The sequence below is a fragment of the Homo sapiens genome, chromosome 14, assembly GCF_000001405.40.
Source record: "Homo sapiens chromosome 14, GRCh38.p14 Primary Assembly".
NCBI classification, from domain to species: Eukaryota; Metazoa; Chordata; class Mammalia; order Primates; family Hominidae; genus Homo; species Homo sapiens.
Window position 1 is genome coordinate 27,257,870 of NC_000014.9, and position 576,716 is coordinate 27,834,585.

At 34.3% G+C, this 576,716-nt stretch overlaps 2 long non-coding RNA genes, 1 other non-coding gene and 1 pseudogene across 4 annotated transcripts, besides 2 other annotated features; 1 reads left to right on the forward strand and 3 right to left on the reverse strand.

The window, feature by feature from the left end:
* Nucleotides 817-1,323, reverse strand: RPS27AP4 (RPS27A pseudogene 4; annotated as a pseudogene).
* Nucleotides 63,957-415,352, reverse strand: MIR3171HG (MIR3171 host gene). Of its 2 annotated transcripts, none has more exons than NR_148991.1 (3): nt 415,160-415,352; nt 398,574-398,633; nt 63,957-64,272 (listed from the first exon to the last, which is right to left on the reverse strand). It is a non-coding gene; the product is annotated as an MIR3171 host gene (long non-coding RNA). The 2 variants fall into 2 exon arrangements; NR_148992.1 differs by having other exon boundaries at nt 398,469-398,633.
* Nucleotides 248,262-248,763: an enhancer, noted in NCBI's record as "H3K4me1 hESC enhancer chr14:27975337-27975838 (GRCh37/hg19 assembly coordinates)". NCBI's record gives its function as "activates a minimal SCP1, AML or CMV promoter by ChIP-STARR-seq in naive H9 embryonic stem cells {active_cell/tissue: H9 hESC(naive)}" and the evidence as "EXISTENCE:reporter gene assay evidence [ECO:0000049][PMID:30033119]".
* On the forward strand, nt 354,719-381,767 carry LINC00645 (long intergenic non-protein coding RNA 645). The gene is made up of 5 exons (NR_039992.2): nt 354,719-354,808; nt 355,552-355,627; nt 361,954-362,004; nt 376,375-376,475; nt 378,551-381,767. It is a non-coding gene; the product is annotated as a long intergenic non-protein coding RNA 645 (long non-coding RNA).
* Nucleotides 375,336-375,409, reverse strand: MIR3171 (microRNA 3171). The gene has a single exon (NR_130461.1). It is a non-coding gene; the product is annotated as a microRNA 3171 (primary transcript).
* Nucleotides 415,426-415,980: an enhancer, noted in NCBI's record as "NANOG-H3K27ac-H3K4me1 hESC enhancer chr14:28142501-28143055 (GRCh37/hg19 assembly coordinates)". NCBI's record gives its function as "activates a minimal SCP1, AML or CMV promoter by ChIP-STARR-seq in naive H9 embryonic stem cells {active_cell/tissue: H9 hESC(naive)}" and the evidence as "EXISTENCE:reporter gene assay evidence [ECO:0000049][PMID:30033119]".

The window sequence follows — 576,716 nt, forward strand, 5'->3', positions numbered from 1 at the left end:
TTCCTGCATTGTAAATCTCTATCCATTTCTTTTCAATCAGGGTTCAATAAGCTCTAGTTTCCCTTAACATAAAAATCAAAAATAAACTCCTTTCCTCAACTTAAAGCCTGTCTGCTTATCCTGCTCTCCTCTGTCCAACTAAACCTCTGTTCACTCTCCTCAGCTGATTCTTCTTCTACACATGGCACCTACCACTCCAGGGAATCAACTCTTGTCAAGGACACTGATGTCCCCATTGCTGATCCTATAGGTAACTTCCAGTCCTCTTCCTTTTCTTGTGTACCCCCTAAGGCTTATTTAATAAGGTTAACCACTTCTTTCTTCAGGAGGGGGGAAAAAAGAGAGGGAACAAATAAAACAACTTCACTTAGCTTTCACAATTCTCTCATTATTTTCTTTCTGCTTATTTTAGATATTTTCTTATCAGTGTTCTTATCAGATTCTATTGCTTCCTGGTTCTTCAAATGGTTGGGTTTGTCAGATGTCTGTCCTAGCTGTCTTTTCTTCTCCTAAGGTCCATGGGAACTTTTATGTGACTTATATTTTCAAAAATCATCTATATGCTGGTGCCCACGAAATCTTGTCAAAATAAATATCTGTACTAATTATTCCAGTTTACTATAATGCACCTTCTTTTGATATCTTGCAAAGATTTGAAATTAAACACATCTGGCATTTTATACTTTCATTAATGTTTCCTATGTTAATGGAAATATTTTAATTAAAAATATTTATAAAGCACCTAGTATAGTTCAGCTATTTTCCAAGGAACTAGGAGTACATCAGTCAACAAGGAGATAGATTTTGTGTTTGTTTAAGTTCACACTTTTTATTAACTCATACACAATTACTTGTCTTCTGGTTTGCTGAAGCAGTAAGTCAGGCCACATTTGCCACAATAATGTCTATTAAAGTGAATGGCCATGAAAACTTCAGTACTGCATTCATCTGAAGGGCATTGAAGGTGATTAATTTTGCCATTCTTATCTACCTTATACTATTTCAGGAGAGCCAGCCTAACCTTTCTCTTATGCTTATTCTACTTGGAAGTGGTACAAGGCTTCTTCCTTTTCTCGGCACCACCAGGAAGTCTCAGCACAAGATGAAGAGCGGACTTATTTTTAATGTCCTAGTCAAAGTGCCCCCATCTTCCAGTTGCTTACCAGTAAAGATCGGTCTTGGCTGATCAGGAGGAATTCCTTCCTCATGCTAGATCTTGGCCTTTACATTTTCTATTGTATTGGAGGGTTCAACCTTACAGGTCTTCCCTGTAAGGATTTTTATGAAAATTTTACATTTTGGTGGCAGTTGCACTGTAGATGGCAAATCAAAAAAGGAAGAACAAAAGAGATAGATTCTTAACATGACAAATCTCACATTAAGTCATACAAGCCGGAAACCTGAATCACATGCTTAACGTATTCCTCTTCTTTACCACCCCATTAAATCAGCATATGCCCTGAATTCACTTTTTATTTGCTCATTTCTCTCCAAGAATAAAACATTCGTATTCTTTTTTGTCCATAATATTAGGTAATCACCAGAATAACTTTTAAACTCATGCCAATAAATTTGAATCCATGCCAATTGATCAATTACAACTTCATATTAGTAACTATGCTTCTGAAAGCCAGTCAATTAGTAGCAGCCAATTACCAATAGCCATGCTCCACACACCCTCACTTTTGGAAGTCTGCCAATTCCTGAGCATTTAATATTATTTCCTTTGTTTCACTTTGCTTCTGTATAAAATCAGCAATTTGTTTGGTTCAGAGATACTATATCCCTACATGCACAGCTCTCCCTTCAATAGTAGGAAGAAATTCAGTTTTTTAAAAAATATATTAAATGTTGGCTTTTTCTTTACACATTTCTATTCTCATTATTATTACTTTAAAGCATATCCACCTGAGTTATTGCAACAGTCTCTTCATTGGTCTACGGGCACAATCATTTTCTCTTTAATCCATTCTTCAAATCTCAAACAATTCACAATATGAGATCAGTATTACCCTGATAATAAAATCAGACAGAAGCATCATAAGAAAATAAAATTACAAACCAATATCCCTTATGAATGTACCTATAGAAGTCCTCAACAAAATATAAGCAAACTGAATCCAACAACATATAAAAATATCAGACAACATGACCAAATGGGGTATATCCCAGCAATGATGCACTCATTTTACATACGAAAATGAGTCAATGTACTTCGTATTAATGAAATAAAGGAAAAAAAGTGGTCATCTCAATTGATGCACAAAAGGCATTTGACAAAATCCAATACTCATTCATGATTAAAAACACTTGATAATACTAGAAATAGAATACAATTTCCTCAATCTTATAAAGGTATTTATAAGTTAACATCATGTTTAATATGATAGAACAAATACATTCCCCCTAAGATCAGGAATGAGAAAAGGATCCCTACTCTTGACACTTACATTTAACGTTGTATTGGGGTTCTAGTGAGGACAATCAGTTAAGAAGAAATAAACAGAATGAAAATTGTGATGAAAAAGTAAAACTATTACTATTTTTGCGTCATGAATGGCATGATCTGTATGGTCGTCCCTCTGTATCCCTGGGGGACTGGTTCTAAGAACACTGTGGATACCAAAATTGGCACATGCTCAAGTGCATTATATAAAATAACATAGTATTTGCATATGATCTACATCCTCCTTCATAACTTTAAATCATCTCTAGATTACTTAAAATACCAAATATTATGTAAATATTATGTAAAGAGTTATGCTATATTTTAATTGGTATTTTATTGTATCTTTTTTCGGAAAAAAAAAAATCCATGAAGGTAGAAGCTGTGAATACAGAGGGATGACTATACATGGAAAATCCAGAGTAATCCACAAAAACAAACAAAAATCTTTTAGAACTAATAAATTAGCTGTCAAGGTTCCAAGATATAAGATCAATATAGAAAATTCATTGTATTTCTAGACACTGGCAATGAGCAGTCGAGAAATAATATTAATAAAACAATTCCATTTACAATAACATCCAAACAATAACAAGGAATATATTTAACAACAGAAGTGTAATACCTGTACAATCAAAACTATAAAACATTATTGAAATAATTTAATGAAAACCTAAGTAAATGGGAATATATCATAAGGTCATAAATTGGGGGATTTATTGTCATTCAGATAGCAATATACCCTACATTGATTTACAAATTTATTGCAGTCCTTATAAAACCCCAATTATTTGCTATTACAGAAATTGACATGCTAATACTATAACCAAATCCATCTTGAAAAAAAACAAAGTTGGAAGACTCACATTTTCTGATTTCAAAACTTACTGCAAAGCTACAGTGATCAAAACAGTGTGGTACAAACATAAGGATAGATATATAGAACAATAAAATCTAATTGAGATCCCCCAATAAACCCATACATTGTGGCCAATTGATTTTTAACAAGGGTTCTATGACAATTTAATGGGGGAAATCATGGGCTCTTCAACAAATGATATTGGAACAATTGGATATCCACATGCCAAATAATGAAGTTATACCTGTTTACCTCATTCTGTATACAAAACTAAATTCAAATGAATAAATGGTGTACATTTAAGACTTTAAACTATAAAACTCTTAGAAGAAAACATATGGTAAAATCTTTGTGACCTTCGATATAGTTTCTTACAGGTTGATAACAAAAGAATAACAAAAGAATAAGTGATAAAAAATATGAATACATTGGGCTTTATAAAAATTAAAAAGTTGTGTTTGTCAAAGGACACAATCAAGAAAATGAAAACACATGACAGTTATATCCAGAATACATGAATAAATCTTATGTTTCAACAATAAAAGCACAAATTATCCCAATTAAAACACACAAAAGGACTTGACATTTTTCCATAGAGAATATAGAAATATCCAACAAACCCATAAAAGACGTTCAACTCCATTTATCACATGGGAAATTCATGTCAAAACCATGATGAGAAACCACTTCCCACCCATTAGAATGCGTAAAATTTTAGAAAAGATAGACCATAACAAAGAATATCGCGCCTGTGGAGGAAATAATATCCCTCATACACTGTTGATGGGAATAGAAAATGGTATAGTCACTTTGAAAAAAGTTTGTAAGTTCCTCAAAATGTTAAACCTAGAGTTACCATATAACCCGGCAAGTACACTCATAGTTATGTAACCAAGTGAAATGAAAACAGGTATCTGTACAAAATCTTGTCCAAGAATGTTTATAATGGCATTATTCAAAATAGCCAAAAAGTGGAAACAACACAAATGTCCATCAGCTGATGAATGGATAAACAAATGTCTATGGTCATACAATGGAGTAGTATTCAATTATAAAATCGAATGAAGTACTGATACATGCTACAACATGGGTGAGCTTTGAAAACATTATTCTAAATTAAATAATCCTGTCATGACAAACCACATATTATATGATCCCACATATCATGATATGTGATATGACATATCCCAAAAAGGCAAATACATAAAGACAAATAGATTAGCTGGTTTTCCGGGTGGGAGAGAGGAAGGAATAAACAGTGAGTGCTACAAGGAATGAGGTTTCTTTTAGGATGATAAAAATATTCTGAAATTAGATAGTGATGATGGGTAAACAAATCTGTGAATCTCCTAAAAACCACTAGATTATATATTTAAAGGATGAATTTTATGGTATGCAATTTATTTCTCAGTAATTATTATAAAAATAAAAACTAACCCAGAGTAATATATCTAAAATGAAAACTAACCTCATTAATCTTACCTTGTTTAAGATTTTTCAACAGCCTCCCCTTATCAGCTTCTGATAACCCCCACTACAACAATCCAAACTTCCCTCACTAAATGGTTTAATGAGGGACAACTGCTTACCCTGTCCCAAACTGAATCAGTCCACGAAATGTTTGTCTCTCTGTCTCTTTAACTTATTTCTTCCCTTCTCATTTGTCTAACAAATCTACTGATCTTTCAATGAGTTACCTTAGAGTCTTTTTCCTACTCTTAGAAGCACACTTACCTGACACAAGGCAAAAAAGGGTAAAAATTAATCGTATAAGTTACTGAATGTTTGCTGAGGAATTCTCTATATAAACTCATTTCCAAATCACTCTTAATGCCAAGAGAACACATAAACAATACAAGTAGTCAGGCTCACGTGGATAGCAAGAACAACCTAAGATTGTATGTTGTCACACCATAACTCCCTGTCTCAAGTCAGCCTGGTCCTAGAGAAAGAAATAAATGTATGGAATGGCCACAGCTTAGAATAAAAGGAATAAAGAGTACAGTAATGAAGCTCCACAGAAGATTACGAAGGCCCTGCTCTTAGTAATGCCAGTGTTTAGCTTCCAATCCTTGTTTAGACTCAGACTGAATTCTGAAATCTTGAGCATCGTATCCAAACTCCCTGAGATCAGGACATACAATCTTTATCTAATCTTAAATATTACTTCTACTTTTGTAATCCAAGAAAATATAGGTACTTTTCATTTTATTCTAGGATATCTTGTGCTTCTTGGCTCCTTTATATGTGCTTGCTCTGCTCTTTCTGTCTAGTTGACCCTTTAATTGATATTACTTGCTCACATTTTTCATTTTTTCTTCAGTCTGACATCTTACATCCTGCCTAAAAACATGACCAAATTGTTTTTGTCCTAAAATAAATATACATTGACTGCTGGTCTTTCTCTAAACCATTTTCCTACATTTATTCATGCAAAACATTATCTTATAGCATTATTGCCAGGAAGACAGTTGACTAGACATTCTAGAAAACAATTTTTCCCACTGTAGACATCCTAAAAAATGCTAAGGAAAATATAACCACAACTTTTGTGTTCTCAAGAAAATAAGATAATTCTACAGGTGGTGAGAGTGATGAAATAGAATACAATTTTGTTATGAGGATCCTGAAACCACAGGTGTCTTGAGGCTGTTTACAGATCTTATTAACCTTGAATCTTAGGAAAATAAAATCTTTCCTGAGATTTCACATGTGCGGGTCATTCTTTCTCTACTGGCAATTGAAATTTATTATTTATATTACTGATATGGTCCAGGAATGTTAAAACATTTACTTAAAAGTTGTTATTGCCTAGTGCTACCTAGAAGACACAAATGTAAATATTATCTGAAGGAGTTCAACATCAATTCAGAATGCATAAGATTCCCGCATGTAAAACCTACCATAGTTCAACTCACTATAGAAAATTTCCAAAAGTACAAACAAATGGAAGAACATTCCATGCTCATGTGTAGGAAGAATCAATATCGTGAAAAGTATTGGGCCATACTGCCCAAGGTAATTTATAGATTCAGTGCCATCCCCATCAAGCTACCAATGACTTTCTTCACAGAATTGGAAAAAACTACTTTAAAGTTCCTATGGAACCAAAAAAGAGCCCGCATCGCCAAGTCACTCCTAAGCCAAAAGAACAAAGCCGGAGGCATCATGCTACCTGACTTCAAACTATACTACAAGGCTACAGTAACCAAAACAGCATGGTACTGGTACCAAAACAGAGATATAGATCAATGGAACAGAACAGAGCCCTCAGAAATAACGCCGCATATCTACAACTATCTGATCTTTGACAAACCTGACAAAAACAAGCAATGGGGAAAGGATTCCCTATTTACTAAATGGTGCTGGGAAAACTGGCTAGCCATATGTAGAAAGCTGAAACTGGATCCCTTCCTTACACTTTATACAAAAATTAAATCAAAATGGATTAAAGACTTAAACATTAGACCTAAAACCATAAACACCCTAGAAGAAAACCTAGGCATTACCATTCAGGACATAGGCATGGGCAAGGACTTCATGTCTAAAACGCCAAAAGCAATGGCAACCAAAGCCAAAATTGACAAATGGGATCTAATTAAACTCAAGAGCTTCTGCACAGCAAAAGAAACTACCATCAGAGTGTACAGACAACCTACAAAATGGGAGAAAATTTTCGCAACCTACTCATCTGACAAAGGGCTAATATCCAGAATCTACAATGAACTCAAACAAATTTACAAGAAAAAAACAACTCCATCAAAAAGTGGGCGAAGGACATGAACAGACACTTCTCAAAAGCAGACATTTATGCAGCCAAAAAACACATGAAAGAATGCTCACCATCACTGGCCATCAGAGAAATGCAAATCAAAACCACAATGAGATACCATCTCACATCAGTTAGAATGGCAATCATTAAAAAGTCAGGAAACAACAGGTGCTGGAGAGGATGTGGAGAAATAGGAACACTTTTACACTGTTGGTGGGACTGTAAACTAGTTCAACCATTGCGGAAGTCAGTGTGGCAATTCCTCAGGGATCTAGAACTAGAAATACCATTTGACCCAGCCATCCCATTACTGGGTATATACCCAAAGGACTGTAAATCATGCTGCTATAAAGACACATGCACACGTATGTTTATTGTGGCACTATTCACAATAGCAAAGACTTGGAACCAATCCAAATGTCCAACAATGATAGACTGGATTAAGAAAATGTGGCACATATACACCATGGAATACTATGCAGCCATAAAAAATGATGAGTTCATTTCCTTTGTAGGGACATGGATGAAATTGGAAATCATCATTCTCAGTAAACTATTGCAAGGACAAAAAACCAAACTCCGCATGTTCTCACTCATAGGTGGGAATTGAACAATGAGAACACATGGACACAGGAAGGGAAACAACACACTCTGGGGACTTTTGTGGGGTGGGAGGAGGGGGGAGGGATAGCATTAGGAGATATACCTAATGCTAAATGACGAGTTAATGGGTGCAGCACACCAGCATGGCACATGTATACATATGTAACTAACCTGCACATTGTGCACATGTACCCTAAAATTTAAGTATAATAATAATTTAAAAAAAGAGCAGAGAGACATTGAATAATGGGGAAAAGGAGCCCCAAAGCCTGACTAATGATGATGTATGTGATGTTTACCCAAAATAAAAAGTCCAAGGTGAACTTACCACAAATGAATAATAAACACGAAGACAATCACCTTGCCTACAAAACAATAATCCTGAGTACATAAATAATAAAACAGCTTTTGGATATTTCAACTAAAAAAAAAAAAGAAAAAAAGAAAAAAAGAAAATTTCCAAAAGGAGAAATAGACAAGCCACCACGATTAAGAATTAACACAAAGAGGCCAGGCGCAGTGGCTCACGCCTGTAATCTCAGCACTTTGGGAGGCCGAGGCAGGCAGATCACGAGGTCAGGAGTTTGAGACCAGCCTGACCAACATGGTGAAACCCCGTCTCTACTAAAAATACAAAAATTAGCTGGGCGTGGTGGCACGTGCCTATAATCCCAGCTACTCAGGAGGCTGAAGCAGGAGAATCACTTGAAGCCGGGAGGCAGAGCTTGCAGTGAGCCAAGATCTTGCCATTACACTCTAGCCTGGGCAACAGAATGAGACTCCGTTTCAAAAAAAAAAAAAATAGCAGAAATAACAAGTAGCAAAATAAGCTCTTTATCCACAAACTTCAAATTTAAAAATTGGGAAAGAGAATATAAGCTAAGCATGTTCTAAAGATCTAACTAAATAAAATAGTTGAAGAGATAAATTAAGATGTTTTGAAAACATATCTAATATGCAGAATTATTAAAGCAGATTCATGTAATTTCTGACTAAGCAAATCTGCCAAAAAGTTGGTTTATACTAAATTATTTATTGAATGATTGCTAGTAATTGAATGATATTATAAACATATAAATATCAGTAATTAGAGGGCTAAACAGATAAATTAAAGTGTATCCACAAAATAGATTACTATGCATCTGAACCTTGTGCTATGCATCAGAAAGCTTCTTATGTACTGATTGGACACTATAGTCATATATTATTAAGTGCAGAAACAAGTGGAAGGGTAGTGTCTATTGTATGCTACCATTTGTGATAAACGAAAGGGTGAGGACACATATTTTAATTGCTTTATAGGTACAAAAAGGTCTCTGGTATATAGTATTAACAAAAAGTTATTATTAATAGTGGGCAATGGGAAGTGGATGAATGAAGTTCAGAAGAGAGTTTTCGTAATATATTTTTGTATGGTTCAAGGTCATGTCAGGAAAGATGTCAATCATGGTTTAACTGAAGATATACTTTTAACTAAGAGATTTTGGCCAAGTATCAGTAAAGTTGAATAAATTAACAAGGAATGTTGAGGAATCTGGAGATTAGTAACAGTGGAAAGCCATTATCATCCCTGCTATTGATGGAAAAATGGAGGACATAATTTTGTAGGGACTCAGTGAGAGCTGCTGGAAGAAAGGATGACCTGATCAGATCTGTGATTGTAGTGGGGCAGCAACTGAATCCCAAAGCCAAAGTAGAGAGAAGAAGGGAAACAACATTCACATCTCTGTTCCCTTTAGCCCTCCAATTGTCTGGTGCCTTTCACTGGACAAACTCAATCAGAAGTCAGATAACAAGGAAACCTGGTAATGTAGACCATAAGGGTATGCCCTGGAGCACAGAGCAGAAGAGAGAAAAAAATATATGGAGAAATGGATGACAGATGGTAATACACAGCAAAACCCCTTTTATAATGTTTTTGATGTTCAAATTATGTGACTTATTTACTACTTAACAACAATACATTTTATATAGAAGTACACATAGAAGAAATTATGATCTGGGAGTATTATCTTTTTAAGTAAAGTATTGATAAATGCAATACCATCAAAATTTAAAACTTTTGTTCATCGTAAAACACCATCACCAAGTTAAAAACAAAATCTTCATATTGAGAGGACAAATTTATAATGCACATAACTGACATCAGATTAGTAACAAGGATATACAATGATGGTCTTTTAATAACTGACTGAAAATTATAAACAACCCCAAACAAAAATGAGCAAATATTTTAAAATGCAATTTAAGGAAAATGAAATGAAATTAATCAATAAGCAGATAAAAAGCATGCTCAAGCTTGCTATTAATTATGCAAATGCAAATTAATATCAGAATTAGACACCATGCTGCATACAGATTTTTTTTTACACAAGAAGTCTGATGACTTTATGTTAGCAAGACATTGGCACAAAAGCAATTCTTATGCATGGCCAGTGAATAACAGAACATTTGGAAAGCAATTTAGCAATATCTAGTTAAAAGTTGAAGATTTACGTTCCCTCTGAACCAGTAACTCCATCCTGAAATACATCACCCTAGGGAAACTCTTACTCATTTGCACCTGAAGACATCTGCAAGATTGTTCACTGCAGCTTTGTTTGTAATGGCATAAATAATGGCAAATCACTTGAATATTTATTAATAGGACAGTGGAATTTTTTGCCATATTCATACAACAGAAGAATAGGCAGAGTGAAAACAGATGAATTAGAGCTGCACTATCAAACTTAGTGTCATGCAAAAAGGACAAACTGCTGATGATATGATGTATATAAAGTTGAACTGTATGCAAAATAATATTATATATTGTTTTGATATAATAGTAAGGGTAATGCCATATTTAGGATAGAGATTAAGGCATGGCAGATGAGTACACGAAAGATTTCACTGAAAAATATTCCTTTTTTCTTAAACTAAGATGAGTATGATAATGTTGATTTTATCTCTATAAGTACTTAGGTATATCTGAAATATAACTACTAGTAGATAATTTTATTATGCTTTGACATATATTGTCAGTTAACATCTGCAACTACTCTATGAATGTCATATTAGTCACAGCTATTATAGTAGCAATGACTGATAATAATATCAAATATAATGTAGATTAACAAAAAGAAAAAATCATCTCAACTAATAATGAAATACAGAGAGGATCGTAGAGCTAACAACATGTAAAAATATGTTTAAACCCAAATCTTTCTGATTATAGACTTTCTATTGATTCTCAAATCCTGCATATAATTTCCAGCTCTACATTCCATTGACACCTCATGCCTGCCTTTCCATTTTCTTTACTGCCTCATATATTCTCTTTGCCATCTTCTGGGTCACTCAAGCATAAAACCTTTATATCATTTCTACTTTTTCTTGCTCTCCACATGCAGTAAGTAATTTTCATAATCCCCTAGCATTCATTGCCATCTTCCTTTTCCTGTTGGCATCACTTCTTGTAAGGCGTTGAAATCATATTTTAACTAGATCTTTTGTTTCCAGCCCCCTTCCTGCAGTAGCTTAATTACCAAAGTAATCTTCCTAGAGCCTAAGTACAATCCTGTGAAGTTCCTGATCTAACATTTCTATTGCAAGTCCAATATATTTCCAATGCCTCTAAGGAAAATTTATTTCAAGGCCCTGCCACAGTTCCTCAACTGCATCACCAATCCACTGTGATCTTCCATCTATGGTTTCAAATAAGTTCCTGCTTTGCTTCTTGATGGCCTTTCATTTCCATTTGTGAATGCTATTTTGCCCTGGTTAAATAATGTAATTGATTTGTAATTTATTGTAAAACAGTCTAATTTCTGTCTTCAAGTATCTGTGTATTAATATATTTTTGGTTTGTTGCCAGTCACATATTTTTAACATCTCTTGAGTCATGGAATACTTTTTCTACTTGTTTTAGCCACCTGATTATTTGAGGGTGATTCAACAATTGATTTTGGGTTTCATTACATGTAGTCAGCAATACTAGGTCCTTTATAAAACAGATATAATTACATTTTAATATTTTCTCCCACTTACATATACGATTTCATACCTTTTTGTATCACAGGAGATTATAATTTTATTTATATGGGCTAATAGCATAAATGAAAGCAGATTTAGACAATTTAGGTGCACATTTTGACACACAGGTAATTCATTCAAGGCATGCACATTAGTTGCTAAAGCTCACCAGTTAGAAAGACTTTTTTCTATACAGATTAAACATTCCAAATCTGAAAAGCCAAAATCTAAAGTGCTCCAAAATTTGAAGCTTTTTGAGTATTGACTTGATGCTTACAGGGAATGCTCATTGGAACATTTTGGATTTGCGATTTCAGATTTGGGCTGCTCAGCCTGTAAATATAATGAAAATATTCCAAAATCTGAAAAAAAATTGAAATTTGAAGCACTTCAGGTCTCAACGATTTTGAATAAGGAATACTCAACCTGTGTTATATATTTGGTTATTGAATGCTATAGATAATAGTTCAACTTAAAAAATAAAAGAAAAAAGTCAACAAAAGCAATAGTTTTAATATTTGTGGCATTTGTCACAGGCTTAGAAATGTTAATTGATTAATTACCAACATTAATTGATCCTAAGCTTGTGAGTACAGGAAGAATGCCACTGTCACTTAACAATTCATTGTCAAGGGGATTATTCCTTTATACAGTCTTTCTCTTCATTGTAAGATGCCAATGATTATAAGACATTCCACCTCTTTAATTATAGCATGTTGGCAAAACATTTTTAAAAGTTACATTAAGTGCACTATTGCTGTATAATACCGCTCAATTTCAGAAATATTTAAATAAAAAGTTATGTCAATTGTATAGTCAAGAATATGCAGAGCTTAGGAATTAGCCATTTATTTAAGGGTTTATTTAAGGGTGATTATATTTTGTACTTCTTTGTTTCTAGGTAGCATTTTCCGGTAGACAAAAGTTTTTAATTTGCTTCTTTCTAAGTAACAAGTGTAGAGGGTGTTAACAAAGTGAAAGTTAAAGTAGGTCTCCAAGTAGGTATACTTATCTGTTAAAAAGCCATGCAGGAAATACGCAAGGATATAGGACAGGAAAATATTCCTTTCCAATCCTGGTACATACAATTGTCCCTTTTGTACATATGTGGTCTCCATTAGAAAGAATTGGAGCTTCATGTGTGTGTTCCTGTACCAGCACTGAGGCCCCAGTTGTGAAAGATAGGTTCATTGCCTGCATAGTATATGTACATTATCATGTAGAGTTTCAACGTTTTTAATACTATTAGTGGCAAACATCGATTTTCTTTACTTCTGGGGCCCTGCTAGGGTTGCATCACTACGAATTCCAGATGAAGAAGGACTATTTTCAAGCTCATGAATGGAAGCCCGCCAAAGTTTAAACTAATATTCGTTGGGAGTGAGGAAGACCTCGGCAGTCTCCTGGAGGATTTGAAAAATATGTTTACACCTCCTGCTTTGCCAGCAGTGAAGCAAAACAAATAATTGCTCCCTTCACATAGCCAAATGAAAACATATTTAACTGAGGGGAAGTTAAAAACAAAACTGCTCAGATTACCTCAGAACAAGGCATTTTAAGAAGGCTCTTCATTTTTATCTGTTAATTTTTCAGAGATAACAATATTCTTCACCACATTTTTTACCTCTCCCCCATGCTATTCTAAACAATATACTGAGCTCATAAAAATCTCTTCCCTAATTCCTTTTCTCCAATCTTTCTAAAAAAGTAAAAAGTTAGAGTTTACAATTCCATAGCAAAGATATCATTGACATTTTGTAATTAGCAAAAGGATGAAGACATGAAGCTGGATTTGGTAATGTGTTTAGCTCTTACTCCATGTTAACAAGAGGCAGTACCGAGTTCATGGAGAGATTATTGGTAAAAGTCATAATAACCAGCCTGTTTTCCCTGTTCTTGTTCATTCAGTTCCTTGGTGTAGGAAGGTAAGGGATGTGCTGAGATTTCAGGAAAACATTTCATGCATTTTATCTCGTCTTTCCTCTTCTACCCACTCAAGTGTATATTTATGCAACATATCATGTTGCATTTCATGTTGCAAATTTGCCAGTCTGAACTGTGAATTTCTCAGAAGTCCAATCCACCGTGTGGTTTTTAATCCATATTGAATTTAATCAGTCCTGTAGACAATTCTAAGATTGCAAGTACAAGACAGAGCATAGGGGACACTCATAATAAGCCTTACAATGTACTTACAACTGTGGATGCAATATCAAACTCGTCTGTGTATGTAAAAACCTATGCTCCATTTATGCAGTCACCTTTGATTTAAATTACATCATAAAACTATGCCAATACATATCTCTGTGAGAATTATTTAGCCTTCTGAATGGAAGAGCCCTTAGCAATCTCATACTTTTATTACTGTTAAATTGTTTTTCAAAATAAGACACTTAGGCCGCTTAAATTGCTTAAGTTCAAAAAATGGCAGATAATCAAAATCAAGTTTTGATAATGGCAAATTCACTAGCAGTTCAAAATTACATTGGTGAATTCTTTCTAGCAATTAGTGATAGACAACTCATGAAGTTACAGAGAGAATAGACTGCCGAAGGCCATCAAGAAAAAAAATAAGGTCTTTTGCAAACATACACTTACAGTACCTCTGAATACTCACTCCTCTATTGATCTTACAGATTGTATAGCATTCATCTCACTTTCCTCTGCACCCTCAGGTTGTATGCTGACTGTTGATTGTTTTCTCATTAAAGAGCATCCTTGATTTTCATTTAATTTTTAGGCTCAAAAAGTTGTTGTAGTCCACAAAATACACCTCAGTTAAAGGAAATGTCCAGTATTTAACTAGATAGTCAGATATGTCCAATAGTGCTACTTGTCTGTCTATAAAGAAAAATGCACATTAAATATAACAGGAAAATATTAAATGTGAGTTACTATGGGCCTTTAATCACTGTTTTTAGTAATTACGTGAGTTAGTCACATATGTAATCCTCTATTTGCTCAGAAATACCAAAGAATTTTATAAAAAGTTCTAAAATCCAAAAAGGCAAAATAATTAAAGATATTAATGCAATGTTTTAAAAAAGTTAGAACCAGATGTATACAGGGCAAATGACTTTAGAATCCTAAGAAAAAGGCTAGGCACAGTGGCTCCTACCTGTACTCTCAACACTTTGGGAGGGTGAGGTGGGAAGATTGCTTGAGGCCAAGAGGTCAGGACTAGCCTGGGAAGCATAGAGAGACTTCATCCCTAAAAATAATTTTAAAATTAGCCAGGCATAGTGTCATGTACCTGTAGTTCTAGCTGCTTGGGAGGCTGAGGCTGGAGGATTGCTTGAGTCCAGAAGTGTGAGGCTAGAGTGAAATATGATTGTGCCACTGAACTTCAGTCTGGGTGACACAAGACCCTATCTTTAATAATAATAATAATAATAATAATAATAATAATAATCTAAAAGAGATCATTTCATTATTTCCATTTGACAAAGAGGAAAGCTGATAAGAAATCTGATGGCATACTATTGAACACTCAAAAAAAGAGCTCTAAGTGTCTTTGGAAGTGCAAGTAAAGGTGATACCAAAATAAAAAGTTTGTTGGAAGATTAATATCTAAACATGAATTATTTCCCTCCTCTGTGAGCCATTACTCAGCTGTCAATGTCATTTACATATTTATGAATCTTATATAGGGAACATCAATGTAACCTAAATGACAATCACAATACAACTATATTGGGAGGATATAGGTTTAGGAAGTGTATGTGAGTGTGTGGGGTTTTGGGGAGGGATATAAAGGAGATCTAGAGCCCTATCTTCCATGTAAGTATGCCAATAGGAAATCCTTAGAAGTCAAAGACCAAAAAGTAGTAATATAAGTATTTATTTAGACATATTATCAAAATAATTCATTTTAAAAGTCGAAAGAGTTTGCCTCTGGGGAGTGATAAACTTAAGTGGGAATTAAGAAATTGTTGATTTTTGTCATAAGTCTTATAGTACCATTTGATCCTTTAAACAATCTGCAACTATTGCTTAGATAAAAATAAAAAACAAAAGAAATAGCATCAAATTCCCATAAATTTGACATTATGTTCCCAGAGGAGTACTTGGAATGCTGATATTTCATATTGCATTTTAATTGTAAACACATATCCTTAATAATCAAGTGAGCTGAAGGTACATTTTTGCCCTTGTTTGAATCTCCTTGGCTTCACCAACTATAAAATAAATACTATGAAAGGCAATCTTATCTTCTCTGAATGAATATTTTGAGGAGAGTGGACGTACTATAAGACAGCAATGTAATCTATTTAGATCAACTGCAAGTAATTAAATTATATATATTATTTAGTCAATCTTTAGAAAAGAAATAAATGAGTCCCTTAGAGATTAATGATTTGCCTGAGGAATTTCTATTGGGGAATAATAATCATAATAAGAGGGTCCTTAGCAGTCTCATTTTCTTAACATATGCATCTGGTTATAATATTTGTATTCTCTTATTCATATCAAATAAAAATAGGGGCTACACATAAATTTTAATTCAGATTGCTTTCACAGAAATTTGAGAAGTATTTTTATAGAAATATCCTGGGATGTTTCATAAACACATCATATTGCATGATAGTTCCATTAAATTAATTTGAAAAAGTGTCAGCATGACAACTCTTTGATTCATGAAAGTATTTTGAAAATACATCTCATGTATTTTTTGTTTTGTTTTATTTTGTTTTGACAAGTCATTGTTATATTAGTCTGTCACAATTTAGTCTAGATGATTGCTGTCAGCAGAGCCAACTAGCCAAGTATCATCCTTGATCTTCCTACACACATGCTACAGAACCCTTTCTTCATCGTCAGCTCTAGAAAATGCCATTTATCAAAGTCCCTCAGGCAAAGCTTTCCTAGGGTACTGTGAGACACAGACTCAACTTTAAGAATATAGGAAAAATCTGGTTGAAATAAATATGAGGGAAAGATTCAAAGGCAGAAATACATCACAAAAGGGATGATGTATAAAATGGGGGAATATAAGGGATTTAAAGAACTCTTTTTCATACCTCAGCTCCTTTTTGTTTTTCACTAATTTCAGAGAGAAATTTAAATATCTCTAATCCCTCTACTCATATATATATATAAATTATATAAATTATTGGTAAGAAATATTATTATTTTAGTCATATGCAAAATTTATTTTTGACAGTTAGGTTACTGTGAATCCTCAGTATTTCATGGGATGATTAAATCGTCCCATGAAATATTAACTAATTAGTGCTTATTATTAGGGGTAAAGATTGGTTTAGATCAGGTGTTATAAACCTCTTTTAATAAATGTCAAGATAATAAATATTTTAAGCTTTATAGGACATACACTGTCTGTGGCAAGTACTTTGCCATTGTATCATGGAAACAGCCAGAAACAATGCAAAAATGAACAAGCAGGGCTATGTTCTAATAAACATTTATCTACAAAATAGGCAGCCAGTTGAATGTGGTTCATGGGCTATGATTTTCCAGCCGCACGGCTTAGATGATATTATAGTCATGGAATCAGGGGTGACAAAATCTTTTCATAGATGTCATATCTATGACTTCCCAGGAAGTCTCCAAGAAGAATATATGCAGTAGGAGTCAAATGAAAAACTAAATACCAGTTTAGGAGGGTAGAAGATGGGAAAGTTTTAATGCAGAGACATGGCTCTACTTATCTGGTTGAATTAAATGAATAAGACTACAGGCCAGAATGAGGTTTTCTTTTTTATCTATACTGAAACAAAATCTTATGCTTGAGATAGTATTGATCTCCTGGTGGTCACATGCCACGGGAAGTAGAAACAGTGGCAATCATGAATAGAGACAGAACATGGTCGTGACTCCTGAAGACAGATGGGCACCCACTAAGCCGACAATGATGAATGCAACAGAGATGGATGGGATAAAGCAGCTCCATCCACAGAACTGCCCATAGTTTAATTTAGTCACACAGCTTGATGCCCAAATAAAGTACAAGAGAGGTCATTCACGGATTTGTATGAATTCCTCTGATTTTTAGAACACAGTGATCATGATAAGTAATAAATATACTACAGTAGATAATGTGTTTTGATCATCCAGATAATTAGTTCTCTTCCCTGTGGGGAAAGCCAATAAGTGGAATAAACAGAGCTGAAACTCCACGGACAGATACAGATAGAGAGAGGGAGGAAAGACAGAAAGGAAAGTTTAAATAAGATCAACACAAAGAATCTTTCAAAATGTTTCCTAGCACTTGATAGTGCCTCATTATATGTTATGTATACTTCTCCCTGAGATAGATCTTGCGCTTTCACAGATTTGCTGCACATCTAACAATTTATAAACATTCCTAAGCCTCAGTTTTATTATCTGAAAGACATGAAAATATTAAATCAACCTTACCTGAAACCTGTTCCTTGACACACTAGTTAAAAAATTTAATGAATTAAAAACAAAACAAACAAATAAAAAGGATAAGTCAAATAAGTTTGAAAACTTTTTTTTTGCAGTCATATTTTAAAATGAATTCATTAACTCTTACCTAGAATAATGTCATAACCTCCTTATTTCTCTGAGTTAAATCTCTACTTGCCCCTCCTCTGACATTCTTCCAAGCCAGTCATCTTTTCAAAAGACAAGTATAATTTTGAAAATCCATTGCTCTAAGTAGATCCATGCCTTTTCCATTAGCTTCAAGTCCAATTGCTGTATCTTGCTGCCTCGACCTATTCTCCAACTCGAAACTTCCATTGTTGTGTTTTTGCTCTGCTCCAGGTACTGTTCCTTGGTAACCGTGTGTTCTTTACACCAATACCATCTTTCTTGAGCATGCAATTCCAACTCACTCAAATGATTTCTCTTCCCAGCACCCCCACTGATGTTCAACTAATTAAACTTTCCAAACCCTTTGAATCTCAGAAAAGCCTGAACTGATCTTCTCCTGACTTGGAGAAATCAAACTAATATACATTTTTATAGTACTATATACTATAGTAACATGAATCTCTGTTTTATTATCATGCAGTTACCAGAGTGTCATTTTATATTCATTTATGTAATTCTTTGGTTATCAGCTATCTCCCCACTAAATCACAGGATCTATTTGGGTAGACACATTATTCAGTTCTGTGAACATATTGTCACCCTCTTGTACAGTTCCTGGAACTCTTTTCTAGTAGTGATTTCAAGTTATATATACCCAGAAAAAAATTATCAAGGATATTGCAATGGTTTCATCCATGCATTCATTCATCCTTGTATTCATTTGTTGTGAAGCCACTTCCCACTTTATGACCATTCATTGTGATGGGTCCTGTTGATACAGGCAAAGAATGGCAGAAAGGGTAACTATCTCATGGAAATAGAGTCAAGAGCAGGAAACAGAGTACATGTCAATATACACAGACTTATTCACGTGGTTTTAAAAAAGTCTTTAAACAAAAAATACAGAGCGATGTAAGCATATACAATTAGCAGTCTTGACCTAGTTTGGGAGTGGGATAAGAAGGCGTTGAATAGGAAGTGACATTTGAGTTTATACTTGAAAGATGATTGCTAGGTGAGAAGACATTAAACATTAGACAGACAGGTAGATTTCTTGCTCTCTCTCTCTCTCTCTCTCTCTCTCTTTCTCTCTCTCTCATACACACACACACAGACACAAACACAACACAATGTATAATAAGTGCACATTCAAAGTATGGTAACTGTAGTTTAGAAAAGACAAGATCAGGATGTCCAGAAATGGTCTAGGATTAGAATTGAGCCATGACTTGGCTCAGATAAAGACAAAAAGTTAATGTCTGAATTTTGTCCCAGTAAGAAATTTAAAGGCAATATAATTTAGCTATTTCTCTCTACTATGTATATATGTATGCAGAAATAACCACATGCACGGTTACCACAATACAGCATGAAAAATCTAACACGCTATAAGAAAAATAGAATTCCTCAGGTAATTTAAAATTTTGCTGATATAAAATAATTTATTCATAGTCGGATGATTTTAATTTTTTCAATACCCTATTTTACAACCATTATTTTCTAAGACCTGATTCTTCACATTATATTTTTTCTGAATTTTAATAAGGAATAATTTAAGACACAAGTATTCTGCTTTGTCTACATAGGTTTTTGCAGGGATAATTCAAGTAAATGTGGCACAATCAAGAAAGAATATTAGCTTCAAACCAAGAGTTTCTAAAATGGAAAAAAATATCTAAGTACTTTAGACTAATGAAAGAGAAGGCCAGTCTAAATTAAAAACTATTTTATAATACAAGTATTCCACTTTTTAAAAACTACATTCAGTAACTAAAACTGGACTCCAGGACTGTATGTTGAAAATTGCTTTAAGAAATAGATAAAATAATGTATTGGCAGACATATTGATAAAATACAAATATTTTTAAATCCTGTAGAGTTCTAAAAAAGAGTTTATTACTGATATTGATAGAAATATTCAATCCACAATTTGTATTATTAGTTCTTCCTACAGTAAAATTTTTCTTCATAATTTATGGTAAGATCGGTGTTAACTCAGACATTTACTGAATCATCTGAAATTATTACAAAGTAATGAGATTTCTTCTTTGTATTCTTACCATGGTGTTATAAATCCTGGGTATTACTCTAGGAGTTCCACAATGTTTAGTATATTAAAAAATGAAAAAAATAGCAGTTTTTAATGCATGTACAATTCTCACCAAATCTAGTAAATAAAGGTCAACAGTAGTTAGCAATTTTCTTGTTTTGCTTAACTCTTCTGCAAACATGTAGATTATTTGATTGCAAAAATGGTCAGATGTGGGTTTTTTCCCCTTTGAAACAAGTGGGGAGTAATTGAACAGGGGATAACATTTTACACTATTTTAAAGTAGCCTTTTGTGGGTTCTAGAAACAAACCTTGGGGAGAGTAAGAGGACCCTGGGTGCTGAGTTGTCAATCCAGAGATAACAATGACACGTTTTCAGAACACTGCTGGTTCAGAAACGTTATAATGTGTCAGGAGTAAACAGCCTCATTCATTCTGTTAGTTCTGTTGCTTCTGGCATGTTATGATTAGAGATGTGTGTGGCTTTAAAACCAAAAGATTGAATTGCTTAACATGTTATGAACTGGAAAGCCTGGGCCAAATGGAAGCCTAATCAGCATTTTTCTTCTTTCTAAATGTAAATAGTATGATGCAGTGTCCTGTAAATGATGCTGTTTATCATATACTGTCAGAAGATGCTGCTGAAAATGCATTTCCATTTGTTTCCTTACTTGGGTTTGATTTGTAAAATCAGATTTAAACCGTGTATGAAATTGAATCTAAATTTCAAGGATAGACAACCTAATGATATTTATCATAACTAGGACAAAGTCTAAAAACAGTTATTCTAACACCAGCTTTTAGGATTTGAAAGAAAAATGTGCCTTTATTTTAAAATTTAAAATAGCTTAAATGTAATGAATTTCAGACTAATTATAGGCATTAATGTAGAAAAACCTAATCTCAGCCAAAATGTTTATGTGTAAACTGCAATTGGCATACTGAGTTACTACTGTCATCTTTTCTCTTGCACTTTTACGGCATACAAATAATTTAAAAATAAAGGGTGGTAAATATATTGCTTTGATTTATTAGTATTTTTATAATTATTATAAGCATTACATTAATTCCTCACTTCCTTGGAGAGAAGAAGACATCTTATGAATACAGATCTTTTTGGCAGATTATCGTGTGCCCACAAAGATTCAAAAACACAATTTGCCTTGTCTGGGTTCTCAGCTGATTATATCCAGTCTGAAATCAGTGTGAACCACATACACATTGCCAAAAGTCAGAAATTTTTAAGACTTCATTATGACTATTGTTACAACGACAATATTTCAAGATTGCCAATTTTAGAAATTAGGGCAGTACCATTCTCAGATGCAGGCATTAGTAGTAACACTCTTTGGAGATCCACTGCAAGTCACCAACACTCAAACACAATGGCGCTTTTCTTTTTTTCCTGTTATGCCCTCATGGGGTATTTTTGAATGTTTGTTAACAAATTGCAATTATGGTAACGAGTCATTCAAATCAAGCTGATATAGTCAGGCCAGAGAATGAGAGATTGTGAGTTTTCAAATGTTTTAAAGGAAAGAAGAAAATTAGAGCTTTTCTCCTGGGAAACCCATGAGAGTGGTTGCTTCTGTTAAAAGTTGATTTCTCTAAGACATGCAAAGTGTCTGCCTGGTCTCTGCTGCTTTATTCTTGGTTGAGGTAGTTATGGAGGCAGTTTAAACTGTTTTGAAAATGCTGTCAGAGAAGTGAAGCTGGTGAATAGGACCCAGTTCACCCTGGTTCATTATGAAGCTTAATCAAATCAGTTGACATTTGGAGTGGGTGTAGGTGCAACCACTGTCCCAGAATGTTGGCACCAGCATCACTTTATACACTGGTCTGCACAGCCTTCCTCCATGCAGTACCTAACACCCTTCAAAGTCATATGCTTTAGCCTCCAGATGTTAAGAGGGATCCATGCTGAATGGACTGGAAGCCCTGGGTAAAGGTGCAGACCGGGTCAGAGGGGATAGTTGGATTTGTACATGAAACTCTTGGAATATGCATCTTATTTGTACTTTGGCCCCAGATGTCAGAATGACTAGAAGTGGGCCTGAAACAAGAAATGTTCTTGGTATTATATTAAGACGGCATTGGATGATTTAAAAAAAATCACTCACTCCATATGTTGATGCTGACTTGGGGAAGCCTCTTTTTGACTTAATCTCTTCACATTTACACTAAAATAATGAAAATGCTTTATTCTTCCAGGCTCTGACATTGTATGGTTATTTTCCTTTATTTTGAATACTAATCCATACAACAATAATAATATACATTTGCCATGTAGAATCCTACATTGCTAAACTCTACATGGTAGATATTTTTAAGGCTTTGGGAAACAATAGAGATTTAGATTCAATACCACTTGCTTGGAAAACAATAGCAATGTAATCAATAATTTATACAAACACAACTTATTAATAAAATTTTCAACATAGTGGGAAATGTACTTGAAATTGGGAAAATGTAGAAATATTACTTTTTGTTAGTACTTTTTTCTTTCATTAAATCTATTTTTGATGTTTTATACTTTTTTAAATTTATAGAAATCAAGGACTATAATAACATATTTACCTGATTTATTTTCATAAACCAATATAAGCATGGTTTACATTATGCTTCTATATCCTATTTTAGAATAGAATATAGAAGGATATAGAATATTAGGGATACAAGATATATAAGGAAATATATATATGATATAAGTATATAGGATATTAATCCTTAATATAGGATATTAAGCTTATAGATCCTATTTTAAAATAGGATATAGAAACATGATATAAATCTATTAACTTATGTAAATTCGATTTTAAAGTAAGGTATAGAAGCATAATAGATTAAAAATAGTGAAGAAAATTTTAAAAGTACAATTTATTCCACAAGCATGTATTCAGAAACTACAGTAATGGCAGACAATGTAATAAAAAACAAAAAAAGAACACTTGAGAAGATTTATTTTTTAGAACTTAGTATTTTTGGACAAGATATACATATAAAATTAGATAATTTTGCTACAAGGTGGTAAACAATACGTTGTTGAAAGGATAAAAAGAAGTTTGGGAATTTAGAGAAAAGTAATGACAAACTCTTCTGGGAAGAATCCAAAAAGAGATATTGTTTGCTTTCAGTGGAGCTAGCTGCCAGGGATAAATAGCAGTTTTCTGGGCTAAGAAAAGAGAAAGAACATTGCAAGAGCAAAGAACTGTAGCTACAAAGACTGTCAGGGAAAAATTAAGCAATTTCATTTATTTGGAGATAGAGTTGGAGGATTGTGGGTAAAAGTTTGGTAGGCAGGTGCAAAATATAAAAAAGATGAAAATGGTGTTAAAGAAAATTTGGCCTAAAGCTGCCTCCATCATTTTCATTCCTACATAGTGATCTACAATCTAACTCAGTTTGAAAACAAACAGCAATCTAAATTAAGAGAACATTCTTATAACAAATAGTTGAATCTCAGACAATCACAGGCTACCAATTGATCAGACCATGTCCATACGAGGCAAATGCTTCATCATACCATGCCCAAATAAGGCAAACTTTGAGCTGCAGGCATTCAAGCTGTTTCTGTACATCACTTCCTTTTTCTGTTGGTAAATACTGCCTGCCCATGTTGCTGCAAAGCTCTTTGAACCTCCCCTGGTTCTGAGTGCTGCCAGATTCATGAATCACTTTTTGTTCAAATAAACCCTGCTAAATTCAATTTGTTAAAGCTTTTATTTAACAGAAGCGGAATCTGAGGGAGGACCCCAGTGACCCTCAGGAAGATTGAATGACCATGCATAGGTACCCGTTGAGCCCAATGTGCCCACTAATCTTTTGCAGCAATTGGAGGTCATGAGTGTGTCTCCTGTCAGACTCAGGTTCTGTAACCTCTCCAACTTTATTTGAACAACTTTTACTGAATGGTTAGTCAGGATTGGATTAGATTTGATAATTAAATGTATTGTGATCCAGTTAAGAGGCCTCAGGTAGGTGACTTTTGAAAATAGATTCCTCTGAATCTAAGTAGTCTAAGACTCTAGAATTTGGGACACCAATTTATGAAACACTGGCAAGCTTCGTATACAAAAATTATGAGCCCATAATCTGTGTATTTTTAGAAAAAAATGAGTTAAACTTATGAAACATAACTTAGAATTAAAGTGGCCAGAGTGGGGAAATGTTAACCAGATTAAATTGTTCACTTGCAAATTACATTAGAAAATAAAGAATCTAAAACGCCACAAAACCAATGGTATGCATTTTTTATTTATTTTTATTTATTTTTTATTTTTTGAGACAGATTCTTGCTCTGTTGCCCAGGCTGGAGTGTGATGGTGTGATCTTGACTCGTTGCAAACTCCGCCTCCTGGGTTCAAGCAATTCTGTCTCAGCCTCCTGAGTAGCTGGGGTAACAGGCACCCACCACCATGCCTGGCTAATTTTTGTAGTTTTTGTAGAGATGGGGTTTCGCCATGTTGGTCAGGCTGTTCTTGAACTCCTGACTTCAGGTGATCTACCCACCTCGGCCTCCCAAAGTGCTGGGATTACAGGAATGCAGGGATTACAGGAATGCAGGGATTACTGGCCCTGCTTTATTTAATCAGTACACAGGGGGATAAAAAAGATTAAATGAGTCAAGATTGTCGCTTTAAAGGATTCCTTACAGATGGCAAATTTTAAAAATCCATAAATATAAGTCAAAAGTTTTAGCCATCTGGGAAGAAAATCTAGTTGTATTGGCCAGACAAAACAATTTGGATCTAAATTGTCTTCAATAAAGTAGTGAGTTCTGTATTATTGCATTTGTCACATGGCTAAATAATTTTAGAATGAAAGCAGTAAGATCGGTTTTTGTCTGTAGTAGGTTATGTCCATCTGTATGCAATATACATACGATATTTTCCTATATTCTTTTGATATTGCCAAAATAAAATTGTAAAGCAACTATATTTAATTGGCTTACAAAAAAGTGCTTATATAAGTTAAGTTTTCTCTCAGAAAAAATAAGAACTTCTCCCAATTATTTTTAAGTTCATGTAACTTGGGTAATCTTTGTTAACTAAGAACATTGTTGGTGTGATTAAAATAGGCATATCATCAGAGTTGTCAACATTAAGTATAATACAGATGTAGAACCTTTTCTCCATAGGTTTATTAGTAAAATAAGTTCAGGTTATCTCTACATTATAAAATTTATTAACAAAAAAAACAATTTTTTTAGAATATTGTTCTGTTCTTAATAGAAAGTTATGAAAGGTTCTTCTTTATCCTTTAGGAATTGGCCTAGAAAATTGAAATTCTAAATTTTACCAACATAATTTCCTGTGCTTCACATTGTCTTTGTTAGGTTTTTTATCACTTAAGAAAACTGAGACCATTCTATAAAAAGAGCTAAAGTATTACTACCATTATGGAACTTTCCATATTTGCCTTTCAAGTCTTTAAATTATTACTCTGGTTAAATGAATGGCTATTATTCATAGTGACCTGTTATCCTATTTAGATCAAACGTTTTAAGCCTTAGATGTTTTTTATAGATTTCTCAAAATCAAATTCTAAATTAAATATTTTTCTTGACCTTAAATTATCTTTAAAATTTTACAGATGGGCCCTTGGTGAATCTCAAAAGGCTATCTCTTTTTATACAAAAGATATTAAATGAATCATATTTATTTCATATAATAAATTGAGAAGCATTCTCAAATAATTAGTAATACTAAACCTTCTTTGAGTTATACTTGTATGTATTTATTATTAATATGTATTCCAGAAATTGTATGAAATTCTTACATACTTGATCATACCACTAGACTGGGTAAGAATTCCTGAACTTTAATTAAGAGACTGATGGTTTCATCAAACTTCTAACCCAACATCATAAGAAGAATTAATTGAATACCAAAATAATTCTTTGGCAGGTTTTTATTCTAATTCAGCCAGTACTAAAATTGTTAAATTATGTGATTTGAATTAACTACCTTGATTGATCCAAGTCAAATTTTGAATTAACTACCTTGATTGATCCAAGTCAAATTTTCTGATCTAGTTTGGATGTTTGTCTGCTCCAAATCTCATGTTAAAATGTGATCTCCAATGGTGGAGGTGGGACTTAGTGGGAGGTATTAGATCATGGAGGCAGATCCCACATGATTGGCTTAGCACCATCTCCTTGGTGATTAGTGAGTTCTCACTCTGATAGTTCTCACAAGGCCTGGTCATTGAAAAGAGTGTAGCACTTCTACCTCTCCCTCTCTTGCTCCTGCTGTTGCCATGTGATATGTCTGCTCCTCCTTCAGCTTCTGCCTTGGTTGAAAGCTTCCTGAGGCCTCACAGAAGCTGATGCCAGTGCCTGGCTTCTTGTACAGCCTGCAGAACCATGAGCCAATTAAACCTCTTTTCTTATAAATTACCCAGTCTCAGGTGTTTTTTTATAGTAATGCAAGAACTGACTAATACAGAAAATTGATACTGAGAGCGTAGTGTTGCTATACAATATTTGAAAATGTGAAAGCAGCTTTGGAACTGCGTGAGAGGCAGAGGTAGGAAGACTTTGTCAGGCTCAGAAGACAGGAAGACAAGGGTAAGTATGGAACTTCTTAGAGAATGGTTAAATGATTGTGACCAAAATGCTGATAAAGATTTTGGACAGTGGAGCCCAGGATGAAGAGGACTCAGATGGAAATAAGGACATTATTGGGAATTGAAGTCAAGGTCATCTGTTTTACCCCCTAGCAAAGAACTTGGCTGCATTGTGTTCATGCCATAGGCATGTGTGGAAATTTGAACTTGAGTGATGATTTACTGTATCAAGCAGAAGAAATTTCTAAGCAGCAAAGCATTCAAGATGTGGCCTGTGTGCTTCTAATAGCTGAAATAAGATGTGGGAGCAAATAGATTACTTGAATTTGAAACTTATATCTAAACAGGAAAGAAAACACAAATATTTGAAAAATTTGCAACCTAACCTTGTGACAGAGAAAGAAAAAGCTTGTTTCGTGAGAGAAATACAAGAAGGCTGTGGAGTAATCACTTGCTAGAGAGATTAGCATGACCCAAAGTGGGCCAAGTGCTAATACCCAAGACAATGGGAGAAAGACCTTGAAACCATTTCAGAAGTCTTTGGAACAGTCTCTCCAATCACAGGCCCAGAGGCCTAGGATGAAAGAATGGTTTGTGGGTCATGTCTGAGTCACCACTGCCCTATACTTCCCTAGGAACCTGCTCCTCCCATCCCAGCTGTACTGGGTCCAGCCTGGGTTTAAAGGACTCCAGGTATAGCTCAGGTTGCCACTCTGTAGAGTGCAAGCTGCCATAGCCTTAGAAGCTTCCATGTAGTATTAAGCCTGGGCACACAAAGAATGTAAGAGTGAAAGAGGCTTGGCAGCTTCCACCTAGATTTCAGAGGATATATAAGGAAGCTTGAGTACCCAGGCAGAAGTCTGCCATGGGGTCAGAAGCCCTATAGAAATACTCTACTAGCTTAATGCCAAGGGGAAACGTGAGACTGAAGCTCCCCTATAGAGTGTCCACTGGGGCATTGCCTGGTAGACCTGTGGGAAGGGAGATGTGGCCCTCCAGATCCCAGAAATGTAGGGCCACCAACAGCTTCTGTCCTGAGCATGGAGAAGGTGCCCGCACTCAAATCCAAACTGTGGAAGCAGCCACAAGAGAATGAACCCTGCAAAGTCACAGTGAAGGAGCCATCCAAGGCCTTGGGAGCCCACTTTTCACACCAGGTTAGAGGACACGGAGTCAAGGATTATGTTGGAGCTTTAAGTTTTAATATCTGGCTTACAGGGATTTGGACTTGCTTGGGACCTTCTGTCCACCTCCACCCCCATTTATTTTTTAGCCAGTTTCTGCCTTTTTTGAATGGAAATATTTACCCAATGTATGTACCAGGATTGTATCTTGGAAGTATATAACTTGTTTTGATTTCGATTTTATGGACTTATAGGCAGATGGTGATGCATCTTAGATGAAACCTGGAACCTTGGACTTGATGTTGGAATGAGTTAAGACTTTGGGGGACTGTTGAGAAAGGATGATTGTATTTTATAATGTGAGAAGTTCATGAGATTTTGAGGCCAAGGGGAGAAATAATATAGTTTGGTTGTATTTTTCCCTTCTAATCTCAAGGTAAATGTAATCCCCAATGTTGGAGGTGGGACCTAGTGGAGGTATTGGATCACGGGGGCAGATCCCTTATGAATGGCTTAGCACACTCTTCTTGCTGATGAGTGAGATCTTGTTCTGCTGGTTCATATGAGATCTGGTAGTTTAAAAGTGTGTGGCACATACCCCCTCCATCCTTTGTTTTTGTTTTGTTTTATTTTTTTTTAGACTGGATCTCACTCTTTCACTCAGACATGGCATGATCATGGCTCACTGCACCTTCAAACTGCAGGGCTCAAGCAATCCTCCCACCTCTGCGTCCTCAGTAGCTCGGACCACAGGCATGTACCTCCTTAGCCAGCTAATTTTTTAGTTATTTTTAGTAGAGACAGGGTCTCATTATGTTGCTCTGGCTGGTCTTGAACTTCTGGGCCCAAGCAATCCTCCCATGTCAGCCTCCCAAAGTGCTAGATTATAGGCGTGAGCCACTGCAACCAGACTCTATCTTGCTCTCATTCTCACCATGTGACTTTCCTGCTCCCCCTTTGCCTTCTACCATGACTATAAGTTTCCTGAGCACTCACCAGAAGCAGATGTTGGAACCATGCTCCATGTACAGCCTGAAAAACCATAAGCCAATTAAAACTTTCTTCATTATAAATTACTCAGTCTTAGATATTTCTTTATAGTGATCCAAGAACAGGCTAACATATTACCTATGATAAGGAATTAAATAAACAGTGATATGCACCTGAATTGGAGAAACAAAATTTAAGAGAATGTAAATACAATATTAAGTGTAGGCTCATGGAGAGCTCAAATGGCCACCTGGCCCTTCCAGAGTCTTTAGGGCTTCCAATATTAAAACTCTGTACTCTGTGACTCATCATGGAGTATACAGAATGATACGAATTATTTTAAAATATTAGTGGGGTGAGGTTTCTAAATTTTTTTAAATTATTTATAACCAATATTTGGTTTGTCAAACCCATAATCCTGGTAAGACAAAGAAAACACATAATACAACCCTGGTACCTGCCTGATCATTTAAACACTTATAGATTTATTTTATTCACTTGCTACCTTCGATGCATGTTTCTTGTTATACAGAAGTTCTCTCATGTAGGAAAGCTGATGCTATAACAGTAGCGGAAATGTTATTAGAATATGTGTTATACTTATGGGGTATTTCTGGAGAAATCTTCAATGACAGAACTTGTTTCACAGGACAAATTGTAAAATAGTTAAATAATATATTACAAATACAAGGGTACTAGGTAAAGCTAATTTGATTGATTAAATTACCTTGGTAACAAGTATTACCCATTAATAGCAATCAGATCCACTCTCATTGGAAAATATAGTTTTATGAAATAGTTACTAGAAGTAATATGCCCTTAATACTAGAACTTCTTCTATCTCACACTCATAAACTCTGATATAAATTTGATGCATTATGCCAAAGGGTATTTTCACTAGATAAAAGAAGCCCTTTGTGATCCACCAACTGATGACAAACAGACTCTTCATGATGTAGAGCCCAGAGATTGTGTCTTCTGGAAGTTACATCTGAAAAAGACTTACCTTGAGCCCCATTAGAAGATACCATACAAATTACTTCTAACCACCCACACTGCAGCAAAACTTCAATGCTTCAAGTGTTGGATCCACATGTCTCCATGCAAAAGGCCCCCTCCAGACTCTTGGGCCAATATACTCATTGAAGAATGTATTAGTCTATTCTCCCACTGCCAGTAAAGGTATACCTGAGACTGGGTAATTTATAAAGAAGAGAGGTTTAATTGACACACAGTTCCACATGACTAGGGAGGCCACACAATCATGGCAGAAGGCAAATGAAGAGAAAAGTCATGTCTTAATGGTGGCAGGCAAGAGAAAGTGTGCAGGGGAACTCCCCTTTATAAAATCATCAAAGCTCTTGAGACTTATTCACTTTCACAAGAACAGCATGGGGGAAACCACCCCCAATGATCCAATCACTTCCCACCAGGTCCCTCATATGACACATGGGGATTATGGGAGCTACAATTCAAGATGAAATTTGGGTGGAGAAACAGCCAAATCATATCATTCCATCCCTGGCCCCTCCCAAATCTCATGTCCTCGCATTTCAAAACCAATCATGCCTTGCCAACGGTCCCCTAAAATCTCAACTCATTTCAGCATTAACTCAATAGTCCACAGTCCAAAGTCTTATCTGAGACAAGGCAAGTCCCTTTCACCTATAAGTCTGTAAAATCCAAAGCAAATTAGTTACTTCTTAGATACAATGGGGGTACAGGCATTGGATAAATACAGCTGTTCCAAATGTGATAAATTGAACAAGATGAAGGGGCTGCAGGCCCCTTGCAAGTCTGAAATCCAAAAGGGCAATAAAATTTTAAAGCTCCAAAATGAACTCCTTTCACTCCATCTCCCACATCCAGGTAATGCTGATGCAAGAGATGGGTTCCCATCGTCATAGGCAGCTCTGCCCCTGTGGCTTTGCAGGGTACAGCCCCCCCTCCTGGCTGCTTTTACAGGCTGGCATTGAGCATATGCGGCTTTTCCAGGCACAGCATGCAAGCTATCGGTGGATTGACCATTCTGGGGTTGAGGAGGACTGGAGGACAGTGGCCCTCTTCTCACAGCTCCACTAGGCAGTGACCCAGTGGGGCCTCTGTGTGGGGGCTCTTACTCCACATTCCCCTTCCACACTGTGCTAGCAGAGGTTCTCTATGAGGACCTCGCCCCTGCAGCAAACTTCCGCCTGGACATCCAGGCATTTCCATACATCCTCTGAAATCTAGGGGGAGGTTCCCAACTCTAAATTCTTGATTTCTGTGCCCCCACAGGCTCAAAACCATGTGGAAGCTGCCCAGGCTTGGGGCTTGCACCCTCTAAATCCGTGGTCTGAGCTGTACCTTGGTCCCTTTTAGCCATGGCTGGAGCGACTGGGATGACTGGGACACAGGGTACCAAGTCCCTAGGCTGCACACAGCAAGAGGACCCAGGGCCTGGCCCAAGAAATCATATTTAGCTCCTAGGCTTCTGGACCTGTGATGGAAGGGACTGCTGAGAAGGTCTCTGACATGCCCTGGGTACATTTTCTCCATTGTCTTGGTGATTAACATTAGCCTCCTTGTTATTTATGCAAATTCTGAGAATTCCTGCAGCTGGGTTGAATTTCTTCCTAGAAAATGGGTTTTTCTTTTCTATTGCATAATCAGGCTACAAATTTTCCAAACTTTTATGCTCTACTTCCTCTTGAACACTTTACTGCTTAGAAATTTCTTCCACCAGATACCCTAAATCATCTATCTCAAGTTCAAAATTTCACAAATCTCTAGGGCAGGGGCAAAATGCCACCAGTCTCTTTGCATAGGAAGAGTGACCTTTACTCCAGTTCCCAACAAGTTCCTCATCTCCATCTGAAACCACTTCAGCCTGGATCTTATTGTCCCTATCACTATAAGCATTTTGTTCAAAGCCATTCAACAAGTCTCTAGGAAGTTCCAAATTTTCCCACATCTTCCCGTCTTCTTTTGAGCCCTCCAAACTGTTCCAACCTCTGCCTCTTACCCAGTTCCAAAGTCATTTCCGCATTTGTGTGTATCTTTACAGCAGCACCCCAGTACCTGGTACCAATTTAGTGTGCTAGTCTGTTCTAAGGCTGCTAATAAAGACATACCTGAAACTGAGTAATTATAAAGGAAAACGGTTTAATTGACTCACAGTTCTGCGTGGCTGGGGCAAGCCCTCACAACCATGGCAGAAAGCAAAAAAGGAAAAAAGTCACATCTTACATGACAGCAGGCAAGAGAGATTGTGCAGGGGAACTCCCCTTTATAAAGCCATCAAATCTTATGAGAGTTATTCACTATCACAAGAACAGCACGGGAAAGACCCACCCCCATGATTCAATTACCTCCCACTGGGTCCTTCCCATGACATCTGGGAATTATGGGAGCCACAGTTCAAGATAAGATTTGGATGGGGACACAGCCAAACCATATCAAAGACCTCAAGGTGAAACTCACCAGGAAGGTTTTTCCTCAGAAGCAGAAGACATCCTAAATGTGGATAGTTTTCTCAGGATTACAGGTCAAGATTTCTTACCTCTGTCATCAGGAAACCTTTGTTGCCTTTCTTTTTTCCCCTGTTTTGTTGTTGATGTTATTGTTTATACATGGAAAGATAATGCAATAATTAAGACTTCATGATCTATAGTTTCAAGAATTCTCTGGCTTACCCTGTAACAAATTTCACTGATATTCCAAGTGCAATATTTGGTTCTTTCTATAAAGTTAGGATGTTATGGTCATAAATTTAGATTTTTTTAATATCTAATAGTAAGCAAAGTATATAGTGATATTTTAACTTTAAGTTATGCCAGAAAATGGATAAGAAAACCACACCTCAAAATATAAATTAAAAGTTTGTAGCCGAATTTATAACATTAATCCTTTAATTATTGGTAGCCTCCAGCCATGCAATGATTCACTAATGAAGCCTTAGAGAACTATTACTAGAGCTTTCCTACTGGTGACACCTAACACACAAGGCATCTCACAGGGAACTGTCTGCTGTGCCCCTCTAGGATATATTGCTTGTCTGTGGAGTATTTAATGTTCAATGAAATATGTAGCCAAATACATGTCTTAATAACTGGAAGATAAGGGGCCAATGTGGATTAGGGATTCTGTCGGTACCACTGTCACCCCATGAACAACTGGAAGCTGGACACCTTTTAATTGTCACCATGGAATAAGGAGCAATTTGCAAGCAATCATAAATCCCTCTAAATGGGCATCTTTTGGTAGACAGCTCCTCCCTATTCTGTCATAAATCTAAATGGTATTATGATTAGGAATCTGTCTCAAACATTACTATAGCTACCTCTACTGCAATGGCTACGGTTGCCCAGAAAACATCTTTAAATTTTTGCTAAAGGTGTTTTAGATAACATGATTGCTTTGGACTATCTTTTGGTTAAATAGAGGGAATCTGTGTAATGACTAAGACCCACTACTGCCCTTGGATAAATATATCTAGTATGATAGAAACTCAGAGGTAAGAAATCCACAAAAAAACGTACTTTGTTTAAAAAAAAAAAGTAGATTCATATTCTGGCTCAATTTTGATGTATTTGATTTTGAGCTGTTCAATTTGTGGGGATTCCTATAAAGGAGCATACTTTGGACTCTTAGCACTATCCTTTCGATAGCCATTATAATAGTCTCCCTGTTATACCATATACTCTTAAGGGTCTTAAATGCTTGAATGCAGTCATCTGTTATATGTAAAATGATCTTATTACAGAAAAATCAAAAGAGAACATAAAGAAACATTCAACTGACCTGAAGCCATGAATTGTGAATTACACAGTGAGACCAAACAAATTCATTATGATGGTGACAGAGAGTGGAATTAATGCCTAAGGTTTTGGTAAATCTCTCAAAATTGAGAGGCTGACAGAAATGAAAGAATTGTTAAATTAAACTAAATTTGGCCTGAGGTTGCATTTGTACTTTGAGTTCCTATGTAGAGAACTGCAACCCAACTTAGCATGTAAATAAATTGCAACCTAATTTAAGAGTATATTCTTGTAACAGATAGCTGAGTCTCAGCCAATCATAGTGTTACTGTAATACAAGGGGTTTGGTCTAGGTCCTGTTGCTCATGACACAGAGAGCCAATGACTTAGATGGCCAGTATTGCCATGGAAGAAAGCTTTAATTAGGTGTTGCAACCGGGTAGATGGGAGGTGAGTCTCAAATCCATCTCCCTGACCAGCTAAAATTAGGGGTGTATATAGTAGGAAAAAAATGTAACAATGTGTTGGAAAACAGGGGCTAGGGAGGGGTAAGGAAACAAAATGAGGAGTCTAGCATCCCATTGTCTGAATACAGTTATCTAGTGAGTTTCAGTTCTTTCATACTTTTTGAGAGGCCTAGCTGTCTTTCCTGAGGAAGGAACTCAGATAAAACAAATATAAGTTTCAAGCTTTAAGATCAGAAGGGTCAATTTCTATGTTTTTATCCAAAGGAACTGTCAATGGGACTGTTGGGTCATTTTCAATAGTAGTTAAGTTTTGTCCAGTCACAAGATGCCAATTGATTAGGCTATGTCCATATAAGGGAACTGTCTCATCACACCATTCTCAAATGCAGAAACATGGATCAATCTCATATGTGTAACTTTGATTGAGAAAGGCAAGAAACAAAAGAATCATTCTAGTCTTTTTTTTTTTTTGAGACAGAGTCTTGCTCTGTCACCCAGGCTGGAGTGCAGTGGTGGGATCTCAGCTCACTGAAACCTTGGCCTCCCAGGTTCAAGCGATTCTCCTGCCTCAGCCTCTGGAGTAGCTGGGATTACAGGCATGTGCCACAATGTCTGGCTAATTTTTGTATTTTTAGTAGAGACAGGGTTTCACCATATTAGCCAGGCTGGTCTCGAACCCCTGATCTCTTGATCCACCCATCTCGGCCTCCCAAAGTGCTGGGATTACAGGTGTGAGCCACCGCGCCTGTCCTCATTATAGTCTTAAAGTATTATTCCAAGGTTGTCCCAGACTAACATATATCAATTAGGGATACATACAAAGGTAAAGAAATGCAAATAAGCAACCATCATAAAGTAAGAACAGTAATTACCTACAAGGCAATGCAGAGATTTGGGATCAAAAATACCCTGTTGGCAATGTTTTAATTCTTTTTTAAAAAATGTATTTACTTTTTATAGAAATGGGGTCTCACTATGTTTCCCAGGCTGGCCTTGAATTCCTGGCCTCAAGTGATCCTCCTGCCTCGGCCTCTCAGTATACTGGGATTAAAGCTGTGAGCCACTGTACCAGGCCTGATGTTTTAATTATTGATCTGAGTGTAAGATCAAATAGTATATGATGTTAATTGGGTTATGAATGGGGTTAAAATTACACCTTGCTCTCTATGTCAGGACATTTGTCATTGGAATCCAGTTACCATGGTGGAAGGATGACCAATTAGCCCATGACAAGAGACTGCATGAAGAAACCACAGTGGAGAGAAACTGAGGCCTCCAGGAAATAGCTAGTATTAATCACAAGACTAATGAGTGAATGAGCTTCCAAGCTTCCATCTGCGGCCAGACACAGTGGAGCAGAGAAGCCATATCTTCCTGCCCTGTCCAAATTCCTTGCTCACAGATTTCATAAGCATAATAAATAAATGTTTTGCTATAGTTTGTATGTTCTCATAATAAGCGGAGCAGGTGATCACTTTATAAAGACTTGTGAAATTGTACTTACAGGTGTATGTACTTTTCTGAAAATATGATCTTTTTTCGCAATAATTTTTTTTAAATCTATATTTTAATCGTGCCTTTTTCCGATTTGATCTTACATGATATTTGTTTTACTGGTTTTTCTTTAATTTTCACAGCTGATGGACAGCAAAACTTGATTCAGAATCACACTGCTGGTTTATGGATTCAAAAGATTCAACTCTAAAAAGCTCTTACTTCCCATTTTCACTGCTCTCATCCTTATTATTTATTTATTTACACCTTGAACAGACACAGCCTTAATATATTTTCTATACCCATTCCAATCCATTATTATGTTATTTTCCAAAACAGCTCTGATCATATCACTTCCCTGATTACAAAAGAAAACAAAGGTATCAATTTAGGATTTTAAATGGTAGCTAAGGGACATATGTTGATAATCTCTTCTACTTCAGGATACAATAAAAATATTATAACGGTAAACTAACACACTTTACAAATATGTCAAGCATTTGCAAGTAATTTATTTCAGTTAAAATTATAAAATGTTTTACTTTAAATATATAAATAAAAATGAAATTTAAATACAGTACAGAAATTGCATTATAAAAAGTCAGAGAAAATAAAATTTTAAAAATACTATACATATTGTGTGTAACATACCAATAAGGATACAATCTATTAGAAAAAAAATATGTTAAAATAAGAGTAAACTAGAAAAGTATATTTTTTCCATCAATAAAAGATACATAATGAAAAATATGCATGAATAAGAATTTCTAAAAATTCTCAGGAAGACAAAAAATAAAATGAATGTACTGGTAAAATAAAAACAAATTTGAAAAAAGCTTAACAATAACAGAAGATACAATTGAATGCTCCTGAAGAATACAGAGTGATTCTGAACCAGGAATACAGTGATAGCAGAGGCAGCTACGTGAAATGGAAGGTGGTAAATAGAGGCATTGAACACATGGAAGTGTAATGGTTCACTCACCTTTGCCCCACCATTTCTCGTCCATTTACAAAATAATAATAATAATAATAATGCAGATTTTTTTAAAAAAGTCATCACTTAAGAAGTTGAGCCAAAAGTCTTTGGAGAAATAGGATAATAGAATATCTGAATATCTGTACCACACAAAGGAATCTCCACATAATTTTGATGATACAGGTTGGGGGATTCCCTACATAATAACTAAATTTCTCACAGGTTACTATTAACCATGATTGTTAAATCATAACTATTAACTATTAACCATATTAAGTTAATAGTTAAACTATTAACCGTATTAAGTTAATAGTTAAACTATTAACTGTATTAAGTTAATAGTTAAAAATCAAAGTTAATAGTAATGATTTAACAATTAATGAAGTATTTTGGAATAGAAGATCTAAGCCTACCACCTTTCAGTTCAAGCAGTCATTGATATGCTGTGGAGAAGGCACCCGAAAGTTAAAGTTCTTTTTTCACTTATAAAGAAATCCATAAAAGTGAAATAAAATCCCTGCCACCCTCACTCAGTAGGATACCACAAAGATTAATGAGGTAATGCAAAATAGTGCTTTGAGCTATTCATACGAATGGTGCTTTACAGAGGTACTTTATTGTAATTATTCTCTGCATTTACCTTTAATGCCGTATCTAAAGAATTTTGGACTAGAAGGGAATGTAACTTTCCAGTACACAGAAGGTGTTTCAAAGTCATCTGTTCCAATCTTAACTGTTAGCTATATTTTTCTTAAATTAATTAAAATCTGCATTTTATAATTCCTTTGTATTTTGGATTATTGCAATGAATTAAGGAAGGTAAGGGATTTAAAGTGTCTGGCTCTTGGTAGGACCTTATTAAATATTTGTTTTGATAATGTTACTGTTTGCAGTCAAAACAGTTACAGTAAAAATGGTTTTAGAAGTTGTAACAAATCAGGCTGCAGGATCTGGGAAAAAAAGGGCTAAACTGCCTTTAATGGGGAACCCTATTAAAGTTGGAAAGCTGACACTTAATAGACTATCCAGGGTAGAATAAATGACTGACGATCACATTCTTAGATGGAGTTTCTTTGTTTTCTTGTTTGCGAGTGATCTATTCTCCAATTATCTCAAATTGAACTTTCAACAATTGTTTCCAATGATGGTCAGTTGAAATAGTTAAATTTGTTTGAGAAAAAACTTATCGCTAAGCGAAGACCTTTATTGAGGCTTTCCTGGAGCACAGGAGGCATAGCCCAAAGACAGACAGTTTTCATTATAGTAATAAATTATATCTGTTATAGCCAATGTTAAATAAGTTATGGGTTCTTTAACGTCTTTAAAAAAGTCATGACCATAAACCTATGAAAAGATCATAGATGGTTGATATTCTGAACCCAGGCAAAGTACAGATATATTTTTAAATCTGTGGAGACCTACCTGTGTTGCAGGTATACTTGTAAAATGGTTCCAAGTGATCCACACCTCCTGGTATGTCCTTGTAGAATCAATACTCAAGACTTGAGTGAGAGAGAGACATGTGACTTGCTTTTCCCATGACCAAAAACACCTCCCATGATGCCCCTTTTCCAACATTTCAACATGAAATTTGGTGGGGACATATACTCAAACTGTATCATTCTGCCCCAGCCCCCCCAAACTCATGTCCTTCTTACATTGCCAAATACAATCATGCCTTCCCAACAGTCTCCCAAATCTTAGCTCATTCTAGCATTAACTCAAAATCCAAAATCTTATCTGAGATAAGATTTCATCTATGAGCCTGTAAAATAAGATTAAAAAGTTACTGACTTCCAAGATACAATGGGGATATAGGCATTGGGTAAACATTCCCATTCCAAAAGATGGAAATGGGCCAAACAAAGGGGGCTACATGCCCCACACAAATCTGAAACCCAGCAGGGCAGTCATTAAATCTTAAAGCTCCAGAATAATATACTTTGACCCCATGTCCCACATCCAAGACAAACTGGTGCAGGGCTCCCAAAGCCTTGGGCAGCTCTGCCCCTGTGCCTTTGCAAGGTGCAGTCCCTGAGGTTATTCTCATGGGCTAGAGTTGTGGGCCTGCAGCTTTTCCAGGTTCACAGTGCATGCTGCCAGTGGCTCTACCACTTGCATTTGGAGGATGCATTTGGAGGATGCAAGAGGTTCTACCACTTGCATTTGGAGGATGATGGCCTTCTTCCACAACTCCACTAGTGAGTTTTCCAGTGGGGACTCTTTGTGGGGCCTCTAAACCCGCATTTTTCCTCTGCAGTGCCCTAGTACAGGTTCTCTATGATTAGTCAGCTCCTGCAGCAGGCTTCTGCCTGGACACACAGGCTTTTCCAACATCCTCCGAAATCTAGGTGGAAGCTGCCAATAATCTACCACTCTTGCACTCTGTGCACCTGTAGGCTTAATACCACATGGAAGCTTCCAAGGCTTATTTATGGCTTATGTTCTCCAAAGTAGCAGTCCAAGCTGTACCTGGGTCCCTTTTAGCCATGGCTATAGCTGGTGCAGCTGAGATGTGGGAAGCATTGTCCCAAAGCTGTGCAGGCAGTGGGGACCTGGGCCTGACCTCCAAAGCCATTCGTTCCTCCTAGCCCCAGGACTTGTGATGGGAGGGGCTGCCATGAAGGTCTCTGAAATGCCTTTGAGGCCTTTTCCCCACTGTCTTGGATATTAGCACTTGGATCCCTTTCACCTATGCAAATATCTCTAGCAAGTAATTGCTCTACAAGCCTGCTTGTATTCCTCTCACCAGAAATCTTTTTCTTTCTTTGCCACGGGGCTAGACTGCAGATTTTCCAAATCTTTCTGCTCTGCTTCCTGTTTAAATATAAGTTCCAAATTTCAGTCTTTTTTTTTTTTTTTTTTTTTTTTTTGCTTTTGCATCTGAGCATGGGTTGTTAGAAGCAGCCAGGCCACATCTTGAATGTTCTGCTGCTTAGAAATTTCTTCTGCCAGATACCCTACGTCATCAATCTCAAATTCAAACTTCTACAAATCCCTAGGGTATAAACAGAATGCAAACAAATTATTTACTAAGGCATAACACACATGACTTTTGCTCCAGTTCCTAGTAAGATTTTCATGTCCATCTGAGTCCTCGTTAGCCTGGATTTCACTGTTTATATCACTATCAGCATTTTGGTCACAACCAATAAATCAGTCTCAAAGAAGCTGCAAACTTTTTCTCATGTTCCTACCTTCTTTTCAGACTTCCAAACTCTTCCAAACACTCCCTGTTATCCAGTCCCAAAGCTGCTTCCAAATTTTCACATATCTTTGTAGCAATACTCCACTCCTGAGTACAAGTTTTCTGTATTAGGCCATTCTTGCATGGCTATATAAATACCTGAGACTGAGTCATTTATAAGAAGAGAGATTCATTTGGCTCATGGTTCTGCAGGCTGTACAGAAAGCATAGTGGCATCTGATTATAGGGAGGCCTCAGGAAGCTTCCAATCATGGCAGAAGGCAAAGAGAGATCAGGCACATTATATGGTAAGAGTAGGAGCATGAGACAGAGTAGGGAGGGAGGCACTACACTTTACAACAACCAGATCTTGTGAGATAACTCACTCACTATTGCAAGGACAGCACCAAGACATGACAGATCAATCCCATGAGCAAAACACCTTTCACCAGGCCCCACTTTCAACACCGGGGATTACATTTTAACATGAGATTTGGGGGAGACATATATTCAAACCATGTAATTTATATTTGACCCAACTTCTATCTGTGCTGAACAGCAGAGTGAATTCTATAAGTTTTGCTACTGGCATTTTCATATTTAATAGAATTGCTTTCTGTCCTTCTGCCATATATGGAATTCACAAATTTCTTATCCCCCAATTGATCTTGTTATCAAATTAGATCTTTTCATAATTCATGTGTTAACAACTTCAAATTCCAGTCACACAATTACTTGTCCTCCACACTTCTAATGAATTATGCCACCAGCCTACTGTTTCAGCCACATTATCTTATGACCACAACCTACACATTTACATTGCTGCTAAGTGGTCTACCTCAGATATTTTAATAAGCTACCAACTGACATCAAATTCCAGGATGCTGCAATCATTTCTTCCCATTAAACTTACTATTGTTTTATTTTAATCTTCAGTTCCTTTTCCATTTCATTTTATTCTAACCCATAAACTACCATAATATCACACATCTTTCCTTTTCAGTGTGATACATTGTATTATTTCCAGTTATTTACTCCCTTCCTAAAAGATCTTTATATTTCTTATGTTTGCCAATCCTCAGTGTAGAAGATGAGAGCCTATGTCATGGTCAAGGTTGATCATGTGAAATTGCTTCCTTTGACCAATGGAATGTCAGTAGACATGACCAATACCAATTTAGGGAAAATTTTTAAAAGAAGACAGGAGAAGTAGAACAGAGACAAATACAGTAAATGCTGACCTGCATATCTGTCAGCAAAGAATAAAGCCTGTTGCCATTAGACACTGAGATTTTAGGGTTGTTGCCGAAAGAAAAGCCGATTCATATATCTGTGACTGAGTATCTCTTACTATCATCCTCTTTCCCAAACCCCTTGTTTTTTCTGCCTCACAAGCAAAAAAAAAAAAAAAAAAAAAATATATATATATATATATTCACAAGCTATATATATATATATTCACAAGCTATATATATATATTTATATATATATTCACAAGCCATATATATATATGTGTATATATATATACATATATATATACATATATACATATATATATATGTGTATATATATATATATATATATATATCTCCTTCAGAAGGCCTCTTTCCTAAAACATGCTTGTTCCCAAACTGGAATCAGTTCATGTTCTAAGAGCTTCTGATAACAATTATATAAAATTTATACTTTGTTGCCATTATACATTCTCAATCTCCACATACCTGATCTCTCAAAGCAACACATTAATCTGTTCCCTTATCCTTGATCAGCAACTTTATATCCTCAATTGCTATTTCAGATGTCCTTCCCTGAAGTCTCCTACCCAGTCAAGGGACTGTTCTTTCTCAGCAGATTGCGTTGTGTCCATCTTCATATATATGTTAGCGATCACTTAGGCATATATTTACATCTGCATTTACTCTTTTCCTCTTTCTTCCCATCTCTGGATTTCATATCACTTTTCCAGTTCGAGAGTAATTTAACTGTTCATGTTTTATCTAGTTACTACCTCGTTTTACTTCTTGGATTTTGATAAAACTGTTATCCTCTCTGTCTACTGAATTATAACTAGTTCATCCTTATACCTAATCTGTCCATTCTAACACACCCAACATGTTGAGAGTGTGATACGTTCTTGTTCCTCCCCTCTCAATGACACCTCAACCCCCTTCATTCTGATTTTATCTCCTAACTTTCACTGAAGCCATTTTGATAAATAGCGATTAGTTCAGACTTTTAACTTTCTGAACATGACAGTTTTATTTTTATTTATTCAAATGCAGAGTTCTTCCTTTGGTTATTTAATTTATGTATGATTAATAAATGAATGGATTTTTATAATTTATTGGATTACTAATACAGATGTATCTCATGATTATTAAGTAGGTTTAGTTAGACTTTTTTAGGAAGCTCTAAAATTTCCAAAACTGTTTGTAAGCATGATTTGAGTAGGGATAAGTAATTTTACTTTAAACCATTAGAAAAATTTTCCTAAGAACAAAATGCCTATAATGAGACTTGAAGGATAAAAAAAAAAAGTTAAGTGGACACACAAAGAAAAGGTCATTTCATGCAAAGAGAAAAACATGGGTAAAATTGTACCCAATAATGGTGGGGAGTTCAAAGTGTCTAGAGCACCCAGTGGAGATAGTAAGGGAAGTGGCAAATTAGGAGTTAAGATAATATTTGATCACCATAGATTTCATTACTAAAGAGCTTGCCAAAGTTTTAGGTGATGCCCTGTAGTAAATTGGAAGTCATTGTAAGAGATTTTTGAAAGTATATTTCATGAATGGTTTATTTTTTAGCAGTGGTCCTCTGTAGATGAAGCATGCAGGCTTGATTGTAGAGAAAAAAGCTTGATAGCAGTGAGGATGCAGGATGTTTGGTATAATACTGTGGAAAGATCCCTTAAAGAAGAAGTAAGTTGTGATAAGAGGGACAGACTATATATGAGGAATGATAGTTGGTGCTCAGGGCTCTTTTGCTTTGGAGGATGGAAAAAATGCAATGAAGATCACGTGTGTGTGTATGTGTGTGTGTTTTTGTGTGTGTATAAAACATATTGTATTATGTAATATTATATTAGTGTTAGGAATGTCAGCAAAGGGAAAATCCCAATGCAATAAAAAGTTTTACAAATGTGCCTCATAAAAAAATGCCTAAAATTTTTTTCTGAGAATATCCTATTGTATTCTTTCCCTGAGTCTAAAACTGAAACAAACTAATATTTATTCCTGCATTACACAATGCTGAAATTGGTTACATTTTCCTTTTGCTATGCTAAATAATACTGAGAATAGCAAAAACAATAATAATAACAATAAGAAAACCTACTTGCTCCATAAAATGAATGCTCCTAGAAAACTATGAAGCAAATAAAATAACTTACTAAAAAAATGCAACCAAGCATTTCAAGTCTTCAGTCTTCCTGTTTAATACAAAGCCATTATATCATATACTTTGACCAAAGCCAAACATTTTCCTGACTTAGAAGATCCACCCATAATCACTCAGTGCAGGTTTTGAGACACTACTAAATCTCGGTCAAGATTGTGTTCTAAGCTGGGCAAGGTGGCTCATGCCTGTAATCCCAGCACTTTGGGAAGCTGAAGCAGGAGGATTGCTTGAGCTCAGGAGTTTGAGACAAGTCTGGGCAACATAGTAAGACCCTGTCTCTATGAAAAAAATGCAAAAAGTTAACCAGGCATGATGGTGTGTCCCTATAGTCCCAGCCACTCTGAAGGCTGGGATAGGAGTACCACGTGAGCTTGAGCGATCAAGACTGCAGTGAGCTGTGACTATGCCACTGCACTCCAGCCTGTGCTACAGAGCAAGACTCTATGTCAAAAAAAAAAAAAAAAAAAAAAAAAAAAAAAAAAAAAAAAAAAAAAAAAGAAAAGAAAAGAAAAAAAAAGAAAAAGAAAAAATGGAGTTTTACCTTACTCTAGTAAGTGTAATAAATGTAGATTTGCTTCATAAGTAAAATTTTCTGGAGGTCTTTTGGAAGTTGACAGTTGACCGAACTTCAATTTATATATAGATGCCAGTAGTGTATTTAGCAGTACTATTATTATTGATTTATATTCAGTTAGTGCTGAGAAACATTCACAAGATACATTATTTCAAACAGAAATACACTAGCTTTGGAATAATCAATTTTTAGGACATTGGAAGCTAAATCATCAGAAAGAATATAGCTTTGAAGATGGTCTCCCTTCTCTGTCAATGGGATCTATGAGGAATGACTCTGTGTCTTTCATATTCACTGCATCTCTTATCTTGACCGGGACATGGTAGGGATTAAATAAATAATTGAATAACAAAAATGAACCAATGAAGCCATTAGCATCCTAGTGAGTGACTTTAATACAGAATCCATAGACAGTGTTCCTTTATATTTAAAGTTGTAAGACAACTGATTTCAGGAGATAATTATATGATATGTAGTTAGGCATTTACTAGTGACAAATTGCTCAATGGTTACCTGGTTTTCATAGAGTTGGGGGAGGAGTTGACCTTGGAAGGCTGTATTACATATAGGTAATATAATCTACCTATTGTAAAATAATCATACTCTTTCAATATGTTAGTCATTATAAGCAGGCCTTTTTATTTTTATTTTTTGTAGAGATGGAGTCTTGCTCTGTCACCCAGGCTGGATTACAGTGGTGCAATCTCGGCTCACTGCAACCTCCACTTCCCGGGTTCAAGCAATTCTCCTGCCTCAGCATCCCGAGTAGCTAGGACTACAGGTGCACGCCATCATGCCTGGGTAATTTCTTTTGTATTTCAGTAGAGTCAGGATTTCACCGTGTTGCCCAGGCTGGTCTCGAACTCCTGAGCTCAGGCAATCCACCCGCCTCTGCCTCCCAAAGTGCTCGGATTACAGGCGTGAGCCACCACACCCAGCCATAAGCAGGCCTTTTTAAAGTAAGCTGTTATAACAGAGACTAGTAAACATTGTCTCAAGGTCCAACTATGTAAGTACTTATAGTATTGACAAGTAGAAAAATAATTTACCTTGAAGGATAGTAGTTTCTATTGAGAAATTTCTTTGATGGAGAGTAAGGGACATTGGCGGAGCCTAAATGGAGAGGGGGAAATTAAGGAGGACTACATTTCTTTGCATAAGAAATAGAACATTTCGTTAGTTTCCATAATTTTTTTTTTCACTATAAAAAAGGAAGAGAGAAAAAGGAAGAAAAAACAACCAAAAAGGTGTCATGAGGACAGACACTATTTGAGCAGGCATGACAAGTAAGTAGTTGTCAGTGAAGACTTGGAGAAAACCCAACTACTTTTAGAATAACAAATGCTGTTATTCAGTATTACGTAGATTCTATTTTGGGGATAATTGTTACCATTTTCTAAAATATTCAATAAACTATGCAGAACACACAAATGCCACAAGAGTTTGTATGTGTGTGATATGAACAGGCAGCTTTACATCCAAGTATATATATAGTGGAAAACATGGGTGGTGTATGAAACTGATTCACCAAGTGAATGCATTTGGTGGAAGGAGAAATTCTGAGCAACAGATAATTATGAGGATGTAAGCCACAAAAGCTGTTTACCCTAATCTTGAGACAGAGGTGGGTGGATGTATGATATTGTCATATAATTTTTGTGCCATATAGAATGTGGGTTTAAGTCAATATCATGGATAACTTAACAGTAGGGTGACATTAGATAACAGCTGAGCTAAAATTAAAATGAAAACAAAATTACAAAATTAAAAAAAACTACAAAATATCTCCACATATAGAACATGCTAAAAGTAATACTACCATACATTATTTGTAGGTAATATATAAAAATGTTTCCTCATCCTATACAAACTTAGTCAAAATTAGAGAATTGAATATAGTCCATCTATAGCATATTATTAGTGATTATTTATGATAATCTCATATTATAAAACATAGTATCTAATAATTCAGTTTCATGTTTACCTGCTGATAATTTGTGGGGTTTTTGCACATGTAAAATGTCTTTTAAGATGCAGATTTCATGGAAGAATGCAAAATGAAGAATTATACATTGAAATTCCCATATTCAAGCAGGCTATGATCTTTATATATTTTGCTATCTTGAAACATATGACTCCACCATTAAACATGAAATTCTACACCATCAAATACCATTTATTGAATACTCTCATTTTCTTATGTGCTTAGGCTCTTCAGTAAATATTTCATTCACATCAATCCATTTGTAAATCTAAATGTTTAAAATCTATTTTCACAGCCAGTAGGCTACACCAAAGCCAGAAAAATAACATGTTAATTTATTTTTAAAGGATGACAGACAAAATGGGGTATAAAGAAAGAAAGAGAAGAGAATAAAGAGAGTAAGAGAGAGAGAAGGAAGGAGAGAAGGTCTTTGTGTTGAAGACCAGATATGTGAGGGGATTAGACACATTTTGGATATGTGATTACATTAATTTCAATGATAAATTATTAAAATAACACCTCTCAGTTTCTCTTTATAGTAGGTTGAAATTTCCACGTCATCCACTTGTAAGCCTCAGAATGGATTACTTATGAGTCTGAAATGGCCAATAATAATTAATTTTTCCATTTTAAAGCCAGTTATTTTATCCATATTTTGGAAATAGAAATGAGTAAAAACAAACAAAAAGCTACAATTTTTAAATCGTAACATTTTGGATTAAAATCCAAATGAATAACCCTGGATTTAGTCACAAAGAGAGCATTGCTTTTTTAGCACTTTGTTTTGAACATTCTTCCTCTAGAAGAGTAAGCTACTCTTTCCGTGGCAGAACACTACATGACATGATTCTTTAAATTGAATGCATCCTCAGGATCACTGGGCAGTCCCATCCAATGCTATAAGAGCAAGATTCCTTGATGAGAGATTTTGGGACATACCCTTCCCTAAATTTCACAGCAGCTTGAAAGCAAGATAGGAATCAGTCTAATTTACAAAAGATTTGTAAATATTATACATGTGTTTAAGTTACATTAAATTTCAAGGAGAATAATTTAAGAAATCTGTACACACCTTGTCCTTAATTATGGAAAATATGACTTCAAAATTATAAAAAGTGAAAAAAATGATATCTGTGTATGCTTATTTACCTTTTATGTGATAAAAGGAAGAAAAGACTACAGTTAATGATACTAAAAGACAATAAACTTTTCATTATTATTATAACATATATATGGGATAATGTTGAAGCAAAGAGTTTATAGGCAACAAAAATGTATTTGAATTAGTGAATAGGAAGATTACCTGTAGTTATTTTAGCTGGGGATAAAATAGTTAAAGGCTATGTGTTGACATCTAAAAATTAGATGCTTACCTGGGGAAAACTTGCTATTTTGCTTCTTATAAGTAAATGCATTTTTGTAAACCACAAGAAAAATTTTTTTAGGTCCTAAAATTAGAAATAATGACCTGTGAATATCCTCCTATCTGACAATTCAAGTGTTTCTATCTTGATAAAAGTCTTATTCCTTACACTAATGTTACACAATGAAATGAATTATAATCACTTTTAACCTTGGCCTACATTCATCAAATGGTAAACCTGGGGGTAAAAGGTTCTATATCCCGTTTCTGATACTTCCAATTAGAATCATCTAATGAGCTAAACCATTTTTCTCTTTAAAATGTCCCAAAAGATGTAAAATGTTCTTGTGCTTATAGTAATTTAAATTTTATTTTAAGCAATCAAAAGAAATTTGCTCTGTGAGCAGCTTTTAAAATTTGGCTAGAGGCCTCTGCTTCAGGGAACAAGCAGTCTCTTTCCAACTCTCTTTTACTGGAGTGATTTTCCCTTTCAACCTGTGCCTTTTGGCCCAGTACAAATCAATGAACTCAAGACCCAATATACCATGTCTTAAAAATCCATTTGGAAAACAATTGCTCCATTCAAAGTTCATCTGCTTCCTTTATCAGAAATTGCTGGAAATGTAATTTTGCAGCAAGCATTTCATTTCTTGTCTTGAAATAGATTGAAGTAAATGTAAAGTCAATGATTAGATAAATGCAATGTCTTGGGTTGATGCCACAATGCAATATTTGATGGTGTGGTCAGTACTGATGGATGTTTTGTATAGTTACTCAGCTGTATAATGGGATAAATTCCCATGACTCTATTTAAAATACCATGTGGCTCCTTTCAATTAATATTACCAAAAGTACTTTGGCACAAATACAAAAGCATGAGGGATTCCTGCTGAGCATGCAAGTGCAGTAATCTTTGCTCTGTACAGAGATTCTTCTTTTTACAATAAACTGTATCTGTGTACAATTTATTTACTGAGCCAGAGTGCATGGAGTAAATAACACTTTCAAGATTATTCTTCCTTCAGAAATCGCTTTTATTATTTTATAAATAGCCTTTGCAAAGGAATCTCTTATACTATAGTTAAGAATTCAACCCTGATCAAGTAAGTGCATGCACGCATACACACACACACACACTAAATCCATAGAAACATGTTTGTTGTTTATTTTAATGGCAAATAAATATATTTCTCTTTTCTATTCCCTAATATAAAGGTGCACATAATTCAATATGAAGTGGGGCATATCTTCCTCTAAGAGATATCTTCCTCTAAGAAGTGAGGCAAGAAAACAGGGTCTGGAGGCAGGAAACATAAAGCTGATTCACACTTCAGCTACGACAGGAAATGTTCTCTCCATAGTAAATGACTTTGTAACTTTACTTCATCCTCCTCATTACATAGGGCATACCCCAAGTAACCAAAGGAATCCTCTAGAGGGTATTTAAACTCCCCAAAATTCTGTAACGGGGCCCTTGACTGCCTATGCTTAGGCCTGCTCCCACGCAGTGGAAGGTACATTCATTTTCAGTAAAACCCTTCATTTCTTCCTTGCTTTGTTGGTGCGTTTTGTCCAATTCTTTGTTCACAACACCAAAAATCTCGACACCACGGGTGACAGCCAGGAGGAAAAGGTGAGCCCAAAGATTGGGATTTATTTTTCTCCTTTCTCCTTTTCCTTTCTGCTGTATACAGAGGAATCTCTCTCTCTCTCTCTCTCTCTCTGTCTCTCTCTCTCTCTTTCTCTCTCTCTCTCTTTTCCTTTTCAACCCAGGACCCTTGGTGGGCAGCGCCTAAACATGGAAGCAACTACAGGTTTCTGGCTGTGGCCGGTGAAACTAAGGGGTTTCCATGTGGAGAAGCCTGACTGCCACTGCCCGGTTTGCTTAAGGGACCTGGGTCTTCTTCATTTCTTTTTTCCCTTCTTTCTTTTTCAGCATTTCAGCGGCTATTTACAATTGCCCTATTCCAAAGGGAAAATGACTTTTTTTTTTAAATCTTTTCCATGCATGGTGCCTGATCCCTACATGCCGCACAGCTCAGAGCACACTCGCACATGTTTCAGAGGACTTAAACCTTCTTTTCTTATGCTAAATTCTTCCCTTAAGGTTCTCAACTGGCTAAGGACAAAGAGGCCCACCTGGCATCCAGGTCTTCTTATTATAGTTCATGGCTATTCTTGTAAAGCTCATAGTAGGCTCTGGAAGGGAAAACCTACATGTGGCGCCTGTGCCCACCTAAGGTCAGAGACGTCTGACACTCTAAGATTGGACCCCCACAGAAGGATGCTCTGGGGGTCCTGCAGATTTCAACCTGCCCAAAGGGGATACTCTTGGCAGAGGTTCTGAGGTCCCGTACTAAGGCCTCCTTAGAATGTTCTCTCACAGTTGCAATGCTGTTTGGCCCCAACATTGTTTGGAATTTGGAGTTTACCGTTGAATGGGAAAGTGGAATGGTGTTGCATGTATCCAGGCTTTCGTGCTATGATTCTAAGCAGGGCGTCTGGTTAACGTGTGATGCCCTCCTTTGATACTGTTTGGCCCCAGTGCTCCTTGGAGTCAGGGGAGGTTTGGCCTTTAAAACTCAAACTGCCATGGAGACTACTTTACCTGAAATTTTGGTTCACAGCCTTCATTGGATTATCGATTGGGGCAAAGTAAAACCGAGAAGCTTATATTGCTATCTCATGGCTAAGGTTCCAAGCTATTGGATCTTCGTTTATGTCTGTGTGTACATGTCTAGATGTGTTTATTTGTATGTACACTTGCTGTATGTTGTGTCTACCAAATTGGCTTATAAATAAAAGAGCGCTCATAAATTATGTAAATAAGTCTAAGCAATTTTCAAGTTCACGTGACTTAAAATATAACTTTACTGAACAAGCTAGCTTTAAAATTCTTGGTGGAATAAAAACAAAAATGCCTTCAGAATTGTCAGCGTACCTTTTGTCTGAATGTTATGTTTGTCTTTCCTAGATATTTTAAAATGTGAGTGTTAATTTAAGCTGGGAGCTCCTTGGGGCGAGCCTGCCTTCCGTTCTATTCAAAGTCTCACTGAGATAAATGCGTATCTGATTGCTTCCTTTGGAAAGGTTAATCAGAAACCCAAAATTATGCAACCATTTGTCTCCAGCCTACCTATGATCTGAAAGCCCTCAATCCTGCTCCTCACCTCGAGGTGTCCTGCCTTTCTGGATGAAACCAATGTTCATTTTACATATGTTGGTTGATGTCTCATGTCTCCTTTATTAAAAGTAAAAATTAAGTACAGTGAATGGGATTAATGTTTTAGGTAAACTTTCTGTGTAAAATTAAATCTTAAAGTTACTTTTGATGCTCATTTATTATCTGGGTCATTTCCAATTAAGAAGGGGTTGTTATATGGGGAAATACGTTTCTAAAATTGTGGAACTGTACTTATCTATAAATGTCCATATGTGATAGTTCAGGATTTCTTGCTTTCTAGGGTTTCACAAGTTTTAGGTTACTAAGTATAAGAATTCTAGTTAACACATAATTCTGTATACAACATGTGCCAGGAAGGGTTATGTTACTAGTGAAAAAAAAGAGAATAATTTTGTCTAATTGTGGAGTTACCTAAAAGTTAGTTCAAACTATAGATTTGAAAAGGTTATTTATGAAACAATGTAGTAAGGAACCATTAAGTAGGGGAGAAAGATATGGAAAAAGTTTAAATAATAAAATATTCTTAAAATCTTGATAAAGAATCAGAGACATTTGGCTTCTTAACATTTTCATAGTTAAAGCTCTTAGTCTTAATTAAAGTAAAATAAGAAGTGTTGTAAAAAATGCATTGGCAGTTTGGCAATTCTTTTTTAAATATAGTTAAGCCTGAAGCTGGATTTAGTGTAAAGCCAAATTTCACATACATGCTTGCATTGCTTCATACTATGTTTACTGTTTTGCATGTATAGAGCATGCAATAAGAGGTACTTATTGCTAATGTGCCTAAAATGAATTTCTTAATTGCACAGGATATATAATAATATTGGTGAACTTAAGGATATTAAATTGTGTATCAGGAATAAAATATTCATTATGTGGGTTTTGGGGGGACCAAGGTAATACTGTGGCCTCCAGAGTAAATTAAGTAAGAAAATTTAGGATTGGTTTCCTGTTTATTTGTTTTGCTTCTAGTTTTTGTTCGTTTGCTGTTTATTCTCCTCTGGCTTTGCTTGTGTATGCATATATGGATAAAACTATGATGTTTTTTAGTTTCTGGTGGAAGACTTTTATTTGGTTCTGTGAATACTTATTTTGTTTCCTATGTATTTCTAGCAGTCATCATTCATTCCATTTATCTAGAATTCCTAAGCTACCTGTATTGGGACAGCAGGAATTAATGGAGCACACCAGCTTTCTATCTTTAAACTAACTTTTTGAATTTTAGGCTTCCTTATACTTTAAGTGTGTTGAGTTTACTTTCATAAATAGAATTGGAGTCATATTTCTCTCTCTGCCTGGTTTCTCTAAAATTTGTAAACTATTTGTGAATATTCTTAATTCATGGCAATGTGTTTGTTTGTATACTGTCAAGCAGGCTCTCCAGGGCTGCTCAGGGGGAGAGAACCCAGAAACCTGGCATGCTGGCAAAACAGCAAGAATTTCTTACCACTCAGTCTTTCTCTCTATGCAACTGGTTAAATACAAAGTAAAAATCACTGTCTATCTCCTCTGTAAAGTTTTACATTAATTGGTTTAAATAAGAAGAAGAGCTTACATTAAATATTTTGTCAGAAAAGTGAGAAATGTAATGTCTTTTATTTAGTTCATGTGACTTGAGTAATTTGTGGGAAATAAAGACGGCTTTATAGATTATTGGTAAAATACATATGTCTTCAAAATGTAAACATGTGGTCTAAATTACGTTTAAATATTAGGTTTCCTTAATGCATTAAGGTCATAAGCTGCTTCTTTGGCTTTTGAGAATTGTTTAACCTGCCTGCTTTCCTGCTAGGTAAGGCCTGGGGACATGCAGTGTTGGCCGTATACCTAGCTGTGCTGGAAACAGTCAAACCTTATCAGAACAAAACTTAGCAGGTTTTATGTTAAAATTCATCATATATCATGCAATTGAGACTACCAGAAACAGTTTTACATGCAAGGTGTTTAAGAACAGTAGAATTAGTGGGGTTGTTTTTGATAAAAGATTATAAAAAGTTTTTTCTTCTTTAAAATTTCTGAGTCATCATTTTGGTAAAATAAATAATTTATGGTGATCTGGATATCCAAAATCAAATTTCAGTTTCAGAATTGTCTTTCCCAATGCCTGGCTTTTTAGATGGATAAGAGGGCACCTGAAAACAACCAGAAGGGGGGTAAGTGGGATTATTTGACATGTTTGGGTACATGGGATTGCCAAAATGATGTTCAATCTTCTTTAGGTTATATTTTTGTGAATAATACTAATGTATTTTCTAGGATGATATGGCATTTCTAAAATTCTAATGTCTAAGTATGATTATTATGTTAAGTTATTGTAGACCACAGAAATAACCAAATTTCCTTGTATAAAGCTACTAACCCAAATAGAACAAAAAAATTAATTGAATGCCGGGAAAATACTTTGTCAGATTTTCATGTTAAATCAGCTGATATTGAAATCGTTTGAAACAGTTTATAACCAGTGCTTGATACCATATTCCTGGGAAAACAATTACAGCATCACATACATTTGGTCATCTGGTGGTCCATTTAAACATTTGGTAAAGAGATTTCATTCAGTTGTTATTTTCAATGCATATTTTCTAGTTGTATGAAGGCTTTCCCACACAAGAGTCTGATGTTGTAATAGTGGATTGTTATGCTATTGTGTGTTTTCACCAGATGGGGAAAACTTTTTATGGTTTGGGTCTTCTCGAGGCATCAGACAGGGACTGTCCTTGCCATCCACACTGCAGCAAAACTTTGAGACCTTGGGCTTTGGGTTCATGGTCTCACAACTGAGAGGGGTCACTCCACAATCTTGGAACTGTACACCCATTGGAACCCTTGGGGTAAAACTTACCAGGGAGGTTTCTCCCAGGAGAAGGGTGCCATCCTTGATGTGAATATCTTTTTCCAGGTTCATGGATTAAGACTTCTACTCTCATGAAACTCTTATCCTTGAATATTTTTTCTTGCTTGTGCCTCTATGATCAAAAGAAGTGAAAAGGAGGTCTCTTATGTGCACTAATGGGGTGTACTTTTATTTGTGAAGGAGTGTGCAGCCAGCCATACACATGGATAACCTTATACTTTGATGGATAAAACATGAGGGCCCAATGTATGTAAGAAACTTTAGCGGTGCATACGTTGCCTCATAATCAGTCAAAAACAAAACATTGGTTCACTCCTCTTAGCCCACATCATGGGCTAAGGAGAGCATTGCCTGGAGACCTGCAGCATTCTAGAAGGGCATCATTTGTTGCATCCTTTTTCCATGGTTTAAGGTAAAGGAAGCAATGATTGGAAGTGTGTCCCTCATGATAGGCCCTATAGCAGATTCTACTCTGAGAGCTATCGGTGCACAACAGACTTTGCATTATTCGCTTGTGAAAGTTGTGCTAAACAATATAATTGGCTAAACAGAAAAATACTGTGGCCTATGAGAAATACATCAAATGCAGATTATAAAAATTCAGTTGTAGGGGATTAATGTAAAAAACAGTTAGTCAAGCGAGTAGACTCTTCATCTAACTCCTTTTTTAATCTATTAAATTTTGGGTGGTTTTGTTTGTGGGGACCCTGGTTGGGGAGAATGCTCCAAGCTCTTGGTGTTGTCCTCCCAATGGTCATTGTGGTGGTCCCCCTGGTGCACTGCATTTCTCAGAGATTTTGAATGTTTGTGTGCAGCTATCTCTGGGACATCAAATGGTCTCTCTTCAACTAGTATGACAAGAGCTGAGGGAGATGTGCAACCATGAGGCCACCATAACCTATGAGTGACATGCTGAGACTGGAGGCGCAAAGTAATGATAGTTGAGTGTGGCTCTAAGGCCCTAAGTTTTGGTCGCAACCTAATCTGTTTGTTTGCATACTGTCACACTCTCACCTAAGTGGTCACACTCTCACCTAAGTGAGAACCTGACCAAAAATAGGGAATTTTTTTAAACAAACTTCTGGAAGGCATTATTCTGGGCTAAGCTCATGCACTAGGCCCCAACAGACCAAACCAAACCAAAATGGAGTTGTTTGTGCTAAGACTTTAAGGAAACACATAGATCCTAGAATAGACCGGGTGTTGTTGTTTTCTCCTGCAAGTCTCTATAACAAACATTTTTGACTGAATAAGTATCCACCCCATGAAGTTCCCATTAAATCTTTTAACCAAATTCATTTCCTCTTGCCTGGAGATCATCAAACTTCAGATGATCATGCATCAAAGGTTCCAGCCAGTTCCAGGTGAAGACACCACCCCTGGGTATCAAGAAGCTAACCTGTGTCCACTAGACAGAGCAGGGCGAGAGTTCCATGATCCCCTATAGTAATGACTATGCCCCAAGCCAGCACGAAGCAGTTACAGAAAAAAGACCATTGGTCCCTCTGCCCCCCATAAAGATTTATGTGGATCACATCTCTCAAGGGGAAGATGAGGCAGGAAAACAGGGTCTAGAAGCAGGGAACTTAAGGCCAATTCACACTTCAGCTATGACAGGAAATATCCTCTCCACAGTAAATGACTTTGTAACTTTACTTCATCCTCCTCATTTACATAGGGCATACCCCAAGTAACCAATGGAATCCTCTAGAGGGTATTTAAACTCTGCAAAATTCTGTAACTGGGCCCTTGAGCCCCTATACTTGGGCCTGCTCCCACACTGTGGAGGGTACTTTCATTTTCAATAAATCCCTTCATTCCTTCCTTGCTTCATTTGTGCATTTTGTCCAATTCTTTGTTCACGACATCAAAAACCTGGACACAGCCGGGCACGGGCGCAGTGCCTCACGCCTGTAATCCCAGCACTTTGGAAGGCTGAGGTGGGCCGATAACCTGAGGTCAGGAGACCAGCCAGACCAACATGGTGAAACCCCATATCTACTAAAAAATATAAAAATTAGCCAGGCATGGTGGTGTGCAGCTGTAATCCCAGCTACTTGGGAGGCTGAGACAGGAGAATCACTTGAACCCGGGAGGCAGAGTTTGCAGTGAGCCGAGATCACACCGTTGTACTCCAGCCTGAGAGACAGAGTGAGACTCTGTCTCAACAACAACAACAACAACCAAAAAAAAAAAAAAAAAATCTTGGACACCCTCCACCAGTGACAGAAGGAAGAAAAACTCAGAATAAAGGTAGCCTTTAAATTATATTTTTGAGAAACGTTTCTTTTGGGAAACGAATTGAAAAGCACAATTCATGCCTTGATTAGGAGTCAATATCATGCTAGTATATCTCTTCAGAAAATAGTTCAGGCTAATTTCAGATGTGCTAGAATTAACCCTCACAGCATGGAAGCTTTCCTTAAACCAAAGTGTGGAACAAAAATATTGACTGAAACTCTGGATACATGTGCATGGCACGTAGTCTGGTAGGCTTTCCTTTAAAGACTAGTGAACACACCTCTTCATTGGAAAGAAAAACAAATGGAAATTTGGAGAATTTTATTATTTGAGACTATTCATATTTCATATTCTTAGAGAAGATTATCCCAGTCTCATCCCTGGTTACATTAACCTGCCTCAGTGTTTTCAGTAGAGGACAAGGGAAGAGGTTTGGAAACTCTCACTGTACAGTGTGCAGGTTTTACTTCATTACCCTATTTTCAACCTGTCACTGTTGCTTTTGCCTCTCATTTAGGTGAAGCTCAGTTTGGCTCTCTCTAGTTCATGTATTTAGATCAATACCAGCAAACATTTTTTCTCTAAAGAGCCAGATAATACATGATTTTGGCTTTGCGGAACATATAGCTTTTGTGGAACTACTCAACTCTACCCCAAAGCCACCATAGACAATATGTAAAGGAAAGGGTGTGGCTATGTTCCATTCACATTGTCTGTACAAAGTCAGGTGGCAGGGTGGCTTTGACCAGAAGGCTGTAGTTTTCTGACTTCTAATCTATAGTGCAAAACTTGAGTTTTCTGCTTGGTGAGAGATAAATAGTTGGAATGTGGAGAGAAACTTAACTGTTTTACACATATTACTCAAAATTCAAATTTTAACTTCACAGCTCATTACCACTTTCTATAGTTCCTGGTTCCTGCACTTCCTGAGCGTCTCTGGAATTCTGTAAAAATATTTATTTACCTCTTATCAATTTATGCCCATCTAGAAATTCTCAAGTATTATAAGAGGTTCCTTGTTTTGCAAAGTCAGTAACTTCCCATATGCCTGTTTTCAGTCTTTCCAAAGGCCAAAGGCCCCCCCCAAAAAAAAGATAACCTTTCTTGACTATTTTAATCTTTCTTTTGCTTTTACCCTTTGGATTTTGCACTTTACATCTGTACTGTATTTTATTAGAGTATCAGTAAGAAGCAGGAGTAAAGTCATGTGTTTAACTGCTTCTCTTCTGCCATAAGCTGACCTCTTCTTTTTAATTTCAGATTTCTAACTTCCTTAATGTTTGCAACTTTTTATTATACTCATAGCTACTTATTGATTATGGATTTAATCTCTTTATGAAGTCTGTCTGCTTGCCTGCCTCCCTCCCTCCCTCCCTCTCTCCCTCCCTTCCTTCCTTCCTTCATTTTTTCCTTCTTCTTTTCTCTCTCTCTTGCTTGCTTTTTTTTGTGTGTTTGTAACTGCTGTGAATACATAGTGAGCATGGCAGTCTACCAGTAGTTATTTGAACTATAACTAAATCATGGATATGGGTATTTCCTCTTATCTAGAAATTGTCTTAATCTTTTCTGTTTTTAGTGAGATAAATGTAACAAACATGAAAACAACCAGAGATCTGGGCCTGCGTGGCTTTTTCCCTATCTAGTTAAAGAAGGTAAATTAATATTGCTACACTAGATTTCACCAAGGTGTGTGTTAATAATTAACCCAATTTGGTTCAATTTAATAACTGTGGCTATAATGAATAACAAATATTTTGATTGGCTTAATATTTACTTTTAAAAATGTTGGTGCTGTTTGCACTATGATACACTTGACTTAATTGTTCAAATCAAATATTTAATATTATGTTAGATATCATATGGGCATAATATATATTGAAAGTTGTATATAACAAATTTTCTAATTCTGCTGTAATAATTAATAAAGTATTTAATTTTAAAAATTATTTGCCACTGATCTTTTTGCCAATAGACACTTTACTTCCAGAGAATACTTACAAAGGAATAAGACAAATGAGAAAGGCATTTGTTTTCACTTTCCTCTAATAAAAAGAGTGAGAGGATATTTTAGAATATTAACCATTACCAAAGTTTAACTGTTCGGAGTAATTTCTGTACATCTTGAGGTTTTATTTCATCTTAGAGTACTAAGATTAATTAGTATAAATTAAATTTGATCCAATCTATTACCCACCTTTAATGATACATACTAATGTGGCAAAATATATATATAGTTTTATTACATTCATTTTATTTAGTTATACAGGACAGGAAACAGCATACTTGTATTAAGGCATGTTTATGATCTAAAGGAAACTTTTCCATCTCGGCAAGCTGTGGGGACTGATAAGTTCTTGAGCTAGTCACCCATAAACCACTGTGCAATGACAAGTTTCTCTCAGTGAGATATTCTCTAGTATTCTACACAGAAACCAGCATGCTATAGATAGAACTGAGAAATAGTGTGCTCAGTCTGAGACCAATTGATCTCACGGTAAGAATTTGAGTAGATACCCTAAAACTAAAATCACTGAATTTTTATCTTGCCAGCACACACATGCATGGACAGATGATTCACCGGCCTGCAGTATTAACTAGACGTTCCACCATATTTGTATTATTTTTATGGAGAACTTAGTTCCTAGTAAATTTCTTGTTTCATTGCATACATTTTAAAGAAATATGTTCAATGTTTTCTATAAAACTTGGTCTGAAATATAGGCAGAAAATCATGGTACCCCTTACAATATTACTACCAAGAAAGCTAGGAATTTTATAGAAAAATTAGCAATGCAATTGAAATGGAAGTCTCTAAGGTTTAGGTATTTTACCACCATATACCTTTTCAGGCAGAAATTGCTGATCCCACAGAATGGTGGATTGCTCTGTTAAGGCTTTATTAAAATGCTTACTAAAAGTGGAGGGATATCCTACAAAATGCCATATATTCTTTGAGCCTGCAACCAATAAATGGTTTTCCCCCCTCCCCCCCACTATACCTGGAAAACATGAGTCCAGGAAGCAAGGATAAATGTGGGAGTGTTTTTCTACCAATTGATTCTATTGACCCAGTCACAAAATATTGCTTCCCAACTCCAGCTAATTAAATTCTGTTGGTTTAAAAATATTCATATTCAAATAATGTTTTCACTAAAATAACCAACATTTTCATCAATCTACTTGCTAAGACTACCACCCAATTCTTTATGCCATTGAACCAATAGGGATGTTCAATATAATTCAGTACTCCTGTAATGACATGAGTGATTAACCTTAGTTATTTTAGAACATATCTTCATCTTCCCCTCCTGATCTATTTTTCACCACCTCCACTCAATTTTTTCCTGGGATGCTAACTTGCATAAATGATATAAAAAAATCTCTGCTTTCTTGTTGGTTTCAGCTAATGGAGGAGTCCTGGCAAAAGACCTGAAGGAGAGAGCGAAGTCAGGATATTTGTATTCCAGGGCTCTCCCTTTAAGGTTGCTTCATGCTAAATATTCACCTGCACTGAAGGTCACTGCTTCCCTGAAGACAGGTCATTACATAGAACCTTTGCTGTTTCATATTTACTTCATTGCATTGTCCTTTTAGGCATGAGCATTGCAACAGCTCAGTTGCAACAGAACCACTGGTTATGCACTGTCTATTGTGCTTTCCATCACCCATACCTTTGTAAATAGGCAGCTTTGTAAATAAAACTTGCCTATTCCAAGTGTGCACCTATTTCCTTTTAAGACACTAATAACATTTTAAAGGAATTGCTGGTAAACAATGAAACTAAGAAAGGCTATATTTAAAATCCAAGACAGTATCTTATGCCTCTTAGCAATTCCATGGCCAATGGTAAATTTTAAGGGACAACTGCAGTTACCCAAAACAGGCAGAGTCACTAATATGTTTGTCCCTTTAGAATGGAAGGTTTATGTCCAACAGGTAAAAAACGCAACCCATCGACGACAAAGTAAAATATGATTAGTGAAAGGAGGACTTACAAATACCAAGTCTAGCCTATTGATAATTTGCAGAAATGAGCATTTATAGTAGCTATGCTAAATGTATATACATATATTTAAACATACACACATATATACACACACATATAGCTATTAATACACATATACATATATACACACACATATAGCTATTAATACACATATACATATATACACACACACACTTGAATCCAATAACAGGTATAATTTCTACTCATACCTTTACTGACTATTTTGTATAAAGTTTGTTCAGATCATTTAACTTGAAATTTTAACTTTTAAATTTTTGGATCACATGAAGGAATTAGAATTGAAATAAAAGAGGAAAAATATCACCCAGAAGTGGATAGGATTCCATTTTAGGATTGTCAAGGGTAAGCAGGTCTGCACTTGTTTAAAATGGTTGCATTTTGATAGCCAAGAATAATGAAGTTGTGATTGTTAATTGGGATATAATTTTGGATAGAAAGAGCAATAGGGATGCTTATAGCCAAGGTGGTGGAATGTGCCTGGTTGCCTTTGACGGTGCAGCAGTACTTTCTTCTCTTTTGTACTCTGCAATATCACAAGGAATGAAAAATTGGACATTATGTTTTCAGAATGCTTGCTAGCAAGACTCTAGGTTAGATTCTGCCAGGTATTCATTTAGGATTTGGAAGGCAGAAAAGAAGCACAGCCATATTAATGTACCTCCAGCAGTGGCAGACATGCTCATGGGCCTTGATAAACAAGCATCCTAGAGGAGTTTATTGAAGAGAGCTGCTTTAGTTATGCAGGCATCTTTGATCTTACTGGTGGTTTTCCTGTGATTCCCAAACTATCTAGTTTGATCATAATTAGCTGGATCTACCTTTCTGATCTTCATATTTCTGGCTCTCCAACACTTTTGGGAGCATCTAACTCCCTCAGCAAAATCTTTTCTGTGTGAAAGGTATAGAGTGGTTTCAGTTTTCCTGAGCAATTCTGATTAGCACTATTGGTATGTATCTTCTTTCAATAAATATTGATATGAAGTCCATGGCATTATCATTTTTGCCTTAGATATCAAAGATTTCCAAGTGAAAGTCTGCACTCATAGTTGTTATTTCGTTACTAGGCTTCCCTAACATTTAATATTTCCTTAATTTAGCCAAAATCATTTTAATAGTATTTATATATTTGATTGTAAATTATATCAATAAGTTATATACACATATAAAGTAATCTGTAGTCTGGTGAGAATATTGATCTATTGGAAACATCCTATAATAGATAATACAAATTAATGTTTTAAAAGCGTTAGATATTTAATTTAATCAGCCTTTACTTTATTACTCTATTCTTGGTGTGCTGTAAATAGAAAAATAAATTATAATGCCATACTACAAGTATGCCTAGGTTCTGGGGCTGGCAAGAAGATGAGACCAGTTAGATTAATCCAGTTTAGAGTATTAGAGATGGCTTATCCCAGGTGATTTTTAGCTCAGTCTTAGTGCATGACCACAAATTAATAACATGAATTTAACCAAGCCAAAGAGAGTCTTAGTGAAGGAACACCATGAGAAATCTGGAAACGGAGTAAGAAAGAACCAGGTGTGTGTGAGAACTTCAGGCATTTTAATATTGCAGGTACCTAGCATGCACATTTCAGAGTGGTGGGAGGTGACACTGGGACCAGGTAATGTGGAGATTTATTGCCATCTTAAAGCCTTTGGACTTTGTCCTAAATGCCATGTGAAACTAAAACTAAAAGTTTACTGGCTAGAAATGGAATAAATGGATTTGAGGCTCATGAGTTAAGCAACATCATCAAGGGTTTGTGTTACAAGCATGTCAGCAAATTTTATCTTGCTTTTTTTAAAATAAAAAGCACTAACTACAGGACACATTGAATGTCCCTTAAAATATTGCAGATTAGTTTTATATGAGTAAAGTTTTATATGGGCTTCTTCCCATAACTATACAATAAATTAGGAACTGACTGTAGTCATGAAATATGATGACAGGACTTAGACCTTTCATTGGCTAATTAAATTTAAGTTCTATTTTTGAACTTTTGCTCTAGTTGGTCATTTATCACAATTATAGCAAAACATTCAGATGGGAAGCAGTTCTAACTAGAAAGCTCTTATAGATTCTTAGTTACATTTTTAGACAGTGTAATTTGATTGTACATAAAATCATTGTGAATATATTCTTATTATTTAACTATTTATATACCATAAATAACAAACACAACTACTTGATTTCTCTTCCTTTGGCTATGCAAACAATAAATCTATATTAAATATTGCCTACAAAATATCTAGGAGGTAAAATAAAATATTTTGAAAGCTTTAATTTTTGTAAAAAAACATTTGTACATGATTAGGTAGGAACATCTCCTGAATTTTTCACCAATTCTTGTAAGTTGAATAAACACATAGGTTCAAAGGGTGAATATTTAAAATTAACACAAGAAAAAAGCGTTGTAAAACCAAACCCTAAAAGTACATTTTCACTTTGAAACTTATCTAAAAACGACAGGATATTGTTATTCAGTTGTATAAAAAATGATCTATGAGTATTTAATACATAATATTTATTCCAGTTTTACTAAGTAGCTGTGTTAGTAAAACTTCATGCTTCCAGAAAAATATTTATAATTCAGAATTACACAAAATTATTCTGATCATTTTAATCCTTGGATGAGGAGTTTTTTTTTATTATGTTTTACTTAGTTTTCTGTCATAACCAAGCGTAACTCATTAAATCTATTCATTTGGATAGCTGGTTCAGGATGTGAGCAGAAAACATATGGGAGGCATTTGACACCTAGTATCGTGTGAGAGAGACTGTTAATTAAGTTATGTCAAAACTACAAACATGATGATAATTTTACAAGTGTCTAGTGTCATGCTTTCCTTGAAATCAAAGCATGCATTAACCAACTAGAAAAATAATTACATTTTGCAGATTAAGGGACCGAAGCAAAATAGTCCAGATGAGAATATTTTCAGAATGAGCATCACAGTTCTTCTATTTGAAAACATAAAAAGAAGGCCATAATTCTGATAGTATTCCTTACTGTAATTTATAGCTCTGTCAAGGTCAGTAAATTGAATAAGTAGATGTCAATATGTCTAGTACAATGGAGTCAGTGTTTAAAACACTGTTACATTAAGAACACTATTTTCAAAATTAAATTTCATAAACTCTTTCTTGGCAAGCTCTTAACTTTTCTTGGAAGCAGCCAAAAGTGGTTACATATTAGTGTGAGAGCAAAATTGTAATGCAGATGTGAAGGTCTTTTCAAAGAACAATCAATAGAAATGAGGTAACTGAATGAAAATCACAGGCTTAAGCTGTCAATTTATCAGTAGATTTCCTTTGGTAATAATCAAATTTAAAGTTGTGACCTTCAGAGGAAATAGATGTTCTGACAAGTTCTTCCAGATTGAGAGTTAAAATCTGAGGCCCTAAAAGAAAAAAGTCTATTATTCCTCCTCTGTGTATTTTAAAACAAACACATATATAAACTAAAAAAATACTAAATAATCCAGTTACATGACTTGGATATTATGTGTAGTTTTGACCTGATTAATTAAAGGGCCAAAAATAGTTATTGAGATAGGGAAAAACACAAATCACATTTTGGATTTGTTTTGATAGGGAGTAATAATATAATTTTCTTGGACTTTCAACCCAGTACAATATCATCTTTAACTTTTACTAAGAAAATATTTGCTTTTCTATTATCGAGTCAAACTACTTCAATTTACTGTATCTATCTTATCCCATGTTATTTATAGAGCATCCTTGGAGGAGTTTCTCTAATTAAATACATGTTATTAAAATAAATTTGCTTGGGGGCATAGGCTTTTTCTTCTTCCTGAAAGCACTGTATGTATTAAAATATTTCAAATACCTAATGTGACTCTGATCTGTGTGGTGAAATATAGGATTATATTTCTCCCACACAAATATTTTTCTAATCTAAGATATTCAGATCACAGTTCTAAAATTCTAAAGATTTGGCTGGAACAATTTAATATATGCAAACTATGATTAATTAAATATCCACATTATTATGTTTTGCACATTTTAAACTCTTTTTGTTGAGGTGTTAGAGGCAAGGCTATGAAAAAAATATTGCTAATGGGATTCCTAGTAGATGGCAAATCAGATCTATGTGCCAGTTCTCCTGGCTCAGGAAGCGGCACCACCTGATGGTGCCCTCTTTCTTGATTCCGTGGCCCAATGGAGAAATAAGTGTAGACAATAAAAGCTATGTCACAAAATTAGCCATGAATTATGCACTCAATAGTGTTAAGCTTTAAATTATAGAAAATGTTATTATGATTAAGACTCAGTTAAATATTAGAAATTTTGAGATCTAAATGTGGTCTTATTACTCAACATATTATTCTGATATTTTTGAAGGTAAGGACAAAGATACTAAGAATTTAGTGGAAAATAAAGAAAGCAACCTTTTGAAGATGATAATATTAATATAATATTTCTTGTAAAAGAGGCTTTCACATGACAAGCCTGGAATATAACTGTAAGGAAAATTCTGTAAAATATAATGAAATGTAATTGTAAGTTAAATTCTTTAAAAGTTTGATGGCTAAAACTATAATACAAAATAATAATATACACATAAAACATACCCATGATTATATTTAAAAACTACAGGTGATATATAGATAGATTCTGATATGAATTTCTAGGTTTCTGCCCTTTTATATAAATTATTTAAAACACTAACACAGGAGTAGCACGTATATGGAATTTCTTCAGGTTGAGTCTTCTGTGTTCTGCTCATCGACTTCTGTGAGTCCTGAATTATTGTGTATGTTCTTCATGAAGATAGAGCCATACTGGTCTGGTTTATTGTTGAGTCCCGAGGTCTAATATAAAACATAGAATACAGAATTCACTTAGTAAATATGGTTGAGTAAACAATCCATATTTGGAAATGGCTGCCACCTTTTACATAAAGGGTAGAGCCATAATTAAATCCATAGTTTCTAAAAATTTATTAAATAACATAGTTTTGGTATTTGATATTCCTAAGAAATTTAATCTTAATCTCTGTAAAATATATGCCACTATATACTCTCCATCTAAAAAATTTTTGATTTCTTTGCAAGAAATTGAGTTAAATGAGTTAAAATAGGTGGTGCTCTTTGACCAGTGCATATCACATATTTTTAAATTCTAATTTTAGAGCAGTTTTAATTTCACAGCATAATTAAGAGAAAGGTGTACAGATTTTCCATAAATCCTTTGCCCCTCCACATGCATTCATTTTCCTGTTATCAATATCCACCACCAGAGTGGTAGATTTGTTACAATGAACGAACCTAGATTTACACATCATTGTCACTCAAGGTTCATAATTTACATTGGGTTTCATTCTTGGTATTTTAAATTCTATGGGTTTGGAGAAATGTATAATGACATGTATTCATCATTATAATATCATGAAGAGTATTTTCACTGCCCTAAAAATCCTTCGTGTTCTGCCTGTTCATCCCTCCCTCCCTCCTCTCAACCCCTGGCATCCACTGATCTTAATTACTGTCTTCATATTTTTTGTCTTTTTCAGAATGTTACATAATTGGAATATGCAGTATATAGACTTTCAGATTAGCTTCCTTTACTTAGTAATATGCACCGAATTTTTCCCCTATATCTTTTCATATCTTGGATGTTCATTTTTTTTTAGTGTTGAATAATATCCCATTGTCTGCAATTACCAAAGTTTATTTATCCACTTACTCACTGAAGGACATGTTGGTTATTTCCAAACTTTAGCAATTATGAATAAAACTTCTACAAATATATATGTTGAGGTTTTTGTGTAAACATGTTTTTAACTCCTTTAGGATAATATCAAGAACAATTGCTTGATTGTATGGTAAGAGAGTGTTTTGTTTTGTATACCCCTGACAGTTGTATTTCAAAGTGGTTATACCAGTTTGCACATTCCCATCAACAAATAATTTGAGTTCCTATTGTCTACATCCTTTCCAGTATTTCATGCTGTTAGTATTTCAGATTTTGGCCATTCTAATAGGTGTGCAGTGGTGTTTCATTGTTGTTTTAATTTGTATTTCCCTGATGACAAATGATGTGGAACATGCTTTTATATACACATTTTCCATCTGTGTATCTTCTTTGGTGAGGTGTCTGTCTAAGTATTTTGCCCATTTTGTAATTGGGCTGTTAATTTTCTAATTGTGAAATTTTTAGGGTTCTTTGTATATTTTGGATGACATTCCTATATCAGATGCATCTACTGCAAATATTTTCTCTGTCTGTGGCTTGTCTTTACTTTCTCTGCACATTGTCTTTCACAGTGCAAAAATTCTAAATTTTAATAAAGCCAAACTTCTCAAATATTTCTTTCTTGGTTTGTACCTTTGATGTTGTATCTGAAAAGTCATTATTATACCCAAGGTCATCTTCATTTTCTCCCATGTTATCTTCTAGGAGTTTTAAAGTTTTGCATATTACATTTAGGTCTATGGTCCATTTCGAGTTAGTTTTTTGTGAAAGATGTAAGGCCTGTGTCTAAATTTGTTTGTTTATGTGTGGATGTTCAGCACCTTTTCTTTTTTTCTTTTCTTTTTTTTTTTTTTTTTTGAGATGGAGTCTCGCACTGTCACCCAGGCTGGAGTGCAAGTGCAGTGGTGCTATCTCGGCTCACTGCAAGCTCTGCCTCCCAGGTTCACGCCATTCTCCTGCTTCAGTCTCCCAAGTAGCTGGGACTACAGGTGCCCGCCAACATGCCTGGCTAATTTTTTGAATTTTTAGTAGAGACGGGATCTCACCATGTTAGGCAGGATGGTCTCCATCTCCTGACCTCGTGATCCGCCCACCTTGGCCTCCCAAAGTGCCTTTTCTTGATAAAACAATTTTTGTTCCATTTTATTGCTTTGCACTGTTATAAAATATCAGTTGACTATATTTATGGTGGTGGACTCCTGGGCTCTGTATTTTGTTCCATTTATCTATTTGTGTATTATTTTATCAATACCACATTACCTTGATTAATTTAGTTTTGTTGTAAGCCTTGAAGTTGGGTAGTGTAAGTATTCTAACTGTGTTATTCTTTTTCAATATTGTGTTGGCTATTCTATGTTTTATGCCCCTCTATATAAACTTTAGAATCAGTTTATCATTATCTACAAAATAACTCACTGGCATTTTTATTGGGATTGCATTGAATCTATAGATGAATTTGGAACAAAACTGATATTTTGATAATATTGAGTCTTCTTATCCATGAAAATGGAAGATCCCTCTATTTATATAGTTTTGTAAAATTTCATTTGATATAATTTTGTAGTTTTCCCTATATAGATCTTGTATATATTTTGTTAGATTTATACATAGGTATTTTATTTTTTGAAGTGTTTATGAATATGATGTTGTGTTTTTAATTTGCTATTCCACTTTTTTAAAATTACTGGTATATAGGAAAGTGATTGGCCATTTTTTATTTGCCCAGGCTGGAGTGCAGTGGAAGATCTCAGCTCACTGCAACCTCCTCCTCTCAGGTTCAAGCAATTCTTGTGCCTCAGCCACCCAAAATAGCTGAAATTACAGGTAGGTGCCACCACAATTGGCTAATTTTTGTATTTTTAGTAGAGACAGGGTTTTACTATGTTGGTCAGGCTGGTCTCGAACTCTTGGCCTCAAGTGAGCCACCTGCCTCTGCCTCCCAAAGTGCTGGGATTACAGGCGTGTGCCATCACACCCAGCTGGAAAGTGATTGACTTTTATATGTTCATCTTGTATTCTGCAAACTTGCTATAATTACTTAGTTCTAGAAATTTTTTTGTTGATTCTTCTGGATTTTCTACATAGACAATCATGTCATCTGCATGCAAATACAGTTTTACTGCTTTTTTTGCAATGTGTATACCTTTTATTTCTTTTTCTTATCTTATTGCATTGGCTAGTACTTCCAGTACAATATTGAAAATGAGTCATGAGAAAGGACATACTTGCCCTATTCTGATTTTAGTGGGAAAGTTTCTAGTTTCTCACCATTAAATATGAAGTTAGGTGTAGATTTTCTGGATAAATAGTTTACCCTATTGAGACGGTTTCCCTCTATCCCTCATATACTTAGAGAAGTGGGTTTTTAAATCATAAATGGGTGATGAATTTTGTTATATGCTTTTTCTGCATCTATTGAAATAATCATGTATTTTTTAGCTCCCTGTTGATTTTATTGATCTTTTCGAGAACCAACTTTTGATTTTGTTAATTTTCTCTATTGATCCCCTTCATAAATTTTATCAGTTTCTGCTCTAATTCTTATTATTTCTTTTCTTTCGCTTACTTTGGATTTAATTTGATCTTACTCTCCTGGTTTGTACGGTATAAACTTAGTTTACTAATTTTATATTTTTATTCTTTTCTAATATATGCATTCAATGACATAAATTTTCTTCTAAGCATTGCTTTTGTTGCATTCCACAGATTTTGATAAGTTGTGTTTTCATTCTTTATTTATTTCAAAATATGTTTTATTTCTGTTTTTTTTCTTTGATCCATGTGTTATTAAAATTGTGTTGTTTTATCAACATATATTTTGAGATTTTCCGGTAATCCTTCTTTAAATGATTTTTAGTTTGATTCTTTGGAGTCTGAGAGCAAACATATTCTTTTAAATTTTTTTATGTGTGTATTGTTGCTCATAATGTGGCCTTTTTGAGGGAGTGTTTCATAAGAACTTGAGAAGAACGTGAATCCTGCTGTTGCTGGATAGTATGTAGATGCTGATTTTACCCAGTTGATTGTTGGTGTTTTGTTCAACTATGTCATCACTTATTTTCTGCCTGCTGGATTTGCTCATTTTTGATAGTGGGGTGTCAAAGTCCCCAACTGTGATAGTGGATTCATTTCTTTCTTCTCACAGTTTTGTTAGTTTTTGCCTCACATAGTTTGATGCTTTTTTTCATTGTCTACATATTAAGGATTGTTATGTCTTTTTAGATAACTGATTCCCTTCTCATTATATAATGCCTTTTCTATCCACAATAATTTTTCTTGCTTTGAAGTCTGCACTATTCAGAATAATATAGCTACTCCTGCTTTCTTTTGATAAGTGTTTGTATGGTTTATTTTTCTCCATTGATTTACTTTCAATATATATGTGCCTTTATATTTAAAGTGAGGTTCATCTGTAGACAACTTATAGTTGAGTATTATTTTCAGATCTATTTTGACAATCTCTGTCTTTTAATAGGTACATTTAGGAAATTGAAAATAATCAGTTCCAACTGACTATTGATACAGTTAGATTAATAACTATTATATTTGTTTACTCATTTTTTATTTGCTGCCCTTGTTCTTTATTCTATTTTTTTCTTTGACTTTTTTCTGTCTTTCTTGACTTTAATTGAACATTTTATATGATTTAATTTTTTTCCTTTCTTAGCATATCAGTTATACTTATTTAAATACTTTTTTAAAATGGTTGTCCTAGAGTTTTCAATATACATTTCCAATGAATCAAAGTCCACTTTGAAATAACACTGTATCCCTTCTTAGGTAGTGCATGTGCCTAATAATAACCTAATAATCCTAATTCCTTTACACGGTCCTTTGTATCATTGCTATCATTCATTTTACCTGTAAATAAATATATGTAACCCACAGTCTTTGGATACTCCACTCCATCTTATTCAGCCTGTGTTCTCTTTCTTTTTAGTTTCCAAGGTTTCTATTGCTAAATTCTCAAGCTCATAGATTTTGCCTTCAGCCATGTTGAGTCTACTGATAAGTTCATCAACGACATTCTTCATTTCTACTACAGTGTTTTTTTGTTTGTTTGTTTGTTTGTTTTAATCTCTATCCCTTCTTTTTGGTATTTTCTTTGGATTTCCACCTCTCTTCTGACATTTCTTATCTGGTTTTGTATGCTGTCTGCTTTATCCATTATAGCACTTGGCATATCAATCATAGTTGTTTTAAATTACTGGTGTTATAATCCCAACATTCCTATCATGTCTGATTCTGATTCTGGCTCTGTATCTTCAAATTGTCATGTTTTGCCTTTCAATGTGCCTCGTAATTTTTCTTGATTGTGAGACATGATGTACTGGGTAAAAGGAAATGCTATAAGTAGGCTCTTAGTACTGTGACAGTAAGGTGTCGGGGGAGTGGAAGCATTTCATAATCCTATAGTCTCAGTCTTGTAGTGAGCCTGAGCCTCAGAACTATGAACTTCACACGTGTTTCCCCATTTTGTTTTGTTTTTTTCATCTTTCTCAGCAAGGGCAAGATAGCTAGAGTGGGCTGGAGTTGGGTCTTTCCCTTCCTCCAAATCAATTAGACTCTGATAATACCCCAACAGGTTAGGATGAGGTAGACTAGTTTCTCCTGAGGGCAGGCCTAATAACAGAGTGTTTTGGTGTACTTCAGTATCGCTCATTTATCCCTCCCCCTGCCGGTAGCACCAGGAGATTTTTCTCCAATATTTACTCTGGAAACCTGGTTGAACTCCTAGAGGTAAATCTCACACTGTTGTGGGAGACCCTCAATGACTGGATTCATCTAGAGTTTTTAACTGTCAGACTTATCCACACTGAGCCCCCAACAATGGATCAACTACAGTACATATTTTGCTAACCCACCATGGCACTGGTCCCCATGGTGGTTTCTGCCCCAGTAAGCCATTCTTCCCTCTATTCACTTGTCTATGACTTCCATCTTGAGGGCAGCAATTTGCCCTGTGTCCTCACTGCTCTTAGGCAACCAAAAAGTGTTCTTAATTTTTCGGTCTGTTCGGTTTTTACTTGTTGTTAGGTTGGAGTGGCAACATCTAAGCCCCTTATATACAGAACTGGAAAGTGGAAGTTCTTTGCAAACGTATTTATTGTTGCTTTTTACTGACTCTGACCTGAGCATGCTGGGTCCTATTTTTCTGCATGTTGATGCAGCAATGGAGAATTTTGTTGTTGTTGTTGTTTTGTTTGCTTTAATAAAAATAAATAACTTCCTGAATGAAGTCTGAGTAGAAAATTGATAGATTATTCAGTAAAAACATGTATTCTGTGATATTATAGGACTTTCTTTTGCTCATTTAAGTCTTTTTTTGTTTTGTTTTTGCTTCTGATTTTCAGGATGAAAATGGTTTCTGTGGTTTTCTACTGAACAACTGATGCATTAACTCACACCAGCAGTGGGTGTCTTGTGCAGAATAAAAGGTTACCTCTCCAGAAAGGGATTATTACACTAACCAATTTTTCATGTCGTGGCTTCAGTGACCAGTTCGTTCTTTAGCAGAACTATAGTGCTGGTCACAGAGTAGCAGTCCACATTACAACCTTTTGGTCACTTTGAAATACTCTTATCTGCTTCAGATAAATTAGTTTGGGTTCTATTTGGAGGGATAAAATGAAGTTTATGGAATCTCAAGCTCATTCCTATCTTGTCATTCCATGATAAATCATGTTGGTTACAAAGCCAATTGTCCTTTGGGGGCAAATATAAAATTGCTCTACAAATATATCAGAGCCATACATCTATTGCTCCTGGTAAATGTTTGCTTTTTAAACTCAGTCTCAATGTAGATACATTTCAGATATGTAAAACAACTTGGATGCTGGTGATAGCTAAAAATAAAAAAATACTGTCCTTTATTCCTTTAATTATAGACATTAAGTGGTATTACTAGAGAATGAAAAAAAAGCCCTCATATTGTTTTGTAAACCCAGGCCCGAGTCTCAGTCATCATATTTGTAAGTGGACTGGATATTTTAACTGAAGTCTTTTGTTTATCCTAAAACTTATCTGAAAAAGAATGAGACTATTTTACTGACAACCACTTTACCGAATCAAAAATAAAAAGCTCTCAGGTTTTGATTCTCTTTAGCTAAATAAGAATACAGAATAGTAACTTATATGGCTCAGGTTATATGGTATGTTTATTGTGCTATAAAATGCTATAATTGGAGTTAAAGGTATTTAATTCTATAAACAAAAATAGGAATGTTTTTACCTATGCCACTTTTCTGACATCTAGGTAGGCTTTGCCCAGGTTTGGGAATGAAAGAGATCTGTATATGTAGCCTGGCTCCAATACATTAGCTGTAAGACTCATAGTATGTTCTGTGAAAATTAACGAAGATAAAATAGTTGAAACTGCTTAGCATACTGTTTTTATATTGTAGTTTTAAAAATTGTAGGTTTCTTTTGTTTTGTTTTGCAATTATTCAATTCACTGTCTTTCATCTTAGCCACAATGAGATCAGCAAGAGAGTGCTAAGATACCATGCTTTCTATTTTCACTGTGGAGGACTTTTGGCTATGAATAATACCTGTGAAATATAAAGGACAGTACCCACTTTCAATAAATCTATAATCTCATCATGACACAAATAAATGTCTGTATGCCCAATGACACAGGAAACAATCGGCATGAGAATTAAGAGAAGCAAATGAACCACTGTGGGCCACAAGAGTAAGATAATTATAATAGCTAATATTGAAGACTATCTATTATGTCACTTAAAACTAAGACCCAAAGAAATAGATCTGAAGTATTAATAGTCATTTTACAACAGTGGAAATCAAGGTTTAGAAATGGTGTCTTGGCTGAATATGGTGGTTTACGCCTGTAATCTCAGCCCTTTGGGAGGTCGAGGTGGGAGGATTGCCTGAGGCCAGGAGTTTGAAACTAGCCTGGTCAACATATCAAGACCCCCATCTCTACAAAAGGGGAAAAAAAATTAGCTGGGCGTGGCAGCACGCATCTGTACTTCCAGCTACTCAGGAAGCTGAAGCAAAAGGATTGTTTGAGCCTGCGAGTTTGAGGCTGCAGTGAGCCACCATCATGCCACTGCACCCCAGCCTGGGTGACGGAGCAATATGGTACCTGGAAAAAAGAAAAGAAACAAAAGAGAGGAAAAGAAGAGGAGAGGAGAGGAGAGGAGAAAAGCCATCTTGTCTAAAGTCACTGAGTGGTACAGCAAGATTTGGAATATAGGAAGTCTGACACAAGAGTTTGTGCTTAATAATCACAAAGTACGATTTTCTTTTGGTTAAATATTTATAGGCAACAAAGGAGGCATCAAGTTAATCTATATACACCATAGAGCCAGAGCAAAGCAAAAAGTACCGACTCATTCAAAACGTGGTACTGTGGGAGCAGCCAAAGGCTTGTCCTATTATAGGGGAGGGTTTAGATTGAAATTTTCAAAATGGGAAATGTAGAAATGAAAGAAGAAACCTTTGAATTCACATAATAGATAAATTAATTCAAGCTTCATCTAAAAATATGCATGCAAACATACACCTTTTCAAAAATTATGACCACAAGAGTGCAGAATTATTTTGCGATTCTAATTCTTTAACATCTTTCTTTTCCTCAAAATTAGCTGGGAACTTCCAGAATCAACTGTTATTGATGAAATGTCATAACAGTAGTGCTATTGCTTACTGCATAGAGTACCTCAATTCAGTGAAAACTGGCCCACTATACTGATAACTCATTATCATTATGGTTACTCTGAGGCAAAGCAATGTAATAAATTTCTACTTGAACCTGCAGAAAAAAATTTAGTACAATTTAGGAATGTGCTATTTATTTTGAAAGTTTGTTTTTCATTGCTATATTACATAAGATTTTACTAATAATTTTAAATTAATATTCTAAAAGTACCATTTCCAGATATATTAGCTATAGTTTTTTGTTGTTGTTGGAAAGATGATACCTGTTTGAATGAGGAAGGAAAGCCTTTTCATATTACTATTAATATCTTAACATCATACAGCACAGAAGGCTGTGTCCATGTAAATAGTATAGATGTGAAAAGTTCATAGAGACTTTCAAAGAAATAATAACTTTGAATAAGACTCTAGCTGTCCCCCAGATTAATATTAGCTCATGTAATCCGAACATATTCCATTAACTCTATGGTGATTTCGTTTTCATGAGCTATTCTTATATTGACTTTAATGTATACCATCAATGATGAAATTCAGTCATCCATGCACTCAGTTAATCTGTTGGGCAGGCAAAACAAACAAGAAAACAAACAAACAAAAATTATTCTCTTTCTCTCTTCGGAGACTAGCTGCATGCATTAATAAGCACTAGGAAACTTAAACATACATTCAAAGGGAAACAAAAATCTATTTAAATAAGGCTGCATCCTATGACAGTTTCTTTCTCTATATATATATTTTTCTATATATCTACAGGTATATTTCTCTCTGTGTATATATGTATGTATGTGTATATATATAGAGAGAGAAAGAGAGAGCAAGAGAGAGAGGGAGAAAAGAGAGAAAGGACTTTCAGAGGATACAGTCTTATCTAAATAATTGTTCTTTCTTTTTTGAATGTATGCTTATCAAGCACCCTGGTCCTTTATTAATGCCTACAGTTTTATTCTGTCATATACTCTTCACTTTTAAATGATAAATTGATGAAATTCAGTAAAGCTTCCTTAGAGTTCTTTTATTCAGCACCTGTTATTTTTGGCACTCATGAAGAATTTTGTATTTAGTATAAATTATCAAACCGACTTACATAAACACATCTGCTCATCTAAGATACTTCATAAACAATAAAAGATGGTTACAATAGGCTGGCTAATTTCTCAACAACATTAATTGTGAAAATTCTCTGTTTTTAGAGTACAAAGGCAAGATTATACTTTTCAGTAGGTAAGAAGTTGAAAGTATTTGCACAACACTTTACTCTGTTTTACTCTTTTAACAGCAATGTATTAGATTATAACTGTTTGATACTGAAGGCAAAAGCAAAATATGAAAATCTAATTACACATAAAAGCAAAGATAAGATGGGAAGAGACTTTGAAAGACCAAATTAATCATTTTATATTTATAACTAGAACATATCTCTACTTATAATATCTGATGATATGCATACTTTTATAAAAAGATAGTGATTATACCAGATCTTGAGTTTGTTTTCCTTCCTGTAAGGAGCTTTCTCTCATTGGCTTTATGTTATTTTCATTAACGAAGGAAGACTTCATTGATGTCCCTCAGAAAAACTTTCTTCAAAAACAACCACTGGAAACTTGAAATCTATCTAATCAAAATATTCCACTTTAGGAGCAATACCCACTCATTTCATTACTATAAGCTTAATGGTTTCAGAGGAATAGCATTTAATATTCTCTTTGAATCTGATTTTTCAAAATCAATTAATGCTTAATTCTAATTTCGGTTCTTCTGGGCCATTGATTCTTTTCCTCATTAGGTTCTTTTAATCACTTGACTTCCTCAAAAAGTTACAGTTCAAGTTTCTTACAGAAAATTTTCTTATGAAAAAAATTATATAAATATAAATGTACCTACCTAAATATGCCTTCACTATTAAATTTTTCCCCTGCATTTGTATAGTGTAAAGAACTGTATACCAGACAAAACAAAATATTACCAATTCTTTTTGCGTGTATCTCTTCAACCTTCAGGAGCAACTTTAATGCAATTTGGGACTTTATAAAAATAGTAAATACAACGTTAATTGTGACCAAGTCCTGTCATAAGGAGGACTTTTATTCAAGGTATTGAGACAGACTAAAAATATCACTTTAGACACGGTCAAATACATGAATACCTATTTTCTTAAATGGTTATTGTCCTTCACTTAATTTGGATTGTGTGTGTGTGTAAATTTTGTTGTCATCTCTATGGAAGGTATACTTATCCTTTTTATTTTGCTTAATGTCTCAAAAATATATCTTCATAAATGTTTCCATTTTGAGAACATTATTTTACAAGGTTATTTCTAGAACTAATCTCCATATTCTGTCAAATCAATTCAACAGTCTGTAAGATCCATAAACTACCAGAGATTTCTAGGCAAATAATTATTGATCAGGCTTAGGGAGACTGACAAAGTCAGTGGTGATTGACTTAAAACACTCATTTAGTCATTGATTTATTCTTTCAACAGCTTGAACACCTTCTATGAATGTAGCAAATGGCTGAGATGTTTGCATGGTCTTATGAAGTCTATTATCTCATGTTAAGACATTAAGAATCTGGAGCAGCAAAAATAATATATTTCTTCTCATCATTCTTTTCTGTCCCCTTCCCTGCCTCACACAAACACATTTTTTCTTATTTTATTAGTTCATAAAAAGAGATGAAAATTTATTTGATGAGAAATTATTCCTTTAATTGATGAATGTCACTGTGAATCATTACTTCTTTTTTCATAGCTCATTGCTAGTATACCTATTAAAATTACTTTCATATGTCTTTATATTCATCAATTTTATCACAAAGTAATTTTTATTCATCCTCTTCTACCAGTCATCACAAAAGTTCCCAGAAGGTGAGGTATTTTTCAAATCTAAATAACTTTCCCTACATAGCACCACACAAGGATCTCAGATGGAATGGAAGTTTGTCAAAGAAGAGCCAAGAGCTTAATAAGAATAAATAATATTCAAATTCTCAAGTCATCTGGAGAGCACTTTCTTTCTAAGACATGTTTCTATAGATCTACTTTCAAGAATAAAGATAACTCTTGCTTTTTCTAAGTCATTTATCTACCTTACTGCCATTTAATGTCTGTTCTCTAAAAAGCTCATTGCCAAATGTTTTTCCATATATATATATATGGAAAAGAATATATATATATATATATATATATATACACACACACACACACACACACACACGCACACACACATGCACACATATACATATATATTGCTCATAGAATTCTGAAGAGAACAGGAAGGCACTGCTGGAAGGAAATACACTCTTGATAGAGAATAGTGTGTTACCATTCTGTATATAATGTGTTACCAACTGTATATAAAATTCAAACAGGAAGCACAACCCCAACCAAAAGAACAGGCCTTCAATTTTGGAAGTTCCAGCACAGGAAAACTACTGTGAGGTGTATTCTTGAGCCATCATGCAGCTTCCGCACTCTTGATATTATATCAAAGTACCTAATTTTGTCAAGCAACTTTAAGATAGTTTGATTAGGTCTTACAAAAATTCTTTCACATAATCCTAAAGCAACACTGTAAGAAGGGTATTATCTCAAGTTTCCAGAAGAGGAAACTAGCATCAAAGAGACTAAGAAATTACCTCAGGCCACACAGTGAGTAAGTGGAGGACTGATATTGGAACATAAATTTATTTGATTCAAAATCTGTATTTTTCCACTGATATATATGTTTACTAGATTCAGACAATTACTAAAAACGAGTTAGGTGATATTACAGAAATAAAGATGAGTCAGTTGGTGTTTTCACCTCTATTATTATTACTTAATGTTATTATTTATTATAGAACATATGTACTGTAAAACTATTCTCCTAAAATTTTGACATATATTTATCCAAAAGCAAGCAATCATTTCAGACTATAACTGTACTCCATAGTGGTTCTTAACCATCAGTATGAACCGGAGTCACAAGAACTTAAAAAATCTAGATGCCCAAGATCAAAGGAGACATTGTGATTTAATTAATGTGAGTTGAGAGGTTGATATAAAAACGAATGTGAATGACATATATATGTATATATATGCATATGTACATATATATTTCCCAGGATTGAGAATCACAGAACGACCATATTTGTAATGCAAATCTGCACAGTATGTGATGCGGAAAGAACCCTTTAATGATTTTTGATGTGCCCTATTTCTAGAGTAGATTTTTGAAAATATTGATTTTTTGATTATCTGTGAACACCGTAAGTATGAATAGTATCTCCCTCTCTTATTAAAGCACAGACGGAATAGGTTAGGGTATTCTGCAACAGCACACAGCCCCAACATCGGAGCAGCTGAACATAATGGTTCATTTATCATAGGTGGTAAATCCATGGTGATTCCTACTACCTATTCAGGACTTCAAAATAAGATGGAATTATGCTAATTGCTTCTGTCTTGTGATCTCCTTGATTACTGTGATGAGGTAAGACATTACACAAAGAGCTCAGCTCCACTGTTTGTCAGAATATGTGTGTGCCAATCATAGCCTATTGATTTGAAATATTCACAAGTCATCATGTAACTACAGGGAGGTTAGGTAATGCAGTAAAAAACACGGAATATGAGACTGACATGACAGTACTATCTCCGCCACATAACTGAACTAAAGGGACACTTTTATTTTCATTTTATTAGAGAGATGATATAGATGACAGAGATATAGATAGAGATATATAGATGATAGATAGATAGATAAATGGAAGATAGAAAGGAGATAGATGGACATATGTTGAGGGCTGAAAAGCTGTGAATAACAGTACAACCGACAGAATTCTGAAATGATGTCCCACAATAGCTGCACTGACCTGAAGGTCCAGGATTTTAGAAAATGTGGAATGGTTTGTTTTGTTTTGTCTTCCTGAATGAACTGCTAGTTTTGTTCCTGTTTTCTTTATTGAAAAATTATCCTTTGCTATTGATAGGATTTTATCTGTATTTTAGGGTGAAATTAAAGCAAGTAGCTTACTCTCAGCCTTAGGAATATAGCTCGACAAATACATGGTCTGTCAAATGGCAAAAATGGTGCAAGTCAACAAATGGGTATGAAACTCAGGTGATTTACTGGACAGTGTTCCACTGTGATTGGTTGATGATGATAGAGATGAGTTAAAGTTGGATCTCCAATTAGTTCCTCTTAGATGAAAATAATAATCTTGCAATAAGGGATTACAAGGCATGAAACATTTATATACTTCCCATCCTGGTAATTGTGGGACATGCCTATAAGTTATGGAAGCACATACTTCATTTAGATAATTTGTTTAGAGTAGCCAACTCTAGCTACTCTCTGGTATATACTTTCTAATGACTTTCTAAATTTAACTGAGAGTTAAATATGGAAAATATTTGGCTAGCAAAAAGAATGTCTATTTTGAGCAACAAGCATAGGCATATTATTCTTTCAGTGTCAGATGCTCAAAATCAGTGTTTTTATCAATCAGCAATTGGATTTTTCTGCTAATGTTAGACACATTTTAGGGAATGCTGTGTACTAGAGGTTTCCCTCTTTTGAAAAACCTTACCTCACATCCATTCCTTATTCTGTTATTATTTGGCTTTCTATTAAAAAACAATTCTAATTTTCTATCCGATTGCTCAATCTGATTCTCAATAAATTATTTCATCTGGATAGTTGTTGAGTTATACAAAGCTGAACCAGAAAGAGCTCCTCACTTCAATAGTTGACAATCAACTGATGAAGAAAGCCAACATGATTACTATAATGTAAAACATATAAACATCATGAATAGTAGTATGTAGGCTTAGAAAAAAAGTATTCGATAAAAGAAATGGTGGCATGGTGGCATTTAAGCTGAACTGTAAGGGTCAGGCAAAATGACTAGAGCAGTATCAATATAAGTAATTGGATAGATATGGAGAGACGTATAGGGTGATGGGAAGATTAAGTGATTCAACTTAAGTCAACAAAGTCTGCATGAGCAGGAAAGTATATGTTACAGCTTGATTAAGAAGTATATATTATTTTGTTTTTAAGGTGTAAGCTCATTCTGTAAGCAGAGTTTCTTGAGCTATGGTTGATATGATTGTGTCAGTCTTTTAAGAAGTTAATTAAATATGGAAAAGATGTGTAACAAGAAAAACTTCTAAGAGATTATTGAAGTGTCTTGTAATAAATGATGAGAGGTGAAACTAAATCAATACCACAAAAGAAAGGAGATGAATGCCAAATACATTTGTGGGTAGAAGCCCTTATCTATTTATCATGGAAGAGAGTGAGAAATTTAAAAAGTAGGTTGTAGATTTAAGCATGGGTGATCGGGTGTTAAATCGATGCTTTTATCAAAGACAAGATAGTTAAAAATACAGACTATATTGTGTGGATGAATACAATGAATGTAACTTTATATATTTCAGAATATGGGTTTGGAAAAGAGAATTGCTTCAATTCAGCAGTCAGGACTTTCCTTACCCTGATTAGTCAAATTCAGTGAATCTTATTCCAGCAAGATACAGTGAAAATTCTGTACCTCTCTGAGGTCAGATTTGACTTAAACCAAAGGTCCTCTAATCTCTTATGTGCTGTATCTGATTTTCTTGTCCAAAACCTTATCTGAGTTTGACTAAATTGATCCCCAGCATGAGCATACTTCCCGATGTCTGACTACTAGACTGTTTCTGAACAACATTTCCTTCTTGACCTCTACATTTTTCAAACTTCTTTATCTTTATCTGTACCATCACACCAGCTTGCTATTTATTACTTCTGTTAGTACCTCTTTCTTATATCTACTTTGATTCTCCTGGACCTGGATGTCACTATTTTATTCTTAACACTGTCTTTGACCCAGACATAGGGCTTTTACCTCACTCTTAGATTATATAATACATAACAAAGAAGCATCATGGTAGAAATTTAAGATAGAAACAGACCATCTTGATAAGCCTATGAGGCCAATTCACTACCTTAGTACTTTTTTATCTAACTGGAGGCCATAAATAACATCTTAGGATAGAATTGACCAAAAATAAGGGCCTCATTTAGATGCCTGGTAAGCATGAGCATTTGAAAAAACTTAAGTTATTTAAAAGTATTTTAAATAACAATTTTAGTTCTCTTTCATACCCTAGTCAGACACTGAAAACAACTAGTATTAATTGGCAAAGGCACTTAAAAGCATCAATTTATACAATTCTTGGAAATCAGTATGTTCCAGGATACATAAACTCATGTCTGAAAGTTGCAATGATCCTTATGTGCTAATTCTGTAATTTATTTGAGGATAGGATGGCCACTTTTACTTGTTCAGTTCTGCTGTATATATCTACTGCTCTAAAAACAATTAACACTAAATGATGCATTTATAAGTGAGACTGATATCAATAAAATACATACATTATCTTAGCCTGAATTCAGGCTATTTTTCATGTACTTACTTTTCTGATGAATCATAAAACAAACAGAATCATTTGAAATATAGCAATGCTCTCCGTAAAGCACATATAACTCCCAGAGGATGGGATTTATGTTTCTTTGAATGACAGTCAACGCTGTAAAAGTTTAGTTAGAAGAATTGCAGGTCAGAGATCTTGGATGTGAGTGACATTGGCAGCATAAAGAAATGATCAGGGAATAAGTTTTTTTGAACTTTGTCAGTCAATTTTTTAAAAGTCAGAAGTCTTATAAAGAAACATAAAGGAATAGTTTGTCAAATGCAGTTATACCTAGAAAAATTGAAACGATATAAAATAATTAAAACAAAATGAAAGACATAAGCTGAGCATGAGCTCAAAATTAGTGATAAAAAGAATATTTTTCACCTTTTATTTCGATACGACTTTTGATTTACTGAAGAGTTGCAAAGATAGTACAGAGTTCCCATGTGCTCTGCTTCTAGCTATTCCTAAGGTTAACAGCTCACATAATCTGATGTGTTTATCAAAACTCAGTAATTAACTTTAGTAAAATGTATTAATTACAAACTTTTTTGTATTCAACAAGTTTGATCACAATTTTTTTTTTTTGCTGATCCAGGAGTCAGTACAGTATATCATGATTCACTCAGCCATCATGTCTTCTTAGTCTCCTTTAATTTGTGATACTTTCTCAGTCTTTCCTTGCTCTTGTTTTGGTTTGGCTTGTTTCCATTTTTGTTTTCGTTTTTTATCTTGGCATTCATTTTTTATGCCTACCAGTATAGTAAAATGTATTTCAGTTGAATTTCTCTAACGCTTTCTTAAAGAATGTGGTTATGGTTTTGGGGTAAGAATGACAGAGAGATGAAGTGCTTTCTTTTCTTACATTATATCAGGGGAGAGTTTTGTGATAGTAACATGAATGTTACTGGTGATTTTAGCCCTAATCACTTGGGTAAGGTGTATTTTCCTGGTTCTTTCCTATAAAGTTTTGATTTGTCCCTTCCCATATTTTATTTTTTAAAGAAGCAAACCACTAAATCCAGCCACCACTTAAGGAGGAAGAATTAAGCTCCTCCACGTCCTTGAGGGAAGAATATTAAATAATTTGTGGAGATATTTTAAAACCACCAGAGTAATTATTAAATATTTTGAGCAAGATCCCTTGAGACTGTACACATGTCTTATTCTCTTTAAAGTTTTGCTCACTCATTTTAACATTCATCAGTAGATCCTGCCTCAAAGTGGACATTTCCTTTCTTTCTGTTACTGCAGTACAGGATGAGCTTGTATTTTCTGTCCTAGCTTCAGACTCAGTCATTTCTCCAAGAATCTTCTATAACAGTTTATCAGAGAATAGTATTTAGAAACCAAGATATATGTGGGTGTTAGCTGTGATAATTTCTACTGAAATTTCATTGTTTCTAGGCCATCTTACCACACAGAGCTAGGACATACATGTATGTATACTAAACGTATGTATGCAAATAAATGTATAGAAACATTTCTTTAAGTATCCATCTGTACCTCTCTCTCTCTCTCTCTTCCAGGGTTTATTCTAGCTTTCTCCCTCATTATTTGTGACTTCTACCTCTTACCATAGTCACCTAGTTTCTATTTTCTACAATTTACTTATTTATTTGCTCAACTCTAGTATACAAGTAATTTCAGAATTATCAACTAGGGTACAATGTTTATGGACATTTCTTTTTGTATTTAGCTCTACGTTACTGGATGAGGATGGGTTAGGGTAAGACCCTGCTTAGAGTCTTTAACTTTTCTAACTCTTTTGTACTATATGTCTTATCTGAAATTTATTCGAAAATTATATATAGGTAAAAAATTGAAAATGCAAAATCACAAATTAAATCTCTTTTACTGAAACTGCCATTTCCCAATTATGTTATATTTATCTCAAGCCAGAAGAGGAGGATATGAAAAGATCATTTGCTACGCACTGTGCTCTCTAGGGATTTGCAATATAATATGTATTTATTTTTCCTGTACTTATATGATTGCAAGCCTTTAATAACAAAACTGTAGTGAAAAACACTTCATGGGCCTGAGATAATGGTACTTCCTTGGGACATGTAAGGACCACGACTTTTAAGGAATTGAATCTCAAAAGCCTTGAGTAATGTAATTACAATGGGGTTATTGGATTGTTTGCTGAATGCAGTTCGGTTCTAATAAAAACTACAAGCACAACAAACTCTACCCAGAGACCTAAAAAATAAAATTAGACCACACTCATGCTTAGAAATAACCTCTTCTTTTGGGACACATTTTCTCCATAATACTTTCATTTATTTGATTGGCATTGGATTTGGTGGCTAAATCAGGGAAATGTTTTATTTCAGTTTAGAAGATTCTTAAAAGAGGGCTCACATTCTAGAGACTTAAGTCAAGCTAGATTTTTCATTCATACTACTCATATTTAAGTCTTTTAAAAAATGAATTGTTGTCCAAAGCTTTTGCTAAAATGCATAAGGTAAACCCTTGCAGGTATATCTGGTCTGGAATTAAATTTCCTTGACAATAAGTATCAGGTTAACTGGTCAAAGTATTGCATTCTCTTTGATGCCAAAGTTTAATATCTTGCTGCTTCCATTAATCCTCTTTTTTTCCTCATGAAACAATTTTCATTTATTTACTCATTTCAACATTTTTATTTGTATGTGAGACAGTAACTTTGACCAGGAATTGCTAGAAAGGAGAAGAGACTGGACCCAACTCACCCCTCATATGTCCTAAAACTCAAATTCTGCAGTTTAGCCCACCAAATGTCATATTATTAGTTAACTGTAGATTTTGAATTTTCTTACAGCAGTCTATCCTCATCACTTATGTTGCATTAGATCCTTAAAGTAAAATACCTTCATAGAAAGTTCATTGGTAGAGTGGAGAGGAATGTCCCAACCTGTCTTTAAAGGATTGTTCTAAAGGTCCTTATTGAGTGACATTGAACTGGCTCATTATTTATGTTCCCTGAAAATATAAATTGAGGTATCTAATTTAGAGAGTTTCATGAGTGTCAAATGTGATAACAAATGAGGTTTATAGCATACAAACCTACCACAATCTCAATTTAAATGAAATTTCAGTGATTGCTCCTCATACAAATGCTTATCTACATTTCAACACTGAAAAAGCATGTGAAATCTAAATAGTGGACAGTGGCCTTCCTGAAATTCTCTATACTAAAATTAGTTCTCCTATACAATGTAATGAAATATTTGGTAAGACATAGGCAAATTCAAATTCAGGGAAAGAAGGGTCAGTAAATTATGCAATACTCCCTCTTTTTTCTGCTTTACATTTCCGTGTTTTAATTAGGATTCTCTATTTGATTATTTTCTATTTGCTTTATACATTATATTTGAAAGTAATTGAAGCAAAAAATTAATAGTTTCTAAAAGTAACTGAAGAATCCATTTCAAAGGCTACCATATGACATATTTTCAACATGATTAAGGCTTTTTTCATTTGCATGCTAATTTATGCATGTAGATACAATTCTGTATAGGTAAAATTCAAATTTTTAAAATGTTGATATTAAGATTTTGTGCCTATATATTTTCATTAATAATCCTGATTTTTTTTTCTTTTCTTTTCTTTCTTTTATTTAATATTAAGAAGATGTTTAAGATTGATATGGTTTGGCTATGTGTCCTCACCCAAATCTCACCTTGAATTGTAATAATCCCCATGTGTTGGGGGAGGAACCTGGTGGGAGGTAATTGAATCATGGGGTTTGGTCTTTCTCGTGCTCTTCTTGTCATAGTGAATAAGCCTCATGAGATCTGATGGTTTTATAAAGTGGAGCTCCCCTGCACATGCCCTCTTGTCAGATGCCACGTAAGATATGATTTTGCTTTTCATTCGCATTCTGCCATGATTTTGAGGCATCCTAAGCCATGTGGAACTGTGAGTCTATTAAACTTTTTTCCTTACATGTACACATATGTTTATTGGAGCACTATTCACAATAGCAAAGACATGGAATTAACCCAAATGCCCATCAATGATAGACTAGATAAAGAAATGTGGTACATATATACCATGGAATACTATGCAGCCATAAAAAAGAAAAAAGATCATGTTGATTGCAGGGACATGGATTAAGCTGGAAGCCATTATCCTCAGCAAACTAATACAGGAAGAGAAAAACAAACAGTGCATGTTCTCACTTATAAGTGGGAGGTGAACAATAAGAACACATGGACACAGGGAGGGGAACAACTCAGTGGGGCCTGTCAAGGGGTAGGGTTGGGGAGAGAGAGCATTAGAAAAAATACCTAATGCATGCTGGGCTTGATACCTAGGTGATGGGTTGATAAGTGCAGCAAACCTCCATGGCACATGTTTACCTATGTAACAAACCTGCACATCCTGCACATGTACCCTGGAACTCAAAATAAAAATAAGAAATAATAAATAAATAACTCAGCCTTGGGTATGTCTTTTTAGCAGCATGAGAATGGATTAATACACTAAATTGGTACCAGTAGAGTGGGGCATTGCTGTAAAGGTACCTGAAAACGTGGAAATAACTTTGGAACTGGGTAACAGGCAGAGGTTGGAACAGTCTGGAGGGCTCAGAAGAAGATAGGAAAATGTGGAAAAGTTTGGAACTTCCTAGAGATTTGCTGAATGACTTTGGCCAAAATGCTGATAGGAATATGGACAATGAAGACCAGGTTGAGGTAGTCTCAGATGGAGGTGAGAAACTTGTTGGGGAGTGGAGTAAAAGTCACTGTCGCTATGCAAAGAGACTGGTGGCATTTTGCTCCTGCCTATAGATCTGTGGAACTTTGAACTTGAGAGAGATGATTTAGGGTAATTTGTGGAACAAATTTCTAAGCAGCAAAGTGTTCAGGAGGAAGCAGAGCATGAAACTTTGAAAAATTTGCCCCTGACTATGCAGTAGAAAAGAAAATCCCATTTTCTGGGGAGATATTAAATTTGTATAAGTAAGTAACAAGGATCCAAATGCTAATCATCAGGACAGTGGGGAAAATATCTCCAGGGCATGTCAGAGACCTTCATGGCAGCCTGTCCCATCACATGCCTGGAGGCCTAGGAGGGAAAAATTGTTTCCTGGGCCAGGGTCTGCTGTGTACAGTCTAGGGACTTGGTGCCCTGCATCCCAACCACTCCAGCCCTGGCTAAAAGGAGCCAAGGTACAGCTTGTGCCTTCACTTCAGAGGGTGCAAGTCCCAAGCATTGGGAGCTTCCACATGGTGATGTGCCTGCAGGTGCACAGAAGTCAAGAATTGAGGTTGGAGAACCTCCCCCTAGATTTCAGAGGATGTAAGAAAATGCTTGGATGTCCAGGCAGAGGTATGTTGCAGGGGCAGAGCCCTCAAAGAGAACCTCTGCTAGGGTAATGCAGAAGGGAAATATGAGGTGTGAGCTCCCACACAGAGTCCCCACTGATTCACTGCCTAGTGGAGCTATGAGAAGAGTGCCACCATCCTCCAGACCACAGAATGGTAGATCCACTGACAGCTTGCGTCCCACATCTGGAAAAGCTGCATACACTCAATGCCACACAGTGAAAGCAGCCAGGAGGTAGGCTGTACCCTGCAAAGCTACAGGGGCAGAGCTGTCCAAGGTTGTGGGAATCCACCTCTTGCATCAACATGTCCTGGATATGAGACAGGGTGTGAAAGGAGATAATTTTGGAGCTTTTATATTTGACTGCCCTGTTGGATTTTGGAGTTGCATGGGGCCTGTAGCCCCTACATGTTGGCCAATTTCTCCTGTTTGGAACAGTTGTATTTACCCAATGCCTGTACTCCCATTGTATCTAGGAAGTAACTAACTTGCCTTTTGATTTTATAGGCTCATAGGCGGAAGGGATTTGCCTTGTCTCAGATGAAACTTTGGACTGTGGACTTTTGAGTTAATGCTGAAATGAGTTAAGACTTTGGAGGATTGTTGGAAAGGCATTATTGGTTTTGAAATGTGAGGACATGAGATTTGGGAGGGACCAGCAGCAGAATTATATGGTTTAGCTCTGTGTCCCCAGCCAAATCTCACCTTGAATTTTAATAATCCCCACATGTCATAGGAGGGATCTGGTGGGAGGTAATTGAATCATTGTGGAAGGTTTTTTTTCCATGTTGTTCTTGTGATAGTGAATAAGTCTCACAAGATATGATTGTTTTATAAAGGGGAGTTCCCCTGCACATGCTCTCTTGCCTGCCACCATGTAAGAAGTGACTTTCCTCTTCCTTCACCTTCTGCCATGATTGTCAGGCCTCCTCAGCCATGTGAAACTGTCAGTCCATTAAACTTACTTCTTTTATAAATTACCCAGTTTCAGGTATGTCTTTATTAGCAGCGTGAGAATGGACTATTACAAGAACATATGGAGAAACTAACAATTTTATTTAGAATTTTTTTTTTCTAATGATTGTTTCTGGTTAATTTTCAATGCTAAACCAGACAGATTAAAATAAGACAATTTAGTGTTCTATAAAAAATGCCACAATGTATTAATAATTCCCTCTACTTTACTGAGCTGGCATTATCAAAGTTCTTTATATTATTTTGATACTTGAGAAAATTATTTGTTTCCATGAAAAAATGAGTACAATGCCTAATGATAGTTTAAATTCTCATGTTGATTAATTCAATAAAATATTTGTGGAGTATTTGCCATATGCAAAGTGGGTTACTTGGTGCTATGGATGTAGCAAGGAACAAAGGAGATCTGGCTCCTGCCTATGTGAAATTTACAGTCTATCCTACTGAGGCAATCAAATACTTGGTAATTATGAGTGACTTAGGTTGATCTCTGGAAGGTGACCTGATGGAAACTGTGGATTGGTTGTTCAGCCAACATTCCATCATCCTTATGGAGAACTAGCTTCACAGACTTTATTAGAATAGTTTTAAATGCAAATTTGGTTCTACGAGTAAAATGGAATCATGAGACTTGGAAGGTCTTTTATTTTCCATTCTTCAGCTCTTGAGGGTCAAAAGTCATTTGTGTGATTGCAATGTCTTGATTCTGGATTATTGACACCTAACTAGTTTAAGAACTAAACTAATAAATAAGAATCATTCTTAAGGAGCAACTCATGCTACCCTTTTCAGGTAGCTTCTCAGAGGTAGTAGTATCCCTGATTCATTGATTCTGTTTAGTTTTGGGAGGTTTTCCTTCATGCCCACCCAATATTCTAAAACTCCTATCTTCCGAACCACTTTTGCTGATACAATCCCTTCTTGATGTAGATAGCTAAAGAGGTTCCTATTATCATCAATAAGCCTTGGTAGCTATGGTTGACTAAGAATTAACAGTCAACTTAGTAGACAGAATTTTAGGCAGTGAAAACATTAAGTACAAAGGCCAAGAGACAAAAAGGTACACAGACTGTGTTAGCAAAGGAAGGGTGCTTATGTGACTGGGCTGCAGAGAGGCGAGTTAATTATGCCATTCCAGGAGAAAGATGCAGATTGCTTATATGGATCCAGGATTTTGTGTGTTGATCCCCACACAAAGGGCAGTGTCAGACATAAAAGTTGTTGAGCCTAGAAATAATATAATCAGTTATTTTTTAAAGGTCATTTTAACTCAGGATAAAAATGAATTTAAATGACTTTAGAATAGTGCTGGGAAATGGGTTATGGATTTTTTACAAATAAACAATGTGGAGATAATGGTTACATGGACTAGGATGGTGGCAATCAAGTTAAAGAAAACTCCATGAATTAAAGAAATACTTAGATATGAAGTTCATAGGATTGTTATTTGAATAGCCATGCAAGCTAAATGTAAATGAGGTATCAAAGATGATGTCAGGTTTCTGATTTGTAAAATTGAGTTGAAGGTAGTGCCTTTTGCTAAGACATGGATCACAGAATACCAAGATTCTTGAAAAGGATTAAATGTTCACATCTGGACAAGTTGAATTTGAATTGCCTGTGGAAAATCAGAGAAAGAAAATACATATTTAAACATACATTATTAGTCAAGACTGGTTAAATGGTGAAACAGCATAAACATAAGCTTAAAATGATGGTGTCACCTTAAATATTAATCACAAACAGTAAAAGCAAATTAATAAATTATTATAATTTTAAATTATTAGATTTTTGGATTATTGGAATATTTTAGATTATTGGAAGGTAAAAAATATAAAATAAATAATTAAATCATAATTTTAAATTAATGAATGAGATTTCATCTAATTTTTATTGTCTCCAAGGAAATGGTTCAGGTTTATACATGAGTATTAGACTAGGAATAAAAAAATCAACATAGAGTTAAAAAAAATCAACATAGAGTTAAAAAGTGCCTTAAATAAAACAAAACTAATATAATATGTTTTTAGGTTTACGACTAGGCACAAAGTGATGTTGTTCATTTGTATTATTAGGTAGATAGACAGGAGAAAATAGATATTTGGCTGTTTACAAATTAAAAAAACAAGTCTATTATAAAAATCAAAACTCCATCTCAGTACAAAAATCATGTCAAACATTTAAACTACTAAAAGGAATAAAGATAAAATATAAATTAATTCTTAAAGAGACACCAAGATAATTTCCTTTCATTCATTTGCTCACATTTTGTCTTTTTATGTCTTTCACTCTCTTGGCAGAGCAATAAAACGCTTTAACATCTTCTTGGCCTAATAAGATGTATACATCAAAACCCACACTGCCAGTAACATTTCTCATATTTCAGAATGTAACATTTTAATCATAAAGAAATAATAGAATGAAGAAAAATATAATCTTACATAGGATGTGATGACTCATTAATTCTCACACTAATAATTTGTATAAATCAAGGTGAATGAATATAAACTACATAAAATACTTGAGAGGTTTAAGAAAATTTACAGTATCTTACTTGGTATCTAATGAATTTTTAATTCATGCAAGTTTTAATAGAAGGCATATAGCAAGCCATTTCAAAATTTATGTTGAGATACACTCAATTACAATTAATTCACTGCACCACTGAAGCAGAAAACAGTTGACTTTATGAATATTAGGAATAGTGTCTGATTGCATGGTGCCATATCTATTACATTTGACTGCTGGTACATTGTGTAGCACCATGGAAATAAAATTGAATTGAGATCAACATAAAGTAACTGTGACTATATACACAATGGCTGTTTTGATGTAATTTAATAAAATTAAGTGCTACATTTTTTTAAGATAACTTAATTTGTATTTTTTTGTTTTGTGCTAACATGCATTTGAATTAAAATAACATAATTGTATATTTAAGCATAAGCATGAATTTAAAACTACAAAAATATTTTTCTTAAGAAATTAATTGCTATTAGTTTGGATATTTTAAATAGCTGCTATTTTGATTATGAGCATTTTAACATACCTATTGAAGGTGATTTTAATATTTTTCATACTGTATTAAAACAGATCATTTTGAAGTTTAAATATGTCATTAAATGTACTTCAATGACATTTATTGAATTGATCGTTGCCATAGATATGAAATAAATTTTGCAAAAAATCAACTACTAATCATAGATGATTTTTATAAAAGTTATTTTATAACTTTTGCATCGTTGTTTGGGATGTAATGATGTACAGATTCTTGCTTCTACTTTTTTTTTCCTTCACATTTTATTTTAGATTTAGAGGGTACACCTGCAGATTTGTTACATGAGTATATTACATGATGCTGAGGTTTGGACCCTGTCATCCAGGTAGTGAGCATAGTACCCAATAGAATAGTACCCAATAGGTAGTTTTTAGAGCCTCTACCTCCTCTCTTCCTCCTCCGTCTAGTAGTCTCCAGTGTCTATTGTTTCCATCTTTATGCCCATGTATATTCAATGTTTAGATTGCACTTATAAGTGAAAACCTGCAGTATTTGGTTTTCTGTTCCTGTGTCAATTCGCTTAGAATAGTGATCTCTAGCTGCATCCATGTTGCTGCAAAGGACATGATTTCATTTTGTAATATGGCTGTATAGTATTTGATGGTGTATGTGTATAATGTTTTATTTATCCAATCCACCATTGATAGGCACCTATATTGATTGCATGTCTTCGCTATTATGAATACTATTGCAATGAACATACACGTGCATATGGCTTTTCGGGAAAAGGATTTATTTTCCTTTGGGTAAATACCTAGTAATGGGATTGCTGTGTTGAATGGCAGCTCTGTTTTAAGTTATTTGAGAAATCTCCAAACTGCTTTCCACAGTGGCTGAACTAATTTACATTCCTACCAACAGTGTACAAGAGTTCCCTTTTCTCTGTAGCCTCACCAGCATCTATTATTTTCTGACTTTTTAATAATAGCTGTTCTGACTTGTGTGAGAAGGTATCTTACTGTGGTTTTGATTTGCATTTCTCTGAAGATTACTGACAACAAGCATTTTTAAAATAATTTTGTCAACTGCTTGTATGCCTTCTTTGGAGAAGAGTAAGTTTATTTCCTTTGCCTGTTTTAATGGGGCTACTTTGTTTTTTTCTTGTTGATATGTTTAAATTACTTATAGATTTTGGTTATTAGTCCTTTGTTAGATGCATAGTTTGCAAATATTTTCTCTTGTTCTGTAGGTTGTCTGTTGACTCTATTGATAATTTCTTTTGTTGTGCAGAAGCACTTTAGTTTAACTAGGTCCCATTTGTAAATTAACTAACTAATTAATTTAGTCTCACTCTGTTGCCCAGGCTAGAGTGCAGTGGTGTGATCTCGGCTCACTGCAACCTTTGCCTCCCCGGTTCAGCGATTCTCCTGACTCAGCCTCCCGAGTAGCTGGGATTATAGGCATGTGGCACCATGCCCGGCTAACTTTTTGTATTTTTAGTAGAGACATGGTTTCACTATGTTGGCCAGGCTGGTCTCAAACTCCTGACCACAAGTAATCCACCCACCTCAGCCTCCCAAAGTGCTGGGATTACGGGTGTGAACCACCGTGCCTGGTCCCCATTTGTACATTTTTATTTTTGTTCCTTGCTTCTGCTTTTGAGGAAAATTGCATAAATGCAGTTGTTTTTCAGATGTTCTAAAGGAAATGGATAAGATCACACTTATATGTGGAATCTAAAATAGTTGAACTCATAAATGTAGAGAGTACTATGGTGGCTACCAGATGCTGGGGCCATGGGAGAGACGTTGGTTAAAGAATACAAAAGTTAAGTTAGATAAGACAAATACGTTCAAAAGGTCTATTGTACAACGTGGTGACGACAGTTAATAACACCATTGTATTCTTAAAAATTGCTAAGAGAGTAGATTTTAAGTTTTCTTACTATGTGAACAAAACAATAATAAGTATGTGAGGCAATATGTATGTTAATAAGCTCAATTTAGTCATTTCGCAATGTATACATATTTCAAAAATGTAAATGATAAATATATACAATTTTATACATTCCACAATGTGTATATACTTCATAACAATATCCTGTACATAGTAAATACATACAATTTTATCTGTCCATTAAAAAATATATATAACATAAATATTGAAAAGAACACTCAGTAAAAAAGTAAAATGTATTTCTTCCTCTTTTCTTTAATATTGGCAATCATTTCTTCCCATCTATGTACACATATACTATGATCATCATTAATAACATGATAAAAGATATTGATTAAATACCTAATATGTTCTTGCCACTCATTTAGGCAATGTAATGATTAGAAAATTATTAAGAAAATATTTACATGCTCATATAAACTCAGTTTACAAGGCTATATCTTATAAATTACAAGCGTGAATATTTATTGCCTTATCCATTCATTGTGTGCTGCCTGAATAAGCAGCAATGTTCGAACCCAACATTGAGATAACTGCTGGAAAAAGTTTATACGTTTCCTTTTCACATACATTTATTTTATTTATTAGATCTTCCTCTATCAAAGCCTACAATTTCCTCCTAGTATTTAATGGTTTATATCCAATATCTTTAGTGTTCTCAAGGTCACTACATATTTGCCCCATTAGATTTACCCTTTCAAGATAATTTTGAATGCTTTCCTAAATCCACATACTTTTTAAATCAAAATTTGTGATGCTGCATTGCTTATGTTTAGAATATTCCTGCATAGGCAATAGTTCTGAGTCCTTTAAGATCTGTATTCTGAAATTATCCTCCCATTCAGAAATCAGCACCTCCCTCTCTGAACTGCTTGAATTCTGCCATGGCCACATCCTAAAATGTTTGAATTACAATTATTTATGCACAAAGACTTACAGAGAATTCGAGTTGAGAGGAATATTGGAGCCCCGTACTCCGCAGATGTGAAAACTTGCATTCTTGGAGGTGAAGTGACTTTGCAATAACAGATTAGAAGTTCACTTTATCTAAACATCCATATAAATAATAAAATCTTCTCTGAGTTCAAGGTGAGATTACTGACAGTCCTTAATATATATTAGTGACAAAGGCCTTCACAACTGTAAAGACGGTCCCAGGTCACAAACACAAAGGTGGAGCCACATCCTCTCAGTCTCAGTTAATGTTTGCATTTTCTTCTATCACAATGAAGCTTTATATTTTAATCAATTGGAAAAAGATCTCTCACTTCCTTTGCAAACTGGAAAGGTAGCATTACATTTTCCTCAAAGCCAAATAAAAATGTGTTATTCTATTACTCTATTTTTTTCTTTTTCTTTTTCTTTTTTCTTTTTTTTTTTTTTTTTGAGATGGAGTCTCCTTCTGTCACCCAAGCTTGAGTGCCCTGGTGATCTCCTCTCACTGCAAGCTCCGCCTCCCGGGTTCACGCCATTCTCCTGCCTCAGCCTCCTGAGTAGCTGGGACCACAGGCGCCGCGGTCCTGAGTAGCTGGGACCAAAGGCGCCGCCACCGCGCCCGGCTAATTTTTTGTATCTTTAGTAGAGACGGGATTTCACCGTGTTAGCCAGGTTGGTCTCGATCTCCTGACCTCGTGATCCGCCCGCCTCGGCCTCCCAACGTGCTGGGATTACAGGCGTGAGCCACCGTGCCCGGCTACTCTCTTTTTTCTAAATTCTAAAAGCATGAATTTTATGGATAAAAACATCATTCCTTTTTTACACCAGGTGCTTTTAAGGCACTGCCAATATGGCATTACTCTCTTGTACAATCTAGTTATGCTTTTCTTAAAAACTATGGGTCAGGCTCAGTGGTGCCTGTCTGTAATCCCAGCACTTTGGGCGGCCCGGGTAGGTGGATCACTTGAGCCCAGGGATTCTAGATCAGCCTGGGCAACATAGGGAGACCCCGTCTCTACCAAAGAAAACTTAAAATTAGGCATGGTGGTGCATACCTGTAGTCCCAGCTACTCAGGAGGCTGAGGCAGGAGGATCGCTTGAGCCGGAAGGTGGAGGTTGCAGTGAGTCGAGTTCATGCCACTGCACTCCAGCCTGGGTGAAAAAGCGAGACTCTGTCTCAAAAAAAAAAAAAAAAAAAAAAATAGCAACGAAAACCCACAACTATGGATGATTCCATTTTAACTTCTAATATATATGTATGTATGTGTGTGTGTGTGTGTGTATATATATATATATACTTTATTTGTGTAAAGACATTCTATATTAATTTTCAGTTCTCTATTACATCGAACACTGTAACTTCGAAAAAACTGTCAGTAAGATACATATTGAAAACACATTAGATGACATAGGACAACAAGTTGAATGATAAAAGGAATAAAATGTGGATAAATTCTGGATCTATATACAAATAACACAGTAAAATGTGCACAATGCACATTTGCAGTTAATACTGCAAAATGACTGATAGTGAGTGAAGAGATTTATCTTCATGAGGTATTGTAAGTGATGGAAAAAACCAATCTGCATTCATTTAATTAAATGCATTTTTTAAGCAACAAAATATTTCAGTAAATCTGAAAACAATAGGAGGTTATTTCTATGATCCAGGAATATTCATGGACCATAAGTATTGAAAGATGTAAGGGAGCGGCGTTACAGGCGGCAGAAAATAAATAGTAAAGGTCTATACCCAGCTTGGATGAAATTATGCAGATTTGTAGATGATATCCATAAATCACTGCATCACAGAAATTTGGAGCTGGAAGGAAGATTTGAAACTAACTGTACCAAGGAGTAAAAAAAAAGACCTCCGAAATTTTAAGAAACAAAAATTTATGAGTTTCTGTATTTTCCTATGGGAACTTTATTCAGGTACTCAAGTGTTGTGTACACAAGAAGGAGGACCAGAAACTAGTTCAATATTTTTATTTTATGCAAGACATTTGAAATTTGAAAAGAAGTGAGCTGTTCAATTGTGTGTTTGCACAATTTCTAAACACACATGTTTACATACATGCACACATATGAGCCAAATTGATAGTCATATTTATCTTGTGTCTATGAATCTTGATAAATTTACTAATTATAAAAGTTTATCTGTAATGTACTTTGAATTTTCTAAGTACACAAACTTGCTATCTGTAAATGATGGTAATCTTAGTTATCTGTTCCTTTTCAGTTCTTACTTAAACACGTTATTTTTCTTACCTTACAACCCTGTCTAATATTTTGCTAGACAATGTAAAGTATAAGTGGAGATATTGGAAATCCTCATCTCACTCATGGAAAATATTTTAAGATTTCACTACTAAATATAAAATTTGATGTATGTACTTTTATGGATATTCCTATTTTTAGTTTAAGGGCATACCTTTTTAAATTTAAAGTATTTATCATTAACTGGTGTTGGATTTAGCATATACTTTTTCCATATCTATTGAAATTATTGTATGTTTTACTCTATATTCAATTAATTTCTTGAATTATTGAATTTTTGAATGTTAAACCCAATTTTTCATTGGAGAAAAATGCACTATGGTCATGATATATTTTTTTTCTTTTCACATACCATTGGAATTATTTTGTTAATATTTTAGTTAATTATTTTCTTATGTATTCATGGTAGCAATTAGACTGTAATTTTTTAATTGTAATTTCCTTGTGAATTTTGTGTGCCTTTTTTTTTCTCTCATATAATGAGTGGAAAGTATTCCACATGTTTTTATTTTATAGAAGAACCTATTTGTGAATTTTCTTATCATCTCTTCCTTAAATATTTGTGATAACTAATTGGTAAAGGCATTTGGGACTAAGATATTCTTAGGGAATATTTTTAATTAATTATAAATTTATTTTTACAAGTAGATACAGATTTACACAGGTTTCCTCTTTATGCCAATTTCAGGTTTGTTTTCCTAGGATTTTTCTCATTCTTATAAAGATGCTCTTAATATTTTTTATTAACTTTTTGATGTTTGTAAGATACATTGTGCTTTTTTTTAATTCCTGATATGAGAAATTTGTGCCTCCTCTTCCTCTCTTTCTTTGTAAAATCAGAGTTGCTAAGTGTTTATTGATTGTATTAATATTTGCAAAAGGTGAAATCTGGTTTAATTTTATTTATATTACATACATTTTTCTATCTTATTACCTTCAGTATGTATGAATTCTTTTTATATTTCGGGTTTAATTTGTTGTTTCTTTTCTTCATGAAATATCATTTAGTTCAGACTTTTACTGTCTACTATGGTGTGTTTTTAAGGTTACACATTATTCTTCTAGTAGATTTGCTATAATCGTTTTAATTTATCGTATTTTCATTATCATTATTTTCAAAGTCTCATAATTTCTATTGGAATTTTTCCACCTATATATTATTTAAAATTTGTGTTGTTAATTCTCAGCTTTGGGTTTTTTACATTTTCTTTTTATTATTGATCTTAATATTTGACAACTTTTGGCAACTAGCTTTGTGGCCAATATGCAGTCAATTTTCCATGGATACTTTAAAAAATAAATTTTGTTTTGGCTATAGATATTTGTGCATGTAAAACAGGTCAAACCTGATAATAATTTTTTTCAGTTCTTCTACATATGTTTATATATTTTGCTTTTTCCATTAATTATTGAGAAAGTAATATAAAAATTCTCACTCTAATTTTGGATTTGAATTTTTCTTTATATTTTTATCAATAAAAATTACATAATTTTTATAGATTTTATTTACCAATTACATTTTTATAATTGTCATAAATTTCTGGTAATTCCTATCATTGACCCATTTACTATTATGTAATGTCCCTGTTTTTAAGTACTGCTTTCTTTTGCTTGGTGTATTTACAGTATGCATTTTTTTAATCCTTCTACATTTAGCTTTCTTCCCTTACATTAAAGATTCGATTCTAATAAGCATTATGGGCATTGTTATTTTCTAACTTGCTCTATAAGCATTTAGCCTATATAAGTTCATTATAATTACTTACTAATTTAGATTTATATCAGCCATTTTAGTATCTGTTTTTAGTTTGTCCCACTAGCTTTTTCCTTTTTCTCCCTTTGAGATGTTTTCTCTATGAATTTTATTTTGATATCCAACTTGTTACTACTATTTTCATAGTTGTGAGTATAATTTTAACAAAACTTTCTTTCTACATGGGAAACTGACCTGGGGTTAACTTTTATGTACCTGTTTTCCTAGAAGACTGATGATAACGGCATTTTAGTGTAATACTAAGTAATAAGTTCCTAGAAGCTGGATTAAAAGGACCATTTATGAATTACAAATATCACGTTGGAAGACACAGCTTTGATTTTTCTTGTATGTTGAATGACATACAGAGGTGTTTCGTTGTGGGGGCCGAGGGTTATGCCCAGTGCTTCTTATATGGAACCTACAGCTTCTAAGATAGAAATGTTTCCACACTCTGAAGTGCTGCCTTACATCTCAGCGTTCATTTAGTAATCCTAAAAATTGCCCTTGAATTTTGTAAGAATTCCCACTGAAGAGACATACCTAATACTACCCTATTGGCATGCTGAGTGTTCCAGCAGATTGGGTATTGCAGTAGTTGCCACATAATTACAATATGAATCTTTAATAATAATAATGTAAAATCACTTCTCAAATAATGCCATGGCCTTGGAATACTTTAACTTTATTTGTCCCATCTTTCTTTTTTGCTGTGTTTGCCATGCATTTTAATTATGCATTTGTTTTAAACATTGCTATATTTGTTATTTACAGTCAGTATTAGGCTCTTTATTTACTTCCTGCATTTCTTTTTCACTCTCAGATCGTTGTCCTTCTGTGTAAACACTTTGATTTAATATTTGTGTAGTTTCTGTTTACTGGCAGTGAATTACCTCAATTTTTATTCATCTGGAATTTTTATATTTTGATTTTTTATTTAGTATTCAACCTTGAAGGATGTTTTCACTGGCTATACGATCCTATGCTTGCAGTAGGTTTATTTTAGCATTTTAAAGCTGTATTTTATTGTTGTCTAGGCTCTATGATTTCTGTTAGAAGTCAGAAGATCAATTACACAGCATGACGAATGTAGCCATTAGCTCAGTACTGTACATATGAATTTTGCTAAGAGAATAAGTTTCTAATGTTTTTAATCACAAAATGCTTAAATATTTGAGATGATAAATATGTGAAGTAGCTTTAACCACACCAAACTATATTAAAAATTATAACACCACTTTGTACCCCATAATTATATACAGCTATAATTTGTCATCAAAAATTAATAACAGTATATAACTCCTTACAAAAAAAGCAACCATAAGTCTATTTTTGCTAATTTTTTAATATATCTGGTATCTCTTCTGCCTCATGATCATGGTCTTCCCCTTATTGCTTTGTACAAAGCATCCTTAAATGCTGCAGGGAAGGATGTCAAGTGGAATACCAGCTTACCTCTCTGTGGTTGCTTTCTCATTTTGATATTGACCCCTCATTTCTCATTATCTCAAATTCCTCATATATTTTATTTCATTAGTCTTTACTTTTTCTACCTGGTAATATTGGTCTGAAGCAAAATAATTATGTATCCATCATACCTAGAAATGGAAATCTGTACTTATAAGCAAAGTCTGTCCTTTTTTGTTTGTTTGTTTTACTTTGTTGCTTAAAGTATGATTGCCTGAGAAGTCACCAAGTAAGGGTAAAATGGGAGCCATAGTATATTCTTTGCCTGGCTATATTTGCTATTGTCAAATAATGGAATTTTGTGCCAAGTCATTGCCTTCGGTCCTTACGGGATCCAAACTGCTTAATTTATTGCTTGTGTCTATTAATTATTAGTTCTGTGACCTGGTTAACATCCTTAAGGTCTCTGTATCTCAGTTTATTTATATATAAATTAGGGATACTAATTTTTTTAACTATGGAGTTTTTGTGAAAATTAAATTGTTTAATGTATATTGTTACCTATTTTGATGATGGCAATAGTATAATAATTGAAACATTAATAGCTGTTGATATCACATATATAAAACACAAGTTGGTGTTACCCTGTAGAAGAGAGTTACATATTGTTACACAGTTCTATATCCCTACCTATACTAATACATGTATTAATATAATGCCTGTGTTGTAGCAACTAATTTCTATAGGTAATTTTTATAATGTAGTCATAGACAAAGTATACACTTTTATTCCAATCAAAGTTTGAAGGTAATATTTACATATACCATGTTTCCCTTTATTTTTGGCATATTGCAGGACTATTTTTAAAAATATTATACTTGAACTGCTAATAATATTAATTCTAAATATCTAGAAGAATATTTATACATCTGAAAATTTTATTATAAATTAAAAAATATATCATTGTGCTGCTTGAATATATTCACTAACAAAATTCCTCTGTTATCTTGTTCAGCTGTTTTCCTCATTCAGTACTAAATGTTTAAGAAGAATTGCTAAGCTATGAATTACATTCTCTGGCATCTCTATGAAGTTCTCTGGAATGAAAATATCAATTTAGTGCAGCAGTTATGCAATTTCTATGCGTTGAGCATAAAGTAGCAGTTTTCATTAGCAGGTTTTCACAGTCAAAACTTATTTCTCTACCAACATTTCTAATTCAAAATGCAAGCTGCTTGTTTGCAAACAGAGAAATTGGAACTTGTCAATTATGTTAATCATCACTTATAAAATTTCTTGAGTGTCTCATAATCTACAGAACAATTGAAAATTCACTTTTTTATGCCTTGTCTACAGCTATTTAGTTATCTGCCTATCTATCTCAATATTTCTCTCATTTTGATTAAATAATGAAGGAATTTTTTTTCAAGCCATGTTTTTCAGTCATTAATGGTGTTATTAAGGGATTTAGCTGGGTTTTGTTTTGTTTTTTGTCCCTGAATCAAAGTACTTTAAGAGCTCCATGAATGAATAGAAGTGATAGAATAAGCTACAGAAGCTTAGCTTGCCCTTACTATTCTGTGTAATGTCTGGGCTAGAAATTTGATAGGTATAATGTCTTTCATTATATCATATTTCAGAGGCATTTAAGATGTGTAAAGTCTAAATCACTAATTTAATACAACATTATAATTTTATTGTCATTATTTTCTGTTAGGTCAGATTAACATAACATTTTAATTGTTCATATTAGTGATAATAAATCTTACTTTTTAATTATTATACTTTAAGTTCTAGGGTACATGTGCACAACGTGCAGGTTTGTTACATATGTATACATGTGCCATGTTGGTGCGCTGCACCCATTAACTTGTCATTTACATTAGGTATGTCTCCTAATGCTATCCCTCCCTCCTCTCCCCACCCCACAACAGTCCCCAGAGTGTGATGTTCCCCTTCCTGTGTCCATGTGTTCTCATTGTTCAATTCCCACCTATGAATGAGAACATGCAGCGTTTGGTTTTCTGTCCTTGCGATAGTTTGCTCAGAATGATGGTTTCCAGCTTCATCCATGTCCCTAGAAAGGACATGAACTCATCCTTCTTTATGGCTGCATAGTATTCCATGGTGTATATGTGCCACATTTTCTTAATCCAGTCTATCACTGATGGACATTTGGGTTGGTTCCAAGTCTTTGCTATTGTGAATAGTGCCACAATATACATACGTGTGCATGTGTCTTTATAGCAACATGCTTTATAAACCTTTGGGTATATACCCAGTAATGGGATGGCTGGGTCAAATGGTATTTCTAGTTCTAGATCCTTGAGGAATTGCCACACTGACTTCCACAATGGTTGAACTAGTTTACAGTCCCACCAACAGTGTAAAAGTATTCCTATTTCTCCACATCCTCTCCAGCACCTGTTGTTTCCTGACTTTTTAATGATCACCATTCTAACTGGTGTGAGATGGTATCTCATTGTGGTTTTGATTTGCATTTCTCTGATGGCCAGTGATGATGAGCATTTTTTTCATGTGTCTGTTCGCTGCACAAATGTCTTCTTTTGAGAAGTGTCTGTTCATATCCTTTGCCCACTTGTGGATGGGGTTGTTTGTTTTTTTTCTTGTAAATTTGTTTGAGTTCTGTGTAGATTCTGGATATTAGCCCTTTGTCAGATGAGTAGATTGCAAAAATTTTCTCCCATTTTGTAGGTTGTCTGTTAACTCTGATGGTAGTTTCTTTTGCTGTGCAGAAGCTCTTTAGTTTAATTAGATCCCATTTGTCAATTTTGGCTTTTGTTGCCATTGCTTTTGGTGTATTAGACATGAAGTCCTTGCCCATGCCTATGTCCTGAATGGTATTGCCTAGGTTTTCTTCTAGGGTTTTTAAGGTTTTAGGTCTAACACGTAAGTCTTTAATCCATCTTGAATTAATTTTTATATGAGGTGTAAGGAAGGGATCCAGTTTCAGCTTTCTACATATGGCTAGCCAGTTTTCCCAGCACCGTTTATTAAATAGGGAACCATTTCCCCATTTGTTGTTTTTGTCAGGTTTGTCAAAGATCAGATGGTTGTAGATGTGTGGTATTATTTCTGAGGGCTCTGTTCTATTCCATTGGTCTACATCTCCATTTTGGTACCAGTACCATGCTCTTTTGGTTACTGTAGCCTTGTAGTATAGTTTGAAGTCAGGTAGCGTGATGCCTCCAGCTTTGTTCTTTTGGCTTAGGATTGTCTTGGCAATGTGGGCTCTTTTTTGGTTCCATATGAACTTTAAAGTAGTTTTTTCCAATTCTGTGAAGAAAGTCATTGGTAGCTTGAGGGAGATGGCATTGAATCTATAAATTACCTTGGGCAGTATGGCCATTTTCACGATACTCATTCTTCCTATCCATGAGCATGGAATGTTCTTCCATTTGTTTGTGTCCTCTTTTATTTTGTTGAGCAGTGGTTTGTAGTTCTCCTTGAAGAGGTCCTTCACATCCCCTTTAAGGGATTCCTTGGTATTTTATTCTCTTTGAAGCAATTGTGAATGGGAGTTCACTCATGATTTGGGTCTCTGTTTGTCTGTTATTGGTGTATAAGAATGCTTGTGATTTTTGCACATTGATTTTGTATCCTGAGACTTTGCTGAAGTTGCTTATCAGATTAAGGAGATCTTGGGCTGAGAGGATGGGGTTTTAGAAATATACAGTCATGTCATCTGCAAACAGGAACAATTAGACTTCCTCTTTTCCTAATTGAATACCCTTTATTTCTTTCTCCTGCCTGATAGCCCTTGCCAGAACTTCCAACACTATGTTGAATAGGAGTGGTGAGAGAGGGCATCCCTGTCTTGTGCCACTTTTCAAAAGGATTGCTTCCAGTTTTTGCCCATTCAGTGCGATATTGGCTGTGGGTTTGTCATAAATAGCTCTTATTATTTTTAGATTTGTCCCATCAATACCTAATTTATTGAGAGGTTTTAGCATGAAGGGCTGTTGAATTTTATCAAAGGCCTTTTCTGCATTTGAGATAATCATGTGGTTTTTGTCTTTGGTTGAGTTTATATGGTAGATTATGTTTATTGATTTGTGTATTTTGAATCAGCCTTGCATCCCCGCGATGAAGCCCAGTTGATCATGGTGGATATGCTTTTTGATGTGCTATTGGATTTGGTTTGCCAGTATTTTATTGAAGATTTTTGCATCGAGGTTCATCAGGGATATTGGTCTAAAATTCTTTATTTTTTTGTTGTGTCTCTGCCAGGCTTTGGGATCAGGATGATGTTGGCCTCATAAAGTGAGTTAGGGAGGATTCCCTCTTTTTCTATTGATTGGAATAGTTTCAGAAGGAATGGTACCAGCTCCTCCTTGTACCTCTGGTAGAATTCTACTATGAATCTGTCTGGACCTGGCCTTTTTCGGTTGGTAGGCTATTAATTATTGCCTCAATTTCAGAGCCTCTTATTGGTCTATTCAGGGATTCAACTTCTTCCTGGTTTGGTCTTGGGAGGGTGTATGTGTCCAGGAATTTATCCATTTCTTCTAGATCTTCTAGTTTATTTGTGTAGAGGTGTTTATAGTATTCTCTGATGGTAGTTTGTATTTCTGTGGGATCGATGGTGATATCCCCTTTATCATTTTTTATTGCGTCTATTTGATTCTTCTCTCTTTTCTTCTTTATTAGTCTTGCTAGCAGTCTATCAATTTTGTTGATCTCTTCAAAAAACCACCTTCTGGATTCATTGATTTTTTGAAGGGTTTTTTGTGTCTCTATTTCCTTCAGTTCTGCTCTGATCTTAGTTATTTCTTGCCTTCTGCTAGCTTTTGAATGTGTTTGCTCTTGCTTCTCTAGTTCTTTTATTGGTGATGTTAGGGTGTCAATTTTAGATCTTTCCTGCTTTCTCTTGTGGGCATTTAGTGCTATAAATTTCCCCTACACAGTGCTTTAAATGTGTCCCAGAGATTCTGGTATGTTGTGTCTTTGTTCTCCTTGGTTTCAAAGAACATCTTTATTTCTGCCTTCATTTCCTTACGTACCCGGTAGTCATTCAGGAGCAGGTTTTTCAGTTTCCAGGTAGTTGAGCAGCTTTGAGTGAGTTTCTTAATCCTGGGTTCTAGTTTGATGGTACTGTGGTCCTAGAGACAGTTTGTTATAATTTCTCTTATTTTACATTTGCTGAGGAGTGCTTTACTTCCAACTATGTGGTCAATTTTGGAATAAGCGCAATGTGGTGCTGAGAAGAATGCATATTCTGTTGATTTGGGGTGGAGAGTTCTGTAGATGTCTATTAGGTCTGCTTGGTGCAGAGCTGTGTTCAATTCCTGGATATCCTTGTTAACTTTCTGTCTTGCTGATCTGTCTAATGTTGACAGTGGGGTGTTAAAGTCTCCCATTATTATTGTGTGGGAGTCTAAGTCTCTTTGTAAGTCTCTAAGGACTTGCTTTATGAATCTGGGTGCTCCTGTATTGGGTGCATATATATTTAGGATAGTTGGCTCTTCTTGTTGAATTGATCCCTTTACCATTATGTAATGGCCTTCTTTGTCTCTTTGATCTTTGTTGGTTTGAAGTCTGTTTTATCAGAGACTAGGATTGCAACCCCTGCCTTTTTTTGTTTTCCATTTGCTTGTTAGATCTTCCTCCATCCCTTTATTTTGAACCTATGTGTGTCTGTGCATATGAGATGGGTCTCCTGAATACAGCACACTGATGGGTCTTAACTCTTTATACAATTTGCCAGTCTGTGTTTTTTAATTGGAGCATTTAGCCCATTTACATTTAAGGTTAATATTGTTATGTGTGAATTTGATCCTGTCATTATGATGTTAGCTGGTTATTTTGCTTGTTATTTGATGCAGTTTCTTCCTAGCATCGATGGTCTTTACATTTTGGCATGTTTCTGCAGTGGCTGGTGCCAGTTGTTCCTTTCCATGTTTAGTTCTTCCTTCAGGAGGTCTTGTAGGGCAGGCATTTGCTTGTCTGTAAAGGATTTTATTTCTCCTTCTCTTATGAAGCTTAGTTTGACCAGATATGAAATTCTGGGTTGAAAATTCTTTTCTTTAAGAATGTTGAATATTGGCCCCTACACTCTTCTGGCTTGTAGAGTTTCTGCCAAGAGATCCACTCTTAGTCTGATGGGCTTCCCTTTGTCGGTAACTCGACCTTTCCCTCTGGCTGCCCTTTATATTTTTTTCCTTCATTTCAACTTTGGTGAATCTGACAATTATGTGTCTTGGAGTTGCTCTTCTCAAGGAGTATCTTTGTGGTGTTCTCTGTATTTCCTGAATTTGAATGTTGGCCTGCCTTGCTATGGTGGGGAAGTTCTCCTGGATAATATCCTGCAGAGTGTTTTCCAACTTGGTTCCATTCTCCCCGTCACTTTCAGGTATACCAATCAGACATAGATTTGGTCTTTTCACATAGACCCATATTTCTTGGAGGCTTTGTTCATTTCTTTTTACTCTTTTTTCTCTAAACTTCTCTTCTTGCTTCATTTCATTCATTTGCTCTTCAATCACTGATACCCTTTCTTCCAGTTGATCGAATCGGTTACTGAAGCTTCTGCATTCATCACGTAGTTCTCATGCCATGGTTTTCAGCTCCATCAGGTCATTTAAGGACTTCTCTACACTGGTTATTCTAGTTAGCCATTCGTCTAATCTTTTTTCAAGCTTTTTAGCTTCTTTGTGATGGGTACTAACTTCCTCTTTTAGCTCGGAGAAGTTTGATCATCTGAAGCCTTCTTCTCTCACCTCGTCAAAGTGATTCTCTGTCCAGCTTTGTTCCATTGCTGGTGAGGATCTGTGTTCCTTTGGAGGGGGAGAGGCACTCTGATTTTTAGAATTTTCAGCTTTTCTGCTCTGTTTTTTCCCCATCTTTGTGGTTATATTTACCTTTGGTCTTTGATGATGGTGACGTACAGATGGGGTTTTAGGGTGGATGTCCTTTCTGTTTGTTAGTTTTCCTTCTAACTGTCAGGACCCTCAGCTGCAGGTCTGTTGGAGTTTGCTGCAGGTCCACTCCAGACCCTGTTTGTCTGGGTATCAGCAGCAGAGGCTGCAGAAGAGCAAATATTGCTGAACAGCCTATGTTGCTACCTGATCGTTCCTCTGGAAGCTTCGTCTCAGAGGGGTCCCTGGCCATGTGAGGTGTCAATCTGCCCCTACTGGGGGTTGCCTCCCAGTTAGGCTACTTGGGGGTCAGGGACCCATTTGAGGTGGCAGTCTGTCCATTCTCAGATCTCAAACTCCGTGCTGGGAGAACCACTACTCTCTTCAAATCTGTCAGACAGGGACATTTAAATCTGCAGAGGTTTCCCTGCCTTTTTTTCCACTATGCCCTGCCCCCAGAGTTGGAGTCTACAGAGGCAGGCAGGCATCCTTGAGCTGTGGTGGGCTCCACCCAGTTCGAGCTTCCTGGCTGCTTTTTTTACCTACTCAAGCCTCAGCAACGGCGGGCGCCCCTCCCCCAGCCTCTCTGCCACCTTGCAGTTAGATCTCAGACTGCTGTGCTAGCAGTGAATGAGGCTCTGTGGGCGTGGGACCCTCCGAACCAGGTGCAGGATATAATTTCCTGTTGTGCCGTTTGCTAAGACCCTTGGAAAAGCACAGTATTAGGGTGGGATTGACCTGATTTTCTAGGTGCTGTCTGTCACGGCTTCTCTTGGCTAGGAAAGGGAATTCCCTGACCCCTTGCACTTCCCGGGTGAGGCGATGCCTAGCCCTGCTTCGGCTCTCACTCTGTGGGCTGCACCCACTGTCCTGCACCCACTGTCTGACAATCCCCAGTGAGATGAACCCGGTACCTCAGTTGGATATCTGGAAATCACCTGTCTTCTGCGTCATTCATGCTGGGAGCTGTAGACTGGAGCTGTTCCTATGTGGCCATCTTGGAACCCAATCAATAAATCTTACTTTAATATTTATTACACATCAAATGCCACTAGCATGTTAGATTACCTTTGTTTTCTCATTATATCAAATCAGTTTTATAGCTAAAAGTCTTATTATATATATTTGTAAAGAATCTGGTAAACAAAGCAAAACCTATACATAAAATATAATGTGATATTTGATTAGAACTCAATGTCAACATTAATTGTTTAAATCCAAGTTAATATTAAAATCATGTATGCTATGGAGAGTTATCTCTTCAATAGCTTCTGCTTTCCTAAAAGAAAACATATCTAGAAAAGCAATACAAGTTTAAAAGTGAAACATTTTGTGTATTACTCTCCCTATCTTTGTTCAAAAATACTTTTGTCTACTTAAAAAAAAAATTTTTATCATAATTTGAGTGATCTTTAAATGCTAATATCAAAAAGTAAGTTCTTTGGAGATAATTCAAAATTACACATCATTTATATTGTTTTCAGGGAAATTTAGAAAATTAGTATATCATTTATTACGTGCTATGAAGGGATATTAGCATTATACTAGTAATAATTTCACACTACCTATAATATAAATTAAGAAATCTATGCTGGCTTCAATGTATAATTTATTTGCTACATTGGGGATATACTAGTCCTCAGTAATACACGTTTCTAGCTTTACAGGACCCTGGAAGACTCTATGCTTTTCCTCTCCTTGAGGTAATTATAATCTTCCCTGTTCCCCATCCCCTGTGAATAACTCAGAAGTATCTATTTAGATCCTTTGCTCATGTTGAATTGGGTTATTTGGGTTATTTTTCCCATTGAGTTGTGTGAGTTCCGTATGTATTTTAAATAAGAACCCATTACCAGATATAAGATTTGCAAATATTTTCTTCCATTTCATAGGTTGTCTTTTCATTTAGTTGATTGTTTCCTTTTCTGTGCAGAAGCTTTTTTGCTTGATGTAGTTTGACTTATTTTCGCTTTTGTTTCCTGTGCTTTTATTGTCACATAAAAAAAAAAAAAACATCGATAAGACCAATGTCAGGGATATTTGCCCTATGTTTTCTTCCCAAAGTTTTGCAGTTTCACATCTCATTTTTAAGTTTTCAATTCATTTTGAATTGATTTTTATGTATAATGCAAAATGAAAGCCCAATTTCATCCTTTTTCATGAGGATATTCAGATTTCTCAACATAATTTATTGAAGAGACTATCCTTTCCCTATTGCTTTCTTAATACTCTAGTCAAATAACTGACTGCACTTGTATGGGTTTATTTCTAGGATCTCTATTTTTTCCCATTGGTCTACATGTCTGGATGTCAACATCATATTGTTTTGATTTCTGTAGTTTTGCAGTCGAATTTGAAATCAAGGAATGTATTGCCTCTAGCTTTGTTCTTCTTTCTCAACATTGACTTGGCTATTAGGGGTCTTTTGCAGTTCCACATATATTAGGATTGTATTTTCTACTTTTTTGAAAAATGACACTAGAATTTTGATAGGAATCTCATTGAATCTGTAGGTCATTTTAGCTAATATAGACGTTTTAACAATAATAATCTTTCAATTATTTAACACAGGATATTTTTCCATTTGCTTGTGTCTACTTCAATTTCTTTCATCAATGTTTTACAGTTTTCAGTGTATAGATCTTTTGCCTCCTAGGTTAAATTTATTCCTAAGTATTTTATTATTTTTGATGCTATTGTAAATGGGATTAAGTTATATACATGGTCAACAGGCATATGAAAAGGTGCTCATCATCACTATTCTTCAGGGAAATGCAAATCAAAACCACAGTGAGATATCACATCACACCTCTTACGATGGCTAATTATTAAAAAAAAAAAAAAATGGCTGGGCGCAGTGGCTCAGGCCTGTAATCCCAGCGCTTCAGGAGGCCAAGGCGGGGGGATCAAGGAGTCAAGGATCCTGAGGTCAGGAGTTCAAGACCAACCTGGCTAACGTGGTGAAACCCTGTATCTACTAAAAATACAAAAAATTAGCCGGGCGTGGTGTCATGCACCTGTAATCACAGCTACTTGGAAGGCTGAGGCAGGAGAATCGCTTGAACTCAGAAGGTGGAGGTTGCAATGAGCCATGATGATGCCATTGCACTCCGGCCTGGGCAACAAGAGCAAAACTATGTCTCAAAAATAAAAAATAAAAAATAGAAAGACAAGAGATAACGTGTTGGCAAGGGTGTAGTGAAAGGGAAACTTTGTATACTTTGGGAGGAAAGTAAATTGGCACAGTCATTATGAAAAACAACATGAAGGTTTCTCTAAAAATTTGAAAAAAATAGAAGTACCATGTGATCCAGCAACCTCACATCTTTCTAGGTTTGTATCCAAAGGAAATAAAATCAGTACCTCCAAGAGATATCTGAGCCACCATATTTATTGCAGCATTTTTCATGAAAGCCAAGGTATGAAAACAACCTAAGTGTCCACTGATGGATGAATGGATACAGAAAATGTGGTGTGTTTGTATGTGTATGTGTGTGCATGTGTGTGTTTGTGTGTGTGTGTGTGTAAGAATATTGTCCAGCCACAAAAAGATGAGAATCCTGCCATTTGCCACAACATGGATTAACCTGGAGGATACTGTGTTAAACAAAATAAGCCAGTCACAGAAAGGCAAATACTGCATGATCTCACATAAGTGAGATCATAAAAAAGTTGAACTCATTGAGACAGAGAGTATTTGTGTTTGCCAGGGACTACAAGATGAGGAAAATGGAAGAGAGATGTTGTTCAAGGGGTACAAGCTTTCAGTAACAAGATGAATGAATTCTGGGGACTGAAAGTGCAGCATGATGACTGTAGTTGGTAATACTGTATTGTTTACTTTAAATTTGATGAGAGAGCAGATTTTAAGTGTCCTCACCTCCTGCCCAAACACACAAATGGTAACTATGTGTGGTGATGAATGTGTCAATTAATATGACTGCAGTAATCTACACACAGTCTAAACATTTATCAAATTATTACATTGTGCATCTAGATATACAGTCATGCATCTCATAATGACATTTCAATGATGAACTGCCTATACAAGTTGGTCTCATAAGATTATAATGGAGCTGAAAAATTCCTATTGTCCGGTGATGTGGGCGCTGCCGCAATATCATAGCACAACTCATTATTCACATCCTGTGGTGATGCTGGTGTAAACAAATCTGCTGTGCTGCCAGTCATATATAAGTACAGCACGCACAATTGTGTATAGTACCTAATACTTCCTCATGATAACAAACAATTATGTTACTGGTTTATTAGTTTACTACGATATACTTTTTACTGTTATTATATGGTGATCTCCTTCTACTTATACAAAAATGGTTAACTATAAAACAACCACAGGCAAGTCCTTCAGGAGGTATTCTAGAATAAGGCATTGTTATCACAGGAGATGACAATGAATAAGGCATTGTTATCATAGGAGACAACAATGACACCTCCATGTGTGTCATTGCCTCTGAAGACCTGGTGGGACAAGATGTGGAGGTGGAAAACAATGATATTCATGATCCTTATCCTGGGTAGGCCTAGGCTAATGTGTATATTTATGTCCTAGTTTTTAACAAGAAGGTTTACAGAGTAAAAATAAATAAATTAATTAAAAATTGAAAACTAGAAAAAAGCTTATAGAATAGGACATAAAGAAAATATTTTTGTACAGTTATAAAATATTTGTGTTTTAAGCTGTTACTACAAAAGAGAAAAAAGTTTTAAAAATATAAAAGTTAATATAGTAAAATAGTTATGGTGAGTTAAAGTTAATTTATTACTGAAGAAAGACAATTTTTAAAATAAATTTGGTGTAGCCTAAGTGTACGGTGTTTATAAAATCTACAATAGTGTACAGTAATGCCCCAGGCCTTCACATTCACTCAGCACTCCTTTACTGACTCACTTATTGAAACTTCCAGTCCTGCAAGCTCCATTTAGGGTAAATGCCCTACATAGGCATTCTATTTTTTAAAAAAAGTTTATATCCTATTTTCACTGAAAATTTTATATGGTTAGAATGTTTAAATACATAAGTGTCTCTGTGTTCCAATTGGCCACAGTATTCAGTACAGTAACATGATGTACAAGTTTGTAGCTTAGGAGAAATAAACTACACCATATAGGTTAGGTATGTAGAAGGCTACCCCATGTAGGTTTTTAGAGTACACTCTGTGATGTTTGGACAACAATGAAACCACTTAAGGGTGCATTTCTCGGAACATATTTCTGTCATTAAGCAACCTGTTACTGTATATAATTTGTGTTTGTCAATTAAATATTTTAAAATTTAAAAAACTCAGATTGGATTTGAAAGCTGGTGCTTATGTTGATTTACAGCTTTTGTTTGTTTTGCCCAAAGACTCCAAATAATTTGTTTTTCCTCTGTATTTTTTTGAGACGGAGTCTTGCACTGTCACCCAGGCTGGACTGCAATGGCATGATCTCGGCTCACTGCAACTGCCACCTCCTGGGTTCAAATGATTCTCCTGCCTCAGCCTCCCGAGTAGCTGGGATAATAGGTGCCCACCACCACGCCCAGCTAATTTTATGTATTTTTAGTAGAGACGGCACTTCACTATGTTGACCAGGCTGGTCTCAAACTCCTGACCTCATGATCCACCCACCTCGGCCTCCCAGTGTGCTGGGATTACAGGCATGAGCCACCGTGCCTGGCCAACTGTTATTTCTCTGTTTTGTAGTTTCTGTACACCTAGAAGGGTATCTCTCAAAAAAGTCCTAGGGTCATTGGAAGCATGTTTAATTGCTAGCAATAACAGGTAAAACCATAGATGAGCTGCTGTCTTTTACAGAACATATGGCAAGAAAAGCAAGCAAGGATGGTAGATGAGTTAAAATTTAAATGAAATAGATAGTCTTGGAATATAATATATCCTAATTATCATATATTTATACATTTTCTAAATATGTTGTATTGGTTGATATGTAGAAAGAGGATGAAATGGAAAAGTGAGATATGCCATTCTGGAAATTAGAGAAAACATTACTAGACTTACATAATTTGTTTTAATGAACTGTAAGCTTGGAGTGGCATAAGAATGTTTCTGTTGAGAAATTGGAAAATTGTCAACCCTAGAAAAGTTCTTCAATCTTAGTCTGCCTCAATTTTTCTATTTGTAAAATGTCAGTCTCTCATGTAAATGAAAAATTCTTATTCTCACTGTGTGATAAAATTTTTTTGTAGACAAATGTAGAGATGTGGTAAAGAAAAATCAGATCTCAAGAAGTGAGAAAAAAACTAAATTTTTTTAGATGTGTGATTTTTTTATAGCAAAAAAGGTCAGAAAAATGTAAGTACAACATTTTCTAAAAATATTTAATGTCACCTGGTGGCTTCCTGTTGACATAAAGGGATGTTTTAACCAACAATAAATGTTCCAGAATTAAATGTCTCAGTCTTGCATGTGGAAGACAAATGGGAAAAGGAGGAAATTTTTTAATACTCTTTTCTGCTTTTAGCTTAGAAGTAATTGCCTATAATGAGAGTTCATTATACCATATCCCCACAATGCACATATTTAGATTCAAAATTAGAGATATGGGGTGACAGTAAAGTTTCTGGAAGATCCTCAGTACAATGATGTGTGAATTGAACTACACTCACAAAACAAATTGTTATCACAGAAACAGTCAACTTCCTTAAGAGGCTAAATAGTACCAAGACTAGATAAGGAAAGATGTAGGTCAAATTCGATTAATGTTTTTAAACATCTAAAGAAGGAATATATACATCAGAATTTTTCAAACCCTTGACAGCATGGAACCTCAGAAAAAAGAAACATTGAAAAGACAAATTAACAACTGCTTTTCTAATCACTGCCTATAGCAAAGGGTTCTGTACCCTAAGAGTCAGTTATATCTGTTATCAGATATTACTGACATCTGATATCTGGTATCTGATATTAGAAACATATATTTTCAATGTTGGTGGTGTACGAAGCTTAGTGTATTAAAATGCTGATTCATTTTACTCTAGTCCATACTTACTTACCAAGGCATTAGTGAGTTGTAATTTGGTTCTCCTTATGTCTTCTATAAACAGTGTTAGTGTTCTTATACTTTAGAAGGTAGATTTTAAAGTATAACAGGGCATTGTTGTTACATACTTTAGCACCTACTTACTCTAATTATCAACCAGTCATCTGTCCAAGAACAGTCAAATCTGGAACTTGATGACATTATGTTAATTAATCAGTTGAAAACATTTACAATTAATTTACACACACACAACTATATATATATGGGCTGCCTAATACGTGTGAGATATTGGGAATAAAACGTGGTAGGGAAAATATTCAAGAAAGGTGTTTTTTTTTTTTTTTTTGCATCCTTGCAGTACTGCTATATGTATAGAATCTTTTGAAAAGCTAGAATCTGTTGAAAAATTATAACTACATTCTGATCTTAACATCGTAAATTCATATCCTCATTTGTACTGTGGATTGTAGTCAGGGAGTTCTATTATATTTAGTGAAAATTTCTGGAAAAAAAAAAAAGACCCTATGACACACCACAGTGAGTGGAGATGATAGTAACATTATGCTCCAAGCCATCAAGTCTATGAATTCTCTTGGACAGTTTATAGTTCACAAGTCATAGTGAGTCTTTACACCATTGATAATGATTTATGAATAGTCACTACCTAAGCATGAGCCCTGCAGTGTATAAAAGAAATCCTTCTACTTTGCTACAAATCAGATCCACTGAGATTCTGCCTCCTTGTTATTTACTTGTTTGTGAGGCCTAAATTGACTAAAGCCTGCTCAGAAAGGCATCTAAATATCTCAGGACTGTCACAGCCAAGAAGAGGCTCTAGCTTTCCAGGGCATTTGAGAGACAAGTGAATGTCAATAAATTTCCTGTAAAAAAAATTCCACATTTGAAAACTTTACTGAAATATGGACAATTTATCATGTTTCTCCATGTTTGCCTTGGTTTATCTGTAATATTATTTTACTTGCATAAACATTATTTTTGTTTGAAAATTATACATCTATGTTTGATAGCATGCTTTTGAAAACAAGACATTTAATGTCAAAAAAGAAGCATGAACAATATACCACTATTCAAATTATTTTTTAATCCTTTGATGTTGGTTTGTTTGTAGCTGTTAAAATAGTCAATTATGTAAAAAATGTCCTTTGAGAAATGTTTTCATATAAAATCTGTAGTGCAGAGTGTAACTGACAAGTCCTATATACAGACACACTATCAGCCACTTTATGATTGATTTTGTATTTTTAGTGAAAATGACAGTTGGTTATGATTTAAAACTGGAAGCATTGGCAGAAGATATGCTAATACTTTGACAACACTTACCAAGCTAGCAGGAAAAGTGACAAGATAAATAGCACTAGGCAAAAACCCACTCAATAAATATATGACTAGTTTGGGGCTAATTAACCCTGTTATAGAAGCTGGGTCTTATGGACAACAAGTAGTGCCAAGGCACAAATGCTGAGAGACATGGTGAGAACACTTTACATCTGCTTTTTTTAAAGCATTTTTCAAATATATAATACATTGTTATTAACTATAGTCACCATGTTGTACAAGAGATCTCTTGGACTAATACTTGCCATCTGGTTGAAATTTTGTATCCCTTGACCAACATCACCCCAACCCGCCCCGTGCCACAACACACAGCCACCCCAGCCCCTGGTAACCAGCATTTTACTCCTTAGTTTTATGTGATAACTACAAGGTCTCATACGTCATATGTTAATTAGCTGGATTTAGTCATTCCATAATGTACATGTACTTCAAAACCTCATGTTGTACATGTGACTTTTTTCGATAATTTTTTTAAGCATTAAAAAAAGAGAGATAGTGGACTCTTTTGCAATTCAAGCAACCATAAACATGTGAGGACTTATCCAGGGTTAAGGCAAAGCAAGACAAATCCATGGTTCTGTTATTATAAATACTGAAGAACTACGTAGGCAGCATTCAGGGTTCTCAGAGACATTTGCATGAGTGGAAATAGGAGCAGGTAAAGGTTGAGGGGATGCTGAGCCACCAAGGCAATGGGGCCAAGTGTGCTATTGCTGAAGACTTGAGTGCTAGTCATAGTGAGGAATTACCATATTAGCATAGGAGATTAGGACAATTGCAGACAGCACCTACCCACGAAAAGAATAGGAGCAATGGGAGCTATAGAAAATGTTTTGCCTCAGAATCTGCTCATGCGTGACTCACACTTGGGCCAGGGAAACTCAGTTTTGTCTCAAATAGAAATGATTTGGCCAAGGAAAGTAAAGGATATATTGGGTTATTGATAACCAAGAAAAACAGGGTATCATCAATTTGCAGAGGCAATGTACTTTATTTTCTATGATCTTCTAACGTGTAAACAACAACAACAATAAAAAGCTGATGATAATACTGACTCAGCATATCATACACTTGGTCCATAAAATACAACAGGAGGTAAAATAACTGATAGGATAATACAGTTGCTAATTGAGGGCCTCACCTCACAAACACGACGACGCTAAAGGCTCATTGAGATAGTGATTGTTAATAGACTTCTACCATAGAGTATTTAACTAGATTGTTAAAATGCATTAAAGTTACTTGGTGACTGACTGCAAAGTTGATTTACTCAGTGTAGAAATATACTCCCCACCCTTCTTGTAATTATAAGATTTATACTATGTACTCTTTGCTGGCTGTACATTAATTTTAAAAGTAGGTGGCATGAGATAAAAATAATAAAGTGAGAAGGTCCAGTCACAACCATTTTCTCTGTTTGCTTTGCAAGTCATTAATTCTTCAGAGTTTGAAATCTATTCTTCATAAGGTTTATGTGGATTTTAGCAATGTTTTTTGAACAGCATATGGGGTGGCAATTCCAAATGATGGATAGCATTTGCAAAGATTAAAAATTAAAATAATTGAGTGTTTCCTTGGGAAAAGTCATTCAGAGAGCATTCTACCTTTAATCTAGTTTCCCTGCTCAATTGTTTATAAATTTAAATATTTTTGGGATCACTGGAGGAAAATAAAGCTCTCCAAAATTATGCTGTGATAAAAATGAATTATATTTTTTAAGGTTTCTAATGTACAATGTTTCTCTTTCAAGGAGTAAATATCATTTAATTTACAAAAAATAATAATAATTTAAAGGTCACAGACTACCTTTTTTTTCTCTCTTTGACACTTTGCACATTCATCTCATTTCATCTCATTGTCTGACTGTTTACCTCATTCATTCAGTAATATAAATTCCTTGGCATTTAGCTGGATCTTTTTTCCCCTTGTGGTTTGAAGTTCTTTCCCTTTTTTAATTAGATTGACCTTTTGGTACACTTGAATGCCCTCAACCTGACAAAGAATAACTGTTTTCTTCTAAGGCAACCAGAAATGAACAGAGAAAGAGTGAAAACACTGACATAAAATAAAACTTTTGATGCAGTGATCTGGGTAGTATAATTGTATAATTGCTACTTCTCATAGTCACTAACATACAGAAATACCTGGTTTCCCTCAATTCTCAGAGCTTTAATGTGATGAACTGCTTCATATCTTACTAAATTAACACTTTTAGGGAGCTCCTTAAAACTAATGTGTTTAAATTATTTTTAAAGTATTTAGTAACAGCTGACCTGCCTTACCTTTTCTAAAACCCAATATGTAGTATGGAATAATTAAAAATATGACTCATCCTCTTGGTCAGTCATTATTGTGTACATGTGCACATGATACACATATACACATGGGCACACACATACACATAACATATTTTTCTTTTTGTAAAAGTAAATTTTGAATAACATTTAGTATATAGTCATCTGTTGAGGGTTGAATCTACCCTGACCAATTATCCTACAAACATTCAAATACTTATGATATACCCTCCCATACATGACCCATAATACAAAACTCGTATAATTATAAGGCTGTGTAAACTAATCCATTTTGACTAATGCCTCATTTGTCAAAGCTTGAGATACGAAGTAGGCAAGAAACAAACTCTGAAACTTTGTGATGAATATAACAGAGTCATAATAATATCAATACATATTATTTTTAATATTCTGACATCACATTTCTATCTCCAAGAGCAAAAAAAAAAATAAAACTTTTAAAATGTATACATTTAGAACAAACTGACTGATGCATACTCCATTATTTCAGAGTTATAAATTGACTATTTAAGTATTGTAATTGCTTGGTCAACCTGTTCTGAGTACAGGAAAATATGATAATTGAATCTCTAAATAGGTAAAGCAATTATTTTAAAAAAACACCAAAGATATCTTTTTCAAATTTATAGCCTAGATAAAATTATATCTGGAATATGCAACTGGAGATAGAAGAGATATTAGAAAACTAGTAAAACAATCTAATAATTTTATAGAGTGGCATGTAGACACCGATGTCAGAAGAAAAACACTCTCTAATAGAAAATTATTAAAATTTTATGGCAAGCTTCACATTAAAGAGTATTGCAAACCTATAAAACTAATATATATAAAGACTAGTGACATGAAAATATATTTATAATTTAACTTTGAGTAAAAAAAATAAAGCCACATAACAATTTTAGTAAGATCGCTGTGTGTGTGTATATGTGTGTGTGTGCTCATGTGCATAGGTATATATGAAACTCAGGCATTTAGTCTATCATTATTCATAAGTTGAATTGATTTAAAAAGTTATAAATCACTGTTTTATATAATATTTTTATTATAAAATAGTTATAATAAAAATTATTCTAGTTCTGAAAAAATTGGGTAGGTGAAAGGTTTTTTAATGTTCTTGTGTTATTTAAACGAAAACAACTGGTGACAACATTTATAAGTCTTTGTAGGATCTCTATGCTAATTTAAGACATGTCATGCTAACAAATGCTGGTTCTAGTAATGATAATAGTAATTTTAATAATAACATCAAAAATTTCAACAACAATAACAATACTATGTGCTTGATTACTTTAAAGATGTTTAAAGACGTGGACCAATGATGCCAAGGTAATTTTACAAAGATGTAAAACCTTTTACAAAGGTGTACATTTTTGTCCTATTTGGTGGAGAAAAAAATAGTCTTTTCAAGAAGTGATTCTGACACATCAGATATCCATATGTAGAAAGATGAATTTAGATCCTTAGCCTATACCGCAGGCAAAACTTAACTAACATCAATAATAGCACTAAATGTAAAAGCCAAAACTAAATAATTTTTAGAAGAAAACACGGAAGAAAATTGTTGTGACTTTGAGGTAAACAAATAATCCTTAGCCACAAAAATTAAACTACAATCTATAAAGACAACAATGAGTAATTGAATTTCATGAGAACTAAGTCAAGCCAGGAACATGGAGAAAATATTTGCATGTCATATATCTGATAAAGACCTTGTATCTAGAAAAATAATAATCTGACAACTCATTAATACGACAAATAACAGAATTTAAAGGTGGGCAAAATATTTTAATAGACCTTTCATCAAAAAAAGATATCAAAAATTATTAACATCATAGTTATTAGGAAAATACAAGCTAAAACCACAGTGAGATTCTGCTTCACAAACCGACATTGATCAGACTGTGAAGAAAAGGAAATTCTCATATTTTGCTTATGAGAATGTCAAATATGCCAGCCACATTGGAGCATAATTTCATAATTGTTTCATATTAGGTAGCAATTCTAAATCTAGCGATCTATCTGGGACAAATGAAAACATATTTTCACACAAAGCCTTGGATGCAAATTTTTATAGGAACATTATTCATGAGAATCAGAAACTGGAAACATTCCAAATCTATATCAATTGGTGAATGAATAAACAAAATGTGATATATTCCTACAGTGGAATGTTATTGAATAATATAAAGGAATATGCTACAAGATGGATGAGCATCAAGAAAATGTTGCTAACTAAAAGAAGCCAAATACAAAAATATAACATGTTATGATAATTTTAATATAAAATGTCTAGAAGAGACAATCTATTTCTAAAATCGTAATGTGACTATGGTTGCAGAACTCTGAAAGTTTTTGAAAAGTCACTGTATTGTATACATTTTAGGGTATTTAATTATCCTGAAATATAACTGGTAAAAAAAGTAAACCATTTAAATTTCCCCTAAGAGTCCACATGATATGATAACTTCTATCGCCACTTGGATACCACAGTGTAATAGAAGTTACAACCATTGCAATGAAGCAAGAAAATAAATAAAATGCATGAAGAATCCAAATAATCAAGTACCTTATTTTTTAATGATATCTTTAGAGTGATGTCAGTGATAATGACAGACTAGAAAACTTTAAAACTCTATCTCTCCATAGAAAGCAACGTATACACTGGCAAAAACTGTGAGAATCAACTCATTTTTAACACCAGAATCTAATAAAAGCCTTACAACAACCAGAGAATTTTTGACAAGAGAGCTTGGTGGTGTTTTAACACACTCTATTACCATTCCTTAATCCCCAGCTTGGAGGCAACCTTGACATCAGCTCCTATTCTTAGTGCAGGTAGATGCAACGGAGGGAGTAATACAGGCCTCATTCTCCAAAGATTGTGATTGTGTGTTATAATCTGTTAGGGATCTTTACCTGATGGTTCCCTGAAGGGTTTGCCTTTATTTGGCCTTCCTTAGACCTTTTCCAGGGCTGAGGATCATATGAATCACAGGGGAGCATTTGTTGAAAGCATTTAAAGACAAATGAAATTAACCACTGACAACTGTAAATAAGGCTAACATTTAGGGCAAGCAATAGAACAAAAACCATGGGTAGGCAGAGGTTAGGGAAGGAGATACATGAAGAAATTAGAACTTTGAAAAACTCGCAAGTATTATGTGAAATTTAGAGAGTCATGCATAGTCACAGAGTTGGACATGTACTCAGAAAAGACTTGAGAAGACCCTAAGATTTTACTATTGGCCAAAAGGCACCACACAGTAGGAAGTGAAGGCTAAGGAAGAGTTGAAAACTGCCTAGATAAGCAGTAAGGCAGTGATTCAACAGACAACTAACCTGCACAGATTGGGTGACTTTTTGTTTGCTGTTATATATATATATAACTTTTGGGGCTAGTCAATCGTTAGAGATAATAAATGGCTGAGCAGGCAGCATGTGTTTAATACGCAAACTAACCAATTGAGAGCCATATCTCTTCTATCTGGCCCATACACCTCAGGGGAAATTATTCCTCTAAATTAATCATCCCAGGACCAGACACCAGGCAACTAGAGACCATATCTTTAGCTTAGAGCCCACCAGAAGTATTCAAACTAACCAGTCCTACACTGTTCACTTTGCTCTGCCTTGCCTTTCCTGCAGAAACCCAAATAAAGGCTCTGGCCTAATGCTTTCCCTTCACTCCATCTTCTGCCTCTTGACTGCCCCAGTGTCTTTCCTGTGCTGCTCTACATGGCATGCCATGCCTCCTGTCTCAAGGATTGTGAGTATAATAAAGTTTGTATACCTGAGCTTCTCTTATGTCTCCTCTTGTGCCTTCACACAACTAGCCATCACTAATAGAACAGAGATCTCTATGGCCAATATGACAAAAGAAAAAAGAGAAAACACACTTCATAAAATTAGTTGGGAAAAGTCAGTAAACAAACAACAATCACAACAAGCAGCAACCACACATCATGGACATGAGTGAGAATCCGATTTCCAGAGTTGCCATCTTACACTAATCAAAATATCCAGTTTTCAACAACATGAAGCATGGCCCATTTCTAAGGATAAAGAAAGCAATGAAAATTTAGTCCTGAAGAAGCCCAAATATTAGTTTTAATGATAAAATGCTTTAAAACTGTTACAAATATGTTTGAATGGCTAAAGAAAACCATGGTAATATAACTAAAGGAAACCAGGAGAATAATATTAATACATCACTAGATAGAAAGTATTGATAAAGAGGTTAAAAAAGTTTAAAAGGAAGCAAATAGAACTTCTAAAGTTGAAGCACAAAAACAGAAATGAGAAAATCACTCCAGGGGTTCAACAGCAGATGTGGGCAAGCAGAAGAAAAAAGTCAGCTAACTTAAAAATAGATCAGTTGAGAGTATACAATCTGAGGAGCAGAAAGAAAGATGAATAAAGAAAAAAAAATAGAGCCTAATAAACTTCAAGGTCACCATCAAGTGCTCCATCACATGCATAATGGGAATCCTAAAAGGAGAGAAGAGATACAGGCATAAATAATAGTTGAAGAGATAATGGATCACATATTTAAAGTCTTGACAGAAAAAAAAAAAACAAAAAAACTATGAAACAAGAGATCTGGCCCAACGTGGTGGTTCATGCCTGTAATCCCAGCATTTTGGGAGGCCAAGGCAGGTGGATCACCTGAGGTCAGGAATTCAAAACCAGCCTGGTCAACATGATGAAACCCCGTCTCTACTACAAGTACAAACATTAGCCAGGCGTGGTGGTGTGCACTTGTAGTCCCAGCTACTGGGAGGCTGAGGCAGGAGAAACGCTTGAACCTGGGAGGCAGAGGTTGCAGTGAGCCAAGATTGCACCATTACACTCCAGGCTGGGTGATGAGAATAAAACTCCATCTCAAAAAAAAAAAAAAAAAAAAGTTCTATATTTGGTAAACCTATCCTCTAAAAATGAAGGAGAAATTGGGACATTTGCAGATAAACAAAAACTGAGGGCACTCATTGCTTGTAGACATGCCCTGTGAGAAATGCTAAAGAGAATTCTTTGGACTGAAATGAAAAGACAATAGAAAGTAATTTGAAGACATATGAAGAAATAAAGAACACGGTAAAATATAACTCCATAGGTATTTATTATAGCCAGTATTTTTGTATCTTTGGTTTATAAGTTATTTTCTTTATAATTTAAAAGACAAATGAACAAAATGCTACCTATGTCAAAGGGCAAACAATGTATAAAGATATAATAAGTGATAATTACAACAAAGTGGGTGGTATAAGTTATATCTGAGCACATTTTTGAATGTTATTTAAATTAATTTGGTATTAGGTCATATAAAATTGTTATAATTTAAGATAATCTAAATACCCAGGATAACCACTAGGAAAATAACTAAAAAAATGCACAATAAATAAATTAGAAGAGAATAAAAATAGCACATATGCACAAAAAGGCACATACACAAATGTGATTAAACAAAAAGAAGGTAGTAATAGCGAAACTGAGGAATGATCTCCCCTCCCCTGAATATATGGCATAGAGAAAACAAACAAAAAAACAGTATTCTTACCCTTATCAGCAATTCCAATAAATTTAAATGAACTAAACTTTCAAATGAAAAGGCAGAAATTGGCAGAATAAAAAAATTAACAAAGAAGCAACTATGCTGTATACAAGAGATTTACTTCACAAGCTTAGAAAAGATCCTCTCACTTTTAGAAAAGCAGCAAATAATTTGAAAGTGAAGTATGCAAGAGATATTCCATGCCAATAGTAATCAAAAGAGAGCGGAAATGGCTATGCTATTATCAGATGAAGTATCCTGAAAAAAAAATTACAAGAGACAAAAGCACTATATATTGGTAATATAGTCAATCCATAAAATCTTTAAAATTTACAAACATATACCTATCTAACAACAGTCTCTTAATAGATCAAACAAAAACTGCAGGACTGAAAGGATAAATACATTGTTTTACAATAGTATTTGTAAACTTTAATACTCCACTTTCAATAATGGATAGAAAAACTCAATAGCAAAAAGAAAATGGAAGACTTGAACAATGCTATAAACAAACTAGACCTAACACATACACACATATATAGGACAGTCCATCAAACAACATCAGAAAATGTATTTTCCTCAGGTACACATGAAACAGTATCCAGGATAGACCACATTTTAGGCCAAAAAACAAGTCTCAAAACAATTAAGAAGACTGAAATAATACAAGGTAACTTTTTCAAGTTACTTTGAATAAAATGAAACTAGAAATAAAAAAAATTTTGCAAATATGTGGGAAAAATATCCTTAAACAAGTAATAGGTCACAAAAAGAAATTTTTTTAAGGTAAATTAGTTGAGATGAGTGGAAACAAAAACACAATATATCAAAATTTATAAAATGCAATGAAAGTATTGCTCCAATGGAAATTTATAGCTCTAAGTGCCTACATTAAAAATAGAAAACAGTGGCCAGGCACAGTGGCTCATATCTGCAATCCTAGCATTTTGGGAAGCCAAGGCAGGTGGATCACTTGAGCCCAGGAGTTCAAGACCAGCCTGGCCAGCATGGTGAAATATTGTCTAATAGAAAACAGATACAAAACGAGTAGCCTAACTTTCGACTAAAATAAAATAGAAAAAGAAGAGCAAACTATATACAGAGCAAGCAGTAGAAAATAGTAAAGACAGGGATTAATGAAACAGAGAATATAAAAACAATTAATACAACCAAAAGTTGGTTATTTGAAAAGATCAATCGATTGACAATCATTTAGCTACACTGACCATGAATAAGAGAGAAGATTCAAAGTACTAAAATCAGAAATCTTGGGTACTTTACTCATGAACCTACAGGAATTTTAAAAAGAGATTATGAGAGAGTACTATGAACATATGTTACACCATTAAAGTAAATAATATGGATGAAATTGACCCCTTTTTAGAAACACACTAAATACTGAAACTGACTCTAAAACAAACCCAGAAAATATGAATAGATACATGACAAGTAAAAATATTGAATAAGTAATCACAGTTTTCCCAGTCAAGAAATGACCAGGGTAAGATAGCTTTGCTATTGAGTTCTATCAAACATTTAATGAAGAATTAACACCAATCCTTCTAAAAATTTTCCAAAAAAAAAATAGAAGTTGACATTCATTACTCAGATACTGAAGCCAGACAGAAGCATTATAGGAAATTAAAAAAAAGTTATAGACTAATAGTTTTTATGAATGTAAGTGCAAAACTTCAACCCAATTGCAATCCCAGGCGCATATAAAAATGATGATAAATCATGACCAATGGGTCTTATTACAGGAATGCAAGAGTAAATTAATGTATGAAAAGCAATCATTATGATACATCACATAGTACAATAAAGGGAAAAAATTGCCTGATTACCTAATCTGATGCAGGAAAAAAAACACTTTATAAACATCAATAAACTTCCATGATTAAAAAAGAAAACAGAAAACTTGTAATAGAAGAGAACTTCCTCAATATGCTAAAGGGCTTTAAATGAAAAATCCACAACTACTCAGTGATGAAAAACTGAAAGCTCTTCCCCAAGATCAAAAACAGGACAAGAATACCCACTTTTACCACTAGTACTTAACATTGTACTGGAATTTCTATCCAGAGCAACCAGGCTATGAAAATAAATAAATAAATGGCACCCAAATTGGAAAGAAAAATGTAAAATCATCTCTATTCTCAGAAAATATGATCTTATATTTTAAAAAATTCTAAAGAATCCACAAAAACCCAATTAGAATTAATGGATGAATTCAGCAAAATTGCTGGATACAAGATCAAAATACATAAATCCATTGTACTTCTATACACTAGCAATGAACAATCCAAAAAAGAAGATTTGAAAGCAATTTTTGTTAAAATAGCATCAAAAAGAATAAAATACCTAGGAATAAATTTAAGCAAAGCAATGCAAGACATATATGATAAATCTGTAAAATGTTGCTGAAAGAAATGTAAGAAAATCTAAATAAATGGGAAGGCATCCTGCCATCACGAATCGAAAAATATTGTTGAGCGGGCAGTGCTCTACCAATATTATCTACAGATTCACTTTAATCCTTGTCAAAATTCCAATGGCTTTTGTTACAGAAATGGAGGAGGTGATCCTAAAATAATATGGAAATTAGAGTAACATATATATTTATTATCACAATTATCATGATGGATGGTACACATATTTGAAAACTTATGTGATTTATTTTACCTCAGTAAGGCTATTAAAAATCAACATCTTTTTGTCCTAAAATAGTCATATGTCACTTAACAACGAGGGTATAGAGATAAGACGATAGTGTACCAATGTGCAAATCAAGATGACTTTTTTCATACCAGACTCATCTGATTTCTTGTAAAGTAGTGTTCCTGTTACTTTATCTTTCTTTTAAATACCTCATATTTTCAAGGTAAATATACCACTCAAATAATGTATGCTTAAACTTTTTGGTAGGGTTTAAAATGGTAAGTCTTTTAGTAATGTATTCTGAATATTATGCTACATTTGAGAGTTGTTATTTGATGCAGGTTTTCAGTGCTTTCTTCTACCAGGGTCTCTTTGACCCATTTGTTTTAGGCATCATTCTGGGTCATCCTCTTGCAGATGGGCTAATGAGAGTTGAAATAATCAGAAGTTACAAAAGAACAATATAGTAGACTCAAAGTGTTCTGGACAGTGCCTAGAGTAAATAAATTTTTATTGATTAACTCTTGATTAAATTGTTTAATAATTTAGTTAGATTAGCAAGATGAAATCTATCTCTTGAGGGGAACATCATAAGTAGAAATACTGGAACAACTACGATTTCAGAACCCCTTTGATATGAAAACTAGAGTCTGTTATGGAGATATGAATCCCTACTTTCTCACTTAAACTAGTAGACAATGCTTCTAATGCATTAGGCAAAATATAGATGAATATTAGTTTTAATATCAGTATTGCAAGCTACATCTACTTAGTATGTAACTGGTGAATGTTTTGAAATCTCCATTGCCATAATAAAAATATTACTATGATTTTTTATTTAAACATAAATGAAGAATCATTAAATCTAATCTAGGACTGATATTGTATATGGTATTTTGGGTTCTCTGCTGAATATAATATTGTGTTTTTTTTGCTGTTTTATGGAATCTATATAATTTACTGCTGCAAAACTCAGTACTTATCAGAGTGAGGTATAAATTGTAATGATGGTGATTAAGTTCCCTGCATAGATACATTGAAGTTTTAGTGTCATGCTAGGATTCTTTTCATAATGTTCTTGACTACAAAGAATATATGTTAATTGAACTTCACATCCAATGCCAACTAAATGCATTAACAGAGCATTAGCTCGTTTTAAAAAGAAAGAAAATAAGAAAAGAGAAAGAGAAAAAAAACCTACAACCTTTATTTGGGGATCAAGTAAGATATTTATAATTATTTTTAAAGTTACCTCCAAAGAAATAAATAAATATTTCTACATTACATGTCATTTTTTTTCATTTCAATTCTTGGCACGTATTACCTGTATCTATCTATCCACCTATCTTTCTATTATCTATCTATCTATCTATCTATCTATCTATCTATCTATATCTATCTATATTTTTTAACCAAGACAAAAGACATCTCATTTTATAATTTCTTCATATAATATTCACAGAATACATTGTTTTGGGAAAAAAGTTTTGTTAAGAAATAATACTAATCATATGGGGTTTTTTTTGCAATTTCACAGACTGACATTTTCTTAACCTAGCTTTTCCTGTCATGACCACCACTGCTTCTTGTAGATGCCATGCAAACTTCATGCTTATACTATATCCCATTTTAAAAGAGAAGAAAATGGTGCACACAAATTACATGGTGAAAATCTTGTAATGTATTGAGAAGAACTAACGCATATCACGTGCATTTTTAAGTTAGTGTTTTCTTTAGCTAGACTATTAAATGGTAGAATAGATTGTTTTACTATTTTTAAAAATTAATCTTATTTATCCCACTATCTTACATTTTAGGGTCACTAACTCTGAGATTGCTATCTAATTGTAATCCCCCCAAACTGTTTCTTCCTAAAAGAAAACTGATTGGATTAGGTATCTCTCTTCTTCCTTATAGCTTGTGCCACAGGAGAGGCTGGAACAATCCCCTGCTCTAAGGACAGATCCTAGTGAGTTTGAGCTGATGATGGTGGTCCCTTTCTCTTGGTAGTGCTTGGTTTAGCTGTAGGCATATACTGTCAGTCCAGCAGAACAGATGACTGATGTTGTGCTACAAGGAAAAATACTCAGAAAAAAAAACCTATTTCTCTGTAACCCAGTGAAAGTTAACAATTATGCACACAAAATGAGGCCATACTATAGATATTCATTTACATCAGCTTTTTCATGTAACAATATATTGTGAATATTTGTTCTGTGGTAGTACATATGAAACGGGGCAAGTTCCCTTGTTCCCTTCGCAGGGCGTGCGGTAGTGGCTCGTTTCATCAGTGCCCGCTGCTCAAACCTCTAGGGGAGCATAGAGGCAGGCAGGTTGTGGGGCTCTGTCCCCACAGCAGTGGCTAGGGATGAATGTTTCCAGCTCCTGACGCCCCAGTGGGCTTGTGCTACAGTGTGCTCTTTCAGTTTTGGCATCTAGGCTGCTTGTGTTAACCAGCTCAATTAGACCCTCTACCTTGTGGCAAGGACAGAAGGCTTCCTGTATTCCGGGTTCTTGCCTTGGTGTACTGGAAGAATTGGATCACACCTGGGCTTGGAGAAGGAATAAGTTTTACTGAGTGGAGGTAACTCTCAGCAGATGGGGGAAGCGAGAAGGGGGATGGAGTGGGAAGGTTTTCCCCTGGAGTGGGGCCACTCCTTGGCCTGGGCTCTCCTCCCACTGCCCCAGCCAAACTCTGCGTAGTTCTCCCAGTCCATGGCCTGCCAGCTGCCGGCGTCTGCCAGTGCCTGTTGGCATGCTCTTCAACTGATGTGCTTTTCTAGACGTCCAGCGGCCTGTGTGTCTGCCTGCTGGGGTATGGGGGGGTGATATTTATAGGAACAGGGTGCGGGTGTGGCAGGCCAGGGTGGTCTTGGCAAATACAACATTTGGGCAGGAAAACAAAAAAGCCCTAGCCAGGGACCCGCCCTTCCCTTCCCAGCACTTCCCTGCCCCACTTCCGTATCACACACACAGCTACTTCCTTCTATTTTATGACTATATTATATTTAAATGTATGGCTCTATGTAACCAGTCTTCCGATGTAGGCAGTTGAGTGTTTCTAATATTTTGTTATTACAGATGGTCACAATAAAAATCTTTGTTGCACATGCACACACACATATGCAGAAATCCCAAAAAATGATTTCTCTCAATTTTTTTTCATTTCTGGAACTGACACACAGAATGGTTAAATTTGTCTAGTCTGAAAAGACACCTAAGATTCAAAAGATGTACACAACCTACTTCCTTTAGGATATTTTTGAGCATTGAGTTAATGAAGTCTAGATTTTTTTCTATGCTTAAACTTTAGTGATATAGGGTAACAAATGTCCTTATTGTTGAAAGCCACTTTAAGCTCTTTTTATTGTTCCTTGCAACAGAATGTATCCTAACCAGTATGCACTTACTAAATATTTTATTGTTTGTAACCATAATAATCAGTTACTCCAGGCTATCCTTAGAATTATTTTGCTGAAAAAAATCACTCTAGTGAGTGAAGAAGAAAAACACAAATCTGTATTCCAAATACTTCAGTAAATTCAGGTATATTTTAAAAATATATTCTTAACAAATATTTATGAAACATTTCAATTTATTGGTAATAATGTGATTAAAAATAGACACAGGTTCAATCATCTTGGCAACTCTGGTGTATATGGAGAGGCAGAAATTTAAAAAAACGATGAAAAGGAAAATAAGCATAATTGTGACAACTGCTATCAAGGAAGTGCTTCATGTGTTTGAAAGAATGTAATCAAAGTAAAGGTAGGGTGGAGTGAAAAGAAGATCTAGAAAGCCTAGACACAGAATAGGATGCATGACAGCCTTGGGGTAAGCAATAATATGGCATACTTAAGAAATTAAAAGCAAGTTTGCCAGGTTATAGTGTGGTAGCCATCTGGCCACATGAAGTAACAAAGGGAATCACATCATGGGCCTTCAAAAGCAGCAGCGTCTCACCAGAATCAGTACACTGTTTCATGCACCCAGGTGGTTTCAATCGTACCCCACAGAGAAATAAAACAATTTAATATTGTTTTTCAGCAAAACTATCCTATGAAAGCCAATAGAGTCTAAAGAATATTATAGCAAAATGGTTTGATTATACCTTACCAAAAGTCAGTGCATGCTTGTCTGCAAAGCTGCTGCTGAGCAGGAAAGAAACTAAAAGATGAATCAGGGTGGATATGGAAACTGATTAGACTGCTGTTCAAATAAATGCACTTTTTGTGTCAAATATGTTTCTTTTTTCTTTTCCATGTTCTTTAACATTGCCTAATCTACTAGAAACCAGTGATAACATATGAGAAAGCCAGTGCAATAGTTTCCATGTCTGTGTCCCCACAAATTTATATGTGGAAATGTTTAACCCCAAGCATGGTAGTATTAAGAAGTGATGTCTTTGAGAGATAATTACATCATAAGAGTGGAGCACTAATCCCATGAATGGGATCCCAGAAACTTCTCTAGTCCTCTCTCTGTCATGTGAAGATACAAGAGAACACAATAGTCTGCAACCCAAAAGAGGGCTCTCCCCAGCACCCAGCCATGATGACATCCTGATCTTAAACTTTCAGCCTCCAGAACTTCAAGAAATAAATTGATGTCATTTACAAGCCATCTAATCTATGTTATTTTTGTTATAGCAGCCCTAACAGATAAGACACCAAAGTATTTCAATATCATTTACTATATCAATTTTTTCTGTATACAACATAAATAACACTACATTTATTTTTTTTCATGCTAGATTGATTTAGTTGTTTTACTAGAGTTGAATTTTGATCAAAATATTGAATGGCTTAAAAATTAGTTTAAAAAGTCATTTCATTGAACTAAATGCTGTCTACTGTTTTGGACACTTTTTGCATTTCAACTAAAATGTGATAAAGTAACTCCATGCGTAGGCAGTTATAAATTTGTCTTGAACACATGTAAATAATATCGTTTTAAAAGTCTGTGTGTGTAGAAGGTAAAATGTGAAATTAGCTGGGAAGTAGCTTCAGTGGCAGCATTTGCAGTGAATATTTTGAGGTTTTACAGATGACTCATTTCTTCTTGATTTGCAGACGTATACTTATGATCTAGATAAAACACTAGAATGTGTGAAGTCCATTGATTGGCAACTTTAGAAAAATTATTCAGTGTTCATATTATGAAATTAAGCTTGAAGAAAACATCTGCTTATGGCCTCTCACACACCATAGCTAGGGACATCATTTGTCATACTTTGGGGCTTCAAACACAAGATAGTTGGGAGGAATTTTTTCTAAAACCTATTAACTACAATAATCAGATATGGGAATAGGAGCACGGTCATTAGCAGTAAGGGCAAATTGAATTGTGGGTATTTTTAATGCCATTAAAATTTATTTATCTATTTATGATCGTTAATTTGAGGATGCAGTGTTCCTTACAGTTAGGAACACAGGTGGGAGAGTGAAAGTGAGATTATTTGAAAGGTATCAACTACGAAATCCAACTATCTCAAGAAGCAGTGAGAATGATAAACATGCTCTACCTGCCCTGGCAGTTAGAATGATGTCCTGGAATTGCTAAACTAAGCTTTTCAGAAGTCAAATCTGAGTATTATTATAAGGAAAATAACCCAAAATACATGTTTTGTATGATTAAAAAAAAAAAAAAAAGCAGTTGTCTCCCTATTTCACTGATGCCTGAGATCTCAAGATGATATCTGGGAAATTTTCAATTTTATATAAGTCAGTTAAGAATTATAGGACCTTGATGTATCTCTTCGCAGCACAATTTTAAGGGACAGCTAAATTGGGGTTTTCTATTTTGGTTCCTACTATTTTAGCTTTGAAAGTCACGTTAAGCAATATAAAAATGTTGCTAGATGCCTTTTTTTCAGGAGGGATTGTTGATTATGGGGAAACATGAACTGATAAGAAGTAGTAATACAACTTCAAATTAACAAATTTTCAAATTAAAGTAAGAATTTCTTCTAAAATATCTAATAGATAAAAAAGATCAAATTTATTCTTGACATATGACTAGTAAATCAAACTCTGATAGAAAAGCCTAATGCATTCTTCTGTAAAATGATCATTTGGAATGAGAAAAGTAGCTTGTCTGAAGGCCTTAGTTTATTCTTAATTATGTCTGGAATGCAATTGCTTGGAAAGCTTGCAGAGTGATTTCAGAGCAATGATATTTTATATATTGTGACAGACTGAACAATCAGCAGGATGTTGAACAAAACAATGTAGTACCAAATTTGCTCCTGAACCATCGCAAAAATTATGGGAATATTCTTTTCCTTAGAAGAGTAATTCCAAGCTCAAGATTTTGTTTCCTCTTAAAAGTGAAGAGACATTTTACATCTTGCTCTCACTTTACCTGATGTAATGAGAGTACAGAAGATGCTCAGTGAAATGCATCATTGCTTAGAGAGTTTAAAATTCATAGAAATGAATGTAACAGATAGTTTTGATTCCACCATGAAACGCATTTGTGCAAACAAGTGGAGGAAAAGATGTTTTATATTTACTTATTACAGCCATTAAAGTTAAGGTTTTAATTTCTTAATTTTAGTAATTTTATCAGACAAATAGAACTGCCCCAAACCTCAGGCTCTATGAATGTGTATATGTGTGTGTACATATAAATTTAAGTTCTGTTTTAGAATGGATTCTGAAATTCTGTAAATCATATATGATTGTGCACTAAACAGTTTGAAGATCTCAGATATAAACCCATGATAACAAAGCTAATAAATATTTTCAAGAATTTAGCAGGGGAAGAGCCTTTAAAATAACATAAAATCAATGAAATAAGTCATTTCAAGTGAGAAATATCATGTTAGCTTCCTAAAAATGAGAACAATAATTTACAACATGAATGAGTTTAGTATTGCTTTTAAAATGGTGTCTGAATATTTGAGTAATTATAATTATTATGCTTAAAGAAGCATCAATATCTTAAAGATTAATATCAATGCATCATTAGCAAAAGGGCATTACAAAGGAAATTGAATGCTAATAAAATTTTTAAAAGTATGCGCAGTAAAATCCAAGTTTTCGAAAATCGTCTAAAAATAAAGGCTTACTTCTTGAATTTCCATTAAAATAATTATAGTAAGACTGTACTTCTTAAAATTTTTATTTCATTTTTATGTTTTAATCTAGGCCCCAAAGAACCATTTTCTTCAAAAATATCATTTTATTTAATTAACATATATATGAAAAAGCCCATAAGGCTAAACTTTAATAGGGTTCATATTTACTGTATTTAAGCCAGAGAAAGTAAAACAACAAGAATACTGTTTTTAAAATGCAGAATTCTCCATGCGCGTACAAGATTTTACAAAGCGAACTCTGTTAGATGAGGGGCAAAAAAGTTGTAAACTAATAGTTTTTCATTAAATTCACCTTAGTTTCCTTCTTTTATCAGCAAGTGGCCTTTGTTGTAGTGTTCTTGGCATCTTTTCTGTCATGAATAACCTGACACCATTTTCTATCCTATTTAATTATCCTCTCTGGCTTAAAGCATAATCAGCATCAAACCAGCTGTGCAACCTTGAATGAATACCATTTCAATAATGCATTGATTTTTTAAAAAGCACAAGGTGGCTATTAATTTTACTTGAAACCCTCCCTCCTGACTATAGCCTGTACACAATTTTAGAAGCTGTATCCATTTGCTGCTAAGTAGTACTATCCCTAGTGCACTCATTATACCAAAGGATTCTCTCAGTCTGACACTATGACTGGCCAGACAACTATTAGTAGCCAAGAAAGGCACTTCTTGACAAGGAGGCATCCTGATTATTATGATTGACTGGATCATTGAAAATCTTTCTAGTAGCACAAAAAATAGGCAAATTGCTAGAAAGAAAGAGAGAGAAGAAACTTCCCAAAATCCTTTCCACTAGCATAAGTAGTCCATGTATTAAGAGCACCTGCATGTGAAGAACCTACAGTCTTGATAGAGAGATGTTGATACTTCAATCAATAGCAATGTTAGATTGCTGGCAGAAAAGGCCTTAAACCCTCTAAAAAGAAGCACATTAATCATGAGCATGTAGTGTCTAGGTCTGAATCTTCGCCAGTGATGAAGCACAGGACTTACAGTAAGTGAATTACGTGGGTTTTGGCATGAATTCTAAATTTCAAATTTCACCTTGGCTGACCCATGCAGCTTTATAGAATTATTAAAGTCTAAAAATGGATTTTATGCCACCATTTTTTCACAGAGTGGATGTCATAAAGTCATGGACTATCAGTGCTGGAAAGAACCTTGGTTATTCAATACAACTCATTAATTAATCAATGAAAAACAAACACACAAACAAGGAGAGCTCAAGTGAATTACCAAATATATAAAGTCTACTTTTTAAAATACTTTTTTTCATATTATTGCCATCATTACTACTGTTATTATGAACTTTGGATGAATGTGATATCTTGTCTAGATTGGGCAATATAATATATAAACTGCCATCTATAATAAATAATCCCCAAATCTCTGTCTCTTAACACAAAATGGTTTTATTTTCTCCTTACAAAAAATGCAAACTTAGTTGTTTCTGGTTAGATGGCAACCTTCAACCTGGTCATTTACGGTCCAAGATTTGTTTCCTCCTCTGGATTCACTGTAGAGCCTTGTCCTCTGCTGGATCATCAGCAACAGGCAGCTTGTGGATGAATGCGAGTGTGAAGGATTATCCAGGAGATGTTTATGAGCCAGGACTGGAAATTGAGTATCTATTGGTCATGTAGCTATACCTAACTGCAAGGGTGGCTGGGAAATGTAGTTTCACTCTGCACCTTGGAATGTGGTGGATGCTGTGGTATGTCATTCAGATCCCGGCTTCAGTACCAAGGAGCTTATATTTTCAGCTGTTTGGAGAACTGACAAGGGATGACTTTCAGTAATTCACTGTCTGGGAATTGCTCTCTGACAGAGATCTGACGCAGCTGTGCCCCATTCTCAGAAGCATCCCACTTCTAGGACCAGTCCAGGGGGGATACAAAGGCCTGGTCCATTTGCTACAAAACAAAGACAACTCTGAAGGACCATTTTTAGCTCCAGTATTTCCTGTGGGACGGCTGAGGCATTTGATGTGAATCCATAACAACTCAACTCCTGCTTCATACTTCCTCCACTCCACCTGTAAATCTGTATATCACAGTCGATTTCTTGGGGAATTAAAGGAAAGTAGGAAGGAATTTAAGGAAAGACAGGAAAGTCAAGGGAAAAGTAGTCTCTGCACATTTTGCCTTTTGATCTGCAAATTTTTATTTTATTCTTCCTCACTCATATAGGGCACATTTGCCCTGTCTAGATACTCCATCCATATTGAAGTATAGCTTTTCTGGTGGTGTATTGGCTTCTCTAGCATGTCCAGCCATGTTCTCTTGGCCCAGTAATCAATAAAACAGAAAAGACAAGTTATCTGCCTCTAATACATTAAATACATAATGGTGGAGAAGGCTCAGAAGAACAAAAGAAAATATGAAAATTGAAAGTCTCAGCCATTACAGATACATTTTGGTGTTTAATACACTGCTAGACATATCTTATGAAGACTTGCATTTGGGGTGAAGGTTGATGAAAAAACTCCTTGATAAGACTGATTTTTACCTCTTGGAAAAATATTGTTGTTTTCCTTTCCATTCCTCTGTCTGGGTCTTGGCTCAACCATTCTTAGGGCCTTTTTTATTTGTTATCATTCGTGATCATATCTTATGTGAACAAAGAAGAGTATGTCCTGGATAGAATCTGTTAGAGTCAGGATTTTTTTTAAGACTTGAAAGTCGCAGGCATTGTCAGACACTCTTAGTTTATTTTGCCTGTATAATTTCCACACTAACTTGCTAAGCTTATGATTTCGTTGAGTCCAGTCAGTTCCATGGGCCAGTAGGCATACCCAAGACATACTTCTTACTTTTACTTCTGAGTTTCCTAGGCCTTTTACCCTCTCTTTCTCTCAACTTCATGGCAGCTATGTTGACGTGATTTAAACTAAAAGACTAACGTGGGAAGGAATAGCACTAGGAATACCACTAAGGTGAGTCGTAGATTTTTTTTAACTATTTAAATTTTTTAGCAATGTGATTTTCACTGAACCTTTTTCAAGTTTGTTTTTCACTTAGTTCTTTTAGAGATGAGTCTAAAATGATTGCCTTTTCAATTCTTAAAGCCTTTTTATCTCTGGATACTCTCCAGTTCTTTTGAAACTTTGTAACTCTTAGCTTTCTTGAATGCCTTGCTAAAGGCAGCCCATAGTGACAGACACATTTTCACTCTGTTTTTTCCCACTTTCTTTAGAGCAATAGGCTCACTATTTATATAACCTGCCTTCCACGTTATGGCAGATAGAAGTTTCATCACAGCTCAAGAGAACTCTCTAGGCTTTTTTGGTCCATTCCATGACTACTAAATAAATGCCACAAATTTTTGTGTTTTTGCTGGCACCACATCAATTACTGTTCAATATTCTGTAGTATTTAGGGTAACTGTTATGGCCAGGAGGTAAGAATTGTACCAAATATTTCTCTGAATTCAAAGTGAATTCTCTGAATTCAAATAACACAATAAGAAGTTATTTCTCACACACATAAAGTACAATATGGATTTTCCCAGTCTTTGTGCAGCCTTGGACTTTTTCATCTAGGCACTCAGACTGTTTTGCTCTGCTGTGCTGTGTTTCTCTGAGGCTTAAGATGGATTGCCTCTGGAAGGCAGTTAGGGGAAGAGAGGACATAGAGACTACTTGTAGGAGTGTGAAGGGACAAAGCCTGGAAGTAATGTGCTTCAATTTCAAGTCTTTAGCCATGACTCAGTCATAGCCACAAGTAAATGTAAGGGATGCTGGAAAATATAGTCTGCTTACTCACCAGGATGTAGAGGCACATTTCATGAGCACAGAATATCTGCTACAGATTCTTACTTCCTATGTATTGTCCGCTTAAACCTCATTATAATAAAAACTGCATAACAAATATGTGTTATCATTATTAATACATTTCCTGACCACTCAGAGTTAATAATTTTACTCCTCAGAGATAATATTCTTATATTTTAAAAATAAGATATGCAAGACATTAAGCAAGTTATGTCATTCCAAAAAATTCTTCTGGGGAAACTGTGTAATTTTATGAATTGGTTAAGGACAGGAACAAGCAATGCTTTTATATCCAAAGGAAATGACTTTTGGAAAATAATTATTAACTCCAAGAGCACATAGGCATCAAAACCAAATATCACTTTTTTTCCCTTCTCCTGAGTTGTACCCTCTAATTACATTTAATACTTCCTAAGTAAACACCATATAAATCAGAGTTTTCTTTAAAAATGAAAACAATTGCATATCCACAACGTAATGTTGGGGTATTTGCATGGCAATCACAAAGCAATTATATTGTCTTTCTTTTAATTTAGTCAACTCTAGCTCCTAAATCCTGTTCAGGCAAAGTGGTTGAGCTAAGTAACTTTTAACTACCAAAGTGTTTATATTGTATAGCAGTTGTCATTGGTACTTTTGTAATTACTCTGCTATTTATTTTTCTTAGTTTAGTAATTTGGAAAAAGAGTGTTGGAGACATCAGTTAAGCATTTATACAAATCTATCAAACTGGCTGTATTTTTAATATTCAGGTTTAATAATTATCCATATTTACTATGGAAAATTGAGTAATAAATTATAGATAAAAGAGTATAAAAGTTATTCTAAAACACGAACTTGTATGAAAGTAAAACCAAAGATTAAATTATAAAATCAGCCTTTTTATTCTTATTTTGGAAAGTTTTGTATGTCTGTGTTTCACATTACTTTTTAAAGTAAACTTTTATGAAATATCACTTACATACAAAAATGAACAATTTATAATTTTGTAGCATGAAGAATTTCCATAAATTGAACTTATTCATATAATCAAATCCTCATATCATAAATAGAACATTACCAACAACACAGAAACCCCTTTCATGCCCTATCCTAATCATCATCCTCTAAAAGTTAACTTCTATACTGATTTCTATTGCTATGGATTAGTTTTGCCTTTTTAAGGATTGTAGGAAGTTGGAACTATAAAAAAAAGTAATACAGTGGATCCTACGTTGGGCTATCTGTTCCCCCTTTCAAACTAAAGCAATTATTCCCATGGTAGCCATGAATTTTGGCTGCGGACAGCTCACAGATGTATCCCTCTCAGAGAATTGTCCTTGGAGGGAAAACACCCAAGGTTACACCTTCTCGATGGAGGCAACCTACACATAATACCAAGTGAGGTACAATGGCGAAGCCCTGTTACTTCAATTTGGGACCAATCTAAAGGAGCCTCCCTCTATAGTTGAGAATGAATTCCATCTCTCAACTCTAGAGATGAAATGCGATGGAATCATCACACACTTCCACTGTAACACATTGCAGTTGAACATCTTCCTGTACTTCATTTTAGTTTTTCTCACTCACCACAAATGTTGTTTTTCAGATCTTCTTCCTAGAAACTTCTGTCATGCATTTTCATGCCTCAGAGACTGTTCCAGGGAATACATCTAAAGCAGTTGGTAATGGGAGTGTTTCTAGGATGAAATCTCTAAAATAGGTTTTTGAAGATGGAATAGCTGCTATCAGGCTGACAATGAGAACCATTATTAAAAGTAGGTTGAATACCAATAGCTCCTGGTATGCACTAACAGTGTAAAAAATCTTCTGCACAGCAAAGGAAACAATCTACAAAGTGAAGAGACAACCACCCCCCAAATCTCCCCTAAATATTTGCAAACTATCCATCTGACAAGGGATTAATAACCAGAATATATAAGGAGCTCACACAAAAACAATACGAAAAAATCTAGTAATCAGATTTTTAATAAATGAACAAAAAGGTCTGAATAGACATTTTTTAAAGAAGGCATACAAATGGCAGACAGGTACATGAAAAGCTGCTCAATATCACTTATCATCAGAGAAATGCAAATCAAAACTGTGCGATATCATCTCACACTGGTTACAATGGCTTATACCCAAAAGATAGGCAGTAACAAATGCTGGCAAGGATGTGGAGAAAAGGGAACCCTTGCACACTGTTGGTGGGAATATCAGCTAGTACAACCACTATGGAGAAGATTTGGGAGGTTCCACAAAAAAACAGAGCTACCATATGATCCAGCAATCCCACTGCTAGGTGTATGCCCCAAAGAAAGGAAATCAGTATATTGAAGATATGTCGGCACTCCCATATTTATTGTAGCACTATTCATAATAGCCAAGATTTGGAAGCAACCTAAGTGTCCATCACTAGAGGAATGGACAGAAACGAATGAAAATGTGGTACATATACATAATAGAGTACTATTCAGCCATAAAAATAATGACATCCTGTCATTTACAATAACATGGACGGAACTGGAGGTTATTATATTAAGTGAAATAAGCCAAATCCAGAAAGATTTTGAATATTTTGAATATTTTCCCTTATTTTGGGGAGCTAAAAATTAAAATAATTGAACTCATAGAGATAGAGAGGAGAATGGTGGTTACCAGAAGCTAGGAAGGGTAGTGGGGCAAGGGAGGAGGAGAGGGTTAATTGGTACAAAATATAGTTAGAGGGAATGAGTAAGATCTAGTATGTGATAGCACATGATGACTACAGTCAACAATAATTTATTGTACATTTTAAAATAATTAAAAGCATATGATTGTTTGTAACACAAAGAAAGGATAAATGCTTTATGTGATGAATACCTCATTTAACCTGGTGTGATTATTATGCATTTTGTGCCTGTATCAAAATATCTCATGTATCCTATAAATATATACACCTACTATGTACCCACAAAAATTTAAGATAAAAAATACTTTCATCAGTGGTGAGCTAAGACGGGAGAGGACGCACTGGCTATGAAATGCTCGAGGTTCTATATATGGAGGAAGGACTAATTTAAAGTGCTATCAAATGTAACTGCTATTGCCAGGTGCTCTCAAAAGATTGGAGGGAAAAAACATCTTGAGTTTGATTAATCACACATAAAAGCTACATTTGAAGGCCAGAGTGCCTCTTTGGCAGCTTAGAGACTCTCATTTCTTGCAGTCAGATGCAAAAAGAGCTGAGGTTCAGGCATAAGGCTTAATTATAAACAATAGAAGAATTCCAGATGTGGTGAAATCTCCTATTTTAAAAAGAAGACTCCCTTTTGGGGAGGTCAGGATTAATTATAAACAATAATGAATTGTTATAAGGCTTAATTATAAACAATAGAAGAATTCCAGATGTGGTGAAATCTCCTATTTTAAAAAGAAGGACTCCCTTTTGGGAAGGTCAGGGCACAAGAAATTTGGCATGGAAATGTGGATTAATTTCCTAGAGAACTTTGAAATTCTAGGTCTCCATTAACTTTTAGGTCTTCTTTTATGTACCGTCATTTCGGCTTGCCCAGATGTGGGGCACGAGGGGAAGAAGGAGTGAGGTTTAAAAGTGGTAAAAAGTCAAACGTCAAAAACCATAATCAAGCTAGTCATTAAAGATATTGAACTTATTGATTATTGATTGCTTGTTATTTGATGTCAGTGTTAAATAAGATGAGTACCTGTGTCATCCGTGGGTGAATAGTTGATTTTGTACTCTAGAATATCTTTACGGTCTTTGTAAAACTTTATCAAAGTCTCTTGTGCCTGGTGGAACGGTATAGCTACCAAAGGTTTCTAACTGAGCTGAAGACATTTCCAAAGGTTGCTTACTGAACTTCAGTTTTTGTCACTGCAGAATAACGTTACTGCTGAAAATGTCCTGGTTTTAATTTTATTTATATTTAATTTTGGCTTCTTGCCCATCTGGTCATTATCTATTTAGAATCGGGAAAATACCTTATGGGAAAAATACCAAAATAAGGAACTCACGTTTATGTGCCTTGCTTCTCTTTGGTATATTGGTCTGTAAGTACTAGATTCTTTTATAGCCCCGAACTCCAATTGTTGCCTCCCAAGTCCCATAAGTCTTCAAAAACCTCAGCTGGCTTGTCTTTTCTTTAGCAGCAACTTTCTATGTCGATTTTCCAGAAACAGACAACTACCCTTAGGCAAAATTTCTTTACTATTTTTTTATTTCCTTTTCTCTGAGATCTTAGCCCTTTAAGTCTTTGCTCCTCCAGCAGTTAACCAAGGACTTTATTATATTTTGATGTCTATCTATATATTAATGTATATTCAAATTTAATCTGATTGTTTCAGTGTGTGTTGAAGTTCTGTAACTTGCTTCATTTTATCTAGAAAATAGTCTCTCAATGGCATTTTTGAATTTAAAATTTCACGTTTTGTTATTAAGACCTAGATATAGTCAGAAATATGAAGACAAATATTGTCTAAAAAATAAATGAGTAAAATCAAATGCAATTTATATAAGGTGCTCTAGTAAGTCTAAGCAATTGTAAATTTTGATAAATTGTTACTGTCATTTCTTTATTTTGAACAATGTATTAGATATTGTAGTCCTACCTATTTTGTAAAGAAACTTCTTTTTCATAATAAACTAAGTGAGTTTAGATAACAGCATGATGAGTCTATTGGTTGAGTTCAGCCCCAAACTTTTTCAATCCAAGTCTTTGTATTTTAGCATCATCTCCAATTAGATGTGTTTCATAATCAGGGTGTTTTTTACACTATATTTTGTCAACTTATGATTCAGGTAATGCATTTATCTAATTTAAAAAATGAATGGTTTGTCAAATTTAAAACTCACTGTTTACCATTTAGTAAAACACTATACCAGTAGAATCTTTCTTTATCTAAATTTAAGGTAAGTTTTACATTTATAATTCTAACATACTGCATAATGTGTTTTTCTACCTGTAAGAGCCAAATCATCCTCGTTTAAAAAAACCCTGATTTCATGTAAAATGGTTTTGTATGTTTCTTTAGAGCATACTTGATCTTGGTTAGTAAAATTAATCCCTACTTTATGTTTGATTATCTGCAGAAGAAAACAAAATGATTTACTGTCATTTTCTCTTCTATTTAAAATCAAAACCATAGTAGAACACTAACTGTTGGGATGTAGGGATGTTATGGGTACCTTATGCTTCTTTCCTTTTAAGATAAAAACCTGCCCGAAATTCTCCAATATGTTTTAGATCTCACAGCCTTTTTGACATATTTTATAAACCAAGGGCACACCTATATATTTATTATCTTCAGATTTTAAATTTTTATAATAGGTAAATTTTGTAAGCTTATAGCACAAAATTATAATTTTGTAAACTTATGTTAAAGTTTAGAGAACCTGAATAAGAGTAGTGAATAAATTCCAAGGATTTGGTAAAAGGAGAGGATAATTTTGTGTGTGTGTGTGTGTGTATTTTCTCTTCAATTATTTTTATTTATTTAGTTTATTTATTTTTATTTTTTTCTATTAAGATTGAAGCACATGTGATTTGTTCCTGTTGTTCTACCTAGAATATTAAGCTTTGCTTTTAGGCCTTGAAAATAAAGTGGGAATAGAGAAAATTTAAAAGCTGCAGGGTACCATTAGAAATAAACAGAGGAATGTGAAATGTTGATTAAAGATCAAAGAACAGTAGCAGAATTAATTATCTGGAAGCTGTGAAATCACTTACAAACTGCATAAAGCCAAGGCAAGGGAATTGAAAACTTATTACTAATTAATTCTTATAATATATTAATAAAACAGACAAGGCACATCTTAATAATTTAGTGGAAATTTGACTGTAGTATCCAAATTCATCTCTGAAAGGTATATGATTCAGTTGATTAAGCTCTACAAAACTGGCTTCAGGACACGTACTTCCAAGTGGAACACAGGTTGCAAATACAACTGTAAGTGCTACTGAGTTACTAGGGTTGGATGTAGAAATTATAAGGGGGCTTAACGAATATAAATGTTACAGCATTGTTATGATGAAATGTGCCAATTCCAATAATTCTGTGGGGAAAGAAAATTAATTCAAACTTAACCACTGATTACAGAGCAAATGATACAGAACAAAATGAGAGGGACTTCAAAAATGTAGAGCCATTGTAACACCATTCATTTAGAGTATCTAAACAGCTCCTTTCATCCTATTAGTTCAAATCTTAACAAGTATTCATAAATCGTGCTTTATGCTGCGTTAATTAATTTACACAAGTACAAAATTTGGCTATACAATTTCCTCATTTCTGATTTTCTGACTTTAAGAGGATTGTAAATGGTCATAACTTGTACTCATTATGTATTAACTTTTTATCTTAACGATATTCTGGACATTTTACCAAATAGTAAGCTTGACTTTTCTGGAATGACTTTTAGATTTTGTATTTCAGTGGCCTCACTTGCATTATGTATCTGGACCTCAGCAAATCTTATAACAGCAGAGATCTTTAAGACTGACTTTTATTTTATAAATATTTTTAATTCATATGCAAAAAGTGTCTTTGGAAATTCTAAGGACTCAAAAACAATTATAAAAAGTGTTATTGAAAAGTATGTATGTGTAATTAATGAATATTCTTAATGATAATGTTAATGACCGTACTCGCTATAATTTAAAAGTTGCACAAAAGTATAACATGCATCAGTAGACCATGGTCTCCTCGATTCTGCCAGAAAAATCAACAGATCAGAGAGTTTCACTTACAGAAAGCCTTATTGGTTTAATCTACTGTAAGCCACAATGAGGCCAAACCAATGTCTAGATGTCAAGTATTAAAACACTGGTTTCTTTGAGAGATACTGGGATTGCGGTATGGCAAGCTGATTCCTTTTCTTCCCTTCAGCTGTGAGAACTGTGAAGTGAATATCATAGTGTTGTCAACAAGAATATATGTTAGAGAAAAATGGAGGCATTTATTTGGGAAAATAATAAAGAAATCATTTAAACATTCTGAAATGGAAAATCAGTGTCAAAATAATATGTATACTAAGGGCATCGAAGTACCTAATAACCAGGGAATAATTTAAAATAAACTTCATCAAAATAACTATGTGTAAGCTTTTATTTATGAAATGTAATTTTACTTATGCAATGTTAATGAAATATGATTGTCGCATTTAAACTCACCATGCTTTTCTTGTGGGACATGGGGGAATGGGTAATAATACTCTTATTTTTGTTTCTGTGAGGATGAGGCATGTAAACTCTTTTATTCAACAAGCATTTGTTGAACTACTCTATGCCAGATATTGTTCTAGGTTTTGAATTACACTGGTAAAAAATAGTAAAATTTTCTGCTGTTCTGGACAATGTAATCTAGTAGGGGGACAGATAATAGACTTATAGAAATAAATGCACAAGAACACTTAGATTGTAAGTGCTAGCAAAAAATAAACAGAATAGGATAGAAATGTCAGACCATCATCAAGAAGGCATCACTATAGGGCTGTTCAAAACATAGCAGCTGGCTTCTCCCAGAGTGGATGTGTATCGTAACAATCTCAATAGTAACATGTCATCACTTCCACCATATTTTATTGGTCATATAGATAAATGCTGTTACAGTCTGGAGAGAGGCTACACAAAAGTATGAATGCCAGCAGGTAGGGATCACTAGGGGACATGCTGGCTGCCGTATGCAGTCAGGTTAAACAACTACTAGAGGTCAAGGATAATGGAAAGTGCCAAAATGATCAGAGTTTACTTTTGTAATTCAATTTTATATATATTTCTGAAATGCAGCGATATCAGAAGAAGATTAAATAAAGAGGGGGTGATCAAGATTTTATATATGCGATCAAGATTTTGAAAGAATGTATACAAACTATTTCTTTGAAAACATGATATTTCTATCAAGATAGAAAGATCTTTCTATCAAGATAGATAGAATGTTTATGTTGACTTGAAGGTAAAGAGAAAGCAAATATAAAGGAACTGTCTATGAATACCCAAAATCACATGCAAAAATCAGTGAAGGGCAAAAATTTTGAAATGTTTGTGAGAATAGAAAAAAACAAGAGAAGGAGGTTCCTGTGCTACTGTTATGGAGAAGACAGACAATTCAAAAAACACGGAGGTAACACATTTAGACATGGATGAAAGGATGCATATTAATTTCTGTCAGAATGCAGGAAGGTGCAAAGCATAGACAAAGAGACTAAGACATTTCTGTATAGGAAAACATATTTATGCAGAAATTTTTCACTACGGATTTTAGGTAGAATAATAGCTCTCAGAGTAAGAACCTCATAACCCAGGTTTCCAGATTTATTTCCAACATTTTTTTTCTCAAGACTAGCAATTATCTCAACCTCATTTTCATCCTTAAACTCTGACCATTCTAAACATTGAATGAAGCTGCCATTCATTATCAACTTTATTTCTTTAACATTGGTTGACATTGTTAGAGAAGAGTATACACACAACTATACCTTGAAGACAAAGTATCATTACAAATCTACACTTTTGACATAACTGGAATCTAAGCATAACTGGATCCTTAGCTTATCTTTATCTAAGATAAAGGTCTACGTTATGGCAGGAAACTTTTGCAAAATTTCGCAGAAAACATTTTTAAGTCTGTAGTAGCATTGCATTCCTCTTGTAAAGGCAATATTCATTCCTCATATTTTAGAGACTGAAAATAGTGGTAGAACATACACACACATTCACACACACCCCAATCCACTTTACTTCCTAAACACATCTAAAACTTCCCTCTTCCGTTCTATCAAAGAGACTGAAATACCTACCATTTTTCAAATCTCATGGGTCTTTTCTCTTTCTTTTGCCTTTTATAAGTCTTTGTCATGAATTACGCACCCCTTCTTACCTTTACTACTATCTCTTCCCTTTTGTCTTTCTCTCTCTAATCCTTTGTTCCCTCTCTTTCTCCTAATTTCTGTCTATAAGCATTCTTATATAATTTTTAAAAAGCAAGAAAATGATTTAATCTCACATTTTATTTAAAAATTCTTCTTTCCTTTACTTCATATTTATATTATCTTGAAATGATGTTTTATGCTTAGTTTCTCAACTTCTTCAATGTCATACATTTCCTAAAACATTAGTGTCTGGCCATTAGTCAAAGTATTTCACTCATTCTCTTGTTATTATGTTTGATATAGACTTACACTTGTTGGCTTACATAAAATTATTTTTGTTGGTGTATAGAAATTTCTCTCTTTGCAAATTTATCTCTCTGCAGCCTTTGATAGTGTTGTCCGTACTCTGAGCTTAATAATATGCTCTCCATTAGCTTCTGTAATGTATTTCTTCTGATAGCACCTGACTCTCTTACAACATTTCTGACAATTCTTCCCTTTGTAGGTCATGCTCCCTTACCCACACATTAAATGCTGGACTTCCTAGCCATGTTCAACTTGATTAATTTATATGCTTAGTTAAAGCCTTACTTGACAAATTTTAACAGAATACTATTAACTGATAATTTTAGTTTTTTTATAAGCTGGGAACTATCAATTACATTTGTGAAAGGTCATACAAATATTTTCATATAGAATTCCCATGCAGAATTACTTCAACTCAAGCTATTATAAGATTCATGACTTACCCTCCCAAGATATTATTCAATATATGTAAATTCTCCTGTCAATGCATTCCATTATCACTTACTCTCATCTCTATTTTTCTTTCTCACCATAGCTCAAATTCATAGACATTTCTATAGTCATTTCTTCAAATCTACTACAGAACCTGTTCTTGAATACAGATTTTCCACTCTATTCCACTGCCAGTGTTTAAATGATCACAAATTAGCTTTTACTTAGAGTGGAAGTGGCACCACTCACCATCACCCCTCATGACCCTGTGGTAAAATTTTTGCTTCCTGTTTCTGCAACATTATGTTCTGCTGGCCTAAAGGTCTTAGTTCCAGAGGGAGGAATGTTATCACCAAGAGACACAGCCAAACCATATCATTCCACCCTTGGGAGCTGCCCAAGGCTCCCATCATGGGAACCCACCTCTTGCATGAGTGTGACCTGGATGTGAGACATGAAGTCAAAGGAGATCATTGAAAGTCTAATGACTGTATTATTGGATTTTGGACTTGCCTGGGACCTGTAGCCCCTTCATTTTGGCCAATTTCTTCCATTTGGAATGTGTGCATTCATCCAATGCCAGTATCCCCATTATATCTAGGAAGTAACTAACTTGCTTTTGATTTTACAGGCTCATAGGTGGAAGGGACTTGCCTTGTCTCAGATGACTTTTAGTTAATGTTGGTATGAGTTAAGACTATGGGGAACTATTGGGAAGGGATGATTGTGTTTTGAAATGTGAGGACATGAGATTCGGGAGGGGCAAAGGGCAGAATGATATGGTTTGGCTGTGTCCCCCACCAAATCTTATCTTGAATTACAGTTCCCATAATCCCCATGTGTCATGGGGGGACCTAGTGGGATGTGATTGGATCATGGGGGCAGTTTCCTCCATGCTGTTATCATGATAATGAGTGAGTTCTCATGAGATCTGATGGTTTTATAAGTGTCTGGCATTTTCCCTGCTTGCACTCATTCTCTCCTGCCGCCCTGTGAAGAGGTGCCTTCTGCCATGATTTTAAGTTTTCTGAGGCCTCCCCAGCCACGTGAAAATGTGAGTCAATTAAACCTCTTCTTTTCTTTGTAAATTACCCAGTCCCGGGTGTTTCTTCATAGCAGCATGAGAAAGGACTGATACACTTGGATTCTTCCAAGATAATTTTCTGGTCTCTCTACCAATATTCTTAAAAATGGTTTCTAGCTTTCTTCTTCAAAATCTAGAGGTGTGTATACCAGTCTTGGACTCATATACGTATCTGTGCTATTAAAGATACATCAAATTTGTTAGGTCAGTTCAAAAAACCCTACATAATATAGTCCTTAGTGTATTTTCACACTTCAAATACCCTGTACTCTTTTGTACCATCAAAAATGTTTCTAGGACACAAAAAAGCCCTTCAATAATTAATGTTTCTGGTCTCTCTTGAAAATAAATATATGTACAAAATTTGTATTTAAGTGTTTTTTCCTCTGTTATTTTCCAAAATATATCTAAAAAAACCTAATTGAAAATGAAGATATTCTTCCTTAATGGTTTACATTGGGTACCTGTAAAATTGATGGAATCAGTTTTACAAGGGTCAAATTATAAGAGAACCTAGTACTTTGTAAAATTTATTTTAAAGGAAATGGTTCCACATGTTTAGAGCACTATACCATGTCTTTTTCCAATCCCATGTTACCTTTAGGCCATTGGTTTGAGTTAGGAATCTGTGCTGCAGAAAACAAGAATGGCTTGTCTGTGCATTATATTCTTTAGCTACATCTGCCCTACAGTTCTGTATTGTGGAAGTATAGTCCTAGATACAGTTGACTCTCCATATCCCTGGTTCTGCATCAGTGGATTCAACCAACCTCAGATTGAAAAATATTCAAAAGAAAAAATATATAGTTGTGTCTATACTGAGCAAGTACAGACTCTTTTCTTTTCATTCTGCTCTAAACGATACAGGATAACAATGATTTACATAGCATTTATATTGTATTTGGTATTATAATTAATCTAAAGATGATTTAAAGTATATGGGAAGATATGCATGGGTGAAATGCAAAACTACAAAATTTTACAAAAGGGACTTGAATATCTGTAGGTTTTAGTATCCACAGGGGGTCCTAGAACCAAACCTTTATGGATGCAGAGGGGCAACTGTATGTGTGTGTGTGTGTGTGTGTGTATATATATATATACATACTGTATGTATGTATGTATGTACTGTATGTACCGTATGTTTATATGTGTGTGTGTGTATACAGTTGTTCCCTAGTATCCATGGAGGATTGACTCCAGGACCCTCTGTGGATGCCAAAACCTACAGATATTCAAGTCCCTTTCAGAAAATTGTGTAGTTTTTCATGTCAGAGAAGTAAGAATTATATATACATATAAATAAAATATCTACAATTGTTAGAGTGAAAGAAATATATATATATATATACACATTCTTTCACTCTACCAATAGTCTTTCTTAAAAATGAGTCTTTCTTTTCTGATTGACATCAGGTTAGTCCCTAATTTTTTTAACATATTATCTTTAGGTAACTTACTGTTCTTGAGAGAATCTTTATCTATATATTATTAATGGTAAGAAGAGCACATCACAAAATTTACCCATGGATAAGTTAAGGAAAATCAATATGACAAATAAAATGGCAAAGATAATATATGCAGAATGTTTATATAATAAAAGAATGAATGAGATACCCTATTATAAAAGAGAGAATATGTTTCTTAAAAAATAGTCAATGAACAATATTTGATAGCCAAGAAAAAAGAATACAATCATATGAAATAATAAACATTGATTTCTTAGTTATTTTTTTCCCTTCTGGTGAAATAAGGAAGGTTTAAAGAAAAACATAGAAAAAGTAAATGAGAAGCAATAAGGATTATAAAGAACATATCTGAAAAGACAGTTATGAGAGAAATGTTATGTTTGAAAAATCCTCCAATTTGCAATAGATAAAATAAATAAATAAATAAATGTAACCAAAGAGATGGTAATAGTAATAGATAAAGATTTTGGGCAAAGATGTTACAATATATACATAACTGGTTCACCTGAAAATTACTAAAAACCATAAAAATGTAATACAGTAATTAGACAAAAACCCAACCTCCAGATCAAATGGCATATTTTTTCGAAGAGGAGTTGGTAGATTGCTGTAAATGTTAGCTGATATCTTTATATCGTTATTGAAGCAATTGAGTATAAATGTATCCTATGGAAATTTGGGGGAACTTTGCTTTCAGTTGTTGCTAAGATAAAGAAAGAGTTCTGTTGGTTCTTAGGCAACGATAAATCACAAAAAGTAGGAAACAATCTGGTTTTTCTCACTATATGACCACATTGAACAGATTTCTGAGGAGTAATGTCTTATGGATCTTAAGAGAAAATGAGCATGGGCTATACTGAAACATATAGACCAGAAAGCGGATAATGAATCAAACAGAATATAATTTTATGACTTTCTGTGTAAATGTCCAAAGAAAGATGTTTCAGCTAAGCAGCAAGTGTCGTTTTCTACATGATAATGCAATAATGCAGACTGATGGAATCTCTGCTTTTGTCAATCTGCGACCTCCAAGGTCAATATGAGCATTTCCAAGCTACTCTGCCAGAAGGAAAAAGAGCAGCAAATGGCTTCATGGTCCATGCCTGAAAGTCACACATGATACTCCCATGACCATTTCTGGATAGTAATCAGTCACATATCTATACTTCCCTGCAACAGAGGCTGGGAAACATTCCAGGAAGAAGTGGACAATAGAGCAGAAATTGTCAGTTTCTTCGATAGCATTTATAATAGGTAAATGAGGAAATAACTTAAGAATTAAAATATTGAAATATCAAAATCTGATCTAAATGTGTTTATCAGTTTTCGGTTATATGACTAGAAGGGAAGAGACTTAGAGGACACATGATGGGTGCTGTTCTGGAAGATGTGATACAGCACGTAAGAGGGAAAAGCTGAGTGAAGAGTTCAGTGAAAAATTTACCTATTCTGTAGTTTTGACTAAATCTGATCAAAAGATAAAAACGTTTTTCAAATACCTCTGGCCACTTTATATACACAGATTTGTGAATGGCTTCAATCATTTTGCTATGGAAAAAGGGGAGTTGTTGGACACTTTGCATATTACAAAAAATTTCTGAGATAAAGACATTAAATGCATCCAAATCTGTACTGATATTAAAATGATAAAAGTCCCTTTGTCTTTATTCTTATGATTTCCTTTTTGTTGACGGAGTTTTCAAATGCTGTGTTCAAATATCAGATGTGATTCCTCACTAAATTGTGAACTATAGTTCATAGAGAAATAATAATTTCTCTTCAGCTCTTCCTATAGTAGTATATTGTAATTTTAGGCAGTCTACCTAATGCTTAAAATCACCATTTCCTTAATTCTTTCTTTGTCATTTATTTCACATACCCATGAAAGTCAAATTATTGAATAAAATAATTTTGAGTTCTATCTATTTAAATGTAAGAAACCTTTTTTGAAAAATATTGGTTTAAAGTACAACACTGTCTTGAGATTTAACGAGAGCATGAATGCATTTTACATCTTATCATGTTTTATTACTACCTAGCATCTTATTTACAATTAAAAATAATGAGTTGTAGAGATATCTATTAAGGGATTTCATGAGAAATAACTTTATTCTCACTATGAGACTAAATGTAGGCAGCAGCACAGCATTGTTCAGGATAAAATGACTGTTTGATAGGATGATTATACCAGGAGGGATAACCTTCTCTGTGGTGTACATAACTTCTCAGTCTCAGAAATCCAGCCAAATACAAGTAGCAATATCCCTAAGAGACCTTTTCTGGCAATGGATGAGAGCTTTCTCCTTTAGGACATTCAGAGGTCAGTGCTTACGGTTTCAGCAGTAACCAAAGTCTATTTAAAGTGTCCCGTGTTAGAGAAATGATGAGGATAAAAATTTTCCTCTAATTTAATTCTAACAGATCAGAAGCATTGTCAAGAACAAGCAAAAAGAATGCAGCGAATGTGTGCGAAGATATAAAAAACTGACCACAAGTTCTCCTACCATATACTTATAGGTGAAGCCTTCACAGATGAAAATGAATATGGTAGCCTAGTACAGATCAGGGCCTCAAGCTCAAGATCTGAATTATATCCTGTGTGCAGAGAATCGGCTTCACCTTTTCCTTTTGAGAAGCAATCACACACATGACACAACTCTGAAGGACTATTTTTTCAAGTCACTTTATGTCTTCTTAATCGCAGACATTGGAGGATTGATAGATAGAGCTGGTAAGAAACAGAATAAAGATAGTAACAAATAGGCACAATAAACTATTATTAAACAGTGATAATAATAATTTCGAAAAACGTTACTAGTCACGTATGTATATAATCCCATATCATTTTAAGTTTCTTAACTTGCTTATACACCAGGGGATCTGTGATAAGCAGGATTTTTTTTTTTTCTGAAACTTATTAGCAGACATGTTTATGTGTATTTTGATGGTTGAAAAAGATCAAGAGATGGCTAGGTAAGGAGTGCAGTAAATTTGGAGCCATTTTTCAAACATTCGAGGTATATGAGTTCAGTTATTGCAGTAGTGAGTTCTGGGCTGTCCTGCAGAAAATGTGGATACTCTTTCGAGAAATGTGAAAAGCCTAATGTATTTGAGAATTCCATTTTTCTTAGTGCCACATTGGTTACATATGCATTATTTATGAAGAAAATAGGGTGATTTATTAATTTTTAAGTGAATGGTAATTGCAGGAATCTAAATGTAACTAAAATAACTTGGGGTGAAGGGGATACAATCTCCATAATCATAAAAAGGGTTTTTCAATGAAATACAGTTATCTGCTGAGTTTTATAAAAATGAAATTTCTAAATGATTATTCCTCAAATCCATGTTGCTTGTCATTGTTGTTTTTACAAATGAGGTAGTTGACATTGTCTTCATCCTGCTTCTATGCTGGGAACTGAATGGCCATTTGCCAAATAACAGCAGATTATTGCATTTTTCAACACAAATATCCTCATACATATATTCAATAGTTTATAAATCTTTACCCAGCTTACAGGTCACAGTTACAAAAACCATTTTTAGTTGTACATTCTCTCTCTCGCTCACTCACTCGCTTGTTCTAGCTCCCTCTTGTTCTAGTGCTCTCTTTTTCTGGCTTTACGCTCTATCTTCCAAATCCAAGTGATTCTATTTAAAATAATTGGGCCAGGTGAATTTTCAAGCTGTTTATTTTCTCTGCACTTTTTCCGTACAACAAGCAAAACAGACACATCTGCCTATGCAAAACAGGGTCAAATCAGAATGTTTCATTTGTTTATAAAAGACTTATTTATTCATTGAAGAATGATCCAAGTTGGTCAGAAAGATCCAGAATCTCACAAAATGACTAATTCTTCAGATAATTCTAAATAGTTTTATACTCAGAACACATCTGATGTCAGGACACTTGGAAATTTAGCCATGAAAACTCAGATTTCTCTGAATTCTGTGGATGATCATGATCCTTTAAAACAATAAACATAAGGAAATGAAAGTTTTTCCACTTATTCAATTAAGATATGTTTTTACTCCACAAAACTATATTTTCAAAAGTTGCACTTTCTACTGAGAATTTAGACTGTCAGTAAATTTCATAAATTCTTTCAAGATTTTATTTTCAAAGCTAAGTACATAACATCCTCCCAAACTTCCTGTATTTACAATTTCTGTAAGGTATTATTATAAGTTTTCTGTTTTGTTGTTCACAAGTTTAAAATTTGGAAATGCAAATACCATTCTCTTCATTTTACATGTGTTTTTTTTTTTAAGAGACTTGGTTTAAGTAGTTTGTCTCCGTTTACACTAGAAAGCACTTGTCCTGCTTCCTAGCCAGTGCTATTCACTATGCAATTAATTTCATTTTATATTTTGGAATCTTATTTATGCAGGCTCAACCACATATATTTTTTTTCTTTTGGAAAATTTATTAAAAAATAAAATAATTTAAAAGAAGTGTTAGTCATTTAAAAATATTCAAATGCCTTCTAAATATAAGGAATGTATTAGGGTTCTCTAGAGGGACAGAACTAATAGGATATATATATATATATCATATATATAATTTGTATATATATATTTGTGTATATGTATATATTTGTGTATATATATATGTGTATGTGTGTGTGTGTGTGTGTGTGTGTGTGTATATATATATATATATATATATATATATATATATATATACACACACATGGGAGTTTTTAAAGTTGTATTAACTCACACGATCACAAGGTCCCAAAATAGGCCATTTGCAAGCTGAGGAGAAGGGAAGACAGTCCAAGTCCCAAAGCTGAAGAACCTGGAGTCTGACATTCAAGGTCAGGAAGCATCCAGCAGGGGAGAAAAATGTAAGCTGGGAGGCTAAGCCAGTCTAGCCTTTTCACATTTTTCTTCCTGCTTTATGTTCCGGCCATGCTGGCAGTTGATTAGATGGTACCCACCCAGATTAAGGGTGGTTCTTCATTTCCCAGCCTACTGACTTAAATATTAATCTCCTTTGGCAACACCCTGACAGACATACCCACAATCAATACTTTGCATCCTTCAATCCAATCAAGTGGACACTCAGTATTAACCAACACAAGGGACCTTGAAGGCGTACAAGAATTAAACAGAACTATCAGTTCCTTCTGGTTAGGGTGTATTTTGGTTAGATACAAAACAGGGAGACCCTTTAGAAAAGTTCTGCCATATTCTTAGTCCACCTACCTCTAACAGAATGGCCTATTATTTCCAGTAGGTCATATGTCTTGTTAGAGGCCCTACCAGTAATAAGCAGCAGCAGAGTTACAGATGCTGGTCAGCCTCAAACTAAACTTTTTTGCTTAGATAAATTTTGTCTGCTATTTTGTTTGTTTGTTTGTTTGTTTGTTTGTTTTATGGACACTCGGTAGCACTTTTTATCATTTAAAGTCTTCCAAATTTAAAGCTCCATGAACACATTTTGTGCATTTCAGCATTACTCAAGTTCTGAGACTTTTAGTCATGTCATGCTGTCCATGAAATATCTGATAGATCTGTTCTTTCCTTGGGCATCGTATTGCTTCTACAAACATAGCTCAAAGTGTAAGGAATTTGTAATTTTCATCATAACTGACAGGACTGGCAGACACATTTTTCTCAGTTGACTTGGTGCATGCTTTTGACGTGCATAACTTATGAAAGCAGTGTTTATTTGTTTACAATTTAAATTTTCAGAGCCACAAAATAGATTACAACATAGTCTTGTTCAAAATTAAATGAAAATGATATTTGAATTATTTTAGAATGAAATACTTTGTATTTTTTTTGTAGAAAGTATTTGGAGTACAAAATTATGCAGGTTAGAATAAATGCAAAGCTGACCAACCCTATAAGTTAAATAAGTAATTTGTGCCAATGGTTAGTACACACACTGTTTTCAGTACACACTGCTAAGCTGCCTCAAAGAATAATTTTGTTTTGTAGATCCATAGTAATAAACTTCTTTATGTCTCAAGTTCCAGCTTGGTGTAAATTTAATTAGCTGAATAGTAACATCAAATTTATCATAAAAGTCGTAACTGACCATTAACTACTATGTAACGCTGGAGACATGACCCTATCATGATACTATAAGATTGCCTGTTCTAGAACATGACAAACAGTTAGGGGGAACAGGAAAAGTCAGTGTATTTGTCACTAGGAACAAGAAAGATCAAAGGAACATGACCTTGTGCTGTTTCATTGTTTTCACAATTTTAAGACGCACACTATACTCTTAATGGCAAATGCCTAGAGGTGTGGTGCCTTCATTTTAAATTACAGCTATGTATGTTTAAGAGATTGTATCGGCATTTTCAAGGAGTTGCTTCTCTGTATTATATATTTTGTTTTAAATTTAGCAAAAGGCCAAGCTCAAATTCATTCCTAATGAGCCATGTGTTAATGTCAAAGTCTCTGCTGTCCACTCAAATGCCAAAGAACACATCTGACTTTATAATGAGCCAAACAGTTGTCTCTTCATAATCTCAGTTAGCCTTCTGTTAGATAGCTGCATCCAAAATTTATAACACAGTGGTGGAGGTTGTGGCTGTGATGGCTGAAAGCCAATCAAAGATGTAAGACTTCTCATATTGTGTCAATATTATTGCCAAGTCTTTACCATTCTACCTCCACATAGAAGAAAGTGTCTCAACAAATTCCAGATGGAATGTTGCCTGATTTTCATCTGTCCTGTACACTAATGGAGGAAAGATCAAAAGCAGATGACAGGCATCAAGGCAATCCGCCAGTGGCAGGGCTATGGGAATGAGAACAAAAGTATGCAATGGCACTGCCAAACCTTTGTTTTCCCCAGAGGACACTGTTTCCAATTAACTATATAATTTCTTATACTCTTATGTTCTGAACTTTGTTTGCTTTCTGACTTGAAACTTGCTGACATTCAAAAGTTTAATGTTTATCTTCTCTATTCTCTAGGTAATATGTTACCTGGTTAACATGAAAATGAATGTCTTCACATAGTCATGAGTAATGAAGTGGATATCTAGAAGCAAGGGGATTTTAGGATATTGTGGATGAAGTGTCTTACATAGATATTAAAATTGTGAGTTGAGATTTGATAGATAATTCAGGCAAATCTTTAAAGCTGAGGGACATTTACATTTTTATTTCACTTCCTAGTGAGTCAGTCTGCACTCATACAGGTTCTCAGATAGGTTTTTCAAGGATTTACCCAAGTGTAATAGAGATATTGGAGTATTTATACTTCAAGTTGAAAAATATTTTAGTAGCGATAGAAAAACAGAAAAATACATCAGAATAAAAATAAGTAGAAAATATTAGTACTGTATTTTAATATTAAGTTATTACATTTTATGATATAGGATTTTTGACTTTATTGGATTTTTCCAATTTGTCTCTAATGAGGTTGATTTTTTTAAAATTTCAGTTGAAGTAGGTAAATATCCAAGTCCTGGTACTACACAAATCAGGTCGAAGAATGAGGTTTGCTCATTAAAAGAAGGGATGGCAATACATTAAAATGACTTCACTGAATAAATACCTTTGCTACATGCTTCAGGCTTTGTTTTAGTTTTTGTTTGTTTCTTTACCAAGCTATTTTTGAACACTTTTAAGTAATAGTCTTATCAACTAAAGTAACAGCTTAAACATTTATAGTTTATTTTAATGTATATATTGATAAAAATATATCAATTTAGATGATATCAAATATGTCAAGTACTTAAGAATTAATATAACAAAAGCTGTGAAAAACCTATACCATAAATTTGTAAAAATTGATTGACAAGCTAATTTTAAAATTGGTATGAAACTACAAAGAAATAAGATAGCAAAAATGGTTTTGAAGACGACAAAAACTAGAGGCCTTATATTGCCAGACATCAAGCTAATTACAAAAGTATAGTAATCAGTATGCTGTTGGCAAATAGGATATACTCATTGAATAGAGCAATTTGCTTCAAAGCTAAAAGTGGAAATTGGTATAGTGATGCAACTACAGAGAAAGAGCGAGAGAGAGATAGAAATGGGAGGAAGTCAGGAGAAAGAGAAAGTGGTGAAGGTGGGGAGAAGGGGGAATATGCAGCATTATGTGAAATAATGTCTTGTCCCCTCATTTCAGAGTGTATTTGTTTCCAAGTTATGACAAATAATTTGTTTTCATGATTTGTTATCTAGGCCATATCTACCTAGTCGGCCATAAATACTCTGTGGCTTTAAGTAAAGTCCATGTGTGAGTGATTCCCAAATCTGTATCTTTGGCTCTAATTTCTCCCTGGAACTTGATTCTTATATCTAATTACCTAATAGAACACATCACATTATTACCTAATATTTATCTCAAATTTGGCATGTTATAAAGAGGACTCTTTATCTCTTCTTGTGTTCTCCCAAATGTATACCTTTCTCAGGCTGTAAATAACTTTAATGCTTTATTCAACCAAAAATATGGGCATTCTCTTTAATTAGTCTGCTTTCCTAACCCTATCCTGTATGTATCTCTCTCCAGTACCATTGTAGTCATAACTATTTTTATCTCTTGCTTAAAGCAAAACAGTAACTCCTGTTTTCCTGATTCCACTATTGATTACTTCCTTATGATCTATTCTCAACACAACAGACTCACATTTAGAAAAAAATACATGTCAAGTAATGTCATACCTGTGTAAAGTAATAATAATAATAAACATAAGAATACAAAGTCTTCTTTCCCATCAAGATTCATATAATTTGTACCTTCTGAATCTCTCCATGCTCTTCCTTTTGCCTACCACACCATCCTACTCAACTCACCTGAAATTTTTTGTTTTTCTAATTCCATGAGCCTACACAGCTAGTTTCTACATTTGATCTTTTGAACAAACTATACCTTTGCCTGGAATGTCTTTTTCTGAATCTTGTTTGACTATGTCCTTACTGTTGTGACCATTACTTTCAGGTTACTTCAATTGGCCAATCTGTTTAAAGTGAAATCTCATATAACAGGCTATTTAACTTTCAATATAATACTTATCATAATCTGATATTTACCTCTTTATTCATTTACACAACACTCAATAGAACACAAGCTCCTCCTAACAGGAATCTTGCTTTTAGCTGTACAGTGGTGCCTATCAAATAAGTACTTGATATTTACTGTTAAATGTTAAAAGAATGATAGGTTGCAATGAAAAGGCATAATTTGGCAAGACCACTGATCAGATGAGGACTGGAATTTCAGTCCCGGATTAATTAGGACAAACAGTCAAACCAAAGTAAAATATTAGAATAACCCCACTGAGAAGAACTGGCAAAATAATCACAGATAGAAGAGATATAATAAGCATTTAGAACAACATCCTCCTCTCATCTGTAAAAGGAAGATTACTTTTCCTTTCTCTAATTCTAATACAGCAAAGCTAGAGGTTATGAACATCATTTCACTACCATTTGCACGCTAAAGACCTAATGATGGTGGATGTATTTTTATCTTCTAGACTTCTAAATTTGATAGAATATTGACATTGGTCTCACGGGGCTATTGAATGATTTCCTGGGTCATGTCTGAAATCTAGCTAAATGTATTATCTCTAAAGGAGTTAATACAAGGTCATCGAAATTAAGATTGTAAATGTCTAAACTGATGAAATCAGTACTGAAGAGGCCCCAATATTTCCATAGACAAAAGAGGGAACTAAAGTGTCTAAAATGTTGAATATGTGTCATCGTCTTATATAACATGAATAGAGAGCAAAATAATCAAAATTAAGAAGTTGGGAAATTGGGTTATCAGCTATTTCCCAAAATCATATGTGGAGCTGCATTTTGATATTTCGCTCAGGTCAGTTTTAACATTTCAGTGTGAAGTTCTGGTATATACATAATTGATGAACTGAAGTAGAGTTCACAATGATTTTTTGTTCATTGATATTTTCTTTGCAAAGACAGACGCCAAATGGGAAGGCTAATTTATAATGTTCCTCCCCTTTTAGAAATTTATCTTAGATGGGAAGAAAATAGTTACAAGTTTTAAAAAATATATTTTGAATAGTAGCATTGGTATAGGACCTTAGTACCTGTACAGTATTTTAACCATGATGCTGACTTGAGTCTCTTGTGTTACAATACTGACTTTTTTTTGTACTGTTGCTCAATGGCTAAATATGTGTAATGAATACCTGCTGTTCTTAAAACCTGGAATTTAGATAGGATACCTTGCTTTAATTGAATCTCCTTTGCAACTGTGGAAATGAAAAATAGTATACTTAACTAAGTAGTACTTATTTTTTTTCCATTATGATAACCATAGCCTATTCAAAGAATGTAGCTTTATTTATTCTGCTTATATTGCCATAATTTAATTTATTCTAAGAATTGCTGATAAACCAATATTAAAGCAATAAAAAAAGTGTTTCGGGATAAGCATAACTCTAACTATACTTCAAAATTATGATGCATTGTTTATAAACTAAATTTTTTTCTCTCTGGGAAAAAATGTTTGTGTTACATTATAAAAAAATGTAAATCACATTAAACATGTGCTTTAGATTCATGTTCTAATGAATAATTTGTGATAGAAGACAATTAGACAATTCAAGAAAATGCTTAGCTTCAGTTATAAGAGTGGAAGGAAAGATAAATAATTGCCAAATACTCTATATTTAAGTATTTATAACATTTTATTCAGGACTACATATGAGGATATGGTAGCACTATTAGTCATAATGAAAGGCAATATAAAATATTATATATATATATACATATATATATTTGAGATATGGCCTTGCTCTGTCACCCAGGCTGTAGTTCAGTGGCATGATCTCGGCTCCCTGCAAGCTCTGCCTCCCAGACTCAGGCTATCTTCCCCCCTCAGCCTCCTGAGTAGCTGGGACCACAGCTGACTAATTTTTTATAGTTTTTGTAGAGATGGGATTGCACCATGTTTCTCAGGCTGGCCTTGAACTGCTGGACTCAAGCAATCTGCACACCTTGGCCTCCCAAAGTGTTGGGATTAAAATAAGCCACTTTTCCCGGCCCAAAATATTCTTTGATTTTTTTTTTTTTTTGCTGTTATTTTGTGTTCCTATCCTTCTGAATTCCCCTATAAAATAATGCAATATGATTTTCCCTTCTTTATTTAAATATACAAATACTTATTTAAAATGTAAAATTAGTTATGTAAGGTAATTTATAAGCCTTTGTATAATACTTATAAAAGTATATAGATATGGATTTAATTACCATAAATATTTACCTGTTTACTTATACCTTTAAACCAATATTTATGAACATTTTCAAAATATCAATATAATTTTGTAATTATTGTCTCTTTAAAATAAGAGAATTTAGGATACCATTATTTTCAAACATGTACTAATGTACTAATTGTTTAATTGTTTATTAAGTAAGATTAACTGAGCTCTATAAATAATAATTTAGTAATTTTTTTGCACTTCATGCTATCAAAAATTTTAGTACACAGTAGTTTCAATAAACAATTTAGAGTTCCTCTTTTAAGGTGGTAAAATTGATATAACTCACATTTTAAATTAAAAAAGCATTAAAATTCAACATAACTACTTCATAGGGTGAATCAGTCACTTATGAACCATGACATGGAATATCATCGAAATACCCTTCTCTCTTAGAAACAGAAGATCAGCCCTGGCAAAGATATAATAACATTTTAGATCATATGCAGCACTTAAAGATGTAGTATTTAAAACTACGACTGTCATTTACAGTTAGCAAGATACAGATTTAATAAGTATCTCAAATCAGATCTCAATTAATGATATATAGATAAGAACTCTAGGAGATTAGAAAAATTCACTTACGTTTGGCCCCAGATTGAAAAAGTCCTTGTCATTTTCTGATAATTGCACATGAGAAGTGAAGAAAAATAACTTCCTACATAATTCTTCTTTATTTCCTAAGACAAGTCACCCCAACGTCCAGTGTATTCCCTGAACTACTGTGGCTGAAAGCTGAAACCCTGGATTAAATGTCCCTAGTTCAAATTTCTGGTCTGTCAATTAGTAGTTGTTGACTTTTGGTAACTTACTTAATTTATTTGCATCCTATTTTCTGTATTTATAAAAAGGAGATAACAATGGCATCTAATAGGTTGGTTATGAGCACTAAATAAGTTAATATTTGCAAAGCATGTAGAACAGTGCCAAGCATATACTAAGCACTCGTTAAATGCCATCATTATTATTTCATTCTGCTCCATTTCCACCTGTTTGATGTGATGGATTTTCTTGGTCTGTGTAATTGCTGTCATGTAGTTACTCTCTTGCATAGCTTTCTACTCCTAAATATCTGGCTCCATATCTAACCAAAACATCACTTGCTCTCATTAGATTACATAAATTTTGAGAAAAGGGATCATGTCTTATTTGTTTTTATTCTTTTTAAAGAAAATTTAATATTTGCATATTTGCTGGAAAGTGGGTATATAATTGAATAGATATTAATTAGGAGGGACATGGTTTTTAATAATCAGTACTGACTAACTTAATGGAGTATATGTATATTTCTAGACCGTAGCTCTCTGGGAGGTATCAGCAAGAACTAATAGTTTGTAATCAGGTATTGTTTAAAAGATAGAAAAAAATAGATAAACATTATATACATGGATTATTATATATGCATCTGTTCTCAATCTCTATTCATTCAGGGTAACTAAAATTAATGACAGCCCTGCAATAGTGAGCATACCTAATGCCCAGATCTTCTTTTTGAAATATAATTATTCTACAAAAGGAACCAGTCACTTAAGACAAATGATTGATTCCAGTTGTTGATTTCTAGAGCAGAGAAAATACTAGATGAGCCTGAAATTTTTGTAGTGTCAAAAAGTAAGGACATTTAAAAATAATAAGATGAAATATTATCAAAAGATCACAGACACCAACCTCAGCCAAAGCTAGAAAAAAAATGAAGACAAAATAATGATACTATTGCATTATAACACATAGTATTAATTATCCAAGAGTTCATACTGATATAAACAAAAAAATCACATAGGCAAATGGATAAGAAGAAAGAGCTATTTCATATGGTACAATTTTATTCAATAAATATATCATCAAAAAAGAAAATCCAAAGTAATCATTAGGCAAACATCACAATAATCATTGTTGTAAACAAGATCCACCGATGCTAAAACTATTGGGTAAAAGTTTGAGACTAAAGAAGATTTACGAAGTATAAAACTTTCCTTCCCAAAATAAACCCACAAAGAGGACAGTAGGGCATCTTACAAAGGGGAAAAGAGTAACTTCACGCTAGAGAAACCTGGCAGCAACCACTTAACCAAAAGACTAATGTCAGAATACCACCAGTGATAAAACAAATTAGCACAATAAATAACCTTGTAATATGATGAATTCAGAAGGACATAATATCATGTTTATGGTGTTCTTGCTAAACTTTCATAACCTCAGTCCAACAATGAGAAAATACCAGACAAACCCATATTGAAGGAATTATATCCTTCAAAAATTAAAACGGCTTAAAAAAATTCTCCAAAAGTTTCAAATTTTGCAAAAGAAGGAATGACAGTGAAATTGTTACAAACTGTAGACAAATGGGAAATAACAAGTAAATGCAATGTGAGGGAGCCTGGATAGAGTCCTAAAACAGTAAAAGGACATTAGTGGAACAATTTCATGAAATTTGAATAAATTCTAAAGCTCAAGCTAGTAGTAGTGCACCAATGTTCATGTCCTGTTCCTCATAATTGTATTATGATTTTATAAGGTATTAATTTGAGGAAAATCCAGGAGGATTATTCAGAAAACATCCGTACTATTTTTGCAGATTTTTGTATGTCTAAAATTTACTTTAATATAAAAAGTTGTGAAAGTTGTATTCTTCTTAAATTGAGTGACCACTAACCATATAATTGTTAGGAAGCTTTAAGTTTTATATTATATTCTAGAAATGCTAAGGATTAGTCCGCATAGACTAAGACATATGCTTCAAAACGGACCCAAAATTTTTAATGGTTTAATACAATCAAGTTTTGACGCTCATTCACACTGTTCTGCAGGCCTTGCCAATTCTCTAAGAAAGTCTCGGAGCAATACAGTACCTAAGATGACAGAGGTTTCACCATTCTGTAGGAACACTATTTAGGATGTAGGACATCTTCTGTCAATGCAGCATGAGAGTATGAAACTTGATTGTGCTGAAAACTGAAAATCAAACGCTTCACTTTTAAAGTGATCTTTATAATGTTTCATTGGTCACACAGCCACATCTTACATCAAAAAATACAGTGATATGTATTCCTTCACTTAATCAGAACATAAGAGAAACAAGACATCAGTGAATATTTATTTCAAACACAAATTGCTCATGAGATATCATTGACCATTCTTGAGTAAATAATACTTCCTATTATAGGAAAAGCATCACCTTGGAATAAGAAATATTCTCCTTCTCTAGATATAGCTATGACCTTTAGCAAGTTAGGTAAACTTTACTAACTCTGTTCACTTCTTTGTCAAATGACGATGATGTTTTCTCCCTTGCATTGCTCTTATAGATTAAATGTATTAATTGAGTTAATGTACAAAAATCTTCTGACACAGTTCCTGACATATTTAGTAAACATGTATTTAATAAATTGGGGAAGCATTGTGAGTGTAGACACACAGGTATACCAGAATTAGGATCTGGCTCACATTAAGCTCTACAATCAATAGTTCGAGATCTATGAATAGAGCCATGTGATGCTTAGACGCTGATATTCCACTGTGTGTGTGTGTGTGTGTGTGTGTGTGTGTGTGTGTGTGTGTGTGTGTTGGGGAATGGTGACAGGACTTACATATGTATGTTTTCTGAACTAAATTGATTGTACATAAGGAAAGAACTCCAGTGCCATCATGTACATTAAATTTCACATTTTTCTATAATATTGTTGAATATTAAAGATCATAAAAACCACAAAGAGGCGATGGTGGTGGTGGGGTCTTAAAAAGGATGAAGTATCCTATTTATTCCATAATTTTCTTTTCATATAGAGCTTTTTAAAATGTTTAGAAATGGCAGGCATTGTGGAACTAGGAAATCATCATAGAAACTTCATTTATAAAATCTTTAGAAAGCTTATCCAACTGAGTTAGTGTTAAACTGAGATATATTCTCATTCCCATCATATTTCTCAAGCCATAGGTCATTCAACTTGTCTAATGCTCTAATAAGATGTAAAAAATTGTCTTAATTTATATTATTCTGAGACCTTAAGATCTGTAATTTGGGTGTGGTGAGGCATTAATTTTACATCCAAGGCCTCAGTTCATTGATTTCCTGGATGTGCATTACAATTAGAAGATTCCAGGCTGCATAGAAAATTCTGTAGAAGAAAAATTTACAAAGTTCAAATGAATGATGTGCCTCATGAGAATATATGCATATAAGAAAGAAAATATGGTTATTTCATCACTACAGTTATTCATTCATTCAAAAATTCATTTTTGAGCATCTATATGAACCAGGAACTATGATGTATACCGCAGACACATCTTGAAACAACAACAAAGACACAATTTTGTCTTCTTGGAAGAGAGAAATACATAATCAAATGCATAAATAAGATTATTTCAGAGAGGGATGAGTTCTACAAAAGATATCAGAGGGGCAATACTCCAATTTTAGGAGTACAGAAACCCAACGGGCAGTGGAGGTTAGTGCAGTTTCATTTTATCTCTTGATCAACTAGAAAATCCTCATCTAATTTATTTTTATTTATCTATTATTTATTTATTTATTATTATTTTTTCTGTCTTCGTGACACTGGCTTCAATTAAGGACCATCCATATGTACTATTAACATGCAGAGATCCTGGGTCATGCTCATTTTCCACACCCTGCTTTTTCTATGGCCAATATTCAAGAAACACAGATGTTGTGATGTTTTTTTGGTTTGATTATTTACTGGATGGTTTCTGCTTAGAAGTTCTGTTTTTTCTAAGTTCTCATTACAGTAGCATTAATTGGGTTATTTAAGAATCTTGAATTTGACAATTGCATATTCTGATTTTGCTTAAAATATAGTTTTGGGATAATAATTTATGTATTTTATATTAATCTAAAATGTAAGACATATATGCAATAACATTTTTCAACAAGTTCCTAACTTTCCCACATTTCCTGTCTTCTTCAGAGCCCTCCAAACTGTTCCAACCTCTGCCTCTTATCCAGTTCTAAAGTCACTTCTACATTTTTGGGTATCTTTACAGTAGCACCTCACTCCTGGTACCAATTTAATGTATAGTCTGTTCTCATGCTGCTAATAAAGACATACCCGAGACTGGGTAATTATAAAGGAAAGAGGTTTAATTGACTCAGTTCCACATGCCTGCAGAGGCCTCTGAAAACTTACAATCATGGCAAAAGGGGAAGCAAGCACATCCTTCTTCACATGGTGGCAGGAGAAAGAAGCAGCGTGAAGTGAGTAAAGCCCCTTGTAAAACATCAGGTCTTGTGAGAACTCACTCACTATCATGAGAACAGCATGAGGGAACTTCCCCCATAATCTAATCACCTCCCACAATTTCCCTCCCATGACATGTAGGGATTGTGGGAACTATAATTCAAGATGAGATTTAGGTGGGGGTGCAGCCAATAATATCAATGAACATGATTTTTAATTACACTTCATTCTTAGTCCATTCTTGCATTTCTATACAGGAATACCTGAGACTGGGTGATTTACAAGGAAAAATGTTTATTTTAGCTCACAATTCTGTAGGCTGTATAGTAAGCATGGTGCAGTCATCTGCTTCTGGTAAGGGCCCCAGGAAGCTTAGAATCATGGTGAAAGGTGAAGAAAAACCATACAGTCCCACGGTGAGAGAGGCAGCAAGAGGGGAGGGGAGAGGTTCCATACTCTTTTAAACAATCAGATCTCACATGCACTGAGTGAGAACTCATCACCAAGGAGATGGTGCTAAGCCATGAATGGGGGATCTAATCTCATGATGCAATCACTTCCCACCAGGCTCCAACTCCAACTTTGGGAATTTAATTTCAACATGAGATTTTGAGGGGACAAATAGCCAAACCTATAGTTTTTCCACCCCTGGTCCCCCAAATCTCATATTCTTCTCATATTTCAAAATAATAATCCCTTCCCAATAGGCCTCCAAAGTCTGAACTCATTTCAGCATTAATTCAAAAGTCCCAAATCCCAAGTCCAAAATCCAAAGTCTCATCTGGAGGTGAGTTTCTTCCATCTATGAGCCCATGAGATCAAAACCAAGTTTTTATTGTCAAGATGCAATGGCAGTACAGACATTGGATAGACATTCCTGTTACAAAAGGGAGAAAGGGGTCATAGATTCCACACAAGTCTGAAACCTGTTAGGCCAGTAATAAAATCTTAAAGCTCCAAAATAATTTCCTTTGACTCCATGTCTGTATTCAAGGCACACTGGTGCAAGGAGTGAGCTCCCAAGGTTTTGGTCAGCTCTGCCCCATGGCTATACTGGGTGCCTCTCCTGGGGCTGCTCTTGTGGGTTGAAGTTTAGTGTCTGCAGATTCTCTATGTTGAAGCTGCAATCTGTCAGTGGCTCTACTGTCCCCTTGACAGTGTCCTCTACTGTCAGTGGCAACAGTCCCATTTCTACAGATTCACCAGACAGTTCATCTGGGGAGACTTTGTATGGGGGCTCCAATGCCACATTTTCCCTTGGCAATGCCTTAGTAGTGTTTCTCTGTGGGGGATTTAGCCCTGTGGCAGGTTTCTGCCTGGGCATCCAGGCTTTTCCATACATTCTCTGAAATCTAAATGAAGGCTTCCAAGCCTCCTTCATTCTTGCACTCTGTGTGCCTGCAAGCTTAACACCAAATAGAAGCCATCAAGGCTTATAGTTTGTGCCCTGTGAAGCAGCGGCTCAAGCTGTACCTGGGGCCCTTTGAGCAATAGGTAGAGCTGGAGCAGCAGGGATGCAGGGAACAGCCTTCTGGGGTGGTACAAATTATTGGCCCATGAAACCATATTTTCTTCCTAGGCTTCTTGGTCTGTGATGGGAGGGGTGGCTTGGAAGATTTCTTAAGTGGCTTCAAGGGATTTTTCCCATTGTCTCAGATATTAGCAACTTGACTCCCTTTTAGTCATATAACACTCCCTAGCAAGGGGTTGCTCCACAGCCTGCTTGGATTCTTTCTCTACCACAGGGCCAGGCTGCAAATTTCCAAACTTTCATGCTCTGCTTCCCTTTAAAATATGTTTCAACTTTAAGTAATTTCTTTGCTCCCATATCTGATCATGGGCTATTCGATGCAGCCAATCTACTTCTTGAAAGCGTTACTACTTCAAAATTTCTTCTACCAGATACACTAAGTCATCACTCTTAAGTTCAAAGACCCACAGATCCCTAGGGCATGAACACAATGCAGCCAAGTTCTTTGCTAGGTCATAACAGGGGTGAACTTCACTCCAGTTCCCAGTGAGTTTCTCATTTCCATCTGAGACCTCATCAACCTAGACTACACTATCTATATCTCTATCAGCATTTTGGTCACAATCATTTAATCAGTCTCTAAGAAGTTCCAAGTTTTTCTTCATGTTCTTGTTCTCTTCTGAGACCTCCAAACTATTCCAGCCTCTGCCTGTTACCTAGCTGCAAAGCTTCTTTCTTATTTTCAGGTATCTTTATAGAAATACTCCACTCTCAGTACCAATTTTCTGTGTTAGTTCACTCTTGTGTTGCTATAAAGAAATTCCTAAGACTACATAATTTATAAAGAGAAAAGATTAATTTTACCTTACAGTTCTGCAGACTGTACAGGAATCATGGTGCAGGCATCTGCTTTTGGTGATGGCCTCAGAAAGCTTACAATCATGGCTGAAGGCAAAGGGGAACCAGCATGCCACATGGTGAGAGAGGGAGCAAGAAGTAGGGGGAGTTCCCATACTCTTTTAAACAAACAGATCTCATGTGAATTTACTGAGCAAGAACTCACTTATCATCCAGTGCAGGGTGCTAAATCATTCATCAGGGATCCTCCCCCATGATCTAATCACCTCCTACCAAGTCCCCCTCCAACACTGGGAATCATTTCAACATGAGATTTGGAGAAGAGAAACATCCAAACCATATCAGCTCCTACTTCCTGGAATCTTCAAGAGACTTACATATCTATGTTCCTGAAATATGAGTCTATTATAGGCTTAGTGAGTACTTAGTTAAAGAAAAACAACAGGGAATTCTTGGACATATGTATTAAAAAGATAGGTTCTTTTTTAAACTTATTTCCTTCAGTTTGCAAATTTTAAATGTCCTTCCTCTTGCATTCATTCTGTATTATACTAGAATGTTCCCCAGACTATTGCATGTAAACTTATACTAAAGGAATATTTATTTAAAAGATGACTGATAAGACATAGAAAAATTATTGTAAAGGAGTCATATTTCAAACTTAATCTGTTAAAGCTAAAAGAAATAAAAAACATATATGGTTACATACTCCCCGAGCCCAACAAAACTTTGAAAATGAGAACTGAAAAACTAACAGTTAAAGAAAATTAAGATAAATCTTATGAATGTGAAGAAGTAAAAATTGTATAAAATAACTCTCAGCCAAGTGAAGATTGAAGATAAAATGTCTAGTTTTCCCATAAAAAAAGCAGTTGAAATTTTGAGTACAATTAATTAAACATGACATTTTATCATAAGCACATTTCTAAATTTTATACTCCAAAGGAAGAACAAAATATGGAGAAATCTCTAGAGTCACACAGCAATTACATTATAGTAATTATATAAAATTCTAGAGTATTCCATATTTCATATGAAGAAATATGTCAATATCATTGATAGTGTAATGAAAATCTGTGCTGTATCACGTAGAAACTCATTTAAGAGTGCTTACAATAGTATAATATAGAGTTAAAAACAAAGATATTTGGTATTTAAATATACATCTTGAAAATTTAAAATGAAACATTCTGCATATATAATATTTTCTTCATCTTTGGGTTTACTGAAATATCACCTGTCTTATAGAAATATAAGTGTAGAAAAACCTTTCTCTTCAAAACTTCTAAATTGTAGAGGTGATTTGGTTGAATATCTTCCCTTTAATCCTAATTTTGTTGAAAACTGTCTTTCACACAATAATAAAAAATATGTGCATGGTAATTATGTTTCAAGTACAAAACACTAAGATGTTTAGCTATATTTCTTTTTAGATTATTCTTGTCTCTAATGTTTTAAAATAGTAACATTGAATTTAATTTTATAATGTTGGCATAAAATTAACACATGTTCCCTTAGTAACTCAAAATACTTACACGTTTCTGAGGAAAAATCTTTCAGTTGTTGGTCTCATTCTACTTCCAACCCATTTGGGCCCCCCCGTCTTCAAATTTGCCTTTCTAATGCAGTTGATTTGGTTTATATAATTTCATACTGTTCTTTGGCTATACAAGCATCTGTAAACACTTATGCACATAAATATTTAATTGATATCATATACCTGTCTTCAAGCAATAATATGCTTAATTAGAAATAAACACCTAGCACTATGGTAATAGTTATAGTGAAAGTCTGTATTTTAATTCAAAAACTGTAATTTCCCAGTTGCAATCCCTATAAATCACCGTAAACAGTCAGTACGAATGTTTAAAATTGATTACTTTTACAAAAATGACTGCTTCTATTAGAGAACATTAAAAATAATATACTGAAATAAAAAGTATGCCAAAACATTGAGGAAGTCCAAAACTTAAAATCACAAAAGCAGAAAATAGAAAAATTAAAGTTTAGCTACCAAAGTTATCAACATTGTATTATATAATAAAATTTCATCTTGAGGAAGTTGAATTGCTGAGTAATTACATATGCAGTTCTTCTAAATTCAAAATAATTACGTAAGGAAGAATCAGCATTTCTTTAAGAAGGTACATGGCTTGTGATTTAGTTAAATTTTTATACAATAAAAGTTTATACTAGGTGAATATATACATAGAGATTTAAAAATTACTGATACAGGTATTACTTCTCTTCAGTGAATGTGTTCTTTGAAATAATACAAGTAATTAGTGATAAAAACAGGTGTTTTTCTTGGCTCTATAACTCTAAATTGACTAAAGAAATAAGATGAATATCTCTGACCTCAAAATAGACTGTATTTTTATGAATCTGATGAAGCTTCCTTATAGAAAGGGAGCATGCATGGAAATTATAAAAGCAAAACAAGTAAACAAAGGCATAACTAAGTAAATATATAACTGCAGTTAATATTAACATAAATTTATTAAACATGTACTATCATCCAAGTATTGTGGAATATAAAGAATAATGTGGGAAATGAGGAGAAGAGTTGATCCTTAATCTCAGGAAGCTTCTACAGTTGGTGTCAAGAATTGGACTGAAATGAACAAATAGTATTCAAGGCTTTAGAAGCCATAGTGATTCTGACTTTAATTGAATTTAAAGTTATTGTTAATATCACACACCATTTTGGGTGTTTTGCACATTTCTCTCTGTAAAACTTTTAGATCTCTTTTTTGAGCACTCAGTCATTTTAACGAAGAGGTCATATCCAAAGAACTTGATAAAACAGATCTCTCACTACCACAGAAATACTGCACAGTTCATATATCAACAAAAACATAGTTGACAGATTTGCTTTTATTTTCCAGTTCTCCGTATTCAGCATCTTTCCTCCCCAGGCAATTGGTACTTTCTCTTTCTAATAAACTCATTTTCAATAAATGTGAGAGATGACATATGCTACCCATTCCAGAGGCATTTCTATTTTAATGATAAGAAAATCTTAATAGTAAAGGATACTTCTGAGAAGTTTAAGTTTCAGAGCAAAAAGAGTTCTTTCAATATCTGTTGTCCAAATTTATATAAGTTTCTATATAATAACCTCTCTCAACCAAACTTTGAAGTAACTCAACGGAGTCATTTTTACCAGAGAAATTTCACTAGTGCTTGAATAAATTCCTAAAGCAGGATTTCAAGTTGTATGCAGAAAAAAAAAATGTGGAGGAAATGCTTTCTACAGATACTGATGAAGTCAGTTCATCTTGTTTTCTTGCAAGAGGCAGGTCATAAATAAAAAGGCATTCCAGTGTAACAAATGAATTCAAACTAGTTTGACAGAAACCAATCAGAGTTCAAATCTGTCAAAACAGTAGATTAAAAGCAAAAGTGGGGGGGGGCGGATGGCATGTCTTCAATACTAAGTTTTTTCACAAATTGAAGTAGTTCTCATTCTTTTCACTGTTTATATTAGATAATGATTACACTGGGGTGGAGGGTGGAGTGGGGGAGCCTTATTATTTAGAGGAATGTTATTAATACATCTCACTAACTCTATATGTATTTAAATTAAAGAAAATAAAAATTTTTTATATAACATATTTCTGGAGAAAAATTATAAATTATGCTGGAGTAACAGAGAGGCTTATCTCTGAACATGAAAGAAATAATGAAATTAAATATTTAGAGTTCTGCCTTCCAATTAAAAAAAAAACAGGAAAAGATATGTCACACTAATGACTGATTTTATTTTCAGGGTAGCTCCAATTATCTAAAGTTTATAAGTTAGGCTTGTGATTAACTTTTTAAATCTTTTTTCTTTTTTCTTCTTTTGAGAAGTAGTTTTGCTCTTGCTGCCCAGGCTGGAGTGCAGCCGCCTGATCGCGGCTCACCGTAGCCTCCGCCTCCTGGGTTCAAGTGATTCTTCTGCCTCAGCCTCTCAAGTAGCTGGGACTACAGGCATGTGCCACCACGCCCGGCTAATTTTGTATTTTTAGTAGAGACAGGGTTTCTCCATGTTGGTCAGACTGGTCTCAAACTCCCGACCTCAGCTGATCCACCCGCCTTGGCCTTCCATAGTGCTGGGATTACAGGCATGAGCCACAGTGCCGGGCCGTAATTAACATTTTTATACCAGTCAGTATCTCTGTGCTAGCATAGCTCACAGGAATAGACATGGAAAAATAAATATACAGCTTAATAGATACATAGAGTGATTCCAGCATTCACAGGGCTTTCAATACATACTGGCACTGAGGTGGACACCTCTGAAGGTGTGTAGCATGTAGGTGAGACATAGAGGTGATTAAAATAAAATTAATGCTATCAGGAAACTGAGGCAGGATAGGCAGCCAAGGATTTAACCTTGTCCTTGGGACGCGGCAACCCTGGCGACCAATAAACTTCACCATTGGTATTGTAGTTAAGCTCATGGAAGCAAAGGTATCTTCAGTAGGGAATTTCCCCTGTAGAGAACATGTGCACTTTTTGATTTTATCTGTCCTCAAACTCCGCCCTTTGCACATTATAATAGCAAAAAGCACACCCAGGGAGGAGATTTAAGATGCTAATGAGACATGCGATGTATGACCAAGCATGTACAGCTACTGTGCATGTGCACCCAGAGAACCACCCAGAACATGCTTATTAGTAACACCTCTTCCCACCCCTTATGAGTAATCATGTAAGACTTCCACTAAGGGAGTTTCCCCAGTGCCAATTTTTGCTGTCTCATCCATACAAGCAGCCTGCCCTGAATCTTCTCTTTCTCAGGGTGCACTGTCTAGTCTGCATTTAACTTTCAATATATTCTTTGTCCTTTTCAATAAATTGCGCTATGCTACATCTCCTTTGCTGCGTGTCTCTTCTTTAAATTCTTTTAAACTAAGAAGACAAGAACCGAAGTCTCACAACAGCCATCAACAAAACTTCTGGTTCAGTTTCAGCAATAGACACAAATTAATATGCAAAAAAACTGAAGTAGATATGGAGAAGGGGAGACAATAGAGTGGAATGCATTAATAGAACTGAATAGCAACAAGAATCCAGACTGAAACAATAACTATAGAATGTGCCACTATAAAATCACTTTCCAACTTGTGATTTATGACAAGAACTTTTATATAAACTTGAAATAAGGCTGTAAAAGCATTACAAGGAATGAGTAGTAGTAGTAATAATAGCAGTCCTATATGGTATTTTTAATTAGCTAGGTTTTGCTTTAGGCCCTTGTCTTATATAAACTCATTTAGTCTTATTCCAGCAGATTATCTGAAGATTAGAGGATTGAGATAGAGGGGGATTAAAAACAAACAACAAAGCAAAACAAAATTTGTGTAGCATTACAATTCTGGTATTTGTACACAAGCAATATGGCTCCAGTGTCTCTATCCACTACCATTTCAGAGTGCCTCTTAGTAAGATGACTAGAATTGCCACATTAATTTTCAAATACCTTTAATGAACATATAGAATTATTCTTAAGTGCATTATTTTATAACTATGACTAATACTAACTTTATATTAGTAGATCCATTATTGCTCTATCTTACAACCCATTCTTTTCTGTCCACTTAACTCTCAGGCCGTATAAACCTTGAATACTACCTTTTGAAGTTTCTTGCATATGGTTCCATTCTTCAATTATTAATTGAGAATCAACTACATGAACTGTGCTCTATTGTGTATCAGTGAGCGAGGCAGATGCTCTCTACCTACAATGAGTTCACAGGCTAAGATAAAAGAATCAATAAGAAAAAAATGTATTTAGAATTCATTGACAAATGCAATAATAGGAATAAGGGGTTGTCAAACCAGGAATGATTTATTTAGTAATTAGCCTGGTCTAGAATCAGGGAAACCATTTAGAAAATTACCGTGATAATAAAAAAATATATAGAGTTTTTAGTGTAGGAAAGGGAGTAAGAATTGAGTGGAAGATGGCTTTGAAACTGTTTTTAAAATTAGAATAGCATTTGACCAATTTTACATAGAAGAAGAGGAAAACGAGGTCTAGGTTAATTCACATGTTTCTGGTTTGTTTGGCTGGATAAATAATTATGTCACTCAGAGAAAGTATTAGAGGGGATCAGGTCTAAGAATCAACAGATAATTATTTTTATGTTTGATAAGATTGTGAAACTACTAAGTAGAGGTGTTGAATAAGCAATTACATACATGGAACGAGAAAGCAGAACTTTTATAATTATTAATATATAAAAACAATTGAAATCAAATGATCATATATGGTTACCTAGGGAGAATATATATAATAAAATAAAAGACCTGCCAGAGGGGAAACCTCAGATATATTTAACATTTAATTGGTCAACAGGAAGGAAGAGTTAGAGAATTAGGAGAAGGTCTGAGAAAGAGTAGAGTTGGAATGTTCCAAACACAAAGGAATGATAGATAATTTAGGTGATGTATATTTCAGTTATCCTGATTTGATCATTACATGTTATATGCTCATATCAAAATTTCACATATGCCCTATAAATATGTACAACCACTATTTTTCAATAAATACAAATTTTAGGAAAAGTAAAGAGTTATAGTAACAAATAGAAGAGATTGTTTCATTAAAAATGGTAGTCAATGTTTTTAAAAGCTATAGATAAAAAATAAAAATTACTAGTAAAATATATACGGAGTTTTTAATGAGAAGTATTAATATGCAGTGATGCTTGTTCTTGCTCAACTAATTTATATATTTAGTTCAATTCTAATCAAAACAACTTGGAACTTGAAAAATAGTCTGAAATTCATTTGGAAAAATAAATGGCTGAGTATAAATAAGATGTTTTGAAAACCATAAATAATTTAGGTGACTTCCAAGAGCATATATTAAGATATTCTCAAGGGTTACAATTTTAAAACCAGTATGATTCATATGGAACAATATACAGACTAATCAATAAAATAACAGCCCTTGCCAGACTTCAAGAACTTGAAATATTTTGCATATGATAAAATCAGTGTAAAATTAGAAAAAATGAATATTAAATGCAAAAAGCTGAATTAATTGGATAATTATTTATTTGATAAAGCACAACGTTAGATATATATTTTATGTCATATATTCATATATTAAAATAACTTCCAGATGTGTTAAGGGAAAATTGTAGAAATCAGCAAATAGATGCAATAAAATAAAAGTAAATGGGGATAATCTATAACCTTAATGTTAGGAATAGATTTTGCTAAGTATGGAATTCCAAGTAAATAACATAAAAATGTAAACAAGGTATCAAATCTCATAGAAAAAAGATATATAACATACATCCCAACAAATTACATATGTGTGCATGTATGTGTGTATGCACGTATCTATGTATTTTTGTGCATATATATTTTCGAAAACACAAAAAGGCTCCTAAACAAAAGTACATGTTACAAGGAAAAACTTAAATAATAAAGTAATAGTTATGACCAGTAAACCTTTAAAAATGTTTTTGGCCTCGTTAGAAACTATTGCCAGGCATATTAGAATAACAATAAAATACGGCCGGGCGCGGTGGCTCACGCCTGTAATCCTAGCACTTTGGGAGGCAAAGGCGGGCAGATCACGAGGTCAGGAGATCCAAACCATCCTGGCTAACACGGTGACACCCCGTCTCTACTAAAAATACAAAAAATTAGCCGGGCGTGGTGGCGGGCACCTGTAGTCCCAGCTACTTGGGAGGTTGAGGCAAGAGAATGGCGTGAACCCGGGAGGAGGAGCGTGCAGTGAGCCGAGATCCCGCCACTGCACACCAGCCTGGGCGACTGGGCGACAGAGCGAGACTCCGTCTCAAAAAAAAAAAAAAAAAAAAAAGGAATAACAATAAAATACATTTTCACCAATAAAATTGGAGGAGGTATGTAGTAATATGAAACATAGGTAAAGTCCTAGGTAAATGATTATTCTCATGCATATGTGTCAATTGTAAAAAGCAGATCACTTTTAAGAGGATAATTTATCAATTTATAAACTCTTACAATATTTATACAATTTTTTTCACAAAAATTTATCTTTAGACCCCAGTCATGGAGTTTTCCAAAGATATAGCTATAAGGACAACTGGTGAAACATTGTAATAGCAAATATTAAAAAATATAACAAAAATATGCATTAGTCAGAAAAAGAAAAATGTGACAATCACAAGCTTGAATGACACAGAAATTTGGGAGTGAAACTTTTTATATAATTTTTGTGCATATAATTTTGGCTTTTAGAACTATGCTAATAATTTATAAGCCCCCCCCCCAAATAAATACATAGAATAAACAAGATATTAGGGGAAAACCTGAAATGGGATTTAAACAGAAATAACTAGAAATAATTATTATAAAAATATATTACATAACCATTTGAATTGTACTCAACTTTGTTTACATAGTTTTATGGATTAATGAGTCCACTGCATACATGTAAACAAAGCACATAACATGTATATCATACATTATATATTTATATATTCACATACATGATAGATAGATAGGTCTGAGCTCTGGCTTTATTTTCTGTGAGGCCCTAGAAGTTAAAAACTCCTATAACAGTGAATATATCTAGGTCCCAGATCTTGATTTCTAAATAGCATTTTCAACAAGAAAACCCGGCCTCCAGGTCTCCTTAAAAAAAGCCTGGAGCTGAGAAAGTGCATAATCAACCTAGAAGGTATTCCTGTATTAGAAAGAAATGCTTGGAAAACTATGGGGGCCTACCACAAAGGACACAAGACCCAGCTAAAAGGGACTTTCACTGGCCCCTTGAAAATAAAAATCTGAGATTATTTCAGCAATAGATACAGAATCATACTAATAGAAAACTATAGGGAAAAAATAAGATTCCATTACCCCATACTAATACATACAAATGAAAAAAATAAATGGAAAGGGAAATCTCTTCCTTTAACTATAATTTCAACTAATCAATGTACAGAGCATGATGGAATTAGTAAAATCATGGTTTAGAAAGTACCTCAACAATACTCTTTTCAGACAAGATGTATCAGTAGGTACTAAATTTAGTGGGCAAAATACAGTAAAAAATAAGATAATTATATAATGTCAAAATATGTCCCCAGAAGTTGTCTATTAATTCAAAGAAAAATTGAGAAGGCTGACAGACAATATTTTAATGCAGTAAGCAATGTTTACGTCACCTGCAATGGGACAAATCAAGATTACATATGCCTCTGGATAGAATACATCTTGAGGGATGCAATGTTACTTCTATGCTATTTCTGCCCCAATTGCATAACCTTTATCAAATCATGTTGAAACATCAGACAAATCCAAAAGGAGGACATGCTACAAAATGACTGTTATATAATTGTGAAAAATGTCAAGGTGATGAGAATAGCTAAGCAACTGTTCCAAATCAGAGAATGATGAAACCTGATCGTTATATGCCAGGTGTAATTCTGTACTGGATTCTGTACCAGATCAGTATGTTTTTTTATTTTACCATGTAAAATATTAGTGAAAAAAATTGTTTGCATTTGAATATTAACAATGCATCAATGTTGATTTCCTAATTTTAGTAATAATATTGAGTTATGTAAGATAATGTCATTGCTTTTAGGAAATACACATTCAAGTATTTACAGGTAAAATGGCATATGCTTAAAACCAATTCGCAAGCATTTCAGAGAGAAACAGAATGATAAAGGCAATGTGGCAAAGGTTGACATTTGGGGATACTGGAAAATGGGCATAAAGAAAGTCTTCAGGATTTTTCTACTTTATTTTTGCAATTCCAAAATTAGTTCAAAATAATAATAGCTATTGTTTACCAGGAGAATCAGTTCTAACTTCAAAAGTAATGCCTTTATTGTCCCTTGCAATTACGAAGTTTTATGTTATTTCCTATTAAAGGAAGAAATATTTCCTATATACTAAAATCTGTAATAACTTGTTTCCCTTTTGCTGCCCTACTTGATCTTTAACACTGCTTTATCATTAAAAAAGTTAAGCTTTTTTATGTTTTTGATAAGGAAGGAAAATAATTTGCATATTTCACATATATACATTTTACATATTTTACACATATAGTACATGTACCAGTATATGCATTATATATGTATACATTATCACAATAATGGAAACTATTGTTGCATATGAATGCATACATCTTTCTTAGCTAATGGAGAAGGGAAACATTTAAAAGGACACTTAATTTAGGAACTATTTGATTAATAATAAGAGAAAATAATGGATATACAATAATTGTAGTTGATTGATTTTGAAAAAACACTAGTAAGCCAGAGAATACAGAAAAAAAAGGGATTTGTGGTTGCCATAATCAATGATCCATAGTTCTATTATTAAAGCAAAACAGATTGTTTTGTTGTTTTTTGAGACAGGGTCTCACTCTGTCACCCAGGCTGGAGTGCAGTGGTGCAATCTTGGCTCACTGCAGCCTTGACCTCCCAGGCTAAAGTGATCTGCCCACCTCAGCCTCCTGAGGAACGGAGACTACAGGTGCAGGCCACTAGGCTCTGCTAATTTTTGCATTTTTTGTAGAGAAGGGGTTTTTCCACATTTCCCAGCTGGTCTCGAACTCTGAGCTCAAGCAATACGCCCGCGTCGTCCTCCCAAAGGCACTCGCCACCGTGCTCTGCCGCAAATAGATCTTGAAGACCCACAGCTTGGTTTTCTGTGACCATTTGAGCAAGGTAGTAACTTCCTTTGAAAATCAGTACTCTTACATTATTCTTCCATTTTAATAACAGTATATTGCAAAAAGAATGCTAAAATTTGTACCCAGTGTATTAGACTACTATATAATATGTATTAAATGCAAGTTCAGAAAAACAAGAATATAAAACCTTATAGACACTAACTTCTCTGTGGGAACTGAAGGGTCTATCAAAGATACCTTTTCTTTTGCATGACTAGAGTGCTACTTTTCCAAATTAATTGAACGTTTTGAGGACTTAAGAAGAAAAAAGGAAGAAGTGTATTCATAAGTGGGAGCTAAGTAATGTGTATACAAGGACAGAGTGTGAAATAATAAACATTGGAAACTCAAGGGTCTGAGAAGGATGAGAAAGTAGTAAGGGAGTGAGTAATGAGAAATTACATCATGGTACAATGTACACTATTCACGTGATGGTTACACTAGAAGACCAGACTTCACCACTAAACAATATATCCATGTAACCAAACTGCACTTGTAACCCCTTAAATTCATACAAATGGAAAAAAAAAAAAGAAATAATTGTAGACTCTTTTTTTGAAACATATACATTTTTAAGTACCCATATTTCTCTGGAGTACCACATACCTAAATCGTTAACTCATTTATTTAAATCTTAGCTTACATACGAAAAGTGTCTTTTAAAGAAATGAACTAAAGCAATATAATTTAGTGTGTGTGTGTGTGTGTGTGTGTGCGCGCGCACATGCATGTATGCCAAATGCCCTTAATTATAGGGTAAAAATATTTTTAGCAGAGAATACCTTTTTGCAACATAATATCAACGACTCACATTTGTCTGCAATGTTGAAGAATACAATACTTTGTATAGGCCATGTCCAAATCATGGATATAGTAGATATTGATGTTGGTATATATTCTTTCACATTCAAATCATTTGTCTGAACTTTAAAGTGTTTTAATAATTGTTAAAATATAGTATGCTCCATTACATAGTCATAGGGTATCATCAAAAAATTAAAAGATATTTTATATCTTTTATAAAAATAACTTATGTAACGATTACTGCAATAAAAATTACTATAGAAGATATTATGCCTTTCCTTGCAAGAAAACAGAAAATGATCCCTAACTTCAGTTACTTCCATTGGAGTAGAATAAAGATATAATGACTTAGTATAGGCCTACAGTCTTTCCCTTTAATTCAACTGTAATGTTAAGTACTGATTTACTAAACCATTTTCTGACAAAATTCAGAGTTTGTGTTTTGTTTGTGAAGGTAATATATCAGATAAGGTGGGATAAGTAAGCATAGGGAGAAGAAATGCTATGGGGAATGTGAGAATTGCCAATGTAGATCTTTCTACTGAAAAAGATACTGTTGTCTTGAATAGACCATTTAAATTGCCATTTTTTTTGGTATCATAAAGCTCATCTCACAAATATCTTAGCCCTACTCCATATTTACTTGTGGGGTTTTCAGGTAAATCACTTGGGTGAACCGGTATAAAAATTGTTTGTGTCTCCTAAGGCTATAGTGTAGAGTGGAGATAATAACTAATACATAATACAGAAAAGGTACTAAGAAGGATAACTGGCACATGATACAGTCTGCCTCTGTTCTCAGCTAACAGACACACAGCAAATGTAAATGTGTGGATACACAAACACACACATACATGCAACAAGTTGCATTTGGGTCCTTAAACTTATAAAATAATACTTAGTGATATTTTTAGATTTCTATTAATGCATATTACTTACAAACAATATTCATACCCCTATGAGTAAGTGGGTAGAAATGATCAAATGAATGGAATAGTTATGCCTGAGATAGGGTTGTGTGCAGGAGACCTCCGCTTTTCTTTTTTTATTCCAGATGAAAAGAAAACAGTAATCACAGGATTGGCAAAAATTAAAAAAAAAAAAGTAAGAAGACATTATTTTAAATGAATTAATTGCTGGAAAAATAAGTGCAGTATCTACCTTTGATGCATTGACAAGTTGGTTGAATAAGCCCTGAGAAAACTAAATGCAAGGCAACCTGAAAAGAATAGAGCAACTCATCTCCACAAATACCTGTTAACTATTCCGAGCATCGCCAGTGCTGATTATGTCATTTGGTTTGGCACCCTTTGAATACATGGCAGTGAAATTGTTTCCTGCCAAGCTATCTTGTTAAATGAGTGTATGGACTTTGTATTCCAATTAAAAGCAAAGGGTTGGTGGCATTTGTGTATGCTGCTGATGCCTGTCCGTTTTACTTTAACTAAAATTGAACCTGTTTTTTCTCTTATCAAAAAAACCTCAACATGGTAACTCAGCCCAACACCTCTGTTTCTTTTTCTCTTCTGACCACCTGCCTGACATATATTTTTTTAACTGACTACTTTTTATTCAGTTAAAGAGGAGTGTTAGCATTGCAGCCCAGGAACACTTGGTTCTATTTAAAACAAAAGCCTACTGTTGAATTCAATGTCATGGTTAAGGTTTACAGCATTGAAGAACTGCCTTGATAAATGGCCCTGACATTAAAGCTTCCAGGACTCCACCTACAATGTCATCACAACACAGTGTGTTAAAGTATAGCCATGGCTGCCTCCCCAAAACATATTAACTTGATGCTTACTCTATCTCTGGATCCCATAGGCACAATAAATAGAAAAAATAACACATTTACAAACTGATAAAACCCAGTAAAGCTAATAAAATCAGACACTTTATAGTTCAGCTAATCGTGTCCTTTGAAGGGCATCAAATAACACATCATGTACTGCTCAGGGGGAAATCAAATTAGGTGCAGCAATGTCCCTTCAGAACTAACACATTTGAATAGACCGGAGCTATTGTAGCTAATCAACTTGTAGATGTTTTATCCTTAATACAATGTTTATATTAACTGAATTTTATGCAGTTTGGGTATGAAAAGGTAGAAAATACTTCCTTAAAGTGTTGCTCAGTTTGTTTTCTGAATCCTTTGGCTTTTATTTGTAATAAGTGTGTCACAACGATGTATACAAATCTGCAAAAGGTGTTCAAAAATCACTTAGCCTACAAGAACTTGACTGAGTTACTCAGTTTTCAGAGTGACTCTTCCCTCCATTTGTTGCTCTTCATGTCTCCAACTCCAAATGATCACCATATCATTGGTTCAGGAAGACATAACTGATAAAGCCAAGTGTCTTTTTCCAGGGTGTTTAATTCTGCCTTAAACAAAAGTCTATTCAGAGAAAGCTGCTATATTTGTTAATCTCCAAATTCTTAAACTCAGGATTAATATTCTTTTATTATGGGCCACTTCTTTTCCATTAAAACTTTTAAATTGCCAATAAAATATAAAAACACCCATTTATAGGAAAGACAGTTAAGAATACACAAGACTAAAGATATCCTTTAGGGAAGAGGACATTGGGGCATAGAAAGAGGATCTGTGAGTAAAGATCTTAGAGAAGAAATGAGACATTAATGTTCTAAAACAGGGGTCAGCAATCTATGGCCTGTGAGCCAAATCTGTCACACTTGCTTTTGTAAATAAAGTTTTATTGGACACATCTACATTTAATTGTTAACATATTATCTCTGGATGCTTTCACATAGTTGTGCTACCTATCATATGTCCTGCAAAGCCAAAAATGTTTTAGTGTGTGACCCTCTACAGAAAATAATTGCCAACCACTATTACAAGGTTCTAAAGTCCTTATTAAAGGAAAAGGAATGAAAAAAAGATAAAGAATATGATTCCCACTTATGAACACATGGACACAGAGGGGAACAACACACCCTGGGACCTTGTAGAGGGTGGAGGGTGGGAGGAGGGAGAGGAACAGGAAAAATAACTACTGGGTACTAGGCTTAATACCTGGGTGATGAAATAATCTGTACAACAACCCCCAGGACACAACTTTACCTATGTAACAAACCTGCCCTTGTACCCATGAAATTAAAATAAAAGTTAAAAGAACATAAAAGGAGGCTATATCATGTTCATTAACATGAAGACTCAATGTTCTAAAGTCATTATTCTTCCTAAGTTAATTTATAAGTTCATCAGAATCCTCATAAAGCATGTATCAAGTTTAAATAAATGATTCCTATAGAATAAAGCCTATATATTTAAGTGTAACCAAATAACATCTTTGCCACGAAAAAATCTAGGTGTCAGTGAGACCACATTGATCAAAGTGAATGATTTAACAAATAACTAAATAATAAATTGGGGTACTAGACAAATCTTCCATGTAGAAGAATACCAAATAGCATGTATATTGTCTGTCCTTAAGAAGGTGAAACATTTACTTCCCACTTCTTAAATGTGAGCTACACATAGAAACTTCTTCCAAAGATTACAAAATGGAAAGGAAGAAAAAAAAAAAAAAGAGTAACTTTATAGTGAAGAACCTAACAAACACTTCCTCATGCAGGTGATCAAGGTCAACATCAACAGTGATAAGTCAGGCTGACAATATGTACCCTTGGCATGTTGTGATAAAAGTGACATTTTATCTCTGTAGTCTTTCCCTCAAAAACACACAACCCCAGTCTAATCATGAGAAAAACATCAGACAAATCAAAACTGTGGGACATTCTACAAAATGTCTGACAAGGACTCCTGAAACCTGTCATGGTCATTAAAAAGAAGAAAAGTTTGAGAAATTCTCACAGATAGGAGGAGCTGAAAGAGACAGGACAATTAAGTGTAATGTGGTATCCTGGATGGATCCTGAAACAGAAAAGGACTAGATAAAAAATAAGAAAATATGAATACTATGGGCTTTAGTTATCAATAATGTATGACTATTAGTTCATAAATTATAACACATGTTTCATACCAACGTAAGAAGCTAATAGAGGAACTTGGATGTGGCATATTTGGGAACTTTGTATACTATCTTTGTTTTTTGTTTTGTTTTGTTTTTGTTTGTTTTTCAGTTTGTAAATCTAACCTGTGTTAAAATTTAAGAGTTTATTTTTAAAATCCTGGGAACTATAGTATAATACCATTTGATCATTGCTTTCTTCAGATCTTTTTAATGATTTTAAATGTAGTCAAAACTATATTTCACATATAAGGAAGATTACAAAAGAAAGCAAACATCGAAGAACTGTGTGATGCCTTATATGTTGAGTATTAGGACAATATGAAGTTCCTTTATAAAAATGCTTAACTAGTCTAAACACTATAAACAAAAAGTCATTGTATGTAGATAACTGCAAACCTGGAAAAGAAGAGTCTGTGGGGATCAGAAGAAATTTTAGTTCCTGCATTACTATTCCTCTGCCATGCTTCCTATATCAAGAGCTGCTGATAGGCTTTAGTGAGTTGGCCAGGGCCTCACAATTACTTCCTAACCCTCAACCACTCTTGAAGTCCTGTATCGTACTAAAGGATGAAGAGGTATGTGATTTAACCACTCCATTCATTTTGTTTCCCTTTTGTCTTTGTTCCCTCTGCTTTTGTGAAGCCTCTACGTTTTCATTTATACTATCTACAGAGTTGCCAAACAAGTATCTGTAATTTGGGGAAAGAAAACATATATTTGTATTCCATGCTATCATTTTATCTTTAGGATGTTATCAGAACATTAGAACCACCGGAAATCCATATGCCAAGATTTTAAAATCATGTATAAGAGTGCATTAGCTGCTGTACTGATTTTGAGGCATCAAAAAGAACATGGGAATAACTTGATTTGAGTTTTTACACTTTTAGGTTGCTTTTAAGTCTACAATACATATTCAGATTCATATTTCTGGAAATTTGTTCATTAAAAGTGCACACCCAATATAGATAAGGCTTGAAGTTGTGCACCCCTCATTTTTTCTAGTTATTTGATCTTTTAAAAGTTACTTTACCTGAATAATTTGAGTTTAGGTTTTGTTACATTCAAAATGGTTGTAAAGATAATAATTATATCACTAATGACATTATATCATGGTGATATAATGAAAATATACTTTCTGACGTTTAATAAATAACCAACAGTTGATATGTTTAATTAATGACAATAAGTATTATAAATATTATCTTCATGGCTTGGATAGTCAATTGTGATTCAAAAATAATTAAATGACTTCTTATTATCATAAAACTAGCAAATGGCAGTATTAAAGTTTGAGCTATTGCCTTTGGAATACCTTTATTCATTTATTTGCTTATACAAAAAAACCCTATCTATGATCTAGTATCAGCAATTCTTCTAGATCTTGAAGCTTGAATTCAAGCAGGAAGGGAGAGAAAAACAGTAAAAATGAATGATAAGATGTACAGCAAATATATAGTACTTCAGAAGGTGGTATGTGCAATAAAGGTGACAGGGACTATAGGAAGTAGGAAAGAAATATTTTGATATCAGAGGTTTTAAACAAGGCTAGCTGCTGAACAAGAATGAAGACAAACAAGGCTGATATGTATAAAGAAGGTAGAGTATGGCAAACTAATTTCTATCATTAAAGGCCTCCCATCATTCATACATATTTTTTAGTAATTAAAACATACTCAATGTAACCTCTTTCATACTACAGATAAAAAGTATTGCAATTTTAATTTCGAATGTCAGAAATAAATTTACAGTAAATGCAATGGTCATTAGAATGCATCTCTGTGATAATACATAGTTGTATTCTTTTTTCCTAGAAATAATAACTAATAGACAACCTTTTAAAAATAATTTTGTGCTCATGCTCTGAAACTTTTTTCTGCCATAACCTTGTCTAGTTGATAAATGTTAACATAAAATAAACATCTATATTATTCAAAAACAAGAATTGCATATTATGATTTCAAAAGTAGTTAATTATTAGCAGAAGGAGAGGAGAGAAATGGTAGGCAGCACTTAAATATCTTTTAAAACATAAGTTAGGTGTAAAAGGAAGCATATGAATTTAAATTTTAGAAGTTTCCTCTTGGTTTTAGCAGCTCCAAAACGCTATCAGATCTAAACTTATTGGAAAAATAAATAAATAAATAATAATTTCAATGTTGCATTTGTGATAAATCAACCATTACGGGTTTTGCTAAGTATCTTGCCTGTGCTAGCTATAAAACTACCACAAATTTATAATATCACTATATTTAATAATATAATTAGTTTAAGCTAGAATGTTTTCCAGAAAGGCAAATAATTATTTTAGCATTAATAATGGACAATTTATATATATATATATATATATATATATATATATATATATATATATATATATATAAATCTCTTTCCCTAGAAACATCATCTCAAATTTCTTACAATAGATTACAAGAAAATAAAAGCAAATGGATTTCAGAAAAATATAGATTCCTCCAGAGCCGATTCTGGAGATGATCATTTTTTTTCTCAAATAAATGAAAGTTTCACCACTCCACTATGAGATTCATTATTTTCATTGAAGTCTGTTGAGAATAAAAGAGAAAAATACTCATATAATCCACAGAATTATTAATAGTAATACCTTCTTACATATCCTTCTAAGATGAATTAGGTTTATTTTTCACATAAATACATAGTGGCTCTTACTTCTCCCCTTGTAACTAAAGTTCATTGTCATCTCATTTCTCTTAGCAATTCAGTGGACATTACTTGAGGTTAAAATCATGTCAGTTAATCAGGATCTTCAGCTCGTTACAGAGAATGGAAGTTTGCTGCTTGCCAGAACACCTGCGCTCCTCAAACAGCCCTGGTACCTAATTGTTTCCAGGTGCAGCACATGCTCATTTTGGGCTAATTCAGAATTGTGAATTTCTGCTTCCAGAGAACGCAGTTTGAAAGTTAGAGTTAACTAATTAAAGAGAATTAACCCTCAGTTAGAAGAGTTGTATGTGCCGCTAGTCCTTAAGATGGAAATTTACAGAATATTAGTTGATGTTCAATTCAGAAACAGATTTTTCTTGTTGAGCCAACAGAAGCTATTCTTACAAACCTAGGAGACACATTTACATCTGTTAGGGATTACTTTGTGTGGTTCACTCTATAAATATTAAGGACCCTTTATGTGTCAGGCACTTGAAATACAGCAGTGAGCAAAACAAAGATCCTTCATAAAGCTTATATTATAGAGGGAGACATAACTTTTCTTTCTTTTTCCCTTCATAGTTTGGTACTTCCTTAAGCAGAGAAAACATATTGGTAGGTTCTAGTATCCATAAAATAATTACACCTAACTTTATTCCAATACTAGATTTTAACTTCTAGCATCCATGAAATAATCACACTTAGACTTATTCCACCCAAATTAGTAGATACTCAGTTTGGTTCTGCTCTGAACTTTAACATACCTCCAGTTCAGGATACCACAGAATAATCAACTCTATTTTAGAACTTGGTCACTCACATTTCTAATTTCTTTTTATCAGAAATAATACTCGTACTCTATATTAATAGCCATCAAACACACACACACACACACACACAAAGACAGACAGACACACACACACACACACACACACATACACACAAACATACACATACATATTTCCCAGTTAGGATATTTGAAGGATAATGGAGTATTATCACCTACGCTAGCCCTCTCCCTTTGGACTTCACTTTCTTCTGGAACATGGTAGCCAAATTATATTTCAAAGGGTTAAGATTTATACCTTCTCCAAAGAAGAAGGTGTGGTTTCCGGTTTCTACATCAAACAACACATTTTCTACAGAACCTTTGGAGAAATATTGAGTTCAGTTTCCTCTGTTTCAGTTTTTGCCCTGCCAGATGGTATTGCTGGGATCATATCCTCTGATGTTTGGTAAAACAAAGAAAAGGAAGTATCATAGTCCTAGGAAGTCATGAAGTCCATGTGATCACCATTCATGAGCAGGATTGCTGATCAAAGATTTTGGCTTTTTTGTTCATCATTCACTTTTATTCCTTGCTAGGTTAATTTGTGCTGTCTAGCTTGTTTATACCTATAAAAGGGTCAGAAATCTAAAAGTAAATTTGTCCCTGACAAAGCCAGAAACATATATCCTGGGATGATAGTACAGGCAAATTAAATCTTTTTGTAAGGCTAAAAATAACTTGATCACAAATTACATTAGTTTGAATTCATGATTATCTGAAAAACTCTCTTAAATATTCCCAAACAATAATAATCATTATACTTTATTAGTATTATTATTTTAAGTGAACTTTGCAATCTAACTAAGTTTAAGAGTTACTTTCTAAAGGATATGGAGCTCTTTTTGTCATGATTAGTTTCTGGGGGTTTTAAAATGTATTTTTCTTTCCATTGTATCTTTTTTTGTTTTTAGTATTCACTGCATTTTCAATTCTGAAATAAGATCATGTTTAACTTATTAGACTAATGATTTATTAGAGTCCATTTTCACACTCTTATAAAGAAATACCTAAGACTGGGTAATTTATAAAGGAAAGAGGTTTAATTGACTGACAGTTCAGTATGGCTGGGGAGGCCTAAGGAAACTTATAATCATGGTGGAAAGGCAAAGGGGAAGGAAACTTGGACCTTCTCACATGGTGGCAAGAGAGAGAGGAAAGTGAGCAAGAGACAATTGCCAAACACTTATAAAACCATCAGATCTCATGAGAACTCACTCTCTATCACGAGAACAGCATCGGGGGAACCACCCCCATGATCCAATCACCTCCCACCAGGTCTCTCCCTCTACACCTGGATATTACAATTCAATATGAGATTTGTGTGGGGACACAAAACCGAAGCATAATACTTGTCCAAGTCATGTATAGCTCTTCCTCTGACTCTTTTTATAGTATGTCATTTCTATTCATCAGTGCACTCTAAATTGTGTTTCACAGAATACCAGTGGTTTGTGCAATATTCACTGCTAATATTCTAATAAGAAAATAATGCTTTTCCAGAAATTATGCCCATTTTGTGATAGATATGTGTGTGTGTGTGTGTGTGTGTGTGTATACTTTTTTTTTTTTTTCTGAGATGGAGTCTCACTTTGTCACTCAGGTTGGAGAGCAGTGGTGCAATCTCTTCTCGGTGCAAACTGAGCCTCCTGGGTTCAAGTGATTGTCCTGTCTTAGCCTCCCAAGTAGCTGGAATTATAGGCATGCGCCATCACAGCTGGCTAATTTTTCTATTTTTAGTAGAGACGGGTTTCACCATGTTGGCCAGGCTGGTCTCGAACTCCTGACCTCAAGTGACCCTCCTGCCTCCCCTTCCCAAAGTGCTGGGATTACAGGTGTGAGCCGCCATGCCTGGCCTAATAAATACATTTATTACCCAACTAACTAGGTCATTGAAAAGACAATGAGTAACACAAACACTGTTGATTGTCTATTCAATATCTGTCCTTTCTTCTATGCTACCGATTCACTGAGTTTTTCCCAAATGTCTACTATCTTCTGTTTGTCAACACATTTCAGAATAAGCTTATCCCAAATTGTTCTAATGCAATTATGGTGGTCCCAGTTCCACTGCTTAATCATCATGATAAGAGCAAATTCTGGCAATGATTGATAGTGAGCAGTGTCATTAAGACACAGGAAAAGATAATCTTTTTCTGCCTTTAAACTTTGACATATCTGAGTATTGTTTTTAAAGTTGTGGCTATTCTCAGGTTTATAAATTTGATACATGAATGTAGGTTACTCTTTCAAGTATTGCTAGTTCCAAAGGAGAACACAAAAGTTATGTGAAAGCTTTCAAGAATAAGGGAAGAAGATGGAAGAAAAATTGGATATACGGATGAAAAAGATTCAGTAGAAAATAAAATTAATGGTACAGAAAAAGGTAGGAGAGGATTGCTGGAATTATATGCTTGAATAGGCAGGAAGGTCTAAGAACTAGGGAATAAGTATAGAGAAGGCTTTAGATGGGAGTTCAGATAATCCACCTATGGCATCAGGCAGTAAGAAAAAGTGTGTGGATACAGAAGAAGGTAGACGAAAACATACAGTGGAGGAGTCTGGAAAGCTTTCTTTTAATCATTTCAGTTACTTAAGGGTTCTTTTATTTCTGTAATTTGTTCAAGGTCCCATCACCAATAAAGAGAATAAACAAATTTAAACTTGAGTTTATTCATATGCCTTTCCTGTAAGCATCAAGCATCTGAGAATTAGGCAGATGTTGCAGACAATGTTGCTGAGGCAAGATCAAAAATATCACCTTTCTTAACAGAATCTCATTTATTTTGTAGTGGAAATGTGAACAAATCCAGACATTGAAACATAAGACAATTAGAGCAATTCTTGTTCTCATTTTCTCAGCATCACTCCAAGATATAGATAGTCCAATTCTGAACAACAAAGAATAAGTTTGTTACAACTGTTTCTGAAAAAGTATTTCCTTTCTCAATTAAAAGAAACACTATGTGTCTAGCACTGTCCCATCTTATTTTCTCTCCTTATATCTGCTTTGAGCCATCATGGTTGCTCGCCTGGGCAACAGAAACAATCTTGCCATCATTACAAACAAACAGACAAAGAAACAAACAAAAGCTTGTTCTTCAAGGTTGGTCTGAAAAGATGGAGTTCAGATCATTAGTGACTTCATAGGATAGTTAAACTGTGTCAAAATTGATCAACTTACTGTTATTTAGGTATTTGCTTGCCTGTTATGGTTCTAAATATGACTTGAATTCCATAATTCCTTAACATTCTGGAAAAAATTAAAACAACACTGCTCTAGTTTGAATATCCCCTTCAAAACTCAGGTTGAAATTTCATCTTCAGTGTGACAGTATTGAGAGGTGGGGCCTTTAAGAAGTGATTAGATCATGAGGACTCTGCCCCATAAATGGATTAATGGGAAGTTATCATGGAAGGGGAACTGGTGACTTTATAAGAAGAGGGAGAAAGACTTGAGGAAGCACATAAGCATGCTCAGGCCCCTCACCATGTGATACCCTGCACTGCCTCAGGACTCTGTGGAGAATCCCCACCAGCAAGAAGGTTTTCACTAGACCTTGGGGTTCTCAGCCTTCAGAACTTTAAGAAATATATCTATATATATCTATATCTCTCTCTATATATGAATGTATATATGTTTCAATATATATAAAATACATAAAAATATATATTTTCTATATATAATTCAATAACATATAAATTAAATATATATTTAAATTATCATTTCAGATATTCTGTTATAAGCATCAGAAAATGGACTAATACAAACCCACAACTGTCAGTTGTGACTGAATTTTCAAAATGCGGATATTAATTATGAAACTATTCATCTCATGATTCTGCTGTGTTCTAAGAAATGCAAAATTAGTTGTAAATTTTTAATCAAGACAGAAAATAAATCCTACCACTAAATGTTTAAGTAATGCTTGGCCCCTGGTCATTTAGAAATGTTATTCCCTTTGACGTACTGCTGAGGCAGTATATTTTAAATATCTTAAAATTTCTTTTATATTTGCTTGAATTAGGAGATATTAGACATCAAATTAAAATTAAAAGTTTGAATATCAAGATGGTGTCAAAATGAAACCCATTTTATTATATGAAAAATTTCCCTTAATACTACTATGCAGAATTACATAAGTCAATTAGCATGTCAGAAAACATTTCCAAAGTTGTTTTAAATGTTTTGACTTGTCATTTATGTTATTTTATTTATTTTAATTCCAGTTTATTGAAGTATTATTGACCAATAAAAAGTGTTGATATTTGGTGTATAATTGACAAATAAAAAATACATATGCAGTGTACAACGTGATGCTTTGATATACACATCTCTTGTAAAATGATTATTGAAATAAAGCTAATTAATATATTTATCACCACACATAGCTACCATTTTTTGCTTGTTTGTTTTTGTAATGAGAACATTTAGGATCTATTCTCTTAGCAAATTTTAAGTACACCATACACTATTATTAATTTTATTTCAACATACTGTATATTAGAGTTCCAGAATTTATTCATCATGAATAACTGAAACTTTTTAACCTTTGACCAAAATCTCCCAATTCCCCCACTCCCAGCCCCAGACAACCATCATTCTATTCTCTGCTTCTATGATGTCAGCCTTTACCTTACCACATATAACTGATATCATGCAGTATTTTTTTGGGGGGGTGCTGGCTTATTTCAGGTAGCATAATATCTACCAAGTTCACCCATGCTGTCACAAATGACAGGGTCCTCTTCCTCTTCCTCTTCCTCTTCTTCTTCTCTTTCTCCTTCTTTTTTTTTTTTTTTTTTTTTTTTTTTGAGATGGAGTTTCACTCTTGTTGCCCAGGCTGGAGTTCAGTGGCTTGATCTCAGCTCACTGCAACCTCCGCCTCCCAGGTTCAGCTGATTCTCCTGCCTCAGGCCTCCCGAGTAGCTGGGATTATAGGCACGCACCACCACACCAGGCTAATTTTTTGTATTTTTAGTAGAGATGGGGTTTCACCATGTTGGTCAGGTTGGTCTCGAACTCCTGACCTCAGGTGATCCACCCACCTCGGCCTCCCAAAATGCTGGGATTACAGGCATAAGCCACCACGCCCAGCCAATTTTCTTCATCTTTAAGGCTAATTAATATTCCATTGCATGTTCATTATTCATTCATCTGTCAGTGAACACTTAGATTGATACTATATCTTGAACATTGTGAATAATGCTGCAATAAACATAGGAATACAGGTATCTTTCAAGAAATTGATTTCAGTTTCTTTGGATATATACCTAAATATGGGTTTGCTTGATTATATGAAAGTACTATTTTTCATCTTTTGAGGAGCCTCCATAATGTTTTCCAGAATATTTGAACTAATTTAAATTTCCAACAGCAGTGTACAAGCACTCATTATCTTTTGTCTTTTTGGTAATAGTCATTCTAACAGGTGTAAGGTAATAGCATAATGGCTTTGATTTGCATTTCTCTGATTATTAGTGATGTTGAGAACCTTTTCATATATATGTTGGCCATTTTTATGTTTTCTTGTGAGAAATGTTCATTGAGGTCATTTGCCCATTTCATAACTGTGCTGTGCTATTAGTTTTCTCGTTACTGGGTTTTTTAAGTTCTCTCTCTATATTAACCCCCTGGAAGAAGTATGGTTTCCAAATATTTTGTCACATTCCTATGTTGTCTCTTTACTCATTTGATTTTTTGTTTGTTTTTGGCTGTGCAGTTCTTGTTGTTTTTTTTTATCTTGGTGCAAAAGAAATTGTGTTTTTTGCTATTACTTTCAATGGTAAAAACTGCCCTTACTTTTGCACCAACTGAATAGTTTGTCACAATGCAATTTGTCTGTTTTTTTATTTGTTGCCAGTCTTTCAGGGTCATACCAAAAAAATAATTGCCCAGACTAACATAATGCATTCTCCCCCTATGTTTTCTGCTAGGTATTTTAATGTTTCATGTACTATGTTTAAGTATTTAATCAATTTGAAGCTTCTTTGTGCATGTGGTGTGAGAAAAGGGACAATTTTCTTCTTCTCTATGTGGATATTCAGTTTCTCCAACACCTTTTACTGAAGAGACTATCCTTTCTTCATTGTCTGTTCTTGGAAGGGAAGCTTTGGCAAATATCAATTTATCATAAATAGGTTAATTTATTTATGGGCTCTATATTTTGTTCCCTTGATCTATATGTCTGTGTTTATGCCAGTCCCATGCTGTTTGATCACTATAGTTTGTACTGTATTTTGAAATAAGTAAGGTAGAGTTTAGTGAAATAATCTGTCTACCTCCTGTTTTATTCTGCTTGCTCAAGCTTGTTTTGGTTTTTTGGATGTTTTGTGCTTCCATATACATTTTAGGATTTTTTAATGACACTGGAGCTGGGCGAGGTGGCTCATGCATGTAATCACAACACTTTTGGAGGCCAAGGTGAAAGTATCACTTGAAACCAGGGGTTCGAGATCAGCCTGGGAAACAAAGCAAGACTCCATCTCTAAAACAAATTTTAAGAAATAATATTAGCTAGCCATAGTGGCACATGCCTGTAGTCCTAACTACCCAGGAGGCTGAGGGACAGAATTGCTTGAGTCCAGGACTTTGAGGTTGCAGTGAGCTATGATTGCGCCATAGCACTCCAGCCTGGGCAATAGAGTGAGACCCTGTTTCTAAAAGTGAAAACATAAAATAAATAGAAATGCCATGGGAATTTTGATAGGAATTGTATTGAATCTGTAGATTGCTTTGGATAGTACAGACATTTTGTCAATCTTAATTCTTTCAGCAATGCACGGGTATGTAGTAGCTCCAAGTCCAAGGGGACACAGTGGCTGTGAGTTCATGTGCAGTGTTGATGGCTGGGGTCAGCAACAGGCTCTGTGGCTAATTACAGGTGGAAGCATGATGTAAACATGCAGTCACAGGACTCAGAGCCATGGATACATGTAAACACATACTGCTAGAGCCAACTGCAAACATGAGATTGGCAGTGGGGACCAGAAACGAGGGTCAGGGCTGGCTGCATGTGTTCACATAGATGTGGGGGTTGGACTTTGGCATGCACACATGCAGTTGCAGAAGCTAGTTGCATGAGTGTTCACATAATCATAGGGAAGGGCAGCAGCAGTCAGGCTTAGCTGCGCACATACATACAGTTGTGAGGTAAGCCACAAGCCTACTCATGGAAGTGGGAGCCAGTGTCAGTGGTGGGGGGTTAGATCATTTGTGGGCAATTGTATGGTGCTGCAATTGATGCTAGGACCAAGGAGGTCATGACAGTGTCAGCTGGAAAGGCTACAGTGTGGTTGACAGTTGTAGCAGTGGCTCAGGCAGCTGGATTCTGTGAGGTCTTCAGTAGTGAAAGCTGCAGCAGCTCCTCAGTTACTGTAAGAGCTGTTGAAGTTCTCAGCAAAGGCTTCTGAGTTTCCTCACAGAGCAGGCCACTAGGGACCACAATGGTTCTCATCACATGGATGATACTGATGGCTCCCTTTTTCTTTGCTCCCAGCTATATCGAGATGTGTCAGCTATGCTGTCTCTGTGATCTGGTTAGGTTGAAACAGAAATTGATCCTTCATGTAATGCCCCCAAAGTCTAGGAAACTTGGTAGTTCACCTTAATCTTCTTTTTCTGTCCATAGGAACTTACATGCTGGGGAGTTTCCTCTTGGTGCTGAGCAACTGGCCAATCTCATTGGCTGTCAGTGAGATTAAGCAGGCAAAAGAAAACTGTTCTCACATTTTGTGTGTGTGTGTGTGTGTGTGGTTATCCCTGGGTTTTTTGTTACACTCTGTTGCTGAACATTCTTAACTAGATTTTTGTGCTCTCCCATCATTATTTTCATTCATAGATATCTGTGTGTTATTTTTCCTGGGTGGGTGAAGCCTGGGATCTCCTTCTCCACCACCTTGCTGACATCTCTCACTGAGCATTCCACTTGATCAAGTATGATACTGAACATTGCTATAGGATTTTTCAAGGCAGTCATTGTGTTCTTCTTCAGATCCAGAGTTTCTGTTTGGTTCCTAATAGTTTCCATCTCTTCGTTGAACTAGTCATTTTTTAATGTGTTGCTTTCCCGTTGTTGTTACGTTGTTTGTGTTCACTTGTAGCTCATTGTGCTTCATTAAAACAATTACTTTGAATTTGTTAGGCACTTCGTAAATCCCCATTTCTTTGGAGTCAGTTGCCGGTGCTTTATTTTGTTCATTTGGTGGTGTTATGCTTCTCTGTCTTTTGTTTTTGTGTGTGTGTGTGTGTGTGTGTTTGTTTTATCTTTTGGCCTTGCATTAGTATCCACTCATTTTAAGATGTATACACAATACACACCTCTTTCTGTCTTTACAAACTGGATTTGACAAAGAGGTCCTTCATGATTCAGCCTGGCCAGAGATTCCAGGCAGCCTGCCTGGAGAGACTGCAGGCAAAATTGCTGCTGTAGTGCTCAAGGAACGGGAGGTTGTCCTGTTCCCCATGTCACCAACAATAGGCCTGGAATCTGGATCCACTGGGGTGGGTGTACAGCATGGGACTGGGTAGGCAGGTCTGGTGACTAGTTCTGCAGAAGTGACCCTGGGATTTGTGTCTATGGGAGCAAACATGAAGCCTAGGTCCATGGGGGACAACCTGGTACTGAAACAAGCCTTGACCCTACATTATGGGGGTGAGCCTAGCACTGGGGTGGGCCTAGTACTTGAATCTGCAGAAATGGGTCTGGTTCTGAGTTTGTTGGGGCTAGCCTTGTTCCAGGGTTTATAGGTGTAGGGCTGGTGCCTGAGACTGTGGAGGTCATCCTGCAGTGTGTGTCTGGAGGTACTTACCTGGAGCTTAGATCTGGCCTGGTGCTGGGTTGTACCTGATGCCTGGTGTTGCAGGAACAGGCTTGGATTTTCGGGCCAAAGGGGCTGGCCCGCTACTGGGGTATGTCTGGAACCTGCATCTGAAGGGATTATCCTAGAGGCTTGGTTCACAGAGGTCAACCTGAAGCCTGGGGCTGGGGTTTACTGGATGGGTCTGGTGCTGGGGTCTGCAGCAAAGTCAGGTGTTCACTTTATTCTCCTTTCCCATACAGAGGGTATTTCTCTTCATGTCCTAGCATATTTTGTAGGAATTTTACCGTATCAACTTGAAAAATAATTAAAAGTTGATGTTGGCAGAGTGGAAAGAAGAGAGATCATGTGTTCTTCCTAATTTTGTTGATACATTGAACTACTTATCCCAAACTACTTATGGGTTTTGAGAAATGATAAATGGCCTAATTGGTTAAGCCAGTTTGGGTTTCCTTTAACTTCCACTTAAAGGTCCTAACTGATTGAATAGGTAAACAACTTTGGAAAACACTAAATTTAACATATAAATAATCTTATTTGTTTGGAAGGTTAGTTTTAGTTTGTTTCTTATTTTTTGTTCACTGCAGAACTTTACTAAGCCTTTAGTATGCTAAGGTACATATTGAATTTCCTAAGCAAAGAATAGAGTAAGCAATGATTTGCAAATTTATTTGGTTATGGAAGTTGTTATCTTAGAAGCTGTTTTTTTCCACAGACATTGCTTTAAAACACATACTTCATGGATTCTAGCATTCACAGAATCAACATTCTAGCCTTGTAACACAAGGAGAAAAAAAGCATCTAAGAATCCAAATATGGGTTTAAAACTGAGCTTTCACTTGACAGCCATGTAGCTTTAGGCAGGTGACCTGACCACACTGAGTTTCCATTTCTTTATTTGCAAATTAGAAAAAATGTACATGCCCATATGAGACCACTTTTGGAAGAATTCAGATATCGAACTTTATTGATTATCTGGAACCCACTGACTACATAATCAGTGATGGTATTCACAATGGTTGCTTTATTAGGACTGCCAGCAATGATAATCATTCAAGTTTTTTTTTAATTATTTTTTATTTTTGAGACGGAGTCTCGCTCTGTCACCACGCTAGAGTGCTGTGGTGCTAGAGTGCTGTGGTGCAATCTCGGCTCACTGCAACCTCCAACTCCCTGGTTCAAGGGATTCTCCTGCCTCCGCCTCCCGAGTAGCTGGGATTACAGGCATATGCCACCATGCCCGGCTAATTTTTGTGTTTTTAGTAGAGATGGGGTTTCACTATGTTGGCCAGGATGGTCTTGATCTCCTGACCTCGTTATCCGCCCACCTCGGCCTCCCAAAGTGCTGGGATTACAAGCGTGAGCCACCACGCCCGGCCTCAAATTATGTTTTAATATTATTATATATTCCATTTGTCTATGCTATCCCTGACCTTGAGAGGGCCAAGAAATGACCCCCGCCACCTTTGATAATTACTTTGTTCATGTAGTATATTGTAAATCTGAAATTTATTGGACCTATGAGAAGATAGGAACGAACAGTGAAAAAATTTGAGAAGTTAATTTTTGCTAAATTACCCATGTGTTGCATGAGAAAATCCTTGGAGTTTTAGAATTATCGGGGCCATTTGAATTGTCAGGTTATAGTTATTTCTCTAGAATTTGGTGCAGAAGGTATTTTTTTCTTATCCCCAAAAATGAAGAGGTACAGTTGATTTACTGTTTCATTTGTGGAAGACTAGGACATTCTCACAAGATTCTACTTAACTTTCCTTCACTACAGTAACTCTTATATCACAGCCCAAGAACCCAGTTTGGAAGTTACCTCAACTTCCAAGTATGTCCCTCCTTCACAGACTGGGAAAATGAACACTGAAAACTTTGCTTACCCAGTGGATACATTTGAAGCCAGACTTTAGCTAAACTCCATTTATGCGTGTTCCCCAGATTTACCACCAGACCGCTTAGGTTGACATATGCCCTGTATTCTAACTGGGGGACCTTGATGACACTTCAGGTCTCTGAGCATCAGCATCAACTCAGCTGCTCTTCCTAGTCATCCTCAGAATATCTGGCTACTCTCCCTTCTCCACTGTACAGTTAACTGAGTACATGGCCATAGATACCTCTAGGGATAGATAGGAGAAATCTTCACAGTGTATACTTGCCAAGGTGTTGCAGGATCTACCTCTTCAGTCAGTTTGCTCCATATCTAAATATTGGCTCCCACTGGGGAACTGAGCAAGGTATTGTGACTATTTTTGTGGCACAGTCATATTCAGCTTCTGCGTTTTCATTCTTGCCTTCCTATTGTCAATGTTAAGAAGCACCCTCACTGGCGGACCATCTGTGTTTTTTCCAGCATGGCCATACTCTTGTTTCCTTGAGAGTTAGGTCCCTTTGGCTGCATGTCCATCATTGTCTGTCTACAGTAATTGCTGTCTATTGGCATCTTGTGTTTAACTATGTGGCCTCTATTATTTCAGTGTCCCATTGTCCCCACATATATTGAGACCAGCTCTGTCATGGTTAAGTCATTCCTGGACTTCAGAGGAGAGAGACCTCTGACCGCTTATGCAAGTACCCCTCCGAATAACACAGTTCTTATTGCCATAGTGCACTCCGGGATCTCCTGTGAAACATAATCCTGGGTCTTCTGGCCTCATTATAACATATTCTTTCCAGTATGGCCACCTCCTGGAATCTCTTTTTATCTCTTTATTTTTTAAGAAAAAATTAGGCATTTTTTCCTCACTCATCAGAGACCATTCTTACTCCAGACTTCTAAGAGTCACCTTAGCAGCAAGTTTGCTTTATCTTCTGGAACTCTTGTCAGGCGTTACATGCTGTCTTCAGAAGCCGTCCTCAAATCAGTGAGATATAGTATATTTAGTCATACTTTCTGGCACCTTTAATGAAACATGACCAAAATTCAATTTTATAGATATTCCGCAGGTCCTTCCCTACATGCTAGCTAATTTTGTATCATGTTCAGAGTGCAATGTCTTTCCTCCCTTACCAGACCCAGAATATCCCAAGCTAGGGCATGCTGGGATTTAAGCTACTGATAGGCCTGGCAGCCAGGAGAATATCTGATGGCCAGCACTGTTACCTGGAGGACAAGAAGCCTCTGCAATGTCATTCTGTAAAAGGCAGGTAATAGCTCTTAATAGGGTGGGTGGTCTACCCTCAAGCTCAGAGTTTAGGAATGTCTGCAGAACTGAAATCCTTAAGAATATTCATCCAGGCATCCCACACCATTTTTTTTCCAGGATTTTCTCTGCTAGGAATCTAAATTTAGTGTAAGCTTTGGCTGAGCATTTAAATCTCTGGAGCTTTGACACTCTATTAATCTTAAACTTTCTCCACAAATGTACTCACTCTTCTTCTGCAAGAGGTAAGTGACTTTTTAAAGCTACTAAAGAAGCTGGCTCTCTGGTACTAAAACACGGTCTTTAACTGTTAACCTCCAGAATTTCTCATTAATTCACTGTAGGGTGTCAATACATCTTGGTAATGAGCAGCCAACCCACTGTCCTTGTAGGTATTGGCTCTCCATATGTTTCAAATGCCTGAATCATTGCATTATCAAGGGCATCTCTTTCTATCAAGCCATTTGCTCAAAGCAGTGAAATCTTCAGCAATTTTCACTACAATTCTCCAGGACTGTTTTCCATATTCCACTCAGGATGGGGTCTTTCTTGTCAGCCACACAGTGAGTAATCCAGTTTAAAAAACAAACCAACAGACAAAAACCTTATTGCCTGCTCTCTTGAATTATTTCTGCTGCCAATTCCATTAGTTCAGAACCTTGGAGAAAAATACTCGAAAATTTATGTCCAAGACATTTTTAAGCTCAAATACAGAGAGAAGACACAGGAGTAAGGGGAGAAAGTCCTTATACAGGACTGCAGATCTGACACCAATAAAAGAAGCGAAAAAATAAAGAAGAATTCAGTGGGAATGGTCTTAGACTTCAGCACAGTTCTGAGAAAGGCTGATTTGACCCCTAATTCAAACAGTGTTTGTTTATTTGTTTTCCATTTCTCCATGGGACTCTAATACCCAGACACCCATCTCTATTTCTAGACCATAATCCCTTCAGACTCTGACTTACCACTGTATGTTTCTTTTGTTTATTTGTTTCTTGATTTAGAAAACAATTTTATAGTGTGTTTTGCTTATTTTTTGTCTGTCATTGCTGGCTTTGAAATGGAAGATTGAGTTATATTATAAACTCACAGTACTATCTGGACCCTAATTTTACAAGTAAGGTTTTTCAATAAATAGGTTTTCAAATAGGAACTGAATTTCAGAATGATTTAACTGGAAAAAGTATGCAAGACATAAAAGAAACACGAGCAAAGACAAGATAATTATAATAGTCCCAGATTATATTATTAACAGACTGACTATGGGTAGTAGCAGAAAAAAATGTTCATCCAGAATCAGCAGGACTAGGTAACTGATAAGATACGAAAATCAAAAAACAAACAAGTGCCTCTTATTTACTGTTTTCAGTTTTCATTCTATATGTAAAGATATTGCCAGTTTTATTCATTCTTCTTTTTCATTGGTTTATTTTTATACTCCATTTTTTCTTTCTAAAATAATAATCCATTTTTTATTCTTTGCTATGAACCACCATGTTATATAAAAATTCTAATTTGGATTAATCAATAAATGCCAGTATAAATATTTAAAACAAACAAAAATCCTTAACTATAGTATTTTTAAAATAATGATATAGGATATGACTTCCTAATTGTTCAAACATGATTGATTAAGTGAGAGATTGATTCCATTGACTATAGGCTGGGGGATCTCATAGTAAATGTGAATTCAAATCCTTGATTTGTTGTCTATTAGCTTTGTGACATACATATATTATGAAAGCCCTAAGACATTTCCCACATCTATAAAAAAAAGGAATATTTATGCTATCTATATTATAGGCTGATATGACCATTTATGAACTAAGTAATACATTGAAAGCATGTAGCATAGGACTTGGCATAGAGTATGTGCTCAACAAACAGTACCTACTAGAGGATATTGAGTTGCCACGTTCTCCCTTCCTTCCATTCCAGGATATATTTTATCATCAAATATCTGCTCAAATTCAACCTTATTTATAAAATATTCATATAAAATTATAGTTAAGATAATCTTTGACGAACTCCAGAAATATTTTTCTGTGCCTCATTTATGTCATTTGTACACTAATTTCTTATATTTTGATATTTATATATTTTTCCAACACATTATAGGTATTTTTAGAACCGGCATTCTGTTTTGAATACTATCTTATCCTCCTACACCATTCCTCAGAGTCTTGCGTGGAATTAGTGTTCAAAATACATGTTGTAAAACAACGTTCATTAATTTCTAAGTAATGTTGATCTTATCAACAATAAAACTGTTATAATTACTCCATCCACATGTAGACATCTTGTAATGACAGAGAGAAATATAAATTATAAATTTGAAAAGGAAATTGGGGAGTAAATTTTAAGCAGTTGTACAAGTTAAAGAATTATCATCTTGTAAATTCATTTCAAGTTTACAGATTTGTACTTTATAAGTAATTATGCAATAAGCTTCATAACTTTCAAGGACAGAGGGGTAGTGAAATCGTGGTGTGGAATAATGCTGGGTTAGCACTCAGACATAACTGTATAATCCATAACAAATCCTTAAGCTTTCGAATGAATTAGGAAAAAGACAATTTTACAGCTTCTTCCCTCCGTCTTTTATCATATCGTTTTCTTGTTTTTATCTTATTACAAAGCCTAAGTGAAATTAAAAAAGAAATGTCTATTTTATCCAGACTATTATGAGCCTTTTGTAAAGCTCTTAATTAGCCTATCATTCTAAATAAGACATTTGTATCTATAAAATATATGATCCTTTACTTGTCTGTCTTTAAGTGGGCAATGTAAATGGAATAGAATGGCTTCATTATTCTTCTCTTTGGCACAGCATAACAAATACATATTTACATTTAAGCATAAAATGCATATAAATTGTTATTATATAAGAAAACATTAAATTATTGTTTGAGAATTTCTATGAATATTTTTCTTTTTCTAAAACTGATTACTATTAATCTTTGTAACATTTTGAAGCTACTATGAAGCAGGAATGAGAAAATATTAACCTTGCCCCTTACTTTTTTTGAAGAACCTGAGAAAAGTTAAATTATTTGGTGTCATTAAGTAAATTATGACATATTAACATTGAAAATAAAATTAAGTACTACTACTTACACTTACATTTGCATATGCAAAGTATTGACAAAGATTCACTTTCTAGGTGCAGAATTTGAATTAAAGTTAATGATAACTCTTCTCTTATAAATAAACTATAGCATAGTTTAGACTTGGACATTTTATTAGTAGTAATATAATCAGTTTCTGAAATATATTCTTTAAGGTGTTGACCACATTTCTGTTTGATAATATTTTCAAGAATATATACCAAGTTTTCTAATGATTTACTTCTAATTAGTTTAAAGTAATAAGGGTTCTACCATAATTTCTCTATATAACATATCTTTTTATACGAGGAAATGTAAAATTTCAGAAAATGCAAATAATCAGTTAAACAGTTGGTGCATATTTTAAAGATATAAATCAATCAATATTTTTCTAGTCTAATCGTTTTCTTAATATATATTTTCAATTTCAAAAGAACAAGAATGTAGAATTTTCACTTCTTATAGATGAAAAAAGAGGCATAATTGCTGAAATAATAAAAAGTTTAACAAAAATATATTTTAGAATATTATTAGATGGCATTGATATGATTAATAAGAAGCCTGAGCAGCAAAAAAAGAATAGAAAAGCAAAAAGTCATTAAATGACATGGACTCATAATATAGCGTTAGAGGCCATTCATAGTTGAGTTATAATAGTTTGTCCTCTATTTTTCTTTTTGTTATGTTAGTTCTTTATTAACAAGAAACGAATGAGTCAATTGGCCAACCTAAGAAAATTTGTACTGTCAGGTTACATATCAAAGTTATTATTGTTGTATTAAATAAGGCCTTATCATCATACTACTTAATTTTAAGACCTACTAGAAAGCTAGAGTAATCATGATAGACTGATATTGATGTAAGCATGGACATTTAGATCAATGGAAAAGAATAAAAGGTCAACAAATAAACAAATAAATATAAGGTTAATTGACTTTTGGCAAAGGTGCCAAGAGAATTCAATGAGAGAATGAATAGGTATGCAAGGTTTGAGAAACCCATGTCTGGTGGGCACTGTGCATACATGATTGACTCCCAGTAAAAACCCAAACTTGAGTAAGTCTCTCCATTGGCAGAACTGTGCAAGTGTTGCCATAATGTCATTGCTGTAGGAATCAATACATCCCTGTGTGACTCCATTGAAAGGAGATACTTGGAAGCTTGTGCCAGGTGTCTTATGGATTTTATCCCATGTGCCTTTGCCCTTTGCTAATTTTTAATCTGTATTCTTTCATTTTAAGAAACTATAACCATGAGTATAATAATAATAATAACCATGAGTTCCATAAGCACTTTTAGCAAATCATTAGGCATGGTGGTGGTCTTGCTGACCTATAATCCAGTAGTCTTTTTATCTAATGGTACCGGACTTTCTGTCTATTTATTTGGAACTAAAAACAAAAAGAAAACTTGATTCCTTCCTTGTACCATAATAAAAATAAATTTGGAATGGATCAGGCCCTAGTCAAGTTAAAGCTGTAAAACTTCTAAGAACAATTAATGTAAAATATTCATCTAATTAGGATAGACAGAGAATCCTTACATAAGATGCAGAAAGCAAAAATCATAAAAGAACAATAAATTTTACAATGTTTAAATTTAGAAGTTTTCTTTTTTTTTATTATACTTTAAGTTTTAGGGTACATGTGCACATTGTGCAGGTTAGTTACATATGTATACATGTGCCATGCTGGTGCAATGCACCCACTAACTCATCATCTAGCATTAGGTATATCTCCCAATGCTATCCCTCCCCCCTCCCCCCACCCCACCACAGTCCCCAGAGTGTGATATTCCCCTTCCTGTGTCCATGTGATCTCATTGTTCAGTTCCCACCTATGAGTGAGAATATGCGGTGTTTGGTTTTTTGATCTTGCGATAGTTTACTGAGAATGATGATTTCCAATTTCATCCATGTCCCTACAAAGGACATGAACTCATCATTTTTTATGGCTGCATAGTATTCCATGGTGTATATGTGCCACATTTTCTTAATCCAGTCTATCATTGTTGGACATTTGGGTTGGTTCCAAGTCTTTGCTATTGTGAATAATGCCGCAATAAACATATGTGTGCATGTGTCTTTATAGCAGCATGATTTATAGTCATTTGGGTATATACCCAGTAATGGGATGGCTGGGTCAAATGGTAATTCTAAGTTCTAGATCCCTGAGGAATCGCCACACTGACTTCCACAATGGTTGAACTAGTTTACAGTCCCACCAACAGTGTAAAAGTGTTCCTATTTCTCCACATCCTCTTCAGCACCTGTTGTTTCCTGACTTTTTAATGATTGCCATTCTAACTGGTGTGAGATGGTATCTCATAGTGGTTTTGATTTGCATTTCTCTGATGGCCAGTGATGATGAGCACTTTTTCATGTGTTCTTTGGCTGCATAAATGTCTTCTTTTGAGAAGTGTCTGTTCATGTCCTTCGCCCCCTTTTTGATGGGGTTGTTTGTTTTTTTCTTGTAAATTTGTTTGAGTTCACTGTAGATTCTGGATATTAGCCCTTTGTCAGATGAGTAGGTTGCGAAAATTTTCTCCCATTTTGTAGGTTGCCTGTTCACTCTGATGGTAGTTTCTTTTGCTGTGCAGAAGCTCTTTAGTTTAATTAGATCCCATTTGTCAATTTTGTCTTTTGTTGCCATTGCTTTTGGTGTTTTGGACATGAAGTCCTTGCCCATGCCTATGTCCTGAATGGTAATGCCTAGGTTTTCTTCTAGGGTTTTTATGGTTTTAGGTCTAACGTTTAAATCTTTAATCCATCTTGAATTGATTTTTGTATAAGGTGTAAGGAAGGGATCCAGTTTCAGCTTCCTACATATGGCTAGCCAGTTTTCCCAGCACCATTTATTAAATAGGGAATCCTTTCCCCATTGCTTGTTTTTCTCAGGTTTGTCAAAGATCAGATAGTTGTAGGTATGCGGCGTTATTTCTGAGGGCTCTGTTCCGTTCCATTGATCTATATCTCTGTTTTGGTACCAGTACCATGCTGTTTTGGTTACTGTAGCCTTGTAGTATAGTTTGAAGTCAGGTAGTGTGATGCCTCCAGCTTTGTTCTTTTGGCTTAGGATTGACTTGGCAATGCGGGCTCTTTTTTGGTTCCATATGAACTTTAAAGTAGTTTTTTCCAATTCTGTGAAGAAAGTCATTGGTAGCTTGATGGGGATGGCATTGAATCTGTAAATTACCTTGGGCAGTATGGCCATTTTCACGATATTGATTCTTCCTACCCATGAGCATGGAATGTTCTTCCATTTGTTTGTATCCTCTTTTATTTCCTTGAGCAGTGGTTTGTAGTTCTCCTTGAAGAGGTGCTTCACATCCCTTGTAAGTTGGATTCCTAGGTATTTTATTCTCTTTGAAGCAATTGTGAATGGGAGTTCACTCATGATTTGGCTCTCTGTTTGTCTGTTGTTGGTGTATAAGAATGCTTGTGATTTTTGTACATTGATTTTGTATCCTGAGACTTTGCTGAAGTTGCTTATCAGCTTAAGGAGATTTTGGGCTGAGACAATGGGATTTTCTAGATATACAATCATGTCGTCTGCAAACAGGGACAATTTGACTTCCTCTTTTCCTAATTGAATACCCTTTATTTCCTTCTCCTGTCTAATTGCCCTGGCCAGAACTTCCAACACTATGTTGAATAGGAGCGGTGAGAGAGGGCATCCCTGTCTTGTGCTAGTTTTCAAAGGGAATGCTTCCAGTTTTTGCCCATTCAGTATGATATTGGCTGTGGGTTTGTCATAGATAGCTCTTATTATTTTGAAATACGTCCCATCAATACCTAATTTATTGAGAGTTTTTAGCATGAAGGGTTGTTGAATTTTGTCAAAGGCTTTTTCTGCATCTATTGAGATAATCATGTGGTTTGTGTCTTTGGCTCTGTTTATATGCTGGATTACATTTATTGGTTTGCGTATATTGAACCAGCCTTGCATCCCAGGGATGAAGCCCACTTGATCATGGTGGATAAGCTTTTTGATGTGCTGCTGGATTCGGTTTGCCAGTATTTTATTGAGGATTTTTGCATCAATGTTCATCAAGGATATTGGTCTAAAATTCTCTTTTTTGGTTGTGTCTCTGCCCAGCTTTGGTATCAGAATGATGCTGGCCTCATAAAATGAGTTAGGGAGGATTCCCTCTTTTTCTATTGATTGGAATGAACTCAGCTCTGCACCAAGCGGACCTAATAGACATCTACAGAACTCTCCACCCCAAATCAACAGAATATACATTTTTTTCAGCACCACACCACACCTATTCCAAAATTGACCACATACTTGGAAGTAAAGCTCTCCTCAGCAAATGTAAAAGAACAGAAATTATAACAAACTATCTCTCAGACCACAGTGCAATCAAACTAGAACTCAGGATTAAGAATGCCACTCAAAGCCACTCAACTACATGGAAACTGAACAACCTGCTCCTGAATGACTACTGGGTACATAACGAAATGAAGGCAGAAATAAAGATGTTCTTTGAAACCAACGAGAACAAAGACACAACATACCAGAATCTCTGGGACGCATTCAAAGCAGCGTGTAGAGGGAAATTTATAGCACTAAATGCCCACAAGAGAAAGCAGGAAAGATCCAAAATTGACACCCTAACATCACAATTAAAAGAACTAGAAAAGCAAGAGCAAACACATTCTAAAGCTAGCAGAAGGCAAGAAATAACTAAGATCAGAGCGGAACTGAAGGAAATAGAGACACAAAAAACCCTTCAAAAAATTAATGAATCCAGGAGCTGGTTTTTTGAAAGGATCAACAAAATTGATAGACCGCTAGCAAGACTAATAAAGAAAAAAAGAGAGAAGAATCAAATAGACACAATAAAAAATGATAAAGGGGATATCACCACCGATCCCACAGAAATACAAACTACCATCAGAGAATACTACAAACACCTCTACGCAAATAAACTAGAAAATCTAGAAGAAATGGATACATTCCTCGACACATACACTCTCCCAAGACTAAACCAGAAAGAAGTTGAATCTCTGAATAGACCAATAACAGGAGCTGAAATTGTGGCAATAATCAATAGTTTACCAACCAAAAATAGTCCAGGACCAGATGGATTCACAGCCGAATTCTACCAGAGGTACAAGGAGGAACTGGTACCATTCCTTCTAAATTTAGAAGTTTTCTATTTAAAAGACAGTTAAGAAAATGAAAATATAAGTAAAGATGAAGAGAAAAAGTTTGCAGTACACACATACACACACACATGAGATTAAATTGTGTTCCCCTCAAAATTCCTGTGTTAAAGGAGTAGCCCCCAATATTAATGTATTTAAGATGGTATTTGTAAGGAGGCAACTAAAGTTAAATAAGGTCATGGGATGCCTTGATTTAATAGGATTAGTGCCCTTATTAGAAGAGACACTGAAGAGCTTGCTCTCTGCCATGTGAGGACACAGTGAGATGGGGTCATCTGCAAGCCAGGATGAGAACTTTTGCCAGAATCTAAATTGGCTAGCACCTTGATCTTGGACTTCCCAGCTCTATAGGCATGAGTAAATAAATTTCTGTTGCTTGAAACCAATAGTCTGAAGTATTTTGTTATGGCTTCTTAAGATGACAAATGCAGATGACAAAATATTTATATTCAAAACATGTGAACAACACCAGCTAATCAAAAGCAGCCCCAAACTGGCAAAAATTTGACCAGCTGCTTTCTAAAAAATAAATTCAAATGGCCAACTAGCACATGAAAAGATACTTAACATTATAAAGAAATGTCCATCAATATCACAATAAATACCAATAGATAACCACCAGAGATGCTTTTTGAAAGATTAAGAAAACCAAGTGATGAAGAGAATGCACATCATTATTCTTGTTCATTGCTTGTGTGATTTAAGTGATGACAGCCACTCTGGAAAATGTTTGGCAGTTTCTTAAAGAATTTATTTTACACTTACGGTATAACTAAGTAATTCCTAGAAATTTATCCAATGGAGATGAAAGCATATGTGCATAGAAAAACTCGTAATGTGCATACTCATGAGAACTTTATTCATAAGAGCCAAAACTAGAAATGATGTAAAATTTGTATCAACAAGGGGGTAGATAAATAAAATGCGTTATACCCACAAATAGAATAGTAGTTAGCAATAAAAAAGCAAAAATCTACCAGTGCATAAAAAGTATATAAAACAAACTCAGAAATATTATGAAAGGAGAAATAAATCGGGAACAAAGGTATACATACTGTATGACTTCATTCATAGGAAATTCTAGAAATGGAAAAATCTAACTTATGATGTCAGAGAAAAGATTGTTGCTTGGTATGATGTTAATGTGGGGGTGTTGTTTGTAAAGGAACACAGATGAACTTTGGGGAAGATGCAAGTATTCTAGATCTTGATTTTGGTAGTGCAGTTATCCCTCAGTATTCATGGGGGATTGCTTTCAGGACCTCCTGTGAATACCAGAATCCAAGAATGCTTAATTCCCTGATACAAAATGACATTGTATTTGTGTATAACCTATGCACATCTTCCTATATAATTTAAATTATTTCTACAATGTAAATGCTAGGTAAATAATTCTTGTAATGTATTTCTTTTACTTGGTTTTTTTAATTTTTGTATTGTTATTTTATACTTTTTAAAACTATTTTTGAACCATGCTTGATTGAATCCATGGATGAAAAATGCATGGATACAGAAGGCCAACTATATTTATACTGTGTAAATACAGTTGTTTATACTGTAAATACATTTATTACATTTCATTGAATTTTGTTCTTAACTGGTTGATTTTATCATGTGTATATTATGCTTCAATACATTTAAGAAGGAGAAGGTGGAATATGCAGCATATATGTATTTCATTGTATATGCAGCTATTAACACACAGGAGAAACTGCAAACATTCGCTGCTCCTATAGAGAGCAACTGTGAGGCTTGGTACAAAGTTTTCAGAGGGTCATTTAATGGTGAACCTTTGTATGCAGTTTGAACGTAAATTTGTGTTTCTTATTACAAAAAGAATTATATTCTTTATGTCAGATCTTTGCATCATTCTCAGAACAAAATAAACACCCGTGAATGTATATCTAATTAAGACTAAGACTATGGGCTGATTCATGACTCATTGTTTTCTACATATTGAAAATATACTATAAAGATAACTTTCAAAATATCTGAGAAGAAATAGCATCTCAAGCAAGTACTATTTTAGAAAAATAAGGGAGAAAATTTTTCTCAAATATCATTTGTTCTTTTAGCATTCTACAAACTGGTTCTCATGAGATCTGATGGTTTTATGTGTTTGGTAGTTCCTTCTGTGTTCATTCTCCTTCTTGTTGCCTTGGGAAGAAGGTGCCTTCTTCCCCTTCACCTTCCACCATGATTGTAAGTTTCCTGAGGCCTCCCCAGCCATGCTGATCTGTGACTCAATTCAACCTCTTTCCTTTATAAATTACCCAGTCTCAGGCAGTTCTTTATTGCAATGTGAAAGAGGACTAACACACCTCCCATCTCAGCCTTCTGAGTAGTTAGGACTACAGGAGTATAAATATTTACCCTGTTGCTCATTTGCCTCTTTTAAATTTGTGCCACATCTGCGATATTATGTTCTTTTCTGAACACCATGTATTTTACTTGGGATACTGACAAGTTAAAATAGAAAGTGACCTGTGAAGTGGGTGGGAAACTATGTTGCAGATGTTCGACTCTCCTAAGATTACCAGGAAAACCTGTGGGTGAAGTAAAGCTGAGTTTAGACTTACCCTGGAAAAGGCGAACCCCAACCTTGAGAGCATCTTAATAGTGATTGAAAAGAGGAAAATTAGAGAAAGATATTTACACTATTTTAAGACATAGACTCAGTGATTTTAGTGGGCAGGGATGGGTTAGAGGGGCAGAGTTTATGACACGTTGTTTCTGGATTAGTGAGCAGGGTAAGGTAATAATCTCAAAGACAGCTTTAATGAGCAAAGTTTTGTCTTAATGAGGAAGATATTTTTGTGGTTCAGTTTTACTCAGCACAGAAAAGGATAAATATCATCCCAGGATTGTTTAGCATAGGCACATAACTATGTCGGGCTTATTTCTCTGTGTTGGATGAAGAACAATTAAAAAATCCAGGGGTGTGTAGTTTTAATGAAAAAACAGAATTCTCAGGTTGGAGTCAAGAAGACTGATGGTCTTCATTAGTTTCTTAAATAAAAATCTATTGTAAAAATAACTGTAAGAGAGATTTGGAAATTGCAGTATTAGTCCTGAAGTAAAATAATAGTCCCAGCTTAGTTTCTTGGTGTCCTAAACAAAACAAATATCCTAACACAGTAAAAATAAATCACAATACTGTATATGGAGGTTTGGAATCTCAGTGGACATCAGAAAGATAGCAAATTGGGACTTTTTAGTGCTCATCCCTCTGCAGAAACATCAATGTGACCAACTATTCACATGCAAAAATACCTTCAGCAGAGCTAAGGAAACCAGGTAAAGATTATAATACCTGGGTGTAGCACAGAAATAAGAAAAGGTTCATTGAGGAAGGTAGGAAGCCCACTTTTACATCACCCACATTACCCCTCCCTCAACCTCAGGCAGCACAACCTGGAGGGAAATACCCTCTGCTTGGGGGAAGGAGAGCAAAGTGAGCATAATACTTTCTCTAAGACCACAGCACCACAATAAAACTTAGTGCTGAGAAGGAACCCATGATCCCAGACTCCAGGTCAGTACCCACAGACTGAGCATTCAAGCTCACCTTGGTACTAGGCAGGAATCCACAGCCCCAGACTCCAGGCCTGTCAAGTGGATTCATTTACCAGGCCTGCCCTACCAACAGAGTAATCCCAGAAACCTCAGGCTCTTAACTGGCCCCAGCTCTAGGCTGGTCCAAAAGGTTCTTGGCTTTAGCCCATCCCAGTGCCAGGAGAGTCCCCACAGACTCAGGCTCCAGGCCTGCCCCAATCCAGGCTGACCGCAGAGATCCTGGGCTCCAGACATAGGTCTGTCTAGTGCAAGGCCAGTTCCTGTGGCACTACCCTACAGGATGATCCCTGCAGGTCCATGCTCTGGCAGACCCAAGGGTCAGGTCGGCTCTAGGAGGAATAGGGTCCATTCTATTTCAATAAACCCCAGTGCTAGACAAGCTACCACAGACCAAGGCTTCTGGACCACTCTTGTGGGTTTAGCATACACACTAGCTTCTAAAGCCCCAGGACCCAGGCTGGTTTTCAAAGTTCTAGTTTCCAGGCCAGCCCCAGTATACCCAGGCAACAGGCCAGTCCCCATGACACCTGGGAGGTCCAGGCCAGCACCTGTGAACCCAAGCTCCAGACTGACCCCCTCAAAACCAGACCCCATGCCAGCACTAGCACCAGACAAGATATTATCTCTAGACTGGTCCTGATGGCACTAGGCCCTAGTGGACCTAGATTTCAGAACTTCTCTGGCAGACCAAGGGTTAAGGCCTATCTCAGTATACCCTCGTACCAGGCCTTTCCCTCTGGATGAAAGCTCCAGGACTACCTCTGCAGATATAGCTCTAAACCAGCCCCTGTATCTGGAGGTTCCAGGACCATCCCCACAGACACAGGCTCCAGGCTAGCCTCTGGTGGACCCAGGTCCCAGCACTGCCCCTACAGATTCAGGACCTAGATTAGAGTCTCCAGCACTGAGCCAGTCTCTGTGGGTCCAGATTTCAGGCTTGTCCCAGTAGACCCAGACTCTATGTCTATATCAGTGCCAACTTAGCTCCTGAAAACTCAGGCTAAAGGCTCACCTCTGCACCAGGTAAGTTCCCATGGACCCAGGCTTCAGGTCCAACTCTATAGACCCAAGCATCAGGCTATCCTCCTTGAGAACTTTAGCAGCAAACCTACCCAGACTACTCCAGACAGCTTGTCTAGAATCTCTGGACAGGCTGACTAGTGAAAGACTTTTCCAGACAAAGTCAATATGCAAAGACTGAAATAGTTTCTGCTTCTTTAAATTTGCAAATATTATTGTAAAGCAATAAGAAATATGAAAAAAAGGAGACATAACATCAGGAAAAGAACACAATGACCTCCCTGTAGTTAAACCCCCCACCCCAAAATGGAGATATGCAAACTGTCTGATAAAGAATTCAAAATAATTACTTTAAGGAAGCTCAGTGAGCTTCAAGAAAATATGAGAAACAAGTCATTGAAATCAGAAAAGCAATAAATGACCAAACTGATAGGTTTAACAGAGATTAAAATTATTTAAAAAAAACCCCAAACCCAGAAATTCCACAGCTGAAAAATACAATGAATGAAATAAATAATGCGAGGAGAGAGAGGATATCAGCAGCGGAATTGATCAAGCAGAAGGAATTACCTATGAACATGAAGATAGGTGTGACAGATATATAGTGAGAGAAGAAAAAAGAAAATTAATGAAAAAAAATGAAGAAAGTCCATGGGATTTATGGTACAGCACCAAAAGAGCAAATTTTCAACCTATAGTATTTTAAGAAGGAGAAGAAACAGGCAGAGGGGGTAGAAAGTGTACTAAAAAAAATTAGCAGAAAACTGTTTAAATCTGAGGGGAAAAGTAAATATTCAGGTACAGGAAGTGTAATGTGCAGGTGAGCTAATATCTCTTTTCTTCATATTTTAAAGAAATATAGTCTGGAGATCACTTTTTGGTGGTCTCATATTAAGCACGGCTCCAATTTCTACATTCCATTTTTCAGACAGTATAACAGAAATTTTCACTTCCTTTTGTTAAAAAATGAAACCATGTATTTAAAATCCAGGATTATGTGGAATCTAGGTATTCAAGCAAAGAATATATCAATAGTGTGTGCGTGTTTGTCTTTTTCTGTTTCCAGCAAATGTGAACCATTGAGTTAAATAGCTGTTGAGTTTTTCCAATTGCCCAAGCTGATTCAATTTGTAAAAAGAAGGAAATGTTTTCTAACTAGCGAGATTCTTAATTTGGAGTCAGAGCTTCTCTGAACTAAATGGGGTTGCACACATAATGTTATAAATATTATTTTCCTGTCCATTTTATTCAAATTAGCTATTACAAAGTCTTTGAGTTTTGTACTAGCCAGATATTCACTGACAAATATGTAGAACTTTTCCACATCCACATTTGTAATCTGAGTAATTATTTTCCACAAAAACTAAAAGGATTTCTCTGCCCCATATAGTATTGTCTCTAAGGTTTAATTTTATTCAAAATTGTATATAGAGAATTTATTTTCCCTGCTATTAATGTGGGAGGAGTATGAAAAAATAGTGCCAATCAACTATTAATAAAAAAAAAGCATTGCTCTCCAGTTTTGAAAGGCAGTGAACAAATGAGCTCTGAAGTTAGGTTATATGAGTTTGATTTTCTTACTCCACAATGTGAGTGACATTGGGTATTATTTAACTTATTTTAACTCAGTTTCCTTATCTGCAAGATGAGGATAATGATATCTATGTTATAGGGTTGTAGGAAGTTTAAATGATGTAATAGATACAGAGCACTTCACAGTATCTAACACAGAGTAGACACTGGATAAATATTAAATATTATTGAGAATACTCTTTCCTTTCCAATGGCTATTCGCACCTAAAGACACATATGCGCAAGTTCACACGTGCACAATTTTATTATCCACATTTGTATTTTTAACCTATGAAACTCTATCTATGTAATCCATATCTAATCTGGTGGTTTGAGGAAGATATTTTTTCATAGACATCATAAAATGACTTGTTCATGGACTTGTTTAGACATTTTTTCATGGGATCGTTGACAGCAATAGGTTAGAAATGCAAGAAAAAAGAGTTACATATGGTGAGTCTAGAGAAGTGATTCAGCATGCCATCCTGAAATGTAGTTTGCTCTCTTAATGGTGAATTAGAATATTGGTTTAATTAGGAGCCTGCTGACTGTGAAGTTAGAAACCTGTGCTTAATGCTCTCTCTAAGGAGATTTAACTTTATATTTTCTGCTACATGAGTTGAGAAGTGAAATACAAAAATGGAATGAAAAGCTTTAAAGAAAAAAGTGGAGGAAACAAGTACTTTGCCTGCACACAAAGTTTTCTAACTGGCATATTTAGTCTAAATAATGGGAGATCTGAAATCCAAAGTAGAAGAAGTGTCATTTTTCAATAAAATTAAGTTTTAATTTAAAGTAAAATTAAGCAACAACAGTATTTGTACATTATTTTTACATCCTATACTTTATTCAACAAAAAAATTAGTTCAAAATTCTAAGACTCATGAACAAAACTATTTGCAAATCCTCTAATTTGTTTATATCAATCTTCATATTTTATTTTTCTACTCTTCGAATTTGGTAGGTTCTCCATATTTCTAATGTAAATTTCAAGCAAGAGCCAAATTTTAGAAAAAAAAATTGCATAATAATTAATACAACCTAAAGAATTTTGCAGCCTGAGGACTTGAAGTCCCTGCCTCCCTCAGGGAGATTTTTCACATAAGATTTTTTTTTAATAAAATTTACATCATTTTCTTGTTCTTACATGACCCATCGACATTTTTTTTTTCACAATGTCTATCTCAGCTTCCCGAATCACATCTGATTTACAGTTCCGTTGACACATGTATTTGGAAAGTTCTTGACTCCTCTTTAACCAAATCATGATAAATTCGTCAATAGCATTGTTAAAAGCCATACATTTTGAAGGATATATCCTTAAAGGTATGACTAGCACTGAGAGATTTGAGTAAATTGAATAACAATTTAATCAGAGCAGTTAAAGTTATTCAAATAACTCCTTTTCTTCAAAGTCAATTAATTTGGCAGAAAATAATATCATTTTTCATTTAATAAACAATTAATAAAAAAGCATTGATCTCTAGTTTTGAAAAGCAATGATTAACTGAGCTCCGAATTTAAATGAGTTTGATTTTCTTACTCCACAAGGTGAGTGACATTGGGTATTATTTAACTTATTTTTACTAAGTTCCCTTATCTGTAAAATGAGGGATTTATAACGCCTCCATCGAGATTCTTAGAGTCTTCCTTTGTTAAATAATAATTCAAATCTGTCATATGTGTACATGGGTTCCCACGTGTGTTTAATGCCCTGTGTATAATAATGGCAGTTGTTAATTCACACTTACTTGATTTCTATAATTTCTCATTGGCTTAACTTTTTATATCATATTTCCTTTCTTAGGAAAAAGTAAAAAGAAACACAAACAGGATTGTTTCAATATTTTTTCCTTCATTAGCAACCAATTGCTTCACTTGAAAACGTATAGGACTTTATTCTGGCACTCAGTTAAAATTTTAGCAAGCCAGTCTTGTCCATTTGATGCTTGTTTTCCAGTATTGCTAGGGCAGGCACACAGCAGCCTCTGGTTTAGAGTAAGACCTTTCAGATAAGTCTGGTCGATGTACTGAATAGTATGAGATCTTTCCAATCTGGCTCGCGTGGGCTCTAGAAATGCTTGCCTTACATTTCTTTGGCGCTTTTCTAGCCTGGTCGAGTTTCACTCCATTTATGAACAAATCGAATGCAGCCGAAGATGGAAACACTTCTGCAAGTAGTCCCCTCTCTATGCCAATCTTTCCTCTCTGCAGTCCTGAAAATTCTAGCCAACATCCTGAACTCATCTCAGCCTCCTCAACTCAGCAAGAGTCAGAGTTTGAGAGTCCATACCCTATGCTCTCCCATAGCAGTAGGATGGCACGATTTTAGGGTACATCTAATTTGTTTCTTTTTTCTCAGGAATCACATTATATTGCTTGTTGTACAATGTCTGAAAACCTTTGTTTCATCTTTTCCCTTGGTTGTCTAGTTGTTTAAAGGAAAACGACCACTCCCTTGACAAATATTCCTTCATAAGCTAAAGCTGAAATCAGGGTGGTGGTTTCTTACAAAATTAAATCTCAGTTTAACATATAAAACAGAAATTCCAGTCCTAGATATTAAACAAAAATAAATTAAATCATATGTCACAAAAACAACTTATGCACAAACATTCATAGCAACTCTATTTATAATAGATAAGCATTCTAAATCATCTAAAACCCCAACAAATTCGAGAGGATGAAAAAATTTTCATATGTTTATATAATGGAAGATTAGTCAGAAGTATAAGAATAGACTACTGGTAAACATAACATGAATGAATTTCAAAAATATTTTGCTGAATGAAACAAGTCAGAGAAAAATCGAGTACATTCTCTATTCATATGAAGTTCAGAACAAGCAAAACTAACCTATAGTGAGAGAAGTTAGATTGGTCATTACCTAGGTGGTAGGGTAGGGAAATTGAATGCTAAAAGCCATAAGGGAACTTCTTAGAGTGACACAATATTATCTAATCTTGATTAAAGCTCTGAACACTCACTCACACACACACACACATACACACACACATTTCTCTATAAATTAAACTTAACTCTTAAATACAATCTTTATGAAAGGTTGTTTAGCCCCATATGGTGGCAGTGGAGATGAAACAAATAATCATAAAAATTTAGATTTACAAAACACAGCATTTAACCATTTAGTGATGGAAATTTCCATGAAAGGAGAGGTATAGAAACTTTGCAGAGTGACTCTGAGATTTCTGGCTTGGGTAGGCTTGGATACAGGTTCATTTGCTGAAATAGGGAACCATGGAAAGGAGCTAGACTGGAGAAACCTGAGGGATAGCAGAAAGATGGCTATAGTTCCAACATGAATTTATAAGTATTTTAATATATGCAAGTGAAAATGTAATGTAATAAGTGGATGTCAGGGATGTGCATTAGAGAGATTTGTGTGTCTTTGGCGTGTAGGAGTAATTAAACCATGGGTGTAGATCAAGCTACCTGAAAGAGTGAAAAGGAAAGTGGGCTTTAAGAAATTGCAACTCTTACCAGTATTTTTAAGAGGGTGCAAATAACAGATGAAACACGTTTTGGATTTACTCACTGATTCAGCAAGTAATTTGGTAAGCTTTTTATTTGCCAGATGCTATTTATTGTAAGCACTAGGGAAAAACAATAAATAAAATGGAAATAGAGTCCGACATTTTGTATAATTTTTCCAACAGTGCATTCACTACTAGGTGCATAATCAACAGAGTCATATATTTACATTGATTCACTATTGGTTTCTTAACAGTCTTATTCTAAACAATTTTACAAAAAGTTAACAAATTTGCAGTGTGATATTTATCACCATGGAATCCGAGATGGACAAGAAGGAAAATAAAAACAAAGTCAATGTTATAATTAACAACAAAATTATTCTTCAGAAAGCAAACATATTAAAGATTAATGAAGATGACTTCTGTTGGACATGACGTAGTTGTTCCTTACACGATGCAATGCGCTAAACTTTATGTTCCATTCACATATGAAAGCTCTCTTTGGAGCCATTTTCATTTCATAACAGAAGATGGCTACATGCATGCACACATACACACACACACAGACATGCAAAAAGCAAGCAGTCATGTCAGACCTTTTCTTAATATGTTCTCCTACTCTTTTTCTGCATTGTTTTAAATTAATGAATAAAGGAATTATCAACTATTCAAATAAACTCTTTCTTTCACCAAGATAAAATACTTTGCAGAAAATTAAAGTTGAAATCGTAATAGAGACAGGTATACTCTCTTAAAGAAGTGTAAAATTTATCTCAGGGAGCAATTTTACAGCAACTGAAAAACATAATATAAACAGAATATTTGGGTAAGAGTATACCTATGAAACAGAAATATTTATTATATTTTATGACACTACGAATAATTAACAGAAACTTTTACAAGGGGTGAAATGTTACAATTATATTTAAGAAAATAGATTAAATGTTCATTAGCATTAAATTAAAATTGAATCTGTTGATGTAGCAGATGCTTTTGCAAACAATGTTATAGGAGGCATTTATTAACCATCTAGCCAGAGCAACATCAGATGGAAAAGACACTCACAAACATCAGGCTACCCTCTTGTATCAGGGAACTGCGCTTCATTGACAAACACCTCACGCCAGTTTCCTGAGATATTTAAATTTTAGGTTCCTTAAAAATACTTCCACACCCATTTGAGAAGTCAATACCACAATTGTTAAGTGGTTATAATGTGTAATATGGTTGTTATAAAATAATTGTTGATATTTAGCTGAAAACTACTTTAGTGTGTATTTGCTCTTTAATATCTGCCTCACCATGATTACTGTAAATGCATAATTTGCATTAACATGGTAATTCAGACACAGGTCCTCATACAAACACACACAATTTTATATCACTCATCCTTTGAAAATATATGCCTGTGTTGATGTTCTGTCTTTGAATGATGAAAAATACCTATCTTCTGTTCCCTGAGACTATATCCTGTCTTTCAGTTGCAGAGATCATTATTTGCAACTTATTTTGCCAAGTGATTGAATATAAGATGAAGACCACAAATATAAATATAAAAATTATAGGTTTGGAGCCAGACTACCTGTATCAAATAATAATTTCACTGTTTAGTAAATACGTGACTTTAAGTGATTGCTTTTAATCGCTCTAACCGCAGTTTATCTGTCAAATAGAGAGAATAACAGTGGATATTGAGCATATATAACATACTAGGCAAAGGTCTAGGAGCTTTTCATATATTAAGTTGTTAATTCCCTCAATAATCCTATGAGATTATTATTGCAAGTATTTAATATAAGATGAGGGATTTGAAAACGGAGGAATGTAATAATATGTCCAATGTTATATACTTTGAAGCGGGTAAACTTTAGTTTATGTAATCATAAAAATGGAACAGTACTTATCCCCACACTCTCATCATGAGATCTACTGCTTAGTAGAGTGTGTAGTATATGATATTTATTCCAAAAATAATCTATCATCTCATTTGTTGTCACGGGGTTGACCCAGCTTAATTAGCTAATTCACAGATTCCCTTTCTTTTTTGCCTGTGTATAGGTAACCCTTCTCAAGCTGTACATATAGTTGAAAGTTCCAAAATACAGAATTATAAACAGCAAAGTATTAAAGTCCATGTATCCTCCCCCAGTGCCAACCAAAACACAGTCATTAATAATATATTGTGTTTCTATGCAGTTATTATTCTTTATATTCCCCCATACACCCATAGACTCACATACAAATGCCTTACTTTTATTAAACAATTTGCTCATTACCTAAATATGAGATTATACTGTACAGTCTTTTGTAAATTTATTGGTCTTTGCTACCATTAGGTATGGATCTCACTGCCAAATCTCTGTGGGAGTTCCCTGTCCTAGGTCTCTTGGACAGGGATATGGCTTTTCTTTTTGTTGTATTTCTTCCTTATTTTTGGTCTATGTTTGGCTGCTCAAGGTTTGGAGGGCTCCCAACACCCACATAAATATGTATTGAAGATAAAAATAAAACCTAGGGAATTCACATGTGTCCTTTCTTACAGTTTTGAGGCCCCTAGCCAGTTCATACAACACTTTCCACCTTTCAGAGTCCTTTTATGATTGTCTATTGAATTATTTCCAGGGTATTAATGAAGTTTAGTCAAGAAGAACAAGGAAAATTGGTTCTACAACATCATATCTCAGAACTGAAGGTTGAAAATCTGAATTTTTTATTGTCTTTGTCATTAATTTTACTTTAGTTTTAGTAAGTCCTCTCACACATGTATGTTTATTCTGTTGTTTTTCTTCTAAAGGATTGAGTCTTCTAAATGATTGATAAATGTCTAGTACATTGAGTTTAACTTTCTTTGTTTTCTAATACAGTTGGCTTGACAAGTTTTGTTTGTTTGTTTGTTTTTCTTTGAGACAGACTCTCGCGCTGTCTCCCAGGCTGGAGTGCGATCTCCGCTCACTGCAAGCTCCCCCTCCCGGGTTCACGCCATTCTCCTGCCTCAGCCTCCCGAGTAGCTGGGACTACAGGCGCCCGCCACCACGCCCGGCTAATTTTTTGTATTTTTTAGTAGAGACAGGTTTCACCGAGTTAGCCAGGATGGTCTCGATCTCCTGACCTCGTGATCTGCCCGCCTCGGCTTCCCAAAGTGCTGGGATTACAGGCGTGAGCCACCGCGCCCAGCCGACAAGTTTTTTAATGCCCACAGAACAGAAATGGGGTCACACATAAATTTTTATGTGTAATCATTTCAATGTCTTTTGAAAAGAAGAAGGTCCAGTTTACCAAGATAAATGTGGGACCTGTTTTCATAGGTGGAGTTTATGCTGGAAGGGGCAGCCAACCAGGAACTGCCTTCACAGCCTTTTTTTCTTTTTTTGCTTTCAGAAGTGAACTTGTGACTAGTTCTGGCCACTGGAGTATGAGCAGAGGCTTTTGTGTCATATCCAATCCTGATCAATACAACTTTCCTACACAAGCAAAAAATAGCACAGACTCTGTTACCCTGAACTCACTAATATCTCTGAAAGTAGCCTTTCCTTGTTCATATACTCAGTACTTTCACATGGAAAAGAAATAAACTTAAATTCTATTTGTTTCTTTATACAGGTTTAGGCCTATAATTTTTACAACTTATTTGGACACTGCATAAGATTCATTCATGTGCGCATGAGTTATTTGGAAGTGCTTGTCATTAAATTAAGTAAGTAGCTTATCTTTTTTTAGTATTTCAACATTATTTTCTTACTGCATTCATTGCATTTAGAAAATATAGACTAAGAAAATTTGCTTTTTGTGATTTGTGGACACAATCTTTATAGCCCCATATATGATCATTGTTGTGAATATTGCAAAGGTATTAGGAAAAAATGAAAAATCTATATTACTGAAATATAGAATTCATAATTTACCTATTAGATCAAGCCTACTAATATATATAGCTTATTCATTTCCTGTGCATACTTACTAATACTTTATTTCATTTGTTCAGCAAGAAATGTGCTACTTTCAAATATAAATATGAATTTGACAAATTCAATGTTCTTTATATATTAAAATAATGCTTAAACACCTTAAATTCACAACTATTATATCATCAATGTTTTTATCTTTAGTAATACATTTTTTCTTATTGATTTAATTTCTCAAGCAATTCTTTTAAATATTAATAAAGTAATACATGCTATATTTTATGATATTTTAATTGTGGCATATGCACTTAACATGAGATCTAGCCTCCTAATAAATATTTTAAGTATTATTAACTATAGGCACAACATTGTACAGCAGATTTCTAGAATCGTACTTACCTTCCATAACTAAAATTTTGTGCCTATTAAAACGCAACTGCTCATTTCTCCCTCCTCTAGCCTCTGGCATCCACATGGGCTTAACTGTTTTTGATGCTTCATATACATGAAATAATTCAGTATTTGCCTTCTGCAACTGGCTTATTTCACTTAGCATAATGTCCTTCAGGTTCTTCTGTGTTGTTGCATATGACCAGATTTACTGTTTTAAAGGTTGAATAATAGTCCATTGTATGTATATATCACATTTTCTTTATACATTCATCTGTCAAGAGATATTTAAGTCATTTCCATATATTTGCTATTGTCTATAATGCCACACTGAATATGGGGGTGCAGGTATATACCTAGAAGTGGGATTGCTGGGTCACATGGTAGTTTTATTTTGAACTTTTTGAGGAAACACCAAACTGATTTCCATAGTAACGCTAACATTTTACATTGCTACAAAATGAATGTTCCTAGGGTTCTAATTTCTCCATATACCCACAAAGATTTATTTCTTTCAAGAATAATAATAACAGCCATTCTAACAGGTATGAGGTGATATCTTGTTGTGGTTTTGATTTGCATTTTTCTAATAATTAGTGGTGTTGAAAATCTTTTCATATACCTATTGGCCATGTGTATGTCTTTCACACAACAGAACAATAAAATAACCTTAGAATTTGTGTTGTTAGTTTCTATATACTAACAACAAACTATCTAAAAGAAAACTTAAAAAAAATCCCATTGCCAAAGCAAGAAAAAGAATGAAATACTTAGAAATAAACTTAACCAAAGAGGTGAAAGATTTGTACACTTAAAACTATGTAACATTGATAAAGCAAATTAAAAAAACACAAAAATGGAAAGATATCCCGTGTATATGGATTAGAATAATTAATATTTTTCAGATGTGAGTACTACCCAAAGCAGTGTACAGATTCAATGTAGTCCTTATCAAAATCCCAATGGCATTTGTTATCATTGTTATCATAATGGAAAAAACAATTTTAGAATTTATGTAGAAACACACACACACACACACACACAAAGTTGGAGGCATCACACATTGTAATTTCAAAATGTATTACACAACTATAGTAATTACAATAGTATGTTTCTGGCATCAAAAAAGACACATAAACCAGTGAGATAGAATAGGTAACCCAGAAATAAACATACCCATCAACTAATCTCAACAAGGTTGCCAAAAACACCTGGTTTTTGGCAAACCGGGTGTTTTTGGAAACCTTGTTGAGATTAGTTGATGGGTGTATTTACATAGTCTATAGAATTGATTGCTAAAAATGTATTTTTAAAAACTCATTAAAATATTTAAATGTACAAAGTATTAAAACTTTATGATGAAAACATGAGCCCCTACCACAAAGCTTAAGGAAGGACTGATTTTTACAAATGTATTTGAATTCCCAATGAATATACATCATGCTTCCCACCTACCTGTCCCTAATGAAACAAATATCTTGAATTTTGATCTTATTATTTCCAATAGTTGTAAATATATTAATAATATGTGAATGGTTCCTAGATAATATATGGCATTAATTTGAATATTTTATACTCTTATAGATTAATTCTGCTTCATTTAGATTTCAGCAAGTTGTACATTAAGTCCTCTCTTAATGTCCTCTGTATTTTCTTAGAAAGATGAATTTTAAGCTAAACAGCGTACAGCAGGCCCTCCAATAACGTCATTTAGTTCAACATTGTTTAGTAATAATAGTGATGAAAAAGTGATTTTGTTACATGTCATCTTGCTTAAAGATGCAGTTTCCAAGAACCTACCGATGACGTTACGGTACTTTTGATAAAAACGAAGTTTGTGACTTAACTGTATTGCTATTTTTACTCTTGTATATCATTACAGTATATGCTCATGCCTTTATTTCTTCATTTTTGTTCTTTTGAAAAATATTTACATAATTTCCAATTGATTACTCTCAAAATCAATGTTATTAATTAATTCATGCTTTGTTTTTGTCAACTTGTATACATGTATTTCTTGTAGAAGATACACACATACACAAACGAGTGAGATTTCAGAATCATAGGTTTTTTTCAACTTTCATTTAAAGTAGTTATTATAATAGTTTCTAAAATGTTTGTATCCCGTTATATCTTTACCCCCTTGTCAGCACTGTGTAGAATTGTCATTACTTTACCAAGATTTCATATGTATTATATTTTAAATGTAGATATAGACACTGATGCAGTACATATATATGTGTGTGTATATATGTATTTGTACACACAATCATACATATACACACGTCAGTTGTGATTATATATAATAATTACCAACATAATTAGAAGGACCTGAACATTTAAATATTGTTCAATGAGCATTATACAATTTGGCAATGTGGATTGAAAACATTAAAATTAAACCGGGTATCCATACACTAGGTTCATTCTAAAAGAAAATCAGGCTCATCTGGAAAGATTTATGTACAACATTATTCACCAAACATTATTCATTATTCTATATTTAAGTACAATTTAGAAAAAAAAGTCTAAAATGTATGTTGTTATAGATATGACAACACACAATTTGCAACATATGATAGCATACTGATCATTTTATTAAGTAAAATTTGGACGTTACAAAGAATTGCTTATGCAACAATTGTATTTTCTAAAAACATCAATCTGTTTATCTCTAGCTGTATCTCTATTTATTTCTAGGCTTTGGTAATTTTTTCTTCTTTCTGTCTGAAATAATCCCAGAAGTTTTTATCTTAATTCATTCAGGTTTCAACTAAACTATGCATATATTCTAGCCTTTGGAACAATATTTTAAAATGCAAAACTTTAAAAAACAGTTTTCTTAAATAAATACTCACGTTTAAAGAATATATTCAGTTTAACATATTTGAAAGCATTGAATTGAACCAGATCTGCTTTAAATATTGTCCAGATAACTGATTACACCAGAGACATTTGGATTTTAAAATTTATCTATTACATTTTGTATTGCCTATTTATATTGTTAATAATATAATTATCATAAAACTGTGCCACTACCCATAGTCAAAAAATTTGATAGCATTAAAAAAACTGGTTCACTATAATTGTCTGGAATATTAATTATTTATCTGGCAGCATTAGCTTACAAAATGATATTGTAAAAAACTACCTAGTTTTGGCTGTGTTACAATTTTTATGTATATACATGTAATATATAAAATAATTCAGAAAATTATTTTTTATTTTTAATTATTAAGGATACAGAATAGTTGTATATATTTATAGGTGCAGGTGTATTTTGATATAAGCATATGATGTGTAACAATCAAAATAGGATAACTGGGATATCCATTACCTCACACATTTATCATTTTGTTATGTTAGAAATATTCTATTATTTTATTTATGTTGAAATATACAATGAATTATTGTTAGCTATAGTTGTCCAATTGTGCTACTAAACACTAGATCTTATTCCTATGATCTAACTGCATTTTCGTATCCATTAAACATTCCCTCTTTATCCCAGTACCCTACTTAGCTTCTCGTAACTATCGTTCTACTCTCTATCTATATGAGTGCCTTGTTTTTATTTATTTATTTAGGTTATAGGTCTCACATACGAGGGAGGACATGCAACATTTGTCTTTTGCTTTGTTTTGTATTGGAAATACAAATGCTGATGAAAAAATGATTTTGTTACATGTCGACTTGCTTAAAGTTGCATTGTATTGTATTTGTAAATACAATACAAAACAAAGCAAAAGACAAATGTTGCATGTTTCTGTCAGATTCATCATTCAATATTAATAGTCATTTAATTCAATATTGATATTCATTTAATATTAGCTATGCCAATATAAGCTAATATTAATCCAATAATAAATCAATTTTTGTTAGAAAGCATGGAATTTGCAGTTTCAATTACAATATTGTATGAACACTTGACAACATAACTCCTGAAAAAATATTACCCCAGCTGTTATTTTTTAACCTTTCAATAATATTTAGTCTAATCTGATCAATAACTAAAGACAAATTTAGACAACTCTCCGTATCCAAGTTACATATTCAGTATGGAAATTCAAAGCAAAATGTATAAAATAGTATCATATTGGTTTTTGTTTAAGTAATTTGTTTGAATTTTCTAACTTGAAGTGTCTTATGACTGATGAACTTCCATTGCTGAACTTCCATTGCAGTACATGTTATCCAGACAGAAATTTTGGATGTGGCACAAAATACCATTTATTTTCTATTTTATAGGTTGGATTCCATTATGTTCCTTGGGGACATAATTTATGAACTTTGTTTTCTTATGCAAAATAGCAAGAATGGTTCATAAACTACAACAAAATTTTTGTCAATGTATATCTTTAAAACAATCAGTTTCCAAGAGGCCAAAGACAGCCATTATAGTTAAATAGCTCTGAGATTCAATCAGATCTTATTTCTGCTATTGCTACTGGAAACATTTTGGTAGCCCAAGGGGCCAGATATTAAATTAGAATTTTCAGAACTTACATTTTGTTTCTTGTGTTAATTTTTCAGAAAGTGTTTTATGGAGACAGGGATATACACAGTTCTCCTATGTATATATTTCTATGCCATGCTATTTCCTCTCCTGAAACTTTTATAATAAAAGTACCACTTAAAATTTCAAACACTTATTCGATTTCCTAAAGCAAAGACCTTATGGTATAACAACAATTTCTGAAAACCTTAAAAAAAAATAGGTTTAAAAGTTCTGAGTCAAATGTAGAAAAGTGATCAAAACCTCTATTGCCTTCAAATTCTACTAGATATGAAAATAGTTTTATGAATAATTAAGAGTTGTTTAAAGAGATTAGTTACACAAAATAAAATTATAAAAATAGTTACCCTGAGCAGATAATTATTACCTTTTTCTGATGATGGACTTCGTAATTCCTTAAAATAGAAAATAATATCCAAAGAGGAATTCCATGACTTCAGATATACAGGGAAAAAGTAAAATTAGCACATTTGCTTTAGAATACTACTGGTAATTAACAGAGAGAAGACAAAATAGGGTTGCAGGAGGACAAAAAATAAAACAGTTGACTTATCAGATGGTGAAACCTGGTGAAACCCTTTGTTCTAAATGAACAAAAATTCTTAGTCATATATCCTTAATTACATTTATAACTGGACTCCATTTGGTTAGCTTCTAGCATTACCATTTAATCAGTGTCTTCTGGAAAAATACTTGACTAAGCTTTAAATGTTAATGACTGTTTGAAAATATATATTCAAATCTTTGCTATATTTAACTTAGGACAACAAATATATGTTATTTTTCTAATATATTTGTGAAATGGTAACATTATAATAATTTTAAGGCAATATTTAAGGAATAATATGCATTTCTATTCTTCGTCAACTTACTGAAATAATATTTATTGGTGGAACTTATATTGCCTATGTGTTCCAGTTTCAGGAATAAAATATGGCCATTTTATTAAATTGATACAGTAGTAAATATTCAGCAATACAAAATAAACTTTCTCATTCATTGTATCACACTATAACTCAATTTTAAAATAATATTTTGGTTGTCTTTTATAAAGGTCCTATTACAGACATTGCAGTGTATACCAAATTTACAAGATGTGTTGGAAACCTTGAACTATGTAAAATCAAGTAATGAAAACAAAAACATCTAATTGAATTATAAGGCATTATTAAATAGGTTTTAAATTATAAGTATAGAAAAATGTTATACTACAGAAAAAGAGAGACTATGTTTTCAGGTCTCAGTAGTTTAGAAAGACTATGTGAGACAATGATAACAGTTTCAGCAAAAGCACAGAGGTGTGAAAATTCATGCTTTGCAAAGGAAAAGGTAAGTAGTTTTATGGTACTTAAAAATTATACATCTTGGGTAGTGCAGAGTGGGAAATGTTATTTAAATGATAGTATAGCACCATATTAAAAGGTAATATGAATATTAAGGAATTTACATTATTTCATGTAAGCAAAGTGACTTATTTTTGATTCCCCCACCCCAGGATAAGGTATAAGCACAATTTTGCTTTGTCTTCCAGAAAGCTCAATTTGTCAACATCCATTTCTGTGTTAATCCTTACTAAAACTTATTTTTCAAGTGACATTATTAATTTTCAAAAAACGATATTTTAAATGTTCAAAAATCTGTAACACCCCAAGTATCCATCGACAGCACAAAAATAAATTGATGGTATATTTATACAATAGAATATTTGTTAGCAATACAAATTTTAAATTAGCAGCTATGGAATATAGCTATATATAGATATAGATATATAAATATAAATGAAATTTCTACATTGCACAAATAATATATATATTCAACTGTACTATATAATAATTGTTCTCACAGTGCACTTATTTTTGTATTTATTCTCCTACCTGTGAATATTATTTCTGTTTCTTTCCTACTTTTCAAACACTTGGTATTTTCAGTCTTTTTAAATTATTGGTAGACTTCTTGTTATAAAGAGGGTGTTTCAGTTCGGATTCAATTTGCTTTCATTGATCATTATTTCAGTTGATATTTATAATTATTTTGTTGAACAAAATATTTATTGAGCAAATTCTATATGTAAGATACAATTTTAGGTTTTGGGAAAATAGTGGTGAAAACATTGATAAAAATCTTTGCCCTGTGAAGCTTACATTCCATAAAATATATATTTTCTTATTTTCCTTGATAGGTAAGTATTTTGAATATATTCTGAATATTAATTGTTTTCAGAAAATATTTTCTTAGGTCATTGATTTCATTTTTACTCAGTTTTGTTTATTATCTTGTATCTTTGGATACATGAAAATTCTTAACATTTTCAATTTCATCTACATTTTCCTTTAGGGTTTGACCTTTTGGAGTTTTATTAAATAAATCCTTCTAAAATACTTCTCAGTGCTTTTCCATAAAGTTGATCAAAAGTCTAAATACTACTGATTGATGTTTACCTTTCACTTCGGAGACTGAGCATATCATCTTCGGTCTGTTTATGGCCTCTGGTTTCTGTTCCATTGTCTTTGAATTTCTATGCCAATATAATGTTCTCTTATCATTAAAGTAATCAAATTATCTGATAGTGTTAGCCACCATGACATATTTTTCTTCCATGGTGTCATACTATGGCTTTTTAAAGACCATTGTTATCCTATTTAATAAATCTTAAATGTTTCACCAAAAAACTTGACTGTGATTGGAATTGCATTGAATCTAAAGATAAAAATGTAGAGAAATGAATCTTAGTAATAGACATATCATAAAAGTATTGTTTCACTCTAAATATATAGATATTTTTTAATTTTTACATGTGATTGTATGTTTATTTTATTAGTCCTTAATTTGGTGTCATTTCATAAAGAGATGTTCTTGATTCCCATGTAATCCTATTATATTTTTCTATATGTCTAATGCCCTCTGTCTTGTTTAAGAAAATATTTCCTTTACATTGAGAAAATATTCTATGACTTTTTTACTTTTTAAAATGATGTTTCATGTATTTACATTTACAGGCTATCCGGAATTAATACTTGTGTATTTTGAGAAGTAGGGGTCAATTTCTGATTTTTTTTCCCAAGGATATCATAGTAACCTACTCAGACTTCATAGAGGGTTCTTTCTTTGCTCACAGCACAGCAGTAACATCAGTGTGAAAATCAGTATCTGAAGTTTCTGTTTGACTGGTCTATTTGTCAATTCTTGTACCAATATCACACTCTATAATTAATCTTCCTCTATAATAGATATTAATTTCTGGTAGTACAAGTACTCTAGCTTTGTTGCTCTTCATCAAAATTGCCATTGGCATTTTTAGGCTTGGCATTTCCACAAAAACTTTCTAGCCAATTTGTCGATTTCCACAAGAGAACCAGCCAAGAATTTTTATTGGAATCAAAAATTTTGTTTGGCATACATTTATATTTGTACAATTTTGTTCTACCAACCCATAACGTGATTTTTCCTTTTGCTTATGTATTTCTTCTTAAATATCTCCTCATAATAGGTGGATATTTTATATCAAAGGTTTTATATTTTTCACCTATTTGAGATGATAGTGTTAACTGCTTTTGTTAATGTGATTTAAAAAAAATTCAGTTGGTTTGTTGCTGGTATTAAAAATACAATTAATTTTTGAATAGCAATCTGGTTTACAGTAGCTTAAAGATAATTTTGAATAGAAATAGTGATAAAAGGCATTTTTGTGTGTTTCTCAATCATAATAGGAATGTTTTCATAATTTCATCCTTAAAATGATGATAATGGCTTCTTTTAGATAACCTACAGATTGAATACATTACTTTTATTTCATAGTCTGTTAGATTTCAAAAATATGAATCCATGCTGTATTCAAATGCTTTTTAGCTTTTGTGATGATCATGCACTTTTTATTGTCTTAATGTGATGAATATATTTACTTATTAAAAAATTATATTACAGGATATTGGAGTCTATTAGATAAATAGACATATGGATAGATAGAATATATTTATATGCCTTAAGTTTACAATGTTGTTTTAATGAAATAAATTGGAATATTATTTTCCTTTCTTATAAGATTCTTGCCAATTTTTAGTATCAAGGGTTTTCTATACTCCTAAAATGATTTGGAAAATGGTTTCTCTTTTTTATTCTATATAAGAGTTTGACTACAATTGATCTTTCATCATCAAATCTTTAAAATAATTCACAAGTGAAAATATATGTGGACCTGATTTTTTTTTTTGTGGGAAGATATATATACATATATGTATGTGTGTGTGTGTGTATATATATATATACACATATATATATATACACACATACATATATATTTACAATAGATTTAAGATAGATTTAAGGTACAAAATAATTTTAACATACTTTGATTTTATGTTTTTTTATGTCAGAATTAATCATTTGTTTTCAAAGAATTTGCATAGCTCAGCTATATGTTCATTTATTTATTCATATATTTGTGGAAATGTAAATGAAAGTATATATTTATGACAATTTTTCTGAGTTGTTTTTGCCAGGAAGGCATGTTAAATATTACAAAATTCCTTTTCAACATATATTATGGTGATGTTTTATTGTTCTCCTTGTATTACATCTCTTTGAATTTCTGTTCTACTTCTAGTCTGAATCATGATTTTTATTATTTTTTAAATTTAGGGATTAAATTATATATGTATTTATCATATAAAATATTATGTTTTAAAGTATATATACATTTTGGATTGACTAAATCTAGCTAATTAACATATGTATTATAACCATAGGAGATTTTCTTAATCACTTTTTGCTACTATAACAAAATACCATAAACTGAGTGGCTGAAAAATGGCCTACGCCATTTATTCTGAAGGCTCTAATGTCTATGATCAAAACACCAGTAATTTAGTTCCTGGTGAGGGCCTTCTTCATGGCTTGCCAATGGGAACCTTGATCATAAGTGGAGAGAAGGAGAAAGAGACAGAGAGAGAGAGAGAGAGAAAGAGAGATCTTATAAGGACACTAGTTCAATCATGGAGCTCCACCCTCAAGACTTCATCTAAATTAAATTATCCCCTAAGGGCGTCATTGCTAAACACTATCACGTTGAGGGTTAGGGCTTCGACATATGAGTGTTGGGGGAGGCACAATCAGCCCACAGCATCAGCAACTGACACCCTTCCCTACATTACATCCATGTCCTGCTTACATGCAAAATATATTCATTTCATCCAAACAGGTCCAAAAGTCTTAACTAGATCCAGCATCATATCTAAAGTCTAAAGTGCAAAGTTTCATTAAAATATCATCTAAATCAGATAAGCTTAATCCTGAGACAAACTTTCTTTACAGCTGTGAGCCTGTGAAATTAAATAAGTCACGTGTTTCCCAAATACATTGGTGAGACAGGCATAGGACTGACATTCGCATTCTAAAGGAAAAAAAAAAAAATGGAAAGAAGAAAGAGATGATGGATTCCAATCAAATCCCAAACTTACTTAGGCAAATACTATTAGATCTAAAGGGCTTAAAAATAATTCTCTTTGGTTTTATGCCCTTTCTTCCGGACCACCTGGGGAGGTGCATCTGCCTTCTCAATTCATTAGGGTAGCATTTCCGCCTCCTAAGGTCTGCTGAGAGTAGATCACTTTCCCAAGACCCTGCACCCAAGGTTCCACACAGCTGTCACCTGAACTGTTGAAACTAAGGTGAACCCACCCCTTTCCTGGCTTTTCAAACTGAAAGAGAGCCCTGGTGATCTCTGAATAATCTTTGAGGTCATTCTTCCCTTGTCTTTAAGAATAACATATTCACAGTCAAATGGCTCTAGAACTCAGTCTTGTAGGATCTAAGAATTCCAACAAACTTCCTTCATTTGGTCCCCTCTTTACCCTCTTCAGTTCAAACTGGCAGTATTACTGTGGAATGGCTGGGTAGATCTGTGGTAAACACCCATACTAATCTTACATCCTTAGGGAGCTCTTAGAACAAGCTTTTTAGCTTTTTGCAATATGGATAGTCTGAACATTTTTCAAAATTTTAACTTCTTGTTTCTTTTTTCTTAACAATTCCTTGTTCAATTCATCCCTTGCATTTTACTATAAGCCATCAGATAGAAGTAAGCCAATCCTTCAACACTTTCTTAGGAATCTCCTTAGTTAAATAATCAAATTTTACCACTTACCAGTTCTACTTTTCACAAAACACGAGAGCACAATTCAGCAAGTTCTTTGGCACTTTATAACAAGGATCACTTTCTTTTATTGTCCAATAACATTTTCCTCATTTCTATCTGAGACCTTCACAGAATTGGCTGTACTGTCCACATTTCTATTAACATTCTATTGATAATTATTTATCTATTATCTAAGAAGATAGATCCTTTCTCGACAGCTCTCTTCTTTTATCTATGAGCCCTCACCAGAACCAACCTTAATGTCCCTATTCCAGCGTGCACCTCAAAACTTCTCCAATCTCTACCCAAACCCAATTTCAAAGTCACTTCCACATGTTTAGAAGCAGCACCTACTCTTGTTACCAAAATCCATTTCACTCAGCTTGGGCTACTATAACAAAACACCATAGACTAGTTGGCTTAAACAAAAGGCATTTATTTCTCATAGCTCTGGAGGCTGAGAATTCCAAAATTAAGGTGCCAACAGGTTCACTTCCTGGAAAGAGCCCTCTCCTTGGCTTGCGGATGGCCACATTTTTACTATGTTTTCACACTGTCGAGAGAGCTAGGGACCTATGGTCTTTTTTCCTCTTATAAGGACACAAGTCTCATCATGGAGGCCCCACTCTTACGACTTCATCTAAACCTAATTATCTCCCAAAGCTTTCACCCCTAAGTAGCACCATTTTCATGAAAAGCAACATATGAATATTGCAGGTAAACAAACATTCAGTCCACAACAGAGGTAAATATAACTTTATTTGGCATATGATGTATCTTAAATAAAAGTCTTATTATTCATAATTAACCTTACCGTAATTCTCTTTAGAAAAATAGGGTGAGTTATTTATATTCTTGAAAATGTAATGATTATAATAGAAAACACATTTTTTCATATTCCCTGAACATATTTTAAAAGTGTATTCCTTATAGGAAGAAAAGTAGACAATAGAATATAATTAATCAGCCCAATTAATTGTTTTTATTATTTGCATAATCAAAGGCTTAAAAAATTAAATTCTACATTACATTTTAACTTTGTGAATTTCTCTATTTCTAAATGTTTATTGCTTTAATTACTTCTTTGTCCTTCTAAAATGAGAGCAATAAAAAATAAATTATCAGACCAACAAAGAGCAAGGTAATTTGTCTTATCGGTTGAGCTATAATAAATAATAGAGGAAGCTTAACAAGCTGAAAGAAAACAACCCTAGATGGAAACAGAGAAAAGTAAGAAGAAAGTATCAGAAAGGAAAATAGTTTGGTAAACATGAAGACAACTTTTGAAAGAAGAAATAATGATATAATATTGCAATGTTTATAGGTATGTTGAAGCAAAATATATGACGACAATAGTAAATAAGGTGGGTGTAGTGTAAATAAGTTAAAATGTGAATGGTTCTTGCGTTGTTTTGAACATGTTCAAAATACTAATTTGAGGCTAAGGCAATTAATTTAGGAGAATAGAGTTTCAACAACTTCCTAAGTTGCTTAGCAGTTTCTAATGTGGTTTGATTCAGTTTACATGGATATGCAAATGTATCAAATTTATTTGCATTGTACACTGAAGACTTCTTGTATGTATTATACCTCGCTTAAAATTTTAATAGCAAATGGAAGTATTTTATAATTATTATAAATATTTGTTATATTATGCAAGAGGAAAATCATAACAAACATTACAATAAATTTTATTTTTATTCTAAAAAAGATATATTTTACAATTAGGTGAAAAATAACTCAAATAGCTTGAGTAGAATAGAATTGTGTATGGCTATTAGGAATAATCTTAGCCAAAGAGGAGAAACATTTATACAGTGAAAACTACAAACTATTCATGAAATAAATTAAAGAAGGAACAAATAGACATCTCATACTAATAGATTGAAATAATTAATATTGTAAAAATGTCAATTCTACTCAAAGAAATCTATAGATTTAACACAATCACTATCAAAATTCCAATGGCATATTTTACAGTAATAGAAAAATCAATTATAACATTCATATGAAACCAAAGAAGGCCCTAAAAAGCCAAAGCAATTTTGAGAAAGTACAAAAGTACAAAGCTGTAAGCATAATACTTCTTGATTTCAAATCATTTTATAAAATTGTTGTAATCAAAATAGTATGGTACTGGCATAAAACACACACATAGACCAATGGAACAGAATAGAGAGCCCAGAAACACACCCATACATAAACAGTCAACTGATCTTCAATGAAAGTGCCAAAAATGACCCATGGAGAAGAATAGTCTCTTCAACAAATGGTACTATGATAACTGGCTAATCACAAACACGCAAATGAAGCTGGACCCTTAACTTACACTATACACAAAAAGCAACACATAGGGATTAAAGATTTAAATGTAAGACCCAGAACTGCAAAACTTCTAGAAGAAAACATAGTGGGAAAACTTCATGGCATTGGATTTGACATTATTTTCCTAGATATGACACCAAAATCATAAGCAACAAAAGCAAGATTAATGAAGTGTGACTCCATCACATTATAAAAGGTTCTGTACAGAAAAGGAAAGAAGTGACAGTGAAAGAAACCTACAGAACAGGAGAAAATATTTGCAAATTATGTATCTGGTGAGGGATTAATATCCCAAATGTACAAGGAACTCCTTACAATTCGGTAACAAAAGGATAACAAAAACAAACAAGAAGAACTCCACAAATGCCTAAATTAAATAATGGGCAAAGGACTCCAACATTTTTTCCAAAGATGTTACACAACACATTTTTTTTCCCAAAGATGTTACACAATTGGCCAATAGATGTATAAAAATATGTAAAATAGCATTAATTTTTATGTACATTCAAATCAAAACTCAAAACTGTCCTTGTTTTTATGAAAAAGAAGAGATATTCCTTACACCTGTTAGTATGGCTATTATAAAAAAGACAAGTGGGGTGAGAATGTGGATTAATTAGAACACTTTTACAATGTTTGTGAAAATGGAAACTGATTCAGTCCCTATAGGATAGTATAATGTTTCCTCAGAAAAGTAAAAAAACTCTACCATAGGGTTTAACAATCCCACTTCTTAGCACACTAATAATTCTTGACTTACGATGGTTCCATTTACAATATTTTGACTTCACGATGAATGTGTTGGCACCTAACCCCATCATATATCAAGGAGCACCTGGACTTATGATAGTCAAACTTACAGTTTTTTACTGTACAATGGATTTATTGAGGCATGAAATATATTTTTGACACGATATTTTTGAATTAAGATGGTGTGATAGTTAATATTGAGTGTCAATTTGATTGGATTCAAGGATGCAAAGTATTGTTCCTGGGTGTGTCTGTGAGGGTGTTGCCAAAGGAGATTAACATTTGAGTCAGTGGACTGAAAGAGGCAGACCCCCTCAATCTAGGTGGGCACCATCTAATTAGCTGCCAGTTCAGCCACAATAAAAGCAGGCAGAAGAACGTGGAAGAACTTGACTTGTTGAGCCTTCCAGCCTTCATCATTCTCCCGTGGTGGTTGCTTCCTGCCCTCAAACATCGGACTCCAAGTTCTTCAGCTTTTGGACTCTTTGATTTACAACAGTGGTTTGCCAGGGGATCTTGGGCCCTTGGTCACTGACAGAAGGCTGCACTGTCGGCTTCCCTACTTTTGAGGATTTGGGACTCAGACTGATTTCCTTGCTCCTCAGCTTGCAGACGACCACAAGGTGAAGACGACCTCACCTTGTGATCATGTGAGTCAATACTCCTTAATAAAACCCCCTTCATGTAATCTATCCTATTAGTTCTGTCCCTCTAGAGAACCCTGACTAACACAGATGGGTTTCTTGGGACATAGCCCCATCATAAGTGATAGAGCACCTGTATAATCAAGATAATCAAAATTGGGATCTCAAAGATATATCTGCTCATTGGAGCTTTATTCACAATAACTAACATGTGAGAAAAACTTAAATGTCCATCCATTAGTGAATGGATAAAATGCATTATATATACTACATCTGTATGTAGTATATGTAGATATATAGTATATCTATATACAGATATAATGTAATATATACATATAAATCTCTCTATATATATCAACGTGTATATAGAGATGTGCAGTATATAGGTATGCAATATATTTAAATGCAGTATATAGATATATAGTATATAAATATGTGGTATATAGATATAATTGAATATTATTTAACCAAAAAAAGGAAACTCTGCTATATGTGGCAACATGGACGAACCTGGAGGATATTATGCTAAGTGAAATAAGCCAGTTACAGAAGGACAAATACTGCATGATTCCACTTACTGTAAGGTATATAAAATATTCAAACTCATAGTAACAGAGAGTAGAATCATAGCTGTTAGAAGCTGTGAGGAGGCAGAAGCTTGGAGTTGCTGTTGAGCAGATAAAACGTTTTATTTATGCAAGATCAGTAAGTTCCAGAAATCTACTATACAATACTATGCCTATAGTTAACAATACTGTTTGAACACTTAAAATTTTGTTGAGTATTGATCTCAACAAATCTCCTAACAGATCTCATGTTAAGTGTTTTTATTGCAACAAAAAGTAAACTAAAAACACAAAACTAAATGTATTAACACTTGAAAATTATAACACAAATTTAAGCCTAAAGTTGTCTGCTAGTAAATACAAAATATTTTAAAATGATATGGCTGAAAATAAATGTTATTTCTATAAAAAACAAAAAAATGCACAGTCTCTGCACTAAAAACTGTGCAACATTATTGATAGTAATTAAGAAAAATCTAAATGCAGGAATGTACAATGTTTATAAATTAGAAGACTCAATACTTGTATGCATGTCTCCTTTCATAATTGATCTAGAGAATCGAAGTAATACCAAGTAAAATCGCAGTGAAATTTTTCTATGGTAGGATGCATAGAGGGGCACAACAAACACTGGGGCCTTTCGGAAGCTGGAGGGTGGGAGGAGGAAGAGGGCCAGGAAAAGTAACTAATGGATACTAGGCTTAATACCTGGGTGATGAAATAATCTGCATAATAACACCCCATGACACATGTTTACTGATGTAACAAATGATGGTGCACATCCTGCACATGTACCCCCTTAGGCTTAAAATAAAAATTTTAAAAATAAACTCTTCATGATAACATTTCTCAACAAATTAGGTATATAAAGTATGCACCTCAACATAATAAAAGTCATGTATGCCAAACTCACAGCTAACATTACACGGAATGGGAAAAAGCTGAAAACTTTTCCTCTAATGTCAGAAACAAGATAAAGATTCCTACTTTCACCATTCCTTTTTTTTTTATTATTATTATACTTTAAGCTCTAGGGTACATGTGCACAACGTGCAGGTTTGTTACATATGTATACATGTGCCCTGTTGGTGTGCTGCACCCATTAACTTGTCATTTACATTAGGTATATCTCCTAATGCTATTCCTCTCCCCTCCCCCACCCCACAACACTCCCGGGCGTGTGATGGTCCCCTTTCTGTGTCCAAGTGTTCTCATTGTTCAATTCCCACCTATGAGTGAGAACCTGCGGTGTTTGGTTTTTTGTCCTTGTGATAGTTTGCTGAGAATGATGGTTTCCAGCTTCATCCATGTCCCTACAGAGGACATGAACTCATCCTTTTTTATGGCTGCATAGTATTCTGTGGTGTATATGTGCCACATTTTCTTAATCCAGTCTGTCATTGTTGGACATTTGGGTTGGTTCCAAGTCTTTGCTATTGTGAATAGTGCCACAATAAACCTACGTGTGCATGTGTCTTTATAGCAGCATGCTTTATAATCCTTTGGGTATATACCCAGTAATGGGATGGCTGGGTCAAATGGTATTTCTAGCTCTAGATCCTTGAGGAATTGCCACACTGTCTTCCACAATGGTTGAACTAGTTTACAGTCCCACCAATAGCGTAAAAGTGTTCCCATTTCTCCACATCCTCTCCAGCACCTGTTGTTTCCTGACTTTTTAATGATCACCATTCTAACTGGTGTGAGATGGTATCTCATCGTGGTTTTCATTTGCATTTCTCTGATGGCCAGTGATGATGAGCATTTTTTCATGTGTCTGCTGGCTTCATAAATGTCTTCTTTTGAGAAGTGTCTGTTCATATCCTTTGCCCACTTTTTGACGGGGTTGTTTGTTTTTCTCTTGTAAATTTGTTTGAGTTCATTGTAGATTCTGGATATTAGCCTTTTGTCAGAAGACTAGATTGCAAAAATTTTCTCCTATTCTGTAGGTTGTATGTTCACTCTGATGATAGTTTCTTTTGCTGTGCAGAAGCTCTTTAGTTAATTAGATCCCATTTGTCAATTTAGGCTTTTGTTGCCATTGCTTTTGGTGTTTTAGACATGAAGTCCTTGGCCATGGCTATGTCCTGAATGGTATTGCCTAGGTTTTCTTCTAGGGGTTTTAAGGTTTTAGGTCTAAGATTTAAGTCTTTGATCCATCTTGAATTAATTTTTGTATAAGGTGTAAGGAAGGGATCCAGTTTCAGCTTTCTACATATGGCTAACCAGTTTTCCCAGCACCATTTATTAAATAGGGAATCCTTTCCCCATTGCTTGTTTTTGTCAGGTTTGTCAAAGATCAGATGGTTGTAGATAAGAGGTATTATTTCTGAGGGCTCTGTTCTGTTCCATTGATCTGTATCTCTGTTTTGGTACCAGTACCATGCTGTTTTGGTTACTGTGGCCTTGTAGTATAGTTTGAAGTCAGGTAGCATGATGCCTCCAGCTTTGTTCTTTTGGCTTAGGATTGTCTTGGCAATGCAGGCTCTTTTTTGGTTCCATATGAACTTTAAAGTAGTTTTTTCCAATTCTGTGAAGAAAGTCATTGGTAGCTTGATGGGGATGGCATTGAATCTGTAAATTACCTTGGGCACTATGGCCATTTTCATATATTGATTCTTCATATCCATGAACATGGAATGTTTTTCCATCTTTTTTTGTGTCCTCTTTTATTTCTTTGAGCGGTGATTTGTAGTTCTCCTTGAAGAGGTCCTTCACATCCCTTGTAAGCAAATCAATAAACGTAATCCAGCATATGAACAGAACCAAAGACAAAAACCACATGGTTATCTCAATAGATGCAGAAAAGGCCTTTGACAAAATTCAACAGCCCTTCATGCTAAAAACTGTCAACAAATTAGGTATTGGTGTGATGTATCTCAAAATAAGAGCTATTTATGACAAACCCACAGCCAATATCATACCTAATGGGCAAAAACTGGAAGCATTCTCTTTGAAAACTGGCACAAGTCAAGGATGCCCTCTCTCATCACTCCTATTCAAAATAGTGTTGGAAGTTCTGGCCAGGGCAATCAGGCAGGAGAAAGAAATAAAGGGTATTCAATTAGGAAAAGAGGAAGTCAAATTGTCCTTGTTTGCAGATGACATGATTGTATATTTAGAAAACCCCATCGTCTCAGCCCAAAATCTCCTTAAGCCGATAAGCGTCTTCAGCAAAGTCTCAGGATACAAAATCAATGTGCAAAAATCACAAGCATTCTTATACACCAATAACAGACAAACAGAGAGCCAAATCATGAGTGAACTCCCATTCACAATTGCTTCAAAGAGAATAAAATACCTAGGAATCCTACCTTCACCATTTCTATTCAGTATAGCACTGAAAATCCTGGCCAGAAATAACAGGGAAGACAAAGAAATAAAAGGCATTCAGATCGGAATAAAGACAGAAAAGAAATTTTCTTTACAATAGCTATACAAAGAAGATATACAGAAATAAACATAACCAAGGAGGTGAAAGGTCTTTTAACTCAAAGCAGTAAAACTTTGAGAAAGAAATTGAAGAGGGCACAAATAAATGAAAAGATAACACATCTTTACAGACTGGAAGGATTACAATTATTAAAATGGCCCTATTACACAAAGTTATTTACAGATTCAATGCAATCCCTACTAAAATACTAATAACATTATTCATAGAAATAGAAAAAGAAATTATAAAATTCACATGGAAAAACTGACCCCAAATAGCCAAAGCTATATTGAGCAAAAGGAACGTGGCTGGGAGTATCATGCTACCTGACTTCAATATACTACAAAGCTGTAGTAACCAAAACAGCATGGTGCTGGCATAAAAACAGATACATAGACCAATGAAACAGAATAGAAAGCCTAGAAATAAATTTGCGTACCTATATCCACATGATTTTTGACAAAGGTGCCAGGAACATATACCAGGAAAATGGGAGTCTCTTCAGTAAATGGGGCTAGGAAAATCTGATATCCATATGTCTGTCAAAGAATGACACTAGGCCTCTAACTTTCACCATGTATCAAAATCAACTCAAAATATGTTAAATATTTAAATGTAAAACCTGAAACTATTAAACTACAAGAAAGCTGAGGAAATGCTTCAGGACATTGGGCTGAGGAAAGATTTTAAAAATAATACCTCAAAAGCACAGGTTGCAAAAGCAAAAATAGACAAGATTTAAATCAAACTAAAAAGCTTTCACACAGCAAAGGAAACTATTAACACAGTGAATATACAAACTACAGAATTGGATAATATATTTGTAAACTACACATCTGACAAGTGATTAATATCCAGACTATATAAGGAATTGACTCAACAGAAAAAAATAAACCAATTAAAAATAAGCAATAGATTTTAACAGCCAGTATCAAATGAAGATTATAAATAGCCAACAGGTATATTTAATAATGTTCAATATCTCTAGTCATCAGAGAAATGCAAATCAAAACCACAATGAGTTACCACCTTATTCTCTTTACGGCTATTACCAAAAAGACAAAATAAAACAAGTGTTGGTAAGAATAAGGAGAAAGGGAATATTTACATACTACTGGTGGGATTCTAAACCAGCACAACCGTTTTGGAAATATGAAGGTTCTTCAAAAAATTAAAAGCAATTCTACCATGGGTATATATCTAGAGGAAGTAAAATAAGTATGTTGAATAGATATCTGCAGTCACATGTTTATTGCAGCACAACTTAGAATAGCAAAGATAAAAATCAACCTAAGTGACCAACAATTAATGAATTAGTAAAAAATAAACGTATTGTGTGTATACACACACAAAAACACATACACACACAATCAAACACACACACATATAATGGAATATTATTCAGTTATAAAAAAGAGGAAAATCCTGTCGTTTGTGACAAATAGATGAACTTGGAACTTGGAGAAATGTCTGTTAAATGAAATAAGCCAGGAACAGAAAGACAAATCCTGCATGATTTCACGCACGTGGGATCTAAATATATATCATAGAAGTAGAGAGTAGAACAGTGATTACCAGATACTGGAGACGGGAGTGGAGACGTAAGGATGGGGAGACGTTGGTCAGTGGGTACAGAGTTACAATTAGATAGAAGGAATAATTTCTCATAATCTTTTGCACAGTAGGGTAACTATGGTTAACAGTAAAATATTCTTTATTACAAAATAGTTAGAAGAGGGGTTTTTAAATGTTTTTACCACAAAGAAATGATACATGCATGAGGTGATGGATACAGTAACTACTCTAATTAGATTATTATACAACATAAATATGTGTCAAAATTTAAAACTGTACTTCATACATAAGTACATATACAATGTGTCAATTAAAAATACAAAAAAAATTAGCTGGGCGTGGTCGTGGGCGCCTATAGTCCCAGCTACTCAGGAGGCTGAGGCAGGAGAATGGCGTGAACCTGGGAGGTCGAGCTTGCAGTGAGCCAAGATCATGCCACTGCACTCCAGCCTGGGCGACAGAGCAAGACTCCATCTCAAAAAAATAAAATAAAATAATAAATAAATAAATAAATAAATAAATAAATAAATAAATAAATTTTGTTTAAAAGTTTGCTCTCAGGCTGAAAAAAAAAAGAGAAATTCACCTCTAGAATATGTACCAAACTTTGAAATTAGTAAGACAAAGACATCAATATAAAAAAATTGTCAAAAAGAATTTATCAGAAACCTCACAAAAAAAGAATATTCACTTGGCTAATCAACATATGAAAGTACGTTCTACTCTGTGAGATATCCTGAGAATACAAATTTAAACCACAATTAGATGTCTCCGCGCTTTTGCTGGAATGACTAACTCATTTTTCAAAAGATAAATAATAACAAAACTGATGACGATCTGGAGCAACTTGAACTCTCATACAATGTTGATGGGAATGTAAATTGATATTATTACATTGGAAAATTCTTTGGTAATATATGTTTATCAATAGATGCATATACTCTGTCCTAGCAATTCTACTCTTAGATTCTCTATATACCTAAGGGAAATGAATTACATATTTACCAATACACATATTTACATACACACACACACACACACACACACACACACACACACGAATGTTAACAGAATACTATTTGTAATAGCCATAAACTGGAATCAACCTAGTAGAAGTAAAATGTACTGACGATATAATATCATAGATTATTAAGAATCATATCACAGATTATTAATAAATCATGTAAATCCAGTAAAAAAAAAGGAAGATCTACTGATACATACAACACTTTGGACAAAAACATTATGCTAAGTGAGAGAAGCCAGACACAAAGGTCATGTATTATATCAAGCTTGTGCAAACCATAGCACATAGGCCACATGTGGCCCAGGTGATTTACCTGGAATCCATTTTTCTTCATAGCATCTCAATAAATTCATTTTATCAACTGTCTTAAATATACAACACTAAACTAAATCTACAAAAGTTAAATAATGTATCACAAATTACACAATTAGGACTGATTCATAAGTGTGCAACCTGTGTGGTCACATGGGGCTTCATGCTGAAAAGGGCTCCACAAATGGTTACTGCTTTGCTGTTGTCATCTTGAAATTTTTAACAATATTTCAACAAGGGGCATTGCATGGTTATTTTGCACTGTGTCTTACAAATTATGCAGCCAGTTTCATTTACAATAAACAGGTGAACTAAGGTTCAAATTCATACAAATTCATTTTAAAACAAAACAAAACAAAAGCATCTATGCCCTTGCCAGAACAAACGTAAGAATTTTGATATAAACTGAATGTAATCTGCCTCTGACTTTGGCACTGAAAGTTTTAACTCTACTAAATGTAGGTAATTTTGATCTCCTGTTGAGACATTTTTCTCTATTTTTACACTTAATCTTGAGAAGAGCCATTGTCATAGATAAAAATTTAAAAGTTAAACAACATAGATTTTTGCCTTGAGACAAAATACTGATTTTTTTCTCTTAAGTTATTTTCATAATATCACATAATAAAAGCACTTTTTCATTGAGAATATTATGATGTGTTTTATTTTTTATTTGAGAGTCACTGTAATAAAAATATGTCATAAAATTACAATTTGAGTTACTACTCAGACACAAAATTAAAGAGTGTTTATACTGAATCTTTAAAGACTCCTCAAATCTTACTTGATAAGTTTATTTATAACAATGCTTCCTGGAGATGCACGACTTACTTTAGAAAGTTTGACTTGGATCATGATCTTTTGACCAAATGTGATGTGGTAATATTATATAAAGTAAAATTCTAACTTGCAACTTACTGCAGTTTTTTTCCCACTTCTGCGATGACTTGCCTTATTACAGTTTCTCCATATTATCAACTTATTGATATACTTTAGATAGTGGAATTGATTTTCAGCAGCCAATCTTTTCCCTCTTACATTATTTATTATTTCACAAATTCAGTTGAGATGAGAGAAAATCGTTTCACTTGACTTGTACATAGACTAACCTCATTTTCAGGACATTGTACAGTATAATTTTGCTATTTATTCAGATGACTAAAATATTGAGCATGAAGATTACTCATAATGAAAATGATGAATAAATAAAATCCCTATTTGATGGTACACAATATTGAAACTCTGGGTACATCTCATTATGAGAAACAAAATCTACCAATAGTCCAGACTAAAAATTTGATTAATTTCCAAGGTAAGAAATATAAAGTTAATTCCTGCTAACACTAACACAGAAAATGTGAATAAAGGTTTTCAAAAACTTTTTTAATAAAAGAAGCATTTCTGTAGTTAAGGTGATTAAGAAGAAATGAGGTAAATGAGAACAAACTTTATGAATCAGGAGAAAAATAATCATTTGTAAAAAAAAAATCTTCAAATGCAGTCATCTTATGCTAAACTCTGCTCATATTTTTGTTCAGTAAACAAGCAATATTATATGCAAATTGTTATGTAGTTAACATTTTTGGAAATTTAATTATAATGAAAAGAGTTTGGGGTTGTTTTGAAAGACATAAATTGAGTCTTTATTCAAATACCAACTACATGATTGTAGGCATGGCATATGTTCTAGATCATGGATTTTCATCTGCAAATTGGGGAAGCTAATTTCTTTTTAAGATTATGTCCCAGTACATTATTGCTTATTGTATATATTTTGCAGTATTGCCTAATTCCTTGTGCCTGAGTTTATTGTATAAATTACTGAGGGCCAAAATGAAGTTGTAAACCAACATTGAAAAAAGAAGCACACTAAAATCAAATAGTAGGCTGAAAAATAACTGGTTTAAATTTCATCCAGATGTGTCTGCTCATATGTCATTCAAAATCTTCAGCCAATTATTATTTACATTTAAAAAATGCAAATGATATCTGCTAGTACATTGGGAGTTTTACTATTACAACATTTAATAATCTTCTGTGAAGGTAAAACAAAATTGGAATGTAAAATAAGAATATTAAGGCCTGTTTCACTCAAAAATCTATAGGAGTGACACTTTTGATCTTACCAAATCTTATGTTTTGGTCCCATTGAGGACTATCACAGATTTGAAATGATTTAGAAGCATCCTTGATCAATGAACTATTTACTGTGCACTTAAATATAGTAGCTACCATGGAGAAATGTACCAGAACTTATGGGATTTTTGTTATTGTTTGGTGTCTTCACTTGGGTGCCATCAAAAGTAGTGGCTGAGATGAGGTCTTAGGTGTGAGCTGGTTACTTATGAGGAAAACACAGAAAGTTAGAAAATGGAAATAGGGAAAATGCGATGGAGGGAAATCCAGTATAATGTTGCAATACATTGCATTTTCAAGGTGGCTGATTTACAGTACATGGACTCAATTCAAAAAATATGTTTCTCTTGAGAAACATAAACAGATGTTTATGTAAAAGATAGGAGACCAGATTACTTAGTTAGGGCCCACAAGGTCCTGTGTCTCAAATTATTGAGATTTCTTATAACAGAAATGATATTTCCATCTTGGTTCTTTTATATTACCTAAGAATATATCCTGGAGGTTACTGCATATTTGTATCAAGAAATTCTGCCTCATTTGTTTTTATATTCCTCCACGTATATGTAGCAGAGAATATTTAACAACTCCACTGCTGATGCACCTTTGAATTATTTCCAACGTCTTATGTTTACAAATGAAATCATGATAAATAGTCTTGATCATATGTCACTGTGAATTATTAACAGGTTGTATATGGGATATATTTCATGGTAATGTCAGGTAAAGGCATAAATGTATATGCAGTTTTTCAAGATGATGTCATAGTCCCCTTCACAAAGATTTTGTTATCTTGTATTCTCACCAACCATGTGCAAAAGTGCCTATTTTGGTATAATTTTACCCACAGGGTATGTTGTTAAACTTTTGAGGTTTTTTTTTTCTATTTTTATAGATGAGAAATGGCATCACAATGTTGTTTAAATTTGTATTTTATTCATTATTATTGAAGGAGGAAAATATTTATAATGTATATTGGGATTTTCCATGTGGAATGCTTATATATTGTGCCTGCTTTAAGATGGTTTTTGGTCCTTTATTTTTATTTTTTAACTTTTATTTTAAGTTCAGGGGTACATATGCAGATTTATTATATAGGTAAACTCATGTTACGGGAGTTTGTTGTACAGATTATTTTGTCATATAGGTATTTAGCCTTGTACCCATTAGTTATTTTTCCTGATCCTCTCCCTTATCCAACCCTCCACCCTCTGATAGGCTCCAGTGTTTGTTGTTCCCCTCTATATGTCCATGTGTTCTCATAATTTAGCTCCCAGTTATAATTGAGAACTTGTGATATTTTGTTTTCTGTTCTCGCATTAGTTTGCTAAGGATAATGGCCTCCAGCTCCATCCATGTTCCTGCAACGGACATGATTTCATTATTTTTTACAGCTACATAGTATTCCATTGTGTATGTGCCATATTTTCTTTATCCACTCTACCACTGATGGTCATTTAGGTTGATTCCATGTCTTTTCTATTGTGAATAGTGCTGCAATGAACATACACAAGCATGTGTCATTTTGGTAGAACAATTTGTTTTCTTTTGCATATATACTCAGTAATGAGATTGCTGGATCGAATCATATTTTTGTTTTAATTTCTTTGAGAAATCTCCAAACTGTTTTCCACAGTGAATAAACTAATTTATATTCCCCTCAACAGTGTACAAGCATTCCCTTTTCTCTGCAATCTCACCAACATCTGCTTTTATCTTTTTAAAAATAGCCATTTTGACTGGTATGAGATCATATTTCATAGTGGTTTTAATTTGAATGATCAGTGATGATGAGCTTTGCTTCATATGCTTTTTGGCTCTATGTATGTCTTATTTTGAAAAGTGTCTGTTTTGCTCACTTTTAATGGGGTTTTATTTGTTTTTCCTGCAAAACTGTTTAAATTCCTTATGATGCTGGATATTAGACTTCTGTTAGATGCATAGTTGTTTGAAAAGATTTTCTCCCATTCTGTAGGTTCTCTGTTTACTTTCTTGACAGTTTATTTTGCTGTGCAAAAGTTCTTTAATTAGATCCCATTTGTCGATTTTTGTTTTTGTTGCAATTGCTTTTGGCATCTTTGTCATGAAATATTTGTCCATTCCTATGTCCTGAATGGTATTGCCTAGGTTATCTTCCACGGTTTTTATAGTTTGGGTTTTACATTTAAGTCCTTAACTCATCTTTAGCTTTTTTTTGTATATGATATAAGAAGGAGGTTCAGTTTCATTCTTCTGCATGTGGCTAGCCAGTTAACCCAGCAGTATTTATTAAATAGGGAGTCCTTTCCCATTGCTTGTTTATGTCAGCTTTAGCAGAGATCAGATAGTTGTAAGCGTTGCAGCCTTATTTCTGGGGTCTATGTTCTGTTCCATTGGTCTATGTGTCTGTTTTTGTATCAGTAGTATGTATGCTGTTTTGATTGTTGTAGAACTGTAGTATAGCATGAAGTTGGGTAGCATGATGCTTATAACTTTGTTCTTTTTGCTTAGGATTGCCTTGTCTACTGGGGCTCTTTTTTTGGTTCCATATGAATTTTAAAATAGTTTTTCCTAGTTCTGTGAAGAATGTCAATGACACTATAATAGGAATAGCATTTAATTTATGAATTGTTTTGAGCAGTATGGCCACTTTAATGATATTGATTCTTCCTATCCATAAGCACAGACTGTTTTTCTATTTGTGTCATCTCTGATTTCTTTAAGCAGCGTTTTTCAGTTCTCCTTGTAGAGATTTTTCACCTCCCTCATTAGCTGTATTCCTAGGTGTTTTATTCTTTTTGTGGCAATTGTGAATGGGTTGTGTTCCTGGTTTGGCTCTAAGCTTGGTGTTGTTGGTGTACAGGACACTAGTGATTTTTATATATTAATTTTGTATCCTGAGACTTTGCTAAAGTTGTGTATCAGCTTAAGAAGCTTTGGGCCAAGACTGTGGGGTTTTCCAGATATAGGATAATGTTGTCTGCAAACAGGGTTGGTTTGACTTCCTGTCTTCCTATTTGCATGCCTGTTCCTTCTTTCTCTTGTCTGATTCCTCTAGCCCGGTCTTCTAATACTATGTTGAATAGGAGTAGTGAGAGAGGGCATTCTTTGTCTTGTGCCAGTTTTCAAGAAGAATGCTTTCAGCTTTTGCCTGTTTGGTATGATGTTGGCTACAGGTTTGTTACAGATGGCTATTATTATTTTGAGGTATGTTCCCTCAATACTTAGTGTATTGAGGGTTTTTTATATGAAGGAGCATTGAATCTTACGGAAAGCCTTTTCTGTATCTATTGAGATAATCATGGGGTTTTCGTCTTTAGTTCCATTTATGTGATGAATCACATTTACTGATTTGCATATGTTGAACCAACCTTGCATCCCAGGGATAAAGCCTACTTGATCGTGGTGGATTCACTTTTTGATGTGCTGCTGGATTCAGTTTGCCAGTGATCTTTTGAAGATTTTTGCATGGATGTTCATCAAGGATAATGGACTGAAGTTTTCTTGTTTCTGTTGTGTCTCTGTAAGGCTTTTATATTACGATGATACTGGCCTCAGAGAATAAGCAGTGTATATGAGGAGTTAGAAAGGAGTTCTTTCTCCTCAAGTTTTGGAATAGTTTCTGTAGGAACGATAGTACTTCTTCTTTGCACATCTGGTAGAATTTGGCTGTGAATCTCTCTGGTCCTGGGCTTTTTTTAGTTGGTAGGCTATTTATTACTTATTCAATTTTAGAGTTTATTATTGGTCTGTTCAGAGATTCAATTTATTCCCTGCTCAGTCTCATGAAGCTATATGTGTCAAGGAATTTATCCATTTCTTCTAGATTTTCTAGTTTATGTGCATAGATATGTTCATACTATTCTCTTCTTGTTATTTTCATTTCTGTGGGGTCAGTTGTTACATCTCCTTTCCCCTTTGTCATTTCTACTTGGGTTTATTTGTACCTTCTCTCGTTCCTTTTTTATAAGTCTAGTTAGTGGTCTACTTGATTACTTTTTTCACAAAAACAACTCTTGGATTTGTTGATCTTTTGAATGGCTTTTTGTGTCTCAATCTCCTTCACTTCAGCCCTGATTTTGAATATTTCATGTCTTATGCTAGATTTGGGGTTGGTTTTCTCTTCGTTCCCTAGTTCTTTTATTTGTGATGTTAGGTTATTAAATTGAGATCTTTCTGACCTTTGGATGTGGGCATTTAGTGCTATAAATTTCCCACTTAACAATGCCTTAGCTGTGTCTCACAGATTCTGGTACATTGCATATTTGTTCTCATTAGTTTCAAAGAACTTCTCGATTTCTGCCTTAATTTCATTATTTACCCAAAAATCATTTGGGGATAGGTTATTCAATTTCTAGTAGTCGCCTGGTTTTAAGCAAATTTCTTAGTCTTGATTTCTAATTTGATTATGCTATTGTCCAAGAGACTGGTTGTTATGATTTCAGTTCTTTTGCATTTACTGAGGAGTGTTTTATGCTGGATTATGTGATCTGTTTTAGAGTATGTGTCATGTGATGATGAGAATAATGTATATTCTGTTATATGGGCATGCAGAATTCCATATATGTCTATCAGATCCACTGACCCAATGCTGGGTTCAGGTCCTGAATATCTTTGTCAACTTTTTTGCCTTGATGATTTGTCCAATATTGTCAGTGGGGTGCTGAAGTCTCCCACTATTGTTGTGTGGGAGTCTAAGTTTCTTTGAAGGTCTGTAAGAACTTGCCTTATGAATGTGGGTATTCCTGTCTTGGGTGAATATATATTTAGGATAGTTAGGTCTTCTTGTTGAATTGAATCCTTTACCATTATGTAATGCCCTTCTTTGTCTTCTTTGATCTTTGTTAAAGTCTGTTTCATCTGAAATTAGGATTACAAAGCCTCCTTTTGCTGTTTTCCATTTGCTTGGTAGATTTTTCTTCATCCCTTTATTTTGAGCCTATGGGTGTAATTGCATGTGAGGTGGGTCTCTTGAAGACAGCATAACAATGGGTCTTGGTTCTTTATCTAGCTTGCCACCCTGTGCCTTTTAATTGAGGGTATTTAGCCCATTTACATACAAGATTAGTATTAATATGTGTGGTTTTGATCCTATTATCATGCTGTTACCTGATTATTATGCCGACTTCTTTATGTGGTTGCTTTTTAGTGTCACTGGCCTGTGTACTTAAGTGTGTTTTTGTAGTGGCTCCTGATGGTCTTTCCTTCCCATATTTAGTGCTTCCTTTGGCAACTCTTGAAAATAAGGTCTGGTAATAAAAAATTCCCTCAGTATTTGTTTGTCTGAAAAGGATTTTATTTCTCCTTTGCTTATGAAGTTTAGTTTGGCCAAATATTAAATTATGGTTAGAACTTCTTTTCTTTAATAATGTTGAATATTGACTCCTAATATTTTCTGGTTTATAGGGCTTCTGCTGAGACATCTACTGTTAGCCTGATGGGGCTCCCTTTGTAGGTGAACTGTGCTTTCTCTCTGGCTGTCTTTAACATTTTTTTTCATCCATTTCTACCTTTGAGAATCTTATTTTCATGTGTCTTCCTGTGTAGTATCTTGCAAAATTTATCTCTGTTTTCTGAATTTGAATATTGGCCTGTCTAGGTTGGGGAGGTTCTCATGGATGATATCCTGAAATATGATTGTCAAGTTGCTCACATTCTTCTTATCTATTTCAGAGACACCAATGATTCATAGGTTTGGTCTCCTTACATAATTCCATATTTCTAAGAGATTTTGTTCATTCCTTTTAACTCTTTTTTCTCTATTCTTGTCTGACTGTTTTATTTTAGAAAGCCAGTCTTCAGGCTCTGAGATTCTTTCTTCTGCTTGGTCTATTCTGCTATTGATACTTATGATTACATTATGAAACTCTTGTACTGGGTTTTTCAGATCTATCATATCGGCTAAATCCTTTTCTATACCGGCTATTGTGTCTGTCAGCTTCTGAATAATTTTATTGTCATTCTTAGCTTCCTTGAATTAGGTTTCAATGTATTCTTGCATCTCAATGATCTTCATTTCTATCCATATTTTGAATTATATTTCTGTCATTTCAGCCATATCAGCCCATTCAGAATGCTTGCTGGAGAGGTAATGTGGTCATTTGGAGGAAAGAAGGCATTCTGACTTTTTGAGTTGTCAGGGCTCTTGCACTGGTTCTTTCTCATCTTTGTGGGCTGGTATTCCTTGAATCCATGAAGTTGCTGACCTTTGGGGAGTTTTTTTTCTTTTATCCTATTTTATGACTTTGAGGATTTGATTGTGGTATAAGGTGAATTCAACTGCCTGGTTTCATTTATGAAAGATTTTAGTGGGGCAACACTTAGTTCCCAACTCTTGGAATGCATGCTCTAATTCTGTGGTACTTGTATCAGGCCATGACTTTGTTCTCTGGCTCCTTGACATTAGGAATCCACCCCACTGGGGCAACTAAAGTACTCCCATACCACTGGTCACTACACTTCAATGGGTGGTGTCAGCACCAAAGCAGCATCCATGCTCATTCACACATGCCAGCAGCAGTGGCAGGGGAAGTGTGGTTGGGTGCAGACTCATTTGCTGCAGCAGGGTGCAGGCATTCACTACAGTGGTAGAGGCAACATGGTCCAGTGGGGCAGGAGACCCCTGCTGGCTACTATGCATATGGTCCAGTTGGTGGTGCTGTTGGCATGGGAGGGATGTTCATGAGTGCAAGTGTGTGTGCATTCTTTGTGTGCTGCAGGTGGGGGTGGTCTCTCAGGGGAGGGGAGGGTTCACTGTTCTCTGTGCCTAGTTTCACTCCTGAGGCAGCGTTGGCACATGGGCAAGGTGCTGGCAAGGGTAGGGCTGGCTGCTTCTGTGCCCCTCAAGGCTCTGACTTCAATGGTGATTGGTGGTGGCAGGGGGCAGACTGCATTTCTACCACAGCAGTGGCAGGGCAGGGTGCATGAATATATGTGTGCTGGAGGGGCAAGGAAGGCAAAACTTACTTGGGCACACATGCACTGGCAAAGTGATTTGGGAGGTTGCTGTGGACCTAGGGGAAGCTGCAGTGTGGTGATGGAGTGGGCAGGTTGATGCGCGGTTGGAGGCTCCATCACTGGTGCTTTATACCCGTCAGGCATAGTCTGCCAGCTCAGGAGTTATGATACGGGCCCCCAAGGCACCCAAGGCTTCCCTGCAAGCAGGGGCTGTCAGGGTGGGCCCCCAAGAGAAGCGAGCAGACCAAGTGGTGCTCAGGTCAAATCAGCCCCATCTATGGGCAAGATCACCCTGCAGAATTCTGGTCCAAAAATTCCCCTAGGGCTAAAATGTCCTATGGGGTCAAGTAAAGCCTAGGGGGATGGCTGTCCCTGGCTGTGCTCCAACTATAGGGCTCCAACTCAGCTGGCTTACTACCTCTATTATTTCTATAAGCAGCTCTCCCTGCCAACTTGTGTCTGTGGTGGCTGATGGGTCTCCTCCTGCCAGAGTTCCAGGGGCCTGTGCCAAGAAGGGCTTGCTCCTTACTAGTTCAACTCACTCATTCCCTTGAAGTTGCTGGGGACCAGGAATGAATCCCAATGCATAGTAGCCTCATGCAGGGTTCCCATTGTCCTCCCCCTTCAGCCCAGCTTCTTGTGTCTTTCCTCCATCCACTCTCAGTGCCTTCCTTCTGAAGATCTGTTAGGAGCACGCCAGTCATCTTAGATGGAACATGCAGCTAGGTGTTCCATCTGGCTGCATCTAGTCAGCCATCTTGCCCTGACTCTATTTTTTTGTTGAGACAGAGTCTCACTCTGGCACCCACGCTGGAGTGCAATGGTGCAATCTTGGTTCAACTGCAACCACCACTCCTGGGCTTAAGTGATCCTCCTCCCTCAACTTCCTGAGTAGCCTGGACTTCAGGCATATGCCACCATGCCTGGCTAATTTTAATAGTTTTAGTAGTGGCAGGGTTTCGCCATGTTTCCCAGGCTGTTCTTGGACTCCTCAGCTCAAGCAATCTGCTTTCCTTGGCCCCAAATGCTGGGATTATAGGCACAAGCCACAACACCCAGCTTTTTAATTTTCAGAATTTCCTTGCTTATTAGGCATTGTAAGACTTTGAGATATGTTGTAATTTTTCCCCAGGCTGTCATTTGACTTCTGAATTTGTACACAAATGTGTGTGTGTGTGAGTTTTAAAATTTTGCCATTTACACAGATATTTTCTTCCTCTTTCTCTGAACTTTATATAATCAAATTGCTCAAACTTTTATTTTATTGCTTCTGAATTATGTTATATTTAGAATAATTTTATCCACTCTGAATTTATAATAATCTATTCATAGTTTATTTATTTTAAGACTGAATGGTCTCAATATTTTAAAATGTCTAATTCTGATCCAACTGATTTTATTCCACAGTGTGGTGGTGGGAGAACACATCTATTTTAATTTTTGTTCATTGTGTCTGTTCAGGTGACACAATGACATTTATTAGAAGTTTTGTCTTTTCTGAACTGTTTTACAAGTTTGTTTTATTCCATAAAAGTTCTATAACTTTTTGTGAATATTTTTGATTGCCTACTTTTTGCCGTTGCTTAGTTGACCCATTCATGTACCAATATAACACTTTTAGTTAGAAAGATTTTAGTGTTATTTATAATCTGGCATTATTCTAACCACCACATGCTCTCATAGTTGCGATTTCACTGTCTATTCTTGACAATTTACACTTTCATTCGTATTTTGATGTCAATATAGTTTAATGCCAGGACACAACTTACTTTGTTATAGGCCACTGGCTTCTTTCCCATTCCTTACCCCAAACTACTACCTGAAGCTTTTGCAAATACTACTCCTCTGCATGGAATGCTCTTCCCAGATATTCTGCATGGCTTCTTTCCTCGCCTTACTAATGTCCCTGAGCAACTGTTATCCCTTTAAAGAGTCTATCAGTGAGCTCACGTTTTATGTCACCTATCTAAAATGGCACCACCCTCTGCCCTACTCATCATACTCTATCCCTCAAACAAATTTGTTCTTAAAGGATTATCATTTGTTACGGCCATGGAGATGCATTGCTCAGGTATTCCTTCAATAAATAATTTGATTCAGCTTGCAGGAGTGAAGTTAATGGACAGCCATCAGCTGTACCACCTTCAGTACCAGCCTCAGCTTTTTAGCCAAAATTCAAATTTTTCCTATGCAGACCTCAGCCAACAACTACAAGTCCTGGGAATAATACAACGAAGTCATTTCTGTCCAAGTGGGGCCTCCTCTAATTGACAATCTTCGCTCCAAAGATCCATATTTGGTTGGTAAAATCCTTGTCAGATCTGCATCATAGTCTGAGGTTCTCCCAGCTCAATCTTGCTTTCTCCCTATTTTTTTTGTCACAGAGATCAGATCCGCTGAAAGCTTTTTGTCTAAAAGCTTCCCTGCCCAATTGTGCTACCTGTCTCCTTTATTTTTCACAGGTAGTATCCTCCAAACTCACTGAAATCCTAACAATCTCAGGGACTGCTTTCTGGAGGGCCCAAGTGATAGAGTACTATTTTACATTTTGTTTATTTGCTTACTGTGTCTCTTCACTAGAATACAAACTTAGAGCAAATTAAAAAAAAAAAAAAGTCTTGAGTGCCTAGAATATTGTCTGACATATAGTAAATATTCAACATAATGCATTATATGTCACTTGGTGTACGTACAACCAAGACTGTTTCTAAATATTAAAAAAACTTAATTGAGGAATGTGCAAGTTATTGTCCTGTTTCCCCATTTCTAACTTAATTTACCACACGATTAGAGAATTATTCTGAGAACTCAAGAAACTCTGACTAACTGAGTTGGCCTGGAAAATATAGAAAAGCATAATAATTTATTATTGTCTTAAGCTTTATTAGTCATTCATAAACCTAAATCCTTTGAGCAGGGTAAGCAAAAATTAAGATGGCAATATAATAACTCTCTTTTTTCATTATAGACAGACCTCTGACATCCTCCCTGGTAGGAACAAGATGAGAAAGCAAATAAAGAATATGAGAAGTATTTCACCCTTCTATTGATTTTCTGGTTTCAGCTTCACACTAACTTACCACTGAATGCATATCTAAAAAAGAAGCTGCCTGTGAAAGGATTAGAAATGAATCAAGCAGAAGACAAATGAGAACACATTAGGAGTTATATAAAAATCAATTTTTTAAATGTTAAACATAGATATATCTTCTCTAATTTCAACCACATAATGTGTATTGTCCCACTGACCACAAAATATACATAGCTGAATATTGTGCTTGCCTAAGTCATCATACGTTACACTAAATCCTTCTTCTATTATATAAGAATACTAAAAATATATGCACTGCTAAGATCAAATTATGAAATATATATCAAACATAATTCCTAAGAGTCTGCATTGCTTGTAAACTTAGACTTACTAAGTTTGAAAGCTATAAAAGTTAATGATGTAAAAACCCTTTGCACCAGAATCCTAATTTTAGAGCTTATACCAGGGTTATGCATTTTGTAATATGCAAAATAAAGTTGAATGTAAGAACTCAAATGAATAAATAGAAAATAAAATTATAATAACTTAAATGTTAATAGGATGCTGGTTAAATGAACTATAATGTATCTCTCCAATGTCATACACAAATAGGTGTGTCAATACCTAGGTAGCAGTATTATAATTGTTCCACAAGTTAAAAAATTAAATTGAACAAATGCATGAGCAATATGAAAATATTTGTAAATCAAAGTATGTAATATTCATTTGAAAATGAATATTTGTAAATGAAAATATTTGTAAATAAGTTTACTTTTATTACCTCTTAACTTTTACTTAACACAATGAGATAGGTTCTATTATCATTTCTATTATATGAAGGAAGAAACTGAGGCACAAAGAGGGGTAGAAATATTTGAAAAGTTATTTGAATATGTCTAGCATATGTACATGTTCTCTTTAAGTCAAACAACTAAAAGGAAATAAGTATGGTGTGCTGGATATTCAATATGAGTTATTTTCTATGAGGAAGAAACAATTTTTTCCAAAAATCCTAGGAAGAGATTAAATACATCAATCTTCTAGAAAAATGGTAAGTTATAGACAAAAATTATAAGTTTATCAATTTACATGACTGTTGTGTGAAAAAGTAATATTAAATTAGAATATCTTCAGCTTGCTTAATAATGGTCAGCAGATATTATGACACATCGTTTTCTATTGATGTTTATGCATTCATAATTTCTGTTCTCTCTAAAATATAACTCTGGCCCTCGAGGCAGACACAGAGTTTCTGAATAAAAATAAGCATAACTTCTCCCCTAGGGAAAGAATACTGTGGATCCAAATATATGACAGGAAATCTAGCAGTACATTATAATATATTTTTAAGAGGAATGCAGGATTTGGCTAAACGACTCTCAGTAAAACTTACCCCTAGGATCTCTTTTCTTTCTTTTTCTTACCTCATTGCTCTAGCTAGTATTCCCTGTATTCTGTTGAATAGGAGTGGTAAAAGTGGGTATCCTTGTCTTGTTCCAGTTCTTAGGGGGAATGCTTTCAACTTTCCCCAGTTCAATATGATGCTGGCTGTTGTTTTTTTTCTGAATTTTATTGAATGCTTTTTTTTCTGCATCTATTGTTATGATAATATGGTTTTTGTTTTTAGATCTGTTTATGTGGTGTATCACATTTATTGATTTGTGTATGTTGAACCATCCTTGCATCCCTGGAATAAAACCCACTTGATTGTAGTGTGTTAGCTTTTTAATGTGCTCTTGGATTCAGTTGCTAGTTTTGTTGAGGATCTTTGCATTTATGTTAATCAGTGATATGGGTCTGTTGTTTTCTTATTTTGTCACATCCTTGCCTGACTTTGATACCAGGGTGAGACTAGTTTCATAGAATGAGTTAAGGAGGATTTCCTTCTCAATTATTTGGAACAGTTTCAGTAGGACTGGTACTAGTTTTTCTTTGTATGTATTGTAGAATTTATGTGTTATTCCATCTGGTCCCAGGGCTTTTTTTATTGAGAGATTTTTTATTACTAATGCAAATTAGAAAAGAGGAAGTCAAATTATCTTTGTTCACTGATGATACAATCTTATACCTAGAAAGCCCTAAAAAATCCCTCAAAAAGACTCCTAGATTTGGTAAATGACCACAATAAAGGATACAAAATCAAGGTACAAAAATCAGTAGCATTTTTATATACCAATAACTTTTAAGCTAAGAACCAAATCAATAACTCTATCCCATTTACAACAGCTACAAAAAATAAGTAGCAACACATTTAATCAAGGAGATGAAAGATCTCTACAAGGGGAACTTCAAAACACTGATGAAAAAAATCATAGATGACACAAACAAATGGAAAAAATTACCATGCTCATGGATTGGAAAAACCAATATCATTAAAATGACTGTACTGCCCAAAGCAATCTACAGATTCAATGCAATTTCTATCACATTACCAATGTCATTTTTCACAGAATTAGAAAAAGCAATCCTGAAATTCATATGGAACTAAAAACAGCCCAAACAGCTAAAGCAATTCTAAGCAAAAAGAACAGAGGTGGAGGCATCATATTACCTGACTTCAAGTTACACTACAAGGTCGTTCATGTAGTCCCAGCTGCTTGGTAAGCTAAGGTGGGAGGATCACCTGAGCCCAGGAAGTGGAGGCTGCAGTGAGCCATGATCTTGCCACTGTACTGCATGAGCAGTTACAGAGCAAAACCCTGTCTCAAAACAAAAGAAAACAAAACAAAAATGAAAACAAAAAACTATCAGTTGATTCACCAATCCCACTACCGAGTATCTACCCAAGGAAAAGAAACAATTATATCAAAAAGACAGCTGCACTCCTATGTTTATGGGCAACACTATTCACAATATACACATACCACATATGTGTATATACACCATATATACATACACCATAGATATGTACCATATATATACACACGCACACCATATACCCACCATATATATACCATGTGTAGTTATATATACAGCATATATATACCATGTGTAGGTATATACACAGCATACATATACCATGTGTAGGTATATATACAGCATACATATACCATGTGTAGGTTTATATACGCCATATATATACCATGTGTAGGTATATATGTGCCATATATATACCATGTGTAGGTATATATGTGCCATATATATACCATGTGTAGGTATATATGCGCCATATATATACCATGTGTAGGTATATATGTGCCATATATATACCATGTGTAGGTATATATGCGCCATATATATACCATGTGTAGGTATATATGTGCCATATATATACCATGTGTAGGTATATATGCGCCATATATATACCATGTGTAGGTATATATACAGCATATGTGTATATATATATACACACACACACACACACCATGTATAGGTATATATACACCACATATACCATGTATAGTTATATATACACCCTATATATATCATGTATAGGAGGTATATATACACCATATATAAGCCACATATGTATATATGCACCAAAGAATGCAACTCATCCATTAAAAAGAATGAAATCATGTCTTTTGCAACAACATGGATGGAACTGGAGGTCATTGTCCTGAGTGAAATAACTCAGAAACAGAAACTCAAGTACTATATGCTCTCACTTATAAATGGGAGACTAAAAATGGGTATACATGGACATACAGAGTGAAAGAATAGACATTGGAGACATCAAAAGTTGCCAGTGGGTTGAGGGTTGAAAAATTACCTGTGGGGTACAATATTCATACTCAGGAGATAGTTACATCAAAAATCAGGACCTCACCACTGTACAATATATCCCTGTAACAAAACTGCACTCATATTCTGTAAATCTGTAAACAACAACAGCAAAAAACAAAAACAGTAACTTACCCCAGGAACAATCCTTCCATCCCCTTCCCATCACCTTCTCTTCCTCTTTTTTTCTCTCTCTTTCTCTCTCTCCCTTTCTGTTATTTTTCTCTCTTTCTTATTAATTTTTGGCTTATAGACCGAAGTTTAGCTTTTTTGCCTACCCACTCCAGCAAGGCAAGGAAATTCTGACTTACTGGGCTTACATGTGCCACCAGTCTTGATTTTAAAGAGTTCTCTTTCTTTCCTTTTTGGATCAGATGAACTCACTTCCGATACAGAAGTCCATGGAAAGCTAGAAGCGGTATGAATAAGGAGTTGTTTGAGAACTGTTTTAAGAACATCAAATAGATCCTCTCCAAATCAACATAGCTTCAAATGGCTACATTCTGGAGTTTTTTGAGCCATTTGTATTCATTGTTCATGTTCTACTCTCTTCATATACTGCAGATCTCAATAGCATACTAATAAAAACCATGGATTTCTTCAAATGTTCCAGTTATTGGAAGGGAAAAACAAAATCTTTTGTTTATTATGAGAAAATGAAGTATAAAATATTAAACAAGGTTTTACAGCATTGCTTCAAAAGAAGGCATCAAAAACAAGGAAGGAATCTTACACAGAGAGGAACCTCTCTTTGGTCCAGGGATGCTTTATCCAGATGGTGTGTGAAAACAGTATCTTGAGTCAATAAGAAAACTGAAATGAAACTATGGGCTTTGATTCACTGATTAATTACACTGAAGTCGTGCTTCCAAAGGCTACATTTAACTAAAGAGGGTGAAGTCATCTCCGATGGCGAAGTCATGCACTGGGGCAATGTCATCTGACACAATGCCATCTCTAATGGCAAGGCCCTATGCCAGGTGACATTATCTAAGATGCCGGAGTGAGGTATCATTTCCAAAGGGGACTCAAGTTGACGTAAGTCTTGTTTTTACAGACATATAGTATTATAATGAGGCTAATGCTGGAGCTCCAGCATTAGTTTGTAGGCAGTCCTTCTAATTTGGCCAGTTACTAGGGGCTGTTTGCCTCAGTAATTAATTTGATTGGTGATGTGAAAGATGGCAAGGTCTTTGGATCATAGGGCTTGTATTAGCCAAACCAGGTGGCATAAGGGCCTCAGAATTTGCAGTGTTTGGTTGAAACAGCAGTTTGTTTGGAAGGTTTAGGCTTATGGATTGCAAATCAATAAAAGCACCCTGAACAAGAGTAACAAGATCAATAGTCAACACAATCGTGTGCAGCTGTACTTGGCAGGGTTTTGCTGTCTGATGTTGGTTTTTCTCTGGCATGTAGTATAATCAAGGAAGCATCTGGTTTCATCAGTATGGGATATAGCGTTGATTTCATTATTATTTCCAAATATATATTTTTTCTTTTACTGAGTAGTGTTTTCTATCTTTTTTTTTTTTGTCGTTGTCAAGACTGTCTGTAAAAGTGGCCTGGTAGTAATAATTTTAATTTCCTGGAGGGGTTTAGAGGGAGAGCCTGAATTAATTATCTACTTTTATAACCTAAACATTAAGGAGGATTGATGTGTGGTGGAAGTTTAGAGTCTCAAATAAGATGGACAGCTGCCCGGCCTGTGGGATAAGCCACGGTCAATGGGTCCTAGGAGAATATTCACCCTCAATCTGTCCTCCAGCTCCTGCATGTTAGCGGCAAAATGGGAAATTTATAAAGCTGTCACTTCAGACATTTAGGTACTGGGAAATAGGTTAGGTCACAGAGTTGTGCTCAGGTGGTGGAAACTTGGTGAGGACTCAGAACAGAGTTGCACATTTTAGGATGGAAAGCGATGGCAAAACTAAAACAAACAGCATATAGTGGCAGTGGTCAGAGCTCCAGGACCAGCATGCCAGCAGGCAGCAGTGTCTCCCTAGGCTGCCTCCCCATTTGGTGAACCTAATTGGTAAGCCAAGGGCAGTCTAGTGGCCTGTCTGTCTATCTGGGGCCAAACTACCCTGTTCACCGTGCCACTTGTTTTAACCATATTACTCTGGGTGAGGTATGATAAGGCCAGTCACAGATCTAAAGAGAGAAAGTGGAAAGAGTTTTACAGATATGTTATAGTCACATTTCCCTGGAGAGAAAAAAGCAGGTTTGGCCGGGCTACTTAGAGGACGAACCTGGGTCAGGCACAAGGATGACGGAAAGAGGGGAACTGTGGGCAAGTGCCTTTATGGTGGTTTCTGCTGTAATGAAAGGGTGAGATAGGGTAAGCAGGTTTAAGGTGGGAAGATTTGAATAATTGCAGCCAGGCACTCGTGATTAGGACAGACGTATAGATGCCTGGAGCCTGAAAACTTGATAAGAGTGGTGGTTCGGGGTGTGGACTCAATCAGCTCCTTGAAAAGTAGAACCGAGCATCCCCTACCCAGGGTCTTAAAACTGGATCAATATAGCATTTTTAAAAGCCGTATTAAAGGTTGTCATTTCTAAATTTGACTTTCCTCAACACTTGTCTTGCCCCTCTTTGAAATACTAGATATTTGTAGATCTGACATTTCTCCTAAATTTATGGTTTGTGTTAAATTTATTTTCTTTTTCTGTGACTAAGTGATTTCAACTTGCACATCCAGATCCTTTTCTATTTTAAGTTGTTTATCAATCCCAGATTGAAAAAGCAAACCAGCCCTACTTTAAGTATGGTCCACAGATTGCTAGACTTCACATAGTATATGTTACCAATCCACAATGAAGAAGCATGGAAGTGAGTGTATTTCTCAGAGTGATTTTATGTCTGTTGCAATATATAATAATAAAAAACCTGGCTTGTATTCTGTACATATATTTATTAATTTTACATTTCTATTAATTCATCTTTATAGTATCAAAAATACTGCCCTATCAGATCATTGTGTGGTTTTCTCCTCCTTCACTTATGTTTCTGTGTAACTTTCTTCTCCACTCTGTTTCAGGGTGTTACTTCTACTTTTCAAGACTAATTTTCCATAGATGTCTACTAACGTCTTGTCATCTTTCCTCTTGTGGGATAGTTATTATTTGTTTTTACATATCTTTTATTTCTTAATTGAATTTTTTCTTCTCCCCTGGCTTCTTCCATTCTCATTTAAATTCTCTCTCTCTCACTTCCCCTCCACCCCCCCACTTTCCAACACAAGACTGGTTACCATTCTATTTGTCTGACACTTCCTCTCTGCTTCCTCCCTTCAGACTGGACTGTTGCACATTTGATGGCATTATTAATACAGGGATTAAATAAGGAGAATAATAAGGCAATAGCAAGGAGAACAGTGTAAGGATTAGTTTAAAATAAAAATGTCTGAACTGAGAAAAATAAAAAGCTGCGGTAAAACTAATGATAACAATTGCAGCTATATCTAGAACTTGGCTATAAAGCCCATATAATAATACAAACCTCAGAAATATATATACCAGTCAAGGAAGCATCACTGATACTCATTCATTTATTTCTAAGCTGCTATGATTATTTTCAGGAATATTAGAGAACAGTTAATATTATTCTGAAGAAATAGGCAGTATAACTGTATTAGACTGTTTTCACACTGCTGATAAAGACATATATGAAACTGGGTAATTTATAAAGAAAAAGAGGTTTAATATACTCATAGTTCCACATGGTGGGGGCAGCCTCAAAAGGCACATCTTGCATGGTGGCAGGCAAGAGAGAGAATGAGAGCCAAGTGAAAGGAGTTTCCCGTTATAAAACCATCAGATCTTATGAGACTTATTCACTACCAAGAGAACAGTATGGTGGAAGATGACACCATGATTCAGTTATCTCTCACTGGGTCTCTCCCACAACATGTGGGAATTATGGGAGCTACAATTCAAGATGAAATTTGGGTAGGGACACAGCCAAACTATATCAATAACCATATGTTATTTAATGGAATTTGCATTTTACCACTACTATGTCTAGCACTGGGCCGCTGGATTACCTAATACCTTCTGAAGCCTTCTGCAAAATGTAACTTAAATGCCATCTCTTCCAAGGAAACTCTAGTTGTTATCAATTATTGATTACCTCAGTTTTCTAAAATTTCATATTGTTTAAGACTTTTTAAATACTTTGAAATATACATTTTTAAAAATTTTTGAGAAGCGGGGCCTTACTATGCTGCCCAGGTAGGTCTGGAACTCCTGGCCTCAAGTATTCCTCCTGTCTCAGCCTCCAGATTATCTGGAATTACATGTTTGCACCATTGTACCCAGCATAATATTTTTTTAACTTTATATATAACTGATTAATTTTGTATTGCTTCTACTATAGAAAGCAATTCTGTCATCACTAAGTTTGTCATTGTGGCATAGTTGTATAAATGTATAAAAGACCTGATGCTGTGGTAAGATATTCAGATGATATTTACAAATGTTTAGATAAAAATATTTGAATAGCTGTGTAATAATTACTGAAATATTTAGTTTCATAAAAGGAAGTGATATGAAGTGATTATATTGAAACATAAATGAAATTTTATTAGTAATTAGTGAATATCATAAGCTTTATTGAAGATACACGACAACACATTATTTCCTTGATTTAAAAAAACTTCTCTCCAGGTCTATATCTATTTTTATTTTTTTATTTTTATTTTTTTTTGAGATGGAGCCTTGCCCTGTTCCCCAGGTTGGAGTGCAATGGCGCGATCTTGGCTCACTGCAACCTCCGCCTCCAGGGTTCAAGCGATTCTCCCACCTCAGCCTCCCGAGTAGCTGGGATTACAGACGCCTGCCACCATGGCCACCTAATTTTTTGTGTGTGTGTGTGTTTAGTAGAGATGGGATTTCGCCCTGTTGGCCAGGCTGGTCTCGAACTCCTAACCTCATGATCCACCCACCTCGGCCTCCCAAAGTGCTGGGATTACAGGCGTGAGCCACCGTGCCGGGCCGTCTATGTCTATTTTTAAATTTATATCTACAATTTCTTCTTGTGTTTTTTTCTCCCATTTTCTTGTTTTTGTCTTTAACCACTTTGCCTTTATTTCTACTTTTTATTTCTTTTTTTCTGTAGTCAACATTTTTTCTTTTTTTACATATTTCGTATTGTTCTTTCATCAGCTCATCATTATAGAAAATAAAGAGCCAATGTTTTTCCAAGATAAGTATTATTCTCAATGCAATGTGTCCCTCATTTCTTCACTAAGCACACTCCAACATTTTCATTAAAGTTTCTTATTTTGTGTGTTCCTTTACATATATATTTGGCTTCTGGGCCAGTATTCCTCACAACCTTCAACAAAACCATTTGCTGATCTTGCCTTTGTGCAAGTAATATCTCCATTTTATTATAAATGCATAAAATTCATGGCCTATTCAATAGCCAAATGACACAGATGATATATTACAGTAATATAGTCTCCCTGATATAAGCATGAGTTAAATGACGACTTTTTGATCATCAGGAAAATGCACACTCTTAGAATTTACTCCAGAAATTGCAAAGAATGTCATCTAGATCTCTGCATTTTTGAAAGTAGAAGCTATTAACATTCTTTCTGATAATCATCTAATTTCTATAATTGGATTTGTGGCCTTTGAGGCATGAAGAAGGGATTGCGACAAATATATTTGTTTTAAAAATTCATGCTCTAAAGTTACTATTTGATTTGACTTTTTTCAAGGAATCATGTAATGATTTTCATTGAAACTGATTTTTTAAAAAGAGCTTTGGCTTTAACTACTGGGTTATATAAAATTTAAAGAATGAGAAGAATTTTCTTTTACAGTTTATATTTGCATGTTCTCTTTTACCCAAATTCACAATGCTATTGCTGCAAATTTCATTGTTCATCATTAGGGTTAATACTCTCGGAAAAGCAAGTCATATGTGTCTGCAGAAGGCATCTGGCACATGTTTCTAATACATAATATTCTTTCTGAATGAATAAATTAATACATTTGGAACTATATTATTGACTCTGATAAGCAATCAGAGCCATACTGCATAATTTCAAGACATGTGGCATTGAGTAAATTACCTCAATTTCTAATCCTCAATATATTCTGCTAAATGGGAATGAAAATAGTGCTTAGTTCACAGAGGCATTTTAAAGATTATTTGAGAAACTTTATATTAAAATTATTATCAAAATATCTGACATAAAATGAACTTTCAGTAAATATTAGTTTTTATTTGAAAGCAATTATAGAAATAATATAATATTTTTTCTACATTTTCACATTGGTTAGTACAATAGAAGAAATAATTCCTTAAACATAACTTAAAACATCAAGTAAGTGAGAAAGCTGGGATTCAAACCCACATTTATTTGACCCCAGAGGTAATAGTCATTAACAGCCATTAAAAAATATCAACACATTGGAATGAAATATAACAGACCAAGAAAATAAAATAGAAGACTTTGAGAGAGACAATCAACTATGCAATTATGTTCTTTAAATCCATTTTCCCATTTCCTGTATGAACCAACTATGTCAGCAATAACTTAATGAATCCTTAGAAAACCACGCTGATGTGCTCTAGGTAGCTTTAAAATAATCAGCTAAGAATACCATACATAATAAGAGAATAGATATAGGGATAGTAAACTGCCCACAAAGCAATCACTTCTGAACTATCCAAAGACTGGTAAAGCTGTAAATGATGATTCAAAAGAGAAACACGTAATCTATATTTGTTGCAATTTCTTACTGCTATGAGCTATGGTAAAATTAACTATACTGTGTAAAACTGCCCTTTCCTCAATTTATCAAGTTTAAATTGCTTAAGATCAAGCAAGTTATTCCTAATGATCTCTATATTTCACTTATTTCCCTTTCTTTACTGCAAAGGTGCCCAGGATCAAAAAGAGATACTAATGTTAGAGGAAACAGAAGCAGAGTGAACTGGTTTTATCTCATGCAAGCTTTCATCTAATTTAACCTAGGACCCAAGCCTCTCTTGCGTTAGAACATTGAACCTGGGGCATTGTTACAACATCTCAGAAAAAACAATAGAGAGATAGCTGGATTTTTCTTCCAAGAGAAGCTAAGGTCTTTTTCCAGCTTTGATGATATAGATGAAAGAAGTAGAAGAGAGAGCCCCACAGATGTACTTCAGTCACTTATAGTAATCCTCACAGAGACAAAATATTGTTGTTGTGAATGACTGAAACTATACAACTTTTTAAAATTAAATGCATTCACTCATTACTCTCTATTATAGAAACAAAAGGAGAGGAAGGAAAGAGGGAAGACAGGCTGGCTTCTACTTTGGACAGACTTCTACTTCAGAAGCATGGACTAAATCATAGCAGCCTAATACCATTTGTTAAAAATGGCCAATGGTTCAAAAAGCTACAAACACATTTCAATATTTTATATTTATTTTTGAAATTTTGATTTACAATTTTAAATAATTTCTCAGGAAAATTTGCAAACTACTATAAAGAATTCTGTGTAACCTTCACCCAGATTTCTCAAATGACAGAGTCTACGATAGTAAAATGATAAAAATTAACCAGGAATTTAATGATATCCTACTTGTAAATTATCTGCTTACTCTGTTCGCATTTCACCAACTGCCCTGTTAATGCTACTTTCAGCTCAGAATCCAATCAGAATCATACATTGAATTTAGTTGTCATGTCTCTTATTGTCCAATTTGACATATTTCCTCAATCCTTTCTTCATGACCTTGACAACTTTGAGAATTTCATCTTGTGGGATTTCTCCATTGGGTTTGGCTGATGACTCTTGATTAAATTTAGCTTATCCATTTTTGGTAGGAATAACACAGAAGTAATGTATGCCTTTTCAGTGTGTCATAACAGGAGATACGTGATATGTCACATTATTAGTGATGTAAAATTTCATCCCTTTGTTATGGCTTTATTTGCCAGTTTTCTCTACTAAAAGTTCCTTTTGTCCCTTTACAGTTAATATCTTATGGGGTGTTGTTAATATCATGTATCTATCTTGTTTCTATCATACTTTTGCTTACCAGTTATAGCATTCGATAGTGATTTTTGCCTTCAACAAATATTACTGTGTTGTTTGTCAAATGGCGATTTTCTATTTTCATAATGTCCCCATTTAGTAATTCAAATTCTACTTGCAAGCCTCTAACCTGTTATTGTTTCCTAGTAATGGAGAGAAAGAGACAAAGATAAACAGAGAGAAAGAGAGAGATTCCTACATCTATCTTATTGTGTGTTTCTGTGTAAACAACCATAAACTCATATTGATAACACCAATTGTAATCCAAGACCAGAGGGTTTATTCTAGTCTTCCCGCCTTTTCTGTCTGTAACTCTTTTTTCTCGTATTTATTAAGAAATTAGGATCTTATTATGTATATTACATTTACTTTTGTGCTCAATTCTAGAATATAACGAAAGTAATTTCAGAATTGCTAACTCATATTCTTATGAAAAATTTGTTAACTGGAGTACAATATTTGTGTATAGTACTTTTTGTCTTTCAACTTAGATCATATGACCAAAACACTGTCAACTGTAGTGAGGTTAGTTATTTTGTTCTCTGCAATTTTCAATGTTTTAATATTATTTACTTATAGTACTTATGTTAATTTGTTTCTATTTGTATTGTGTTGGAGTTTCCACCCACATCCAGATTGAATTTATGTATGCATGCATGTATATATTTATATTCTAGTTTTTGTAATGTTGACATGGCTTTAAAAGTAATAAATAAAGAATTATGCTCAGAAAAGTGTCACTCTATTTGTTTATCCTGTCCCCATTCGTCCATTCATTCCACTCCATTCCCACCTACACTTTTAGGTAACATATGAATTTTCATATTTCCATGGCTTTCTTGCATAAAGGTGGCATTGTGGCAGGTAGACTAATGCCTCCCATTAGTGATGCCCAAATCCTAATCCCTGGAAATGGATTACACCGCAGCAAAAGAGACTTTGAAGATGCGATTAGGGTTAAGGAACTTGAAATGGGTTATTATTCTGAATTATCCAGAGGGGTGCAATCAAATCATACAACTGCTTAAAAGCAGAGACCCTTTTCTGGGTGTGGTGAAAGAGACAAGAGAAGAAGAACCAGAAAAACTAAATATTGTTGGCTTTGAAGATGAAGAAGGAGAGTCAGAAGCTATGAAATGTGGCTATCCTCTAGAAGCAGGACAAGGCAAGGAAATGGGTGATCTTCTAGAGCCTCCAGAAGGAGAGCAGCCCTGCCTACACCTTGAGTTTAGCCAACTGAGATTTATATTGGACTTCAGACCTATAGTATTGCCAAATAATAAATTTACATGGCTTAAGCCACTAAGTTTGTGGTAATTTGTTATAGCAGCAATACAAAATTAATACTAATCTTTCTTTTGCATTTAATGTTTTCACTTAAAAATATAATTTGCAAATGATACAATGTCATTTCATAGATTCTTTTTTATTATTTTTAACCCTGTATAGCATTCCATTGTGTGGGCCTAATATGATTTACTCAACAACTTTATGTATGAGTCTTTAGTCTTTTTCAATGTTTTTCAATTATACACAATGCTACAATTAACAACGGTGCATATATATTTCCATCTTATTGAAAGTTAACCTTCAGTACAAATTCCCAGAAAAAATATTGCTGTATCAAAAAAGTGCATCAGTAGTTTTGTTATATTTTGTTAAATTAGCATACAAAAGAGTTGTAATAATTTTTATTCCCAACAATGTGTGAGAGCCTAATTGCTCACAATCTCACAGATGTGTAATATTACTTTTAAAATTGTATTTCTTTCAATGTGTTAAATGAGTAATGGTAACTGTGTTATTTTAGTTTGTGATTATCTTAATTATCAGTGAGTTTTAATGTATCTTTAAATCTTTTACTGTGGTTAATAAAATCAAACAATAAGTTTACCATCTTAACTATTTTTAGTATGTCATTCAATAGTGTTAAACATATTCACATTGCTGTGCAACAAATTCCTAGAAATTTCTCATCTTGCAACACTGAAATTTTATACCCACTAAACACGAATTCTGTCTCCCACATCTCCCTAGCCCTTGACAAAGACCTTTTACTTTCTGTTTCTCTGATTTTGACTACTTTAGACATTTCACATGCGTAGAATGGTAGCATTTGTCTATTGTGACAAATATTATTTTTGCTTAGCTTAATGTCCTTAAGGTCCATACATGCTATGGCATGTGATATAATTTCTTTTTTTATATAAGGCTGAATAATATTCCACTGTGTGTGTATGTGTTTTACATTTTCTTTATCCATTCATTTGTTTGTGGACATACAGGTTGCTTCTGCTTCTTGGCTATTGTGAATAATGTTGGAATGAACATGGGTATGCAGCTATCTCTTTAAGATATCTTTAAATTTTTTGAATATATGTTCAAACATGGGATTGATGAATCATATGGTAATTATATTTCTGGGTTTTTCTTTGAGGAAAAAATCAATGTTTTTCCATAAAGACTGTACCATTTTACATTCCCACCAACAATGTACAAGGGTTATATTTCTCTGCATCTTGACCAACATTTATGATTTTCTGTTCTTCTGATAGTGACCACTCTAATGGATGTGAGATGATACCTCGTTGTGGTTTTAATTTGAATTTTTCTTATACTTAGTGATGTTGAGCATCTTTTCATATGCTTGTAGGCCATTTTCATATGTTTTTTGGATGATTGTCTATTTAAGTCTGCTGTCCATTTTTAATTGATCTATTTGGTTCTTGTGTGTATGGTTATAGAGCTTATATATTCTGAATATATATATATCATATATATTAATATATATATTCAGTATATTAATGTCTCAGTTTTCATATATAATTTGCAAATATTTTCTCTTGTTCTGTAAGTTACCTTTTTACTCTGTTGACTGCTTTGACATGCAAAAGTTTTTGTTTGTTGTAGGCCTATTAATTTATTTTTGTTTTTTTGTTTGTTTGTTTTTTTGAGGTGGTGTCTCGCTCTATTGCCCAGGCTGGAGTGCAGTGGCGCGATCTCAGCTCACGGCAAGCTCCGCCTCCTGGGTTCACACCATTGTCCTGCCTCAGCCTCCTGAGTAGCTGGAACTACAGGTGCCTGCCACCACGGCTGGCTAATTTTTCTTTTTCTTTTTGTATTTTTATTAGAGACGGGGTTTCACCGTGTTAGCCAGGATGGTCTCGATCTTCTGACCTTGTGATCTGCCGGCCTCAGCCTCCCAAAGTGCTGGGATTACAGGCATGAGCCACCGTGCCCGGCCTATTTTTGCTTTTATTGCTTGTGCTGTTGATATCATATCCAAGATATCATTGCCAAATGAAAATTCATGAAGCTTTTCCCTAAGTTTTCTTTTAGAAGTTTTATTTCAGGTCTTACATTTAAATCTTTAATCCACTTTGAATTTATTTTTGTAATGATGTAAGGTAGTGATCCATCTTTATTTTCTTGCATGTAGATATTCAGTTTTCTCAACTTTATTATTTAAGAGACCGTCTTTACTTATTGTGTAATCCTGGTAACTTCGTTGAAAAGCATTTGGCCATATATGCATAGGTTTCTTTCTAGGCTAGATATTCTGTTCCATTGGTCTATATATTTGTCTTTACACTGGTACCACACAGTATTAACGACTATAACTTTGTAGTATGCTTGGATATTAGAAAGTGTGAGAACTCTGACATTGTCTTTCTTTCTCAAAATTGCTTTGGCTATTTTCAGGGCCAGATAAAGGGCTAAATTCATGGCCCCTTGAAATTCCATATGAAATTTAGATCCTTTTCTCAATTTCCACAATAAATACCATTGACATTTTGTCAGTGGTTGCACTGACTTTGCAGATCACTTTGGGGATATGGATATTTTAACAATATTTAGCGATTAAGCCCTCCAATCCATGAGCATGAGATTTCCATTTATTTGTGTCTTCTTTGATTTTTTTAACCAGTGCTTTTTTACTTTTCTGTGTACAAGTGTTTTCACCTCCTTCATTAAGTTTATTATCAAGTATTTTATCATTTTTAATGATATAGTAAATGCAATTGTTTTCTTCATGTTTTCAAATTCATAATTGTTAATGTATAGAAATGCACCTATTTTCAGGTGTGTGTTGATTTTCCTTTTCCCCAACTTTCTTGAAATCTTGTATTAATTGTTATAATTTTTATACAGTCTTTGGCATTTTCTACATAGTAGATCATTTCATTGGTGAACAGAAATAATTTTACTTCTTTTCAAATTTGGATGCCTTTTATTTCTTCGTTTTCTGTTTCCTTTTGTATAAAGTTAAGCTGTTGATTTGATGTCTTCTTTTTAATGTATTTCTTTATAACTATAAACTTTTGTTTTAGAACTGCTTTTGGTGCATCCCATAAGTTTTGGTATGTTGTGTTTAAATTTTAATTTGTTTACAGATATTTTCTAAATCACTTTGTGATTTCTACATTGACCCATTGGTTGTTTAAGTTTGAGTTGTTCAATTTCACCATAATTGTGAATTTTCTAGTTTTCCTTCTTCTATTGATTTCTTATTTTATCTCATTTTGATTAGAGAAAATATTTTGTATAGTTTCAAGTTTCTTAAATTTGTTAAGAGTTGTTCTTTGGCTTAACATGTTGTCTATCAGGGAGAATATTCTACTTGCACTTGAGAAGAATATTATGCCATTTGGGGTTGGAGTGTTCTGTATATATCTGTTAGATCCAATTGGTGATAGTGTTGTTAACATCTGTTTCTTTATTAGTCTTAAACGTGGTGTTCTGTTAATAACAAAAACTGGATATTAATGTTTCCCAGTATTGTTTTGTTGCTATTTCTTTCTTCAGCTATGTCAATGTTTGCCTCATATATTTGGCAGCTATAAGTTTATACAAATAGATATTCATAATTGTTGTAGCTTCTTGGTAAAATGATTCCTTTGTCATTATTTAATTTCCTTTTTAATCTCATAACAGTTCTATGCAAGTCTATTGTCTGATATAAGTGTGACTATCTCTGCTATTGTTAGGCTCCCTTTTGCATATGATATCGTTTTCCATTATGTCACTATCAGTCTATGTGCAGCTTTAGATCTAAAGTGAGTCTCTTGTGGTCAGCCTGTCAGTTGATATTATTTAAATCAATTCAGTCACTCTTTGTCTTTCAATTGGTATATTTGACCCGTTTATGTTTAAAGTAATTGTTGATAAGGGGGAAGTTATTATTGCCATTGTCTTCATTGCTTTTTGTAAGTCTTGTAGGCTTTTTTCCCTCCTTTCTTCCCTCTCAGCTTTCTTTTGTGGTATATTGGCTATTTTGTAGTTGTATGTGACATGTTTTAATTTTCTTCTAATTTTCCTTTGTGCATACACTATTGGTATTCTCATTGCATTCCATACCACCTCTTAAAGTTATAACAATCTATTTTAAAGTGAAAATAATTTAACTTTAATCATATATAAAGACTCTGTTCCTTTATATCTCTCCCACTCACCAATTTATGTTATTGATTACACAAGTTACCATTTTATATTGTGTATCTAACAAAAATTTATAATTACATTTTATGCTTTTTTAAAAATTATACACCATATTTGAAAGTAATTTTCACACCTACATTACCATAATAAAGAACTCTATATTTATCTACATATTTACCTTTAGCAGATAATTTTATATTTTCATATCATTTTGCATTGCTGTTTGTCAGCCTTTTGCTTCAACATGAAGGACTACTTCATCATTTCTTGCAGAGCAGGTCTAGAGGTAATGAACTCCCTCTGCATTGGTTATCTTGGAAAGTCCTTGTTTTTTCTTCATTTTAAAATGACAGGTGTTCCAGATACAGTATTCTTGGTTGCAAAGTTTTATTTATTTTTGTACTATGAATATATCATCTGGTCCCTTCTAGCTTATAAGGTTTCTGCTAAGAAATCTGCTAATAATTTCATAAGAGATTTTGTATGTTATGAGTCCCTTTTCTCTTGTTGCTTTCAAGATTTTTCTGGAGGGGGAGGTGGGGGTGACTTTTGCCAGATTGGTTATGTCTAAATGTCAGTATCTTCAGATTGATCCAAGTTGGACTTGAGTTTCTTAAATTTATATGTCCATTTCTCCTCCAAATTTGGGGGATTTCTGACTATTACTTCTTTAAATAAGTTTCTTCTCCTTTTTCTCTTTCTTCTCCTTCTGGAACTCAATATGTATAAGTTGCTTCACTTGATGCTGTCCCATGAATGTTTTATACTCTCTCTATTTTTTCTTTTTTGTGTGCCCTTCTTGCTTCAGTAATTTCAAGAATTATGTCTTTGAGCTCCCTGATTCTTTCTTTTGCCTCATCAATATGCTGTTGAGTCCCTCTAGACAAATGTTAATTTTAGTTATTATATTCTTCAGTTCAAGAATTTTTGGAAGTCCTTCTTCATGTTTTCCTTATTTTAATTGATAGCCTCATTTTGTACGTGGACAGTTTTAATGATTTTGTTCACTTGTTTATCTCTTCTCTTTTAATTCATTAAAATATCCTCATGATGGTTATTTTGAATTCTTTAGCAATTCATATATCTCCATTTCTTTAGAGTTGTTTTTTGATGTTTAAATTTGTCCCTAAAATTGGATATGTCTGTTTCTTTGCATGTCTTACAATCCTCTGTTGGGAGTTAGACATTTGAAAAATCATCCAACTTTCTTAGTATTTGCTGTCTGATTTGGTACAGGAAGTACTTTCTCCACTCAACTTGGCTAGATTTTCTAGACTCTTCAAGCCTAATCTGGTCATTTTTTTTTTTTTTTTTCTGTGTGTATCTACAACCTCCTAATTGAAATTTGCTAGTTTTGACACAGGAGGACCTGATGTTGACTGTCTGGTATTCTGCTGCATCTCTGGTGAGGTAGTAAGGTACAATACTAGCACTCCACCTAGTGTCTATCTATGATACTTCACACTCTGATGCATATTGATTGCCTTTGTTCTCAGAGGCACCCCATTTCTCTTGGTGATTACATTCAGATGGTACTGAAACTAGTATCTGAGGGAAACATGCCTAAAATCATAACGTTGGAAATAGGTTCTACTTGTTGCCCTTCTCAAGGAGAAAATTGGAGTTGGAGGTTTATTCCAAATTAGGGAGAGTTCCTCTGGTGAGAGAAAATATAATGAATTTTGTCTGGAAAACAGAAATCTCTTAAGTGAGAGAGAGGCAGTTGATTTGTTTACTGTTGTTACATCTGTTTCTCTGAAGGGGCAGGAAGGTTTATAGCTTTTTATTTAATCATCTTGCTGATGTTATACACTCTACATGAATTTATATATTTTATATCATTCTTATAAATTATCAGTTTATATTAATTTAATTTGAGCTTTGGTTCTTTGTTCTAAAGGTTAAAATATTTATTTAAAATTATGGATAACAGTTTATCAACTGTGCAACATATTGCAAATGTCTTATCATAGTCTGTAATATAGTTTGGCTCTGTCCCCACCCAAACCTCATCTTGAATTATAACTCCCACAATTTCCACATTTTGTGGGAGGAACCTGGTGGGAAGTAATTGAATCATGGGGGCAGGTCTTTCCCATGCTGTTCTCATGATAGTGAATAAGTCTCATGAGGTATGGTGCTTTTAAAAACGGGAGTTTCCCTGCACAAACTCTCTCTCTCTTTGCCTGCTGCCATCCATGTAGACGTGACTTGCTCCTCCTTGCCTTCAGCCATGATTGTGAGACCTTGCCAGCCACTTGGAACAGTAAGTCCATTAAACCTCTTTCTTTTGCAAATTGCCCAGACTTGAGTATGTCTTTATCAGCAGCATGAAAATTGGTTAATACAGTCTGAATTTATTTTTTACATAGTTTGTGGTGTTTTGAAAAGCATTTAAAATTATTTTTAGGAAGACAATGTATTAATTCTTTCTTATGGATGTCATTTAAAAAGGATTAAAAAGGTTTTCTAAATACAATTATATGTCTCAGTCGTATGAGATGGCTTCTTTATTGGGTGCTAATTTTCTGTAAGTATTTAGATCTATTACTATATTTTCTATTCTAATGAATGCATCTGTTTATCTATTCATTAGCCAATACCACACTGCACTACAGTAATTATACATGCTTTGCACTGTTATTTAATATATTTTATGACTAGATCTTCTTTTTACTTTTTGTTTTCAATATTTAATTCAGTGGGTTTTTTCTTCGTATGAAATCTAATACCAATTGGCCTAAGTCCATAAGAAAGATATTTAGCATTTTTATCAAATAGCCATAAATTTAAAAATTAATTTAGGGGAACTACATTCAGAAAAAGGAGGGCTTTCTTTTTTTCCATATGTTCAAACCTATTTTTGTGTTTTTCAGAGTGTTTTAGTTTTTCTAACATAAGTTTTGTATATTTCTTGTAAAGTATTTTCTTAAGTGTTTATCTTTCTTTTTATTAAAAATCATGCTTTCTATCATTGCTGTCTTTGTCAGTGTTTATGAATATGAAGGATATTTTTATGTATAATATTTTCATACCTTGCTATTGTTCTGAATTATTTTATTGATTTTGTTAATCTTATTATGGATTCTTCTCAGTATTTCAAGTATACTATTGTTTTATCTGCTAATAGAGTTGAAAAAATTTTTTATGTTATTATTCCCAAAATCAATTTATCTTATCTAGTAGAATTATCTAATACCTCTAGTGTGTTGTTGAAGAGTAGAATAATGTGCAACTTTGTCTTTTTTTCTAGTTTTAGTTGGGAAGCCTCAGTATTTTTTTTTTTTTTACTAAGACATTAGATTTAGTAATTGGCATATTTTATAATGTTAAGAAGTATACCTTCATTTTTATGTCCTTGAGTGTTCTTTTCATGACTGAGTGTTGATTTTATTCAAAAGCTTTTGCAGCACGGATGGAAATAATTACAAGTTTTCTTCAGATATATTAACAGGTGGATGAAAGTTAACTAAAACCAATAAGGCTTAGCAAGAGGGATTGATGATACATCGTAAATCACTTTATCAGGAATAAAAATCAAGACAATGTTATACATCCTTGAAATTTCACTAAGATAATAACGATATTATTGAAAAAGCACATTAATAATTTGATAACATAGATGACATGAAAAAATACCTCAAAGTAGTCCTATATCTATTAAAAAATGAAACCATTATTTGCAAACTTGCCACAGAGAACACTTTAGGCCAAGAAGGCTTTATTGGTGTTTTATTTTTTCAAAATAGTAAGTAGTAAATAGCACTAATCTTGCATCTACTCTTCAAGAGAATGAAAAAATAAGAGTTTATAACTCATTTTTGGAGAGCATCATAACCTAGATGCTAGAGCCCAACAAGGAAATTTTAAGATATGAAAATTACAGACCATTTTCTTTTATGACATAGTTGCTAAATTCCTAAGGATGATGTTGTCTTCAGCCAACATTTCTGCTGGTCTAATTGCTTTCCAAGTGGGGTAAACTAAACCTTCAGTTTTCAGAGGTTAAAAGATCTAAGCACATGATTGTCATGCATTTGTCAGAACATGGTTCCTTCAAGTGCCTATTACTAGTTGTTAAAACTGCCTTTGCAAAATTATAACAATAAGACTCCATTTTGCTTCTGATCTCCAAGTCGTCCTTGGTCATTCCTGGGCATTAGTCAAGCTAATTTGGGGAGGAATTTAGTTTAAAGCTTAAGTTTGAAACAAGAATAATATTAGTCCCTCCCTAAAACTAATCCCCTCCACATTTGGGGGCTGAAACCACCTTTATAAGACTAATGAAAGGTCACAAGATTAGAATTATGGGAGGGGCCTAAACTCTGTTTAAATAGAGGCATAGTTTCTATAATCCCTTACTGCTCAGGAGTCATGTGGCCAGAAGTCACAGATTTGTGACTTCTCCAATTGCTCCTATAGATAATATCACTATTGTCAAACTTACGACTGATTTTTTGAGATATTTTTCAGACTGATTCCACCAGAACTTGTGACTCACGTGTCAACTGGTCCTGTTGCCCCATGCAGAGGCAGACTCAGTGCACAAGGACTGTTTTCTACACCATTATGATTTCATCCCCAACCAATTAGCAGGACCCATTCCCTAGCCCTCTGCTCACCAAATTGTCCATTAAAAACCCTAGCCTCTGAGCATTCAGCGAGACTGCTTTGAATAATAACCCCAGTTCTCCCACATGACTGGCCATATAATAAAACTCTTTCTCTACGGCAATGCTGTGGTTTCAGTGAACTGGTTTTGTCTGTGCAGCAAGCAGAAAGATCCCATTGGGCAATTACATGATCGTAAGACATAGAAAAACATAGAGGTAACCAAATTAATATTCCAAATTGCAGGTATCCTATTCTCTACCACCACTATATGGCAACAATTCTATAGCTATTTGAAAATAAGGGTTAATTGCCCTTGCTGCTATAATAAATGTTTTCTATGCTTACTAATTTACTGGCAAGAGGTTCTCAAAGAAGAAGATTTCTAGTCCAACAGAGCACAAAATATAATAACAAAGATGACTACTTCTAAATAACAACACCCAATGCAACAGGGTCACTTTTGAGTAGGGTTATAATGTATCCACATTCTATAGTCGGCTTATACCAATATAATATGCCTACTAATCAAATATTCAAATATTCTATCAAGACCCAAGTATGTGGCCAGACTAGAACATCCCCATACAATATAGCAAGTTTTGTAACTTTGTACTATAAAGTGAGCTTAGTTACTCTTGCCTGTATTTGAAGGATACCCATGGTGGTAAGCCATATACTTTGTACAAATTCAGAGTAGTAGTGTCCAAGATATTGCTGCAGAACCAGCAAACACGTTTGAAATGTTTATACCATTATGGATTATGCACAGTATAATCAATATGCCACCAAGTGATTAATATTCTCTTTGAAGACATGACATATCAAAGGCTCAGGGTCATATTTTGCTGCCAGTAGTAGAGAAAGTCAGCAGTTAACAGCGTGAAAATGAACTCATGCTGTTAGGTTCATGCTTAGTCTCCTCATATACAGTTTGGATTTTTGTCCCTGCCTAAATCTCATGTCAAGTTGTAATCCCCAATGTTGGAGGAGGGACCTAGTAGGAGGTGATTGGATCATGGGGTGGATTTCCCCTTTGCCGTTCTCGTGATAGTGAGTAAGATCTCACGAGATCTGATTGTTCAAAAGTGTGTAGCACTTCTTTCACTCTTTCTTACTCCTGTTCCAGATATTTAAGACATGCCAGCTTCCCTTTTGGCTTCTGCCATGATTGAAAGTTTCCTGAGGCCGCCTCAGCCATGCTTCCTATACAGCCTGCAGAAGCATGAGCCAACTAAGCCTCTTTCTGGAAAAAAAAAAAAAAAAAAATTACCCAGTCTCAGGTAGTTCTTTAAGCAGTGTGAGAACAGACTAATACAGAACATTGGTGCTAGTAAATAAGGCATTGCTATGAAGATACCTGAAAACGTGAAAGCAGTTATGGGACTGGGTAATGGGCAGAGGTTGGAACAATGGGGGGCTCAGAAGAAGACAGGAAGATGAGGGAAAGTTTGGAACTTCCTAGACACTTGTTGAAGTGTTGTGACCAAAATGCTGATAATGATATGAACAAAGAAGTCCAGGCTAAGGAGGTCTCAGATGGAGATGAGAAACTTATTGGGAACTGTAGCAAAGGCCACTGTTGTTATGCTTTAGCGAAGACGTTGCAGGCATTCTGCCCCTGCTCTAGGGGCCTGTGGAACTTTGAACTTGAGAGTGATGATTTAGGGTATCTGATGGAAGAAATTTCTAAGCAGCAAAGCCTTCAAGATGTGGCCTGGCTGCATCTAGGAACCTATCCTCATATTTGTGAGTAAAAACTTGACATAAACCTGCAACTTATATTTAAAAAAGGAAACAGAGTATAAAAGTTTCGAAAATTTGGAGGCTGACCATGTGGTAGAAAAGAAAAGTCTATTTTCAGGGGAGGAATTCAAGCCAGATGTAGAAATTTTCATAAGCAAAGAGGAGCTAAATGTTAATAGCAAAGAGAATGGAAAAAAAATGCCATGAAGCCATTTTAGAGACCTTCATGGCTGCCCCTCCCATGACAGGTCTGCAGGTCTTGGAGGGAAGAATGGTTTTATTTGCAGTCCCAGGGCCCCAATGCCCTGTGAAACCTCCAGCTCTAGCTGTGGCTAAAAGGGTCCCAGATATCTCAAGGCACTGTTTCAGAGGATGCAAACCATAAGCCTTGGTGGCTTCCACATGGTGTTAAACCTGCAGGTGCACAGAGGGCAAGAGTTGAAGCTTTGGCGCCTCCACCTAGATTTCAGAGGATGTATGGAAATGCCTGAATGTCCAGGCAGAAGTCTGCTGCAGAGGTAGAGCCCTCATAAAGAACTTCTATTAGGACAATGCCGATATTAAATGTGGGATTGGAGCTCCCACACTGAGTCCCCATGAGGGCACTGCCTAGTGGAGCTGTAAGCAGAGGCTCACCATCCTTCAAAACCAAGAATGATAGATCTACTAACGGATTGCACTGTGCACCTTGAAAAGCCACAGGCAATCAACACTAGCCCTTGAGAGCAGACATGTGAGCTGAGCCTTGTAGAGCCACAGGGGTGGAGCTGCTTATGGCCTTGGGAACCCATCACTTCAGTGTGGCCTGCATGTGAGACACAGAGTCAAAGGAGATTATTTTGGAGCTTTAAGATTTAATGACAGCCCTGCTGGATTATGAACTCACACAAGGCCTGTAGCCCCTCTCTTTTGGCTGGTTTCTCCCTTTTGGAACAGGCATATTGCCCAATTCCAGCACCCCCATTATATCTTTTTTAAGGGTTCATATTTATTTTCCAATTACTTTCTTTGATCTTACAGTATAGTGTCTTGGTCTCTCTACTGCATTCAACAACATGAAAAATCTACAACTCTGATGTCAACAGCAATAATTACTAAAAATTGAGCAAGCAATTTACAACTAACTGCAATTAAGGAAAATGGATTCCAGAGGTATTTATTGTAATAGCAATAGTGTTTATGTGTGTTAAAACACAAATAGCCAACAAAACTTTATTACCTCAGGCATTTTTCTAATTGTAATATTTGCACAAATTTTGGAAATTGAGGAGCACACTGGTCCCCTTATTGTATCTTGAAAATATCTAACTTGATTTTTATTTTATAGGCTCATAGGCAAAAATGACTTGCCTTTTTCCAGATGAGATTTTGGACTGTGGACTTCTGAGTGAATGATGAAATGAGTTTAAACTTCGGGGGATGATTGTACTTTGCAATGTGAAAAGGACATGAGATTTGGGAGAGGCCAGGGACAGAATTATTTGGTTTGGATTGTGTCTCCACCCAAATCTCATGTCGAGTTGTGCTCCCCAGTGTTGGAGAAGGGGCATGGTGGGAGGTGATTGGATCACGGAGGCAGATTTTCCTCTTGCTGTTCTCGTGATAGTGAGTGAGTTCTCATGAGATCTGGTTGTTTAAAAGTGTGTAGCACTTCCCCCTTCACTCTCTCTTCCTCCTGCCCCAGCATGTAAGATGTGCCTGCTTCCCCTTCATCTTCCACCATGATTGAAATTTTCATAAGGCCTTTCCAGCTATGGTTCCTGTACAGCCTGCAGAATTGTGAGCCAATTAATCATTTTTTCTTTATAAATTATCCAGTCTCAGGTAGTTATTTATAGCAGTGTGAGACTGGACTAATACACTATCTCTCACATGAGGGTAACATTATTCACATTATATTTTATAATGAGAAAGGGACTGAGCTTTATTAGATGAGTGGTCCAATTCACTTGATTGCTCAGTGCCTCTATTGTACATTAGTACATCTTTACTGATGGACGTTGACATAAAAGATAAAGTTCTGCATTCACTGCATGCATAAGTAAATCCATATACTTCTTCTACAGACTTCTTTTCCCCTAATTTCAAATCTTTTCCTTTCTGGCCAACCTATGAAGTCATTCATTATGGTGCAGAAGCTTATGAACATTTTTCCATTAAGTCTGTTCTTTCACACAAGGTTGATGTCCAGACATGTTGCTCAAACTTTGTCTGTTAGAATCACACTCCCCCAAACCCCATGTGAATCTGTAGTGCAGCAGCACCCCATTTTTGGCTTATATCTATCTATCATGGTCGCTCATCTATAAACCAGACCTGGAATTTTTCATCATCCATCAGCTGGTTGTATGAAAACACGCCTTTTTATTCAAGGTTATAGTTATTAGTTGAGGAAGAGAACTTTGTGCAATAATCATAGGTGATATAGGAACATAGGCCACCTATGCATGTAACATTTTTGTCTTCTAGACTTGTTTGAACTCTTTCTCTCAAATGCCTCCTTTTAATCATATGGCAAACTGCTCCCACACATACTGCAATTTATGACTTCATAGATATGATAATAAAAGGTATATGCTAGTGCACTTTAGTAATACAGTCACTTGATATCCTATGGTCATGTGTGTAGTGTCTACTAGGGCCTGGTAGCATGCCAGAAGCTGACTTTTAAACAACACATTTCTCTTCTTTAGAAAGCATAGACTTACTATAGAGCCCTAGGAGACTTCACTTGTTCTTCTCTTTACTGGGACTTACTAACAACTCCACAGAGTGAGTTAACCTACTGCAGTTACTAAAGCACCATGAGATCTACTAGGTCATATGGGACAAGAGGCAGAACCACTGTTCTACAATTTAAATCTGATGCAGAATATTGTTTTATTCTGAATCCCAATAAGAACTTGCATCAGAATTTAATAAGTGGAAACAATTAGAATTTTCAAATGTGTTATGTTCTGTCTCTCAAGTTTAAGTAAGCCCACTGAGAGCAATCACTCTTTCCTAGTGACAGGAAGTGAAAGATGGAATAACTTCTTTTTAACAGCAGTGAAGATGACTTTGAATGCCACAGTTTTTATGTGCAATTAGCAATTGACTACTTCTTGCTTTCTGGTCATCAAGTTATCAGTTTCTGATATCTCATCCCAGGGATGTTCATCCTGGGGACATTCAGTTGGACTATTTGTGGCACAACTGTCTTAGCTTATGTTCCTCCATGTGTAGACCCTGTGACAAGGATCCAAGTACAATTATATACTTGGGGGGTGGAATAAATCCAGATAAAGAAGTGGCTTTGTAAAAAAGAAAATTGAAGGTATACAATAAAATGTGGCTTATCAAGTCAGCTACCACTTTTAGCAATTGGAACTTAATCTGCTTGTGAAATTCTGAGATGCAGTATATAACACACAGCTCAGAGTTAGCCTACCTGTGGTGTAAGGGAACTACCATATTTATGCATAGTTTCTAATTCTCATCAGTTATTTGCTGAGCGTTGCTCTGTAGAAAGGTGACGTCAGTGGCACTTCTGGTCTGCCCAGATTGAAAATCTGAATATGAAAGTCAAATAAATAAAGCTATTTAACGTGATCTTGAGTAAGAAAGACTTTTTAGAAAGAGTGCAAAGTATGCCAACCATACAGAGAAAAAGGATAATTGGAGAAAAAATATTTATCAAAAGACATCATTAACAGAAAAAAAATGCAAGTCTCAGATAAGTAAAATATATTTGCAATTCATGTATCTGACAGAGAACTCCATATATATATATATATATATATATATATATATATATATTTCAAAATAATTTTTCAGTCAAAGGAAAAGGCACAAAGAAAATAAAATGAAAGGGCCTTTAATACTCACTTCACAAAAAAGATATTAAAATAACCAAAAAATATGGAAAGTTCTTCAACTTCATGAATCAATGGGGTAATGGCTGTTAAAACCACAATGTGATACTGCTACAGACACCCACCCCAATGGCTTGGAAGAATAAATAGATACCACCAAATGGTGGCAAGATGACAATGTGATATGCTGATTGTGATATTCTAAATTGGTGCAAGTGCCTTGGAAAACTTTCTGGAAGTATCTACTAAAGCTGAACATGTACATAAATCACATAGTCATGTAAAAGTAAGAGACAGGTAATGTGATTTAGGTCGGAAGTAATTTGACTTTTGGACTTAGGGAATGAAAGTAAGCAAATGGGGGCCTTCCATTTTGTTGGAAATATTATATATTTTTGACCTGCTCATTACACAGGTATGTTATATTTAGGATGGTTTAATGAACTGGATATTTACATGCAAATTTTTGTATCTATTGTTACATTGAACAAATAAATACAAATTTATTATTAAAATTATTTAAAATTTTAAAATGTTTGAGTACTCATTAGTATATATTTTGACTCCAGGTTAAAAATCTATTGAAATAAAAATAATTTAATAGCAAAAAGCTTAATAAACCTCAATATATTTTTACATAATAGATCATGGGCCCCAAAAAGTGTAATGGAATTTAACACTAGCAAAGAGAAGGAAATAAATATTAGAGCAGAGATAAACAAAATAAAGAAAAGAAAAAAATTAAGGAAAAACAATGTTTCTTTCTATGAAGAGATCAACAAAATTGACAAAACTTTAGCTAGATGAACTAAGAAAAAAACGGATGACTCAAATTATGAAATAAAAATAAAAAGGATATTACTGTCAATCCTACAGAAATAGAAAGAGTATAAGACTATGCTATGAGCAATCATAAGTGAAAATTTGGTTAAGGTAGATAAAATGGACACATTCTTAAAAATATAATATTTATAAGACTAAGCTATAAAGAAATAGAAAATCTCAATAGACCCGCAAGGAATAAAAAAAAAATTAATTAAGTCAGTACCATGTTCTTCCCTTATTTATGCTTTTGCTTTTGGCTGTTTCAGTTACCTGCAGTCAACCACAGTCCAAAAATATTAAATGAAAAATTCCAGAAATAAAAAATCATAAATTTTAAATAGCATAATGTTTGAGTGGTGAAATCTCATGCTGTCCAGCTCCCTCCCTGCTAGCCTATCAGTCATCTCTTTGCCCAGCATATCTACACTGTATATGCTAACTTCTCATTTATCGTTTAGTAGGGATTAATGTCGTTTTCAGTTTTAGGGATTCAGTGAAGGTCTTGGGATGTATATTCCACGGATAAGGGAAGACCACTACAATTAAAAAAAAATTCCAACAAAAAATATCTCTGGACCTGATGGCTTCACTAGTGAGTTTTATCATACTTTCAAAGAACTACCACCAATCTTTTTCAAAACTCTCCAAAAACTTTAAAAGTGACCACTCCCTAACACATTCTATGAGGCCACCATTATTCTGATACCAAAGCCAGACAGATACTACAAGAAAAGAAATTGCAGACCAACATCCCTTATAAACATTGATGCAAAAATCCTTTAAAAAACTAGCAAACTATATTCAACAGCATATTAAACGCATTATACCTCATAACCAAATGGGGCTAATTTCTGGAATTAATAATATGTGTCAATGGCAGATAAACAGATGAGCAAAATGACACACACACACACACACACACTTGTATATGTGTAAAATGGAATATTGTTCAACCTTAAAAAAGAAGGCAATTCTAACATGGTACAACATGGATGAATCTTAAAGATATTATGTTAAGTGAAAGAAGCCAGTCACAAAAAGATAAATACTTCATAATTCTACTTATATGAGGTACTTAGAGTAGTCAAAATTATAAAGACAGAAAGTAGAATAGTGATTACCAGGGGCTGCGAGAAGGAGAGAATGGGGAGTTATTGCTTAATTGACATTATGGTCTAAATGTTTGTGTCTCCTCAAAATTTATGTTGAAACCTAATCACCAACGTAATTAGAAGGTGGGGCATTTAGAAGATAATTAGATCATCATTAAAGAGCCCTCATGAATAGAATTAGTGTCCTTATAAAACGGACCTCAGAGAACTGCCTTATCTCTCCTACCATGTGAGGACAAAGCAAGAAGGTGCCATCAATGAACCTGAAATTGGGCCCTCACCAGCCACTGCATCTGTTAGTGATCAGTGGGCTTCTCAGTCTCCAGAATTATAAGGAATAATGCTCTGTTGTTTATAAGCTACCCAGTCTAAGATATTTTGTTATAGTCATCCCAAAGGACTAAGATAATGAGTATAGAGTTTGACTTTTGTGAGATAAAAAGAGTTCTGTAGATGAACAGTGGTGACAGTTGACAAATAATGAATGTACCTACTACAACCAAACTCTACACTTAAGAATGGTTAATATGGTAGCTTTTATGTTATGTATATTTGCCACAAGAAGAATATTAAAAAAAGAAAACATTGAATTGAAAAATGTAGAAAGATAGGTATTGAAATATGGGTACACTGATTTGATTGAGATAATCAATAAAGCCAAAAGTTGGTTCTCAGAGAAGTTAGTTTTTGCCAAGAAAAACAGACAAATGTACTGATTAAAAGAAATAAGCATGGTTAGACCAAACTGATATTTACAATATAAGCCCCAAATTGAATATTGCTAAGGCAAGAATCTAGTGTTTACACATATTGATTTCCTATTAACTGCTTCTCACCTAGGCAAATTCTTTGTGCAGTTTTTCCCCTCTGGTGACTAGTAATAGATTTTTCAAGATAGTTAATAATTATCACTGTAATATAAGCTCCTTGAGGTTTGTTTGTACATTCATTTTAAAAATAACCTTAAAACAATGCCTAGTGTATATAAGAAACTCAATAATTAATTGTTGAATCACTGAATTGTATCACAAATCATCATGGAAACCTGCTAATCAATCAGCCAGTTATTGCCCTTCTAGTAAAGACTGAGACTGGGTTTGAAAAAGAACTTTAAACTGAGAAAAAGGTCAAGCATTTCTGATAACAGGCTGTACACCTTCCCTTGATTTGTACATCATTTTAATATGAAGTTTTGAAAAGATTTCATAAATTAACTGCTTAAGCAAGTGGGGAAACAAGAATGATAAAATATGAATACATCAACAAATAGCCATTGGGAGTCAGATATAAAAATTACATTCAGATGGTCTCCAGACATAGCTTTCAGTTTACAGAAAATTTGTGGAATAAACTAACATCATAAATAAAAATCATATTTTTGCTACCAGCAAAATCCAGTCTATAGGAAACTCCAGAGGGAAGAGCCTACTATTTTCAACAAAATATATTATAAGGAAAAAGAAGAAATGGTACGGATATCTATAGTTGAAAAGAGACTGACTATGAGTTGGAAATTTTTGAAGAAGATGGGTGATGAACACGTGTGGTGTCATTGTATTAATTTCTCTACTTGGGTGTATATTTTAAATTTTTCTTAGTAAATATTAAAAACTATACACACAAAGTCATAGTTGTTTAGGAGAATCTATGCTAAAGCACTTGGCAAATAAATTTTTATATGCTATATCATTAAAATATATTGTGAATTTGGTATTTCTCTTCAAAATTTTAAATAACACTCCATTTTATATAATTAAAATATATCACCTGTGTCCATGACTAATAAGAGAGAATTAAGCTGAGACATGATGAAATATTTTTGGGGTATTTTTTATTTGGATAGTTAATAGTCAATTTCAAGATAATCTATTTGGGAGATCCATTTTTATTTTCTTATTTTCTTTTTTCTTTTTTTTTTTTTTTTTGGTTTGTTTGTTGGTTTTTGTTTTGAGACGGAGTCTTGCTCTGTCACCCAGGCTGGAGTGCAGTGGCGCGATCTCAGCTCACTGCAAGCTTCGCCTCCCGGGTTCACGCCATTCTCCTGCCTCAGCCTCCCGAGTAGCTGGGACTACAGGTGCCGGCCACCAAGCCCGGCTAATTTTTTGTATTTTTAGTAGAGACGGGGTTTCACCGTTTTGGCCAGGATGGTCTCGATCTCCTGACCTCGTGATCCGCCCGCCTCAACCTCCCAAAGTGCTGGGATTACACGCGTGAGCCACCGTGCCCAGCCGGGAGATCCATTTCTAACATAAACAGAAAATGCTGTCAGATAGCACACTTAACCTCCACTTGTTTTCTATCTACTGTTCAACGTAGATGGCGTTTCCCTTATCCAAAATTCTTGAGACCAGAAGTGTTTCAGATTGCAATTTTTTTTGTCAGATTTTGGAATATTTGCAAATACATAATGAGATATCTCAGAGATGGGACTCAAGTCTAAATAAGAAATTCATTTGTTTTATATACATCTTATAAACACAGCCTGAAGATAATTTTATATAGTATTTTTAATAACTTTGTACATGAAACAAAGTTATGACAACATTTTAACTGCAACCCATCACATGAGGTCAGTTGTGAAACACTTAATGTGTGGCACCATGTTGGGGGGTCAAAAAGTTTTATATTTTGAAGCATTTCCAATTTTACATTCTTGAATTAGAGATGCTAAACCTGTACTCAAAGAAGAAGTTATGCTAAAATATATTTTGTTGTGAAGTCCCATGTAATTATTGAGAATGGGAGAAAGTTATTTGGCCTTGTTTAGCTATGTTTAGGGAGAAATAACTATACGCTTTTTACAAATTCATAGGCATATATAGAGACAGATTAATCGGAAGAAGATTGAGGCTCTTAAAATAAAGACTTCAAATAGTGTTTCCTATACGTAGAGGTAAAAGAACATGAAGAGTCTTCAGTAAATAAATAAATAAACCAACAAATAAAGGCACTCTCTCGTACCCCCTCCACATTGTTTTGTTCATGTTTAAGTAACAGATGAGTTTCTGTTGTGTAATTTTGTTGTTGGATCTATTGCCTTTTCCAAAATACTTGAGTTTTAGACATTAAACTAGAAACATACACATGAAATCAGCATAGTGAACAACCAAATGTCATACTCCTGTTTATAGTATGAGAAAATGAATATCTTTTATAACTGAGAACCAGACTTCTTAGAACTCTAAAGAAAAGCGTTGAATAATTAACACTGCAAACTATCTAATTCTTTTAGCAAAGCTTATTTCACAGTTTTGCTTCAGTTTCACCAGCTGTAGAGAAGGCAATTCAAACTCCCTAAATTAATCCCAGCTGCAGCGCTTGCCACACAATTAACACGTTTAAAAGTGATAAATATATGTTAAAAAACAACAACTTGGGGTCAATTTAAAATGAGCTGTCAGAAAATCGGAGATTGCCTAAATCCTTTTCATTTCTTGTCTATTAATTGTAAATTTCCATAATCAATTTGGATTTCGGGAAAGGTTTAAAATTACTAAAATATTAGTACTATTTTCATAAATGCGTCTTCTCTTTAAACTGAAAGCAAGTGATTTAACTAGAATAGTATTTTATCATTTCAAAGAACATGGAAGAAAGATACTGGCATTTTCATTTTGACATTCCAAAGAGAATGGAGAATAATCATCCTGACTCTATCAAGGGGATACATCTTGGACCAATAATTACGAATAACATATTATATGACTAGTATGTTAGTTACTTTCTCACTTATTCACAACAATGTTATTTTCATGCCCATCAGTCTTTAGAGTAGTATATGATCAGAAGGAAATCCTCATGATTTGGAGAGTGATAGTTTGATGACTCGTATACATGAAACCGCTTTGGGGGCTTCCCACTGCCATTTTTTACCTTAATCCTATATTCCTGGAATCAATATTTGGAAATGTACCCAACTTGACTGAAAAAGTATTTACCAAAAAAATAGTAATACGTTTTGTTCCAGGTACTTTCAGGGTTTTATTTGGCAATTAAATTGTTCCTTTCCTTTTTATATGAAAATGAAAGGTGCATTGTGTACTTGGCATTCTGCTTTTTATGTCCACTTTATCATTTCATTCTCGCAATAACCATTTGAGTATTTAATCCATTTTTGTGCTTGAGGAAAGTGAGCCTCACGATAAATAAAAATTCTCCCAAGATTAAATACACAAATTTATTAATAAAAACCAACAAAATGCTCTAATTTTTTACTTCAATGTTGTAGTGTTTCTAAACATTTTACAACTATGTTATTCAATATAGGCTTTTTTTGTTTTTATAAAGTAAATAAAAAATATAGTTAAAACTATAGTATCTTCCTTTGAGACAATTTAGCATCTTAGGTTTCAGTGTTAGTTGTTCATACTAATAGGTTTGAATCAGAGATGTCACAGACAAAACAGTTATCGGGCCTAGAGATAAATTAAATATAGGTCAACAGAAAACAGAAGTAGATCAGCATGGTCCCTCAGATTGGGAATTTAGGTGTTTGGAAAAATATAGAACTTCTACTGAAAGCAACAGCAAACTTGTAACAAGAAATTTTGTTTTCTAATTTTAACATATGGAGCTTTAGATTTGGAATGGACATTAAAATAAATATTAAGAAAGTGAATGATTAGCAAAATAATTCTTCATACAATAGGTTCATGTTGGTCAATTTAAATTCAAAGCAAGGAACATTTAAAATAAATTAGAAGAAAAATATTAGGTAGTAAAAGAAAAGATCTAAGAAAATTTGACTAAAATAAAGTCATAGAGCTACTAAAACACATAATAATAGAGATAATTCTTAGATAAAGAGATATAGTAGGGACTGTGTACTATTAATAATAGCAAGGAAACAATAAATCTTGGTTATTATAGGAAAGAATAGATTCCATGGATGAAGGATTCTCATAGAAAACCAAATATTAATAAAAAAGAGAATGTTAATTAACATATAATTTTGAAAAATATATATGAAAAGAAAAATTTATATTATTCAAAATTTGCTAACTTACATGGTGAAAAATAGAGCAATTGTTATACTACTAAATCTTTACAATAACATGAGCTAGGCTCTTTTTAAAAATTTTTTGGGTATAGGATTTCTATTGCTTCTACACCCTCAGGAAGTAGATGGTACTATCTTAATTTTACAAAACTTTAGATAATAAGGTGCATGTCTTTGCCCATAGTCATTCAACAGATAAATTGTGAAACTGGGACACAAATACATCATTTCAAAGCTTCATTTACATTTTACATGACCTTCCACTATGGCCATTTTGTGGAAATAAAATAAAAATCTGTATATAAAATTAGCAGTGAAGAAATATCCTCTGAAAATCTTCCCCCTTGATTTTCTTTGTATTGTTTACAGTTGTTCTGTATCATTTTCCATAAAATTATTCTGTATGGCACTATAATGGATACATAGGATTATGTATTTTTTTCAAACCTATAGAATATACACCACCAAGAGTGATCCCTAACATATACTGTGGACCTTGGGTGATAGCGATGTCAGTATCAGTTCTAAGAAATGTACCACCTGGTGAGAGTTGTCAATAGTGGGGAAGGCTGTGCAAATGTCTGGGCAAAGGATCGATGAGAACTCTCTGTACTTTCCACTCAATTTTGCTGTGAATTTAAAACTGTCCTAAGAGATAGCTAAGTAAATATGTGAAAATAAAAATATGTGAAAATATAACAAAAACAGCATCAAATTATTTTTATAACAAGTTTCTGATATAGTACTTTATGATATATGTGGTTTCTATAGAAAACTAAAATATGATGATACAATAGGCCTATCACAGACTAAAATTGTGAAGTAATAATAAAGGTATATTATATCTTGAGAAACCTGCCAAAAATATATCTGCATTTGAATTTTTGTTAGTCATGGACATTACTACTACTGCTTCCTACTTTTATAGCCATAGAGGTTATTGAAAATAAATATGTAATTGTTTTTCCCTACTGCACTATTAGATACTTTGAATTTTACCCCCAAATCTTTTGGGATTCATGAAACAAAATCAAAGAACTCAGATTCAGAACTTCTCTGTAAGACAGAGGCGAGTTCTCTTGTGAGACAGTTTTGCAGCATGATAACGAGATTTTTTTCTGAAATCTCTGCCTAGCATCTGTTTTGTCATCCTTCACAACTAATTCTACACTCATTAAAAAATTATTTTGCCTGATGCTGAAAAGAGTGAATTCTCTTTTCTGCAATAAGAACTTTGACAATATGGTAGGTAGGAGAAAAAGTTGTGTCTGGAATACTAGTTCTCTACATCTTGTCTACACCAGTTCAGCTTTAACCACAATAGTACTATTCGTGAGAGTTTTACACATAGAAATCAGAAGTTACAAAACAAAAACAAAAACAAAAACAGAAAACAATTTCCATTACTTAAGGAAATTGACACATTGAGAGCTGAGACTCCTATCCAGATTTTCAAAAATATTTTATTTTAGAATCCATGTTCTTTGCATATTGCTCAATGCTAGTATACATCGCCTCCATTTTAATTTCATCCAAGAGAAGAACTATGTTACTGTGAAGCCCTGCCTCTTTAAGAAGGACTGTACAACAACTTTCTTTTGGTTGTTTACTGTACAACATCCATGTAAAATAAACAAACTAAAAAATGCTTTAAGAGAATTGTGAGATTCTTACAGTGTTCGTACATAAATAATTTTAGTGCTTCCCCATTTATGCTTAATCTTAAGGAAATATTCCAAGATAAATGTGAGAACAAATTGAGCAATGGTAAAGTCCTCTTAAATCCTTGAAAAAAGATTAGTGATAGACTAGTTTCTTGGACATTGCTTTAACGTATGGGAGAGAAACACCAGAGAGCTTGTTTTATATCTAACTTGAGATCTGATTCTCTTTTATATGGTAAAGGAGAATGACTAGAATATGTATGGGTCTGCTAGTAAAAGAGCAAAAAGAAGAGACTCAGAAAGCTCAAGGTTCATACTCAATAATGCAGTCTGAACTGTTGTCCAAGGCCACAATCCAGAGAGCTATTCAGATCAGCTGTGCATTATAAAAGTTGCTGTCCTAAGGATGAGACTTTTTATGGATCTTTTTTTTCTTCACACCAGGAACTTTATTTCTAAGGGAGATTTCAGTTGCTTTCTGTCGAACCTTAATAAATCTGGGCCAACAACTGAACTGCCAGAGGGAACGATAAAGCTGAATGAGATCTAAAAAGATTTACTATTAGTCAATGTGTAGAGAGAAATTTATTCAACCATTAAAGATTATATTTCCCAACCAAAAAAGAAAAAAAATAGTGTAGGAGTCTTATATCAACATATTGCTGATGAAATCGGAGCTCTTAATTCAGTGGGGGTCTACAGCATTGCCTTTATCCCCGTCTCCATCTCACAGCATCCAGTGATCTTCAGAGACAGAATGAGAGTGACACACATTTTGTGGAATGCATCATCCTTAAAAGTCCATGCAGAGAAAAGCAATTCCCACCAGGTTTAACCTGTGAATTATATCTGAAAATATAGCTATTACAATTTTCCATTTCTAAGCTGATGGCTGGATGTGTCCACCTTGCTGTAAAGTTCAATTTCTCATATGTGAAGATAGAGGGAAAGTCAATGTAAAATATATAGGAGGTGGTAATACGTAAACTTCTCAAGGATTCATTTGATTGACTGCACTGAATGAAACATTTATCTGAATTTACTTTTCTTCTTTTCTATCATCTTTCAATTGTTCTACAAATTTTTTGGTGAAGTTGTAAAAATATTACTTTTTGGGTAGAGAGACAGTTTGAAGCTTTGTTACTTTATTGATGTCACTCCCAACCAATCTTATTTGAAAAAAGCTTATTTTAGTGAAATGGAAAATTAGAACTTAGAAATAGTTTCTTCAGTAATTCCACTTTTGCCAGTGACTTTTCATTGAAATATTAAAAGTTTAAGTTGCTATACCTATGCTATTGAGAATATTTTTCCATGAATCTGTGTGTGTGTGTTTCATTTATTCCACATCATTGATCAGAAAGTACATGAGAACAAGAATTAAATTTAACTTACTTGTCATTCTTTACTAGGTGCTACTAGATTGTTTTATAGATGCCTTGCTATTAGCACCTCTTGAAGAAATACAGACTTGTGTAAAAGACACACAACAATTAAGTATACCCACTAACTACAATGGGCATGAGAGAGACTTGAAGAAAATGAAATGGAAAGAGGATGCGGACCCACGAGTAACTCCAAACACTACCTAGTTTTGCCTTCTATTAGCCCTAGTGATAACCTACTTATTGAAATAATTGGCTAACTGTAGGGAAAAAGTTCATTTTTTAATATTTTTTCCTGATTACAAGATGATATGGTTTCACTGTGCCCCCACCCAAAAAATCTCATCTTGAACTGTAGTTCCCATAATTCCCATGTGTCATGGAAGGGACCTGGTGGGAGGTAATTGAATCATGAGAGTGGGTCTTTCCCATGCTGTTCTTTTCATAGTGAGTAAGTCTCACGAGATCTGATGGTTTTATAAAGGGGAGTTACCCTGCACACGCTCTCTTGCTTGCTGCCATGTAAGACCTGACTTTGCTTCTCTCTTGCCTTCCACCATGATTGTGAGGCTTCCTCAGCCATGTGAAACTGTAAGTCAATTAAACCTTTCCTTTATAAATTACCCAATCTTGGGTATGTCTTATTATCAGTGTGAGAACAGACTAATACAGTAAATTGGTACTGGGAATGGGGCACTACTGTAAAGATACATGAAAATGTGGAAGCAACTTTGGAACAGGGTAACAGGCAGAACTTGGAACAATTTGGCGGGGTCAGAAGAAGATAGCAAAATGTGGGAAAGTTTGGAACTTCTTATAGGCTTGTTGAATGGCTTTGACCAAAATCATGATAGTGATATGGACAATAAAGTCCCAGCTGAGCTTGTCTCAAATGGAGATGAGGAATTTGTTGGGAACTGGAGTAAAGGACTCTTGCTATGCAAAGAGACTGGTGGCATTGTGACCCTGCTCTAGAGTTCTGTGGAACTTTGAACTTGAGAGAGATAATTTGGGGTATCTTGCAGAAGATATTTCTAAGCAGAAAATCATTCAAGAGAAAGCAGAGCATAAAAGTTTGGAAAATTTGCAGCCTCACTATGTGATAGGAAAAAAAAACATTTTCTGGGAAGAAATTAAAGCCTCTGCAGAAATTTGCATAAGTAATGAGGAGCCAAATGTTGATTGTCAAGGCAATGGGGAAAATGTCTCCAAGGCATGTCAGACACCTTCACAACGCCCCTGTCATCACAGGCACAGAGGGCTAGAAGGGGAAAATAGTTTCCTGGGCCAGGTCCAAGAAATGTGTGCAGCCTTGGGACTTCGTGCCTTGCATCCCAGCCTCTCTAGCCATGGCTGAAAGGGGCCAAGATACAGCTCAGGCCATGGTTTCTCAGAGGGTGCAAGCCCCAAGCCTTGGCAGCTCCCATGTGGTGTTGAACCTGTGATGTACAGCAGTCAAGAATTGAGGTTTGGGATCCTCTGCCTAGATTTTAGAGGATGTATGGAAATACCCAAATGTCCAGGCAGAGGTGTGCTGCAGGTGTGGAGCCCTCATGGAGAATCTCTGCTAGGGCAATGAAGAAGGGAAATATTAGGTGGAAGCCCCCACACAGAGCCCCACTGGGGCACTGACAAGTGGAGTTGTGAGAAGAGGGCCACTGTCTTCCAGACCCCAGAATGGTAGATCCACCAACTGCTTGCACTGTGTGCCTGGAAAAGCTATAGCCACTCAATGCCAACCTGTGAAAGCAGCCAGGAGGGTGCTGTACCCTGCAAAGCCACAGGGGTGGAGCTGCTCAAGGCCCTGGGAGCCCACCTCTTGCATCAGCCTGACCTGGATGTGAGACATGGAGTCAAAGGGGATCATTTGTAACTTTAAGTATTAATGACTGCACTATTGCATTTTGGACTTCATGGGGCCTGTAGCCCCTTTGTTTTGGCCAATTTCTCCCATTTGGAATGAGCATATTTACCCAACACCTTGTACCCCCATTGTTTCTGGGAAGTAACTAACTTACTTTTAATTTAAAGGATCATACGTAGAAGGGACTTGCCTTGTCTCAGATGAGACTTTGGACTGTGGACTCTTGAGTTAATGCTGAAATGAATTAAGACCTTGGGGGACTGTTGGGAAGGCATGATTGGTTTTGAAATGTGAAGACATGAGATTCGCAAGGGGTCGGGGTGGAATGATATGATTTTGCTGTGTCCCTACCCAAAAATCTCATCTTGAACTGTAGCTCCCATAATTCCCACATGTCATGGGAAGGACTAAGAAGGAGGTAATTGAATCATGGTGGTGGGTCTTTCCCATGATGTTCTTGTGATAGTGAATAAGTCTCACAAGAGCTAATGGTTTTATAAAGAGGAGTTCCCCTGCACATGCTGTCTTGCCTGCCACTATGTAAGACATGACTTTGCTCCTCTTCTGCCTTCCACCATATTGTAAGGCTTCACCAGCCACGCTGAACTGTGGGTCAATTAAACCTCTTTCCTTTATAAATTACCCAGTCTCAGGTATGTCCTTATTCGCAGTGTGAGAACAGAGTAATACACAGGAGTAATTTAAATGATTATGTTCTTTATTCTATTTTCCTCATGACTTTGGGTATATATTGCTGGTATAAAAAGTGTTATACCTTCAGTTAATAAATTTGGATGAGGAAATCAGTAAACTAAATTAAAAAAGGACATACTACATATTTTGCTTAAATGATTAATAAAGAATATAATATTATAGACTATAACATAATTATTACATTCCAAACAGTAACATTTAAGCTGACCACTAATAGATTTGAGAAATGAGTGTTGGAATTCTTACATTATATTTTTAGATAGTATCAGAATTAAAATAAAGATAAAGATAATTATGTAAGTTAAAAAATATCTTATTACAAAATTCAATTCATTAATATTTACCAATTTTTTTCTATTCTAACTTATAAGGAAAGCAAATCCTTAGTGACTTTAGGGTTTTTGCTTTGTATCATTAAAAAAGGCAGCTGAATTTTGACTAGGAGAGGATTCCCTACATTTAATATACATCCTATCTTTTCTGTTACCTAGAAACTTGAGATTCCTTATCTGAAGAATAAAGACTCAACTCAAGCAACAGAGACACTGATAATGGCAGTGATTATAGTAGTAATGGTGTTGGAGAAGGTGGTATATGTGGAAGTGTGGGGGTTTTCAAGAGGAGAGGGACATAATGAGGGGAAGATAAATTATAGCAAAGTCCTCTCTTATGTATTATTATTTTCCCACTAGTCCAACCTCTCCTAATCACATGCCAGAAAGACCAAGGAATCTGAACTGTTGATATTGTGAGTTGAAGCAAAATTTCCATTTCAGCAGAACAGGACACATCCTGGACCAGTGGGAAGCCTGGGATATTTTTCAGGAAGTCTAATTGAAACTGGCATTATTATTATTTTCGGTGTATCTTCACAGCATCTAATATGCCTTATTATTAAGGAAAGAATATTTTTAAAAGATATATCTAGTTTAATATTTGTCAAAATTAACTAAAATAGCACAATAAAGTTACCTTATTTGCTAATTAGGTAAAGAGATCTAATGTCATTTTCCCTATATCCATGCATTTCTTAAAGTTTTGTGTGAAAATATATGAAATGCATTGATATATACAATAAGGGATAAGAATAAAAAATTAGTGTGTATGATCCTGAAATCCATCATGCTATACATTTTAAAAAACATACCGCATAAAGACCAGTATAGTCATCACTCCCGACCTGAAGCGATGGTCACACTGGAAAGGAAAGACTAACACACCTGAACCAACAGCAATGGGAAGAGAATAAACTGTACAGTATCCATGTATGCACTATGATTCTTGAAAAAGGGAAAATTAGGGAACTTTTAATTTAAAAAGTAAACGACATTTTTATGCATTGAAGCATTGGTTGAGGAGAAGCAGGAGAGCAATACAGGGGAAATGAAAAACTGGAGTGAAGCCACAAATCAGAGATGCACTTTGAGGAAAATGAAGGACAACGATATAAACAGAAGGTAGGAAATGTTTTTGGAAGCTTTATAAAGTAGCTTAGTGCAACACAAAATTCACCAAGGAATTGTTTTTAATAGCTGAACTTCCAAAATGTCCTAATTTCTGTGTATTAAAAATAGCATTTCTTTGTAAATTTGCAATTAGTTTCCATTTTTAAGGAGTTAATTCCCAGTTTTTAAAGACAGAGAATAGCTCATTCATTATCTTTTTGTCTCTCTTCTTTAGCATTTGTACATGAGCATCTCACATTTCCATCACATTAACACAACCCTGGCTTCCTGCCATTTGCTTATTATCACCTCCACTGAAGAACACCAAAACTTGAATAACTCATAGGAAAAAATGCACACTGGTAATGTATGCTCTTAAGCGTTTTGTTAATATTTGGGGTAAGAAAAGAGGTTTGAAAATATGTGTTCTCATAAAGCTTGAGGATTTTCTGTGAAGTTTAACTACCTATAATGTGACTTAACTTTTTAATAGGGATATGGCAACTTAAAGGAGAGCTACCTTGGAGTTTATTGTCATTGAATGAAAGAGTATTTGCTAATCATATTTTTTTCTACTGACACCATTAAACTTGACAAAGAAGTAGATCTTGAGGAAATTGAGTAATATTTACATCTAGGATATAAAGTTTCTAACTATTCTATGAATAAAATTTTAATATTTGTAATACAATTTATTTCAATAATTTGAATTTTACTTATTCTTGAGTATATACATGTATATATACTCAAGAATATATATACTCAAGAATATATATATACTCAAGAATATATATACTCAAGAATATACATATATGTGTATATATATACACTCAAGAATATACATATATGTATATATGTATATATGTATATTTGTACACGTATATGTATATATGTATATATACATTTTACTTATTCTTGAGTATATATACACTCAAGAATATATATATACTCAAGAATATACATATGTGTATATATATACTCAAGAATATACATATATGTATATATATGTATATATGTATACTCAAGAATATACATATATATACACACACACAAGGGATAAGAGGTATGGTTATTTTAAATATACATTTTGGACTAAATGGAAGAGAATTTCTGAGAAAATAGTGGGTAGAGAGTAGAATGTGCTGAAAGAGGATGTGAGTTCCTCTTAATTGCCTAATATTTAAATATTCATTAATAGTCTAGAAAAGACAAAGAGCAGTTTTCCAAGAAAGACTAATAAAAAATAAAACTAAAAATGGTAATTGTGATTATATCTGGGAATAAACATAAATTTAAAAGGGATAGAGAAAATGTACATTCACTTTTTATTCTATATGCTTAGATATTACTTGTATTTTACAAGCCTCTATAACCTTTTTGTATAAACATATACAAAATAAAACAAAAACTACCATCCATCATTATGATTTACCCACAAATTAGGATATTTATTTCTCTGTTGTCTTTATACTATAATCACACAATAACATGAAATTATTTAAATTATTTCAGAAATAAAAATTTATTATATAGTTTCCATTTTATTCTCTTGCCATGGACCCATTAACAGCAACCACAATGATAATGACAATAGCTAATGTTTAAAAGCCCATTTTATATGCTAAATACTGTTCAAGATATGTGTGTGTATGTGTGTGTGTGTATGTGTGTGTACAAATTCTCAAGGTGGGGAATATAATGCTATACCACAGGCACTATTTTAAATATTACTTCTAATAGAGAAGAAATCTGTCCTGGAGACATTATATAACTTAATACAGGATTTAAACCTAGGCAATTGTTAAGGATTGACCTCTATCCTTACTATTTTATGGTTATAAGGTATTACACAAAACTTTAAAATGAGTTGCCAAAAGGAGGAAGCTGTGAAACTAGTGAAGATGACGATTTTGCATGGACTAATTTTGAAAATTCTTGGGGAAAAGTATCAACTGTAAGGCTGATTTTCAAATAAGCCCAGTGACACTTTATTGGAACTGAAGAGGGGGAATGCCTTACAATGTGAGGACTGTTATATTTCGGTTTGGTTAAAATCAACAATAATTGAAGGATGTTTTTTCAATAATAACATTTTTGTTAAGTTTATATCACTATTTCAAATATATTTACTTTAGACATACTGGGATTGTCATCAAATCATGTTTTGGAGGAACAAAAGAAACTCATGATTTGATTTTTTATTTGCCATTTATTTCAAGTTAATCTCATAAATTTTGTACACAATAGAGGAATAAGTATAAATTTAAATATATGCACATATATTTGTATGGGATATTTTCTAGTGGACATCTGTTAAATTTAACATTTTGATCATCATACACATTAGTTAATACTACTTTTAACAATAATACTATTATTTAATGATAATATTGAACATTTGTGAGCACTTACTATGGTTCAAGCTATATATAGTAGTTTCTCTTTCTCTCTTCATATCAGTCTCAAGAATCCTGCCAATTTAAAAGTCTTTTTTTAGCTATTTTTATTTTTTGTTAACATTTTCAATATGGTTTTTAAAAATGTGTTAGGATTCCAAATTTTCAGGCACTGAAAAATGTTTTCAAACATGGATTAATGAGCATCATGGGATTATCTGAGAATGTGAGAGAAAGATAATGACCTCTCTAATTCACAAAGTCACTGCATTTATTTCTTTATTTATTCAAATCTTGTAGAGAATGTTCTGTCTCTGGCTCTGTAAGAGCACCATCTGGTGGTATCCAAGTCTTTTAAGACAATCTGTAGACATCATTACCAACGGTTTTGTGGGGTACAGCGCTAAACTTGTTAGAATGTAGATTTATATTTCTTTTGATTCTTTTTTGTTCTAAGTTTCACAAGACAATTATTTATTATTTTGAGTGAATAACTTACACATAAAATCAAATCCCATGTATGAAGTACATAAAAGTCTATTTTTCCCTCAGGAGAAAAAAAAAAAACAAAAACTACTTTTCCTTATTATTGAGTATTGGGCAGAAAAGTTTACAATGGCTAGGACTAGCTAAAGTATAGAAAAATCAACTTCATTCAAATTTAAATATGCACAACCTCTTAGGGTTAGAGTTAGAAGACGACAAGCTGTTAATACTCCAACAGGGTTCATTGCCAAGCATTCTAGGTATTCTAATACTTTGTAGTTTCAAAATAAGTAACAATTTCAATAATTTTCCACTGAAAATACTACTAAATGTTGGGATGATTTTACTGAACTTTTGAAACACTTGTTACATTCACAGTCTTGCCAGGACAATCCTCACAGATATATATTTTATGCAAAAGAATGTCTACAATGGTGAATAGCTTACCAGCTTGTGACAAAATATAATTCCAATAGAATTTGATAGCAAATTTAACCAAAAATAATCATCCAATATTCTATTCATAATATATTTTGTTAAAAAAATAAAATTTTCTAGAGAAATACATATGGATTTATAATATCTACAGAGAAATAACACAAATGTTATGTAAGTGGAAAATTATAATTTATTAGAATACAAAGAACCAATTCTCATAGATTTAAATTTTTTCTATGTTAAAATAATAGTCAATATTTCTTTCTTTATGGCTAATTAAAGTTGTACTTGTTCTTCTGTATCAGTGATAATTAAAACTTAGATACGTAAGTACATTTTGTAAATTTTGAGACAAGAAAATTTATTCCCAATATATTCTCTAGGATTGAAAATATTATTAGTTACTTTATGTAAATTTTCACTCTTTTTATTTGCAAACTAAAAACATAGCTATAGTAAAAGACCATGGGTGAAGAATTTAAGTTCTGAAATAAAGTTGTTTGGGTTTGAATCTTGCTCTTTTTTAGCTATGTGCTCTTAGACAAATTACTTCTATAGGGCACTATCTATAAAATGCTGATAACAACTCCAGTCTAAGGCTGTAATAAGTATTAAACAATTTAAACCAGTCTAGAATTTGAAGTTGTACTTACTTTTATCAAGCATTAAATAAAGGTTAGCTAGTAACTATTGAAATGTTTTCATAAGAGGTATTCAGTTATGACTCCACTTTGCATTTTCCTGTGGAAATATATTTAACTAATATTCCATTTGTTGGTTGATTCATTGTAAGAGTCACTTATGAAATATAAAATGCATTTCTATGGCACAGCTTCCTAGCACTACTGAGGATGAATTCCACATGCCATGATCATTGGCTACCAAAGTCCCTGGGCTTTATTCCACTATCTGTGAAAACGCTGTCTGTCACATTGGTATGTTGAATACATATTTCTGTATCTTGTATGTATCATGACATGTTAGTGTTTGTATGAATGACATGAAGCAATTTCTATCACCAGATTTGTCATATTTAAAGCCACAACAGAACAAAATACCTAGATATACAGGTAACCAAGGATGTAAAAGATCTATCTATTCAACGAAAATTGCAGAACAGTACTGAAAGAAATCAGAGATGACACAAACAAATGGAAAAATACTCTAAGATCATGGACAGGAAGAATCAATATTGTAAAAACAGACATATAGCCCAAAGTAATTTAGAGATTCAATGCTATTCCTATCAAACTATAAACATCATTTTTCATAGAATTAGAAAAAGCTACCTAAAATTCATATGGAACAAAAAAGAGCCTGAATAGCCAAAGCAATCCTAAGCAAAAAGAACAAAGCCAGAAATATCAAATGACTTTACTTCAAACTATACTACAAGACTTCAGTAACCAAAACATCATGATATTGATACAAAAATAGACACACAGACAAATAGAACAAGTTAGAAAACCTGGAAATAAAACTGCACACCTACAACCGTCTGATTTTTGACAAAGTCGACAGAAACAAGCAATGGGGAAAGGACTCTGTATTCAATAAATGATGCTGGGATAATACAGGCTGGTCACTGCAGAAGATTGAAACTGGACCCCTTTCTTTCACCACAAACAAAAATCAACTCAAGATGGTTTAAAGACTAAAATGTAAAACTTCAAACTATAAAAACCCTAGAAGAAAAACTATAAAATACTATTTTGGACATAGGCCTTGAAAAAGATTTCATGACAAAGGCTCGAAAAGCAAATGCAACAGAAAGAAAAATTGAAAAATGGGACCTAATTAAACTAAAGAGCTTTTGCACAACAAAGGAAACTATCAACAGAGTAAACAGAAAACCTATAGAATGGGAGAAAATATGTGTAAACTATGTATTCAACAAAAGCCTAATATCCAGAATCTATAAAAAAAACTTGGACAAATCAACAAACAAAAAACAAACAACCCCATTAAAAAGTGGGCAAAGGACATGAACAGTCACTTCTCAAAAGAAGACATACAAATGGCCAACAAACATTAATACTCATCACTAATCATTAGAGAAATGCAAATCAAAACCACAATGAGATATCATCTCATACCAGTTGGAATGGCTATTATAAAAAGTCAAAAAATAATACATGGTGGTGAGGATGTAAAGAAAAGAGAATGGTTATATGCTGCTGATGGGAATGTAATTAGTTCAGCCATTGTGAAAAGCAGTTTGGAGATTTCTCAAAGAACTTAAAACAGAACTACCTTTTTACCTAACAATCCCATTACTGGGTATGTACCTAACGGAGTATATATTGTTGTACCAAAAAGACACATGCATTTGTATGTTCATAACAGCACTTTTTACAATAGCAAAGACATGGAATAAACTTAGATGCCCATGAATACTGGACTTGGTAAAGAAAATGTGGTACATTTACACCATGTAATACTATGCAGCCATAAAAAAAAAAATAAAATCATGTCTTTTCCTGAAACATGGATACAGCTGGAGGCCAATATCTAAGGGAAATAGTGCAAGAAGAGAAAACCAAATGCTGCATATTCTCACTTATAAGTGGGATCTAAATGTTGCATACATATGAACACAAAGAAGGGAATAATAGACTCCAGGGCTTACTTAAGGGTGAAGTGTGGGTGGAAGGAGGGTGAGGATGGAAAAACTACCAAGCTGGTATTATGTTCACTGCCTGGGGGACAAAATCATTTGTGCACCAAACCCCAGCAACACGCAATTTACACATGAAACAAATCTGCACACATACCTTCTGAACCTAAAGTAAAAGTTGGGAGGAAAAATAAATAAATAAAACTCACCATATTTAAAAAGAGTAGTTATACATATTTCAATAATCCATTATATTGTTGGGAAGACTTAGGGGTGTATAACACACCAATATTATATCCAAACAAACTCTAAATTAGTCAGATATTTTAAGTGAATAGTTCTTACATACATATTTATGTAATTCTAGTGAGTATCTTTGATTGCCTCAGGGAAGGATAAAAAACCATTGCCAATTTTCTTTACTGATAGTTGAACTTTCCATAATAACGCCAGCTGTTTAAACTCTAGATTTTCTCATGAAAATATGTTGTTTCTGGTAAGCCTCAACAGCTTTTATTTACCTGCTTAGAAAAATGTGTCTGTTTTAATTCTATGGTTCTTTGAAATCAACTTTACAACGTTTGACTCACTATTGATTTTTATTTTTGTTTTTAGATAGCATATCATCTAAATACATTTTATCATTTTATTTTAGCTACGACCCAGCAAATCAAAACAACAATTTATGTACCAAGCAAATTAAATTTCCATCTATGAGACAAATTCAGAACAATAAAAATTGAAATGATAAACTGGGTGTGTTCAAGGAGTTTTTGTATGTGAATATATAGTCTAAGCCAGAGTTCAATTATTCTATTTTGAAAATTATCAAGTTAATGGAAAAAAACTTTGCACCAAAACAATTGTACTTTCTAAGATCTGGACATAACCAAATAATTTAGTAGGTTCAATATTTTTCCATCTGATATTTGCATATATGTGTTTATTATCTAAGGATAATAATGTTTAAATAGGAATAAAATTTTATAGAGCAAGACATTACAGAAATGAGTTGTGTACAAATAAAGCAGAAATAAACTAAGGTTATCTAAAAGTATAATGAACTGTTGATTAATAACACATTAGCAGTTAACACAAAAATCAAATTAGTCATCTAAAGAAGTTTGCATATATATGTTGCTCTTGTCATTGATGGGGCTGTAATAGGTTTTAAAGCAAGTATGCCTGTATGATGAGTTCATCTGGTATTCAGTGTAATAGCACAGATAATAATGAAGTCATTTGGCTTCCATTATATAAACATTAGATAATGGATACCTATATTAAAATGCAACTCTTATGTTTGTGCTTATTTTTGTCTTCATTTGTACATAGTACTAAATCTTAAAATTGAGCTTTCATGCAGCTTGTTGACATTTATAACTCTGGATTTTGAGTGACTTTTATGAACAAAAGCATCTCATTACATTGCTTTAGATTCTAAGATAAACAACAATTGGATTTCTTAAAAAGGGCATCGTTTATGGTTATTACCTAGTTATCTAATCTTATTTTCCCCATCCCACTTTTTGCTACTTTTTTGTATTGGAAGCAGGCATTCACAATAACATCTTGAGAAAATATACCAGTACACAAGATCTTTGAAATGTTTCATTTTATGTTTTATTCCTCAAGTTATTTGGTTTGTTTGTTTCTTATGACAAATATATTTTTTAGAAACCAAAGATCATTAAACAAAAATAAGATGAAAGTTGATATTTCAAAATTTAAATAAAATATTTTCCTCCCAGAGGCCTCCACAGCTGACTTATAATGGTTAAACAATGAAAAGTACTTTCAGATGTTTTTTCTATTGGATGTCATTGGTTATTTTTTACCATATGAAGTGGTATAAACTCTTTTTGTGAGGAGGGCAGGATTGCACTTGCTGTTTTTCTCCATGTTTATGCTTCTATTAAATTGCCTATCTCAGAATTTGAAAGCATGAACTATGGCTGATTTACCGATTGCAAAAACAAGCAGATCTAATCAAACATATTAAATTTTTTCCTATATGTTTATACGTTCTTGTATATTCTTGTAAATCCTCATTGATATATATATGTATATACACACACATATACACACATATATATATACACACACACAGATAAATAGAAATTATATAGATGATTATAATAGTGTACTAAGTAACTATAATGTCTGAAAGCAAATTGTACTGTGGAGCCACAGAAAATTTGGATTAATCTTAATTTTTCATGGCCTGTTGTAGAGAATTCCAAGATAGTTCTTACTTAAATTACGGAGAGAATAGGAGGCTGAGATTAAACTCTTCTCCAAATGTCTTCTTTGTGTAATGAGAAAATCTTTAGTGCAAAAGAAGTCTCCAAAAAGTGTTAAAAATGAAAGAAAAAAAGAATTTGGTAGAAGGATCTTACAACTAAAGTATGGGGTTGGCAAATGGCCTTGTGTTTGATTACTCTCTTGTCCATTCTCTAAAACCTTTGAATATAAATCTCTTCTTCCTTCAGATTGAAATAGGAAGCCCTCTTTAACCCTTCCTGGGTTGGGTAATCCTCAGTTAGATTCTCATGTCTGTTCCTGCACTTAAATTAATACAACACGTTTTTTTATTTTAAATATATATGAAAAATCTAGCTTCACTTACACATATAGGTAATTGGGAAGGAGAAGAGTATTTTAATTGCTGATTCAGATAATAGTGTATATTATTCTTTGGTGCTATAGCAAAATTCAACAATTGTAATTTTTATGGAGGTAATATATAGTATGAAACCTAATATCATATCAGTGAAGTTTGTGTACTCTGCTCTGTGAAAATCCATTGGTCTCTCATGCATTTTTAAATGAAATTTATTTTGGCATGACTTTGTCCTATCATGCTTTGGTCATTTGGAAAATATAGGTTTGCTGAATTATACTGATATTTGTAATGGTGACTCATTTCATTCTAAAACACCAAAAACTTACCTTTGTCAATATCATAACTCTCATCAGAAAGGCCTTTAGTATAAGGAAGCTGTAAAGCTCAAGGTGGTAGATGCAAGTTTTCCAAAATTCCAATTTTCATTTATTGAATTATTATCTAAAACAAATACTACTAATTGTTTTTCTTGAAGTGTCAGACTTAGTTTATTTTTTAGAAGACATCTACCAAATACTTATGTATGAATGGCTGCACACTGCCTGTCAATTGGCATTTCATATGAAGACAGTTTTGTATAAAAAAGAGGCACATAAGTACTTTACTTCATGACCACCATAATATGTAAGTATACAGTGTTAGTTCTTTTTGCATACTTCCCTTTTTGTAACACAGAATATTAAACAGATACGTGCTCACATTATGATTTCATAAAATTAATTTTATTGCTTCATTGAGGACAAATTTTAAGTGAAACTGGTTTTTCATTTTGTTTTTTCTTACTACAAATGTGTGGCAGTGCAGTATCAAAATCATCAAAGTTAATATTGTCAATGAAGGATAAAATTAATGTCACATTAGATTACTAGTATGATGCATTGAGATGGACACTATATCACTTCTATGGTATTCTCACCAAAAATTCATAACCCAAATTGAATCATGGGTAAACTTAAGACAAACCCAATTTGAAAATCAATCTGCAAAATAGTTGTCTGGTTGTCTTCTAGAGTCAAAGAAAAAAGCAGAAAAAGACTGAGTATTTGTTACAACATAAAGGAGACTAAGGAACATGATAGCTGAAGGAAAATGCTATTCTTGTTTGCAATCCAGACCAGAAAAATATTTCTCTTAAATTATAGTATGTTAAAGGAACAAAAGTAATACAGAAGGAATTCAGTTGTAAATATGCAATAAAATTATATACCATAATCATAATATTTTTCATAATTTATTAAAAATAGAAGCACTAGGATATCAAAGGGATAGCAAATTTTAATAAATTATAAAATGTAGAGTACTAAGATAAAAACTCTAGAGAATGCCTAACAACTTTAAGCATTAAACTGATTAGCAATATATAATTGAAATTTTATTAATTTCTAAATGTTAACTAATTCTTGAAAGAAAAAGTAAAAAAGAGCTCCAGGAAGTCATGTGGTAATACCTGATTTAATAGTTATCTATCTAGTGATGCCTTAGAAATAACAGAAATTAGGAGAATCAAAATATAAAGATTATCTATTTAAAAAATTGAATTGCTTATAAAGACACTCCTCACTTCCTGGTCCCCATTCCTTATCACTCTCTCCTGAGATCATTTTTTGACACTTCTATGAATTTGATTGCTTGAACAAGACTAAATACCATTGCTTCACTAGATACTTATTATCTGTCTGCTTATATTTACACAATATTCTGTGTATTCAGTATTTCTCTTTCAATTTTCCTCCTAGACTCTAGGCTACCTAGTATATAGGTAAAAATCATCTAGAAAGTCCAAAAGAAGTTTTCAGACACATCATTTATCCTTCAGGGTAAAGCAATACAACAATGGTTTTTCTATAAACCTCTCTTTTTCTTTCCTATTAAAATAGAAAACACAGATGTCAGTCTTCTTGATTCTTGTCATAATTTTAATGGTAGTTTTTGGGATCTGTAGTGTAGAGTCTGTCTTTCATTCTTCCATTTGTTGATTTTATATATAATTTTCATACTTCTATTCAAAGGGTCTAAGCCCTTTTCTACATGATTGATTGATATCAACAATAGTTTTCTCTGAAACTTCCAATGGGTGCTCCATGTGTTCTCACAAAAGTAGTGTATGCCTCTTCTTCCATCTTCTTGCAGCTCTTACTCTGGCTCACTTTGGCTCTACTTTACTGACATAGTGAACCCCTGAAGTAGCAGTTATCTTAATTACTCCTAAGAATTTTCTTTGTGAGATTACCAATGCATATTCCAGGGTCTCAGACATTCCCAAAGCAGCCCTGAAATCTTTACTTATATTTGGAAAATGGCTCACTCCACAGGTCCATGCCACAGGTGATCAGTTGTTTCCTGAAGTAGTATTGTTTACTTCCTGAATATCCATGAATCTGGCAAGGATTAACATATTGGAAACAATACTCAAAAATCAAACAAAAATATTTGTTTGGTTGGAATGGGAAATAATTCAGCTGAGTCCCATCTCTGTATTTCTCTTGACCAACCTCTACTCCAAAAGTAACCAAAACCTAAAAATGTCTCTTGACCAAAATGATAATTAGCTTCAATACACAATTTGATATATTTTACATACAACAATTTTCATTTACAAAATACAGAACATAAGCATTAAAATTTAAGTTGATTTTGCAGCTTTAGAAATAAACAATGCTTTACATTTTTCACATTGGTAAATTACTTAAACAAAAATAATTTTGTCTGTAAGTAAATTTTAGTCTCCACTTCCAGAAAAATAAATTTGCATATAATTCTATTCACATTCTATTTCATTTTTCAATGTTTTTAAAACAGTAGTTGTTCAGATTCAGCCAGGAGATGGATTTGGAAAAATTCCTCACATTGAGTTCAGTCATTAAGGTTTGCTTAGGTCACAAAATAACAGATAATCTAATCCTGGCCCTTCTATTTACACATTATCTAGATTTCTAGGGTGGCACATAATGAGGAATATGTTCCAATATATTATGCCTCTCTTTCCCTTATAAATAATTACTGGTTCCGTGGCTAGCATAAGGGGCTATGAAACTTGTCAGAGCCTTTTGTAAGTTGTGTCAGTCCTATTTAATTTGCAGTAATAAAAATTATTTATAACCATAGTTTGTATTATTTATAACCATAGTTTGTACTGTACTTCTGATTAAAAGTGTCTCTGAGGGTATTTTACTGAATGTGTAGATGACCTGATCAAAAGACATATGGTGACTGAACAATAAAAATTAAAACCCAACTATATGCAGTCAACAAGAGACTCACTTTAGCTTTAAGGACACGCTTAAGCTAAAAGTGAACAGATGAAAAAAAGATATTCTATGCAAAAGGCAACTGAAAAAGAGCAGGGGTAGCTATATCAAAATGAAATAATAAACTGGAAAATCCACCAATCTGTGGAAATTAAACAACAAACTCCTGAACAGCTAGTGGGTCAAAGAAGAAATCAAAACATACATCTAAAAATATTATATATATATATATATATGGAAATACAACATATCAAACATAGAGTATGCAGCAAAAATAGTTCTAAGAGGAAGATTTAGAGTAATAAATACCTATATTAAAAAAAGAAAAGCCTCAAACAAACAACCTAACTTTTCCCCGCAGGGAACTAAGAAAGCGAAGAAGAAGAAACTCAGTTTAAAGTTAGCAGAAGGAAGAAAATAACAAAGATCAAAGCAGAGATAAGTGAAATAGAGGCTAAAAAATCATAGAAAATATTAATGAAACCAAAAGTTAATTTTTTGAAAAGATTAAAGAAAAAAGAATTTCCAAGCCTTTAGATAGACTATGAAAAAAGAGAAAAAACTAAAATCAATAGAATTAAAAATGAAAGAAAAGATATTATAACTCTTATGACAGAGGTACAAAGGATCATAAGCAACTACTATAAACAATTATATGAGAACAAATTGGATAACCTAGAACTGGATAAATTCCTAGAAAGATACAACCTACTAAGACTGAATCATAAAGATATAGAAAATCTGAAACGACCAATACTGAGTAAGGGGACTGCATCAGATATCAAATCTTCTAACAAAGAGATGATTTTACTGCTGAATTTTTACCAAACATTTAAAGAAAAACTAATACCAATTCTCCTCAAACTTCTCTAAAAATTTTAAAAAGGCACATTTCCAAACTCATTTTATAAAAACTGCATTACCCCAGTATGAAAGCCAGATAAAGACACTACAAGATTAGAAAACTGTAGGCCAATATTCATGATAAGCATAGTTGTAAGAAGATGCAACAAAATACTAGCAAACTGAATTCAACAGTATATCAAAAGGATCTTGTCTTGAAATCAAGTGGGAATTTCTCTTGGGATGCAAGAATGGCTCAACTTCTATGAACAAATAAATGCAATATACTACATTAACATAATAAAGGACAAAATCTATTTGATTATCACAATAGACACAGAAAATGCATTTGACACAATTCAACACCCTTTCATGGTGAAAATTCTCAACAAATTAGGAATAGAAAGAATATACTTCAACGTAATAAAAGCTATATATGGCAATCCACAGATGACATAAACAACAGTCAAAACTGAAAAGCTCTACTTCTTAGGCAGAAAGAAGACAATGGTGCATACCTTAGACACCTTTGTTTAACATAGTACTAGAAGTACCAAATCAAGCAATTAGGCAATGAAAAGAAACAAAAGGCATCAATATTGGAACAAAAAAAGCAAAATTATTTGTTTTCAGATGACATGATCTTATATGTAGAAACCCCTAAAGACTCCACATAAAACTGTTAGCACTAATAGGTGAATATGGTAAAGTTACAGGATACAAAATCAATGTACAAAAACTGGTAGTGTTTCTAGACACTAACAGTGAACTATACTAAAAGAAATCAGAAAACAATTCTATTTAACACAAATCAAAAATAATAAAACATTTAGAAATGAACAAGGAGGTTAAAAATCTGTACACTGTAAGCTATGAAACATGGAAACTGAGGGAGACACAAATAAGTGGAAAGTTGTCTTGTGTTCAGTTATTATAGGAATTTATATTTAAAAACGTTCATACTACCCAAAACAATCTACAGATTCAATGTAATCTGTATCAAAATTCTAATGGCATTCTTCACAGAAATAGAAAGATATCCTAAAATTCTTGTGGAACCACCAAAAAACACCAAATAGCTAAAGTCATCCTGAGAAAAAAGAACAAAGCTGGAGGCATCACACTTCCTGATTTCAAATTATATTGCAAAGCTATAATAATCAAAAACAATATGATATTGGCATAAAAATACATACAAAGACCAATGGAACAGAATAGAGAAGCCAGATAGAAACCTACATATACACTATCAACTTATTTTTGACTAAGGAGCTGAGAATACACATGGGGGAAAAGAGTCTCAACAGTAAATGGTGTTGGGAAAACTGGTTGTCTACAAACAAAAGAATGAAGTTGGACTCATATCTTATACCATACAAAAAATCAACTCAAAATGGATTAAAAATTTGAACAAAGGACCTAAAACCATAGAACTCTAATAACAGAAAAATAAAGGAAAATGTCCTTCACATTTCCCTTAGCAATATTTTTTTTGTTATGACACCAAAAGCACAGGCAAATAAAAGCAACAATAAGTGGAACTACACCAATTTAAAAAGTTTTTTTTCACAGCAAAGGAAACATCAAAAGAATGAGAAGGCAATCTAGGAAATGGGAAAAAATACTTGCAAATCATGTGTCTAATATGGCATTGACATCCAAAATACATAAGTAATTTATTCAAGTCAATAACAAATAATAATAATCCAGTTTAAAATGGGCAAAGGACTTGAATAGGCAATTTTCAAAAGAAGATGTACAAATGATCTATACCTATATAATAAGGTGCTCAACATCACTAATCATCAGAGAAATGCAAATTAAATCTACAAGGAGATATCACTTCATACCTGTTAAGGTGGCTATTCTCAGTAGGCCAAAAGATGAGGCATTGGTGAGATTGTGGAAAATGGGGAACCATTGTACACTGTTAGGAAGGTAAATTGGTAAAGCCGCTATGAAAAACAGTATGAAAGTTACCCCCAAAGTTAAAAGTAGAACAACCATATGATCCAGCAATCCCACCTCTGAGTCTAAATCTAAAGAGAAAGAAATTACCACTTCTTAAAGATATCTGCACTCCCACATTCATTGTAGCCTTACTTCCAATAGCTAAGATATGGAAACAATCTAAGTGCCCATCGACAGATGAGTAGAAAAAGAAAATATAGCTGCATATGTAATGGAATGTTATTTGGCCTTAAAAAATGGAGGTAATCCTGTCATTTCTGAAAATATGGGTGAACCTGGAGGACATAAGCCAGACACAGAAAACCAATACAGTATGACATCGCTTACATGCAGAATATGAAAAAGTTGAACTCATAGAAACACAGTGTAGTATGATCATTACCAGAAGCTTGGGGGTGGGGGAAATCAGCAGATGCTGATCAAAGAGTGCATATTTTCATCTATAAGATGAATACATTTTGGAGCTCCAGTGTACAGCATGGTGACTATAGCTAATAACAATATATTGTATACTTGAAATTTCCTAAAATCTTAACTGTTCCCACCATGCACACACAAAAAAGTAATATTGTGTGAGGTGGTGGATATGTTAATCAGCTTGATTGTGTTAAGCATTTCACAATGCATATGTATATTAAATCATCACATTGTAAACCCTGAATACATACAATTTTTATTTATCAATCATACCTCAAGAAAGCTGAAAAAAATAATTCTCAATAGCTACAAATTTTAGGAGAATGCAGAATGAAGACCATATCACTTAAGGGCACGGAATCAGACTAATCTGGGCTCACTCTGGTACTGATCATTGTAAGATATGATTTCTGAACAGGCCCTTAACCTCTCTGCTTTTAACAGTTCTTGAAATCTCCTTCACAGGAATGTTATGAGGAATGAAATGAGAATTATATCTATCAAGAACTCGACATAGAGTCAGAGGTAAGTAACTGGTTGTAATTCTCATTAACAGTAGTAACAGCATCACAAGGTCAGAAAAAAAGTTATAATGCCCTTTTCAGCTTTAAAGTCATCTTTTTTACAGTGCTTTCCACTTGATAGGCCCAGTGCAAGATGGCCATATCCAGAGGCTCTTAAATTTTAATCACCACTGATGAATTATATTGTGCAGGTACTGTTCTGAAGGCAGCTTTTGGAATGGAGACTAAACTTTCACTAGTGGTTGGAAGTGGATAAATTAATTTATCTTTTCATCTTGGGTGAGCCCTTGGAGAAAATCATTATCATAAAACATTGTAAATCTATAGACTTGGCAGCTTTTGCCCTGCAGAGTCTCGGGACCTGAGTAAATATGGAGATTTAGAGATTTACTGTCTTTTCCTTTGAAGAGGTGATTTCCCTTGGTAGAGAAAGATGGACATGGCAATAGAAAAAAAAATCTTGTTTTAACTTTGAACCTGAACCAGCCTTGAAATACATATATCTCTTTACCAAGCTAGCTTTCATAGCTGCAAAGCCATTTTTATTAAATTACAATATTAAACTTTAGAGCAAAGATGAGCTGTGGGAAAAGATCTTACTCAATATATGCACCTATCATGAATCAACCTTTAAAGTCTGCAAATCATTATCAACATTTCCTCTGAGGCCTGGTGAGACAAAGAAACATCATTAGTATACTTCGTCAAGCCAAGAAATTGAAAATTGAAAATAAAATTAACCATTCAGCCTAGAAGTCAAAGGTTGCATTTGTTTGAAACAAGCAAAAAAGTTTTTAAGAAAATGTATGAGTAAGCTTCTCACAATAATTATAAGGATTTTAATATAAATTTATCATGAGGTACACACAATTAAAGTCATTATATATTCTTCATAAATATGTGTCTAAAAGGGGCATTTATTCATCTGAGAGCATGAATCCTTGAAGTTAATAAATTTTTCACCCGAAATCAATTATACGTGACAGCATATAACAATAAAATAGGCTACAAGCCCAATGGTATTATGTAAATAGAACAAAAGAAAATAAGAGAAAGTTTTAGAAGCTACATGCTGATTACTGAGAAATGGAAAACATTGTGACTTAAGGTGGGTTGGTGTGTGTGTTTGTGTGTGTGTGTGAATGATAGAAAAAGACTGAGAGAGAGTGAGAAAAGTATATGTGTTTAATAATGATGCAAGCTCTCCACCTCTATTGCTGTTGACTGGACAGAGGTCAAACTTTCTTCTTATTCAAAGGGAACTTTCCGCTTTCTTTTGTCTCTCTTTTCATTAGTACCATTGAAAAAATTATTAAACAACTGGTTTAACAGGGTAGTAGAATCACTTTCCCTGTGGCACAAGTATAATAATAGAGAATCAATCAAGAAAATATAGGACTTGACAAAAAGAAAGCATATAATCTAATTACCAGTATTGGCATTATCTGTAGTGACAGTTTTCAAGAACATAGGCCAGCCAGAATACACACATTGTGCTTTCCAAAGATTATCCAGATAATAATCTATTACTTATTTCATTTAACACTATTTAACAAATTCAGTTAGCAAAAGATAGATTACTTAGTGATCCCTTAGATCTGAATGTCCCTGCCTCCCACTGACATTCCAACTCCTCTCAGAACAGGCTTCTCTCTGAGTATCTAGTATGGCTGTGCTACCCTCCCACTGCTTCTGTTCTTCTAGCTGCTGGTGCCCAATAGCATTTTCCTTAAAACATCCTAGGAAATAGTGGTTTTATTGTGTCTCCTGAAACTCTCTTGGATAAAATTTCATTTAGCAAGTATGTGCTTATAATCACTATAGTCACTTTTGTGATTATAAAACCAACGAATAGGTGTGCAATATACAAAAATCATATTTCACTTTCCATGCTTTACTCCGTTCTTTTTTTTTTTAATCCTGTACTTTGACAATTTATATCAGCTACAATTCAGAAGAAAAAAATACACACAATTCTCAACAAAGAGCAGCCTGACACTGTGAAAAATAGCAATCACTTTCTACAAATATTCTTGTTCCATAAAGTTTTAAAAATATGTTCCTAAAAGTCTGATTACAAGCATGTTAATATCACTGCTTTTAAGAACACAGATTGTGTTTTGTGATATTTTTGGGTCATTCAACAAAGAAACGAGAAAATAGTTTATGCATTCATTTTAGCATACATTTATCAGGCATGTTATATAACATACATCTTCTATTGCTAAAATAGTTGTAAAATTTAAATTTTAATGACTATGACTTTTTCTGTAATGTTATTATAGGATATTTTTAATAAAGTGGATATTGGAAAACTGTAGTCTTTAGGAGTAAATAAATTTATCATTTGAATGCAGATAGTTCATCTACAAAACGCCAAGGAAAAACAAATTGAACTGTTTATAAATATTACATATACACAAAATAAAATAATCTCCTTAGAAAGTATTTCAATATCTATTGTAAGCAAAACACTGGAAAATAATCATTAGAAAATGAACACAATCTACATGGGTTTTTTACAACTCTGCCAATAAATACAGTGAAAATAATCCAGTGAACACCAGAAATAGATCTTCTCTACAAGGAATTCTCAATACAAATATATAAAAATAAGGCATTTATTTTTCACTAGAATCTCCAAGCATACATCTTAGCAAACATTTAGGGCCTAAAGATAAAAGACATGTTACCTCCTTGAGCCAACTGCCTGCATTTCTGGACTTCATCAAGTAGGGTTGCTTTATGTGAGCTATGACTTTGGAAAGAACTTGATCATTCCATGTAGATTTTAGTGTGAGGACAAGAAATAAAACTCTTAATAAAACAATTAGGAATTTATTAATAGAATGTATTAATACTAACTTCTGGAGTACTTTTTAAAGCCTGTATATTTCTTTATGTTTATGTAAGTAGGAAAAAAAGAGAGAAAAATACATATTAGGCAGGTTTCTAGAAGTGTGTGAAGGATTCATATCTCCCAGGTTGCCTAAGGAGGATGGGAACTAGGGAGAGTCAGGGGGAGAGTAGGATATTGACTTCTGTGCTAATCTTTGCATTATTTGGCTATGTATAATGATAATAAATAATGCATTCTCAGGAAAAGTATAAACAATAGTAAATATTCTTCAAAGTCCTAACCTAATGATTTTCAACTACTATTTTAAACAACAGACTTATTCTCTTATTCTTTGTCTAAGCTTCTTCATCTTCTCTTTTCTTTCTTTTCCTCCTTGTCATACACTTTTTTTGACAAGTGGATAAATAGAGCCTTATGTAAAACTTTACTATATAAACTACGAAAAAGAAACAAAGCTAATAAGATCAAAACACATATAAAGGAAGGAAACCAAGTTCTACATATCCATTAAAAACCAATATCTTTATTCTTAACTATAGGGTCTGACCAGGCAATATGCAGAACAATAGCATTTTGCATAATTCAGTTTTAAAACTGTATCCTTAACTAAAAGAAAAATGTCTGTGTATTAGTCTTTTCTCATGCTGCTAATAAAGACATACCCAAGACTGGGTATTTTATAAAGGAAAGAGGTTTAATGGACTCACAGTTCCACATGGCTGGGTAGGTCTCACAATCATGGTGGAAGGTAAATGAGGATTAAAGTCACATCTTACATGGTGGCAGGCAAGAGAGAACATGCGCAGGGGAATTCCGCTTTATAAAACCATCAAATCTCATGAGACTTATTCACTACCATGAGAACAGTATGGGGGACACTGCCCCCATTATTCAATTATATCCACCTGTCCCTTCCCTTGACACATGGGGATTATTACAATTCAAGTTGAGATTTGGGTGGGGACACAGCCAAACCATATTAGTTGGCAGTGATAAAATTTCAGATACCACTTCAGACCTATAAGATAGTTATGTTAGCAATGCAGTTGCCTACCTACAAACTCAAATAATACCATTAAGGCAATGAAAAGTTTTTCCCATTATATCTTTATCTTGGAAATTTCAATATGTTTTTACCTCTGAAGTTAAACATTCCCTACTAGCTACTTGGTGAACAAAAGATGTAACTTGAATTCCTAGACAAGGTTGTTCAAAATATTTTGGGAATAATCTTACTTTCCCCAGTTAATAGAAAACACTCTAAAAATGATATTCACATGTTTCAGTAAGAAGACTTATTTAGGGCCTTATCAGATCACTTTCTTTTTTATAGAAAACATACTGCCTGACATAATCCAAAATACATTGAAATGCTGATAATGTGTCCATGCCCTTTGTTCTTCCCTTTGACGTTCATGGTCCCGTTACCTATGTTCCCAGGTGCAGCTGAGTAAATCAGTTCCAAGACATGAATAATCAAGTTTGAAACTGATGCACTTTAATACCTCTGGTGGTTATAACCATCTGTAACTCAGGAGAATGGAGAGTTTGAGGGGAAAAGAAAGGAGCACAGCATATATCCCCTGTAATATCTCATGCACCTTCTTCTTCTAAAAATAATTTACTTTTTAATCAATGATTTTATGTTTATTTTCGTTACAAATGCAATACATGTTCAATGAAGGAAATCTGAACAACAAAGGAAGGCACAAGGAAGGGGAAAAAATCTCTTCTATCCTATCCTCTGAAATAACCTCAGTTAACACATTGACTTGCTTACTGAAAATTTTGTTTCCTATTCATACACAAAAATACAAATTCTGTTTTACATAATTATTTTAAAATTCTATTATGGGTATATACTTTCTTAACATTTTAAGCTTTAAATGAGAAACATTTTAATATCATTAAATATAAATATGGTTTTTAAATAGCTTCATTCTATTCCATGATACTGTGATTAACGTAATCATTCAACTATTTTTAAGCATTTGGAATTTTCCCATATTTCGCTATTATGAATGGTGCTTGATAAACATCTTTCTATACAGATCTGAGATTACATCTGATTATTTTCTTACAATAGATCAGTACAAGTGGATTTAGGAGAACAGATATTTGCATCTTTCAAGGCTTTGGGATGATGCTGTCGAATTACTCGTAAGATTTTACCATTTTAAAGTCATGTCAAAGTGTTGTTCCAGAAAAACTTTCTTCTCTGGAATAAAAGATATTTCCTCTCTAAGATATTTGTATTTTTTCTTTCTCTTCTTCTTCTTTCTTTTTTAAAATAAGAACATCTAACATGAGCTCTACCATTTTAATACATTTTTAAGTGTACAGTACAATATTGTTAACTATATGCATGTTGTAACTTGATGGGGAGTTGCTGTTTAACTGTATAAACTTTCAGTTATGCAAGATGAATGCATCCTACAGATCTGCTGTAAAACGTCAAAGAATGAATGTCTTAGCTAATTTACTCACTTTTTTCTCTCTAAGAAGCAGTTCATCTTTATCAATTTTTCTATGACCACCAAAACAAGATATTTTTACATTCCTTCCTTAAAATTTATGACACTGAGAGTAATGAATTAATCTGATTTTTACCACTCCCCATTACATTTTTACCACTAGAGCCACCTGGAAGAAATTTATTAAAAGGCATACTGAAGAGGTATTACATAGAGATGTTTTAAGGCAAACCAATATATTCTATAAAATTGTAATTTTAATTCCAATTTTTGGCTCACTTTCTTTGAAAAAAAGTTTTGTCCAGCTTGATGACATTTATCATCTTGAATAATAAAAGTGAAAAATAATCGAAACAATAAAGTTTTTAAAAATACTCTAACAACACAGTACTTAAATCCATGAAAAGATCACATTGAGTGTACAAGTACAAGAAGCTAGAAAACAATGAAGAGTGGAAAGAGCAAAGATAGCAACTAGATGCCGTCAGGAAAAGCTCCTCCTACTGAGAAAGACCAGACCATCAAGTAGACTGGCACACTCTGAACAGGTCTTCAGAAAGAGGGTATTCAGTGTGGACAGAGGGAGGATGCAGATATTGTGCTGAAGTCGGAAGAAATTGGAAGCTGTATAGGAAGTTGACGAGCACCAGGACTCGTTCCTGGCCCCAAGTGGCTCCTAGCAAAGAAGTGAGTGAAATAGGTGTACGGTGGCCCACTCTCACCATGGACCTCTAGGATTCTGGGTACAGGAAACACTGCACCCCCACGGATATCTAAGCTGGCAAGGAGAACTGCCAGCTTCTGTCAGTTCTGTCTACAGAACTCCAGCTTGCACAGAGTCCAGAAGGTTTGGCATGGATACAGCTTCAGTGGAGCATGGCCATGGGGACTCATCCCTCAAAACTCACCATACTTCTCTGGATGGCTTTTGTCTTTGTGAGCTGTTGGACATGGACAGAGTGGGGCTCTCTTACCTGTGGGAGGGGGCCATCTGGTCTGAGCATAGCCCTGTCTACCAGTATCGCCCAGGATCTGGGCCTGGTCATACTGGCTTGTAGCACTGCATCAGCTTGCCAATGGCTATCATCATAGCTCTTTAGCTGGCAAACACTGCCTACGCATTGAGATACATTTGCAGATGGACCCCAGCCAGCATGTACTCACCTGGAACTGTCCTCTACCAGCATACACTCACCTGCTGGTATCCCACTGCTGCACACAGGAGAGGGGAGCCATCATCACCCCACTAGGATGTATGCATGTGGGGACCCACTGCCAATCTGCTTGCATGCAAGCAAGCAGGTACCCCTGCTGCCCCACCAGTGCTCACATGATTGGGGACCAGCCACTACCCCACCAGTGCATATGCATTCAGGAACAAACTGCCTAGTACACAAGCAAGCAGCGACCTCAGTTGTCCTGCCAGTGTGTATGCATATGCAGACTCACCATCTGCACAAATGCATGCGAGGACCACTGACATCCTGCCAGAGCACACTTGCCAGCAGCCTCCATTGAAATGCTGCTGCCAGAGGACTGGAAACACATTGGCCCCTTCAGCACAGTTGGTGCTTGCCCTTGAGGTGCCAGAGAATAAAGCCATAAGCCTGGTCCTAGTACCCCAGAGTTAGAACACACAAGGCCAGGGGTGGTGAGCTGAGCACTGGCCCCTGAACGTATCCAGAAACAAAGCCAATTGACTCAACCCAACTTTTACCACAGTCAAATTCTCAAGGGCGTCAAAGAATATAATAGCAAGAAGCACCATCTGAAAGACAGTAACTTCAAAGATTAAAGGAACATCAGCCTACACAGATGAGAAAGAACCAGATTAAGAATTCTGGCAACACTAAAAGCCAGAGTAGCTTCTTACACCCAAAGACCACATTAGCTCCCAAGCAATGGATTTAAACCAGACTAAAATTGCTGATATGACCAACATGGAATTCAGAATCTGGATGGCAAATAAGCTCATCAGGATACAGGAAAAGGATGAAACCCAATCCAAGGAAAACAGAAAAAATGGTCCAAGAGTTGAAAGACAGCATAGCAATTTTAAGAAAAAAATCAAACTGAACTTCTGTAAATGAAAAATTTACTACAGGAATTTCAGAATGAAACTGGAAGCATTAATAATAGCATAGACCAAGCTGAAAAAACAATTATAACAAAAACAAACAAACAGAAAACCTCAGAGCTCAAAGACTAATTCAAAACAATAAAAGCAGAAAAAATAAAGAGAATTTTAAAAATGAACAAAACCTTTGAGAAACACGGGATCATGCAGAGACCAAACCTAACACTCATTGGTATTCCTGAGAAAGATGGAGAGATAGCAAGTAACTTGGAATATATATTTATGATATTATAAATAAAATTCCCCACCTTACTAGAGAAGTTGACATGCAAATTCAGGAAATTCAGAAAATCACTACAAGATACTATACAAGATAACCATCCCTAAGACATATCATCATCAAATTCTCCAAAGTCAACACAGAAGAAAATATCTTAAATCCGTTACAGAGAAGGGGAAGGTCACATAAAAAGGGGATCCCCCCATGCTAGCAGCAGACTTTTTATCAGACACCATACAAGACAGAAGAGATTGGGAGTCCTATCCACTGAGAAAAGGAATTCCAACCAAGAATTTTATATTCAGCCAAACAAAGCTTTATAAGTGAAGGAGACATAAATTCATTTTCACACAAGCAAATGCTAAGGGAATTAGTTACCTCTGCCTTACAAGAGGTCCTTAAGGGAGTTTTAAACATGGAAACTAAAGACCATTACCTGACACCACAAAAATGTAGATACATACATAGCCCACTGATACTACAAGGCAACTGTCTAATCAATATTATATGACTGGCTAAGAGCATAACAGAATCAAATCCTCAATTATCAGTATTAACGATGAATATAAATAAGTTAAATACCTCACTTAAAGGACTCAGAGTGGCAAGTTGGATAAAGTAGCAAGAGCCTGTCTTTATGCTGTCTTTAAGAGACCCATCTCACATGCAATGACAACTATAGATTCAAAATTAAGGGATAGAGAAATATCTACCCAGCAAACAGAAAATAAATAAATAAATAAACAAACAGATGGTGCTAGTCTTATTTCAGAGAAAAGAGACTTTAAACCAAGAATGATCAAAAAGAACAAAGAAGGGCATTACATAATGATAAAGGTTTCAGTTTGAAAAGAAGATTTAAACTATCCTAAATATATATGCACCAAATACTGGGGCACCCAGACTCATAAATTTTCGTACAGGCCTATGAAAAGACTTGCATAGCAAAACAATAATAGTGGGAGACAACATCTCACTGGCAATGTTAGATTATCAGTGCAGAAAACTAACAAAGAAACGTGGGACCTAAACTCAACACTTGAACAAACGGAACTAACAGACATCTATAAATACTCTACCCAACAACAGAATATATACTTATCTCATCTCCACTTAGCACATACTCTAAGATTGATCACACACTCAGCCATGAAGCAATTCTTAATACATTTTAAAAAAGAAATAATACCAATCATATTCTCCAGTCATAGTACAATAACAATAGAAATCAATACCAAGAAGATCTCTCAAAGTCATAAAATTATGGCTTTGGAAATAATGGAATAAAAACAATAAAACAGCATGCTCCTGAATGACTTTGTGGTAAAGAATAGAATGAACTTAAGACAGAAATCAAAAAATTATTTGAAACTTATGAAAACAAAGACGTAACATACCAGAAACTCTGGGACACAGCTAAAGCAGTGTTAAGAAGGAAATTTATAGCCTTAAATGACTGTAGCAAGAGGTTATAAAGATCTCAAAGTAACAACCTAACATCACAGTTAGTGGAACTAGAAAGACAAGTACAAACCAACCCCTCATCTATTAGAAGGAAAGAAACAGCTAAAATCAGAGCTGAACTGAGCAAAACTGAGATGGGAAAATCCATACAAAATATCAATGAAACCAAAATTTGCTTTTGAGATCCCTCAAAACTAAGCTTCATAAGCAAAGGAGAAATAAAATATTTTCCAGACAAGCAAGTGCTAAAGGAATGCATCACCATCAGTATAGCCTCACAAAAGATCCTTAAATAATTTCTAAACATGGAAACAAAAGAATGAAATCTGCTACCACAAATACACACTTAAATATATCGCCTGCAGATACTACTAAGCAAAAATACCGTAGAAACTACAAAGTAACCACCTGACAACATGATAGGACCAAATCCTCATATGTCAATATTAACCTTGATGGCAAGTGATGTAAGCGTCCCACTTATAAGGCGCAGAGTGGCAAGTCAGATTAGAAAAACAAAATCCATCCATCTTCTGCCTTCAAGAGAACTGTCTTTCATTAACAACATCCATAAGCTCAAAGTAAAGGGTGGAAGAAAGATCTATCATGACAATAAAGACAACAAAAAAGTAGGGTTCACCTTACTTCTGTTAGATGAAATGGAATTTATTATATTTTATTTGGAGGCAGAGTCCCACTCTGTAACCCAGGCTGGAGTGCAGTGGCATGATCTCAGCTCACTGCAACCTCTACCCCACTGCCAATTTAAGCAACTCTCCCACCTCAGCCTCCCAAGTAGCTGGGACTACAGGTGTGCGCCACCACACCCAACTATTTTTTGGTAGAGACAGGGTTTCACCATGTTGGCCAGGCTGGTCTTGAATTCCTGACCTCAAGTGATCTACCCAACTCAGCCTCCCAAAGTGCTGGGATTACATAAGCCAGGGCATAAGCCACCACACCTGGCCAAATGAAATAAATTTTAAACCAAAAAAGTTTAAAAAGACAGAAAATGACATTACATATTTATAAAGTGTTCAATTTAACAAGAAGATTTAACTATACTAAATATATATGCCCCATCACCCTAATTCATAAACCAAGTACTTCTAGACCTATGAAAAGAATTATACGGCCACATAATAATAGTAGGGAACTTCAACACCCCACTGACAGTATTAGACAGATCATTGAGGCAGAAAACTAACAAAGGAATCCTGAATTTTAACTCAACACTTGACCAACTGGACCTAATAGACATCTACAGACTACTCCACCCATCAACCATAGAAGATACATTCTTCTCATCTGCACACAGAACATACTTCAAGATTTAATATATGCCTGGCCATAAAGCAACTCTCAGTAAATTCAAAACAATCAAAATCATACCAATCACACTCTAGGACAACAGTGAAGTAAAAGTAGAAATCAATACCAAGAAGATCTCTCAAAACCACACAATTTCATAGAAGTTAAACAGCTTGATTTGGAATGCCTTTCATTTAAACAATTAAATTAAGGCAGAGAATTTTTAACATCTTTGAAATTAATGAAAGCGGAGACACAGCACACTAAAATCTCTGGGGCACAGCAACAACAGTGTTAAGAGGGAAGTTTATAGAGCTAAATGTCTACCTCATAAAGTTAGAAAGAACTACAATTAATGATCTAACATGAAAACTAGAGAAACTAGAAAAATAAGAGCAAACAAATGCCAAAGCTAGCAGAAGAAAATAAATAACTAAAATCTCAGCAGAACCAAACAAAATTGAGACCCAATAATCTATACAAAGAATCAACCAAAACAAAAGGTTGTTCTTTGAATAGATAAACAGGAATAATGGACAGCTAGCTAGATTAACAAAGAAAAAAAAGAGAAGATTCAAATAAGCACAATCAGAAATGACAAAGGTGACATTACAACTGATCACACAGAAATGCAAAAGATCCTCAGAGACTATTATGAACACCTCTATGTGTACAAATTAGAAAATCTAGAGGACATGGATAAATTCCTGGGAAGGCACAATCTCCTAAGAGTGAATCAAGAGGAAATTGAAGCACTGAACAAACTTTCGAAACTGAATCAGTAATAACAAAAAATTTAAAAAATAAAACTGACCTTGGGAAATAATTTATGGCTAAGTCCTCAAAAGCAACTGAAGTAAAAATAAAAATTGAGGAGGACCTAATTAAATGAAACAGCTTCTGCACAGCAAATAAAACCACCAGCAGAGTAAACAGACATAATAGGAGAAAACATTCACATACTATGCATCCGATAAAGATGGATTCACAGCTGAAATTTATCACACTACAACGAAGAGCTAGCACCAATTCTACTGAAACTATTTCAATAAATCTGAGGAGAGATTTCTCTTCAATCCATGATGAAGCAAGCATCAACCTAATACCGAAGGCTGAGAAAGACACAACAAATAATAATAAAAAAACCTAACCACCAATATCCCTGACAAACATAGATGCAAAATTCCTCAATAAAATACTAGCAAACTGAATTCAATAGCACATCAAAAAGTTAATTCACCGTGATGAAGTAGGCTTCATACCTGGGTTGCAAGTTTGGTTCAATATATGCAAATCAATAAATTTGATTCAACATGTAAACAGAGCTTAAAACAAAAATCATTCATCATCTTAATAGATGTCAAAAAATCTTTCAATAAAACCCAACATTCCTTTATGATGAAAACCCTATGAAACTAGGCATTGACAGAAACTATCTCAAAATAATAACCGCCACCTATGACAAATCTGTAGGTAACATTGTACTGAGTGGGCAAAAACTGAAAGCATTCTCCTTGAGAACTGGAAGAAGATCAGAATGCCCATTCTCACCACTGCTATTTAATATGGTTATAGAAGTCCTCACAAAAGCACTCAGGCAAGAGAAAGAAATAAAAGCCATCCAAACAGCAAAAGAAGTCAATTATCTGTCTTCACTGATAATATGATTCTATATGTAGAAAACCCTAAAGACTCCATCAAAAGGCCTCTGGAATTGGTAAATGACTTCAGCAAAGTTTCAGGATAGAAATGCAATGTACAAAAATCAGTAGCATTTTTACACACCAATAATTTGCAATCCAGAATGTAATCCCATTTACAACAGCCAAAAAACAATGAAATGCCTAGGAATATAACTAACAAAGGAGAAGAAAAATCTCTACAAGGAGAACTGCAAAACACTGCCATAAGAACTAGTAGATGACATAAACAAAAGGAAAACATTGCATTTTTGTGGACTGGAAGAATCAATATCATTAAAATGACCATAATGCCCAAAGCAATGTAAAGATTCAATGCTGTTCTTCTCAAATTACCAATGTCATTTTTCACAGAGTTGGAAAAATCTGTTCTACAATTTATGTGGAATCAAAAGAGAGCCTGTATAGCCAAAGCAATCCTAAGCAAAAACAACAAAGCTGGAAACAACACAATAGAAAACAAAGAAAGAATGCCACACACCTACATACAACTAATCTTTGAAAAAGTTGAAAAAAATAAGCAAAGGGAAAAGGACTCCCTAATAAATGGTGCTGGGATAGGTGGTTGGCCATACACAGAAGAATAAAACTGGAGCCCTATCTTTCAACGTATACAAAAATAAACTTGAAATGGATTAAAGATTTAAATGTGAGGCCTGAAACTATGAGAATCCTAGAAGAAAAACTCAAAAACACTATCCTGGACCTTGGCCTTGGGAAATAATTTATGACTAAGTCCTGAAAAGCAATTGAAGTAAAAACAAAAATTGACAAGGAGGACCTAATTGAATGAAGGAGCTTCTGCACAGCAAATAAAACCACCAGCAGAGTAAACAGACATAATAGGAGAAAACATTCACATACTATGCATCTGATAAAGGCCTAATATCCAGAATCTATAAGGAACTTGAACAAATGAACAAGCAGAAAACAAACAGTCCAATTAAAAAGTGAGCAAAGGATATGAACAGACATTTTTCTAAAGAAGGCATACAAGCAGCCAAGAAACATATGAAAATATGCTCATGATCGGTAATCATCAGAGAAAGGCAAATCAAAACCACAGTGAGATACCATCTCACATCAGTCAGAATAGCTATTATTAAAAAGTCATAAAACAACAGATGTTGTAAAGCTGCACAGAGAAAGGGAACAGTTGTACACTCTTGGTGGGAACGTAAATTAGTTCAGACACAGTGGAAAGCAGTTTGCAGATTCCTCAAAGTACTTAAAACAGAACCAGCATTAGAACCAGCATTCCCATTACTGGATATATTTTCAAAAGAAAACAAATTGTTCTACCAAAACAACAGCAAAGACATAGAATCAACCTAGGTGCCGACCAGTGATGGACTGAATAAAGAAAAATGTCGTACATATACACCATGGAATACTACACAGCCATAAAAAAAGAAATCATGTCCTTTGCAGCAATATGGATTCTACTGGAAGTAATTATCATAAACAAATTAATGCAGGAACAGAAAATCAAATATTGCACATTCTCACTTAAAAATGGAAGCTAAATATGGATACTCATGGACATAAAGATGGCAACAATAGATCCTGGGAAATACTAGAAAGGGGTAGGAGAGAGGTGGGCAAGGGTTGAAAAGCTAATGTTTGGGTACTATTCTCAGTACCTAAATGACAGGATCATTTATATCCCAAACCTCAACATCACAAAATATACTCAGGTAACAAACTTGTACATGTATCCCCTGAATCTAAAAACAAAAACAAAACAAAACAAAAAAAGTTGAAAATAAACAAACAAATAAATAAAAAATAATTCATATGGAGCTCAAAAGAGCCCAAAAGAGCCCAAATCACCAAGAAATCATTAGCAAAAAGACCAAAGCAGTAGATGTCATGTTACTTGACTTCAAACTATGCTACAGGGTTACAGTAGCCAAATCAGCATGGTTCTGGTACAAAAACAGACAGACCAATGGAACAGGTTAGAAATCCCATAAATAAAGCTGCATACCTACAACCATCAGATATTCAACAAAGTTGACAATAACAAGCAATGAAGAAAGAACTCCCTATTCAATAAATGGTGTGAGGATAATGGGCTAGCCATATACAGAAGATTGAAACTAGACTCCTTCCTTTCACCATTTAATAAAATCAACTCAAGGTGGATTAAAGACTTAAATGTGAGACCTAAAAGTATAAAAACCCTAGAAGAAAACCTAGGAAATACCATTGTGGACATAGGCCTTTGCAAAGATTTCAATTTGGAAGTCTCCAAAAGGAAATGCAACAAAACCAGAAATAGACAAATGGGACATAATTAAACTAAAGAGCATCTCCGTAGAAAAAGAAATTATCAACAGAGTAAACAGACAACCTACAGAATGAAAGAAAATATTTGCAAACTATGCATCTGACAAAGATCTAATATCTGGACTCTATAAGGAATTTAAATCAATAAGCAAATAATAGCCAACCACATTTTAAAAAATGGGCAAAGGACATGAACATACTCTTGTCAAAAGAAAATATATACACAGCCAACAAGCACATGTAAAAATGCTCATTATCCTTAATCATTAGAGACATTCAAGTAAAAACTGTAGTGAGATACCATCTCACACCAGATGGAATGGCTATTTTTTTTTAAGTTTGAAAATAACAGTTGTTGATGAGATTGAAGAGAAAAGGGAACACATGTACACTATTGGGGGGAATGTAAATTAGTTCAGGCAGTGTGGAAAACAGTTTGGAGATTTCTCAAAGAACTTAAATCAGAACTTACCATTTGATCCAGCAATCCCATTAAAGAGTATATATTCAAAGAAATATAATTTGTCCTACCAAAAAGATGCATGCATTTGCATGTTCATTGCAGCACTATTCACAATGGCAAAATCATGGGATGAGTCTAGATCCCTATCAAATGTGGATTGAATAAAGATAATGTGGTACATATATACCATAGAATACTACACAGTCATGAAAAAAGAATGAAATCATGCCCTTTGAAGCAATATGAATTTAACTGGAGGTCATTATCCTAAACAAATTAATGCAGGAAGAAAAAAACAAATATTGCATGATTTCACTTATAAGTGGGAGCTAAACATTGAGTAAACATGACACAAAGAAGAGAAGAGTAGACACTGGATACTACCTGCAGGTGGAGGATGGGAGGAGGGTGAAGATCAAAAAATGACCTACTAGATATTATGCTCAATATCTAGTGATGAAATTATTTGTAAACCAAACCACAGGGATACAAAATTTACCCATGTAACAAATCTGCACGTGTACCTCCTGAAACTAAAATGAAAGATAAAAAAAATGAAAGGGAGTAAAAAATCTTAGACATTATGAATAAAATTACTAAAATACTATTTAAATAACAGGTCTGGAAGGAAACGGAAGATATCTGTGAAAAACAATTCAAACACACAAAGACAAACACAGGGTACATGACCAATGCATGGAGGTTCAATAGCCAATGAATAAAAGTCCTTGAAAAGAAAATAATAACATTTGACTATGAAAAATCAAAGAAATATTAATAGAGATTTTCCCAGACCTGAAGATATAAATCTTCAAATTGAAGGATTCCACTAAGGGCCCAGAAAAATGACTAAAAATAGTCTCATATTTGGGTTCTTTATTATGAAACATCAAAGGACCAAAAATAAGGACATATAAAACCTTCTAATGAGAAAAAGAAAGGAACAAAGCAGATTTATATCCTTTTGGTTTTAGCAGCTGCAGTGTACTAACAACAATACAGCAATTTTATCAATATTGCAAGAGAAAACCCATTTTAAATCTAGAGTTTTGTTATTCATATGTTACAGCATTATATAAACAGCTATATTTAGCAATGCTAGGATTTGGGAAGTTTGCCTTTTACACACTTTAGCATAAGTAGTGAAAAGAATTACTCTAACAAAAGGAGACATATACCAAGAACAGCAAGCCATGTGTGTAAGGTGGCAATGGTTTCAACTCCGACAAGCAATGAAGAAAATTTCCACTATGACGAACATCACCAAGAGTCGGAAAAGAAACAGATTTGTGTGGAGCCAGACAAACTGACTCTAAACTTTGGGAAATCTATTTTTAGGAATGTAGGGACTAGATTGGAGAATATAAAAGTTTGAGCGATTGGAAAGATGTAGGAAAAGTTTAGAGTAATAATTGCCTTTTTTACAAAATAGAAATTTATTATTGAAAAAGTTGATGTAGAAAAAAGCAAGAAAAAGCTAAATAAGAGTAATACTAATATGAATGTAGTTGTGAAATATTTGGCATAGAGAAGGTGGTAAATAAATTAAACGTGTTAAGTTTTGTTATTTATTTTTGAAAATCAAAAAGTATCATGTAGGTGATTAAAACATCAATTGCTAAACAGATTTGTGAAACATATACGTGCATATATGAACTAGATTTCTTTGATTCTACAATGAACATATCCTTCAATGCACATAGAAAAAAATATGTTAAATGCACATGGTGAATGCAAAGAGCACTTAGCAAATATAATAAGTAAACATCAAATAAGAAAACATACATTTTTTATTGGCCAAATGAAGAGTAGCCTGAGTTAGTTTAGGTGGCAGGGGAAGAAAAGGAGGCTGGAGTTACTGCTGCTGTTTGGTGATGTGTGACAGCAACAAAGAGAATTGAAAGACTAAATGCCCAAGATTTGCTCAGGAGAACATGGTCTTATGCTGAAATACATCTACCTTAACTATACGTTTTCTTACCAAAAAAGCACCATTTAAGTACTTTTCACTGAAACTTGAAAGCTGATTCATTATAGTCAGTTTTGTATTCAGATGGTAGCTTTTGAGTAAAAACTTATGAGTCATTTTAGTGAATATTGAGATAGAATTAAAATAACAAGGCATACCACGTTAATTGTAAATATTTATGAAGTCACATATGCCATTTGTTTCCTTTTAACTCTAAATCAATAGATTTATTTTCTTCAAATATGTGGTTTATCCATTTTTATTTTCTTTTTTACATATTTAAAGTACTAAAAGTAATTTTATGTTTCTAGAATACGGATATTTTTTCAGTTTCCATCTAAATATAACCTACATATACTGTTTTAATAATTATTTTTGCAGAAAATATTGTATAATCTGGTAGATGTTAAGGTTCCTTTCCTTATTATTTATTATTATTTAATATTTTTAATTAAAACTAAACTGAATTTGGAATCACTTGATCAGGCTATGTAAAGCGTCCTGTAACATTTTACTCTATTTTACCTATGATCATATCAAACACCTTTTGTCATTTTAAACACTTAAATAAATATATTCCCTTTTCCATATCTCTAATGAGAGTGTGTTTAATATGCGAGAAAAGCTAACATGACGCAATTTTAGTTTAATCTTTATAAATTATTAGTTTATAATAATTTATTTATATAAATAATTTACTTATTTATATAATAAACTATTTCTTAGTACTTATAAACTATTATTTAAAAATAACCAAAGTAATTGGTATAGGGGAAAGAAATGTGGGGAGCTCAGAGCCAATGCTGGAAGAATGAATTTAATAATGGATGATGGAAATGATGGACCAAAAACAAATCCTTACAGAATAAAAAGAAGACTCAATAATCGAAGTTGATTCACCTACAGAGGCTTAAACAGAGGCCATGAGAGTAGACTACATAACATAATTCAAATATGTAGATGTGTGAGCATCAAGGTACAGTTGTAACTTAGAACTTAATAATACTTCTGAAGTTCATTTAAAAGTATCTCTCTTTTACACAACAAAAACAACAACAGGGCTTGCTTCAAATATTCACCTTGGAGGCAAAATATGTAAAAACAGAAAATCACAACATTTAAGTGTTAAGCGGTATCAGTCCATTTAAGAAGTCCAGTTCTTCTGGATTGCGTGCTAAAAGGTCCCCTTAGTGTAGTAAACTATTTGAACTTCATGAATAAATAGTCATTTTATTTAGACCTGGGCAAATGACCATAGAGGACAAATGATTAACAGGGGAGAAGAGCTAAATTTTATCTCAAGAGATAATTCTAAAAAGAAGAAACTTTAAATAGAGCTTAGCTGTGGTGGAAGTGCACTGACGTGATCCCAGTAGCTTTTCCACTAAAGGGTTTTTTAACATTTGTGTCACAGAGAAATGTTATTTTTATTATTTAGTGAGGAAGATGATCATTGCATGTATGTATTAGGTTAATAATAAAAACCAAAGTATCCAGTAGTCTCAAAGACATGTATTAGTGACTGTAGCTGCTTATGGCACAAGCTAAGAAATGTCATTTAATATATATATATATGACCAGGCCCCTTTGTCTCAAAATGATCATTCCACTTAAGTTTATATTTTGTTGGACTATTGTGTCCATGCTGGGAAAGCATTATTATCCAGCATGTATTTATGTAGGTTATTTTTTAGTACTAGTAATTTTGCCTATGATTATAAAAGTAATACTACGTATTATATAATTATACTAAAAAATTTAACATTTTCATAACCTCCCCTAGAGGTAACCACTATAACTATATTAGTATATATACACTAGCTACTTATAAAAAGATAGCTTAGTATTATCATCTTAAAGAAAACTGCTTCATGCTCATAAAATGTATGGGTGAATTAGCTATTGTAATTCATATTTTTTAAAAGTCAAATTGTGATAACTTGACAAAAGGGGCAGTGAAAATCCCTTTAAACAAAATGCTTCTAATTGTGAAATAAATAAATATGTACATTTACATGCAGGTATATATATACATATAGGCATTTCATATGTATTTGGGAAATATAGACTACTATACACAATTGCCATGAAGATTAATAGAGATAACATGTGTAAAGCATTTAGCCCATCTAGCTCAATACCTGGCACAGACTTGTTTTCAGTGGCTATATCGTGAGTTAGAATACATTAGGCTGATATTTATTATAGTCTTTATGTCACAAAACAATATATGAATATAAATAAGATCTTAGAGGAATTTTCTACAAATAAAATATCTTTCCAGGAGAAAAATATAACTATCTGCAATATTCATGTTAATTGTAAACATTTAATGCCTTTCACTAGGCAATAGTTCAATGATCTCATTTGAATTACTACAAATTCTTAAAAGTACTATGTCTACATTTTTGGTGAAATTATAATTTGCTATTGTTTACATTTTCTTTTCCATTAATTATTCCAGATTTGAGAGTATTCTAACATTTGTATTTTTTACATTGCCTTTAACATGCAAATGATATTGCAAAAATGGAAGAAAATCTACTATTTTTCAGGGAGGTTAAACATTCATTTGCTGGTCACAAAGTTTTTTTATAATATAAAGTATTAAATATGCCCCAGAGCCCTATAAATACATCTCAAGGCTAAACTAAGAAAATCTTCGTGCTAATTCACTTCTAATTAATATGGTCTGAATTAAATGTATCTTGTTGAGACTTCATTAATTCTACTGATAGCCTGGCCTTTTATTTTTAAGTAGTAATTATTCCAAATCTTATGTGATTAAACCTATATTTTCTACTTCTTTGATATCAAAAAAGATATCAAAAAATGTTATCTTTACAATCATCCTTTCAACCAATGTTCACTTTTCCAGAGCAGTTGTCTTTCATTAACCTTCTCAAGAAGCACTCCAAAAAGTTCCATACGTTTTTTAAAATATACCTTTCCAATTTCCTTTTTTTGTTTTTTTTTTTTTACATTGCTAACATCTTTTCCCCCTTTCCTGGTAATGTGAAATGTCTATGATCTAGGTTCCCTTTGAAATAGTCAATTGAATCCTCCTTAAATTGTTTTTTGTTTTAATTAAAATAACAATACATGTTGGCAATGTTTTGTAAGAATTTCTTTTTACAATGTATTATTTATTGCGTTGATTTTCCAGAATTGTTCATGTGTATTGTAACTTTGGAATTCTTCTTGGTGACATCTCTGGTAAGGCTCTATCTGAACAACGTTTTCCTTTTCTTGATTTGAGACATGCAATTAGGATCTCTTGCTTATTTCTCTAGTCAAATTAAGGGTATTTGAGGAAACAGGTTAATCATAACTTTGGCATATCCTTAAAGTAAAATTTAAACTATTTGTTAAAAATGGTATTTTTACCATTTAAGTAAAACATTCTTTATAGTAAAGTTTGTGAAACGCCACTGTTAACGCTACTGATATAGTTAAGTCTCAATAGATTTTGTCATAGGTATAATCCCCCTCAGACTCAGGGGCTAAAAGTTTGCCTTGTTCTATTTATGGTCTTTTAAGGCCATTACAATACTATCTAGTGGGCTGAAGTAGTAATTTCTGAATAACACCCTAGTGGTCTAGGAATGCTAATGCAGATCAATGCAGATTCCTGAAGTTCAGCTGAATAATGTAGGTAATGGATTGAGAAAAGCTATTTCAATAGATACATAAAATGAAGCAAACTTACGTGAAATAATACATATGTACTAATGCTTTTAATATTCTTTTCTCTAAAATTTTATACTTAGGTTAAGCTCTTTAAAAGCAATTTACCAGATTTAATATCTACATTATATAATAGTACCTAAACTCTTTCAAAATATGTCAAGGTTCTTACTTGTTAGATCAATTCAAATTGATTTTGAAGTGAGAAAAGATTACACAGATTAAAAACAAGATGAAGGTCATAGAAATGATAATGCAAATGTCATCTATTAATATTAATGAAACATTCCCCAAAATAATCATCATAGCCTCAGATATGGTTGAATATCTATATTATAAATCTAGAGAGTAAAAACCCATATGTCATAAAGAAGCGATTAAACTCTAAGTTGTTGAAATTATCAATGAGGTTAGAATCAAGGTACTTAGCCCAAAGAAGAACATAAGTAGGGAAAAAATAAGAAAAATGATATATTTAAAATCTGATTCTTTTTGTGTGCTATACAGTAATGTATTAATTTCTACTGAAGCAGAAAAATTTCAGTTCAAATGTGAGCTCAGCTTCTAATTAGCTACGTAACCTTGGATAATAAAAATTATAATACTGGTCTGATGATAATAGTAATAATATAATTAAAATAGTTAACAGTGAGAGCTTTCTACTGGTCAGACATTATGTAAATGATGTCCATGCATCTCTTAATGCATCTCTTAATACTTCCTACAGCCTATTTATAATGTTATCACAATTTTACAGAAGAGGCAATCAAGTTATAGAAAGTGAAAGTGATTTTCCAAATTCATACAGCTTTAAAATGGTGGAACTAGAATTTAAATTTAGATTGTATGGCCGCAGAAACTGTACTCTTAACTTCCAGGTTATGCTACCCCCTAGTCATGTAACTTCTCCAGGGGTAAATTTCTTCATTTATAAATGGAAGTTATAAATTAAAATGTGTAGGACTGCTGCAAGGATTCAATTTTTCAATTAAAAATATTTAAAGAATGCCCGCTATGCATTGAGCAATATGCTAAGTCTTTGGATACTAGTATTCCTTTTTTTTTTTTTTTTTGAGACAGAGTTTCACTCTTGTTGCCCAGACTGGAGTGCAATGGCACGATCTGGGCTTGCCACAACCTCTGCCTCCCTATTCCAGCGATTCTCCTGCCTCAGCCTCCCAAGTAGCTGGGATTACAGGCATGCACCACCACGCCCAGCTAATTTTGTATTGTTCGTAGAGACGATGTTTCTCCATGTTGGTCAGGCTGGTCTTGAACTCCTGACCTCAGGTGATCCACCCGCCTCGGCCTCCCAGAGTGCTAGGATTACAGGTGTGAGCCACTGTGCCCGGCCTAGTATTCCTTATCATTATGAAATACCAAACAATAATGATGGGTAAATGGGTAATTAGGACAAAATATTATAAGGCATTCTTGATAATGCTAGTTTCCTCACCCCCATATGTAAATATCACTAATTTTATTTGGCTCTACTTCCCAATATATTAACACTATCACTTGTCTTCTCTATTGCTAAAATCCTAGATTAAGTAAAAAATCAATATACCTTCCAGGGTACAAAAAATACTTTAATCAGCTTACTTTCTTTCCAGGTATTTGGGAGTAGGAGAGGCTGATATAGAAATAGAGGGAGGAACAGTTCACTCAGAATTTTAAGGTCAGATTCTAGACAGAGAATATAGAATGACACTCTGAACCTGTGTAAGATTTAACTGTGACAAAGAGTTCAGCACAAAGATTCTTTAGGAAAGAAAAAACTACTTTGGTTAAATTGGGAGAGAACACACAGCATCTTAGTAAACCAAATTTCAGCTTGATGGAAAAGAAGAATGTCATATGAGATACATTCAAAATAAGGGAGATTGGACTGGATTATACAGAATCTTGTGGGAGACCATCAGGATTTCCAAAATTAGCCTGAGTGACGGAAAGTCAATAAAAAAGTTTTAAACAAGGAAGTATTTGTTAAATGCTGTAAAATATTTTATTGTCTTAAGAATGATCTTCACATTTGAGATATTTAGATAGTTGAATTTAATGTGAGTTACGATATTGTTGGGTTTAAATATATCATATACTGTTTGTTTTCTATTTTCCCAATCTCTGCTCCTTTTATCTTTCTTTTTTCTTTATTTTAGATTAATTTAATAATTTTATGAATCTCTTTTATCACCGTTGTCTAATTTGCTATAATTTATTGTTTTGTCATTTTCTGGTCGCTTTAAATTTATAGTATACATCTTTAGCTTATGATGGCCTACTTTCAGGTCTTATTGTGGCACTTTTGCATTTCTCTCCTTCTGTAGTTGTGCTATTGTTGTCATGCTTTATAACTATATTTATGTTCTAAATTCCACAATATATTAATACCATTTTTGTTGAAACAGTCATTTATCTTTAAAAAAATAGATCATTAAAGAATACATATTTTATTTAGCCAGGTGTGGTGGTGCATGCCTGTAGTCCCAGCTACTCGGGAGGCTGAGGCAGGAGAATCACTTGAACCTGGGAGGCAGAGGTTGCAATGAGCCGAGGTCCCGCCACTGCACTCCAGCCTGGGTAACAGACCGAGACTCTGTCTCAAAAAAAAAAAAAAAAAAAAAAAAAAAAAAAATATATATATATATATATATATATATATATATATACCCATGTAACTTTCATTTGTAGTCATCTTCATTCCATAGTTATCTTTGATTATTCTATTTGTTTTGCTTTGCTTTTGTTTTTATTGTTGTTGTTGCTTTGTTTTATTTTGTTTTTCTCTTGCCTGAATAAAATACTCTTATTGTATTGCAGGACTGCTAGTGATGTCTGAAAAACTCTTTAAATCATATTTGTTTTTGAGAGAAATTTTTACCATGCATACAATTCTATGTTGACCACCCTTTCTTTCCATATTTTGAAGATGATATTCCACTATCTTCTCTCTTGGATATTTTCTATGAGAAAAAAAGTATTCCTTATCTTTGTTTCCTTGTGCATAGCATGTATTATTTTAAATACTTAATTACATTAAAGATGTATTTTTCCTCTGGCTGCTTTAAAGATTTTCTATCACTGTCTTCATGAAATTTTATTATTTTGTGCCTTGAAGTAGTTTCCTTGGTGTCTCTTCTGCTTGAGTCTTGTTGAGATTCTTGGACTATGGGTTTGTAATTTTAATCAACTTTGAAAAAATTTCAGCTATCACTTTATTTATTTTTGTTGTTTTGTTCCTCTTTCCCCACATTTGATAGTTCCTATCCTTTGGAGACTCCATTTGCATCTATCTGAGGTCACTTGAAGTTGTCCCACAACCCACTCATACTGTCTTCATTATATTTAATTTGTGTGTTTTATTTTGTACTCTGGTTCAATAATCTTTTTTTCTGTTGTATCTCATCTGCTATTAATCCCATCACATATACTATTTATCTCACATGTAGTTTTAATCTCTAAAAGTTTAATTTGGTTCTTTTAAAAATATGTATTTCATGACTCTACTTAACTTTTTGAACGTATGGAATGATGTTACAATAACTGTTTTCATGTACTTGTATGCTAATTCTAACATCTGTTTTATGTTAGAGTCACTTTTGATTGATAAAATTTTGTCCTCATTATGGGTAATTTTTCTTCCTTATGCCTTATAATCTTTGATTGAATATAAAACATTGTGAGTTTTACCTAGGTGTGCATTGAGGTTTTTTTATGACAAATACATTTTTGAGCTTTGTTCTGGGATGCAGCTAAATTACTTAGAAACAGCTTTAACTTTTGAGATAATGCTTTTAACCCTTTCTAAGGAATGACTGGAGTTGGGCTAAGATACTTCATATTTGAGGCAAGATTCTTCTGTGTACTCTACCAAATGCCCAATGACTCATGAGGTTTTCTAGGTGGTCTCATGGGAAAAGGTACAATTTTTGGCACCTTGTGAGCACCAAGCACTCTTCCCTTTAATCCTTTCACATTGGTCAGTTTTGATTTCCTCACAGGCATGCACTAATTAATTGTGTGTTGAATACTCAAAGTGTCACCTCTGTGGACCTGGTGTTCTCTGTCTGTACCACTCTAACTTCTTTGATGTTCTGACCTTTAAATTCTAGCTGCCCAGAAAATTCTAATTTCCCTTGACTCTCAGGTCCATCTTTCCATCTCAGGAAATCCTCCTGGATCAAGATGAGGTACCCCTCCCTGCACCATGGACTGGAATCAAACACCACATGTTTTCACTTATAAGTGGGAGCTGAACAATGAGAACACATGGACATGGGGAGGGGAACACCACATGCTGGGGTCTATCAGAGTAGGGCAGTGGATGGCAGGGAGAGTATCAGGAAAAATAGCTGATCCATGCTGGGCTTAATACCTAGGTGTTGTGTTGATAGGTGCAGCAAACCACCACGGCACATGTTTACCTATGTAACAAACCTGCACATCCTGCACATGTACCCTAGGACTTAAAAATAAGAAAAAAAAATAGTAAGGAGGGAAGTTGTATGGCTGATTTAAAACCATAGTAAGGAGGGAAGTTGTATGGCTGATTCACATCTCTTGGGTCCTTCTTGCCCATATTCAGTGTCTCACAAACTGTTTTCTCATATATTTTGTCTTTGTTGTTATTCTGGGCAGCAGTGTAATTCATGTCCTTGTGACTCTATCTCTTTCATAGTCGGAAGTTCATTCTTCTTAGTTTTAACCTGGATATTTAGCTAAAGATTATTGACATCCATCTGCCCTTATAGCTTTTCAATAGGATGAAAGCAGAAGTAATATGTGTACTGCTGGGCCCTTACCCTTAAAAGGATGTACCTGGACTTCCTGGCCCCTTTCCCTAGTTTACTGATTGTGAAATGATGAGAACAGGAGGTTGAGAAGGGAACTACTCTACTAGCTTGCACTGCTTATCTTAAGACTGTCATCTAAGGAAAACCTTGTATTTTAATAAAGCGCTGAATTCTTGCTGACTTGTGTGACTGAAGGTGAAGTGATAAGAATGCCTATAATGCAAATCTAAAATTGTGCTTCTCAAATTTGGCTGCACTTTGGATTCAACTGAGGAGTTTAAGAAAATATATTGAATCCACCTGGGTCTGTATTTTGATTGAAGTTCTATAGGGTAGGACCTCAGCATCATGATATCTAAAAACTACACAGGTGATTCAATCGTGCAACAAAATTTGATAACTACTTCTATAAAAATATTAAATTTAAGGAAAAACATAAGAAGATATGTTCACAAAGGAGCCTGGGAAGGAATAGGGAGTGTGGTTGGAGAAAATGTAGAAGAGTATAGTGTCATGAACTATTTATGCATGTTATGGGCCCTAAAAAATAAATGCCTGTATTGCATTTCTGGATTTCACATGTATTCAAAATAACTGGGTTTGAGAATGTATTTATTTTAGTAACCTAAAGCAACTTACTAGATCAGAACCTCAATATCACCAACTATAAAATCCAGATAATCATCCATTCCATTTCACCTCATCGCTATAAGTATAATGAGATATGTGGCAGTATCTTACAAAAATAATTTCATACCATGCCTAAGTGAGATGTTTAAAGTTAAATTATATTCCTTGCCTGACTTCCTACATCTTTAACTTTCACAGAAAGAAAATGGCCTATGTTTAAGAAAAGTGACTCAGGAAACAAAAATGTGGGATGACTATAAATGACATAAAATTGTTTGAGTTTTCTATCCTTCCCAGTGGCGTAACTTTGTAATCACTATCAATGTTACAAATGTTCTGTTAATCATGTTTCTGATTAAAGTGACAGTAGCAAGGAAAGACAATCTTGGCAGGAACATATATCCCTCTTTGGCTGTTGAACTTGCAACCAGGAACTCATAAAATTGTATGGGATAATGGTAAAAGGAACCATCACGGTTGATGTCTAGAAGTTCAGACTGGATACTGATAAAAATATATAATTTTCATTCCTTGCAGAGACATTTTACCAGTTTCAGCCTTGGAATGGAAGCACCAGGAGACACACTTACTGAACCTCTCTAAAGTTTAGATTGACAAAAAAGAAAAATACACCATGGGGAATAGCCCTGCCTAGAGAAAAGATTAAAAGGGTGACTTAACAAGTTATTTGCAACTCTAATTTCTTTGACTCCACTGGAATTAGGAGTAGTGAAGTGATTTTGGCGGTTCTGATTAGAACACTTACTGAGAGCAAGCAATTACATCCCAAGTGAATCAATAAATGGCTAACAGTTTAAAGGCAGTAAAATAGGGGCTTGCATCATCACCTAAATATTAGATACCATGGAAGAGAAGGCCATGCAACTACATAGGCTTATTTGGAGCATACATCTAGATTCTCATACCTTGACCTTCCAAACTGAACTTAAATCCTGAGTTAAACTTAGAAGAACTCATACCAGGTTAAACCAAATAATTGCATCATGGCTTATACTGGGAAACATATCACACTTTTATAGGCTGACTTAAAAAGCTTCAACTTAAAGAAAGTCTGGTTGCATAGAAGACAGGAAATCTGCAAATGAGTTATAAAAGTAGCAAATATATTTAGAGACTTTAAAGGGTATGATTTAATTTTACATCAATTTAATATATAATAATCTTATGAGGTGGTTTATTATTGGAATGAATATTCTAATAGGGTTATTTCTTTGTTCACCACTCCATCAGTAATGCTTTAGTAGGTGTATTTAGCAATAAACACTTTTTTTATGTGCTATGTGAGTGTAAATTAACTCTAGTTCTACCTTTCAAGAAACTCAAAGGCATAACTCAAAGTTATACTTTTCAAGAAGCTCAAAGAAAAAACATATACATAATATTAAAATACAGATAGTAAGTGATGTATACCACATAAATAGCTCATTAAAATTATATGGGTGAAAGATAATATTTTCAAACCATATACCTGAAAAAAATTCATATCTAGAATATATACAGAATTCTCAGACTCAGCAGTAAAATTCAAACAGTCTGCTTGTTAGAAACAAGAAGTCATGAACAGATATTTCAATGAAGAGGATATACTTAGGGAAATGCAAATTAAAACCACTACATGGGAACACTACATACCTACCAGAATGGCTAGTCCAAAATATATAAGTAACTCAAACAAAGTGGTAAGAAAACAAATAATCCAATTTAAAAAATGATAAAGAGCCTAAACAGACATCTCTCATAAGAAGACATACATATAGCTAACAAGTATATTAAAAAATGCTCAACATCGTTAATCATCAGGGAAATGCTAATTAAAGCTTCAATGGATATTATGTCATACCTGTTAGAATGGTGATTATAAAAAAAAATGACAGATAACAAGTGTTGGTGAGGATGTGGAGAAAAGGGAACCCTTGTACCCTGAAAGTGGGAATGTAAATTAGTAAACCTATTGTGGAAAATTGGATGGAGGCTCCACAAAATGTTAAAAATAGAGCTACCATGTAATCTAGCAATCCACTATTGGGTATAAAGCCAAAGGAAATCACATCACTATGTGGAAGAGATATCTGTACTCCTATGTATATTGTAGCATTGTTCACAATAGCCAAGATGTGGAATCTATCTAAGTGTTCGTCAATGGATGAATGAATAAAGGAAATGTGGTACAAATACACAATGGAATACTTTTCAGCCATAAAAACAAAGAAATCCCGTTGTTTGTGACAACATAGAAAGATAAATAACACATGATCTTACTTATATGTAGAATCTTAAAAAGTCGAACTCATAGAGGCTGAGTAGAATGTTGGTTACCAGGGGCAGAGGATGAGGAGTAGTGTTGCCAAAGGATGTTTCTATCTATGTAACCTTCATTAAATAAAATTATAGAGATGGTGAACAGATTAGTGGTTGCCTGGAGTTAGGCATTGGTGGGTCAAACTGGGTTTGTAGATATAAAAAGGTAGCATGAGGAAACCTTATGATTAGTATGGAACAGTTCTGTGTCTTGTTTGTGGTTATATTTATATAAATCTGCACGTGTGATAAAATTGCACAGAACTTAACACATACTCATGCAAATACACATAAACAACCAAAGAAATGAGTGAGTATAAAACTGGTGGAATCTAAGAAAACCCTGTGGATTATACCAACTTCCTAATTTTAATATTGTACTATAGTTTTCCAAGATGTTACCATTGAATAGCACTGGGGAAAATTGAATGTCAGAAAACTGGAACTGTCCTCTACAGCTTTGTTTTTGTTACTTCCCGAGGACCTCTAACTATTTCAAAAGTAAATTAACTAATCAATTAACTATATTAACTGCATGGAGCAATTCTGTTGGAACCAGTTTAAGGTATATGGAGTAGCAAGACATAAGTTTGGAACTTAGGTCAGACTTAGACATTGTAGATTGCTGATATCAGTAAGTAGGAGTCTGATATTAATAACCACGCAGCTAATAGTGATGGAAGGTTTGTGAAATGGTAAGAGAAATGATTGGAACTGTGATGAATTCACTCAAGATGAAGTAAACATAGAATTGTATAAAGCCTATTTCAACAGCATAGATGATAAATAATGACATTATACTGAATCACAGAAATTTTGATGAAAATGAAATCTATAAGAATTGATTGGTTACAGTGTACATTAAAAAGAGATTAAATTTGTGATTCTCAAGATGTGTCTATAAGCAGATGAAGCTATTGATGAGGACAAAAGCTTCTTAGCACTAAAAATACAGTTTGCATTTGTTCTCCTAGAAATAGTTTTGCCAGGTCCATATAGTTTTACTTTTTTTTAGGGGTGGACATTTACTGAACCAAAATATGTTTGTGATCATTATGATCTTGAAGGAAACAAAGTACCATCTTTTTATGTAAGAAAAGACAAAAAGGGAAATAAAAGGGAAATAAAAAATAAGTATATTTCTTTTTTTTATTATTATACTTTAAGTGTTAGGGTACATGTGCACAATGTGCAGGTTTGTTACATATGTATACATGTGCCATGCTGGTGTGCTGCACCCATTAACTCATCATTTAATGTTAGGTATATCTCCTAATGCTATCCCTCCCTCCTCTCCCCACCCCACAACAGTCCCCGGAGTGTGATGTACCCTTTCCTGTGTCCCTGTGTTCTCATTGTTGAATTCCCACCTATAAGTGAGAACATGCGGTGTTTGGTTATATTTATTTTAGCCTATGGTCCGTGAATATGTCACAGAAGAGTGTCTATTTACTCACCTTATATGCAGCTGTATTCTATTAGAAAGTGTATTAACATTTCCTTGTTAATTTTCTGAAGATTTAACAAATTATATATGGTGTTTAAGTATTAATTTGACTGCCTTTGAAATCAGTATTAACTTAAGCAAAATGGCCCAGAATGGCAGCTGACGCCTATAATTCCAGCACTTTGGGAGGCCAAGGCAGGTCAGGAGTCTGAGACCATCCTGGCCAAAAAGTGAAACCCTATCTCTACTGAAAATACGAAAATTAGCCGAGTGTGGTGGGGCATGCTTGTAATCCCAGCGACTCGGGAGGCTGAGGTAGGAGAATCACTTTAACACTGGAGGCGGAGGTTGCAGTGAGCTAATATCGGCCACTGCACTCGAGCCTGGACAACAGAGCTAGACTCCATCTCAAAAAACAAACAAACAAACAAACAAACAAACAAAAACAACAAAACTTGCATTCTAGAATTCCATTATGTTCCTTTGTTGAGGGTGGAGGTAAAAGAGTAATGCAGTTCTGAGAAGCAAATTTGCATGCCTTATTTATTTAAGGCTTTTCAGGTAAAGCATATTACTTTCAAAATGCTATGTAAAATATGGCTAGTAAACAGTTTTGAAGAACATTATATTAATACTTTTCCCGATAGCTCTTATACAAGGCCCTTACTCACACCCAGACCATTTCTTTCTTCTTCTTTTCATGGATCAATATTGGATATAATCACTATGTTTTACATATATTTCACCTTTATTATTTTTAGAATAATTCATTAATTTTCCCAAAACTTTAGGGTCTACACACAGGCTTTTGCAGATCTATTTCACAATAGATCAAAATCTATACACTATTTCTTAAAGCAACTACTTGAAAAGAAATTGCAAAAATCAAAGCAAAACATAATCCTTTGCTCCAATTGAAAGTACAGTTAAAATAAATAAAAATGGAATCAATGCTGTATATGAAGTATGTAGATAAAAATCTGCTATTTTTTTCATGAAAAGTTGGTCAGTTCTCATACATTAAAGCTACAGGTAAACAACTATGCCTCAGAAAAGTCACATATACAATTATAATTATTCCCTAGTTTATGACACATCATCACATTCAGTGCATAAATTTTTCCTCTTTTTAAATTATTTATTTCTTTTTATTCCCAAATCCCTCTTTCATTTCTTTGCATCTGTAGATAACCATTCTAATACAGATAATGTACAATCTTTAGCAGCATGTTTTTATACAGTGGACATTCTGTTTTGATGTATTTTAATTTACATAATAATATTTTGTAAACTGTTCTGTGCATTACCCTTTTCATTTCTTACCACTATATTTAAGATCTGTCTTATTTATTATGTATAATTCTAGTTTGTTACATATAATCCCTATAGAGTATAGCACTGTGTGGGTATGCACTACCACAGCTTGTCTGTCCACCACCCTAGAAAGGGAAAGAAAAGAGGATCCCCTTCCCTGGTACTCATATTAATGAACATCCTTACACGTGTTTCCTTAGAAGCCTATACCTGCACCTCAAAAATAATTGCTAGGTCAATTCATGTGTATATGTAATTTAAGTAAGAGCTTACAGTTTCCTCTTCGAAGCAAGTATACCAGTCTACCATGCAACTATCAGGACACTGTGTTGTACATCCACATATCTCCTTTAATACGGACATTATCCAGCATTTACTTTTTTTTTTTTTTTTTTTTTTTTTTTGAGATTCAGTCTCACTCTGTCGCCAGGCTGGAGTGCAGTGGCGCAATCTCGGCTCACTGCAAGCTCCGCCTCCCTGGTTCACGCCATTCTCCTGCCTCAGCCTCTGGAGTAGCTGGGACTACAGGCCCCCGCCACCACGCCCGGCTAATTTTTTCTATTTTTAGTAGAGATGGGGTTTCACCGTATTAGCGAGGATGGTCTCGATCTCCTGACCTCGTGATCCGCCCGCCTCAGCCTGCCAAAGTGCAGCATTTACTTTGCATGTCTGCTATAATGTGATAACTCATTGTTATTTGATTTATTATGTCTCTATCCCATAATGAGTTTGACTTTCTTTTTACATCTTATTCTGCTTTTAGGTTTATGCCTGTGCATATTTATTGACATATTCCATTCCACTTTGCCAGTTTGTGGATTTTTCTTACACAAACTGATCTGCAGGAGTCCCTGCTCTCTTTTTTTTTTCCTCCTCTCAACCTTCTAGGAACACATTTCACAAACCATAGTAAAAACTGCACACAACTGTACTGTACTACAGTTTGTGAAATGTGTTTCTAGAGACTTAACAAGAGAAACAAAAAGAGAGCAAGAACTAATAAACAACTTATATTAGAATCAATTTAGGTCTCTATTAAAACTTTTATTTCTGGTCCCCAGATCCCAAATTCTATATTTTAATAGTTCATTGGGTGTATCTTATGAAAACTAAATTATGAGATCTAATGAAATTTGTTTTATTTCCCAAATAATAATTTATTGCTATGAGACAGTGGAAGAAAAATGCTAAGAAACAATGCAGGATGTTAAGCTATATAAAGATAAAGCTGGTTTGTAATCTAATATGATAAATAAATTAACATTTCCATAAAATTGGGCTGCTATTCTTTTCTCTTCACATATTGTATTAGATATACAATGTAATAATACTTATAAATTTCACTGAAAACATTTTAAAACATCGAATATGTAAAATGAAGTTAAGATTCACTTGTTAATGGTTTGCATTTAGACATTGCATTTATGTATTATTTATTTTCTATCTATCTGGAATTTATACTTATAGAAACATAAAATTGTAAATTGCACATCTTTTTGGCACTGAATAGAAACGTAATAGAAGTTATAGGCTATAATCAACAGCTGCCATTTGATAAGGAAGATCTCTAATAACAATGGACATCTTTGGCACATTACACAGTTGATTTGAAACAACAACCCTAATATATATAAGGATTTTGAACTTATGACTCAGATATTAAACATTTTTATATGGACTAAATTAATGAGGGTGTTACAGACATTATTTGGACTCAACGATATAATCTATACTTACAAGAACTTTGATTTTCTTCTCTTTGATTCTGTAAGGAAAATAACTTCAAGGATGTGGTTGCTGTAACTTTAGTAAGCTCAATTGGTATAGAAAATTGTATTTTTTTAATAACTTGAGAACATAGTTAAAGATATTTCCTCATAACAAAAATTTATTTTACAAAGAAAGCTAAAATTTTTCTAAAATATTATACTTAAAACATAGTGTAGGTTCTTGTTTACCCCAATATACTCTATAATAAGTATTGATCTTAAACTCTTAAATGTCAATATAACTTGCCTTTAACATGTAAATTCACAATCAACCTGTGATAGGTGTACTAGACTTTCCCACATCCAGAAAAGTGAGAAATCAATTTCTATTGTTTACAAATTTTCCGGTCTGTGATATTTTCTTATAACAGCACCAACGCACTGAGATACCACGTATCTCATGTAACTTCCATCAAAACTGTGATATTACTTTTTTTTAATACCTAAAGGAAAAAAAGATATAAATGTCATCTACATAGAAACTGAAACCCTTGAAGAGTGTCAACTTCTCTTCTGCTTGTTTTTATTGTCTAATTGGTAATGCACTACAGGACCCTAAATAGACCAAATTAAATTTTATAATATTTTCCATCATGATGTTCATTATTAAATAGATGAATTTTGTGGGAGGGAATAGTTATATTAGTTACCAATGTAACATTTACAAACCGGTTTAGAATGTTACCAAAAGAAATACATTCATGGCATGGCACGGTGGCTCATGCCTGTAATCCCAACACTTTGGGAGGCCGAGGTGGATGGATTACGACGTTGGGAGTTCACGCCCAACCTGGCCAAGATGGTGAAACCCCGTCTCTATTAAAAATACAAAAATTAGCCGGGCGCAGTGGCAGGTGCCTATAATCCCAGCTACTCGGGAGGCTGAGGCAAGAGAATCGCTTGAACTCGGAGGCCAGAGGTTGCAGTGAGCCGAGATCAGGCCACTGCACTCCAGCCTGGGCAACAGAGTGAGACTCTGTCTCAAAAAAAAAAAAAAATACATTCATAAACATTTTATTGCATGTAAATTTAGCAACATGCTTTTGAAGGCCTGGATTTCAATTGAGAATACATGTTACTTCATTTCTATTTGCTGGGAACAGTGATATGTCAGACACACACTAAAAACCAGTTTACAGAAATGCAATCTAGCCTTAAGAAGTTTTGTATATGAAAATGTAAGGTTTGGTAGTAGAATTAAATGTAAAATAGCTAATAAAATTAATTTAGAACATATGGATTGAGCATAATGAATAATAAGATAATAACAACAGACCTGGAAATGCAAGATATACAGAATAGCCTTGGATAAATGTGTGACTCTAGAAAAAAAATGTTTAGGGCATTTTTACACAGATTCTTCCTTCGATACTGTCTTCCACAAAACACAAAATGTATGGATAATGTCATTAAAATTAATAATCTATAATATTATCATGTAAAAATAACTAAAAGATATAAATGAATATCCAGATATTTCAAATTACTTCTACTAAAAAAATTACATTATTTCTATTAAGATGATTTTTTCTTTTTTAGTAGTTTGGAATAATAATGTGAAATAATTATCTGTTGCTCTAAATTTGGTTACTCCTCAAGCAAATATTGAAACAAGGACTGGGTACAAGAAGCTTATCTATAATGTAATTTAAGTGTGTGCAGTTAGAGTAGTAAATGTGAGACAGGGAATGGAGAAAAGCCAGCAACATGTATTAATGAGTGGAACGTCCTTGTGAGAAACAGGGATGAAACACACTGGGAGCCTAAGTGACTATCTGTAACATACCTCTGAATTGTCCTACAAGAGGATGGATGAGTATGTGGTGAGGTTTGCCCCAGGGACAGTTACTTCTTCACTCTTCTAGGCTTCAACAATCTCACACAGTATCTGAGAAAGCACCCTCCCAAATTTCTAGCAGAGAAGCTGAGCCATTCAGGCATTTAAATAGGAAGCTACGAATATACTGAAATGGTCTATCACAACTTCAGGTTATGCAAATGGACCAAGGGGATGTCAGACAGGGCATCAACAGGATCTGCTGCAATTGATGATTTTGAATTCACGTTTTAGATCTATGTAGTGTCACCAAGTGTCAAAAATACTCTATCTTGCTTCTTCATGTAAATGGTTTAATTTAATTATATCATCTATAAAACCTGTGATAAATTGATTAAGTCTATGGATTTTTTTTTCATTACTGTGCGGGCAAAAAGTCAAAAAGAATCTGACTAGATAAGTACAACAGACCTGGAAATGCAAGATATACAGAGTAGCCTTGGATAAATTTGTGGATCCAGTAAACGCTGCTCTGTGAGACTTGGGTGCCAGAAACTTTTAAATTTTCCCCTCAAAAAGCTAAAGAAAAAATTGAATACAAGTAATTTTTTTGTCCCTAACTCTTTTTGTGTTATAAGTGTCTGGCATATCATTTTCCAGAAATCAACTTTGTGTTAGAAAACCCTGACTCTTTTCATGAAGGAAGTAAAAAACTCAATGTTGAATATCTCAACTGAATTTTCTTAAATTTAATTAAAAAATTCTTAGTGTTAAGTTTTATTATAGCAGAATGGTCAGAATTATATTTAAAAAATAGAAATAGATGTAACATTTTGCACTAGAGTAAGAAGGTGTATAGGAGTGAAATGTAAAACAGTTATACCTGTTATTCAGCTTGAACTTCAAAAACACTCATAAATACTTTATACTTAAAATTAGAGAATGTCTGTGTTGAGAAGATTGCCAGGTACCCTTTAAACTACGTAATTACGTGCTTTCTTCAAATTCAATAGGAAAAGCAGAATGTTCATCAAAGCAAGTAAGAAACTTCATGCATAATTTCTCAGTCATTCTAATGAAAATTCTGTGTTTAACTCCCCAAGCTCTCAATAAGTACATGTTTTAAGAAAATGCTTTAATCTATTTAATTGTTTTTGAAGTTTGATATTTCTTCTTTGAAAATGACTTTGCTACTAAGTTGTTTTTATTCATTCTGAAGAAGCAGAGCATAGCCATTCTATTCACATTTTAAGCAAATGTCTTTAACGAAAAACATCAAGAAAAGCAAATACCATTATAGAATAACAATTAGAATGTTGAAAATCCAATAAAATATAATAAAGATGTTACTTGCAAGTGTATAGCTCAATATTAACATATTCATGTCACTACAAACATCAAAATAGTATGTTTTGTTTTCTTTCATTTTGTAGAATTTTTGTGCTCTGGAGACTTAATGTCGTCTTCATAAAAAAGGAAAAATTTAGATTTGACACATTTTAGTCTCACTTTTTTGGCCCCAAAGAGGGAAAAATATTATGGATTTCTGATTTATCATAAGATTCATAAAATTAAAATCTTTACACAGAATGTCTTATACCTAATTAATGATTTTGGCAAAAAGAAAAGGAAATTATCAAAGACATGCTATAACAAGACTCCCGAAAATAAAATGGCATGGGTTTCCACATTTCAAAGGCCATCGGTTACCAGCACAATGGGGGGAATAAAAATTATGCCACAATATTAGAAAACTGAATGACAGCATCTTATTAAGTCCACTCCTAGTTAATCCATCCACTCCTGGGTAATTATGCAATAGAAAGGGAAATATATGCCTGCACAAAGACTTGTTTGTAAATGTTCATGGCAACTGTATTCGAAATGACAAATATCCAAAACCACCCTGTGATATTGTGAAATATATATTTGGTGTTCTTTCCTGTTTCCTGGCATACAATTCCTAAAATCCTTGGAATCTCCAAAGTGCTGTCTTTTCGTATCCAAATGTTGACTGATAGATTCAGAATGGAGCTTCTCAGGAGAAAGACAAAGGTAGGATTAGAGGGTTACAACTCTCAGTCAGGGCCTAAAGCCAAGTTGTTCACCCATGGCCAGTAGTTTAATTAATAGTGTCTACTTAATGAAGTCTCCATAAAAATTCAAGAGAGCAGGGTTATGAGAAGCTCAGAATAGTTGAGCCAGTGGGAGTTCTTGGAGAGTGATGAGCCTGGTGGTGGTGAGGCGGGCAGATGGGAGCTCTGTACCCCTTCTCCGATGACTTTCCCTATGCATCTCTTCATCTGTTATCTTTTGTAATAATCCTGTAAATGTTAAGTGCATCCCCAAGTTCTGTGAACCACTCCAGCAAATTAGTCAAACCTGAAGAGAGGATCATGGCAATCTGAACTTGAAGTTAGCAGTCAGAAGTTTCAGGGGAGGATTTGCAACTGGTGGAAAAGAGGGGCAGTTTTGTAAGACTGAGCCCTCAGTGTGTTGTGTCTGGATCCAGACCCCAAGAGAGAATTCTTGGATCTTGGGCAAGAAAGAATTCAGGGCAAGTCCATAGAGTAAAGTGAAGGCAAGCTTATTAGGAAAGTAAAGGAATAAAAGAATAGCTACTCCACAGACAAAGATGAACCAAGGGTTGCTGGTTGCCCATTTTTATGGTTATTTCTTGATAATATGCTAAACAAGGGGTGGGCTATTCATGCCTCTCTTTTTTAGACCAGATAGGGCTAAACATCAACTTCTTGACATTGCCATGGCATTTGTAAACTATCATTGCACTGGTGGGAGTGTAGCAGTGAGGACGACCAGAGGTCAGTCTCGTTGCCTTCTTGGTTTTGGCTGGCTTCTTTACGGCAACCTGTTTTTATCAGCAAGGTCTTTATGACCTGTATCTTGTGCCAACCTCCTATCTCATCTTGTGACTTAGAATGCCTTAACCGCCTGTGAATGCAGCCCTGTAGGTCTCAGCCTCATTTTACCCAGCTTCTATTCAAAATGGAGTTGCTCTGGTTCTAATGCCTCTAACAAATGTGCAGGATCTGACACTATCTCTGGGTAGACAGTGTCACAACTGAATTGAAGGACACCTAGTTGTGTCCATTGCAGCATAGACTGCTTGTTTAGTGGTGGAGAGAACCACCACCCACATTTGGTCACAGAAGTCTTCTGTGTTAATTATTGTTGTGGTGGTGTGAGAGCAGAGAAAAAACACATTTTAAGTGTTTTCCCCAAACACACCCAAAGACACATCAACTAAAATATATAAACAAATTACGGTATCTTCATAAAATGTAATACTACTCATCAACAACAAGAAATAAAGTACTGACAAAACAACAGTATGGATGAATCTCAAAAGTAGTATGCTAAGTTAAAGAAAAGAGACACTAAAGACTGAAATTCTAGAAAAGTCTAAACTATGTAACAAGATGACTGAAATATTCTAACTGTTGATTGCAGGGGTAGTTACATGAATTTACATATTTCCCTAATCTCATAAATTAATTAAAAGTAGATAATTTTACTAAATATATATTTCACCTCAAAAAAGTGAATATGCACCAAGACATGTTACTGTACAATCTTAGAATTCTAGGAACAAAGACAAAATGCCAAAAAACTTCTGGAAGGAAAAACAAAATAAAAGGGAGCCAAAGGATTGCATAAACAAAAATTTAGAATGCTATGCAGCAACAAGTTTTCTACATTGAATTTTGTAACTGAATGATTTATCAATATAAATATAAACTACATTTGCTTCCTGGCTTGCAAAGGGCAAAAACAAACAACAACAGCAACAAAGACAAAAAAAAGTTCCCGTTCACTTATTTCCAGAAAGATACTGGCCAATGTACTGCAATAAAACAGATTGAGTATACAGGAAAACACTGACATATGTAAAGCAAGGAAGAGGGGACTCAAATATTTAGCGATGGGAGGGGGATTTCCCAAGATGATAATGAAGGACTTCCAGTCAGGGAAAGTACCACTTAAAGTATTAGCCTGAGGCACCAGGGAAAGTTGTTTTGAAAAACTGCCTAAGCAGGAAGCCATTGAAATTTTCAAGAAACTCAAGGAAGTTCTTTCCAATTTCAGCTGCAGCTGCGGGAAGACTGGTTTTATGGACACTACTGCTTTTTTTTTCACACAGACCCAAGCATCTGGCTACAACAACCTTCTCCAGTAAAATCTTCACCTTTTCGTCTGCCTTTTAAATCTACAGCAGTGTCTCTCACTAGCTAACTCTAATTTAAAACTGTAAGAGTAAATATATGTTGGGAATTGTAGGTGCTACATTCTCTTCTAAACTGCAGAAGAAAATGTTGAAGAGTTGGTGTTGATGCCAAGTTCTTAATGATCCAGCACTGATCTCTTCCAGGAAAAAATAATGTAATAAAAATTATGCTATATGGAAACAGTTAAAATATTTATTACAAAATTCATCCATTAAGCTTAGAAAACTAAGCCAATGAAAACATTAATGATTAACTCCAAAAAAATAAAATTTTCTCAAGAAATAAAAAATCTTGATAGTGTACTACAAGGCTTGGCTTAATTTTTATGTCAATGTATAATATAAACATTAAATTATGAGAATCAAATACTTATTTATAACTATATTTGAACAATGGGGAGGAAAATTATTATTTGTATGTTGGTTGGGGAAGGATGCAAGATAATACCCAAGTACTTATATTTTATTATAGATGCTAATAAATGATATGCAACATTTGAAGAAAAATAAGTTCCACTGGCACAAGATTACAGCAATTTCCTTGCCACTTATTGATCAACAGCCAAGCCATCTGCAACATGGTCTGGATCTCAGTCCCAGGAGGAGTCTTATTTAGGTGCTTCATCTACTGCCTCTTTTGTCTATTCTTTTTGTGTTATCTTCGCCAATTCTTCATTACTCTAATCTCAAATTATAGTTATTAATTCATATATTAGTTTCTCTGTGATGTTCAAATTACTTATTGTGTTTTGACTCCCTATTAGTCCTAACCCATGCAAACTTTAAAATTACTTTCTTAAAATATCATAAATATACAAAATTGAATGTCAGTTTTTAAACCAAATAAAAGTTAAGCCTCCCTAACTATATGAATGGACCCCTTCTCCCTTTTGGAGTTCAGGAAAAGCCAACCAGCATTAATATCAACATAGACCTTAAGTCTGATAAGAAATATTTGCAATCTATTCTCTCTGAAGACCTGCTACCTGGAGGTCTCATCTGCATGATGAAACCTTGGCCTCCACCACCCCTTATTATTACCCAGACATTTATTTATATTGATAATAACTCTTTTAACCAATTGCCAATCAGACAATTTTTAAATCCACCTATGACATGGAAGCCCCCTCCCTTTCTATTTGTTCCACCGTTTCAGATACAACCAATGTAAAGCTTACATGTATTGATTGATGTATTGTGTCTCCCTAAAATGTGTAAAAGCAAGCTGTACTCCAACCACCTTGGGCACATACCATCAAGACCTCCTGAGGCTGTGTGATGGGCACATCTTTAACCTTGGCAAAATAAACTTTTTAAATTGATTGAGACCCGTCTCAAATACTTTTGGGTTTACAAATTGGTAACCACAGAAGAATTCTGAGTAGAGGTGTCCCTGACTTTGAACAAATCTCCTATTGGTACTTGGTACCAGCTTGAGTTATCCTTACAGCTCAAACCAACAGGACAATTTGCTGAGGTATGGGAGCTCCCCCACCCCCAGAGAATTCCTGATCTTCCCAAATTTGGTTGAGATGAGAGGTTTATTTTGCTGTACAACTCCTTTTCTGGAGTTTTACTTGCTTCCAACAAGGAAGGCGAGTTTTTCTGCTTCCATGACAATGGAGAGCAAGTAACCCCTTTCTGGAGTTTCAGCTAATTTCCAACAGGGAAGGTGAGTTTGAGAGGTTTTTTTCTTCTTGCTTCTAAGATGGTAAAGCGCAGTCTTGAGCTGGGGCCCCATTCCTAGGTAAGTAGCTGAATTGGGGAGTTTTGTCTTAGAAATTGTCCTCAATGACTAAAAGTTAAAATTGCCAACCAACTGGTCTTAATTTATCTAATTACATTAGAGTGCTCATTAATCATATTGTTGGGTGTTTTTTTGTTGTTGTTGTTGTTCCAGTCTTTCTCTCATCGAATTTGACCAACGCTACCTGACTTGATCTAATCCGAGTGAGAATTTCGAATTATAGGGAACAAGACCTCTGAATTGGCTAAAATTCCTCACAGCTGCAACCGCAGCAGCAACAACAACAAAGACATGCATTTGGTTTCTGTTTGCTTCTTGTCTTAAAAACTTGTTCTTCTGTTTCCTTTTCTTCCACTTTATTCCTCCTTCCACCTTTGCCATCTTTGGTACCAAGGAAAATCTAGAGAAGGTTTCTAATGATTCAAACCCCTTAAATAACACAGAACAAAGGCACGACTCACTCCTTTTGGGGGTGTTCTTTTTAGTTTGTTGAGTTTCAAGAGTCATGGACAGATTCTTCTTGGGTCTACAGCCCTGCTTTCTTGTATTACATTACCTGACCTCTTTGACTTTTGGGTACCAGAGATTACCTTGTAATATGAGAAGATTTGACCTTGGCAAAAGAGAGTTAGGGGTGGCTGAGGACAGTCTAGATAAAGTGGTCTTAGCTGTGGGATCCTCCCCCCAGGAGGTTGTCGTTTAGGATCTTAATTCTAATTTGGAGGTGCATTCTATAGGATTTTCTCCATCACTTTTTCTCTCCAAATTAAGCTTGGTTGGCTTGTATGTGCATTTGCATGAGAAACTAAACTGTCATTTTTATAGTTAAATGAGAGACTGAGTTTCCTCAGCTCCAAAGAGGCAAGGCATTTTGCTCTTCTCGGCCAAAAGGTGTCCCTGAGTGACCAAGGGCCAACTGCAAATGTCTGGGGGGTTGACACCCCATGATATACAGCGGCCCTACAGGGAGCCCTAAACAAAATTAGCTTAAAAGGGAAATGCATATAGGAGCTGGGCGCTCAACATTTTGAGGATTTTTGAAGGTGCAATACTTCTATAGAGAGTAACTGAGACATGTAAGAGGACAGAAACAACTCAATGGTGACACCCTGTGGAGTCCCACCTACAACCAGCACATTTCAATCTACTACACTAAACCCTAGGTCACAGCTCAGTTCCTCCCTTTAGGGAAAAAGAAGGAGAAGGAGAAGACAAATAGTCTAAGAATGAGAAAACTCAAAAGGAATGGCTTCCTTTTGGGTACCCCGTTAGTCTTATGGCACCTATACTTGCAAGTGTTTGTGTAAAATGAGAAATTTCAAAGGCATGTCAGGTTTTTCTAGTACTCCAGCTGGTCTATATATTATAATCTGTTTTGCACATTTGAAACTGATGGGCAAATTACATCAAGAAAAAATTCAGAGCCCCAAAGTCCACCTGCAACTATAGAGTTCCTAAGTTCTCTATTTATTTTATTTTCTGCCTGCTTTACATCAGATGTTACTTTTCTATTGAGATAAAAACCAGTTTAGATACAACTTTTTTTTTTCCTTCCCAAACTGGTGAGTTTGTATGAATATCTCATAGCTATGGTTCTGAAGCAAAAGCTACAGGATCTTTGTTTATATGAGTGTGTATGTATGTTTTATGTGTACGTACACATATTTTGTTACGTGTTTTTGGCCACTAGGTACCAAATTGGCTTAAAGTTAAAGAGTATGCATAAATTAAATAAGAAGCCCAAATGCTTTTCAAGTTCATGTGACTTAAGTAAAATCCTTAATAAATAACTGCCTTTAAAAATATTAGTAAAGTAGTATTGGAAATGTCTTAAGATTGTCAGCATTTTTATTTTCATTAATTAATCAAGCAGTTTTATACTTATGGGCACAGAATACTATTATAAGCTTTCAAAATTTGCCAAAACACTTATACAATTATAACCCCATACCAAAACAGAATGATCTTTCCTTGTGTAAATTTTAATAAATAAAACTTTTTTTTTTGTTTAATGAAAACAGATAAATTCTGAGTTATGGGTAAAATATCTGTATTTTTAGCCTTAAGATTTTACTTAGGTGAACAACTGAAATTCATGGGCTTTAAAGATAGTTTACAGCAAAATAACTTTAAATGATAATATTCAGAGTTTTTATAAGTAATCTAGGTAAACTATTAAATAACCAGGTAAATGTACTAGAATAAATGCTTGTAAACAAACTTGTCAAATAATTTAGAATCTAAGGTTGTATTAAATAATAGATATTATTTCTGCCAGCTTTATATCTGATGTTACTTTTAATTAATATTTTTAATTAGTTAAATGGGTAATTACCAAATTAAAAATTATCGAAAAAACATTTTTTAAAATGTTTTTATTAAAAGGTGAATATTTTTTGTCTAATCCAAAGGTTATTTAAGTTATATATAAAACAAGGTGAAATGAACCAAGAAATAAGAGAGATATAAAGAAAGTTACAGATATGAAGAGGTATTTTTGGTAAGAAATCTTAAAAGAAAAGCAATATCATATAAGAAAAAATCTTGCATGATGAATTTTTGTCCTAAAATGAAATGATTCATTGTTCAAAAAAGAGGAATATTTAAGACAAACCAGAAAGTCCAAAAATGTTGTGAGTGGTCTGTGTAAGTCATAATAAGATTAGTAAAAAAGGAAATTATAAAAATGTTATATGATTAAGTTGGCTATAATTAAAGAAAATTATAGTAAATTGTTTTCCTAAAAATTAAAATTTGATATTAAAAATAGTCAAATGTAAAACTAAAAAATTGATTAGAAGATTTTATTAAAAATATTGAGTTACTCTTAGTGTGAGAAGTTTTTAATTTTTAAATTCTATAATGTTTCTTTTTGAAATTATTCAGATTAATATCTCAGAAACTGCAACCTGTTGCTTCAGTTCTTTCTCTCTTTTGCAAGGCCTGGGATGGTAACTCTTTCTTTCACCTTTTGTTGGTTCCTGTAACTTTTAAAATTAATTATCTAAAGTAAGGGAGAGAATTTTTGAAAATAAGCAAAAGAAAAATCTTTTGGATCTGCTCTTGTCTGTATGTCTGTTATATCTATATGTTTGTATGTGTCATGTGGAAGTGATATTTCACTACCAAACTATATGAAAGGGCTCTAATCAATTTGTTTAAAGAAAAGAAAGTGCCTATCAGTCTGATATAAGCTAGCTCAGATCCTTTTTAATTCACATGACCTTGGTAATCTTTGGTAAGCTTAATTTGGTAAATTTAGTCCCAAAATTATCTCTAGTAGTTTAAAATCTTAAAGTCATATTATGCTACATTACACAACCTCAATTTTTTTCACTGGGAATTTGGGTTACTAAGAGTTAAAATAATAGACAGTAAAAGGTGTTTTTGGTGAAGTTTGTAAAAACACAATGATGTGGTTTTGCTAAGGAAAATGTAATTTTTTTTTCTAGTTTGGAGACCATTTCAGAGTTGCTTTAAAATAAAGAAAAAGAAAGTATAAATAAAACTAAATGGGTAAAGAGAAAAATAAAAAGGCGGGTGATGAGAAAGCTTGATTATTGAGTGGCCACGTGTTTACCCATCTTAAAGAGCTGCAGCTGGGCTGCATTCAATTACTAAAGGTAAAAGCTATGGTGGAATTCAGAGACGAATCATACTCATAGTCCCAGGGCATTAGTTCACGGAACTAATTAATTACAGAAATGCAAATTAGTAAGAAAAAACAAAATATTTAATCTCTTGGTTATCGTTATCTGCAATAGCTAAATGAAAGTAAAAGAGTGCTGGGTTTGGCCTTAAGGCTGGGCCAAGCTCAGATGTGGGTCTGTCTCAGGTCAGGCCACTAGCCTGAAAGCTACACACAAAAGGAAAAATTAAGCCAGGGCAACAAAACTTACCTCTTAGACCTGTGGTTACCAATGAGTTAGTCAATGCAGGAGAAGGGCAAGACCAAGTAACTATTAAAACCAGAGTGTAAGGGAATTGTTCCATTTTGTAGATTGATATAATCAGTTTCCTGAGAAATCTTTACTATAGTGAATTGTAAAAATAACTACTTTAAGGACACAATCTTTAATTTTAAATGCTACAGAATGAAAGTGCTTGTTTAAGTTAATGCAAGACCCATAGCTTACTATTAAACAATTACTGATGAATATATGTAATCCAAATGCACAGGAGGTTATTCCTGAGAGAACGACCAGTCCAGTGACCCAGATAAATGCCACTGTAAGGTCTATTTACCCTAAGAAGGAAGCTGCCTAACTCTCCCTATAAATGCCAAGTAGAGCACCCCAGACGAAGCAGTTAATATGCTTCATATGAAAGCCCTGTGGGACTGGCTTTATTATGACCCACCCTGTTCATTCTCTAACATTAAAAGGCCCCACACCCATTTTCTGCATTTACCCCAAATTGGGGAAATTTAAGAAATATCAAAAGGCAAAGGTTATAATAATAAGCTAATATTGCATGAAGCAAGGCTAAGGCAAATTATGATAAAGATTGACAAAAGAGACCAAGTTCCCTGGCTCAACCCACTGCTGGGGATCCAGATCCTCTTTCAAGGGAAAAGGTAAAATGGACTGGGGGTAGAAAAAAAAAAGGTCCTGGGACCAAAGCATAAAAATGTATAAGTTAATAGAGTTATGAAATTTGAGATGTTTAAACAGATTTCATGTAAGTTAGTTGTGACTCCTTCACATAAATGGCTACGAAAATAGGTATTGTATCTGACGGGGGATGATTCCCCTAGGTAGTACCATAAAACCGAAGGCATGTAAATGTATCCTATGAGAACTGTTCATTGGACTGTGGAGGAAAAGTTAAATATTAAATTTGAACTCAATTGAACATGGACACAAACACTGGTCACCAAGTCACGGAAAAGGTTGTGTGAGCCCCTTGAGGCATTTATCCAGCACTGTTTCGGACAAATCTCTATTTCAATCTATTCCTATATGTTAGTTATTGAAAAACAATAGACAATCACAAAAACAAGTTGACATTTTTGTGTTCCTTAAGCCCAGTCATGAAGGGCCCTCGTGACTGGGCCTCATGCCAAACAACTTGTTACAAAAAGAGCTAGGGTCCCAGACTGCGCCGAAGCTTCATGAGACCGATCCTCGTCTGTGGACAGAGGAGTAGCTGACTCTGAAGCCCAGGCTGTTGCTATCCAGTCTGGTGGTGAATCCTCCACAGTCTGGTGAGTGTAAAAACCTTTTCCCTTCTCCCCTTCCCATTGTGATTTGCTTATTATGTCAATCTGCTTATTATATCATTTCCTTATTATTATATAATTTGCTTATTACATCTGCATTGCCATATACATGGGATAAAGTTTGTTTACTTTTAAAGGTATTGTGTGTGTGTCTTTTCCTCTCCCCTTGTGCATTTCCCAAAGAGAATATGGACATGGTAAATAAATAGGAACTAGTAAGATTGCCTGAGCCCACAGAATATAGGGCAAAAGTTGGAGTGCTAATCAGGAAAAATCCTCCACTTTATAGCCCTTTGTGGAACATTTATTGGGACTGATGACAAAAGACTGTAAGCACTTCCCAATGACAACTTCTGGACTAGAGAATATCCACCTGAGGAGAATTTACTGCCTTGCTATGAAATGTTAATTGAAGCTACCCTTATGCTAATGGAAACAGTGGTGCCCCAAAGAGTTCTATAATAAAATAAAAATGGTTTAAATAGAATCTTACTACCTAGGGATGGCAGAAGGAAATTCTCATGAGCAGGGAACCTCCATTTTCCCTAGAAGTAACTAACTGTGTGAGGAGCTGCTAGATTCTACAGTGCCTAATAAACAGCTCTCATCTAAGATGAGCTACTTAGCATGTGAATAGCAGTTCCAAGGTGAACAAACCACATCTTGTTTGGAATGGTGCTGCTCCAAGGAAAATTCTAGAAAATCTTTTTCTTTTCTGTTTTTTATAGTTTAGAGCAATTGGACGAAGTATATTTTTGTGAGCAAATTTACCTTTCTCTCTGAATTCTCCAAAATTCAGAAACCGTGAGTATTCTGATTTTATGAAAATATATTTATTTACATAAGTTTAGTAAGAGTCTTTTCTTTTAAAACAGGATTATTTGAGACACTGGTTATTTTACCAGGGCTTTAACTAGAATAACATATTGTTAGGTAAACTTTCAGAAAAGCCAACTTAGAAAGAGCCTATATGGCAATCAATTCTTGCTGCAATTTATGCAAATAATCAGGCAAAGTACAATGAGCCTAAAACTTATTTTGCACACAAATTAGTCTTACTATAATTTCTCTTCAATAGGAAAGGAGGGCTAGAGAGAGGAAGAAATTGTTTCAAAGTAAAACTATTATACTTTTTACTAGATTTCAGCCCTGACTTTTGTTTTTGAGTGTAGATTGAATCATGAATTATTTCTTGGCTACAAGATGCAAATTTCCCTCATTTGGCATTCCACTGGGCCTGATCTGTTTTTCACTGCAAATACCCTGCTGTTTAAGGCTATAGAAGCCCCCTCCCTCTAGGCCCAGAGACTATCATGGAAGAGGTTGGCACATAAGATTGTAAGGGCTGGTTTTGAGGGATAGAAGTAGATCAAGGTCAGACACTCCAAATCAAAGATGGGTACAAATACACCGAAACGGCTAGTAAAACAAAGGACTTTGTTTTCTGAGCTATTATGTAGCACCTTTTCATTCACCTCAACCATAAGGAATTTCCTGCTTCCCATACAATTAAGAGAAAATAATTACTAAGAGGATTATGATACCTCGTGACCAAGCCTCCTGAGTATAATACTCTTAGTTATGAGTTGTGCAGATAAATATATATTTAAAATTTATTTTTCAGAACAATGTTATGCTTTATATAGTGAATTGTTTTATGTCTGTAACTAAAACCAAGATTGCAGTAGCTCAACACACAGAAGTTAAATATAATTCAGTTTTGTAACCTCGCCTTCGGCTTTTTGTTTGTTGGCTCTTTAAAACAAAAAAAAAAATTATGGGATAATGAATGCCTGTCCATGTTCATTCCTGTCTGGCCTGGAATATTTAATTGGCTATAAGTCTCTTGACTCTAAGTCCCTCTGCCACAGAGTGTCCCACCGAGGGACAGGATGGACCTGAGGCAGACAGTCCTTTAGCCCTGGCAATGCTATGGAACAAAATAAACATTTGGAGGCCATTGATGCTGTCTCTGGCAAACCTTGGCCAGAAGAGGGAGAATGTTAAAACAAAATAAAATTCTAAGGTCCCCAAACCATATGAATGGCTTTATCATATGTGAATCCTTAACCTTGGCAAAATAAACTTTCTAAATTGATTGAAACCTGCCTCAAATACTTTTGGGTTCACAGTTTGAATAAAAATAAAAAAAAATTCAAATTCAAGTGACATAATGTTTTTCTGAAATCCAAATGCTTAAACAAGAATAAACAGAGTTTTAAAGGATATTGGTAATTGTATCTCAAAAATTTTGAGAAACATATTATGTTGGGATAAAAGAGAACCTTAAAATAACATCTGCTTGTTGTAATACTGTGTAATGTTTCCTAATGAGACATAAATACTATTTCCTTTGCTAAGTACAGGGAGTAATAATAATAATAAAATTTTCAGGGTCCTTTTATAAAAAAATTGACTACTATAATATCAGATATTATGCTGTGTAGGCATTCCTTTATAGCTTATAAAATAAGTTTTGAAAAGTATAACCAGTACTTAAGCTATCTTTGAAGCTATCTTGTTGCAACAAAATTTTCTATTGCATCCCTTATTTGAAACTTTTACTACTTAAAATGTTTTACTACTTAAAACTTGATATTCTTCCCTGGTGTATTCAAGAACTCATCCAGTTGATTGAATCAGTTAATTGCTTTTCTTCTTCTTTTGTTTGCAATTTAAATGCTTGTCTCACCTTCACGTGTTATTACACTTCATAAAGGAGAAGAAAAATTAGAAGACAATAAAAACAGATATTTTCAACTTCAGAATTTTATGTATGACTATATCATTTTACAAGAATTTGTAACTACTTATGTTTTTGTAGAATTGTAAACATGGATTGCAATAGCTTGTACATGATTAACACACTAATTGAAATAAGAAAAATGTTACTAAAATCTGCTTTTAAATTTTTTAAGTAGTGAAAATTCTATGTATAATATTTGTATATATGTATTAATATTATTTGGAGCAGATAATGTTGGTTTATGCCTCAAAGCATATTTGATGTTTTATGTGATTTATTTGGTTAAAATTAATTAATCATTTAATTAAAAATTTAGAAGCTCTATTTAAAATAAGCTTGCTGTACAAGTAAATTACAATGGTTTATATATAGGTAATAAAACAGAATTAAGCAGCTAAAACCATCTAATACTACAGTTGGTTAAAGAGGTCAAAAAAGATACCTATACTTTTTTAAAAATTCATTTATTTATTTGAGATAAGGTCCCACTCTGTCACCTAGGCTAGAGTGCAGGAGTGTGAACATAGCTCACTGCAATCTAGAACTTCTTGGTTCAACTGATCCTCCCACCTCAGCCTTCTGAGTGGCTGGGACTATAGGTACATGTCACCATGCCTGCTAATTTTTTAATTTTTTTGTATAGATGGTGTATTGCTTTGTTGCCAGGGCTGGTCTTGAACTCTTAGGCTTAAGTGATCCTTCAGCCTTGGCCTCCCAAAGTGCTGGAATTAGAGGTGTGAGCCACCATGCCCACCCAGCTTGGTCAATTTAATATCAATTAATTACAAACAAAACAAAGCACACAGCACAACTCATTTTTCTATTTGTCTGGTGCTCATTCCTCTATGTAATAAAGGGCCAGTGGGTATAGATAATGTGCTAATATGGAAAATAAAATAATTTTTTAAAATAATTAATGTCTTAGAAGCCAAGAAAAGACAAAAAAAAGAGAAAAGAACCTTGAGAACAAAAGAAAATGAAAAGCAAAATGATAGATTTAACCTCAACATTATAGAAAAGTAAATCATTATAAATGTACTACAATCTCCAAATAAAAGGGAGCCATTGATAGAATTAATAGAGAACCAAAGTCAATCTATATGCTGACCTCAAGAAAGTAATTTTACTTGTAAACAGGTCAAAAGTTAAAAGATAGTTTCATCATAATTTGTTTTGAAGTTAAGAAGTAGAAAAGACCATACCTTGACATTGTTATGTATAAAAATCTGATGTATCTATATTAATATTAAAAAAAAGAGACTTCAAAACAATTTATGTTCCCTGGGAAAAAGAGGGATTTTTTTTTAATGATAAAGAGACTAGCTCACCAAGATGACATAATAATTTCAAACATATACAGGCTTAATAACAGAACTTTGAAATATATGAAGCAAAAATCAAAATAATTGAAAGAAGAAATAGATAAATTCACGCTATAAGACTGAGATTTCAACACACATCTGCTTTTCATTTATATAACATTTATAGGGGAAACAAATATGAATATAGAAGACTTAAATTACATTGTTAACCAGTTTTTTTCTAAATTACATTTACAGAACATTCTACTTCAAAACAGAAGAGTATGCATTGTTTCCAGATGCAAATGGAATATTCATTAAGATGTCTGTATGATTTAATTAGTTTAAAAGGAATAAAATCATCTGGCTTTGTTATTCCTATGGAATATAATCAGAAATAAGAAAAATAGACATCTATAAAATTCCTAACATTGGAAACTTGAAACCACATTTTTAGGAGTGACTTCCACTTTTGGGAAGATGGAGTAGAAATACTTTTTCCTATTCCTCTCACTAATCATAGCTAAAACCTTGTACATTATACATAAAATAAATGTAAAAAGACCCTATATAGGTGTAAAGAAGACAGTAGACCAGTGAGGGACCTCAGGAACAAAAAACAACACAATGATAGTTTCTTCGGCTTGGTTTTTGTCTCATATATACTAGACTTGGAGCTGAAAAAGCTGCCTGAAAATGCCAATGGGCACAGAAAAAATCCTCCAGAAAATGGCTCTTTTCTCTAGCCAAAGAACTAGTAGAAAAGCAGCCTAGCTAGAGAGAAAACTTTTACATAATAACCACTCTACTCCAGGCAAACGCCAAAAAACAAATCAAGAAAACAACATCCACAAAAATTGTGTCTGAGTCAGAAAAGACTGACCTGGAAATCTTGATTTTCACCGTCACAAGTTTGTTAAAAGATATCTGCTGGTCCTGATGGTAATGGTAGAGAAAGTCAAATAGAAAATTGATACATCACCATCAGCCTGTAACAAGTCCTCTGTCCAGCAATGTCAGTGAAAACCACATGAAGAACATGGGCTTTCACCTCACCCATCGGTAATGTAGTGCCCTTCATCCTTGATGCCTGGGTGGCGTCAGAGAAAGCCTACTGGAGAATCAGGAATTTCACCATTACCCAGTGATAACAAAGCCACTCTCACCATAATGTCGGTAGATGTCATGTGAGGCACCAACACATCAGCACTCACCTAGTGGTATCAAAAGACCACTCCCCTTGGGTTTCAATGAAGGATGAGTAAGTAACCTGGACTTGTATTTATAACCAGCTGCTTTTCTTCCTCTGCTGGAGCAGTGTCACAGAAAGCCAGTTAAAACAGAAAGTTTAAAGAAAATTTAGTGTCCCAAAAAATAACATAAAAATGTCAGGTCTTCAATAATAAATCACTTATCATACCAAGAAGTAGGAAGATATCAAACTTGATTAAAAAGGTGAGCAATAGATGCCAACAATGAGATGACAGAGATGTTTATATAATCTAAAAATATTTTAAAGCAGTTATAATAATTATGCTTCAGTAAGCAATTACAAACGAATATCCTTAAAAAACAAAAGGATGTGTCAACAAAGAGTTGAAACATCTTAGCAGAGAAATAGAACATATCAAGAGGAGCAAAATGGAATTTTAGAATTAAAACATTCAATTACAAAAATATGAAGTTCAGTGGATGGGTTCAATATAGAATAGAGGGGAGAAAAAAATGAATGAAAGACTATAGGTAGAAATTATACAATCTGCAAAACTGAGAAAATTAGACACAAATTCTCCAGCAACCTGTGAAAATATAGCCATGTATCACTTAACAATGAGGATATATTCTGAGAAATACATCCTCGGGTGATTTTGTCATTGTGCAAACACCATAGAGTATATTATACACAAATCTCAGTGGTATAACCTACAAAGCCTATTGCTCCTAGGCTAAACTCGTACAACATGTAATACTGTAGGCAACTATAACAAAATGGTAAGTATTTGTTTATCTAAACTTATCTAAACATAGAAATGGTACAGTTAAATCATGCTATTATGATCTTATGGGACTACCACAATATATACAACCCATCATTGACCAAAATATTATGTAGCAAACGATCATATAGTGAAATATCTACATTTTCTGTCGTCAAAGCACTGGAATAAGAAAAAAGACTGGGGTAAAAAATTACCTGAAGTAATAATAGGGGGATACTTCCCCAAATTTGGCAAAAAACCATAAAAGATATAAATTCAAGAAGCTGAATGAACACCAAACAGAATAAGACTAAATACATCTATGTCACTATGATACATCTTCATTATATTTTAGAAACTATAGGAAAAAAACTATTATAATGACAGAAATTTTTCTTCACAAACAATGGAGGCCAGGAAAGCTCATAATCCTATAGACAGTGAAAATGGCCTTCAAGAATGAAAGAAAAATCAAGACGTTCTCACAGGAGTGAGAACTAAGAAAATTTGCTACCAGAAAATGTATTGTAAGGGACAGTAGGGGCAGAATAAGTGGGGATTCTTAATTGGTATAAAAAATATAGTTAGAGGGAATAAGATCTAGTGTTTAGTAGCACAATAGAATGACTATGTTAATAAGAACTTACAGTATATTTCAAAATAACTAAACAAGTGAAACTTTATATTAACATGTATCTAGTTATATATATATATAGTATATTTCAAAATAACTGAACAAGTGAAACTGTTAATATTAACATATATCTAGTAAGAGTAAGAAACTGGAATGTTTCTAACAAAAAGTCCTTAAGTAATGGATATCCCAATTACCATGATTTGATTATTACACATTGCATGCTTGGATCAAAATTTCACTTTTACCCCATAAATATGTACAGCTGTTATGTATCTATAAAAATTGAAAATTAAAAAAATAACTAAATAAAAGTGAAAAAATTATTTAAAAAATAAAGCAAAAAATGAAGAAACAAATAAAAAAATCAGCTAATACGAAACACTCTTCTTCTCTTGCGTTGTCTAGATTATTGTTGACATTGAGTCAAAAATTATATCACTGATTTATTTTGTTCTTATTATATGTAGAGGAAGTCTTTAAGACAGTTATAGCAGGGAGCAGTTACAATGTAAACAGAGGTAAGATTTCTATATTTCACTTGAACTGATCAAAATAACACCAGTATACCATGATAAATTATGTATCTGTATTATGAAATACTTGGCACAACCACCAACAAAGCTTATAGAAAAATGAAATAGATACATACATACATATACACACAGAGAGAAATGGAAGTCAAAAAACAGTTAAAGTACTCATCATAAAAGCAGAAAAAATCAGAAAAAATATTAAAAAAGAGATAAACTAAAACAAAAATAAAATGATAGATTTTAAACCTAACATCAATATTTATATTAAATGGAAATGGTCTGAATTGTCCAATAAAACGATTGGCAGAGTGGATTAAATAACATGACTCTATTATTTTTTGTCAACAAGAAATTCACTTCAAGTATAATGCTATAGGCAGGTTGACACTAAAAGGATGGATAAAGACAAATCATGAAAATGTGAATCATGTTAATGTGAAAACAAGCTTGAATATAATATTAGATAAAGTAGACTTCAGAGCAAAGACAATTACTAGAGACAGAGAGGGACATTATATAATGATAGAAAGGGCAATCTACCAAAAAGACGTAGCAATCCTAAAGTTCATGCACTGAACACCAGAGCTATAAAATATGTGAAGTGAAAACTGAAAAAACTGAAAAAGAAATAGACAAAACCACAATAATGATCAGAGACTTCAACATCCTTCTCTGAAGAATTAGTAGAGCAACTAAACAGAATTTCAGCAAAACTCAGCAACACCATCAACCACCAAGATCTAATCAATATTTCTAGAACATGCCAAGCAACAACAGGAGAATACACATTAATTTTAAGTGCCCACAGAACATAACCAAAGGAAGATAATATTCTGGAACATTAAAAAAATCTTCAAAAATGTAAAAACCTAGAAATCATACAGAGTATGCTCTCTAATCACAATAGTATCAAACTAAAAATCAGTAACAAAAAAACAGAAAAATATTCAAACACTTGAAAATTATCTAGAAACTTGCAAATAATCTATGGGTCAAAAAAGTCTCAAATGAATTTGTGAAAATATATTGAAATAAAATGAAATGGAATAGACAACGTACCAAAATTTGTGGGAGACAGCTAAATCAGTGTTGAGAAAGAAATGTATAGCTATAAATAAAGACATTCAAAAAAATTAAAAGCATCAAATAAATCATCTACTCTCCCACTTAAAGAATATATATAAAAAGCTGTAAAATAAACCCAAAGTAAGCATAGGAAAGAAAATAATAAGACTATAAGTGAATAAAATAAAAAAATAAAAACATAAATATTGGAAAACAACCAATGAGACAAAGAGTTTATTCTTTGAAAAAATCAATAATATTAACATATCTCTAGTAACAGTAAGGAAAAAAGAATAACCAAATTATTAGTATAAATATCAGGAATAAAAATAGGATACAATTATAAATCCTATATATATATATAAAAGGTAATAAAGGAATACTATAAACAACTCTAAAACATATAAATTTGACAACTTAGACAAATTGGACCAAGTCTTGAAAATATTTTCACGACTCACCCAAGATGAAATAGATAATTTGAATAACCTTATAGCTATTAAGTGGATTTTTAAATTATAAACCTCTTGAAAAAGAAAGTTATATGCCCAAATGGTTTTCATCAAGAATTATATCAAACTTTTGAAGTATTAATATGAGTTTACAAACTCTTTCAGATAAGAGGAAGCAACAATCTTTAATTTATTTTATAAGACTATTATTATGCTGATATCTGATATCAAAAAATGAAAACAAAAATTATAGTCTACCACTTACGAATATAAACACAAAATTATTTTTAAAAAGTTAACAAGTCTAATTTAGTAATAACAATTATACACCATGACCAATTAAGGTTACACTAGGAACACATGACTAGTTCAAGGGTCACAAATTAATTAATACCATGACACATAATTTTAGCCTAGAAAGCAAAAATCACTTGATTATAACAATCTATGCAGAAAAAAACATGTGAAACATGTCAACGCCCATTTATTATAAAAACTCTCAGGAAAACAGGAGTAGAAAGGAGTCCTCCTAAAACTTGTTAAAGATAATCTACAAAAAACCTTACAGCTAACATTATACTTAATGGTAAAAAATTGACCATTAAATCAACACTTGCAGTGTAATCAGAAAAGAACAAAGTTGACTGAAGACATAGGATCCACGGTCTCTGCATAGTTTTGGGGTCCCCTTTAACTCTGTGATATAAAAACACTGTAAGTCGCTGCTTATATTTTGAGTTCACAAGAGGGATTAAGCAGGATTCTGAGGGATTGAACATTTTACTTAAAGAGACTCTGAAGTGTCATCCAAAAGAGATTGTTTTCATTAATTGTGGTAGGGAGTTGTATTAGTGTCCTATTACTGCTGTTTACAGTTACCTAAAATATAGTAGCTTTAAAAAGCATAATTTGGGGAGGAAAGAAGTCCAGGATGAGTCTGACTAGGCTAAAATCAAGGTATTTTTGGGTTGTGTTGCTTCTGAAGACTCTAGAGGAGAATTTCTCTTTGTGTTTCAAGCTTCTTGATGTCACCTTCATTTGTTTGCTCATGGCCCTTTGTTCCATTTTCAAAGCCAACAGTGTAACATCTTCAAATCTCTCTCTCTCTGAGGTTGACTCTCCTGCCTCCCTCTTATAAGCATCCTTGTGATTACATTGGTTCCATTGAGTAATACAGGATAATCCCTCCATCTCAAGATGTTTAACTTAATCACATCTGCATCTGTAAAGTCCCTCTTGCCATATTCACAGGTTCTCAGCATTAAACATGAGCAACTTTGAGGGAAGAACATTATAATGGTTCCCACAAGAGTTGAAGTTGGAACAAATTAAATATATACAAAACATAATTTCTTATCAAATATAGGCAAAAATGAGACAAATCTTATAAAATAGAGAAACTACATGTTAGTCCATTCTCATGCTCCTAATAAAGATGTACCCAAGACCAGGTAATGTATAAAGAAAAAGATGCTTAATGGACTCACAGTTCCATGTGGCTGTGGAGGCCTCACAATTATGACAGAAGCAAAGGAGGAGCAAAGTCATGTCTTACATGGAACAGGCAAAAGAGAAGTGCAGTGCAAAGAGGGAAAAATCCCCTTATAAAACTATCAGATCTCATGAGAACTAACTCACTATCATGAGAACAGCATGGGAAAGACCAACCCCCATGACACAATTCCCTCCCACCAGGTTCCTCCCAATTCAAGATGATACTTTTGGGTGGGGACAGAGCCAAACCATATCATTCTACCCCTGGCCCCTCTCAAATCTCATGTCCTCACATTTCAAAACCAATCATGCCTTCTCAACAGTCCAAAGTCTTAACTCATTTCAGTATTAACTCAGAAGTCCACAGTCAAAATTCCCATCTGAGACAAGGCAAGTCGCTTCTACCTATGAGCCTATAAAATCAAAAGCAAGTTAGTTATCCCCCAGATACAATGGGTGTACAGGCAATGGGTAAACATCCAAATGGAAGAAATTGGCCAAAGCAAAGGGGCTATAGGACCCGTGCAAGTCTGAAATTCAATAGGGCAGTCATTAAACTTTAAAGTTCCAAAATAATCTCTTTCTACTCCATGTCTCACATCCAGTTCATGCTAAAGCAAAAGGTGTGCTCCCACAGCATGGGAAGCTCTGCTCCTGTGGCTTTTCCAGGCATGTGGAGCATGCTATCAATGGATCTACCATCTGGCGTCTAGGGGACAGTGGCCCTCTTCTCACAGCTCTACTAGGCAGTGCTCCAGTGGGGACTCTGTGTGGTGGCTCCAACTCAACATTTCCCTTCTGAACTGCCCTAGCAGAGGTTGTTTATGAGGGCCCCAGTCCTGCAGCAAACTTCTGCCTGGACACCCAGGCATTTCCATACATCCTCTGAAATCTAGGTGGAGGTTCCAAAACCTCAATTCTTGATTTCTGTGCACTCACAGGCCCAACTTCACATGTAAGCTGCCAAGGCTTGGGGTTTGCATCCTCTGAAGGAACAGACTGAGCTGTGTGATGGCCCCTTTTAGCCACAGCTGGAGCTGAAACAGCTGGGATGCAGAACACCATGTTTGGAGACTACATAGAGCAGGGAGGGGGACTCTGGGACCAGCCCACAAAACCATTTTTTCCTCCTAGGCCTCCAGGCCTGTGATGTCAGGGGCTGCCATGAAGGTCTCTGAAATGCCCTAGAGACATTTTCCCCATTGCCTTGGAAATTAGCATCTGGCTCCTTGTTAATTATATGAATTTCTGCAGCTGGCTTGAATTTCTTCGCAGAAAAAGAGTTTTTATTTTCTACTGCATCAGGCTGCAAACTTTTCAAACTTTTATGGTTTTCAAACTTTTATGGTTTTCAAACTTTTATGCTCTGTCACCTCTTGAATGCTTTGCTGCTTAAATTTCTTCCACCAGATACTCCAAATCATCTCTCTCAAATTCAAAGTTTCATGGATCTCCAGGGCAGGGGCAAAATGCTACCAGTCCTTTGTATAGCAACAGTGACCTTTACTCTAGTTTCCAACTAGAGTAAAGTTCTTCATCTCCATCTAAGACCCTTTCAGCCTGGATTTTATTGTCCATATCACTATCAGCATTTTGGTCAAAGCCAATCAAGAAGTCTCTCAGAAGTTCCAAACTTTCCTACATTTCCCTATCTTCTTCTGAGTCCTCCAAACTGTTCCAACCTCTGCCTGTTCCCCAGTTCCAAAGTCACTTTCACATTTTTGGGTATCTTTAAAACAGCACCCCACTCCCAGTAACAATTTATTGTATTATTCATTCTCTCAATGCTAATAAAGACATACCTGAGATAGAGTAATTTACAAAGGAAAGAGGTTTAATTGACTCACATTTCCACATGGCTGGGGAGGCCTCACAATCATGGCAATAGGCAAATGAGGAGCAAAGTCATGTCTTAAATGGCAGCCGGCAAGAGAGAAGTCCAGTGCAAAAGGGGGAAAAGCCCCTTATAAAATCATCAGATTTTGTGAAAGCTAACTTACTATCATGACAATGGCACTGAAAGATCCATCCCCATGATTCAATTCCATCCCACCAGGTTTCTCCCATGACACAGGGGAATTATGGGAGCTACAATTCAAGACGAGACTTGGGTGGGGACACAGCCAAATCATATCACTCAGCATGTGTGAATTGATAAATTTTCTCATGACATTATGAGGGTATAAAATACAACAATAGCAATTACAGAAACCCATAAAAACTTCTACTGAAACTTGCACAGCATCCCTAGCTTATAGATTGTTACTAAAATGTGAAAAGCACACACACACACACACACCCCTCATGAGCATAAAGTTTAGTTCATATCTTGTTTAGGGTTGAAATTATGTTTCAGACAAATGTGCTAAACACAACAAATTTGTGGAATCATGAGGCCATCAGTATTCATTTGATTTATTAATGTTTGTTCTACAAGTGTATGTGAGGAACCCACTTTGCTAAAAATTGGTTAGATAATAAAAGGATATATAAATGAAGAAGTCATATATCTGATATGTACAGTGTAGTCATATAAAAAAGACAACTTCTCAAGTAAATATACAATCAGTTAAAAATAGTTTCATGCAACAATAGAGGTTAAAATTTCAATCAAAGGAATGATTACTTCAAAGAGTAGTGATTGGCAAGATTATACAAGATGATCATATACATACAGATTCTGTGATCATGGTAAGGGACATGTCAGAGATTTACTAAAACCCCAGGTCCCCTTTACATTTTCTAATGGTGATTATTTGTTAATAGTATTGTAAAATAGAGAAATTATGAGTAAATTTTTATTCCTAGCATCATTTGCTAATGTCTCCTGGAAAAAATTCTGAGCAACTATTTCTTTCATAAACAAAGCAAACTTTATTATTGAATATCTACTTAACAACCTAACAACCATATGCTTTACAGAAACAGATGCTTATTTTTATATTAATTTAAAATAAATATATAAATTAGAGAACTCAAGACTAATATAAGTTTGTTGGCCTGTTCTTTCAAATATTCAGCTGTTCTACACATAAGTTTCTGAAGTATTAATTTAGCCATAACTCTTAGTTGTCTATTCAATATCTGTTGTATCTTTTTTCCCCACTGTAAAAATATCTATATTGAAGTTTCAACATGTAATGCTCAAAATACACATCTTTTTCATATTGTCTTGCAGCAAAGCTTGACCATGAGATAAAATTCTAACCAATAATATGTAAGAGGAATTAGATAAAAGGCTTCAGTGAGAGTTTTAGTGTCTTCCTGATTAAAAAAAAAGGCTCATAAATTTCTTTGGTTTTTATTCCTTCTTCTGTGTACCTGGAATACAGTCTGTTACCTGAAGGAGCATCTTATAAGTATAAGGAAACAGTAAATCTATTTTATGTTAAAGGCATTGATATTTGGACTTTTTGTTATTTGCAACAAATGTATTTATAATGCAAGCACTTATTTGTTGTGTTTTACATTGGTAATTTTTGCGTATTAAAAAATGCAATAAACTTTACATTAGCACCCAGAAAAGAAATATTTATGTATAAATCTAACAAACTATGTTCAAGACTTATATGAAGTAAAGTACAAAACTGTGATGAAAGAAATTAAAGAAGAGCTAAAAACTTGGAGAAGTATTTCATGTTCATAAAGAGGAAGACTCAATATTGTAAAGATATCATTCTTTCCAACTTAATTTACAGGTTCAGTGTAATCTCAATACAAAATCCCAAGTTATCTTATGGATAATGATAAATTGATTCTAATATTAATATGAATAGGCAAAAGATGCAGAATAGCAAACACAGTATTAAAGAAAAAGAATAAAGTTAGAGGACTGATACTACCTTGCTTTGAGAATTTCTACAAAGCTAAGGTAATCAATTCAGGGTTGTATTGACAAAGAAATACACAAATAGATCAATGGAAAAGAATAGGGAGTGAAGGAATAAACCCATATAAATATAGCCAATTGATCTTTCACAAAGTACAAAGGCAATACAATGCAGGAAAGATATGAGGGAAATTTTAAAAATATGTAGAAAACTGGAATTTAAAGATAAAAATTAAAGATATAAACTTTTTAACATTAACTCCATCAAGTTCAAGACAATTTTGTAAGAGATGGTACCAATTGTTGGGTCAATCCCTAAAGAACTGAGGGTCTTGGGAATTTACCAATGTCAATGCTTTTTTACATTATCAACTGAAGAAAAATGGCCACGCTTTTTAGATTTTTTAATATTAGGAAGAAAAAGAAATCAGAAGAAATCAAATTAAAACTGCAAGGGGGATGCCTAATGATTTCCCATTGAAACTCTTGCAAAATTGCTCTTGTTTGAGAGGTATGAGCAGGAACCTTGTCATGGTGGAGAAAAGACTCTAGTGAAGCTCTCTCAGGTGTTTTCTGCTAAAGCTGTGGCAAACTTTCTCAAAACACCCTTATAATAAACAGATGTTATCATTATTTGGCCCTCCAGAAAGTCAACAATCGAAATTCCTTTGAGCATCCTTAAAAACTGTCACCATGATATTTGCTCTTGACTGATCTGTTTTGCTTTGACTAGTCCACTTCCATCTCTTGGTAGCCATTGCTTTGATTCTTCTTTGTCTTCGAGATCATACTGTTAAAGCCATGTTCCATCTTTTGTTACAATTCTTCAAAGAAATGCTTCATGATATTGATTCCACTTTTTAAAATTTCAATTGAAAGCTCTACTCTTATCTGTAGCTCATCTGTGTGCAATGGTTTTGGCACCCACAAAGTGAAAAGTTTGCTCACCTTTGATTTTACAATCAGAATTGTGTAGGCTGGACCAATTGAGGTTTCCAGGCTGTTACCTAATTGTGCTGTTAATTTTTGGTGCTCTTCAATTAGGGCACAAACAAGATTTTTTTTTTTCTCACAAACTGATGTGGATGGTCTGCTTTTGTGAGCTTTCATCTTCAACATCATCTTGTCCCTTCTTAACTTCAGTTATAATTTGTAAACTGCTGATTTCTTTTGGGTATTGTCCCCATAGGCTTTTGGTCAATTATTTTTCTGTTTCGGCTCAAGCCTCACCATAAATTTGATGCTTGTTCTTGCTTCATTTTAGCAGAATTCATGCTGCTCTGATAGGGGTTATTTTCAAACTGGTGTCATATTCTTCTTAGTACCTCAAACTAGATCCTGTTTAGACATGTTACAACAAGACAATGCAAGTTTATTTTTGTGAAAAAAGTTGAAATTCATGGAAAATTTAGAAAATTTTTATGAACTGTTTGAAGATCTCTTGTAGTCTTTTCAGCAAACGGTCCTTGTACACTTGGACATCCACATACAAAAAGATGACTCTAGACACAGACCCTATTCCATTCACAAAAATTAACTGAAAATGAATCACAGACCTAAATGTTAAATTGAAAAACCATAAAACACTTAGAGATTACATAGGAAAAAATAAATGACCTTTGATTTGGTGATGACATTTTAGATACAACACCAAAGGCATGATTGATGAAATAAAAAATTAATAAAATAGACGTTATTCAAATTAAAAATTTCTGTCCTGAAAAAGACACTGTCAAGAGAATGAAAAGACAAGCATGGGAGAAGATATTTTCAGGACACACATCTGATAAAAAAAACTATTAGCCAAAATATTCAAAGAACCCTTAAAACTCCACAATAAAAAAGACACTAGATTTTTAAATCGGTGAAAGACCTAAATAGAACTTCACCAGAGAAAATATACAGATGGCAAATAAGCGTATGAAAACATATTTCACATTATATGTCATCAGGAAAATGAAAATTAAAACAATAATAAAAAACTACTGCATACATATTAGAATTGGCCACATTCTAGAACACTGACAACATCAAATGCTGACAAGGATGTGGAGCAACAGGAAATCTCATTTATTGCTAGTGAAAATGCAAATCGTACAGTTTCTTTGGAATAAAATTTGGCAGTTTCTTGCAAAATTAAACATACTCTTATCATACTATTCAGTAATCACATTTCTTGGTATTCACCCAAAGGAGTTAAAAACTTATGTCTATAAAAATCTTACACACAGATGTTTATAACAACTTTATTCATAACTGTCAAAAACTTGGAAGCAACCAAGATGTTTTTCAGTATATGAATAGATAAATAAACTGTGCTAAAACAATAGAATATCATTCACTCCTAAAAAGAAAGAGCTATAAAGCTACGAAAAGACGTGGAGGAGATTTAAACGTATATTATTAAGTGAAAGAAATCAATTTAGAAAGACTGTATACTGTATGATTCCAACTATAGGGCATATAGGAAAGGCAAAACTATGGAGACAGTGAGAAGATTAGTGGTTGACAGGAGTTGCAAGAGGAAAGGATAAATAGGTAGAACACAAAATTTTGGGGGCAATAAATTTCCTCCGGATGATAATAAATGGTGGATACGTGTCATCATACATTTTTCATATTTTTTATTCCTTCTTATACTACAAAGTATTTTGGCTTCTCTTTTTGAATACCTTTCAACATTTTTAAATACAAAAAACAGATAATACATACTAATGAGTTGTTTAATAACATGGTACAAAAATATGATCAATGGATCCTCAATATGTTTTAAAATTAAAAATGTGAGTTAAGTGTTATGATTCTAAAGTCCTTATGAATAGAGTGATAGAGGGACTGATAATGTGTAGACATAAGAACAAAACATCCCATCAGTTTCTATAACTGCATATAACAACACAAAGTGTTAGTTGTTCAATAAGACACACATGAATCTGAGATCTTATTAAATATAAAAATTTACTAATAATTTTAGGACCGTGGTGTAGGGACAAGAGTGACTTTATTAAATGCTAATCTGCCATTTAACATCTGACTAACTCCAGTCCAGGAATGCCGCCAAAATGTCTAGTTGATGTATTATTGCTCCTTATGTAAGAACACCTATTCACAGAAAGTTTCCTCCAAAACAACCCTTATAGTCACAGAAATTATAGGCTGAAATGTCTGCAACCACTTACACGTTCCTTCTAGCATACATAGGCTTTTCCCCCAAGATGTAACCCGTGGGTCTGAGAGTTCACGGTGTAAAAATCTACCTGTGTTGTGGTTGCCCAAGGCCACTATTCTTTCTGCAAGTTCCCTTAATAAATCACTCAAAACCAACAAACTGGATTTGTCTGCCTCCTTCTTCAGCTTCTTGGCTCCTTTGGTACTTGAAGGACACTTTGCATATATGACCCTTTTACAGAACACACGGGTAATTGTGAAGCATGAAAGAGGCATGGAGAAATCCAGGACTGTTCTTGAGTCCTAACTTTTTATTTTATGGTGCGTCAGACACAGATTTAACATATAGGTCTCAGCTATGCTAGAAGGATATAACTTACACAAAAAGGAGCTATGCAAGTCATGAAATATTTTTATGTTGTGTTCTGAAAATTATCTGGTCTAGAAGACATTTTCTAAGGTGATATTCTAGGTGAATTTACAATAAACAACATAGATCAACCAGGTGCATAGGCTGAATCATGTTCTCCCAAAATTCTTATGTCAAAGCTGTAATCCCCAGTATCTCAGAATGTATCTGTATTTGAAGACAGGGCATTTAAAGACATAATAAAGTTAAAAAGCAACTGTTAAAGTGGACCTTCATTCAGTTTGATTTGTGTACTCATAAGCGGAAATCTTGACATACAAAGAGAAACCAGCAATGTGTCTACACAGAGGAAAAACCATGTGAACACATAGCAAGAAGGTGGACATCCACAAGCCAAGGAGAGAGATGCCAGAGAAAATCAAAACTGTTGGTACCTCAATATTGTAATTCTTGCCCCTAGAACTGTGAAAAAATAAATTTCTGTTGTTGAAGCCACTCAGTCTATGGTATTTTGTTGTGGTAGCTCTGGCAAACTAATAGAGTTGTCCAAAATATTTCAAAGGGCTCACCCACTAGAAAATAACAACATATGTTTTGCAGAGTCCTGACATTAATGTGTTTAAAAGATGATTTGACTGGAACATCTTTCATTCTATCCCATTCCTAAAGAAGAGGTGGAAAAAATAGATCACAGGCCTGCTGTTAACTCTTTCCTTTCATAAACTATAACACAGAAATTCCACTTGGTATATAACTAAAGACATTATCTCATAGGTAAGTATGAGGGAATATATTCAAGTATGGTATTACAGTGAGATTTGTTGTAGCAAGTTGTACATCATTAGGCAAGTGTGCAGTTTGCTTTGATGAGCATGCACCATGGAACCCTGGCCAGCTGTTAAAAGACTAGATACGAAAACAACAACATGGACAAATCTCTAAAATCGAATATCCAACACTTTTATTATGCAACTTAAAATTCAAGCACTGAATATAAATGCCTATTTTAAAAAAAATGTGTGCCAAAAATTTTTCCATGTTCAACATTATAAAATGTCTTTCTATGTGGTATAAGGGAGATGAAAATAGGACTAAAGAATACAGAATAAATTAAATAACATTTTTCAAGAGTTTTGTGGCACAGATCAGTGATTGTGATGTGCCATTAACTAAGGAGTTTTATGAATTCGACACATGGCACCCAAATTCCACATTTTAATAATAAATTAACAATAATCATATTTTAATAATAAGATTCAAATAGAGAGAATTCTGAGCTAAAAACCTTAAATAAATTTAAGATAGTCACAAACATAAAGACATAATATATATTCAATACTAAAGACAAGCAAGCCAAACAATATATAAGAACAGAAGATGCAGTTCATCTTAGAAAGATAATTACAGAAAATCAATACACCCAAGAAAATAATACTAAAGACTTCGTAGCTGCTATCATAAATTTTATACATGCCTTTTGTGGTTGAAAATCTCATAAGAATGGAAAGGAAAGGAGGAACAACAAGAAGGAAATTCCCTGAAATATCAAATCAAAAGAATTTGGCGAGGTACCGATAACAGAAATAAGAAAAGCCAGAGGTGACACTGAAGTAAAAGGAAGAAAAGTGTTAAGGGTTTTAGCAGCAAAAAGAAGAGTGAGCAAATATCCCAATTGCCTTTTCATTTCTATATTCATTACTTACCTTGTCCACAAGGTTACACATTATGAGGGCAGATTCCTTATGTGTCTCATTCACCTCACTGCTCAAGCATCTACCCCAGTGTTGAACTGTGACTGAAACATAATGTTTATTTAATAACTAAAGAGTATATTTAGGATGGAGAGCCATAGAAAGAGGACCGTTTTATCAACTGTTGTGAAAAATCTCCTGGAGGCAGGCACAACTATGGAATGCTAGAAAAGCAAGAGAATCTTTCTAAACTTTGCTTTACTTAGTCTTTTAAATGTGATCTAAGGCTCTGTGGAAAGAATCTCATGGACAGGTTGACCCTTGCTCCCCATCTTCTCTGGTTAGCAAAATGTGTTGTTTCTATTCTTGTGTTTTCCTCATGTGAAATAATAACATCAATAAAACTAGACAGACTCTTAACATGCATAACTGTACATGGTGTATTCAGATTACAAGACCTTTTAATTATAAATTTTCTATTGAAACACTCTAAACAGGAGTGCGGGTGATAGGTGATGTATACATATATATAAATGCCGTCCTTCCAGTTACTTGGAATTTAGGTTCCTTCGCAAGCAAAGTGTTCCTCCCTGTCTATTTAAAACTGACAAAGACATTTGTCTTTACTCGTGTGGAGATGCCTGATAACTTATTTCTAACTATCATACGCTCCACAGTCATGACATTTTAAGAAAATAGATCAAATCTATCCTGGATTTTTTTTCAAGTTCCTTTTGATTGCTGCTGGGAGGAGAATAGAGAGATAGTAGAGAATAGCATTAACTTGCAAAGTAAAATAAATTATTTTGAGATAACTATTCTATATTAGAATACAAAATAGCCTCCTAGTTACAATAACAAATTCAGCAGGGCATGGTTGTAATTCTCCAGGCTTACTAGTTTTGCTACCATGGTGTGTTTTCTCTGGTATACTCCAGATGATTTAAATAGTGAGACTGATACAGAAACCTCTGCAATGCATGTATTAAATGCATACATATATGAATTATAAGACAGCTTTTTCACTGGTTACCGACTGGACACTAAGGACAGAGTTTTTGAATTTGAATCTGAACATTACTATTTGCTCACTCTGTAACCATGAACATGATAATTCATCCGTCTGTGCCTCACTTTTCTCAGTTGAAAATATTAATAAAATATATATAGAGAGAATATAGAGTATATATATAGAGAGAGATATTCCATACATATTTTATATGTATTTACATATATATACACACATACATATATAGATTTATGGAATCTATATATACACATATATATAGATATATACAGATTCCATACATCTCTATATATATGCATAAATATTTACACACATATATCCATTTATCTATCTATAAAACAAGAATTAGTATATGTAAAATCCTTTGATGAGTGTCTAGTACAGATTAAGAATTAAGAATCAAATGAATGTTACCTGATATCATATGGGTATATACATATATATAAATATTTGTATATACATTTATGTATATATACACACATATATAATATAACTGTATATAATAAAACTTTGAATTTGGCAAAGTGAGGTAGAAGCCCCAAGTTAAATTTCATTAAGATTAAAACTGTAGCATATCCTTCTATTTAACTTCACACTTCAGCTTCTTTAAAATTTTTATTTCCAAGAAAGTGTACAAATATCTGCATATCATAAGCAAATAAAATATTTACATAAAAGATGGCTATAGCCACAGTGAGTAAATGCTTCAGGCTCCATATGCCTTAGAACTAAAGTGACTGTATAACTTATCATCCAGACCACGACAGTTTAAGAATAAAATGTGTGTGCTTTTAATAATCACTCCAGGATACCAAGTGTGAATTGAGATTTTTCCAGGAAAACCAGGAAGATTTGTCACCCTACTCAAAACCCTAGAAAATACAGTAAATAAGAACATATTTTACATGTCCCAAGGACAAACGCATGAGGAAAGTGGCGTCATCTTTTCTTTGTGGTGAAATAGTATCATCTATGCTCTCCGCAAAGCCCAGGTTGAATTTGTAACTCAGGTAGAATTGTTGATTTTGTATTTTAGGGTTTTTTTATTATACATAATGCGCTGCACCTCATAGTTAAAAACAATTGTTCTAAGCTTCCACATGCTGCTAAGATACAGCTACCGGGATTTAGTGCGAATCACGTTGTTCGAGGCGTTAGTTCAGCTGTCTGTTGAATCCCCTGAAACTAATGCTCAGTCTATATTAATGTCTCAGTCCCGAGAAACCTCAGCCTATTCTCTCCTATAATTAATCTTGCAGGTGGTGCCTTGACATTATTGGTTCACCAACAGAGCAGAACTGCCTCAGCCATCAATAATAATTCAACGCATCAGGATGAGGCCTACGCATGGGCCACAGAGGTAGCCAAATATGCAGAATCTCCTGCATTCCTCTCCAGTAGAAGGGAAACTGCAATTGAAACTAGTTGTTTTGGTGGCTCGATAATTTGTAATAGAGGGGTCTTGGTGTTACTAATTGTTTTGCTTTATGCTTTTATCCAAATGTAGCCACGGCTTGGCACAAGGGGAGTGATTGTCTGTTTACTGAATCTTAATATTGAGGCTGTTACAAATTGTCTTTCACAGATGGTGGGAGCTTTTCAGATCGAGAGAGGCAGGGAATTTATTACTCAATATTTCTGTATTACTGATTGGGACGTGAGGAGCATAGACAATCTGTCCTACTGCAGGGTTTGCTGCATGGTTTTTTTTTTCCGTCTGTAAAATTATGGCTGGCTCTAGACATTTTTCTCATTTTGTATAGATAGCAGCTGTGTAATTTCCAGCAGAATGTTTGCGTTGATCCCCCTTCCTTTAATTGAAATCCGCAATTATGAGATTTGTTTCTTTTATGTTTGTGAGTTTATTGGTTTAATCTACAAAATGTGCTGTCTTGCTGTCTTACACAGTTAAAGGCTACAGCACAGTTGGGACTTAAATGAAAAACATTAGAGGGAGGGGCTTTCTGTTTTTTGTTTTTTATTTTTTATTTTTTTGGTTGGCTATAGAAAGAATCCAATATTCTTCCCCTCAGATAGCAGGCTCTATGACAACTTAGTAAACTGTCATTCTGTATAATTTAAAGCTGTGTCTCTTGTATATATATATATAATGTATGTATTATATATATATGATTAGGCTCATTTCTAAAAATGAATAATATGTGCGTGTGTGTGTGTGTGTGTGTGTGTTCATAGAATGGAAAGGGAATATGCCTGCATAGGAGCATTTCTTTGATTATAGTAACTAGTAACATTTACATAATGCTAGCTTTATCAGCACATTTTAGGGGAAAGAGAGTGAAAGGATTATAAAGTAGATAGATATAAGAACAGTACTGCATGGTCTCAGACATAGTTCACAACAAATAATTTTGAGAGTTACATGTCAATATGCTCTACCACATAAATTAACCACAAATTTCCTAAATGGTAAAGTTCCAGATGTTTGAAATATTTTAATAAAAAATAGAAGAAAAAGAAGAGATCAAGTGGAGAAGAACGAGATTTTATTTCCAAATTTACAATTCTCTCACTGATAGTTACTGTCATAAACTGTAACTATATATTTTAAAACAATCTTTGCTAATATTTTATGCATTCATTATATATTTTTTTCTGGCACAGTATAGTGCATTTTCATTTGGAGCTCTAGGCTGTGTCTATATAAAGGAAATTCCATATTAATTGGTATTAGGCCAATTAGTTTGTAACTGAATTAATCTTTCTATGTAGCATCCTTAACTCCAACTAATTGATTTAGCCTAACAGTTTTGGTAGCTATCATATAGTCATTTCTCTTAAATGGTCATGAGTAATTAATTCACATTGACAAGGAATTTTTCACAAAATTCTTCCATGTGTTAATGGTTGTTTTTTAGGCAAATAAACCAAGCGATCATATGGATATTTAAAAATATTTAGAATTGCACATGTTAACTGAGTATGTCTCCAATTCACCTTGTGGTCTCCTGATTATTATGTGGTCAGGTCTATTGTCATACAACTGTGATATGTAAAAATATATATATATATATTTCATATATATATGGCATATGAGAAAATATCCAAATATTTTCTAAACTCAATATACATAGCCCATGGATTCTAGGAAGAAAAGTTCACTTAAAAATAAGCCTTTTAATGGACTATTTCTAAATCCTGAAAGCCACCACTGGAAAAATGTCATGGTATTTTCTGCTTTTTCTTAATAATTACAGTGTAATTAAATATCCACTCATCTAGGAATTTCTTAATAAGAAAAACTGTAGTAATTTTAGATATTTGTATTTTAAGTATGGGAAAAAACAAGGGAGCTAATGGATCTAAAGTAACTTGCTCAATAAATTACATGTAGAACACTAAGGAAATAAACAGAATTCAAATCCATACCTTTCTATGAAACTCTGTTTAATATGGATCTACCTGTTTTTTTAGGATATGTAATGACTTAAGATACCAACTCCACATTCTGTGGTAAGAGATGAAGATCCAGGAAATGTATGGACACCTATAGCCTGAAGAATATTGTCAGAAAAAAACACTGGGATCTGGAAGCGAAAAGGAAACATAGAAAACGAGACAGGAAGGTGAAGAAAGTTGAAGATAAACTTTCTTTTTCACAATGTTTTTATGGACAAGTTCAGCCCATAAATCAAAAATTACCTTTATGGATGAAATATTAGTTAAGTCAAGATCATCTTTTTCATTTCCTACATGCAGGTTGAATCTCATTTATGGAGTGAGATGTCAAATAACAACAAAAAATGCACTTAATTTGCATAAAGATGCTTGTAAGGTAACATTGCTCCACACTTTGCTTTATTCACATCATTAGAGGAAATATCTTATTCCTCTAGCTGTTTCTGGCCATGGCTCAAGGAATTAAAAACTTCCATTCATTCCTTCAGACAGTACAGTTAACAAGAGGATAACTTTTTTTATTATCTCTGTCCTTCTCCCTCAGGAAGCAGAGAATTATCAGATTGGTGAGAGAAAGGAAATAAAGGTCTGAACATGTGTCTCAAGTCACCTCTTTTGGGAGCACTCTGTTCTCAGTTTATTTTAATTCTGTTTCTCAATTTAATGAGTTTACTAGAGCAGGGTCCACTATTACCCTGTGGAGATCCTTAATGATACATGGATATGTTTAATTCTGGGAATAAAGTAGTTAAACTGGCTAGTGATTATGCCACATTGTTAGAGTCATCTTTGTCAATAAGAAAGTTGTTCATATTTATGACATCTGTATCCATTTCTTCAGAAGTGTGACTATTATTCATATATCCCCAATACACACAAAATATATAGTTTTAACTAAATTTTTAATCTGTTACATATTTTTCTAGGTTACTAGCTAGAGACATCCTGGTTGTTTCCAATTTGTTGTAAACTGGAAATTTGATGCTAAACAAGTAGTGTTATGACAAGCCTTCTTATTCATAACTTGACATGCTTTTGCCAGTATATTTTAGATGAAATTTTGAGATTATGGTGGAGTCAAATCATATGAACACTTTAAATTTTGCTCCGTTATTACCACATTCCTGTGCAAAAGTGACACCAATTTACAATGCCATATTGTATAGACGTGTTTCATGGTACCTTAAAACAATTACAATGTTAATAACAAAGATAAGTAATCACAGAGCACTATGTCAGATATAATACTAATTTAAAAAGTTTGAAATATAATGACAATTAACAAAATGTGACTAGGAGGCTCAAAGTGAGCACATGCTGTTGGTAAAATGATGCTAACAGACTTGCTTAATGTAGGGTTGCCACAAACAGAAGTAAAAAGTGCTTATTTGCCGACAACCTTGCCAAATATTGACTCTATAAAATGGTTTAAAATTATTTATATTACAGATACTTTGCTTTGCTATTTCTAATTCTCTTATTTTGTAAACAGTGTTATTTTAGCCACATATGTATTTCTTTCGCTCTGGATTTCTCATTTCATTTTAATTTTGTGTGTATGTCCTTGATGGATTCTTTGAATTTTTGTTTTCATTGCATCTTTCTGTATAATTATTCCTGGGATATTGTGTCATTTTTAAAAATTGCATTTCGTAGGATGGATTCCTAATACTTTCTTTGCATGTGCTTTTATGTTATTTTATTTCCTTGTCTTATTACTAAAAAGTGATTTTATACTTGCCATGATTTTCAGGTTTCCCAGCTTAAGATGGACAGTTCTTACACTTTGATGTAGCATGGGCAAATTTGTCTCTACTTTTTCACATCAAGCTATAGTTTAAGCATTGAGTTTTGAAATGTGCCCACTTTTTCCCTAGCCTGAGTGTGTAGAGAATAAGCAGATGAGCTCAATTGGTGTGCAATTTAGGTAAAAGACCTGGACTCTTTCTCTTGCCTAAAATTTTATTAAGTATCTAATCCCATAGCTTGCTCTCTTTCCAGGAGGCAGTTTTACTGCCGCCAGGGAAATAGCCTTGCTTTCAAATCTCTTCCTTAATTCAGCGCAGAGCCACCAAGGCTTTGCTTGTATCAATGAGCCATCTCATGTACCTTCATCCCCCATTTCACCAGTCTTTTCCTGGCACTTTCTCCCTCTATTCCTCACTCTAAGACTGAGTGGGGAATCAATATTTGGCTGTAAAGGAGTATATGGTGTCTTACCTTGTGTGCTGAAACAATGTATTTACTCAAAGTGTTATGGATTTTCTTTTTTCTCTACATTATGCCAAGACATAAATTCTGAGAGTGTTTATGATGGTGCCTCTTTTCCCCTCTGCTTTCTTTCCAAGTTAGAGACATCAAAATAATAAGCCTTAACCATTTTCCTGTTTTTAAAAGAAATAGTTAATTTTTATGGGAATTATTAGGTGTCTCCCGGGCTACTCATGTAAATCCTCATTTTATCTGTTTTTAAATTGAGTTATTCATGAGATGCTTTCTGCATTTTGTTTTTTAGGAAATTTTAGGAAACAAAGATAAATGTCATATGGTCTTTCAAATGTCATATGGTCTCTCAAATATCATATGGTCTCACATCCCCTCCAAACTATTTTAAATATGGCCTGACTTTGGGAATGAAGGCTTTACTTGGACATGGATATGACTGTAGGCATTTTCCTTTATATTCCTTTATAACTTACTGTTATGCATCTACTAGCAGCTGTTAAGGTCACTCCAAAACTGACATTCTCTCCCCATGTTTGCTTCCACTAAAACCCATCTGGTGATGGAACTGTGCATACCTTCATCAAGTATTTTGAAAACAAAACAAAACAAAATAAGCAAAAACAAAGTAAACAAAAGACAGATATCTGAATCAGACAGAATTAGTTTTGGATCCCAGTCTGTCACCAGTTACTTGTTTAAAATGGAGCAGGTTACTTAACAACTCTGAGAAATATTTACTTAAAACACTCAAGTATAATATGTATTTTGCAGACATTTTGTGATAAGTAAATGAGGTATGTGTGCATGTGTGGGCTTGTGTATAAAATAAACTCTCTTGATTGGCCTATATAACTGTCTTTTTCATTCAGGATGAATGGTGGGTAACTTTTTTACTCACTCAAGCTACATCGTATTCTATTCAGATTAATCTAATTTCTTATCTGAAATAGTTAAAATATGTGATATACTTTGACAAATATCAAGGTAATAAACATTTGAAAAAGGACACATTTTTCTCTTCCTTATTTCCTTAAGCCAATTCATTCTTCTACTATATTTTATTTTACATAAACGTTACTTTAATTTTATATATGCACTATGCAATCTAAAAAGTACAATTGCCTGTGATGTCCATATACTTTACCTTTCTTAAGAGAGGTACATTCGTTTAATTTATTCTTATAATCTAGTTGATATGAGTAAATCTTTTAAATAACTAGGGGCGAATTTTGCTCCAATCCACCTATATGAAAATATTTATCATTTTTAAAAAGGCAATTCTCTCAGCTTAGACAAAATAAAACCCATCTTTACAAAAGATACAAAAAAAAATTCGTTGGATGTGGTGGCATGTGCCTGTGGTCCCAGCTACTCAGAAGGCTGAGTGGAGACGAGAAGATCACTTGCACCCACATGGGTTGAGGCTCCAGTGAGCCAAATTCTTGCCTCTGCACTACAGCCTGGGTGACAGTGAGATCTGCAGAAAGATGAGATGCTCTTCCAAGCAAGTAATAGATCTTTGGGTTGCAGATATTGGCAGAACATTGGCATATTCTGGGACCTCAAGCATTTGATACCCAAGAAAATATAATTTTAATGTATGCTTTCTAATGTCTCTGCGGATATCACCATGAGGTGCTAACTTTTTATATCAGATATTATAACTTTATTATTGTATTATACCAAGTTGACATTATTGCTATATTTTCTTTTATTGATTTCAATACTATAATTATATGTTTGCATCCAGTAAGAATAAATATGGGAAATTTGAATTTTCATTATGTGATTTTTCTCCTCACTATTTCAATTTAGTTTAATTTACTCAAAATTGTCTTAGAGAACAATCTAAAAAACATTTCATACTGCACTTTTGGTTGGCTGTGCTGATTTTATTTTTCAACAATTTTCAAAAATGTTTAAGAGTGGTACCATAAATAATTAATAGGAAAAATAATAATGGCCTCATTGTATTAATACAAAATTATTGCTGAATTTGATGACTATATGAAATTTAGGTTTATTTTCTAAAAAGATAGTTTACTGATTATTCTACCAATAGCTTTGTTTTTAACATGAAAAAGGGAAACTGTATCTTACAAAGGACCAAAGAATATTGATCTGGAAAATCTAGATGTAGATGACAATAAGGCATTTTATGTGCTTAGTTTAGATTTTCCTCATCTTCATAGCATACAGTTATTTAACATTTCACACACAAAAATTTTGAGTGTCACTTACTTTTGAAATAACTTAAACCATTTACATTTATTGTTATGAGGCTGTTTTGTTTTAATTATCTTATTTATTTATTTATTATACTTTAAGTTCTGGGGTACATGTGCAGAATGTGCAGTTTTGTTACATAGGTATATACGTGCCATGGTGGTTTGCTGCACCCATCAACCCATCACCTACATTAGGTATTTCTCCTAATGCTATCCCTTCCATAGCCCCCCACCCCTGACAGGCCTCGGTGTGTGATGTTCCCCTCCCTGTGTCCATGTGTTCTCATTGTTCAACTCCCACTTATGGGTGAGAACATGTGGTGTTTGGTTTTCTGTTCTTATGTTAGTCTGCTAATGCTTTCTTACTGTATTCTTCCTTTTACTGTGCACATTTTAAGGTTTCTGGTATGTTTTCCACTTATTTTATTATCTCTTTTTTAAAAAATGAATTACTCCTAAACAGCATATGCAAAAATGTGATTTTTCGCAAAGAATTTCGTACTATTTTCTTCATGTTTTTCTCTCATTCCTTATTATTCTAGTATATTTCAGAGCCTATTACCATAATTTTTATATAACATGGTTTATATTCTATAAATCATACATTACATAATATTTCTACATTATTTTTATCCTTTCAAAAACAAAGACCAGGTGTGGAAACTCATGCTGTAATCCCAGCACTTTGAGAGGCCAAGGAGGGAGAATGGCTTGAGGCCAGGAGTTCAATACCAGCCTGGGCAACATAGCAAGACCTTGTCTCTACAATAAAATAATTTAAAAAAATTAGCCTTACATAGTGTCATGCACATAGTGTCAATACTACATGCAGGCAAGTAGTATTCCTAGTTACTTGAGGGGCTGATGCAGGAGGATCACTTGAGCCCAGAAGTTTGAGGCTCTAAGAGCTATAATCACACTACAACACTCCAGCCTGGGTGACAGAGGGAGACCTTTTAGGGAGACCTAAAAAAAAATAAAAATAAAGCACTAAAATCTATTTCACCTTTCCATTTATTTACCTAGGAACAAAGAAACTTGTATTTACTTTACCATTGGTCCTTTTCCAATAGGATCATTATTAAATTTATTTTGCTTCGTTCATTCTGGTTTCTGTTGCAGAGTCATAAATTTTAATTCTTCAATAAAAATTGTTAAACTATCTTGAAATTATTTCTGATGTAAGTCAACACCACTTTTTTATTCGTTTTTATGTTGTTCCTGTGTTTTCTGCTCCAAGTTGAGGCCACATACCTTATATAATATTTAATTATTTAAAAGTTTGGTAAAATAATATATTTGTGATAAAACATTTCACAATCTTTTTCTGGGTAATAAAAATATGTCTATTATTGTCACAAAATTTTAGAAATCATATACACATATATGTATATACTTATATATAATGTGGGCATTTGTTTTTGTGGTTAATGTCATTTTAGTATTTCTGTTATCATTTTCTGAAATTAAAACTATGATACCATAGTGAGCATATTTTATAATAGGGCTAAGGGTTACTATATTTTCCCTTTTGTCCATATGGAATATTAATACAGCCATATCGCAGGCATATTATGGGTTTGCTCCCAGACCACTGAAGTAAAGTAAATATTGCAATGAAGTGAGTCACACAGTATTTTTGGTTTCTCAGTGCAATAAATGTTATATTTACCCTATAATGTAGTCTATTAAGTGTGCAATAACATTTTATCTTAAAAATGTATATAATTTAAAACTACTTTATTGCTAAAAAATGCTACTAATCATCAGAGCCTTCAATGAGTCATAATCTTTTTTGCTGGTGGTGGATCTTGCCTTGTTCATGACTGCTGACTGATCAGGGTGATGATTGCTAAATTTTGGGTGGCTGTGGCAATTTCTTTAAACAACAATGCAGTTTGCTGCATTGATTGCTTCTTTTTTTATGAGAGATTTTTCTGTAGCTTATGATGCTGTTTGGTCACATTTTCATCCACAGTAGAACTTTCAAAATTGGAGTCAATCTTCTCAAACCCTGCTACACCTTTATTAACTAAGTTTATGGCATGTTCTAAACCCTTTTCTGTCATTTCAACAATGTTTATAACATCTTCACTAGGAATAGATTCCATTTCAAGATACCACTTTTTTTTGCTCATTCAAAATAACTCCTTATCCATTTAAATTTCATAAGATTGTAGCAATTTATTCATATCTTAAGATGCCATTTAATTATAGTTCTCTTGTTATTTCTACCACATTTGCAGTTACTTTCTCTGCTAAAGTCTTGAACCCCTCAACATTATCCATGAAGGTTGGAGTCAACTTCTTCTAAACTCCCATTTATGTTAATATCCTGTCCTCTACCAATTAATCATGAATGCTCTCAATGACATCTAAAAATGATTAATTCTTTTCAGAAGGATTTCAATTTCTTTTCCCAGATCTATCGGAGAAGTTAGTATCTATGGCAACTATAGCCTTGCAGGATGTATTTCTTAAATAAAACAAGACTTGAAATTACTCCTTTATCCATGGCTACAGTTATAAGACTTGAAGTTCAAAATTACTCCCTGATCCATGAACTGCAGATGAGTGTTCTGTTAGCACACATGAAAACAACATTAATCTGTACATCTACATCAGAGCTCTTGGATGACCAGGTGCACTAATGGTCATATCAATGAGCAGTAATATTTTTAAAGAAATCTTTTTTTTTTCCTGAGCAGTAGGTCTCAACAAAGGGCATAAAATATTCAGTAAACCATGTTGCAAACAGATGTACTATCATACAGGCTTGTTGTTTCATTTATGGAGAATAGGTAGAGAAGATTTACTGTAATTCTTAAGGGCCTTAGGAACTTCAGAACGGTTAATGAGCATTGGCTTTAAATTCAATAAAACTGCATTATTCCCTAACCAGAGATTCAGCCTGTCCTTTGAATCTTTGAAGCCAGGCATTGACTTCTACTCCCTAGCTATGAAAGTTCTAGATGGCAGTTTCTTCCAATATAAGAATGTTTTATCTACATGGAACATCTGTTGTTTAGTATAGCCATTGTCATCATGACATTAGTAAGATACTGTGAATAACTTCCTGCAGCTTTACATCAGCACTTGCTATGTCACCTTGCACCTTTATGTTATGGAGATCACTTCTTTGATTAAGCCTCATGAATGTACCTCTGCTAACCTGCAATTTTTCTTCTGCAGCTACTTCACCTCTCTCAGCCTTCATAAAGTTATACTTAAGGCTTTTCTCTAGATTAGGCATTGGCTTAAGGGAATGTTGTGACTGATTGATCCTCTATCCAGACCACTAAAACTTTCCCAATAACAGCAACAAGGATGTTTCACTTTCTTATCACTTATGTGTTAACTAGAATATCACATTTAATTTCCTTCATGAGCTATTTCCTTGCATTCACAACTTAATTAAATGTTTGGAACAAGTGGCCTAGCTTTGGGCATATCTCATCTTTCAACATGCCTTCCTCACTAAGCTCAATCATTTCTAGCTTTTGATTTAAACTGAGACATGCAACTCTTTCTTTCACTTGAACCCTTAGATGCCATTCTAGAATAATTAAATTGCCTGAATTTCAATATTGCTGTGTCTCTGGAAATACAGATGCATGAGGAAATGGAGAAAGGCAGAAAAAAAAAAAAAGGCTGATCGTGGAGCAATCAGAGCAGACAAAACATTTATTAAGTTTGTCATATCGTGTAGACATGTTTCATGGTGCCCTAAAACAATTACAATATTAATAACAAAGAGAAGTAATCAAGAGCACTCTGCCAGATATATACTAATAAAAAAGTTTGGAATATTATAACAATTAATAAAATGTTTCTAGGAGACTCAAAGTGAGCACATGCTGTTGGTAAAATGATGCTAACAGTCTTGCTTAATGTAGGGTTGCCACAATTTTCAATTTAAAAAATGCTATTTGCAAAGTACAACAAAATGAGATATGCCTGTATATAAATATCCAAATATTCTCATTTAAATATTTGTCTCGTAGTTTCTTTCCAGTTCCTGCATGGTGCCATGTGCAAAGTAGTTGTTCCTTAAATAATTTTGAATAAATGATCTAACGACCTATGAGAAGTCATTAAATAACTTTAGTTAATGAAGTTATAGAAGTCAATAAATAATAAATAAGTTATCCTTAAATAATTTTGAATAAATTATTTAATGACCTATGAGGAGTATGGAATACAAAATTCATAGTAAAAAAAGATACAGCAAGTAGGTCAAATCATAAAATATATGGTAAGATGACTCAAAGATAATAAATAGAACTCAACTCAACTCAAAGATAATAAATAGATATAGGAGGGAAGATATAGCAAGTAGGTCAAATCACAAGATATATGGTAAAACAGCTCAAAGAAAATAAATAGAACTCCTTTTAATAATAGGTTAGGTAAGGGAGTGATATAATTAAATTAATGTTTTATGTAAATTATCCTGTTCAAATTGACAGTACTGGAGAAAGGTGATCATTGGGAGGTGAGCATAATTTTCATAAAAATTGATGCAGGGCCAGACAGAAGAGATGTTGAAACTATTTAGAATATAGAATTGTTAGTATTTGCCAACTTTGTGTGTGTGCAAGGGATGAAGGAGAGAAGGAATCAAAGATACTATCAGAGTTTCACGATATGGCTATTCACTAGCACTGGGAATTTGAAAATCATCTTCTCATAATTTTATTGATACTTGTCTGACAAGTGAAATAAGAGGGGTATATGTAGAATTAGAATGCACATGATACACTGCCAACAAAGTTTTCCATGTTTTTAACACAGCATGTATCAGTATATTATTTGACATCAAAGATAAATTGTATTAATGCAAGGCATTTGTATGTTGGAGTTATTCACCATTCATTGTTGCTTACTGGAATTTCTGCCCTTCAAAAGAATATTGATAGCTTTTACAAAAATAAAGTAAATATAATAAATTAGGCTTGGCCAAATTATCAAAATCTCTTTAAGATATTGGCAAGAAGTAGATTTGTGAACTGTCTTTTAAAAATTTGTCTGACCATTTATTTATTTCTGAGTCTTTATAAATACGTTGTCGGAACCTTGAAAAAGTTATCTCATGAAATATTAGCCATAAATTAAAACCACCTTGTCATTAGATATTTCTAATACCTAAGTGATTTAACATTGTTCCTTCTATATATTCCTTCAATATACCACATTCTATGGTATTCCATTCATTTGAATACCAACTTGATTCTTTTTTCTGTTCTTCATTATAAACTCTTGACTATTTTATTTTCACTGAATAATTAGTTTATTTCGGTACATGAGAATAACATAATTTTCTTGCATGGCATATTTATCTTATTGGGCTTAGAATTGCTGGTTTAGTGGTTTCTCAGATACACTTTAAAAGACAAAATTCATGGAAATGCTTTTCTATTTCGTGGGTTTATTTTCTAATTGGGTCAATTTGGACAAGTCTCTTAAGCTCTCATACTTCATTCCTCTTATCAAAAGCAAACAAAAACCAAGAAATAAAGCTAAATAAATAATTATCTCTAAAGCTAAAATTCAAAGGATATGATTATACTATGTATTTTACACTTTTTATAGCTATAAAAATCAATGTTCATATTTTCAATCTGTCATTTTTTAAGAAATACGAGTCCAATTATTACTGACTTAATTGATTTACATATTATCTTGGATGTTTGAAAGGAAATACATAGAAAAAATAAGTGCATTTATTGTTCTATAAATATATGAAAGATAACAATAGAAATTAATGAGATAATGCCTATCTAACCTATTCCAACTTTTCAATTCAGTCAATTAATGAAATATCTAAGCTGTACAATCTATGAAAAATGTCTCATTTTCTTTCTTGTTTTGATTCCTTCATTTTGTTTAATTTTTTTAGCAGATGATTATTGAAATATGACAGGATACTTAAGAAATAATAAAGCAACTATATTTAAAGACAAATACAATAGCTTTCTTTAGCTCATAGCTGTGTGATCAGAAACTCAGGAAAATTTTATATTTTAAAAATTATTTTTCCCTAGTAGGTGATGTTTATAAGTGAAATGGTACCTAAGCATACTATGATTTGTAGAAATTTAAGTCATTATTCTCAAACAACGGATTTTACTGACTCAAAGTCTCTTTTAAAATATTTAAATTAAGTATTTAAATATTTAAAATACATAACTCAAAATATATTTTGAAAGGCTAAATATCTGATAATGGGCAGAGTAAAACACACATGTCATAATGCATGTGAAAAGATTACTAAGGTTTCACCATATAATTAATTACATCAATTAAACAAACATTTATTGAGTGACTACTATTTTCCAGGCACTGTTATTAAAAAATAATAGAATAAAATGTTAATATCCTGAGGTAACCAGTCAATTAATCAATAATAGAATGGAAAAAATTATGAATTATATTTCTGATAAGGGTCTAGTATCTATAATATATATTTAAAAATCTCTTACAATTCAACAGCAACAACCAAAAAGTCAATCTAAAAATGAACATAGGAAATGAAAGACATTTTCTAAGGAAGATATGCAAATGGACAAAAAACACATACATGATCAACGTCATAGACATTAGGTAAATGCAAATAAAATCCATAATGTCATAGGTGGGAATTGAACAATGAGATCACATGGACACAGGAAGGGGAATATCACACTCTGGGGACTGTGGTGGGGTGGGGGGGTGGATAGCATTGGGAGATATACCTAATGCTAGATGACGAGTTAGTGGGTGCAGCGCACCAGCATGGCACATGTATACATATGTAACTAACCTGCACAATGTGCACATGTACCCTAAAACTTAAAGTATAATAAAAAAAAATCCATAATGAGATGCCTCCTCCTACTTGTAGGAACAAGTAGGCTATAAATGACACAAAACTTAAAAATAATCAGAACACAGTTAAAAATTAAACTGTTGATATATGTAAGACACTGCAGAATCCACATTTTTTTCTAGTCTACACGTCAAACATTTAGCAGAGTTGACCATATATTGGGCCATAAAAAAGCTTCAACAAGATTTTTAAATTTTAAATCATAAAGGCAATTCTTTGACTACGATGAACTTAAACTAGAATACAAAAGGAAACCAAAAAATAAAAAAAATCCTCCAAATTTTTGAGATGTAAGTAGTAACATTTGACATAACCCATGGATCAACATAAAAAAAATACAAATCAGAAAAATTGAGCTGAGTAATAATAAAAATAAAACATAATAAAAAGACGTAATGCAGATAAAGGCATTCAGAAGATAAATTTATAGCTTTTCCTATGTGTATCAAGAAAAAAATTGCTGAAAATCAATTATGTATTCATCTTTAGGAGTTAAGATTGCATCTAGAGGAAACAGGCAGAACAGAGTAACGGAATTAGAACAGAAATTGATAAAACTGTCAAGCAAATCATTATCAAAAAAGTGAATAAAACAAATGTGTAAAAGAGAAATTAGATACAAAAGTTGAAATTTGAAAAATTAATGCAATCTCTAGAAAGACTTATCTAGAAAGAGAAAGTGGGAGAGAGAAGATTCAAAGGAGGACTTCGTTAATGCAAAAAAAACAAGCATCATTGTAGCTTCTAGAGATGTTAAACAAATAATACTATTATTAATCTATTTATTTGTTATACAATACAATAGATTATATGATATATAATGATAATTATAGACTATATGTTATATAACGGTAATTACATGCCATTAACATATTTGTCATGAGTTCAGCTGAGCTGAGAGAGTCAGAGTAAGCTGTAACTCAGGTGGCTGAAGTAGCTCATTACAGCAGTAAGCCTAAAGGACACATGTACCCCCTAAATTTATACAAATAAAATTTAAAGAATAAATGTACAGCTTATTTTGCAATTGCTTTTGATGTTTTAGTCATGAAGTCTTTGCCCATGCCTATATCCTGAATGGTATTGCCTAGGTTTTCTTCTAGGGTTTTTATAGTTTGGGGTTTACATTTAAGTCTTTAATCCATCTTGAGTTAATTTTTGTATTAAGGTGTAAGGAAGGGTCCAGGTTCTGTTTTCTGCATATGGCTAGCCAGTTTTCCCAGCACCATTTATTAAATAGGGAATTCTCTCCCTATTGATTGTTTTTTTTCAGGCTTGTCGAAGATCAGATGGTTATAGATGTATGGTGTTATTTCTGAGGCCTCTGTTCTGTTCCATTGGTCTATATATCTGTTTTGGTGCCAGTACCAAAGGCCAAAGTTGACAAATGGGACCTAATCAAACAAAAGAGCTTCTGCACAGCAAAAGAAACTATCATCAGAGTGAATAGGCAACCTACACCATGGGAGAAAATTTTTGCAATCTACCCATCTGACAAAGGTCTAATACCCAGAATCTACAAGGAACTTAAACAAATTTACAAGAAAAAACAAACAACCCCATCAAAAAGTCAGCAAAGGATATGAACAGACACTTCTCAAAAGAAGACATTTATGCCGTCAACAAACATATGAAAAAAAGCTCATCATTACTGGTCATTAGACAAATGCAAATCAAACCACAATGAGATACTGTCTCACGCCAGTTAGAATGGCAATTATTAAAAAGTCAGGAAACAACAGATGCTGGTGAGACTGTGGAGAAATAGGAATGCTTTTACACTGTTGGTGGGAGTGTGAATTAGGTCAACCATTGTGGAAGACAGTGTGGCAATTCCTCAAGGATCTAGAACCAGTAATGCCATTTGACCCACAAATCCTATTACTGGATATATACCCAAAGGAATATAAATCATTCTACTTAAAGACAAATGCACACGTATGTTTCTTGCAGCGCTATTCACAATAGCTAAGAGTTGGAATCAACCAAAATGCCCATCAATGACAGACTGGATAAAGAAAATATGGCACATATATACCATGGAATACTATGCAGCCACAAAAAAGGATGAGTTCATGTCCTTTGCAGGGACATGGATGAAACGGGAAGCCATCATTCTCAGCAAACTAACACAGGAACAGAAAACCAAACACTGCACGTTCTCACTCATAAGTGGGAGTTGAACTTGAGAACACATGGACACAGGGAGGGGAACATCACACACTGGGGCCTCTCAGGGATGAGGAGCAAGGTGTGGGGGGAGAGCACTAGGACAAATACCTAATGCATGAGGGGCTTACCACCTAGATGACAGGTTCACAGGTGCAGCAAACCAGCATGGAATATGTATCCCTATGTACCAAAACTGCACATTCTGCACATGTATCTCAGAACTTAAAGTAAAATTTAAAAAATATAAAAATATAAAAAATAAATGTACAGGTTAAAAAATAAACAAAAAATACAAAAAAAAAAAAAACACACCACCACTACAAAGCAATAAGCCAAAAATGAATGGGTTAAGCCCTTTATCACTTATTGTGGTGGTATAAGCAACACCCTAAATCCAGCGAAAGCTCCAACTTCCCCATTTCCATCTTCCCACATGAAATGATGCATATTCCAGGGTAGGGTGGATGAGCGCAGATTTGGCGTTTGTCCCACTGCAAGGAGATCTTCAAGGAAAAGTCTCTAGCACTATTATGGACTATGGCAGGGATGTTAGAGTGCAGGGGGCAATAGGAGTAAAAAAAATACTGGAGATTGTATCAGTGAGAAAAAATGTCTTTAATGTTTTCCTCTCCTCCTACTATCAGGAGGCCTGTTCAGAAGAGCCCGAGAAAGACCTCTGCCCAAGGCCTCAGATAAAGGTCCCTAAGTATCAGAGCACCACCAGACCAGTAAGGTAAATATGTGAAATACTATGATTGGCCAGGGTGCTGATATCTTGACTGTAGCTTCCTTTAGAGGTTGCAGTGCACTAGCTGCACTAGTTGTGGTGTGGGAAGGGCAGCTTTCCTAGCTTTACCTGCCTTTCATTTAAAACTTCTGAAATTATCTATGGTGAGGTCTGAAAGATCACTCATAGGTTTATCACCAGGAACTGGACTTGACATTGAGCAATTTACTGCCCATATATTTTGGAAGATAAAAGCAAATTCCTAGAAAGTACAGTTTTCAAAGTTGACACAAATAGTATAGTTAAGCAGTTCTGTATTTATAAAAGAAATTGAATTCATATTTTTAAATATTTCAAAAAAGTAATCTATTGGCCCAGGTTGACTTTATCAGCAATTTCTTCCAAATAGTTAAAGAAGAAGTAAAAGTATTCAAACAAAATTCTTAGAATAACAATAACATAAGAAATAAATCTCATCTTTAAAAAAAATCGGGTCATCATTATCTTAACAACAAACCGGACTAGGATACAGTCAGCGAAACAGATAAATTCTAAGTTGACTTCTATCAAAAACACAGATAAATAAAATCCCAAACAAAATATTAGTAAGTCAAATCCAATAACACATGAAAATCAAGACCAGAAACACTTAATCTAGGATTTTAGAATTGGTTTAACAATAGAAATTAAATGTTTGCAATTTATCATATTAAAAGTATAAGAAAGGAAAGTTTTATGTACTCAAATACAGGAAAAGACAGTAATTTTCAAAGTTATATGTCTATTCATTGTAGAAGCTACTAATCAGAAATAAAATAAAACTTTCTTATTCAATAAACAGCACCTAGAAATCTCTACAAAAAATCATACTTAATTTGGAAATATTGGATGTTTCTCCTGTGATTAGGAATGAGAAAAAGATGCTTGTTATCACCACTTCAACTAACATTGTATTCACAGTGCAGTAAGGAGAAGGAAGACAGAAGGAGGAGACAGAAGGAAGAAAAATAGAAGGAAGAAAAAAAGATTGTCATTATATTCATGTGATGCAACTGTCCCTTGACGATAAGTCTTAAGATAGATACAAAGCTTTTTAGTAAATAAAGTGAGTGATTGTGATTATTATATGAGATAGACACAATTAGAAATTGAATACAGCTAATCTAGAAATGACAAGATCAAAATACAAGTGAGTTTTTACATGAAAGAGGAAGAGAAATAGTGTGGGGGCATCAGTGCAGGCCCCAAGCAAATCTGAAATAATTGCTATCCAGAAGAATTATCAAAATCCAGTTGAATATTTTGGATTCACTGGGAAGCTTTGGTAAGGAAATATGGCATATAAAACAAATCATGATATTCAGAATTCAGTTAGGCCCTCTTCATTTCACAAAATTTGCATCTAACATAAGTAATGAGGGAATTACTTATTTTAAACACCAAACTCTCATGTTAATCATTTTAAAAGTCAAGGTTTTTTATTTTATTTTATTTTTTCAATTAGCTACATACTGTCTGGCCATCTTGAAAAGTATATTGTATAAAATTTAATCCTTTCTTCATAATGAATTGTACTTATCAAGCCCTCAACATCTCTAGAATACACAGGTAGCCTCAACATTTGGCCATTTTTATCAAGATATTCTGTAATTTAATTTTAGTATGTTCATTAATTACACATTTATTTAATATTAGAATTCTATTATGGATTTATCTGAATGATGCTTGACCCCACCATACATATAATCCTATACCTAAAATCAATTCCAAGTGGATCACTGATATAAATATACAAGAAAAATAGATCCCTAGTGCTTCCAGAAAATACTAAGAGAATACATTCCTGAATTGTGGTATAGAAAATTTTGTTTAAAAGGATATATAAAACACGAGTCATAAAGGAAATGAATTAATATACTGAACTGCATTTAAATTAGAAAGTTTTCCTCAAAAAATTATTAAGGAGAATAAATATGGAAGCAAAGGATTGGGAAAATATATTTGTAATGTATGTAACTCAAGGATAACTTCATCAAGTCAGCAAAATCTCTCTGAATCTCAACCACATTTATACCCGAAGTCAAATTTTACACATTTTCAAAGTTTTGGAAGAGCTCTTAATTTAATGTAAGTACTTCAGATGTCCTGAAAGTAGATCAAAAGTAAGGGTACAGATTAAACTGTATAATGAGCAGTTAACTCAATAACTTTTAATGACCATAAAAAACGGATATGTCTGAGACTAAAACACAATCTCATCCAGGGTCATAAAAGTCTATTTTATTGGTGTAAATCTCATGGGAGCTGTGAAGTACATATCTTCTTTTCCAGCCTAAACCTTGTGGCTTTTCTGATTGCCCTTTACAATGGCTGACGTTAATATCTCTTGTCTATTTTATAAGAAATAAAAAAAAGAAAGATTGTAAACTCACATTTGCTAACACATAAATGTTTACTAATCCTTTTTATTTAAAAAAATCATTCAATTAAAAAAATCTTATCCCAAATTCTTTGTGTTCTTTACAAAACTAATCTTATGTTTTATAATACATTTCCGGTCAAAAATTCCAGTTTAATCCCACAATGTTTGTGTAATCAAAAATTAATCAATCTCACTAACAATATGGGGAGTGACAAACTCACATAACAATCTAGATTTTTTAAAGCCTGAACACTTCTGTACATAAACAATCTACACAATTAAGGGGGAAATAACAGGATTTGTTTTACTCTAGGTAATGTCTTTGATTTCTTACTTTAATTTGCATGTATTGGCACTGCTTACAAAATTAAGCTAGAAAAAAATATGAACCTCTGACATTCAAAAATCACAGTGAGAATTTTTATCAACTTTTTTCTTATGTTAGTCAAATGCAAACATCCCATTAACTATAGGCTTAGGAGAATTCTCTAACAGTTTTAAAATACATATCCTAGACTGGGAGAGAAAGCTGTTTTTTAGCTATTTCTCCCATAAAATCTTTTTAACTGCTGTTTATTATAGCTACTATTTATGATAATGCTGTTGTATGCATTATTACAACCCTGTATTTTCAGTAAAATGTCTAATAAATGTATTTTTAAAATACATTATTCTCTATCTGCTTCAGATAAAATGTTGCTGTCATTTTACTGAATAGCACAGCACATAAACATGGTAATAATAAATGTTTTAAAGTTTTTAAAGCACTGAATGGTTGGAAATTAATCTGCATCATCATAACTACTTTTATAACAACATTTTTAATGAGCCAGATTCACCTACTCTATTTTGATGGCAAAAGTGGATTATTTCTTGAAGAGAAGAAATAGCAAAGAGCAATATAAACTTGCCCTGTGCTTTAAAAGTCTGAAAATAGAGAATGAAACTTTTCAATTTAGTATGGAATATAACTCTTCATCTACCTTGGTTTTTTCCGAGATCACAGATACATCATTTAACCTAGAACTAGATGTGCTAAATGGAAAAAGAGAATCATTCTAAAATTAATGTTACAAGGTGGTATTTGTTCCAGTGAATTTAAAGCAATTCCCTTAATCAGCATATGTCCTGATTTTACTGCTGCACAGATGAGATGGAAGCACCTAGAATTCCTAAGAAGTAATATTGCCTATTATTACACAGAAATTTTGGGGTAAGAAATATGGTCCTAACTAAAATCTTCTAGAATACTTCAAATGTAGTCACATTTTATGAGTAAAGTGCTACACAGTTATTTTTGGTACTTTTCCTATTCATAAGTATATCTTTACTTTCCTGACACATAATAGGATTTCTACATTTTTTTTAAACGGAAGAACTTCATGAACCTTTGATGATATGACAAAGGCGATGGATATATCCCCAAACTTATCATTTTATAACATTTTCAAAGAGTTTATATAGACCGGTAATTTACTAGGCTTCCTAGGGATTTATGGGTCCTATTAAGAAATTCCTTTCTACAGATTTATTAGTACTATATGTAATGATTACTAATTTGTCCCTAAATATTCCAGTTTTATTTTTCTGTGTACTTTGTAGGGGATTGATTGCATGTCCATACTCCTTTGAAATTAGGTTTGGTCACACAACTTGCTTTGGAATATGAAGTGTGAAATATTTTTAATAATGAAAATTAAGTTTGTTTCCTTTTCCTCTACCAAATCACCTACTTCTCCTCACCAGATACATTCTCTCTTACAAGTTTCTCATATATCCTTCCAAAAACAGGCTACACATTTTAGAGGTATGCATTTTAACAACCAAATTCTACTACCACCCCTTCTTTTTTCTTTATGTCTCAAGAAGTATAGAAATTTACACTAAAGTGAAACCTATATCTTCTTGGATCTTTGAGTTGTTACTATATGAGACAGAACTTTCTGCCTTGTATATGTAGCATGAACCAAAATAAACATTTGCAACTTATGTATACAGAACTCAGCCATCAAACATCTGAATTATGAGAAAGCTCTTTAAGACTATTTCTCAGGTTACTTTTTACCTAGGTTTCCAACAATCTTTGTTATCTGGTTTTCAAACTAAAAATAAAATATTACAAACCATAAATTTGGATTGTTATACCCACGGATGATTGTAAGAAGGAACATCTAATGAATTGGAAATAAGTGGAAAAAACCCACACAATCAAAAGAAATAAAAAAGAATGCTGGATTTAATGCCATTTGTGCAGGGGCAAGTAGTTTCAAACATATCAATAGATATTTGGGAAATGGGTAGCAGTAAAACAGGTAAGGTTTTACTAATATTTCTTTGTTGAAATTAAAGCTACCATAAATTAAAATTATCATCTTTCTAAGCAGTCTAAAATAAAAACTAACTCTGAAGGAATAATATACTAATAATCAACTATAGTATATTTTGATACAAATAGTTAAATCTTTAGTGTAGCACTTTATTCTGGGAAAGTAAATTTGGTGTGTATAAGTGGTTATCAAAAAACGATGAAAATATTTGCAGTATACTTTAGAAAATGGCCAGGGAAGTATATAACCAAGTAGAGAAAAACTTCCATCCTAAGTAAGAAAATAATATGTTAATATTTATTAGAAAGGAACATCTCATGACTCTAGATTGGGTGTAGAATCAAAGCATTAGAGAAGGGTTATTCAAAGTCCCATCATACTGATTTATTTCCCAAGCCCCAATTCCTTACCTATGCTTCTTAACATTACCAGCAATATTCAACTCAACATTAATTATTGCTCCATACTCTATGTAATTCACATTTGTGTAGTGTTCCCTAATGCTTTTTCCAAACCCTTTTTTTTTCCCATTACATGGAGCTCATATATCCAAGTCATACCATATTTAAACCTTCTTGGTCTATTATTATATACTGATTACTTGGTCATTCTCTTTTTTAAAGGAGATTTTGGAATATGACTGAAACACTTTTTTCAGGCCAAGTTGTGTCATCATCATAGGTGATTCTATAACAAAGATGAGAAATCCACTTCCCTGGTCTCTAAATTCTTTCATTTCATAAATATAAAAATAAGCAACTCTGCTGTTTTCACATACTGATCCTGCTATCCATGTCATGAACCCATAATCACTGAGAACTATTCCAGCTGTTAGGTATTAAAGTGAAACACTCTCTTCCTGGACCACAACTTCCTCATTTTCCAGTTCTCAGGTACACTGACTTGGTCATTGACCTCATTACATTCACGAACGCTTTGAATCCTCTATTTTGTACTACGTACCTTTATCTTTTATCTTTACATAATTGCCTCTGTAACTTTAGAGTTCATGACCACTTCAATAACTCTTCTGACAGCACCTTCAAAATTACCGCTTCTATTTTTTACCTGGTATGATGTCAACTCTTGATTATTTCTGCTGAACAACAACTCTGTTCCACGGGGAGTCTAAGAGAAAAAGAAATACGTATTCTCTTCAACTTGTGATGGGGTTAGGTCCCAATAATTCATCATAAGTAAAAAAAAATCATAAGTTGAAAATGCAATTGATACCCCAAAACCCATCGTAAATTTAAAAAACATAAATTGAATCATTGTAAATCCAGATGCGCCTCAACTTATGATGGAATTACCTCCTAAGAAACACATCCTAAAGGCAAAAAAAGAGTCATAAACCAAACCACTGTAAGTCAGAGACTGTACAGCTATGCAAAAAAATTGAATATTGGTAGTCTCTTAAAACAGTGTGAAAGGCTGGGTGTGGTAGCTCATGTGTGTAATTCCAGCACTTTAAGAGGCTGAGGCAGGCAGATCACTTGAGGCCAGGAGTTCAAGACCAGCCTGGGCAACATGGTGAAACCCTGCCTTCACTAAAAATACAAGAATTAGTGGGTTGTGGTGGTGCACACCTGTAGTCCCAGTTACTTGGGAGGCTGAGACAGGAGAATCACTTGATCCCAGGAGGCAGGGGTTGCACTAGGTAGGCGGAGGTTGCAGTGAGCCAACATCATGCCACTGCAGTCCAGCCTGGGCGACAGAGAGAGACCCAAAAACGAAAACATAAACAAAACTAAAAACAGTGTAAAGATACTACCTCCTTCTTTAAACTCTGTTTTTCTCTTTTTTCGGCTCTCTGAATAGCTAACCCTCACTTGGCTTTTGCTGCAGTTAAACATTGAATTGTATTCCCCCAAAATAGTATGTGGAAGTCCTAACTCCCAGGAACTCACAGTGTGATCTTATTTAAAAATAGAGTTTTTAAAAATGTAATTAGTTAAGATGAGGTCATATTGGATGTAGGGTGAGCCTTTATTCCAATATGACCTGTGATTTTATAAGAGAAGGGAGATGCACGGAGAGAAGATGGCTATGCCACAACAGATAGAGATTGGAGTGAAGTACCTACAAGCCAAGGAGTACCAAGAGTTTCCAACAAGCACCAGAGGGAGAAGAGGCAGAGAAGGATCCACCCCTTCTCTGCCTGACAGATTTCAGAGGGATCATGGCTCTGGTGACACCTTAATTTCAGACTTCTAGCCTCCAGAATTGTGAGACAATATATTTGTGTTATTTTGAACCACCCAGTTGGGCACTTTATTACTGAAGACCTTGGGAACAAGTACAGCTGCTCATCACAAGATTTTCTGCATAGACTATTCCAGCATCTGCTACTAGAGACAATTTTATTTATTTATTTCCAATTTTTATGCCTTTCATTTCCGTGTATGTCTTGTAGTACTGGCTAGAACTTCCAGTATTATGTTGAATAGCAAGGGAAAAGTAGCTGTATTTGCCTTGTTTCAATCTCATAAGAAAAACATTCAATTTATTTCTATTAAATATGACATTAGATATAGATGGGGATTTGGGGTAGATTGTTTTTATCAACTTGAGGAAATTACTATTACCTTTTTTCTGATAGTTCTTATCATTAATGGGTGTTGAATATTTTCATTTTCTTCTGCATCAATTATCATATGATTTATTTTTCTTTAGCCTGATAATAAGAGAGATTACATTGTTTGATTTTCAAATATGGAAGCAGCCTTTTATCCTTGGAATAAATCCCAGTTGGTCATGGTACTTAGATATTGTTGAATTCTATCTGATAATATTTTATTAAGAATTTTTTCATCAATATTCATGAGAAATATTGGTATATAATTTTCTTCTCTAGAGATTTCATTATCTGGTTTTGGTATCAGGGTTATTCTGCTTCATATAATGAGATAGAAATTACTCTGTCTTCTATTTTCTGTAAAATATTTTTTTAAATTGGTGTTAATTTTTCTTTAAACATTTGGTAGAATTCTCCAGTGAAACTGCCTGGGCCTGGAGATTTCTCTTACCTGAGGTTTACCATTACAAATTCAGTTCACTTAATAGTTATATGGCTATTCAAATACTCTATTTCACATGTAGTTTTGCCAGTTTTCACTGCTCAAGGAATTAGTCCAATTCTTCCAAATGGTCAAATTAATCTATACAGAATTGTTCACATTTACTCATTCTGATTTTTGCATTGACTGTAGTGACATCTCTTGTTTTCTTATTGATATTAGTAATTTATGTCTTCTCTTTGTTTCCTTGTCCAAATTACTAGAGATTTATTTCACTAATCTTTTGAAATAATCTGATTTTTGTTTTAATGACTTTTTCTTTTTTTGTATTTTAATCTTGCTGATTTGTGCTTCTTTCTTTACAATTTCCTTTCTTCTTCTTCTTCCCTTAGATTCATTTTGTTCTCTTTATAATTTCTTGATGTTGAAACTTAGATTATTGATCTAAAAACCTTTTCTCCTTTTATAAGCATCCGGTTTATAAACTCACTATCAGCATAACTTTAGCTGGGCTCTACAAATTTTTATATGCTATGTTTTCAGTTTTATTTAGATATATATGAATTGTTTGTGTTTATGTTCCCTTTGACTATATATCTATACCTATAATGTATCTAACTATCTATGTATCTATAAAATTTCTTTAGACTTTGACTGTGACCCTTGGATTATTTAGAGATGCACTGGTTACTTTCCAAATGTTTGAAAGCATTCCTTGTGTTTTTCTGTTACTGATTCTAGTCTAATTCCATTATAGTTAAATAACACTTTTTATATCTTATATTCAAATTCTTTATAAGTTATTTTATGGGCCAGGATATAGTCTCTCATGGCATATATTTCATGAGCACTTGAGAAAAATCGTGTATTCTTATGTTGTTGGAAGGTGCATTTTGTAAATCTCAATTAGATGCTATCAGTTCATGGTTTTGAGTTATTCTAGCATCTTGCTGATTCGTCAATCACTAAAATTGTAAATTTGTCTATTTCTTCGCTCAGTTTTATCAATGCTGCTTCACATATTTTGCAGTTAATTGTTTGGTGCATGTAGTTTTAGGATTGCCGTGTCTTCTTGGTGGATTTAGCCCTTTAACATTATGTACTGACAACTGTCTATCCCATAATTTTCTTTGCTCTGGTATCTTCTTTGTCTGTTAATACTAATGTGCTCATGCCTAATTTCCTTTGATTGATATTTTCATACTATATCTTTTTTTGTTGTTCTTTAACTTTTAGCCTTCCTATATGTTATGGGTTGAATTTTGTCCACTCCAAAATATGTTGATGTCTTAAACTCCAGTACACAAATTGTGATCCTATTTATAAATAAAGACATCATCAATGTAATTAGTGAAGATGAGATCATACTGAAGAATGATGGATCCCTAATCCAATATGACTTGTGTCCCTGTAAGAAGAGAGAAATTTGGACAGAGACACTTGAAAGGAGAATGTCATGAAACTAAAGAAGAAGAAATTGAAGTGCTATTGCTGCAAGTCAAAAAACATCAACAATTGGCAAATACCACAAGAAATTAGTAGAGGAAAATATGTATTCTTTCCTACAGGTTTCAGAGAGAGCATGGACCTACCTACACCTTGAATGTTGACTTCGTCATTGCAGAACTGTGAGTGAACAACTCTGTTGTTTTCAGCAACCCAGTTTGTGGTACTTTGCTCTGGCATCCCTATGGAGCTAATGCACTGACATCATATAGCTGGGTCATTTTGTTTTATCCACTGTACTAATCTCTATCTTTTAAATAATGTATTTAGACCATTTATATTTAGTGTATTTATTGATAAATTTATACATGAGTTTACCTTTTTTTGTTTATTTTCTGTTATTTTTTTCTGTTTTCTTTTTTCTGCTTCCTATGGTTTTGTGGAATATTTTAAGATTTCTATTTTTGTTTGTCTATAGTGTTTTTGAACTTATCTCTCTGTATAACATTTTTAGTAGCTGCTCTAGTTAATATATATAGTTATATAATATATATTTATATATTTAATATAACTTTCCAGCACAGCATCTACCAGTGCAAATAAAGTATAGAAAACTTAACACATTTTATGTCATTTTGTACTTCTTTATTTAAAATACAATTCCTTAAATACTTACCCTATACTCATTGATAATCATATGACACAGCATTAAAATTTTTGTTTCAACTATCAAACATAATTTTAAAAACAACAGAAGAGAAGATAAATCTGTTATATTTACCTATATTTTTGTTTCTTCTGTTGTTATTTCTTCTTTGTCAGTGTTACATGGTTCTTTTTTTTTTTTTTAGTTTTACTCTGTCACCCAGGCTAGAGTGCAATGGCATGATCTCAGCTCACTGCAGCCTCTGCCTCCAAGGTTCAAGCAATTCTCCTGCCTCAGCCTCCTGAGTAGCTGGGATTACAGATGTCTGCCACCAAACCTATTTTTTTTTTGTAGTTTTGGTAGAGATGGGGTGCTCTAAAACTGCTGACCTCAGGTTATCCACCCACCTCAGCCTTCCAAACTTCTGGGATTACAGGCATGAGCCATGGTGCCCGACCACAGGGTTCATTCTATTTTATTTCTGTTCTGATTTAAAATGTTCTTTGGCTAGATTTTAGGGTAGATATGTAATGAAAAAGTTTATTTATTGATTTTTCATTTATATGTGAAGGATAACTTTTACTGGATAAATAATTGTGAGTAGCTAGTTTTTTGTTTTGTTTTGTTTTTTTTGTTTTGGCACTGGAAAAATGTTGTGGCCCTTCCTTCTTGTCTCTGGAATTTTTCATTAAAAAAAAACCTCCTGCCATTCCAAATGTTTTCCCTTATAAGTAATATATTGTTTTTCTCTGTCTGCTTTCCAAATATTCTTAATTTTAGTTTTCAGAAGTTTGACTGTGATGTAGCTTGGCATCAGTTTTTCTTTATCCTCTTTGTAGTTACTCAATTTTTGAAACTGAAGGTTAATATGTTTCCCCAAATATGGGAATTTGATAGACATTATTTTTAAAAATAATTTTTCAGCCCCACCCTCTTTTAGCTTTATTTCTAGCTTTCCAAAGACACACATGTTTGAAGTTTTCTTTATAGCTTTACATATGCCAAAGGTTCTGTTCATTTCTTGTCTATTATTTCTGTTTTTGAATTTGATCAATTACTATTATTATATCTCTGAGTTCAGTGATCTTTTCTCTGCATATCTGGAAGACGTAGCTAGAGCAATCAGACAAGATAAAGAAATAACAGGCATCTAAATTGGGAAGGAAGAAATCAAATTACTCTTGTTTGCAGATGATATGATTTTATCTTAGTAAATGCTAAAGACCCGAACAACAACAAAAAAACTAGTAGAATGGATAAACTAATTTGGTAAAGTTTCAGGACACAAAATCAGCATACAAAACTCAGTAACACTTCCATATGCTAATAGTGAACAATCTGAAAAAGAATTTAAAAAAGTAATTCCATTTACGATATCCACACATAAAATTAAAGACCTAGAATTAACTTAACCAAAGAAGTGAAAAATATCTACAATAAAAACTATGAAATTGAAGAGAATACAAAAATGGAATATATTCCATGTTCATGGACTGGAAGAATGAATATTGTTAAAATGTCCACACTACCCAAAGAAATCTACATATTCAATGCAACCTCTCTCAGGTTACCAATCACATTCTCCATTGAAATGGGAAAAACAATGCTAACATTTATATGGAACCAAAAAAGACCCCAAATAGCCAAAGCTATCCTGAGCAAAGAAGGTCAAAACTAGAGAAATCACATTACTTGACTTCAAATTATACTACAGAGCTGCAGTTAACAAAAAAAGAATATTACTGGCATAAAAACAGACACATACACCACTGGAAAAGAATAGAGAACCGAGAAAGAAATCCACACACCTACAGTGAATTAATTTAAACAAAGTTACCAAAAATATACGCTGGGTAAAGATAGTCTCTTCAATAAATAGTGCTGAGAAAACTGGATATCCACAGGCAGAATAATGAAACTAGACCACTCTCTCTTGCCATACACAAAACTCAAGCTAAAGACATAAATTTAAGACCTCGTACTATGAAACAAAAAGAAATCATTGAGGAAGCTTTCCAGGATATTAGACTGGGCAAAAATTTCTTAAGTATTACCCCACAAGCACAGGCAACCAAAGCAAAATAAACAAATTTGATCACATCAAGTTAAAAAGCTTCTGCACAACAAAGAATAAAATCCACAAAGTGAAGAGACAACCCACAGAATGGGAGAAAATATTTACAAACTACCCCCTGACGAGGGATTAATAACAAGAATATACAACAGGCTTAAAAAACTCTACAGGAAAAAAACCCTAATAATCAAAGAAAAAATTGGGCAAAATCTTTGAATAGACATTTCTTGAAAGAAGACATAAAACATGGAAAAAAGGCATACGAAAAGGTACTCCAAATCATTGATCATCAGAGAAATGCAAATCAAAACTACAATGAGATATTATCTCACCTCAGTTAAAATGACTTTTATCCAAAAGACAGGCAATGACAAATGCTAGGCAGGATGTGGAAAAAAGGGAACCCTTGTACAACTTTTGGTAGGTATGTCCATTAGTACAACCACTATGGAGAATAGTTTGGAGTTTCTTTAAAAACAGTAAAAATAGAGCTAACATACAACCCAGCAATTCCACTGCTGGGTATATACTCAAAAGAAAGGAAATCAACGTATCAAAGAAATATCTGCACTCCCATATTTTCTGCAGTACTGTTCACAATAATTAAGATTTGGAAACAAACTAAGTGTCCATTCACAGATAAATGGATAAATAAAATGTGGTATATATACACAATGGAATACTATTCAGCCATAAAAGTGAATGAGATTCTGTTATTTGAAACACCGTCGGGGGAATTGGAGGTCATTATGTTAAGTGAAATAAGCCAGGCACAGAAGGACAAACATCACATGTTTGCACTTATTCGTTGTATCTAAAAATTAAAATAATTGACATCATGGAGATAGAGAGTAGACAGATGATTACCAGAGGCTGGGAAGGGTATGGGGTTGGGGGCAGCAGGGGGAATGCAGTTGGAATGGTTAATGGATACAAAAAATATTTAGAAAGAATGAATAAGATCTATTATTTGATAGCACAACAAGGTGACTATAATTAATAATAATTTACTTGTACATGTAAAAATAACTAAAAGAGTAATTGGATTGATTTTAATACAAAAGATAAGTGCTTGAGGGAATGAATGTGTCATTTTTTCATGATCTGGTTATTATGCATTCCATACCTGTATCATAATAGGTTGTGTATCCCATAAACACATACACCTCCTATTTACCCACAAAAATTAAAAATTAGAATAATACTTTTTAGCCTTAGCATCTATAATCAGATTTTTGACTCACTTTGAGTTAATTTTTGCATATTCTATAAGGTAAAGTTCTAACTACATTTTCTTTTTTTTTTATTTTCAAGTCCTTTGCCCATTTTTATTTTATTTTTTATTATTATACTTTAAGTTCTGGGGTACATGTGCACAACGTGCAGGTTTGTTACATATGTATACACGTGCCATGGTGGTGTGCTGCACCCATTAACTTGTCATTTAGCATTAGGTGTATCTCCTAATGTTATCCCTCCCTACTCCCCCCACCCCACAACAGGCCCCAGTGTGTGACGTCCCTCTTCCTGTGTCCAAGTGTTCTCATTGTTCAATTTCCACCTATGAGTGAGAACATGCGATGTTTGGTTTTTTGTCCTTGTGACAGTTTGCTGAGAATGATGGTTTCCAGCTTCATCCATGTCCCTACAAACGACATGAACTCATCCTTTTTTATGGCTGCATAGTATTCCATGGTGTATATGTGCCACATTTTCTTAATCGTCTATCATTGTTGGACATTTGGCTTGGTTCCAAGTCTTTGCTATTGTGAATAGTGCCACAATAAACATACATGTGCATGTGTCTTTATAGCAGCATGATTTATAATCCTTTGGGTATATACCCAGTAATGGGATGGCTGGGTCAAATGGTATTTCTAGTTCTAGATCCCTGAGGAATCACCACACTGTCTTCCACAATGGTTGAACCAGTTTACAGTCCCACCAACAGTGTAAAAGTGTTCCTATTTCTCCACATCCTCTCCAGCACCTGTTGTTTCCTGACTTTTTAATGATTGCCATTCTAACTGGTGTGAGATGGTATCTCATTGTGGTTTTGATTTGCATTTCTCTGACGGCCAGTGATAATGAGCATTTTTTCATGTGTCTTTTGGCTGCATAAATGTCTTCTTTTGAGAAATGTCTGTTCATATCCTTCGCCCACTTGTTGATGGGGTTGTTTGTTTTTCTCTTGTAAATTTGTTTGAGTTCTTTGTAGATTCTGGATATTAGCCCTTTATCATTTACCTCCCACTTATAAGTGAGAACATGCAGTATTTGGTTTTCTTTCCCTTTGTCAGTTTGCTAAGGATAATGGCCTCCAGCTCCATCCATGTCCTTATAAAGAACATGATCTCTTTCTTTTGTATGGCTACCTAGTATTCCTTCCATGGTGGTATATGTGCCACATTTTCTTTATCCAGTCAATCATTGAGGAGCATTTAGGTTGTTTCCATGCCTTTGTTATTATGACTATTGCTGTAATGAACATACATGTGCATGTGTCTTTATAATACAGTAATTTTTATTTCTTTGGGTATATGCACAATAATGGGATTGCTGGGTCAAATGGTATTTCTGTCTTTAAGTCTTTGTGGAATTGCCACACTGACTTCCACAATGGCTGAACTAATTTACACACCCAACAACACTGTGTAAACATTTATATTTTTCCAGAACTTTGCCAGAATCCATTATTTTTTAACTTTTTAGTAATAGCCATTCTGACTGGTGAGAGATGGCATCTCTCTGTAGCTTTGATTTGCATTTCTCTAATGACCAATGATTTTGAGCTTTTTTTCATATGATTGTTGGTTGCACATATATCTTCTTTTGAAAAATGTCTGTTCATGTCCTTTGCTCACTTTTTGTTTGGGGTTGTTTGCTTTTTTTGTAGATTTGTTTAAGTTAGTTATGGATGCTGGATATTAGACTTTTGTCAGATGCACAGTTTGCAAAAATGTTCTCCCATTCTGTAGGTGGTTTCTTTACTATTTTGATACTTTATTTTGCTGTGCAGAATCTCTTTAGTTTAATTAGATACTATTTGTTAATTTTTGCTTTTGTTGTAATTGCTTGTGGCATTTTCTTCATGAAATCTTTGCCTGTTTCTAGGTCCTGAATAGTATTGCATAGGTTGTCTTCCACGGTTTTTATAGTTTTGTGTTTTACAGTAAGTCTTTAATCCAACTTGTGTTGGATGTAAGGAAGGAATCCTGGTTTAATCTTTTGAATATTGCTAGCCAGTTACTCTAGCACCATTCTTTGAATAGAGAATTCTTTTCCCATTGTTTGTTTAAGTCAGGTTTGCCGAAGATCAAATAGCTGTAGGTGTGTGGTCTTATTTCTGGGTTCTCCACTCTGTTCCATTGATCTATGTATCAGTTTTTGCAACAGTACCATGGTGTTTTGGTTACTGTAGCTCTGTAGTATAGTATTTTACTCTTTTAGATAGTATTGTAAATGAATTATTAAAATTTCCTTTTCTGATTGTTCATTATTAGTATATAGAAACAAATGGCTTTTGCATGGTGATTTTTATTCTGAAACTTTTCTGAATTTATTTTAGCTCTAACCATTGTGTGTGTGTTTGTTTGTGTGGTGTGTGTGAGAAAGAGAGAGAGGAGAGAGGGAGAGAGAGAGAGACAGAGAGAGAGAGGGAGACAGAGAGAGGAGAGAGAAAGATTTTAGGGTTTTCTACATATAAAATCATGTCTGTGAAAGGAGATAATTGTACTTCTTGCTTTCCAACTTTGATGTCTATTTTTTGGGCATAATTGCTATGGCTAAAACTTTTTGTAATGTGCTTAATAGAGGCGGTGAAACTGGGCAACTTGTTTTATTTCTGGTCTTAGAGGAAAAGCTTTCAGTTTCTCCACTGAGTGTGATATTAACTGTAGGTTTTATTTTTTGTCTTCTTTTGGCATTTACATGATAAATATTCCACCCTTTTATTTATATTTACACTGCCTTATTTCAACAGGTGTGTCTTGTAAATAGCATAACTATTTTATTTTTATTCTTATTTGACATTCTTTGCTACTGTGAGTAGTCTTTCATTTTTACATATTTAATATTATTAGTGATATATTTGAGTTTGAATTTTTCTAGATTGTTCATACTGGTTTATCCCTATCTTTTTTAAAAAAATAATTAAATATTATGTGATACACCATGTTTTTCTCTATTTTTTTTTAATTATAAAAGCATCCAATTTTTTACATCCAATAAGAGAGGGTTCATTCAATATTTGTTAAATAGATAATGTAGGGCTAGCCAATTTAATAAAATTAGGGCCAAGATTGGATTATGATACAGTTTCTGTTTCGGTAATATTTATCTATATTTTATTTATGCTCTTTTTGAAACTTCAAATTATATCCTGATGATTTCACAATTAGCCGTAGAACTATGGACCCTGAAACCAAATATTTACCTCCTAAATTTTCTGCAACATTCCTGGATTATGCATGTAATCATAGCAGAATTAATTATTTTACCAATTTTACTATTAAAGGTGTTTATTATTCTACTTATAGCCACCCTAGTTATAGTTATCCTATTTATGCAGCCAATAAACCTAAACTGGGTTCTCTCAGTGGGAAAAGCCAGCATTTCAATGAACATTATATTTATGCATGATATATGGGTATTTGCATTTAGTTGTGTTGAAGGTAAAATTCATAAGAAATATTTGGAATATGAAGTCAAATTAAATAAAATAATGTTATAAATTTGAAGATGAATAAAATTGAACTTGGGCATTTTATTTAGTTTTGGAAAATTCTGAATTTTCCCCAATATATATACATCCATAGCTACATATACCTGTCTCTAAAAATATAGATTACATGGCATTTCTGAAGGGCATATTGTTCCTCAGAAAGTAGTCTATATTTTAAGAGGCCCTAAATAAGTCAATTCTAATAACACATTTTTTTAAATACTACTTTTATTCCATTTTACAACTGAAAAAGATAATCCTGGATATATGTAAGTAATAAAGCTAAGCTTTAAACTCAGTGAGTCTAGGGCCAGAATCTATGCTCTTATCCAATCACTGTGCTCTTATAGCACAGTAGTAACTGTGCTATACAGCTTTGTAACATATGTGCATATGTTTAATATATGAATTGAAGCTTTATGTATAGTTCTTGCAACTGAAAAGTATCTTCTTCACACTAGTAAAAACTTGCGGCCATGGTAACAAAGATATTTAATGGCCAGGGGCTTATAATAACGTGTTTCTTTATTTTTTAAAATAGGAGATATTTGCAAATATACTAATACAGGATAATTACCCAAACATAAGTCATTTTATCTTGTGAGCTAATACTGCTCTCTATATTTCCCCAATCGACCACCAGAAGGAATCAAAGAGAAATTACAAGATAAGTCTAAGACAGAATGATCTATTGTGTTCAATCTTCCTGACTGTGAAGTGTGTGATAAATATAAGTGAGTTATCAGGCATCTCCACATGAGTAAAGATAAATGTCATTTTAGTTCCAAATAGGCAGCAATGAACACTCCACCTATGAAAAAAACACTTGATTCCAAGTATCTCAAGAGATTACAGTCATATATATGTATAGATCTAACTAGATAAGCACTCCTTAGAGTGTGTTTCATAGGGAAGACTAAAGAAGCTAGCAATCTATATTGCCCCAACCAAGGTATTATGTTAAGAGACTTCTTTGCTCTACTTAAGTGCTTTTATACCTTAAGAAAAAAATATAACTAGAGAATGAGATATGTCTTAACTATGCAAAATCTTATGTTACATTAAAAAAAACTAAGTTGAGAGTAAGCTTCAGACTCTTGTTACCACATATAAACATCAAATATACAACAATAGTCTAAATAAAAAACTTTACAGGAACTCTCAAAACTATTCAAAGATTTACAGCAACCGTAAAAACACTCATTTAAGAAAAAGTCACATGGAAAATGGTAGGAAAATTTGTGGCATGCTTATACACCCTTGCCTCACTCCTTTCCTAGTGTGGCACAGAAGGGAGAAAGTTGCACAATTTCAGGTTACTTCCCTTGAGCCAAAAAAAAAAAAAAAAAAAGTACAGTGAAAGTTATCTGCAGTGATTTGGCCCATCTGTAAGCTGCCTGAGGGACCAGTATTTGTCTTATCTGACTTAGAGATCAGAGCAGAATGGCAGCAATTAGATTCTTAGGTTGGAAGCTGTGGAGACAGTGGTGAGTATCATGGTACATGCAAACTACAGGGGGATATCAGACCCATGCATGCCTGAGGCAAGAGGTTATGGGTAGCAGAATAAAGCAAAATATCTAAGGCCCAGAGAGGAAGCTAGAGTGGGACTTTTCAGGAATTAAAGCACTTAAAGGCAACTTTGGGAAAAATAAAGAAGCACACACGTGGGCTCAGAAAGGAAGCATATCTAAAAATTATACCAGACGAAATTTTTTTTTTTATTATACTTTAAGTTTTAGGGTGTATGTGCACAACGTGCAGGCAGTCCTTCGCTCCAGGCTGCTATCAAGGCTCAGAGAACTGCTAATTAGCAAAGGTCTTCACACCATACTGTCAAGGCTGGGGAACCTGGCTGTTTCTTAACATGCCTAATTCTCAAAAAATGAGCATAAGCCATACAAAGAAATGGAAATCATGGCCCATTTAAAGGAAGAAAATAATCACATAACCAGTCTGAAAAAACACATGCAGTGGACATACGAGAAAAACTCTTTAAAATAATTGTCTTTAATATACTCAAAGAGATAAGGGAAACATGAGAAAAATAGTGAAGGAAGTCAGGAAATGATTCATGGACAAAAATGAGAATATTAACAAAAACAAGTTAATCATATACAAAAAACTAAATAGAAATTTGGAACCCAAAATATATGATAGTTGAATTGAAAAATTCACTGGAGGTGTGCAACATAAAATTTGAACAGATAAAAGAATCAGTAAACTTGAAAAAATCATGTAAATTTATTGAGTCTGAGGAACAGAAAATAACAATGAAAAACTGTGAACAGAACCTAAAGGACTTATGGAAACCAGGAAGTTTCACTGTGAGAAGTGCATTATGGGATCATCAAGAGAAGAATAGAGAGAAGATAAATTATTTTTAAAGCTAATAGCTGAAAACTTCCAAAATTTGAGGAAAAAAGTATGACATACAAATCTCAGAAGTTAATTAATTCCAAGTGGGATAAACCAAAAAGACCCATACAGAAATCCATTATAATCAAACTTTTGAAAGACAAAGACAAAGAACGAATCTTCAAAGCAGAAAGAAAATGTAACTCATTAGATGCAAGAGATTTTCAGTAAACATACCAGTGAATTTCTCAGAAACCACATAGACCAGAAGGGAGGTGACATTTTAACTGATGAAAAAAAAAATAGCTATTAGTGGAGAATCATACATCTGGCAAAACTATCTTTCAAAATTAAGGAAAAATTAAGACACTCTTAGAGAAACAAAAATTTAGGGAGTTAATTATTAGTAGAACTGCTCTCCAAGAATGAGAAAGGAAGTTATTAAATTTAAAATGAGTGGACGCCAGGGAATAACTTGAAGCTGTATGCAATATTAAGTTTTTCAGTAAAGCTAAGTATGCAGACAAAAAAATAAGTATACTCACACTCACACACACACATACACACACATACACACAATTGTATTGTTTTGTTACTGTAGCTTTTTGTGTTTATTTATTTGTTTTTTTTTTTTGAGATGGAGTCTTTGTCACCCAGGCTGGAGTGCAGTGGCACGATCTCACCTCACTGCAACCTCCATCTCCAGGGTTCAAGCAATCCTCCCACCTCAGCCTCCCAAGTAGCTGGGATTACAGCCTCCTGCAACCACGCCTGGATAATTTTTGTATCTTTAGTAGAGACGGGGTTTCACCATATTCGCCAGCCTGGTCTGGAACTCTTTATCTCAAGTGATCTGTTTGCTTCAGCCTTCCAAAGTGCTGGGATTACAGGTGTGAGCCATTGCGCCTTGCTAGTTTTTATTTTATAGTTATGTAAACACAAATGCATAAAAATAAGATTAAATCTATGTTAATTGGATACAGTATATAAAGATGTAAATTGTGAAGTCTATGACAAAATGGAGGAGCAGAGGTGAAAAGGAGTCGAGGTTTTGTATGTGACTAAAGTTAGGTTGATATTAATTTAAAATTATTATAACTTTAGGACATTATAGGTACTGTCCATAATAACCATAAAGAAAATATAGACAGAATATACAGAAAAGGAAATGAGAAGTGAATCAAAACACAAAACATACTCCTGCAAAAATATAAACACAAAGGGAGACAGTAATGAGGGTAAAGAGAGAATAAAAATTTATGACATACAAAAAAAGGAACAAAAAAACTGACAAAACTAAGTGCTTCCCTTTCAGTAATTACTTTAAATGTAAATGTATTAGACTTATAATTCAAAAGATATGAATTGAAAGAATGAATTAAAATAAAACCGTGATCCAACCATATGCTGTCTACTTTAGATATAAGGACAGACATAGGTTAAAAATGAAAGGATGGAAAACTGTTCTGTATAAACAGTAATTAAAAGACAGCAGGGCTTCTCTATTAATATCAGACAAAATAGACCAAGTCAAAAACTACTATGAGAGGCTGAAAAGGGAAAATACAATGAGAAAGCTCAATTCATGAAGAATTCATAACAATTATAAAGATATAGATACCCAACATCAGAACTCCAAAATGCATAAAGCAAACATTGACAGAATCGAAGAGAGAAAAACAAAACAAAACGCTTATACAATAATAGTAGAAGACATCAGTACCCACAACACTATAGACTATTTTGACCTAACAGACATATACAAACCACTCCATATAACAATAGCAGTACACACATTTTTCTCTCGTGCACAAGAAACATACCCCAGGGTAGAACATATGTTAGGCCACAAAGCAAGTAGTAGAAAAAAGGAAAAGAAAGAATTTAAGTTAGGTAAACTGATTAGAAGTCTCTAACTTCTGGTGGGGCAATAGAAGGAGGTCATATAATTTCTCTTTGCAGAAAACAAGAAAATCTGGGAGGCAATTTTCTAGAAAATCATTAAGAGCACTGAAAATTGATAAATGAAGTTTAAAAATGTGAGAATTTACTTAAAAAAAATTCTTACAGTGTTGTATAAGAAATGTGTTGAGTTTTTGGCCATCATACCCATTCCCCTATTTCCTCCTATTCCTACTGTCTCAGGCTCAGTAGATTCTTGCCTCAAGGATGTGGTGGTGAGGGTGTGGGATCTGTAGTTGCTAAAGGTGAATGATTCAATTCAGAATGGGAGATGGAAAACAGATAGAGAAAAACAGCAGTTTATTAGTCTTTTTAGAGTTATTAGCAGACTGGCCATAAATCTAAAGGGAAGAAAATAGAAGTGAGAAATACATACGGATGAGAATGTCTTCAGAAATCCCCAAAGCCCTGGTTAACTGATAGCTGTATATGTTCAGGAGACCCAAGAGAGCAAAACAAAATTTGAAACTCAAGAGACACTTAAGAACTGGTTACAAGTTTGAATGCCTTCAACAACATATAGCTCAGCCATCAGAGCTTGGACTATTTGAGCACAACCTCTGTCAAAACCTTGGCAGACCAATAAACTATGCAACCACAAGACTGGACTTTAGCCGTGCTAAAAACCGTAAACGGAAATTATAAAATCTGATGAGAGATAGCCACCTGGTGGAAACAATGCAGGGAAACAAATAACACTGTGATAAATCCAGCTAAGTTAGGAAAGCACATAAACAAAAGAACTTCTCAAAAATAAAATATACCACATCCTAGAGCTGTCACATTATACTATGTAAAAATCTGATTTCAAACCAAAAATAAGTGACATATAAAGAGGAAGAAAATTGTGACCCACACTCACGATAAAAAAGCATTCGATAACAACTTGTCAGCTTAGTGGGCCTAGATTTTGGATTTAGTAAGAAAAGACTTCCAAGCAACTATTATAAATATAATCAGATAATTGAAGTAAACATATGTAAAAAATATAAAGATACCATGCCAATAATGAGTCAACAAATAAAGACTCTCTACAGAAAATAGAAATTAAGAAATAGGGCCAAAAGAAAGGTTGAGCATTGAAATGAAAATTACCTGAAATTAAAAATTTACTATGTATACCCAACAGCAATTTTCTGATGGCAAGTGAAAGGACCAATAAACTCAATATAGATCAATGGAAATAATCATATTGGTAGACCAGAAAGAAAAATTATTTTTAAAAATGAGGAAATTCTTTGAGACCTCTGAGAGACTATGAAGCATTACAACATATATATGAAAGCATTAGCAGAAAATGATTAGAAAGATAAGAGAAAATGTATGTGAAGGAAAAGGAAGAAAAGGAAAACAAACACACCACAAAGGAATTCACATAGAAAAGAACTGAGGTTAATGGACTCAAACAGCAATGACCTCACTCACCACTATTTTGCCAGCAATATAAAAGAGCCCAGGGAAGGAGCCAAGAAGGCCGAATAGGAACAGCTCTGGTCTACAGCTCCCAGCGTGAGCAACGCAGAAGACGGGTGATTTCTGCATTTCCATCTGAGGTACCAGGTTCATCTCACTAGGGAGTGCCAGACAGTGGGCGCAGGTCAGTGGGTGCGTGCATCGTGCGCGAGCCGAAGCAGGGCGAGGTATTGCCTCACTCCGGAAGCACAAGGGGTCAGGGAGTTCCCTTTCCGAGTCAAAGAAAGGGGTGATGGACAGCACCTGGAAAATCGGGTCACTCCCACCGGAATACTGCGCTTTTCTGACGGGCTTAAAAGACGGCGGACCACGAGATTATATCCCGCACCTGGCTCGGAGGGTCCTACGCCCACGGAGTCTCGCTGATTGCTAGCACAGCAGTCTGAGATCAAACTGCAAGGCAGCAGCGAGGCTGGGGGAGGGGCGCCCGCCATTGCCCAGGCTTGATTAGGTAAACAAAGCAGCTGGGAAGTTCCAACAGGGTGGAGCCCACCACAGCTCAAGGAGGCCTGCCTGCCTCTGCAGGCTCCACCTCTGGGGGCAGGGCACAGACAAACAAAAAGACAGCAGTAACCTCTGCAGACTTAAATGTCCCTGTCTGACAGCTTTGAAGAGAGCACTGGTTTTCCCAGCACGCAGCTGGAGATCTGAGAACGGGCAGACTGCCTCCTCAAGTGGGTCCCTGACCCCTGACCCCCGAGCAGCCTAACTGGGAGGCACCCCCAGCAGGGGCACACTGATACACCTCACACTGCAGGGTATTCCAACAGACCTGCAGCTGAGGGTCCTGTCTGTTAGAAGGAAAACTAACAAACAGAAAGGACATCCACACCAAAAACCCATCTGTACATCACCATCATCAAAGATCAAAAGTAGATAAAACCACAAAGATGGGGAAAAAACAGAACAGAAAAACTGGAAACTCTAAAAATCAGAGCGCCTCTCCTCCTCCAAAGGAATGCAGTTTGCAGTTCCTCACCAGCAACGGAACAAAGCTGGATGGAGAATGACTTTGACGAGCTGAGAGAAGAAGGCTTCAGATGATCAAATTACTCTGAGCTACGGGAGGACATTCAAACCAAAGGCAAAGAAGTTGAAAACTTTGAAAAAAATTTAGAAGAATGTATAACTAGAATAACCAACACAGAGAAGTGCTTAAAGGAGCTGATGGAGCTGAAAACCAAGGCTCGAGAACTACGTGAAGAATGCAGAAGCCTCAGGAGCCGATGCGATCAACTGGAAGAAAGGGTATCAGCAATGGAAGATGAAATGAATGAAATGAAGCGAGAAGGGAAGTTTAGAGAAAAAAGAACAGAAATGAGCAAAGCCTCCAAGAACTATGGGACTATGTGAAAAGACCAAATCTACGTCTGATTGGTGTACCTGAAAGTGATGGGGAGAATGGAACCAAGTTGGAAAACACACTGCAGGATATTATCCAGAGAACTTCCCCAATCTAGCAAGGCAAGCCAACGTTCAGATGCAGGAAATACAGAGAACGCCACAAAGATACTCCTCGAGAAGAGCAACTCCAAGACACATAATTGTCAGATTCACCAAAGTAGAAATGAAGGAAAAAATGTTAAGGGCAGCCAGAGAGAAAGGTCTGCTTACCCTCAAAGGGAAGCCCATCAGACTAACAGCGGATCTCTTGGCAGAAACCCTACAAGCCAGAAGAGAGTGGGGGCCAATATTCAACATTCTTAAAGGAAAGAATTTTCAACCCAGAATTTCATATCCAGCCAAACTAAGCTTCATAAGCGAAGGAGAAATAAAATACTTTACAGACAAGCAAATGCTGAGAGATTTTGTCACCACCAGGCCTGCCCTAAAAGAGCTCCTGAAGGAAGCACTAAATATGGAAAGGAACAACCGGTACCAGCCGCTGCAAAATCATGCCAACATGTAAAGACCATCGAGACTAGGAAGAAACTGCATCAACTAACGAGCAAAATAACCAGCTAACATCATAATGACAGGATCAAATTCACACATAACAATATTAACTTTAAGTGTAAATGGACTAAATGCTCCAATTAAAAGACACAGACTGGCAAATTGGATAAAGAGTCAAGACCCATCAGTGTGCTGTATTCAGGAAGCCCATCTCACGTGCAGAAACAGACATAGGCTCAAAATAAAAGGATGGAGGAAGATCTACCAAGCAAATGGAAAACAAAAAAAGGCAGGGGTTGCAATCCTAGTCTCTGATAAAACAGACTGTAAACCAACAAAGATCAAAAGAGACAAAGAAGGCCATTACATAATGGTAAAGGGATCAATTCAACAAGAAGAGCTAACTATTCTAAGTATATATGCACCCAATACAGGAGCACCAAGATTCATAAAGCAAGTCCTGAGTGACCTACAAAGAGACTTAGACTCCCACACATTAATAATGGGAGACTTTAACACCCCACTGTCAACATTAGACAGATCAATGAGACAGAAAGTCAACAAGGATTCCCAGGAATTGAACTCAGCTCTGCACCAAGCAGACCTAATAGACATCTACAGAACTCTCTACCCCAAATCAACAGAATATACATTTTTTCAGCACCACACCACACCTATTCGAAAATTGACCACATACTTGGAAGTAAAGCTCTCCTCAGCAAATGTAAAAGAACAGAAATTATAACAAACTATCTCTCATACAACAGTGCAATCAAACTAGAACTCAGGATTAAGAATCTCACTCAAAACCTCTCAAATACATGGAAACTGAACAACCTGCTCCTGAATGACTACTGGGTACATAACGAAATGAAGGCAGAAATAAAGATGTTCTTTGAAACCAACGAGAACAAAGACACAACATACCAGAATCCTTGGGATGCATTCAAAGCAGTGTGTAGAGGGAAATTTATAGCACTAAATGCCCACAAGAGAAAGCAGGAAAGATCCAAAATTGACACCCTAACATCACAATTAAAAGAACTAGAAAAGCAAGAGCAAACACATTCAAAAGCTAGCAGAAGGCAAGACATAACTAAAATCAGAGCAGAACTGAAGGAAATAGAGACACAAAAAACCCTTCAAAAAATTAATGAATCCAGGAGCTGGTTTTTTGAAAGGATCAACAAAATTGATAGACCGCTAGCAAGACTAATAAAGAAAAAAAGAGAGAAGAATCAAATAGACACAATAAAAAATGATAAAGGGGATATCACCACCGATCCCACAGAAATACAAACTACCATCAGAGAATACTACAAACACCTCTACGCAAATAAACTAGAAAATCTAGAAGAAATGGATACATTCCTCGACACATACACCCTCCCAAGACTAAACCAGGAAGAAGTTGAATCTCTGAATAGACCAATAACAGGATCTGAAATTGTGGCAATAATCAATAGCTTCCCAACCAAAAAGAGTCCAGGACCAGATGGATTCACAGCCAAATTCTGCCAGAAGTACAAGGAGGAACTGGTACCATTCCTTCTGAAACTATTCCAATCAACAGAAAAAGAGGGAATCCTCCCTAACTCATTTTATGAGGCCAGCATCATTCTGATACCAAAGCCAGGCAGAGACACAACAAAAAAAGACGATTTTAGACCAATATCCTTGATGAACATTGATGCAAAAATCCTCAATAAAATACTGGCAAAACGAATCCAGCAGCACATCAAAAAGCTTATCCACCATGATCAAGTGGGCTTCATCCCTGGGATGCAAGGCTGGTTCAATATACGCAAATCAATAAATGTAATCCAGCATATAAACAGAGCCAAAAACAAAAACCACATGATTATCTCAATAGATGCAGAAAAAGCCTTTGACAAAATTCAACAACCCTTCATGCTAAAAACTCTCAATAAATTAGGTATTGATGGGACGTATTTCAAAATAATAAGAGCTATCTTTGACAAACCCACAGCCAATATCATACTGAATGGGCAAAAACTGGAAGCATTCCCTTTGAAAACTGGCACAAGACAGGGATGCCCTCTCTCACCACTCCTATTCAACATAGTGTTGGAAGTTGTGGCCAGGGCAATTAGGCAGGAGAAGGAAATAAATGGTATTCAATTAGGAAAAGAGGAAGTCAAATTGTCCCTGTTTTGCAGATGACATGATTGTATATCTAGAAAACCCCATTGTCTCAGCCCAAAATCTCCTTAAGCTGATAAGCAACTTCAGCAAAGTCTCAGGATACAAAATCAATGTACAAAAATCACAAGCATTCTTATACACCAACAACAGACAAACAGAGAGCCAAATCATGAGTGAACTCCCATTCACAATTGCTTCAAAGAGAATAAAATACCTAGGAATCCAACTTACAAGGGATGTGAAGGACCTCTTCAAGGAGAACTACAAACCACTGCTCAATGAAATAAAAGAGGATACAAACAAACGGAAGAACATTCCATGCTCATGGGTAGGAAGAATCAATATCGTGAAAATAGCCATACTGCCCAAGGTAATTTACAGATTCAATGCCATCCCCATCAAGCTACCAATGCCTTTCTTCACAGAATTGGAAAAAACTACTTTAAAGTTCACATGGAACCAAAAAAAAGCCCGCATCACCAAGTCAATCCTAAGCCAAAAGAACAAAGCTGGAGGCATCACACTACCTGACTTCAAACTATACCACAAGGCTACAGTAACCAAAACAGCATGGTACTGGTACCAAAACAGAGATATAGATCAATGGAACAGAACAGAGCCCTCAGAAATAACGCCGCATATCTACGACTATCTGATCTTTGACAAACCTGAGAAAAACAAGCAATGGGGAAAGGATTCCCTATTTAATAAATGGTGCTGGGAAAACTGGCTAGCCATATGTAGAAAGCTGAAACTGGATCCCTTCCTTACACCTTATACAAAATTAATTCAAGATGGATTAAAGACTTAAATGTTAGACCTAAAACCATAAAAACCCTAGAAGAAAACCTAGGCATTACCATTCAGGACATAGGCATGGGCAAGGACTTCATGTCTAAAACACCAAAAAGCAATGGCAACAAAAGCCAAAATTGACAAATGGGATCTAATTAAACTAAAGAGCTTCTGCACAGCAAAAGAAACTACCATCAGAGTGAACAGGCAACCTACAAAATGGGAGAAAATTTTCACAACCTACTCATCTGACAAAGGGCTAATATCCAGAATCTACAATGAACTCAAACAAATTTACAAGAAAAAAACAAACAACCCCATCAAAAAGTGGGTGAAGGACATGAACAGACACTTCTCAAAAGAAGACATTTATGCAGCCAAAAAACACATGAAAAAATGCTCATCATCACTGGCCATCAGAGAAATGCAAATCAAAACCACAATGAGATATCATCTCACACCAGTTAGAATGGCAATCATTAAAAAGTCAGGAAACAACAGGTGCTGGAGAGGATGTGGAGAAATAGGAACACTTTTACACTGTTGGTGGGACTGTAAACTAGTTCAACCATTGTGGAAGTCAGTGTGGCGATTCCTCAGGGATCTAGAACTGGAAATACCATTTGACCCAGCCATCCCATTACTGGGTATATACCCAAAGGACTATAAATCATGCTGCTATAAAGACACATGCACACGTATGTTTATTGCGGCATTATTCACAATAGCAAAGACTTGGAACCAACCCAAATGTCCAACAATGATAGACTGGATTAAGAAAATGTGGCACATATACACCATGGAATACTATGCAGCCATAAAAAATGATGAGTTCATGTCCTTTGTAGGGACATGGATGAAATTGGAAATCATCATTCTCAGTAAACTATCGCAAGAACAAAAAACCAAACATCGCATATTCTCACTCATAGGTGGGAATTGAACAATGCGATCACATGGACACAGGAAGGGGAATATCACACTCTGGGGACTGTTGTGGGGTGGGGGGAGGGGGGAGGGATGGCATTGGGAGATACACCTAATGCTAGATGACGAGTTAGTGGGTGCAGCGCACCAGCATGTCACATGTGTACATACGTAACTAACCTGCACAATATGGACATGTACCCTAAAACTTAAAAGTATAATAATAATAATAAAATAAATAAATAAATAAATAAAAGAGCCCAGCAAATTAGCGGTGGATATTCCAGCCCATTCCTGCCCCACTTGACTGCCTAGAGCAAAAGTCACCTATTTCCACTAAGCCCTGCCCAAATTGAAGATTTGTAAACACAATAATGATTGCTCTTTTCAACCAGGAAGTTTAAGGGTGGTTTGTTACACAGTTGGAACAACATGTATGAATATTTAACTTGTAAATCATTTAGTGAAAACTTTAATAATAAGTGAACATCTGTTTATGTGTTTTGAGTATAGAAGTACCTAATAATCTGTAATTGTCAAGTAAACCTGTGATAAATATACACTCCAAAGCATAGACATGTATATCTGAAGAAATGTAATTTATTGATATATGTCTAGTATAATTACAGATATGCCTTTTGTGAATATTAAAATATTTCAATTTAAACCTAAATAGTGGTATTACACTATGGGCTACAATAACATGACAATGATATTATAACAGCAGATGTTTATAATTTCATTTATAGTTAAAAATCCGGTTCTGTAAAACATGAAAATGTAGAATGCAAATATTTTAAATAAAGTATATAATGGAATAGTTAACTTGTTAATGTTTGCTTAGAAACTATATAGGAAAGCTAAGGAAAAAATGTTATTTCAAGAGCCTAGTACATGTCTGTTTGTAGAAGTATGAAGCTCTAGGCTCTAGGCTTTTTCTGGATTATCAGAAGACAAAGAAAGATGTAGCTCCGCTGCCCTTTACAACAATCTAATAAGAATTTGGGGCTTCTTAGTGAATAAAAAATATTCATCAAGAAGGGGAGCATGGACTTAAAAATGGTGAGTAGTGGGGAGTCATTAGGAGCAATGGTATCTGACAAAACAATTCCAGTATGTGCAAAAATTTATTATTTTGTTTTCTTTGCTATTTGGCAATTTGATGTTATCATTTGTCAACTCAAGTCTCATTAGATATAGATGCATGAGGGCTCTGCTTGAGGGGTATTTTTGTTTTTGCTTTTTGGTGTGCAGCAGTAGGGTGAGAGAAAGTGATGTCAAAGAAATGAGAAGAAATTCCCTTGAGTCATGTTATGAACTGAATTTTCCCCCTCCTCATTTTATTAATATATTGATGCCCTAACCACCACGGTGTGTGTATTTAGAGTTAGGGCCTTCAAGGAGGTAACTATCCTTAAATGAGGTCAAAAGGGTGAGGCCAATCCAATGGGACTAGTGTCCTTATAAGAAAAGGAAGAGACACCAGGGGTTGAGCTCTCTCTATGCATGTGCACAGAGGGAAGGCCAGGGGAAGGCATGGAACCTTGATCTTGACTTGCAGCCTTTAGAACTGTGAGAAAATAAATGTCAGTTCTTTAAGCTACCTTGTCTGCGGCATTTTGTTATGGCAGCCCTAACTGACCACTACAAGCCAGTAGGGTAGGGGGATGACAACAACCATCTAAAGTAACATATGAATGAGATCAAAAGCAGGAGACGATTCTGAGAACAAGTCCCTAGAAACTGAAACACACTTAAGAAGGACATTCGATTTCCTCAGAATGAAGAATGAAGGGTTTGATTCAGTTTTATTTAACGGACAAAATTAACTGATCTGATACCTCGAATATATTTTAACCTTTTTTAAAATAAACGCTGGATTCTATTAAAAGACCATAAAAAGTAAGATTAACATTAGATTGCCTGACACAACATGTATATTTGGTTTTGTTTCTATTTTCTTTTGTACTGTCCTGAAAATCTACTTATAGTATCTCCCTTTTTTATAATTTTTATAACTTGAAGCGCAGGAATAATGCCCATATCACTTGTTTTATATATTAAGCAACTTCAATTATACCTTTTAATATGGAATCTTTGTTCATTCCATTTGGTTTGAAATTAATGTAATCTGAAGTTCAGGGTAAAGCATGTGTAGAGTTAACTATTTGCAGTTTAACTAATTTTATTGTCTAAGGTATTAAAATTCCGTACCTTCTACCTGCAGCTGCATAACTGGACACTGAAATGTGATCATAGTTTTAAGTAGCAAATACCTAAAGAGGCTTATGGATGACCACAGGTAAATTAAGGTAATAAAGGTATGCAGCAAATGCTTTTTGTTTGACCGAAGTATTTGTGAGCTTGAGGTCTTACTACTCTGCCTAGAAAAAAAAAATGTAAAATTTCAGTAAGTTTAAATGAGAAGTTAAGAAACCCCAAACATAAAACAAACAAGATATTTTCAACAAAATGTGTCAGTCAAATTACTTGACAGTGGAAGGAGAAGAAGACAGAAAATTGATGAAAAGATTTTGCCAAAAGTATAATCAGAAACCTATAAATTATCCCATTTAATGAAATTGAACATGTAATATTTTTATCATTTTATAATATTTGGGAAATAAAAATCCTGTTTTAATCATTACAATCACTCCTTATTCCTTCATAAAGTGTAAGCAAAATTAATATCTGTGACTTTTCTGTTTCTATTTATATATATAATTAAAAAATTATTGTTTAAAATATACTGTATGTTAGACTAATATGCTTGTAATTTTAATTTAATATTTAAAGTAACTACTTTTCATATTATCAAAGCATATACGAATATAGTTTCGATATATACAGTTTCATCAGATGAATATTTATTAAGCATTAATTTAAACATTCTCCTATGTTTTCTAAGGGGAGTTACGCTTATTTTTTTTTTTTGTCTTTTTTTTCTTTTCCTTTTTGTGGAGAACCGGGTCTCACTATATTGCCCAGGCAGGTCTCGAACTCCTGGGCTGAAGGTATCCTCTCGCCTCTGCCTCCCTGAGAGCTAGGATTACAGGCGTGAGCCACTGTGCCCGGCATACATTCTCCTGTGTTTTCTATTTTAAATAATAAAGTAGCCAAAACTATTACTATGACATATTTACCTGCTTTTCCCGTAGACTATGGCATACAGACAAATGACTTTTTACCTGCTGATTTTTTTTTTCTACAGAGAGCTACCTATATAATACTACTTTTTGTCCACCTTAATGCTTTAAGGATAAGTAAATATGTTGCTTAGAGGTTCTTTTTTGTTTGTTTTGGTTTGGTCTTTTACTAATTCTAGCCCAGGACATGGTTGTATAAACATGGTAGTAAGGAGTGACCTCAATTTAAGTTTTGTAAAGGAGATTATTTTGATGAAGGGTGATATGGTTTGGCTGTGTCCCACCCAACTCTCACCTTGAATTCCCACGTGTTGTGAGAGGGACCCAGTAGGAGGTAATTGAGTTATGGGGGCAAGTTTTTCTCATGCTGTTCTTGTGATAGTAAAGAAGTCTCACAAGATCTGATGGCTGTAAAAAGGGGAGTTTCCCTAAACAAGCACTCTCTCTCTTTACCTGCTGCCATCCACGTAAGACGTGACCTGTTCCTCCTTGCCTTTTGCCAGGATTGTGAGGCCTCCCCAGCCACGTGGAACTGTAAGTCCATTAAACCTCTTTATTGTGTAAATTGCCCAGTCTTGGGTATGTATTTTTTGGCAGCATGAAAATGGACTAATAAAAAAGGCTGTGTTTGCAACAAGGAACGTGAATAAAGAAATAATTTTATTCCTGTAACACCAAGGTAATTTCATATTCTAGGAAGGTAATTTTCAGCATTAAAAAAAATCAGCAATTAGTTTTGAAAAAAATAGTATAGTAAGAATATACAGAGTTATCAATTGAATGTGTATGCATCCTTCTCCAAATTTCATGTGTTGAAGCCCTAATCCCCGAGGTGTTTGTATGTTGGGGCCTTTGGGAAATAATCAGTATTAGTTGAGGTCATGAGTTTGGGGCCATCGAGATGAGACTAGCATCCTTCAAGAAAAGACACCAGGTTGGGAGGCCAAGGTGGGCTGATCACCTGAGGTCAGGAGTTTGAGACCAGTCTGGCCCACATGGTGAAACCCCATCCATCTCTACTAAAAATACAAAAATTAGCTGGGTGTGGTATCCCAATGCCTGTAATCCCAGCTATTCGGGAGGCTGAGACAAGAGAATCACTTGAACCCGGGAGGCAGAGATTGCAATGACCTGAAATCGTGCCACTGCACTCCAGTCTTGGCAACAGAGCTAGACTCCATCTAAAAAAAAAAAAAGAAAAGAAAAAAAACACCAGAGAGCTTAGTTTCTTTCTTGCTTTTCTTGTATATGTACCAAGGAAAGGCCATATGGGCACACATCAAGAAGGACGTCTGCAAGCCAGGAAGAGCCCTTACCAAAAGATAACTTATCTGGCACCCTAATCTCAGCCTTTTAGGCTCTAGAACTGTGAGAAAATAAATTTCCATTGTTTAAGCCCACAGTCTATGATATTTTGATATGGCAGCCAAATATAGACAGAGTAATACATACAATGATTGTAAATGTTTATAATTTATTTTAATAGTACTCCTAACCCAGTGTACTTCTTAAGATATAGTGGCTAAAGACAAAATTGTATTGACTTTATTAATATTAAATACAGAGAAAAGGAATTGGTAAGAACGCTAAAACTAACAATAATGCATATTAAATAAATAAGCCTTTTATTTTCCTAGCATTTTATATATACAGTGTTTCACTGAAATTGTAATAAAATCAAATTATGAACAACTTCTATTTTGCACATTTACAATTATGTATTTTTCATGTCATTGGTTCAATAGATATTAAGTAAAAGAAGTATGTGTGTGATATATATGTATCAAAGAAGAGCTACAAAGTATGCAAAAAGAAGAAAGCTAAAGATATAATCAAATGGCATTTTTTAGTAATTATGCTTGATTAATTCAAGTAGAAATAAATCAGGATATATAAAATAGCATATGCAAAATCAAATTTGAAAAGTATCAATAATTGCCTGCAAGACATTTAAATTAATTTCATGAATCCACAAAGGATTGGTAAGCAGCATGCTATTCATAGTCTGTCTTATAATTGTTTAGCATCTCTTTTTAAAAGCAATTTATCTGCTTTGAATAAAATCCTATTCATCAGTAAATGACAAAAGCTCCATAAGGAAATATTTAAAATGATACTGAAATTAATACTTTGAAATCTCTTTCATCTAAATGTTATTTTCTTCTCTAATATAATGGAAAAAAAATCACAAATTAAAGAGTACCTGAAAGAACATTAAATATCTTTGTTAGGAGAGTAGTTCATGATTCATAACATGTAGGTATTTGAGCTTCTCCAAATCAAAATTAGACTTTCAAAGACATTTTCTTCAAAATGAAAAAAACCCACCAAATTGCGTGTCAACTTCATTTAAATGAAAAAAGATTTTTTTTTGAAGCCTCCATTTTATGTCAGCTGACCCTGCTTGAATATCTACATTTCATGCAGTGTAAATAGAACCGCTTTTGTGCTATTTTCCTCAACATTTTCTACATTAGTTCAATCTGGAATCCTAGCAACAGACTACTTTGATATGTGTTATTTTTCTTTTTGAGTAAATAGATTTTAATTGTCAGAGAGTAGAGATCAGAAATCAACGTTACCAAAGATCTGATATCAGCACATTTAGCTACCTGGATGATTATTTTCTTCCTCCAGAATCTTAATAAAAACATATCTATTAAATCACTTAAACATATATTTAAATGATTCAACTTATTTTTTCCATTTTAAAAAGAATGCAGTGAATATATAAATATATTCTGACAAAGAGACAAGCTACACTAGCAAAACTATGTAAATGTCCAACTTCCATCTCCTGAATGATAAAGTCCTTCTATTTATATTTCCAGTCACAGCCACAGACCATGGTTAACATATTTAGTTTGTGTTAACTTGGTCTTTTCTTTATGCATTTAATAAACATAATAATGTATATAACATTCTTCAAATACATTTTGACTTATAGAAGTTTATGTCATTCTTACTTATTCAACTGACTTGCATTTTATTCACTTAACATTATGCCTTTGAGAGTTTCATAGCAAAACCTATAGGACAAGTGTACCTGAATTTAAAATTGAATAACAGCAGCAAAATAATTGGTAACAATACTTAAATATTTACTTTGTGTCAAGTACTGCCAGGCATGTTTGTTTGAATAAAGGTTTTTAATCCCTACAGTCCTATGAGTATGATAACTGTCTGTATTCTCTTTTAAAGGAAGGGAATTCACAAATAAGAAAAGGTTAAGTATCTTTTTCAATGTCACATAGTTAGTGTCAGAGTTGTATTTGCACTGAGGCAATTTGGCTTTAGAGTTTGAGCTCTTAATCAGACACTCTACTGGTTTCCAAAACAGAGCATCTTCCCTAAAAAGGTTTGTACCATAATTACCTATTCTTTTATTGTTAAATTCACAGTATTCTGTTTTAATATATCTAATAATGTATTTTGAAATTCCTTTAAAAGGATATGGTATGTATAAGCATATACTTATGTTTGATAAATTTTTAAAATGATAATTGGATGAAAACTACACATGCAACAGTTTATATAATAAAATCATTATTAGTGTATTTTTCCCCTTGGTATTTCTAATTAGAAATATTTACCAAAGTTGACATGAGTATCTACTGTTTGGAGAGTGAGATGTATTTTATGAAATATTAGGAATTTTCCTAGAAGATTCGAAAAGAAAAAGCTCACCTTCAAAAGTAAGATTAGGCAGTAATACAATAACATTGAATGTCAAAATATTTTGGAGAAGAGATTTTCCTAATTCTTTTAAAACTAAGTTATTATTTTCATAATCAAGGGAGTAAAACCAAGCTTTTAGAGTTACCCTGTAAAGTAAACCATGACACTTTTGTCTTTGGCAATAATGCCTTGAAGGTGGGTGTCTATAGTAAAAGGATGCAACACAGGAGAGATAAGAGCAATATCATCAACTTTCCAGTTCTACAAGTTGTAGAGCCACTAAAGCTGATTAAGTCAGGTTACACAAAGTAAGACTGAAGGAAGTTTTGCAAATGATTAATACAGTACAGATAAATTTAAAAAATTTTGCAGCACATGGTCAGGTAGAGGGAGTTTCTAAGAGTTAGTGTCAGTGTTTCATAACCACTCTTAGTTTTTTAAGGAATGAAACTGAACCAGAAAGAGCTGAAAGTACATCTGGGGTCTTGTCAAAGGTGACCAGGCTAACAAGGTCTAGATTGCTTTACCCTGAGGAGTGTAATCTACCCCATATGGGACCACATAAGACACGGCCAGATCTTTGAGATGTCTGCAGTGCTGCAGGGGTTGGGTGACTGCAGAGTCAGCTAGAGACTCATCCAGTCTCTGACTAAGATATGATCATAAACTACATCCTTTGCAGATTTCTGACTTGAAGGCAACAATGTAAACAGCAACTAGGGAGGGCAAGAGTTATTGCTTCAGAGACCACAAGTAGGCTTGGATATTCAATCTGTTCTTATTTGGGGCTTTTATCTTCAAATATCACTTATTCATTTTTATTTGGTTTGAATGTTTTACTCATAAGCAGACAAAAAGAGGAAACGGAAAGACAGTACTGTTAATCTAAAAGAGCCTGCACATTAAAGGTTTCTTTTAATAATTGGATTGAAGACAGTTTGGCCACATGGATATTTAGTTATTTTTTCTTGCCAGCAAGGTGAAGCCTTAAGGTAAAGGTCAAATTATCGAGAAAAAAAAAATTGCTGTAGTTCTCGCATATCCAAATTGTAGTCAAATTGAATCCAGCCAGGAAGGTTTTTTTCTTTTTCAAGTCTGTCAAGAGATATTTTGTTGTTATTATTTATTTGTCTTATTTTCCTTTTATTTTAAAAAAGGGTGTTGGGTTTTGCAAATGCTTTTGTTTTATAAGAGTTGGAAATAAAATATTTTGCTTTTTGGTTTTTACTGATATTTGATCAGCATTTCCTCAACTGTGCTTCACTAACATTCAGGAATATATAAGCCCAGCGCTTCGTGAAGAAAAGGTTTCTGGGAAAGATGAGCTAGTTAAATGGATGGTGGGTTAGGAAATCCCATTGAAGGATAATTAGTTTTCCTTGAGGGCTCAAACTTGCCATGACTTGCCATGACTTAGGTTCATTCATTTAGGGATTAATTTCAGGAGTAGAGGAGTGTAACTATTCCAGCAATGGGAGTTGCTGATTCCCATCTTCCCAGTCCTATTCCCAAGAAACTTTAAGGCAGTCTTTGTTCAATGGAGATACAGTGGCTAATAAGTAAAATAAAATAAAACCCACAGTAATTTTTTTGGTTTTCTCTGTATATATATATAAATATTAGTGATATCACATTCTAGGTCGCACATACACACACACACACACACTCACTCCAGTTTCATAGTCTGTCTTGTTTTATAGGTATCTTCTCTTAAAATTTTAAGGAACAGACAACCCTTATGGTACTAAACTACTCCAGAATGTTTTTAACCTTAATGAGGTCTGTAAAAACACTGATATCAAAATTGGACAGGAAGTACAACAGGAAAATGAAAAACTATTTGGTCAGTTTCACTTAGGGCTCTGAGTTTAATGACACACTTTCTATCAACATTTTCAACTACATATTTTTAAAAAATTAAAATATTAATAATTAATGTTTATCAGGTCTAATAAGCAGAGGATATACACAACCTAAATCCAATTCATTTTTAAACATAAAAATGTATTGATAAATATTTGATCCAATATGTTTGAAAAATGATAGCCAAATGGTTAATATAATTATCAAAGGAAAAATAAAAATGGCAAAATAATCAAAATATCGAGTAGGAAAAAATATCCACAACCATAGAAGAGATAAAATAAATCACAAAAAAACATTTTCAACAAGTTTGTAAACCTGAAATTTGTTTTAAGTATAAAAATAGAGAAATTACAGAAACTTAAGAATTACATCAAAATACTATTTTTGCCCTTCCATTTCCACTCTATCTAACTATTGCAAATTAAGTCTCCTCTCAGACAAGTTCACTGGTGTATCCTTTCAAAGTTTCAAGGAGCATTTAATGTTTATGCTACTTACCCTCTCCCAGACATAGAGATTCATGTCTTCTTAATACTTCTCAGCAAGCTGCTAGCTGGTAACACTAATATCGCTAATATATAAGAGTGGGTTACATTCTTTATGTAATCCCCTGCTTTTAGTGTGTCAGGAGATGAGAGCAATGGCAGTAGCACATTGAAACCACGGAATATTTTTCCAGTGTCCCTTCTTTTCATAATTGATTTTTGACTCAGAAGCATGTCTGGGGATGAAGGTGTGCTCCTGTCAGATTTCAGACACCACAGTGAAAAATTAACAACATGGGCTAACTAGTTTTACCAGGAGCAGGGACAGGGACGGTGGAGACACAGGACACACTTGTCTTTTATTTCTTCAATTTCTCCTCAATTTTCTTTGGTTTCGATCTCCAACACTGACTCCCAAGTTGATGATTTTGCTTTCTTTTTGTGCTCTTCCCTGCTTCTAGACTTTCTTGGTTAGAAATAATAGCCAACAGAGATTCAATTGACCTTTAAAAGGACCTCTCTTCATGTCTTCCTGAGTCATTTTATGTAGAAGAACTGGGGTCCAAGCAGGACAGTTTCTGTCTTCCTCGTGTCCCATGAAGATTCCAACCCAAGCAGAGTTGTTTGTATGCCCCTTGATGAATGAATTTATAGTGTTTTGTGGTTAAAAAAATAAATGGATAAAAAGAAGGTGGTAAAAAAAATAGTTGGACTAAACATTTGTATTTAAATTATTATCATCTTTGTATTTGCTGTCTTGTTTAAAGGGTCATCTATCCTGTTCGTTAGGGATATTTTTCTCTTGTTAAAATGTACCTCCTGTCGAATACTCGGGAAATTAAAAGGGAAGCGTGATGAGCACACACTGAGAGGCTGGTTTTAGCCTCTCACTTTTAGCAGGACAGGCAGCCTGTAGAGTGCCTGTGCACTGGACGTAGGCATCGTCTCCTGCATGGAACACCTTCACAAGGATGGCCAGGCAGGCTGCTTCACCTTCCAGCACTTGATGTGCCTGCTCTGAGGTTTCCTGAACACACAGCAAAGGCCTCTCATTCGTAACAGACCAGGATTCCTTTGCGTTTCTGCATAACATCAATGAGTAAATGAAGCTATTTTCACTTCACTGCCCTCTTTTGAATGTTTTTATTGTAATTACTGATTCTATTAAGGAAGAACAATAAAGGCAGTGTACCCCCCTACTACAATGCTTGGGAAACAAGTGTTAGGTTGTGCATATGACAAGAGAGGACTCTGAATACACCTACTCTTCATCAGCCCAAGCCTTATTGAGTTGGGATAAAGAACTCATTCTCTGTTCTTTAAGAAATGTTTCCTGTACTAATTTTTGTCCTTTTGGGATTCTAAGTGGGCCAAGAAGCGAAAACATCCATGTGTTAATTAAGGGAAACCGGCAACATGTTTTCCCATGTTTCAACTAACTAAAGAATAAATGATGAAGAAATTCTCCCTGTAGCTCAAAAAAAAAAAAGAAAAAAAAAGAAAAAAAATTTAAAAAAGAGTCAACCTGCCGCCTTCTAGTTCTAGCTCCACTACTTTTTACTGGTAGGAACCAACGTAAGTCACTATATCTTTGTCAGCTTCAGTTTTCTCTGCGATCAAACGAACATAAAAATGCTTCATAAGGTTTTTATGAGGTTTCAACTTGAAATGCATTTAAAGCATGTATCATATATTAAGCATTGAAATGTTAGCTTATATTAATTGATCAAATATTTTCCATATGAAAAAACATACTCATGGTTAAGGAAGGTATGACTTAAATGCTGACTTCCCTTTCCAACTCAGTAACTTGGTTTAACTTACACTTGGTCTAGCAAGAAATTTTAAATTTTATGATGTAAGATGGTGATTTCTGTAAGTCAAGTACATATGAATTTTATCCCTCTATCTTAAGTTTATTTCATTTTGCTGAATTTCAAAAACAAGAGTTATGCCTATGTATACATCTTTGACAGATAAAAATCAAACTAATAGCTTATATGCGTGTTGGTGGTGGTTCTAAATACACTTTTTGGAGACAGTAACATGAATACAAGGATGGTATGAACATCCCTCAGGGTTTTTCTCCAAATTAACTGAAAGACACAGCCGAAATGTTACAGAGGGTTCTTGAATCTCTTGCAGGAAAGAATTCAGGGCATGTCCATAGAGTAAAGAGAAAGCAGCTTTATTAGGAAGGTAAAGGAATAAAAGAATGGCTATTCCATAGACAGGGCACCCACAAGGGATGCTGGTTGCGCATTTTTATGGTTATTTCTTGATGATATGCTAAACAGGGGGTGGATGAGACCATATAAGGTAACTTCCTGACATTGCCATGGCATTTGTAAACTGTCATGGAGCTGGTGGGAGTGTACCAGTGAGGACGACCAGAGGTCACTCTGGTGGCCATCTTCATTTTGGTGGGTTTTAGCCGGCTTCTTTACTGGAAACTGTTTTATCAGCAAGGTCTTTATGACTTGTATCTTGTGCCGACCTCATATCTCATCCTGTGACTTAGAATGCCTAACTGTCTGGGAATGCAGCCCAGTGGGTTTCAGACTCAATTTACCCAGTCCGTACTCAAGACGGATTTGTTTTGGTTCACAAGCCTCTGACATAAATGTTTTAAAAAGTAGTATTAGTTATATCATGTTTCAAAAGTACCCTTCTAATAAAATTATAAACCATATTTTATTTTAGTAGTTTAGTAATATTTGAAACTGAATTTTAACATAAAAAGCAAATAATTATGTATTTCCTCCTTTTGTATACGTATTTGCTCCTCTTGTATATATTGTGTTTGTCTTCAGAATCCAGTTAGAAAGAGCCTCTTCCAAAATCAAGACTTTTAGAAGGAGAGGGGAGAAAAATAGTGATTATATATAATTTTTAAAAATCCTATCATTAGTTAGTTACTTCAGGGGCTCCCTATTACATTTAAAACAAACATCAAAATATATCTCACAACTAAGGATGATAGTCAAAATATTTTTAAGACCTCTATTGGCACAATCACTTACCAATCAGAAAGTGTGACTGACAAATCTGAACAGTCATTGACCTCAAACAATCAGTAAATACCACTCTCTATCAAGTGAACACTGTTTTATCTGTAAGACACAGCACGACCTCACTCCAATGTACTTTATCAAGGTCATCACACTGGCATCCTTAACTCTGTTGCCTATACTAGCTTTCTTTAATTACAGGAATTGCATAACTCTCACAACTATGTCTTAGCTCTGGCTATTTCTTTCAACTGGATCAGTCTCCCACAAAATTCTACGTATCCTATTCTCTCCTTCAAACCTTTGCTAGCCAATGCTACTCATCCTCTCCTGTTTATTATCCCTTTGTCAGAGAAGGATTCTGTAAGACACTGTCACAGTAGTAATTTATTGCATTTTAATTCCATGGAAGTTTGTGACCCTACTTAAAAAGTTTCCTTTCCCCATTAACCTTTAAATTTATAAAAGCAGAAACTGATTTTAGTTCATGAGCATTATAATATCATTAACTGCAGAGAAACTGTCCAATAATAGGGACTTAATAAATATTTGTTGAATACACGACTGTATCACCTCATAGTTTTTAAAATGTGTTCCCACATAGACTCTAATGGGGATGTATATGATTTTATTGAAATCATTTTAAGATGATAAAATGAAATATTAACAGCTATTTTGAAACATGTTGACTGTACTTTAAGGGACAAACCCTGAGTATGCTGAGAGGATACTATAAACTGAGGTGGCAAATATGGCTATTGACATAGAGATGATGACAAAAATTTTTGTAGAGCAACATTATGACTATTATTTTCTTTGATGGAAGTAACAAGACTTTCAAAAAACTATCAAATTAGGTAAAACACAAAAAATAGAAAATGACTTTCTCCAATAAATAATTTATAAGGAATACATTTCATGATCATTATTATTACTGATTTTACTGAAAATGAAATCAGTTTTTGAATAATGACCTTGTCCTTTGTTAAAGATAAATTACTTATTCCCTGTTGGAAGGCTTGCATATGTGTCTTCACATTCTACATTAAGTCTATGGTCTTCAATTTTTCCATCAAAGCATCACTAAAACTTGGTGCACAGTTAAAATGATATGAGAAGTTATCTTTTATCTTAAAATATTCAGAGAATCGGGTCCTCTGCTCCATAATGTAACAGCATCTCTTTTGTTATATTCTGTGATGTAGGCATATATACATATATACATATGTGTATGTATGTGTATATATATATATATATGTGTGTGTGTGTGTGTATTTTTTTTTTTTGAGACGGAGTTTTGCTCTTTCTCCCAGGCTGGAGTGAAGTGGCTCACTACAACCTCTGACCCCCGAATTCAAGATATTCTCCTGCCTCAGCCTCCTGAGTAGCTGGGATTGTAGGCGCCCACTGTTTATATTTTAAGGACTTTCCAGGGAGTAAATTTTATACACTTATCCCCTGGTTTCTTATATCTATACAACAACAACTATATGTCTGAGATAATATTTTCCAGTATATTATAAACTTTGTGTGGAAGAAAAATCTGCTCATTGTTGTCCTTTATACCTTTATTGCAGTAACATATTAAGAAGAAGAAGATGACCAAAATTGCAGTTCTCTATAGATGTCAAGCTCTGGAGTGTTTTGTCTTCTGTAATTTTACCATTTTATTGTTATAATAAGAATATTTTCTGTTCCCTCCTTGTTGAAGTTTTTGGTAAGAGCCATTTAAGGTGAGAATGAGTATTCATTAATCTATATCTATCCAGCTACAGTAACTTTAATCTATTTGTGTATTTGTACGTCACTTCTGTCAACCTATAAATGGCTGAATCATTGATGCAGGCCTTTATGTTGACAAATGATGAAAATGAAACAGAGAGCACAAATACCATTTGTAACAAGAAGAAAGAGCACTGTTGAATATATTTCCCTCCCAAGACCTTTGTTTAAGACAGCAGGCAATCTTTGGGTTTCATATTCTTGACGTCTGCAAAAAATCTACTATATATCATCACAATAAAGAATGATATATTTTTAAAAAGATCTTTGGAAAATTTTCGTTTATAGGTATAGAATTCTTCTAATCTGAAATGCTCTGTCAGTTGCTAACTAGTGTGTTGCTCCTAAATTTTTCTCATATTCCTTATTGTCTCCCATAAAGTGACCCTGCTGGAGGAGACCAGCTGGAGTAGCCATAGGCATCACAGTTTAGTTAGCCTGACTCAGTTGTTATTCATGGCTTTTGTAGGCTATTGCTCTGTAACCTAACGAGACCCTGCAGAGGTCAATATCAAACCCAAGTCCACCTGAAAGCTTCTTTTAACTCTGTGGTTTAAAAAAAATTGATATGGCGAGCTCTTGACTTTTATTCATTTCAATCCACATCAAACTCACACCTGCCAAGATTGGGGAAACTGATTCAGTTTCATTGTCTTACTCTTTTCATTAGGTTCATTGACTGGCCCAAACTAACTGATAAGACAAGGAGTAATGAGGCCCTATTTCAGTGGAAGGGAATTAATAAAGCAAGGTGAGGAAGACAAAATCCTTGGTTTGTATCATATCCATTTTACATAGCAACCCAAGAGTTTGACTAACTCCTATGAAATTGGCATAGTTACTAGACTTCTTCCAATTGATTTTTTTACAATCTGAGGCAGAACTAAAGACTATTCATACACATATGTCACTGAATATCGCAACACAGTTGTATACTCATATATAATTGACAAATAATTCAATAACTTTCTTATTTTCCAGAATAAATCTTACTTAATGCTTGCTAGTAATCTACAGATGGATTGTTTTGAATTAGAATCACCCATCCTACATATATGCAAGTTCAGGTAATAACTAACTTTGGTGACCAGGAATAAAGAATGCTTGTTGTTAAAGGAGACTTAAATATAACTTTGAATGGTCTTGTTTATAATTTTTAAATTAGGTTTAAGTATTGCTTCGATTATTTTCACTATTTTAGAAAAGGCAGAGACTGGGACAATAGATATTTAATAAACACAGATACTATTGACAAGTTTACTAAAACAACTATTAAATCTTTAGGTTTATGGAGGATTCAAAACAATTTTGTCTTAGACATGAACCTCACCAGGGACATGAGGGACAAGTAGGAAGAAACATGTTTATTGGTTATAATTAAATATGTAAGGTGTTTTATCATACAAGAAATCTCCATGTAACCTTTGGTGTTTATGTTTTAATAAGGTGATTAAGTATTTCTAGACATATTCAATAATTTTCATGTTAATAATTAAAATCTCTCTATCAAATAGGAAAATAATGTTGGCTTATTCCATAGAAAGTATTAGAAATGAGAGTTAAACATAAAATAATTTATAAAATATGTTCTCACAAAATAAGTAAAATGTTTGGAATATCTAATCAGCTTCATGTATAAACATTACTTTTGAGTCTGGTTGAAAACATCCTCAATTTTAAAAAAGTTTGAAGCTTACTTATGTAAATTAACTTAATACACAGATATATGGACAGAATTTAGGGATAAAGTGGCAATGAAAGTGTCTCCAACCTGATGGCATAAAAGAATGGCTTTCAGATTTATGTTTCCATATCATCTGCCAGCCTGGTAGCATAATTCCCAAATCTCTCAGCAGAAAATCTTTCATTTGAAGCAAGCTTCTGTTACGTGATCTTTTTCCCCCTGGCAGATGATATGTTAAAAATGTACTATCTGGGAGATGGACCAGAGGCAGGTGCACAGGTTTTGATGTGGAAGGCTTGGCAGGTGTGACCCAGAATGGAATATATGCTCCTCAGAGGGACCTGTTGAGATCAGATGTTCATGAAAAAGACAATGCTCAAATTATTCCAACATGCATATAATTATCTCTAAATGTGGTATTGTGACCTTGCTGTAATTTTCACACAAGCAAATACATTTAAGCCATGTTAGCAATAGCTGAACTATGATGTTTCTGGATTTCTAAAAACATTTAATCGTATTTCTAGTCTTTTGCTATACTTACAGTATACAATTAGAAAGACAGTTAATTAGCTGCCCAGATTAAAAGGAAAACAATAAAAACAAAAGTTACTTGTAATTTCCTGCCCAATAAAATGCCTCTGTCTAAGCATTGTGCAGCATAGTCTCATTCTTCCTTTCCTCTTCTTCACAGTCAACGTAATTTCCCCTTCCCAAACACATGCTCTCTGTGCAGCACTTCCTTCTTTGACCTTAGATTTAGTTTACCCCTACATTTTCCGTAGTATTTTAACTTTTTAGGTTTCACTGGACCTCTATCAAGTCTATGCTAGCATGTCACATGATAGGTGCTACTTAGTAGACACTTAAAGGAATGAATAAAAGAAGAAAAACATTCACCATGCTGCAAGATAAACTAGCCTCTCTTTTTGTTTTCCTTTATACATTCTTCTGAACATTCCAGGATCTGTTTGGTATTAAACCTAGGTAGAAAACTGTATCATCAAAAACTATTATGACCTTATACATCTTCGCGTTGGCACTTGCAGAAATAATTATAACGATGACCAAATTATTTGGTACGCCATCATTGAAGTTATAGTTAAATAATTCGCCACAAACTTCAGTAACTAATAATAAAAGACTGTAAAGAAGCGGTTGACAAAAGTCATTGTTAGAATGGAAACACTAGCTTTTTCATCATGATTTGTACAGAACTATTTGCATGAGTAATAAAAAATGACATTAATGTATACTTTTTATGTCTTTTTCTTTATATAGTTAAGTTTCGATATGTTTATTAAAAAGGAAATTTTTTAAATACTTAAATGACTTTTTAACAGTTAACATTCAAAGATTAATAACTGGTAACTTTGAAACTATATATTTATAAGAAACATCATTTGTTAGGATGTTTGTTTTAGAGAATTGTGTGCATTTACTTAAAGTCATATAACATCATCGTCAAGAAAAGTTGGATTTACTCACTTACCCTGTGATAATGCACTGGCTAATCATAAAGGGTGCAGTCAGTATATAAACATTATCTATCTTATTCTAAATTCAGAGTGTTCTCAAAGATAGTTATTTTGCATAAAGTTTATGTAAGTCAAAATTTAGCACCTGACTTTTAAAGATTAATTTAAAGACAGCAAAACTCTCATTCTTCCACAGGAATTTCAATTTTCTGACACCAACAAAATATTAGATTCACAAGTCCAAATGGCAAAGAAATGTGTTATTTTGTTGGGCAACTTAAAATTTCAGTAATCAATCTTGAAGCTTGCGTGTTGAAGACTAGCCAAGACTGAGTTATATTAGTCCCTAAACCAGTTCTTCCCTTGGCATTATTATTCTCCCTTTTTAATCAGTTTAAAAATGTTCTGGGATTCTCTGCTACACATCCTTCTGCATCCCTTCCCTTTCTCTTGCCAATATTCCTCTTTTCTGAAGCCCAGAGTAATGACAGAAGGAGGAAGTACATTATCATTCTTTTGCTTTTCCACATTTACTTCTGTTTTATTTTAATGTTTTTTATTTTACTTTGTTCCTCATATTTATATCTCATATCAGTGGGCATGGATAGAGGTGCTTATTCTTACAGGGCTTGAGAAAAATTTGACTTTTTATTGGCTTATTCTGATTCATCAACAAAATTAGAAAACTTGCAACTCTTCTAATTTTAACTTTCCTTAAAGGTCACCAAATGGTAAGTAGGAGGTTCACCAGTGAGGTGAATGGAGACTCCTGACATTACTAATTTATCAGTAGATGCTCTATCATTAAACAAAAGGGAGTAGTCACTGGGTCAAAGAGTATTAAAACAGCAAGGAGAATATGGTAGCCCACAAAATGGCTCCCAATAATTCTCATCTCCTGGTATTTATGTTCTCGTGTAATCTCTCATTGAGTGTGTACTGGACCTAATGATTTGCTTCTAGCAAGTAAAATAGGATAAAAGTGATGGAGTATCCCTCCCAATATCAGATTACAAAGATCTCAGCTTTTCTCTTTCTCCCCCTCCCTTGCTCACATTAATGAAAGCCAGTTATCATATTGTGAACGGCCTGACAGAGAAAGCCAAGTGGCACAAAACGGAGGTGGGCCTCCCACCTACAGCCAGTGAAGAATGAGGCCCTCAGCAACAGATAAAAAAATACAGAGGTAGAAGAGATGAATTATACTGTTTATAGAAAAGAAAATTAGTTATTTTGTTGGTTTGATTGTTTAATTTTGTCTTAATCAGAGTTGGGCAACTAGCTTGTAGTAATGTAAATTTTAGATTTATATTAGTATTCTAGTATATTTAAAAAGTATTTTAATAATTATTTAAATTAATAATTATTTAAATATCTGACCAGTTTCAAATCTAGTGTTGTGGGCTATTAAACAACAATCACAATACTAAGAGGATCCCAGAAAACTTTTTAAGAATATTTCGATAATGTTTCATTGCACATACTCTGCTTTTTGTACTCTATAATATTTATCATACTTGGTGCTGCGTTCTCACATTGGGGAGTGTTAACTGACCTGGGACAGAACAGCTGGCAATATCTCGAAATCTGGAGCTAGATTTGATATAATATGAGAGAAGACAGTGAATTGCAGATAGGATGCATCGATTCTCAGGGAAGTTGCTCAAAAGCTTTACATTTTATGGGTGTTCATGCATTTACATGTTTTAATCTCTGTGTCTTTAGCAGCCCTGTAAAGCTTTGAAATGTGTTTCTAATAGGGTTAATATGCAAAGCAGAAGACAGTGTCCAACTAACACTTGAGATTTCTGGGTGGACACTGGTCTGGGCACTAGTTTCTGCCCAAGGAAACAGAAAAGGCAGAGAAAGTTTGACCAGCTGCTTCGATGGAGGAACCTGCAGATTGCTGCTTAATATCAGTTGTACTTCCAATGTTTGGGGGATAAAGAATACATGATTGTTTCTTGTGGAGTAGATGTGGGCCCTGTGGCAGAGAGAGCCAGTGTAGAATTACGTTGAGTCTTTACTAGCAGACTTATCCAGATGGATAAAGAACTCTTCACAGAAAGTTCTTGGATTTGAGGTGCCTGGACTAAGGGAATTTTAAGAGAGAGAACCCCAGTAGGGACCTGTGCTGAGTTTAAAAAAACTTCCCACAAGAAATGGAACTCCATTTTTAAATATCTACTATCACCAGAAAGGGCAAAATTATCTCAGAAACATTTAGGTCAAGTATAATCTGTCGTCCTTATTCCTTACCCTGCTCCCCAAATGCTGGCACTGAAGGGAGTTAGCAATCTGGGAAAAGCAAGGCTAGAGATTAAAAAAGAAATATATTTGTCCCTTTTCCACAACAAACTTCCAGTGTGAAGCATGTCCAGTCAAAGCAGGTAAAATATGCTGTTCCTGGTCATTTCAAGTTGTAATTATTGTTTGAGACTAGGCTCTCTAAATTTTTACTTAGGACTTTCTGGTTTACTGTAATGGTAGGATTGTCTGTTACCTAAGAGTGAAGAGAAAACGTATGGGTTTGTCAGAATATAGATTTAACGGCAGGGAAGGATTATTTTCACCGAATGAAATTTAATAGTATGGCAGACAAAAAATAAAATTGCATTTTGATGTCAGTTCTTGTGTCATATTTATTCAATATACTAGTTACATATGCTTCTCCACTGTCTTTCTATACTACCCAGTAGAAAATGTACCATAACATGTATTGCTGATTTACTTGTCTGCCTCACTTAGAAGATGAATGATAAAATAGAAACTCATTCTAAAGAAAAGCCAGTAATAAGAAAATAGTTACGCTTCATAGGAAGTTTTCTATCAGGAATCAGGCTTGCTTGAAAACAGGAAAGAAACTCTGATCTGCAGACATTTTTAGTTAGGAAAAAGATTACTTGCCTTTGTCAGAATATAACAAAAAAGAAATTTTGAAACCACTGACAAAAATATTTGTGTAGTTTGTAGTGTAAACTTTTCCTAATACATAGGCTTAGCCTCAAGCATTCTTCTAGCGGTTTTCCATTGCCCTTCTTAAGAAGATGCTCGGATCAACTTGTATTCATTACTTGATCTTATATTTAAGTTGTAGAGATAGATTTATGAGACTGGTTTGCCTGGAAAGTTTTATGATCCATATCAAACTTACTTTGAGTTTTAATACTACTGACAACAACAAATAGGAAAATGTAAAAATCAATGACATGAAGTCTTCAACATTATAAGCAAGTTGTTACATGTCTAAATATTTTGAACACTTGAAAATGATACTATTTGTTAAAAACAAATAAGTAAGATTTTCAAGTACTATTTTACCCTTCTTATTCTAAGATGAATTACTACACAGATTTATTAATTGCGATACGATAATATTTTACAAGGGAAAGGTTGATCTCAAGCAGAGTCATCTCTGGTAGGTTGCATTCTCCAGAATTAGACATTCTGAGATGGAGATGGGAATGTCAGTTGTTTATCAAGATTAACACTTGGAAGAGAAGGGAAGAATTAAGATTTGGTAGAGTAAAAAGTCAGACCGCAATACAGTTCTGACAAAGCCAACCCTGTGGGAAGTTCTAGAGCATGTAATAACCATCAGATTGTCTCAACTTAGGCCAAAGTGATCAGACAATTATATTCCCATCTTGCTTAGTCAACAGATGAGAGTTGCCTTGGGAAGGGTGTAATGTCTGTTGAGGTAATCCTCTGAAGCTGTGGCTGATGCTAACATTACTGACAGCTAAAAGGCTACCTACTGACTACCCTCTTTTCAGATGGGCATTTCTTGATCTTTATCCTGATCCTCAGAGGAACCTGGACAATACATTTATAATCTACTGCTTATCTCTTACAAGTTTTAGATGCAGGAAGTTTAACCAGGACAGATATATGTTTATTGAAGATATTTCTGTGCGTTCAATATTCAAGATAACTGAGTATAAAATTATTTGAGAATTAAGAGTCTTATTATTTAGAAGTGTTTACTTGAGGTTATTCAAGGAAATGCATAGATAAATCAATCTCTAAATTTAAAGCATTCATGACTTCATGATGTATCTGTTCAATGAAAAAATCAATAAATTGCAAAGACAGAAGAAACTGGAAAAACACTGAACCTGAGACTATGTGTAAAATCTACGGGTCATTACAGTCAGTTCTGCTACACCATAATATACACATTCTAAAATCATTGTGTTGTGCAAAATAGCACAATAAACACTAGATACATTATGGAGAAAGAATGGGATGATTTAATACTCACAAACGTCATCAGTGAAGCATAAGATATAATCAACAAAGTTTTACACATATCAAATGATTAGGAAATGCACAAATACTAAAATGAATATGGAACTTTACCTTGAAAAAGATTAAAATTTCCTTGCAGAAGTGGCCTAAGGAAGGGTGCAGCTTGTGAGTACTTATAAGTGTTAGAAAAAGGGTTATCTAAGATCAGACAGAAAGTCTTAATACCAGGTGTAGATGGGTGTGCTGTACGTGTGTTTGCTCCTGTGCGCGCGTGCGTGCACGCGCACACACACACACACACACGGTGTGTTTGAGCTGAAACTCTGAATTTCAGTGCAGCTTGATTTAGCTAGAGTGCAATTTTCTGCATTCACCTACTATTTCTGGTGCCCAGAATTATGTATAAGCAAGCTGTAAATTTGTTTTATGCTCCAATTGTTCCAAGTACCATTTTCGTTAGCATACATTTGCATTTACAAAACAAGCGCACTAGAAGAAGGGACTGTACTTTCAAGACATGTTTGTTCTTTCTTCTTTGATGTGAAAACATAGTTAGTAATGTGCTAGGTGTTTTTAGTTAACAATCATTTAATCATTTTATCTCATTCAATTTTCTGGATAGTCCTGAGAGGTAGCTGTTATTGTCTTCGCTTTTATACATGTGGGAATAAACTGACAGTGGTGAAGGAAATTTCCAAAGGTATTAAAACCAATCAATGGTGGGGAGAAACAAACTTGTCTATCAGATTACAAAGCTCATGTTCATTTGTCCATACTGCTATACTAAGTCTCCATTACTTAAATAAAGAGAAGTGTGAAGCAAACAGGGTAAAACATTTTTCATTTTCCACTTGGATGGATCTACCTTTTAATGTAATAGGTTACTGTCTTTTTATACACTACAAACATTAGCACACTGTTATAATTTTTATGTTATTTTCATTTTTAGCCATTTCCAAAGAAGCTATTTCCCCAAATGACATTAAATATTTTTCTTCTGAAAATGCTTTTCCTTATCTATTCAATTTACATAACTCTCAAAAGTAAATGAAATAATAATATATAATGTATGAGACTGTGAAAAAGGAAGACCTTTCCAGCACATATATACATTTTGCTCAATTTTTACACATTATAAATAAGTTGTATTTTACACTGAGGAAAAAAATGTTATGAAGAGAGGACTTAAAAACCCATTATTAATACAGCTCAAATGACTTGAAAATTTCTAAATTCCTCACTTTCCATAATCTAGTCTATAAAATATAATGACACTGTCTTACAGCTACCATCATTCTTTATGTGCCTATGTGCAGGATTTTAAGAAATTTTAAAGCATCTTTTTTTATGTAATTTGATTCCCTAAATGATTGAGTCCATGATTACAGCTACTGTTTTGCTGCAAGACTGTATCAAAATCTCGGAAAACATTGCTTTTTTAATATACATGAAAGTGCTTACCTGAATATATATTACTTCTATAAGTCCCCCTCCAGACAGAGATCACAATTGGAGAAAGTTTGGGGATGTTACCATACAAGTATCTGGAATGCAACTGGGTTTCTTTTAATCTCAAAAAGAAACTTTAAACAACTGCCAATTACAGTATCCTAATTGAGAAATTCACCTGAACATATACACTTAAAAAATACACTGCAGGCTGGGCGCGCTGGCTCACGCCTGTAATCCCAGCACTTTGGGAGGCCAAGGAGGGAAGATAATCTGAGGTCAGGAGTTCGAGACCAGCTTGGCCAACATGGTGAAACCTCGTCTCTACCAAAAACACAAAAATTAGCTGGGCGTGGTGGCAGGCACCTGTAGTCTCAGCTACTCGGGAGGCTGAGGCAGGAGAATCGCTTGAATCCAGGAGGCAGAGGTTTCAGTGAGCTGAGATCGTGTCACTGAACTCCAGCCTGGGCAGCAAGAGTGAAATTCCATCTCAAAAAAAAAAACAAACAAAAAAACACTGCAAATTACAATGCATTAAGTGGCTATAAGCCATTGGTATCTTCATACTACTAACTTTCTCATTTGTACTATGAATTTATATTTCTCTCTTAACATGCATATATGTAAAACATAATAATTATATTAAAACACACTGTTTTGAAACTGTTCTTTATCCATATTTATAATTTATGCCAATAAATATTCTTATTCAATGCTATTTCTAAAAACGGAATATTATTTCATTATATGGAAACATAATTTTGTAAGCAAGTCTCTATTCTGATGTTGCCATTATATTGTAATTTCTAAATGTTTTGTACCACACTATGAACAAGCAAAAATATAAATATTTGCACAAATGAATTCATACTTGTTTTTTACTAAATACCAAGAATAGAATTGCTAGGTCAAAGAGTGCGCATTTCCTTGTGGTTTTTGAATAATTTCTGAAAATGTTTACCACAATTTGAACAAATACATTCCTATAAATATGAGATTATTCATTCTCTCACATCATCAACAATAATGGGTAGCGCAATTTTAGAAATTAGATACATTGCTTTGGTTGCTGATTTAATTTGATGCCTATGTTTGCATGTTGCCTATGTTTATCTAAAAATTTCACCAATTTTTTTCATCGCTCTTTCCAAATTGATTTTTTTCTTAGTTTGTCTTTATGGATTTGCCTACAAATTAGAAATGCAAATTCCATTTACATTTCATGTAAATAGAATAATAGAGTATATGGTCTTTTGTGACTGGCTTTTTTCATTTAACATAATGTTTTCAAGGTTCATTCATTCTGTAGCATCAGCAGGACTTCATTTCTTTCTTTCTTTTTTTTTTTTTTGAGACGGAGTTTCTCACTGTCTCCCCAGATGGAGTGCAATGGCGAGATCTCAGTTCACTGCAACCTCCACCTCCCGAGTTAAAGAGATTCTCCTGCCTCAGCCTCCCGAGTAGCTGGGATTACAGGCGCCTGCCACCATGCCCAGCTAGTTTTTTGTATTTTTAGTAGAGATGGAGTTTCACTATGTTGGTCAGGCTGGTTTCGAACTCCTGACCACGTGATCCACCCGCCTTGGCCTCCCTAAGTGCTGGGATTACAGGCGTGAGCCACCGCGCTCGGCTGGGGCTTCATTTCTTTTTATTGTCACAGAATACTCCATTGTTCGGATATATCACATTTTATTTTTCCATTCATAAGATGTTAGGCATTTGTTTTCCCCCTACTTTTTAGCTATTATAGGTAATGTTGCTATGAACATTCTCGTACAATTTTTTATTGAAAATATGTTTTAATTTTTCTTGGGCATATGTCTAGGAGTGAAATTGCTGGGTTATAACTACGTTTAACTATTTAAACAATTGCCAAACAGTTTTCCAAAGTAGCAGAGTCATTTTAAAATCCCCTCAGAAATAAATGAATGTTCCAGTTTTTTATAGTGCCATGAAAATTTGTAATTGTCTGCTTTTTTAAATTTTAGCCATGCTAGTACCTATGAAGTGGTATCTCATTGCAGTTTTAATTTTCATTTCCCTGCTAATGATGGTGAGCATCATTTCATGTAGTTCTAGGGTATTTGTATATCTTCTTTGGAGTAAAGACTATTCAAATCTGCCTGTTTTTAAATTGGGTTATTTGTCTTTTAGTAATTAGTTGTAAGTATTGTTTATATGTTGCAGATAGAAGTCCCTTATCATATATGTAACTTGGAAATCTTTTCTCCCATTCAGTAAATTGTTTTTTCATTTTCTTGATGTTGTGTTTGAACCACAATTTAATTTTGATGAATTTCTATTTGTCTATTTCTCTTCTGCTGCTTATGTTTATGGAGTAATATCTAAAAAACTATTTCCTAACCTGATTATGAAGATTTATTCCTATGTTTTCTTCTGGAATTTTATAGCTTTAGGTCTCAGGTTAATATCTATGATAAATTTTGATATAATTTTTTATTTAAATAATCTAACATTATGTTTTTGCAAGCGGATATCCAGATGCCCCAGCACCATTTATTGAAGAAGCTTTTCTTTATTGAAGTATCTCAACACACTTGTCAAAAATCACTTGGCCATAAATATGTGTTTATCCATGAAATCCAATTTCTATTCCACACTGACTGATTACCATAGATTTTTAGTAAGTTTTAAAATTGGGAAGTATAAATGTTCCAACTTTTTTCCTTATTAAGATTGTTTAGGCTATTCTCGGTGTTTTGCAATTAAATATAAATTTTAGAATGCATTTGTTAATTTCTGTGTAATAGGTAGCTGAGATTTAGAAAGGGATTGTGTCAAATCTGTAGATCAATTAGTAGAATATTGCCATCTTAACACTAATAAGTCTTCTGATCCATGAGAACCGGCTGTCTTTCCATTTATTTAGGTCTTCTTTAATGACGTGTGTGTGTATATATAATGACATACATATGGGGGTGTATATACACACACACACACATTATATATAAATGTATATTATAAGAACTATATATTTTATAACAATACATATATTAGTTTTCAGTATACAACATGTCCATGTTGTATCAGCTAGAAAATTGTCTTTCTCTGTCACAGACTTAACAAAGAGGTGGCTGGGGCTGGGTATGGGGTCATAATACAGCTTCTCTAAGCTTTAACTAAGAAGTAAAAAAAGTTACTTCTGTCCATAGCCTAATGGCCATAGCCAGTTAGATTACTCTGCCTGACAGCAAGGGGTTGGGAATGTGTATGAGTAGATGGGATATTTGGTTAGTACCTCTGCCATGACACAAAGCAGACATAAGAAGGAAATTTAAAAAGGCTTTATTGCTACATGAGGAGAAAGAAATGAGAAACCGTGTGTTTATTATGCTAACATTTGTGTAAAAATAGATTTGAATGTATTGGTATGTTTTAATTTGTGTAAAAATAAATGTCATGATACAAACCAGGCAACTACATTTGCTTCCAGCGAAGTAACCTTGGTAACTGAGGGACAGGACTAGAGATGAAATTTACTTTTAGCTTTATGTCATATTTTATATTTTGAGTTTTGTGCATTTTATAACAGTGAGTAGTATAAAAATGTTGAAACCTGGTATATTTTCATGAAAGTCCAGAACGGCCATTGATATGCAGCAACTTTCAATATTATTGTAGATATTCTAGGTAATAATGTTAGATGAGAAAATATACTAATAGGAGTAAAGGTTGGGAAGAAAAATGTTTTTATTTACAAATGATCTAATAGGTTTTCCCAGAAAAATTCAAGAGTTTTAAAAATAATTATCATAAAATCAATTTTTAAGTGTTGGTAATTTTATTAAGTAAAATGCATAAATTCAAAGCCAGCAGACTTTCCCTTTACTGGAATTAATTAATTAAATGATTAATTAAAAATTTATAAAATAATAACTAAAATTTATTTAAATAATTGGGAATACATTTAACATAAATGTTATAGAATATGTTTGAAAAAGTAATAAAGCCATTGTAAAAGATATAAACAAGATTTCTTTGAAGAATCAACATATTATGCTCCAGAAAAGGAAGAATTACTAAATGTCAAGTTTGAGAACTAAATATAAATTTGAAGTAACTCCATTCAAAATTTTATTTGAATTGCTTTGGTTGGAAATTAAGAAATGTTTTTACTCTTCAATGGTTTTAATATTAATGTAGGTTTGAGAACAGTAAAAATAATGTAAAAGGAGGAAAATAAGTGGGATTACCAGTTACCACAACTTGATACAATGCCATAGCGATTAAAATTATTTGATTATGATATATAAATTAACAAGTCTAGTAGAAGAACAGCGAAAAATCCTCTGGAAACATAACCAAATGTTCAATATGTGATAAAGTTAATATTTTCATTTCAGAAAGAAAGGATGGTTTATACAATAAAATCATGAGTATTGTTATTCTTTTGCAAGAGGATAATCAAACTCTATTACAATTTTACATAGATTTGTTTAATTTGAGTGATACTTCATTATACAAGGCAACAAACCCAGATGCCAGTAAAAAAAAAAATGAGAAAGAATGAACCAAGAATTATCCCACACTCAAATAATTCTAGCATCTCTCACAAATATTCTTTACCTGTAGAATTCACGTATAACAACTATGAAGAAAACTTTCTCATGAGACTTCAACTTACATAGCCAAATATATATACATGCCATACTTTAATTTGTAGAGAGAAAAACCTGTGGAAAAAAAAGCTTCCATGTAGACTATAAATGAAATCATAATAAAATATTTATGTATGTTATATAAAATAACATAAATTTGCATATATATTTATATCTTTATTTTAAATACATACAAATATATACAATATAAATATGTATTATATAAACCTATATATTTCATATAAAATCTATTTATATTTTTATATATAATTAAAATGCATTTATTGTTTTACTTAATAAATCAAATCAATGCATTATTACATCATAATGCTTCATTTTATCTGCAGCAAAAATCAAAATGAGTTCTTTAAAAATATAAAAATAAACTACAAAATCTGTTTAGAAATGTTTATGTTGCTTTTAAATTTTGGAATCTTTAATTTTGTACCTAAGTTAATACTTCAGAAAACTACTTCCTAATCATTTTCAATCTTTAAATTCTGTTTTTAAAATGTTAGAAATTCTGTAACTCCTACTTCCCTGCTATACATAATGACAGAAATATCAATAGTAAATAATAGAGGGTACACAAATAGACTACTACATACATACAGTTAGTTTATCACAGAGGTGATACTTAAGGGGAAGAAAAAATGATCCTTCAATGAATAGTGTTAGGCCAATGGCTTTTCATATGAAAAAAACTGATTTCCTATCTCACACCATATGAAAAAATCAACTGCACAGGAATTGTAGTTCTAAATGTGAAGGGTAGAATAATTCATATTTTAAAAGAAAACATGAGAAAATAAATATGTTTATAGCAACACAGTATGTAATAAATTTTTAGCAAACGAACAAAGCTTTTTTTTTTTTTTTTTTTTTTTTTTACCGTTTTTTTCTTTTTTCTTTTCTTTTTTTTTTTTTTTTGAGATGAAGTCTCTCTCTTGTTCCCCAGGCTGGAGTGCAATGGCGCGATCTCGGCTCACTGCAACCTCTGCCTCCCAGGTTCAAGAGATTCTTCTGCCTCAGCCTCCCGAGTAGCTGGGATTACAGGCACCTGCTACCACGCTCGGCTAATTTTTGTATTTTTAGTAGAGATGGGGTTTCACCATGTTGGCCAGGCTGGTCTCAAACTCCTGACCTCAGGTGATCCGCCCGCCTCAGCTTCCCAGAGTGCTGGGATTACAGGCATGAGCCACCACACTCGGCTGAACAAAGCTTTAATTATAACCAAAACAAAAATAATTTAATGGACTACATTAAGTTCAATTCTCTCCAGAACGGGAGAGATAGGAAGTTTAATTGCAAGAAAAAATGTTTGTCATACATATATTTGGAAATGACTCGTCAGAATATATATAAAGAAATCCTAGAAATCAAGAAAAGAAATTCAATTTAAAAAAATTAGGTAGAAGACTTGAGCAATCACAATAACAATCAGTTATATGGTTTACCAAGTAACAGATAAACACGTTCAGATATTTTAATTTATTCATCTTAAAGAAACTGCAAAGTATAACTATCATATACTACCACTTTCATTAAACTGAAACGGTACCCACTGCCAAATGCTGCTAAGTTTGTGGGGAATCTAAAGGGACAAAAGGACTTTGAAAACCAATTTGGCACTGTTTAGTAACAATGATCATTTGCATTCAATATGGGTCAGCAATTATACTTCTAAGTATATACCCAATAGAAATGTACATATATGTTCTATAAATTTATTAAAATGTTTATAGAAGCTCTATTTATACAATAGCTAAAAATGGAAACTACGTATATTCACATCAGCAATAAAATGAACTTAAAAATGACATTCACACAAGGATAGTAATATACAATGTAAAGGAGCGTACTATAACTGTCCTTACTAAGATGGATGAATCCCACAAATGCAAAGTTGCATGAAGGAAGTCATAACTAAAAGGGCTCATATTGTGATAAGAGTCCAGTTATACATAAAAACAAAAGAAGTGTTAATATCTCTTTAAAACCTGATTGCAGTCCTTTGGAATAAAACCTCCAAAGTAGAATTGCTTGATCATTTAGTCATTCTCTTTTTTATTTTTTGAGAAAGCTCCATACTGTTTTTTGTAGTGACTGCACCATTTTCATTTCCACCAATATTGTGTCAGGTTTCCAATTTCTCCACATCATCACCAACACTTGTCTTTATTTTTTTTTAATAACGGCTATTCTAACAGGTGTGAGATGATACTTCATTCAGGTTTTCATCTGCATTTCTATGGTGATGAGTGATGGTGATCATTTTTTCATATAACTATTGTTCATTTGTATATCTTCGTTGGAGAAATGTCTATTTATTTGTTCATTTTTAAATCAAGTTCTTAGTTGTTTTGCTAATGAGTTGTATGAGTTCCTTATATATTTTGGAGATTAACCCCCTATCAGGTATGCATGTGATTTGCAAAAATTTTCTCCATTTCATAGGTTGTTTTTTCACTCTATTGATTGTTTTCTTTGTTGTGCAGAAACTTTTTAGTTTGATGTAATCCTATTTGCTTAATTTTATTTTCTCTGTGTTTTTGGTATTAAATCCAAAAAAATATAGCCAAAAACAATGTCAAGAAGCTTTTCTCTATGTGTTCTAGGAATTTTACAGTTTCAGATCTTTTAAGTCTTTAATTGATTTTGAGTTTGTTTTTGTTTATAGTATAAGGACCCATTTTCATTATTTTGCATGTGGATATCCAGTTTCCCCAACATTATTTGTTGAAGAAACTATCATTTCCCCCACTGTGTGTGTTTAGCACTCTTGTAGATCAGTTTACCATAATATGTGGATTTAGTTCTAGGTTCTCTATTCTTTTCCATTTGTCTACATGTCAGTCTTTTTTTCAAGTACCATACTGTTTTGATTACCATAGCTTTGTAATGTATTTTGTTATCAGGAAGTATGATGCTTCCATTTTAGGTATTAAAAACAACAACAACACCACCACCAATAAAGAAGTACTCTCACTGTGTTAATAGTCTGAAGTGGTTAATCTTTATGTGATGGCCTGCAGAGGAGTCTTGGGAATATTGTTGTTTGATCTCTATGCCAGCCACATGGATGTGTTAAGTTTATGAAAAGTCATCCACCTTTACACTTATGATTTGTACATTCTCTTTCGTATATCTTGTTCTTCAATAAAAAGTTCAAAAAATATTAAAAAGTCTGGCACACAATAATTTTGGAAAAGTATTCTCTGCCTATAACTATTTAGTCATGCAGAAAGACTTGAAGATTCCAAACATAAAAGGAAACAATAGAAACATTTGGAACTACAGTTCTCTTAGCATAATACAAATTTTCATTTCACAGAGTGAAATTAATTGGAAATTTGTATCTCAGATTAGCCCACTGTGTCATTTATGTACTTAGCATCAGGCTTTCTTATTGATTCATAAATCTTTATCTATCTTTTAACTGTTTGCCATCTTTTCATTAGCTGTACCATACTGCAGCAAATCCATCCATCAGGGCAACAGATGTGCATACTGTTATGCACTTAAACAATGATCAAAATGTGGGAAGGTAAAGCATAAATAAATAGATAAGGCTTGTCATATCAGAGCTCTTACATCACAACAATTTTTCAGTGGAAACAGTTCTTAATAATAATTCCATTTTCTAATATATGGGAAAAATTCCATTTACTCTACCTGCTATGGATATGAATTTACAATCTGACTTTCACATTAAGGTGGTAGTGAACAGATTCTCTGTGATGAACCTCAGTAATTCATTTCTCAGACCAGTTATACAAACCCTATCAAACTTGACTGAACTAAAAATAACACTTGGTAATCTGTATTCAAACTTATGTGATGTATAGGTTTTTCTAAATCTGATGATCCACTTAGGTCAATAATCCTGGCTTTATATTTCACTACTAATAATGCTGAGAAACTAGATGGAAATAGACTTTCAGATCCAATCTGGAGTAAATAGATGTACGGATTTTCTGAGTCTCCTTAGGCATTTAAATGCACGTTAAATAAAAAAATCATCATTATATTCTATTCCAATAGTTATTAGTGTATAAATAAGGTTTGCCATTAGCCCCTTCATTTTTTAAGAAGAGCTCAGCAAAACAAATTCCTTGAGTTTCCAATTTTCTGTAAAATATTTCTACGTATTTATAATTAAAGAATCATGATTCATTTTAGGCTATTGGGAGACTAAATTACTGGAATTTAAAATGCTAATTTCAGCAACTAGAAAACTATACTGACTTTTTCATGTGTTATTTTCAGACAGAATATGCTGGGCAAAGGTAATGAACCTGTGCCCCCCAAAATTAATAATACATGATAGCCTATGATGAACAGTACCTCATATTTTTCACATTCTAGTCACCTTTAGGTTATATCTGAACTGTTTGGCAGTTCCAAAGAGTGTCGTGCTTTCTCCATCTCAGCATTTTGAGCATTCAGATCTTTCTGACCAAACAATATTTTTTAGCCCATTTCCTCATTGTCTTTTTCTCTCCTGACTCTCCTCTATTTTAATGAAAAGCATTTTTACTTACTACATATTTAAAAACAAAAGAGGATGAGCATACCTCCTTACAAATCCCTTTTCTTCCAAGGGGTAAATAATACTACCTTGTTTTCCTTTCAAAAGTTTACCATTTACATGATAAATTATCTGACAGCATTATCACCTATGATTATCCTAGAGCTAATCATTATATCCTATCAACTGTACACCTGTAATGTATCTGGAATCCACCCTCTTCTTTCCATCTCTACTGCCATCATTCCAGAATAGCTACCAGACCACTGAAACAGTTCCTATCTTTACTTTAACCCTTTCCCTCTTATAACCTACTGTGTACACAGTGGGCACAGTAATCTTAAAGCAAAGCAAATGACTGTCTTTGGTCATTTCCATTGTTCTTCCAGTAAAATCTAAGCTTTATATTATAATACCCATTTCAGCTGGCTTTTGTCTCCATCTCTGGCCTCACCCTAGGCAACTGTTTTCTACTGCTTTTTTTTAATTTTCATTTTTATATGTTTAGGGGATGAAAGTGCAGTTTTGTTACATGGATATATTGTGTAGTGGCAAAGTCTGGGCTTTTAATGTACCCATCACCCAAACAGTGTACATTGTACCCCATAAGTAAATTTTTTTGTCTCACCCACTGCTTCCTCCCTCCCAGCTTTTGGAGTCCCCAGTATCTATTATTCCCCTCTGTGTGTCCTTGTGTACCCATTGTCTCACTCCCATTTATAAGTAAGAACATGTGGTATTTGCCTTTCTGAGTTATTTTGCATGGGATAATGGTTTCCAGTTCTATCCATACTGCACAGAAAACATGATTTCATTCTTTTTTACGTCTGAGTAGTATTCCGTGTGTGTGTGTGTGTGTGTGTGTGTGTGTGTGTGTGTGTATTCTGCATTTTATCCAATGATCCATTTATGGACACAGGTTGATTCGATGACTTAGCTATTGTGACTAGCCATGCAACAAATATAGGAGTGCAGGTTGTTTTTTACGTAATGACTTATTTGCCTTTGGGTAGATACCGGGCAGCTTGCTCTTTTCTGTGTTGAGTCCCACTACATACTGTTTCCTCTTTCTACAAAGATATTCCCCCAGGTTTCTACATGGCTGCAGCCTCTTTCGTAAGGTTTTTGTTTGTGTTACCACCTCACAGGTCTTTACTAAAAAATCTAGAAACATACCCATCTTATTCATCCCAGAACTATATTCCTTCCTTTCATAATTCCTATAATCATTTGGGGAAAATGTTATTTTGCTCATTTTCTTTATATCAGTTTCATAGAGCAAGTTGTTCACCAATGCACAATCAACAGTGAGCATAGTGCCAGGAACACAGTGGTCAGTTAGCAACCTGTAACTAGATTTTGAACATCTAATTTCCACTGGACTCTCTTCTAAGTAATGTAGTATGGTGAGGAGGAAAAGTGTAATCTTTACCCTCAACACACTTGAAATTCAGTACGGTAAAAGTGATATATACTCTGAAGGACTACAGTGGAGTATATACTAAAAAAGACCAGTGAAGGAAGCTTCTGGTTTCCCTTCTGTGCTCAGGGAAGGCTTCAGTGAGAAAGTGTCTTTCAATGTGGGACCTACGCAATGAGTAAGGGGCATCTGGACAAAGAAAACTCCAAGAAGAAGAAAGAACATTTCCAAAGCTCATGAACCCCGAAGGGACTCAGCCTATTAAAAACAGAAAGAAGGTGAGTATGACTGTAATATGATGACCAAACAAATAATCCATTCATCCTTTCATACAACTTAGTTGACACTTATCAAATACTTACTGTATGCCAGGCACTGGTGTAGACACTTGAGATACTTCAGTGAATATAATGAAGAAAAATCTCTACCTTTAAACACTTCACAATTTTAAAGAAGGAAAAATAAGTTATGGCATTTAATAGCAAAATAACTAGGTATTTAATAATAAATAATTTCCAGTGGAGATTTGGATACTCAAAAGTTCAAGTTTTTAATTATAACCATTGACTAGTCCTCAGATGTTACCTAATGAGGCAGAGAAAGATGGTAAGCCTAGAACATGGATTTTACTTATTTTATTAGATTATCACCTCATTCTAGAGAAATGAGCAGTTTCTTACATATGAATTATAAATATTTCCTGAATTGTCAAACCTGGTTTATGTTCGCCAGTATGCTGAACTAACTTCTTTTTACCAGTCTAGTCATCTCGACATGAAAAGAAGTTGAACGTAAACCAGAATGCTGATTTCTGTTTAATTTTCCAAGGGTTCAGAAACCAGAGACAATTCCAAGAATGACCTTTAATGCAGAAGCTGAAAAATAGTGGTGCTTCCCAAAGATCAGACACCATACTGGAATGTCTTCAAAAGTAGGATTCGAAGAGGAATGTGAGAATGTACCTTCAGTCTGTTCTCTTTATGATATTGGTACTACTTTTGTTACTGTCTATTACTTTTGCAAAAGACTAATTGAATATAGCTAAACACTCCATTTATTCTATGAAAAAAATAAGACCTTTTTTTTAATTAGTTGTTTCATTGGTGTTAGTTTTGTTTTGTTTTGCTTTGTTTTGTTTGAGGAAGGGGGGAATTTAGTAGTGGGGCCTAAAACCCTTTAGAACAGAAGTCATGACCCAATGATTACTACATACTTTAGCCTGCACAATATAAACACAGGCAATGTTTTGTTATTTTTTATTGCAACCATCTATATTTTCTATTTCAGCCAAAGGAAGCAATTATCTCACAGCAAGTAAAGGGATGTTGTCCTATATCCTTATTCAAAAAATGTCTAAAATAATCTTTTTGATTAAGCCGGATCTGTATTAGAATCAGCATGATAAAAATGTCTACTCACCTTTCATAATGTCCTAATTTTACTTTATCTCTTTCTAAAACTCTGTGAATAAGATTGATATTAACATGCTGATTAAACATCTGAAATGTGTGGCCCTGAGAAAGCATAATATACACTGTCAGTGGCTTCTGAAATTATAATTTGAATTTAGATTTTATTAGTAGAAATACAATCTTTAGAATAAATTATGCAATAATTCTGCTCTATTGTTCACTATTCAGGTTACCATTGGAGCATTAAGTTCAGTTATGGAGAATACTAAGAGTAGCATTGGTAGAGTGTAGATTATTCACAGGATATATTCGAAATGGTTATAATATATATTAATTATGAAAGTCTAGGCTACAATAATACATAGATCCCAAACTGCAAACATATTTCCACAAAATAGCTTTATTCTAGCTCTCATAAGAGTTTGAGTTGATTTCAAGGTGGGGATTGAATTTGGTTCCATGCATTCATTAAGAGACGCAGTTTCACAGAGGCTGTGATGTTTTCAGTATGTGGGATTCATGGTCAATTTTGGCATTTCCTTCTCAGCTAGCCAGAAAGGATAAAACACAGAGGCACAAGCATAAATTTGTATGAGTCTCACAGTAGAGATAGACTCAAGATGCACAAAGGCACTCAGTGTATGGAATAAGGAAGCTTGGAAATTGTGGAATGAATGGAGAACTGACAAAAGCCATACTCTAGAGAATAGAGAGAGAGAGAGAGAGAGAGAGAGAGAGAGATTTGGAATAGAAGAGAAAGGAGAGATCACATTACATAATGGAAAGCCAATAAGGAGGTGTCTGTCTAATTGCACAGGTGGTTTGATTTCTCTGTTTTGCAGTTGGGAAAGGCTCTATTGCTAATATAGAAGTTGAACCTGATAATAATGAAGTAGAATTTTGCTTGATTGAAAAGAGAAGGAGGAAACTATTAACAAAAAGCAACAGATACAAGGCAGAAAACCTGAACGTTAAAATTTTGAAATTTGTTAATTATGGTGGAACCAAATCATATTGTATTCCTTGGTGGGACCTGCTAAAAGCAGATTTAAAATCAAATACCATGTGATTCTCTAGAGATATCGTGATATGGATTGGCTGTGTCTCCACCTAAATCTCATCTTGAATTGTAGCTCCCATAATTCCCACGTTATGGGAAGGACCCCGTGGGAGATAATTGAATCATGGGATGGTTTCCCCCATCCTGTTCTCATGGTAGTCTCATGAGATCTGATGGTATTATAAAGAGTTTCCAATGCACAAGCTCTCTGTCTTTGACCGCTGCCATCCGTGTAAGAGGTAACCTGCTCCTCCTTGCCTTCTGCCATGATTGTGAGGCCTCCCCAAACATGTGGAACTGTAAGTCCATTAAACCTCTTTCTTTTGTAAATTTCCCAGTCTTGGGTATGTCTTTATCAGCAGTGTGAAAATGGACTAATACAGCAAATTACTGCTGAAAAGATAACCTGAAAATGTGGAAGCAACTTTGGAAATGGGTAACAGGCAAAGGTTGGGACAGACTGGAGGTCTCAGAAGAAGATAGAAAAATGTGGGAAAGTTTGGAACTCCCTAGTCTTTTTGAATGACTTTGTCCGAAATGCTGATAATGATATGGAGAGTGAAATCCAAGCTGAGGTGAACTCAGATGGGGATGAGGAACTTACGAACTGGAGCAAAGGTGATGTTATGTTTTAGCAAAAGACTGGTGGCATTTTGTCTCTGCCCTAGAGATTTGTGGAACTTTGGACTTGAGAGAGATTATTTAGGGTATCTGGCAGAAGAAATTTCTAAGCAGCAAAGCATTCAAGATGTGACTTGTGTGTTGTTAAAGACATTCAGTTTTAAAAGGGAAACAGAGCATAAACGTTTGGAAAATTTGCAGCCTAACAATGTGAGAGAAAAGAAAATCCCATTTTTTTGAGGAGGAATTCAAGCCAGCTGCATAAATTTGCATAAGTAATGAGGAGCCAAATATTAATCACCAAGACAATGGGGAAAATATCTCCAGGGAAAAAGGGCATGTCAGAGATTTTTGAGGCAGCCACTCCCATCACAGGCCCTGAGGCCTAGGAGGATAAAATGGTTTTGTGGGTTGGGCCCAGGGCCTCCCTATTATGTGCAGCCTGGTGACTTCATTCCCTGTGTCCCAGCCACTCTAGCCATGGCTAAAAGGGGCCAAAGTACAGTTTGGGCTGTGGCTTCAGAGGGTGCAAGCCCCAAGCCTTGGCAGCTTTCACATGGTGTTGAGCCTGTCAGTACACAAAAGTCAAGAATTGGGGTTTGGGAACCTCTGCCTAGTTTTCAGAGGATGTATGGAAATGCCTGAATGCCCAGGCAGAAGTTTGCTGCAAGGCTGGAGCCCTCATGGGAAACCTCTGCTAGGGCAGTGCAGAAGGGAAATGTGGAGTCAGAGCCCCACTCAGAGTCCCTATTGGGACACTGCTTAGTGGAACTGTGAAAAGAGGTCCACTGTCCTCCAGACCCCAGAATGTTAGATCCACTGAACTTGCACTGTGTGCCTGGAAAAGCCACAGACACTCAACACCAGCCTGTGAAGGCAGCCAAGAGGGAGGCTGTACCCTGCAAAGCCACAGGGATGAAGCTGCCTAAGGCCATGAGAACCCACCTCTTGCATCAGCGTGACCCGGGTGTGGGATATGGCATCAAAGGAGATAATTTTGGAGCTTTAAGATTTGACTGCCCTGCTGGATTTTGGACTTGCATGGGGCCTGTAGCCACTTTGTTTTGGACAATTTATCCTATTTGAAACAGCTGTACTTACCCAATGCCTGTACCCCCATTGTATCTAGGAAGTAACTAACTTGCTTCTGATTTTATAGGTGCAAGGGACTTGCTTTGTCTCAGATGAGACTTTGGACTGTGTAAATAACTTGCTTTTGATTTTACAGGCTCATAGGTGGAAGGGACTTGTCTTGTCTCAGATGAGACTTTGGAGTGTGGACTTCTGAGTTAATACTGAAATAAGATTTTGAGGGACTTTTGGGAAGGCATGACTGGTCTTAAAATGTGAGGACATGAGATTTGGGAGGGGCCATGGGTGGAATGATATGGTTTGGCTGTGTCCCTACCCAAATCTCATCTTGAATTGCAGCTTCTGTAATTCCCATGTGTTATGGGAGGGACCTAGTAGGAGATACTTGAATCATGGGGTGGTTTCCCTCGTACTGTTCTCATGGTGAATGAATCTCATGAGATCTGATGGTTTTATAAAGAGGAGTTTCCCCTGCACAAGCTCTCTGTCTTTGGCTGCTGCCATCCATGTAAGACATGACTTGCTCTTCCTTGCCTTCCACCATGATTGTAAGGTCTCCCAACCATGTGGAACTGTAGGTCCATTAAACCTCTTTGTTTTGTAAATGGCCCAGTCTTGGGTATGTCCTTATCAGCAGCATGAAAACAGACTAATACATACAGATTCTCATTTCAACAATGAATTCAACCTACTTAACTTGTGGATTTCTGTCATCAATAAATGACACACTATCCATTCAGATGTTAAGGCTAGCAGCCTAAAAATCATGCTTGATTCCTCCCTTTCTATTAAACCTCATGTGCAATTAGGTATATGCCTCCTTACTGGCTTTCCATTACATAATGTAGTCTATTCTTTCTCTTCTATCCCAAGTCAATGTCTCTCTTTCTCACTTTCTATCTGTTCTCTAGAGTGTGGATTTTGCCAGTTCTCCAGTCATTCCTCAATTCCAAGCTTTTTTATTCCATGCGCTAAGTGCCTCTGTGCATTTGCAAATGCTGTTTGCCTGCTTCTCATCTGCTCTCGTCACTTCCATGTGGGTCATGGTGCTATACATTTTCACATCATTTCCTCCTTATCATTCTTCCATCTCAGCTTAAATCAGAATAAATATTGTCTTTTTAGAGAGTATCTCTCTTCACCAATATCTTCTGTCAACGCATCTTGCTATTGATTTTATTCACTAATAATATCCACCCCCTCCTCATTTGTTCTCTATTCCATTAGGATGCTACATCCTTGAACATAGGGAATTTCAAGTTTCAGTGTACTGTTACATATTCTGCTACTATACAGTGCCTAAAACACAGATATTGTAAAGAAATACTTGTTTAGGCTGCCTGATGTCTCACCATCACTCCACACATAGATGCAAAAATATTGCTCCATCCAGCTCTTGCTACATAGAATATATTAATCAGAAGCAGATCTTTCCACCTCTTAGATGACATCACCTAAAATTCTTATTCTCTCTCCTTTTTTTTCTTGAGGTGGAGTCTCACTATGTCACGCTGGCTTGCAGTGACACAATCTTGGATCATTGCAACCTCCACCTCCTGAATTCAAGCAATTCTCGTGCCTCAGCCTCATGAGTAGCTGGAATTACAGACATGTGCCACCATGTCTGGTTAATTTTTGTATTTTTAGTAGAGATGGGGTTTTGCCATGTTGACCAGGCTGGTCTTGAACTCCTGGCCCCTAACGTTCAGCCCACCTGGGCCTCCCAAAGTGCTAGCCAAAGGCGTCAGCCACTGCACCCAGCCTTAAAATTCTTATTTTCAAAATAAAATATTTTAGTATAAATTAACTAGAATTTAAGTGATCTCTACCAATTTCTTCCTTAAATAAGGTTTTGACAATGAGCTTATTTAATTTCTAAATGAAAAAGACAAAAAAATAAAAGAATATAGTGAAAGTTAGTGCTTAGAAGTCTTTGTTTGCCTCTATTCAACTATAAAATGCTTGGTTTATATGAGTATATTATAATATTATATTGTATCACTTCTTTACCAGAGTATGGAACTAAGTTCTCTCATTAGAGAGTGAGGACAGCAAATATCCAAATACTGTCTTAATCATATATGTGGTAATACATTAAATTTGTTAATAGAATTGGAATGTATATATTACAAAATCCCAACAGGATTTGGAACTAATGCAAAGGAGCACAGAGTTAGTAGATGAACAGTGAATGGCAAACTAAAAATTTCTCCTCTGTTAGGAAAAATGCTACTCTGCAGGGAGCATTTGATCAAATAAATATGTGCTGAATATAAGTTCAAAAAAATTTAAAACGCATACCAGGGCCATTGAGCTGCTTTTTGCCTCACGTTTGTGGAAAGAGTGTGTGAGTTGATTCCAGCCTATTTTTGTATAATGTTTGCAGTTAATTTTCTTCTAGAAAACTTGGAATTTTTTTTCTTTCCTGAGGAAAATCTATAGGTTGTTAGTGAATTTTCTGGTACTAATGGCCTCAAGTTCCTCTCTGTCGCCTGCCTTATAGACATGCTGTCTTTCATTTATGCAGATGGCACAGACAACCCACTATCAGTAGGATATTGAATCAATTAATGACATATAATTGAGGAATAACAGATTGAGGTTAGTGGTGCAGTCTGCAAGTAGAGAACAGAGTTTTCTCAGTCACAAGTATACTGGCTCATATGAAAATTAAATATGTGACCTTGGCTTTAGTAGCACCAGGATCTAATTGAGTTAGCCATCTCTGTCACACAATGTCATAAAAATAACTAATATTCTTGTCATTATCACCCCATGATATCTATTAATGTTATAAATCTCTAAATTTCCTTATTCAAATAATATTGTTTCTAGAATGACATTCCTGATGATATTTTGACTAATTATTGCCCTGGAACTGGTTATAAACTTTTTAAAATTATAATTATTAATTATAACTATAAATTAAAAGTTATAATTTAAACAGCCACCTGCCTGATTAAAAGATAGTCACAGAAAGCATTTGTAAATTCGAGCTCATAAGAGGTAATGCATAATGATTGCTTGTTGTTAGAATAATAGCAATCACAAGTTGTGCTTTATGGAGACAAGCTGTCCTCATCTTACTCATTGAAGTTCAGAAACCAATGAAGAAATAATACATAGTCGTCACCATTAATCTTAACACATACAGGTCATCTAGCCAGAATACTTTTTTTTCCCCTACAGGAAGGCCAATTCAAAAGAGAGAGAATCTAGAAAGGGCAGAGGCAAAGCAGCTCAGTTTCTTCACTCACTCTTACCAAGAGCAAAGGACAAGGAAGGAATTGGGGAGTGTTTCTCCTCCTGAATTTTCTTAACAAGGAAACCTGGAGAAGAGAGGATCTTTGTGTGCAAACCTCATACTTCCTGTCTCATAGCAGATGTAGAGCATGTATGATGATATGCTGAGCAGTTTATATCGGGGCCTCATTTCATCTTCCAAATGTGTCCTGAGTCAGATATAATCTTCAGAGTGGAAGAGTGATAGGACCTTGAAGAAGCTAGTTAACTTTCTCAAGGTTACAGCGATAGGAAGTGGGAGATCACAATTTTGAATTCAGGGCTCTCTGATTCCAAAGTCTATATTTTTTGTTTCTGTAATTTACTGCAAATATGTTATTATACATAATAACAGCAGCTGGATGCCAGTAGATATAAAAACATCCTTCTCTTTTTTTTGAATGGTTTTATAACTCCATATTTGCAGAAATGTTTTATGCTGTTAATAAGCTTTATAAATAGAATTTCCAGCAGGACCAGGAGTCCCTATCCCAACTTCGCTTTCCTTACTGTATTTTCACTTTTTCACATGCAAAAGATCTGGAGAAGGTCTAGGAAGCAGATGTTAGAGAAAATATGTTCTATTTCTCCCACTGCTCAGTACTGCTCCAAATGCTTATTCTATATGCATTGTGATATAGTTTGGCCAATTGCCTCTTTGGAATCTCATGTTGAAATTTGATCCCCAACGTTGGAGATGGGGCCTGATGGGAGGTGTTTGGGTCATGGAGACAGATCCCTCATGAAAGGTATGGTGCCGTCCTCTCAGTGATGAGTGTGTTCTTGCTCTGCTAGTTCCTGGGAGTACTGATTGTTTAAAGAGAGCCTAGCATCTCCCTCTCCTCTCTTTCTTCCTTCCTCTCTTGCCATGTGGTCTGCATACTCCAGCTCCCCATCATCTTCTGCCATAAGTGGAAACAGCCCGAGTCCCTCACCAGAAGTATAAGCAGGTGCCATGCTTCTTGTACAGCCTGCAAGACTATGAGCCAGATAAATCTCTTAAAATAATACCCTGCCTTAGGAATTCCTTTATAGCAACAGACAGACTAAGACATATATAAAAGTCTCTCTCTCTGTCTCTCTTGATCTATCCATCTATAGCTTTTAAACATATATTTGGCCAGAGCTTAACTTTTGTAACAAGTAACATTTCTCAACATGTGTGCCATTGCTTGTATCCATTTTAGCTGGTAATTTGAGCAATGTAGAGTTCCTTAGATAGCAACAATCTAAAGAGTCTGTCATTAGGTGATCTTGCCATTGGTTTTTCAACTAAAGTTGCACATTTGTATAAGTCTCATATGGTCACTGATCTTGTGTCCTCATGGTAAAAGTTAAGTGGAATGCATCATGCAACTTGATCTTCTGTATCTGAAAATAATGTGTATTTTACCTCTCCCTGCACACCTTCAGATGTTTTCTCTGTCTTAAATACATTTCCCCTTTTGTGGGTCCAGAAAAGCATAAATATTAAGTTTAATTCCCTTTCCCACTTCACATTGTATTCCTCCTATTAGCTGCAACTATATGTAATACAGTATTCTATTTTTGGACTTCCTTCTATTTTTCTTGTTAACTATCTACTAAATTTAAGGGTTACATCTGAATTATTTCTCTATATCCTGCACATTTATTCTAGAATATTTCTTGATATAAAGTAGATATAATACATATTAACAAAATGAATACCACTGCAAACTTATCTGGATCCATCATTCATTTAAGTATTTTAAATACATGATTTTACCAAAAACACAAAATGTTACACAATAACAGTCACAATAAATTCACACAAATTTGAAATAATGATATAGTTCTTAAATTACAGTTGTTCATACTTTTTTTCTGTCACAGGCACACAAAATTTAGGTACTGCAATAAAAGGTTCTGATTTTTTAAATAATTGTACTCTATGTTCTATCATCAGCTAAATAATATTTGATCAAATTTCTTTCTTTTCCTTGAGCAGGTGCACACTCTGCATCTGCACTGTTTTATTACCATCTTTTTGAGGAAGTGCTCCTTCAACATTAAGTCTTTTTAGTCTATGGAAAATGAGCTATTAAATTACATAGGTGTCTTTCCATCTCTCCAAGTTAGAGTTAACCATTTTCAACAAGCTGCCTCATCTTCCATGATACCCTCAATATTTTATTTTGGCAACATATAATTATTTACTATGTTTCTCTGTGGATCATTATCATTTTATTTCCTACTCAGTTATAATGCTGACATTGCCTAAATAGCATAATCTTTATCCTTTTGTTGTTTAGCCTTAACAAATAATATGTTAATCAATTTTAGTGGGCTTTATTCAAATATAGCCTACTGACAATCTTCCTCACCATAATTATATAGTGATATCATATGATATTCTGATAGAACAAAAAATACAACATAACATGACTAACCTATGTATTTTCACTGACTTCTAGAAGAACCTTGCCAAAATGATTTCTTTGCTTTATCTTCGTTTGTCAATACTCTTCCTGTTTTAGGGTGATGATTCACAAATTTCCGGTACTTAATTATTCTGCATTCTACATCATTGCACCCTGAAAGTTTCCCTTTGAAGAAGACTGAAGTCAAGTTCAGCAATATGTATTTGTATTATTCATCTCTGGTGATACTGCTCTTGTAAGAACATTACAAGAAGCTTAAAGTGAAGCTTACAAGAAGCTTAAAAAGTGAAGCTTAAAGCAAATTATGGATTATAATTCATAATTTAGATGAAGTTGTTGTAATTTGATAATTGATTTTACCCCAAAACAAGATGTTTGCTGTTCCCCCACCAAACACTGTGGTAGTCCTAGCCAAAATCATTCCTTGTTAAAAAGTTACAGCAAATTGAATTCTGTACCATTCTGCCTGTATAACCACAAAGCAATTCTGTATAGTCACAAAATCAAGAGGACTGAAATATTTCTCTGGGTTATGGAAGTGAAATTGTATTTTAAAGGACTCTCCAAAAGATAGTATAGCATTCACTAGGTAGCAAGTGGGACATTTTATTTGCCATCTGCTAAATATATTTGCACACGTGTGCCTGTGTGTGTAGTACATATAAATTTAATGTATGTAAATCACATAGCACTACTTCACTAGTGTATAGTAGTTACGAGTGAGTACTCTCAGATAAGACTCCCTATATTTCTCTGTTCCACTGCTTATTAAATTTATAACCTTGAGCAAATTATTTTATATCTGTCCTATTTTCTTCATATTTAAAATGCAGAAAATAATATGCAGAAAATAATTCTTCATATCATTTTTATAACATTTCACAAGGTAATACAGTTAAAGCAAACCTTTAAACACTGCTAGCTCTTACTAAGGCAGAGGGGATATAAAGATTAAAGCATACAATTTCTAGCCTCCATGACTTAAAAATCTAGATCTGCTTGTTTAAACTGAAAATAAAAATTTAGAGGTATATCCTTAAAAATGAATAATATAATTGATACAAAATGGCAATATTAAACCCCTTTTCATGCCCTATCTGCTAATAGTCTTTCTTCCAAATACTTGTCTTTTAAACCAAGCACTTCGGCAAAGCCATGTGAAATCCTGAAGTATTCACAATATAAAAGCTTGAAGGGTGGTTTCATCAGTCTATTAGCACCACTGGCTAATATGTTCACAGGTAAGTTTTATGTTTTTTCTGTGTTAAGTAACACGTAATATGTTGGGTTTTAATGTCTTATATTATGGTCTGTATAAACATATTTATTCCATGAAGAAATGGGCCGATATCACTATATAACAAATTCCAGGCTGGCTATCCTCAAAGGCAGAACCTGATGAGAAACGGGAGAGCTATAAGAATAAGTACTTTGTTGTGTTAACTAGCTTGCTGAGTCAGATGAGGAAAGGTGGGAAGAAAAATGAGAACATGACTTTATGCCCAAGCCTGGCTCCCACAAGTAGGGAAACTTTGTCAATGTCAAAAAACAGAAAGAAATTAGGGTGTTTCTGAAGGAAAAAGATTGGTATTTTTCAGGATATTTTTCTGACAGTTTATGACAAGTTCAGCATGCTTTCTTGTAAAAATTATAACATGTCCTGCTCATTATTAAACTAGCTCTTTTCTTGTAGGTTTAGGAAACCTATATACAGATATCACCATTTTAAAGCTAAGGAAACACAAGGGACAGTCTGTTAACTTTCTGGCATTTTCAAATTCCCATGAATTTCATACTTTTGAGCATGATTTTTCTTTTCAGAAGAATATGACACAGAACAGTTGCACATTGTTTCACATTGGCCTCTGGCCTTTTCTTTTCCTTTGTGGAACTCCAAATCCCTGTGTTGAGGATGCTTATCATGCAATGGGAACTTTGGTTAACAGGAAGTACTTTACTGGCAGGGTACCTTAGCTCACACCTGTAATCCCATCCCGGGCATGGTGGCATGTGCCTGTAGTCCCAGCTACTAGGACAGCTGAGGGGGAGTATCAGTTGAGCCCAGGAGGTTGAGGCTGCAGTGAGCCGTGATGGTGTCACTGCACTCCAGCCTGGGCAATAGAACGAGACCCTTTCTCCAAAAAAACACAAAAAAACAAAAAAAGTACTCTGCCCTCTGCCTACCGGCTTGTTACCTATAATCATCTGAGATTTGGGTATGTGTTTCTAATGATCTTGTTCTGTAATAATTAATATGATTTTTCTACTGACTATTGTGAAATGAACAAGCACATCTGCTTTAGTACATCTTTTTTGTTATGTCAGAGTGAAACTCTTAGGATCTTTGCTTTACAGCATTAAAAGAGATGATTCTTCTCAGTCTCATCACTTTCTTAGTGACAAAAGTAAATTCCTTTGAGTTTAAAAAATTACAGAGTCTTATCAGTTGGTGATATGAAAGAAAAACCAAAGAAGTCCTGATTTGTTGCAAAGTAATGATCTGATAATATTATTCGTTTCTTAGAATCTGCAATGCATTATTGGAAAGTTAGGAATTTATGACCATTGCCAGATGAGAAATAAGAAGCCAGAGACAAGACATATAATTCCTAGGACATGGGAGAAGAGTTATTAATTAGCTGCGATGTAACATCAGGGTGTAATTGCGAGGTAGACCAATAATACAGGGTCCAAAAGGTATTCATATTTAAAACATAGTTCAGGACCTTGCCAATAAATGGCATTTTCCCAGCAATCATAGACTCTATGGTCTCAAGGTAAGAAATGGACAGAAATTCATGTCTTGAAGGTCCTTAGGAGTTTTGACTAATTCACATTTACATTAAAAGAACAGTTGGTGTGACATATAAAATATTTTACAAAAGATCACAACATTTATGCCCTATAGAAAGGAAGCAAAAAGAGAAGGGGAAAAAAGAATGTAGGTTTTTATTGTAAAGTTAAACAACAATCAAAACTATATTATTCAGACAAAATGGTAGACTTCTCTTTCTTGTTGTAAATGGCAAAGATAACTGTGTTATTTTTGTATCCCTCTTTTTAAGTCAAGCTAACACATAATATTTTGTTTGAGGCAGAAAGAATGCTTTCATTAGCATTCTAAGTGCAATTATTAGTCATTCCAAACATGGAGAAACCATTAAGTGTGTGGTATTACAAACAGCAGAAGATAGATATGGAAAATATTATGATGATTATTCTCTAGTTTGTGGATTTCCAAGTTATTAGTAGAGACTTAATTCTAAGAGAATGTTAGAGTAATAAGTATATTAACAGAATAACAATGTGGGATGATTTAATGGAGACATTTCAGGAGGTATATGGGTACCAAATGGTTGTCACTGAGCCACACAATCCGATTGTCAATGAGTTTTATTCATTTTAAATTTGTGTAGATGCTAAGCAGAAGCTTATTATCTGTGTAGGCCTCAAGAATTACAATTGTAGAGAATTCTGAACTTTGTGTGGGTTTCCTATTAGATTTGCTTGAGGGGAAATGATAAAGTCCCATAAATTTTATATATGTCAGCATAATAAAAAGTCATTCATTTTCAGATGAATTATAAAAATATGAAAAATGCCAAATTACAATAAGCACCCCTAGCTTTTCTCAGCGTGCATGCCCACTCATTCAAGGGCATCTTTCTATCTATCATATATGTGACCTTATTTGCAAAGAGGAGGAGGCTTTGTTGGTTGACCTCGATCTCCACCCGGTACAATATTACATTGGGGGAATACTTATTCTCCCCTAAATGGAAACTTTTAGTGTAAACTAGCTCTCAGACATGGTAGAAGATTAACTCTCTTTTTGTTTGCTTTCGGGTACAGGTGTTACAATGATTCCCTTATTGTTTATGTCAATTTGTACATCTTTTTGCAAAATCAAAACACAAAAAGTATGACACAAGACCTCAAAGTTACAATTCCATCTTTTCAGTAACTTGTTATGCAAATTTAGTAAATCATTTGTTCATGAAATCTTTCTCATCTTAGAAGAAATAACTGTCACTTTCCTACATTCTTACTGACATTGTAAAGAATTAATTACTAACGACTACAAAGCACTTCCCAAACATAAAGCAACAGATATTCTTTAAAATAAAAAGCATTTTTTTGTAATGCAATTTATGCTGCCTATTTGTATTTGGTGAAAATGTTCATTTATTTATTATATATTTTAAAGAAAGTGAAATATTTTACCGGGGAAAAATAAACATCACCAACAAAGAAATAGTTAAAAGCTCCCAGGTAGAGTTCTCGCTTTTATCCATTTGTGTACAGACTGAATGCAAAAGTCCACACTTTCAGTTAGTGATTTTCATAACACTGACACATAAATGAAAGTAGTTAGAGCTCACATCTTGTGCGTATTTGACAAGCTCTAACAGAACTGTTTGCAAAATTTTATTGAAATCTCTGCTTTCATTTATCTTTGTTAGCACAAGCCTCAGAAATCAGTGGTATGGAATTCTTGTATAATTTAACTCTAAGATAATTAAATGTGCAGGTGTTCAGAGAATAGCCTATTTTTCTATGTAAATAAAATATTGTAGAAGAAAATATATTACTTTATTACCTTATGGAAGAATATTCAGTTGGTTTGATTTGTTTCTAAGAGAATAAACAAAACAATATATTGCAAAGAAGGGGATGATAAACCAAGAAACAAAAATGCAATTAGTTACTAGTTATCTCTTGAAGTTGATTAAGTAAACAAGCTAAAATTGCTTAAACAGCTACAATAAGGACTTTTAGAATTACAGCATTTGTTAAGGTTGCTATATTAAACAAAGAAATGTGCACTTAAACTATATTTTAAAAATTTTCATTTGTGGGCATACCCCTCCTTGCTATGCACCACAATAAACCCACAATACACACATTCACAATTCAGAAAGTAAGAGTAATTTAGGAAAGTTAGTCCGTATAAAAACTTCCAGTTTTTCACTTTCCTCTCCACTCTTTAGGCTGGGCTTCATGTAAACTTTCCTAGACAAATGGGTTTCCAGTGCATTTTGAAAGGTCTATAGAGGAATAAATTAAGTACTTTCCATTTTAATGCCTTACAGTCCTGATGGAAGTTCTTTCTTTTAGCTAGCCTAAATGCTTTATACAACATTTCAAGCTCACTTATTCTTGTTCTGCCCTCTGTGGCATCAGAGTACCGATCAGCACCTTCTAAGTAATAATCCTTCATGTAATTGAAAACCAACTTGTTTCCCCAGCCTATTTTCCAACTTAAATAATATTAGTTCCCTTAACCTTTCCTCTGAGATTCTATTTTCCAAGCTATTAATCATGTTTATTGCTTGTCCTTAAACCTTCTTCAAGTTTTCCAAGGTCTTTTTAACTTAGTGAGTCCAGGTCTGTGCACAGCACTGTGATTATGCTTGGAGAATTACTTCTCACAGTGTATGCATTGTTCTGTTTATGTGTTCAGGAAGTTGGAATTGTTAATTCACCTTTAAAATGTGACTCTTAGACTACTGTAGTTGTTACTGTTGTCTTACTCCTACCAAATCCATCCTCTCCCATATTATAATCACGTGGTTCACTTCACTTCTAAGTACACTGCTTCTGCATTTTAAAAATCCTGAACATTTCCAACTTGTGAAAAAATACTATGCATTTTATGTTTTTTTTGTTCAAAATGAAGTCATTCTAATCACCCCATTTAACTTAGTATCTGTTTGTTTGCTTTTTCTCAAATTATAAGTGTGTTTGAGAGTTTAAAGTACATATACAATGTTTATATCAAGTGGCAGTGGTACCAAATTAAAACTAGATCATAACATCTGTTAGAGGCTTTCTATTTCATGTGTTATTCAGATTTTATGTGTGATTCATTTTAAAATGAAATAAAATATAAAACATGTACATTCATTTCTTGTACATCTTTAATCACCAAAATGTTTTTTACTCACAATTTCATCATTGCCACCTTCCATAAAATTGCATTCTACAAATTTTAGTTGTATTTTAGATTTTCCTCACTCCCGCAATGTAACATATTTAGCTTCCATTAATAGAGCACTCTAACACCCTGATTCCAATCTTTCTTACATTCTTCTTTCCACTTTTTTAACATAAGAACAATAGGAAACATAATTTAATTTCATTTTCATTTCCTTCATCTGATTCTGCAGACATTTTTACTATGGCTCACTTTTTACTTTTCATTCAATTCCGTATGCCACAATAAAATTCACATGCATTAAACCAATATAAGGAAAACAAATTTTTTTCTATCAATACATTTTAAAATATAAATAGGCTATCTGTGCATTTTTACATACACATCTACATAATGCAATACATCATTTAAAAATGAGTCACACATTGTTCATTTTTTCTATAATGCCTAATTCTGAAACTGCTTAAAAGCCCATTTGCTTTGTGAAAAAGAAAAGTTATCATCTTTTAACAATTTAGAGGTATTAAAATGATTAGGTATTGTCCCTTTCTTGCCATTGACAAAAATCTACTGTGATTCTGATTCCTTAAGTTAACATCCTATACTATTTTCCTGAAAAAGAAATAGGTTAATTGAAGACTTGTTACAATGTATATCCCTCCCTTTACTGTCCTTATTCTAAACAGTGCAAACATTTTGGAATTTATATGGACTAGAGTTTCCTCTGAATTTCTCTCCAGTTATGCTGAATCCTCCAATTTTTGCTTTGGCTTTCATTTATAAATTGATCTCATCTTTGTTTGCCTGTTGTTTGGAGCATTTTCTCTTAACATGGTTTCAAACCTATAAGGAATATGAAATGCTTCAAACCAAAATATAAATGCATGAAATCACAAGCTAGGAGCCACAATTCACAAGTTCATTTCATCTTTACAATAATTGCTGATATCATTAAGAAATTAACCATGATGTTTAAATAGATTATCTTATGGCATATTTACATCACCATGATTATCATTATCATCATCCTTGTTTTACCCAGGCATTAAGTACAGGCGATCCCCAACCTATGATGGTTTGACTTAATAATTTTTTGACTTAACAATCATGAGAAAGCAATACACAATTCAGTAGAAACCATATTTTGAGTACTCATACAATCATTGCATTTTTTACTTTCAGTACAGTATTCAATATATCACATTAGATATTTAATAGTTTATTATAAAATAGGCTTTGTGTCAAATGATTATTGCCCAACTGCAGGGCAATGTAAATATTCTCTGAGCACCTTCAAGGTAGGCTAGGCTAAGCTATGTTTGTTAGGTTAGGTGTATCAAATATGTTTTCTATTTAAGATATTTTCCAGTTATAATGTGTTTAGCAGGAGGTAACCCCATTGTTAGTTGAGGAGCATCTGTAATTCCATCTCTTGACTATTTACAAAGGTGACAAAGTGAAGCTGGGATTTCATCCCAGGTACTGAAACACCAGAGCCCATGTATTTCCAGTTAAACCACCCAGCAAGTCAGATTTGGTGTTTAAAATGCAATTGATATCAGAATGCATGACTAACTGTTCCAACGCGAGTCATTCAATACATTGCTTATTTATTCTCTTTGGGGAGAAAACGAGAATAAGACTTAATTAATGTTTTTCTGGTACAATTATTTGTTAGTTTTCTAAATGATTTAGCATACTAATAATTTACAGAACATGGCCACATTTGGTGTTGATATTCCTTTTGAATTTGTCCCACAATAATGATGCATTAGAAAGGTGTGACCTCCATTTAAATATTGACTAATTAATGTATTTGATTTTAAACTACATATCATTTGATAAAATAATATTATTTCTTATCTCCAACCATGAGTGTGAAAAAATTATAAAATATCCAGCTTTCAAAATAATGAAATACACATGTACATTATCTATAATTTTAAGGATTTATCAAAAACTTTAAAATACAATATATTCCATTGAATATTTTAATAAACCATTTTACAGTTTAGAACCCCTGAGAATATTCTAATATGGTAGTCCTAAAACTTTCAATCTCACTTTTACCAAAAATTGAATTTCTCTACTTCCCTATCCACATCTAAAACCAGGCTAAACCACTCATGACACACATATTTAAATTCCCATTCTTCATGTCCCAATGAATTATTTTTTGGGAAGAAATTCACGACCTTTTAGTCAATGTTTTAATTTAGAGTATTAGTGTAAGGACTGCTTCGGGATTTGATGTGCACTGGCAAACCTATAGCGAGGCAAACAGAGGTAAATAATGTAATCACAGCAGCAGCTGGGTTTCAGGCATGCCAACAGTAAACCTAGAGCTTCCTAGGCAGCTGGGGCAGGTGTTAGTGATCTAAACGAGGTTGGTGAAAGACTTTTATTACTTTACAATAATTCTGGCAACTAGAGCTATGTTCCTGCCATTCCAGTCCTGGTTCCCACTTCGTTTTCTTCAGTTTTCCAGCAGGTTTTTAAAAGTTTTATATCACCCCCAACAGTTTGACTATCACCTCTCTCTCCAGGCCAGATGAAGGAGTAAATGCACAAAATTGTAGTACTTCATTTTGAAGTGTATGTTGGAAGCATAACCATAATTTAAACATCCTGCCAGTGGTTTTTTTTAATTAACAAAGTGACCCCAGCTATAACTGCAAACTCTACTCTGTTTTGTAATAAAAGGGATGCATTATCGTTTTCACAAACGCTAAATCAAAAAATTGATGGAGTGCCTACAATATAGAAGACATTTTTATAATAACTGTTTAGAAGTAGTCTCCCTGTCTTTAAGGAGCTAAAGACAGTTGGGGAAGCAGGCTATAAACTATACAATAACACTAACAATAGATGTTATCATTTGACCAGTGCCAAATTAACGATATAGGTATCAAGTGCTATTGGGTTTTCAAGGTGACAGAAAGTACACGGAAAAATCACATAAACAGACTGTGTGAATGTGGTAAGGCATGAAGATAATTAGAATTTATATATAGTCAAAATAGGTATAAACATGATTCTATACTATAAACATAACGTGGATTCTTATACTATGTTCACCTTATAGTTCACCTGTAGCAGATGGCCTGTATATGAGAAAAGTAGGATATATTATGGGGGAAAGTAATTCAGCAGTTTTGATGACAGATAACAGTAAGTACAATCATTATAGTAATGCTATTAAAATAGCTAAAATGTAGGTGCTTGCTATGAGCTAAATACCACGTGCTTTCTCCATGCAAAACAGCATCTAGTTTAATTCTCAGAACAAAAGCATACAGCAGGTAGCATGATTATCTAAATCTTATGAGAAAATTCAGGCATTAAAAGAAAGAATAAATAGAAAGAATAAGTCCTTGCATATTTGTCCTTAGCAGTGAAGCTAGGGCTAGAATGCAAATCTCTTTGTTGTTATAGTCTCTGTATTTTGACTTCATTATCAGAGAAACAAGTTAAGACAGGAAAGGCAAGAGGATGGCTAGGAAATACCATAGGAAAGAAATATCAGGTATAGCTTAGTGTAGGAAGAGGTAAAAAGTCATTTGAAATACCTTACATTGTTTCATCTCTCTCCTGCTCTTCTGACACTCTCTCCTTATAGCTCATTCTGGTCTCCTTGTTCTTCCCCAAATATGGTAGTCACCTTAGGGCCACTGTGACAGTAGTTTTTTCTGCCTAGGAAATTCTTCCTTTGGATGTATATATGAACAATAGTTCATATATATATATATACAAGATCTTCTCTCCATCTATTAGAAGATTTAAGTCAATTGTCACTTCTCACTGGGGTCTCCCTTGACAGCTCCATTATTGTAACCTTTTTTTTTCCCCAGGCACTGCTGATCTCCCTTATGGTACTCTGATTTTTCCTTTCACAAAACTGTTACTCTTTTAATATATTATATTATATTATATTATATTATATTATATTGTATTATATTATATTATATTATATTATATTATATTATATTATATTATTTATTTTGAGACAGAGTCTTTCCCTGTCTCCCATGCTGGAGCACAGTGGTGGGATCTCGGCTCACTGCAACCTCCACCTCCCAGGTTCAAGGGACTCTTGTGCCTCAGCCTCCCGAGTAGCTGGGATTAGAGGCATGTGCCAGCACACCCAACTGGTATTTTGTATTTTTAGCAGAGATGGGTTTTCACCATGTTGGCCAGGCTGGTCTCAAATTCCTGGCCTCAAGTGATCTGCCTTCCTCAGCCTCGCAAAGTGCTGGGATTACAAGCGTGAGCCACTGCGCCTAACCTATATAATTTGTTTACTTATTATGTGTATTGATTATTGTCCTTCTCCTTCCTAAAAAATAAACTGAATGGAAATAATATTTTCTATTTTATTCACTTATGTAACCAAGAGCCTAAAAGACTCAAGTATAGAGTAGCTGTTCAATAAATGTTTTGAATTAATAACTATATTACTGAAAATTTATTACACAAATGACAGATGCTCATTCCATAAAAATGAAAAAATGTACAAAGTATAATACAAACATTTAAAACAAGCATAATACCACCAGTGACAAGCTTTAATATTTGATTATAATTTTATGCCTTAATATAATTTGATTATTAAAAGTGATTCTGAATCTATTCAATTTCAAAAATATTACACAATAAAAATAACAACTTCTTATCAAGATTGTTTTTGAGACTATTTCATTAGGAAGGTATATTTATTAGTGTGCATCTTAGCTATTCAATGGTCAATATGACTTTTACACAATTTACAAGGTATTTTATAATATTTATAAGTCTTTAATTTTGAATACAGAATACAATTAAAGGTATGATGATCAGTAAGGTTTTTACATTGAAGATGAAAGCACTGTTTATAAAATTTACCCTCAGTTTTATAAACCCAAGTGTGAGTTTGAAGTTAAAGCTTTCAGTGGATGAGGCAAGAAAGATGAATGTGGAAATGATTCTACTGCTAAAACACTCTAAATGTCCAGATTAGTAAGCTACTGAAATGATAGCCTTTCAATGTTTCCATAGCAATATTCATTTACCTTTAATAATGCATTCATCACCTTGAGTGAAATTTATTATTTATACATCTCTCTGGCTTGTTATTATTTATCTTTAAATCATTAAATCATTTTCCATACTGAAGGGAGTGATATATCGTAAACTCAAAGTTGATTATGTGATATATATTAAGTTGGTGCAAACGTAATTGCAGTTTTTGCCATTAAGAGTAATGGCAAAACCGGATTACTCTTAATGGCAACAACTGCAATTACGTTTGCACCAACCTAATATATACATAGACACATACATACATAATCATTTACAATTTAAACTAAAAGCTGAACTAATAGTAATAAAACACAAAACAATGTAGTTTTATGGAGAAAAACTCATGTATTACACATGTTAATGTTTGTTAATTTAAGATGTTTAATATTATACATGTTAATGTTTGTTAATTGTTAATACGATTTGTTAATTTAAGAAAAGCTAAAATAGGCTTGTGGAATGAAACATCGAGAAAATGTTTTAGATTTTGTGATCAGGTAAAGCCTCTCTGAGCAGATAAAATTGTAGCTGAAAATTGAAGGATGAGAAGAAATCAAACAAAAAGTCTATGGAATAGAGTCCCAAGCCAATGGATCTTACTAAAGGACCTTGGGGTGGAAAACACAGTCCACAAAATACAACTGGAGCTCAATAACAAAGAAGGGAGCAGAGTGAATTGAATTTGATGAGATAGATGGATGCAGCACGACAGGGATTCAGAATCTCTGACAAGAAGTTTGAATTTTATTTTTCATGCAATTAGAAGTCCTTGGATTGGTGTTAGTCATGGATGTTACATAATCTAATTTAGGTTTTAAAAATCAATCTAGCTGCTGTGTGCTACTGGATTTGAGGAGAGGGATGGCTGGATTGGATATACAAGATTGGAAGCACAAACTGATTAAGTATGAATGAGCCAGTCATTGGTTCTAGTCAAGATTTTGAATCTTGAGATTAAAATTGAAAAAATTAGCATATTTTATCTAATTTCTAATACCTCACCATGTGTTTACATGATTTGGAAATTGCTAAATTTTCATGCTTATTGTTTTTACATTCTGAAAAATATAATGTTGACAATTGTATATAAAATGAATAGTAATCTTTTAGGAGCCTTTTAGATCAATTATGTGTTTCTAGAGAATTAAGTGGCAGAGTTTTCTTAAAATGGCTTTCTCATTTGTGAATTAAATAATTCATCTTTTTCTTGGAGAAATAACATCTTCAAATAAACTTTTCAGTAAATTTGTATCACTACATTACTGAGTCATTAAATGGTTTAAAAATATTTTCTACATCCATTGCACTAAAAATTAACTTATTCAGGTACAGGGTCAAGCATGTATCTTTTCCCCTACAGTTATCTGTTAAAGTTGATCTGTAGATTTCTGTTTCCTGGTATTGTTGAGATACTGGGAACTAAAATAATAGCACTTAATTGTTGTCTTTATAGGCAATTTATGTTTCTACCTAGGCTTTTGTAGTTTTTATTTCTCTTTTTCCTTGAAATTTAGTAACTTTACCAGGATATGTCCTACTATCTTCTTATATACTAAAGTTTTGTAGGTCAATGAGCTGTTTTCTTTTGCAGACTAAGAACGGCTTGCTATTCTAAAGATTCTTTTATTACATAAGAGAAGAATTTTGCTGGAGTTGAAGTTTGACTGAACTAAGCAATGACAGCTACTTAAATAATTCCAGTGTTTTGCAGGTATACTGGCTATTTTGTCAGGATCCAAAATAACACTTCAAATTATACATTTGTGCCTAATTTTAAAATGTAAATTTAGAAATAAATGTAAAAACTTCTTTCTCAATTTACATTTTAAAATTAGGAAAATTAATGTATAATTGGAAGTGCTATTTTTGATCCTTATAAAATAGCCCACATGCCTGTAATCCCAGCACTTTGGGAGGCTGATGCAGGTGAATTGCTTGAGTTAAGGAGTTTGAGACCAGCCTGGCCAACATGGTGAAACCCCGTCTCTAATAAAAATTCAAAAAATTAGCTGGTCACGGTGGCACATGCCTGTAGTCCTAGCTACTCAGAAGGCTGGGGCAGGAGAATCACTTGAACCGGGAGGCAGAGGTTGCAGTCAGCCGAGATCATGCCAGTGCACTCCAGCCTGGGCGACAGAGCGAGACTCCGCCAAAAAAAAAAAAGAAAGAAAGAAAGTTACAAATTAAATATCTTTTATATGTTTAAAAAATAAAGAACAACAATGTGCAAATTATCCTATGAGTAAACTATTTCAAATGGGTTGAAGAAAATTTATAAAATGGTAAAATGAGGCCGGGCACAGTGGCTCACGCCTGTAATCCCAGCACTTTGGGAGGTCGAGGCAGGTGGATCACAAGGTCAGGAGTTCAGGACCAGCCTGGCCAACTTCATGAAGCCTTGTCTCTACTAAAAATAGAAAAGCTAGCTGGGCGCGGTGGCAGGCACCTGTGATCTCAGCTGCTTGGGAGGCTGAGGCAGGAGAATTGCTCGAACCCAGATGGCAGAGGTTGCCATGAGCCGAGATAGTGCCACTGCACTCCAGCCTGGGTGACAGAGTGAGACTCCGTTTCAAAAAAAAAAAAGTAAAATGAAAAATAGTAAGCTAAGAAGGTAGAAGTCATTGTGCATATATATCTGTCCAAATATTTTCAGGGTTATGTCATACCTTGTATTTTTTAAAAAATTATTACTATGCATTTTATTTATAATTAAAAAATGTATAAATCATCTTCAGGAATATCATAGTATTGTCTTTGCGAAAATCTGGCTATCTATAATTTTTGGTAAAACAGTGTCTATTTTTTACAACCCTGTTTTGTGGTAGCCATGAAATTAAGCACTAACTCACTAATCCTATGTGTAAGTCATAAAAATTAGGCAATTGCTCAAAATGAAATGAAATATACTGGTGTTTTCTAATTCCTTTTTTGTTATGTTGCCATGGAAATCAGTGGCTCAGTCTATTTGAATGTTTAAAAATAAACTAGATCAGTGAGTTGATGCCTAAAACATTTACTGGATATCAATTATTTACTGATAATTACTGTAAAAAGTGCACATTTCCCTTTGTTCCAGTGTGCTGAAAAAAAACCCTGGTTAGCTAATGACAAGAACTGATAGGTAAGAGATTATACATCCTTTGTAAAGGTCTTAACTGGAACCCTAGACGTCAAGTTCACTTGCTCAAAGATTAAATAACAAATAGAAATTTTTATTCTTAAAATGTCCATTCGTAGTTAGGAACACACTTCTGCTGTTATGATTATTCACAAAATGTTTTACCAAAATTTTTGTAATAGTAGCTCCCATGTTCTTAGCTCATATGTACTGGCAGTTTTCTTTGGCTAAGGTTTCAGGTGGATGCTTTAATTTATTCGCTAAATTATAACAGTTAGGAATATATTCAGCTATGGGTGAAAGTAACTCAAAGTAACTATAACTGTAAGAAGATAGAGAAGTTTATTTCTTTCTCAATGAAAGTCCAGAGGCAGGTAGCCCAGGTCTGCTGTAGTTTTCTGTGGCGGCAAGTACTAAGGATTCTTTTATCTTTGCTCTACTGAGCTATGTTAGGCCATTTCATGGTCCAAGATGGTAGTCTCAGCTTTGACATCTGTGAATTTCATGAACAAGAAGCATAACACTTACCATCTTTCCAGAATATAACCACCTTTCCATATCTACATGCAAAGTAAAGGGGAAATGCAATCTTTAAGCTAAACTGAATCTATTCTACCAAGTATGTAGGACTACATTTCTTTCTTTTTTTTTGGCTTATAAACAATAGAAATTTATTTCTCATGGTTCTAGAGGCTGGAAAGTCCAAGATCAAGGTGCTGGCAGATGAGGTGTCTGTTGAGGGCTCACTTCCTGGCCACTCATAGGGTGGAAGGAGAGCTCTCTGGGGTCTCATTTATGAGTACTAATCCCATTCCTGAGGGCTCCGCCTCATGAGAATCACCTCCCAAAGGCCTTACCTCCTAATCCCATCACCTCAGAAGTTAGGATTTTAACACAGGAATTTTAGGGGGACACAGATATTCAGCCCTTTGAAGATGAGTCTGTGAATTCCATCCATGGCCTCTTGAGTAGCTATTTCTTTTTTTTTTTTTTTTAATTTAAGTTCTGGGATACATGTGCAGAATGTGCAGGTTTGTTACACAGGTATACATGTGCCATGGTGGTTTGCTGCACCTAACTGTAGGGCCGTATTTCTAAAAAAATAATAATAATGTCGAGCAATCGATATTAAGGAGCAAATACTCTCTGGAATAAACCATTGTGAGGCACTAAATATAATTTGGCATCAATCTATTTCTATACATTGCATCCTTCTCAAATGAAAACATCTGTATGGAAGTTTACCCTGTTTCTCTCCTTATGCTTCTATGTCTTGTTTTCAACATCAGTGAACAATCATATTAAAACATACGGTAGATAATACATTTCACTACCTTAAGCTTCCAGTGGCTCCCATCTCATTCAGAATAAAATCCATTCTTTACCATGGTTCTTAAGGCCCGGGTGTCGGCCCTTACTATTTCTCTGACCTCCTACCTCTGAATCTCTTGCTCATTTTTATTTTTATTTATTTATTTTTTACTTTAGCTATTGTGATTCCTTGCCACTTTCTGAATAAGTCAAGAATGCTTCCAAATCAGCGCCATTTCCATTCCTCGAGAGTCAACTTTTGATCGCCCATTCTTGATCCCTTAACTTGCTTCATGTTTTTCTTCACAAAAATATTACCACCCGAAATATAACTATGAATTTATTTTACTGGAATGCAAACTTCATGAGGGCAGGGTTTTGGTTTTATGTATTGTTTTACACCCAGGATTAGAATAGTACCAGACACATAACATTCAGCAATTGGTACATAAAAACTTCAAGTAACTGGTCTAATAAACTTCAACATACCATTACTCAATTTCCATACATTGGTTTGGTCCATTTCGGCTGGTTTGTCAAATGTACAGTCATAGGCTGTTTTTGTGATTGTTTATGACCCATGTGTATTTTTTATTTGTCTTATGCTCAAAGTCTTATTCTTATACTACATCATTAGATTTGCAAAACTACTATTTAGTCTTTTTTTATATTTAACTTTTGATTTACTTGTACTTTCTAAAATTTGTATGTTTATCTTACTTATGTCAGCTTTTATTTTAATTTCTTCCTCTAATTTGTGTTGGCTTATTTGTTCCTACAGTAATTTTATATCATCAATTCTTAATTCTAATATATTTCATTTTTATATAATTAAGATAATATATATGCAGTAAAATTACACAAATCTTAAGCGTATCACTTGTCAAGTATTTCCCGTGTGTGTGTGTGTGTGTGTGTGTAACCACCACCAAGGTCAAAATATGAATCTTTGTTAAAGCCCTAGATGTTACATTCAAAACTCCATGTCACAGAAGTAAACAGTATTCTAACTTCTATTGCCACAGATTACTTTTATCTGTTCTCCAACTTCATAAAAAGAGAATCCTTCCACATGTATTTATCTGCCATTTTTTGCCCATTGCAATTTCTGTAAGAATCATCTAGGTTGTCATAATATGAGGAGTTCCTTCTGTTTTATTGATGGGTAGTATTAAACTGTCTGAATATGCTAGCATTTTTATTTATCTGCTCTTCTGTACATGAACATTTACAGGCATACCTCATTTTATTGTGCTTCATTTTCTTGCATTTTGCAGATATGTTTTTAAAAATTAAAGATTTGTGGCAACCCTGAATACAGCAAATGTTTCAACAGCATTTTTCCAACAGCATGTGCTCACTTTACATTCTTCTGTTACATTTTGGTAATTCTCACAATATTTCAATTTTTTGACTGTCATTACATCTGTTAGGGTGCTCTGGGATTACTGAATTTTAATCTTACTATTGTAATTCTTTGGGGGCACCATGAATAGTGCCCATATGAGATGTTGAAGTTAATTGATAAATGCTGGGTGTGTTCTATCTTCTCCACCAACTGGCTGGCTGTTCCCCAGTCTCCCTTCTCCTCAGTCCTCCTTATTCCCTGAAACACAACAATATTCAAATAAGGCCAATTAATAACCCTACACCAAGGTCTCTAAGAGTTCAAGTGAAAGGAAGAGGTGCACGTCTCTCACTTTAAATAAAAATCTAGAAATGATTATGCTTCGTGAGGAAGTCATGTTGGAAGCTGAGATAGGCCAAAAACTATGCATCTTGCACCGAACACTTAGCCAAGTTGTGAATGCAAAGGAAAAGTTCTGAGGGAAACTGAAAGTTCTACTCCAGTGAACATATGAGTGATAAGAAAGCAAAACAGCCTTATTTTACTGATAAACAGAGAAAAATTTAGTGGTCTGGATACAAAAAAAATCAACCACAAAGCCTCACATTAAGCCAAAGCCTAATCCAAAGCAAGGCCCTACTCTTCAATTCTATGAAGGCTGAGAGAGGTGAGGAAGCTGCAGAAGAAAAGTTAGAAGCTAACAGAGGCTGGTTCATGAGGTTTATGGGAAGAGCTATCTCCATCACATTAAAGTGCAAGGTGAAGCAGCAAGTGCTGACGTAGGAGCTGCAGCAAGTTATCCAGAAAATCTAGCTAAGATTATTATTGAAGGTGGTTACATTAAACAGATTTTCAGTGGTGATAAAACAGCCTTCTATTGGGAAAAGATACCATCTAGGACTTTCATAGTAGAGAGAAGTCAATGCCTGGCTTCAATGCTTCAAAGGACAGGCTGACTCTCTAGTTAGAGGCTAAAGCAGCTGGTGACTGCTTTAGCAGTTGAAGCCACCACTTCAATTGTTTTTTTAAGACATAATATGAGTACACACTTAATAGACTAGATGTTTGCACTCTAGTACAGTGCAAACATAACTTCTACATGCACTGGGAAACCAAAGAATTTATGTCACTCACTTTATTATGATATTTGCTTTATTGTGGTGGTCTGAAACTGAACCCAAAATATCTCTGAGGTATGCCTGTGTGTTGTTTCAATTTTGGGCTGTTATTAATAAAGCTGAGAGTCTTGTGTATGTCTTTTGTTGGAGTTGTTTACTCATTTCTCTTGGGTACACACATAGGAGGAGAATTTCAAGGTTATTGGGGAAGTATATATTTATTTTAGGCGATCTTGCCAAACAATTTTTCTAAATAATTGTTCTAATTTACACTCCCACTAGCAATGTCGGAGGGTTCCAACTGTTCCACATACTTCTCAACACCTCCTATTTTCAGTCTTTTCTGAATTTTAGCAATTCCAGTTGGTATATAGTAATATCTCATTGTGATTTTCATTTTCATTTTTCTGATGCATAATTATGTTGGCCAATTTTTCAAATGTTTATTTTCAAAGAACAGTTTTAAAGCTACACATTATCTTAAAGTATTTTTGCTGTGTCTAACAAATTTTGATAGTGAAGCATTGTTTTCATTGACTTCAAGTAGTTAGTGACCTTTAATTTATTCTTTGACCTAAAAGTTAACATTGTCTCAATGTATAGATAAGCATTTGGACTTAATTTTTAATTATTTATTTTCAATTGTATTGGCTTATGATAAGATACATTGATGGTAAATTGTCTTAAAAAATTAAAGTTTTGATGTAGCCAAGCACATAACATTTTTGTATATGTTTCTTAGATATAGGAAAATATTTAATTGAGGGGCATAAGGCTCTCCATACAGCTATTATATAACATGTCTATTGATTGTAATTTTAATCTACTAGACTAATTCTGAAAAATATGTATTATAATATTTCATTGAGTATAATTTTATTTATGTTTCCCCCACATTTCTTTCTTTCTTTTTTTTTTTTTTTTTTTTTGAGACAAGGCCTTGCTCTGTCACCCAGTCTGGATTGCAGTGGCGCAAACACAGCTCACCGCAGCCTTGACCTCCTGGGCTCAAGCGACCTCCCTGCCTCAGCTTCACATATATATAGTTGGGACCACAGGCATGTGCCACCATGCCCAGCTAATTTTTTAGAATTATTTTTCTAGAGATGGGATTTCACTCTGTTGTCCAGTCTGGTCTTGAACTCCTAGTCTCAAGTTATTCTCCCGTGTAGGCCTCTTGAAGTGTTGTGATTACAGGCATGAGCCACCACACCCAGCCCACATTTCTAACAGTTTCTCTTTAATATGCTTAGCTCACATAAGCCATACAAATTCATGATTATAATATTTTTCATCAATTTTGCTTTTTACTATTATATAATTCCTCAATTACCCTGTTTCATTCTGCATACCTCAAATCCCACTTTCTCTAATGTGATTAATGATACTTTGATTTCTTTTGATTTGCTTTTTCTTGATACTCCTTGCACATATCACTTTATTCAACTTTCTCTGATACTTTAAGTATGTATCTTATAATCAGAAAATTGAAAACTTTTACTTTTTTGCTACTATATTATTTGTGGCTAATGATCTGTTTTATTTTATTTCTTCCCTTTTGCTTATGTATGCTTATCAAGTTAAGTTATTTTGCCTCGTTTTCTTCATCTCCAATTTTGTTAGTGTGATGGGGTTGACACTTTTTGCCTTTTTCACTTCTGTCTACTCCAGTTTTCTGTTCCTTTAATTAGCATCCTCTTACTTATTCCCCTAATTAGATATGAATCACTAATGTTATTTATTTTAAAATAGGTAATTGTCTTGTAACTGAAATGCACTTTTCCTCAACCATGGGATTTTAATTCATTTCTTCCCCAGGAGAAGGACATGATCTTTAGAATCATTTTATTTTCTCTTCTATAATACACTACTTTTTCTCCATTTTCCCATAGTACATTTAGAATATTACATTTACTTTACTTCATCCTACTTAACTTTAATTTTCTAGCATTTCTTTCCTTTCCTAATCATTAGAGAAATTGTCTTAATCTATGACCCTTCTGATTCAGGAATCCTTTAATATTAGTGTTTCATGGTCCTAAGGAGGCTATCTTTATCCATTGTACAGCTAGATATCAAGGTTAACTTTTAACCACTATTTTCTCTGCTGTTTATCTTTCCCCATATTTAGGTTTCTGTTTTAGTTTCTTCACCATTTTAGGAGGAGATTTTCATCGAGTTTGTGATTGATAATGTTTCTCAGTTTTTCAGTATCCTCATATATCTTTTTTCTCCCATGATAGATACGGTATTGTTGAGGTGAAGTCTTCATATTTCATTTCTCTGGAAATGTTGGTTTATTATTGTCTAACTTCTACTTTTCCAAATGAGGAGCTCAATTCTAGTCTATCAATTATTTTATGACTTCTTGAATTTCAGACCTACGTTTTAAAAATCAGTAAGGTTGGAATTTACTATTTCATTAAAATCAAGAAAAAAAAAAAAACCTAAAGTCTCTGTGCTCCTATAGGTTGAGGGTAGGGCATCAGATACCTCATGCAATACCCAGAGAAGTCATCTCTTATCTTTAACATAATGTACTAACCCATTCAGGTAATTTTTAAAAGTCAACCATTCAGTTATTTCCTGACTTATTTTAAAGTGAGGTTCAGCAACATATTCATTCATGTTGAAGTTTTCTTTGGACTTAAGTACTTAGACCTTTGACTACTATAAGCTCTTTCTTGGCTCTTCTGCCCTCAGTTCTGCCCCTACTTTCTATATGTTTTTCCAAGACTACTGCTATGATTTGGATATGGTTTGTTTGTCCCTACCAAAGCTCATGTTGAAATTTAGTCCCCAGTGTGCAGGTGTTGGAAACTTGGACCTAGTTGAATGTGTTTGAATCATGGGGATGAATCCTTTAGGAATTGCTTGGTGCTGTTCTTTCAGTAGTGAGTTTTCACTCTGGAAAAACGGAATTTGTTCTCAGGAGAATGGATGAGTACCCTTCTAAGTGAGTTGTTATAGAGTCAGGGTGCCCTTTGGGTTTTGACTCTATTTGCAAATGTCTGCATCCCCTTTGACTTTCTCCACCATGTTATGATGAAGCATGAAAGCCATTGCCAGAAGCCAGGGCCATGGCCTTGAACTTCCCAGCCTGCAGAACTGTATTTTTCCTGGTAAATTATCCAGCCTCAGGTATTCTATTACAGCAACAAAAAATGAACTAAGACAACTGCTGAGGAGAAACCTCTCTGGAAACGTAATCACGGTATTACCACTGCCAAGTTATTTATCAGGATTAGAAGATCCTGGCTACACTGAGGGAAGCAGGTTATACCTGGAATCGGAGGGTAAAGAAGAGATACCCAGATTATCATATTATCAGAATTCCCCATCAAAAACTGATCTTTTGTTAACAGCAAGATGATGGGGTTAAACTAGCTATGGCTTTTCCTTCCTCATACAGATTTATTAAAAAATAAATAAATTATAAAATTGTTTATAATGAAAATATTTACTTTAAATTGATTGAAGTTATATGAAAATAATTTATTCCACACAATAAACCTCCTCATTGAATAATGAAAATGATTAAATTTTAGTTGAATGTGTGGATATAAAAATAAAAATAAATTTAATTGTTAAACATTGAGAGGGTACACTGATGTTATAAATCACAATGACTTTTACAAGTGAACTTTTGAGCAAAGAAAGGTTAACCTAATTATTCTGTTCTAGCAGGTTTATTTATTGGTTTATTTATCTAAAAAATAAAGTAGTTTACTAGGAAATCTAATTAAGAAAAATTTATGGATGTCATGAAAATATAGTAGTGTTAAGAATACAATTACAAAGATATATTTGAAAATATGACCTAAAAGATAAAAAAAAGACAAAGATGGCTGAAATTATTTCAGCAACATAGAAGTGATTTTTTTTAACTATATGATGGAATCTCATGAATTGTCTATAATTCAATCATTTTTGACCTTCAAAGACGGCAACTTCACATGGTTCAACTTAATATAAAATACATCCTTAGGGAGAATTCTGCCAGACACACTACAGCTTGATTATATATGATGGAAGAGACACAAAACTCATAGAGACAACCACATATTTTGAGGAGGTTAACAAAATACGTATTATCAGATATTTCATAACACAAAAGCTCTTTTGTAATTTCTTAAATGTATTAGCATGATTACTTGTTTAAAACCATTTTTTAAGAAAATTCTATCTTTTCATAATTCTTGTGTTTTTGAGAATGTATTTCTTATATTTTACTCTTAAAACATGAAGAATATCATTTTCCTCAAAAATACGTAGATAACGTCTTTTTTAAATTTCCTGTCAGGCTAATTTTACAGACAAGATGACATTTTATAGGATTTTTTAAATCCCTATACATCAGTATTTTGTTAGAATATATTTTAATCAATATACTCTGTAATTTTTTCTTATATATTGAATTATTTTATCTAAAGTGTCAAGAATCCTATGATTTCAGGAATGTTTACATTTTTGAAAGTCTTTTATTCTGTACCATCTTTTCCTATTTCCTTCAGAGATACTAATTATCTTTCACTGAATCTTAGCTGTCTCTATGCCATAATTATCATCTTCTCACTAAATCCTTTTAGCCAATATACGAAGAGGATTAGTTGGAATTGACTAAGCAGAGGTAGGAAGAAAGAAAGTAAATTCCACACAGTGAGGGGTTGAGTCAAAGACTCAGAAATGGGAAGGATTATTTCACATTCACAAGTTCTACCTATGGAATCCTATGTAGCCATGAAGAAGAATGAGCTCATGTCCTTTACAGGGACATGGATGGAGCTGGAGGCCGTTATCCTTAGCAAACTAACACAGTAACAGAAAACCAAATACCACATGTTCTCACTTATTAGTGGGAGCTAAATGATGAGAATGCATGGATACACAAGAGAAACAACACACACTGGGGCCTTTTGGAGGGTGAAGGGTGGGAGGAGGGAGAGGATTGGGAAAAATAACTAATGGATACTAGGCTTAATACCTGGGTGATGAAATAATCTGTACAACACAACCCCATGACACAAGTTTACTTTTGTAACAAACCTGCACTTGTACCCCTGAACTTGAAAGTTAACTAAAAAAAAGAAAGAAGAAAAGAAAGAAAGGAAGAAAGAAAGAAAGAAAGAGAAGAAGAGAAGAGAAGAGAAGAGAAGATTCACCATGAGGCTAGTGTAGCTAGAATATAGAGATTAAGTGGGAGAGTAACAATTAAGGTGCTGGAAAAAACGAGATATTTGGGGCCATCATCACAAGCTTAAATTTTATTCTGAAACTAATGAGAAATAATTATTATTGGTGGTGGGGAGGTGATCTAATTTTTTAAAATATATCGCTCAAGCTGAAGTGTTAAAAATAATGTTGATATAGGTGGACAACTAGAGTATTTAGGAGTTTATTGAAGCAGTGTAATAAGAATCAGCAGAATATAGACATAAAATATAGCACAGAATAGCACAATAACATTAATGCTATTTTCCAGCAGACATCAGATATCCAAAGTCATAGTAAAACATATATTTGATTTCATTCATGTATGAGATATTGATACATAATTATAATGATAAAACTTACAGAAAGGTTGGTCCATAGGATCTACTCAGGAAAATGAAAGTATATCGAGAAAAAGGTACAAACTGATATAAAAATGGAAGGAATTAAAACAAACTGGAGTTCTCAAAATTTTGAAAATAAGTCACTTAATCATCACCACAACACTGTAAGGTAAGTATAATTTTTGTCTTCAATATATAAATGAGGAAATCAGAAAGAAGTTAAGTCACTTTTTCTAGTTTGTAAGTGTTGAGATGTATGAACCAGGCAGAGGACACATAAAAGAGAAGAAGCGAGAGAAAGCAGGATTGAGCATCAAAATCTTCCTGGAAGAGGTATACAGGAAACACATAGCCATGTCAGACATAAACCACAATAGAATACTCTTGGAGAAGTTTTATTTTCTCTTTTCAATTCTAGCAACTTCCCTTTAATTTCCTTTTGTTTTACTATTATTTGTTTTAATTCATAATTTCATAAGGGCCATGAATTCTAAAATTTCTCTCATAGAGTAAATCAGTAGAATATTTTTCCTTTTGTTTTCTAAGGTAAGTTATTTCTTAAGGTATCCTTTTTGTGGCTTTTTAAAAATACACTATGTTCTTCTTCCATTTTTGTAGAAGTCTCATATTGTGGCTTTCTCTCTGCTCATCTTGACATAAGACTATTTTCCTTAGCATGACTGATACATCCATGAGGAGACATTCATGTAGACCATAAAGTATACAAACATCAGACATCAATATTTGTAAAGATCAATAATGTAATTTATAATGAAATTGCTTTCTTAGCTATTAATGGAAACTATATCATCTTCATATAGCCTTATAACTTATTTATGCTATTCCATTTTTCTCTGTTCCTTTTATTTTCACTTCCCTTGTAATGTTAGTCTCTTCGTATTGATTTCTGAAGAGTTCATTTATGATTAAAGATGTTAAACTTTTGTCTATAATTGCAAATATGTTTTATCTCATTCATTTTACTGTGGTGTTTTATTTTTTGGTTATACAGAAGTTGTATATTGAAATGTAATCTTGTTCTGTCTTATGGCTTTGGAAAACATAAATAAAAGTTAGCTTAACTTACTGTAATTTTTTGACTATAAACTTTCTAAGCTTACAGTCAAAACTGTAACATGGTAGCCATTCTTTGCCATGTTCTCTTTCTCCCAATTTCTGTGGCTATGAAGACATAAACTTGTTATGTTTATATTAAAAAAATTACAGTAAGCCAAGCTAACCTATTATTAAAGAAATTAATAATCCTGACCTCATGTAGACATAGGTCTATATTTTTGTAGTATCGCTTACCTTGAAAACATATACAGCTATACAAAAAAATTAAATGTATATCTTTATTATATAAGCTTTCCATATTTTACATTTTCTTTTATGTTGTAAACCTTTCTTGTAAAAATAAACAAAAAACAAAAAAAGACAAACAAACACATTAGACTATGTCAACATGAGGTCAGGATAATCAATATTACTGTCTGAACCTCCACATCTTGTCCCACTGAAAAGGCTTCAGAGGTAATTACACTCACGGAGTTGTTATTTCCTATGGTAATGATGCTTCTTTCTGTAATACTTCCTGAAAGATCTGCTTGAGGCTATTGTACAGTTTTAACTTTTTTTCCATAAGTAGAAGGGGTAATTCTAATGATAAAAAGTGTAGTATATAAAACACATAAACCAGTAACAGAGTTTATCATTATCTAATACTATGTACTGCACACAATTGCATGTGTACTTTAATATCACTGAAAGAAGAGCAAATTTGTTTACACCATCATCACCACAAACACTAGCAATACATTTTGCTACAATGTTAGGTGGCTTACAATATCACTGGATGATAGAAATTTTTCAGGTCCATTAGAATCTTATGAGGCCAACATCATACATATATGGTCTGTCATTGACCAAAACATAATTATGTGGCACATGAGTGTATATATCAGATACATTAATCAATATATTCAACATTTCTCTCCTGCTTATCCTAATGGTAAAGACGATATAAAATATAATTTAAAAAATATAGGAAGAAATGGTGTAATAGTCTCTATATTAAACACTAGAGTTAAATTGTTTAAAAAATTATAAGTAGATGCTAAATACACAGATTGAAATACATTAAATACATTAAGAATGTTTGTCCTGTTTCTTATATATTGCTGGTTTTCTGTCATTGAAAGTTTAATTTAGACCTCCTTATTTCATGTAATCACCCCAATAATTTGTCTTACAAACAATTAACAGAAGTTAACACTATATAACATAGTTGTATAGTGTCTTACTCTTACAATGGGATACTTTACTTTTCATGAGGGAAACAGTAAGCTAATTCTAGGAATTTATCCTAAAGTTTACACAATCTGAGATGTAGGTAAAGATTGATGTGCAAGATTGCTTCTAGATATATCACTTTATAATGGTAACATAAAAAAGGAAAGTAATGTGTAAAATATCTTCTAATGCAACTCTTTCCACTCTTCCTGACTCTCTTTGGACTTTTTTTTTTTTTTTTTTTTTTTTTGACTTCTGACGAATACATCAGGAGGCTCCCTCACGGTTAGGTTCAGCCTGTGAAGAACCCTGGAAGAAGGTAGAAAGAGGAGAGAAGGGTCATGGTGTTTATTCTGCTGGTCCCTTCCCCATGAGGTTGTCTTCCTTACATGTGTCTCTTTACAGAAGGTCACTGTTGTTCGCCAGGTGGTCTGATCTTCTACTCCTTCTTTTTCCAGGTTTTGTTTTTATCCTCATTGAACGCCAGTTCCAGATTTATTGCTTACAATTCTTTCATGCTCCTTCCTTTGTATGGAAGCATTCCTCAAATTATTCTTAGTTGTATTTACCATCTGTTTTCTGTTGAAATTCTGACTAATCCAGAATATAAAACTTTTTAGAGTCCAGTCATTCTTTGCCATGTTCTCTTTCCCCCCATCTCTGTGGCTATGAAAACATGTATCAAATATTTTACCTGACTCTCAGGAAGGGGAAGGCCCACTGCTTGGCCTGTTTTGGATACATAGCATCAGTTAAACTAAACCTTTCATAAACCACTGATACATCAGTGGTTTCTTGTTACGTAGAATGAACAGTATTCACCAGAGTAATATCCTGACTAGCAAACACATCAATTGCCACTGTATGTTCTAAGCGTTATGAGTAAAATAAAAACTGAATAAAGATTTTGCCCTCAGGATGTTTATGTTCTCCTGCGCGAGAAAGATAATTAAAAATACGAAATATAATATCATTTTATGAATTGTAAGTGTTACACAAAAAGTGAATTAGGGTAAATTTCCATGTTTGTACTTTTGCTTATGGTTTACTATTTGTATTTATTTTCTAGGACTGTCATACAAAACACCATAAACTGGGCAGCTTAAAATATCAAAAGTTTATTCTCTCAGTTTTGGAGGTCAGAAATTCAAAATCAAGATGTTAGCAATACCATGCTCCCTCTGAAACCTGAAGGAGAGAATCTTTCTTTACCTCTTGTCTTCAGGTGCCAGTCATTAATTCTTGGCACATTCTTTGGCATGCAACTGCATCAGTTTGTGACTCTGTCATCACAGGACATTCTCCCTATATGTCTGTATCTCTGTGCCCAGTTCTTATAAGGACAGCAGTCAACTGACCTCATCTTAACTAGTGACATCTGCAATAGCTCTATTGTCCAATAAGTTCACATTTTAAGGTACTGGAGTTTAGCACTTTATTGTATCTTTTGAAGAGACACAATTAAGCTCATATGTAATAAATATTATTATTCAAATTAAGTATATCCTACACTTAAAATATAGTGATAAAATAATTTATAATTTCTAAAGACCTCATAATCGTACAATCAATATTTATAACAGATTGCTTTTCACTCTGTTATCTATAAATCTGTATTTTTGTTTTTAGTTACAACCACGATATCCCCAGAAAGCTTTTCTATACAGAGAAGTGGCTCTGAAACTGTTATCAACATCTAAACTTTTGTAAAAATTGAAACTATTGCAATTTCAATTTACCTGAAGACTGTTTTCTTTTGATGTATTTGAACTGAGTATCCCTGTGATTGACAGGATGAACTGTTTAATTATGAAATATATCAATATTGCTCATTGTGATATTCATCACTGAATAATTATATTTTTATTTTGTCAATTCTGAGTTATTTGGAAACAAAAATCCACAGAATATTACCTATATAAATATGTTAATACATTCTTGATTATTAATAAATCTCTGTTACTGCAATGTCATATCCTCTCAGTAATAAAAGCATATTTAATTTATGCTTTTATCCATTAGAAAACAGTGAAGCTAGAAATTATTTAAAATTTTACCCTAAGAAATATGTGGAAAAAATTAGAAAATTTATGTTTTAAAATAAAATTGCATGTTATCATGATAATATGCTTGCCTTGGAGTATGATTTTCATTTGTTTGTTTTTTGGTATTAATTAGTAAGCTTTTTATTATAAAATATACAGCTTTACGGAAAAATTAAGCAGAAATTATGGAGAGTCTCTTCATACTCCCTCTCTACTTCCCTGACAGTTTTCCTATTTTAACACAATACATTTGTGTAGTCGTTTTTTAAACAATTAAGAAGCCATCATTGATGCATTTATTGACTAAAGACCAGAGTTTACATTAGGGTTCACTCTTTGTATTATACAGTTCTATGGGTTTTGCTAAACGCATGATGTCATGTATCCACCATTACGAAATCATACATAATAATTTCACTGCCCTAAAAATTCCCTGTGATTCACTTACTTATCCCCTACATGCCCAACTCCTGGTAATGACTAAACTTTGCACTATCTCTATAGTTTCTCCTTTTCTAGAAGATTATATACTTGAACTCATACAATATGTAGACTTTTCAGACTGGCTTCTTTCACATAGAAGTACGCATTCAAATTTCCTCCATGTCTAATCATGACTGGATGGCTTATTTTTTACCCCTGATAATTATGTCATTGTACGGATGTAGCAGAGTTTGTTTATCTAATTAAGGAATGTTTACCTATTAAAGGATATGCTGGGTGCTTCTAAGTTTTAGTAATTAAGAATATGGCTGCACATGCAATAAACATTTGCATGTAAGTTTTTGTGTGGTACAGTATACTATTTCTTTGTTCTTAAATACTTCTCATTGGTTCACACCAATGAGACGCTAACATTGCATTCTGATATTTGGTTGGTTTCTAAACTTAAAAAACCTTACTTTTACAATTTTTAAAGAGAAGTTTCTACTGCCAGTTGTTTAAAGTAATATGCTCTGCTGGCCTTGATATAACAATACACCATCATTGGCTTTTAAGTCCTGATATGCTCAAAAAATTAGAGAGCAACTATCTCCATGAACCACCATCTAGATTGCAGGAAGTAAAGGGAGAACAAATGTTCATTGAATAGATGAAATTTACCAGGACTTATGCTAAGCATTACAGACTTATAATCTCTTTATATATATATATCATATATATATGATAAGAAAATTAAGGCGAGAAAGTAATAAACAGTTAACTCTGTTTTTAAAAGTAACAATCCAAACTTAAACTGAAGTTATTTTTACTGTAAAACCACTGTAGAAAAATAAAAACTCGATTAAATTCAGAGTCCTATATTGCATACTAACTGTAAACCATATGAATCATTGTTCAGATTGATTTTTTTAACAGATCAAATCATATTTAACCCATTGCACTGAATTTAATGCATTGTGTTGTTGCTCTTTATTTTGTTTTATTTTACTCAATTTTATATTTTCTTTCTAGTAGAATATTAGCTGGTACATTTGAATACCAGAATGTAAAGAAAGGAAGAACAGATCCAAATAAATATTTAAAGTAATAATTGCTAAGAATTTTCCAAAATTAAAAGCAGATACTGAATACAGATCCAAGAAGTGCAGAGAATACCAAGCAGAATAAATGCCAAAAATCTATACTTAGGTATATATTTTTTAAACTAAATAAAACCAAAGACAGAGAGACACACTGAAAGGAGCCAGGGGTAAACAAGAAAACTTACCTGTAAATAAATAAGGCTAAGAATTACAGTTGGTTTCTCATTAGATGAAAGCAAGTAGACAGTGGGGGGGGGATTATTTAAAGTCTTGAAAGTGAAACACACACACACACACCACCTACATTTCTTTTTTTTTTTTTTTTTTTTTTGAGACTGGAGTACAGTGGTGTAATCTCGGCTCACTGCAGCCCCCACCTCCTGGGTTCAAGCAATTTCTCCTGCCTCAGCCTCCTGAGTAGCTGGGACTACAGGCCATCACACCAGGCTAATTTTTTTTGTATTTTTAGTAGAGACGGAGTTTCACCATGTTAGCCAGGATGGTCTCGATCTCCTGACCTCGTGATCTGCTCGCCTCGGCCTCCCAAAGTGCTGGGATTACAGGCGTGAGCCACCGCATCCGGTCTACATTTCTATATCTAATAAAATTATCCTGCAATAGTGTAGAAGAAATAAAGACTTTCTCAGACAAACAAAAACTGAGAAAGTTTATGGCCAGTAGATCTGCCTTGCAAGGAATGTTCAAAGAGGTTCCTAGGGAGAAGAAAAAGGGTATAGCTCAGAAATTGGTCTATATAAAGAAAGGAAGAATATCATAGAAGGAATGAATGAAACTAAAATAAAATGTTTTTTTCTTATTCTTAATTGACCTAAAAGATAATATTTTGTTTAAAAGGAATAACTGTAACAATGTATTGAATGAATATAGTATATAAATGAATACAATAAATGGCAGTGGTCACATAAATAATGGTAGGAATTGGGATTACTTGTATCTTAGTTTGCTCAGGCTTTTATAACAGGATACCATACACTGGGTGGCTTATAATCAACAAAAATGCAGTTTTCAGTTCTGAGACTGGGAAGTCCAAGGCCAAAGCCATGTGCATATTAGGTGTCTGGCAAGGGCTTGTTCATAGAGGACGGTCCAGTCACCGGGTTTTCACATGGCAGAAGAGCAAATTAGCTCTCTAGGGTTTCTTTTGTAAAGGCACTAATTCTATCCGTAACAGTTTTGCCCTCATGACCTAATCACTTCCCACAGACCCATCTCCAAATACTCTTACCATAGGGATTAGGTTTCAACATACACATGTTGGGGGAATAGGGGAATACAAATATTGAGTCTGTAACACTCTTGTAAAGTGATACTTGTGTTGTTATTCAAAGTCTTATTTAAAGGTAGATTGAGATTAGTTAAAAATGTGTATTGAAAACTCACATAAATCACTAAAACTGTTCTAAAGTATAACTGACATGCTAGGAGAGGAAATGTAATGGGATTATTTTAAGTGTCAATTAAAACAATAGAAATAAGAAAAAGAGTGTTTGTTGGGAGGCAAAGAATAAATGATATGAATATAAAATACTTATAAACACAATAAATACCAGCCCAACTAATATCAATAATTACTTTAAATGTGCATGATCTAAATATACCAATTTACAAGACAGCTGTTGTCAGAGAAAAACAAAAGAAGACATCTAGTTAACAATCTTTTTCTTTCTTTATTTAATAAACCTGAACAACATTTCACATCTAATTTAATCCCAGCACTTTGGGAGGCCGAGGCGGGCAGATCATGAGGTCAGGAGATCAAGACCATCCTGGCTAACACGGTGAAACCCCGTCTCTACTAAAAATACAAAAAAATTAGCCAGGCATGGTGGCGGGCACCTGTAGTCCCAGCTAGTGGGAGAGGCTGAGGCAGAAGAATGGCATGAACCCGGGAGACAGAGGTTGCAGTGAGCCGGGATCGCGCCACTGCACTCCAGCTTGGGCAACAGAGCGAGACTCCATCTCAAAAAAAAAAAAAAAAGAAAAGAAAAGAAAAGAAAAGTTGATGAGTACTTTTTGTCATATGGAATTCAGTGATATTTATAATAAAAATTGCATACCACGCAATTGATCAAAGCACAGCATATCCGTGCCACTGTAGTCTTACTTATGGCTACCTGTCCAGAACTCACTTTGAAAAGTCACTTCCCTACTGAAATTCATGACACTTATGGAATTGTCAGAATCTATAAAGAATGCATAAGGAATTTTTATAAATTACGAATTACTCAAAGTAAGATATCTTGTTAAAGCAGCAGGAATGGACTAAGACCCCATGTTATGGGAATAAGAAATGACATCCTTAGTCATAAGCAAAAGTTGTTGATGAAATGGCTAAAAAATAAATATGCCCAACTCAGCATCATTAACAAGGGAAATTTCATAGGTGATAAGGAACAGAACCTGGCCCTAAGGTTTCTAATAGTGCCAAAAGCTCCCACTTCATATTTTACTCATTTGGGTGTCTCTCTGGAGTAAACTCACTAGTTTATGTACTAGGGAACAGTTGGCTTAGAAAGGTCATGCCAAAAGGTCAATATAAATTTCTTCACTGGCCTTCTTTTCGAGTAATGAGACCTTTCTGTAAAATAAAGATGGTTTTGTTGCATATCCATACAGCAACCTATCATTTCCAGGAGCTGTTCTTTCTGCAGCATCCATATTAATACCCGGGTGAAAAGTGAACCAAAATAAAAAGAAGATAAAAAGATGAATTAATTTTTTTTTCTTAATTTGGGCAAAATTACTTCAAAATGTTTACAGTATATACAACATCTTAAAATATGTAATTGGAAAGAAAATTTTACAAACTAAAAATATTTACATTGTGCATGTTTTGTTTTTTTTTATTTAGAAATAAAAGCCAAAAAGGTACCCAGAGAAGCCAAATACAAGATAATAATTACTTTGAACGCTTTTTCATTCAAGCAAATTTCTAACTGTGAATGTGGGGTTACAAGTACATTCCAGAAAGTGAAGGTACATTCGGTCTACTAAATTTCTTGGCCATACTTTTCTCAATTTTACTGAACTTGGAATCACAGGACTGGGGAATATTCATTGGGGAATATAAAAAGTAGCTTTCTCATTTTTGCAGTGATTTCATATAAAAGAAGAAACATTATTTATATAAAATATTTTCTTCACATGAAAATTTGGTTGGTATATCTGTGCTATTTTACCTTTTGCTAAATATATATTAATAACTTCAGAAAATATAATACATGACACATTTTGATTTATCTTCTGTATTCATATATCCCAAAGCTTGAGTTAAAATGAAGATAAATCATAAAACACTCAATGATTTTGTATGTTATATTCAAAATAAGGCCACATTGATCCAAAATCGCTCTGTAGTATTCAGTTACTTAGAGGAGCATGTTAAAGTTTTCATACCCATACAGGATAATCAATTGTAAGAATTTCTGTCATTTGCCTCAATGGTGGTAACAAAATTTTTAGTAAAATAAAAAGAATTTATTTCCAAGAAATGCAAGAGTTTTATGTATTTTGCATTTAAAAATTAAGCACAGTTCAATGAGGGTTTGATTTAAAAAATAAAAATGAACAGAATTCTAAACTACATTTCTGATGTAGTCATGTGGCCAAAATACTAACAATTTGACTTAAAATATATCTTCATCTAATTATTCCTTCCGTGCAAAAGATGAATTGGATTTATTGGGAAGGATGCTTTGAAAGTATGAATTTAATTTTCCTTCTTCCAGGGTATCTATTTCTTCCATCATTGTAAGTAGGAATTGCTTGCTCAATATGCAAAAATGCAAACACTGGTTTTTAAGTGCTATCTGGAAGAAATACTAGAATACATATATTCTACATACATATATATTCATACATATAATATTTATAATACATATTCAAGATATCTATAGATACATACAAATAAACATTTAATGAAAATTGAAAATATTAGTCAGAAAGGCCTAAGGTACTTCAGGTATGTAATCTCATTTATTTTTACAGGAAAAGGATATTTCCCAATAACATTAAAGCTTATATAAAATTTGATAATTGGTTAAGTCAAGCTTCTAATAAGTGGTAAATAAAGATTTAGTTGTTAGTATCCATTATATGAGTATTAGTTCATTCTCACACTGCCATGAAGACATAACCAAGACTGGAGACTGAGTAATCTATAAAGAAAATAGGTTTAATTGACCCACAGTTCTGGGGAGGCCTCAGGAAACTTACAATCATGGCAGAATGCAAGAGAAGCAGGTACCTTCTTCACAGGGTGGCAAGACTCAATGAGTGCAAGCAGGAGAAATGTCAGATGCTTATAAAACCATCAAATCTCAAGATAACTCACTCACTATAATGAGAACAGCATGGGGGAAACCACCTCCATGATCTACTTACTTCCATCTGGTCCTGCTCTTGACACATGAGGATTATGGAGATTACAATTCAAGGTGATATTTGGGTGGGGACACAGAGCCAAACCCTACAGTATGTATGGTATCCTACTATGTATTGCTTGACTCTACACAATACAGTTCTGTCTCTTCAAATGGATTCCAGCTGAGGATAGTAAGGAACAAAACTGACACATAATATGTAGAAAATAATGTATCAACAAAATGTATTATATAATAATTTTCTTCATTAAATAATATTTTTTAGTAAGAATTATGTTAGGTGCTGTAGGAATAAGGGAATAAAACAAGTGTGTATTTTACTCTTTGGAGAAAAGTAATACAAAGAAGAAAGCCGAAACAATGCAGAATCAAAGTTTGACCTTCATATAGATATGCATGTAAATATATATGCATTTGTGGACTTTCAATTTAAAAACATTTTTATTAGAGAAATGATAAAACTTTATGATAAAATTGCACTCATTTTGGATTTAGAAAGGGTAAAATTATGTGTCTCAGACCATTTTGTGCTTCTAAAACAGAATACTATACATTGAGTAATTTATAAAGAACAGAAATTTACTTCTTACTATCCTGGCGGCTAGGGAGTCCAAGATCAAGATACCAGGCTCTGAGGTCTTATTGATGCATCCTGACATGGTGGAATGTGGAAGGGGCAAGAGAGAACCAACTCTCTCTGTCAAGACCCTTTATAAGATCACCTCATCCCATTCATGAGGGAGGATCTCTCATGGCCTAAACACCTCTTAAAGGCCTGACCTCTTAATACTATCACATTGGTAACACTTGAATCTTGGAGGAGACTCGTTAAAGCCATGTCAGTATCCATTTCTTACTAAAGGTATAAAATAATTTGAAGTATGAAGGGAACACAAAATGAATAATACCTCCAAGAAATATTCATTCACTTGTCCACTCACTCACTAAATAAATATTGAGAGACTGACTTGTAAAAGCTAATTTACTCTCTTCTAATCTCCATCATACCAGGCTGGGAATCTCCCAGTAGATAATATGGGCACTAAGATCCAACCTAATATAAACTCAGATCAATTTACTCCAGATATCAGGATAAAAAGCTTTGCACCATTGTGAGCCATGATTCTTCCAGACAGCAATACAAGGAAGTAGAAGAGACAGAGTCGATCCAAAAAGCAATGAGCTTGGGAAGTTTTTATAGCATGTAATTTCAAATAAATCATTTTCTATACAGCTGAGATTCTTCTATTCATGAATAGAACCTTCTTAAATGCACTCCAGCATTTCTCCAAAGTGGGGCATTGTAAACAACTAAAAAGAGGGCCAGAAATGGCTATTTATCTCACTTGAGCATAATAGAGCATCCAATACCAGCATCCAGTCTGGGTCAATGGAAATCTGGTGCCAGACTTTGGTTTTGCCTTTGAAGATAAATTTTTTTTTTCTTTAAACTGAATTTGAAGTGAGATTCTATATGGACTGCTATGTAAGGGAAAGGATTCTTTGAAAATGGGTCCAACCCACTAGAAGAAGAGATAACAAATGGAGATAAGCTGAGCCCTGATTACTTTACTTGGAGTCTGAAATCACCTTTAGCTTAAATCATACTACCCTTGGGCTTAGTTACTTTAGTCTACTTTTTTTCTCCATTTATGTTACTTGCCCCCAAATGAGTCTTAATGGGGACAAATGGTCATTCAGGTACAGGCCTCAGAAGAGTATTCCTGATGAGAGGAACCATTTCCAAGGAATGTTAATGAGATTGTTCTGGGACAGGATAAATAAAAGAAATGCATTTAGAGGAGTTCTACATTTAATGAACAGCACAGAAAGAGAAACGTACAAAACAGCTAGTGGTGGAACAGTAATAGAATGAAAGGGAAAACCAATTTCTTTGAAACGTATACAGTCATGCCCCACATAATAATGCTTTGGTCAATGACAGACTGCATTTACAATAGTGGTCCCATAAGATTCTAATGGAGCTGAAAAATATCTTCCATGTAGTGACATAATAGCCATTATAACTTCAAAGCTCAATGCATTACTCAAGTGCATTTGGTGATGCTGATATAAACAAACCTATCGTGCTGCCAATCATATACAAGTATAGCGCATATAATTATGTACAACACATAATACTTGATAGTGATAATAAATTACTATGTTACTCATTTATGTATATACTTTACTATTTAATGTTCTCTTAGGGTATACTCTTATTTATTTTAAAAAAAATTATCTGTAAGACTGTCTCAGGCAGGTCGTTCAGGAGATATTTCAGAAGAAGGCATTGTTATCACAGCAGACTACAGCTCCATGCATGCTATTGCCCCTGAAGACCTTCCAGTGGGACAAGGTGTGAAGGTAAAACACAATTATATCGATGATCGTGATCGTGTGTAGGCCAAGGCTAATGTGTGTGTTTGCATTTTACTTTTTAACAAAAAGGTGTACAAAGCTGAAAAAAAAAAGGAAAAAGTCTTATAAAACAGAGCTATAAAAGAAGATGATATTTTTGTATAGCTGCACAATGTGTTTAAGCTAAATGTTATTATAAAAAAATCAAAGTGTTAAAACATATAAAAGCGTTAAAATATATTAGATTAAAAGGTATAGTAAGATAATGTTAATTTCATGGTCCTTAAGTGTATCATTTTTATAAAATCCACAATCGTATGCAGTAATGTCCTAGGGTTTCACATTCACTCGCCATTCACTCACTGACTTATCCAGAGTAACTTTTAGTCTTCAAGCTCCATTTATGGGAAGTTCCAATACAGATGTAACATTTTCCATCTTTTATGCTGTACTTTTACTATACCTATTCTATGTTTAGATATGTTTAAATACACAAATACTTGCCATTATGTTACAATTGCCTACAGTGTTCAGTATAGTCACATGCTGTACAGTTGTGTAGCCTAGGAGCAATAGGCTATATCTCATATAGCTTAGATGTGTAGCAGACTATGTTGTCAAGGTTTTGTAAACATCTATGATGTTTGCATAATGACAAAATTGCCTAACAACGCATTTCTCAGAACATAGTATTACTAAAGGGCACATGACTATACATATTTAATTTTTACTGGTGAAATATTATTATTCATATTGAACAGAACTGAAACTCTAGCTCTATTACTTATCTCTCCTAGTTGAAGCCAAGCTTTTTCCAACAGATTGGAAAACTATATGCTACTGAGAAAGATACTGGTATTGGAGTTCTAAAATACATATGTATGTTTCTTAGCTCTCAAAATTATTTTGTAATATCATATGCCCAAATACAAAATATAAGTGCCCAAATATTTAGACTTGTATAGTCAAGGATTATAATTAAGTCTTGACACTAAGTAATATTCAAAGAGGGAAGTTTGCTCTTTATTTTCCTAATTGCCACGGGCAACCATCAGTTATTTACTTCATTTCCTTTCAATAGTTCTTGCTCTCAGCAAGTCGGGATCTCTCAGAGAGAAAGATTCATAGAGGCCTGAGAAAAACAGAAGAATCTAGGGACAGATATAAAACCATTTTCATAATCACAATCCATTTATTAGATACACCATCCTGAATTTTGTCCTGAAGAATAAGCAGGTCTCATATTCTATTTCTTATATTTTTTGAGGGACGCTTTCAGTGTAAGCAACAAAGCAGTGGAAATAATTTCAAATGCTAGAATAGTTTTTTGAGTAAAATCTGGTCCTACTAATGATTTAAGAGCTGGAACACAACTTCTTGCAGGTCTAGAGCTGGATCCTAGTCCAAGTGTTCCTGGAAGGGATGGGGTAGGGGTGAACGGAGTGTGGGAATGCAGTCCTGCCGAGTATGGGCAGCTGTTCTGGAGCCAAGCAATTCACAGTTTCACTTTGCCAAAATAAATCCACTTGAATGATTTTTTTTTTTTTCAGGGATGAAACTGAGAAATCAGTGGTGAGTAGTTCTGCTTAGGAAAATTTTTGACATTTCAGGATAAATGACAAATATTACACTTTTTCTTAGACTATCTTAAAAATTCTTTAATATATCTAATTCTCATTATTTTGCTAAACTTTCTATACTTGCTATTCACTTATTCACATTTAAATTTTTATTGTGACAATTATATAAATGGAAATAGCTGTATCTTTTAAGTATAGAATCCCTATATTTTTCTTCTTACTAGCCATATCTATCTTATTTATAGTGAATATCCAAATTTCATGAATTCTGAAACTGTTCAATGACCTCAAAAAGCAATACAATTGTGTGGTATACAGAATATTAGATGGTCATGACCTTAGCCTCCCAGTGTTACTTTGATGATTATATTGTATTACATGGCAAAATGGATTGCACAGATGTAATTAATGTTAATAATCAGTTGATGTGAAGACAGGAGGATTATCCAAGTGTACCTAATCTAATACAATGAGCTCTGTAAAATTTTATTTATTTTTGCCCCACTGTCTTATTTCTGAGAGCCAGTTTTCAAGCTCTGAGGTCCTTTCCTCAACTTGGTCCATTCTGCTGTTAATACTTGTGACTGCATTATGAAATTCTTGTGGTGTGTTTTCCAACTCTAGCCAGTCAGTTTGGTTCTGTTTTATACCGGCTATTTCACCTATCAGCACCTGAATTATTTTCTGTGTTTGTTTCTTAGTGATATGGTTTGGCTCTGTGTTCCCATTCAAATCTTATCTCGAACTGTAATCCCCATGTGTTGAGAGAAGAACCTGGTGGGAGGTGATTGGATCATGGGGGCGGTTTCCCCCATGCTGTTCTCATGATAGTGAGTGAGTTCTCAAGAGATCCGATGGTTTAAAAGTGACCCTCCCCCTTCACTCTCACTCTTCTGCCACCTTGTGAAGAAGGTACTTGCTTCTCCTTCACCTTCAGCTATGATTGTAAGTTTTCTGAGGCCTCCCCAGCAATTCAGAACTGTGAGTCAATTAAATCTTTTTCCTTTATAAATTACCCAGTCTCAGAAGTTCTTTATAGCAGGGTGATAACAGACTAATACACTTAGCTTCCTTGAATTAGGTTTCGATGTTCCCCTGAATTTCAATGATCTTTGTTCCTAGCTATATTCTGAAATCAATTTATGTCATTTCAGCCATCTCAGCCTAGTTAAGAACCCTTGCTGGGGAACTAGTGTGATCTTTGGGAGGAAAGAAGACATGCTGGCCTTTTGAGTTGCCAGAGATCTTGCATAGGTTCTTTCTCATCTGTGTGTGTGTGGGTGTTCCTTTAATTGCAGTGCAAATTGAGTACAGTCAGTAGACTTCTTTCCTACATGTTTTCAGAGTCCTGAGGCTTTGTTCAGGGCCTTTATTTGTAGCTAAATTCTCATCTTTCTTTTCACAGTGGGGTATGATAGCAAAGTACTTTTGGTGTTGAAGTTTTGGGGTGTGATCTAGTAGCTGGTGCTGAAGTGTAATGGTCACTGTGTAGGCTCCTGCTCAGTCATGTGGCTCCTCCGTATTTCCTCATGGGTTGCAGCTATGCTTCCTCTCAATGTTTTGAATGTCAGTGTAGGCTCCTCTCCCACCTGAGTGCTCGCTGCAGATCTTGGCTTGGTGCATCCAGGCTGCACACCATAGTTCTGAAATGATCATAGGCTTTATGTTACTTCCCCAGCTTGGAAGCAGCAGGGAAGGAGACCCTGTGGCTCAAGGTCTTTTCTTGTCACTTGGGGCTCCATTGCAGAAAGATGCAGAACTGCAATCAATTAGCATGATCAGCCTGGCATGGGGCAGCTGCACTGTGAGCCCAAGCTGGGGGGATCCTGTCTGGTGACTAGCAGAGAATGTGGTAGGACCCATGGGAGACAGACTGGCCTCCTCTCCTTAGAGCAACTACAACTTGCTGGATAAAGCACTTGGAGTCTCCTTCCCTAGTTCAAGGGTAAACAGGGAAGTTAAACTGGAGAGGCAGTGGCAGAGGGACTTTTGGTTGCCCCTGGGAGCTCCACCTCTGAGAAATGTGGAGCTGCTGCTACTGGGAGTGTTCAGCCAGAGGGTGAAGCAGCTGCACTGCTTGCCTGAGCTAGGGGCTCTGCTTGTTGGGGAACAGGGGGTCAAGGGCCCATAGCAGCAAGAAATGGGGCTTTTCTCTAAATGGTGGCTGTGGTGTGCTCTACACATGGGGAGAAAGCAACCAACTCAGAAAACATATTTCAGGATATCATCTACGAAAATTTCCTCAACCTCTCTAGAAAGACCAACATTCAAATTCAAAAAATATAGAGAACCTTTACAAGATGCTAAAAAAGAAGTCCATCCCCAAGACACATAATCATCAGATTCTCCAAGGCCAAAATGAATGAAAAAATGATAAAGTAAGCTAATGAAAAAAGGCGGATCACCTACAAGGGGCACCCCATCAGGCTAAAAGCAGAACTTTCAGCAGAAATCCTATAAGCCAGAAGAGATTGGGGGTCTATATTCAACATTATTAAAGAAAAAAAATCTTCAGCCAAGAATTTCAGATGGAGCCAAACTAAGCTTCATAAGTGAAGGAAAAATAAGATCCTTTTCAAACAAACACATGCAGAGGGAATTCATTACCACCAGACTGCCTTACAAGAGTTCCTGAAAGGAGTAGTAAATACGGAAAGGAAAGACTATTATCAGCCACTACAAAAACACCTTTAAGTACACAGATCAGTGACACTATAAAGCAACCACACAAACCAGTCTGCATAATAATCAGCTAAGAACAGGATGAGAGGATCAAATCCACATATATCAATAATAACCTTGAATGTAAATGGCCTAAATGCCTCAATGAAAAGGCAGAGTGGCAAGCTGGATAAAGAAAAAGACCTAATGGTATACTGAATTTAAGAGCCCCATCCTACATGCAATGACACCCATAGGCTCAAAATGAATGGACGGAAAAAAAATCTACCATGCAAAAGGAAAACATAAAAAAGCAGAGGTGACAATCCTAATTTCAGACAAAACAGACTTTGAACGAACAAAACTCAAAAAAGACAAGGAAGGTCATTACATAATGGTAAAAGGTTGAATTAAACAAAAAGACCTAATTATCCTAAATATACATGCACCCAACACAGGAGCACATAGATTCATAAAACAAGTTCTTAGAGACCTACAAAGAGACGTAGATTTCTACAAAATAATAGTGGAAGACTTCAACACCCTACTAACAGTATTAGACAGATCATTAAGAAAGAAAATTAATAAAGATATTCAGGACTCGAACTCAATACTTGATCAAATGGACCTAATAGACATCTACAGAACACTCTATCCAAAAATGACAAAATATACATTCTTCTCATTACCACATGACACATACTGTAAAATGGAACACACAATCAGACATAAACCAATCTTCACTGAAATCATACAAACGACACTCTCAGACAACGGTGCAATAAAAACAGAATTCAGTACAAAGAAAATCACTCAAAACCATACAATTACATGGAAATTAAACAACCTACTCCTAAGTGAATTTTGGGTGAACAATAAAATTAAGGAAGAAACCAAGATATTCTTTGAAAATAACAAAAAGATAAAACAAGCAAGAATCTCTGGGACACAGCTAAAGTGGTATTCAGAGGGATATTTGTAGCCCTAAATGTGCACATCAAAATGATAGATATCAAACTAAAAACCCAGCATTACAACTAGAAGTACCAGAGAAGCAAGAGCAAACAAACCTCAAAGCTAGCAGAAGAAAAGAAATAACAAAAATCAAAGCTGAAATGAAGGAGTTTGTGACATAAAAAAAAAAAAACATAAAAGATGAACAAATCCAAGAGTTGGATCATTGAAAAAATCAATAAATAGATATATGGATACCTAGACTTGTAAGAAAAGAGAGAAGCTCCAAATAAATACTATCAGAAATGACAAAGAAGATGTTACCATTGATACCAGAGGGAAAAAAAAAACACCGGAAACTACTTTAAACACCTCTATGTACACAAAATAGAAAATGTAGGAAAAATCGATAAATTCCTGGACACATACATCCACCCAAGATGGAAGCAGGAAGAAATTGATCCTTGAACAGACCAATAATGAGCTTCAAAACTGAATCAGTAATAAATAGCTTACCAAACAAAAATGCCAAGGACTAGATGGATTCACAGCCGAATTCTAGTAGATATTGAAAGAATAGCTGGTACAAATCCTACTGAAACTATTCCAAAAAATTGAAGAATAGGGACTCCTCTCCATCTCATTCTATGAGACCAGCATCATCATCTATGAGACCAGCATCATCTTCATACCAAAACCTGGCAGAGAAACAGCAAAATAAAAAAAAAATAAAAAAACTTCAGGCCAATATCCTTGATGAACATAGATGCAATAATCCTCAACAAAATACTAGCGAACAGAATGCAGCAAGACATCAAAAAGCTAATTCACCATGATCAAGTAGACCTTATCCCAGAGATGCAAGGTTGGTTCAATATATGCAAATCAATAAATGTGATTAATCATGTAAACTAAAGACAAAAACCACATGATTATCTCAATAGATGCATAAAAAGCAAAAACCACATTATTATCACAATAGATGCACTCAACACTGCTACATGTTAAATACCTTTAATAAATTAGGCATTCAAATGACCATACTGCCCAAAGCAATTTACAGATTCAATGCTATTGCTATGGAACTACCAACAACATTCTTCACAGAACTAGAAAAAAACTATTTTTAAAATTCACCTAGCCCTCAAAGAAGACCCTGGATAGCCAAGGCAATCTTAAGCAAAAAGAACAAAACTGAAACCATCACATTATGTGACTTCAAACTCTTCTACAGGGCACAGTAACCCAAGTAGCATAACACTAGTACAAAAACAGACACATAGAACAATGGAACAGAAGAGAGAGCCCAGAAATAATGCCACACATCTACAGCCATCTAATTTTCAACAAAGCCAACAAAAACAAGCAAGAAAGAAAGAACTTCCCATTCAATAAATGGTGCTGGGATATCTGGCTAGTCATATGCAAGAAGATTGAAACTGGACTCCTTCCTTATACCATATATAAAAATCAACTCAAGATGAATTAAATACTTTGAATGTGAAACCCAAAATTATAAAAACTCTGGAAGATATCCTAGGAAATGCCATTCTGGATATAGGAACTGTCAAAGATTCCATGATGAAGGTGCTAAAAGCAATTGCAACAAAAGCAAAAACTGACAAATGGGATCTAATGAAACTAAAGAGGTTCTGCACAGCAAAAGAAATTGTCAACAGAGTAAACAGACAACCTAAAGAATGGGGGAAAAATTTTGCAACGTAGGCTTCTGAAAAAAGTCTAATATCCAGAATCTGTAAGGAACTTAAACCAATTAACAAGAAAAAAAAATAAAAAATAAAAACAACCTAAGTAAAAAGTGGATAAAGGACATGCACAGACACTTTTCAAGAGAAGACATACATGCTGCCAACGAGCATATGTGAAAACCTTAACATCCACTCATTAGATAAATGCAAATCAAAACCACAGCAAGATACCATTTCACACCAGTCAGAATGGCTACTATTACAAAATCAGAAAGCAACAGATTTTGGCGAGGTTGTGGAGAAAAGGGAACACTTATACACTGCTGGTGGGTGTGCAAATTAGTTCAGCTATTGTGGAAAGCAGTGTAGTGATTCCTCAAAGAACTAAAAACACAATTACCATTTGACCCAACACCATTACTGGATATATATTCAAAAGAAAACAAATTGTTCTACCATAAAGATACATGCACACATATGTCCATTGCAGCACTATTCAAAATAACAAATACATGGATCAACCTAAAGGCCCATCAACAGTAGATTAGATAAGGAAAATGTGGTACATATACACCATGGAATACTATGCAGCCATAAAAAGAATGGAATCATGTCCTTTGCAGCAACATGGATGGAACTGGAGACCATTATTCTTAGCAAACTAATGCGGGAACAGAAAACCAAAGACTGCATGTTCTCACTTATAAGTGGGAGCAAAATAATGAGAATACATGGACAGGAACAACCAACACTGGGGCCTACTAGAAGGTGGAAGGCAGAAGGAGAGAGAGGATTTAGAAAGAATACATACTGGGTACTATGCTTAGTACCTGGGTGATGAAATGTTCTGTATACCACAGCCTCATGACACGAGTTTACCTATATAACACATCTGCACATGTACCACTGAACCTGAAATAAAAGTTAAACGAAGGAAAAAAGGAGTCTTACCTGGCTTGCAGCCCGAGAAGTCAAAGTGATTTGAATCACAAAAAGGGTTCAGTGTATTGTTGCTGCCTTTGAAGACGGAAAAGGGCCACATGCAAGAATCAAAGGGTGTCTTCTAGCAGCTTGTGCAATCCCAAGTGGACATCCAGAGGAAATGTGAGCCTCAGTGCTACAACCACAAGAAACTGAATTCTTCCAATAACCTGAATGAGCTTAGAGGTGACTTTTCCCCTAGTTTCCAGATAAAAACTTAACTTAGCCATATCTTCCGTATCACCCTGTGAGTTCCTAAGTAAAAAAACCGGTGGAGTCTGCCTGGACTTTTGATGTACAAAACTGTTAGAAAATAATTGAGTTTAATGTTAAGTAAAAAATATGAGAAATCAAACCTATGTAATAATTTTGTTAATTTCTAGAAGTCTTTCAAATCAAATAAGTAGGATTTTTAAATTATATATTTTGTTGTAAGGTTGTGTATTATCATTCTCTATATAAATAAATTCAAATTTTAGAAAACATTATTCCAAGGGTTGGTAAAAACATATATTATTATATAGTGAAAAATGATTATAATTTCAGTTATAGTTCTCAGTTGTGGTTTTATATTTTCTTTCACATTTTTCTTGCGTGTTTTCTATGTGGTTTTCAAGTGTTTTTAAAGTTTTCCTCCAACCTGGATTTTCTTTCTCTCAATCCATGTATCCTCCAATTTTTTCAAATATCCCCATCAAATTGCCTCCCTCTCCACTTACTAATCTATTCCTTTCCACTTTTTAGTTGTTTCACATTTTCGTTTTTAGTTCATATTTTAGTACTTTAGTTCATTTATATTTTATCTTCCTAAATAAAAAAGTTCTTCCTGGAGCATTTATTGACATTCTCAAAGGATGAACCACTTCTATAGAGCTTCACCAACACATTTACTTACAGTTATATTCCCATATTATCAAAACTTTATATTACTCTAAACTTCTTTTTCTGTAAGTAAAAGCCAATTGGTAACTATAATTTGAATTTTCATGTAAAATGACTTGTACAATTGTTTTATGCAAATGTTATTTTCCTTTTTCTTGTTGAACAATAGGACCAAAACATAAAAACAACCAAATGGCAAACATTTCTTTGACATATTTATTCTGTAATGGGCTATAAAGAGGTCTTATAAAACTATTTTTTCTTTAAAAAAAAAAATCCTTCTTTTCTGTATCTTCCATTTGATATTAAAATATAATATTAAGCTACTTTTTTTTTTTTTTTTTTTTTTAGATGAAGTCTCACTCTGTATCCAGGCTGGGGTGCAGTGGCACAATCTCGGCTCACTGTAACCTCAGACTCCACTCCCTAGTTCAAGTGATTCTCCTGCTTCAGCCTCTGCAGTAGCGGGGATTACAGGCTTGTGCCACCATGCCCGACTAATTTTTGTATTTTTAGTAGAGATAGGGTTTCACCATGTTGGCCAGGCTGGTCTCAAACTCCTGACCTCGTGATATGCCCGCCTCAGCCTCCCAAAGTGCTGGGATTACAGGCGTGAGCCATCGCGACTGGCCTTGTGCCTGTTTTATCTGTTATTCCTTATATTCTGTTCTCTTTACTATTTAATTCTATTCCGTTTACATAGACTCAATGCCTAAATTTTATTTACCTTTGAATCATAATTTTCTTTAATTATCCTAAATTTTCTCTGCTTTCTTTCTTGACTTATTCCTTCTGGTACCTCATTTCAATTACTAAAATTTACTTGGTTGGTTATTGTTAACTGAACTTCTAATTCAATATAAAGTAGTTCAAAATTATGAGTCTTTATTTTTCAAAAGGTTTTCTTTTCCAGTCATCATCTAGTAATATGTGATTTTAAAATTTCATTAAATGTAGTCTATCTTTTAATTATCTTGGTTTAACGAAGGATTGTTTTAGATATATGTATTTCTTCCTCAATTTCCTTCCTTAATACTACTGCATTGCTTTGTGCATGTGCCCAGTTCTATTTCTTGGTATATAATTTTTTGAGAAGTGTGATGTAGTAACAAAAGGAAATAATATTCATGAAAGGATTTTAGAAAAACTTTTAAAATAGGTAAATTAAATAGAGGTTTCAACAGCATGCTGATGCTCCTCAGTAAGAACTAAATGGCATACATAAAGTCAAAAGAGGTTTGACTTTGACTTCAAAAACAATTCAACTAGATAGAAAGGAAATAATAGGTGATTTAAAAATTACTATAGCCATCTCACCTAAATTGAAATGCAGAAATATGTAGAATTAGAAAGTAAAGTATTTATCAAAATATAACGGTTGATCCAAATTACTGCTTTTCTTGTCAGAAATATTCAGGAACTAGGAAATAATAGTCATTACTGCCCCAAGTCAGTTATTCTTTATGTTCATAAGTAATTGCTTATTTGCTATAGCCAATACTCATGGAAGCCTTTGTCTTCTGTGACATTGCAGGTTTACAGTTCTGCTTCAAATTTTTGAAGTTTTCACTGTTATATTCACTGGCTCATTTTATTTCACTATTTTGAGTCTGGGAGACATTCCCTTGGCTCAGTGTTTTCGTCTATTGTAAATTCACTTCAACCACAAAGTTGCACCTTTTCTTCATTTTCATTATAATAAATAACACTTTCTTTGGTTTGGAAATCTAGAGTCAACCTTAAGTTTACATTCATATTATCTTAATTTGTCTCTATTTCATTCCTGCTCTCATAACCCCTACCTAATCAATGTCTAAATTGTGAAGAATAAGCATTGTAGTGACAAATGTCATGCTTGTCTACATTTCTTTAGACAATATCTTTTTATTTATTTATTTATTTATATTTCTTTTTTTTTTTTTTTTGAGATGGAGTCTCGCTCTATTGCCCAGGTTGGAGTGCAGTGGCGCGATCTCAGTTGACAGCAAGCTCTGCTGGGCACGGTGGCTCACGCCTGTAATCCCAGCACTCTAGGAGGCCGAGGCGGGCGAATCACAAGGTCAGGAGATTGAGACCATCCTGGCTAACACGGTGAAACCCCGTCTCTACTAAAAATACAAAAAATTAGCCGGGCGTGGTGGCAGGCGCCTGTAGTCCCAGCTACTCAGGAGGCTGAGGCAGGAGAATCGACAATATCTTTTAAAACCTAATTATTTGATTCCTGAATTGCCAAATTCCAGTCTGTTTTTTAGTCCTTTTCTTACTACTTTCTAAGGCATAATAAATGTAACTACTGGAATAAATGTATCAATGTCAACTTTGAAAATTTTTAACTATCTACATTTGGTGAAATGATAAGATATGGATATATATATATAAATATTAGCTTGAGCAACGACTCAGTACTTCAGAAACAAGTAGCAGGCTTTAAAACCTGAGGAAAAATTAGGCTTGTGTCACAACACAAACCACAAGAAATCCAAAAACAGTACAGTAAGGGTGACTGTGCAAGGAGGACAGAAAAGAAGTACTAGACCAATTTAACACTATCTTACATTTATCAGAAATAACAGAAATTATACATATATGCTCTACAGAATTTTAAACAAAGAAACAAAATATGCTGCTTTTCTCCAGATGTTTTGGCCAGAGGACACAATCTGAATGATTTAAATTCCTTGAAATTGACTGTGACTTGCTATACAGCCAGCATATGGTTGTTTTATTTTGTAAAATATCCTATATGCTCTTGAAAAGAATGTGCCTTCTGTTTCTAAGCCAATTCGGTTAAGTCAAAACAAAATTCTAACTATAAGATAATAATAACTGAGAATAAGTAGTCACCTGCAGAGGACCAAAGCATTCTATCAAACTTTTACTGCAACTGCATTGCAAGAAGGTAATGGCATATTAAAAGAGAACCCAGAAATAAACCCAAATACTTAACAGCCAACTGATCTTTGACTAGGCAAACAAAAACACAAAGTGGGGAAAAGACACCCTATTCAACAAATTGTGCTGGAATAATTGGCTAGCTACATGTAGGAAATGAAACTGGATCCTCGTCTCTCACCTTCTACAAAAATGAACTCAAAGTGGATTAAGAACTAAAATCTGGCTGGGTGCTGTGGCTCACACCTCTAATCTCAGCACTTTGGGAGGCTGAGACATGCGGATCACCTAAGGTCAAGAGTTCAAGACCTGCCTGGCCAACATGGCCAAAACCCCATCTCTACTAAAAAAATACAGAAGTAAACGAGGCGTGGTGGCATGCGCCTGTAATCCCAGCTTGGGAGGCTGAGGAAGGAGACTCGCTTGAACCCAGGAGGCAGAGGCTACAGTGAGCTGAGATTGCACCACTGCACTCCAGCCTGGGGCTAGAGCAAGACTCTAAGACTCTATCTCAAAAATAAATAAATAAATAAATCTAAGACCTGAAACTGTAAAAATTCTACAAGATAACATTGGAAAGACACTTCTAGACATTGGCTTAGGCAAGGATTTCATGACAAGAACCCAAAAGCAAATGCAATAAAAACAAAGATAAATAGGTGGGAAATAATTAAACTAAAAAGCCTTTGCAAGGCCGAAGGAATGGTCAGCAGTGTAAACAGGCAACCCACAGAGTGAGAGAAAATCTTCACAATCTATACATCTGACAAAAGACTAATATCCAAAACCTACAAGGAACTCAAAGAAATCAGTAAGAAAAAAAACAATCTCATCAAAAGTGAACTAAGGACATGAATAGACAATTCTCAAAAGAAGATATATATAATGGCCAATAAACATATGAAAAAATGCTCAACATCACTAATGATCAGGGAAATGCAAATCAAAACCACAATGTGAGATACCACCTTACTCCTGCAAAAATAGCCCTAAGCAAAAAATCAAAACACAGCAGATATTGACATGGATGCGGTGATCAGGGAACACTTCTACAGTGCTGGTGAGAATGTAAACTAGTACAGCAACTATGGAAAACAGTGTGGAAATTCCTTAAAGAACTAAAAGTAGAACTACCATTTGATCCAGAAATCTTACTCCTGGATATCTACCCAGAGGAAAATAAGTCATTACACGAAAAAGATACTTGCACATGTGTGTTTATAGCAGCACAATTCGCAATTACAAAAACCTGGAACCTACCCAAATGACCATAAGTCAACAAGTGGATAAAGACACTGTGGGGTGTGTGTGTGTGTGTGTGTGTGTGTGTGTGTGTGTGTGTATACACACACAATAGAATATTACTCAGCCATAAAAAGGAATGAATTCATGGCATTTGCAGCAATCTGGATGAGATTGGAGACTATTATTCTAAGTGAAGTAACTCAGGAATGGAAAATCAAACATTGTATGTTTTCACTCATAAATGGGAGCTAAGCTATGAGGATGAAAATGCATAAGAATTATACAATGGACTTTAGGGACTCAAGGGGAAAAGGTGGGAAGGGGGTGAGGGATAAGACTACAAAGAGGGTGCAGTATATACTGCTTGGGTGATGGGTGCACCAAAATCTCACAAATCACCACTAAAGAACTTACTCATGTAACCAAACACCACCTGTTCCCCAATAACCTATAGAAATATATTTTATAAAAAAATTATAGAAGGAAAACAGCTATAATGTAGAATTTTATATCCAAATAAAATGCTATTGAACATTGAGAGCATTTTTAAAAATATTCCCACACACATCCTCCCTCAAGTGGTTTGCTACCCAAAGCAGGGTACTAAAAACATTTTTAGAGAAATTATTCAAACAAGAAAGTCAAATATAGATGGTATGTCAAGAACTATCAGATGTACAAATCATCTGATGTCATAATAAAATTTACTGTTATTCATTAATTTTCTTTTTAATAAATGTTTTATTGTTGTTTCACACCCCTAAAAAATATACAAATCATAAACATAGATCTCAATGGGTATAACATAATAAACATTCAATGGATATTATAAAATTTTAAAAAGTAAAAACATAAATAACCATGCAGGCTAGGGAATTAGCTATTACTGATAACCCAGAATTCTCCTAAACTCATTCCTAGGATAATATTTGCCTACCTTTTCCAGGTAACTAATGTCCTGACTTTCAACAATTTTCTCATAATGCTTTCTGGGTTTTCATTTTCAGATTTTGTATTCTAGTTAGTAAATTAATTCCTGTATAATTGATATTTCTGATGTTATTGTTAGAGGTATCATTTTTTTCAAATTTCAATTTTAGAAGTTCTTCTTTCCTTAAAAAAGAAATACGATTGATTTCAAATATTATCTTATAGGCACATACCTTGTAAATGTATTCATATAATAGTTTATCTGTAAGTTATTCATTTTTTTGGTGAAAAATTAGCTTAATTACTTCTCCTCAAGTTCTTATATCTTTTTTATTTCTTCTTTACTTTCTCACTAGCAATTTTGTCAGGTGTAAGGTTGAACAAAGTTGATCATAGTATCATTTTCTCATTCCCAATGTCAGCAGGAAAATGTTCATCACAGTCATTTTGGAGGTAGCCTTTAATAATTTAAATATTTTTTTCATCATTGCAACTTAGGTAATAGGTTTTGTCACTCATAGACTTTGGAGTTTTGTTTTTTTTTTTAGTTATAGAGAATGTCATATAATTTTTGGCTTTTATTCTGTTAAGAAAACACACTGCAGTTTTAAAATTTTGAATATTAAAACACGTTCATTCCTGTAACAAGCCCAACCTATGTTTGCGGTTTATATATTGCTGAGTTTTATGTATAATATTTAATTTAAATTATTTTTAGCTAGGTTGTAAGAGAGATTGGCCTGTTACTGTCTTTTCTTCTAATGTCCTTCTCACATTTCTATGTTAAAATTATCGGTAACCTTATAAAACAAGCTGAGAAATTTTTCAATAGGGGAAATATGTAAGTAATGTTAGTTTTCTTTCCTATTAATATGTTTTGGAGAATTCTCTAGTGAAACATCTGGACCTAGAACTTTTGTACATATATGAGAAAAAGTTATTTATTATGGATTTTAAAAATAGTTACAGGAATATTCCGATTTTTATGTCTTCTCATGTCAGTTTTGGTAAGTGACATTTTTCAAGTTTTTTACAAATTTTATTTAAATTGTCAAATATGTACTGCAATAATGTAGCTCATAACTTTGAATTTCTTTCTTCTGTAGGATCAGTAGTAATACCTTTTCTTTTTATATTACTGTGCTCCCTCCCTCCCTCTCTCTCTCTCACACACACTTTTTTTTGGTCTCTGAATTTTGTAAAAGATTATTTTAACATTACAAGGAAAAACTTTTGGCTTTTTTTGATCCCCTTGATTATGTGATTCTTTTTGAATGTATTATTTTCCATTAATATCTCTTGTATGACTTATATTTTCATTGGATTTGGTTTACTGTTTGGTTTTCAGCTTCTTTAAATGTACCATTTTTAAGCATGTTCTGTTTTCAACCTGTGGGTATTTGGACTATTGGCATTTAATCTTTTATTCTTTGCAATATCACCATTAAGGCTATAATTTTTTTAAAAAAATCAATAGTTTTAGGGACAAAGGGTTTTTGGTTACATGGTTGTATTGTATTGTGGTGAAGTCTGGGCTTTTAATATAGTCATCACCTGAATAGTGTACCCTGTACCCACTAGGCAAGTTTCCATCCCTCACTCCCATCACCCTCCCCGCTCTGAGTCTCCAATGGCCATTTTACCATCTGTATGACTTTGCGTAACCAAGGATATCCATTTTCTTGAAATTCAATATGTCATACATTTATTCTCATTTTCTTAAAATATTTTCTAATTTCCATTGAGACTAATTTTGTGACTTGTGAATTATTTGGGAATATGTTGCTTGATTTTAAAATATTTGTGGATAAAGTTGTCCTTTTGTAAATGATTTCTAACAGTTTAACTGATGTCAGAAAATGTATTATTTCTACTTTCAAATATGAAAATTTGTCACAGCTTGATCTATGACACAACAGAGACCATTTGAATAAATATTAAATGTGCATTCTCATTACATTCAATTTTAAGTTTATCGAGTTTAATATTATACTATATATATCAATTAGATCAAATTTGCTAATAGAGATATCCAATTCTTTATTATTCTTAATTACATTTTTTTCTACTTATTCCAACAGTGTAAGAAAAGTGGGCAAAAGTCCCCAGTATGATAAGGATGCATATATTTCTCCCATTATTACATGCATACAAATTTTAAATTGTCACATCATGGTATACAGCTCATTTTATCATTTTGAAAGGTATTCTTTTGTCTTAGTACTGCTTCTTGCCACTAAGTTTATTTCATCTGTTATTAGTACATCTATCTCAGCTTTCTTTTGGTTATGTCAGCCTAACAGATCATTTTTACATTTTTTTCAGACTTCCTGTTCTTATTTTTAATAAAAAACATTTAATTACTTTTAAAATTCATTTTAGATATTTTTATTAGCTGAAGTATGAAAATCATTTATATTTAGCTCAAGATATTTTTATTGTGGTCTACCACTTTGCTATTTTTCCATCTGTTGTATTTTCGACTTGCTCTTTCTTGCCTTTTTTCTCAATTAAGCATTTTTTTCTCCAATATGCCCTTATAATCTCCTATAAGTCTAAGTATCTTTTGATTTTGCCCTAGATATTATTTCATGATTCCTTGACTTATTAGTGTCTGAGTATAAGGTAAAATTTTCATTACTTTTCCTAGACTATGAAGATCTTATGATACTTTTGATATTTTGTTAGGTAGTTTCCTTGATATTTATTTTAAATTTTATATGATGGATTTTATTTCTATAGTCACTATTTATTTAGATTTATCCAGATGTTTTGTCCTTCCTTTTCTTGATTTCATTTCTAAATTTCTACATTTACATCTAAAATAATTTTTCTTCTGCTTCAAATACATTATTATTTCATTTAGTGTAATGTATATATGATATAGATAGTTCCCTTATTTTTTGTTTTCCTGAACATGATTTTATTTTTTCTTCTACGCTATAATATTTTATTAGGAATAAAATTCTAGTTACCAGTTGGCTTCCATTTGAGAACTCATCCCTAGGTCATACTGCCACTTTTTGAAGGTAATATGCCTTTTTCTAGAACTATTTTTGAGACAGTCTCTTTGTCATTAATTCTCTAATAGGAGCTATGTAGTTGTCTCTGTATTTATCATGCTTCACTCTGGCACTTCCTGAGACTGTGACTTATAGTTTTTCCATCTTTTTTATTTTTTATTTATTTATTTATTTATTTTTTGAGAGAGTCTCACTCTTGTTGCCCAGGCTGGAGTGCAGTGGCACGATCTCGGCTCACTGCAACCTCCGCCTCCTGGGTTCAAGCAATTCTCCCACCTCGACCTCCCAAGTAGCTGAGACCACAGGTGCCCACCACTACGCTCGGCTAATTTTTGTATTTTAGTAGAGACGGGGTTTCACCATGTTGGTCAGGCTGGTCTGGAACTCCTGACCTCAGGCGATCCGCCCACCTCAGCCTCCCAAAGTGCTGGGATTACAGGCATGAGCCGCCATGCCTGGCTTCCAACATTTTTGAAAAATGTTAAGTTTACCTATTTAAATGTGGCTTTTGCCCTTAATATTTCTAATATTCTAATGAAATTGCAGCTAATAGTTAATTCTGGTTAACTCTAACTCTGTTTTTTGGAGGGTTATCAAGGGGGGGTTACAGATCATATTCATACAATCAGTGATTAAGCTGGTTTGAGACCGAACTGCAATTATTGTGAATGATAATCTATTTATTTCCATTAATATTACTAAGCCTTTGAAGTGTCAAGTGAAGCCTGGGGCGTATAAATGGGCCTTTCTCACTGATAAGTCTTGAGCCATATATTTTATTCTCTTAAAACTATAAGACTATGAATATTTCTGCTTAGGTTTTTGGTCTATCAATAGCCACATACATGTAAGAAAATCTTTCATGGGTCAAGGGATAGTCAATATTGTTCTCAATTCTCTGAAGTGCTGTTTTCTTCAGTATTTTAGCCCTGTAATCTTTAATGCCTTGGAATCTTTTTGATACCTCCATGAATATTTTATACAATTTTCATAAGAAGAGAGTTGAGTAGAGAGTCAGTTTATAGTTTAGAGAAAAGAGAAAAACAAGGAAAAAATAAAGGGAAAGCAAATTTTAAAACAAAAGCAATTCAGAATTGAAATTATAGAAATTATCTATATAATGAGAAAGATGAAATTGAAATCTAAGAAACATATGACTATGACAAAGCAAATGTATCTTTAGATACAATATGCAGATATCAATAGTTTAAGAAAGTAATATTTATTTTCTTATTTAAAATGTTAAGATAATTACCACAGAGATAAATTTAAATACTTGTTAAACTAATATAGTGAGCCATTCTATAGACAAAAAATAGAAGAAATGGGGAAAGGAAACAAACAAAAAATGTGAGTAAATGTATAATATGACATAAATTGGCCGAACTAAGTTAAATGTAACAATAATGACAATAAATGCAAATGGATTAAAAGCAGTAATTAAAGGATCCTGACTTTTATAAATTTTTTAATAATTAAGAGCCAAAACATGTTGTTGACATAAGTTAAAATTTAAAAGAAAATATATATGTATATAACTACTAACATTAAAATTATTTTATAACACACCAGGCTTAAATACTGAAAAGCTAGAGGGGCAATATTTACATGACAACATGACATAATATAATTTTAGGTAAAAATATGTACACCGAAATATATTTATTATTAAAGATTAAAATTATATGAGCTCTATTTTTCAATTAAAAATTGGAGAAAGAGCAGTGGAGGAAACCCAATAGAAATAGTTAATGAACAAAAATCTTTAAAGCAACAACAAAGAATGTTAATCTAACCAAAAGTTAGTTTTTGAGAAAACATTTAGGATACAGAAACCTGTGGAAGGTTAATCAAGACAATAAGAGAGACTGTGTAATATGCACAATTAAGAATTTTTAAGTATTAAAATAGCTTCATTATAATAAATGTGAATGCTAGAGATGGAAAGATGTAAGAACTGCAACAGCTAAGAAATATTAATAATAGGAACTAAAGATAAAGAACATAGGATTTTACAGGAAGTATCTAACAATCATTTCAATATTTACTTCTTAGTCTATTAAAGATCATTCCTTCAAATCCTCAGATAAGTAAATTCTATCAGAATTTTAAGAATCTTGTTATTTATTATGCTACTTCCAAATATAGAAAAACAAATTGCCTAGCTAAGGCTAGCATATGTTTTATTCCAAAATCAAGTAGGTAGCAGTAATTACTTTTAAAATAATATTTATGCCAGCAAAAGAGCACATCATTTTGTCCGACAATTTGTATGAGAGAGCGAACTGTTTTAGTCAGGGGTTTGAGCTAGATATAGATTTTTATTGTGATTATCATTACCTTCAGTCTACACAGGCTTCAAATTCCCATAGGAATGGCTGATGTTGGCTGGGTTTAAGGTGGGTCCTGGGGTGCTGGAGGATTTTGTTTAGTATCTCTTCCCCTCTCAGCTTTCAGCATCCTTACCTTCCTGTACCGCCGAGGTGTTCTCTGTCTTTCCTCTTTCCCTTACTCAATATGTAGACAGCTGATGCTTACTATTTGGTATGAGGCTTGGCATAGGGGTAAAAAGTGGGATGTTTTATGTTGCCCTGGCTCAGCCTCATTCAATCTTAGGTATGTCCTGTGTGAAAGAAGTCCAAGTTTTCATTCCTTTTTCTTTTTGTCATGTTGGTTTTAGACTACTGTCATTGAATTAAGCTGAATTTTTTTTTCTCAAAATGGGGCATTCTTAGTGTTCTTGCATTGTGTCCAACTCATCTACAACAATAAAACTCTGTCTTGGATCTGCGGTTGGTTTTGGGTGGAAATATTTACCACTCTATAGTAGTTAAAGGCTTCTTCTTGTTATTGGTATAGAACCTTAGCCACAACACTTTCCTAGCACTCTTCCAAAGATATAGGATGCATTCTTCCACTTGTTCCCAAGCCTCAGTGCATTTTTGCCTCTGATTAGTGGAAATGACAGTTGTGCTGTCTCTTCTATAGTGGCTTAAAGCTTTTGCTTCCTAAGAAAGAATGTTCTGGGTACTGGGCAAGGCTTTTTGCCTGTTCCCCAGCAGCAACCGATTACTACCCGAAGCCTGCACTATGCAGGAGGGTCTGTCTCATCTTCTGCCCAGTTCCCAGTCTTTCCCTTCAACAGACAAAGGTCCGTGGAAAAGAGTTTGAGAAATGACAATTTCTTGTGCCTGAGGCCTCCTGCTATTCTAAACTTACAATTTACTCACATTTAGCCTTTAAGAATTTATTAAAGTTTAGCTGATTTCTTATATGATTATATGGTGACTTCCTCTTCATTTTTTGATTGGTCAAAGATGAAACTTTTGTGTGTCCTTTCCATCCATGAGGGCTTGTCCCTCTCTGGAATCAGTTTACTTGGTTGCCATGCAACTTCATCTCTGATGGGCTAAAAACAACTTATGACTTTGTAGATAATTCAAATATTTCTCACCTTAAGGGTGGGAGCATCATTCTTTTCACCTTTCTACATCCTAATCAGAAGCTGAAAATCACACTGAGGTTTTAGAGATTACTCTTCCAAGCTGCAAAATATTAAGAATTTCCATTTTAAATCTTAGCAGAAAAAAATTACCCTAGTTGGAGTTTCACCAAAAAATCTTGTAAAATTTGAAGTTTTCTTGAGAGACACCTGCCTTCATCTAGTGTGAATTATGAAAACCTTAGTTACACTTGCAAGAGTAAATCCTTACAAATCAATATATTTAACACTGGTAAACAGACAAGCAATAAAAATAAATTATAAAGAAACAACAAAAATAAATCATTTAGATATCTAACATGATATATATGAGGATTTATCAAATTTTACCTCATGGTTTAATAATTTCTTCAAATTAAAGAGAATACCTTAACACTAATCTGCCTTTAACAAATAAAATTTATTGCTTATAGTTCATATATGTTGTCTTATTAATGCATTAGAAAAAAACATTTCACTATAATTTTAAAAATTATTTAAAAAACATTTAAGTATGTTTCAACAGAATTGTTACCTTTTATAATACTGTGCTTTCCTTTATGCATTTTCAAAATTGTGTTGAATTAGAAGTCAATATTGCGCATTATTCACAATAGCAAAGACTTGGAACCAACCCAAATGTCCAACAATGATAGACTGGATTAAGAAAATGTGGCACATATACACCATGGAATACTATGCAGCCATAAAAAATGATGGGTTCATGTCCTTTGTAGGGACATGGATGAAATTGGAAACCATCATTCTCAGTAAACTATTGCAAGAACAAAAAACCAAACACCGCATATTCTCACTCATAGGTGGGAATTGAACAATGAGATCACATGGACACAGGAAGGGGAATATCACATTCTGGGGACTGTGGTGGGGAGGGGGGAGGGGGAGGGATAGCATTGGGTGATATACCTAATGCTAGATGACGAGTTAGTGGGTGCAGCGCACCAGCATGGCACATGTATACATATGTAACTAACCTGCACAATGTGTACATGTACCCTAAAACTTAAAGTATAATTTAAAAAAAAAAAAAGTCAATAAAATTAAAACCAAAAAATAGAAAACAAATTGATTGAAAGAAAAAAGCTAGTTATTTGAAAACATCAATAATATTGATAAACTTCCATCAAGATTAACTAAAATAAATATAGAAGACATAAATTATTAATACCAGAAATGAAAGAGAGGACATCATTAGTGATCCCATGTACATTAAAGGATAGTAAAGGAATATTATGAACAACTTTATGCGTAAAAATTTAATGACGAGGGTGAAATGTACCAATTCCTTGAAGGACACAATCAACCAAAACTCACATGAGGAGAAATAGATAATCTGAACAGGACTTTATCTATTAAAGAAACTGAATTAATAATTAATATCCTGCTAAACAGAAAGCACCAGGGCTAGATGAGTTCACTGCTAAATCTTACCAAACATTTAATCAGGAAATTATATCAATTCTGCACAATCACTTCCAATAATAAAAGTAAAAAACAAGTTATTCTGGAAAGAGGGACCATGGCACAAGAAATGTTTGGCACAGCACAGCCAGTCCCCAGAGACCAAAGCTGGGCCATGTCTTCAAAGCCCAGAGTGTGCATAGCCTGAGTCAAGCTGAAGGAAGGAATAAAAAAAATGGGGAGAAAGTCAGGGGATATATGATGAAGCAAAATCTTTATGTCTGATGTTCTGAGAGTAAATAAAATTGTAAAATGCAAGATGCATATATCACAGTTTCAGAAGCAATATTGGTCCAACTGCTGATTTTCTAAAATGGAGAACAGATCAACCTCTATACAAACTGATAGTGAGGCAGAATATCCTGGTCTTCTTATTGTAAGAGAAGAAAATGTCTTTCATGGAAGTAACAGTGAAAGAATCCGTTATCAGAACATAGGACAGAACCTTTAGGGGTATTTTCCCTGCAGGCACTAATTAGATATATATCATAAGAGCTATGAGCACACAGGTTTACTATCAGTGAGGCTGAAGCAGTGTAATTTCTGGGAATTATAGGCATGACACGCATTTGTGACAAATCAAAGATAATACAGATTAAACTGCTGGATCTAAGGTCAACCTGTTTTTTGTAGAAAGCCTAGGGATGACTGACCAAGGTAAATTTTTACAATATGAGCACCTAGTATTTCCAGGGGCTTCTTTACTCCTTTCCACATTGCTTTTTTGATGAATGACACTTTGATTTTGTCCCCGATACAATGACCACAGCATAAAGAATTAGTGCCAGTATAGTTAGATTATAAAATCAAAAATTTGACTAAGACCATAGGAAATAAATCAATAGAATTACAAGATGTAGATTTTAAAATTACTTGGTAAGAACTCGCTTAACTCAAAATACAAGTACAAAATGATATATCAGACAGGAGTCAGACAGGGGAACAAAGTTAATAATGTGTTTTATGGGATAAAGGACTTATTAAAGGAATTAGATGTGTAGAGCTCTACAAGTAGCTGGGAAACTCAAGGTCTGAAAGGGAAGTTCAAGGATCAGAGGACCTCTCACTAACAAGTCAATATGAAATACCAAACATATCTCTTTATGTAAGGGTTGCTCCTGGGATGCCCTTTGAGAGGCTGTGATTTTGTGTAGCTACAACCTCTGTGGATTCACATCTAAGAATCTTTTGGTGAGTCTTGGGCTGCTGTTGATGGACAGAGGCAACAGTTGGCAAAGGTGTTGAACATGGAATAGAGCAGATTTAGGACAGGTTGCAAGCTGGCTGGAACCTCTGCATTGATCGGATACTGCAGTTGATTATGATGACCTTCAGAGAATAAGGGCCACCACCTTACTTCCTTTTTCCCAGTTACGTACAAGTTCCTCTTTTGGATAATACAGAGAAGGACATCTTGAAAAAAATGTACTTTTTTGCCTACCCAAGATGACACAATGCAAAACACCACAAATAATTACCAGAATTGAGGAAAATAAGAATTTTCTTTCTTATGAAAAGTTTATTTGGGAAAGGTGTTCTAGAATAGCCACACTGGATGGGAGGGTAGCAATGTTCCTCCACTCAGGTGAGGGGAGAGTATTTATAAAGCTTGATGAATATCTCCAAAATTTAGGAGTGGCACAGGGGTCTGATGTTTAATTAATTATTTTCCAGAATTGTAAGAGTAAAAGACAAAGGCTGATAAGCTGTTTTGCTGCTAAATTAAAGAACAGCTGCTAATACATTTAGATTGTCAATTTCAGGGGTTTGTGACCACTGTAGTTGTATAAGAACCCACATTCAGTGGATCCTTCAAAACTTTACTGTTACTGTCTTGAAATCCTTAATAATTTTATCTTTGAACTTGTGTTTTGTAAGTGAACTCTGATGGGACAATGGAGCATGAGCCAGGAGCATCGGGCCTCAGCTCACATGTCATCTCACCTTTTGCCATCTTGCTCCCCCACTGATACCTAGAGACCACTACCACCTCTTACCCAGCAGGAGGTCTGAGTCCAAATACAAGGAGACTCAGGGTCATATCCTGAGTAATTTTGAGCGCTCTGTGAGTATCCCTGTTTCCAAGGCAGAGTGAAATTAAGAGCAAAGAAAAAACATCATGACAGGTCAAGAAAGAAACCATAGGAAGAAAAATTCTATTATATTTTCTTTTGTTTGTAAAAGGGATCCTGCAAATTAAGTAGCTGACCCGGGGTTTCACTTTCTGGATTTCAGGGCCCATGAATGCATTACCTTTTAGCCCAGATCAGAAATGATCCACATGAGCAATGAAAGGTAGCAGATGGCTTGAAGCCAAGTGTTCTTTAAGAACACTTGGGTGGGATTCCACTGAATGGAATGAACTTCTAGAACAGGGGTGTTCAATCGTTTAGCTTCTCTGGGCCACACTGCAAGAAGACGAATTGTCTTGGGCCACATATAAAATGCACTAACACTAACGATAGCTGGCAAGCTAAAGAAAAAAAAATCACCAAAAAAATCTCATAATGTTTTTAAAAAGTTTACCAATTTCTATTGGGCCTCATTCAAAGCTGTCCTGGGCTGTGTGTGGCCTTTGGGCTGTGGGTTGGACAAGCTTATTCTAGAAAGTGAAAAGTTTCATGGGAATTGAAAGTTGTAGATTAAATGATCACTTACTATCAGTTAAGAAAGAAATTTATCTGTTCATTACCACTCCTATTTCCAGACTTCAGTCCTAGAGTGGTCAGTAGAAGCAGTTATCCAATAGGAGAGGGGGTAAGTAAGGTGAAGACAGCTGGAAAGGAAAAGAAACCAAGAATGACCCCTTTCCACAGCCTACAGATGAAAGAGGTAGGGGAGAAAACATATCTGAATTATATTTTAATTAAAATATAGAAATTCATATTCTAATTTCTGAAATAAAATTGTGGTTTACAATATAACTATCTATTAAATAGCAATAACCAAAAGAAGTCATGAAAGCTGCTAGATTTTTTTACAGATCTGGAAACTTTTCCTGAATACATATTTAAAGAACTACAGAAGACAAAAATGAAATTGCATTGAATGCCAATTAGAGACAAGTTTGTTCTTTCAAAAAAATTGGATATTTGCTTTGTAATTTTCACCAATTTTATTTTCCTGAATTATTTCTATTTTTAATGTAAAAATAAAAGTATCTGAGATGGGTCTAAGATATCAGAGAATTATCTTTATTTATATTGAGATATATCAAAATATAATGTTAATATGATTTGTCACTGAACTATATGATAACTCAGTCATACTTCTGTCTTTTAAAATTGGCTACAGTTAAACTTCAATCTGTCAATACAGTAAAAGCTACCTAAGTGGGAATTCTAAAATTATAACATGTGATGAAATCTCAGGGGGAAGTTTTGGATTCTGTTGTTTTTATTTTCTGCCATTTGTGCCGATTTGAGTGGTAACTGACCTCATGAAACATGAAAGTATTATTTATGTACAAGGAACTGACCCCTGAGGAATTGAAGGTCAGCACTAAAATAAAAATGTAGGGGGAAATGCGACTAATAAAATGTAGGAAAAAAAAAACGATGAACAGAAAATATAATAAACCTAAATGGTGGTGCTTACATAGATAAAACTGAAAGAGGATTGTAAATAGAACTGTAAGAATGGATTTGTCTACCATTTATTATATTTTGATAAAAATAAAGAAATTCAATTTACAATATTGAATTTTACTAGACTTTCTGGTTTGAAGAGCTAGAGTTTCTTTTTCCTTTCAGAAGGCTTGTATTCAGGTAATACTGATGAAGATAATCCTCAAGACCTTTACACTCTGGGTCAGTTCCAAGATGGCTGAGAAGCTGTTTAAAATAATCAAAAAACAACTTGATAGGATTGACAATTTCATGTTTTTTAATGTGTTGAATGAGATTGCTAACTACAATCAGCAGATATACATACGTGGTATCACAGATGTTAGGTTTTCAAAAATAAAGAATGTGTTAGAAAAATGCCTGCCAATCACTTGAATGTTACAACCTTTTATTATTATTATTACTATACTTTTTAAAAGAATCTGGCTGTTGAGTGCAGACTGTGCTGTTTCACCTTTCATTACAAAGACTCAGTGAATAAAACATATTTGATAGCTTGGCAATAGAAGAAAAATTTGTATTTAAATGAGGACAGAAGACACTGGGCTGGAATTGATACGATTATGCCACAATTGGTGAGTCATAACTAATGACACAGTCTAGAGCTCATGAAGCAAATCTGACAATGTGAGTGAGAGGAATGCAATCAGCATACTGGGAGGAAGGCAGGTGCATGCCCACAGGTGGCACCACAGAGGGGTACTTAGCACAACACTTGCTTCTCACGGTGTATCTCTTGGTTTCTAAGCAAAGGTCTTTGGGGAGAAAAGATGTTATTAAATATTATAGAACTGAAACAAAAATAAAATTGAGCCTAGCTACGCACTTGAAAATATACTAGTCCGTGACACAGTAAAAGAAAAATCATGCAGATAGGCAACAGATAGTTTTGGAAATTTAAAACTCAGGTTTTGTTTTATGTCTTCATATATGATGCTGAGGTAACAGATATAAAATTAGGAATTTGTCAGCAATAGCTCCTCCTGCCTTTATCATATGTTTTAAACGATTTAACAGTGACACTTTATTATATTTTCTTTTTCATTGAGATTCATTTCCTATCTTGTCTAATATTCTCCTACTCTCCTGATAGTTTACACACAATTATCACAGAACACTAGCAGTTCCATTAATTTTGTCTCCACTATCCTCAGAGACTTTCTGAGGAAATAATAATATTGTTTCTTTTATCTTTATCTCTGGAACTTAGTAGGGTACCTTGCCCATTGTAGTTGAGAAACAATAAACAGGAATGACTGAAAAAAAATACATTTGAAAACAGCTTCAACATAAGAAGAAGCTTGAGATATTTATAATATGGACACTTGTTTTTTTCCTAAAGCAAAGCTATTACTATTAGTTAGAGATTATGTAGATTTTAATTTATTTATAGAAGACAAAATAAAACTAGTATATTAAAAAAGTTAGTTCCTGCCACTATCCTTCCCCCAACAAGATATCTGGAGACTTAGTGCCAAAATGAGCAAAGAAAGATTCAAGGACCAAGACTGGTGGAATCCTCTCACTCCAGTATTCTTAGAGTCTTGCTTAGGCTTGAAGCATAACACTGTTGTCACATCACTTGACATTGCATTTACAGAATAAGATTCAGTGAGAAAGAACAAACAAGAAGTGATTATATCCTTTAAAGAGCTTTCTCAGAGGCATCGGCTAGTATCTTCTGTTCGCTTCTCATTTGCCAGAGATGCATCAAGTAGCTTCTCCCAACTGCTTAGGAAATTGGGAAGTATAGTTTTCTCAACATTTTCATACCACCATAAACACTCCCAAGAATGTTCCTAAGCAGTCTGTAATACACAGGACATGTCCCAATGACCAAGAATTATCTGGTCTGAAATATCGATAGTGGTGAGGTTGAGAAAACTTCCTCTGAAGCACCTGGCATTGGGATAAGTTCTCCAAAGGAAACGTTAAAAGACAATGCAAAATGAAGAAGAATATGGGGCACCAAAATTATAGTTATCAATCAACCACAGAACTTAGCTGTCCCCAAATATCTGAAAGGTTGTTTGTCTTGTCAAAATGGAAACAATGTACTCAGTATTGCTTCAGAAGGCAAACCTAAACCAAAGTTTGAAATTTGTGATGATGAACATATTAAAATTATAGAATCATTTGAAGGTTATTATTATCCAGCAGTAACACAGTAGATGCCTTTACAGAACTGAATGCAATGAGAGACTAGTATTGTGTCCCTTTGTGAAGTCTTTAAATTATAACAGTTTCAAAATACATGAAGATTTTGACCAATTCAGAACAAAGGCCACTCATGATATAAACCACTTTGAGACAGAAAGAGCTATTGGTTGGGTCTATAGGGCCACTAGTCTAGGACCCCGATAATTTATGCGCCAGGAGAAATGTCTTTGAGGAACAGATAATTGCCTTCTGCATGGCTCTCCTAGATATGTTAGTGGAAGGTGAAACAGGAGTGGTTATTATTAATCCCTTTTAGAGAACTATACTAGTCTCGCCTCTGAACCACCCATCAATATTGTGCTCAATTAGCACTTTGTTTCAATTGACAATGAAATTATATACTGAAAACAGTATGAATCCATGACCTGACCAGAAGCATTCTCTAGCCAGTGAATGATTTTTCTATCCTTGCCTCTTTTTCAATTTAACAAAAGAGGATAACACTGAATTCAGACTGCAGGTGTGCAGACTCTCATTAAGTCATCAGAAAGAACAGAATTAAAAATTAATTTAAAAACTAGGAATATTTATATTGTCTTTCCTCATAGTTTTCCTCTTCTGGTCTTTTGCCTTAATAGTTATTTACTATTTCTCATTCATATTTGGTAGAAAGTGTCATTATACAATGTATAATAAAGGTCTTGAGAATACAAATGTATAACTCTTTCATATAATTATAATCCAAAGAAATCTTTAATATATTCATGTTAAACATCGGTTTGTAGGGTATTTGCAATCCAGGTGAAAAAATCATTTTACAAAAATATTAAAATAAAGCCCAAGTTTTTGTATTTGAGTGATTCAGCTTAAGAAGACTTATATAATTTATGAAATAAATACATATTATGTGATCATAATGCAATACACCTTTAAAAACCACTTGTTTGAAAAGAAGCAAGGCATATCCACTGATTATATACAACTATTGCTTTCAAAATTTTCACTTTTAACCAGTAGACTATTCATCAATGTTTTATATTGTCAGGGTGTTTTTTTGTTTTTGTTTTTATGATTTAATGTATTTAACAGAGTTAAATCTGTTATGACAATCTACCTCTGAAGTACAACATGTTGGAGTCATTTGCTCTGGACAAAGTCACTTTCAGGAATGGTTTTATTACAATGAAAAGGAATAGGTATACTGGCTCTTAAGTGCCACTACTGCCCTTTATGAGAATGAGAACTAGATTAGCCGGCACGCTTACGTCCCACACTCTTTATGAGCCTTATATGTTTTGGGGTATTTTCAACATTTTAACCTGGATGATGTTATTTTCAGAAACATCCTAAAACAATTTTCCAAGAAGCAAGGAAAAGGTAAACACTGAACTTGCGTAATAAAAATTCAGTCAGGAAAATGCATTTGAATACATTTGTTTAGCAATCCTAACATAGCAATCTTCAGAAGTTGCCCAGAGATATTTTTGAGGTTTCATATTATGTCAAACATGCAAAAGCATAAAAACAGGGAAAAACGAAATGGTATAACAATAAAAAGGTTTAAAATGATGAGGAATATTCATTTGTTTCCCTGATTAAAATTAAGTTATATAATTATATAGATACCAATATATTAGAATTGTTATATACAATCTAATTTAAGGCATAAGAGATAAGTGTGTTTAAGGGGAGTAGAGAAAAAGTGCTCTTAATTTTTCTTTTTGATTTTTTTTGCTGTGGTTAGTGTTAACACATGTATATTGAATGGATATCTTATTTTTAAACAACAAAACCTTATTTCAACAACAGCAATTTACATATACCATATTTCATATGATATTTCATATAATGCACTAATGAAAGCATTATGATGTTAAAATTAGCATTGTAGAAAGGAAATTGATAAATGTAACTAGCAAACATTAATTTTGGGGGATGAATATTTTCTAATCTATTTCTGAAAAACTATTACTTGGTTATACTAATTTATTTGAGGGTACCTTCCCCTGTATCATTTTTACCTCCACTTTTGAAAGAAGCAAACAATACTCCTTCTGAAAAATAAATTTTAATTCTATAGCTTTCTATGACAACTTTTTTGTTATTCATACCAAAGATGAAGCCATGCCCATACCTCATTGATTATATATGCAAAGAGTTCTCTATCAGGAAAGTTTCAACATGAAAGATTTCTTCCCACTGAGGAGTCTCTCCATTACTGAAGGTCAATTGTTAAATGTTATTATGTTTCCACTAATAACCATTTGATCCTCTTTTAGATTTTCATTCACTCTAGTGTTAAATGAATCTCCACTGAAAATTATTAAATCAAAACTATAATACCTTAATAGAGAAAAATGAATGTTATGAGGCAGTATCTCACCATCAAAGTTGCAGGGACATGTCTTTTCAAAGTGAAATATATAGCTTATCTAGTTAACAAAAGGGCAGCAAGTTCCTTTGCAGGTCTAAAATTGAGCCAGCAAAGTGGTGGTTTTCAAGCAGATGCCAGTTTCAATTTTCATGTTAGATGATCAAATATATATTGAGTCTGCATAAGAAATGCTGTTATCACAGGATTCAACACACAATGTCGAATTCCTGCATACAGAAATTTCATTTTTTCATTACATTGTGTACATGCAAACTTCCTAGCTAGTGTGGAGAAAACCTAGGGAAAAAAAAAGTTTAAGGTGAAACTTGAAGGATGAGAATGAATGAAGTACAGACCATTATGCAAGGTTTGAAGGCATGACACTGTATACAATTATTGAGTAAGGATGGAACACATCCACACTAGTGATGAGAACAAATTTATATTTTGAATGCAATACATCCATCCATTCTTGATTCCTTCTTAGACATTATTTCCTAAAATTGAGCCACAGGATGGTCAGAATGGTCAGATCTGCTACCATAGGGAACTGGGACTTTTCTTTAATAATACATACTCCACAAACATGCGCAACCTCTTCTCCTCTTTTCCCCAGAGTAGCTGATTCTAGTACAGTGATTCATGTGACCTGGATGTGTAAAGGGGTATATGCAATCAACTGAGTTCATTAGAATAAATTTTAAAGTGTTAAAGAAATGATGAATCCCTGTAACAATTGCCTGGTGAGCTAGTAATACAACTATATTCAACTTAGATTAAAAACAATGCAAAAAATCTATTGTAAACTATGCCATTTCTGTATCAGGATTTTACCAAGTTAGCACAGGAGTAATTTACATTTTGAGTTTAAACTTTAGAGCAGAGCTTTTAAGTGGAAAATTCTGTGATAATAAAAATTTCCATAATATACTGAAACCTTGGAACAAGAATTAAAGGCATACAATGGTATATTTATGGAAGTTTTATTTTATTTTGATTAATTTAAATACAAATGTAAATAACCTCATGTGTCTATTGGCTACCATATTGGATAGCACAACTGTACAGCATCAGTAAGATTTAAACTCATACAAGTATTATCAAATCTACTAAAAATAGATAAGACTTTTTCCTATCTTAAAATAGAACTAAGGTGACATTTTTTTCCACAGCCATATTAATGGATAGCAATCTTTTCAATACTGTTTCCTCATAAGTGTATGGATAAACGGATTCCAAATATATTTGGTTAAAAGCAAGGCAAACAAATATATTGAATTCAGATAAGGACTCTAGGTCAGAGATCAATCGAAGGTGGGTCCTGATTTCAAGACTACATTATTTAGTGCTGAGTGAAACAAATGAAAGCTAACTAAAGTAAGTATAAAGAAATAAGATTTGTAATATAGGTAAAGCAAAGTGCCCTAGGAGAGCAGGAATGTTTCTTTCCATTGTCAGATATAAGCGTGATATTTGTGGTGGGCCTTGAAAGACTAGAAGAATAAGACATGTAAACAACAAGACTTAAAGGCATAAAATGGTATATTATATTTATGGACATTTGGAGTTCTCACTATTAAGTGGGAGGTATTGATAAGAACACATGGACACGCAGATGGGAACAACACAAACTGGGGCCTTTTGGAGGGCAGAAGTTGGGAGGAGGGAGAGGATCAGGAAAAATAATTAATGAGTACTAGGCTTAACACCTGGGGGATGAAATAATCTGTACAACACACCCCCATGACACAAGTGTACCTATGTAACAAATCAGCACCTTTATCCCTTAACTTAAAAGTTATAAAAAAAAAACAGTGACGTTTGAAGTGATGTTAAAAGAGCAATCTGGCAATAGGACATGAAAGGTCATGATGCTATGTCTGGAAATCTGAAACTTAGTCTGTGGATGATAGAGCCAAAAATATTTTAAGTATAACAACATGATTTGATCTCTGCATCAGGAAGATAGCCCTAAGGCAATATCTGGGGATGACTGCAAAGGTAAGAAATTACAGGCAAGGAAACCAGTGAAGAAGTTACTAGCTATAATTCAAGAATGATAAATACTTGAATCAGGCTAGTATTTTAGAAGGTATGCAAAGTAAAGGCTATCTTTCCGGGCGATTGCAAATTTGGGAGGTGATTACTGAGTAAACCAAGCATCTTCGGGAGAGGAGACAAAGACAGTCTGTGCCATTTCATTTCGAGGCCTGGAATAAAGAGTGATGACACTAAGAGAAGGTTTGGTTCTAAAATACTTCTTTATTTTCCTGATTTTTAGTTTTTTGTTTCTTTAATTGGAAAATTCCTAGTATTTTTGTGATGTCAGTGAAGAAATTGACGATTAAAGAGAAAGAACATGAGTTAAACACAATGTACAATTCAGAAACTAGGTTTTCAATTATAGTTATATTTTTAGGGAAAAAATGTAATGCAAATCTAATTTTAAAATTAAGTCAATACAAAAGTGTGTAATGCAAAATAAAAAGCAAAATTAACCTCACACCTACCTGTTAAAGAGTTTCCACTGTTAGTAATTTGCAGTATTTACTTTCATAACTTTTTGTACATATATATAAACATATATACATTTTAAAAATATTAATTGTTTCTCTTCACTGTATATTTGTATGCAGAAATATCTACAATGCATACCTAATAGCACTACTGAATTATATACTTGCTTGAGTTGCATAATGTTGCAGCCCTACAGGTACATATTTTTATTTACACAACTTGGATGATTTTCATTCAGTGAAACAATTTATTAATTCATTTCTTCCATGTCAACGTATGTAGAGCTTTATTATTATTTTCCATGGTTTTCAGGGTATTCCATAACACAGACACATCACCATTTACTCTTCCATAACACAGACACATCACCATTTACTCTTTCTGTAGTAGACATTTAGGGGATTTAAAATGTTTACATTATAAATACTGACAATTTAGTAATTAGTGTCAGAGAATTTATTCCAAGTTAAAAACAAAAATAGAGATTTAATATAAGTCCAACTGAGAAATCTATAAAGTAGGCAAAATTTTTAAGTTATCATACATATAAAAATTCAAATGTATTCTTATCTACTCATATTTTTAGTAGCTCCTCTGATAAAAAAGAGATCATAGCAGAAATAATCAGATATGAAAATAAAAAATTAAAGATTTAAAAATTTGGTATGTATTACTCTCCACTGAAGACATGATCTTATTGGTAATTATTGGAACATCGTGCTATCTATATACCTATTATTTTAGATATTTATCTATCCACATAGTTTCCACATCATGCTGACACACACACATCTAGGTGTGCACACACAATTTGGGCCCTTTTACACTATATCATCTTAAAGTGATATGTGCTGAGATTTGATCTGTGAAATAGTCACCCAATTACAGTTCAGAGAATCTCCATTTGAAAAGAGGTGAACACAATTTTCACCTTGTAAATATTCAGAAATTGAATCCAGGGAAGAAATTTATTCCTAGTGAACATTGTTTTTATATGAAAAATGAGAACCTAGGAAGTGGCTATTTTCATAATGATATACATCTAGAAACACAACTAGAAATACACTTCAGCTAAGTAAGAATTGCAAAGAACTCTGTATTAGTTCAAATGAAATTATTTCCTGGCAGGGAATTTCTTTTTTCAGTTTCTCTTTAATTTCATTCAGCTCAATTCTATTTTGTAATTTCCACCTTCATAAAAAGTAATCATAATAACCAGTTCTTCTGAAGGTGGAGAAACAACAATATGGCCAACTAATTACAAATGTTTGGAAACACTTATCAATAAAATGTATAAAACCAATTCATTTTCTGCCAATAACATGATCATGTATGTCTCAAATCACAAAGGACGATGAATTATGCAATTATTTTTCTCTTATTTGAGATCCTTAAAGATTGGGGTAAGAATAAGGAAGTTATATTATTTTTCCATAGGGACTAAAACGTAATCCACATGCTTTAATATAATGGGCTGCTTGTTTGCCTTTCTGTGAGACAAGGCAAGCATATCCACCATACACACGGCATTGATCAATCAATAAATCTTGCTATGCCAAAACCACAAATTTAATTGGGTCAGCATTAGGCATCCCGTATATTAGTTTTTCTCATGACCAATCCCATTTGGGAAGATTCTAATACATCTTCAAATGCAACTTCTCTATCGTAAAACTGATAGGTCTAGAAAATGTGGAGAAATACAGTGGGAGGAGAGGAAAAGAAGGGGAGAAAAGAGAGACGAGAGAGGAGAGAGACGGAAGAATGGGGAGAGAGACAATATATGTTTTTAAACATTTGGAAACCATTTGCTTCCTTTTTTCTTTTACATAAGGCAAATAAGATAATATGCATAGAAGTACTTTATGTTTCAATTTTGAGAGGAATAAGTTAAGAAATGTGATCCTAGGCTTATTGTAAGGGATAGACTCATTCTCTTATCTTCTAGGAGCAATTTTTCTTCGTGGTTTTTGAAACTGCTGACCAACCATTGTCATTAAAACCCTCTCTCTCGGTTTCTAAAATAGTGAATTTTCCTAATACCTTATAATCTTCTTGACTACTTTGACTTAACTTTTGATTAAGTTTCTATTTACAATCTACTATAAAATAGAAATGTTTATTTAATATTTATATTCTCTCTGTGTGTACACATAAACACACACACACACTTCCACAATCCTGTTAGAAAGTTATTATTTCTAATTTATAATAAGAATACAATGAAATTGTCCATTTAATAGGAAAGCCCAAGATAACATAGTAAATCCTGAAGCCACAATACAAACACAATTCAGTCTGATTTCTAAGACTATGTTCTCTAGTCAGTCACGCACGCCATGCTACATGTTCCCTTAATACCATGGTTCAACATTCTTCAGTTCTCTGTCATCATTTATAATTGCCTTTTGAGAGATCTCATCCATTCTTAAGATTTGAATGCCCACTTCTGCATGGATGGCATGCAACATCTCCAGTACTGGCATTTTCCATATATTGCAGTACCACTTTGGAAATGCACTGACTCTTAAAAGCCACATAAATGTTCAGCCATTAAATTCAAAATTATTATGTCTTAATAAAAATGATTTCCTCCCATCTCAAATCATTATTTTCTTTCAACTATCGTATACAATAACCTGTTACACATATCTGTACATTGCTTATGGTAAGTATTTTGAAACCATATTTTTATCTTCATTCTTGTCTGTAAAAGATAATCTATTATTGAATTCTTTTATGCATCACTCTAAACTCTTTTGCATTTTTCTCTTATCCACTTTTACTTTCAAGATTTTTATCTAACGGCTTTATCCCCTACATTGTGATTCATACGCATCCCCTGGGAAGTGAGGAGTGCCTCTGCCCAGCCACCATGCAACCCTCCAGGTGTGAAGTGGCAGCCTTATGTGTGATCTTTCTGCCCTCCCCAAGTTTGCATTTTCGACACTTAAGTTTACCTTTAAATTAAAAAAAATAATAATATAGAAAAAGGTTTTCCTATTAGAGTTTCCGTTTCTAAATTCTGCCTTAAATCCAGGTTTTATAAAACTATCGTTCGGGCGTGGTGCCTCACACCTGTAATCCCAACACTTTGGGAAGCCGAGGCAGGTGGATTACCTGAGGTCAGGAGTTCGAGACCAGCCTGGCCAACATGGTGAAACCCCCTCTCTAGTAAAAATACAAAAATTAGCCAGACATGGTGGTGCGCACCTGTAGTCCCAGCTACTCAGGAGGCTGAGGCAGGAGAATTGCTTGAACCCAGGAGGTGGAGGTTGCAGTGAGCCAAGATTGCACCATTGCACTCCAGCCTGGGTAACAGACAGAGACTCATTCTCAAAAAATGAAATAAAACAAAACTATCAATATTTCTAGTGAAATTCATATCACTCTAATACCTTAAGATATATTATCAAAATCTCCTACTTAATCAAGCCCTGTAAACTCCCATCAGTGAAACTCATACATATGTGGCGGTGGGGGGGAAAAACCACCTTTTCTTATTGCTGGAAACCTAGAGTATTTTTGAATTAGAAATCCAGAGTTGCTTCGAGTTACTGTCATTCCATGAGAAAAACAGTATTTTATGGATATTTCTAAACTCAAAAAGATAGATCTAACCAAAGATGGCTTCTCCCAGTGATTTTTTATCTTTCTAGTGGCAGTATATAATCCATTGCAGGAAGCTGTGGTGCTATCAGAAGCTGAAACATCAAGAACCCAGATTATTCACATTCCCCTGCCTCCTATCTCCTCTCTCTCTCCTTCTCCCATTGCCCCACTCATTGATCATTTACTATTTCTTTTCACACTGAATTATGCTTTTATCATGAATAGTATCTAGGTTTATAAGTGTACAGTAATATAAATTCTGAATTCTTTGGTTTACATGTATTAATTTTCTCTCATACTTTACATCCTAGAACCATTATCTTGGATTATGGTGTTCCTAGACATTCTTGGACTATTCTTTATCCCAAACTATTTCAAATTTAGAACTTCAATCTCTAAAAGACTGTTAGTAAAATTAATTTATTATTTTACCTGCTCACCTCTTTGCTACAGTGGGTCTTTCCTATCTGTGGATTCTCTATCCATGGACTCAAAGAGACACAGATTGAAAATATTTGAGAATAAACAACAAAAATAGCAATACAACAATAAAAATAATACAAAAAATACAGCATAACAACTATTTACAGAGCATTTACATCGTATTAGGCATGACAAGTAATCTAGAGGTTATTTAAATTATATAGGAGGATGTGTGTGAGTTATACGTAAATACTATACCATTTTTTATCAGGGACTAGAGCAACTGCAGATTTCGATATCTGAGGGGTCCTGAAACCAATACTTCACAAATACTAAAAGAAGATTGTACTTCTGTATCTGTTTTTTGTACTATTTAAAGATTCAGATTCTTCCCTTTTTATCTCAGTTTATAAGCACCCCCCATAGTTTTTCTTTCATCTAAACAAATGATGGAGCATTTTAAACAGAAATTTCATGCCCGCATTCTTAGTGTTTAAATCGCTTCATTTATGTTCTACCTTTCATGATGATCACAAGTACTGGATCACTGTACCAATTTTTTTTTTCTCTTTCTGTATCTTGATATCAGAATGCCATTAGAGGAAACCAGGTATTTGTGTAGATTATGGCACTCTAAACCTCATCTGGTCTATACGTACTAGTTAAACATGATCTTTTATCAGTCATCTTTTCCATTTCCCACGTAAGTTATTCTAAATGGATACCAAGCACTTCAAGTCCCTCACATTTCCACCGCTGCGAATGCAAAGAGTGAATATAATCATATGGGAAATTGTGGTTATTAGTAAGATTCCTTCAATGTCTTGTCTGTATCTCTTTATATAACAAATAAAAAGAAAAGCAATCGAATTAGAATTTTACTCATTTTCACATCTTTTTCTATAGGCCCACAGGATGAGCTTTTCACCATTCTCTTTTTAGAGGGGATTTTTCTACCAGTGACTTTGATTTCTATACTTTCATTTCTACCATAACCTGAATTCTGATCTCAAGTATTTTCAACTAATGTTTAGACACAGTGGCTCTGTCATAGTTCTTACAGTCAAGTCTCTTATTTTCTCTCACAATTTCCACCTCCGAGTAGAAACTACCCTAAATCCTCACCTTTCATTTTCAGTCAAGTTTCTGAAAAGAATATTCTATGAAATGTTTTTCAAATCTGGCTGCACATTAGAGTCACCTTGGGGGAGATTTTGAGCCACACTGATGTCCTTTTCCCTCTTCAAGAAATTCTGATTCCGTTGGTCTAGGGTACAGTGACAGTCATCTTTTTTGTTGTTGTTGTTTTGTTTTTTGTTGTTTTTTTGTTTTGTTTTGTTTTGTTTTGTTTTGTTTTGAGACGGAGTCTCACTCTGTCGCCCAGGCTGGAGTGCAGTGGCGCGATCTCGGCTCACTGCAAGCTCCACCTCCCGGGTTCACACCATTCTCCTGCCTCAGCCTTCCAAGTAGGTGGGACGACAGGCGCCCACCACCATGCCCGGCTAATTTTTTGTATTTTTTAGTAGAGACAGGTTTCACTGTGTTAGCCAGGACGGTCTCGATTTCCTGACCTCGTGATCCGCCCGCCTCGGCCTCCCAGAGTGCTGGGATTACAGGCGTGAGCCACCGTGCCCAGCCCTTCCCATGTGATTCTTATACGCAGCCGTATTTTGAAACCACTGTTCTACTAACTCAGACAATGGTTTCTCACTCCTCTCTCATGTACTCCAAATACTTTCTACTTTTACTTCTCCCCTAAAACAGTTCTTTTGAAGGGTACTAATATCTCCCTTGATTTCCAAGCCCAGTTAACTATTTTTAGTTTTTGTATTATTTTTTCATACAGAGTCTCAACTTTTCTTTAAAAGCCTTGCTTTCTATGACATCATTCTTTCCAAATCCATTTCTATATTTTTCTCAGTTTTCAGTTCTGGTTCTTTTTCTCCTTCCTTCCTCTCAAAGGCCGGCCACTGTTTCCCAACCTTCTGCTCTTTGCTCCTTTTTTTTCCTTCTTTCTAAGCACCCTCATGACTCCCTCCTCTTGAAGGGTTCCATTATTACACATTATGTTTCTGTAGCCCGTATAGACTTTTGCTGTATAACATCAGAATCATATTTAAGACCCTACTAAGTCCTTCCAGAATGGTGTTCCAGATCCACCTCAAATACCATGTTTCTGTCAAACAGCAGCTTCTCCACCTGAACTATTCTTTCTTTAGTATCATGAATCCCCCAGCCCTGACACTCATAAGAATCACTTGAGGAAATTTAAAATTCTGAGACTGGGCTAGGTGCAGTGGTTCAGGCCTGTAATCCCAGCACCTTTGGGAGGCTGAGGCGACAGGATCACTTGAGGTCAAGAGTTTGAGACCGGCCGGGCGCGGTGGCTCACGCCTGTAATCCCAGCACTTTGGGAGGCCGAGGCGGGCGGATCACGAGGTCAGGAGATCGAGACCATCCCGGCTAAAACGGTGAAACCCCGTCTCTACTAAAAATACAAAAAATTAGCCGGGCGTAGTGGCGGGCGCCTGTAGTCCCAGCTACTTGGGAGGCTGAGGCAGGAGAATGGCGTGAATCCGGGAGGCGGAGCTTGCAGTGAGCCGAGATCGCGCCACTGCACTCCAGCCTGGGCGACAGAGTGAGACTCCGTCTCAAAAAAAAAAAAAAAAAAAAAAGAGTTTGAGACCAGCCTGGCCAGCATGGCAAAACTCCATCTCTACTAAAAATACAAAATTAAGCCTGGCATGGTGGTGCACACCTGCAATCCCAACCACAAGGAAGGCTGAGGCAGGAGAATCGCTTGAATCCAGGAGGCAGAGGTTGCAGTGAGCCAAGATTGTGCCACTGCACTCCAACCTGGGCAACAGAGGAAGAAAGAGACTTTGTCTCATAAAATAAAAATATAAAAATAAAAATAAAAATAAAATTCTGAGACTGACTTTCAGAAATGTTGATGTAATTGATCTGCGGTACCTAGACGTTGAGATTTTAAAAATATCTGAGGTGCCCCTAAGGTTCAGGCAACCTGAAAGTTAGGAAGCACAAGAATGAATTTTAGTATCAGGGTATTCAAAGGTGGTTTCACATTAGAATCACCAGGAGAGCAATTTTTAAATACTATTATAGACCCAAACCCATTTCAATTGAATAAGAATCTCTGAGGTTGGATTTCAGGAATTCGTATTTTTTTAAAGTTCCCCAGGTGATGCTTATGTGTAGGCAAGGTGGAAAACCATTGCTTTAGTAGTTTCATCTCAATGAATGGCACTGTTTTCCACACAATTACTCATCCAGGCCTAGGAGTCATGTTAAACCCAGACTTTATCCCCCCCTTTCTCTTATTCCACACTCAAATAAAATCCAAATCCCATGAATCCTATAATTATAAAATATTCCTTTTAAACATCTTCTCTTGAATGTCTAATGGCCATTTCAAGTTTTAACATACATAAAATTAAGTTTTTGACATTTCTAACCAAAACAGGACTTGCAAAGTCCAAAATATCATTTTGACATTTCTTTTCCTAAAATAGTACTACAAATAAAAAATCAATATTGCCAATTTTTTGAAGCGAACTTATTTGAATAATATAGACTTTTAAAAAAGATCTTTGGATTTTGTTTTTCTTTGTTCCTTCAGGGAAAAGTGTTAAATAATAATATTTAAGATTGTAGTATTTTGAGTATATTTAGATAGAATGATACAACAAGAAATTTAAAGAACTTCTGTTGTTGGAAGAAAAAAACTTATAAAAAGATTTCATCTCTTTGTCATGAGTTAAAAACAAACATTTTAAGTGTCAATAAGTTTCCAAAGAGAATTTGGCTTATAGTAAAAAAAAAGGAAGAAGCAGTAGTATATTGAGAGTTAGTCTCAGCTCCTTGAACTTGAGATGTTTCTATCTATGCCTGTTTCTTGACTTTTTAAAAATACTTTAAATTTAGAGCAATAATCTGTTATATTATCCTCTTCGTTTTTAATATTGGTTCATATAATTTCTTAGTGTGCTACTTCTTTTGTTCTCTCAAGAAAAATGAAACTACCCAGAGATGGGTTTCCAATATAAGTTTTCACTACCTTTTGTGCCCCTGAGAGCCAGTAAATCCAGTCTGTTTTGATAATATTTTAGCCATGACACAGGCCAGTCATGGCAAGGAAAAAAAATGAATTAATAAGAAAAATATCTGCATATTTGTGAAAAAATCAGGATCTATCATATCCCAAGTTTATTTGGTGGCATTAACATATAATAGTCCATTTGCTTACTCCCCATAAATATGTAAAAAGGCAAAGAGAAAGTAAAAAATAAAATGATTCTTCCAGTCACACAAGTGGCTGAATAGGCCTAATCAATATTAACTTCATTGTTCCCCCATAATTCTATATATTTAGCTTTTAAACATCTATCTTTTAAATATGCTATTTTTTATTAATTTTAAGTTAATCAGCTAAAATAGGTTCATTCCTTTCATTTTATCAGTATTACAAGTGACTGTCTAGGAGCCTGAGTTCTAATGAGGCAGCCATTCCAAACACGTACAGACAAAGCAGTGGTTTCCCTGGCAACGAGAACCATGAAAAAGCTCTTAGAATAGTTATTCCCACCCTTACACATAACTCCTTTTCATTTCAGTAAAGCTTCCTGTCAGAACACATTCATCAATGTAATTTGCCAACAAAGTTTAAGAGATTAAATCCCCCTCCCCACAAGAATGTAAAAATAAAAAAACAAAATAAAACCTACAATCAAAAATCAACAGCTATGCTGAAATTGTAGTTACGTCATCAGGTAATGCTTCAAAGGAAGTAAAGGACATCGTAAGATTCCTGAATACAGTTAACACCACTTTGAACCTGAGATTAATTTTCATTTGATTTTTATCAGAGGATACAGAAGGTAGATGCATCAGGAGGAGGGGCAGGTGCCTTTAATCATTACCTCTGAAATTATCACTTATAACCTCAAAGCAGCTTTTATTTAATTTAGTAAAAGTTCATAAAAATTTAAATTATTGTATGCCTCAAATTAAGATTTAAGATGTCCTTCATAAACATTAACCTTTTGTTGGTGATGTTTACCAAGAAAGGTAAATTCTGAAAACATGATGTCATCGTTTCAATTGGTGGAATTAAGTAAAAGATTTTCAAATGAGGCACTTGAACCTATTTTCTATCTATGCATGCAGTAGAAAAAGCACACAAAACAGGCAGCATTTTGTGTCATGTGGCGTTTCAAACAAGAGGGAAAACACATCTGGAAATAAAAGGTGTTTAGTTGAAAGAATTGACCTTAAATAAAACAATTGCAACACTTTATTTGGGCTTCTTACTGGAAATCAAACTCTTTGAGTTTAAAATACACCTACTAAATGTAATACAAAACCAAAATAACACACTTTCAGCATTTCTTAAAATGTTAGCACCCAGCAAATGCAGAGTTTACAGTTCTAGTGATTTTCCCTGTTCTTTTCATGGAATGCATATCTAACCCGTTTTTCAGCCAGCATGCTACAGCAAAGGAAGATTCATGTTGTCCAGGGCTATTTCTTTAAAACAGTACGGAAATTACTTTTATCATAAATTAGGTTGTGCTTTAATGCTGAGAAAGGTCTATTTTGCCTTCATTTTGACCCATGACATACTTAGCCTTATAACAGCATAATAATGAGGTCAAAACTAACACTGCAAAATAAAACACACACACCCACACAAACACATATTATTTCTCAAGGAAGATGAAAAAACAAAAAGGTTACATTGATTTTTTTTTTAAAGCGGGACATTCTCACTACTTTTTTCACCTGAAGATTGAAAAGGAAACTCATTTCAGTTTGTAACATTGCACTGACTGTTCCAGACACAAAATGAATCAAGTCTCCTGTTGGATTATGTGGGTAGCATTTCTTCTCTTCCCTGGTGAGATAATTCGTTACTTACAGCTGTGGTATAAAAACTCAAACATTGTCTTTTCCAGAATGGATTTGAAAAGTGGGCCCCCATTCTACTTTTGTTAGAAAATAATAAAATCACAAATTTTATCAAGTATCAAAAATGTAAAGTGAAATACAAATGTGAAAGGTCTGATATTTACTTAATGAATATTTACCAAATACTTAGCATTTGCATATTAAGTACAAGCTTCAGGAAAAAAAAAATGTAGCTGCCTTTAAATCTCAACTTTATTTCTTCCTCTTGCTTTATTTTTTGAAAAATAAGAAATACTCACATTAAAGAAAAAAGAGAACATATTTAATAATATTTTAATCTATATTCTAGTCTAACCAGAGTATCTATAATTTATATTAGCTACCAAATGTATTAGACAAATTAAAACACAAGAGTTTTTATTTATTCTTATAATGCTTTTTTAAAATATGGACATTCACAATTTTATGCTTACAAGAGAATATATAATTCAAGTACTTCCATGAAATAAAGTACCAGTTCTCTACAATCAAACCTACAGTGCAAAACGTTGGCTGAAAATTACTTATAAAACTTTCAACTAAACTTTTACTAGTTTAGGTATTCTCTTCACAGTTGAGAAATATAATGCAAATAAAAGTTGAGTATGCTTCCCTGCCTCCAACTAGGACATAAAGTTGATCTTCCATGTCATGTTTCTTAAAAGTAACTCTAAAATAAGTTTCTTTCAAACCTTCTAAATTATTCTCTTTCCCTAATGGCTTGTTGTATTCTTCCCCAGCAGAAATGACTAAAATAACCCTATTGCACTTAATCTAATTAGGGATTTTTGGAGAAATGGTGGTTACATAGTTCTCATTAACTGACTAAAAAACTGTACCATCTCCAGAGGTATAGATTTAAAAAAGCGGGGGAGGGGGATGATTCCTTTTAAAGCTCCAGAAATGAATGTAAGTGTTCATATTCTGGTACATTAACAGTTTGTTCCAGTACATTGATATTTTATGTGGAAGCCCTACTCTGCAATTAATATGCCTGATGCAAATTGAAAAACCCATAATCCATCCTTCTCTGTTGGAATGTAAGAGTATATTATTATTGAGAAGCTACAGGATACCAGAACCATTTTTTAAACTTGAGTGCTCATTACCTTAAATCTGCATATAAAACAGTTTTGCATTCAGACGAGGTAATACATAACGGAATATATTGTGGCGCATATAAAAAAAAGTGCTCCAAATAAAAACGACCTGTGGTCTCCCTTTGTAGAAGAAATTTATGCAGTTCCAGGCATTAGGGATTAATGATAGCTAACAGCAAAAGAGGAGGAATGAGCATTAAAACATTGTGCCTAACTTTCCTGACTACCCCAAGGCTAAAGGATAAAGTGAATTGTCAAATCTCCTTAAAGGTAAGGACTAGGAATTTATCATTAAGCAAATATGGTATTTGGGGATTGCATCTGGTTCTGTCACATTAGTATTCAGAATATTTCTTATAGCTTTAAATGAGAAAAGACAACCTTAATGGAGGTATGACAGAAGAAAGATTTTAAAAATCCTTTGTTTCTAACAGCTTAGAGAGCCTCTTTCCTTTGTCTTGTTTCCAAAATTATGCATACAATTCTTCACAGGACATAAAATGCTATTGTCTGCTATGATTGACAAAAGCCAAGATTTTAATGAAAGTTATACTGTAACTATTTTAAAGGGAAGGGGAACCACATATCCCTAAGAGATTCAAATGTAATATATTCTCAAAAATGGAAAGATCCCAGGGATACAGATTTATTTCTTTCATGGATTTCTCTTAAGCCTGTTCAATTCATTTGATCATCACCGCCTGTGATCTGCGCTTTATTAACATGTTAGCATTTGGTTGGACCCTTCTTACCTCTCTCTCTATCCATCACTTAAGACATTTAGTGCTGCCTACTGGCAGTTATCTGTGTAATTGTTTTATTTCACTCACTAAGTGATAAGATCCTTGAGGCAAGACGCAATGCGATATGGCCTGTATCTTCCACAATAAGTAATCACATTGGTTCAAAAGATTCCCTCACAATACATTTTTATTGCAAAAATGATTTTGTATTTATCCATTTTGGAAAAGAAATTTTATCTCTTGAGCCCCTAAAAATGGAATCGTACACATTAAGACCCTTACACATATCACATAATAATCTTCAGGGTCAAACATTATAGTTTTCACCTGCTGCTATTCCTTTGCAGTAGACTAGAATAGAGAATTACATAAAACTTCTATGACTGTCAAAAAAAGATATATTTTTTGAAATCACATAAAATCAACCTTCTTTATTTTACAGATATAGAAATTTAGATCTGTAAGGACCATCAGTGTGGTGAAGGTCACATGGTAAGTTAATTACAGAATCAAATTTTTCCCTTTCATTTCAATCTGTTTTTAAGTTCTACATGATTCCACTTTCAGGAAAAAGCAATTAAAATATAGACTGGCTTTGGTAAGAGTGATATATATTTTTATGTTTCAGACCAGCATGTTGTTTCATGCTGATGTTAAAAGATAATGGTTGATATCAGATAAATACCCACACATATACACAAACACAAACTAACTTGGGGTCCAATAAAATAAGACTGGGTGGTTCACATATTTTTCCATTAGTGCAAATATTTTAAAGAGATAATTTTCTTTGATAAAGTCTGTGTTCTTAAAACTGATTAGCACATAGTTCTTACTAGAAACTCTTTATAAAAAAAAAAATGAGTGCAAAAATTGAGAGAATAAGTCAAAGGAGAAAGAGAAGTTCTCCCATAACTGAAATTCATGGTACCTGTACATTAATCAAAGAACAAAATTGACTGTCATGTGATTTGACTCATGCTAAAATGTCCCTCACAATGAAAATAATCTCTTTTATTGGCCCCTCACAGTGTTTAAAACTTTTCACCATTTAAAAAAAAAATTGACTTAAAATACTTCATCTTCTGACATTTTTGTTCAAAAAAATAGTAAAATTAAAGGAAAAAGGTAGATAATATACCAACTTTGCAGGGTATTGCAGAAAGTTCAGAGAGGGAAAGAAAGAGGAACTATAAATAGTTATCATAAATTACAGCTAAATATTTTAGTTTAGCATAAAGAGGGTATGATGAATGTAAAGAACATCACATATAGTTCAAAGTAGAGTTGTGGAATTACTTTTCCATGACAATGTTTAAGAATTGTACAGCTTTGCTGTTATCTAGTGATGTGTCCCCACCCAAATCTCACTGTGAATTCCCATGTGTTGTCAGAGGGACCTGGTGGGAGGTAATTGAATCATGGGAGCAGGTCTTTCCCATGCTGTTCTCATGATAGTAAGTTTCATGTAATCTGATGATTTTATAAAGGGAAGTTTCCCTGCACAAGCTCTCTTCTCTCATCTGCTGCCATGTGAGACATGGCTCTCACCTTCTGCAATGATTGTGAGGCCTCCCCAGCCACATGGAACTGTAAGATCATTAAACCTCTTTCTTTTGTAAATTGCCCAGTCTCGGGTATGTCTTTATCAGCAGTGTAAAAACAGACTAATACAGTAAATTGGTACCAGGAGTGGGGTGGGACTCTGCTCTAAAGATAACTGAAAATGTGGAAGCAACTTTGGAACTGGGTAACAGGCAGAGGATGGAACAGTCTGGAGGGCTCAGAAAACAACAGAAAAATGTGGGAAAGTTTGGAACTCCCTAGAGACTTGTTCTATGGCTTTGACCAAAATGCTGATAGTGATATGGACAATGCAATCCAGTCTGAGGTGGTCTCAGATGGACATGAGGAACTTGTTGGAAACTGGAACAAAGGTGACTCTTGTTATGTTTTAGCAAAGAGACTTGCGGCATTTTGCCCCTGCCCTAGAGATTTGTGGAACTTTGAACTTAAGAGAGATGATTTAGGGTATCTGGCAAAAGAAATGTCTAAGCAGCAAGGCATTCAAGAGGTGACTTTTTAGCCGGACATGGTAGTGTGCGCCTGTAGCCTCAGCTACTTGGGAAGCCGAGATAGGAGAATTGCTTGAACCCGGGAGTGGGAGGTTGCAGTGAGCTGAGATCATACCCCACTGCACTCCAGCCTGGGTGACAGAGTGAGACTCCAAAAAAAAAAAAAAAAAGAAAAAAAAAGATGTGACTTGTGTGGTGTTAAAGGCATTCAGTTTTAAAAGGAAAACAGATCATAAAAGTTTAGAAAATTTGCAGCCTGACAATGTGACAGAAAAGAAAATCCCATTTTCTGAGGAGAAATTCAAGCTGGCTGCAGAAATTTGCATAAGTAGCAAGGAGCTGAAAGTTAGTCACCAAGACAATGGGGAAAATGTCTACAGGGCATGTCAGAGACCTTTGCGGCAGTCCTTCTCCTCACAGGCTGGGAGGTTTTAGAGGAATAAATGGTTTCATGAGGCAGGCTCAGGGTCCCTCTGCTATGTGCCGTGTAGGGACCTGGTGCCCTGCATCCCAGCTGCTCTAGCCATGACTAAAAGGGGCCAAGGTACAGCTCAGGCCGTGGCTTCCAAGGGTGCTAGCCCCAAGCCTTGGCAGGTTTTACATGTTGAGCCTGAGGGTACACAGAAGTCAAGAATTGATTTGGCAACCTCTGCCTAGATTTCAGAGAACGTATGGAAGCACCCGGATGTTCAGGCAGAAGTTTGCTGCAGGGGCAGGGTACTCATGGAGAACCCCTGCTAGGATATTTTGAAATGGAAACGTGGAGTGGGCACCCCCACAGAGAGTCCCCACTGGGGCACTGCCTAGTGGAGATATGAAAAGAATGCCATCGTCCTCCAGACCCGAGAATGGTAGCTGTACCGACAGCTTGCACCAAGCACCTGAAAAAGCTGCACTCAACACCAGCCCATGAAAGCAGCTGGGAGGGAGGCTGTGTCCTGCAAAGATAGAGGTGCAGAGCTGCTCAAGACCATGGGAACCTCCTTTTGGACCAGTGTCACCCAAATATGAGACATGCGGTCAAAAGAGATCATTTCGGACCTTTAATATTTGACTGCCCTGCTGGATTTCAGACTTTCATGGGGCTGTTAGCTCCTTTGTTTTAGCCATTTTTTTTTCCATTTTCAACAGCTGTACTTACCCCCACTGGGGATAAGCCTGCACCCAGGCTGGAGTGCAGTGGGGTATGATCTCAGCTCACTGCAACCTCCCACTCCCGGGTTCAAGCAATTCTCCTATCTCGGCCTCCCAAGTAGCTGAGACTATAGGCACACACTACCATGTCCGGCTAAAAAGTCACCTCTTGAATGCTTTGCTGCTTAGACATTTCTTTTGCCAGATACCCTAAATCATCTCTCTCAAGTTCAAAGTTCCATACCTCCATTGTATGTACGAAGTAACTAATTTTCTTCTTATTTTACTGACTCATAGGTGGAAGGGACTTGCCTTGTATCAGATGAAACTTTGGACTGTGAACTTTTGAGTTAATGCTGAAATGAGTTAACATTTTGGGTGACTGTTTAAAAGGCGTGATTGGTTTTGAAGTGTGTGGACATAAGATGTGGGAGGGGCCAGGGTGAAATGATAAGGTTTGGCTGTGTCCCCACCCAAATCTCATCTTGAATTGCCATGTGTCATTTGAGGGACCCAGTGGGAGGTAATTGAATCATGGGGGCAGGTCTTTCCCATGCTGCTCTGGTGACAGTGAATAAGTCTCATGAGACCTGATGGTTTTATAAAGGGGACTTTCCCTGAACAAGCTCTCTTCTCTTATTTGCTGCCATGTGAGATTTGCCTTTAACCTTCCAACACAATTGTGAGGCATCCCCAGCCACGTGGAACTGTAAGTCCATTAAAACTGTTTCCTTTGTAAATTGCCCAGTCTTGGGTATATTTTTATCAACAGCGTGAAAACAGACTAATACAGCTAGGGTTGTTAGGATAGAGATATAGGCAAGATAGAAATCCTTAACAACAAATACATACATTAAATTGTTTCTTCCATCTAGGATGGTTCTTTTAACATACAGGTAATCACTTTGTGTGTTTCATTAAGGTATTTTCAAAATCTCTTTGAACAGCATAAGTATAACTTTTAAAAGCAAGTACTACTAATACTTTATAAAAGTATTTCATAAAGTACTTTAGAGTAACTGAGGTTGATTGGTGCCATTAAGGAAAAAACTTTTACTTTTTTATTACTAAAAATGTATGTAAATCTCACTGGCACTGAATGCATTTTTCAAACAAATAAAGAGGCTTGAAATGGTGAACAGCTATTCTTTTCTGTCTACTAAGGATGAGAAAGTACAGGCTGTTTTCAAATTAAAACCAGAAGCGTATACAATGAGACATTATGTGGACAGTTGTGACTATTAGGGTTGTTAGATCATGTGCTGTGTTACTGTGGGATGTTTGGGAGGCTCCTTTGAATATATTTTATTATCAAAAATTTTTATTTTTCTGATGTATATAATCAGAAGCTCTTGAAGTAGACAACCATATAAATATTAAAGGCTCACTTCCAACATAATATTCATTTGATTAATAAAACTGGAGACAATTTATCTTAGTTGGTGGATTATACTATACTCATCCTTGGTAGATTATGTCATAAAACTGAAGTATTTCCACCTCAGGAAATATTCCCACCAGTTAAGTTGATGTGCATTGCCAGAGTATAGTTACTTTGTTGAATTTCCACATGTAAACTCTTTTATTGAATTAGATATGTAGAAAAGTCATTGTTCTATGCTTCATCACCAGTTATCAGTGGCATTTATTCTTTTCTATATAAACTTAACATAGAAAAATTATAACCTACCTATCTATATATTCTACACAATATAACTCCTAATTTTATCATCAGTGAGAGGGTACAAAGAATCCAACTGTCAAATCAGACTCATATGAAGTAGAAATGTTTAATCATTTTTAGGATATAAAAGTCTAGTGTCCAGAGGCCCAGGGAGAACTAAGGTGAGAGGTCGAGTATTCACTGGATCTCTTCCTACTACAATAAATAAGTTCTGGCACATTACTTACACAAAAGATAAAAAGTATCAGTAATAAACACTTCCATTTTATAATCAAATAGGCATAAAGGATGCATAATATTTTCCAGGCAGCGATGCCCCATATATCCATAGATTCTAGGGTTGTTATTGTTGTTGTTTAACACAGGAGATGCTAAACAACCAAGTACATGCTGCTAAAAACACCCTGCAGATAAAAACCCTCCCACTAGCTAATGTAATTAGCTTGTTTGCTAAAAAGTCTGCTTTTAGCATGTTTACAAATGTATTAGTCTGCTAGGGGTATTATAACAAAGTATCATCAACCAGGTGGCTTAAGAGTGGGAATTTATTTTCTGACAGTTCTGGATGCTAGAAGTCTAAGATCAAGATGTCAACAGGTTTGGTTCCTCCTGCAGCCTCTCTCCTTTGCTTGCACATGGCTGCCTCCTTGCCGTGTTCTCACATTGCCTTTTCTTGATGCAAGCACTTCACTGGTGTCTTTTCCTCTTCATAAAAGGACACCAGTCCTATTGCACTAGGGTCCCATTCATATGACCTTAATTAACCTTAATTACTTCTTTAAAGGCCATATCTCCAAATGCAGTCACTTTGCGGGTTAGAGACTCAACATATAGGTTATAGGGGAACTTGATTTATTCATAACAATAAGGATATGACTTTTATTTCCTTGTCCTCTATATAAAGGAAGAGCCTAGATAGCAGATCTGCTTCCCAACCTTTTCTTTCTCAATGAAGAAGGATTTGTTTTCCAAAAAAACAAAAAACAAAAAAACTCTTGAATTTTATCTCACGAGACCAAACAAATTCAATCATTCAGCCCCTAAATGCCTCAAAAGTCTGTAGAATAGAGCAGCTTCAAAAGAACAAGTGGGAAGTAATGAGGAAGAGTAAGAGATAAAGCTTCACAAAGTCTGTGTTAAAGAAGAACTCTTACTCCCAGTGAATTCTGAGATGATATCACAGACTCAATTTATATGCAAACCTGAATTTAAGTGTACTAAAAATATAAAATTCACTTTGGAGCTAATGAAGTATCTTTTCCTCCAAAAAAAATTATTACTTTAAGTATTTCTCCTGTAGTAAAAGGATTTACCATTTTATTCATAGCTTTGGATTGAGCAAATAAATCTTAAGATATATGCATCATAATACAGACTATAAGATAAAATGTGGGTGAACACAGTAACTCATTTCACTTTTAAATCATAATCAAGTCATTAGCTTCTCATTTCCACAATTAAAAGAAATATGTCTTATCAGCTATTCAAAATCTTAGGTTAGAGAAAGTTACCAAGTAATTAGCTGCCATTCTGGACACACAGAAATTAGAGTAACAAAACCAGTTGCCACATAGATAAATTATTTGAGAGACAGAATAGTGGATTAACCACAAATATAAAGTAGAGAATGCAGAGAATGCCCCTGATGGAATTCTCAAGAAAACAATTTCTAGTGGACACAGTTGGCTGCCTAACCCTCTTACATTTTCCTTATCTTTCTTTCTTTTTTAAACAGAATCCATATTTTATTCAGATATCCATTCTATTTGTAAATAGTCCCTGTGTTTAGGGAAAGACCAGCTTTATCCATAGAAGGGATATCTGAATAAAATAAACAGAACTCCCCAGTTCCAGAGTTGGGCCCCAGTTAACTCTTAGACAATGTGGGTAATTATTTTCCCATTGCTCCTGGTTGTTTCAAAAAATCAGACATACATCAATCAGTACCTGTGTTTGTAAATTATTATCTGGGAATAAGTAGACAGTGCAAATGGTTTCTATTATAATATAAAGAAGGAAAGACTTCTATTCATAAAAGGGGAAAACTCTTTCCCTTGTATTCACTGGATTTAAATGAGAAATCCTGTACTGCTCATTGCTCTTACCAGCCATTGCATACTACAGGGGGAAGCAGAAGTAGGATGAAGCTAATAGGTGAACTGCAGGGTGGAGAGGCAGAAAGAATGTGCTTCCTTGCTGAGATCTCTGAACCATAAATCAACCAGAGCTGAAAACTTTTCTACCTATCTACTTCTTAATATATAATATATAATCCCTTCATTGTTTAGGTGGGCTTTCTTTTATTTGCAGGGTATAAGTTGTAATAAAAGAAGGGCCAAAGATGTAAATAAATGTGACTGACAGAGGACAGCATAAAAGAAAAAAAAAAGTTTCTTTTTTTGTTTTGTTTTGTTTTTAAAGCAGGACTGTGAGGAGAATTTTAATAGAGTCTAGATTGGTGAATAAAAAAGAATAGAATATCCCAAAAAGTATATATTAATGCTCAAACCAGTAAAGAAATATGAGTTACCATTTTGTGGAAAAATGACATGGGTAGATTCATATCCCCTACTGCGTGTAAGATTATTTTCAAAGAGATTAAAGCATTAAATGTAGAAAATAAAACCACAAAGGCTCTAGGAGTAAACATAGGACATGACATTTCCTTTATAACCTTTAAGTGGTTAAGGTATAAGTAATTATAACTAAAAGTCCAGAAGCTAAAAGATTAAAAAATGGGTGTATGTGAATACAGTAACAATAACTTCATGAAAAAATATTGTAAACATTCACTTCTCAGCCTTTTGGCTAAGATCAAGTGAAATATTGTAAACAAAACTACAAGTAATCAATTAAAGAATAATATTTACTCTTCATATAGTATAATTACTATATGAAGTGTTTCTAGAAATGTATGAGCAAAAGACTCAAACTCAAAAGAAATATAGGCAAGTATATAAACAATTGATAGAAAGTAAATGCAAGCCGTCGCGGTGGCTCACGCCTGTAATACCAGCACTTTGGGAGGCTGAGGCGGTTGGATCACGAGGTCAGGAGATCGAGACCATCCTGGCTAAAGCGGTGAACCCCGTCTCTACTAAAAAAAAATTAACCGGGCTTGGTGGCGGGCACCTGTAGTCCCAGCTACTCGGGAGGCTGAGGCAGGAGAATGGCGTGAACCCGGGAGGCGGAGCTTGCAGTGATCCCAGAATGGCGTGAACCCAGAAGGTGGAGCTTGCAGTGAGCCGAGATTGTGCCACTGCACTCCAGCCTGGGCAACAGAGCGAGACTCTGTCTCAAAAAAATAAATAAATAAAATAAAAATAAAAAATTAAGTAAATGCAAATTACTTTTAAGTATATAAAAGCATATTCAAGTTCAACCATAATAAAACTACAAATAAAACTCTATCAATACTCTTTCACCTATTAGAATAGCATCTTTAATAACACAAACTTCAGCAAACATATAGAGAAATAGGTACTTCCATTCATGCATCTGCATGATTGGAGTATAAATTAGCACATATTTATCAAACAAAAAATGCATGTGTGCATATCCAATCAATTATACTCTAGGCAGATTATCCTAAATAACTACTTACATATAAAATGACATATATGACTATATTCATTGCAGAAAAATATATAAGAACAAGATTCTGAAAACAACAAAGTTTTTAATATAGTATGACTTAATGATGACACATCCCTTTGATGTTCTGCAACAGTAAAAATACTGAAAATATTCTATATGTATTAATGTGGAAAGTTTTTCAAGATATATTGCTAACGAATAAAGCAATGTGCCAAAAGGATAACGTGTTATGCTGTCCAAATAAAGGAAATCAGTAATGTATTTTGCTATTTCTTATATATACATAAAATACTTAAGACACCAAGAAGCTGTCGTTAAGAGTTGAGAACCGGGCAGACAATAGAAAAGGATAGAATGTGGAATTTTCCAGTTCTGTATCATGTAAATGCATCACCTATTCAAAAAATAAAATAATGTTCACTGTTCCCTACATTTTCTGAGAAATATCCAACTCTTTAGCCAGTAATTTATAGCCTTTCACAATTGTTCCAGTAATATTTCATTTTTCTTGCTCATGCTAAACCACCTTCTCATCAAACTATTCAGTACCTTAAATTCTACTAAAATTTCTTTGTGGCATCACACACATACCCATTTCAATACACTGTTTTTCTATTATCACCTGTAGAAACCTACATAACTTTCACAGCACATCTCAGATGCCAGCTCTTTCAAGATCTTCTCTGATAAACCCAAGAAGAAATAATTTTTCCCTCATCAAAATCCTTAGTGCACTTGGGATTACATCACATATTCTTCTTATAGGAGTGGTCTTTCTATTAGCATTGAAGGTCCTTAAGAGCAAGATTGCTTTTTAAACATCTGTATTTCTTTAAGTATTCTGTGCAAAGTACTATGCTAGACCCTACACTTACTCAAACATTTTAGCTTAATGAATTAAAATATGACTCAAAATGGAATGGTAAGTTGTTCCATCTTAATATACTAAGAAATATCACCAACAGCAACTACATCAAGAAACCAAGAAGATGACCTTTAATGGAATATTTGATGGACGCTGAAGTGAGTCTATTAACAAAAACAAACAAAAAGAATCAGGGACTACATTTGCCATTAATTCTAAAATTGTTGCCATTTAGGGCCTCACTGAAATATAGGGCCCCAAATAGCTGTTGCTCTTCCAATAGCAGTTCTCATATTAAATGATGAATTTGCAAGGCATGCCCCCTAGAATTTCATCTGTTCTCCTTGAGAAAATGTCAATAACTTCTATAAAGAAAGAGTGGCCCTAGTTATAGTTAGTTAGTTCCAAGTCTATGTTTAACCTATTAAGAAATAATTCATACCTAGTATATATTTTTAAAAAACACTAAAATCTACTCTAAATTTTCCTGATTTTTTAAACTATGTAGGAATTATATAATAAAATGTGATTACCTAAAAGAATGTTCTGGTTTTTAGGAAATATACAATAAAGTACTTAGGATTAAAATAATAAGATGGCTCCAATTTGCAAATAGTATAGAAAGAAGAGAGAGAGAGAGAACACACTACCAATATATTCAAATGTAATTAAAAAAAAAAATCTGGATAAAAGGGTATATAGGACTTTCTTCTACCATTCTTGCAACTTCTTTGTAAGTTTAAAATTATGTCAAAATGGCTGGGTGTGGTGACTCACGCCTGTAATCCCAGCACTTCGGGAGGCTGAGGCAGGTGGATCACCTGAGGTCAGGAGTTCGAGACCAGCCTGGCTAACATGGTGAAACCCTGTTTCTACTAAAAATACAAAAAATTAGCCTGGAGTGATGGTGCACACCTGTAATTCCAGCTACTTGGGAAGCTGAGGCAGGAGAATCTCTTGAACCCAGGTGGCGGAGGTTGCAGTGAGCCGAGATTGCACCATTGCACTCCAGCTTGGGCAACAAGAGCAAAACTCCATCTCAAAAAAATATAGTATATCAAAGTAAGAGTTACACACACACACACACACACACACACGTCAGTGTACAATCAGGCAAACTGAGTCTATGTTAAAATTCAGTCATTACTATCTTTAATGGATGGAATGGAGTTTAGAGTAAATAGTGCAGGGAAGGTAGGGTTATGAGGTTTTAGTGTTCTCTTTCTTAATCTGCATTCTGATTACCAGAGTATTGTTCACTTGATAAAATTTTATCAAATTGTGCCCTGATAATCAGAATGTAAGAATGTCACATTTTCTATAAGATATCCTTCAATGAATTTTAACAAAAATACTATGAAAAAATAAATTTCTCTTTTTTTACTTGATTACCCTATTTTAGAATGCATATGTTTAGTGTCTGTACAGTGATAAGAAAATACCTCAAACAGGATTTAAAAAAACATAAACAGATGTAAATGACACTTTTATATTTTATTTATTTATTTATTTATGATAGGATCTCACTCTGTCACCCAGGCTATAGTGCAGTAGCATGATCACAGCTAATTTCAGCCTTGAACTTCTGGTCTCAAGTAATCCTCTCAAGGCAGCCTCCCGTTTTGCTGGGACCACAGACACGTGCCACTATGTCTGGCTAATTTTTTAAATTTTCGGTAGACAGGGTCTCACTTTGTTGCCCAAGGTGGTCTTGAATTGCTGGGCTCAAGCAGTTCTTCAGCCTCAGACTCCCAAAGTGCTGGGATTATAGGCATGAGCCACCAGGCCTGGCCACTTTTCTTTAATTGAAGTGCTATAGCCAATACCAAAGTTGGTGGCCTCCCATCCAACTTACAATTTACAGTATAGCACCTATACATTTAGTCTGCTGACTCTAAATGTCTCCCAGTAATCAAACTGTGTGTGAAATTCATAGTATGGGGCACACTATTTTTTAATCATTCTAACTACTGTAATTATGTCCTTATCTGTATTCGTGTCCTGAAAGTTTATGCGAGTACAATTAGCATAATGACATTTAAGTTATTTCATGTTTGTGTGCATGCATTTACTGGACATTGCTATTTTTTAAAACTTTGCATTTTAAATTTCTACTTTTCATCCAAGAACTCTCACAAAATATTTGACTTACCTTCTTTTGTTTTTACATTTTTCTGTTCTTCAATTTTTTCATTCATCCAACATATACTTAAATATCTAAGTTTTAATGTAATTACATATGCCGGTATATTTGCCTATAATCATCATGCAAATAGAAAACACTTTTAGAAGCTTCCTCTTTCATACCAAATTTAAACCATAAGGTCTAAAGGAAGTACTTAGAGGTTGTGGTATACATGCATTTATTTTACTGAAAACTGAAAATAACCCAGACAAAAGGATGAAACATATTGGGAATTGGTATGATACATAAGATATCTTTCACTCAGAAAAAAAGTAAGAATATACCATACTAAGTTCATTTTCTTCCAAAATTTTAGACGATTATTTAAAGTTGGATCCTTTCATTTTCTAGGGCTGCATATCCTTTTTCCTAAAGAGGAACTCCACATTTTATAAGTTGCAGTTCCCACAAAGACTAGATCTGTCCCTAGTTTTCATGAACTATACCTGGGAAACCAGAGGTATGGCAATCCTAAAATGAATATGGGAAAAGAGTTCCAATAGACACACATTCCCTTCCCCTGGTGAAAATGAAGACAGAAACAAAAAAAAAGATATTATGTAATATAAAATAAAACAAATGTTCATTACATTTGAACCTGTATTCTCTTTTCTAAACTGAGTTTCAGAGGGCAAGGAACATGTCCATCAGATACTACTTTCTATCCAGTACACATAGTAGCTGCACAATAAACATTTATGACATGAATTAATTAGCATTTCTCTGGCCTGCCAACGCCCTGTATATAGAAAATCTGTAAATTTCCACTAACTTTAAAAATACTCATATTTTCCTGGAACAGAAAGTAAAGATTACATGGTAGACAAAATTGCATCTGTCTACTAATGATTACCATGTAGTCTTTAGTAGATGGCCTTGTGGTTCTCAGTAAGAGTCAAGTGACAAAGGAGACAGAGGGAGCAAAGCTGAAAGACTTTAATAAACTCTCTTTGCAAATAATGTTTTTATTCAATGTCAACTGCTTATTAAAACATCCCAGGGCTTGACTCTTCTGAGTCCTTTATATACTTCTTTTCTACAACAAAGGAGAAAGTAATCACTATTGATTTGGGCACATATCAAAAATGCAAAAAAGAGAAATAAATGAACAGTTGCATTTCAATTGTGGCCACCATACAGCTAATAGTTTATCATAACTCTTAAAGGTTGGTCCCTAGGCTCTCATACAGGTTCACCCTTTGCTGACCTCTTACAATCTTTCTGTCAGCATTTTGAATGCTACTGATTCTGTGAGTAATATTTGCAACGGAGGTCAGACAGGCCAGTAAGTCCAGCGTGCCCTCTCACTTACGAATTCCCCTTCTTTTGTGGCTTTTCACCATGGGTTCACATGTCATGGCCTCTACATCGCAAACTGCAGTAAGCAAATTTCAATCCTGAGTGAAAGGAGAAAAAAGCAAATCCTACTTGACTATTGCTAGCTTGTTTACACGATAGGGCTAGAGTAAGCTGAAATCAACAGAGTATAAAGAAAAGAAAGTCCTCTTGCAGTAACATACACACTCATTTTCAGACTCATAGTTAAAATGCAGTCTTTTATTTGTCACTACCACTGCATTATTATCAGAGGATTTATATGCCTATAGCTGCCAGAAGTGTCACCAGCTCTGACAATGCCCATTTTGGGGTTTTTTCCGATTGCTTATTTTATTTATAGTCTTGATGAAATTGGGGCAGTCACAAAACTGATTAGCGATCTGGCAAACAGGGTCTGCTCTGCTAATGATCTGTGTAAATATTGTGCTGCAGAGCCTTTCTGTGACAGGTCATTGCTGCTAACAAACCGCAGAATGCAAACAGAGACCTGTGCTGCCTTCACTGCAGATGCACAGCAGCCAGCTTACACTGACAAAGCAAATGAAAATCCTCTTGTTGTCGATCATCTCAAGTAAAATGGCCTAAAAATCAATTCTAGGATAGGCTTTCTTTCTTTCTCGAAGCTTTAATCTGGCGATGATGACAGTGATAATGGTATTTCATTATACACATAAAGTAAGAGAGAAAAACGTAACAAAACAAGATATCAAAGATGAATTTAAACAATGGATTGTGAAAGCCTTGTTGCTTGCTTCTGTTTTTAAAAATATTTTGCTATTTTTTCTTGGCTGCTGCCGTTGCTACAGTTGTAGTCTGCACAGAATGAAGCCTTAATCACACAGTCATGCTGAAACATGTTTACAAAGGTAAAATTAATGGGCTTATCTTAAGCAAGATGTCTTTCTATGGCATCATTAACATGCTTTAGATTTTTTAAATAAATGTGTTTTTATTCTTCCAGTACATCAGAATTGGAATTGGAGTCATGTCAAGATGTTCTCACTGGCAAAGACAGGAGGAGGTTAAAATAGCTCCTTGTAGGGCAGTAACCTCGGGAGAAAAAGAACTAATAGAAAATAAATGGCAAGTATTTTTTTTGAATCATTTGTATGATAAGCTTATAATGTACTTGTCTCAATGCAGAAAGCACAGGGAAAAAATAAATATGTCCTCATCACATTGGTAGACAAAGCACTAAGCACGTAGGCTGTCAGAAATTCAATATCCCTTTCTCTTTTCTATATCCTCTACCAAACAGAAAGTTTCACATAAATCTGAGACTTCAGATGTCTATGTGACTTGAGTACAATTTCCTTTTTCGTCTTTGTTTTTCCTTTACTTACTCGTTTCCCTTTATTCTTACCTGAGATATAGAGAATAAAAAATAACACTATAGAATCAACCTTTTTTTCTAGGTAATTTAGAATAAATTGTCCAGAACATAAAAAGGATAATGATGGCATTATGTAAATTTGAGACCAAAATTTTCTGAATCAAATTATTTTTACATAGATAATGATTCACTTCTCATTAGGAACAATTAACAAGTTTGAATAAATAAAAAGTAATCTTAATAATACGACAATACAATTTAGCCTTCTTGCATTATCTTTTTTAGTCTAAATATTTAATTATTATAATTTCCACAAAATTGAAATTACACTGCAATTCTTTTCTTTACAAAATAATCACAATAAAATATTTTAATCAAGAAACTGAGCACATACAATTATTATTCTATGTCCATAAAATTTTTTTGCAGAAAACATTTATATAAGAATTTCAGTAGTCAAACATTGAGTAGCAGGAAAATACTATGAAAATTTAAAAACCAAACAAGCACTGGAAACAGAATGGATACGAACAGAAGCAAGTATTCTCCTGTATTTATAATTGTGGTACTTTACAATATATGTAATATATCTTTAGAAAGATTGTCTTTTATTCTCACAGAAATTCTATGAGCCAGGCAGAGGAACTGTTTTTGTTCCCGTTTTACTTCTGTAAAAACTGAGTCTCAGAATAACTGTGCTCCCCAAAAGTATAGAATGATTAAAGGTCAGAGACAGAGCTTGCATATTTTCATATTTGTTACACTTTTTTAGCTATTGTTGTCCAAGAGTACTCTTACTTTTGAGATACTTTATTTCACTGTTCAGAATTTTTATATTTGTATGATTATAACAAAATAATCAGTAAATTTCATTTTCGGGGATTAAAAATTAGGTTGTGGAGCTACATTAGGTTGTGGAAGTTGTGCCCCATCTGAGACAAATCTTGGATTAATCAGTGATTGATAAAATTATTGAAAGTTTAGTTTTTCAAAGAAATTGGCATAAAAGTACATTAAGCTAAGCTTTATCTGGTAAGATGGAGAACTAACATGATGCGGGCTTCTTTCTGTGACCACAACCCTGAAAATGGCACAGAAATCAGCATCTAATACTAAAAGATGAGAGAAACCCTTGCAGTTACAAACCACAGTAAAGTCTGCGAGTAGAGAAAAAAATGACAGCAAAGAGCAGAAAAGTCAGATGTAAGGGAACCAGAATATGCTGGGGCGGAAGTTTTTAGTGGTCACCATTTCCTTTCATTGCATTCCTGTATTTTTTTCTGCTCTTTCAATAGTTAGAGTACCCACAGTGTGCAAGGCACTCTTCTAAATAGTGAGAATACCCTACAGAGCCAGAAAGACAAAACCTTGACCAAATGGAGCTCCCATTCTGACAAAACTAGAGTTGAAAAGAGACCACTGCTAACTCCTTTAAAGCCATTTTGGAGTCGGCCAGGCAGAATATGACTCAGCCTAGCTTGGAAAATGAGGAAATAGTGACAAGTGCAGAAAGACCATCTGAACCCTAGGCATTCTCCTCTAATCCAGCTACTCCATACAATGAGTGTTAGAATGGTGATTAAAACTGAGGGAGACCAGTCTTGGTAAACAGCACCACCCAGGACACATGGACACATGAATACACCAACTTTTATGGAGGAGGAAGGCAAACAAAGGGTGGCAGAATCCAGTTATTTCCTAAGGAGTCCTTCATTGTAAACACTTCTGGTGGGTCAATCTTGAGCCTGATTTTAGTGCCATGTATTCTTAATCAGCATAATAAATCTTACCAGGAAAAAAAATAGGCCTCAAAGGAATTCAATGACTCTAAAATAAAATACATGTATATCGAAGACAACTAGATTTACAAAAATTAACAATAGTTTAAAATATGTGACCATGTGTGGTGGTTTATGTCTGTAATCCCAGCACTTTGGGAGGCCGAGACAGGAGCATTGCTTGAAGCTAGGAGTTTGAGATCAGCTCGGGCAACCAAGAGAGCCCCTGTCTCTACAAAATAAATAATAATTAAAAAAAAAAAAAGCTAGGTGTGGCGGCATGCACTTGTAGTCCCAGTTACCAAGGAGGCTGAGGGAGGAGAATCTCTTGAGCCCAGGAGGTCAAGGCTGCAGTTAGCTAGGAGGCTGTCACTACTGCACTTGCTCCAGCCTGAGTAACAGAGAAAGACATTGTCTCTGAAGAAATAAAAAAGAAAGTTAAAATAAACCCAAAAATATGTATAGTAAATGTTCTCAAAGACATAAGGCAAAATATTTGAAACCTGAAGAAGAAATTAGCAATCATAAAATATTTTTTCAGTATGAAAACCATATCTGTTGAAATGAAGGATTAAATATATGGTATAAACAGCAGAAGGGTTAAATTTGAGGAGTGCTCATTAGTGAGATGGAAGATAATGTTCAAATAATAACAATTTTTTTTTTAATTTAGAAAACTAGACTTTACATGTACTGCTGATGGGAGTACAGACTGATGCAACTATCCAGAGAGCAATGTGGAGTGAAATGAAATCCAAACCTATGAACCAGCAATCCTACTCTTGATCCACATGGCAAATCAACTTAAGTTTAAACTCATGAAAGGATATGATATCCATTAGAGACATCTGTTGTTGCAGGGAGTTGGAAGGAGGCAAAGAATCTATCACTGTAATACATACACACACACACACACACACACACACACACACACATACACACACACACACAATTGTTTATAAAAATGGAATACAGGCCAGGCGTGGTGGCTCATGCCTATAATCCCAGTGCTTTGGGAGGCCGAGGCGGGCAGATCACAAGGTTAGGAGTTTGAGACCAGCCTGTCCAATATGGTGAATCTCCATCTCTACTAAAAATACAAAACTTAGCCAGGTGTGGTGACATGCGCCTGTAGTTCCAGGTACTTGGGAGGCTGAGGCAGAAGAATCGCTTGAACACAGGAGGCAGAGGTTGCAGTGAGCTGAGATCACGCCACTGCACTCCAGCCTGGGCAATAGAGTGAGACTCCATCTCAAAAAAAAAAAAAAAGAAGAAGAAAGAATAGTGTGCTGTGCAGCATAAAAAATGAGGTAAAGCTACACACGATAACAAGAGTAGGTCTTAATAATATAGTGTTGAGTTTACAAAAGTAAAAACTATATATACAGCATATAACTCAAAAACAACCACAAAATTTTATAGTTTTCAAAAATGCATATTCAAGGGCCTACCACAAACACATGAATGCAATTGAAGTAAGAGGGAGAAGCAGAAGGAAATAAAAATAGAGATTAGAGATTAGGGTAAGATAAAATAATTAGATAAAATAAATCAAGAAATTCCTATTTTATTTATCATGATAAGAATGTACTTTAAAAAGAGGATGACTACATAAAATGAGTTAGGGAGGAGTACCTCTTTTTCTATTTGGAATAATTTCAGAAGGAATGGTACCAGTTCCTCTTTGTACCTCTGGTAGAATTTGGCTGTGAATCCGTCTGGTCTTGGGTCTTTTTTTTGGTTGGTAGGCTATTAATTACTGCCTCAATTTCAGGACTTGTTATTGATCTATTCAGGGATTTGACTTCTTCCTGGTTTCGTCTTGGGAGAGTGGATGTGTCCAGGAATTTATAAATTTTTTCTAGATTTTCTAGTTTATTTGTGTAGAGGTTTTTATAGTATGCTCTGATGGTAGTTTGTATTTCTGGGGGATCAGTAGTGATATCCCCTTTATCATTTTTTATTGTGTCTATTTGAGTCTTCTCTCTTTTCTTCTTTATTAGTCTGGGTAGTGGTCTATCTATTTTTTTGATCTTTTCAAAAAACCAGCTCCTGGATTCATTGATTTTTTGAAGGACTTTTCATGTCTCTATCTCCTTCAGTTCTGCTCTGATCTTAGTTGTTTCTTGTCTTCTGCTAGCTTTTGAATTTGTTTGCTCTTGCTTCTCTAGTTATTTTAATTGTGATGTTAGGGTGTCGATTTTAGATCTTTCCTGCTTTCTCCTGTGGACATTTAGTGCTATAAATTTCCCTCTAAACACTGCTTTAGCTGTGTCCCAGAGATTCTGGTATGTTGTGTCTTTGTTCTCACTGTTTTCAAAGATCTTATTTCTTTCTGCCTTAATTTCATTATTTACCCAGTAGTCATTCAGGAGCAGCTTGTTCAGTTTCCATGTAATTGTGTGGTTTCGAGTGAGTTTCTTAATCCTGAGTTCTAATTTGATTGCACTGTGGTCTGAGAGACTGTTTGTTATTATTTCCATTCTTTTGCATTTGCTGAGGAGTGTTTTACTTCCAATTATGTGGTCAATTTTAGAGTAAGTGTGATGTGGTACTGAGAAGAATGCATATTCTGTCGATTTGGGGTGGAGAGTTCTGTAAATGTCTATTAGGTCTGCTTGGTGCAGAGCTGAGTTCAAGTCCTAAATATCCTTGTTAATTTTCTGTCTTCTTGATCTGTCTAATATTGACAGTGGGGTGTTAAAGTCTCCCACTATTATTGTGTAGGAGTCTAAGTCTCTTTGTAGGTCTCTAAGAGTTTGCTTTATCAATCTGGGTGCTCCTATATTGGTGCATATATATATATACATATATATATATATATATAATCGTCGGCACTCCTTGTTGCATTGATCCATTTACCATTATGTAATGCCCTTCTTTGTCTTTTTTGATCTTTGTTGCTTTAAAGTCTGTTTTATCAGATACTAGGATTGCAACTCCTGCAAGGCTACAGTAACCAAAACAGCACGGTACTGGTACCAAAAGAGATATATAGACCAATGGAACAGAACAGAGGCCTCAGAAAAAATGCCACAAATCTACAACCATCTGATCTTTGACAAACCTGACAAAAACAAGTAATGGGAAAAGTATTCCCTATTTAATAAATGGTGCCGGGAAACTAGCTAGCCACATACAGAAAACTGAAACTGGACCCCTTTCTTAACGCCTTATACAAAAATTGACTCAAGATGGATTGAAGACTTAAACATAAAACCTAAAACATTAAAACCCTAGAAGAAAGCCTAGTCAATACCATTCAGGCCATAGACATGGACAAAGACTTCATGACTAAAACACCAAAAACAATAACAACCAAAATTGACAAATGAGATCTGATTAAACTAAAAAGCTTCTGCACAGCAAAAGAAACTATCATCAGAGTGAACAGGGAACCTAAAGAATGGGAGAAAATTTTTGCAATCTATCCATCTGACAAAGGGCTAATATCCAGAATCTACAAGGAACTTAAACAAATTTACAAGAAGAAAAAAATCCAAACAATCCCATCAAAAAGTGAGTGAAGCATATGAACAGACACTTCTCAAAAGAAGACATTTATGCGGCCAAAAAACATATGAAAAAAAATTCAATACTGGGCTTTACAGAAATGCAAATCAAAACCACAATGAGATGATGAATTCATGTCCTTTGTAGGGACATGGATGAAGCTGGAAACCATCATTCTCAGCAAACTATCGCAAGGACAAAAAAACAAACACCGCATGTTTCTCACTCATAGGTGGGAATTGAACAATGAGAACACATGGACACAGGAAGGGGAACATCACACACCAGGGCCTGTTGTGGGGTGGGGGGAGGGGGGAGGGATAGCATTAGGAGATATACCTAATGTTAAATGACGAGTTAATGGGTGCAGCACACCAATATGGCACATGTATACATATGTAACAAACCTGCACATTGTGCACATGTACCTTAAAACTTAAAGTATAATAAAAAAAACACAATGAGATGCCATGTTATGTCAGTTAGAATGGATATCATTAAAAAGTTAGGAAACAACAGATGCTGGAGAGGATGTGGAGTAATAGGAATGCTTTTACACTGTTGGTGGGAATGTATATTAGTTCAACCATTGTGGAAGACAATGTGGTTATTCCTAAAGGATCTAGAACCACATATATCATTTGACCCAGCAATCCCTTTACTGGGTATATACCCAAAGGATTATAAATCATTCTACTATAAAGACACATGCACATGTATGTTTACTGCAGCAGTATTCACAATAGCAAAGACTTGGGACCAACAAAATGCTCATCGATGACAGACTGGATAAAGAAAATGTGAAACATATACACCATGGAATACTACGCAGCCATAAAAAGGATTAGTTCATGTCTTTCACAGGGACACGGATGAAGTAGGAAACCATCATTCTCAGCAAAAGTACACAGGAACAGAAAAACAAACATCGCATGTTCTCATTCATAAGTGGGAGTTGAAAAACGAGAACACATGGACACGGGCAGGGGAACATCACACACTGGGGCCTGTTGTGGGGTGGGGGGCTAAATAAATATAAATATAATTTAAATATATACATAAATATAAAATATGTTATGACTAAATTCTTTGTTAAATAAAAAGTGAATGAACAAGTAAACGAATGAATCAATAAAGGTAGATCAGTAAGATTGGACCTGTTACTTTTCTGATACACTTCTGTCAGCATCTGTGCCAAGCTTTGCCTAACCACCTTAAGCTCCCAATGGTCCCAAATTCTTTATTCTTGACAAATGAACTCATTTCCACTTTATTGAAACCATCAGTGACCATCTATGAAGAGCTCCTTTATGTACCTATAAATCATCCTAGCTCACATTTCCCTACATTTGAAATCACCCATTCTTGAATTTTCAGTGCCCATTGTCCAGACTAACTTTTCCACTAGAACTTTAAATTCAATCAATTCCTTTTATCTCTAGCATCAAATGTTCTCTATCAACTTTAAGCTGTTAATCCTCTGTGGTTCCTCCTGTACTAATGCAGACTCATGCTAGTCCATTCCAAAAGACCTCATTGATATGGCTGTTATTACATAGTCCCTCCTTTATTAAAAATATTTCATCTCTAACTCCCTATTGTAACAATGTGTTGTTATGCTTCCTGTTAAGTTTCTTCCTAAAACTTTTCATTAATAACCTACTAAGAAATAAAATATACTAACATTGTAGTATTCTGTGACTAAGATATCTAAAGTTTGGTTTGATAGTCCATTTACGGAGTAGATTTTCCCATCTCTTTCTTTGGGAAAACGAACCTAGCCAAGCCCAGATTTGTGTGTCTATGTGAATCAATAACACTTCAGGAAGGAAGTATGACATAGTGGTTAAGGTCACAATCTCTAAAATCAGACAAAGTATATTCAAATGCCAATCTTAGCAGTTATTAGGTATGTAAAGTTGAAGAATTTCATTACATCTTCTGATACAATTGTCTCATCTGCAAAAGTGTGTATTGGTAGCATAGGCATTATATTTTTGTGAAAATTAAATAAAACAATAAATACAAAATAATATTTTTAGTGTTAGGCTCATAGTAAAGGGATACTATGTATTATTGTCATTTCACTGTGGCTCTTGTTATTTTTGAAGGATAGAACAGTCTACTAAATGTATTGTAATGTAATGAAAATAACTAAGCCATGTTATTCTATTACTTTGTAAAGTATCTCTTGTTTTTCATTCATTAAAAAACATGCCTCTCTTTTGGGGACTCTCCATTGTCTTTTTCTTCTAGTCACATTGAAGTCTGTTTGCCTTTGAAGGTAGCCACATTAACTCACTGTCCATAGGGAAAAATCTCACCCCTTTATATGGAAGGAAGTACAGATTTTTGATTCCTGAGTCCTGCTAATACAAGTAGCACCTCACACTTTACCTAGATTGATATCCCTCTTTCTCCACTTCTCAGCTTGCAAAATGGAGTGGGCAATTGTTTAAGGGGAAAAGTGTATGTGCTTTCAAATTCCAGTTCACTTCTCATTAGTGAAATCTGTGGATTGGTGAATACACTTAATCTCCTGAATTACACTTTGCAAAAACAACCAACACTTTTTCTGAGACACAATACAATGCAATTTCATACTAAAGAAAGAATATTACCTATTAGCATAATCATGTCCATTATTTTAATAATAATAAATGGATATTCGTTATCCATTTTTGTGCTGAGAATCATTTGGTGTTTTATTCCTTTCCTACAGCCCTGAAGGTATCAAAATTCTATAGCAGTAGTAAATAGTAATCTTTGTTGTTAGAGAAAAAGGCAATGGTTTTGATTAAATTCTGCTTTGAGGTAATCTGATTAAGATAGCATGTTTTGTGGGAGAAATTTGCGATCAATGTCTTTCTAATATTATTATTTACTGTAATATTTTTAAAATCTATCAACCTGTCCTTTCAAGGCTTTTATAACATGAACCTATCCTGAATATTTTTCTTTCTGTCTAATGCTTTATTTCTTTTCTTGATTTTTAACTTTCCGTCTAAATCACTATTTTTTCTCAAAATAGTGTAAACCATCATCTCTATGTAAATGATTATACTAAAAGCACATCATAATCCCTATCCTGAGCTCCAGTCTCAAATTTCCAACTTTTTTCTGGTCATTTTCATTTTTTACTTTGATATACATATAAAGAAAACAAACAAACAAAAACTAGCAAAAACCTAAAACTGGCTCCAGCTCTTATGCCAGGTGCTATGAGTAAAGGACAAAGTTCCTGACTCAAGTTTCTCCTATTTATGTCAAAGGTACTAATTGTCAAACTGATTAAAAATTTGTGGTCACAGACATTGTCATTACCTTAGTTTGCCTATGCCTACTCAGATACTTAAATTCTTTTCTTCAATGATTTCTCAAATTTATTTCTACTTTCTTTACCTTCTGTGACCCTTACACTTAAAAGGTGAAAGTGGAAGACACTCTTTTGATTTTTTTTTTGAATGTACACAATACATGTTATTCCCTGACTCTCCTTTTGATGGATAGCCCTTTTTTGGGCAATTTACAATCATTCTTTCTTTTTTTGATTATTTATGAATAAAGTTCAAATACTCACATCTAATATTCTAAATCCTTCATAATTTGTCCCAACATTTACTTCTAATTGTATATTCAAATATTCTGAAACAATCACATCATTCTGTCTAATGTATGCATTCTATACTTCTGAATGTTTTCTATGCTTATCACCAAATTTGCACTTGTCTTTTAAATAATCCATAATGCATTTTTCCTCTTCCCCATATTATTATTCCAAGTATCACATAATAGGAAGCTCTATTAACCTTTCTTTGATCATCATAGTCCACGATGGCATCTCCCTCCTTAGAAGACCCCCAGTATATATTGCACAGCACTTTTCTGAAAGTTACTTTTTTGTGTTTATGTTTCTTATGTTCAGACCTGGATATTAAGTGACCTGAAGATAAAAGATCTGTATTCTACATTTTCTGATCACACATAGCACTTACTAAGGAACTATACACATAGCAATTCTATAAAGTAGGGAGTGTTTTCTTTCCAGAAAAGAAGTGACTATGTGTTGATATGTCTCCTTCAATTTTATTAATAAACTTTCATTTACAAATATGTATTAAAAGTGTCTTTAGGCTCTCTTTATATGTTTGACCCATTTCGTGGTAAATGTGAACAGTAGAACGGGATAGTTGCAGTGCTAAACTTAGACTAAAGGGAAGAGGAACTCAGGTTCTAGGCCAGCCATTTAGAGCGAACCACAAACCACTTTCAACTTCCTCCCATGGGGGCTGGGAAGGAGAGTAGAAGGGGAAGTGGCGATGAGTCCACAAAACAAGTGAATGTGCTCATGTGAAACAAGACACATGCCCATCCATGTGCTATGCCAACATACCAATACCCAAGACTCTGGATTCCTCCTTAGGAGAAATAAAAGGTCCTAAGATTGCCTTCAAGGTCTATTCAAGGCCATTCCCTACACCAGCCTTTTTGAAGGTGGACTGGTGTGTACAAGCCTTGGTGAAAGGGATGTCTCATGAGGAGATGCTGGACAAATAGGCTGCAGTATCTTGAATGCAACAAACCCCTCATCGAGCAAGATGGAAAGAGGGATGGGAAGAGAATGAAATTGACTATGACCTGGGGTCTCTTTCCAATTCTCATATTCTAATATGGACCTCTCCTTGCAGTCCAAGAATGCAGATTTCAATTTAATTTTTTAAGTGTTATGAAGTTATCAATGCAGGAATTTCAATACACTTTAACAATTCTTAAGCTTGATTGATGTCTTATAAATATGTAGTCATTAATATGTGGGTCTAGATTTGCAATACTTCTGAGCTCCCACAAATGTTAGGGACAGGCCTGAATAGCTAACTTTTTTCTTTTATTTCAAGTTGACTTAATATTATAAAAAAAAAATTTTATTTTTTCCTTTAATAGAGTCAAGTATACAGTTTCTGTTTTCAGCCAGTAACTTTAGCAGAGACTTTTTCTCTCTGCTAGTGAAAGAGAGGACTCAGGTTTAGAGGAAATTTGCCTTTTCAGAACATTTGATCTTCATAACACATCAAGATGTATTTAGAGAAAAGAAAACATGGACTTAGTACTATTTATAAATAGCTTCCTTTATCCTTAATCCTAAATTAAAACAAAACTAAAACTTAGGAAAAGCACTTGCATTATACAAAATTTATACTTTAGCTATTTCTACATTTAAAAATAATATAAATCACCAATTTTATGTTTTAGGCAAACAAGTGTATTCTCAAACTTTATATTATTCAGCAATACCTATTACTCTCCAAGTATATTCATGTATCATCTCTCTCATTTAAAGTCTCTGACCACATCTAGAAAAAGTGAAAAATGGTGCAGTCATTACATTGTGGTTTTGGAACTGGGAATTTTATTTAGTACAATATCAATAATTAGGGAGTAATTCTTTTCATACTATTTTTCATCCACTTTTTTTTTTTTTTTTGAGACTCTGTCGCCCAGGCTGGAGGGAGTGCAGTGGCGCGATCTCCGCTCACTGCAAGCTCTGCCTCCTGGGTTCACGCCATTCTCCTGCCTCAGCCTCCCGAGTAGCTGGGATTACAGGCGCCCGCCACCACGCCCGGCTATTTTTTTGTATTTTTAGTAGAGCCAGGGTTTCACCATGTTAGCCACGATGGTCTCAATCTCCTGACCTCGTGATCCACCCGCCTCGGCCTCCCAAAATGCTGGGATTACAGGCGTGAGCCACCGTGCCCGGCCTCACTTTTTTTTTTTAACCATTTCTGATTTACTGAAACCCAGTCTGTATTTAATAAGACTTAAACATTTATATGTTTAATACAACAATATGTCCTCAGTGGCAGCTTGATTAGATTTGGATTTTAAAAGTCACTGTAGAAGGGAGGAAAAATATCAAAGAAGGGATACATACTGGTGACAAATACTTTTAAAGTAGCATAACTCAAGTAACACAAGTAACTCTCGCCAGCCAAGTGAAAATTGTAGGTGGAAATCTCACAATGAACCTGGATAATTTCCCCTTCCCGTCAAAGTATTTTCTTACTGACGTATTCATAAAACAATAATGTCCATTTATGCCTTTCGGAAACCATTCACTCTATTATTTTCATTAACATACCTGAATATTAGAATAAAAACTTTTTTACAAGGTTATATTTTCATTTTCCACTTTTTTTCTTGTTTCTGTATTACTTTATATTTTATATCAGTTTAATTTTGGCATTTAACCCAGCTATCTAATACCTTGGCAGTCAACACATTTCCCACCCTTGCTCTTGAGTATAATGCTGTCAGAGAGTGGGATATCAGAAAAGCAAGAGGTTTTCTAAAAGGAAAATTATCTGTCTGTCTATCTATCTATTTATCTATCTATCTATCTATCTATCTATCATCAGGAGAGAGAGCCTAGAGACATTATAAAAGAATTAAATTCAAATTGTAAGATCATAATAAAGTTTAACACATCATGATTTATAAACTACAGATATAAACTATCTAACTTGTTTAAAGCTCTAGATGCTGCTTTCCATAATATTTTAAGTGAAATACTGTGTATAACTTAAAACCATTAGGCCATGAAGACCATAGAAGAGAATATTTTAAGAATCAGTCACAATCGGAAGTGACATTATTGTTTTTTGTTTCAGTGCACATTATTACCAATTAGTTAAATAATTTTAATTTGTGGAATGAATCAGTAAACAATAAAAGGGTATGAAAGGGTAAAGCACAATTTAAAGTGTTTTGGAAAATGTGGTCAGAAAACAACATAAGATCGTAGAATAATTCTAGCATATCCATAGAATAATTAATATTATCACTATAGTAAACATGATTTAGCTCACACTATTTGGAGAAAAGAAAATTCACTTGCAGTATTCTGCACATTGTGTTATTTTTGCTCAAATGACGTACTTAGAATAATTTGATTTGAAATCATTTGACTCTCCTGAGCAATCACGTTCTATCTTCTGGTTTAAGGCTATGCAGATATCAAGAGACATACAGTGATCCATTTTCTTTGTGTGGAAATGATCAAACACTACAAGTCAGTTAATGTGTTTTCAATGGTGAGGGGTTAATACCAAAAGATTTATATTAGAATTGTATAGCATCTATATTTCTAAACCTTAGTTATTTGTAATGAACAATTAGAAGTCTGACCTGTTTGGAACTTATTTTGGGGTAAATATTACAAATAGTATCCCAAGCCTTCTTGCAAAGGACATGCAAATAATGAAAATATTATATTAAGAACCACTCCACTGTTATTAAAATGAAGATGAAAAGAATTAAATCAAAGTCTGCCACAGAATAATTTATAAATACCATATTGAACATTTTCTAAATATGCCCACATTCTTGGGAGTGGCAGATAATGTGTTAACAGTATAATAAGCACCAGTTAATAAACATTATGCGTATTCTCTATTACAGATGAGTATACTTTTTGGCCCTTTTAATAAAGGATAGGGGAATAAGCATCTCCCTGTAAGAAGAACAACAGAAATGGATCCATTTTTGACTTTAAACTTTTATAAAAATAGCTGTATTTGATAATGTTTTACTTATCATGGGTACTTTTTTTTAACTTATGTTCATAAGGCAGATTCATTCAGCAAAAGAGTAACCGATAGTAACTAGAAGAGAAGTAAGAAATTCATGGCTGAGTTGTAGTTAAACTATATCCATCTGTAACTCTGTCTCTGAGGAAGCTTTTAAAATTATTCTTTTTCATTTTTCCAGACCTTTTTTTCTTGATCTCTGTATTTTCCTCTAAAGCAAAGACTATCAATGACATTCTTAAACATTGAAAGATTTAGGATGAAAAGAATATTTACCTATATTTTAGAAACAGTATAATTTTGGAGACTGAGAAGTCTCTCAGGTTATTATTATCAATGTAGAACTTATCAGAGATGACTTTGGCTTTCTAAAGCATCTAAAATAAGCTATAGTATGCCCATGTTCCTGCAGCATTGGACTTACATAATTTCAAATGTTAATACCTTTCATGGATGCCTTTACAGGTATATATAAACAAAATATCTCTTTGTTTAATCATTCTGCCCTCCATATGCAACTATTGGTCTATTAGACATATTTTTATTTTTTAACTGTTGATTTGAAATTATTATAGATTTACAGAAGGTTGCAAATATAGTACAGAGAGGTCTCTCATACTCTTCACCTAGTTTCCCCAGTGGTTACATTTTTTTGTAGCTACAGTAAAACATTAAAACCAAGAAATTGACATTGAAAAAATATGTATGCATACATCTGTCATTACATGTGTAAATTCTTGTGATCACTACCACTATTAAAATATCTAACACTTCTAGTGAAGTGTAAAAATCTTATCTCATTGGAAGTCTCTTTACCAATCCTTGTTTATATAATTTTTAAAATTTTTCATTTAGGTATTGATAACCATTTCAATGTTACAGTTTTTGATTCAAAAGTCAAACATAATTTAGAAAACGCAAGAAGAAAAATCTCTTGTACTTATTCATATTTTTGCTCTTTCTGTTACTCTTATGATGATTTCAGGCACCTTATTCATTTTCTTTATGTTTCAAGAACTTTTTGCTTTTCTTTAGGGTAGGTCTGTTTGCAACCAATTCTTAATTGTTCTTCTTCTGAGAATTTATTTAATTCTCCTTCATTTCTAAAGGACATTTTTGCCTAATACAGATTTCTGGATTGACAGTTCTTGTTTTCCAGTACTTGAGAAATATATCACTTCCTTCTGGCCACCATTATTTCTGATAGAAAATCATTGTCATTCAAATTGTTTTTCTTCTGGAGAGATGAAGCATTGTTTTACATCACTGCTTCCAAGATTTTTTCTTCTGCAGAAGTTTTCTGAAATTGACCTGTTTCTATGTTGATTTTTTTTGTATCTGTCCCGTTTTAGATTTTCTCATTTCTTGAATCTGTAGTTGTATGTCTTTTGCCAAACTCGAAAACGTTTTGGACATTATTTTTTCAAATATATTTTTAGCCCAACCCACTTTTGCCTTTCCTTCTAGGACTCTGATGACATGAATAGCAGATTTTTTGCTATAGTCTTATAGGTCCTTGAGACTCTGTTCTTTTTTTTTTTTTTTTTTTTTTTTTCATTTTCAGTCTGTATTCCCTCTGGTCTTTGGATTAGTAAATTTTTAATGTCCTATTTTCAAGTTCACTTATTCTTTTCTCTATTTCCTCCATTACCCTGTTGAGCAATCAAGTATTTTTTAAAGTTTCAATTATATTTTTCGGTGCGAAAATTTCTATTTGTCTCTTGGCATCTTCTATTTCTTTGTAAAGCTTTCCATTGTTTCATTTGTTTCAGCATATTTGGAATTGCTCATTAAAACATTTTTATGGTGGTGGCTTTAAAATCCTTGTGAATAAATCTAATTTATGTGTTATCACTGTGTTGGCATGTGTTACCTCATTCAAGATGAGATTTTTTTCTGGTACTTGATATGATGAGTAATTTTCAATGTACTAGGGTAATTTGTATATTATGCTATGAGGCTCTGTATTTTAACTCTTAGAAATAAACCTCCTGTGACACCACACACGGTGAAAGTGGGGTGCCTTGTTATTGCTAGGGGTTATAAAAATTTATCCCTGCTCAACCACCTTTGGAGAGTGGGGGATTCTTTTCTTGTTTCTGCTCCCACTATGGCCTACACTGAAGGGAAGGCAAACATCAGGAGGCCTTGGACCTTTTTACCACTAGATGATGGTGAAAGTTCCAACTTCTCACTTAGTTTACTTTGACACCTAAGGAATCTGGTGGGGAAGGATGGGGCACATTGGAACTACCTGGTAGAGAAGAAAGTTATGGATTCCCACATGGCCTTCTCTGATATCACCCAGACATTGATAGGGGGCAGGACCTGTTAGTTTGTGTGTGTGTTTAAATTACACATTACCAATAGTATCACTTTGCATAAACCTATACTAAACTAAAAGCATGGACCCCACAGAAGATATGTAATTAAAGTTATCTTGTAGTACGCAGGTCTTTTTCACAGATGCATTCACAGTGTGTGGTTTAAAAGGAAGTTAAGTTAAAAATTTAGTTCTAGTTACCATGCTAGAAGAACTTAATACGTAAAAGATGACATCATCAAAGACAGTGAAAGTCCTCTTTAATGTCTCGAGGCTTTTCATTGTGTATCATGAAATTTTGGTTATCTGTTTCTTTTCAGTAAATATTTAGTCTATTTTTCTAAGTTTAATATATTAGGATTTTCATTTTCATTAATCCTAAGTGTTTGTACTACTGATATTTGCACATACAGTATGAGAACATACATTTCAAATGATCATTTTTTAAAAATTTTGTTGAGATATATCAAAAGTTCTATACCATATAAAGGAAAGTTATTCTACTATTCTAAAGCAGCTCATAAAATACAATGTACAAATAGGACAAAATACATACAAGAAGCGGGAGAAATGTTCCTAAGCAGCTCCACTGATACAGTGGAGATATAATCTCTCCTCTCTATTGAGTGAATTTGCTGAGGGTCAGTGCATATAGTAGTCAATGGAATAAAAACCAATAAAAATATGATAGATAAATAGAATGAAAAGTATCCAAGGGTCAAGTGCTAAATCTGTTCTGCTGATTCCAGCTGATATTTCCTTTTCTTCTTTAACCCACATGAAGACACTCTACTAAACAGGCATGTCTATCTCAGGCATACTGGTTTTCATTTGTAATTTTCATTTTATTTGCACTTTCAATTTTCAGGTTTTGTCCATCTTTCTTCCCCTTGGCCCTTCCATCACTTCTGCTACTTGATGAATTCTGTCTTAAACAGCAGCTAGAATATAAGTATTTAATAAAATATTAACCTGATTACTTGCCCTCCCTATAAACAATAAAATGACATACATGAACAAATGACAAATACAATATTTTATGTGTTTATTTCTACCTTTGTCCGAGGCTTCTTTTAATCTTTAAGTTTATTATAGCAAATTACTATAAAATATTTCCATGCATTTAACTGGTTATTGTAACATCAACACGAGAGAGCAAATGAAACTTGTGAAGCTTATACTTTCTATTGCTCTAAGGTGTCTATGCAGATCATTATGTATTCTTCACCATAGGTCAGTTGCTTAGCGACCAGAGAAGTAGAGAACTACTAATTGAAAGTATTCTGTATTGCTGGCAAGGCTTGCTGCAGGACGTTGAACTTGGAAACAGCAGAGACTGTTTCAGATAAAAATGTTGCAGAGGATGAAAGAAAAATAGTTGCAGCATTATCGTACTAGGAATGGTTATTATTTACTTTATGGTAAATTTTGCAAAATGCTTTGCTGTGTTTCTGTTTTATAATGAATATTCAAATTGATTTTACTATTAAGGATCATTTACACAATCAGATTAAAAATCAGAGTTGTGGAATCTATTTTTAAAAAGTAAAACAGAACACAAAGGAGAAAAAGAAGAGGAGGACAAAAGAGAAGAAACAGAAGCAACAGCACTAAGTTAGATCCAGGTCCCTAAAGATAAGTAACAATATCTGTATGAACTTTTCTGATTGCTTATTTTATTTTGTAATGAAAACAAAGAAAGAAGAGGATGAGGAGGAACATGAGGATGAGGAGACTGAGGAGGAAGGCAAGGAGAAGAAGGAAGAGGAGCAAGAGGTAAAGGAGAAGAAAAGAAAAAAGAGAGATAAGATTATTAAAAATCAAACTAAATACATATTGAAAAAACAACTGAAAAACAAACCAAAAGTAGCAACACTCTAACAGAGCAATAGTATAAACAAATTTATTCAAAGCATTAATTTTATATTAGTCTATATCAGGCTTTCTAACCTGTACATTATATAAAATTAGGATTATTTTCTCTCTTCTTTCCATGTAATGTACAATTCATGTATCCATCAAAAATAGATGAGTGGTCATTTTGTGACATCTTTCACTTAATAGAAAAGACTAAGTCAGAAAAGAGAAAATGTCCTTCACAAGACCAAGACTAAGTTGGCTCAATTTTCCTGATAGCTTATTTGCTATAAGAATTCTGATATAATTCTGTATTTACAGGCTTATTCTCACTCTCTCACAATCCACAGGCATACAAACATTAAAGTGTGTGTGTGTGTGCGCACATGCGTTTGACAGAGAGAGAAAAAGACTTGAATAACTGTTTCTTATAAGAATTCATTTGTGGTGATGGTTGCTACTTGTATTTCTATAAAGACTACTCCTGGTAATGATTGAAAAACAGGATATATGTTAATTAAATGTTCAGTGACTTCATAGTTAAATATACATATAATGCACATTCCAATTTTTTTAAAAAATATCAATCAATAAATAGCTAAATGTTTTAAATCACAGCTGGTCAGAATTTAGTTGTTAATATTCAGATACCATTTCAATATCATGTAGAGTCATTATGAATAGCATCTGTCTGCAGTACTCTGAAGATAAAGGTGGTAAAACATGTGTTAGTCAATGCTCTACCTGTTATACAGCCTTTTAAAACAAATCCTTGG